This window comes from Trachypithecus francoisi, unplaced genomic scaffold (genome assembly GCF_009764315.1).
Source record: "Trachypithecus francoisi isolate TF-2019V2 unplaced genomic scaffold, Tfra_2.0 Contig01585, whole genome shotgun sequence".
Classification (NCBI taxonomy): Eukaryota; Metazoa; Chordata; class Mammalia; order Primates; family Cercopithecidae; genus Trachypithecus; species Trachypithecus francoisi.
The window spans coordinates 2461420-3038135 of NW_022681444.1; the positions used below are offsets into that span (position 1 = coordinate 2461420).

Here is a 576716-nt window from a genome sequence, read left to right on the forward strand (position 1 = left end):
AAGGAAAATACAAAAAAGAAAATTCTTTATAATATACACTGAGTCCTATTTAAGATAATAAAACTTTTGTGCATGAATATAAAATACTAAATACAGGAAATGTTAACAAATCTTATTTCCAAATTGTCAATGCAAAACCAACTTACATTTTAGGTTTCATAACACCCAGTTACCCCTTACCAAAATTTAAAACATCTCTGACTTTGAAGTCTCATACATTTCAATGAGGCAAAAAATTAAAACTTTATGCCACAGACATAAATCCAGTCTTTAAATGTGATCTCATAAACCAAGAGTTTAAACAGAATGGAGACATTGTATCATGAAACCAATGACATGGTTTTTTGACTGAAATATTTCAAAGTTGTTTCCTTTTTCATTTTCAGCATTCACAGACTACAAAGAAAAGAAAATATGCAAATAAATCTCATAACACAATACTCATACATTCCAAGTAATATTTACCATCTCAAGTCCTCAATTAAGATCTAGCTTTCAGATGCGATTCAATCTAATTTCTGATATTATGACAGTATTGAAAGAAATTAAATGATTTCAAAAACTGGCTTGATCATGTTTCAAAGAATCAAACATTTTTCTACCAGCTAAGTTGGAATGAGAAAAAATATATTATGGAGGGACTCTGTTCCTGATTTTCAGTAGTCCACGGTGGCTAGCTTCATCATTACGAACGATTACATATTTCCAAATCCAGACATTTAACTTAGGTCCTAGTATAAGAGTTGGATTTACCTCATTATACAAAAATAAATGATTTTTTCTTCTCAGGGTGAGAATAGCGACTATTTGAGTGTAGGATTAGAAGTTGGAGGTAAATATCCATCCCTCAAAATCAAAAAATAAAAATTCCAAGATTAAGATTTTAAAAGACCTGAAAGGTTGCATTTTAAAACAGTTGCCCTAAAAGTGTGAACATTTTTTTTTCTCAGTTTGTTTTTAAAATGGTGGCCCTAAATTAAAAAATAAAAACTAAGTAACACCACTATGTGTCTTATCACATTAGAAAACTGCACCATTTAAAATTTGTGGAAAATGAAAACTTGTTTCGACAAGAGGGTTTTTGTTTTAATAGTCATCAATGGTATTCTCAAAGAACACGTTTCGAACATCCAGAATGGATGCTAATTCCAAAATGTGCTTCTGGAGATGAGGATTCTCCACTGTTTCATCCCTTGGCAGTTGTGGATATGATTCTGGATAATTTCGTGTTTCCTGGTAGACAAAGAAGAGAAAAGTCAAGTTTTGCGGTCTAATGAAAGAAAATTTTACACATTGATACAGTGTCAAGGAGTAATATAATATGTATTTTCTCTTTTATATTGGAATGAATCATTGTTAATATATTTGTTGAATACTGAATTGCTGATATTTAACCATTTTGACCTCTAAAAATGACAATTTCAGATGGTTCAACATAATATGTTCATTTAGTGAGTTATTCCACAAATGTTTACTGAGGCCTGTAGTTGCCAGACACTATGCTCTGTATCATGTGGAAACCATATAATTCATGCTACTGGGGGGAAAATCCTAACACATATAGAATTTCAACAAGTATACGTTAAATAAAAAGATATTGCTTTGGAAATTAAAATGAGGCCGGGGCGGCTGGGTGCGGTGGCTCACACCTGCAATCCCAGCACTTTGGGAGGCCAAAGCGGGAAGATCACAAGGTCAGGAGTTCGAGACCAGCCTGGCCAACATGCTGAAAACCCATCTCTACTAAAATACAAAAATTAGCCAGGCATGGTGGTGGGCACCTATAATCTCAGCTACTCAGGAAGCTGAGGCAGGAGAATTGCTTGAACCTGGGAGGCAGAGGTTGCAGTGAGCTGAGATCACGCCACTGCACTCCAGCCCAGGCTTTTTGCCATGTTGGCCAAGCTGGTCTCGAACTCCTGACCTCATGTGATCTGCCTGCCTCAGCCTCTCAAAGTGTTGGGATTACAGGCGTGAGCCACAGCGCCCAGCCTAGAAATTCTTCTTCAGTGGGTAGGTTCTATAAACTATAATCCTGCCATACATTTAAAATTTCCTGAAGAAGTTGCTACTTTTCTATACATCTCATGCAACAGTTCATATATGCAAACGTTAACTTCTCTCTGCCTCCTGTAGGACTCACTTATTACACATTACAAAAATAAATCTTTTTAGATAAAATCTCACTGTGTTGCCCAGGCTGGCTTACTGCAGCCTTGCAGTGAGCTCAAGCAATCATCCCACCTCAGCCTCCCAAGAAGCTGGCACTACAAGTGTGCACAACCATGCCCAGCTAATTTTTTTATTTTTTGTAGAGATAGGGTCTTGCCATGTTAGCCATGCTGGTCTCGAACTCCTAAGCTCAACCAATCTATGCGCCGTGAAGCCCAGGTGGCTTCAAGGAAGAAATAATACATATCTAAACAAACTCTTTAAGAAATAGAAGAGAATGAAGAACATATCAACTCAATTTATGAGGTTAACACTATCCTGATAACAAAACCACATGAAGACATTATGATAAAATAAAAAAAATTCATAAAACAGATATAAAAATCCATAATGAAATATTAGCAAATTGAACCCAGCAATGCAAAAAGGACAATATATGACCACAAAATGGGTTTAATAGCTATGCAAGGTTGGTTTAACATTTTTTTTTTTTGAGACGGAGTTTCACTCTTGTTGCCCAGGCTGGAGTGCAATGGCACAATCTTGGCTCACCACAGCTTCCACCTCCTGGGTTCAAGTGATTCTCCTGCCTCAGCCTCCCAAGTAGCTGGGATTACAGGCCTGCACCACCACGCCTGGCTAATTTTTGTATTTTTAGTAGAGACGGAGTTTCTCCATGTTGGTCAGGCTGATCTCAAACTCCCAACCTCAGGTGATGTGCCCACCTCAGCCTCCCAAAGTGCTGGGATTACAGGCATGAGCCACTGTGCCTGGCCAATTTAACATTAAAAGATCAATTAATGTTATTCACTCCATTAACAGAATATATTAGATCAGTAGATGCAGAAACAAGTTTTTGGCAATCATCCATACCCATTCCTGATATAAACTCTTAGGAAATTAGGAATGGAAGGGAGCTCAGTCAATCTGAGAAAGGGTATCTATGAATAACCAACAATTTAAATAATAATTTATGGTAAATGACTAAACACTTTTACCCTAAAATCAGAAAGAAGGCAAGAATGTCCATTTTCACTACTTTTATTCAACATTTTACTAGAAGACCTAGCCCTGATATAAAGCATTAATAACAATAAAAGCCATCTAGATTGGAAAAAAACAAGTAAAGCTGTTTTTTAAGGATGGATGACATGATCCTGTATATAGAAAATATTAGGCCGGGCGCGGTGGCTCAAGCCTGTAATCCCAGCACTTTGGGAGGCCGAGACGGGCAGATCACGAGGTCAGGAGATCGAGACCATCCTGGCTAATATGGTGAAACCCCGTCTCTACTAAAAATACAAAAAACTAGCCGGGCGAGGTGGCGGGCGCCTGTAGTCCCAGCTACTCGGGAGGCTGAGGCAGGAGAATGACGTAAACCCGGGAGGCGGAGCTTGCAGTGAGCTGAGATCCGGCCACTGCACTCCAGCCTGGGCGACAGAGCGAGACTCCGTCTCAATTAAAAAAAAAAAAAAAAAAAAAAAAAGAAAATATTAAGGAACATATAAAAAAGCTAAAAGAACTAATAAGTAAATTTAGCAAGACTGCAGAACACAAGGTCAACTGTCTTTTTTTTTTTTTTTTTTTTGAGAAAGGATTTCTCATTCTTTTGCCCAGGCTGGAGAGCAGTGGCACAATCATGGTTCAGGGTAGCCTTGACTTCCCGGGCTCAAGTGATCCTGTTACCTCAGCCTCCCAGGTAGCTGGGGCTATGGGCATATGCCACCACACCCGAGTAATTTTTTGTAGAGACGGGGTTTCACCATGTTGCCTAACTGGTCTCCAACTCCTGGGATCAAGTGATCTCCCTGACTCAGCTTCCCAAAGTGCTGGCATTAAAGGAGTGAGCCAGCGTACGCAGCCACAAGGCCGATGTTTTACAAGTGCATTTCTATGTATTAGCAACAAGCAACTGAAAAATGAAATAAAAATAATTCTTTTTTTTTTTTTGAGATGGAGTTTCACTTTGTCGCCCGGGCTGGAGTGCAGTGGTGCAATCTCGGCTCACTACGACCTCCGCCTCCCAGGTTCAAGCGATTATCTTGCCTCAGCCTCCCGAGTAGCTGGGACTACAGGCATAAGCCACCATGTCTGGCTATTTTTTTTTTTTTTTTTTTTTTGTATTTTTAGTACAGATGAGGTTTCACCATGTTGGCCAGGCTGGTCTCCAACTCCTGACCTTGTGATCTGCCCGCCTCTGCCTCCCAAAGTGCTGGGATTACAGGTGTGAGGTACCACGCCTGGCCAAATAATTTTTTTTTTTTTTTTTTTAAGATGGAGTCTCACTCTGGTTGCCCAGGCTGGAGCGCAATGGCATGATCTCAGCTCACTGCAACCTCTGCCTCCTGGGATCGAGCGATTCTGCCTGCCTTAGCCTACCGAGTAGCTGGGATTACAAGCGCCCACCACCACACCTGGCTAATTTTTGTATTTTTAGTAGAGATGGGGTTTTGCCATGTTGGCCAGGCTGGTCTTTAACTCCTGACCTCAGGTGACCTCCCACCTCGGCCTCCCAAAGTGCTGGGATTACAGGTATAAGCCACTACTCCCAGCCAAACAATTCAATATTAAAAGCGTACTGGAACATAAAATACTTTGGAATTATAAGACACATGCAAGACCTGTGTGATAAAAACTACAAAATCCCGGTGAAAGAAACTAAAGATATAAGTAAATGAGGATATATACCATTATTATTGACTGGAAGATTCAACACTATTAAAATAGTAATTCCCCACAGTTGAATTATATATAGATTTTTAATACAATTCTAAGCAAAATGTGACATGGATGCTAAAATTCATATAGAAGTACAAAGGACCTAAAACAACCAAAACACTTAAAACTCTTTTGGGGAAAAGGACTCTCCCTCTCAGATTTTAAGACTTTTTTAAAGCTACAATAGTAAAGACAATAGTGTATTTGATACAAATTCTGCAGATTAATGGAAGATAATTTAGAGTTCAAAATATCCCTATACATACATGCTTAATTGATTTTCAACAAAGTTACCAAAGTAATTCAATGGGAAAAGAAAAATCTTTTCAACATATGGTACTAGAACAACTGCACATGCATATTAAAAAACTTTAACCTTTATCTCACACTGTAAACAAAAATTAACTCAAAATAAACCATAGACCTACATGTGAAAGCTAAAACTATAGAATTCCTAGGAAGAAAACATAGGAGAAGGCCAGGCGTGGTGGCTCACAACTGTAATCCCAGCACTTTGGGAGGCCAAGGTAGAGGGATCACTTGAGGTCAGGAATTCGAGATCAGCCTGGTCAACATGGTGAAAACCCCTTTCTACCAAAAATAACAAAAAAATGAGCTGGGTGTGGTGGTGGGGGTCTGTGATCCCAGCTACTCTGGAGGCTGAGGAAGGAGAATCACTTGAATACAGGAGGCGGAGGTTGCAGTGAGCCAAGATTATGCCATTGCACTCCAGCCTGAGTGACAAATTGAGACTCAGTCTCAAAAAAAGAAGAACAAACAAAAAAAGAAAATCTCTGTAACTTTAGGTAAGGATTTCTGGGATAATATACAAAAACACAAATCAGAAAAGAAAAAACTCAGATTTTTCATTGTAGCTTCAATTTGCATTCAACTAAACTTTTAATTTTGATGAAATTTTATTATTTTAAAAAATTTTGATGAAATTTTAAACACCACTACATATCCATCAGAATGGTCAGATTTAAAAGTCTGACAACAATGTTGGCAAGAATGAAAAGCAACCTTCAAAGCTACTGGTGGGAATATAATTATGGTACAACCACTTTGAGAAAAGGTCTAGCAGTTTCTAAACTAAACACATACCCATAATATGACCAAAAAAATTCAAAACAAATGTCTGTGCAAAGACTTGTACCTGCTGGCTGGGCAAGGTGGTTCACGCCTGTAATCCCAGCACTTTGGGAGGCCGAGGTGGGCAGATCACAAGGTCAGAAGATCGAAACCATCCTGGCTAACACAGTGAAACCCCCTCTCTAATAAAAATACAAAAAAAATTAGCTGGGCATGGTGGCAGGCGCCTGTGGTCCCAGCTACTTGGGAGGCTGAGGCAGGAAAATGGCGTGAACCCAGGAGGCGGAGCTTGCAGTGAGCCGAGATTGCACCACTGCACTCCAGCCTGGGCGACAGAGCAAGACTCTGTCTCAAAACAAAACAAAACAAAACAAAACAAAACAAAAAAAACTTGTACAATCCTTATTATTTATTTATTTATTTATTTATTATTTTTTTTTTTTTTGAGACGGAGTCTTGCTCTGCCGCCCAGGCTGGAGTGCAGTGGCGGATCTCAGCTCACTGCAAGCTCCGCCTCCGGTTCACGCCATTCTCCTGTCTCAGCCTCCCGAGTAGCTGGGACTACAGGCGCCGCCTCGTCGCCCGGCTAGTTTTTTTGTATTTTTTAGTAGAGACGGGGTTTCACCATATTAGCCAGGATGGTCTCGATCTCCTGACCTCGTGATCCGCCCGTCTCGGCCTCCCAAAGTGCTGGGATTACAGGCTTGAGCCACCGCGCCCGGCCAATCCTTATTATTTATAATAAAAAGCAGTTTTATTTCTATTAGCTAACTATTTATTTATTTAAGACAGGGACTCCCTCTGTCGCCCATGCTGGAATGCAGTGGTGTGATCATAATTCACTGTAACTTTGAACTCCTGGGGCTCAAGTGATCCTCCAGCCTTGGCCTCCTGAAGTATTCAGATTACAGGCATGAGCCACCATGCTCTGGCCTGTAATAGCCAACACTGTAAAACTGCCATGTGTTCATCAGGGGGAGAATGCCTAAACTGTGGTATGTTCAGACAATGGAATACTACCCAGTAACAAAAAGGAATGATCTATCGATATCTGAAACAACAGGGATGAATCTCAAGAACAATGCACATGCTTAGTCACAGAAGGTTTACACAAGAGTCTATACTGTGTGATTCAAGTTCACAAACAGGTGCAAGTAATCTTGAGTGAAAACAATCAAAAGGTGACAGCCTCTGGGGTAATGGGTACTGGACTGAATAAAAAGGAGTACAGAAGTAACAATTTGGAATGATGCTATCTTGTATAAATTGATAAAGGTTTAGGTTACACAGGTATATTTCCCTCAAAACTCACTTAATGGTATACCTTAATTTTGTGCATTTCACTGTGTGTAAACTTTACAGAAAAAAGAATTAGGTGAGTTACAGTGGCTCATGCCTATTACCCCACTTTGGGAGGCCAAGGTGGGAGGACTGCTTGAGGCCAAAAGTTTGAGACCATCCTAGGCAATGCAACAAAACCCGTCTCCACAAAAAAATTTAAAAATTAGCTGGGCGTGGTGGTGCACAGTACTCAAGTGGTCCCAGCTACTCAGGAGGCTAGAAGCAGGAGGACTGCTTGAGCCCAGGAGACTGAGGCTGCAGTAAGCTACAACTGCATCACTGTACTCCAAACTGCATGACTGAGAGACTCTGTCTCAAATTAAAAAAAAAAATTGTAGTTGGGCAGTGACAATGTGCCTATAGTTCCAGCTATGTGTGATGCTGAGGCGGGAGGACAGCTTGAATCCAGAAGTTCAAGATCAGCCTAGGAAACATGGGAAGATCTCGTCTCATTAAAAAAAAAAAAAAGTAAACATATTATATATATGCATGATGAAGTGTTTGTGGGTGATGTCCACAATCTACTTCAAAATGTATTAAAAAATAAGATGGGGCTGGGCGTGGTGGTTCATCCCTGTAATCCCAGAACTTTGGGAGGTTGAGGCAGTTGGATTACCTGAGGCCAGGAGTTCAAGACCAGCCTGGCCAATATGGTGAAACTTCATCTCTACTAAAAATACAAAAATTAGCTGGGCATGGTGGCATGCACCTGTAATCCCAGCTACTCAGGAGGCTGAGGCAGGAGAATTGCTTGAACCTGGGAGGCAGAGGTTGCAGTGAGCAGAGATCACGTCATTGTACTCCCAGGCAATAGGGTAAGACTCCGTCTCCAAAAAAAAAACTCTGATGAATGGTAAGACAAATCCATAAATGGAAAAATACATCAGAACTCAAATATAGCTGACTCCTGAACAATGCAGGGGTTAGGGATGCTGAGCCCCCTCCCTAACAGAGTTAAAAATCCATGTATAACTTTCAACTCCCCGAAATTTAACTACTTATAGCCTACCACTAATTGGAAATCTTATAGATAACATAAACAGTCATTTAACAAATACTTTGTATGTTATATTTATTATATACTGTTTCTTCTTTTTTTTTTTTCTTTTTTTTTTTTTTTTTGAGACAGAGTCTTGCTCTGTCACCTAGGCTGGAGTGCAGTAGCGCGATCTTGGCTCACTGCAACCTCCACCTCCCAGGTTCAAGCGATTCTCATGTCTCAGCCTCCTGAGTAGCTGGGATTACAGGCGCATACCACCACACCTGGCTAGTTTTTGTATTTTTAGTAGAGATGGAGTTTCACCATGTTGGCCAGGCTGGTCTTGAACTTCTGACCTCAGGTGATGTACCCACCTCAGCCTCCCATAGTGCTGGGATTACAGGCATGAACCACGACACCCAGCCTATATACTGTATTATTACAATACAACAGTTAGCTAGAGAAAAGAATTTTATCCCCCACGAGACGGAGTTTTGCTTTTGTTACCCAGGCCGGAGTACAATGGCGCAATCTTGGCTCACTGAAACCTCTGCCTCCCAGGTTCAAGCAATTCTCCTGCCTCAGCCTCCCGAGCAGCTGGGATTACAGGCACTTGCCACCATGCTTGGCTAGTTTTTGTATTTTTAGTAGAGACGGGGTTTCACCATATTGACCAGGCTGGTCTTGAACTCCTGACCTTGTGATCTGCCCACCTCAGTCTCCCAAAGTGCTGGGATTACAGGTGTGAGCCACTGCACCGGGCTGAGAAAAGAAAATGTTATTAAGAAAATTGGCCAGGGCTGGGCATGGTGGCGCACACCTGTAATCCCAGCACTTTGGGAGGCTGAGGCGGGAGGATCACTTGAGGTCAGGAGTTCGAGATCAGCCTGGCCAACATGGTGAAACCCCGCCTCTACTAAAAATACAAAAATTAGCCAGGAGTGGTGGAACATGCCTGTAATCCCAGCTATTTGGGATGCTGAGGCAGAATAATCTCTTGAACCCCAGAGGTGCAGGTTGCAGTGAACCGAGATTACGCCACTGCGCTCCAGCCTGGGCAACAGAACGAGACTCTGTCTCAAAAAAAAAAAGAAAATCATAAGAAAGAGAAATATATTTACTATTCATTAAATGGATTACCATAAAGGCCTTCATCCTCATTGCCTTCACATTGAGTAGGCTGTGGAGGAGGAGGTGGGGTTGGTCTTGCTGTCTCAGGGGTGGCAGAGAGAGGAGAGGTGGAGGAGATGGAAGGGGAGGCAGAAGAGACAGGCAACTGGGTGTAATTTTATGCAAATATGTCATAATTTGTGTCTGACATTTTTGCTTTTTCATTTCTCTCAAGTGTTTCTATATGGCTCAATCCTTCCACTATTTGCTTTCATTTCAGTGTCCGTTATCATAGAAGCATCCATGTCATAGAAGTCAAAAGCCCAATCCTGAATAACCTAAACCCTTCTCCTGGGTTGTCTAACATCCATTTGTTTTCTGCCACTGCTTCTTCTATGTCTCCTTCCTGGCGCTGGTTCAGAAACATTCATGTCCACCCCACGTCATCTTCGGTTAATTCTTCTGGTGCGGTGTCTATTAGCTCTTGAACTTCTCCAAGATCTGTATCTCAAAACCCTTCACTCCCCACCCTTTTTGCCACATCCACAATCTCTTTCATGATTTCCTTGATTGTCACAAATCCTCTGAAGTCATGCACATTAGGACACAGTTTTCTCCAGCAGTAATTGTTTCAGGCTTGATGGTTTTCAAGGCTTTTTCTATACTAATGATGGCATTTCCAATGGTGGAATCCTTTTAGGCTTTCAAGATGTTCTCTCCATTAGGGTTTCTCTTCTGTAGTTTTGCTAATACATAGAGTACTCTGTGCAATGACCCTTAAAGGTCCTTATAACCCCCTGATCTAGAGGCTGACATTGTGTTTGGGGGCAAGTAGGCCACTTTGACACCTTCAGTATAGAATTAATGGGGTTCTGGATAGCCAGGGCATTATTGAATATCAAAAAAACTTTAAAAGGTAGTCCCTTACTGGCAAGGTACTTCCTGATTTCAGGGACACAGCATCAACAAAATCAATCTGGAAAAAAAGTTCCTGTTGTCCAGACCTTCTTGTTGTACTGGCAGCTGGTGTTTATCTTTTCTATCGAGGTGCATTAGCAGCTTTATAGATAAGGACTGTCCTGATCATAAACCCAAGTGCATTTGCACAAAATAACAGAGTTGTCTATCCCTTCCTGTTTAAATCCTGGTGTTCACTTATTTTCCTTACTAAAAAACGTCCTCTGTGGCAGTTTTTTTTTTTTTTCTCCAGAAAAGCTATTTTCTTCTGCACTAAAAACCTGTTCAGGCAGGTATCCTTTCTCCTCAGTGGCACCCCCAGGTGCCACTTATCTGCTGCCTCTTGGTTGGCAGAAGCTGCTTCTTGTGTTATCTTAACATTTTTAAAGACAAAGCTCTTTCAAAAATTATCAAATCATTTTTTGCCAGAATTTCCTTCTCCAGCTTTGGATCTTTCACTTTCCTTTTGCTTTGTTATATAATGAGTTTGCTTTTTCTCAAATCATAATATATAAGTATGTCTTTTTTTTTGGTGGCGGGGGGGATGGAATCTTGCTGTGTCACCCAGGCTAGAGTACAGTGGTGTGATCTCAGCTCACTGCAACCTCTGCCTTCTAGGTTCAAGCAATTCTCCTGTCTCAGCCTCCTGAGTAGCTGGGACTACATACAGGCTCATGCCACGATGCCCAGCTAATTTTTGTATTTTTAGTAGAGATGGGGGTTTCATCATATTGGTCAGGCTGGTCTTGAATTCTTGACCTCAGGTGATCCACCCACCTCGGCCTTCCAAAGTGCTGGGATTACAGGCATGAGCCACCGTGCCCGGCCTGTAAGTATGTCTTATAGCAACCTTACACCTACATAAATGCTATTTTCATTATGAGATAAAAAGGTATTTCATGCCAGGCACGGTGGCTCAAGCCTGTAATCCCAGCACTTTGGGAGGCCGAGACAGGTGGATCACGAGGTCAGATCGAGACCATCCTGACTAACATGGTGAAACCCCATCTCTACTAAAAAATACAAAAAACTAGCCGGGTGAGGTGGCAGGCGCCTGTAGTCCCAGCTACTCGGGAGGCTGAGCCAGGAGAATGGCGTGAACCCGGGAGGTGGAGCTTGCAGTGAGCTGAGATCCGGCCACTGCACTCCAGCCTGGGTGACAGAGCGAGACTCTGTCTCAGAAGAAAAAAAAAAAAGGTATTTCACAAAAAGTGCAAGGTTTTCATGCCTGCTGACGTAGCTACAGTGATGGCGTCACAAATTTTCTTTTTTTACAACACTCCTTACTGGATTAATTTATCTTGAAATGGCAGGCAACCACAATGGCAAACCTTGATCTACGGTACATATCAAGCTATTCAACTTTTTCTTGTAATGTCATGACTTTTCTTTGCTTCTTGGGAGCACTTGAAGCATCACTTCACATGAATCCCATGGTGTTATGTAAGGTTTACTACAGTACTGGACTAAACACAATAAAAAATATGTGATAGCCGGGCGCGGTGGCTCAAGCCTGTAATCCCAGCACTTTGGGAGGCCGAGACGGGCGGATCACGAGGTCAGGAGATCGAGACCATCCTGGCTAACACGGTGAAACCCCGTCTCTACTAAAAACTACAAAAAACTAGCCGGGCGAGGTGGCGGCGCCTGTAGTCCCAGCTACCTGGGAGGCTGAGGCAGGAGAATGGCATGAACCCGGGAGGCGGAGCTTGCAGTGAGCTGAGATCCGGCCACAGCACTCCAGCCTGGGTGACAGAGCGAGACTCCGTCTCAAAAAAAAAAAAAAAAAAAAATGTGAGAACCGGTAGAGATCATTTTTTATTACAATACACAATTTACTGGAGAGACAGAATGCTCATGGAGATGACAGGCATTCTAAGCAGTACTTGCAACACTTGAGCTCACTGCCAGAGCAACAGGATGTGGCTACAAAATTATTACAGTAGTACAGTAGGCACTACAGTGATTTTATGCAGTTATGATTTAATATTGCATCATCATTACTTTTGTTTACACTTCTCTGGACTGTGAATGGTACCATATATGGTATGTAAGTGTATGCATAAATTTTAATCATTCATAATAGATTTGTATACATCTGATAGTAGTAAATGATAGACTAGTGTCTACATATATTTTATATATTCATGACATACCTTTTTCTTAATTTTTTCACTATTTCTTTTTTGTAGGATTTTATTTATTTTCTCACTGGCACTGATCTACTGCACTTAAACATTTCCATCAGACTCAAAAAATAATTTTATTTCAGGAGAAAGAAAATATTTTACTTAGCTTTTGTTTATACTGTTTCATTATTAAGAGTATTTTTTTTTTTTTTAAGAGATAAGATCTTGCTATGTTGCCCAGGCTGATCTCCAATTCCCAGCTTCAAGCAATCCTCCTGCCTCAGCCTCCTGAGTAGCTGGGACTATAGGTATATGCCACTTCTCCCAGTTTGACCTTTTTTTTTTTTTTACTATAATGTAATGTGTTTTTATTCACCCATTGGAAAAGCCTTTGCTACATATTAATACAAACTTGTCACTAATAAATCCTTCTTTCAGTAAGAAAATAATATGAGCATAACTTTGTGTGAGTTTTAATGTCCTGGAGCCTTGTTGCTTCATGTATAAACTGCAGGTCAGTAGAAATTAAAATGAGGTAATATGGTATAATAGGCTTAACCCAGTAAGCGTACAATAAAGGATGGCTATTATTTTAACATGAATTCAACTGAAATCCCGATAGGGGAATACCAATAACGTTTCCTATATAGCTTACAAATTGTTCTTTGTCATCCCCTCATCTACCCAATGGGAATTAGAGCTAGCCTGTTAGGCTGCTTGACAGGACCACTGAATGCTGGAAATCAACCACACTCCATCCCCTCATTTAACAGATGGGAAAGCAGAGGCCCAAGGAGTTTGGGAAACTTGTCCACAAAGGGACAACTACTTTGTGGCTGAACTGCATCTAGGACCAGGTTCTCTTTATCGACATGAGTATCTCTTTCCTTTATATGCCCCTTCATGTTCACAAAGCAACTCCTCAGCTCCATGATTTTGTTTATTATGCTACATCACTCAGTTTATGAAAATGGCTTTTTTTCTCCTTTCTTGTGATTGGAAGTTTTTTGCATACTTGTGGCAGCTGAATCCATACTAACCCTTAAGTTGAAAAAAACATATATAAAAGTACACACACACACACATATACACACGTGAACATGTGGAAGAAACAGCACTAGGTCTCCCTGGACAACCCAGTGCAGGCCACACCCTGGCAGTCACAGAGCACACATCAGAAATTGTCTTCCCATGTGAACTGCTTTCGAACTTCAATGCTAAAGAGCTCAGAAGTGCTTGCACTTTGAAAGAAGCCCGGGAACATTTGTAGCCTACCCATTAATGTGTCTCATTCTGAGACAGAACAGTGAACAGGTAAACCAGCTGCTCTTCATGTACTTCTTGCCCTAAGTCCTTCATAGAATGAAGAGTGAAGACAATTCATTTCTCCTCTTGGAACTTGTCCTTCTTATTCTTCTGCTTTTTTAAAGGTTGCTATGTTCAGGTATAGGGATAAGACATTATAAAAGATAAAGGATATCATGTGAGGGAGGAAATCAGACAATCCAAAAAAATCTGTAGAAATTACAAATCAAAACGTGTGGGCAAGGTAGGAGGCAACACATTCTTGCCACAGAGCTGTTCCTCAAAGGCAGGAATGAAAAACAAAAAACCAAAAAAAAAGACCTCAGCTGCATAATGAAGCTGGGGTCTTGGCCTGACAGCTTTAAATAACCTTAAAACTGGGCTGGGTATCAAGCGTCTTTTCCAGAATAGGCCAAGGAAGACAAGTCCGGTTTGGTTTTTAAGGCTTTAGTGAGCTGCTGATCACGGAGGGACACGCTATCGTGGGAGTATACCCAGTTTTTCCCAGTCCAGTCATAACGCTTGAGTCCACTGGATGGAGAAGATAACCAGATTTGCTTGTTTGGCATCTGCTTGTTGATCACGTAGGTTCCTAGATCTCCACTCAGTTTACCAGTTAAGACATCACTCCCAAAGGAAGCATCCTAATCCTCAAACGTGTATGGCTTGTCTGCAAGGTCTTCAAAAAACTCTGCTAAACAGACCAGTGATTCCTCTGCTAGTCTTTCATAGGAAGTCTCATCTAGAGAGGCTGGGTGGCCCAAACTTCCTGATTTCCTCAAATTCATCCAATAGATACTCTGCTTTTTGACATTCCGAATCTGGTTGAGGCCACGGAGGTTCAAACTGGTATAGTGGGGCTTGCAGGCCACAGCAATTCCAGTGCACAGGCCCCGGCAGCCACAGAGCGGGGCCAATGCCACTGGCTGCGGGGCCCGGGTGAACAATGTTTTCAATATTTCTAGGCTCTGTAGTTTATCTGTTTTGCAAACAGAAGCAAATCTCTAAAATTTTTCCAATTTATTTATTGAAAAAAAAAATTGTGTCTTAAGTGGACCTGCACAGTTGGCCCATGCAGTGGTACAATCAGAGTTCACTGCAGCCTCAAACTCCTGGGCTCAAGCAATTCTCCCACCTTAGCTTCCTGAAGAGCTGGGACTATAGGCACATACCACTACATCTGGCTAATTTTTAAAATTTCTTTGTAGAAACGAGGTCTCACTATGTTGCCCAGGCTGTTCTCAAACTTCTAGCCTGAAGTGATGCTCCTGTCTTGGCCTCCCAAAGTGCTGAGATTACAGGTGTGAGCCACTGCGCCTGGCCCATTGCAGTTCTTTTACATTTTAAAATTACCATAATAAAATGGAAAGAAATAATATTTTGAAACCAAAAGTTGCAAAAGATTTTTTTAACTGTTCAGGCATATTTGAAAAAACATTTTACTTACAGAAGTGAAAAATATAATGGCTAAAATATTTAAAATCTCAATGAAGTGTTGTATAGGTACATGCATACACAAAAAATAAACAGCTAGAAAAGTGCACTATCAAGTCAAGCAAAAGACTTGAACACATTCTTTACAAAGAGAAAAACAGAAGAACACTTATGAGAAGTTGCTCAACCTCAATAGCAATCCTGGAAATAAAAATTCAAACCACAATGACCTACCACTTTACACTCAGCAGATTCACAAAAACTATAAAGTATGACTGCAACAAGTGTTGGAAAGGAAGGATTACAGAAATAGCAACTCTTACATCCTGCTAGTATGAGTGTAAACTGATACAACCGCTTTGGAACACAGTATGGCATTACCTAGCAAAGTTAAATATGCTTACATCATCTGATCTTGCAATTCTACTATTACGTATATTCCTCAGAGAAAATCTTATATATGTGTACCAGGAAACTGATACAAGAATTTCACAACAACATCATTTTATTTTTTTCCCCCAAGACTGAGTCTTGCCTGTTGCCCAGGCTGGAGTACAGTGTTATGATCTTGGCTCACTGTAACCTTTGCCTCCTGGGTTCAAGCAATTCTCTTTCCTCAGCCTCCCGAGTAGCGGGGATTACAGGTGCATGCCACCATGTCTGGCTAATTTTTGTAATTTTAGTAGAGACAGGATTTCATCATGTTGGCCAGGCTGGTCTTGAACTCCTGACCTCGTGATCTGCCCACCTCGGCCTCCCAAAGTGCTGGGATTACAGGTGTGAGTCACTGTATTTATATAATAATAAATCACTTATATAATAAATGGCCAGCATCATTTATATAATAATAAAAACTTGGAAGCAACCCAAATGTCCATTATCAGAATAAGGAATCTGCAATGTATAGTCAAATAATGCCTAGTGTTGTATAGTCAAACAAAATGAATGAATGAAAGCTATAGTCAATCAACATGGGTCAATCTCAGGAATAAAACACTGGCAAAAAGGAAGCTGCAGAAGAATACACACAATACGGATTCATAAATATGTTGCGTAGGAATAGAAATACATGCTGCAAAACTATAAAGAAAAGTGAATGATTAAAAAAAAAATTCAGGGCCGAGTGCAGTGGCTCATGCCAATAATCTCAGCGCTTTGGAAAGCCAACGCGGGTGGATCACCTGAGGTCAGGAGATCGAGACCAGCCTGGCCAACATGGTGAAACCCTGTCTCTACTAAAAATACAAAAAATTAGCTAGGTGTAGTGGTGGGCGCCTATAATCCCAACTACCACCTGGGAGGCTGAGCCAGGAGAATTGCTTGAACCTGGGAGGCAGACGTTGCAGTGAGCTGAGATCGGGTCATTGCACTCCAGCCTGGGCAACACGAGTGAAACTCCATCTTTAAATAAATAAATAAATACAATTCAGGATGTGAGTTTCATTTGAGAGGGAGATAGGATCAGGGAGGTATCAAAAATGTTCTACTTTTTTTTTTTTATTTTTTGAGATGGAGTTTCGCTCTTATCGTCCAGGCTGGAGTGCAATGGTGCAATCTCTGCTCACCGCAACCTCAGCCTCCTGGGTTCAAGCAATTCTCCTGCCTCAGCCTCCAGAGTAGCTGGGATTACAGGTGCATGCCACCATACCTGGCTAATTTTTTTATTTTTAGTAGAGAGGGGGTTTCAGCATGTTGGCCAGGCTGGTCTCCAACTCACGACCTCAAGTGTTCCACCAGCCTCGACCTCCCAAAGTGCTGGGATTACAGGCAGGAGCCACCAAGCCCGGCCAGAAAATGTTCTACTTTTAAACAAAGGATAGGTACTCAGATGTGCCTTAATATTGTCAATCTTTATACTTTACATATTCATCTGTGAATATGTATTTTTTTACTTAACAGACTAGTGTGAAAGTACATTTGTAAATATTATTTTGAATTTGTCTAAAATAATATTATTTTATTATAACCTTATTTTATACAGGTAAAATATAATACATGTTCTTAAATACCTAAAATGATAAAATTCATCTTTAATAATGTTCTTTGCCTACCCGAAAAATCTTGTGCATCCTCATGGTGGCTGAACAAAAGATAAATCTTGTGAGGAGCAAGCGAAGAAATTCATCTCCAAAAAACTGGAGAAATGCCTGATCTGCAAAGAGGAGAAAAGTGACAGTAAAAAGATGCTTAAATGGAAATTATGTTTCAAAGGGGGAGGAAACTTCAGGAAAGCCTTCTCAACTTTCCTGCCTGGGACACATACCTTTAAAAATTCAAACAATTTAAAATAAGTAACCATTTTTAGCCATTATAGTACATTCTGTTAAATGTGCAGTTAGATTAGGAGGGTACCTATTGAACGTGAATGAGTCAGTAGCTGGGCAATATCACGGTTGATTTTCCGAAGATATTCTTGACACTTTTCCCATAGGCCTCTGCGCATGCTTGACAATCCAGAGACAAATAGGAAGGCCATTAGAGGATTGTTCAAAAAGAGAGTGAAGAGGCTACCTCGCTGAGATTGATCTGTAATAACAAACATGTTATATATATAGATAATAGTTTTGCAAAAAATAAGAGATACATATGAGGAACATTTTAATATACTGATAATATATAAAACTAAAGCTATCTCATTAAATCATAATTCAACAAAGCAGATTCTTCATGAAACTACAAAAATGTTGGTATGTTGCTTTCTGCTGAACAAACTTAAGAAAGAGCCTAGCAAACTTAAGAGAAATGGAAAACGAACATATTTCTTACCATTTTTTGCCCTCAATTAACAAATTTCATCCAAATATGGCAAGTGTTGGATGATGGGTTATCTGTGATAGAATTCTCTGATGAGTGTTAGAAATGCCGGTCTTTTTCATTCTCCTCCGAGTTGCTCTCTTTGAGTTGCTCTTTCCCTTCCTATCCCTTAAATATGAGTAGTTTCTTTCTTTGGCCCCATACATTGCTGACTGCTCTTAATCCCATGATTTTAGTTACCATTTATATGCCTATGAATTTCTAATTCTCTATCAGCAGCCTAACAGGTCTGGCACCGCTCTATCCTGCGGTAGATACTCAAAATGTGACTAGATGAGTAAATACACACTGGATTTCAAAGCTTTAGTACAAAACGTCATTGTTAACACTAATTTCACCTGTTTCTTTTTACTGTTTTTGACGTAGGTACTAGAAAATTTAAGGACTCACACTCTATTTCTTTTAAGTACTGCTGCCCTAGGCTACTCTATTCAACCTAACTCTCAAAGGCACCTCAAACTCAACAGGTCAACAACTCAAAGTAAATTATTTCCCCTTTTGTTCTCTACAAATATGCTTCTCATCAAGTATTATCATTTCTATCAGCATCTCAGCCAGAAACCATGAAGTTTATTCCTGCCTTCCCTCCCCACACCTAGTCCATCACAAAGTCCTATTGGTTCTATGGGCTTAGTATCTTTGCAGTCGGCTACTAGTCATTGTGCTATCTCCAGCCATCTCCCTGTTTTCATCCACGCCCCTCCTCAGTTCATTCTCTAGGAGGTTAACTGAATGCTCTTTCATGCTACTCTTCTGTTTAAATCTTTTGACAGTACAAGTTGAGTATCCCTTATCCAAAATGCTTGGGGCCAGAAGTGTTTTGGATTTTGGATTTTTTGGAATTTAGAATATTTGCATATACATAATGAGATGTCCTGGGGACAGGTCCCAAGTCTAAACACAAAGTTTATTCATGTTTAATATGTACCGTATACACATAACCTAAAGGTAATTTTATAGAATATTTTAATTAATTTTGTACATGAAACAAACTTTGTACTAAGTACTGATATGTGGAATTTTTCACTTTCAGTGTTGTGTTGATACTCAAACTTTTGAATTTTGGAGAATTTCAGATTTTAGGATTAAGTTTGCTCAACCTGTATCCCATTGTCTTCCACTTAAATTACTTAACAAATCTTAGAAGTTCTTTCATAATTCAATCACACAATCTCAAACTCTACCCTTTAGCTAGAAGGAATGACTAATTTCTCTATGTACTCGGCCAGGCGTGGTGGCTCACGCCTGTAATTTCAACACTTTGGGAGGCCAAGGTAGGCGGACCACCTGAGATCAAGCATTCGAGGCCAGCCTGGCCAACATGGCGAAACCCTGTCTCTAGTAAAAATACAAAATTAGGCCAGGCACGGTGGCTCACGCCCTGTAATCCCAGCACTTTGGGAGGCCAACGCAGGCAGATCATGAGGTCAGGAGTTTGAGACCAGCCTGGCCAACATAGTGAAAACCCATCTCTACTAAAAATACAACAAAATTAGCTGGGAGTGGTGGTGAGTGCCTGTAATCCCAGCTACTTGGGAGGCTGAGGCAAGGAGAATAGCTTGAACTTGGGAGGCAGAGGTTGCAGTGAGCCGAGATTGTGCCACTGCATCTAGCCCGGGCGAGAGGGCAAGACTCCATCTCAAAAAATAAAATAAAATAAATTTCTCTACGTGCTCCCTAAGCTGTCTTATCTCATGGCCACAGCACCTGCAAATTCTCAGCTGGAACACTCTTGCTCAGTCATTTCCCACACCCATCTAGTTCTCCATGTTCTTTTTTTTTTTTTTTTTTTTTTTGAGGCGGAGTCTCGCTCTGTTGCCCGGACTGGAGTGCAGTGGCCGGATCTCAGCTCACTGCAAGCTCCCCCTCCGGGTTTACGCCATTCTCCAGCCTCAGCCTCCCGAGTAGCTGGGACTACAGGCGCCTGCCATCTCGCCCGGCTAGTTTTTGTATTTTTAGTAGAGACGGGGTTTCACCGTGTTAGCCAGGATGGTCTCGATCTCCTGACCTCGCGATCCGCCCGTCTCGGCCTCCCAAAGTGCTGGGATTACAGGCTTGAGCCACCGCGCCCGGCCTAGTTCTCCATGTTCTTAACGTCCACGTTAGACATTATCTGATACCCTTCCCTTGTCTTCAGTGTGCTGCTAGTCAGGAGTTCCTCGTCCATTAGCATGCATCCTCCTGTGAATCACTTATAATAACTGCCCATCAGGCTGTCTCTGTCTGCCACAGGACATTTGGCTCTGTGAAGAATGTAACTGTGCTTGTCAGGTCACAGTGCTATCTCCAGTGCCTAGCACAGTACCTGATAATAAATGTTGAATAGTACTGTGGGAGGCCAAGGCAGGCAGATCTCTTGAGCCCAGGAGTTTGAGACCAGCCTAGGCAACATGGCGAGACCCAGTCCCTACAAAAAAAATACAAAAATTAGCGGGTGTGGTAGTGTGTACCTGTAGTCCCAGCTATTTGGGAGGCTAAAGTGGGAGGATCACCTGAGCCCAGGAGGTAGAGGCTGAAGTGAGCTGTGATCACACAACTGTACTTCAGCCTGAGTGACAGAGTGAGACCCTGTCTCCAAAAAAAAAAAAAAAAAGTTGAATAAATGAAGTAACTCTTGGCTAATAAGAGAACTAAAGGCTTTAGATCTCAAAAGTGCTCACTGACCAGCTACTTTTGCACCCACGTGGAGGGCCCTCCCCTTTTGTAGAGGTGAGTAGCAATAATACCTATGGATAAATCCAAAACATTTCTCACAAAAGAATTTTGAATCTGCTTTTGTAATTGAACAATTAATTTAAGGTGTTAGAGGTCTAAGCTTTGTATCACAAAGATAAGAAACTGGGTCAAAATGTGTTAAGGACATGTATTACAACTAAGCATAATAATAATAATGAGAGCACATATTGAGTAGTCACTACATACCCAGCATTATTCTATGAAGTAGATACTATTATTATTTCCATTTGATAGATGAAGAAACTGAAGCACAGAATGGCTGAATAATTTCCCAACGTCACACAGCAAGTAAGTGGCTGAGTCGGGACTCAAATTCAGTCAGTTTGCCTCCAAAGTCTGTGTTTTTCTCTTCTATACAATGAAGTCTTTCAGACCAAATAATCTTGGTATTAACCCATTTGACCATGTAAATTTAAAAACTACGTAATGATAGGACAGAATGATAGCAGAAAGTACTGTTGAGTAACTGAAAGAGATTACATTCCTCCAGAAATGATAAGAAACAGGATAACAAAATCTTCAAAGCAGGAGAATTTTACCGTTGTTTGAAGGTAAGTTCTATCCCTTAGTAATTTTACTTTTGGATACATGAAGTTAATATTTCTACATGTTTTTCCCTGTTAAACAGCAGAACTTACCTTAAAACAACGGTGAAAGCCTCCAGCTTCTCTCAGGCATTCAAATGCTGACCATCACTTCCTGTGTCAAACTATGTCAGCAGACAGGACTTCTGGCTGGGAAGTAGCAGTAAAATGCCATCTCCCACAGAGAGACATCAGCACTATTCACAGTTAGGGAGATAGTGAAACAGTGACAAGTACTGCTAAAACAGTGTTAAGGTTGTTTAGTATTTTACCTACTAAATGACTGGGAGTTAAAATTAGATTTTATGTGTCACTAATTAAAGACAAACTATTAAGGACAAAAAGTCTTTTGATTCTCAGCCATTGAAGAAATGGCCAAAACACTAACCTGTCTCTCTGGCACACTTAGAAGAGGTTCTTTTATTTTAAAATTACAACAAGGCAAAAATGTGAATAAAAGAAACACTTTAAGTTGTGCCAGTTAGGTTATCCTAACTCTGAGGCATAGACTGAGAAGTTTCCTAGACCAGCAATCTTATAGTCTTAAAAGATGCCTTGGATCTTTTAAAACATGCCTGCAAAGATATAGGAAAACCATGCTATACGGATATGACCAGCAAACAAACACCTGTAAAACAAATTTTAAAATTTACAAATCATGAGTTCCCCATCAGCAAGGAACAAAACCACTTCTTTCTCAGGGACGAATTATCTCAAGGCCTAATGGTAGCACATTAAGGGATCCTGGTTGTTGGCAAGGCTTCTGGGTATATTTCAGAGCGACACCTGCCACATAAAACATCATAAATCCACACACGATCATTATGGGAGGAAAAAACAAAGATCAGTACTATTCAAAATGTAGATAGTGTTTATTTGCAACCTATGGCTGTAACAGGCAATGAGGGTACATACCTTGTAAAGCTTTTGGATATGCTGTAGGAGAAAGCAAGCAGACTAGTGGTTGTCCAAACAAGTTTGTGAAATTCTGTAATATATAAGAATTTAAAACTTGCATTAAAGATTTGATAGTTATTTAGTAATTTTCCAAAGTATATCTTTAGTGAATAGATTGGGCCCTTAAACTCATAAATAGATGCAGAAACATCAGCAACAGCTAAGGAGACTGCCATTCATATATAAGTACCATGCATGATAGGCTTTTTTTTTTTTTTTTTTGAGACAGAGTCTCGCTCTATTGCCCAGGCTGGAGTGCAGTGGCGCGATCTCCACTCACTGCAAGCTCCGCCTCCCGGGTTCACGCCATTCTCCTGCCTCAGCCTCCTAAGCAGCTGGGACTACAGGCGCCCGCCACCGTGCCCGGCTAATTTTTTGTATTTTTAGTAGAGACGGGGTTTCACCATGTTAGCCAGGATGGTCTCGATCTCCTGACCTCATGATCCGCCCGCCTCGGCCTCCCAAAGTGCTGGGATTACAGGCGTGAGCCACTGCGCTCAGCCCATAATAGGCTTTCTTAAAGGCTCTCAATCGAAATAGTTTAGTGAGTGAACTATTGATTTTTTTAAACACAATGCATAAATATGATTGTACTTTCGCAAGGAGAAGTCATCTGGCTGTATACCAAGAGGCCACTCCATCGAGCAACACACATTGGTATATATAAAGGTGAACTTTCCAAGATCCAGGATCTGGCTTTCAGCTCCAAAACCCGATTCCTGGCGTCATCTCTTATTGTGGGTCATAATAACTGCTCTCATGGAATGACGTAAAGACCAGAATGTCAATGTGTGATTTACAGTAACAAGCTGATACTAAAACTAAAGTACTCTGCATAATCATATCCTTTTCCTGAAGGTATATCTACAAGGGAAGTAAAATCATAAGCTGTATAGTAAAGCAACAAGAAAAATAAAACTCCTAGGAGTAAACTTAGTAAGAAATAAAAAATCAAACAACAAAATTATTTTAAATACTCCTGAATGATAAAATGAAGACTTGAACAAATGTGAAGACATACTATGTTCTTTTTTTTTGAGTCTCGCTCTTGTCGCCCAGGCTAGAGTGCAATGGCACGATCTCGGCTCACTGCAACCTCCGCCTCCCTGGTTCAAGCAATTCTTCTGCCTCAGCCTCCCCAGTAGCTAGGACTACAGGTGCATGCCACCACACCTGGCTAATTTTTGTATTTTTAGTAGAGACAGAACTTTGCCATGTTGCCCAGGCTGGTCTTAAACTCCTGAGCTCAAGCGATCCACCCACCTTAGCCTCCCAAAGTGCTGGGATTACAGGCATGAGCCACCATGCCCAGCCAAGACATACTATGTTCTCAGAGATAAAATAATTCTAAAATGTCATTACACTAACTTATTAAAATTTAAACCAATCTCAATGAAAATAGTCACAGACTTTTTTTCTACAACTGAAAAAAGTACTTGTAAAGTTCATATGGAGAAATTGGATTACCCAAGAGAACTGTGAAAAACAGCACAGGGGGAACTAGACTCATCAGATATTGAAACATACTTTACACCTCAGTAGGGCCAGGCACAGTGGCTCACGCCTACAATCCCAGCTCTTTGGGAGGTGGGAGAATCACTTGAGCCCAGGAGTTTGCGACCAGCCTGGGCAAAATAGTGAGACCCCGATTCTACAAAGAATAGAAAAATGAGCCAAATGTGGTGATACATGCTTGCAGTCCCAGCTGCTTGGGAGGTTGAGGTGAGACGGTCACTTGAGCCAGGGAGGTCAAGGGTACAACGAGCTATGATGGCGCCACTGCACTCCACTCTGGGCAACAGAGCGAGACCCTGTCTCAAAACAAAAAAACAAAACAAAACAAAAAGCTCAGTAATTAAAGTGGTGCTGGTATAAGAGTAGGCAGAAAACCAATGGAACAGAATGAAAAGTCCAGAATTAGACTCCAGAACATTTAGGACTTATGTATACATGACAATAATGACACCTCAGATTGGTTGGAAAAACTGAATACCCATATAAAAGAAAGTTGGGTCCATACTTCACACCACACATTAGGACAAATTCCAAATATATCAAATATGTAAATGTAAAAAATTAAACAATAAAAGTGGTGAAAGAAAACATAGTAATTATTTTTTTGACCTAGACTTTCCTGTTATGATTAACTATGATTGATAAACCTAGTTACATAAAAATCAAAAGCTTATGAATGGTAAAATATAGCATAAACAAAATCAAAAGTCAAATAATGAACTAAAGAAAATATCTGGGGCCGGGCGCGGTGGCTCAAGCCTGTAATCCCAGCACTTTGGGAGGCCGAGACGGGCGGATCACCAGGTCAGGAGATCGAGACCATCCTGGCTAACACGGTGAAACCCCGTCTCTACTAAAAAAATACAAAAAAATTAGCCGGGCGAGGTGGTGGGCGCCTGTAGTCCCAGCTACTCGGGAGGCTGAGGCAGGAGAATGGCGTGAACCCGGGAGGCGGAGCTTGCAGTGAGCTGAGATCCGGCCACAGCACTCCAGCCTGGGCGGCAGAGCGAGACTCCATCTCAACAAAAAAAAAGAAAAAAGAAAAAAGAAAATATCTGGAACTCACATTACAAAGGATTAATCTCATAATATTGAAAGAGCCTCTCAGCCAGGCACATTGGCTCACACCTGTAATCCCAGCACTTTGGGAGGCCAAGGTGGGCAGATCACCTGAGGTCAGGAGTGGAGACCAGCCTGGCCAACATGATGAAACCCTGTTTCCACTAAAAACATAAAAATTAGCCGGGCGTGGTGCATGCCTATAATTCCAGCTACTTGGGAAGCTGAGGCAGGAGAGTCACTTGAACCCAGGAGGTGGAGGCTGCAGGGAGCCAAGATCACACCACTGCACTCTAGCCTGGGTTACAGAGCAAGACTCCATCTCAAAAAAAAAAAAAAATTCCATTTTTAACCTATCAGTTTAGCAAAATTTCTAAAAGTTTGAGAATATACACTGTTGGCAAGAATGTGGGGAAATACACATATGTAGGTGACAGGAGTATACATTGGTATAAACACTTCAGAAGACAATTTAATTTGGCAGCATCTATTACACTCAAATGCATATATCATTAATGCAGAAATTCTCAAACTAGAAATTTTCCCTACAGATACACTATGCAACCAATAAAATCACTAAGTATTAAGTTATTCCTTGAAGCCTTGTTAGTAATAGTGAAGAAATGGAAATAACACAACCAAATGACCAGCAATACAGGATTGGTACAATAAATTATGCTAGAATAATACAATGGAATAAGCAGCAGCTATAAAAAAGAATGAAGAAGTTCTTTATGAACAGGTATGAAAGGTCTCCAACACTTTTTTTTCTTTTTTTTTTGAAACAGAGTTTCACTGTGTTGCCCAGGCTAGAGTGCAACCTCCACCTCTCGGCTCTCGGCAACCTCCGCTGCCCAAGTGATTCTTGTGCCCCAGCCTCCTGAGTGGCTAGGATTACAGGATAACGCCACTGTGCCTGGCTAAGTTTTGTGTTTTTAGCAGAGACAGGGTTTCGCCATATTGACCAGGCTGGTCTTGAACTCCTGACCTCAAGTGATCAGCCCACCTTCAGCCTCCCAAAGTGCTGGGATTACAAGTGTGAGCTACCAGGCTCAGCCTCAATACTTCTTATTAAATGAAAAAAGACATGGTGCAATGTGGTATAAGATGTTACTACTATTTATATAACTAAGGAAACTAAAGACTATTTGTTGGCTGGGCATGGTGTCTCATGCCTGTAATCCCAGCACTTTGGGAGGCCAAGGGCAGGCAGATCACTTGAGGTCAGGAGTTCAAGACCAACCTGGCCAACATGGTGAAACCTCGTCTCTACTAAAAATACAAAAAGTAGCTGGGCGTGCTGGCGTGTGCTTGTAATCCCAGCTACTAGGGAGGCTGAGGCAGGAGAACTGCTGGAACCCAGGACGTGGAGGTTGCAGTGAGCCAAGATCATACCACTGTACCCTAGTCTGGGCAACAGAGTGAGACTCCATCTCCAAAAAAAAAAAAAAAAAAAAAAAGACTATTTGTTTTAGTTTGTGTATCCATTTACAATTTTATTCTAAAAGGATAAGAAACAGGTAACAATGATTATCTATAGGGAGAGATAGGAACTTAGCGCATTGGGACTAGGCGGCAGGAAGAGATTTCACAATATGCCTTCTTGGAATTTTTGGTTCTGTGACTTTGTGAATGTAATACCAGTACTAAAAATATTAAGCAAATAATTCAGATAAATTAGAAGTATCTTGTAATCCAAACACAAAGGGAGTAAATTGAATGATTCTTTTGATAAGACAGATTGAGGCATTTTCTGCACTACAGATCCCTAAAGATGGCCATATCGCTTTTCCTCTTGGATAGGGCTAAAATGGACATTGCTATTATTTTTTTCTCAAGGTCTCCTTTTTCTTTGTACTACTTGCTAACCAACTTCCCTCCTGGCTCTTTTTTTTTTTTTTTTTTTCTTCAATAATACTGTGCAGAGAAGAGTTAGCATAGCAAGCCAGACTGCCATCCTTCGGAAGCTTTGCCTGTTGGGTTGGCCCCTGGCTGGCTTCTGGGAACTTAGTTTTGGTGACAATTCCTACCATTAGCAGAAGTGATAAAGAGTGGCTCGCTCTCCCTAGAATGTGCAAACAAGATGGTTTATACTGAACACCTGCCTGTCTTCTGGGAGTCAAGCATTTTGTTAAGAGTCAGGCAGAGAGTGCCCACAAGATCAGTTCCCAATAAAAACCCTGGTTACTGAGTTCCTAATAAGCTTCCCTGGTAGGTAATATTTAATCCATGCTGTCACAACTTGTTGGTTGGGTAATTAAGTGTATCCTGTGTGACTCCGCTGGAAGAGGGTCCCTGGAAATTTGTACTTGGTTTTCTCTAAACTCACCCCACATATCTTTTTCCTTTGCTCATATTGCTCTGTATTCTTTTACTGTATTAAATCTTAGCAGTGCATATGACTATATGCCGAGTCCTGTGAGTCTTCCTAGGAAATCACTGAACCTGGGAATCATCTTGGAGACCTCTGACACAAATACACGAATACCTTCTAACAGATTATAATTAAATTTTAGGCCTGAGAAATAGTTTAAGGTGCTTTACATGTGGCTTTACTCTTTTCTGATCTAACAAGAAAAATTATGGCAAATATATACAAATGAATAAATTTTAACCAGACATAGCTCATTATAAAGTTGCTATTGAGTTTTGTATGTTCGTCCTATATCTAACCAACCACTGTGATGAATTTATATTCATATTAGTAGCTTTTCTGTGATTCCTCTTGATTTTCTAAATATAAAATCATACCATCTGCAACTAGTGAGTTTCATCTCATTCTTTCCAATATTTACTGTTTTGTGTCCTCTTTTACTAATCTGAACCACTTTTGTTACTGTTTTATTTGGGGAATGTTATAAATTTCTAGTTGAGACAAAAGTAATACTGTATCATAATGATCGTAACAGGCATTCTCTTTTTCTTGCTTATTTTAATTAAACATACTTGTAGTGTTTCTCTAAGTACAAAGTTGGCTATTGAATACAGAAGCTCTTCATCATAGGTTCAAGTGCTTTAGTTAAGAACATGCAATGAGTTTTATTAGATTTTACTAAATGACTGTTATGAAAGCATGTGATTGTCTTATTTATCCTATCGACATAGTTTATAGTATGAATTTTTTTTTTTTTTTTTTTTGAGTCAGGGTCTTGCTCTGTAACCCAGGCAGGAGTACAGTGGTGTGATCATAGCTCACTGCAGTGTTTATCTTCTGAACTCAAGCAATCCTCCTGCCCCAGCCTCCTAAGTAGTGAGCATTGCACAGAAGTGGCACCACATTCAACTAGTTTTTCATTTTATAGATGGGGTCTTGCTATATTGCTCAGGCTGGCCTTGAACTCTTGGCCTCTAGAGTTCCTAATTCTCTTTTTTTTTTTTTTTTTTTTTTTTTTTTTGAGACGGAGTCTTGCTCTGTGGCCCGGGCTGGAGTGCAGTGGCCGGATCTCAGCTCACGGCAAGCTCCGCCTCCCAGGTTCACGCCATTCTCCTGCCTCAGCCTCCCGAGTAGCTGGGACTACAGGCGCCCGCCACCTCGCCCGGCTAGTTTTTTTGTATTTTTTAGTAGAGACGGGGTTTCACCATGTTATACAGGATGGTCTCGATCTCCTGACCTCGTGATCCACCCGCCTCAGCCTCCCAAAGTGCTGGGATTACAGGCTTGAGCCACCGCGCCCGGCCAAGAGTTCCTAATTCTCATGCCTTATGCTCCCAAAGTGCTGGGATTACAGACGCGAGACACCACACCTGGCGTGATTTTCCTATACCTAACCTTCTTGCATGATTCAGATAAACTGTTTTGACAGATGATTCTATTAATAAGCCTGTTGGCTAGTATTTTATTTAAATTATTCTACTCTATATTGATAAACTAAGTTGGGGTAAAGTTTTCTTTCGTGTGTGCTAATTTTGTCTGGAAACAGTATCATTGTCATAATAATTCCTATCATTTACTGAGTGCTATTTTCCAGAAACTACTAAGCTTCATAGATCCTAATCTGCAATCACAACAATCCCGTGAGATCAGCATTCACAACTTATTTTCTAGAGAAGGAAAAAGTAGCTCAGAAAAGGTCAAAGACGTGATCAAAGCCATACAAATATTTTGTGGCCTATTCCAGAATGAATTGGATAGTTCTGATCTTTTTCATTGCCCTAAATTGTATATCTGACTCTAAAAGTTTCAAAGTATTATTGGGCCGGGCACGGTGGCTCATGCCTGTAATCCCAGCATTTTCGGAGGCTGAGGGGGGTGGATCACCTGAGATCAGGAGATCGAGACCAGCCTGGCCAACATGGTGAAATCCTGTCTCTACTAAAAATAAAAACAAACAAACAAAAATTAGCCAGGCATGGTGAAACGCACCTGTAATCCCAGCTATTTGGGAGGCTGAGGCAGAAGACTCACTTGAACCCAGAAGGCAGAGGTTGCAGTGAGCTGAGATCACGTCACTGCATCCCAGCCTGGGCAACAGAGTGATACTCTGTCTCAAAAAAAAAAAAAAAAAAAAAAAAAATTATTGGTAATCCCAGAAGGGCTAGAGGCCTTTCTTGTGGGGAAAAGGAAATAATTTCGATAACTTTCTTCTATTTCTAGCCAGTGATGGGGCTTTTCAGATTTCTTTCATATAGCCATTCAATCTTTTGCCTAGGAAATTATTTCTTTAACTGAGGTTTAAAATGTATTCACTAGCTGGGCATGGTGGCTCATAATCTCAGCACTTTGGAAGACCAAGGTGGGAGAATCGCTTACCGCAAGGAGCTCAAGACCAGCCTGGACAACAAGGAAGACCCTATTTCTACACAAAATTTAAAAATTAGCCAGGTGTGGTGGCATGTTTCTGTAGTCCTAGTACTCAGGAGGCTGAGGCAGGAGGATCTCTTGAGCCCAGGAGTTTGAGGCTGCAGTGAGCTATGATTGTACCACTGCACTCCCTGCACTCCAGCCTGGGTGACAGAATGAAAACCTGTCTCTTAAAAAAAAAAAAAAAAAAAAAAAAAACATTTGCTTAAAACAGTATATAATGTTCTTTTTAAAGATCTCTTATTCTCTTCTTCAACAAATACTCATGGACCTAAGGAGTAGACACTGCGACAGGTGCTAGAGATACAGCAGTAAACAAAACAGAAAAAAACTCTATCTTCTGGAGCTGACATTTATGTATGTATATTTTTATTTTTATTTTTTGAGATAATGTCTCGCTCTGTCACCCAGGCTGGAGGGCAGTGGAGATCTCAGCTCACTGCAACCTCCACCTCCCAGGTTCAAGCAACTCTCCCTACCTCAGCCTCCCTACTACCTGGGATTACAGGTATGTGCCACCACATCCGGCTAATTATTGTATTTTTAGTAGAGATGGGGTTTCACCATGTTGGTCAGGCTGGTCTTGAACTCCTGACCTCAGGCAATCTACCTGCCTCAGCATCCCAAAGTGCTGGGATTACAGGTGTGAGCCACCATGCCTGGAGCTCACAGTTGGACAGGGGATGGAGAAATGGTAGCTTGTGACCCACAGTAAACTAACCAACTAAATAAGTTATATAATATAGAAGGTGACAAGTGCTACATATGGAAGCATAGCACATAGTTAACAGCACAGGTTTCACAGTCCATTGTCTTACATTCCAACTTGGCCACCCACTATCTGTGTGATCTTGGGTAAATTTAACCTTTATCTGCGCCTTGGTTTTCTTATCAGTAAAATGAGAACAATAAAAGCAACACACTGTGTTATGCAGGAATTAAATGTATACACATAAAGTGCTTAGAATAGTGCATGCTACTAGTCACTACGGAGAAGTTAACTGTTATGATTATTAAAAAAAATAAAGTAAGAAAGGTGGATAAGGAGTACTGGGGAGGCATCTAATTTTAAGTAGGACAATTAGGGAAGACCTTATAAAAGGTGTTATTTGCTCAGACACCTAAAGAATAATGTAGGTATCTTTGGAAGAGGATTCAAGGCAGAGGGAAAAGAATGTACAGATCTAGAGCAGATGACTGCCTGATATGTTTCAAGAAGAGCAAGGGGGTCAGTGTGGCTGAGAACTCAGCAATCAGGGGCCCGGGAAGAGAGAAGATCAGACATGTTTTTGGAAGGCTGGGGAGGGAAGGGTATGTGTGAGCAGAAAAAATAAAGCCTTTCTTGTGAGTGAGATGACAGGCCATTGGTGATTTTGAGTAGAAAGGTGGCATATCTGTCTCATAGGCACACTTATAAGAGAGTGAGGAAGGAGGAAGGCTCATTAGAAGGCTACTGCAATAATTCAGGTGAATGATGATGGTGGTATAAGCCAGGATGAGGCAGAGGAGGTAATAGGATCTTGGATATACATATTAGAGTCAACAGGATTTCCTGAAATCGATGTTAGATGTCAGAGGAGAAGGAGTCAAGTATGAAATCAAGGATTCTGGCTGGGGCAACTACAATAGTATAGTAGCCATGAACTAAAATGGGGAAAGCTGTATATGGAGAAGCCTAGGAATTCCGTCTTGGGCATGTTCAGTTTGCCAACTCTACCAACTAAATTACAACTAAAGATGTAGAGTAGGTTGATAATATTCAAATTGAGTTTGAGAGAGAGGTCTGGCCTGGAAGCTGTCAATGCAGAAACAGCAAAGCCATAAAATCAGCTAAGAACATCAAGAAGTCAGCTGTAGATAGAAAAGAACAAGGACTGAACTCTAGGACACTTCACTAATTAAGGGCAGAAAGATACAGAAAAACCTGTAGAGGAGACTGAGAGGACACACAGATTCCAGAACTCTTGCCCTGAATCAATCTAGCAACTTGAATTTGGGTTTTGAAGATCTCATCTGGAAAAGGGGACAAATGTCACAGCTCAGCATCTGTCCAAGATGGGAATCTAACAGAAAACTCGCCCTGCATTAAACTGGAATCCTAAAGGCTACAGCCTTTAAATTGGAATCGTAAAAGGTTACACCCTTTAACCTGGAATCCTAAAGGGCTATACTGTCAGTATAAGGATTAACGAAAACTAAACTCGACACTTCCTCTCCCCTCCATGATCACTCCACATGGGACTGCAAAAAATTTTTTCTTGATGCTGAGCAGAAAACAAAAGAAAACAAAAATTAGTTCCTGAGGGCTGTTGAGGGCTGTCAGTGTAAGCCAGCCCTCATGCATAGCTGCAGCCCAAATTTCTATCATCTAGGTAATCCCTAACTATTAGTGCCTCCGGGTGTCTGGCATAAACCAATGCAGACCCTCTCAGCATAAACGTATCCTCATCCTAGGGCTCTATGAACTTCATACAAGTAATTTTTAAGGATAATAAGAAATATAGTCAAAAATAATCAAGCATACAGGGGCACAAAAACAGCAAAGGGTGTCTCAAATAGCAAAATCGGATTTCACATAGAAAATCCGATTTCAGCTGGGTGCGGTGGCTCATGCCCGTAATCCCAGAACTTTGGGAGGCTGAGGCGGGTGGATCACCTGAGGTCGGGAGTTTGAGGCCACCCTGACCAACATGGAGAAACCCCGTCTCTAGTAAAAATACAAAATTAGCCAGGTGTGGTGACACATGCCTGTAATCCTAGCTACTTGGGAGGCTGAGGCAGGAGAATTGCTTGAACCTGGGAGGCGGAGGTTGTAGTGAGCCGAGATCACGCCACTGTACTCCAGCCTGGGCAACAAGAGTGAAACTCTGTCTCAATTAAAAAAAAAAAAAAAAGAAGAAGAAATTCTGATTTCATGTATGATTATAGAAAATATAATACAGATAACAAATAGTACGTATGCTTATTAAGTCTGAAGAAATAAGAAATACACTTGAAAATAAGAAACTATAAAAAGGGCAATGGAGCGCCTGGGCGCGGTGGCTCACGCCTGTAATCCCAGTACTTTGGGAGACCACGGCAGGCAGATCACAAGGTCAGGAGATAGAGACCATCCTGGCTAACATGGTGAAACCCCGTCTCTACTAAAAACACCAAACATTAGCCAGGCTTGGTGGCCCCCACCTATAGTCCTAGTTACCCAGGAGGCTGAGGCAGGAGACTCGCTTGAACCCGGTAGGTGGAAGTTGCAGTGAGCCGAGATAGTGCCACTGCACTCCAGCCTAGGCATCAGATCAAGACTCCGTCTCAAAAAATAAAATAAAATAAAATAAAAAACAGTAATGGAATACTTAAAAAAGAATGACATATAATTTCTAGACATGAAAAATACCATAACCAACAAAAAAACTCAATAGATGGGTTTGAGAGCAAGTTACACACAGCTGAAGACAGAATTTTGAACTAAGAGCTAGATCAGAAGCAACTATACAAAGCTCAACCAAAGAAACAAAATGGGCCAGGCGCGGTGGCTCAAGCCTGTAATCCCAGCACTTTGGGAGGCCGAGATGGGCGGATCACGAGGTCAGGAGATCGAGACCATCCTGGCTAACACGGTGAAACCCCGTCTCTACTAAAAAAAAATACAAAAAAACTAGCCAGGCGATGTGGCGGGCGCCTGTAGTCCCAGCTACTGGGAGGCTGAGGCAGGAGAATGGCGTAAACCCGGGAGGCGGAGCTTGCAGTGAGCCGAGATCGCGCCACTGTACTCCAGCCTGGGCGACAGAGCGAGACTCCGTCTCAAAAAATAAAGAAAGAAAGAAAGAAAAGAAACAAAATGATGGAAAATACAGACAGAAGAGAGGTTAAGAAATGTAGAAGACACAGTGTGAATATCTAATACACATATTTAGTCGGAGCTCCAGAAGGTGAGGAGAGAGAGGCTTACATACCATCAATATGTGAAGAGAAAATGAGAATTTCCCAGCAGTAACAAAAAACTCCAACCTACCACCTCAAGAAGTCCAACAAATTCCAATAGATGAAGCCAAACCTAGATATATCACCATATAACTGCGGGACACCAAAAACAAAAAGAAGGTCTTTCAAAGCAGCAAGAGAGAAATGGAATGAGAGTGAGGCTGACTGGCAGAAGAACTCTTACATAACTGAATCCTGTTGTGAATGTCTTAAGAAACTGATTGCTGTAGACATCAGTCAAATACTTTAGGATGAGGCTGTTTAGATAAATACTCCTGTTTTGACAAATCTGTAAGTCATTTTCACAGGCAGGGACCCAGTTAGCTCTGCCATAAATACTTAAATGTACAAAAGGATTTTCTTCTTCCAGGGGAAAAAAGAAAAAGAAGTATTGCCCAAAATGACTGAGGGTTTTTTTTTTTTTGAGATGGAGTCTCACTCTGTCATCTAGGCTGGAGTGCAGTGGTGCAATCTTGGCTCACTGACTCCCAAGTTCAAGCGATTCTCCTGCCTCAGTCTCCTGAGTAATTGGGATTACAGGCATGTGCCACCACGCCCAGCTAATTTTTGTATTTTTAGTGGAGATGGGGTTTCACCATATTGGTCAGGCTGGTCTCGAACTCCTGACCTTGTGATCCACCTGCCTCGGCCTCCCAGAGTGCTGGGATTACATGTGTGAGCCACTGTGCCTGGACGGCTTTTTTTTTTTTTTTTTTTTTTAATTTTAAACTCCTACTAAGTACTACATTACCACAGATAAGGCCAATCAACTTGCTTAGTTTACCCCTACTGGCAAGCTAAGACCCAAAATATGGGCCATACTTGTTACACAAATCTTGGTATTTCAATCACAATATTCCTCTAACATGAGGCTCAGACAAGCCTGAAAAGCTACACTTTTCCTTTGTGGGAAAGAGCACGGGCACTGGAATGAGAAAGACTGGTGTTGGAAATATTAGACAAGATCCTGAACCTCAGAGGCAAAGTTTCCTCAAGTACAAAATAAGGACAATCGCATCCTCATTTCATCATTTAACATGCACTGATTCAGACTCTTTTGGCCAGGTGTGGTGGCTCACACCTGTAATCCCAGCACTTTGGGAGGCCAAGGTGAGTGGATCACTTGAGGTAGGGAATTTGAGATCAGCCTGGCCAACACAGTGAAACCCTGTCTCTACTAAAAAATACAAAAATTAGCCAGGCATGGTGGCACACGCCTGTAGTCCCAGCTACTTGGGAGGTTAAAGCAGGAGAACCACTTGAACCCAGGAGACAGAGGTTGTAGTGAGCCGAGATCATGCCACTGTACTCCAGCCTGGGTAACGGAGCAAGACTCTGTCTTTAAAAAAAAAAAAAAAAAAAAAAAGACTCTTTTAAGTGTGAGGCACTGGGTAAGGATACATGTTTCTATAAACACACACACACACACACACGCTTCAGGGAAAACATGGCATCATGCTGGTCACTAGACCTTCATATTCCAGGCGGAACAGTGGCATATTCTCTGATATATATGACCAGGCCATGAAGGAAGACCTAAAGATACTGGCATTAGGGATTACCCAACTATAAGGTTCAGCTCAGTTGGAACCAGTCCCAGAGTTCAGTTGGAACCACCACTCAGAGCTTCTGATCAGTTTGCTAGGCTCTAAACTTAAATATGAGCAAACAAGTGGGGATTATGATACTCTCGGGAAAGTCTCTAATGAGAAAGACAGAGGCAAAAACAAGCAGAAACAAATGAACAAAGAGGAAGCAGATATGAGGCAGGGAGAAATTTTAAATGATCACTGATATTCTCAAAGGAAAGCGAGATATTTCAACCATGATAAAAAAAAAGAACCCAAGATAATTATATATATATGTGCATATGTGTTACATAAACACACATGCATCTATTTCTATATATATGAAAAGAAAATACAGAGACAAATGAAAAATCTCAATAAAAGGTTTAGAAGATAAAGATGAGGGGATTTCCTAAGAAAAAATGTATTAAGGAGCAAAGGACAGACAAAAAATGAGAGACAACTAGACCAGAATGTCCAATAACGAAAGAAGTTCTTAAAAGACAGAACAGGAAAAAAAAAAAAAAAAACACAGAGAGAAAATCAATGGACTAATTCTAGAAAATGAGCAGTTTCCAGACTGAAATAATTCACCAAGTACATGTCAAGCACCGTAGTTAAACGTAAACCCAGACCAGCCAGGCACAGTGGCTCACGCCTGTAATCCCAGAACTTTGGGAGGCTGAGGTGGGTGAATCACGAGGTCAGGAGTTCAAGACTAGCCTGGCCAAAATGGTGAAATCCCATCTCTACTAAAAAACACAAAATTAGCCACGTGTGGTAGCGCATGTCTTTAATCCCAGCTGCTCGGGAGGCTGAGGCAGGAGAATTGCCTGAACTTGGGAGGTGGAGGTTGCAGAGAGTCAAGATCCTGCCACTGCACTTCAGCCTGGGTAACAAGAGCGAAACTCCGTCTTAAAAAAAGAAAAAGTAAACTCGAACCAGGACACAATATTGAGAAACTGAAAAATCACTAAGGAGAAAGAGAAGATTCTATATGTTTCCAGACACTGAAAACGTGTTGCGTAAAAAAAGAAAACAGAATTAGAATGCTTCATGCTTCTTACGAAATACTGGGCTGGGCGCCATGGCTCAGGCTGAGCATGGTGGCTCACACCTGTAATCCTAGCACTTTGGGAGACCCAGGCGGGCATTCAAGACCAGCCTGGCCAACATGGTGAAACCCCATCTCTATTAAAAATACAAAAAATTAGCCGGGAGTGGTGGTGTGCACCTGTAATCCTAGCTACTCAGGAGGTTGAGAGAGGAGAATCATTTGAACCTGGGAGGCAGAGGCTGCAGTGAGCCAAGATCACATCACTGCACTCTAGCCTGGGTGACAGAGTGAGACTGCATCTCCCAAAAAAAAAAAGGCCAGGCACGATGGCTCATACCTGTAATTCCAGCACTTTGGGAGGCCAAGGTGGGTGAATCATCTGAATTCGAGACCAGCCTGACGAACATGGGGATACCCCATTTCTACTCAAAATGCAAAATTAGCCAGGTATGGTGGTGTGCACCTGTAACCCCAGCTACTCAGGAGGCTAAGGCAGGAGAATGGCCTGAACTTGGGGAGCAGAGGTTGCAGTGAGCCAAGATGGCGCCATTGCACTCCAGTCTGGGCAACAAGAGTGAAACTCCATCTCAAAAAAAGAAAAAAAAGAAATACTGGAAGCTAGGCTGGGAGCGGTGGTTCACGCCTGTAATTCTAGCACTCTGGGAGGCCAAGGCAGGTGGATCACCTGAGGTCAGGAGTTCAAGACCAGCCTGAGCAACATAGTGAAACCCTGTCTCTACTAAAAATACAAAAATTAGCAGGGTATGCTGGTGCGTGCCTGCAGTCCCAGCTACTTGGGAGGCTGAGGCAGAAGAATCGCTTGAACCCAGGAGGCAGAGGTTTCAATGAGCCAAGATTGCGCCACTGCACTCCAGCCTAGGCGACAGAGCAAGACTCTGTCTCAAAACAAACAAACAAACACACACACAAAAAACTTGCAAAGTGGTAGCTTAAGACTTTACAATGCTTAATTTCATTTCATCTAATTAATTAACTTCTTAGAGATACGGTGTTGCTCTCTCACTCAGGCTGGAGTGCAGTGGTGCAATCACAGCTCACCGCATCCTCGAACTCCTGGGCTCAAGAGATCCTCCCACCTCAGCTTCCTGAAGTAGCTAGGACTACAGGCTCACAAAAACATGCCTGGCTAATTTTTAAATTTTAAAAATAGATTTAGGGTCTTGCTATCTTGCCCAGTTTTGTCTCAAATTGCTGGTTCAAGGGATCCTCTTGCCTTGGCCTCCCAAAGTGCTGGGATTACAGGTGTGAGCCACAGCGCCCAGCCTACAAATGCTTTTGTGGGAAAAATAAATATGAGACACCTTCATATGCTACTAAAGAGAACTACATGCTTAAATTAAATGTAGTAAGTAATATTAATTTCTAAAAAGACTAAAATTGGTCTGTGCCATGGTCTGATTTGCCTACTGCATATGGGGTTCTTTTTTTTTTGAGACAGAATCTCACTATGTCTAAAATACTGCAATGGCGTGATCTCAGCTCACTGAAACCCCCATCTCCTGGGTTCAAGCGATTTTCCTGCCTCAGCCTCCCAAGTAGCTGGGACTACAGGCACGCGCCACCTCGTCCGGCTAATTTTTTAATTTCCAGTAGATACGGGATTTCACCATGTTGGCCAGGCTGGTTTTGAACTCCTGACCCCAAGGGATCTGCCCGCCTCAGCCTTCCAAAGTGCTGGCGTTACAGGCGGAAGCCACTGTGCACCCAGCCTCCCCTTTCATTTCTGAAATTGGTATGTTCTGGACCATTTATTTCTTTAGAGGAGTGACACTGCCAGTGCCATCAAAAGCAAACAACAACAACAAAAAACTTGCTATTATTCCACAGCTGTCCTGTGCATCACAATATTAAAATCTAAAATTAAGCCATGATGCGTTAATTGAGTAAATACATTTCCAATTATACACAATGGTATCTTTAAAAATCGGCATCCAACATTCATCCTAAATCTAAATAGTCCTCTGGAAATAGCAGGCACATACAATGAATGGTATTCCTGAGAAGTGGTATCCAATAATGCCCAATTAAATTGGAAGAAACTAATGGATTGCTAAAGTACTCTCAACGATGCTAGATCATGTTAAACAATACACTGAACCCAGTGCAAAAACACATTCTGTCACATCACCAAACTGCTGCAACAGATTCATCTTTATTGACAAAGACAGAGTACTTCTTTTGAATTCTGTGAAGACACAAAATGCCTGGACCCCTCTGACTTTATAAGTTTAATTAGGGTAGCCAATAAATCTTTTCATTCAGCAGCCTCCCACATTCTTCCATTTCCCACAAAAACGAAACACATATACAATTTAAGAAAGTACACTGCTGGCCAGGCACGGTGGCTCACACCTGTAATCCCAACACTTTGGGAGACTGAGGCAGGTGGATCACCTGAGGTCAGGAGTTCGAGACCAGCCTGACCAACATGGAGAAACCCTGTCTCTACTGAAAATACAAAAAATTAGCCAGGCATAGTGGTGCAAGCCTGTAATCCCAATTACTTGGAAGGCTGAGGCAGAAAAATCGCTTGAACCTGGGAGATGGAGGTTACAGTGAGCCAAGATCACTCCATTGTACTCCAGCCTGGGAAACAAGAGCGAAACTGTCGAGGGGAGGGGAGGGAAGGCTGCTAACTTTCCTAAAAATCAAAAGTTGTAATACTAAACAAAATTAGTAGGAGGAAAACTGCTGCTGAAAAATGTAGGGTACATTGGAAGCTCTTGGAATAAAGAGTTTAAGTAAAACTAAACATGAAAACTAAATGGAAAACGTATACTTAGGGTCAGCTCTCTTGGCTACCAGACATTTCCATTAGTCTCCTGACAGAAACGTATCAGGAGTTTGCTTCTTTATTTATTTATTTATTTTTGTTTTTTTGAGACGGAGTCTTGCTGTTGACCAGGCTGGAGTGCAGTGGCACAATCTTGGCTCACTGCAAGCTCTGCTTCCCGGGTTCATGCCATTCTCCTGCCTCAGCCCCCCGAGGAGCTGGGACTACAGGCGCCCGCCACCACGCCCGGCCAATTTTTTGTATTTTTAGTAGAGACGGGGTTTCACCGTGTTAGCCAGGATGGTCTCGATCTCCTGACCTCATGATCCGCCCACCTCGGTCTCCCAAAGTGCTGGGATTACAGGTGTGAGCCACCGTGCCCGGCCAGGAGTTTGCTTCTCCCTCTAACTGCAGTATGAACACCCACAGCAGAAACAGTTTGAGGTGGCAGATCTGTGCACCCAGAATATTTTTGAATACATTTTTCACTAATGAAACATTTTGACCAGATACAAAGGACCTAAAGACTGTGTTTTCCTTTTCCTGTAAATTACTATAGTTTGAATTACAATATCCACCTTTAATGTGTTTCACTGCTGGGTTTTTTGTTTTTTTTTTTTTTGAGACAGAGTTTTGTTCTTGTTGCCTAGGCTGGAGAGCAATGGTACGATTTCGGCTCACCACAACCTCCGCCTCCCAGGTTCAAGTGAGTCTCCTGCCTCAGCCTCCCAAGTAGCTGGGATTATAGGCATGAACCACCATGCCTGGCTAATTTTATATTTTTAGTAGAGATGGGGGTTTCTCCATGTTGGTCAGGCTGGTCTCAAACTCCCGATCTCAGGTGATCTGCCTGCCTTGGCCTCCCACAGTGTTGGGATTACAGGCGTGAGCTACTGCACCCGGCCGACCGCTGGCATTCTTTATAGAATCACTGAAAATCATCACTTCAATAGTGAAATATAAAACGAAGGATGTTCAAGTTAGATCCCTGTCACTTATTTCAGCATTCAGGACCATCTCTTTTGTGTGATTGTCACAAATTTTCAAAAAATTTAAGTGCATGTAAAACAATATGTTAATATTCAAAGACTAAAAGTATGGGCTAGAAGTTTCACTTAAACTACAGCAGCTCAGCATGAGAAGGGGAAACGTTTGAACACTAGAGAAATTCACCCTTATACCTCTACCTCTATAAAAGAAAAATTATTCTGGGTTATATAACAAAAATAAACCTCCCACCAGAGATCTTGGAAATCTTGAATTTTTTTTTCCTGCAGAAGGATTTATTATTTTCCACTGAGTGTCCATTCATGCGTTTTCTTCTTGTTTCTATTCATAGCACCAGATCCTGACTAGCATGCACAACCTCAAAAGAAAAGAAACACTAAATACAAACTGTGTAAAATTAAATAAAATAAAGCAAAATAAAAAGGCACACATTAAGAGTGAATACCCTTGGGTTGGTGCCACAATGTCTACCCTGTGCTATAGCTCTCGTGGAACTCACCTTGTATGCAACACTATTAGATGAATCCACAATGATGAACAGGGGCTTCCTGGTGAAAGGATAGAGATCTCCGGGATGAAGGCTGCGAAAACAACAACAATGAAGAACTGTTAAACTGTGTCAGCCACGTCTCAGAAATCTTATTCTTCAGTTTGGTCTGCTCATATCTCCTTTACATCATAGCACTGAGAGAAAAAAAAAAAGACTAGTTAAGCAAAGGGAAAACAAAAGTATGTATTTACTAGGATAGCCAAGATAGTTTTATCTGAAAAAAAAAGTTCAGAGACAATTGTTATTTAAGAATATCTAAGCTAAAGAGAAGCCTGCGTATTTAAAAATGGCTAAACACAGCATGAAAACCTCAGAAGTTGGCACACAGGTACCTGTTTCATATTTAAAAGTTCCTTTTGAGAACATCTGGAAAAAAGATGTAATAACAAAACCTTATTTGTATTTCAATGAGTCCTCAAAATCTCTATTTTAAAGATTTTTAATATTTACAGCTATATCTTAATACTGCAGGTAGTAAGTAGGAAAACCTTTTTACTATTACCATTTTTTTTTTTTTTAAGACACCGTCTTGCTCTGTGGCCCAGGCAGGAGTACAGTGGTGTGGTGCAATCTCAGCTCACTGCAACCTCCATGTCCCAGGCTCAGGTGATCCTCCCACCTCAGTCTCCTGAGTAGCTGGGACTGCAGGCATGCACCAACACACCCAGCAAATTTTTCTGTAGAGATGGGGTTTCTCCATGTTGCCCAGGTTGGTCTCAAATTCCTGAGCTCAAGCAATCTGCCCACCTCAGTTTCCCAAAGTGCTAGGATTATGGGCATGAGTCACTGCGCCAGCTACTTTTTACCATATGTTTCCTCTGAACATTTGCATCAAGGGCTTGTTAAACATGCGGGGGCTTGTTAAACATGCAGTTTCACTGACCCACAGAAGAGCTATTGAACCCAAAGGCCGAAGTCCAGTAACATGCATGTGAGAGCCAATGCGTAAGGTCAGAATTTTGGTGTGTGTGTTCTCTTTCCAATGACTGAGTACACAATGTGCGTATGTGGATAGATACTAAAGTAAGTGTAAATTTATAAATGTTTCACTGAGCAATATTATCAGACGTCACTATATTTCAAATAAAAGTTTTTCTTTTATTGACAAAAATTGTATATATTGAAGGTATACAATGTGATGACTTGTTAACGTATACATGTATAGTGATTACCATGATCAAATTAATCAACACTTCCATTCCCACACAGTTACCGTTTTTGTGTGTGGGGGCGGCAGGAGGCAGGGGGGTGGGCAGAGAGAACACATAAGCTTTACCCTTTCAGAAAATTTCCAGTAAACAACAATTTTTGTTATTCTTGTTGCTTGAGATGAGGTCTCACTTTGTCACCAAGGCTAGAGTGCAGTGGCAAGATCATAGCTCACTGCAGCCTCGATCTCCCAGGCTCCAGTGTTACTCCTGCCTCAGTCTCCCAAGTAGCTGGGACCATGGGCGTGCACCTCAACGCCTGACTCGTTTTTTAAATTTTCAGTAGAGACAAGATCCTGTTATGTTGCCAAGGCTGGTCTTGAATACCTGAACTCAAGCAATCTTACTATCTCAGCCTCTCAAAGCTGGGATTACAGGAATGAGCCACCACACTTGGTCCAACAGTACAGTATTTTAATTTATTATTTATTTATTTATTTATTTTGAGATGGAGTCTTGCTCTGTCACACAGACTGGAGTGCAGTGGCGTGATTTCGGCTCACCGCAACCTCCGCCTCCCAGGTTTAGGCAATTCTCCTGCCTCAGCCTCCCAAGTAGCTGGGATTACAGGTACATCCCACCACACCTGGCTAATTTTTTGTATTTTTAGTAGAGATGGGATTTCACCATTTTGCCAGGCTGGTCTCAAACTCCTGACCTCAGGTGATCTGCCCACCATGGCCTCCCAAAGTGCTGGGATTACAGGCCTGAGCCACCGCACCCAGCCAATATAGTATTTTTAATTATCATCACCATGCTGTACTTTAAATGTTGTTTAATCTTACAACTCAGAGGTTGCACCCTTTAACCAACATCTCCCTATTTTCTCCAATCCTCACCTCCTCACAACTACCGTTGCACTCTGCTTCTGAGTGCAGCTTTTTTAGCTCCCACATGTAAGTGATCATGTAGTACAGGTTCGGTGTTCCTAATCTGAAAATCCAAAATGAAGAATGCTCCAAAATCCAAAAGGTTTTGAGAACCAACATGATGCCACAAGTAGAAAATTCCACACCTGACCTCACATGCTGGATCATAGTCATGCAGGTGCACAACACACAGTTTATCCAGGATCTCAAAGGGAAAAATAAAATTACTTTCAGGCAATGTGCATGAGGTGTATATGAAACAGAAATGAATTTTATGGGTCCCATCCCTAAGGCACCTTACTATCTATATGCAAATATTCCAAAATCTGGAAAAATCCAAAACCCAAAACACTTCTGGGCCCACACATTTCAGATAAGGGATATTCAATATGTATTAGAAAAGAAGCTTTAGACCAGTCCTGTTTTCTTTATAAGCAGATTGTTCTCAGCTAGAGAAATTCTAGAGCAAATAATGGCCCAAGCAATGAAGTTGTTATGCTTAGAAAAAGAACGAACTTTGGGCACAGTGGCTCATGCCTATATTGCCAGCACTTTGGGAGACCGAAGCAGGTGGATCACTTGAGGTCAGGAGTTCGAGACCGGCCTGGCCAACATGGTGAAATCCCATCTCTACTAAAAATGCAGAAATTAGCTGGGCATGGTGGTGCATGCCTGTAATCCCAGCCAGTCGGGAGGCTGAGGCAGGAGAATCACTTGAACCTGTAAGGTAGAGGTTGCAGTGAGCCAGGATAGTGCCATTGTACTCCAGCCTGGGTGGCAGAGTGAAACTCTGTCTCAAAAAAAAAAAAAAAGGAAAAAGAAAGAACTTTTGTAGATGAAATTCTATTTGTTTTTGTATTTTTTGCATTTTTTAAAAAATAATTTTTTAAGTTTTTGTAGAGACACAGTCTCATTATGTTGCATGGTCTCAAACTCCTGGGTTCAAGTGATTCTTCTACCTCAGCCTCCTAAGATGTTGGGATCACAGGCGTGAGCCACTGGTCCTGGCCTGACGTTCTATTTGTAATCATGTAACAATATTCATTTGTGCTATATTAAACCAAAAAAACCTTACATTAAAAAATTCAGGCCTGGGCCGGGCACTGTGGCTGACACCTGTAATCCCAGCACTTTAGGAGACTGAGGCAGGCGGATCACGAGGTCAGGAGACTGAGAACATCCTGATTAACACAGTGAAATCCCATCTCTACTAAAAATAAAAAAAAATTAGCTGGGCGTGCTGGCAGGTGCCTGTAGTCCCAGCTACTCTGGAGGCTGAGGCAGGAGAGTGGAGAGAACACGGGAGGCAGAGCTTGCAGTGAGCCAAGATGGAGCCACTGCACTCCAGCCTGGGGAACAGAGCAAGACTCCGTCTCAGAGAAAAAAAAAAAAAATTCAGGCCCAGCATGGTGGCTCCGGCCTGTAATCCCAGCACTTTGGGAGGCTGAGGATAAGGTCAGGAGTTCGACACCAGATGGGCCAACATGGTGAAACCTCATCTCTATGAAAAATAAAAAAATTAGCCAGGTGTGGTGATGGTCACCTGTAATCCTAGCTACTTGTGAGGCTGAGGCAGGAGAATGGCTTGAGTCTGGGAGATGGAGGTTCCAGTGAGCCAAGATCGTGCCACTGCACTCTAGCCTGGGTGACACAGCAAGACTCCATCTCAAAAAAAAAAAAAATTCAATACTAGAGGTTGGGAAGGGTAAGGGAAGGGAGGGATAGGGAAGAGATTTGTTAAAGAATAAAAAATTACAGCTAGATAGAAGGATTATGTTCTAGAGTTCTATACCACTGTAGCATGACTATAGCTAATAATGTTATATAGTTTTTATTTTCTTTTGTTTTTTTGGCATGGAGTCTTACTCTGTCACCCAGACTGGAGCACAATCTCGGCTCACTGCAGCCTTGATCTAATGCGTTCAAGTGATTCTCCTGCCTCGGCCTCCTGAGTAGGTAGGACCACAGGCGCAAGCCACCACACCTGGCTGATATTTGTAATTTTAGTACAGACAGGATTTCATGTTGGCCCAGCTGGTCTCAAACTCCTGACCTCAAGTGATCCACCCATCTCGGCCTCCCAAAGTGTTGGGATTACAGGCGTGAGCCACCACTACCAGCCTATATTATAGTTTTAAATAGCAAGAACAAAGATGTTAAATGTTCCCAACACAAAGAATGGATGTTTGAGATGATGAGTATGCTAATTACTCTGATCTGATCATGATACATTGTAACTACAGAAACATGATTATGTACCCCAGGAATATTTACAATGATTATTTTTCAATTAAAAAAATAAAATTAAAAAAAATGTGGCAAGGTGTGGTGGTTCACGCCTATAATCCCAGCACTTTGGGAGCCTGAGGCAGGTGGATCACAAGGTCAAGAATTCAAGACCAGTCTGATCAACATGGTGAAAAATACAAAAATTAGCTGGGCGTAGTGGCCGACACCTGTAATCCCAGCTACTCAGGAGGCTGAGGCAGGATAATTGCTTAACCCCGGGTGGCAGAGGTTGCAGTAAGCCAAGATCCTGCCACTGCACTCCAGCCTAGGTGACAGAACAAGACTCCATCTCAAAAAAAAAAAAAAAAGTTTGGGCCAAACACAGTGGCTCACACTTGTAATCCTAGTACTTTGGGAGGCTTAAGTGGGAGGATCACTTAAGGTTAGGAAATCAAAACTGACCTGCATGACAGAGCAAGACTGTCTCTAAAGAAAAAAATGTGTTTAAAAGTTCGTATTGGGCTCGGCGCGGTGGCTCAGCCTGTAATCCCAGCACTTTGGGAGGCCGAAGTGGGCGGATCACGAGGTCAGGAGATCGAGACCATCCTGGCTAACACAGTGAAACCCCATCTCTACTAAAAATACAAAAAATTAGCTGGGCGTGGTGGTGGGCACCTGTAGTCCCAGCTACTCAGGAGGCTGAGGCAGGAGAATGGCGTGAACCCTGGAGGCGGATCTGGCAGTGACCCGAGATTGTGCCACTGCACTCCAGCCCGGGTGACAGAGTGAAAAAAAAAAAAGTTTGTATTGATTTTACATGTATCATGTCCTGACATATTTATTTATGTATATATATACTGTCTCCAACTAGAATGCAATTTTGTTCACTGACATATCCCTAGTGACTAAACAGTGTATAACATACAATAGATACTCAATAAAGTATTTATTCAATGAATATCAACCAAAAGTTCTAATTTCCTAGGATAGACAGAGTCTGAATTATTGCTGGAATCCAAATAAGTGTTTCCGGTCTGTCCCAAAATATTAGTCTAAGGAATCATTCTAGTACTAGAAAAAACTCCCCATTTTACTTAATATTTTTTCTATTTACAGACAGAGGTATGATTTTTATAATAAGAGGAGACACCAGAATACATACCAGTGCATTTCCTTGTGGGACTGATTTCGTTTGTGGATAGCATCTCCATTAATAATATCCCGGTTACTATTAGTAAGTACGCCTCCAAAATCATAAGGACCTATAAAAACAAAGGGAAGAATCCTAGACTTCAGTTGAAGACTAACACTGACCTGATGTTCAAATACAAAGGTACCCTGTGAATCTCTCATTGATTCAAGGGAAGACAATCACACAACATTTAAATTCTTTTAAAATTTAACATTTTAATTTAATGGAGTATTTACATGATTTCAGTATGTTGTCAGTTTCAACATTTTCAAAAACATTTGATTATTCAGCAGTTCTTCAAACAATATAATGAGAAACAAAACAAGAATCTATGGCATCATTATTCTAAGTAATAAAAGGAATGGAGATCTGGGATGTTCAAAATGACCTTTACATTTCAAGCAAACTTAAAATCTCAGGTTTAACAATATTATTTTAAAAGGAAGTTGGTTGGACATGGTTGCTCATGCCTGTAATCCCAGCACTCTGGGAGGCTGAGGCAGGAGGATTGCATGAGGCCAGGAGTTCCAGACCAGCCTGGGCAATATAGTGAGACCCTGTCTCTACAAAAAAATTTTTTACATTAGCTGAGCATGGTGGTAGGTGCCTGTATTCCCAGCTACTCAGGAGGCTGAGGCAGAAGGATCACTTGAGCCAGGGAGTTTGAGGCTGCAGTGAGCTATGATCACACCACTGCACTCCAGCCTGGATGAAAGAGTGAGACCCTGTCTCAGAAAAAAAAAAAAGGAAGTTGCAGAATAAAATAATCTCTTTTTTTAAAGAATGAAATCTTAATCTCATAAGTAAATACAATTTTAAATGAGCCACTAACTGTAAAATTTAGGAAAATATTTGAATAGAATTTGAAAATTCTCATTCACAAAAACTTCACCTTTAAGAATGTATTGCCAGATTTCAGCATGCAAAAAATCCATTATTATCACTATCGTATCAAGCACTTTAGTTCTGGTTCTGAAGTTAGCCTTTTCCTACTAAATTCATATGAATTATCTCAACTCTTGTCTAAATGGAACAGCAACTGTGGGATGTGCAGATAATCTCTCTCAAAGGACCTATCAAAGTACGATAACCTATCATACTTCGAAAAAAGTAAAAAAGTCAGTATGTTAAGCGGAGACCCAGAAAATTGATTTAACAGCATATGACATAAAGATAATTATAAATAAAAGTACTATCACAAAAAGCTAGTTTTTTACGTTACTTTTAATGTTGTATTATATTTCATTTCTTAAAAAAATCACCGCAATGAAAAGACTAAAGAGGTTTGTTTTGTTTTCATTTTAACATTTTAAGAGAATCTGTAGGTCATGCAAGGAAGATGGCAAGGACATGCATTTTATAAAGGAATGCAAATTTCAACAAACAAATGAAGAGGAAAATGTTAAGGATGTTAAGATTTTTTTTTTTTTTTTTTTTGCCCAGGCAAAGATTTAATTATCTTATTTACATCCAAGTTACTTATCTATTCTGACCAATTTCTGGACTCATATGTTCTGGACAGTTTTAAGTTTTTATTCTGAAACAGCATCCCGATATTCTACAGACTGAATTCATAAAACAAAATAAAGGACAGAAAACAAAATCAAGACAAGGGCTTGAACTTTCACAGTTACGAAAGTACACTGATTTCTACAAAGACTTTCAGCCATCATGTAGCCATTGACCGGATTCCCCAATGCACTAAAAGCTCAGAAAAATTCAAAGATGTGAAATAGATCATTAGGCTTGGTTATTCCATCATCCTTTTCAACTTTGAAACATCAAACTCCTTATATATATCTAAATGTATTTACATATTATGCTTTTGATAAATTTGATAGTGAAGCATGCATTTAATATATGAATTTTCTGATGATTTATGGGCTTTGACATATAACATTTCAGAAAATACGACAGACTGGGGTATCTACAAAATTGCCAATCAACAAATAGACCAGGTTTCAAATTTGGAAGTCTGTCTGGAAAGCCTGAGATGGTCTGTGGGCTATGGGCCATCGTCTTGTAGAAAATAAAGAGAATTCAAGCCCTGCTCACAACAGGGAGCATTCCTTTATTGTACCTTCACTATCAGAACGACCTGTGGGGAAAACGCCAGTGGCCGACAGGTAAATCAGAAGCACACTATTGGCAGGCAGCTCCTGAAATTAAAGAAAATCACATACACAAAACAACAAACAGGGATAAACAACACGGTTTTATTTAAAGTTCATGACATTTTAAAGTTGTGGAATAAACAAGAATGCACTGTTGTCTTTTCCAAGTGAAGAAATGCTCTTCTTGGTTCTGACTTTATATACAAAGCAGAGATTCATTATTAATCTATAACTATTGTCAAAAGTTGTGAAGACATTCTCTGCTTCAAAAACCCCATGATTTAGAGAATATGCTCTGAAAACTTGAATGGAGAAGTAAAGATCCTGACTATATGGCTAAAAGCCAAAGTCCCTCCTGTGGCTTTCTCTACGTAGACTTTGGGAAGAATTCTCCTATTTCTCATAGTTCTTTCAGCTGATCTAAATGTTTTGTAGAGCTCTTTGAGTATATAAGAAGCCTAGGCACTCTGCTTTTATTTTTCAGTTCTGCATTTTTTTTTTTTTTTTTTTTGAGACAGAATTTTGCTCTTGTTGCCCAGGCTGGAGTGCAATGGCGCAATCTTGCCTCACCGCAGCCTCCGCCTCCCGGGTTCAAGTGATTCTCCTGCCTCAGCTCCCCAAGTAGCTGGGATTACAGGCATGTGCCACCACGCCCAGCTAATTTTGTATTTTTTTAGTAGAGACGGGGTTTCTCCATGTTGGTCAGGCTGTTCTCAAACTCTTGACCTCAGGTGATCCACCCAGCTTGGCCTCCCCAAGTGCTGGGATTACAGGCGTGAGCCACCACGCCTGGCCAGTTCTGCACTGTTACACTTAAAATAATTGAGTAATAAAAAACTGGAGGAAGGAGAACCACTATTATCATTAATTAATGATGGGAATAATCACAACATCATAAGCAATTTTCATTCCAAAACAGCTATTTCACAGCTTACCAGAAGTTAAAAAAAAAAAGAAAGAAAGAAACAAAACAAAACAAAAATATCTATTATCAGGATCATTATTCTAAAGGCAGTTTTTCATTTTTATATTTTACCTAAACTCTTAAAAATTTTTTCAAACGAGTGACTCTTAGATTCTATTTAGGGCACACTTTCACCTCATAGTAAAAAGTACTGGATCACACATACCTTAAAAGATGCTGCTAAGAAGGTATATAGTTGGCTGAAGGTTGGTTTATAGAGAAGATACTTGTGGGGATTTTCTCGTCTAGTAGGCTTGTCAGCTGATTCCTATATTTACACACAGAAAACATTATACATATAAGCTGCATTTGACAAATGAATTATCAATGCCTATTTTCACTACCCCTTATCAAGTAAGTCTTATTTTCACTCAGTCTTACTATGATTATGCTTATCTATTTCTCCATATCTCATCAAGTTAATTCTTTATTCAATAAGTTTGTAGTATCTGTTGAATAATCAGCGTTCTATCAGGAGAGAAGCAGCCAGAGGGTTACCAAACTTGCAAATGTAAAAGAGGAAATTACCTGCATTCCTGGTTTATTCATCTGGGAAGCTAAATTCATTGGCTCCCTTTCCAGAGCTTGTAACATCCGGAACATGTCAACAGTTAGTTCACTGAACTTAACCTGCAAGAAAAAAAAAAAAAAACCACAACCTAGCCTTAATGCAACATGCAGACTTTGAAGACTTTTATCACATTACTAATTGTGACTTTCACATGTACTTCAGGGCTTTGGGTACTTTTTTCTCTAATATTTCATTATGGAAATTTTCAAGCAATGGGAAGATTGGAAGAATTCTACAGTGACATCCATATGTTCATCATCCAGATCCTATAATAAGCATTTTTTTATATTTGCTTTATCACATACCTCTCCAGCCATATACATGTCTACTGATTAATAAACTTCCTCAGGTTTTGTTTTTTTAAGTAGTTACAGAAACACAGGGGGCCAGGCATGGTGGCTCACGTCTGTAATCCCAGCACTTTGGGAGGCTGAGGCAGGTGGATCACCTGAGGTCAGGAGTTCAAGACCAGCCTGGCTAACATGGTGAAACCCCACCTCTACTAAAAATACAAAAATTAGCCAGGCGTGGTGGTGGATGCCTGTAATCCCAGCTACACGGGAGGCTGAGGCAGGAGAATCACCTGAACCCGAGAGGCGAGGTTGCAGTGAGCTGAGATCATGCCATTGTATCCCAGCCTGGGTGACAGAGCAAGACTCTGTCTCAAAAACAAAAACAAAAACAAAACAAAACAAAAAAGCAGCAGCACAGAGACTATATTAGGTTCTACAAACATGTTAACTTCCACAGACTGGTGGATGAATTCACATGTGTAGTAGTGTGCTTTGTGAGGGGCAAGTTTTTCACTAACACCACAAGGATCTCTAGCCCAAATTCTTTTTTTTTGTTTGTTTGTTTTTTGAGATAGTCTTGCTCTGTTGCCCTGGCTGGAGTGCAGTGGCATGATCTCAGCTTACTGCAACATCTGTCTCCCGTGTTCAAGCAATTCTCCTGCCTCAGCCTCTGGAGTAGCTGGGATTACAGGCATGTGCCACAACGCCTGGCTAATTTTTATATTTGTAGTAGAGATTGGGTTTCACCATGTTGGCCAGGCTGCTCTCGAACTCCTGACCTCAAGTCATCTGCCCACCTCGGCCTCCCAAAGTGCTGGGAATACAGGCATAAGCCACGATGCCTGACCTTCCAGCCCAAATTCTATACACAGAAATTTGATAGTAATCCTTGCTACATGAAGGAAAAAAGAGCTAACTTTTGATGAACTAGCTATGCTGAAATACAACTGTGATCCTTTTTTTTTTTTTTGAGCCGTAGTTTCGCTCTTGTCACCCAGGCTGGAGTGCAGTGGTGCAATCTCGGCTCACCGCAACCTCCTCCTCCCAGGTTCAAATGATTCTCCTGCCTCAGCCTCCAGAGTAGCTAGGATTACAGGCATGCGCCACCACACCCGGCTAATTTTGTATTTTTAGTAGAGATGGGGTTTCTCCATGTTGGTCAGGCTGGTCTTGCACTCCCAACCTCAGATGATCCGCCCACCTTGGCCTCCCAAAGTTCTAGGATTACAGGTGTGAGCCACCGCACCCAGCCTATGATCCATATTTTATAGTAATTTCTTCCATACATTTTGGCCCTACACAATATTTAAGTCTGTATCCTCTCCAATTTCAGTAATACTTATACAGAACTTCGGGGCCATACATGATAATAAAACAGATGAGAATTTTATAAAGTACCTGTTTCTATCAAATAAAAAAAGAGGAATTATTTAGTTAAGATGAGAACAAGTTTATGAAGATTACTAACTACCCTCTCAAACATTTAACTCATTTAATATACACGTGTGTGTGTGTGTGTGTGTGTATGTATGTGAGTTTCACTCTGTTGCTCAGGCTGGAGTGCAATGGCGCAACCTCGGCTCACTGCAACCTCCGCCTCCCAGGTTCTAGTGATTCTCCTGTCTCAGCCTCCTGAGTAGCTGGTTTTACAGGCATGTGCCACTACGCCCGGCTAATTTTGTATTTTTAGTAGAGATGAGGTTTCACCATGTTGGTCCGGCTGGTCTCGAACTCCTGACCTCAGATGACCCACCCACCTCAGCTTCCCAAAGTGCTGGGATTACAGGCATGAGCCACCGCACCCAGCCAAGAGGCAGGGATTAAAGAAGGGGAAGAGATTTAAGGAGATAAGTGGGCACTAATACCTTGTTTTCCTACAGTAAGGGTAGCATCTGGCTAAGAACTGGTTGGCTGGTTGGAAGATGGCCCCTCCCACACATACACCTATACCCAAATAAAACTGGATGCACAAAAAGATATGGCCTCAGAGAACACTAGAAACAAATCTGCTCCAGAGACATAAACATGAAGGAAACTCTACCTTAGCTTTTGTTCTGAGAACAGATCAATAAAAGTCTACCCCAATAATTCATGGCCATATGTTGATTCTCATGTGGTCTGGGAATCTGAATTAACATTATTTGCATGGCTGAAAAATCTATAAGGTTTTTCACTTAAAGAGAACAAAAACTGATAATGCCCCCAAGTTTTGAGAGAAAAAGCAATGCATATCTTCATTGGAAGAAGGCATCCTCAATTCAGGTCTTAAAGAATTCTAGCTGATAGAATTACATCAAAGAAGACTCACAAACAAAAATCGTAAAACGCATGAAGAAAAAAGGCACCCCTGGCCGGGTGCGGTGGCTCACGCCTGTAATCCCAGCACTTTGGGAGGCTGAGGCGGGAGGATCACAAGGTCAGGAGATCGAGACCATGGTGAAACCCCGTCTCTACTAAAAATACAAAAAAAAAAAAATTAGCCGGGCGCGGTGGCAGGCGCCTGTAGTCCCAGCTACTCAGGAGGCTGAGGCAGGAGAATGGCGTGAACCCGGGAGGCGGAGCTTGCAGTGAGCCAAGATCGCGCACTGCACTCCAGCCTGGGCGATAGAGCAAGACTCCGTCTCAAAAAAAAAAAAAAAAAAAAAGAAAAAAGGCACCCCTGATTCAGTAAGCAGAAACAGGATGATACAAACATCATACATAACATGCAGAAGTCTAGGTGTGGCAGCTCACACCTGTAATCCCAGCACTTTGGAAGGCCGAGGTGGGAGGATCATTTGAGGCCAGGAGCTCGAGACCAGCCAAGACGCAGGGATTAAAGAAGGGGCAACACAATGAGATATGCACCCCCAGACCCTGTCTCTTAAAAAAAAAAAATTTGTTTCATATGCTTAAATAGAAGATATAATTAAAATAATGATTAAGTCAATCAAAGGAATATGTAGAAAATAATCTAATACATTCATTCATTCGAGATGGAGTCTCACTCTGTTGCCCAGGCTGGAGTGCAGTGGTGCAATCTTGGCTCACTGCAACCTCTGACTCCTGGGTTCAAGTGATTCTTCTGCCTCAGTCTCCCTAGTAGCTGGGACTACAGGCGTGCGCCACCATGCCCGGCTAATTTTTGTATTTTTAGTAGAGATGGGGTTTCGCCATATTGGTCAGGCTGGTCTTGAACTCCTGACCTCGTGATCCACCCACCTCAGCCTCCCAAAGTGCTGGGATTACAGGCGTGAGCCACCACCACACCCAGCCTATACTTTTAAAAATAAGAAATATAATAAATGAAATGTAAAAACAGGCCAGGCGTGCTGGCTAGGGCCTGTAACCCCAGCACTTTGGGAGATCGAGGTGGGTGAATCACCTGAGGTCAGGAGTATGGAGACCAGCCTGGCCAATATGGTGAAACCCCATCTCTACCAACAAATACAAAAATTAGCTGGGCGTGTAGGGTGCGCCTGTAGTCCTGGCTACTAGGGTGGTTGTGGTGGGAGAATCAGTTGAACCAGGGAGACAGAAGTTGCAGTGAGCCGAGATCATGCCACTGCATCCCAGCCTGGGCGACACAGCAAGAACCTGTCTCAAAAGAAAAAAAAGAAAAGAAAGATAATGCTGGGGGATTTAATTATAAGTAAGTATGCAAGCAAATTATCAGATATATAATAACTATATATATTAAGATAATATAATTTTAAAAGTGAGAAACAAGCAATAGAACAGACCAACACAGTTATAGTTAGTATAACTACAGAGTGTAGTTAGCAGAAAAGGACTTTAAAATAACTACTAAGTGTGATCAACAAAATGGACATGGTAGAACAGAAATGAAGAAATAGGGAATTCTGCCAGAGAATTAAAATCTACTAAAAAATAAAAAAGGGCCAGGTGCAGTGGTTCATGCCTACAATCCCAACATTTGAGAGGCCAGGGCAGGAGGATTGCTTGAGGCCAGTTTGAGACCAGTCTTAGCAACACAGCAACACACCATCTCTATAAAACATAAACATTTTTGGAAGGCTGAGGCAGAAAGATCACTTCAGCCTAGGAGTTCAAGGCTACAGTGAGCCCTGACTGTGCCACTGTACTCCCACCTGCATGACAGAGCCAGATACTGTCTCTAAAAAGAAAAAAAAATTTTTTTTAAGACAAGGTCTGCTTCTGTCACCCAGGCTGAAGTGTGTGGCACAATCATGGCTCACCGCAGCCTTGACCTCCTAGGCTCAAGTGATTCTTCCACCTCAGTCTCCCAGAGTTGGGACTAGAGGCACATGCCCGACACCCAACTAAGGTTTGTTTTTTAGGTTTTTCTTTTTGAGACAGAGTCTCGCTCTGTCACCCAGGCTGGAGCACAGTGGCACGAATTTGTCTCACTGCAACCTCTGCCTCCAGGGTTCAAGCGATCCTCCTGCCTCAGTCTCCCAAGTAGCTGGGATCACAAGCATGAGCCACCACGCCTGGCTAATTTTTGTATTTTTAGTAGAGATGGGGTTTCACCATGTTGGTCAGGCTAGTCTTGAACTCCTAACCTCAAGTGATCCACCCGCCTCGCCTCCTAAAGTAATGGGATTACAGGCACGAGCCACTGCCTGGCCTGATATTTGTATTTTTTGTAGAAATGGGGTTTCATCATGCAGCCCAGGCTATGGAAAAAAAAAATTAATCTATAAAGCAACAATCAAATGGAAAAATCCAGAACTAAGACAATATGTGAAATATGAAACTTAATATAAGGTTAAATAGCAGATTAAACATATCAGAAGACAAGGTTAGTGAAATGAAAAAGAAGTCAACAGAAAACAGCCTAACTAAAACCTAGAGAGGAAAAAATGATGAAAAATACAGAAAAGAATGTAACAGACACATGTAGCACTGCGAAAAGGTCTACAAACATGTAACTGAGTCCTAGAAGTGGAGGAGAGAAAGAATAGAAGGGAAACAATATTCAGAGACATAATAACCATATTTCAAAACAGATGAAAGACAAACTCATAGATTCAAGAAACTCTGTGAACCTCAAGCAGGATAAATAAAGAAAAATGCTCCTGAATATAGCACAGTAAAACTGCAAAGAATCAAAGAAAGTGAGAATATCTTACAAACACACAGAGGAAAGAAACATTTCCTTAAGCGGAATATAATATGTAACCAATAAATCTAACAGACAATTTGTCAACAGAAATGAGAGAAGAAGATAAAGAAATTAAATCTTCAAAGTGCTGAAAAAAAAAATTATCAAACTCAAGTTGGAGATGTGCAATATACTGTCGGTAAGAGTTAAAAAAGAAATTAGGAAATACATTCAACTGAAAGAAAATAAAAAATATACAATATTATAGAAGGAGCAGGATTGGAAAAATTACAAAATATCAAAATATGTAGAATTAAATTCAAGTAATGCTGAAAGATAATTTTACAGCTTTGGATTTTTATTTTATTTATTTATTTAGAGATGGAGTCTTCTTCTGTGGCCCAGGCTGCAGTGCAGTGGCGTAATCTTGGCTCACTGTGACCTCCGCCGCCCAGGTCCAAGCAATTCTCCTGCCTCAGCCTCCCAAGTAGCTGGAATTATAGGCGCATGCCACCATGCCTGACTAATATTTGTATTTTTAGTAGAGATAAGATTTTGCCATGTTGGCCAGGCTGGTCTAGAACTCCTGACCCTCAGGCGATCCGCCCCCCTTTGCCTCCCAAAGTGCATGAGCCACCATGCACAAAGGCATGAGTCACCACACCCAGCTCAGGATTTTTATATCAGAAGAGGAAAAAGGGCATAGTGGCTCACACCTATAATCCCGACACTTTGGGAGGCCAAGAGGGGGCAGATCACCTGAGGCCAGGAGTTCAAGACCAGTCTGGCCAACATGGCGAAACCCTGTGTCTACTAAAAATACAAAAATTAGCTGGGTCACTGTGGTGGCACATGCCTGTAATCCCAGCTACTTGGGAGGCTGAGGCAGGAGAATCACTTGAATCCGGGAGCCGGAGGTGGCAGTGAGCCAAGATCACACTACTGCACTCCAGCCTGAGGGACGGAGTAAGACTCTGCCTCAAAAATAAAAATAAAGTCAGTTGGCCAGGAGAGGTGGCTCACGCCTGTAATCCCAGCACTTTGGGAGACCGAGGTGGCAGATCACGAGGTCAGGAGATTGAGACCATTCCGGTTAACACAGTGAAACACTGTCTCTACTAAAAATACAAAAAATTAGCTGGGTGTGGTGGCATGTGCCTGTAGTCCCAGCTACTAGGGAGGCTGAGGCAGAAGAATCGCTTGAACCCAGGAAGCAGAGGTTGCAGTGAGCTGAGATTGCACCACTGCACTCCAGCCTAGGAGACAGAGCAAGACTCTGTCTCAGTAAATAACTAACTAAATAAATAAATAAAGTAAGTTATCTAAGCAAATTAAATTCAAAATAGGAAGAAGGAAATAAAAATAAGAATCAGAATCAATGAAAGAGAAAAAATTAGAAAAAATAAATATTTCATTTACTACAATATATCGAGGCCTATTAAAATGACATAATAATGAAGTCAGAAGTATCAGCATAATAGACATACAGACCAAAGGAACAGAATCAGAGTCAAATATATTTGAACATCAGATTCATGATAAAAATGACACTACAATGTGGTAAGGAAAAGATGGTCTTTTTAGTAAATGGTGCTAGGTCTACCGGAAATCCAGAAAGAAAATCTGACCCATACTTCACACTAAAATAAATCCCAAAGAGATCATAGATCTAAATATGAAAGGTAAGGTAAGCAATGATTTCTCAAAATAGGACACAAAAAAGCTCATACCAGAAAGGAAAAAAATTATAAATTAGACTACACTAAAATTAAAGACTTCTGTTCACTGGAATCTCAGTGTCTGGAACAGGGGGGTCTGGCATGAAGTAGACACTAACAAATATTTTAACAGAAGGTAAAAAAAAAAAAAGGAGAGAAAGAGAGAGGAGATATTAGAAGAGAATAAAAGGCCAGACAAGAGTAGGAGAAGATAGTTCAATACATAAATCTGACAAAGGACTTTCATGTAAAATATATTAGGAACTCTTACAGATCAATAAGAAAATACTGGAAATGGTTGGTCATAGAGTGTGCATATATGCAGCTGTACTAGATAATGCCTGCCATTTTTCTAAAGTAAATCTATCAATTTCTATTTCTACAAAGAATGAAATATTCAGTTCTTGTACTAGTTGCCAGGATACGCTATTATCAGTTTCTTGGTCTCTTTTGTTTTTAGTCATCTGGGTCAGTGATATCTTATTTGGTTTTAATTTATATTTTTCTGATTAGAAAAAAATTTTCTTTGAATTAAAAGTGAGAAAAATATGGCGCCTTCAGATAATATAACTATACAAACCATAAATATGTTTCAAAATTTTTCCATTTAGTATATTCATACTATAATTTCAAAAATGTTGTAGATATTTGCAAAATAATGGTCATAAAAGCCAAAAATGGAGAAATACCAGAAAAATTTAACAATAACAAAAATGATTGATAGCTGCTAGGATAGAATCCAAAATTAAACTTGTGCAAAAAACACATTTAGAAAAATGTATTTACTGGTGCAATGTCCAGTAAATTTCATTTCTAGTATATTAAATCTCATGATCATGGGGCTATTCTGTCATGAAAAAACATTTGAAATTCACTTTTGACAAATTTACACAAAAACAACTCCTGGCCAGATGCGGTGGCTCACACCTGTAATCCCAACACTTTGGGAGGCTCAGGCAGGAGGATCACTTGAAGTCATGAGTTCAAGACCAGCCTGGGCAACATGATACCCTGTATCTACTAAAAATACAAAAATTAGCCGGGTGTGGTGGTATGTGCCTGTAATCCCAGCTACTTGGGAGACTGAGGCAGGAGAATCACTTGAACCTGGGAGACGGAGGTTGCAGTGAGCCAAGATCGTGCCACTGCACTCCCACCTGAGTGACAAAGCAAGACTCCGTTTCAAAAAACTCCCACACACACAAAAAACACACCAACTCCTCGCCCCTTTAGCTCGACTGGAAAGTAGTACATATGCATTTTGGAAACTTTACGTTATTATTATTTTTTGAGACAGAGTCTCACTCTGTCGCCCAGGTTGGAGTACAGTGGCGTGATCTTGGCTCATTGCAACCTCCGCCTCCCGGGTTCAAGTGATTCTCTTGCCTCAGCCTCCCGAGGAGCTGGAATTACAGGTGCATGCCACCATGGCTGGCTAATTTTTGCATTTTGTAGTAGAGATGGGGTCTGGCCATTGTTGGCCAGGGTGGTTTCGAACTCCTGACCTCGAGTGATCCAACCACCTGGGATTCTCAAAGTGCTGGGATTACAGGTGTGAGTTACTACTGTGCCAGGCTGGAAACTTTGGAAACTTTAGAGTGTTGTAAAAAATAAAAAAAAAAAAATCCCTACAATTTGGTTATTGGGAGATAAAACTTAGATATTTGTAAAATTTCTTCCTAGTCTTTTTCTTATGTGCATACATATAGACATTCTAACATATACGAAATAATTCTACTTCCATGGCTCCATGGCAAGTTTATTTTCATTTACTGTATCATGAATATCTTCCTATGTTATTAAAAATTCTTTCTGGCCGGGCGCGGTGGCTCAAGCCTGTAATCCCAGCACTTTGGCAGGCCGAGACGGGCAGATCACGAGGTCAGGAGATCGAGACCATCCTGGCTAATACGGTGAAACCCCGTCTCTACTAAAACAATACAAAAAAACTAGCCGGGTGATGTGGCGGGCGCCTGTAGTCCCAATTACTCGGGAGGCTGAGGCAGGAGAATGACGTAAACCCGGGAGGCGGAGCTTGCAGTGAGCTGAGATCTGGCCACTGCACTCCAGCCTGGGTGACAGAGCGAGACTCCGTCTCAAAAAAAAAAAAAAAAAAAATTATTTCTAAGCTATTTAAATATCTGTAATATATTCCATATACGCACACAGCACAATTTAATCAGCAATTTCTTCGTAAGAGGATGTTAGGATATTTATAAGAAAATAATTCTGTGATCATCAATAGCACTATTTTTCACAGTGAATTTTAAGCATAATTCCTTCACAATTCTTTACCTGGTTATTACAATTACCAATAATGAGTGCATCAGCCAGAGACAACTGTCCCACAATCATGCCCTGTTCCAGCAATGGGGCTCCTGTTTCAGCAAGGCGATTCGATGTGATAACAATGGTATTATCATCATTTAATACCATTACAGGGTCCGCCTAAAGAAAAAAGCAGTAAGAATGGCCAAGACTAAATATCAATATAGTAAGTTATTCCTTCTTCTTGACATATAGACACAATAAAAACATAAACTACATGGTCATTTCTTATCAAAAACTGACCTCAATGAAAGCTGCTACTTCTTGAAGCACCAAGTTCCATTCCACTTGATCTTCAGTATTAAATCGGTGAGTATAATCTTCAATTTCATCTGACAATTCCTGATTTTAAAAACATTACAAAAAAGGTTATTAAAAAACCCATAAAAATACACAGCCATATAGAACCATATTCCTGACAGAAATCGACACACTTACAAAATTTGATTATTATCAATACACAGTCCTGATTATAACCAAAAACAAAGATGAAAACTAAACAAATTTTCTTCGAAAGTCACAAACTTCATAATACCCATCAAATAAAGTCTTTACAGAGATCTATTTCCTATCAGTGCTACATCGGCAATGAATTCATTAATGAAAAAATCAGAAAAGAGAAATTCAAAAATTTTAACATGAAAAAAAATGAGGCTGGATACAGTGTCTCACACCTGTAATCCCAGCCCTTTGGGAGGTCGAGGTGGGAGGATCATTTGAGACCAGGATTTCCAGACCAGCCTAGAGGCAACACAGTGAGACCCTACCACTACAAAAAATTATATATTTCTAAAAATACTTCCTGACTTTATTTGGATTTATATTATACAGCTTTTGGAAATATTTTTAATGATAACTGAGTATAAAGGAAGGTAGAAAAGAAGTATGGAGAGCTACTTCTGGTGCCCTTGTCAAAACTGGCATGTTGAGCCGGGCACAGTGGCTCACGCCTGTAATCCCAACACTTCGGGAGGCCAAGGCTGGTGGATTGCTTGAACTCATGGGTTTGAGACCAGTCTGGGCAACACGGTGAAACCCTGTCTCTACAAAAAACACAAAAATTAGTTAGGAGTGGTGGCTTGAGCCTATGATTCCAGCTACTCAGGAGACTAAGGTGGGAGGATTGCTTGAGCCCAGGAGGCAGAGGTTGCAGAGAGACAAGATCATGTCACTGTACTCCAGCTGGGAGACACAGTGAGACCTTGTCTCAAAAAAAAAAAACCTCACAAAACCCAAAAAACCAACTGGCATGTTATATTTGATACAAAATTAAGTATGCCATTGAAACTACTGAGTACAGAGTGCAACCAGAATTTCATATGCAATGATTACAGGTATTAAGTGGATCTGAAGAGAGTTAACTGTTTATCACCTGAGTTAACGAAGGAGAGACTTCATGCACTGTAAAGTGGTGGGAAAATGAAAATCATTCCCAATACCTTTGTAAAGCATTATGTACTTTTTCTTGACATAACATTTCAATTATTTTCTCTTAAAGTAAGTATTTTTGTTTGTTTGCATTTCCAGCCATCCATTGACGGGCTTTGAAATGTAAAACATGCAGAAAGGACAAAAGCAAGGAATCAAGATAATTATCTCAAATTAGTGTATTTGGAACATGAGAAGAGTTGGAAAATTTTTATCATTACCCTTGTCAGAAGTTACTATACTTTGAATGTTGTAATTATTTTGATATATCAAAATTATTTTAACCTAAAATCTGTTTTTAAAAAAATAAGATCATCCATATACAATTAGAGATTAGAATTTGAACTATTTTAAAGTACATTTACCTTTACCAGATCCTTTACAACATCCATTTTGTTGAGAAGAAGACAAACTACTATAAATCTTGCATAATATCGTAACTTCTTAACTACTAATTCAGGTCTATGGAAGATAAACGAAAAATTACTTATTAGATTAAAAAAGAATGCTTTTTGATTTTTTTAATTTTCCAATGGCTTTTAAAACTCTTTCCATCCTTTTTCGCACAATTATAAACATTTCCACATATAACCCATATAGTCTTTTTAACATATTTCTTACTGATTTATTAAGTTGTTTACTCATATATTCATTCATTCAACAAGTATTGAGAACTTAGGTGCATCAGGTACTATGTTAATTGCTAAAAGTACAATTGTAAAAAAACCAGAGATATTCCCTTCTTCAAAGATCTTAAAGACAGAAAAGTTAAAATATATAGGAGAGAGAGAAATGCTTAAAACACAATGGAATAATATAATAATAGGAGAAATAAATAATGTTATTTGTGCCCACAGGACTAGATCTTGGGTGAAAAAAGGCTTCCTAAAGAAAGTAATAAATATTTAAGTTAAGAATACAAGGAAGTGTGGAAGACTACAGGCAGGAAAATATGAGGTGAAAAGGATTCCAGGAAGAACATTCTTTGTCTTAAAATCTCATTTTTCTGCTATTAGTATAAGCCAGCCAGCTTTTTCATGCTTATTGTTTGTATATCCTTTTTCATGCTTCTTTCAATTATCTGTGTCTTTTAATTTAAATTCACATGTTTTGTGGGCAATATATACTTCGGTCCTGATTTTCTGTCCACTTTGACTATCTCTGTGCCTTTTACTTGATGTATTTAGACCGATTACATTTAACGTCATTACTGCCTTGGCTAGGTTTATATCTACCACCTTGCTATTTGTTTCCTATTTGCTCCTTCTCTTGCTGTGTTCCTCTGTTGTTCCTGTTTTGCTTTCTCTTTGGTTAATCAAATATTTTTTAGTGTTCCATTTTATATCATCTACTGGCTTCCTAGTTATACTACTTCTTTGTTATTGTTCTTTAAGTGATTGCTAGGAGTAACAATATGGATCCTTTAACTTATCAAATGCCCCTTACAATATATTTAATCTGTTCACACGTAATACTTTACACTTACCAATTATCAATTCAAACCTGACATTTCCTCCTGCTTTCCATATCCTATATCACAAATATGACAGCCTTACAACAGTATATTTTTGTATATGTTCAACGTTTTCCATAATAAAATTTTTTTAAAATTCTTTTGACCCATGAGTTACTTACAAATGTGTATACTGATTGACAAACTTTTGTTGTTGTTGTTGTTTAAGAGATGGAGTCTTGCTATGTTGCTCAGACTGGACTTGAACTCCTGGGTTCAAGGAATCCTCTTGCCTCAGCCTTCTAAGTAGCTGGGCTGCACATGCAGCTATTGATTTTTTAAAATTATGTTTTATTTTTGTTTTTAATGAAATCGTACCATGGTTAGACCACATACACTTTATTGAACCTTGCATTAAACTTGTGGCAAGTATCAGTTAATTTCACAAATTTTCATTTAAGTTTGAAAATAACATATATACAGTTACTGTTGCACACAATTTTAGGTACACTGGAACAAACTTAATTGTTACGCAAATCTTGTAATTTCTTGTCTTCTTGATATATGAATTATTAAATATATCAAAAATCCCCATGTATATTAAATCACTTATTAATTTCCCCACTTCAAAAAAACACTTTGCTTTATTATAATACTATGTTATTAGGTATATATAAGTTTATGATTTTTATATTTTCCTGAATTGTTGCTTTCATAATTACAGAGTAAACCGCTATTCTCAATAATACTTTCTTCCTTTAAATATACACACAGTATACACATAAGAAATACGTATACACGTACACATTTCTTCCCCTTAGTAGCTGTCTCATTATCTTTCTCTGTCTACCTTCCATCTTTAAAGGATTTATTTATTCATTTATTTAAAAGAGAGAGAGTCTTGCCCTTTTATCTAGGCTTAAGTGCAGTGGCACCATCATAAACCACTGCAGCCTGAAATTCCTGGGCTCAAGCAATCCTCTCAACTCAGCCTCCTGAGTAACTAGGATTACAGGCATGTGCCACCACGCCTGGCTAATTTTTTTTATTTTTATTTTTTTGTAGAAACTGGGTCTTGCTATGTTTTCCAGGCTGGTCTTGAACTCCTGGCCTCAAGCGATCCTCCCATCTTAGTCACCCAAAGTGTTGGGATAACAGGTGTGAGCCACTGCTCTTGGCCTTGAAGAATCTCTTAACAACAGTATATTACCGGGTTTTTTTTTTTGTTTTTTTGTTTTTTTGTTTTTTTTTTGAGACGGAGTCTCGCTCTGTCACCCAGCCTGGATTGCAGTGGCCGGATCTCAGCTCACTGCAAGCTCCGCCTCTCGGGTTTACACCATTCTCCTGCCTCAGCCTCCCGAGTAGCTGGGACTACAGGTGCCTGCCACCTCGCCCGGCTAATTTTTTGTATTTTTTAGTAGAGACGGGGTTTCACCGTGTTTGCCAGGATGGTCTCGATCTCCTGACCTCGTGATCCGCCCGTCTCGGCCTCCCAAAGTGCTGGCATTACAGGCTTGAGCCACCGCGCCCGGTCATTACTGGGTTTTTCTAAGAGGCATACTGATAATCTCTGTCTTTTAAGAGGGAAGTCTAGATCACTTTTACTTACTTTGATGTGGATTTGTTTCTATTTTATTATTTTGTGCTACTTATACTTTTTGGAGTTTATTTCCCTTCCTGCCTTTCATTGTCATGATCATTTTGTTACTCACTTTTCCCTCTACCTCTTCTGAAGTTATACATTCTAATTATAGTTTCCTTAAAATATCAACAAGTAAACTTTATGTTTCTTCTGAACAATAAGTGGATCTTATTAGAATAGTTTAATTATCCCCTTTCTTCTTTCATATTATTGTTATCCAGATTTGGTTCCATTTTATTTTAATAATGTCAATCAGCCATTTGTTACGATGATTACTGCCCCATCAAATCGACGTTTTAGAATACAAGGGGATAATTTTTTCTCATCAATCCTTCTTGTATATCACACCTTCCCCTTCTAGTTTCAATTTTCTTCTTCCTTGCTGTTTTATGTCACCCAAACCAATCGCCCCACCCTCCAAGGTCACCACAGCAATGGGAAAATGAACTAGGGACTTCCTTACTCTCTTGACAGCTAGGTTTTCCATTTAAAAGGATGATTGTCCTATTTTATCCAGCATTTCTAGGTGTTTAGTATTTCAGGTTATCTAGCCTATCACATTGTCGAAAGAGGAATTCAAAACAAAGAAAATTAGTAGAAGGATGATGTCAATTCAAACTTGAAACTGAATGACTTAATTCTGTTACTTTTTTTATTAAAAAATAGGTTCTATGAATCTATATAATGGATTATACAACCAGCAAACTTTCTACAAAGGGCCAGATGGTAAATATTTTAAGCTTTGCAGGCCACATTTGGTGCCTGTAGCATATTCATCTTTTCCCTTTTTACAACCCTTTGAAAATGTAAAAAAAAAAAAATTCTAAACTGCCACACAGTACAAAAACAGGCCACAGGCCCAATTTGGCATGCAAACAGGCCATAGTTAGCTGATCCTTATATTCAATAAGCATACAGAAGTGGGTGGGTGCTTTCTATTTCAGAAGCCACTGTGATGAACTGCAGCAAAGCACAGATGAAATGCATCAGTGCTGTCCACTCATACATGACAGGCCACCTCAATCAAGCCCAATAACCTGAACCACAACCCCTAGCCTACCAACTAACTCCATATCAAACTGCAGAAAAAAGAATGTGACTCACTGGAAGGGTCCACATCAAGCCCTCTTTATCATCAGCACCATTACAAAGTGCCAAAGTCTTCAATTTTACATTCATACTTCCCACTGAAAAACACTTAATACTGTTACCATTTATGTTGACATCAACATAACTGGAGTTTATTTTCCTTTCCTGCCTTCCATTGTAATAACCATAATTTTATTATTCACTTCCCCCTCCACCTCTTCTGAAGTTAGACATTCTCCTTATATTCTTTAAAATTATTTTTCTTAAAATAATAACAAGCAAACTTTACTTACTCTATGCTTCTTCTGAACAATAAATGACATGTTGACATGCTGTCAACGTCAACATAAGTGGTGACAGTATTAAGTTTTTTCCAGTGGGACATATGAATGTAAAATTGAAGGCTTTTTATGAAGCTTTTTTTTTTTTGAGATGGAGTCTCACTCCGTCACCCAGGCTGGAGTGCAGTGGCACCATCTTAACTCACTGCAACCTCCGCCTCCCGGGTTCAAGCGATTCTTGTGCCTCAGCTCCCGAGTAGCTGAGACAACAGGCGTGTGCCACCACGCCTGGCTAATTTTTTGTATTTTTAGTAGAGAGGGGGTTTCACCATGTTACCCAGGATGGTCTCGAGCTTGTAACCTCATAATCCACCTGCCTTGGCCTCCCAAAGTGCTGGCATTATAGGTATGAGCCACTGCACCTGGCCTTTTTTTCAAGCTCTTATCAAACTTCTGGACTCCAGAATTCCAGCCTTGTCCAACCTGCTAGGCTCACTACTTACAAGACCCTGACTCTTTCACTACATATTTGCCTAGGAAACTCTGTTCTTCCAGGTGGCTCACTGTAACATCTCCCTACAACCTCCTGGGTATTCAGAATCTTCACCTTCTCCATATCCAACCAGGTTCAGCTTTGACCATTTGCAACAGAATTGGGGTGTGCAGCTCCTAGGAGGAGTGGCTGTATGGTAATATCTCCTCTCCTAAGTACAATGGACCCATGGAATGAGATGTTCTGGGAGTGGTCTATGCTTAGTGACAGACACTAACCTTGAGATTGCTGGAACAAACTACTTATTCCTCCTGGTCTCGACATAATCCTTAGCTGCTGAGACAGTGCATAGAGAACTTGTTCCTTTTGAGGAGTGAAGATTTTTGCCTTTTAAATGAACTGTGGAATTGTGGAATACTTCCTTACTTGGGTTTCTCTCCTGGCTCTTGATTTTAGCAGCTGCTGCTGACTGCAATCTTGACTGGCACTCTTACCCTGTGTGAACTAAGAAACAACCTACCAACTGAACAAAGACCCTGCTAACCACACACAGCAAGGTCAAGGATTTGCACACCAGATTGTCCTTTGATTCTAATTTACTGGCACAAAGCAAGAGTTTTTGTCATCCTGATTCCAAATAATCCTACTTCTAAATAATATGCCCTGATCTAGGAAACTGCACAGGAAAACAATTCAAATTGGATGTTTGTTATTAAGGCACAAAATTATGGCAAGAAATCAAACTGTTGGGTATTAAGATTAAAGCCAATTTCCCTTTTGTCAAATTAGAAAATGCAGAAAAGTAAATTATACAAGGTGTTTTGCTATTACTTAAAATAGTTCTCTGCTTATACGTATTTTTAATGCTGATAAAATGTTACACAGCTCTTTTGTATTTTTTAAGATATAATTTATCTCGCCAAGAATTTTTTTTTTTTTTTTTTTTTGAGACGGAGTCTCGCTCTGTCGCCCAGGCTGGAGTGCAGTGGCCAGATCTCAGCTCACTGCAAGCTCCGCCTCCCGGTTTACGCCATTCTCCTGCCTCAGCCTCCCGAGTAGCTGGGACTACAGGCGCCCGCCACCTCGCCCGGCTAGTTTTTTGTATTTTTTAGTAGAGACAGGGTTTCACTGTGTTAGCCAGGATGGTCTCGATCTCCTGACCTCTTGATCCGCCCGTCTCGGCCTCCCAAAGTGCTGGGATTACAGGCTTGAGCCACCGCGCCCGGCCAATCTCGCCAAGAATTAAGACAAATAGCATAGCAAGAATTTTTTTTAAATTAGGATTGGAGGAAATATATCTGTATTGAAAATATGTGAAGCAGGCCGGGCGCAGTGGCTCAAGCCTGTAATCCCAGCACTTTGGGAGGCCGAGGCGGGTGGATCACGAGGTCAGGAGATCGAGACCATCCTGGCTAACATGGTGAAACCCTGTCTCTACTAAAAAAAATACAAAAAACTAGCCGGGCGAGGTGGCGGGCGCCTGTAGTCCCAGCTACTCGGGAGGCTGAGGCAGGAGAAAGGCGTGAACCCGGGAGACGGAGCTCGCAGTGAGCTGAGATCTGGCCAGTGCACTCCAGCTTGGGTGACAGAGCGAGACTCCATCTCAAAAAAAAAAAAAAAAGAAAATATGTGAAGCAAACTATAGGAAAACCTAAGGGAAAAGTAATTGATGGAACTTCTGATGTAAGGGGATGACAAAAAGATATGAAAAATGTACACTCCAGCATCTGCACCCCTTACATGTGCCATGCAAACGCCCCTAGACAAGTCTAAACAAGACATGCAAGGAAATTAAAGAGAAGAGTGGGGCTTTCCCCAAAATGTCACTGTTTAGTTGGAAAGCTTACAACAGTTAACCACAAAGTGTTCTCGAGAAAAACATGTCAAAACTGTTTTCTTCTATTGCTAAGAGAATATAATCTTTTCACCATATAAAAACTGTGAGTTCTGTTGCTGGGGTAGAGAGAATATTCAGACCTTCTGTGCCTGAACTTTCTCATCCAACAATTCCCAGAATGCTAGCAAGAAAGATTCTCCAGAAGATCTCTGACTTCTTCCACAATTTCATACTCATCTGGAATTAACAAAATCACAATCCAGGCTGGGTATGGTGGCTCATGTCTGTAATCCCAGCACTTTGCAAGGCTAAGGCGGGTGGATCACGTGAGGTCAAGAGTTCGAGACCAGCCTGGCCAATGCAGTGAAACCCCATCTCTAGTAAAAAATACAAAAAAATTAGCCGGGGGTGGTGGCACAAGCCTGTCATCCCAGCTACTTGGGATGCTGAGGCAGGATAATTGCTTGAACCCAGGAGGCGGAAATGGAGGTTGCAGTGAGTTGAGATCACACCACTGTACTCCAGCCTGGGCGACACAGCAAGACTCCATCTCAAAAAAAAGAGAGACAGAGAAAATTCAAACAATATTAGCATGCTATTCCCTGGTCCTACATGACAGTTGTCACCAGGCTTTTGAAGAGACATGAATTAAGATTACACAGGCTAAAGAATAAATGTTATTTGCTAAGCCTTGTTTTGGAGTCATTTCTTTTGTATTAAATCTATATGAATTCAGTCAATCTCTTGTACAACAATAACCCAACCCTCCTTTGGTATTGTGACATCTGTTACAACATCTTTGATGTTTATTGCTTAGGTAACATATACCTCGCTATGCTTTTGAAGGTCTACTACATAGTAGGCACTCAATAAAGTCTGGTAAATGAGTGCAAGTTATAAACAAATGTATGCTTTTCCACACAATTTCCACGCAGACTAAAGACTGAGTGTTTTATCCTCATCTTTCTAAAAACATAGCAGATACATACCTGTCTTCTTTATTGACTTGAGAATAATATGATCTCTGTCTGATTGCAGAATAGAAGGAAAAAGCCTCATTCAGATAGCTGGTTTCAGATGTGCGTAAGCTATGAGAAAAAATAAATTTTTAAATATGACAGTGTCAGAGACTCTTCACCACAGTAAATACTTGTTCTATATACTGCTGTATTCCTCTGTCTCCTGGGGTGAGGGGTGGGAATGACTGTCCTAAATTTGAATCGGCAAGGCAATATCACCCTTAAAATGCATAAAAAATAATAAGTAAAATTTTTGAAAAACCTCCTTGCTGCATCCAAGCCTTTTTTGATGCGAATCCATATTGCACATTACCCTCCTTCTCTGAAGTGACTCAAACAGCATTCCATCCAGTGAAATCCTTATCTCCCAGGACTAGGTCACTTCCTCAAATCCATACAGTCGTTTGGCCCATTTCTTTAATTTTTTTCCTCACAGAACTGAGGAATGCACTAATCCATATTAATCTTCAGGGGATGTTAATGAATTATGTTTCACAAGGGACTTTTTAAGAAAATATTTCTACCTGAGAAAACACATTTCTAGTTTTACAAGGGACTTTTTAAGAAAATATTCTACCCAAAAGAATGATTTTAATGGTGGGAATTTGGAACGGTATGCCAAAATGTAGGAAATGGAAGAAGTTTTATTGTCTTTTTATTATTATTATTATTATTATTTTATTTTTTGAGACAGTTTCACTCTTGTTGTCCAGGCTGGAGTGCCAATGGCATGATCTCGGCTCACTGCAACCTCTGCCTCCCAGGTTTAAGCAATTCTCCTGCCTCAGCCTCCTGTGTAGCTGGGATTACAGGCACCCGCCACCACGCCTGGCTAATTTTATCTTTTTAATAGAGATGGGGTTTCACCAGGCTGGTCTCAAACTCCTGACCTCAGGTGAGCCACCTGCCTTGGCCTCCCAAAGTGCTAGGATTACAGGCGTGAGCCACCACACCCAGCCATTTTATTGCCTTTTAGATTACAAATGGTCCAAGCCTTTTTTATTGTATACCTGATTATCACTTTGGGATAATGAGATTTAGATTCCTAAAAGGACCCTTCTTGTTTTCTGAACTCAGGGATGGGACTATACAGATGTTAGTGCTCTAAGGATATAATAAAAAATATCTTTCAAACATATCCTGCAAGTATGAGTTTTTTAAAGTATCCTTCTGAAAATCATTCATTTATATATACAAGTTACAATATAATGCTTCACAAGACAAGTGAAGACAAGTGAAGCTGTAAGAACAATAAATCCTTTAGTATTAATCATTTATCTAAAACCAAGATCAAATTTTTAAGTTATAAATGAGTCTGAACAAATGAAGTGTTTGGGAGACAAGCCTTTAAAACAAATAGTACTTTGACTATGGAAGGTTATTGCACAACATTGTCTTGATCAATCTGGCCCGAACCAGGGTTTCATTTGTAACTCACAATTTTCATGCCTAGCAATGAGGATACTATGTATACTTCTGCATGCTATGTTTTAATCAGACAACACTTGACTCTTTCCATGTGTAATTTACTTACTAATAATGATAGTACAGCTGCCCAATCTTGGAAGCAATTTCTCCTATTTGCCAGCGCTTCAAGCCATACCGATTATCCAAGACTTGTCTGTTTTATATAGGATACAAGAAAATAGAAATAAGAGTCTATAAATTCCAAAACTAATCAAATCTGTAAATTCCATAGGATAAAATACCATCCAATTCAGCAAAGCTAATGAATTTTTCATTAGATTTCAACATAGTCATTCCATTAAATTTAAAAGCATTTCATTAAATGTCTATTTATAAGTTGAAATATAAAAAGAAACTACTTTGGCCAATAAACATGTATTTTAGAATGAAACCATAAATCATCCTACCTATGCTCCAGCTGATCTGAACCATTCCACATATAATATTCCACATATAATATTGTCTTTAAAAATCAGACAAGAATGTTACTGGTTTTTTTCTTTTTTTTTGAGACAAAGTGTGGCTCTGTTGCCCAGGCTGGCGTGCAGTGGCATGATCTGGGCTCACTGCAACCTCTGCCTCTCGGGTTCAAGTGATTCTGCTGCCTCAGTCTCCTGAGTAGCTGCGATTACAGGTGTGCACCACCATGCCCGACTAAATTTTGTATTTTTAGTAGAGACGGGGTTTCACCATGTTAGCCAGGCTGGTCTCGAACTCCTGACCTCAAGTTATCCACCCACCTCAGCCTCCTAAAGTGCTGGGATTACAGGCATGAGCCACTGCACCCAGCCTTATTTTATTATTTATTTTCATTTGTTTATTTATTTTTTTGAGACAGGGTCTCTCTCTGTTGTCCAAGCTGGAGTGTAGTGACACAGTCTCAGCTCACTGCAACCTCCCCCTTCAGGGTTCAAGTGATTTTCGTGCCACAGCCTCCTGAGTAGCTGGGATTACAGCTGCGCACCCTACACCTGGCTAATTTCTGTAGAGATAGGGTTTAGCCATGCTGCCCAGGCTGGTCTCAAACTCCTGAGCTCAAGCAATCCTCCCACCTTGGCCTCCCAAAATGCTGGGTTTACAGGCATGAGCCACCATGCCTGGCCATACATTTTAAAATCTTAAATAAATAGGAAAGAAATAAATTTGTTTTCATTTGGGTTATAAAGATGAAATATGTTATTTTAAAAGCACCAAGATTTACCTTTGCTTTGGTGAAAAAAAAAGAAAAAGCACCAAGATAAAAAGCACTGAAGTAGTGAAGATAAAAACTGTGACTAATACAAAACAGGCCTTTGCTCTCCTTTAACTATGAAATTCATTTACCGATGCTGCTGCTGGAACTTCCAGAGTTTGGTGTAAACATCAAAAGTTCTTCCAAAATAGGACTGCCACTGCTTCTGTCCATATTGTGGCAAATCTCTGTAATAGTAAATGAGTATATATTAATATTAAACTTCTTATGCTATTTAGAAATTAAGTCTTGTGATGGTACAAACCAGATAGATGTAAAATGCTTGCATTCAGGCTTTTTTAAAAAAAGTTACACTTTTTGGAGCAGAAATAATTCTATAACTAGGGTCCAGGACATGCCCTTTTCCTATTCTCCTCCCTACTTCTGACAGGTTGTTCTTAGTATTCTTTGCAGATGCTTCTCCCATGAGGTTTCTGGTACTCTCTTCCCTCTCCCTGGGTGATCTTATTCACACTCACTTATATACTGACAACTTCCAAATATTTATCTTCAGCTAAGAACTCAGCTGAATGTTTGAAAAACACTGCTTTAGAAAATAGACCTAGAAATGGATATGTAGATGGTATTACTGTTCTACACTATTCTACCCTCTCCCTATAAGATAAATATACATCCCTGTCCTTGAACCTGGTGACTTATAGCACAGTCTTTGAGAGGCAAATACTCCCTACCATACAAACATTGGGCCTGGCCATATTAGCTTACTTTGGCTAATGAAATATAATTGTAAGTTATTTATATCATATCTTACGAGAAGATGAAGAGCACTGAGTGTTTCGGAATTTTCAATTTTCCCTCTGACCTAAGACAAAGACAGGGCTGTTCCTCAGCCTGGAACACTGAGTAAGACACATTTAACAGAGCCCCAAAACCACAGACAACTTGTAGCTAACATGGGAGCTAGAAATACATCTCTACTGTAGGAAGGCACTACAATGTGAGGGTTGTTACAGCAGCCTTACTTAGGAAAAGCTAGTCCAGAAACTGTTAACAGGAGTAGATTATCCTAGTCCAGAAACTGTTAACTGTGTAGGTTATCGCCATAACAAACACGTAACATACGTGACACCTGCAATTGTGACTGAGTAGCAAGTAACTGTTACTGAAGGCTGGAAACAATGATGACCTATCTAATGCAATGGTAACACTGCATTTGCCTGAGAAAACTGAGAAAGCAGATAATATGATTAATGAACTTGCTGATTTATACACAGAGGTTGGGAAACAGTATGTTGCTAGCCCTGGATGCTACTGGCTACACTTAAAATACTGCGAGAAAAAGATGAACTCAGAAAAGAATTAGCTGCAAGCAGAGTTGAAAAGAAAAAGACAAAATTCAGAAATTCAAGAACTCACAAGATTGAACGACACCACAATTACTAATGCATAACTGTAAAAGATATAATTGAGAAATGCCACCCATAAATGCCAATTACAATTCAGCCTCATTTTCAAGGGCAAAACTTCTTCATTAAAGTCTGTGAATAGATGAAGATGGCCCCAAGTACCTTTTTTCAGTGGGACAAAATAGATTTGGGAAAGGTATTTAAGAATTTGGCTGTCTTGTAGAAACACGATAAACTCAAGGTATCTCTAATAAAGTCTAGAAGACAGACGTGTCTCAAAGAATTTAGGGTATGGCCATTGGTACATGGAGCTAACTTGAATCAAATTATAAAGAGTCAATTACATTTCACAAGATTTGTACTACTGAAGTCACTTTTTAAAAAAAAATAAAGGAGCAATACATTCATTGAATTTAGTGGTAAGTGAATAAATCTAGAGATCAATTTGGGGAATTCATATTTTTTCTAATTTTGTCAATAGTATTTCTTTCCATTTATGGTACAAACATTGTCATTAAATACATTTTTAACTCTTTCCATAAAGGTCCTATATTTCCTGGTTCATATTACTGTAAGGTCTCATATTTTCATTGTTTTTGCGAAAGGTACCTATTTTTTAAGTTATATCTTTTAATTTTTTTATGATGGAAAATTTCAAACATACACAAAAGTAGAGAGAACAGTACAATGACCCCTAGGTACCATCAGCAGATTCACAGATGAACAATTTAGAGCCAGTCTCTTCTATTTAGGGTTACCAGGTAAAATACATGTTTTTCTTTCTGGGCCCTCTACTCCTTTCTCTGAGTTTTTCTGTCTACCTTTGTTGTGCTAATTCAACTCTGTCTAAATCAGTACCCCTATGACCACCACTAGCACTATTTTCAATTAAGAAAAGAAGTACAGGCTGTATTTATATTGATCCCTATAACTAAAACGTCTACAGAAATATTTAAAACAGAGAAAACACTCAAATGTTTAGTAGTAAAATGAATTTAATTTAATTTAATTAATGAATTTATTTATGTATTTATTTTTTGAGACGGAGTCTCTATCTGTCACTAGGCTGGAGTGCAGTGGCGTGATCTCGGCTCATTGCAACCTCCACTTCCTGGGTTCAAGTGATTCTCCTGCCACAGCCTTCTGAGTAGCTGGGATCACAAGCACATGCCATCACGCAGGGCTAATTTTTGTATTTTTAGTAGAGACAGGGTTTCGCCATGTTGGTCAGGCTGGTCTTGAACTCCTGACCTTAGGTGATCCACCTGCCTCCTAAAGTGCTGGGATTACAGGCGTGAGCCACCATGCCCAGCCTCTGGGTAGCTTTCCTTTTGCACCATCGGGATATCTTGCTATTGGTGTCACCTACCTTGCTGTTAGGCAAGGTATATTGTGAAGACACTCAATGGAAGGAGAAAACCTGATTACCAATATTATGCTTTTTTTTTTTTTTTTGAGATGGAGTCTCACTCTGTTGCTCAGGCTGGAGTGCAGTGGTGCTATCTCAGCTCACTGCAACCTCCGCCTCCTGGGTTCAAGCGATTCTCCTACCTCAGCCTCCAAAGTAGCTGGGATTACAGGTGCCCGTCACCATGCCTGGTTAATTTTTTTATTTTTTAAGTAGAGAAGGGGTTTCACCATGTTGGCCAGGCTGGTCTTGAACTCCTGACCTCAGGTGATCCACCCACCTTGGCCTCCCAAAGTATTGGGATTACAGGTTATGAGCCACTGCGCCCAGTCTACTAATATTATTCTATCAAGTGCTAAGAATTATGAAGGCCATATAAAGTAATGTGAAAAGTGATCTCTTCAATTAATAGGATTATTGGTTGTAATAGACAGAAAATATGATCACATATGTAGAAAAAACTGCAAATAAGTACTAAATTACATGACACTGAATAAAAGTAATAAGGTGTCTGGAAAACTGACAATTATAAGTTAATAACACTTTGTAGCACAAGTAGGAAAAGAGCCTGAATTAAATAAGTGATGTATTATGGGAACTAGTAGAAAATAAGGTATAACAACAACAACAACAAAGAAAATAAGGCATAATAGGTAGGCTGGAGTCAGTTTACACAGCTCAAGAGCATCACGTTTTTCTGGTCCTTTTATGTAGGTTTATTTCCCACATTTAAAAAGATAATAACTGCTAATGGGTACAGGGTTCTTTTGGGGATAATGAATGTTCTAAAATTGACTGTAGTGACTAAATTGTGTTCTAAAATTGACTGCACATAACCTGTGAGGATACTAAAAACCACTGAGTTGTATACTTCCAAAAGGTAACTTGTAAGATATTTGAATATCCCAATAAAGATGTTCTTTTTAAAAAGAGTAATATAATTTAAAAAGCAATACATGATGGACTGAGCATGTAATTTTATTTTCTCTCTCGAGGCTCCATACAGAAATAAAGAGAGGGAGGCAATCAGTAGATGAGCGATTTCAAGAAACTTCTGAAAGAACAACACTTGATGAAGAAATATCATTATTACATGAAGAAATATCAATATTATTACTTCCTACTAATCAAAATCCTGGCGGGAAAAAGATGACACACCAAGTGGGTCACTGGGAAGAGTTTAACAAAGAGGCTACAAAGATGTGAACAGAGTCAAGGGAAACCAACAAGGAACACTTGAAGGACCTGTGGCTAAGTTACTATCCCTTCGGCCTGGTGCAGCAGGGGGAAGGGACAGTTCCCAAAACTTAAGGGAGGGAGCTGGTGAAATACACATATGTGCTCACTCTACTCCTGCCCTCCAACTTCCTGCTGACCCTTTCCATTGGTGGAGCCCAACTGGAAGACAGAGGGCAAAGATATCAGTTGGAACAGCCTATAAAGGTTACTCTCCCAGGGTAGGAGAAGAGGCAAAAAAGTAGACCTGGAAGGGCAAACTGCAAATGTCCAGCCTAGTGCCTTCCATATAAAAGAGTGAAGAAAGCTGGAACCTGGAAAACATGAGAAAGGAACCACATGTGAAAGGACTCAACCCAGAGAGCTTACAAAAGAAAACCAGGGTAGGGTAGTACAGCAGCTCATGTCTGTAGTCCCAACACTTTGGGAGGCCTAGGCAGGCAGACAGCTCGAGCCTAGGAGTTCGAGTCCAGGCTGGACAACATGGCAAAACACAGTCTCTACAAAAATAAAAATAAAAAATAAAAAATAAATTAGCCAGGTGTAGTAGCACACACCTGTAGTCCCAGTTACTCAGGAGGCTGAGATGGGAGGATTCATCAAGCCTGAAGAACAAGTCTGCAGTGAGCTGTGATCATGTCACTGTACTCTAGGATGGGCAACATAGCAAGACCTGTCTCAAAACAAACAAACCCCAAAAACAAATAGTGTAAAAAAGAGTGATCCATCTGAATGTGAATGTAAGGATGAATTCATTTGAGATATACACTGGAACTACAGAGAAGGGAAGATCATTTCTCAATTCCTGGCTTTGCTATGTATAATATTTACATAGTTATATGTCAAAATGTTGTTTATTATCTGTTTTCAACTTTTAGAATCCATGTATAGATCAAACACAAAATATTTAACTATGATTATAGAATGGTAAATAAATTTTATGTTCTGTGAAATAAAAACATGAAGTTATAACTGACCAAAACTAAGCATGAGAAAAGAAGAGAGGCTGGGTATGGTGGCTCATGCTTGTAATCCCAGCACTTTGGGAAGCTGAGATGGGAGGACTGCTTGAACCCAGGAGTTCAAGACCAGCCAGGGCAACAAAGTGAGACCCCTGTCTCTAGCAAAAATGAAAAAAAATAGCCAGGTGTGGTAGCATGCACCTGTGGTCCCAGCTACTCAGAGGCTGAGGCAGGGGAATCGTTGGAGTCCAGGAGGTCGGGGCTGCAGTCAGCTGTGATCACACCACTGTGCTCCAGCCTAGGCAACAGAGTGAGACAAAGAAAAGAAAAGAAAAGAAAAGAGAAGAGAAGAGAAGAGAAAAGAGAGAGAGAGAAAGAAAGAAACAAACAAACAAACAAAGAAAAGAAACAAAGAAAACAAAGAAAAAATAGAAAAGATGATGAAAGTAGTGGGAATGAAAACTTACCTTACAAAATGGAATCAAAGGGATACCATCAATATGGTGCATGGATGGGTTAAAGGACTGGATTTTGAAGTCAGGCTGGCTTGGTACCACTAATTGTCTACGCAATCTTACACAGAGTAAACTTTATGCCTTAGTTCCTCATTTATAAAATGGGAATAATAATAATAGAGCCTAGACTATAGGTTTGATGACAAGAGTTAGTGAGTTAATACAGGTAATACACAACACCTAGTAAAAACACAAAAAAAATAGATAATACTATCATCTATGATTAGCATTTTAAAAGTGTGCCGCCGGTAGCTGACAATACGATTAATAAAATGAATAATGGGCCAGGCACAGTGACTCAAGCCTGCAATCCTAGCACTTTGGGAGGCCAAGTCAGGAGGATCATTTGAGGCCAGGAGTTCGAGACCAGCATGGTCAAAAAAGTGAGACCCTGTCTCTACAAAAAAATTTTAAAATTAGCCAACCAGCAGCCCTCAGGGCTGCTCTGCCTACAGAGTAGCCATTCTTTTCTTTCTTTACTTCTCTAATACACTTGTTTTTACTTTAAAAAGAAATTAGCCAGGTGCATGCTTGTAGTCCCAGCTACTCTGGGGGCTGAGGTGGGATGACTGCTTCAGCTCAGGAGGTTGAGGCTGCACTGAGCCATCATTGCACCACTGCACTCCAGCCTGGGCAACAAAGGGAGTCTCTGTCTTAAAAATAAATAAATAAAATGAATAATGGGAAAACCAAGAATAGTGGTAACGTAAATTCAGAGGGTATGGTGGGGATTAGACAGTATGTGTGAATCACTTGAAAGAGGCCTGGCATAAAGTAAGCACTAATAAATGTTAGTTGCTATTAATATTCTTATTCCTGCTACTATTTCTTTTATTTATTTATTTATTTGTTTATTATTATTTTTATTTTTTGAGACGGAGCCTTGCTCTGTCGAGTGCAGTGGCGCTGGAGTGCAGTGGCACGATCTCGGCTCACTGCAAGCTCTGCCTCCCAGGTTCACATCACTCTCCTGCCTCAGCCTCCTGAGTAGCTGGGACTACAGGTGCCCGCCACTGCGCCCAGCTAATTTTTTTGTATTTTCAGTAGAGACGGGGTTTCACTGTGGTTTCGATCTCTTGACCTCATGATCCGCCCGCCTCTGCCTCCCAAAGTGCTGGGATGACAGGTGTGAGCCACCACGCCCGGCCTTCCTGCTACTATTTCTGTGGGGCAGGGAAAGGAGTAGCTTTTAGGTAAATGAAATCTTCATTTATTGTGGCAGGATATCAAAGGAGAATGTATAAATTAATAAACCAAGAAAGAGTGATAAAAGTTATATTTGAGAAATGAAAGTAAATGCCAGGAAAACTAAAATCAGAAGAGTCAAAAGTGATTGCCTCTGAACAATGAGGACTCTAGGTAAGAGGGATGTGTTAGACAATACTACTTCATAGTGTAAGCCCTTTTATATTCTTTCACCTTGTAAAACTCATGTTTTTAATTATGAGGTTATATTTTAATTCATTTTTTGAATTGGTAATTTATACACATAGTATAAAATTCAAAGAGCACAAAAGGTATGTATAGAGTAACTCTCCTCCACTTCTATTCCAAATAACCTAGGTCTTCATTCTGAGAAAGTCCTCCTTTATTTACTTACAAGCATATAATTGTGCATGTATGCATATAGATATGTTATTTTGAAAAAGAAGTTTTAAATAACTACATTAAGAAAAAAGTTGGCCGGGCGCGGTGGCTCAAGCCTGTAATCCCAGCACTTTGGAGGCCGAGACGGGCGGATCATGAGGTCAGGAGATCGAAACCCTCCTGCTAACACGGTGAAACCCCGTCTGTACTAAAAATACAAAAACTAGCCGGGCGAGGTGGCGGGCGCCTGTAGTCCCAGCTACTCGGAGGCTGAGGCAGGAGAATGGCGTAAACCCGGGAGGCGGAGCTTGCAGTGAGCTGAGATCCGGCCACTGCACTCCAGCCGGGGCGACAGAGCGAGACTCCGCCTCAAAAAAAAAAAAAAAAAAAAAAAAAAGAAAAAAGTAGCCGGGCATGATGGCTCATGCCTGCAATCTCAACACTTGGGGAGGCTAAGGCGGGAAGAGCACTTGAACCCAGAAGTTAAGACCATATTGGGAAACATGGAGAGACTTTATCTCTTCAAAACATTTTTAAAAAAATTATCCAGGCAGGCCAGGCACACTGACTCATGCCTGAGTAATCCCAGCACTTTGGGAGGCCGAGGCATGCTGATCACCTGAGGTCAGGAGTTCCAGACCATCCTGGCCAATATGGTGAAACCCTGTCTCTACTAGAAGGACAAAAATTAGCCGCGTGTGGTGGCAGGTGCCCGTAATCCCAGCTACTTAGGAGGCTGAGGCAGGATAATCGCTTGAACCTGGGAAGCAGAAGTTGCAGTGAGTGAAGACCGCACCACTGCACTCCAGCCCTGGGCAACAAGAGCAAAACTTCTCTCTCATTTACAAAAACAAAAACAAAAACAAAAACAAAAACAAAAAACACATTAGCCAGGCCTGGTGGGACTACATGCCTACGGTCCCAGTTCCTTGGGAGGCTGAAGTGAGAGTATCATTTGAGCCAAGGAGGTCAAGACCAGCCTGGGCAATAGAGTAAGACTCTATCCCTACAAAAAAAAAAGTACAAGATGAAAAAGAACAATCCCATGATCTACCAATTTCCATTTAATATTTTAGTGTATTTCTTGCCAGACTGTTTCCTGGTCATATTTGTCACCTTAAATAAGGAAATTATATTTCTGTTTCATTGGCTAAGACTATTAGTGATCTAACTGCCTGAAGGAAAGGGTTTTATAGAAGAATTTCTTGGCCACATGCAGTGGCTCAAGCCTATAATACCAGCACATTGGGAGACCGAGGTGGGTGGATCATTTGAGGTCAGGAATTTGAGACCAGCCTGGCCAACATGGTGAAAACCTGTCTCTACTAAAAACACAAAAAATTAGCCGGGTGTGGTGGCGGGCACCTGTAATCCCAGCTACTTTGGAGGCTGAGGCAGGAGAATTGCTTGAACCTGGGAGGCGGAGATTGCAGTGAGCCGAGATTGTGCCACTGCACTCCAGCCTGGGCGACAAGAGTGAAACTCCATCTTAGGAGGAAAAAAAAAAAGAATTTCTTGTGCCCATTTTTTGGGGCCATCAAAATAAGAAACAACAGGTCAGTGCAGTGGCTCATGCCTGTAATCCCAGCAATTTGAGGGGCCAAGGCAGGCAGATCACTTGAGCCTGGACATGCCCAGCCTGGGCAACATGGCAAAACTCTGTCTCTACAAAAAATACACAAATCAGCCAGGCATGGTGGCACAGGCCTGTACTGCTAGCTACTCGTGGAGCTGAGATGGGAGGATCAATTGAGCCCAGGAGGTCAAAGCTGCAGTGAGCCATGATTGCGCCACTGCAGTCCAACAAGACTCTACCTCAAAAAAAGAAAAGAAATAATTCAAATGAAACTGTTTCCTTTTAAAGCATCATTGAGAAAGCCACAAAACAAGGCCTATCAGTATGGCTAGCTCAAGCTGCTACGTTTTGTTAAAATGTTTTTCTTGAGATAAACTGGGTGCAGTGCACATCGGTAGTTCACCAAGCCTGTAATACCATGACATCTAATTTACGATTTCCTTTTGAGCTATTTCTTGGCCAGCAGCTGTGTGTCTCCAAATAATTTTTCCCTCAAACCAGCATGTTTTCTGAATATGTCCTCTTGATCTGCTTACCTAGATATTTTCCAAATGCTGTAGAATGTTTTTTAAAATTTCATCTTTATTTTTTCTATTGCAACTTTTCTGATTTCTCCATCAAAAATATTGGTACTTCTTTAGTTGTATCAACTTCATTCTCTTGACTTCGTATTTATCATTTTCTCAGGATACTGAGGGATCATCTCCAGTTCTTCCTGAATATCGTTAGCTAAATGTTTTGAAGCATCAGTAGGATTAGTCTGCGGTCACATCACCCTGAGGCACGGCATCTTGTCTAAGTATCAATTTTACTCTATTGTCTTTGATGTGAATTTTAATCCTGATACTGCATTTTTGCTTTCCTGAACATCTTTCTCGTCTTATTTAACCTTAGCCTGTTCTCTCCTTATAGTTTTATGCTCTTTCACAGAAGCCATGATCTGTGGCATTTTATTACAGAAGACAATCTTCTGAAAGTTTATTATACCTGGCCAATTGATCTTTACTCATTGGTTTCATAGCTCTCAGTATGTACATTGTGACAGAGACAATATTTCCTCCCCTTCTTACATTCTGCTTAATTTTTAGAAATAGCAAACTGGGGCCGGGCACGGTGGCTCACACCTGTAATCCCAGCACTTTCGGAAGCCAAGGTGGGCAGATTACGAGGTCAAGAGAGCAGACCATTCTGGCCAACGTGGTGAAACTCCATCTCTACTAAAAATACAAAAAAATTAGCTGGGTGTGGTAGCACGCATCTGTAGTCCCAGCTACTTGGGAGGCAGAGGCAAGAGAATCGCTTGAACCCGGAGGTGGAGGTTATAGTGAGTCGAGAACACGCCACTGCACTCCAGCCTGGCAACAGAGCTGGACTCCGTCTCAAAAAAAAAAAAAAGAAAGAAAGAAAGAAAGAAAAAGAAAAAGAGAGAAATAGCAATCTGGGTATCTCCTAAAGCAGTAAAAACGCAGAAGGGCAAGTGCTGATCTCACCACTGGAGACCTGATCGATTAACTTTTGCTGCATAACAAGCCACCTCAAAACTCAGAAGGTTAAAACAATGACCATGTAGTCGCTAATCATTCTGTGGGTAGGCAATTACAGCTGAGTTCAGTTGGACAGTTCTGCCAGTCTCAGTCAGATCTCACTCAAGCAACTCAGACAGCTAGTGGTCTGTGGCTTCTCTCAAATGTCCAGGACCAGGTTGGGTTTGTTTATATGGGGCTTGGTTACAAGGTTTTAAGAGCAGCAGAAGAGAAGGCAAGCTCTAATGTGCATTTTTCAAGTATTTGGATCATGTTTGCAAATGTCCCACTGGCCAAAGCAAATCTATTAGCCCAACCCAGAGGCAAAGTGGGAGGGAAATAGTAACAAGCATGGATTCAGGGAAGGGAATCACTTTACAATCTATCACAGAGAACTTATGTTTCTTTCCTTTTCAATTATGAAAATAATAAAAGTCTCTTAGACAACAAAATACTGTAAAGTATATAAAGCAAAAAGTAAAAACAATGTTCTCTCGCTTCTCCTTTCAACTTTATTACCCACAAACAACCACCAATAAGAATGATTTTGGCGGGGCGCTGTGGCTCACACCTATAATCCCAGCACTTTGGGAGGCTGAGGTGGGAGGATCACTTGAGTCCAGGAGTTCGAGACCAACCTGGGCAACATAGGGAGAGCCCGTCTCTATAAGAAAATACAATAAATTAGCCAAGTGTGGTGGCAGGCGCCTGTGGTCCCAGCTACTTGGGTGGCTGAGATGGGACGATTGCTTGAGCCCTGGAGGTTGAGGCTGCAGTGAGTCATAATCGTGCCACTGCACTCTAGCCTGGGTGAGTGAGACTGAGACTCTGTCTCAAGAAACAAACAACAAAGAATGATTTTTTTCTCTGTGCACATGTAAGTATATACATGAGTTTTTCCATTATTTTACACCAATGGGATCAAACTACATATAAAGTCCTGCAACATGTCTATTTACTTTAAGAATATATCCGGTTTCTTGGCTGGGCGCAGTGGCTCACACCTGTAATCCCAGCACTTTGGGAGGCCGAGACGGGCGGATCACGAGGTCAGGAGATCGAGACCATCCTGACTAACACGGTGAACCCCGTCTCTACTAAAAATACAAAAATGAGCTGGGCGCAGTGGCGGGTGCCTGTAGTCCCAGCTACACGGGAGGCTGAGGCAAGAGAATGGCGTGAACTTGGGAGGCGGAACTTGCAGTGAGTGGAGATCACGCCACTGCACTCCAGCCTGGGTGACAGAATGAGACTCCGTCTCAAAAAAAAAAAAAAAAGAATATATCCGGTTTCTTTAATACATAGAGAATTATATCAATAGTTACTGTGTAAAAAGCAGTATATAATGAACCAACTTATTTAATCAATATCTTCCTGATGAACATTTTTATTCTTTCTAGTTTTCTCTGTTTTATTTATTTATTTATTTATTTAGGGACAGAGTCTCGCTCTGCTGCCCAGGCTGGAGTGCAGTGGCACAATCTTGGCTCACTGCAACCTCTGCCTCCTGGGTTCAAGCGATTCTCCTGCCTCGGCCTCCTAAGTAGATGGGATTACAGGTGCACACCACCATGTCCAGCTAATTTTTTTTTTTTTTGTATTGTTAATAGAAATGGGGTTCCACCATATTGGGCAGGCTGGTCTTGAACTCCCGACCTCAAGTGATCTGCCCGTCTTGGCCTCCCAAAGTGCTGGGATTACAAATGTGAGCCACCGCGCCCAGCCTCCCTGTTTTAAAAATGCTATAATAAATATCTTCATACTAATAAATTTGAATAGCTATACAATATGAATGAAAGGTCAATTTCTGTAGGTGGAAGTGAAGAGTGAAAAAAGATCTGCATTTTTGTACCAGATGTTAAGATAATGGATAAGAAAGCAAAATGTTTTCCCACCTGAAATTTTCAGGCACAATAGCAAGAATTAGCAAGTAGAAAACTGCATTTTAAAAATCCATTTCCATTTTCCTCATAAGCTGAAATTCATTTCAGATTACAGAAATAGGTTAACTATAGATATTAGTTTCCCCACATTTATTGTAAGTTTTCATCTTTTTATGTCTCCATGGATCTCTAATGAGAGGTTACATTAGGAAGATCTAATCAGATATTTTTAAATGTAAGTTGCTTCTAGAAACTTTAAGACTCTTATGAAGCTGCTGCTGTTAGGAAGACTGTATTATTATGTACAAGCATTTGTCAGCAACACCAACTTTGTGACAACTGACAATTATTGTGTTTCATTAAGGATACTATATAAAGTCTTCACGCAATTTTTCAAGTAAGCATTTGCCTGCAAGTTTCTTTTAGTTTCCAAAACTGATAAAATTAATAAATCTCTGTAATACATCCTGTTAAGGGAGAAAACAGAACTAGAAGTCAGTGTTTTATTTCAGATGTCAAGTAAAAAGGGTTATAGAGGAAGGGGACTTTGTATGCAGGCTAAAAGTACATAAAAAGTAATCTAAAATGCTATACTAGGGCTCCTAACAGTAAGTTGTAATATATAAATATTTTCCGATTTCTAGCTATGAACAATGTTAGCTAACTGTTATACTATTTTCCTCAAAAGAAATTAGAACATCTACTATTCCAGTCTAAATCATTTATAAAGACACTAGTTTCTTTCTTTTTTTTTTTTTTTTTTGGAGACAGAGTTTTGCTCTTTTAGCCCAGGCTGGAGTGCACTGGCGCGATCTTGGCTCACCGCAAACTCCGCCTCCCGGGTTCAAGCAATTCTCCTGCCTCAGCCTCCCGAGTAGCTGAGATTACAGGCACGTGCCACCAGCCCAGCAAATTTTGTATTTTCAGTAGAGACGGGGTTTCTCCATGTTGGTCAGGCTGGTCTTGAACTCCTGACCTCAGGTGATCCACCTGCCTCGGCCTCCCAAAGTGCTGGGATTACAGGCTCGAGCCACCGTGCCCGGCAAGGCACCAGTTTCTTTTTCAAAGTAGGATTTAAATTTTTAAAAATTTTCCCATAGGAAAACTCCTATGATCATCCTTTTTCTAATGAGACATATCACAGGAGTTAATATACGAACCACTATATGATCAGCATCTAAAATTAACTAAGGTAATCTATAAAGAGTTTCAAAAAACTCCTCTACTACTCAGAGCTTGACTCTAATTTTGAACTCTGAATATATCATTTGGTCATTATTACTGTCAGCAAAGATGGGAAATTAATGGTCCATAGAATAAAATTAAATAGGGCTCTGAATTATCCCATAATTTAAATGACCTTATATTTCACATTTTGCAAAGGCACCTATGTTATAAATTAGCTAAAATATTCTTTTTTCCAAGATTTTGGAGGAAAGTAAAACTGTGACACTTATCTCTCTTTATTGAAATCCTCAATTGTATCAACAGAACTCAGGAGACTATGGTAGGAAGAAATGCAGTGTAAATAATTAAACCTGATTATCAGGGATGTTTCAAATGTAATGTTGAGATCTCAAAACTCAGGAAATCTCTGTAAATTTTCTGTAAATCCCCCATCTTTACTAAACTGAATTAGATAAGATCATTGATCCCTACGTACATCTAAAATCCAAGTCCAAGGGGGCAGCTTTCAGTCCTCCTTTATCAGTCCTCTCTATAGCATTACACTGTCCACCACTTTCTCACCATTTTGTAACTCTTTTTTCTGTCCTTACAATCTCTTCCATTAACTTCTCCTTCCTTAGTCCAGTCCCTAAATGCATGGCTTCCACCGGAGTATGTGTGTGTATATATACACACATACATATACAAAAAGAAACACACATACAGGAAGTTACTTAGGAATCATGGCCAGTAAGCTGTAGAGCTATGATTCAAATTCAAACCTACCTCCTAATCCAATCCTCTTTTCTACCATATGGAATAACCACCTAGATTTTGTATGCAAGTCAAGTTCTTAGTTCTTTTCTGGAATCACATTCTGCTCCCTGGCTTCCCCCCACCCCGGCCCCCGACAGAGTCTCACTTCACCCAGGCTGGGGTGCAGTGGCATGATCTTGACTCACTGCGACCTCCACCTCCCAGGTTCAAGCAATTCTCATGCCTCAGCTTCCTGAGTAGCTAGGATTACAGGCATTTGCCACCACTCCCAGCTAATTGCTTTGAATTTTTAGTAGAGACGAGGTTTCACCATGTTGGCCATGCTGGTCTTGAACTCCTGACATCAAGTGATCCACCTGCCTTGGCTTCCCAAAGTGCTAGGATTACAGGCGTGAGCCACCGTGCCTGGCCTGCTCCCTGGCTCTTTGGATGCTGCTGACCTCCAGCAAAGCTGTGGTCAAAGGCAAAGGAAAAAGCCAACTTCTCTGAATCAGGTTTTCAGTCAAAGAGCACACTGGCCCACTCACACATTCTTGTTTAAACAGAGAGGACTATATTACAGGGATATCTTTGTTCCAATCCATGTTTCTGTGTTCATATGTATACAAGACCAAACTGCATCTGAGACTTGCAAAGCCCAAATGAGCATTTCCTTGTTTTAGCACCAGTATCTGCTTTTACCCATTGGTAGACCCAGTGGGTTTTTTTTACTGTTGTTGTTTGTTTGTTTGTTTTTAAAGACATGGTCTCACTCTATTCCTCCAAGCTGGTGTGCAATAACATGAGCATAGCTCACTGCAGCCTCGAACTCCTGGGCTCAAGCAATTCTCCTGCCTCAGCCTCCTGAGTAGCTGAGACTACAGGTGCATACCACCACACTCAGCTAATATTTTTTTTTTTGAGACAGGGTCTCGCTGTGTTGTCCAAGCTGGAGTACAGTGGTGTGATCTCCACTCACTGCAATCTCTTCCTCCCAGGTTCAAGCGATTCTCAAGCCTTAGCCTCTCAAGTAGCTGGGATTATGATGGTGGTGGCAGCCCATCTGGAGCAGCTGCTGCAGGGATGCCAACTGCAGTGGGGGAGTTGTGACCAGGGCTGCACGCTCTGCAGAATGGGCAGAGGCCAGGAACAGGTGGAAGCCAGGCCACCTACTGAGTTGGAGGTGTGGGAGTCCAGCGCTCCTGGGCACAGCTGCAGCTACCCAGCTGCGGCTTTGGACCCACGCTTCCCTGCGTTCTCAGGGTCTTAAGAAGCTCCCTGCCCCCACATGCTTGAAAGTACCTGCTCCTGCTCCCTGGCCTCTCCCAGCTTCTGGCACCCACTCTGGGGTGGAGCAAAGTTGTGGCCAAGCCTGGGAGCTGTCACAACTGACTGGGTGTGCTCATGGTGGCACTGACTAATAAGCTCCCTGCTGCCTCGGCCCCCTCCAGACTTTGGGTACTGATGAGCATGGGAGGGGGGCCTAGAGGGTTGAGGTTGCCAGTTCTGGTTGAAGTCCATGGCCCAGAGTGAGAACTCAGGGTGCTTTTTCCAGGCCCATCCGTGGTCTCCCATGGACCAATCAGCACACACTTCCTCCATTCTGAGCACAAATAAACCCAGACAGCCTGACTGATACACTCTCTGGTATGACATGCCTACAGAAAGGAGCTACCCACTATGGCTCTCCTTTCTTCTGAGCGCTGGACACTTGCTGGGATGATCTGCCTGCAGGAAGGAGCTACCTACTATAGGTCTCCTCTCTGCTAAGAGCTAGACACTTGCCTGGACAAGCGGCTTGCAGAAAGGAGTTACCTACTAGGGGTCTCCTGAGAGCTCTTCTGTCACTCAATGAAGCTCCTCTCCACCTTGTTCACCCTCCAGTTGTCCACATACCTCATTCTTCCTGGGTGCAGGACAAGAACTCAAGACCTGGCAAATTTTGGGACTCAAAAAATGGTAACGCAAACAGGACTGAAACATGCCCACTTGCTCGCCACATTGTGGGTGACGAGAAAGAAAGAGCTGAGGCCCTTTGGGAGCCCAGACCTACGGGCTCCCTGAGCCAGGGCTGTGACATCCTCTTTGGCAGAACTAGCCTTTAAGAGAATGTTAATTTTCTGAAGGAGAAGGAGAAGAGGGAGGAAAGAAGAAAAGAGAAGAAGAAGAAAAGGGCAGGGGAGGGTCAGTGGAACAAACTGTTAATTTCTCAGTTGTCCTCTCCTCTTTAGGAAAAAGGGAATCCTAAAAACAGGCTTCTAAAGGAAGCATTATAGAAACTTACTCTCTTAAGTTGAATACTGGGAGTATATTTATTGATTTTTATTTTATTTTATTTTATTTTTGGAGATGGAGTTTCGTTCTTATTGCTCAGGCTGGAGGCAATGGCGCATTCTCGTCTCACCACAACATCCGCCTCCTGGGTTCAAGCGATTCTCCTTCCTCAGCCTCCCAAGTAGCTGGGGTTACAGGCATGCGACACCATGCCCAGCTAATTTTGTATTTTTAGTAGAGACAGGGTTTCTCCATGTTGGTCAGGCTGGTCTCAAACTCCTGACCTCATGTGATCCACCTGCCTTGGCCTCCCAGAGTGCTGGGATTACAGGCGTGAGCCACCGCGCCTGGCTTGGAGCATATTTAATAAAAAAAAATTCTGTAATTATTTTCATTTAAGACTATTACACTTCACTTTGGGGGCACCTCCCAATTAAATATATATATACACACACATACACTATATATACTATTATATGTACTGTAATAATAGCATTATATATTCTATCAGTGGCCTCCAAGGCTTCTTTGGCTTTGTGTATTTGCTCCTCTGGAGTCAAATAATTAGCGACTTGGAGGCCTCTGCTTTTGCAAAACACTGCAAGTTAGGGATATCACTGATAGACACAGCTGTGTTTCTCAAATACATGTCTCGAGATGCTGCCTTATATAATCCCACTAAGTATTCCATTCTGCTTTGACAGTCTTAGTCACCATGGCAACCAGAACCCTGCAAGCACTTGGGCTTTTGATCATTTTCTGACAGCATTCAAAGCTTTTTCTAACATTATTCTCACTTCATTACTATTGTGACTACATGCAAGAGCCATTATATGAGAAACATCATTCACTTCATCCAAATCTTATTTTTTTGGGATACGTTTTCTTACACAGTGAGTGGAAAGGAGATAAACTATTATGTACATATTATAAGAAGGTATTTTCAGTCGAGAAAAACACTCCATTAAGATACTCACAGCTGGGAAAATGAAAGGCTCTGACAACTTAGATGAACAGCTTAATATAACGTGGAAAGACAGACGTCCAAGAGTAAAAAGAGAATTTATTATATCCCAAATGAGACATTATACAAAAATCTGAAACCTTTCATGCACTGAAATGCCCTTTTTCACTCGGCTCATAAAGAGTTAAAAAGTCCAAGTAACAGGGAACACAACAGGGGAGGTTTCTGAGGTGCTGTGTGTTCTACTTCTTCATCTGAACACAAGTCACATGGATGTGTTCAGTTTCTTAAAAATACACTTACAGCATGTGTACTTTTCTGCAAGTCAATTATACTTCAGTAATAAGTTTAATACACAATTCGTGAATTGAAGAAAGAAAGCAAAAAGAAAAGCATGTCAGAACATGTGGAAAACGAGAAGAAAAAAAAAAAGACAAGCACTAACAGTGAAAAGACTGCTAGAGGGAAAGGGCTTAATATTAAAAACTGACACTGTTCCAGCTGGATCCCACTTCATTCCATTTCCCCAAACTCCAATGCTGGTCCAGACCACTACCAAAACATTTCTTTTTTCTATAAGGACCATGGACCTACTCAGACCAATTTAAATAAGGGGGTGGGGGTGGGCACAGGGGGATAGCAACCAAAAAAACCTCATAATTATTCCAAAATAAATCTTGTCTTTTTTTTTTTTTTTTTTTTTTTGAGACGGAGTCTCGCTCTATCGCCCAGGCTGGAGTGCAGTGGCCAGAGCTCAGCTCACTGCAAGCTCCGCCTCCCGGGTTTACGTCATTCTCCTGCCTTAGCCTCCCGAGTAGCTGGGACTACAGGCGCCCGCCACCTCGCCCGGATAGTTTTTTTGTATTTTTTAGTAGAGACGGGGTTTCACCGTGTTAGCCGGATGGTCTCAACCTCCTGACCTCGTGATCCGCCCGTCTCGGCCTCCCAAAGTGCTGGGATTACAGGCTTGAGCCACCGCAGCCGGCCATCTTGTCTCTTTCTAAAGAAATGCTCATAAAGCAACATCAACACTCAAAAGAAAAGAGGTTTTTGATTGACATAAATCAAAGATCTTCTTTAGCCAGGAAACAGGGAGAGTAGTGTAGACAAGAATGCCAACACACACCTCCAACCCACCACCACAGGGAACTTTAAGGAAGGCCTCCAAACCGGTAAAGAGAGTCCTTTCTAATCAAGGTCTAATATTGAACAAAGAACACTTTTTTTTTCTCTTTTCTTTTTATAAAAGGGACAGGGTCTCACTGCATTGCCCAGGCTGGAGTACAGTGGCATAACATAGCTCACTGCAGCTTCAAACCTCTGGGCTCAAGTGATCCTCCCACCTTAGCCTCCAAGTTGCTGGGACTAAAGGCGCACACCACCACACCTAGCTAATTTTTAAATTTTTGGTAGACAGAGTCTTCCTATGTCACCAGACGGGTCTGGAGCTCTTGGCTTCAAGTGATCCTCCTGCCTTGCCTCCCAAAGTGCTGGTATTACAGGTATCATCCACTGCTCCCGGAGATACTTTCATTTATATAAACAAAAAAAGAAAACAATACGGCTGCTATACCGGACAACCACATCTCTCTCAAACAAAAATCCAAAAGTATTCAGAAGATATATATACTTTACTCACCACAGAACTATTTTTGAATAAATAATTATGGCTGGCTGGCTGGCTGGCTTGCTTATTTATTTCTTTATTTATTTAGAGATAGAGTCTTGCTCTGTCACCCAGGGTAGAGTGCAGTGGCATGATCTCGGCTCACTGCAACCTCTGCCTCCTGGCTTCAAGCGATTTTCCTGTCATAGCCTCCCGAGTAGCTGAGATTACAGGCGCGTGCCACCACGCCTGGCTAATTTTTGTATTTTTAGTAGAGATGGGGTTTCACCATGTTGGCCAGGCTGGTCTCGAACTCCTGACCTCAGGCGATCTGCCCACCTCAGCCTCCCAAAGTGCTGGGATTACAGGCGTGAGCCACCGCGCCCGGCCAATTATAGCTTATTTAAATTGAAGAGGATCATTCAATAAAACACTGAAAATATATCCCTGGTATATTTGCTTATCCACTCCTCCAGGTGACAGACCAAAATTTATCATTATTAGTACTGTCAAATTTTAAAACAGCACCTTAGAAAGATACTATTCCATACCTGGGATATAAGATTTATATTTCAAAACAGCTCAAAGAGTAGATTTGAAATGTTCCCAACACAAAGAAATGATGAATGTTTGAAGTGATGGATATCCCAAATCCATAATGTGATCATTACAATGGTATGTATATATCAAAATATCTCATGTGCCCCATACATATGTAAAATTATTATGTATCAATGTTTAAAAAGAAAAAATGAAAAATATGCAATAATCAAAACAATTGGAAATGTTTTTCTGATTAAAAAAATAACATAAAACTAACATCCCAGTCCATACACAAAAATTAACTCAAAATGAGCTGGGCATGGTGGCTCATGCCTGTAATCCCAGAACTTTGGTAGGCCGAGGCAGGCAGATCACTTGAGGTTAGGAGTTCAAGACCAGCCTGGCCAACATGATGAAATCCCGTTTCTACTAAAAATAATACAGTATGGTGGTACGCACCTGTAATCCCAACTACTAGGGAGGCTGAGGCAGGAGAATTGCTTGAACTCGGGAGGCAGAGGCTGCAGAGAGCCGAGATCATGCCACTGCACTCCAGCCTGGGCGACAGAGCAAGGCTTCATCTCAAAAAAATTAATTAAAATAAAAAGAACTCAAAATGGATCACAGACCTAAATGTAAGAGCTAAAGCTACAAAACTCTTAGAAGAAAACACAGGATAAGTTTTCAGGATAGGCAATGATTTCTTAGAACACCAAAAGTACAAGCAATGAAAGAAAAGAATGACAAGTTTAACTTTATTAAAATTAAAAACATTTGTGCTTCAAAGGATATCATTAAGAAAGTAAAAGACATGCCGGGCACAGTGGCTCATGGCTGTAATCCCAGCACTTTGGGAGGTTGAGGCGGGTGGATCACCTGAGGTCAGGAGTTCTAGACCAGCCTGGCCAACATGGTGAAACCCTGTCTCTACTAAAAGTACAAAAATTAGCTGGACGTGCTGGCACGCGCCTGTTATCCCAGCTACTTGGGGAGTGGGGGCCGTGGGTGCCAAGGCAGGAGAATCGCTTGAACCCGGGAAGCGGAGATTGCAGTGAGCGAAATCACACCATCACACTCCAGCCTGGGAGACAAGAGTGAGACTTCGTCTCAAAAAAAAAAAAAAGAAAAGAAAGTAAAAGACATTCCACAGAGTAAGAGAATATATTTGCAAATCACACATCTTACAAGGGACTTGTATCCAGAATATATAAACAATTATAAATTAATAGTTTTAAAAACAATCCAATTTTTAACTGGTCAAAGAATTAGAACAGATGTTTTCCCAAAGAAGAAACAGAAATAGCTAACAAGTGCATAAAAAGATGCCCAACATTAGGGAAATTCAAATCAAAACCACCAAGAGATACCATTTACATCCACTAGGATGTCTATAATCAAAAAGATAGAAAATAGTAAGTGTGGGTGAGAAGGAGGAGAAACTGGAATACATTACTTGTGATGAGGCCACTTCGGAAAACAGTTTGGTAGGTCCTCAAAAAGTTAAACACAGAATTACCATAAGACCCAGGAATTCTACCCCTTGGTATATGGCCAAGAGAATTGTAATCGCAGCACTTTGGGAGGCCAGGACAGGTGGATCACACAAAGTCAGGAGTTTGAGACCAGCCTGGCCAATCTGTCTATACCAAAAATACAAAAATTAATCGGGCATGGCAGACACCTGTAACTTCAGCTACTCGGGACGCAGAGGCAGGAGAACCGCTTGAACCCAGGAGGCGGAGGTTGCAGTGAGTCGAAATCGTGTCATTGCACTCCAGCCTGGATGACAAGAGCAACACGCCGTCTCAAAAAAAAAAAGAAAACCTATGCTCACATAAAAACTTGTATACAAATGTTCACAGGACTATTATTCTTGATAGCCAAAAAACTCAAATGTCACCAACTGATGACTGGACAAATTGTGATAAATCCTTACAATGGAATATTAATCAGTAATAAAAGTAGTGATACGTGCTACAACACAGATGAACCTCAAAAACATTATGTTAACGAAAGAAGTGCATGATAGAAGACCACATATTGTATGATCCCAATTATTTAATATATAAAATATCAAAAATAGGTAAATCCATAGAGACAAAAAGTAGATTAGTGGTTGTCAGAGGTTAGGGTCTGGAAGAATGCAGAATCACTGCTAATAGGAACCGGATTTCTTTTGGGGGTGATTAAAATGATCTAAAATTAAATTGTAGTAATAGCTGCAAAACTCTGCAAACATACCAAACTTTTCAACTATAAACGCTGAATGGGCAAATTTTATTGTGTGTCAATACAGCTCCACAAAACTGTCTCAAAAAAAGGAGTCCGAGCTATTATAACCATGTCAGTGTTTTAAGTTTGACAGCCCATGTGCCAGAAGTTACCCAAGGGATTTAAATGCAAGCTTTTAAATGTCTTCCTACCTTTAAATCTACAATCCCTTTAAGATTTTATTTTTATTTTTTGGTTAAGGGTCTTGCTGTCACCCAGGTTGGAGTGCAGCGGTGTGATAGCATCTCACTGAAGCCTCCATCTCCTGGGCTCGAGCAATCCTCTCGTCTCAGACTCCTGAGCAGCTGTGACTTTAGGCACTCGCCACCACATCCAGCTAATTTTTTCATGTTTTTGTAGAGATGAGGTTTCACCATGTTGCCCAGGCTGATCTCAAACTCCTGGGCTCAAGTGATCCTCCCACCTCAGCCTCCCTAAGTGCTGGGATTATGGGCATGAGCCGCCGCGCCTGGCCTCTTTTAACTTTTTACTTACTTAATTTCAACAGGCACACAGATATGTGGGAAACAGGCTCACTAGATGTGCAAAAGCTGAGGCTAGCTGTGAGCAGACGTTTGCCGTGGGTTTTGTTTTTTTATAATTGCGTCACAGAGTAATTGAGGGCAGGGACTATTAGCTTTATCTCTGAATTTTTGTACCCAGTACAGTATGTGGTATATACTGGGTGACAAATAATGTTGAAGAAAAAAAATATACCTAGAAGGCAAAGAAAAAAAAAGTCTAAGTAAGGAAATTTAAGAGGTTTAAAACAATGTATTACAGGAAAACAAAAGATTTAAACCCCAGACATACCAAGGAAAACTTCTGAATTAAAATAGTGAAAGAAAATATTCTTTAAAAAGACACAATTAATTTATAAAGCCAAAGAAAAACGTGATCTCAAACATCTCCTCTGCAGCACAAAATAGGAAGCAGCAGAGTGCAGGAGTTAAGAATATTGTCTTTGGAAAAAAAAAAAAAAAAAGAATATTGTCTTTGGAATCCTCCATTTAACAAATATTCACAAAGCATTTACAATGTGCAAGACATGGGCTTAAAAACTACCGAAATAGTAACATACAGGGGCCTGCTCTTAGGGACATTTCATTTTAATGCAGGAGAGACATAATAAGCAAGTAAATAATTTTAAGAGTGGTAACTGTCAAGAAGCAAATAAAATGAATATAGGAAAAAGAGAATGATTTAAAGGGCAGCTTTAGACAGAAGGGTATTTGAAAAATTCACATATTTTTAAAAAAGATAAATTATCTGGTTTAAAAATAAACCCTGCCAGTATATGTCCAAACCTGGTGATACATAATACAATTATAAAATGTAAGATTAAAAGATTGCATTATTATCCATAAACCATAAATTAAAATAACTTGGTATCTTTACAAAACCTGTTTATCCCTAGAATTTTACCTATTGTATGAATTTTCTTCTAACTGGTACTAAGCTAATGAAGCTTTAGGTCTGAATATCCTAAAACTCTCAAGAACTGAAATACAGGTTAAATCATAAATAGCATGGTTTATAAAACCCCATCATTTCTTTTTCTACCAACCCCCCACCATCACCACCCCGATCTGGTAGACAAAGGTAACCATCATTACTTTAGGCACAGACATTTCATCCCAGAAAGCACAGAAAGAAAGAATAAAAGAAACAAGCAAGTAAACAAATTACAAAAATGCAATAGGAGGCTCCACATTCAATTGCATATGCATTTCTAGGCTCCTCAGACCTCAACACCCTAATGTGCAAAACCAGATGAAAATCAGATCTGGTGTGACTAATGCATACAAAACCATCTCACAAAATAGCTCTTTATAACTTGACTAAAACAGTGTAAGTTATCCTCTTTTCCTACTGTTTTTTTAATCTAAGAATTTAAAAAATGATGTCAAAGAAAAAAATCATGATTACTCTAATATAGAAATGTATATGACATTCTACCCATAATTTTCAGAAACTTACCACACATCAGCCAGAAAAAAAAAATGCAGAACTAAAGAAAAGTTCAAAGCACCAAGAGTCCACTCACCTTAACCCATTGAACAGTTGCTTAGATTTATCCAGAAGATAACAAAAATCTGTAACTGTTTTCCTCTCTCCCTGTGGGATATCATCTTCAGCACCTCCAGAGGACATGATTTCTTTAAGAGCAAATTCAGTCCTGTAAGAAAACATATGTTCATTCATCCAGTAGGTAAAATTAAAATAGAAAAAAACCTTAGTTATATCATCTGATAGTATTTTTTATCCAAGACAGATACAGAATTCTTCTGATTACAATCAAATCATAAAAATATAATTTAAGTGTAAGATACTGTAAGAAAACAGTTCGGCCGGGTGCGGTGGCTCAAGCCTGTAATCCCAGCACTTTGGGAGGCCGAGACGGGCGGATCACGAGGTCAGGAGATCGAGACCATCCTGGCTAACACGGTGAAACCCCATCTCTACTAAAAATACAAAAACTAGCCGGGCGAGGTGGCGGGCGCCTGTAGTCCCAGCTACTTGGGAGGCTGAGGCAGGAGAATGGTGTAAATCCAGGAGGCGGAGCTTGCAGTGAGCTGAGATCCGGCCACTGCACTCCAGTCCAGGCGACAGAGCGACACTCCGCCTCAAAAAAAAAAAAAGAAAGAAAACAGATCATCTCAGTCGGGCATGGTGGCTTATGCCTGTAATCCCAGAACTTTGGGAGGAGGAGGTGGGCAGATCACCTGAGGTCAGGAGTTCGAGATCAGCCTGGCCAACATGGCGCAAGCCTGTCTCTACTAAAAATACAAAAATTAGCCGGGTGTGGCGGCGGGCACCTGTAGTCCCAGCTACTCAGGAGGCTGAGGCAGCAGAATTGCTTGATCCCGGGAGGTGGAGGCTGCAGTGAGCCGAGACGTGCCATTGCACTCCAGCCTGGGCGACACAGTGAGATGCCGTCTCAAAAAAAAAAACCAAACAAAAAAAGGAAAGAAAATAGATCATCTCCTATCACTGGTATGGATGAAAATTGGAATCATATTAGAAAGCAATTTTTATAATATCCTTTCATCTAATAAATATTATTTGAATGCCTGTTATGTTCTAGGCATTCCTCTACCTGGTTAACAATCTAAAAATATTTATTTATTTATTTGTTCATTTGATCCATTCTATAAATCCTTCCGGAAAATGATCCCACAAATGGAAAACATCTTATCCATGTATTTGTTTCAGTATCATAACATTTAAAAATTGAAAACAACCTAAAGGCCTCAAAGACACAAATGGTTAGGAATACTGACCACCGCACTCTACCCAATCACTAACTCACAACTGTGTTTAAGAAGGTGAGGCAATGGTATGAGCACACTTCAGTATAAAAGGGATATAAAATCACACACACGTACACACACAGAGGTGTATTAAAACTATATTGAATTGAAACTATCTCCACCTGTAATCAATTTCATAAACCTGCCATGTAAAAAGAAAAAACAACAGTAAGTTGTCAGACAGTATGTACAATACAAACCTAAACTAAACTTTAAAAACTGATTTGTGGCCGGGCGCAGTGGCTCATGCCTGTAATCCCAGCACTCTGGGAGGCCGAGGCAGGCGGATCACAAGGTCAGGAGATCGAGACCATCCTGGCTACATGGTGAAACCCCGTCTCCACTAAAAATACAAAAAATTAGTCAGGTGTGGTGGCGGGCGCCTGTAGTCCCAGCTACTGGGGAGGCTGAGCCAGGAGGATGGCGTGAACTCAGGAGGCAGAGTTTGCAGTGAGCAGAGATCACCCCACTGCACCCCAGCCTGGGTGACAGAGCAAGACTCTGTCTCAAAACAAAACAAAACAAAACAAAACAAAACAAACAAACAAAAAAACTGATTTGTGTTTACACACAGACAGAAATCCCTGGAACAACACAGGAAAATTTGGTCCTAGTGTAGGGTATAAAAATAGGCAGACAAAATATAGTCACTGAAATAATGTGATACAATTGGTGAAATAATGAAATTTAATAGATCGACTGAAGAACAGAAAGGATACAGTTGAACAAATTAATAAGCTAAAATATCAGATTTGGGGTACTCTGCCAAAAGACAGTAGAAACAGATAAAATACATAAAAGAAAAAGCAAGAGATCAAATAGAGAAATGAGGGAAATCAGCTGCCACACAACAGCTTACACAGGAGGAGAGAAAAACACAAATGAGAGTGAAGAAATATTTGCAGAAATAATGACTAAATTTCCAAAGAAGGCTGAGGACATTGTGTGCGTCAAGAAAATAAGAACCAGAAGTCACCGGGACAGTGAAGATGTTTAACAAAAAAAATCGAACTGGGAAAAATATAATAAAGTTAGTTTTGTGATTAAAAAAAAAAAAAAATTTCCCAGAATTAGAGAAAATATAACACCTAAATTGAAAGGACTCAAAGAATGTCAAAATAATCCCACAGCTAGAACCATTAGAGTAAAACTTAGGAAATCAGAGTTCTCTTCCCTTCCTGAAAAATTCACTCTTATATCCACCACGTAGGTATCCACATCCCAGGGTACCTGCATGGCTGTCAGAATAGAAACTATGTGAGGAGGCCATTCGCAGGCAGGGCCAGCTTACACAGGATGTTGAAGGCCGAGGGTGGTGAGGAGGGCACCCATGAGGGCAGAGGACTGGCAGGGAAAGTAGGAGCCTGAGCACAGTGACAGCACCTCCATGTAGAAGGGTTCAAAGCAGCAACGGGAGATTTGCTATATAGAGAGGGATGGATCAATAAGATCTATTAAGGGCCAGGTGCAGTGGCTCATGCCTATAATCCTAGTACTTTGGGAGGCAGAAGCAGGAGGATCACTTGAGGCTAGGAGTTTGAGATCTGCCTGGGCAACACAGTGAGATCGTGTCTCTACAAAAATTTTAAAAATCAGCCAGATATGGTGGCAGGTGCCTATAGTCCCAGCTACTCACGAGGCTGAGGCAGGAGAATCGACTGAGGCCAGGAGTTCAAAGGTGCAGTGAGCTATGATTCCTCTACTGCACTTCAGCCTGAGTGACAGAGTGAGCCCCATCTCTTTAAAAAAAAAAATAACTTTTTTTTTTTTTTAAGATTTATTAAAGACAATGGGACCCAGAGTTCTCACTTGGCAGAGAAGGGAGATGGCAAATACGGAAATGGAAAAAGTTAGAATGAACTCTGTGGATTGAAACTGGGCCAGGTGCGGTGGCTCACATCTGTAATCTCAGCACTCTGGAAGGCCAAGGTGGGCGGATCATTTGAGGTCAGGAGTTTGAGACCAGCCTGGGCAACACAGTGAAACCCATCTCCACCAAAAAATACAAAAATTAGACCAGCATGGTGGGGTGCGCCTGTAGTACCCAGCTACTTGGGCGGCTGAGGCAGGAGAATCACCTGAACCCAGGAGGTGGAGGTTGAGATGAGCTGAGATCATGCCACTGTACTCCAGCCTGGGCGACAGAGCGTGACTCCGTTTCAAAAACAATAAACTGTAAGTATGAGTGAACTAACGGATTTCCGAAGACATGGACATACATGCATGGTGTGTGTGTCTACATAAGCACACACAGATGCATACTCCCTAGCTCTGCAATTCTATCTACTGAGAGGGCCTTGGAGCAGTGACCATCTTCCCTCCCCAATGGTATCAATGTTTCTAGCACCTAGCTCTTGATCTCTAATACCATTCTCCAATAAAAGGAACCAGACATCTCTGGAGAATTGTAATTCACTAATTACAGCACAGGGGTAGAAAAAGTATAGGACGAATGTGGAATATCTGTGGCAGTAAGCAAGAAAGTGCTCAAGGAATGCCAAAGACATGTCAAAAAGACATAGGATCAAGACTGAAGGAGATCCCACTGGCCAAATGGGGTAATTTCAGTATCAATACCAATAATAATAGCAATGGATTAAAACCCACTGAACAAAATAAGAAATCATGAATCAATATAGATATAAATAAATGAGTGAATAAATGGAAAGTGTAGTAGTAAATCGGATAGTTTCGGAATACTTCCCCCATAAACTACACATTACTTCCAAGGGAAAAAGTAACTTCACAGCAGTAAAATCTGGCAGACACTGCCTTGATCAAATGATCAAAGTGAACATCATTAGTAATCAGACAAATCAAAGTCCCATGCAATGAGAAGTGTTGTCCCTGTCAAAGATCTGTAGCCTGAGTCTAATCATGAGGTAATAGAGAAAACCAAGTTGGGGGACATTCTACAGAATAACCAACCTGTAATCTTCAAAAGTGTCAAGGCCTTTCCTTCAAAGAAAAGGGAAAACTGGCCGGGCGCGGTGGCTCAAGCCTGTAATCCCAGCACTTTGGGAGGCCGAGACGGGCGGATCACGAGGTCAGGAGATCAAGACCATCCTGGCTAACATGGTGAAACCCCGTCTGTACTAAAAAATACAAAAAACTAGCCGGGCGACGTGGCAGGCGCCTGTAGTCCCAGCTGCTTGGGAGGCTGAGGCAGGAGAATGGCGTAAACCCGGGAGGCGGAGCTTGCAGTGAGCTGAGACCCGGCCACTGCACTCCAGCCTGGGCGGCAGAGCGAGACTCCGTCTCAAAAAAAAAAAAAAAAAAAAAAAAAGAAAAGGGAAAACTGAGGTATAATGTCTGATTCTCCCTGGATCCTTCTATTGAGACAACTGGTAAGGCCTGAATGGGGTGGGTCTAAGGACTAGAGAGGAGTAAAATTTCAGTGTTAATAAGAAAGATGTTCAACCACCAATAATAAATTGGTGAACAAAATACAAACAGTAAAATACAGTAACAAAATACAAACCTAATGCAGCAAAATAAGCACATTAAAACTATACTAACTACAGCAGTTGAACATGCACTGAAACCAGTACAGTTGCTAGAGGCAGTGTAAATTAGTTCAAACTCGTGAGTTTCCCTGAATGTATGAGGGGACATTAAATGGTCATTCTATTAGATCTATCAATTACACTTCAGAAAATCTATCCTGAGGTTAACTGTCATTACTGGTAAATTACTCATAACACAAGAACTGGTGAAAAATCACTAGCATCTGGGATATTCTTCAAAATCTATCTTTCCAGTCTCACCTTCCATTAGCACACACATACCTATTCTCTGACAACAATGAAACACTTGAAAGCCTCTGAACAAATCCTACTCTTATACAGCATCATGATTTACATGCTATTCCCCTGGCCTATTTTATTCACCTCCAAATTTATATTCATAGTTGAAAACACCATTCAAACGACTTTTTAGTAAAACTTTCCTTGAAAATCTAAATCTCTCCCTGGCACCTACTTATGATCAAGTCAGTAGGGGCTTCTTCGGTTACTTCACAAAAAAGTTAAACAAATATACCAATTATTTGTTTCCTGAAAAGTTTATCTCACCATCTAGACACACATTGTCCAAAAGTGTAGTCAATAGCCATTTGTCACTATTTAGCACCTGAAACATGGCTACTCTGAATTGAGATGTGCTGTAAATATGAGGTATAAGTGTAAAATATGCTAGGCTTAGAAGGCTTAGTATGAAAAAAAAAAGCCATGGCAGATAGTGAATGAAAACTGATAAAGATATATGGCAACATAAAGATGGCATTAATATGTAATCCTAGCAACAGCATTGTTTGTTGAGATAATTCTCAGCAGACATCTTCAGAGTGGCATATTTCTTCAAAGTAGTTCCAACTGTCTTGCAAACAGCCAGGTATTCTGAATACATAACCAAAAAGCTCATCATATATATTTTTAAATCTTTCAGTATGCTAGTGATATGGATTGGCCCACCCAAATCTCAACTTGAATTGTATCTCCTAGAATTCCCATGTGTTGTGGGAGGGACCCAAGGGGAGGTAACTGAATCAGGCCATCTTTCCCATGTTATTCTCATGATAGTGAGTAAGTCTCATGAGATCTGATGGTTTTCTCAGGGGTTTCTTTTTTGCTTCCTCCTCATTTTCTCTTGCCACTGCCATGTAAGAAGTACCTTTTGCCTCGGGTCATGATTCTGAGGCCTCCCCAGCCATGTGGATCTGTAAGTCCAATTAAACCTCTTTTTCTTCCCAGTCTCAGGTATGTCTTTATGAGTAGCATTAAAATGGACTAATACAACTAGGTTGCATAAGACAAATAGTTTGTGTTTCACGACTTTCTCAGTGTTTCTATTCAAGTATTTTATAAATATACCATCCTTCTTGTAGCTGCTACTTATCACATTCTACTCTAATATTACAGAAACCTGTGCCTCATGTCATACCAGATTATAAAGTCCTTCACCAGTGTGGTGGCTCACGCCTGTAATCCCAGCACTTTGGGAAGCTGAGGCAGCCAGATCACAAGGTCAGCAGATCGAGACCATCCTGGCTAACATGGTGAAACCCTGTCTCTACTAAAAATCAACAAATTAGCCCAACGTGGTGGTGGGCGCCTGCAGTCCCAGCTATTTGGGAGGCTGAGGCAGGAAAACGGCATGAACCCAGGAGGCGGAGCTTGCGGCAAGCCGAGATTGTGCCACCGTGCCCCAGCCTGGGTGACAGAGCGAGACTCAGTCTCAAAAAAAAAAAAAAAAAAAAAAAAAGTCCTTAAGTGCTAAACCCATGTTACATTTATTCTTGCTCTTCAACTAAACCTCCAACAGAACTTCAAATACCTCAAGCACTTATTTCAGTCTTATGAATTGAAATGGATTATGGTAATAGTTTTGGACAAAGTGATATAAAGCCTAAACTTAAGGCTGGGTGTGGTGGCTCACGCCTGTAATCCCAACACTTTGGGAGGCCGAGGCAGGTGGATCATGAAGTCAGGAGATCAAGACCATCCTGGCCAACATGGTGAAACCGTGTCTCTACTAAAAACACAAAAATTAGCTGGGCATGGTGGTGCGTGCCTGTAAAGAGGATCGGGAGGCTGAGGCAAGAGAATCATTTGAACCAGGGTGTAGGAGGTTGCAGCGAGCCAAGATTGCACCACTGTGCTCCAGCCTGGCATCACAGCAAGACTCCATCTCAAAAAAAAAAAAAAGAAAAAAAAGTAAAACACTATATAAGTACTAATGAAGTCAAACAACAGAATAGTTTTAATTATAACCTCCCCCTCCCAAAAAAAAGCAAGATTAGGCCTGGTGCGGTAGCTCACGCCTATAATCCCAGCACTTTGGGAGGCTGCGGTGGGCGGATCACTTGAGATCAGGAGTCCGAAACCAGCCTGGCCAACATGGCAAAACCCCATCTCTACTAAAAATACAAAAATTAGATAGGCATGGTGGCACGCACCTGTAATCCCAGCTACTCAGGAGGTGAAGGTTGCAGTGAGCCAAGATCGTACCACTGCACTTCAGCCTGGGTGACACAGTGAGAATCAATCTCAAAAAAAAAAAAAAAAAATGAATGAATATAGAAAAGACAGGACAAATGGAAGGCAAAGAGTATAACAGTAAAATTAAAACACAATATGTCAGTAGCTACAATATATTTTAATGAACTAAGTAATAAAATTTAATGATGAAGTCCATCAGATTGGATTTAAGAAAAAAAAATTCATGAGTAAAAGATTGAAAAAGGTTGAAAGTCAAAGTATGGAAAATACATATCTTGAAACAACAACCAAAAGGGAAGAAGCATAGCTACGTTATTATCAGGCAACACTGACTTTAAATCCCCCCCCCAAAAAAAATCAATATAGATGAAAAGTATTTCCCAGTGACAAAGTGTTCAATTCAATATATCCCTTTTATCTTTTCTTTTTTTTGAGACAGAGTTGCACTGTTACCACCCAGGCTGAAGTGCAATGGCAGGATCTTGGCTCACTGCAACCTCCACCTCCCAGGTTCAAGTGATTCTCCTGCCTCAGCTTCCCAAGTAGCTGGGATTACAGACATGTACCACAACGCCCAGCTAATTTTTGTATTTTTAGTAGAGACAGGGTTTCACCATATTGGCCAGGCTGGTCTTGAACTCCCGACCTCAGGTGATCCCCCTGCCTCGGCTTCCCAACGTGTTGGGATTACAGGTATGAGCCACCATGCCCAGCCAATTCAATATATTTCTAAAAATCATATGCACCTAATAACATAGCCTCAAAATATATAAACAAAAATGGATAAAACTAAACGAAGAAACAGACAAATCCGCAATCATAATGGGAAATTTTAGAACATATCCCTCAGTAACAAAATAATAATAAAAAAAGACTAACGATAATAGGATTTTTTAAATCCTCATTAATAAAGTTGACCTAACTGAAATGCAGAGAACCATACATCTACAAACTGCAGTTTATGTCTTTTTTATTCACATACCCATGGAGCAATCATAAAGATCAATTCTAGACGGCTGCTGTGGTTCAAATAAATAAATAAATAAGTTAATACTAATTCTCATAAATACTCCATCTCAAATAAATAAGTAAATAAATACTAATTCTATGCTAGATATAAACCAAGTCCCTACATGTCACAAAGAATTAAAATTACAGTATGCCTTCTGACCACACTGCAAGTAAGTGAGAAATCAATAGCCAAAACACTACTAAAAAAATTCTAAGCCTGGTGCAATGGCTCATGCCTGTATTCTCAGCACTTTGGGAGGCTGAGATGGGTGGATCACCTGGGGTCAGGAGTTCAAGACCAGACTGGCCAACATGGTGAAATCCCCTCTCTACTAAAAATACAAAAATTAGCTGGGCGTGTTGGTGGGTGCCTGTAATCCCAGCTACTTGGGAGGCTGAGGCAGGAAAATCACTTGAACCCAGGAGGTGGAGGTTGCAGTGAGCCAAGATCGTGCCACTGCACCCTAGCCTGGGTGACAGAGTGGAACCCTATCTCAAAAATAAAAATAAAAATAAAAATAAAAAAATTCCCATGTTTGGAAATTAAGAAATATCCATGTAAATAATTAATGGGTCAAAAAAATCATAATGAAAAGTAGAAAATATTCTGAACTGATTCACAATGAAAATTCAAGTCGGCCGGGCGCGGTGGCTCAAGCCTGTAATCCCAGCACTTTGGGAGGCCGAGACGGGCGGATCACGAGGTCAGGAGATCGAGACCATCCTGGCTAACACGGTGAAACCCCGTCTCTACTAAAAATACAAAAAACTAGCTGGGCGAGGTGGCGGACGCCTGTAGTCCCAGCTACTCCGGAGGCTGAGGCAGGAGAATGGCGTAAAACCCGGGAGGCGGAGCTTGCAGTGAGCTGAGATCCGGCCACTGCACTCCAGCCCGGGCGAAAGAGCAAGACTCCGTCTCAAAAAAAAAAAAAAAAAGAAAATTCAAGTCTATGGATACAGATAATTCTACGCTTACAGAGAAATGGCTGGCCTTTAAACATATATATTTAAAAAGAGGTTAGGAAATGAACAGCCAATAGGAGCAGCCAATTAAACCCAAAGAAAATAGAGGGCAATAAATACACATAGATGAAATTAATTAAATAAGAAACACAACAAAGTCAACAAAATAAAGTTAGTTCTTTAAAAAGACTAATAAAACCCTGGCAAGAATGACCCACGGGGGAAAAAAACAACAACAGAGATTAATATCAAAAATGAAAAAAAGGAGTATCACTGCTGAAAACAAAAAGATCACAACAGGAATATTATAAATAACTTAATGCCATCAATGTGAACATTTAAGTAAAACAGACAAACATTAAGAAAAACACTTTTTGCTAAACCTGATACAGAAAGAAATTTTGAAGAGTTCTAGATCTACTGAAAAATTGACAGCCTAATTGAAAGCCTAACCACAATGAAAACTCCACACCCAGGTGGTTTTATTGGTAAATTTATAAAAAACAACTAAAGAAGACAAAAAAGTCTCTACTTAAAAATACAAAAAACTAGCCGGGCGACCAGGCGGGCGCCTGTAGTCCCAGCTACTCGGGAGGCTGAGGCAGGAGAATGGCGTAAACCCGGGAGGCGGAGCTTGCAGTGAGCTGAGATCCGGCCACTGCACTCCAGTCTGGGTGGCAGAGCAAGACTCCGTCTCAAAAACAAAAAAAAAACAAAAAAAAAAAAAAGAAGAAGACAAAAAAAAAAGAGGCAATCTTACATAAACTCTTACAGAATATAGAAGGAACATTCCTCAGCTCATTTTATGAGGCCAACATAATTTTGATACCAAACCCTAACAGGGATATTATAAGAAAGCAAAATTACAGGCCATTCTCACTAATGAGTATAGATGCAAATATACTAAGCCAAATGTTACCAAGTCCAATTCAGCAATATATAAAAAGGACATGACAAAATTGGACTTATTTTAGGAATGTAAAGTTGGTTTGATATTTGAAAATCAATCACTGTAATTTACCACACAAGTAGAATAAAGGAGAAAAATCATACTACAATTGCTCAACAGATGCACAACTCACATTTGGTAAAATTTAACATTGGCTCATAATTAAGGAAAAAAAAACCAACTCAGCAAACTAGGAACAGAAAGGGAGCTTCATTAATTTCATAAAGGGTATGTATTTTAAAACTACAGCAAAAATCATACTTTTCAGTGAAATGTTGATATCTTTCCCCTTGAGATTGTGAATGACTGCTATCACCAGAACCTCTGATACTGTATTGAATAAAGAAAAAAAGAAAACAAAAAAGATATAAGCTGTTATTATTTGTACATAACATGAACATTTCCACAGAAATTTCAAAAGAATCTACATGTAATTATCAGAACTAACCAGCGAGTTTAGCAAAGTTTCTGGATAAAAGGTCAACACATATAAAGGTTAAGTATATTTCTATACTCCCAAGAACAAAGAAAAAAATTTTATATAAATTTAGTGTAGCCTAAGTGTACATGATTATAAAATCTACAGAAGCGTATGGTCAGTCCTAGGCCTTCACATTCACTCACCACTTGCTCACTGACTCACTCAGAGCAACTTCCAGTCCTGCAGGCTCCATTCATGGTAAGTGCCCTGATAGCTATACCATTTTTTATTTTATTTTATTTTATTTTATTTTATTTTATTTTATTTTTTAAGATGCAGCTGTGCTTGGAACCATTTTTTAATCTCTTACATTGTATTTTTACTGTACCATTTCTATGTTTAGATATGTTTGGATATACAAGTACTTAACATTGTATAATTGCTAACAGTATTCAGTACAGTACCATGCAGTACAGGTTTGCAGCCCAGGAGCAACAGGCTGTACCATGAAGCCAAGGTATGTAGGAAGCTATACCATCTAGTCTGTGTAAGTACACTCTATGATATTTGCACAACAAAATCGCCTCATGACACATTTCTCAGAACATATCCCTGTTGTTAAGCAACACGACTGTATATATAAATTACGTGGGGAGACTGGAAATCTATAAACAAGATCAATTCAACAGACACTTGTGGGAAGCACATGGGTAAACATATCACAAGAGTAGAAGTAGAGACAAAGGAAAAAGAACATATATTTTAATGGGTTGAATTGTGTCCCCTCAAAAGATATGTTGAAGTCCTAACTTCTGGTACCTGTGAACAGGACGGGACCTTCTTTGGAAAGAAGGGTTTTGCAGATGTAATTAAGGCCTAAGTTAAGATGACGTCATGCTGGAGTAGAGTGGGCCCTGAATACAATGTGACTGTTGTCCTTAAAAAGCAGAGGAGACACAGAGACAGACACACAGGGAAGGGAGAGTGCCATGTGAAGACAGACAAGAGGGAAGGCAGCCATGTGAAGAAGGAGGCAGAGATCAAAATCACACAGCCGCAAGCCAAGGAACGCCAAGGATTGCTGGCAACCGTCAGAAGCCGGGAGAGAGGCCTGGAACAGATTTCCCTTCTGAGTTGCTAAGAAGGAACCAATTCTGCAACCACTTAATTTTGGATTCTGGCCTCCTGAACTATGAAAGCATAAATTTCTGTTGTTTTAAGCCACCCAGCTTGTCATTTCTCATTTTGGTCTTAATTTGCCTTTCTCTGACAACTAATGAAGTTCAATACCCCTTCATTTGTTACAGCAGGCCTGGGAAACTAATACATAGATACATAATACATCGATAGAGTCCTTACACAGATTACAAAATGGGCAAACGAGCAAAACAACGAGCAGTGACAACTGCTCAAAGACGTGTTTTGCTGAGTAAAGAAAGTTTGGCAAATTATTGACCTGCCTTGTTGACAATTACTTTTTATAGGAAGTTTGTGACAAAGCAACAACCTCTGGATTGAATTCTGAGTAAGTGGTTGGTAATAGGAAAGTCTGAAAGAAATCTTGAAATAAAATAATGTTAAGTCTGCATTACATTATACCAGTATGCATAAAGTGGAGTCATAACAGCAGTGGAAAGGACTCTGGTTTAGGACAAAAGCCCGAGTATTTCTCTTGCTAACACTTAGTAGTTATGTGATTTTAACCAAAAATAACTGTAGTTAACACTTTGACTGCAAGTTTTTAATCCAGCAAAACAAGAAATTTACAAGCCAGGCGTGGTGGCTCACACCTGTAATCCCAGCACTTTGGGAGGCCAAGGCAGGAGGATCGCTTGACGCTAGGTGTTCCAGACAAACCTGGGCAACAAAGCAAGACCTCATCTCTACAAAAATCAAAAAATTAGCCAGGCATGATAGTATGCACCCAGCTACTCGGGAAGCTGAGGCAAGAGGATCCCTTGAGCCCAGGAGTTTGAGGTTACAGTGAGCTGACTGAGCCACCACACTCCAACCTGAGTGACAAAGTGAGATCCTGTGTGATAAACAACAAAAACGACAACAAAAAAAAACAAAGAGGCTGGGCGTGGTGGCTTATGCCTCTAATCTCAGCACTTTGGGAGCCCAAGGCTGACAGCCTGCTTGAAACAAGGAGTTCAAGACCAGCATGAATAACATGGCAAAACCCCATCTCTATTATTTTCTAAAATTTGTTTATGAAAAAATCAAAAATAAATTTACACATGGCTTGCTTACCTCAGATACCTGTTGCGAAGATAAAAGTAAGATTTCAGCTATAAAATAAGTTTGAAAACACTACATAATATATAATATCACCATCATTATGATCCCGCACTTAGTGATGTTTCAAAAACATAAGGAACAACCCTGTGATCAGACTGAAAAGGGAAACAGGCAGTACATAGGAAAGGAAGAAAAGAAAGGAAGTACACAGGAAAGAAAATAAAAATATAACAAAAAATTTGACCGGGCGCGATGGCTCATGCCTGTAATCCCAGCACTTCGGGAGGCCAAGGCCAAGGCGGTTGGAAAACTTGAGTTCAGGAGTTCAAGACCAACACAGTCAACACAGGGAGTTTTAGTCAAACTCCCGTCTCTACTAAAAATACAAAAAATTAGCTGGGCGTTAAAAAACAAAAAAATTTATTCTAACAAAGATAGAAGAGCATTTATGGAAATCAAACGCTAAGAAAGGGATCATTTCGTTATGAGCTCAGAATTTTTTTGAGATGGAGTCTCGCTCTTGTCACCCAGGCTGGAGTGCAGTGGCGTGATCTCGGCTCACTACAACCTCCGCCTCCTGGGTTCAAGCAATTCTCCTGCCTTAGCCTCCTAAGTAGCTGGGATTACAGGCGCCCACCACCACACCTGGCTGATTTTTATACTTTTAGTAGAGATGTTGGCCAGGCTGGTCTCAAACTCCTGACCTCAGGTGATCCACCCACCTCGGTCTCCCAAAGTGTTCAGATTACAGGCATGAGCCACCGCGCCCGGTCATGAGCTCATATTTTTAAAAAACATACAAAGAGATGGAATGGCTGTATAATTAAGTAAGAGCATAAAATACTATCACATGTTGTCTCAGTATGTGATAAATGGAATTTTAATAATACCTAGCTCTTAAGGTTGTCGGACAATAAAATGAACTAACAGATATGAAACCGTGCTATAAATTACACCATACCATGAAATTGTTAGTTGCAAAATTGTCGCACATACACTCCGAAACAGCACAAACTGAAAAATACCAAGTACAAAAAGTGTTGAATATGTGCGTGTATGTGAGAGGTGATGATGATGGTTTTGCCATATTCAGTATAAACAGAAGAGCTACCACTTGGTACAGATGGCATTCCTATAATGGGAACAAATGACAGAGCTCTAAAAGCTGGTCCTTACCACAGTGTGAAGCATCTTCATGTATCAAGGATAGCATAAAATTATCATGAATTATACACAAATTATTTTCTAAAAACAATCTTTTTTTTTTTTGAGACATAGTCTCGCCCTGTTGCCCAGCCTTGAGTGCAGTGGCGCAATCTCGGCTTACAGCAACCTCCACCTCCCAGATTCAAGCAATTTTCCTGCCTCAGCCTCCAAGTAGCTGGTAGTACAGGCACCTGCCACCAAACCCAACTAGTTTTTGTATTTTCAGTAGAGACAGGGTTTCACCATGTTGGCCAGGCTGGTCTAGCACTCCTGACCTCAAGTGATCCACCTACCTCGACCTCCCAAAGTGCTGGGATTACAGGCATGAACTACCACACCCAACAGAAAGAATCTTTTTGTCCTATTGCAACATGTTACTGAAGGTAAATTACAAGGCCATGCATGGTGGCTCATGCCCGTAATCTCATGCCTGTAATCCCAAGGTAGGAGGATTGCTTGAGGCCAAGAGTTCAAGACTAGCCTGGGCAATATCTGATATGGTTTGGCTGTGTCCCCACCCAAATCGCATGTTGAATTGTAGCTCCCATAATTCTCATGTGTTGTGGGAGGGACCCAGTGGGAGATAATTGAATCATGGGGGCAGTTTCCCCCATACTGTTCTCATGGTAGTGAACAAGTCTCACAAGATCTGATGGTTTTATAAGAGGAAACCCCTTTCACTCGGTTCTCATTTTCTCTCTTGTCTGCTGCCCATATAAGATGTGCTTTTCACCATGCGCTTCCACCATGATTGTGAGGCCTCTTAGCTTCATGGACATGTGAGTTCATTAAACCCCTTTTCCTTTATATCACCCAGTCTCAGGTATGTCTTTATTAGCTGTGTGAAAACAGACTAATATACTATCACAAGACTCTATCTCTATAAAAAAAAATTATTTTTAATTCGCCTGGCATGGTGTTGTGTGCCTATAGTCCTAGCTATTAGGATGGCTGAGGTGGAAGGATGGCTTAGGCCCAGGAGTTCTAGGCTGCAATGAACATGACTGTACCACTGCACTACAGCCTGGGTGACAGAATGAGACCAACTCAAAGAAAAAAAGTTACATGCTATGATAATAATGAAAAGAGAAATGCAGAGGTACCAAACTTCTTGTTGATCAATGTATAGAGAAACTGAATAATACCATGAGGACAGAGAGTTTAAGAAAAGGAAGCCAAAGGAGTTTTGGCATGGAGCAGCAGTGATACACAGCCAGAAGGCCATTTGTAAAATACTGCCCACAAGACTATAAAGACATCATTTTGCCTATCAAATATAGAAAAAGAGAGATGTTTATCTAACACACACAACTATACAAATTCCAGTACTAATTCAACTGAGACATAGCACAACCTAGCAGAAAGCACTGCAGTGAAAGGGAAAAAAGGCAGGAAAAAAAAGAGAACACACAATTGCTTGATTCACAGGGCAAAAGGAATGTTGGTTAATCAGACTAAATGTTGGCTCCACTTGCTGTATTCTGCATTGTCTCTAGTTAGTCCATACCTATTGAGGAAACTAAGTTCTGATTAGCATGAGGTGTTCAGGGCAAAAGAACAAATTACTTCCACTGCTTAAGGCATACAGATCTGCATGCATTTGTTTCAATGCCAGTGCCAGAAGGGAAAACTAAAGAGGGCAAGAGACAGGGGATAGTAGAGATTCTTTTTTTTTTTTGAGACTGAATCTTGTTCTGTCGCCAGGCTGGAGTGCAGTGGTGTGATCTCGGCTCACTGCAACCTCTGCCTCCCAGGTTCAAGTGATTCTCCTGCCTCAGCCTCCCAAGTAGCTGGGACTACAGGTAGGCACCACCAAGCCCAGCTAATTTTTGTAGTTTTAGTAGAGACGGGGTTTCACCATGTTGGCCAGGATGGTCTTGATCTCCTGACCTCGTGATCCGCCCGCCTCGGCCTCCCAAAGTGCTGGGATTACAGGCGTGAGATAGTACAGATTCTTATTACTGAGAAAAGATACAGTTACATTAAAAATTTCTTCTCTTACTCAAGTAACTATGAAGAATTATATCATTCCAATGTACAAAAGTAACAATGAAGCAAACAGTGTTTAATAACTGAGAGTATAAATGAAGAAATAAAACAGAAAAACTTGAAAAATGCAGAAAATCGCTTTTAAAAATTTATTCCTATGACTTCTTTTTCTACTTTTTTATTGTGGTAAAATATACATATTTACCATCTGAACCATTTCTTTCTTTTTTTTGAGACGGAGTCTCGCTGTGTCGCCCAGGCTGGAGTGCAGTGGCGCGATCTCGGCTCACTGCAAGCTCCGCCTCCCGGGTTCATGCCATTCTCCCGCCTCAGCCTCCGAGTAGCTGGGACTACAGGCGCCCGCCACCACGCCCGGCTAATTTTTTGTATTTTTAGTAGAGATGGGGTTTCACCATGTCAGCCAGGATGGTCTCAATCTCCTGACCTCGTGATCCGCCTGCCTCGGCCTCCCAAAGTGCTGGGATTACAGGCTTAAGCCACCGCGCCCGGCCCATCTGAACCATTTCTAAGTGTACAGTGCAGTGGTACTGAGTCCATTCATAGTGTTGTATAGCCATCACCACCATCTATCTCCATTTTCATCTTGTAAAACTGAAATTCTATACCCATTACATAATAACTCCCCCATTTTCCCCTCCTCCTAGCCCCTGGCAGCCACCAATCTACTTTCTGTCTCTATAGGTTTGACTCCTCTAAGAATACCATGTAAGTGGAATCATATAGTATTTATCTTTTTGTGTCTAGCTTATTTCACTTGGCATTATGTCCTCATGGTCCATCCATGGGGTAGCATATATCAGTACTTCCTTCCTTTTTAAGGCTGAATAATATGCCCTTGTTTTTATATACCATATTTTGCTTCTCTCTTCATCCATTGATGGACACATGGTTGCTGCCATGTTATAACTATTGTGAATAATGCTGCTATGAACATGGGTATACAAATATCTCATCAAGAACCTTCTTTCAATTCTTTTGGGCATAAACCTAGAAGCAGAATTACTGGATCATATGAGGGTTCTATTTTTAAGTTTTTGAGGAACTGCCATATTGTTTTCCACAGTGGCTGTATCATTTTATAGTCCCACCAACAATGCACAAGAGCTCCCACTTCTCCATGTTTCTCAATACTTGTTATTTTCCATTTATTACTATTATTCCTTCTTGATAGCAGCCATCTGAATGAGTGTAGTTTTGATTTGCATTTCTCTACAGACAAGTGATGTTGAGCATCTTTTCACCTGCTTATTGGCCACTTGTACATCTTCTTTGGAGCAATGTCTATCCTATGACTCTGTTTATGCAGTAAAAAGACACTTATACAAGGGCACTTTTAAAATAAATGTAATATAAAGACAAAAAAGAAACAAAAAACAAAAATAAAAATAAATAAATGTGTAAATAAAATGAAGAGTACAAGATTTAATCACTCTGAAAGGTTTTTTCCCCTGTATGGTTAGTCAAATACCCTCACATTTCAGACTGCAGGCTTCTGTTCTTCCTATTCTTCCAAAAGCTCCCAATTTCCTTAAGCACTCTCGATTTTTTTTTTATTATTATTTTTTTAAAGATAAAGTCTTGCTCTGTCACCCAGGTTGAAGTGCAACAACACAATCTCGGCTCACTACAACCCCCACCTCCCAGGTTCAAGCGATTCTCCTGCCTCAGCCTCCCGAGTAGCTGGGATTACAGGCGCCCACCACCATGCCTGGCTAATTATTGTATTTTTAGTAGAGACGGGGTCTCACCATGTTGATCAAGCTGGTCTTGAAATCCTGACCTCAAGTGATCCGCCCACCTCGGCCTCCCAAAGTGTTGGGATTACAGGCATGAGCCACCACGCCTGGCCTCATTCTGCCTTATTTTCAGGATAGTTACTACTTCTCTCAGTGGCAAAGAACAGATAGAATCTCCTAAGGATTTCCAGCCTTGCAGTTATGCTGGTTCCCAAACCCAAACTTGATCTAATTTAAATACAAACCCAATAAAATCTAAACTCCTATATTATTAATATGAAAAAACTGGCCAGGGATGGTGGCTCATGGGATTACAATCCCAACACTTTGGGAGGCCGAGGTGGGCAGATCACCTGAAGTCAGGAGTTCGAGACCAGCCTGACCAACATGGTGAAACCCCATCTCTACAAAAAATACAAAATTAGGCAGGCATGGTGGCGCATGTCTGTAATCTCAGCCACTCAGGGGGCTGAGGCAGGAGAATCACTTGAACCCAGGGGGCGGAGGTTGCAGGATCACACCACTGCACTCCAGTCGGGGCAGTAAGAGTGAAACTCCATCTCAAAAAAAATAAAAGATGAAAAACTAAGGTCCAGTTAGTTGGTTATCTAAAAACAATACATACAAATAAGATGCATGGAATGACTATTTACGAAGCTAATGGAACAGGAAACACAAAAATACACAAAATGAAAGAAAGCTTCCAAAATATGAATCTGAAGACAGATGTAAGGAAGCATGACTCAAAGCCACCTACTCCTAACAATTCATTCAAACTGTCTCTAGTAGAGAACTCACAATGTAGTTTCATTTAAATAACCATTTATTTATTTATAACACTAAAACTCAAGAGGAAACAAGAGATGTAAGCAAGGGCCTCAATCACCAACCAACAAGCTATTACTTCTATATTTCTATTTAGTCTGTAAAGAAGTGCAGGCCACACAGATGTTTCATTCCTTTTTTTTTTGAGACGGCTTCTCACTCACTCTGTGGCCTAGGTTGGAGTGCAGTGGCATGATCTCCTGGCTCACTGCAACCTCTGCTCTCAGGTTCAAGCAGTTCTCCTGCCTCAGGCTCCCAAGTAGATGGGATTACAGGCATGCACCACCACGCCCAGCTAATTTTGTGTGTGTGTGTGTGTGTGTGTGTGTGTGTGTGTGTGAGAGAGAGATGGAGTTTCGCTCTTGATGCCCAGGCTGGAGTGCAGTGGCATGATCTCTGCTCACAACAACCTCTGCCTCCGGGTTCAAGTGATTCTCCTGCCTCAGCCTCCCAAGTAGCTGGGATTACAGGCGCCCACCACCATGCCCAGCTAATTTTGTATTCTTAGTAGAGACAGGGTTTCACTATGTTGACCAGGCTGGTCTTGAACTCCTGACCTCCAGTTTTCCAACCGCCTCAGCCTCCCAAAGTGCAGGATTATAGGCGTGAGCCACCATGCCCAGCCTTGTATTTTTATTAGAGATGAGGTTTCACCATGTTGGCCAGCCTGGTCTTGAACTCCTGACCTCAAGCAGTCCACCCTCAACGGCCTCCCAAAGTGCTAGGATTACAGGTGTGAACCACCACACCCAGCCAACAGACATTTCCTTGTTGAACAATCATATACAAAGATGAGAGCAACAGTGGCCAACAGGCCAACAGTCTCTGTATGTAGTACAGATACAAACAACACGAAAATCATTAGGGGACACTGGAACAACATCTCAGCATACTCTGACAGAAGGCTGTTAGTCATCAAATGTTGCGTTAATCTGTACTAAGCAGAACGACAACAATAAAAATAACTCACTGAAAGATACTTATGGGTCAGGCGCAGTGGCTCATACCTGTAATCTCAGCACTTTGGGAGTCCGAGGCAGGTGGATCACCTGAGGTCAGGAGTTCGAGACCAGCTTGGCCAACATGGTGAGACCCCATCTCTACTAAAAATACAATAATTAGCCGGTCCTGGTGGCATGCGCCTGTAATCCCAGCTACTCAGGAAGCTGAGGTAGGAGAATCGCTTGAAGCCAGGAGGCAGAGGCTGTAGTGAGCCAGGATCGCACCACTGTACTCCAGCCTCGGCCACAGAGTGAGTGAGAAGCCATCTCAAAACAAAAACAAAAACAAAACACTGTGCGTGTGGTCTGCACTTCCAAAGAAAAAAGAAAACATGGATGGCTGGGCGGTGGCTCACCTCTGTAATCCCAGCACTTTGGGTGGTCGAGGCAGTCAAATTGTTTGAGTTCAGGAGTTCGAGACCAGCCTGGCCAACATGGCGAAACACCATTTTTCTCTTCTCCTTTTTTTTTTTTTTTTGAGACAGAGTCTCACTCTGTCACCTAGGCTGGAGTGCAGCGGCGTGATCTCAGCTCACTGCAACCCTCTGCCTCCCAGTTTCTAGCGATTCTCCTGCCTCAGACTCCCTAGAAGCTGGAACTACAGGCAAGCGCCATCAAACCTGGCTAATGCAAATTTTTAGTAGAGACGGGGTTTCATTCACCATGTTGGCCAGGCTGGTCTCAAACTGCTGACCTCAGGTGACCCACCCGCCTTGGCCTCCCAAAGTGCTGGGATTACAGGTGTGAGCCACCACACCCAGCCGAAACTCCATTTTTCTACAAAAAAAATGAAAAAATTAGCTGGGCATGGTGGTGTGTGCCCATAGTCCCAGCTACTCGGGAAGCTGAGGTGGGAGCACCATTGCACTCCAGCTTGGGTGACAGAGCCAGTCCCTACTCATATGGTTATATGATTTATTCCGTGACAATTCTGCTTTCCTACATTTCATGTTTTGTCTACAATAAATTGAATGCATGATAGGTAAGAAAAGAATAAACTTTTCCTCAAAAGAGAAAGAAAAGTTACTTTTTCTTTAAGCAGTAACTGATTGGTTGTATTTGTTTTTTCTTGGAATACTCTATCGTATGGATATGTCACATTTTGTTTCTCTTTTCATCAGTTGATGAACAGACTTACACTTTTTGGCTACTATGAATAGTACTGCTACAAATATTTGCCTACAAGATTTTGTATAGACATGTTTTCATTTATTCTCAGGATATACCTCCTATTAGAATTGCTGGGTCACCAGACAACTCTACCAGACTATTTTCCAAATGTACCATTTCGCACATGCAGCAATGTATGAAGTACTGTATTTCTCCACATCCTCAACAATACTTGTTATTACACGTCTAGAGAGATTTGGATTTCCCTGATGGCTTTTCATGTGTTTACTGGGGCTTTGTATATTTCCTTTGAAGAAATGTCTACTTAGATACTTGACATTTATTTATTTATTTTTGAGATGGAGTCTTGCTCTGTCACCCAGGCTAGAGTCCAGTGGCGCAATCTTGGCTCACTACAACCTCTGCCTCCCGAGTTCAAGCTATTCTCGTGCCTCGGCCTCCCAAGTAGTTGGGATTATAGGCATCTGCCACCATGCCCAGCTAATTTTTGTATTTTTAGTAGGGACAGTGATTCACCATGTTGGCCAGGTAGGACTCAAACTCCTGACCTCAAGTGATCCACCCCCCTCTGCCTCCCAAAGTGTTGGGATTACAGGCATAAGCCACCACATCCAGCCTTTGGTGCATTTCTTTAATGAATTTTCTTTTTATTATTTCATTTTAAGAGTTCATTACACATTCTAGATAAAAGCACTTTGCCAGATAAATGATTTGCAAATACATTATTCCTTTTTGTGAGCTGTCTTCACATTTTTGGATTGCTTATATTTCTATTTTTCTTTTCTCATAGTTAACTTTTATTTTTGTCAAAATAATATAAAAACAATAAAAAAGTCAATAATACGCCAGGCGTGTTGGCTCACATCTGTAATCCCAGCACTTTGGAAGGCCAAGGTGGGCAGATCCCCTAAGGTCAAGACTTCAAGACCAGCCTGGCAAATATGGTGAAACTCCATCTCTACCAAAAATACAAAAAATTAGCCAGGCATGGTGGCACAGGCCTGTAATCCCAGCTACTCGGAAGGCTGAGGCAGGAGAATCGCTTGAACCCAGGAGGCGGAGGTTGCAGTGAGCTGAGATCACACCACTGTACTCCAGCTTGGGCGACAAGAGTGAAACTCTGTCTCAAAAAAAGTCAACATTAACCACAAACATTTAAAGACAGTAGTCTGCTGGTTCACCCTTCCCCCCACCAATCCTATACTGCCAGCATCAACAGTTTCCCACTTTTAGGCCGGCCATAGTGGCTCACACTTAAAATCCTAGTGCTTTGAGAGGCCCAGGCAGGAGAGTCACTTGAGCCTGGGAGTTTGAGACCAGCCTGGGAAACACAGTTAGACGCCTATAAAAAATCTAAAACTTAGGTGGACGTGGTGGTGCACACCTGTAGCCCCAACTACTCGGGAATCTGAGGCAAGAGGATCACTTGAGCCCAGGAGTTCAAGTGAGCCATAAGTTCAAGTGAGCCATAACTGTACCACTCTACTCCAGCCTGGGGGATAGAGCAAGACCCTCTCTCTAAAATGTAAGAAAAACCAAAAATCAAAAAACTTTCAATTCTTCTGTTTTATCTGGTAGTTTCCTCTATTTTCCTACATAATAAGCTTTCTTGCAATTGCTTGATTCATCTATTTTTGATATTACAGATTTTCTGTAATGGCAAATAAGGGTTTTGTTCTCTTACAGCTCCCAGAGTGCCTCCCCCCATCATTAGTTATATTATTATTAATTATATCATTATTTGGGGTTATATAAGCTAATATTTATATTACATATCTTTGGTTAAATCAATCATTAATGCTTAAATTGTGAGCCTTTTTATTGCTTCATTATATGGCACATAATTAAAAGGGAGAGAAGATCAGCATATAATTGAGAAGGCTCCTCAGACATCTATAACTGGAAGTTGGTTGTGCTTCTTTTAAATCCTGTTCCTCGCTTCCTAGTAAATCATTTTCACACTTTCTAGTTAAATGCTATACTGTTTAATCAAATTTCATAGAGAAAGCATCTTCATATAAAAATGCCTGGGTTTTTTTAACCGACCTTAATTAACAACTCATTAGTTCAAGAATTCCCAGTCTTTGAGTCTGTAAATGACACCACTATCCTGTTGATACAATGACAATCATAGAATTTACATGATGGTGTTTAAGAAATCCCTGTTAGCATCCAAATCTATATGCATTGGCAAACATGTTGGTGACTTAAAAAAAAAAAAAAAAAGGTTTTTCACGGAACATGAGGAGAAGGATGTAATAAATAAAGACAGTTATTGACCATCAGTTTTCATTCAGCATTCGATTATGAAAGCAGGAATTTGACCCCAAAGTCTGTGAAGAGAATAGGTACACAACACTTAACAAAGCACATGAATTACTCCTTGAATTACAGCGATAAACAAGACGCCATATGAATTCTAAAAGATACCTTGATTGTCTACATACTACCAAAAGCAGCTTAAAATCTGGGATTGCTTAACTAGAGGGAAGTCACAAAAAAAAAAAGAAAAGAAAAAAAAAAAAGAAAAGAGAAGAAAAGAAATTGCCTCTCAGTTCCTTGGATCCTTAGTCACCTGTAGCTGGAAGGAGGAAGAAAAAGGCAGGTGGCAGGGTACAGGAGAAATCAAGCTCCCACGCTCCAGAAACCATGCCAGGCATTTTGTATACTTATCATCTGCACAATCCTATAAGGTAGGCACTGTTACCAGAATTTAGAGATGAAAAACAGGCTCAAGTAAGTTATTTCTCCAGAGTTACAGTTAGAAAAAAACCCCCGAAGTCATGCTCTTCTTCTCAAAGGACCCTCATAGTATGCATCCTTAGACAAAAACACAAAGATTGTGAAATAGAGTTGTCTGATCCTGAGTTATCCCAGTATTTCAAATCCCATAGAGCCTACCTCTCCTTTTCCTTAAAACATAAGTAAAAGTATTTTCAGGCTTTCCACTACCCAGTGACTGAAAATCACTCTTTGAAAAAAATATTATGAGACCCAAAAGAATCACTAAAACAATTTTTAGAAATTGATTTTGGTTATCAGATCTACCTCTCAAGGAATGACTCAAATTACTAGATATTTTACTTTGGGCATGTTACTTAACTTTTCTCAGCTTTGGGATTTCAACTCCAAAAGAGAGATTATACTATTTACCCCTCATAAAGCTATTATGAAGATTCTGTTAGACAATATTCATAACATTATATCACAGAAAGTGCCCATAAACAGTCAATAAAAGGTAGTAAATATTAAAGCTGATAATTTGTACCATCAATCACAATCCACTATGATATGGTTTGACTGTGTCCCCACCCAAATCTCATCTTGAATTCCCACATATTGTGGGAGGGACCTAGTGGGAGATAAATGAATCCCGGGGGCAAGCCTTTCCCATGCTGTGCTCCTGATAGTGAGTAAGTCTCATGAGATCCGATGGTTTTAAAAAGGGGAGTTCCCCTGCACAAGTTATCTCTTTGCCTGCTGCCATCCATGTAAGATATGACTTGCTCCTCCTTGCATTCTGTCATGATTGTGAGGTCTCCCCAGCCACGTGGAACTGTAAGTCCAATTAAACCTCTTTCTTTTGTAACTGTCAACTCTCAGGTATGTCTTTGTGAGCAGCACGAAAATGGACTAATACGGTAAATTGGTACCAGCATAGAGGGGCTTGCTGAAATGTGGAAGTGACTTTGGAACTGGATAACAGGCAGAGGTTGGAACAGTTTGGAGGGCTCAGAAGAAGACAGGAAAATGTGGGAAAGTTTGGAACTCCATAGAGATTTGTTGAATGACTTTGCCCAAAATGCTGATAGTGATATGGACAATAAAATCCAGGCTGAGGTGGTCTCAGATGGAGATAAGGAACTTGTTGGGAACTGGAGCAAAGGCGACTCTTGTTATGTCTGAGCAAAGAGACTGGTGGCATTTTGCCCCTACCCTGGAGATTTGTGGAACTTTGAACTTGAGAGGGATGATTTAGTGTATCTGGTGGAAGAAATTTCTTTTTTTTTTTTCCTGCCGCCCAGGCTGGAGTGCAGTGGCCGGATCTCAGCTCACTGCAAGCTCCGCCTCCTGGGTTCACGCCATTCTCCTGCCTTAGCCTCCCACGTAGCTGGGACTACAGGCGCCCGCCACATCGCCCGGCTAGTTTTTTGTATTTTTTAGTAGAGACGGGGTTTCACCGTGTTAGCCAGGATGGACCAGCAGCAAAGCATTCAAGAGGTGACTTGGGTGCTGTTAAAGGCTCTCAGTTTTGTTTTGTTTTGTTTTGTTTCGTTTGGAGATGCAGTCTTGCTCTGTCGCCCAGGCAGGAGTGCAATGGCACCATTTCGGCTCACTGCAACCTCTGCCACCAGAGTTCAAGCAATTTTCCTGCCTCAGCCTCCTGAGTAGCTGGGACCACAGGCGCATACTGCCACGCCCGGCTAATTTTTTGTATTTTTTAGTAGAGATGGAGGTTCACCATGTTGCCCAGGCTAATCTCAAACTCCTGAGCTCAGGCAATCTGCCTGCATCAGTCTCCCAAAGTGCTAGGATTACAGACATGAGCCACCGTGCCCGGCCCTAGGCACTCAGTTTTATAAGGGAAGAAGAGCATAAAAGTTCAGAAAATTTGCAGCCTGACAATGTGACAGAGAGGAGAAATCCATTTTCTGGGGAGACATTCAAGCCGGCTGCAGAAATTTGTATAAGTAATGAGGAGCCCAAAGTTAATCCCCAAGACAACAGAAAACATGTCCACGGAATGTCAGAGATCTTCACGGCAGCCCCTCCCATCACAGACCTGAAGGTCTAGGAGAATATGGTTTTGTGGGCCGGGCCCAGGGTCACCGTGCCATGTGCAGTCTAGAGACTTGGTGCCCTGCATCCAAGCCACTCTAGCCATGACTAAAAGGGGCCGAGGTACAGCCCAGGCTGTTGCTTCAGAGGGTGCAAGCCCTAAGCCTTGGGAGTTTCCACATGGTGTTGAGACTGAGGGTGCACAGAAGTCAAGAACTGAAGTTTGGGAACCTCTGCCTAGATTTCAGAAGAGTATGGAAATGCTTGGAAGCCCAGGCAAAAGTTTGCTGCAGGGGCGGGGCCCTCATGGAGAACCTCTGCTAAGGCAGTTCAGAAAAGAAATGTGGGGTTGGAGCTCCCACACAGAGTCCCTACTGGGGCACTGCCTAGTGGAGCTATGAGAAGAGGATCACCGTCTTCCAGACCCCAGAATGGTAGATCCACTGACAGCTTGCACCACGCACCTGGAAAATCTGTAGAAACTCAATGCCAGCCCGTGAAAGCAGCAGGGAGGGAGGCTGTACCCTGCAAAGCCACAGGGGCGGAGCTGCACAAGACCATGGGAGCCCACCTCTTGCATCAGCATGACCCAGATGTGAGACATGCAGTCAAAGGGGTTCATTTTGGAGCTTTAAGATTTGACTGCCCTGCTGGATTTTGGACTTGCATGGCGCTTGTAGCCCCTTTGTTCTGGCCAATTTCTCCCATTTTGAATGGCTGTATTTATCCAATGCCTGTACCCCCACTGTACCTAAGAAGTCACTAACTTGCTTTTGATTTTACAGGCTCATAGACAGAAGGGACTTGCCTTGTCTCGAATGAAACTTTGGACTTTTGAGTTAATGCTGAAATGAGTTAAGACTTTGGGGGACTGTTGGGAAAGCATGATTGGTTTTGAAATGTGAGGACATGAGATTTGGGAGGGGCCAGGGGCAGAATAAGGTTTGGCTGTGTCCCCACCCAAATCTCATCTTGAATTCCCATGTGTTGTGGGAGGGACCCAGTGGGAGGTAACTAAATCAATGGGGGCAAGTCTTTCCTGTTCTGTTCTTGTAACAGACAATAATTCTCATGAGATCTGACGGTTTTAAAAAGAGGAGTTCCCCTGCACAAGCTCTCTCTGCCTATTGTCATCCATGTAAGATGTGACTTGCAGGCCGGGCATGGTGGCTCATGCCTATAATCCCAGCACTTTAGGAGGCTGGGGCAGGTGGATCACCTGAGGTCAGGAGTTCACGACCAGCCTGGTCAACATGGTGAAACCTCATCTCTACTAAAAATACAAAGATTAGCTGGGTGTGGTGGTGCACGCCTGTAATCCCAACCACTCCAGAGGCTGAGGCAAGAGAATTGCTTGAATCCAGGAGGCAGAGGTTGCAGTGAGCTGACATCACACCAATGCACTCCACCCTGTGTGACACAGCAAGACTCCATCTCAAAAAAAAAAAAAAAAGATGTGACTTGCTCCTCCTTGCCTTCTGCCATGATTTTGACGCTTCCTCAGATACATGGAAGTGTAAGTCCAATTAAACCTCTTTCTTTTGTAAATTACCCAGTGTCGGGTAGTCTTCATCAGCTGCATGAAAACTGAGTAATCACACTGTTAGTTCAATCATTCAACAAATATTGAGAGCCTTCTATGTGCCAGGTGTTTTTCCAGGCGCTAGAACATGGCAGTGAAAAAAAATACCCGCTTTCACAGAGTGTACTTTCTACACTCTGTGAAAGACAAAAATAAAATGAGGATAAATATAATATTCCAAGTGGTAAGAAGTACTATGAAAAAAGTACAGCAGGAAGAGAGAATGACGGAGGGTGATACTTTCACTGGTGTAGGCGAGGTGAAGCTTGCAGAGTTCCACTGGAGTGGAGACCTGGATGAAGTGAGGGCTGGGAGATCCAGGTTCCAGGTAGAGGAACAAGTACAAAGATGCTGAGGCAGGTATGTACTTGGTGTATGGAGGAACAAGAGGGTCTGTCTATAAATACAAGAGTAAAAAAAATGTTTTAAACCCAGACCCTCATAAATTAGTTAATATGAACAGGACTTTTGGCTGCTGCTTTTTAAGCACTACATAAAAGAGGCCAAGCAGAGACAACAATCCAGACGCCCATGCTCCAAGCTCGTCATCCTGGCTGGGGCCGAAGCTGCTTCTTCTGACTGACCACAGAAAGGGAGCACTCTGGTTCCCCTAGAGAGGCAGGCTTTTTCTAATTTGCACACAGGAACCACATAGGCCACCTGCAACCCCTTCAGGATTTCCCTTTCTGTAGAATGCATTATGTCTACAATCATCGAAGCAGTGCTAATGGGTCTGTCAACTGAGAAATGAAAACAGACTGATCATGTTAACATAGATTCTATAATGACATTTACTAAAAAACGGTTATAACATGAGATAACCACAACTTTCCTTGTTCTTTATCTTGATATAATTTTTTAAAAATCTAATAAGCTAAATAAGGCTATGTGATATACATACACTGGATGCTAATTCTGAAGACCCAAGTCCAGGTCTCAACTGTTCCATTTTCCCCAAAGTCATGCAGCTTTTACAGTTTTATCAAATTTCAGTTTCTTCATTCGTATTGAGGATAATGAGCACTAACTATCCTATCTTACTAGACTACTGTGACAAATCCTATTACAAAGGAACCATTTTTATTACTACTAATTAAAAAGGCAAATGTAATTATATTGTAATAAAAGTAGACTGTGTCTTTATTAAGGAAAAATATCTTGGGAACATCAACAGACTTTAAAACATTAAAAAAAAACACAAATAATAGATGGGTGCAGTGGTTCATGCCTGTAATCCCAGCACTTTGGGAGGCTGAGGTGGGCGGATCACCTGAGGTCAGGGGTTCGAGACCAGCCTTGCCAACATGGTGAAACCCCATCTCAACTAAAAATACAAAAATTAGCCATGCGTGGGGGTGTGCACCTATAGTCCCAGCTACTCAGGAAGCTGAGGGAGGAGAATCACTTGAACCTAGAGGGCGGGGAATGCAGTGAGCTGAGACTGTGCCACTGCACTCCAGCTCTGGGCGACACAGCAAGACTCTGTCTCAAAAAGAAAAAAAAATCAAATAACATATCAGGCTTCTACATTTAAAAGATATTGGCTGGGTGCAGTGGCTCATGGCTGTAATCCCAGCACTTTGGGAGGACAACGCAGGAGGATTACTTAAGTCCAAGAGTCCCCATTAAAAACTTAGCTAGGTGTTGTGGTGCACACCTATAGTTTCAGCTACTCAGAAGGCTGAGGTAGGAGGATCACTTGAGCTCAGAAGGTTGAAATGCAGTGAGCTGTGATCGCACCCGGGCAACAAAGTGAGACCCTGTCTCAAGATACATATAATAATTCTTTGCTGCTGAGAAAAAGTTCCATCTGAGCCACCTAGAGTGTTAAAACGTGCCATGATGATAATGATGATACCATAAAAAATGAGCAAGACTGCTGACTGTCCTCCCAAGAGGACCAAGTGTCAAGCTGACACATCCTCTTCTTCTGGAGGCTCATCAAGTCTTATTCTTCTGTGAAGCCTCCACCCTTAGGAAACATAAGACCTGTCTTTAGACAACAAGACAGTAATTTTTTAGCCAATTTAAAAGTTATTAAACTGACAGTGCCACCATTTCTATCAAACTTTTCTGGATCACTCCTGTCAGAAACAATTTGTTTTTTTCTGAACCCTTAAAATACTTCACTTATATATAGCTCAGTTACCTAAGATCATAGTTATTTGTGTACACTCGTCATCTCCTTCCTAAACTGTAAGCTACTTGAAAGCAGTAGCTGTGTGAAATAACCTCTTCCTTAAAGCACCTTATGGGCCGGGCGCGGTGGCTCAAGCCTGTAATCCAGCACTTTGGGAGGCCGAGACGGGTGGATCACGAGGTCAGGAGATCGAGACCATCCTGGTCTACACGGTGAAACCCCGTCTCTACTAAAAAATACAAAAAAACTAGCCGGCGAGGTGGCGGGCGCCTGTAGTCCCAGCTACTCGGGAGGCTGAGGCAGGAGAATGGCGTGAACCCGGGAGGCGGAGCTTGCAGTGAGCCGAGATCGCGCCACTGCACTCCAGCCCGGGCGACAGAGCGAGACTCCGTCTCAAAAAAAAAAAAAAAAAAAAAAAAAAAAAAAAAAAAGCACCTTATGTAAGTGCCTTGAACACTGTTTCCAGGCAACTGCAAAATATGAACTAATCAAAGGCAGTGAAACAGTTTGTGTGTGCCTGCTCTACGGCTGCCACTGTTCTAGGTGCTAGAAAGAGAATTCAACTACCACAGGTGGTCAGAGGTAAGGAAAAGTGACTGTGGCAGGGACTTGAGACTATCCAAATGCTGGGAAACCTCATTACTGGAGGGTCTCAGAGGGAATGCTGAATAGCTGGTATTACAAAGATGAAAAAAGGTCACCATTCAATCTTGTGAGAAAGAAGACTCTAATCGGATTGGCCCAGTAGTACATGTGGAACCTATAAGGATTTTGTGAAAACAAAGGAAACCCTTCAAATTCCAAAGCCTTAGCCAGACTGCTGATCTAAACATATGCAGATTAATTATCAGGATATTCCTAATAGATCAAAATGTAGTCTACAAAGGCAGATATATTTGGGAACGGCATAGAGGCAAGAGTGGCGTGGGTAAGAGCACTGGTGCCAAACAGCCTGCACTCAATCCTGGTGCTGCCACTTACTATTCAAATACAGCTGCATGATTTTAGCCAAGTCATTGGACCTCTTTGTGCTTCAACTTTCCCGTGTGTAAAGTGGGTAGAATAATAGAAACTGCTTCCCAGTGTTATCATGAAGATTAAGTGAGAATGTATGTAAAGTGTTTAGAAGAGAGTCTGGCATACATTAAATGTTATGTAAGTAATACTGCCATTTAATTTACCACCTAGACTGAGACAATTCTGTGAATGAAAAGGGGCACTATTAGACTGTGGAAAAACAGACTGTGTCAGGCAAACTGGGATATATGGTCACCCTATAAATAAGTATAAGAAGAAACAAAGGAATGTGACTAGAGAAAGCAGCATTCTCTACTTCACCTCCTTATATAGAGGTCACCCATAGATGCAGGTACCAAATGTTAACATCTGACTTACCTCCTCTGCTATAGACATGTTACAGCTAAATAAGAACACTTAGTTTTTTGTTGTAAATACTACATGCCAGTAGCATTGATTGATACTTCAGTCAATATTGGCATGATGCCCTCAAGATTAGTAGAAGCCATCCAACAAACATTGAAGACATGCTAATGGTATCAGGCAGAAAGTTGGTAAGACTTGGTCCTTGCCCTCAAGAAGCTCACCACCAGTTAAGTAAATGATTTCTGCAGGTACTAGCTAGTAACTAGTAACTAGTCCCCAGAGGCCATTGCTACAGCAAATACACCAAAGTCTGAAGATACCTCAGAAAACATTGGGAAAGATGAGAAAGGTGATTTGAAAAACAGACACAGTAGAAAAGAGAAAGTATTGCATTATTTTATATGGCACCTTCAAATAAATAAAGACATTCTAGACAAATAATTAGAAAAAAGTATTTGCAGCAGATAGCTTTTGTTTGGCCCATGTAGCATCGATTTCCATCGCTTTGCAAAATTAGCGCTCTTTCATTATGTGAAATCTCATTAAAAGCAAAAAAAATCCATTTGGAAGAAAACAAGAGGAGAGATAATGAATCGGGGAAACTGGTAATTTTATGTGTGTGATAATGGCTCAAAAAGAGAGTCCTCATGTTCTAAATACGCATACTGAAATATTTGCAGATTAAATGATGTAATACCCAGAATTTGCTTCAAAAACTCAGGGTTAGGTGAGTGTGGATATACTCAAATATATCAAACTTATAGATATAATATACATACATAAAGTATATAATTGGCCATCAATTCACGATTGTTGAATTCAGGTGATGAGAAAGTGGGAATTATTCTATTTAATTTTCTGTAAATTTAAAAATTCTCATTTAAAAAGTTTTTGTTGATACATCAATAGAATGGTCTCAATTTTTTTTTGTTTTTGAGACAGGGTCTCACTGTCACCCAGGCTGGAGTGCAATGGCACAATCACAGTTCATGGCAGCCTCAAACTCTTGGGCTCAAGCAATTCTTCCACCTCATCACCCCATGTAGTTGGAACTACAGATGCACACCACCATGCTGATATGGTTTGGATTTGTGTCACCACTCAAATCTCATATCAAATTGTAATTCCCAATGTTGGAGGAGGGGCCTGATAGGAGGTGAATGGATCATGGGTGCAGATTTCCCCCTTGCTGTTCTCCTGATAGTGAGTTTTCAGAAGATGTGGTTGTTTAAAAGTGTGTAGCACCTCCCCACTGTTCTCTCTTCCTCCTTCTCCAGCCATGTAAGATGTTCCTGCTTCCCCTCTGCCTTCCTCCATGATTGTTAGTTTCCTGAGGCCTACCCTGCCATGATTCCTGTACAGGCTATAGTACTATGAGTTAATTTAACCTCTTTGTTTTAATTACCCAGTCTCAGATAGTTCTTTACAGCAATGTGAAAATAAACTAATGCACACACCCACCTAATATCTTAATTTTTTGTAGAGATGGAGTCTCACTATTTTGTCCATGCTGGTCTTGAACTTCTGGGCTCAAGCAATCCTCATGCCTTGGCCTCCCAAAGTTCTGGGATTACAGGCATGAACCACCACGCCTGGCTGTATTATTTTTAATTTTAAAAATAAAGTGCTTTTGAAAACTCCCTAACATAGAGTTTCTTAACCTTCTCACTCCTGCCATTTTCGGCCAAATAAGTCTTTGTTGTGGGGGTTGTCTGGTACACTGTAGAGTGTATAGTGGCATCCCTCGCCTCTACCCACTAGATGCCAGTAGCACCACCCCCCTACTTGTTGTGTCAGGTAAAAATGTCTCCAGATATTGCCAAATGTGTCTTGGGAGGCAAATCACCCCCAGCTAAGAAGCCCAGTGCTGATATACCATATACCTCATCCAAAACATTCCCAACCCTACAAAACAGAAACTCCCCAATTCTTAACTATATTCTACATATCTAATAATGATTTTCAACATTATATCTTTTCTTATTCTTAATTCAGTCACTAATACTCTACTTGTAGTTCAGACTACCTCAAGTAGATAAACCAATCGTGCTGCTGCAAATTTAATGATTCAGTAAAAATTATACTGCTTCTGAGACTTCTCTTCATCTATTTCCAAAGCTGAAACTAAAAACCTTAAGCTATTTATAGTACTATAACCTTCAAGAATATGGCCGAAAAAAGCAAGAAAAGGTTATACAATTCGAGCTTCTTAAAATGTACTACTTAACCTTTGGTCAAATTAAACAGCTCCAAAACATGCCCCAAAGCAGAATAACCCATACAAAGATGAAAGTGCAAAGGGTAATATTATCTAGTTTCCTATTACTCAAAATGAGTTCTATAGACCAGCAGTATCAGCATTACCACAGAGCTTAACAAAAAGGCAGAATCGGCCGGGCGCGGTGGCTCAAGCCTGTAATCCCAGCACTTTGGGAGGCCGAGACGGGTGGATCACGAGGTCAGGAGATCGAGACCATCCTGGCTAACATGGTGAAACCCCGTCTCCACTAAAAAAAAAAAAACACACAAAAAACTAGCCGGGCGAGGTGGCGGGCGCCTGTAGTCCCAGCTACTCGGGAGGCTGAGGCAGGAGAATGGTGTGAACCCGGGAGGCGGAGCTTGCAGTGAGCTGAGATCTGGCCACTGCACTCCAGCCTGGGCGACAGAGCGAGACTCCATCTCAAAAAAAAAAAAAAGAAAGAAAGGCAGAATCTTAGGCCCTACTTCAGACCTACAAAATCAGAATTTGCATTTCAACAAGCTTTCCAGATGCCTTGTATGCACATTATGTTTGAGGCAGTAATCTAGCTGGGATTTTTTTTGGTTTGGGGTTGGGGGGAGCGGTGTTTGTTTGTTTTAAGAGAAAGACAGGGTCTCACTCTCACCCAGGCTGGAGTATAGTGGCACAATCACAGCTCACTGCAACCTTGAACTCCTGGGCTCAAGTGATCCTCCCACGGCAGTCTCTGAGTAGCTAGCCTTCACTGTCTTAGGAAGATTAAAAAACGATACTTTTTTTCTTCCTCATTATTTTTAAAATAATGGATAAACATTTGGCCCATTTCCAATAACAGATATGTAAATGACTATGATAAGGAACTAATGAGTGCTGGGAAATAAAGTTGAGGTGAAACCTAGATCATGTATTCTCAATTATCCACACCTAGAAAAAAGGTTAGCCTAGATAGCAAGCATGTAGTGCCCTAGAAGAAATAAACCATTTCTGTGTGTTTAGACTTGAACTCAATTCTGAAATGATCACAGCAACCCCCTTCAGCACAATAGTATACATACTAGGAGCTAGCCATATTTTCTTAATTAACAAATGATTAGTACAACAGGATTTTATCAAATATCTGCTAGATAAGTTACTTTGCCTTGTGCAAGATAGGAGTGAGTAAAAGGCCTCTAGAAAGGTCTAGATTTCAAGAAAGGAGGAGGCAGATAACAATAAGAGGAAGGAGAGGAATACGAGGGAGGATGTGGAGGAGAGAGGAGGAGGAAGAAAGAGTAAGGAGGGATGGAGAGATGAGGAAGAGGATGAGGAAGGAGGAGGAAGGGACAAGGGAGAAGCAAGGAATTTTTCCCTAAACAAGAATTTTAACAACAGGCTAATGGGCTAGTTCATGAATCTATCCGCTTCTTTTCATCTCCACTGTCACTATCCTAATCTAAGTCATTATCATTTATTTTGGAGCCTCATGACTTATTCTCCCCACATGTACTCTTACACTCCTATACTCCATTCTTGACATAGCAGGGACCTCCTGGACTCAAGTGATCTCCCACCTCGGCCTCCCAAAGTGCTGGGATTACCGGGGTGTGCCACCATGCTTAGCCTCAGAGTAATCTTTTTAGAAGTCTTTGAGATGGAGCCAGTGGCTCAAATAAGAAAGGATAGGTTGGCGGGCACGGTGGCTCACGCCTGTAATCCCAGCACTTTGGGAGGCTGAGGCAGGTGGATCACGAGGTCAAGAGATCAAGACCATCCTGGCCAACATGGTGAAATCCTGTCTCTACCAAAAACACAAAAAATTAGCCGGGCGTGGTGGCAGGCGCCTGTAGTCCCAGGCGCCTGTAGCTACTCGGGAGGCTGAGGCAGAAGAATGGCGTGAACTCAGGAGGCAGAACTTGGAGTGAGCTGACATCGTGCCACTGCACTCCTGCCTGGGTGACAGAGCGAGACTCTGTCTCAAAAAATAAAAAAAAAAGAAAGGATAGGTTCAGAACTCACTCCAACAGATGCAATACCAGGGTTCAAAAATGGTGGCAATAGCATCCGGAACCAGACTCCCCCAGGGGCATGACTTTGGCCACGATTACAGATCTTTGGATTCCCTTGGTTCCTGCCTATTTTCTGAACCAGATTCTCCAGTCTTTCCATCCATGCTGTGAGGTACTTGATAACTTTCCAGTAAATTCATTTTCTGCTTAAGTTTGCTGGAATTAAGGTCTATAACTTTCAACCAAGAACCTTTCCTGGAACAATGCCGTTTCTTTTTTTTTTTTTTTGAGGTGGAGTCTCGCTCTGTCGCCCGACTGGAGTGCAGTGGCCAGATCTCAGCTCACTGCAAGCTCCGCCTCCCAGGTTTACGCCATTCTCCTGCCTCAGCCTCCCGAGTAGCTGGGACTACAGGCGCCCGCCACCTCGCCCGGCTAGATTTCTTTGTATTTTTAGTAGAGACGGGGTTTCACCATGTTAGCCAGGATGGTCTCGATCTCCTGACCTCGTGATCCGCCCGTCTCGGCCTCCCAAAGTGCTGGGATTACAGGCTTGAGCCACCGCGCCCGGCCGCCGTTTCTTTTTTGTTTTGTTTTGTTTTGTTTTGTTTTTGAGACAGAGTCTTGCTCTGTCGCCCAGGCTGGACTGCAGTGGCCGGATCTCAGCTCACTGCAAGCTCCGCCTCCCGGGTTTAGGCCATTCTCCTGCCTCTGCCTCCCGAGTAGCTAGGACTACAGGCGCCCACCACCTCGCCCGGCTAGTTTTTTGTATTTTTTAGTAGAGACGGGGTTTCACAGTGTTAGCCAGGATGGTCTCGATCTCCTGACCTCGTGATCCATCCGTCTCGGACTCCCAAAGTGCTGGGATTACAGGCTTAAGCCACCGCGCCCGGCTCTTTTTTGTTTTTTTAATGACCTGTCACTCACTAAGTTTGGCCTTCCAAAATGGGTATAATTAAAAAGCTAAAATTCTAAATGCCATTCACCTCACCGACCTCCTAAAAACAGCTTTCAAAGTGAATAGTTTTATTTATCACTCAGTTAAATCCAACATTCTACCTACTCCATGCTTGCACCTGGGCTACTAAATACGGCTGAAGAAATACACATGATCATGCTGACTGATCTCACTTTCAATGCATGACCACAGAATGGGCATTTCCACTACATTACTAGTCTACTCACTCTTCACTTTCCAGAGCCCTATCTCACACTTTTTCTTCTCTCCTCAAACCTCCAACATCTCATCCCCCATCCCCACTTTTCAGCTGATGGCAATTGTTTTATATTTCACTAAAAAAAAGAGGCCTGGGCCAGGTGCGGTGGCTCACAACTGTAATCCCAGCACTGTGGGAGGCCGAGGTGGGCGGATCACAAGGTCAGGAGATCAAGATCATCCTAGGTAACACAGTGAAACCCCGTCTCTATTAAAAAAAAAAAAAAAAAATAGCCGGGAGTGGTGGTGGACGCCTGTAGTAACGGCTACTTGGGAGGCTGAGGCAGGAGAATGGCGTGAACCCAGGAGGCGGAGCTTGCAGTGAGCCAAGATCACGCCAGTCTGGGCGACAGAGCAAGACTCCATCTCAAAACAAACAAACAAACAAATAAACAAAACACAGAGGCTTGGCCGGGCATGGTGGCTTCTGCCTGTAATCCCAGAACTTTGGGAAGCCAAGGCAGGTGGATCACGTGAGATCAAGAGTTCAAGACCGCCTGGCCAACGTGGTGAAACACCATCTCTACTAAAAAATAAATAAATAAATAAATAAAAATTAGCCAGGCATGGTGCCAGTTACTTGGGAGGCTGAGACAGGAAAATAGCTTGAATCCAGGAATCAGAGGCTACAGCAAGCCGAGATCTCGCCATTGTACTCTAGCCTGGGCAACAGAGCAAGAATCTGTCTCAAAAAAAAAAAAAAAAAAACAATACCAGAGGCAATCAGTAAAGATCCTCCACACATACCCAGCCACAATGTACCATCTACTTGCACTTGTAGCCATATATATTATTCTGCCTTCCCTTCTATTATCTTGATTGAACTATGTTACTGTCTAAGCCAAGCCCTCCATTCATGCCTTAACCCTCACATCCCTCACTGTTATTCAAGGACATCAGCCCGTCAACTGTTCTCTTCTTGAAGCATCACCAATGGGCCTCTGTGCTAGATAACTATCATCAGCAGCATTCAAACAGGCTGCAATAGCTTCCAATCTAAAACTCTTCTTTCTAGCTCACATGCTCCTCTAGCCTTCATGCTGTTTCTCTACTCTCCTTCACAGCATAACTCTTTAGAAGTCTTGTCTATAGAGCTGTCTTCCATTCATCCCCCATTCTCTGTCGAACACACACCAATTCACTTTGTTCCCATCATTCCACTGAATCACTGCTTGTCACTACCAATGAGGTCCATACTGGTAAATCCAGAGGGTAATTATGAGTCTTCACCTTATGTTACTTATCAACAGCACTGGACACTGTTGATCATTTTCCTCTTCTTGAAACACTCCTGGTTGCCTTCTAAAACATCATATCGGCTGGGCGCAGTGGCTCAAGCCTGTAATCCCAGTACTTTGGGAGGCCGAGACGGGCGGATCACGAGGTCAGGAGATCGAGACCATCCTGGCTAACACTGTGAAACCCCATCTCTACTAAAAAATAGAAAAAACTAGCCGGGCGAGGTGGCGGGCGCCTGTAGTCCCAGCTACTCGGAGGCTGAGGCAGGAGAATGGCGGTAAACCCGGGAGGCGGAGCTTGCAGTGAGCTGAGATCCGGCCACTGCACTCCAGCCCGGGCAACAGAACGAGACTCCGTCTCAAAACAAAACAAAACAAAACAAAAACAAACAAAAAAAAAACATCATATCTGGCTGGGCATGATGGCTCATGCCTATAATCCCAACACTTTGGGAGGCCAAGGTGGGTGGATCACTTGAGGTCAGGAGTTCCAGACCAGCCTGCCTAACATGGCGAAACAGTGTCCCTAGTAAAAATACAAAAATTAGCTGGGCATGGTGTTGCACACCTGTAATCCCAGCTACTCGGGAGGCTGAGGCAGGAGAATTGCTCGAATCTGGGAGGTGGAGGTTGCAGTGAGCCAAGATCGTGCGACTGCACTCCAGCCTGGGCAACAGAACAAAACTCCATCTCAAAAAAAAACAAAAAATAAAAAACCAAAAAAAGTCACTTCCTCCTCTTACTTCACTGGCTGCTCCTTCTCAAAGTTTCCACCGATGGTTCACCTCATGATCCAACGTGGAAATGTTGGAGCATTCCTGAGCTCAGATCTCTGAGCTGTTTTCTTCTCCCCTCATTCCATAGGTGACAGTGTGCATTTTCATGGCTTTACACACCAACTGTACACTGATGAGTTGTACATCATCATCAATTTTTTTTTTTTTTTTGAGACAGGGTCTCGCTCTGTCACCCAGGCTGGAGTGCAGTGGGTGATCTTGGCTCACTGCAGCCTTTGCCTCCCGGGTTCAAGTAATTCTCCTGCCTCAGCCTTCCCAGTAGCTGGGACTACAGGCGCGCACTGCCACACCTGGCTAATTTCTGTATTTTTAGTAGAGATGGGGTTTCACCATGTTGGCCAGAATGGTCTTGATCTCCTGACCTCATGATCTGCACTCCTCGGCCTCCCAAAGCGCTGGGATTACAGGCGTGAGCCACCGCGCCCAGCCAACACTGTTTTTTTTAATCTACACACTGGACCTCTCCCCTGAATTCCAGTCTCCATTTTCTTTTTCTTTTTTTTTTTTTTTTTTGAGACAGAGTCTCGCTCTATCGCCCAGGCTGGAGTGCAGTGGTGCGATCTCAGCTCACTGCAAGTTCCGCCTCCCAGGTTCATGCCATTCTCCTGCCTGAGCCTCCCGAGTAGCTGGGACTACAGGCACCCGCCACCATGCCTGGCTAATTTTTTGTATTTTTAGTAGAGACAGGGTTTCACCGTTGTTAGCCAGGATGGTCTCGATCTCCTGACCTTGTGATCTACCTGCCTTGGCCTCTCAAAGTGCTGGGATTACAGTCGTGAGCCACTGCGCCTGGCCTCCAGTCTCAATTTTCAAACTTTCTATTTGTCATCTCTATCTGAATGTCCAATTGGTACTCCAAACTTAGCAAATACAAAACTTAATTGCAACTATTCACCCCAAAAACCTACTCTATTCACAGTTTTCCCCTTCTCAGTTGGGGCAACTCCATTCTTCCAGTTGTTCGGGTACAGTTCATTCCAAACATAGCAGACAAGATGATCTTTTAAAATATGTCAAATTCTATCACTTAGCTCAGAATCTTCACATGGTTTCCCATCTCATTCTGAGAAGGTCCCCAAGCCTTTACAATGGCTTACAAGGTCTCATACGATCTAATCACCACTATTATATCCAAGACTTTATCTCCTATTATTCTTCATCCTACTATTCTCATTCATTCTAGCCACACTGCTCTCCTTGCTGTGTCATGTACATACCAATACTCTACACATTCCTGCCACAGGGTTGTTTTGGAATTCACTGCAATCTCAGCTTGGACTGCTGTTTCCAAAATATCTGCATAGCTAGTTCCATCATTTCACTCAAATCTCCTTATTGGAGAAGTCTTCCCTGACCACCCCATATAAAACAGCAACACCCTTCTTTATACTTATTTATTTTTTAGACAGAATCTTGCTCTGTCACCAAGGCTGACATGCAGGGGCTCCAACATGGCTCACCGAAGCCTCAACCTCCCGGGCTCTAGTGACCCTTCCGCATCAGCTCCCCAAGTAGCTGGGACTACAGGCTCACACCACCACACCCTGCTACTTTTTGTGTTTTTTATAGAGATGGGGTCTCGCCATGTTGCCCAGCCTGGTCTTGAAATTCTGAGGTCAGTTGATCTGCCTGTCTCGGCCTCCCTAAGTACTGAGATTACAGGTATAAGCCGCCATGCCCAGCCAAAATTTATTTATTATCTATCTCCAAATATGATACAAACTTCATGAGGGGAGGGACATTTCCCTATCTCCAGTGTCTAGAATAAAGCCCAGTACTAATAGTTACACAAGAAACTGATGATAAAGGAATAAAAGAAACTTTAAATTATAAATTTTTAAGTTATAAAATGGATATATAAAATGTATTAATTACTTTCACACACACACACAAGTTGTGACACACATAAAGATGTGTCACCCAGCTCTCCCTTCAAGAAAGAACTTGCTGGGAGTACTGTCAGCCCCTGCAGACATCACCTCTGCAGAGCTGCCTTGCCCAAGGTCAGGTGCTTCCCAAGGCAGCCCTCATCCAGTAACCAACGGAGACAAAGGTATACATGGTCCAGCTATTTCCGCTCAAAGCAGGGCAACTCTAAAAGTTCACGTTGGCCGGGCGCGGTGGCTCAAGCCTGTAATCCCAGCACTTTGGGAGGCCGAGACAGGTGGATCACGAGGTCAGGAGATCGAGACCATCCTGGCTAACACAGTGAAACCCCATCTCTACAAAAAATATAAAAACAAAAACTAGCCGGGGGAGGTGGCGGGCGCCTCTAGTCCCAGCTACTCGGGAGGCTGAGGCAGGAGAATGGCATAAACCCAGGAGGCGGAGCTTGCAGTGAGCTGAGATCCGGCCACTGCACTCCAGCCTGGGTGACAGAGCGAGACTCCGTCTCAAAAAAAAAAAAAAAAAAAAAAGTTCACGTTAGCTCCAGAGCTCCCTGTGGAGTCAGCTCCTGTTGTTGTTCAGATTGTACCACAGCTCAACCTCACCCTACCAAATCTTGCCTCTTCCCTTCCACAGAAGTTGAACAGAAGGGCACTACTTAACATCCTGCACATTAAGTTGTATCTCAAATTCTGCTTTCTGGAGCCCCTAACCTGTGATAGTTAAGACAAAAAATACATGCGTATTCAACTAAAAAACAAAGCATATCCCTATAAAACAGAAAATGAACATCACTATAGTAGATAGTCCTACAATACGTGTTCTCTCCTTCTACAGAAATGGTTACGTAATAACAGGGTCTCCTATTTTTAACTTGGCATAAGGCCAACCGTAATAAACACTAGTCTTCCTTGCATCCAGGTATGGCCATGGAACTAAATGACGGCCAGAGGGATGTGAGGGGAAGTTACGTAACTTTGAGAACTTGTCCTTAGAGGAATTAATGTGCTCTCTTCCTCCTGACTTTCCCCCTTTTTTCTAATGGTAATATGGACACAATATTGAGCATCTTGGACCACGTGGATGTAGGCAATAAGCTAGTGATGATGGAGGAACAAGACAGAAGGAGCCTGGAAAAACAAAACAAAACAAAACAAAAGAACAGAAGGCTCCTGGATCTCTGTGGAGCCACCATAAAGGTCCTGGGAGGCTTAAATTGAGAAAGAATTAAACCCCAATCTTTTTAAAATCTCTGTAACTTGGGTGAGGGCTACAACTGCTATCAGTGCCGTGCCCACATTTCCTCCCAACCCTGTGCTCTCACTCCCAAGAGCAAGCACCTGCAGGTCTTTGTAGAGGGGCTACCCTCAGTCTGCCAGCACTTCCTGGATATTTATACACTCATCCTGTATTAGTCTGTTTTCACACTGCTGATAAAGACTTAACCAAGACTGGATAACTTATACAGGAAAAAGGGTTTAATGGGCTTAAAGTTCCATGTGGCTGGGGGGAACTCACAATCATGGCAGAAGGCAAGGAGGAGCAAGTCATGTCTTACACGGATGGCAGCAGGCAAAGAGAGCTTGTGTAGGGGAACTCCCCCTTGCAGAACCATCAGATCTGGTGAGACTTATTCACTATGACAAGGAGAACAAAGGAAAGACCTGCCCCCATGATTCAATTACCTCCCACTGGGTCCCTCCCACAACACAAGGGAATTCAAGATGAGATCTGGGTGGGGACACAGGCAAACCATATCACCTTCCCACCAGGGATGGTCCTTAGCAATGACTGAAGGGTATGAAAGTATAAAGGCTCTACTTTATTTCTTTGGTCCCTGGCAGTGACAACTCCTAGGTATAACCTCCAGAACTCCCTTGCAAGACTAGCCAAAGTTGTCTACCTTGAGGCTTTGCTTGATATCACATCCTTGATACCAGCCTCCTATTCCTGTCCCCAGTCCTACTTTCCCACTCCCTAGCAGGTTTTTCTGTAACTCTTCTCAGTAAGTTGCCTTCCCATAAAAGTTTACCTCAACTCCTGCTTCTGGGGAACCCAACCTGAGGCAGTATCCTGCCTCTATCTCATTCCCCCAGAGTTCATGACAGTTAATAACTGTACACCTTTCCAAACCTTTGTCTTTGCATAATCAAACATGTGGTTCTCTTAAATGAAAATGAAATTATAGGATATAAACTATGCAACTGGCCTTATTCACTTGAAGTATTTCATGGACCGAATTCTATGACAGCAAAGTATATATACACTTCACTATTTTTCAGGATACATGGTTGCCTATAACTTAAAGTTTAAGTAAATATCAAACCCATTTTTTGGAGAAGTAGAGAAAGAATTTTAAAACTGCAGGAAACTTCTTTGATTCACTCCTATCGTTCTACTCAACAATGAGAAAATAAAGATTATATTATGTATACAATTACTTCTAGAAATACCAAAAAGAAGCAATGCAAAATTTGTTAAAAGTAAATAAATTAGCCAGGTGCGGTGGCTCATGTCTGTAATCCCAGAACTTTGGGAGGCCGAGATGGGCAGATCATTTGAGGTCAGGAGTTCGAGACCAGCCTGGCCAACATGGTGAAACCCTGTCTCTAATAAAAATACAAAAATTAACCTAGCATGGTGGTGCGCACCTGTAATCCCAGCTACTCAGGAGGCTGAGGCAGGAGAATCGCTTGAACTCAGGAGGTAGAGATTGCAGTGAGCCAAGATCATGTCACTTCACTCCAACCTGGGAGACAGAGCGAGACTCTGTCTAGGGGAAAAAATAATAATTTAGAAAAAAAAGTAAATAAATTAAATAATTCTTTATTCTAGTTCTTTGAACTCCCCAAAGAGTTTAAAGGCCTGAAATAGATATAGACACAGATACATGTAATCTTCAATATATTAATACTTAAAATATTTAAATATTTTATATACAAATAAAATTCATATTAAATACCACAATAGTCTTTCTTACAGTTTTGTGATTTAAAAAGACAGGAAGAAAAAGAAGTAGGAAAATTTCCCTAACTCCCATTACAAGTCTGGTATTTCCAAAGAACATTCTTTTGTTACTGGCAAAATGCATTCTGGATATTTCAGAAGGATATGTCGCTTGAAATATATATTTCAAGGAAGAAAGATTATAGATACTTCATGAGCCTCCAAGAATTAAAATAATAGCAACAGAAACTTCAATATTTAGGCTGGGTGCGGTGGCTCACGCCTGTAATCCCAGCACTTTGGGAGACAGAGGGGGGGCGGATCACAAGGTCAGGAGATCGAGACCATCCTGGCTAACACGGTGAAACCCTGTCTCTACTAAAAATACAAAAAAAAAAAAAATTAGCCAGGTGGGCGCCTGTAGTCTCAGTACTCGGGAGGCTGAGGCAGGAGAATGGTGTGAATCCGGGAGGCAGAGCTTACAGTGAGCCGAGATAGTGCCACTGCACTCCAGCCTGGGCGAAAGAGCGAGACTCTGTCTCAAAAAAAAAAAAAGAAACTTCAATATTTCAACACCAACATTATTTAAGAATGTATATATATTCTTATATGTACATATTCTTACATATATAAGAATATATATAAGAATATGAATATTCCTCTAAGAATATTCTTGTATGTACATACATTCTGATCTATATACTAATGTATATAAGAATAAGCATACATGTGTATGTGTGTGTGTGTGTGTGTGTGTGTGTGTATGAGACAGGGTCTCACTCTGTTGCCCAGGCTAGAGTACAGTGACATAATCACAGCTCACTACAACCTCAACCTTCTGGACTCAAGAGATCCTCCCACCTCCATCTCCTCAGCAGCTGAGACTATAGATACACACCACAACACCTGGATAACTTTTTTTATTTTTTGTAGAGACTGGGTCTTGCTATATTGTCCAGGCCAGTCTCAAACTCCCGGCCTCAAGCAATCCTCCTGCCTCGGCTTCCCAAAGTGCTGGGATTACAGGCATGAGCCATTATGCCCAGCACATACTTAGAACATGACTGAAAATATAACAATGTTATCTCTTATTGGATGGTAAATCTGGATTACAATTGTAAAAGAGACTTAATAAAGCAGTGTAACCTTTATTTTCCACAAAATGACTACGCTGGTGCATAAAATGAAACAGAAGCCTTGAAAACACAAACTCTCATGAGTAACAAGATTGTTTTGATCTCATTTGGAACTGTTCAATGTTACATATCAAACATTTTGGCAGGCCAATAACCTGTAACATTGTAATTTAAGAATGCTGAGATAGGGCATGGCTGCAAGACGCAGTCACACTGTTAGTAAAATTAAGAAGCGAAGGGGGTCAGATATGTGAGAGAACTTCTGTGGTGGTGTTTTTCCTATTTGTGCACTGCAAAGGGAAGTCTCCAATCTAGTTGTTAAACTGTCAGTCTGTCTGAGGTAATAGCTATTATGCCAAAAGCAATTACCCAGGCTAGTCCTGGAAATGTTTTGTTGTTGTTTTAGCTGAAGTCAGATAATTCCTGGGTTTGTCTGTATGTGCCCTTATCCCTTAATCAACAAAAACATCTACAACATCAAAATTCTCCCTCCTGTTTCCAGTTCTTCTCAATTGGCAAAATCACAGATTTAAAAAAAAAAAAAAAAAAAATTAGATGTGTGTCCAAAATTGTCTTTACCGCAAATGTTTTGAGACAAATTTTAAAAACAGATTTACTTGTAAGGGATTTTGTTGAGACGTAGAGAAACACTTCCTTCAAGTTTATTTCTGATACTGTTAGCTACATTCTTGGCATCCTTTAGGAATTTTAAGAATACATATTCATATCCAAGAAAAAAGAGAGAAAATATATATGCAGATACTTCCCCAAATTAAACTAAGCATGATGTAATTCCTATAGAAATTTGTTACAAAAGAAATCACTTTTTATCTTTTTTTTTTTTTTTTTTGAGACAGTATCTCACTCTGTTGCCCAGGCTGGAACGCAGTGGTGCGATCTCGGTTCACTCTAACCTCCACTTCTGGGTTCAAGCGATTCTTGTGACTCAGCCCGCCCAGTAGATGCGATTACAGGTGTGTGCTACCATGCCTGGCTAATTTTTTTGCACTTTTAGTAGAGACAGGGTTTTACCACGTTGGCCAGGCTAGTCTCGTCCTCCTGGCCTCAAGTGATGCACCCACCTCAGCATCCCAAAGTGCTAGGATTACAGGTGTCAGCTTTTTATCCTTCAAAGAAAAACAGGCCAGGCATAGTGGCTCATGCCTGTAATCCCAGCACTCTGGGAGGCCGAGGCAGGTGGATCACGAGGTCAGGAGATAGAGACCACCCTGACTAACACGGTGAAACCCTGTCTCTACTAAAACTACAAAAAATTAGCCGGGCGTGGTGGCAGGCGCCTGTAGTCCCAGCTACTCGGGAGGCTGAGGCAGGAGAATGGCGTGAACTCAGGAGGTGGAGCTTGCAGTGAGCCGAGATCGCGCCACTGCACTCCAGCCTGGGCAACACAGCAAGACTCCCTCTCAAAAAAAAAAAAGAAGAAAGAAAGAAAAAGAAAAACAAATACACACCTTATGTTTAAGCAAAACATAAGAATTATCACTGGTACTTTGGCTTAGGCTCTGGCTGGCCTTGAACATTCCAGACTTTTAGAGTGAGTAATGAATATGAGGGAATCATGTGTCTGTCAGTAACAGGTGTTAAATTCTACTGTCTCTATGAATTTGACTACTCTAAGTACTTTGTATAAGTGGAATCGTATTTGTCATTTTGTGTCTGGCTTGTTTCATTTACCACAGTGTCTTCAACGTTCATCCATGTTGTAGCATGTGTCAGAATTTCATTGCTTTTTACAGCTAAATAATATCCCCATTGTATGGATATACCACATTTTTTTTTTATCTGTCCATCTATATCAATGGACATCTGGGTTGTGTGTACCTTTTGGCTATTGTGAATAATGCTGCTACTAACCTTGGTGTACCAATCTGTTCAAGTACCTGCTTTCAATGTATCTGGCAACATGCCCAGAAGTTGAGTGGCTGGATCATATAGTAATTCTATGTTTAATTTTTTAAGGAACTGCCATACTTTATTGTAAGATTTTAAAGCACAAATATAAGTGTATTCTATAGATCTATGAGAAGTAGCTCTTGTCTCTTATGGTGATTGCCCACATTTAGCTTACAATTGCAACTTGCAACACATATGTCAGAAGTGGCCCAGGTTTTCACATTTGGAAGGGAAAAAAAAGTAATTAATAAGAGCTATCACTTATTGACTGTTTATTACGCACCAGATTCTGAGCTAAGAGCTTTACATAGATTATTACATTGAATCCTCAAGACAAACCTACTTGGTTCTACTATCTCCATTTTAGAGAAGAGTAGTAGGCCAGATAGGTTAATGACACGCCTAAGATCACAAAGCAGATGAGTGCCAGCACCAACCAGAGTGCCAGCACTCAATTAATTTCAGGTCTAAGTCAGAGTCTTTGCTTTAATCACCATTCATTTTTTCAACAATCATTCATTAAAGGCCTATTACATGTCGCACAATATTCGAATTGCAGGTGACACAGTAATGAGCAAAACACATAAAATGTTCTTGGACTAAAATACCTCTAGTGGGGGAAACAGTACAAGTTATATAAATTATATAGTATATTAGATGGTGACAAGTGCTCTGGAGAAAAAGCAAGGAGACAAAGGGGACAAAGAGCTGCAACTGGAAACAGGCTGATCACAAAAGACCTCACTAAGATGACATCTGAGCAAAAAAAAAAAAAACTTGAAGGAGGTGAAAGAATAAACCATGAGGGAAATCTGGTAGAAAATTATTCTAGGCAGAGAAAAGAGCAAGCGCACAGGCCCCAAGTTAGCTTGCCTGATGTGTTTGAGCAACAGCAAAACACTGAACTAAAAACTGTGACTGAGCTGGGCACGGTGATGCATGCCTACAGTCCCAGCTACTCAGGAGGCTGAAGAGGGAGGACTGCTTGAGTCCAGGAGTTTGAATCTAGCCTGGGAAACACAGTGAGACCCCGTCTCTTAACAACAACAACAACAACAACAACAAACGCAACTGAGACTGAAGTGGAACCAGCCACAGATTGATGAGGAGGGGATGAGGTCAGAGAGATACTGAAGAATCAGTTCACGCACAGCCATGTAGGCCATTGAAAAGCCTTCAGCTTGTATGTTGAGGGAAATGAGGAGCCAAGGGAGCATTTTGAACAAGGAGTGATGTGATTTGATTGACATTTTAAAAGGATCTCACTGGCTACTGTATTGGGAGACAAGAACAGAAGCAGGGAAGCCAGTTATAAGACTGCTGTAACAACTCAGGCCAGAGTTTAAATCAGTGGAGAGTGGAAAATAGTTAAATGCTGAATATTTCCTAGAGATAGAGCTGAGACTTACTGATGGACGGGAATGTAGAGGATAAGACAAGGTGAAGAATGACTCCAAGGCCTTTGATCCGAGCAACTGGAAGGATGGAATAGTCACTGGCTAAGATGAGACTGCAGGTACCACAGGTCTGGGGGGTCTATTGGGAGATCCACTTTGGAAGTGTTAGGGTTAAGAAGCTATTGGACATCTGAGCAAAAATGCAGAACAGGCAGTTGGAATTTTGAGTCTAGAGTTCAGGGGAATGGTGAAGGCTGGAGTCAATTTAGTACCACAAAATGTGCCAGGAACTGTGTCAGACACTAGAAATACAGGGATGAATACATAGTACTGACCAGCCAAGAGACCAAAGTATATCCTTTCCCCCTAAATGTATTTCTCAGTGTGTTTGTTAACAGTTGCTATGAAAGAGCAGGGAAAATGTCAGTCAGCTAAACAGTTTAGATTTCCTTTTGAGAATTTTTCAGACTTGAATAAACTAACATATACTGTGACTTTCCACAAGGGGATAGAGAAGTCAAGCTGTTATGTGAACTTCTTAGCTTTCGTTGAAGTGTATGTTGTAGGCACACACTGGTCTAGGGCAAGGTTCTCAACTCCAACACTACGGACACTTGGGACCATATCGTTCCTTGATACAGGTGCTGTCCTGTGCACTGCAGGATGTTTAGCAGCATCCCTGGCCTCCACACAGTAGATACCAGTAACACACCCCACGTCAGTGACAAACTGTCTCCAGACATTGCTATATGTCCTGAGGGACAAAATCACCCCCAGTTGACAACCATTGGTCTAACGTTATAATCTATGCTTCCATAGGAAAATAATGATATTCCTTTTTCCTAAGTCTACTTTTATTTATTTAGCAGTAGAAAAGGATCTATTCATCAATCCTAGTTATCCCAATGATGAGTTTATTACCGTTTCCCTACTTAAATCAGTAAGAGGCCATTAGACATGAATTTCCTCATTTTCCCCTCCAGCCTCTATCTTACGTACCCTCCCTCATTCCTACTCTTTCATAAAGAACAGTTGCTCCTCCAACCACCAATTGTGCACTGGATTCCAGTCCCACTTGCCTCTGACCAAACCTTGACCATCAGCTACTCCCTGCCCAGTAGGTTTAAATTCTCCCTCAGCCTTCAAACACACTAATTTTTTCTCTTACCAAAATGAAACAAACCAAACTTTTTTTTTCCAAAATGGAGTGTCACTCTGTCGCCGAGGTTGGAGTGCAGTGTGGCATGATCTAAGCTCACTGCAACCTCCGCCTCCCAGGTTCACACGATTCCTCCTGCATCAGCTTCCCAAGTAGCTGGGATTATAGGCCCCCGCAACCATGCCCAGCTAATCTTTGTATTTTCAGTAGAGATGGGGTTTTGCCATGTTGGCCAGGCTGGTCTTGAATGCTTGACCTCAGGTGATCCACCTGCCTCGCCCTACCAAAGTGCTGGGATTACAGGCGTGAGGCACCACGCCCAACCCTACCCAAACACCTTCTCCTCTCCCTTAAGTCATCTCTTTCTCTATACAACTAAATTTTCATGAGGTTCCATCTTAGACGCCTGCCCTCTGCTTTTCCCCACTGCACATTTCCTTCTCTGCCTAATCAAGTCTAGGTCTACAGCCATTTTTCCACTCTCTCAAAGATGAGGACCTCTTACCTGCCCAGTTCAATGGTTTCCTCAGAGGCCTTCCCTACCTGACGTCGTCTAGTGCTGAAAACATTTTTAAATGAACTCCTGAAGAAACTTTCTGACCCAGTGAGCAATCTCTCTCTTGAATCCCATGACATTATTCCCCTGGTTCTCTTTTCACCTCATTGATGCCTTTCTCGCAGTCTGCTTTCCTGTTTCTTCTGCATCCACTAACACAGGTAGTCTTTTGAGGATGATTTTCAGTCCTCTTCTAAATGACTTCCAGGACTCCAAATACTCCCAGGAATTTCCTGTTTAACTCTGACCTCATATTCTATCCTGAGCTCCAAATTAAGATTTTTAACAGCAAAATGGCAGGTTTTTAATAAAAAGAACCAGAAGTAATTTTAACATTAACAACAACCACCACCACCAAAAATGTCTTTGACATCCCAAGCACTGAAGAAAGCACTTTATAAATATTCACTCATTTAATTTGCTCCTCAACAGACGGTCCTTACTATTCCAACCATAATAATGAAGTTACAGTCTCAGAGAGGTTAAACAAGTTTCTTACACAGCTAGTAAACTGTCAATCTAGGGCTGGGAAGAGATTTTACTTCAAAGCCAATTTCTTAATCAAGTGATATTGTTTCACCTTATCTTTTCAATTTCTCCTCAAAATTCAATTTTCTTAGGTCTTCCTGAGTTTCACAAACTTATAGGATAATTTAAGGTTAACATTCAAACTATACACTCTTGGCCTCTGTATTAAAAGAGAAACATTTTTTCTAAGAATCCTATTGCTAAAAGGAAGTTGGTGTTATATAATTCATCTCTCAGCCTGTAGGCAGAAGTGTATCTAACCCATTCCAGACAGATGGGTATCTTCTATTTTTAATGACATCTAGGAAAGGAAACTCTCGCCTGCTAAATTTAGACTGTGAGCCAAAGGAAAGAAGCATATCTAATTTTATGCTCCATATAGCCAGGCCTTCACATATAGTTGGTAATATGCATCCTAACAGGATTATTACCACAAGTAGAAATGAACACTTAAAAACTACAATAAAAAAATAAAGACAATAACTGATTCAACTGGACTCTTCAAGTTGACAAGACAACAGAATCATTCTAGTCCAAATGACAACAGAGCTGACATCATAACAATTCTTCCTATTATATTAAAACCCATCTGGCAGAAGTGATTGGAAAAATGACAAAGGAGTGTCCGGTAAGATGCATATATGTTTCACAGAGGTACCTAGTTTTTAAAAGTGAATACTAAATCTTAATGGAAAAGAGTCATGAATGCATCCTAAGTCAGTAACACTTTGAGGTTTATAGTTAGTTATACCTTTGCCATTGCTTATTCTTAATTCTAGGCTTTAAATCTAAATACTTCACAATCTCCCTAAAAGATTTCAGTCTAATTCTGTCTGTCAGATTGTCTTTGCTGGCTCTCAAAACATTAAGGAAAAAACAAACAAAACAAATATTGCACAAATGATGCAAAATGAAGAGATTTCTGATCGTGTGTTTTACTTAAAAAAAAAAAAAAAAAAGGCCGGGCGCAGTGGCTCAAGCCTGTAATCCCAGCACTTTGGGAGGCCGAGACGGGTGGATCACGAGGTCAGGAGATCGAGACCATCCTGGCAAAACACGGTGAAACCCCGTCTCTACTAAAAAAATACAAAAAACTAACCGGGCGAGGTGGCGGGCGCCTGTAGTCCCAGCTACTCGGGAGGCTGAGGCAGGAGAATGGCGAGAACCCGGGAGGCGGAGCTTGCAGTGAGCTGAGATCCGGCCACTGCACTCCAGCCCAGGCGACAGAGCAAGACTCCGTCTCAAAAAAAAAAAAAAAAAAAAAGAGGCCAGTGCAGTGATTCACGCCTATAATCCCAACACTTCGGGAGGCTGGGAAGAGCGGATGGCTTGAGCCCAGGAGTTCAAGACCAACTGAGCAACATGGTGAAACCCCATCTCTACTAAAAATACAAAAATTAGCTAAGCATGGTGGTGCGCGCCTGTGGTCCCAGCTATTCGGGAGGCTAATACAGGAGGATTGCTTGAATCTTGGAGGTTGAAGCTGCAGTGAACTGTGATTATGCCACTGCATTCCAGCCTGGGTAATACAGCAAGACCCTGTCTCACCAAAAAAAGAAAAAAAAAGGAAAGAAGAAACACTCTTTGCACTGTTACAACAGAAAGCTAAAATCACTGTAAGATATTTTTCTTGAAGAAGCCACTGGATAGGGTTGACACAAACGTTTAATTGGATCCAAGTCAAATAACTTCCTGAATTAATGACTTGAGAATGCATCTTCGCAAAGTTAAGAGGGCTTTAGTGTTACTTCAAATGACATAAACTCCTGTGTCTACTGTAAAATCATGTTCATCACTTTTATTAATGATTAAAGGAAATTGAAAAGTACATAATCACCTAAGTATACTTCTGACCACCACTATCACATTAAATCTGGTACAGACTAGCAATAAATGCAAGTTGATAAATGTGGGGAAATGTTTGTATAAAACTACACTGGTAAGGCTGGGCCGGTGGCTCACGCCTGTAAACCCAACACTTTGGGAGGCTGAGGCAGGTGGATCATGAGATTAGGAGTTCAAGGCCAGCCTGGCCAAGATGGTGAAACTCTGTCTTTGTCAAAAAACAAACTACACTAGTAATGTATTGGTATAACTCCAAAAACCTGGGTCATAACTCAACCATTTTTTATAACAAATATTCATCAAAAATAGCAAATATCTACAGCAAGACAAAATATTGACCTGACCTAATCAGGCAAAACCAAGAAATACTTTTTTTTTTTTTTTTTTTTGAGACAGAGTCTCACTCTGTCACCCAGGCTGGAGTGCAGTGGCACAATCTCGGCTCACTACAACCTCCACCTCCCAGGTTCACGTCATTCTCCTGCCTCAGCCTCCCAAGTAGCTGGGACTTACAGGCACCTGCCACCACCCCCAGGTAATTTTTTGTATTTTTAGTAGAGACGGAGTTTCACCATGTTAGCCACAATGGTCTCAGTCTCCTGACCTCATGATCTGCCCACGTTGGCCTCCCAAAGTGCTGGGATTACAGGCGTGAGCCACTACACCCGGCATGAAATACTTTTTTTAAAAGTAATTTACGTTGTTTCCCAAAAGAGAGGATCTATTTCTATCTAAGCATAATAATGAGGTAGGATATTTGTGACCAAAATAATTCTTTCCCCAGTCATTATTTAGTGAATGACTTGACAATGAATTTGAATTAAAGGAATAAAATTTTATTTTGTCACATTCTAACCTTATAATCATTGTTTTAAACTACTTAAGTGAAAACATCGTATAAGCACTGTATATATTTCAAATTAACAACCATCTTCAAACTTAAGTCAAAAAGTTAACGCCAGGCATGGTGGCTCATGTCTGTAATGCCAGCACTTTAGGAGCCTGAGGCAGGCCGGATCATTTGAGCTCAGGAGTTTCAGACCAGCCTGGGCAACATGGCAAAACCTCATCTCTACAAAAATACAAAAAATTAGCCGGGCGTGGTGGCAGGCACCTATGGTCCCAGCTACTCAGGAGGCTGAGGTGGGAGAATAGCTTGAGCCCAGAAGGCAGAGTCTGCAGTGAGCCAAGACTGTGCCACTGCTCTCCAGCCTGGGTGACAGAGTGAGACCCTGTGTCCAAAAACAAACAAACAAACAAAAAAAAACCTATACCTCAAAAATCTAGCCTAGGCCAGGCACAGTGGCTCAATCCTGTAATCCCACCACCTTGGGAAGCTGAAGCAGGCAGATCAATTGAGATCAGGAGTTCAAGACCAGCCTGGCCAACATGATGAAACCATGTCTCTCCTAAAAATACAAAAATTAGCCAGGTGTGGTAGTGGGTACCTGTAATCCCGCCTGCTCAGGAGGCTGAGGTAGGAGAATCACTTAAACATGTGAGATAGAGTTTCCAGTAAGCTGAGATCATGCCACTGCCCTCCAGTCTGGGCAACAGAGCAAGACCCTGTCTCAAAAAAATTTAGTGTCAGCACTGTTTTGTTTCCTGAATAATAATAGTCTTCAAAGGGGCTTGAAGTTTTTCACTCTTGCTGACAGTCAACAGATACATCAACTTTCATAAATCATCTGGTGGTAAGAAAACCAAAGCCATCATGTACCTCTAAAACTTCAACTCCAGCCTGGCCAACATAGTGAAACCCCATCTCTACAAAAAAATTTAAGAGGCCGGGCGCGGTGGCTCAAGCCTGTAATCCCAGCACTTTGGGAGGCCAAGACGGGCGGATCACGAGGTCAGGAGATCGAGACCATCCTGGCTAACACGGTGAAACCCCGTCTCTATTAAAAAATACAAAAAACTAGCCGGGCGAGGTGGCGGGCGCCTGTAGTCCCAGCTACTCGGGAGGCTGAGGCAGGAGAATGGCGTAAACCCGGGAGGCGGAGCTTGCAGTGAGCTGAGATCCGGCCACTGCACTCCAGCCTGGGCGACAGAGCGAGACTCCGTCTCAAAAAAAAAAAAAAAAAAAAGAAAAAGAAAAAAAAATTTAAGAATTAGTTGGGCATGGTGACATGCCCCTGTAGTCCCAGCTACTCAGGAGGCTGAGGCAGGAAGATTGCTACCACTGCATTCCAGCCTGGGTGGCAGAGTAAGACCCTGTCTCTAAAATAAATAAATAAAAATTCAAATAACTCAGTACTGCAACAGTAAATAAGGAAAGGTTCTATTTCTCCAAGAGCTAAATCTGCTCCTATTCCCTTCATGACACTGGGCAAACTATCTGTATTTTTATGTTACCTATCGCTTCTCGGCCTTTCGGCCAAGAGCAAGAGTAACACCTGTCCTGTCAGTTTAATGTTACCTGTCTCATTTCCCTTCCCCACAAAATAAAGGAATTTGAATGTTCTTTAAAGTCCTTCAGGTTCCAAATCTCTATAATTCTGTACAGTGTATGTGAATGTATAGCAGAAATGGGCAATATATTTTAGGAATAAAGAGAATCACAGATAAATACTTTGGCACAATTGCTTATACATATTGTCTGTATTTCCACGTTTGGCATAGAGAAGGAAATTGCTTACATTACTATATTTTATCTCCAAGAACCTAAAGTCTTTCTCCTTACAACTTTCCAAACCTTAATCTCAGAGGATAAACACTTTCTAAGAAAAAGATACAGTTGGCCGGGCACAGTGGCTCACACCTGTAATCTCAGCACTCTGGGAGGCCAAGGCAGGCGGATCACGAGGTCAAGAGATTGAGATCATCCTGGCCAACATGGTGAAACCCCGCCTCTACTAAAAATACAAAAATTAGCTGGGTGTGGTGGCGCGGGCCTGTAGTCCTATCTACTCAGGAGGCTGAGGTAGGAGAATCACTTGAACCCGGCAGGCGGAGGTTGCAGTGAGCCGAGATAACGCCACTGCACTCCAGCCTGCATGACAGAGTGAGACTCCATCTCAAAATATATATATATATATATATAGTTAAGTCAATATTTAGCCAATAAGATCTTAGAAAGTTTCTTAAATTTTGGTCTAAATACCTTAAACAGTTTAAATTTGTAAGTGTAAGTAACTGATTGTCTTCAAATAAAAGCATGATAAAAAAACACAAGCATTGGAAGATTCGTTTCCAATGGCCTAGTCATCCAATAAAATTTTTTAGCATAATAAGCTTTATTTCCTGTCTGACATCCTCAGGGATGCAGTTCGACAGCTCCTCTGTACAATTTCTACTATAAGACTTCTCTGGCCTCTCTTGGCACATGTAAACTGCTGCTAGGTAATATTTCCTTTGGCAACAAATTATATACTTTATAGAAAGAGACCTTCAACTGAGCCCTCACCACTCAAACCCACATTCTTCCCAAACATGTGAATCTTAAACTAAATCTTGTATAACAAGTTGGACACATGTTATTGCATTGAAACGTGAAATATTGATTAAATTCTCCTTGCTAAAAGAAGGATTCCAGTTACAATCTCTCTTAAAGAGAAATCAAAAATAGTTTTGCTAAATCATATGCTGAACTTGCATTATTTTTCTTTTCCTTTTTTTTTTTTTTTTTTGAGACAGGGTTTCACTATGCGGAGGTACAATCACTGCTCACTGCAGCCTTGACTTCCTGGGCTCAAGCAATACTCCCACCTCAGCCTCCCAAGTAGCTAGGCATGTGCCACCATGCCTGGTTAATTTTTTTTTTTTTTTTTTTTTTTTTTTTTTAGTTTTTTGTAGCATCAGAGTCTCATTAGGTTGCCCACAGTGGTCTTGAACTCCTGGGCTCAAGTGATCCTCCTGCCTCAGCCACTTAAAGTTCTGGGATTACAGGTGTGAGCTACCTGTAATGCCCGGCCTTAAGTTATTTTTCTTCCTTTCAATTGCCCTTGAATTACAGGCAGATACATATTCTACTAGATTTCAAGAAAAAAAAAACAAAATTAACTGTAATCTAGAAAAATAAATACAACAGGCCAGGCACAGTGGCTCACGCCTGTAATCCCAGCACTTTGGGAGGCCGAGGGGAGAGGATCACGAGGTCAGGAAATCGAGACCATCCTGGCCAACATGGTGAAACCCCGTCTCTACTAAAAATACAAAAATTAGCTAGGTGTGGTGGCGTGGGCCTGTAGTCCCAGCTACTCGGGAGGCTGAGGCAGGAGAATTGCTTGAACCGAGGAGGCGGAGGTTGCAATTAGCCGAGATCGCGTCACTGCACTCCAGCCTGGCAACAGAGGGAGACTCCGTCTCAAAAAAAAAAAGAAAAAGAAAAAGAAAAAGAAATACAACAATATAAATGGAACTTCCAAAGTTTAAGAACCAGAGCCAGGCAAGGTAGCTCATGCTTGTAATTCCAGCTATTCAGGAGGCTGAGGTGGGAGCATAACTTGAGACCAGGAATTCAAGAGCAGCCTGGGCAACATAGTGAGACTCTGTCTCTAAGAAAACTTTAAATATTACCCAGGTGTGGTGGCATGTGCCTGCAGTCCTAGTGACTTGGGACTTGGGAAGCTGAGGCAGGAGAATGGCCTGAGCTGGGAAGTGAGCCTGGCTGCAGTGAGTTATGACTGTGCCACTGCACTCCAGCCTCGGCAAGAGAGCAAGACCCCATCTCTAAAAATAAATTTTAAAATGAGTAAATAATTTAAAGAACTATACTTTCAATTCAGCATTCCCACCTTTTTATTCAATACATATCCTAACATGTCTTTCCCTCATCAATAACCCATTACTACAGAAGTAAAATGTATGTGTTATTGACTGACAAAGCCCACATGAACTACTGAAGCAACTACTTAAATCAAGGTTTCCATTTATCTATCTATCTATCTGTCTGTCTATCTATCTTTTTTTTTTTTTTTTTTTTTGAGACGGAGTCTGGCTCTGTCACCCAGGCTGGAGTGCAGTGGCCAGATCTCAGCTCACTGCAAGCTCCGCCTCCCAGGTTCCCACCATTCTCTTGCCTCAGCCTCCCTAGTAGCTGGGACTACAGGCGCCCGCCACCACGCCCGGCTAGTTTTTTGTATTTTTTTAGTAGAGACGGGGTTTCACCGTGTTAGCCAGGATGGTTTCGATCTCCTGACCTCGTGATCCACCCGTCTCGACCTCCCAAAGTGCTGGGATTACAGGCTTGAGCCACCGCGCCCGGCCCTATCTATCTATTTTTGAGGCAGAGTCTCACTCTGTCACCCAGGATGGAGTGCAGTGATGTGATCTCGGCTCACTGCAACCTCCACCTTCCAGGTTCAAGCAATTCTCTTGCCTCAGCCTCCCAAGTAGCTGGGATTACAGGTATGCACCACCATGCCCAGCTAATTTTTGTATTTTTTAGTAGAGATAGGGTTTCGCCATGATGGCCAGTCTGGTCTCAAACTCCTGACCTCAAGTGATCCACCCAACTTAGCCTCCCAAAGTGCTGGGATTACAGGCATGAGCCACCATGTCTGGCCCCAAGCATACTTTAATTTAATTCAAATATCTATTTATAGGCCTTAAGATGCAGATGATAGAAAGTTTTAGTAAATATAGAATCTGCCCACTAGTTGATATTCTAGCAGAGAGGACAAAAGAGTTTACAAATTTAAATATAGATATTATGTTGGTATGACACCATTTGAAAAAGTATAAGATTGGAAAGTTCATTCATTATAAGATGTATGACCTTGAACAGATCATTTGTCTTCATAGAAAAACACAGCTGACCAAAACTGAAACAAGTGCAAATGGAAAACCTAAACAGTCCAATATCTGTTAAAGAAGTAGATCTGTAATTAAACAGTGGTAAAAATGTGAGTCTACATCTCTAAAACATAATTTTAAAAATTAGCTAGGGATGGTGGCACACACCTATAGCCCCAGTTATTCAAGAGGCTGAGGTGGAGGGATCACTTGAGGCCAGGAGTTTAAGACCAGCCTGGGCGACTGATATGGTTTGCATCTGTGTCCCTGGCCATATCTCATGTCGAACAGCAATCCCCAATGTTGGAGGTGGGGTCTGGTGGGAGGTAACTGGATCATGGGGGCAGTTTCTCATGATTTAAATTGGCAATAGTCAGTTCTCGTGAGATCTGGTTGCCTCCCCACTCTCTTGCTCCTGCTCCGGCCATGTAAAACCTGCCTGCTTCTCCTTCACCTTCCACCATGATTCTAAGTTTCCTGAGGCCTCCACAGAGGCAGAAGCTACTGTGCTTCCTGTTCTGCCTGCAGAACCATGAGCCAATTAAGCCTCTTTTCTTTATAAATTTACCCAGTCTCAGGTATTTCTTTATAGCAGTATGAGAATGGACTAATATGGTCCTGCTCCTGCCATGTAAGAGGCCTGCTCCCACTTTGCCTCCACCATGAGTAAAAGCTCCCTGAGGCCTCCCCAGAAGCAGATGCTACCATGCTTCCTGAACAGCCTGTGGAACCGTGAACCAATTAAACTTCTTCTCTTTAAAAAAGAACACCAATATTACGCAAACTTTTCTAGAAAAAAAGAGAAAACATTTCCCAACCCACTATAACCTTGGATAACCATTTATAAGGAAAATCTTGATGTCCAAACCTGAAGGACAGTATATATACAAAATATAGATGTAAAAATCCTAAAACACATATGAGTAAATTGAATTTAGCAATATATTAAAAAAGGATCATGACTAAGTTGGGTTTATTCCAGAAATTTAAGGTTGGTTTAACATTTTTTAAAAAATCAACCAACATGTTAGGAGGAAAAAAGAGAAAGAAAAAAATTTATACTATCTTCTCAATAGATACAGAAAAAGCATTTCATAAAATTAAACATCCATTTAGAATTTTTTACAAAGATCTCAAAGACTTCTACTTCTACCCAAAGTATAGTAATGGGGACTAGATTTACCCTCCTATCTGGAAAAAAAGAAAAAAAAAGGAGGGAAGGGAAGGGAAGGGGAGGGGAGGGGAGGGGAGGGGAGGGAAGGGAAGGAAGGAAGGGAAGGGAAGGGAAGGGAAGGGAAGGGAAGGGAAGGGAAGGAAGGGAAGGGAAGGAAGGGAAGGGAAGGGAAGGAAGGGAAGGAAGGAAAGGGAAGGGCAGGGAAGAGGGAAGGAAGGGAAGGAAAGAAAGGAAGGAAAGGAAAGAAAGGAAGAAAGAAAGAAGGCAAGCAGATGAAATAGAGTAAATCAAGCTTGTCCAACCCATGGCCCATGACGCACATGCAACCCAGGATGGCTTTGAATGTGGCCCGACACAAATTCGCAAGCTTCCTTAAAACATTGAGACTTTTTTTGTGTTTTGTTTTCTTGTTGTTGTTTTTTTTAAGCTCATCAGCTACCATTAGTGTTAGCATATTTTATTTACTTTAAAAAAATTTTTTTAAATTATACTTTAAGTTCTAGGGTACATGTGCACAACATGCAAAGTGTTAGCGTATTTTATATGTGGCCCAAGACAACTGTTCTTCTTCCAGTGTGGCCCAGGTAAGCCAAAAGATTGGACATCCCTGGACTAAATAGTGGTTTTCAAGACATTGGACATTAGGCAACAAGGCCAGTGATCTCTGAGGACAAAAGAAGGGAGGGCCTACAACGACCCCAGCTGACTGCCTTGAGAGCATTTCTAGGATGTAGCACAGGGAAGGGGAACTCCGGCAGAGGCCCTGAGTTAAAAAGATGGAGCTGAATGTCTAGACAGACTAAGGCAAGGCATCTAGAGTGCACAGGACAGAATGCTGTAGAGGAGAAAGCTGCACAGACAGAAAATATTAGAGATCTAGGAAAAGTTTCTCTCGAGTAGTCCGCCAAGTACTGATCAGCCCATGTGCAGAAGAAAACTACCAAAGAGAGAGGGAAGAACTATCTGAGAAGATTAGAGGGAACAGTGCCTGGAACTCACACACAGGCAATAATAGTGCCTGTTCCCACCAGCCAGACTTGAAAAACCTTATAATTCTCTGGTATGGCATTCAGAAGGGTCATGTCATAATAGTAGAGTTAAATGCCCTAGTGATGACAGCCCTAAACAGTGCTCTGATCCACCTAACAAAGCTTAAAAGTATGACCTTAAAGAACAGAAATATTTCCAAATAATTTAACTGCGTGTCAAGAAAAGTCTCAAGAAATTTATACAAAAGAAAAAAAACTCAAGTATCTTTACAATGTCTACCATCTACTCAAAGATAACCAGACATGGAAAGAAGAAAATATGAGAAAAATCAACCGATCAAAATCAATCCAGAACAGGACTGGCATTAAAATAGTTACTATAACTATAGGGGCAAGGCAACTCTTCTTGTAACTGGCCAGATAATAAATATTTTAAGCTTTGTGAGCCATATAGTCTCTGTCGTAACTGCAACACTGCCATTGGGAAAAGTCTTAAACAGGCTTGTCACATGACAAACAGGATGAATACATAATCCATATACATATACAATGGTGTCTGATGTCATCAGTCATCATAGGAATGAAAATTAAAACCACATTGTGCCCCAGTAGCAACAAACACACCTAACACCTAGCTCTTGGCTTCTAACACCATTCTCCAATAAAAGGAATCAGGAATCCTTGGAGAAATATCTGATTCTATGACTGAAGAAATACACAGGATGAACCTGGAGCATCTTGTAGTGCCAGAAAGGGAAGGAAATACTTAAAAAACAAACAAAACCAAATAAAGCCATCATGATACTGGTATGTCAAAGGGACTTATCAGCCAACTGAAAAGAGCTCCCAATGACCAAAGCTGGAACAATTTGAGCAAGAAAATAAAGTAGTACTGCATTATAACCCAAAGTATGAAACAAATATCCATGAGTCCAATTATATAAATATATGACTGAATACACAGACAAATCTTAAATGAAGAAAAACTTAATTTATGTAGGTATTTTATCTTCAAGGAAGTGGAACACAACCTTCACTCTTTAAGTGTGCACTGTGCAATGACTTCCTTTCAAAGAGTACAGTATGAAAAGAGTGAATAAAGTAGTAACTTAACAATGAAGCAATTTGACAAGCCCTATCTTAGACAGGTAGTCAAGTTTACTGTCAACGGAAATAAGTCATGTAGAACAGTATGTACCCTTGATATAATGTGATGAGAAATGCATTTTACCTGTGATTTTCCTCCCTAAAAATCCAATCTAATCACGAGGAAAACACCACACAAATCCCAGTTGAGACATTCTACAAAATATTTGACCAATGCCCCTCAATATTTTCAAAGTCATCAAATATAAGAGAGGTCTGAGAAACTAACTGACAAGAGGACCCTGAGGAAATGAGATAACTAACTGTAATGTGGTATCCTGGGTGCAACAGAAAGAGGATATTAAGTAAAGACTAAAGAAAGTAGAAAAAGTATGAATTTTAGTTAAAAATTTAAAAAAGTAAATGTAATATATAATCATAATGTATAATATATATAATCATAACACCTCGTGTTATATGATCATTATAAAAGAAGTAGAAAATCCAAAAAGTATGATGAGGTTTTTTTTTTTTTTTTTTTTGGCTGGGCACAGTGGCTCACACCTATAATCCCAGACTTTGAGAGCCTGAGGCAGGCAGATCACCTGAAGTCGGGAGTTCGAGACCAGCCTGACCAACATGGAGAAGCCCTGTCTCTATTAAAAATACAAAATTAGCTGGGCATGGTGGTGCATGCCTGTAATCCCAGCTACTTGGGAGGCTGAGGCAGGAGAATCGCTTGAAACCGGGAGGCAGAGTTTGCGGTAAGCCGAGATCACACCATTGCACTCCAGTCTGGGCAACAAGAGCAAAACTCCATCTCAAGAAAAAAGAAATTTTTTTAATTATCCAAAATTTCACTCTCTGGAGTAATGATTAATATTCCAAGGCAACGGTTCCCAAATTGTGTGCTCAGGTGCCTTGGGGTACCATATCAAATTCACAAGGATGCTGCAAAATATTTTAAATTTTCAAGGTAAACACAGTGACATCTGTCAGATACTATGCAAACTACAAGTTCTAGCTAATTCAACTTTAACATAGGTTACTCAACATTCCTTTCAATAATGTCACATCTTGGTGAAGCTGTTTTTTAGTAGTCACTGGCATAAAAAATAAATGCTATGTGAAAATCATATGGTACAGGGAAACAGCTGGTGGTATACAATGATTCTAAGATTGGAGAAGTTGTACAATACTCAACATACACTCCACTAGTAATTACAGAATTGAAGAATGAAATAAATTTTTTTCCTTAAAAAACACACACACACACATTATACACCTAGTGTAACAGCTAAATTTTTAAAATACTAAGTGCTGGCAAGAAAAGAAACTGGAATTCTCACTGAAGTACCTGATGGGAGTGTAAACTGGTACAACCATTTCAGAAAACAACTGTCCATATTTAGTTGACAAATGCTCATTTTATATGACCTAGAATTTCTTTAGATATATAATCTGAGGGACCTTTTTTTTCCCCCCAGAGACAGGGTCTTGCTCTATTGCTCAGGCTGTAGTACAGTGGCGTGATCACAGCTCACACTAGCCTCAAACTCCTTGGCTCAAACGATCCTCTCACCTTGGCGTTCTAAGTAGCTGGTGCTACAGGTACCAGCTACTTTTTTTTTTTGAGATGGAGTCTTGCTCTGTTGCCCAGGCTGGAGTGCAATGGCGTGATCTCAGCTCACTGCAACCTCCATTTCCCAGGTTCAAGCAATTCTCCTGCCTCAGCCTCCCAAGTAGCTGGGATTACAGGCATGCACCACCATGCCCAGCTAATTTTTGTATGTTTAGTAGAGACGGGGTTTTGCCATGATGGCCAGGCTGGTCTCGAACTCCTGACCTCAGGTGATCCGCCCACCTCAGCTCCCCAAAGTGCTGGGATTACAGGCCTGAGCTTCTGCACCCAGCCTAAACAAACTCTTGAAGCACATGTACACCAGAATACACTTTCTAAATGTTGGTAGTTGCATTGCTTGTTATTTAAAAACAAACCAACTGCTCACAGATAAACAGTGACATAGTCATGTAACTGAATACCATGTAACAGTTTAAATGGAGTATATCAATATGCATCAACACAAATGAATCTCAAACTCCTAATGTTGAATGAATAAAGCAAACTGAAGAATACATACAGTATCATTTCATGAATATAAAATTTGACAAATCTAAAACTAAAAAATTGATTTACAGTTATAGGCCTATCCAGTCACTTAAATAATATATTTAGTTATATCCATGTTGTAAAATTATGAAAAAAAATGCAAATGAATAAAAATAACTTATTCTTCCAATAGGAGAGGGAAGGAAGCAAATGCCATAGAAAAGAGGAATACGAGGAACTTTCAAGGTATTGACGATATACTATTTTTTTAAGTTGGCAAGTGAGAACAAACATTTATTGTAATTCTTCTTTAAAGTACACATATGTTGGCCAGGCGCAGGGACTCACACCTGTAATCCCAGCACTTTGGGAGACCAAGGCAGGCAGATAGTCTGAGGTCAGGAGTTGGAGACCAGCCTGGCTAACATGGTGAAATCCTGTCTCTATTGAAAAAAAAAATTAGCTGGGCATGGCGGCACATTCCTGTCTACTTCAGGAGGCTGAGGCAGGAGAATTGCTTGAACCTGGGAGGCGGAGGTTGCAGTGAGCCAAGACTGCACCATCGCACTCCAGCTTGGCTGACAGAGCGAGACTCCGTCTCAAAAAACAGTATTAAAAAATTAATGAAGTATACATGTTACATATGCTTTTGTATATATATTAGAATTAACTTTAAATTTTTTAAAGTATTATTTATTTAACAAAGAATTTGTGGAACACCTACTATGTTCCACTATTTTCTGTGCTTTATCAAGAAAGAAATATCCCTGCCCTCACAGGGCTTACATTTTAGCAGAGGAAGGATGACAAAATCCAGAATGAATAAACAAGCGGAAAAGAATATATACATACACTCTTTTTTATTTAAAAAATAAGAAGTGGCCGGATGCAGTGGCTCACACCTGTAATCCCAGCATTTTGGGAGGCCAAGGCGGGCAGATCACAAGGTCAGGAGATTGAGACCATCCTGGCTAACACGGTGAAATCCCGTCTCTACTAAAAATACAAAAAACTAGCCGGGCGAGGTGGCGGGCGCCTGTAGTCCCAGCTACTTGGGAGGCTGAGGCAGGAGAATGGCATGCACCTCGGAGGCGGAGCTTGCAGTGAGCCGAGATTGCGCCACCGCACTCCAGCCTGGGGGACAGAGGGAGACTCCGTCTTAAAAAAAAAGAAAAAATAAATAAATAAATAAGAGGTAGAACAGGAAAAGGGATACCAGGAATATAGGACAGACTGTAACATGAACTAGTCACTGAATTTAAGATGTTTAATTTTTTTTTTTTTTTTTTTTTTTTTGAGACGGAGTCTCGCTCTGTCGCCCAGGCTGGAGTGCGGTGGCGCAATCTCGGCTCACTGCAAGCTCCGCCTCCTGGGTTTATGCCATTCTCCTGCCTCAGCCTCCCGAGTAGCTGGGACTACAGGCGCCTGCCACCATGCCCGGCTAGTTTTTTTGTATTTTTTTAGTAGAGACGGGGTTTCACTGTGTTAGCCAGGATGGTCTCGATCTCCTGACCTAGTGATCCGCCCGTCTCGGCCTCCCAAAGTGCTGGGATTACAGGCGTGAGCCACCGCGTCCAGCTAAATTTTTTATTACAACTAAAATATTATTACAAATAAAAACTCTAGATTTTTTTTTACCAGTTTATAAGAACTAGGAAAAAAATCTAAGAGACAAAAACCACCAGTAATGTATTAAGAGAAAATCATTCTCTGCTTTCAGTAACCTTAAGAACGTCAAGTAAGACTCTCCATCAGAAGCCCTCAGAATGTTGATTAAAAAAAAAGTACCTGACCTATCTAGATGCTTTAAAAATATGTGTTAAACAAATCATTGTTTTCTCTTGAAAATCTGTCCAAATTATCCCATTTTTCAGCTAGCATTTTCCATAAAATAAAAATTTTAAGAATAATTTATGAAAATAAAGAATGTCTGAACTCTCATTTACCCTTTCACTTATCATATTTATTCTTTACCTGGTGTCAATTTTCAAACACACCAATGTATTTGACATGCTGCAAAGGATAAAGGAATACGAAACATGAGAGAATAAAGAAAAATCTGAGGCCTGCAGGAATTCTATGCTGACCGAATTAAATAATACATACCTACACACCTGAAGAGGTTTCTTCACTAACATTTCATTAACTACTTATCCATCATCTCCTCTGAAGTATGTGGCTTGTCTGTTATCCAATACAGTAATATCACTTACATTTCAGCCTTTAAATCTTGTATGTAAGAGACATGCAATAGCATGAACTACCTAGAAACAAAATTCTTTTCATTCTTACTAGTCTTACATTCTTTCACACTGAAAAGTAAAAAGGTACCTAGGTTACTCAAAACAATTCCTTTTACCTGATTACCTGAATCATTACAAAGGAATGCTTGATGAAATTAAACTATCTCAGTTTTAGAAACCTGAGGAATTTCGGCGGGTGCAGTGGCTCATGCCTGTAATTTCAGCACTTTGGGAGGCTGAGGTGGGTGGATCACCTGAGGTCAGGAGTTGGAGACCAGCCTGGCCAAAATGGTGAAACCCTGTCTCTACTAAAAATACAAAAATTAGCTGGGCATGATGGTGCACACCTGTAGTCCCAGCTACTCAGGAGGCTGAGACAGGAGAAACACTTGAGCCTGGGAGGCAGAGGTTGCAGTGAGCCGAGATCACACCACTGCACTCCAGCCTTGGTGACAGAGTGAGAGACCCCGTTTAAAAAAAAAAAAAAAAAAAAAAAGAGGAACTTTAAAGCATTTGAAACCAGAAGAACTCCTTATCATGGGCTGCTTTCATTTCTTTTACAGGACTTTAATAAACCCTCACAGGAAACTATCTCTACCAAGTTTTGTTTTTCTGATTAATTTCAGTGTCACTAGTCAGTAATAGCAAAAATTTTACAGAGCAAAACAAAACTGTTTTGTCTTGACTATGACACTTCCTAACTGTGTTACTTTGGGTAAGTCACTTTAATTTCCTAAGTCTCAGTTTCTCTTTCTAAATGTGAATAATGCCCCGTCTTCTAATGAGGTAATAAATATAAACCTTATCCACTAAGTAGCACTCTGGAAAAAAGTTATCCTCTCTGGGACTCGTCCTTCCATTTGGTTTAGTGCCTGTTACCTGTAATCAACTAAACACCAAACAATTAAAAATTGATTTAAAAAACACATAGTGAACTAAACACTTCAAATCTACACATTATACGTAAAATATAAATACATTTAAAAGGCTTGTTAAAAAATAAACATAGGGCGGCCAGGCGCGGTGGCTCAAGCCTGTAATCCCAGCACTTTGGGAGGCTGAGACGGGCGGATCACGAGGTCAGGAGATCAAGACCATCCTGGCTAACATGGTGAAACCCCGTCTCTACTAAAAAATACAAAAAACTAGCCAAGCGAGGTGGCGGGCGCCTGTAGTCCCAGCTACTCGGGAGACTGAGGCAGGAGAATGGCGTAAACCCGAGAGGCAGAGCTTGCAGTGAGCTGAGATCCGGCCGCTGCACTCCAGTTTGGGCGACAGAGCGAGACTCCGTCTCCAAAATAAAAAATAAAAATAAATAAAAAATAAAATAAATAAACATAGGGGAACCAAGCATGGTGGCTCATTTCTGTAATCCTAATACTTTGAGAGGCCAGCACAGCAGGATCATTTGAGGCCAAGAGTCCAAGACCAACCTCGGAAACACAGAAACTCCCCAACTCTAAAAAATAAAAATAAAAAAATTAGCCAGGCATGGTGGCATCACCTGTAGTCCCAGCTACTTGGAAGGCAGAGGCAGGAGATCTCTCGACCCCAAGAGTTCAGGACTACAGTGAGCTATGATCCTGCCACTGCATTCCAGCCTGGAAGACAGAGACCCTGTTTCAAAAAATAAATAAATAAATAAAACATAGTGACAAGAGGTAATATATTTCACATGTGTAGAATGTACAGGTTTGTCACACAGGTATACATGTTCCATCGTGGTTTACTGCACCTATCAACCTGTCACGTAGGTTTTAAGTCCCGTATGCATTAGCTATTTGTGTCCTGATGCTCTTCCTCCCCTCACCACCCCCACCCCACATGGCCTCGATGAGTGTTGTTCCCTTCCCTGTGTCCATGTGTTCTCCTTGCTCAGCTCCCACTTATGAGTGAGAATATGCGGTGTTCGGTTTTCTGTTCCTGTGTTAGTCTGCTGAGGATGATGGCTTCCAGCTTTATCCATGTCCCTGCAAAGGACATGATCTCATTCCTTTTTACGGATGCATAGTATTCCATGGTGTATATGTACCACACTTTCTTTATACAGTCTATCATTGATGGGCATGTGGGTTGGTTCCATGTCTTTGCTATTGTATCACTGACTAATCACTTGCTATCAAAAAGTCCAGGCTGGGCGTGGTGGCACACACCTGTAATCCCAGCACTTTGAGAGGCCAAGGCAGGAGGATTACCTAAGCCCACAAATTGAAGACCAGTCTGGGAAACATAACAAGACCAAGATCCCATCTCTACTGGTGGGCGAGGTGGAAAGCAGTAGTAATGAACAGCCAATATTTTGTGGCAGATACTATCTTTGAAGTCTCAAAGCAAACCTATGAAGCAGATACCATTTTATAGATAAAGAAACTGATTTACAAAGAGGATACTGCCTTCCACAGTCACACATGTGGTCTAAATCACTCCAAAGTCACTGCTTATTAACATGCACACAACCTTCTAAACTAGAAGTACATGAGAATGGAGTTATCTAGGGAGCAATATTATTATCCAATATTTGATTTCTTGTTTTGTACTGCTTAGTTAAAAAAAAAATGTAATTTAATAAATATGTAAAATGAAAGACAGTGAGATAACAATCTATAAAGGAAGGGGACAAATAATCCATATTTCTTCTCTTATAAAACTAACAGTGCTCCTGAAGGTAGAAATACATCTTGTTCTCGTTCTTACAGTTCAACATATAGCATGATCTCTAAACTCTGGCAAAATGGAATACTAATCCAGTTATCCACTGCTACATAACTTAGTGGCTTAAAACAATCTTTTATTGTGCTCATGAATCTGCAATTTGGGTAGAATTTGCCAGGAACAACTCATCTCTGCTCTACATATAAACACTACATATAGGGCGCTGTAATGGGGAACTGGAAGATTAGGATCTGCTTTTAGGACAGCTCACTCACATGGCTGGCAAGCTGATCCTGGATGTCAGCTGGCAGCTCAGCTGGGGCTGAGAGTCAGGAGGTTCAGTTTTCCTCTTACACAGGCCACTCCTAGCTGCTTGGGCTCCTCACATAGTAGCCAGTTTCCAATAGTGACGCTCCAGAGAGAAAGTTAGACGTACATGGCATTTTTATAACCTAGCCCTAAATGTGACATGTCGTTTGAGCCATGCTCTACTGGTAGAGGCATTTACAAAAGTCTGCTCTGGTTAAGAGATTGAGACACAGGCCTCACCACTAGATGGGAGGAGTGTAAAGACAACATTGTACGTAGAACATGTGAAATGAAAGATATTGCTGTAGACATATCTGGGAAATACAATCTATCATACCAATACAATGGTTGTATGTCAGAATATACCAAAGTTGACTTTTTGTTGATAGTATTTATTGGTTTTTATTAAGTAGAGTTTTCCTGTAAAAAACAAGGAGTAAAGAAATTAAAGACAACAACCTGGAGTTTCTCCTCCCCGTGATGAAATGAATTCAGTGGCCTACAAGTAATTATCTTCCGAGTCAAATGATAAAGAAAAATAGGAGGAAGAGCTGGGCGTGGTGGCTCACACCTGTAATCCCAGCACTTTGGGGGACCAAGGTGGGCGAATCACCTGAGGTCAGGAGTTCGAGACTAGCCTGGCCAACATGGAGAAATCTCGTCTCTATTAAAAATACAAAAACTAGCCAGATGTGGTGGCGGACGCCTGTAATCCCAGCTACTCGGGAGGCTGAGGCAGGAGAATCACTTGAACCCAGGAGGCAGAGGTTGCAGTGAACTGAGATCGCAGCACTGCACTCCAGCCTGGACAACAGAACAAGACTCCATCTCAAACAAATAAATATAAAAAATTAGCCCGGCATGGTGGCATATGCCTGTAGTCCCAGCTACTCAGGAGACTAAGGCAAGAGGATTGCTTGATCGCTTGAACCCAGGAGGTGGAGGCTGCAGTGTGCCAAGATCGTGCCACTGCACTCCAGCCTGAGTGACAAAGTAAGACTTCATCTCAAAAAAAAAAAAAAAGACAAAAAAGAAAAAGAAAAATAGCAGAAAGGACATTTAGGGACTTCCCAGAAAAAAAGAGTGATAAAATAAGGAACCATGAGTAATCTACCACTAAAAATTAAATATAGAGTTGGAAGAAACTTTTGACATCACTTAGTCTACTGCCATTATCCTAGCAACTACTAAAACACTGAAATTTTTTTTGTTTACATTTCAATGAAGGATAAGAAATTCTCATTTTTAATAAAATTCTAAATTGTGCAAATTTTTATTCATTCATTCTCAGTTGTTAATAGCAGTAAAAATCCTTAAAAGTGAAGTAGTGTCAAATACTTTCAGCGTGAACAACTTTCAGCGTGAACAAGGTAAAGAAAAAGTTAAGCCACCTGCATCCTGTTTCAGTTCAGGGTTTATGGGTGGAGAGAACAACAGACAACACACGAGATGCTGGAAAAAAAATGAATCAAACCTCTGGGAAGTGTAGGAATTTAGAAAGAAAGATAAAGAAAAGTAGTGACTAGAAACCTGCCAAAGCTCTGGGGGTGTCACCAGCATGCTGAACTATCCTCTTTGAACACATCCTTATACAAAGACTCCACCCTTAAGCCAAAGTCCTTTTCCACTTTGGAAATGGATAGAACTGGCTCCAGAGCTAATTTAATCCAGTGGTTTCCAACATTTTCAAACAAAAGAACCTCTTTTTAAGAGTAAAAATCCAAGCTGGACATGGTGGCTCACGCCTGTAATCCCAGTACTTTGAGAGGCCAAGATGGGTAGATCACTTGAGGTCAGGAGTTTGAGACCAGCCTAGCCAACATGGTGAAACCCCATCTCTACTAAAAGAACACAAAAATTAGCCAGGCGTGGTGGTGCACGCCTGTAGTCCCAGCCACTTGGGAGGCTAAGGCATAAGAATTGGTTGAATCTGGGAGGTAGAGGTTGCAGTGAGCCGGGAGATCACGCCACTGCAGTCCAGCCTGGGCAAAAGAGCAAGGATCAGTCTCAAAAAAAAAAAAAAAAAGAGTAAAAATCCTATGAACATCTATATGACAAGTGTTGTGATTTTATCATCTGGTTATTGAAAAAATCAATGACAGAAGTATCACAATTTCACTAATACCTCTACTAAATGTTATTTGTATTTTGTCACAAGCGCATTCATATACAATAGTATGTACATGAGACAGGCAATTTGGATAAAATTCTTAGGAAACACTAAATATATGTACGTCATTGGTAAATATGTAAGTGAACTATATTTGAAAAGACTAAGACTAAAGACTTCATTTTCAGGAATGTGATTACACTAGGATTTCTCCTACTATGCTTTTGGTTGGACTGAGTAATCTCTCAACACAGATTCTATAATTCTCTTACAAATTATTTAAAACATTTTCCTCTTCTTTTTAACTTATATCTTAATGATTTAAAACAGGTTGTGGGCCAGGCATGGTGGCTCACACCTATGATCCCAGCACTTTGGAGGGTCGAGGCAGGTAGACCACGAGGTCAGGAGTTCAAGACCAGCCTGGCCAAGATGGTGAAACCCTGTCTCTACTAAAAATACAAAAATCAGCCAGGCACAGTGGCAGGCTCCTGTAATCCCAGCTACTCGAGAGGCTGAGGCAGGAGAATCACCTGAACCTGGGAGGCGGAGGTTGCAATGAGCCACAATTGCGCCACTGCACTCCAGCCTGGGCAACAGAGTGAGACTCTATCTCAAAAAAAAAAAAAAAAAAGCTGGTTGTGCACTGTGCAGTGGCTCACGCCAGTAATCCCAGCACTTTGGGAGGCCGAGGCAGGTGGATTGCTTGAGCCCAGGAGTTCGAGACCAGCCTGGGCAACATGGCAAAGCCCTGTCTCTACTAAAAATACAAAAAATTTTCTGGGCATAGTAGTTCGTGACTGTGGTCCCAGCTACTTGAGAGGCTAGGGTGGGAGGATCACTCCATCCCAGTAAGTCAAGGCTGCAGTGAGCCAAGGTCGTGCCACTGCACCGCAGCCTAGGTGACTGGAGTGAGACCCTGTCTCAAAAATAAATAAATAAAAATTTAAAAACCTGTTTTGAACAATATAGATGCATATTCCTATTTTATACAAAAGAAAGAATCCTTTTACTTAATGACAATTTTATTATCACCAGTCAAGAGTTATCCCAATAGAAAAACAGCTTGCTTATCTATTGTTAGAACGACAGGCTACGACAGGCACAGTGGCTCACACTTGCAATCCTAGCACCTCGGGAGGCCGAGGCAGGTAGATTGCCTGCGCTCAGGAGTTCAAGACCAGCCTGAGAAACATGGCAAAACTCCGTCTCTAATAAAACTACAAAAAATCAGCTGGGTGTGGCGGTATGTGCCTGTAGTCCCAGCAACTCGGGAGGCTGAGGCAGGAGAATTGCTTGAACTGGGGAGATGGAGGTTGCAGCGGGCTGAGATCGCACCACTACACTCCAGCCTGGCCAACAGAGTGAGTCTCCAACTCAAAAAAAAAAAGAAAAAAAGAAAGGCTTAAGTCAACAACTCTAAATCTAAAAAACTTTATTTTTATTTTTGGCAGTTGTTCTCTGAAAATCTATACATGATAACTCTATAGTTTGGAAATTATCATAAGAGTTTAAAAGTCCTGACTGCCAGGATGGGCACGGTGGCTCACGCCTGTAATCCCAGCACTTTGGGAGGCCAAAGCAGGCAGATCACGAGGTCAGCAGATTGAGAACATCCTGGCTAACACGTGAAATGCTGTCCCTACTGAAAATTCAAAAAATTAGCCGGGCATGGTGGCACGCGCCTGTAATCCCAGCTACTCGGGAGGCTGAGAGGCAGAACTGCTTGAAACCGGGAGGCAGAGGTTGCAGTGAGCCGAGATCGCGCCACTGCACTCCAGCCTGGGCAAGAACGAGACTCCGTCTCAAACAAACAAAGTCCTGACTGCCACTTTGCAGGATTTTAGGAAAACATGTGAGAGGACCTTCAACACGCACTCCCCGTCTAGAGAAGAATTTCCAGGACACTGTCAAACAGGCACACATGCCTTCCAGGCCAGAAGAATATACAGAGAGATAGCTTAGAAGAAAGAAACCCATATGCAAAATAAGAATACAAACAGTGGTGCCTAGCCTCAGAGTAAAATGTTTCCAAAACAGCTGCCAAGTTTATGCAAACCCAAGCTTGGTTTGTCCTTTTGCTTGGTTTGTCATGAAGATAGCCATTTCATGACAGACTGCATCAATGCAGAGAATTAAGACAGTAATGCAGTTCTCAGAGGATTAGGAACACTCTGAAAAACCTGAAATGAGACAAAAGTAAGGCAATAAAAGACTAGGCTTATACATTAGTCAGGGCTCTCCAGAGAAACAGCATCAACAGGAGACAGAGGTAGAGGTAGAGAAACAGAGAGAAAGAGAGAAGTATACATATTTAAAAAGACATTTATTAAAAGGAATTGGCTCATGCAGTTATGGAGGCTGAAATGTCCCAAGATTGTCAGTCAGCAAGCTAGAAACCCAGGAGAGCCTATGGTCTAGTTCTAGTCCAAGTCTAAAGGCCTGAGAACCAAGGGAATCAATGGTGCAAGTTCCAATACAAGAGCTACCAGGCTCAAGAGCCAAAATTTTGGTTCAAGTCCAAAGGCAGGAAAACACTCACGTCCCAGCTCAAGGAGTCAGGCAGGAAAAGCTCCCTCTTGCTCAGTCTTTTTGTACTAGCCAGGTCTTCAAATGACTGGATGAGGCTCACCCAAATTCGGAAGGGATCTGTTTTACTCAATCACTTCAAATGTTAATTTCATCCAGAAACGTCCTCACAGACACACCTAAGATAATGTTTGACCAAATGTCTGAGCACTCAGTAGCCCAGTCAAGTTGACACATAAAATGAACCATCATAACTGACTTGGCTCTGTTTTGCCCACTCTTCCCAGAAAGCCAAGAAGGGGTTGAAAAAGGGTTTAAGGCCTGGTGAGAGACAGCAGACAGAAGAAAACTGACACTGGATAACTACCTTACGGTTCTTCACTTAGCAAGGTAAACAAGAGCAGAAGACTACTTCCCAATCAAGGGAGGCTCACATCTGTAATCCCAACACTTTGGGAGGCCAAGGTGGGCAGATCACCCGAGGTCAGGGGTTCCAGACCAGCCTGGTCAACATGGCAAAACATCGTCTCTATAAAAAAATTCAAAAATTAACCAGGCATGGTGGTGCATACCTGTAGTCTCAGCTACTCAGGAGGCTGAGACAAGAGAGTCGCTTACATCCGGGAGGTGGCAGTTGCAGTGAGCCAAGATTGTGCCACTGCGCTCCAGCCTGGGAAACAGAGCGAAACTCTGTCTCAAAATAAATAAAATAAAATAATGAAGGCCAGGCGCAGTGTCTCACGCCTATAATCCCAGCACTTTAGGAGGCCAAGGTGGGCAGATCACCCGAGGTCAGGGGTTCCAGACCAGCCTGGTCAACATGGCAAAACATCGTCTCTATAAAAAAATTCAAAAATTAACCAGGCATGGTGGTGCATACCTGTAGTCTCAGCTACTCAGGAGGCTGAGACAAGAGAGTCGCTTACATCCGGGAGGTGGCAGTTGCAGTGAGCCAAGATTGTGCCACTGCGCTCCAGCCTGGGAAACAGAGCGAAACTCTGTCTCAAAATAAATAAAATAAAATAATGAAGGCCAGGCGCAGTGTCTCACGCCTATAATCCCAGCACTTTAGGAGGCCAAGGTGGGCGGATCATGAGGTCAGGAGTTCCAGACCAGGCTGGTCAATATGGTGAAACCCTGTCTCTACTAAAGATACAAAAATTAGCCAGGCATCGTGGCACACGACTGTAATCCTAGCTCCTCAGGAGGCTGAGGGAGGAGAATTGCTTGAACCCAAGAGGCAGAGGTTGCGGTGAGCTGAGATCGTGCCACTGCACTCCAGCCTAGGTGACAGAGCAATACTCTGCCTCCAGAAAAAAAAAGAAAGAAAAATAAAACTGAACTGCCCTTTAATGCCTTTAATCAAAAGATACCTGCTTCTTAAGGCCAAGGTGGGTGAATTGCCTAAGGTCAGGAGTTTGAGACCAGTCTGGCCAACATGGCAAAACCCTGTCTCTACCAAAAATACAAAAACATTAGCCAGGCATGGTGGCAGGCAGCTGTAATCCCAGTTACTTGAGAGGTTGAGGCAGGAGAATCACTTGAACCTGGGAGGTGGAGGTTGCAGTGAGCCAAGATCCCACCACTGCACTCCAGCCTGGGTGACAGAGTAAGACTTTGGACAAATGCCCATACACACACACATTCTCTCTTTGTCCATCAGAAACCTATGGATAAATCTTAGCTGGACACTGAGCCCCTTGGGTACAATGAAGCCAGTGCTGGAAGAAAGGAGACTCTCCAAGGAAAATCACAGATTCATATAACTCAGCCCTTGTGAAGCCAGGACAATGAGTCAAGCTGTTGGCTTGGACTATAGTCATCCTCAAGGCTCAACTAGAGTAGGAGGATCCCTGTTCAAGCTCACTCTTCCGAGCCAGCAGGCCTCAGAAGATCTACATCCAAGCTAGTTGTTGTGGGTTGCTGGCAGGCCTCACTTCCTCACCACATGGCCCTCCCCATGGGCTGCCTCAGGGTGTCTGTCTTCATAACATGGCAAGCGCCTTCCCTCTATGCAGTACTGCCTCATACCATGGAGCTAGCCTCCCACAAAGTGAGTTGAGTGTGTGTGTGTGTGTGTGTGTGTGTGTGTGTGTGTGTGTGAGAGAGAGAGAGAGAGAGAGAGAAAGAGAGAGAGAGAAAGACACATGCAAGGCAGAAGCCAGTCCTTTTAAAACCCAATCTGGGAAGTGACGTCTCATCACTTCTCCTGTGTTCTATTCACTAGAAGTGCATCACTAAGTCCAGCCCACACTTAAGGGAGGAGAATTCAGCTCCATCTTTTAAAGAAGGGAGAATCAAATCATTTTTGGCTAGATCATTAAGTCCCACTACAGGGACTAGAATTACTGATGAAAATATAAGTAGCCAGATAAGACATCAATGGATGTTTTATTATCACGGTACTTCCCAATCCCCAAGATGATAGTCCTATTTGCTTCTTTGCCTCAAGGGAGGTTTGTGTGTGTTTTCTGAAAATATGAACTCCTTGAGGAGATTATGCTAAGGGAAGAAGGGTAGAACAATGCGTGTCTTTGGCAGGGGCTGGGGGTTAGGTAGAAACAAGAAGAAAAATGGGAGCAATTTATCTGAGAAGGAGAAGGAGTTCCTTCAGGATCCAAAAAAAGAGGGAACCTGCAATTGCCTCCACATCCTACCAGTGCCCAAGTCCTTAGAGAGAAATGGGCATGTGTTGTACCAAGGAAAGCAGAAGGCTGGACATCAGAATCCCCAGGCTTCAAGGCCTCATGTCCTCTTAGACAATGTGCTCAGTCACATCCAGCACAGGCTGAAAACCAACCTTTCACCCTTCTCCTGGTACCTCAAAAACCTATCAGAGTCTCACATAACTCTAGGGAGGGGTGAATACCTATGATTAATAACTGAGATTGCATTTCTAACCAGTTTTGTAGAATTGATGGGGAGGAGGTCCCAGGGCAGATTTTTTTTTTTTTTTTTGAGAGACAGGTTCTCATTATGTTGCCCAGGCTAGCCTAAGCTCAAACCATCCTCTTACCTCGGGATCCCAAAGCGCTGGGGTTACAGGCACGAGCCACCACACCTGGCCCCCAGGGCAGAATTTCATTTCATTTAAAGGCATTAAAATATTGTAATACTTTTTGTTTACCTGATTTCATGAGATAAGATTCACATGTGCTATACAGTCGATTAATATACTAACCTATGGATATCTTTTACAAATAAGTAATACTGGTGGTTTCAAAGAAAGTTCCAAACAAGCTACTCCATTTAAGATTCTTCCAGCCAAACGAGGTGGCTCACACCTGTAATACCAGCACTTTGGGAGGCCAAGATGGGTGGATCACCTGAGGTCAAGAGTTTGAGACCAGACTGGCCAACATGGCGAAACCCTGTCTCTATTAAAAATACAAAAATTAGGCCGGGCGCGGTGGCTCATGCCTGTAGTCCCAGCACTTTGGGAGGCCGAGACGGGCGGATCACGAGGTCAGGAGATCGAGACCATCCTGGCTAAACCGGTGAAACCCCGTCTCTACTAAAAAAAAAAAACACAAAAAACTAGCCGGGCGAGGTGGCAGGCGCCTGTAGTCCCAGCTACTCGGGAGGCTAAGGCAGGAGAATGGCGTAAACCCGGGAGGCAGAGCTTGCAGTGAGCTGAGATCTGGCCACTGCACTCCAGCCTGGGCAACAGAGCGAGACTCCATCTCAACAAAAAACACACACACACACACAAAAAAAAATACAAAAATTAGCCAGATATGGTGGTTCGTTCCTGCAGTCCCAGCTACTCAGGAGGTTGAGACAGGAGAATCGCTTGAACCCAGAAGGCAGAGGTCTCAGTGAGCTGAGATCACACCACTGCACTCCAGCCTGGCCAAGAGAGTGAGACTGCATCTCAAAAAAAAAAAAAAAAAATTCTAAGCCAGGTGCAGTGGCTCACACCTATAATTCCAGAACTTTGGGAGGCTGGGGCAGGAGGACTGCTTGAGGCTAAAAATTTGCAACCAGCCTGGATAACAAAGTGAGACACCCATCTCTACAATTTTTAAAAATAATAGGCGCAGTGGCACGTGGTACCAGCTACACAGGAGGCTGAGGTGGGAGGACTGCTTGAGCCCAGGCATTCAAGGTGCTATAAGCTGTGATTGTGGCACTGCCCTCCAGCCTGGGCAACAGAGCAAGACCCCATCTCTAAACTATATACAGGTAATTTGGTCGGGCGCAGTGGCTCATACCTGTAATCCCAGCACTTTGTGGGGCTGAGGCAGGTGGATCACCTTAGGTCAGGGGTTCGAGATCAGCCTGGCCAACATGGTGAAAACCCGTCTGTACTAAAAATACAAAAATCAGCAAGGCGAGGTGCCAAATGCCTGTAATCCCAGCTACTCAGGAAGCTGAGGCAGAAGAATTGCTTGAACCCGGGAGACAGAGACTGCAGTAAGCCGAGATTGCACCACTACACTCCAGCCTGGGAGATAGAGCTACACTCTGTCTCCAAAAAAATAAAAATAAAATAAAAAATAAAATGTATATGTGTAATTTACACATAAAATTTTGGGGGCTATATATATATATACCCCACAAATTTTTCCACGCTATACTCTCCTAACATACAGAATATTAAGCAATTAGTTATACATCCATGTCTATCCAACTGAGTTCTCATCCTCCTCCAGGAAATTCCTGACCTTACTACAAAGCCATCCGTTAGGGTTAGGGATCCACAGTTTCTATTAAAAAATAAAAAAAATTTGACCAGGCGCAGTGGCTCACACCTGTGATCCCAGCACTTTGGGAGGCCGAGGCAGGCAGCTCACGAGGTCAGGAGTTTGAGACCAGCCTGGCAAACGTGATGAAACTCTGTCTCTACTAAAAATACAAAAATTAAGGGCCGGGCGCGGTGGCTCAAGCCTGTAATCCCAGCACTTTGGGAGGCCGAGACGGGTGGATCACGAGGTCAGGAGATCGAGACCATCCTGGCTAACCCAGTGAAACCCCGTCTCTACTAAAAAATACAAAAAACTAGCCGGGCGAGGTGGCGGGCGCCTATAGTCCCAGCTACTCGGGAGGCTGAGGCAGGAGAATGGCATAAACCCGGGAGGCGGAGCTTGCAGTGAGCTGAGATCCGGCCACTGCACTCCAGCCTGGGCAACAGAGTGAGACTCCGTCTCAAAAAAAAAAAAAAAAAAATACAAAAATTAGTGGGGCGTGGTGGCGGATGCCTGTAATCCCAGCTACTCGGGAGGCTGAGGCAGGAGAATTGTTTGAACCCAGGAGGTGGACGTTGCAGTGAGCGAAGAGCACACCATTGTACTCCAGCCTGGGTGACAGGGTGAGACTCCGTCTCAAAAAAAAAAAAAAAATTCATTTCTACTACCTCGTCACTTCATCTCTCAATAGACCCAGCCATAATCAGTATCATAAATTACCTTTATTTCAGGATACCATTTAAAAAAATATAACACCCAGCTGTGTGCTACTCAAGTTTTATAAAAAACCTAAAGAGGTTTTTATCAAAAACCCAAAAAGTATAAGAGAAATTACATTTATGGAGAATTATTGACCAAAACAGTATACAATCCATTCTTCTAGATTTGTGGCTTTCAAAACTACATCTAGGTTATATGATCATTTCTTTCAAACAAAATCCTACACAAATATTAATAGAATCTCAAGTCAGAAACCAGATAGAAACAGAGTACTGTTAGAAACATTTCTTTCTCAGCTTAATGGACTTCTCAAAAAAAAAAAAGACAAGGAAAGAGGAAGGGAGGAGGAAGAAGGAAGAAGGGAGGAAGGGAGGAAAGGAGGGAGGGAGGGAGGGAGGGAAGGAGGGAGGGGAAGGGGAAGGGGAAGAAGGAAGAAAGAAAGAAAGAAGAACTTCAAGAAGAAATGGCCAATTCCAGGACTAAGTAGAAAACAAAGCCACGCCAGGAATATCTTATTGAACCAAGAAGCAAGAAAGCTATCACGTTCTACTGGAGTCTGTCAAAAAGACCCAGGAGCCAATTTAAGTTGGTCAAAATGAACAAGAATAAGAGAAATACTTACAGTGAACCTCACTGAATATGTTTAAATCCATGAGTTAATAACATTGTTTTGTTTTGTTTTGTTTTGTTTTGTTTTGTTTTTGAGACAGAGTCTCGCTCTGTCGCCCAGGCTGGAGTGCAGTGGCCGGATCTTGGCTCACTGCAAGCTCCGCCTCCCGGGTTTACGCCATTCTCCTGCCTCAGCCTCCCAAGTAGCTGGGACTACAGGCGCCCGCCACCTCGCCCGGCTAGTTTTTTTTTTTTTTTTTTTTTTTTTTGTATTTTTTAGTAGAGACGGGGTTTCACCGTGTTAGCCAGGATGGTCTCGATCTCCTGACCTCGTGATCCGCCCGTCTCGGCCTCACAAAGTGCTGGGATTACAGGCTTGAGCCACCGTGCCCGGCCAATAACATTGTTAATAGAAAACAAAACAAAACAAAAAAACAAAAGAACCAGTCACTGGCCAGGCGCAGTGGTTCATGCCTGTAATCGCAGCACTTTGGGAGGCTGAGGCGGGTGGATCACGAGGTCAGGAGTCCAAGACCAGCCTGGCCAAGATGGTGAAACCCCGTCTCCACTAAAAATACAAAAAAATTAGCCAGGCGTGGTGGCAGGCGCCTGTAATCCCAGCCACTCAGGAGGCTGAGGCAGGAGAATCACTTGAACCTGGGAGGTGGAGGTTACAGTGAGCTGAGATCACACCACTGCACTCCAACCTGGGCAACACAGCAAGACTCCATCTCAGAGGAAAAAAAAAAGAAAAAAATTCCAGTCGCCTGTGGAGCGTGCTAGCACTCACTCATTCTGAAAACTAGCCAACAAGGGGAAAAAACAAGCATTTACCTGCTTTTACTTCTACAAACTGTACCAAATAGTCAATGAAGGGAAGGAGAACAGATCAGCTGCCAGGAGGCTGAGGTGCAGAGAGAATATGATGACTGCAACAGGACTGCAGGGTGAGTTTTCTGAGGAAATAAAATGTCGCAACTCTTACTGTTCTAACCTGTTTGTTGTAGTGGTGGTTATATGAGTTCTACAGATGTGTTCAATTTCATGGAACTGTAGCCACAAACATCAGTGTCCCTGTGTGTTTATTTTATTTTATTTATTTGTTTGTCTGAGACAGAGCCTTGCTCTTGTCGCCCAGGCTGGAGTGCAGTGGCGCGATCTTGGCTCACTGCAACCTCCACTTCCCGAGTTCAAACAATTCTCCTGCCTCAGCCTCCCGAATAGCTGGGATTACAGGCGTGCGCCACCACTCTTGGCTAATTTTTGTATTTTTAGTAGAGACGGGGTTTCACCATGTTGGCCAAGTGGGTCTCAAACTCCCAGCCACAAGTGATCAATTTGCCTCGGCCTCCCAAAGTGCTGGGATTGCAGGTATGAGCCACCGTGCCCAGTATCACTGTGTACTCATTTTAAAAAGAGAATTCAGGGGCAAGGTGCAGTGACTTACGCCTGTAATCCCAGCACTTTGGGAGGCCGAGGCAGGTGGATCATGAGGTCAGGAGATCAAGACCATCCTGACTAACATGGTGAAACCCCATCTCTACTAAAAATACAAAAAATTAGCCGGGTGTGGTGGTGTGCGCCCGTGGTCCCAGCTGATCGGGAGGCTGAGGCAGGAGACTGGCATGAACCGGGGAGGCGGAGCTTGCAGTAAGCCAAGATCACACCACTGTACTTCAGCCTGGGCGACAGAGCGAGACTCCGTCTCAAAAAAAATAAAATAAAATAGAACTCAGGCCGGGCACAGTGGCTCACGCCTGTAATCCCAGCACTTTGGGAGGCTGAGGAAGGTCTATCACCTGAGGTCAGGAGTTCAAGACCAGCCTGGCCAACATGGGGAAACCCCATCCTTACTAAAATATAAAAATTTGCTGGGTGTGGCGGTGCACAACTCTAATCCCAGCTACTCGGGAGACTGAGGCAGGAGAATCGCTTGAATCCAGGAGGCGGAGACTGCAGTGAGCTGAGATCACACCACTGTACTCCAGCCTGAGTGACAAGAGCACAACTCCCTCTCATAAATAAATAAATAAAATTCAAAAGAATGTTTAAGTCAGTAAGGAAAATGTCTCTTTCTGGAAGTATTCCAGCTAATAATGAAGAGGGAATGAATGAGCCAGGCACAGTGGCACTCACACCTGTAGTCCTAGCACTTTGAGAGGCTGAGGAGGGCAGATCACTTGAGGTCAGGAGTTCGAGACCAGCCTGGTTAACATGGTGAAACCCCGTCTCTACTAAAAATACAAAAGTTACCCAGGAGTGGTGATGCACACCTGTAATCCTAACTACTTAGTTAGCTGAGGCAGGAGAATCGCTTGAACCCAGGAGGGGCAGAAGTTGCAGTGAGCTGAGATCACGCAGACTCCAACTTAAAAAAAATAAAAAGAAGGAAAGAATTAGAATTTCTTTCCTTCTTTTTTTTTTTAGAGACAGAGCCTCACTCTGTCACCCAGGCTGGAGTACAGTGGCGTGATCTCGGCTCACTGCAACCTCTACCTCCTGGGTTCGAGCAATTCTCCTGCATCAGTCTCCCAAGTAGCTGGGATTACAGGCATGTACCACCACACCTGGCTGATTTTTGTATTCTCAGTAGAGATAGGGTTTCACCATGTTGGCCAGGCTGGTTTTGAACTCCTGTCCTCAGGTGATCCATCAGCCTCAGCCTCCCAAAGTGCTGGGATTACAGGTGTGAGCTACCGCGCAGGGGTGAAACAATTAGAATTTCAACATTTGCAACCCCTAATGAATTCATAAATCTAGATAACGATTACTATGGGTTCCTAACACAAAAAAGAGAAGCTTTCATGAAAGTTCACACTTTCTATAAAGCACTTTTTTCTTTTTTTTTTTTTTTTTGAGACGGAGTCTTGCTCTGTTGCCCAGGGTGGAGTGCAGGGGCGCGATCTTGGCTCACTGTAACCTCTACCTCCTGGGTTCAAGTGATTCTCCTGCCTCAGCCTCCTGAGTAGCTGGGATTATAGGCGCCCACCACCACATCCGGCTAATTTTTGTATTTTTAGTAGAGATGGGGTTTCGCCACGTTGGCCAGGCTGGTTTCAAACTCCTGACCTCAGATGATCCACCCGCCTCCGCCTCCCAAAGTGCTGCAACTACAGGCATGAGCCACCACGTTCAGCCAAGGTATTCTTAAAACAAAACAAAAGAAAACAAATTAACTCTCAATTTACAAGACACAAACAGAACAGAGAAACATGCTAAGTGATACCATGGGGTCATAAAATCCGCAAAATTCAGACTGTGGAAAAACTGGTCAGTGGTTGCCAATTGGTCAGGGGGGACAGAAGGGAATTTTGGGGAGTGATGGAACTGTTCTATATCATGATTATAGTTTTGATTACACAACTACGTTTCTCAAAATTCAAAGAACTAAAACAGGTGAATTTCACCCTATGTAAATTATATATTAACTTTTTTAAAAATTAAAAATTCAGACTGAAAAACTCTTTTTTTTTTATTTGAGACGCAGTCTTGCTCTGTCGTCAGGCTGGAGTGCAGTGGCACAATCTCAGTTCCACTGCAACCTCTACCTCCTGGGTTAGAGCGATTCCCCTGGCTCAGCCTCCTGGGTAGCTGGGACTATAGCTGTACACCACCAAGCCCAGCTAATTTTTTTTTTGTATTTTAGTAGAGACCTGACCTCGTGATCCGCCGCCTCAGCCTCCCAAAGTACTGGGATTACAGGTGTGACCCACTGCGCCTGGCCAAGACTGGAAAACTCTTAAAAATGAACATGCTTTCTTCAAAAAATAAATAGCACAGGAAAAATGAGTGGAAAAGCTATAGACTAAAAAAGACTTAAGAGCCACTCAACTATTTACAAGTTATGAACCTTATCTGGATCCTGGTTTGAACAGGTTTCTTTTTGTTTTTTGTTTTTTTGAGACAGAGGTCTTACTATATTGTGCAGGTTGGGCATTAACCCACCCCTGGGCTCAAGTGATCCTCCTACCTCGGCCTCCCAAATACCTGGGACTACTGGTGCAAGCCCACCACGCCCAGCTAATAAACAGATTTTTTTTTTTGTTTTAATTATTAGCACTGGGCGCGGTGGCTCATGCCTGTAATCCCAACACTTTGGGAGGCCGAGGTGGGTGGATCACCTAAGGTCAGGAGTTCAAGACCAGCCTGGCCAGCATGGTGAAACCCCATCTCTACTGAAAATACAAAAATTAGCGAGACATAGTGGCGCGCGCCTCAGCTACTCGGGAGGCTGAGGCAGGAGAATCACTTGAGCCCAGGAGGTGGAGGTTGCAGTGGGCTGAGATTGTGCCATTGCACTCCAGCCTAGGCAACTATAGCAAGACTCCATGTCAAAAAAAAAAAAAAAAAACACCCAATTGTGGAAATCTAAACATGGATATTAAGGGAATATTGGTTTTTAAATTTTTTTCTTTTTTTTTTTTTTTTTTTTTTGAGACAGAGTCTCGCTCTGTCGCCCTGGCTGGAGTGCAGTGGCCGGATCTCAGCTCACTGCAAGCTCCGCCTCCCGGGTTTATGCCATTCTCCTGCCTCAGCCTCCCGAGTAGCTGGGACTACAGGCGCCCGCCACCTCACCCAGCTAATTTTTGTATTTTTAGTAGAGACGAGGTTTCACCGTGTTATCCAGGATGGTCTCGATCTCCTGACCTCGTGATCCACCCGTCTCGGCCTCCCAAAGTGCTGGGATTACAGGCTTGAGCCACCGTGCCCGGCCTAAATTTTTTTCTTGAGGCGGGAGACAGGGTCTTGCTCCGTCACCCTGGCTGGAGTGCAATGGCACTATGATAGCTCACTGCAGCCTCCAATTCCTGGGCTCAAGCAATCCTCCCGACTCAGCCTGTTGAGTAGCTAAGACTATGGGCACACACCACCAGACACAGCTAATTTTTTTTTTTTTAACTAGAGATAAGGTCTGGCTATGTTGCCCAGGCTGGTCTGGAACTCCTTGCTCAAGCGATTGTCCCACCTCGACTTCCCAAAGTGTCAGGATTACAGGCGTGGGCCACCACACCCAGCCGGGAATACGGTTAATTTTCAAATTACTGTTAATGGTAGGTAGTGTGCTTATGTATTCTAAAAGAAGCCTTATACTCCAAGAATACACACTGAAATATTTATAGATGAATATGAATATGATGTATGGAACATATTATATGTAAAGTTGGGGGTATAAAGACAAAACATGACTGAGTTGAGAATTGTTGAAGCTGGTGATAAACAATTTAGGCTCACTGTAGTATTCTAAGCTGGTGTGTATTTGAAATTTTCCAAATTAAAAATAAACATACCAGCTGGGCATGGTGGCTCACACCTGTAATCCCAGCACTTTGGGAGGCCAAGGTGGGTGGATCACCTGAGGTCAGGAGTTCGAGACCAGCCTGGCCAACATTGTGAAACGCCATCTCTACAAAAATACAAAAAAAAATTAGCCAGGTATGATGGGAGATACCTGTAATCCCAGCTACTCGGGAGGCTGAGGAGGGAGAACTGCTTGACCCTGGGAGGCGGATGTTGCAGTGAGCCAAGATTGTGTCATTGCACTCTAGCCTGGGCAACAGAGCAAGACTCCGTCTCAAAAAAAATAAATAAATAAAAATAAACATACATCCATACATACATAAAACATAGGAGCAGAGCCTGAGGCTAGGCTTGTTAACCTCCCTCTGGCAACTCCTGGCACTCTACCCTCCAGGAAGCCCTTGAATGAGTCCCACGGGACCTGTGTGAGCTCTTTTTGAATGCCCTTGAAAATCACTGCTTGACTCTTCCAGGTTTCATTCTTGAACAAAATATTACCATGAAAATGCTGCATACATTGACCATGCTATCTTGGCCCTGCAGTCTGCTTTTACAGAATTGAATTGCGGTCTATGCCCTATGTTTTCACTGACAAGAAACAGCTTTACCAAAACCACTACATTTGCTATAGGGACGTTGCTGAGGCCCACCTACCACAAGCTCTGTAACGATAGAACAGTCCTGGGTTTCAGTGTAGATTAGAAAAGTGTTCTAGTTTTCCACAAAACTATCTTCAGAACCTGTTTCTCAGCAAACAGTATAGAGATCTAAACTCCTAGAGATAAACACTACCTGTCTGATGGCTACCTGCAGAAATACCCTGCAGTGAACAGATAACACTACAGAGAAAGAGATAACACCCAAATGTCAGAAAGCAGTTTGGTCTATTTTCACACCATGTTACTGCAATACTCTGTTTCTCTGCATTTCACTCAACATGCTTTCGATAGGTCATCCCATTCATTTTCTTTTCTTTTTTCCTTTTTTTTTTTTTTTTTGAGACAGCATCTTGCTTTGTCACCCAGGCTAAGGTGTAGTGGCACGATCTTGGCTCACTGCAACGTCCACCTCCTGGGTATAAGCAATTCTCCTGCCTCAGCCTCCTGAGTAACTGGGATTATAGGCGCCTGCCATCACGCCTGGCTAGTTTTTGTATTTCTAGTAGCCCTTAACTTGCTTCTTTGCAAAACACCGATATTTTTAACTGCCTGGTTCATTGAAGCACCTCACGATCCATATAGCCAAAATAAACTCATGTTCTTACCGTCCCAAACCTGCTCTTGCTCCTGTGTCTGCTGTCTCAATTAAAAGCATTCTCCGGTGGCTCACGCCTGTAATTCCAGCACTTTGGGAGGCCGAGACGGGTGGATCACGAGGTCAGGAGATCGAGACCATCCTGGCTAACACGGTGAAACCCCGTCTCTACTAAAAAATACAAAAAAAAACTAGCCGGGCGAGGTGGCGGGTGCCTGTAGTCCCAGCTACTTGGGAGGCTGAAGCAGGAGAATGGCGTAAACCCCGCAGGCAGAGCTTGCAGTGAGCTGAGATCTGGCCACTGCACTCCAGCCTGGGCGACAGAGTGAGACCCCGTCTCAAAAAAAAAAAAAAAAAAAAGCGTTCTCAGGCCGGTGCAATGGCTCACGCCTGTAATCCCAGCACTTTGGGAGGCCAAAGTGGGCGGATCGAGAGGACAGGAGTTCGAGACCAGCCTGACCAACATGCTGAAGCCCCATCTCTACTAAAAATACAAATTAGCTGGGCGTGGTGGCACACGCCTGTAATCCCAGCTACTCAGGAGGCTAAGGCAGGAGAATCACTTGAACTCGGGAGGCGGAGGTTGCAGTGAGCCAAGATTGCGCCACTGCACTCCAGCCTGGGCAACAGACTGAGACTCTGTCTCAAAACTAAATAAACAAATAAAAGCATTCCCATCCAACCTATTATTCAAGCTGCAAGCATCTCAAGATACTGTGGAGAAAAGTAAAAGGCAGGCCGGGCGCGATGGCTCAAGCCTGTAATCCCAGCACTTTGGGAGGCCGAGACAGGCGGATCACGAGGTCAGGAGATCGAGACCATCCTGGCTAACACGGTGAAACCCCGTCTCTACTAAAAAATATAAAAAATTAGCCGGGCGAGGTGGCGGGCGCCTGTAGTCCCAGCTACTCGGGAGGCTGAGGCAGGAGAATGGCATGAACCCAGGAGGCGGAGCTTGCAGTGAGCTGAGATCCGGCCACAGCACTCCAGCCTGGGCGACAGAGCGAGACTCCATCTCAAAAAAAAAAAAAAAAAAGAAAAGTAAAAGGCAAGCCATATATGGGAGAAAATATCAGCAAAATATATACCTTGTAACAAATTTGTGGCCAGGCACAGTGGCTCACGCCTGTAATCCTAGCACTTTGGGGAGGTCAATGTGGGCAGATCACTTGAGGTCAGGAGTTCGAGACCAGCCTAGGCAACATGGTGAAACCCCAGCTCTACTAAAAATTCAAAAATTCACCGGGTGTGGTAGCAGGCACCTTAATCACAGCTACTACAGAGGCTGAGGCAGAAGAATCACTTGAACCCGGGAGGCGGAGGTTGCAGTGAGACAAGATTGCGCCACTGCACTCCAGCCTGGGTGATAAAGCGAGACTTCATCTCAAAAAAAAAAAAAAAGAATTTGCTTTTTTAAATTTTGTTTTTAGAATACATAAATAACTCTTACAACTATATAAGAAGACAAACAACTGACAAAAAGTGAGCAAAAGATCTGGACACTTTACTAAGTTATATGAATGGCAAATTAGCACATGAAAAGATACTCAACATCATTAGTCATCAGGGAAAGGCAAATGAAAACCACAATGACACATACCATTGTACACCCACAGAATGGCAAACAATGGTGGTGGTTTCAAGGGTATACATCTATTTCAAAATTTATCTAATTGTACACTTCAAATATGTACAGCTCGCTGTATGCCAGTTGTACCTCTATAGACCTGTTTAAAAAAAAAAAAGAATCGGCCGGGCGCGGTGGCTCAAGCCTGTAATCCCAGCACTTTGGGAGGCCGAGACGGGCGGATCACGAGGTCAGGAGATCGAGACCATCCTGGCTAACACGGTGAAACCCCGTCTCTACTAAAAAATACAAAAAACTAGCCGGGCGAGGTAGCGGGCGCCTGTAGTCCCAGCTACTCGGGAGGCTGAGGCAGGAGAATGGCGTAAACCCGGGAGGCGGAGCTTCCAGTGAGCTGAGATCCGGCCACTGCACTCCAGCCCGGGCGACAGAGCGAGACTCCGTCTCAAAAAAAAAAAAAAAAAAAAAAAAAAAGAATCACAAGACCAAGTATTGGTGAGGACAGTTGGCAGGGCTAGGATTCCAACTCTAATTCAGGATTTCTCAGCCTCAGCACTAATGATATTTTGAGCTGGGGAACTCTTAGATTAGGATGCTGTTCCATGCATTTTAGGACGTGTGGCCGCTACCCACTAAGTGCTCTAAGTTGTAACAACCCAAAATGTCTACAGACATTGTCAAATGTCCCTTAGGAGGCAAAACCCCCGTTAGTTGAGAACCACCACTTAGTCTGACACCACAGCCCAAGCTGTGAAACATCATTCTTTCCACTCCTGACACTATCTTGGTTCAGGTGCTGAATTTAGTTCACCCAAGACCTCATTATTAGTCAGTCTACATCTAGGCTGTCATCTCTTCTCATTTCAATCGTCACACGACCACCAAATTAACCTTCTACACCTTCAAGGCTTAGATAAATGACTGCAGAACTGCCCTCACTACCGGTATGCAGAATTCCTAAAAACCCTTTGCATATACTGTGTCAACCTTTGTATATATACAAAGTCATTACACTATCTCATATTTCAGTGTCTGTCTTCCCATTAATACATAAGATTTTCCCCAGCAAGGGCCACCTCACTCATATCTATACCCCTAGAACCCAGAACTAGAAAGCATTCAAATGTTCTTTAAACAAATTACATACAACAACAAAACGCCCGGATCCCTTTGCTTTAAATATATAACGGGAAAAAAAAAATGCCCCCAAATCGTACAGTAAAGCTTTCATCAATGTGAATCCTATCCAAACAATGGATCTTTTTTTTTTTTTTTTTTTTTTTGAGACGGAGTCTCGCTCTGTCACCCAGGCTGGAGTGCAGTGGCGGATCTCAGCTCACTGCAAACTCCGCCTCTCGGGTTTACGCCATTCTCCTGCCTTAGCCTCCCGAGTAACTCAGACTACAGGCGCCCGCCACCTCGCCCAGCCATTTTTTTTTTTTTTTTTGTATTTTTCAGTAGAGACAGGGTTTCAACATGTTAGCCTGGATCTCCTGACCTTGTGATCCGCCCGTCTGGGCCTCCCAAAGTGCTGGGATTACAGGCTTGAGCCACCGCGCCCGGCTGGATGTTGTTCTTAATAGGACCAGAAAGGATTCTCTAACTCATAACCCAAACATTATTAACAGACATCCTGGACTCCAGAATTTTCCAAAAGAACATAGAGACCAAGTTTTCTTTTTTTTTTTTTTTTGAGACGGAGTTTTGCTCTTGTTGCCCAGGCTAGAGTGCAATGGCGCAATCTCAGCTCACTGCAACCTCCGCCTGCCGGGTTCAAGTGATTCTCCTGCATCAGCCTCCTGAGTAGCCGGGATTATAGGCATGCACCACCATGCCAGGCTAATTTTGTATTTTTAGTAGAGACAGGGTTTCTCTATGTTTGTCAGGCTGGTCTCAAACTCCCGACCTTAGGTGATCTGCCCACCTCAGCCTCCCGAAGTGCTGGGATTACAGGCTAAAGTTTCCTAATCTTAAAACTCCTTTCAGTTCAGTGCAGTTTTTCAGGGGCATTAAATATCACACCCATCCCACACTAACTCCTCTTGCCACCAATTCATTTATTGGTTCACTAGTTTTACTGAGCTCCCCTCAGTATTAAGGGTGCAAAGATGAACTATGATACGGAAATAAAAGTTTTAAGGGGAAAAAGATACAAAGAAATAATAATAGTGCATGAGGTTCTTATCTCCAACTGTCTTCGTTTTTCTTAAACTGTCTTACAGTTTGGTCTGCACTAGAAATGTCCTCAAAAGATAACTCAGCCACTAACACCTGTCAAGAAGAATTATTTAACATCAATATCCTAAAATAAAAATCATAATTTTAGGTCAGGCATGATGGCTTACGCCTGTAATCCCAACACTTTGGGAGGCCGAGGCAGGTGGATCACTTGAGGCCAGGAGTTCAAGATCAGCCTAGCCACCATGGGGAAACCCCCCCTCCACTAAAAATATAAAAAATTAGCTGGATGTGGTGGTGCACCCCTTTAATATCAGGTATTCGGGAGGCAGAGGCACAAGAATCACTTGAACCCAGGAGGCAGAGGTTGCCGTGAGCCGAGATAGCATGACTGCACTCCAGTCTGGGCAACAGAGCAAGACTCCATCTCAAAAATAAATAAAAATTTTAAAAATCCTAATTCTGGGCTGGGCATGGTGGCTCACGCCTATAATCCCAGCACTTTGAGAGGCCAAGGCAAGTGGATCGCCTGAGGTCAGGAGTTCAAGACCAGCCTGACCAACATGGAGAAACCCATCTCTACTAAAAATACAAAATTAGCTGGACGTGGTGGCGCATGTCTGTAATCCTAGATACTTGGGAGGCTGAAGCAGAAGAATCACTTGAACCCAGGAGGCGGAGGCTGCGGTGAGCCAAGATCACACCACTGCACTCTAGCCTGGGCAACAAGCAAAGCTCCATCTCAAAAAAAATAATAATAATAATTCTGTCAACTGTTTTTCTAAAATGTACTACATATGTAACATAATTGTCAACAACTCTATATAGCAGACCCATTCAATCAGTTACTCAAGGCTACATTCAACAATTAACTTAACCTTTTTTTTTTTTGAGACAGGTTTTCACTGTTGCCCAGGCTGGAGGGCAGTGGTGCAATCATGGCTCACTGCAGTCTCCACCTCCCAGGCTCAGCTGATCCTCCCACCTCAGCCTCCCAAGTAGCTGGGACTATAGGCGTGTACCACCATACCTGGCTAATTTTTGTATTTTTGGTAGAGATGTGGTTTCACCATGTTGCCCAGGCTGGTCTCAAACTCTTGGGCTCACACTATTCATCTGCCTCAATTAATTTATCTTGAAGTGTTTACCAGGAATTTGCATCATTTGATATTCAGAATTTCTATGGCCACAATATAAAACTGATACTAATACCTTTCTGTCTTTTTTTTGTTGTTTTTTTTTTTTTTTTGAGATGGAGACTCGCTCTGTTGCCCAGACTGGAGTGCAATGGCGTGGTCTCAGCTCACTGCAACCTCTGCCTCCCAGGTTGAAGCGATTCTCCTGCCCCAGCCTCCCGAGTAGCTGGGATTACAGGCACCCGCCACCACACCTGGCTAACTTTTGTACTTTTAGTAGAGACGGTTTCACTATGGTGGCCAGGCTGGTCTCAAACTCCTGACCTCGTGATCTGCCAGCCTCAGCCTCCCAAAGTGCTAGGATTACAGGTGTGAGCCACCATGACTGGCAACTAATACCTTTTTTTTTTTTGAGATGGAGTCTTGCTCTGTCGCCCAGGCTAGAGTGCAGCGATCTACGTTCCACTGCAACCTCTGCCTCCCAGGTTCAAGTGATTCTCCTGCCTCAACCTCCCAAGTAACTGGGATTACAGGCATGCGCCACGGTGCCTGGCTAACTTTCATATTTTTAGTAGAGATGGAGTTTCACAATCTTGGTCAGGCTGGTCTCGAACTCCTGACCTCATGATTCACCCGCCTCGGCCTCCGAAAGTGCTGGGATTATAGGCATGAGCCACCACGCCCGGCCTAACACCTATTTTTCTAACTATCTAGCTACAACCATTACATTCTTATTCTATAATTCATCTTTGGGGTCTTAACTGTACATTTTGTTTTCTAGCTTTACAGCAACCCTGCACTGTTTTCTGAGGAAAATCTTGGTCCTGCCCATAGGACCTTTACATATGTATGCTGGTTGTCCATTCAGGTCAAAATCCTGACATGATCAGGATCTGATCTAAATCAGGCATGCAGAGTATGTAGCCTCATGATTCTGGATGGAGAAAATAAACTTAAACTCATTGCGACCTGATGCTTACTTAAATTCCTGGAGAATTACTTAAGGATGTGTTCACTCAAAAATTCAATAAACTGTTCTCTACGTGCCAGATGCTATTCTAGCTGCTGGGGATAAACAGTGAACAAAATACATATAGTCCCCATGGTGTATGCATCCATCTTTACCTCTGAATCAAGCCAAACCATCAGAGAGCCATATACCAAAACCACATTGCTTTGGCCCTGCGGAGACTGTTCACTGGCAATAAGTCAACCTGGATTGAGAAGTTTAAGAAGCAATCTTTATTTATTTATTTGTTTACTTAAGACGGAGTCTCACTCTGTTGCCCTGGCTGGAGTGTAGTGGCGCAATCTCGGCTTGCCACAACGTCTGCCTCCCAGGTTCAAAAGATTCTCCGACCTTAGCCCCCTGAGTAGCTGGGACTACAGGAACGCGCCACCATGCCCAGCTAATTTTTTGTATTTTTAGTGGAGATGGGGTTTTGTCATGTTGGCCAGATTGGTCTCAAACTCCTGACCTCAGGTGATCCACCCGCCTCAGCCTCCCAAAGTGCTGGGATTACAGACGCGAGCCACCACACCTGGCCAAGAAGCAATCTTTAAAAACTCACAACATATGTTTGATTTTAGAGATACCATGAATCTGAACATTGAACTTTATTTTCTTCTTCATTTTACTCCAGAAAACTCAAGAAGCCAAACACCAAAGCAACCATTAGCAATGATGCAGGACTTTCTGGTCTATGCACTAATTCTGCCACTGGCTTTATCTGCTTCTTTCATTTCTTCTTGGCCTTTATTTTTAATCCTCTCATTTTGAAAAGAAGTGGGAAATAAAAGATATGTGATGGGTGCTTTTTAATCTAAAATGTATTGTGTATCTTCTATGTGCCAGGCATTATCCTAGGCACCTTACAACCTTAGGGAAGTCGAACAATCATTGCTTTTTTTTTTTTTTTTGAGACGGAGTCTGTCGCCTGGGCTGGAGTGCAGTGGCTGGATCTCAGCTCACTGCAAGCTCCGCCTCCTGGGTTCACCCCATTCTCCTGCCTCAGCCTCCCGAGTAGCTGGGACTACAGGCACCCGCCACCTCGCCCGGCTAGTTTTTTGTATTTTTAGTAGAGACGGGGGTTTCACCGGGTTAGCCAGGATAGTCTCGATCTCCTGACCTCGTGATCCGCCCGCCTCGGCCTCCCAAAGTGCTGGGATAACAGGCTTGAGCCACCGCGCCCGGCCTTCTTTTTTTTTTTGAGAAAGAGTTTTGCTCTTGTTGCCCAGGCTGGAATGCAATGGCGCAATCTCAGCTCACCACAACCTCCACCTGCTGGGTTCAAGCAATTCTCCCGCCTCAGCCTCCCGAGTAGCTGGGATTACAGACATGCGCTACCACGCCCAGTCGATTTTGTATTTTTAGTAGAAACGGGGTTTCTCCATGTTGGTCAGGCTGGTCTCAAACTCCCAATCTCAGGTGATCTGCCCACCTCGGCCTCCCAAAGTGCTGGGATTACAGGCGTGAGCCACCGCACCCGGCCGAACTATTACTCCTACTACATAGACGAGGAAACTGAGGCAGAGACAGGCTTATTAACTTGCACCTGATCTTGCAAACTACATTTGACAGAGCTGAATTCAAATTCATTTCATGTAAGTGTATGTACAGGCCATGACAGGACCCAATAAGGTGGAGCAGAGGGGGGGTGAGGGGAAGCCCTCACTGAGCAAAGTCTTAAAGGAGGGGGCTTGTCAAGGAGAAAGTATTCCAGAGAGAAAAATCACATACAAAAACCCAAAGCAGCCCAGGTACAGTGGCTGACGCCATAATCCCAGCACTTTGAGAGGCTGAGGAAGGCGGATCGCTTGAGCCCAGGAGTTCACGACCAGCCTGGGCAACAAGGTAAAACCCCACCTCTACAAAAAAGGCAAACATTAGCTGGGCATAGTGGTGCACATCTGTAGTCCCAGCTACTTGGGAGGCTGAGGTGGGAAATCACCTGGGCCCGAGAAGTCGAGGCTCCAGTGAGCCATGATCACACCACTGCACTCTAGCCTGGACTGGAGTGAGACCCTGTCTTTAAAAAAAAAAAAAAAAAAAAAACAAAACAAAAAAAAAAACCCTACAAACAAAAAACCAAAGTAAAGAGGGAACATAAGTTCTGGGAACAGCAAATGGCGCACAGAGTTACATTCGGCAATTAATTCATCTTGAAGGTTCACCAAAAAGTTAAATCATTTAAAAGTAGACATTTAGTAGTTCCATCATTGAAAATTGCTATGGCCAAAGTATTAACTGTGGCTGGGAAAGTATGAAGAAGTCAAATGAGGGCAATCTTTTTATATGATTAGGCTAAAAGTCTGAATGATGTTCAATAAGCAATGAGGAAGCACAGAAGGATCCTAAGCATAAGAATTACAAGATCGATTTGCACAGTACAGGGAGGGAATTACAGATTCAAGGTAGGGAAACCAGTCAGAAGGCTACTGAAGAGTCTGGCAGTGGGGTAATGAGAGTTAAACTATCCAAAAGAAATATAATGCAAATAAATACAATGCAAGTTACATGTATGTAGCTTTTAATTTTCTAGTAGCCATAATAGGAAAAATAAAAAGAAAGGCTGGGTATGGTGGCTCACGCCTGTAATCCTAGCACTTTGGGAGGCCAAGGCTAGAGCATCACTTGAGCATAGGAGTTTGAAACCAGCCTGAGCAACATAGTGAGACCCTGTCTCTAACAAAAAACAAAAAATTAGCCTGGCATGGTGGTACACATCTGTAGTCCCAGGTACTTGGGAGGCTGAGGTGGAAGGACTACCAGGACAAGGCTGCAGTGAGCTGTGATTGTGCCACTTCACTTCGGCCTGGACAACAGAGCCAGGCCCTGTCTCAGAAGAAAAATAAAAAGGAAAAAGAAATAAGTGAAGGCCAGGCCCAGTGGCTCACACCTGTAATGCCAGCACTTTGGGAGGTCTAGTCAGGCAGATCACTTGAGACCAGGAGTTCGAGACCAGCCTGGCCAATATGTTGAAACCCTGTCTCTACTAAAAATACAAAAATTAGCTGGGCATGGTGGTGGGCGCCTGTAATCCCAGCTAATTGGGAGGCTGAGGAAAGAGAATTGCTTGAACCCAGGAGGCAGAGATTGCAGTGAGTCAAGATCACATCACTGCACTCCAGTCTGGGCAAAAAAGTAAGACTTTGTCTCAGGAAAAAATAAGTGAAAATAATTTTAGTAACAATTTTATTTACAGCCAGGCATGGCAGCTCACACTTGTAATTCCAGCACTTTGGGAGGCCAAGGTGGTTGGATCATTTGAGCCCAGGAGTTTGAGACCAGCCTGGGCAACATGGCCAAATCTTGTCTCTACAAAAAAAAAAAAAAAAAAAAAAAGAGCTGGGTGAGGTGTCAGGCGCCTGTAGTTCCAGCTACTCCAGAGGCTGTACTGGCTGGATGGCTTGAGCCCAGGAGGTGGAGGTTGCAGTACGCTGAGATTGCACCACTGCACTCCAGCCTGGGTGACAGAGCCAGACTCTGTCTCAAAAAAAAAAAAAAGTGTTTAATCTAATATATCTAAAATATTATTTCACTATGTCATCAATACAAAAAGTTACTGAGAAATTTTATGTATTCAATTTTTGTACTAATTTGAAATCTAGTGTGTATTTTATACTTATCTCATTTCAGACACTCAATTCTCATTGGACATATTTGATACATATTTAGATTTCATAAAATGACAGATGAAAAATACAGACTCACATACCCAAGTTGTTCAAAACATACTTGAACGTTTTCCAATAGGTGATCAAGTAGCAGTTTGTCAAGTTAATTTAATTACAATTAAATAAAATTAAAAATGTAGTTCCTCAGTCATGCTAGACGCATTTTGAGTGCTCACCTGCATATGGCTACTGGATTGGACAGCACAGGCCTAAAGTGTGACAAAGAAACTCTGTCGGCACTTCCACCATCAGCATTTCGTGTCTATTTACTGTTGAGATTTTCTGTCTATTAACATCAATAACTTGCCAGATATTAACTACGAAAATAGTCCTACTGGTCACATAACTACAGTAGCTTACTTTCTCTAGGCCAATGCCAACATCTGTGAAAAAGGAATCATCTAATGACTACACAGAATTGCTATGTAGTACCTCTCACATGGAATGCAGTCAAAAATGTTTATGTGATAAATATATCTTCGTCTTCATTACTCAAGGACTAATTCACTTTGTTTGTGGACTACTTAAACTCTTTGTTTCTGTTTTTTCTAAGGTTCAACCATTCGAGTTAACCACACAGTGTCCAACGACAAAAGATAAATCAATAAGAAAACCTACTTTCAATTGTATATTTATTAGGAGCATTATGGTTTAACAGTTAAGAGCTTAAGCTCTGGAGTCAGACTGTCTAGATTCAAATCCTGGTTTTATCTTTTACTAGATGCATGATTCTGGGTAAATATTTGGCCCCTCTGTGTCACAGTTCCCTCTTCTGTAAAACAGTGACAACACTACATATTCTCTTAGGGTGCTTTGAGGATTACAGGAGAAGATACATATACAGCATTTGCACACAGTGCTTGGCACATAGTAGAAGCTCAATAAAATTAGTTTCTTTTATTTTTTGAGGCAGGGTCTTGCTGTGTTCCCCACACTGGAGTGCAGTGGCATGATTACGGCTCACTGCATCACTGCAGCCTTGACTTCCTCGGCTCAAGCAATCCTCCCACCTCAGCCTCTTGAGAAGCTGGGACTACAGGTCCACAACACCTGCTCAGCTAGTTAGTTTTTGTGCTTTTTTTAATTTTATTTTTTGTTTTTGTGGGTACATAGTAGGTGTATATATTTATGGGACCGGCTGGTTTTTCAATTTTTTATAGAGATGGAGTCTTGTTCTGTTGCCCCGACTGGTCTTGAACTCCCAGGCTCAAATGATCCTCCTGCCTCAGCCTCCCAAATCTCACGCCTCATGGGATTGAAGGCATGAGCCACCCCAGCCCAGATAAGCTTTTTAAACAGAGATGCGGAGAAACTGAAATTATGGCTAAGGTAAAAAAAACTAGCTGAGATCCTTACACAACATCATAAAGTAAAAAAGTGGGATCTCTCAAGATTTCTCACATTATCTTAGATACCAAAAAAAAAAAAAAATCGACTATAGAGGTAATAATTTGAAGTCCTCAAAAGAAAAATCATGCATGTGGTTATATTCTTTTAAAAAGGGGATAAATAAGAAACTTCATCTACTGACTGTACAATTATGCAGTACGGCACAGGTGCAGCCAAGCAAAAAGAAAAACATGAAGCAAAATAGGAAGGCACTGCCTTACCTGCTTCTCCGTTTTCGAGGCGGTTTCTCCACTGTGCCAGTCAGTCTACAGACCAAACAAATAAGACAGTAACTAAAAGTAATATATAAGAAAACATCTCCGGGCGCTACTGTGCCAGTCAAGAACTAAACAGACCACCCTCTGGGACCACAGGCTCGCCAAGCCCAGACCTGACCTTACAAACGCCTTATGCCCTGTTTCCCCTATTTACCAAGACCAAGCACTCCTGGGACTCACCGTTCCCCCAATTCCCCCTCAGCCCAAACCTTCCTGGTCCCTTACCCCATCTTCAACCCCTGCTCGTCACAGCCCAGCTCCCCAAAATCATCCACCTCCACCTACTCATTGTCTGCCTCGTCACCCCCGCAAGCTCCCCCAGCCTCCCCTTTCCTGTGCCCACCCGCTCCCGACCGTACACTGCCCTCTCCACGCCCCGCCTCTCTGGGCCCGGCGACCCCCGCATTCCACGGCCCCTCCGGGGGCGCGCGCGCCTTGCCCCTCCGGCCCCGCGCCGCCAGCCTCACCCCTCGGCGCCCCTTCCCTCACACGCCCCTCTCACCTGGCCTCGAGGATGAGATCGCGCCCAGCCCGCGCCGCCGCCTCCAGCCGCCCCCCAGATCCCCCCAGCTGCACCCCCCGCCCCTCCGATCTCTGCGCCCCGAATGCTCCGCGGCCCCGAGCCGCTGCCCCTGGGCCCGCTCCCTGGCCCCCGCCCCATCCCCAACCCCGGCCTCCACCCAGCCCCCGCCCCACCTGGGGGCCAGGCGACTCCGCGGCTGCTGGGGCTGCCGGGCTCCTCTGACCATCCGGCTCCTGCTCCGCCGCGGGAGCTGCTCCGGCGGCCGCAGGGCTCGCTCGGGAAGCTGAGGCGGCGGAGGCTGGAGTAGGCGGAGAGGCGGGAGGAGGGCCTCGCGCCTCTGCCAGGCTTGCCGCGGGGCCCGCCTTCTCCGCGCCTCTCCTCGGCTCCCATTGGCTAGTTCAGTAGTGTGGACGGAAACCTGTCAGTCGATTGGACGCTCGGCCCATCACATCCCGCGCTGCCCACCCAGAGGTTTGGTTGAGACTGCAGGTGGCGGCGGAGGTGCCTTAGAGATTGCTAGCAGGGCCGGAGGAGACCCGAGCGCCACCAAGCGCCGAAAAATAGGAACTGCACCCCCGGCGCCAGACACCTGCCCCAGGTTCTCCTGGCTTTGCGTCCTGCATCCCACACACCTGCTGGCGCCCCTCCACCTCTGCACCAAGCCAGGACCGAAAACAAACCCTGAAATCTCCCAGTTTCCTCTAGCAGGTGAGACAGTGAGGCAACTCTCACAAACATGTTTCCTTTTAAGCCACCTCGAATGCGATCCTTGTCCCTACATCTTGCTGAAATTGTCTCACAGCTCACAGCTACCCTTCAAAAAGGACCCAGCCAGAAAACTGTGAGAATCCACCAAAATAAAGCATGGCTGGGATGCTCAATCCTCTGCAGAAAAGATCACTAGCTTGGGTGCAGGCTTTTAAGAAAGCAAGATTTTTTTTAATTACCGTGAAAGAAAAATCAGTACTGCAAACAGAACCAATGCCATACTAAAAGCAACGTGTTCCATTTTGAAAGACCTGGACAAGGCCGGGCGCGGTGGCTCAAGCCTGTAATCCCAGCACTTTGGGAGGCCGAGACGGGTGGATCACGAGGTCAGGAGATCGAGACCATCCTGGCTAACACGGTGAAACCCCGTCTCTACTAAAAAATACAAAAAGCTAGCCACGAGAGGTGGTGGGCGCCTGTAGTCCCAGTTACTCGGGAGGCTGAGGCAGGAGAATGGCGTAAACCCGGGAGGCGGAGCTTGCAGTGAGCTGAGATCCGGCCACTGCACTCCAGCCCGGGTAACAGAGCGAGAATCGGTCTCAAAAAAAAAAAAAGAAAAGAAAAGAAAAAAAAAGAAAGGCCTGGACAAATTTAATCCCTGAATGTAAGCCGACCATCCTGATTCTGTGACGATAGTTCTACACCAATTAATCAATTTTAAAATAAGTTTTACTGTATTTTTTGACAGACAAGCATGCAAAACTGCCTTTCATAAGCATAATTAGTTACCCATCGTCTTCTGCTTTAACAAAGCCATCCTTGAAAATAACTCAGCTCATTAACGTATTATAAAATTCTTGAAGGTGGGAAGGCCTCTCTAAATCACTACTCCTGTGTACACTTGTTTAGTAAATTCTTAGCATCTGTTCAGAGTTGGGAGGCGGCATAAAACTTTCTCTTAAGCCACTTCCACTTTATTAGAACATCTTTTATGCCTCAATAATATGACAGCCTCGAGTAGTACATGTCAACATTGGGGTGGGGAAAATCTCTAATTGATCTCCATAAATGGCAAATATTAGGATACTAGTTTTTCATAAAACCAAATGTATTTGGTGTAAAGAGCTGTCTTTTCTTCTGAGATGGTCCTACCTACATCTTTAATGGTAAAATGACTTTCCATTTATGAAGTAATACTGATGGTAAATTGTAGCAGGATTTGAAAAATTGCTTTGACAAAGAAAAAATGTCAAATCTCTGTTGGCCCCCCCAAATTAGTATTTCATGTAATCCTAGTCACAGAACCACAAATCAGCTCAATCTCAACCAACAGTTTCCACCGTATTATCAAGCCAGAGGAAAGAACTCCAGAATAATTTGTGTCAGACGAAGGGGGATCATCAACTCACTAGGGAAGTAATCTTGAAATCCATTTATTACATTCCTTATTAAAAACCCACTGCCTGCTTTTTAGCATCTTTCATAACTGACCAATCCTCACTGGTATATATCGGATATTGTCAATAGAACAGAAGCTATTCATTTCTTACGCCTTCCCAAAAAGGATCCTCAAGTCTTCACATTGTGTCCAAGTGATCTCTGGTTGTTTTTACTCTGTAAGATACAAATCCCATCATTCCAGACCACATTTAATTCACACTTCCTCTGTATTTTCACCAATTACTCCATCCTACATCGAACATTTCCTTCTCCAGATGGGTTGTACTTACAAAATCTACACTATGTTAGCAATTACACGTTGCCTTGGATTATTCTTCCCAACTACAATGAATTTGAACAAATGGCCTATGAGTATGAGCCCTTAATAAAAAGCAGCTTTGGACCAGATACTGGGTGCTTTGTGTGTGCTATTTTTAATACTGAGATTAACCCTGTCTGATACTCTCTTATTTTAGACACAGAAATTTCAGATTCAGAAAATTCAATTTGTTCAGGGTCACACAGCTACAATAACCAATACTACTTAAAATAGAGGGCTAAAGATGTACTCTGGTGTGCCCTCTAGGGATTCAAGTTCCAGCTCTCCTGTGCAACCTTAAGTCACTTATCCTCTCTAAGCCTATTTCCTCATCTGGGGAAAAAAGTTCTAGAGAAGAATGAACAAAATTAATTTTTTTAAAAGTTTGGGCTGGGCACAGAATCTTATGCTTGTAATCCCAGTGCTTTGGAAGGCCAAGATAGGAGGATCTCTTCAGCCAGGAGTTCAAGACTAGCCTGGGCAACATAGGGAGACCCCCTCTCTACCAAGAAAAAAAAAAAAATTAAAGGTAATATAGTTATAGACCCATAGCAAGGGCATCACAAAATAAAGAATGTAACAATTTAGCTACATATGCTGAATACAGGTTAGTTGCTGTTACTGCATGGCAGAGCTGGGGTTTTAACCTATATCTGATCCCAAAGCCTGTGCTATTCCATAATGCCTCCATGCAGTCTTTTATAACCCACCATTTATATACAAAAGCAGAGTGCTGCTGAGAATAGTGGGTGCCTAGGGATTGAGTGGAATATACTTATGTAGTATTTTTGTTGACAACACAAATCTATTAATGCCACTCATTTTTGAGTTAAGAAAACATTTGAATGATCTAAGTCAGCATAAGCCTACTCTCATGAGGGTAAAGGCACAAATTCACCAAGAAGTTGATAGAGAAATAGAAAACTAACAGGAGGGGAATGCAGAAGCATCTAGTGTGTCTGGCACCATGCTAGGGGACTTTCCAAATGTTTCTTTTTGGTTTACTACTGTGTATTTCGTCAGCATCACTGCACACTGTAAATACACAATTTAAAGAGTTGTAATGATCTCATGAAGCCTAGTTCTGGGCACTGGATCGAAGTTGTAACAATAAACATTGCCTTTAAAGAGTTGGAACACTTAGCTCAGAGTCAAATGCAAAACAAAACAAAAAAAAGGTTTCACTTTTGTTTACCAGTCAAGCAACCAAGTGGAGGAATAAGCATTTTTTAATTTCTTATATAAAATGCTAACTTCTTGTCAGGACATACTACAGACTATGCATTAAATTTTTTGACAAACTTCCTATAATCTTTTTATTAATTTACACTGAGGGAATATAGCACCTTTCATCCGAAGAACTGAAGGTGCTTTACAAACATTAGCATTTAAAAAACAATTACATTTAAAAATCTGGATTCCTGCTGTTAAATCTCTTCGACTCCAGATACACAATTTCCTGGAAGCTGATGGAAAGCAATTCTATTTCTGACAACGAAAGAGGCTCAGAAAGAGTCCTGATTTACTTTCACAGTACAGGCATTTTCCAAAACCTGGTGCTCGCTTACAAAGCAAACACACACAAATCTTAATGCAATGAACAATATTTCAAACCTTATTTCCCAAAGCAAAACCTAGGGCTTAAGACGTCAAAATCTTCCAACAGTTCTAGACATCCCGACAGAATAGGAGCTGATGCAAGTTGCATATGAGATATACTATTGATCCAGGCATTTTAGGATCACACTCAAATAAAGTAGTGAAAGTTTTTAGGGAAACACATTAACTTATAAAAAGCTAGCCAAGAGCATATCGGCCAAATGAGGAAAGGGAGTAAATGGCAATTCAAAGTAGACAGTTCTCACTAGAGCCTACGGCACTTTATTAGAAACCAAGTATATCATAGGCAAATAAAAATAGTTCTTACCCCCATTGATACAACATAAGGGATTTTACATTCAGCCTAGATACAGGGAGTAACAAATCCTCCTGCCCATAAATCTATGACTTGCAAGTATCTTCCACCACGTGATTACTCTATATAGTACATATAGTACATAGCCCTTATTTATTGGAGGGATCCAAAATATTCCTTGTAGGCTCACAAAGTCCAATACATTAGCTCTCTCTTCCCTTTACACATCTAATAGTAAAAACTATTTTTTCCATGCAAAAAGCCATTATTCAGTTGAAGAGAAATCAGGCAAAACAGAGATGGCAGTTAAGGAATGGAGAGAATATTATTGGCACGTGCCCAACTAGTGACAAACAAATGCAGTACACGATGACTTAAAAATAAAAGTCACATTATAGGGATAACAAAAACAACTACATCAATCTAAGCTAAGGAGTGTCAAACAGGGAGGGCTGGGAGTTACCAGTTCTATTGGTACAACTTAAGTAGAAAGCGAGCACTTAAATACAATTTATGGTAACAGGAAAAAAAAAAAAAAAACTGCAGAGAGCTGTTCAAAGACCACACCAAGTTGTCTGCATCACTAATTTCCAGTGTTTCACAATTAGTAAAATACATAGCTACATATCCCTGTAAGATAAAAATACCTTTCCACCTGAATTACACTGGTGTCAGGGCAGTAACATGAAGTTACTGACCCAACATTAGTTCAAGTGTGTGCATCAAATGTCCTAGCCACCTCTTTCATATAGCTATATAATTAAAAACTATGTAAGGAGCTGGTGGTTTGAGGGAAAAAAATAAAATCAAAACAGTATTGTGCTCATTTAATAAAAGAAAACCCTGATGAAAAATTATATGCCAAGAAGCTTAGACTATAAAGATTTTTATTGCATTTTTAGGTAACCTGGAAGTTCTTATCCTGAAGGGGAAAAGTTGGTTTTCAAAACTACCTGAACAGATGCTAAAGTGCTTTATTAATTGGCTGGCTTCACAAGTATTTCCTGGAATGACAAAAATTAATTATAGTAAAGGGATACCAACTATTTCACAAAATGGTGCATTGCAACATCATTTATGACTACAGTCATAAGAGATACTGGAATACTTGTCCTTATGAAGTGGACAGTTGCATATTAAGAACGGATCATCACAACCCTTTGGATATTCAAATTACTTATACAAAGCTGAAATATGGAATCACAGATCTTTGCAAAAAAGAACAACTTGTTCCTTTTTCTACACTTTAAATAATCTGCTTCAGACTACAGTTCACAAATACAAGAGTCCTGACTTTTCAACCTTTCCAGTTGCAGCTTAAAAATGAACACTTTCTAAAAGTTAAGGTCAACTGTTACAGCAAGAGAAGAATGATTCCTATTGAAAAGTACATAGATTTTAGTTAATAATACTCATGATAGATTGTAAACTGGATTGATCACATTCTACTCAACTGGTATCAAATTAACACATCAGCATTACAAGTATTAAATGTTTTTCTATTACTATAGAGGATATAAACCAAAACATTAATATGGCAGTTATGTTCTTTAGGCACAGTTTAGTGATTTTTTTAAAAAATAAATACTATTGAATTTCAATTGAAGTTTTAAACTCAATAACCAAAGGGTCAAGAACTCTGATTAGCAAAAAAGAAAAGATAACTTTACACTAACAATGTAAGCTGTTTAAAATTTCTAACACTTAACCTATCTTTTATTTAAGATTACTTTATTAAAAATACAAGGAATCTGAAAAAAGATCAATACAATTATCTTAATGTACAAAGTCATAAGCTGTAGCAGTTTTTAACTAAAATTTAAAAACACAACAAGGAGGGCAGCCCTTTAGACCAATTTATTTTATATCCATTTAAAATATCATCCAACAAAGGACAATGAAGTTTACATCTGGGACAGGTATACATAACTTGAGGCATTTGGAGTCCATCGTGCCCACTGAATAACAACTTTGCTGCTGAATTTCTTAAAACTTACCAAACTAAAACAAAAGGCTGAATGATACAAAAAGAAGGAGTATTTAGGTGTAATCTGTCAATTGGCTTTTAAAAAAGGAAACACATCCTGTTTCCCAGAGCAGTAAAGAAGCAAGAGCTACATGCAGCAGTGTGAGTATGAAGACATTTCTCAAGTCTTCTCAAATGAGTGCAGGGTGGGGATGGGATGGGGGGAAAATTGATAGAAAAACTTTGCTATAGACACCACAACAAACAATAAATTTAGATAATTTAAAATTTAAAAAAAAAAAAGGCAAGAGGCAGCATTTCAGCAGCAAAGTGCTCAATAAAAAGTATATTGTAGAGGGTAATACAAGAAAACTGGGGTAAGAAGAGGGCAGAAAAATGGGTCAGCAGGATGGGCGAAGGCCTCAAAGGAAATACGGCGTTGTCGTTCTGGGAGGAATAACACGTTCTGAATCTGGAACTGCCCGGAATAACTTTGGTTCTCTTGTATTTACATCTTTGAAGACCATGATCGAAGCAATATTTCCACAACGATAGCAGTAATTAGGAGCAGACCATACTGTCACCAGCTTCTCATCAAACATAAATTTATAGCCTTCGTGCACTAGTTGATGTGCTCTGCAGATGAGTTTTAAGTTGTTGATATGAACAAACTGCAATTTAGAAAGACACTGTAAGTATTTAGCACTTAAAAAACAATCACCCTACATACGTAAGAAAATAATCATTTAAATACCAAATCCTATTACTACTAAATGCATCATGAGTATAGAACCCACTCTATAATTATCCCCAACAATTTAATAAGTTTAGGCAAAGAGAGCAATTTTGGCCTGAGTCAACTACACAGCTATAGAAACTGTATAGCTACATAGTTAGAAATTTCTGGAAGAAAAAGCATTCAATAGGTCCTATGAATCAAAATTTTGTGTTTTCTGATTTAATAATAAAGATATTACTATCAGTATCTACAATTTACTGAAAGTTTAGTATGTGTAGATGTTGCAATAATTCTGAAAGAGATTATTCTTTTGCAACTTAAGGAAACAAAAGCTCAGACTAGATAAATAACTTATCTAAATTAAGATGCACTGATACAGGATCAGACTCTAGTTTTCTGACTTCATTACGATGCTGGAGCGCTTCCCAATATAAAGTCGTGTGTGTGTGTGTGTGTGCGCACGCCCGTGTGTGTGTGTGTGTGTATTTAGTTGAAAACAGTTAAAGTTCAAAGTATTGCCTATCTTGAAGATGGTGGGGTAGCATCACAAAGCGGTTAGCATTGAGTCTCTGGACCGACTTCGATTCCAGTCTCTGCAGCAGCAGTGATCACTTAGTGAAGAATGCTTAGGGTAGTTGGCCAGGATCCTGAATATCAAAATCTTCAGCAGCAGCTCCCACCAGGACTTATCTCAGAAAACTGCTGACTGCCTGGGTCTGGAGCTCGGCAAGGTAGTGACTAAGAAATTCAGCAACTAGGAGACCTGTGTGGAAATTGGCGAAAGTGTACGTGGAGAGAATGTCTTCATCATTTGGAGTGGTTGTGGTGAAATCAACAATAATTTAATGGCACCTTTAATCATGATTAATACCTGCAAGATTGTTTCAGCCAGCCAGCTTACTGCAGTCATCCCATGTTTCCCTTATGCCCAGCAGGATAAGAAAGACAAGAGTTGGGTGACAATCTCAGCCAAGCTTGTTGCAAATATGCTATCTGTAGCAGGTGCAGATCATATTATCACCATGGACCTATGTGCTTCTCAAATTCAGGGTTTTTTTGATATCCCAGTGAACTACCTGTATGCAGACCTAGGTGTCCTGAAGTGGATAAGGGAGAATATCTCTGAGCTGAAGAACTGCACTATTGTCTCATCTGATGCTGGTGGAGCTAAGGGAGTGAACTCCATAGAAGACAGGCTGAATGTGGACTTTGCCTTGATTCACAAAGAACGCCAATTAAGTGGATCGCATGGTGCTTGTGGGAGATGTGAAGGATCTGGTGGCCATCCTTGTGGATGACATGGTTGACACTTGTGGCACAATCTGCCATGCAGCTGACAAACTTCTCTTAGCTGGAGTCACCAGAGTTTATGCTATCTTGACTCACAGTATCTTCTGTGGTCCAGCTATTTCTCACATCAACAACGCATGCTTTAAAGCAGTAGTAGTCACCAATACCATAACCCAGGACGACAAGATGAAGCACTGCTCCAAAATACAGGTGATCGACATCTCTATGATCCTTGCAGAAGCCATCAGGAAAACTCACAATGAAGAATCCGTTTCTTACCTATTCAGTCATGTCCCTTTATAACACAGTTACTTCTGAGGTTTTTTAAGAATAAAATCCATCCCACCCCTTGTTTTCCCTTGGTATTTGATGACAAATTCAGAAGACCCAGCTTACTGCAGTGTAGCTTTCAATATCCCACATCAGGTATATCTGAGCTTATCCGAAATGGAGAAAGACGGGTTGAGATTAACTGCTGGGACTTCCTACCTGCACTGTCTCATTCTGGCTTCCTTGATGATTTTGTGAGTCTTGCAGCTTTAACCAGAGCTCAGCTGTTACAAGATTTCAGACTTTTGAGGATATTGTGTGGGGGTGTCTGACTGTGATTGGAGAAGCTCAGACTACTTTGCATGTGAATGCTTCAGGGTTTTCTTTGTTGAGAACAACCAGCAACAAAGCCAACCCATGTGTGAGCGGTTCTCCCCAGGGTCTATGCGAAATTACAGCAAGAGCCCTGGGCAACCCCAAACCTAGTCCCAGTGGCTAAGCACCCTGTAAGGCAGGAACAGGCAGTTGGACTTGAGCAGCCATGGGGTGGGGGGTGGGGGGTAGTGGAGGACGGAAGCAGCACAGTGCAGCAAATGTTTCTTGGGAGGAAGAAGCCTGATTCATCATCATCTGCTTGACTACGTAGCTTGGATTCTCTTTTGTACCTATTCCTTTGATTTGGCTTTACCTTCATCCGTCTTGATCCTTTCCTGGCCAAATATCCTCTTGGGTCCAAAGGAACACTGCACCATAGTCTTCTGGAAAGCAAATGTGCTTCCTGCTATGTAATCGCTAACATTCACATTACATGATTTGCTGTAGCTTGATCTTCCTTAGCCTACTACCCGTGTGGCAGTAGGTTTTAGGTGGTCTCATAGTGCCTTTTGATTAATTTAAGTATTTAATTACCATCTTCCTTCTTTGGATCTACTTGGCATTTCAAATGAACAGAGATTTCTGTTTTTAAAAAGAAAAAAAAAGCCAGGCGCGGTGGCTCACGCCTGTAATCCAGCACTTTGGGAGGCCGAGGCGGGCGGATCACGAGATCAAGAGATCGAGACCATCCTGGCTAACACAGTGAAACCCCATCTCTACTAAAAATACAAACAATTAGCCAGGTGGCGGTCGCCTGTAGTCCCAGCTACTCAAGAGGTTGAGGCAGGAGAATGGCATGAACCTGGGAGGCGGAGCTGGCAGTGAGCCAAGACCGGTCACTGCATTCCAACCTGGATGACAGAGCAAGACTCCACCTCAAAAAAAAAAAAAAAAAAAAAAAAAAAAGATAGACATAGGCCGGGCGCGATGGCTCACGCCTGTAATCCAGCACTTTGGGAAACCAAGGTGGGCAGATCACCTGAGGTCAGGACTTCAAGACCAGCCTGACCAACATGGTGAAACCCCATCTCTACTAAAAATACAAAAATACAAGCATGTTGGTGCACACTTGTAATCCCAGCTACTCAGAAGGCTGAGACAGGAGAATTGCTTGAACCCAGGAGGCAGAGGTTGCAGTGAGCCGAGATTGCACCATTGCACTCCAGCCTGGGCAATATGAGTGAAACTCTGTCTCAAAAAAAAAAAAAAGATTGATGTTATTGGCTCTTGTAGAGGAAACTAATAAAGTGTCTGTATCTGAGTGATTTGAGGTCTTTAAAAAAAAAAAACAAAAAAAGTACTGCCTATCTTGGTCTTGTCATTTTGTTACTTAACTACATTATTTGAAAGGACAGGGGCCGGCCAGGCACAATGGCTCACACTTGTAATACCAGCTCTTTGGGAGACTGAGGCGGGTGGATCACCTGAGGTCAGGAGTTCAAGACCAGCCTAGCCAACATGGTGAAACCCCATCTCTACTAAGAATACAAAAATTAGCCGGGCGTGGTGGCGTACACCTGTGGTCCCAGCTACTCAGGAGGCTGAGGCAGGAGAATTGCTTGAACCTGGGAGGCAGAGGTTGCAGTGAGCCAAGATCATGCCACTGCACTCCAGCTTGGGTGACAGAGGAAGACTCCATCTCAAAAAAAAAAAAAAGGAAAAGAACATTTACTTTATCCACTATTACCAAGTGGATGCTGGAGTAGGTGCTTTCGCTGTGTGATCTTATTTAACCATTAAAAAAAGACATACATTAATAACTAAACTAGAAATTTAATATCCATAGCCACCATATTTTGAGAAAGCTAGACTACAAGTTAGTTATCTAGGGCCACCATAGTTCTCTATGCAGTCCATTAGCAATCTACAAATTACTTTTCCAAAAATGCTGGCTTTACCTCATTTGTGACCTTTGCTCCAAAAAGCCAACCTGCTCCTCGCGGACTGATAGCCCAAGTATCCACATCTTCAGGATCTGACCAAACCAGATCACAAAATGCTCCTTTATGAGGAATTTCCTGATTCCGTTCGATGGTTCGAATTTGATCCAGTGTTTTGATATCAGGAGATAAACCACCATGGACACACAAAATCTGCTCATCTATTAACTAGCAAAAAAGGATAACGAAGAGTTGAACATATAACCTCAGGCATATCTAAATTCATCAATGAATACTAAAGATATCAACATAATTGAGATGACAACTAGATAAAAATATGCAATGTGTTATTGGCAGGAACATACATGAGACTTTAAAAATAGAAACTTACAGCTGCTACTGTGAGCATGTCAAAAACTTTGGTACAGTATCTCCAGGCATTAGCATTTCCATATTTGGTTTGGCACTCATCTGTGAAAGAAACAGAAGGGTTTTAATTAATGAATCTGCCAATAAAAATAAACAATATATCCAATACTAAAGCAGCCTTCAGTACAACAGAAATTCAGCTTAAACTAGGACAGCAAGATATGACACATATTTAGTCCTACTAGGACCTCCACATAGAGCCAAAAGAACACTACTGACCAACTCTCTACAGTTATATGTCCCTTAACCATGGGGATACATTCTGAAAAATGCATTGTTAGGTGATTTCGTCATTGTGTGAACATCATCACATATCCTTACTAAACCTAGATGGTCTAGCCTACTACACACCTAAGCAATATGATATAGCCTATTGCTCCTAGGCTATAAACTTGTGAAGCATGTCACTGTACTAAATATTGTAAGGAAATAGTAACACAAGGGTAAGTATTTGTGCAATAGGAATTTTTCAACTCCGTTATATCTACGGGACCACTGTTATATATACAGTCCATCATCGACTGAAATGTCACTATGTGGCACATGACTGTATTTCCTAAGGATGTAGTACTGCTCTTCATTCCTGGAATGGACCTAAGAAGCAGCTGAAATTATTAACCAAAATGTTATCATTAGAAGAGTCAATACAAATTTCACACAACCTGAAGCAAATGTTTTTACAGTTATGTTAATATTAGGTAATTCTGGTAAACAGATAAATTTATTTAAGGAGACCATTCTAGCAGGATAATCAGATCAAACAAATTAGAGGACCTTTAGTTATAGGAACATGAGTAATTCCTAACTCTTCTCAGGGCTAAGTTATCTCTTCTGAGATTTTCTGCAAATTGTCCAACTAAACACTTGAGCTTCAATGGATCACAACTGAGGACAGATTGCCAGTCAGGTTCTTACAAATTCTCAGTTGAACACTCTTTCTGCTGCCTCCATAGCTTTTTGTTTTTGAGACAAGGTCTCACTCTGTTGCCCAAGTTGGAATACAGTGGCGCAATCAGCAGTGGCAAGATCACAGCCTCAACCACCTGGGCTCAAGCGATCCTACCACCTCAGCCTTCCGAATAGCTAGAACTACAGGCATGTGCCACCACATCTGACTAATTTTATTTCTGGTACAGATGGGGGGTCTCCCTATGTTGTCCAGGCTGGTCTTGAACTCTTGAGTTCAAGCAATCCTCCTACCTCAGCCTCCCACAGTGCTGAGATTACAGATGTGAGCCACTATACCCTGACTGTCTACATAGTTAATAGGGTACACACTTCTTCTGCTAATACCATGGAAGCTCTGCACTTTGACTTCTTCCATAATTTTAGAAAAAAAAAACCTGACATACCACTATTGCCTTAAGTGAAGCTGAAAATGATATAGGAAAGAAGTCTGCAGGTTATGACCACTCCCCAAGATTTTCTCAATTATATATCTATGTGAAGCAAGATTGTTATGTAAACTTGGCATAAGAGAGCCCTAACAATGAGCTCAGTTTGCAGGCAGGGATCTTGAACTTGGCTCTATAGTAACTGTCCAGTATGTGTTTATCAGTGTGAACTGAAGGCCCAGTGTAAAGTTATATAGGGATATCTTATTCCTTTAAAATCAATGTAAGTCTTATAAAAACTAAAATTATCTTATTCCTGAGGAGCTGTTAAGCTTCATTTTATTAAACAAAACCATACAACACCACTACAAGAACAGAGCTCTGGGAACAAGAAAGTTCAATACTAGATTTTGTGTTGCTGTCATTTTCCTCAGTCAAGGCACCTGGATTAAAATGTCCTCCTTCCTCACCCCATTTTTTCCCCTTTAGCCCTACATTGATGAAAGCTGGGCGAATTCTGGAGTATAACTGTATATATAAAAACAGTCACATATAAAAAACATATCATATATTAGTCATATATAACTATGCGTTTTATATATTATGCATGTAGCATTAGTTACATATATATAGTAGGTATGTGTGTTTTGATAACATTAGCTTTAGTATTTTCACTGAGCTAATATCATAGTATGGTATCCAAAATATTGATTATTTTGCAAAAGAATCCAAAAGTTGTATTTCAATTGGTGTTTATTTTGTGAATGAAAATAAGAAGTAACTTGTAGAAAGGAGACAATTATCTAACTTTACAAGTATTTAAGAAATTATATAGGCCGGGTGCGGCGGCTCAAGTCTGTAATCCCAGCACTTTGGGAGGCCGAGACGGGTGGATCACGAGGTCAGGAGATCAAGACCATCCTGGCTAACATGATGAAACCCCGTCTCTACTAAAAAAAATACAAAAAATTAGCCGGGCGAGGTGGCGGGCGCCTGTAGTCCCAGCTACTCGGGAGGCTGAGGCAGGAGAATGGCGTGAACCCGGGAGGCGGAGCTTGCAGTGAGCTGAGATCCGGCCACTGCACTCCAGCCTGGGCGACAGAGCGAGACTCCGTCTCAAAAAAAAAAAAAAAAAAATTATATAAAAACAATTATCAAAATTTCTCTAATTGATAATGGCAGACAAACTGAAGAGTAAGAGAGTTCAGAGTATCTTTGTTTTGTTTTGTTTTGAGACAGAGTCTCGCTCTGTCACCCAGGCTGGAGTGCAATGGCATAATCTCGGCTCACTGCAACCTCCACCTCCCAGGTTCAAGCGATTCTCCTGCCTCAGCCTCCCGAGTAGCTGGGACTACAGGCAAGTGCCACCATGCCCAGCTAATTTTTGTATTTTTTGTAGAGATGGGGTTTCACCATGTTAGACAGGATGGTCTCAATCTCCTGACCTCATGATCTGCCTGCCTTGGCCTCCCAAAGTGCTGGGATTACAGGCATGAGCCAACACGTGCAGCCCAGCCTATCTTTATAAGGACAGAAGATAATTCAAACTATAAAATTTAAAACTAAAGGGTTCTGCAATTAATGTTTCCAAATCTCTCAATATCTGCCTTAATTGTGCTCAAGGAAAATCCAAATTCATAATCTTGATAATTATATTTCCTTCAACGGCGTTCCTAATAAGCACTCTCTCTCTCTCTCTCTCTGTAACTTTCAACCAAATAAATGTTTTAGAGAAGTAGCTATTTTGCTTTTTTTTCTTTCTTGAGACATAGTCTCGCTCAGTTGCCCAGATTGGAGTACAATGGCGCGATCTTGGCTCACTGCAACCTCCGCCTCCTGGGTTCAATCAATTCTCCCTGCCTCAGCCTCCCAAGTAGCTGGGATTACAGGCCCCCACCACCATGCCCGGCTAACTTTTGTATTTTCAGTAGAGATGGGGTTTAGTTGGTCAGACTGGTCTCGAACTCCTGACCTTGGGTGATCCACCTGCCTCAGCCTCCCAAAGTGCTGGGATTACAGGGGTGAGCCACTGCGCCTGGCCTATTTTGCTTTTTATGACTAAGTTCTGCTTCTGATCCCTGAGATCCTAGCATTCTCGGGAGTGATCATACAGAGATATATGTAAAAGGATGTGTAACAGCAGCTTAAAAACAACTCTAAAATTCAATGATAGAGAAAAAACTGATACATCAATTATGGTACATCCATATGGTATATGATGCAGCTATAAACATAACAATAAAGTCAAAAAATCAGGTATGACCCCATTTTAGTGTGTGTTTGTACATATATAAACACACATAAATACACACACACACAAAATAGATGAGAATGGACTCTCCAATTTGTGCAGAACATTCACCTTCAGCAGATTCTAGATTCCCACTCCAAAATATTTTGATTACTAAATCTGTGGTGAGGCCCAGCAATCTACATTTTTTTGTTTTGTTTTGTTTTTTTGAGACGGAGGCTCACTATGTTGCCAGGCTGGAGTACTATGGTGTGATCTTGGCTCACCATAACCTCTGACTCCTTGGTTCAAGCGATTGTCCTGCCTCAGCCTCCCGAGTAACTGGGATTACATGGATGCACCACCACGCCCAGCTCAGTTTTGTATTTTTAGAAGAGATGGAGTTTTACCATATTGGCCAGGATGGTCTCGATCTCCTGACTTTGTGATCCGCCCGCCTCAGCCTCCCAAAGTGCTGTGATTACAGGCGTGAGCCACCCCACCCAGCCCATAATCTACATTTTTAACGAGAACCCAGGTGATTCCAGCAAGGTAAACTAAGGACTACACTTTGAGGCACAGATCTAGAAAGATGCACACCAAAAAGTTAACAGTAATCTCTCCAGCATAAGATTTTCAATTGTTGGGGAGGAGGAAGGAGTGAGAATGTGGGGAAAATAATATACATAAAGCATGTGTATGACTTGTGTAGCTTTGTTTTCCAAAGAGGAGAGTAAAATAATATTCATAATCAGAGAAATAGGAGTTCTTACCATAAAATCCATAGACCTGTGTTATCTGTCTACTCTCATGATTTCCTCGCAAAAGTGTAATACGATCAGGCCATTTAGCCTTCAATGCAAGAAGGTAAGTGAAGGTCTCCAAACTATAGTAACCTCTGTCTACAAAATCACCCTGTGAAGTAAAAGTGTACAGTTACAAACAATACGATAGCCACAATATTCTTTTCAAATTATATCAAACTGCACAAACTCATGGTTCATAACTACAATAAAGAGTTACATACTGAAATATTTGGAAATTTGATTTTAACAAAAATTAAAATAGAAGTAAACAAACTGTTTCTATTAAATGTTTATAGAAACAAGACTTTGGACTCCAGGGAAACCTACAAGAATCTGCTGTGCCATTCTCTCAAGAACTTTCCCTGAAAAACCACCATTTTCTCGCTTTTTTTTTTTTGAGACAGAGTATCACTCTGTCGCCCAGGCTGGAGTGCAGTTGCGCAATCTCGGCTCACTGCAACCTCCACCTCCTGGGTTCAAGTGATTCTCCTGCCTCAGCCTCCTGAGTAGCTGGGATTACAGACGCACACCGACACCACACCTGGCTAATTTTTCTATTTTTAGCAGAGACGGCGGTTTCACCATGTTGGTCAGGCTGGTCTGAAACTCCTGACCTTGTGATCTGCCCACCTCGGCCTCCCAAAGTGCTGGGATTATAGGCGTGAGCCACAATACCTGGCAAAACCACCATTCTTTTCAATCCTCTATTACCTACATTAGTTGATTTGGTCATCTGTTAACCAGTATTTTTTAAGTAATTTAATTTTTAAAAATTCAATTTTTTTTTTTTTAGAGATGGGGGTCTCACTATGTTGCCCAGAGTGGTCTAGAACTCCTGAGCCTAAACAATCATCCCACCTCAGCCTCCAAGTAGCTGGGACTACAGGTGTGCACCACCATGCCCAGATAAAATAATTTTCTATTTTAAGAAATCATTTTAACTGTATTGGAAGAACTGCCTACTTGAAGAAAAAAAAATTTTTTGTAAAAACAAATACTATAATTATAACAGCGTTCTAGGTTCAGTTTTGCATTTAACAACCATATATGATAATATACTATTTACACTTCCCATTAATGTCTGACTTGGGCCAATATTACACCAATAGGAAAACAACTGAAAGAAAAGTGGCCGAGTGCGGTGGCTCATGTCTGTAATCCCATTACCTTGGGAGGCCGAGGCGGGCAGATTAGGAGGTCAAGAGATACTGACCATCCTGGCCAACATGGTGAAACCCCGTCTCTAGTAAAAATACAAAAATTAGCTGGGCATGGTGGCACGCGCCTGTAATCCCAGCTACTCAGAAGGCTGAGGCAAGAGAATCATTTGAACCCAGGAGGCAGAGGTAGCAATAAGCTGATCACACCTGCACTCCAACCTGGCAACAGAGCGAGACTCTGTTTCAGAAAAAAAAAAAAAAGAATAGGAAAGTGACCCAGAAACTTTCAGAAGGAAAGATAATGAGAGAAGGATCCAGAAAAAGTTCAACAGTAACACTACATCCCAAAAGAAAAGCAAATATCTACCTTAATAGCAAATGTATATGTGTGTATATTCATCCATCCATAGATTAACAAGAGATAAAAATTAATGCTTGAAAAGTTTGAATAAATAATAGTCAATTGACAATTTATACCTTAAACCAGGGGTTCTGGGTTATTTTTATGCCCACCCATTACTGATAGCTACTACCCAACCCTATCTACAGTGGCTTACTAAGGCAATTAATTAGAGGACATAGTTAAATGTAGAAAAGTACACAATCACCTTGATATGGTTTGGCTGTGTCCCCACCCAAATCTCATCTTGAATTCCCACATGTTGTGGGAGGGACTCGGTGGGAAGTAATTGAATCATGGGGGCAAGTCTTTCCTGTGCTGTTCTCATGATAGTAAGTCTCATGAGATCTGATGGTTTTAAAAACAAGAGTTCCCTGCACAGTCTCTCTCTCTCTCTTTGCCTGCTGCCATCCATGTAAGATGTGACTTGGTCCTGCCTGCCTTCTGCATGATTATGAGGCCTCTCCAGCCATGTGAAACTGTAAGTCCATTAAACCTCTTTCTTTTATACATTGCCCAGTCTCGGGTATGTCTTTATCAGCAGCATGAAAATGGACTAATACACACTTTTTCATACACTGAAATGGGGACTGTCACATGGCAAAAAATTATTATGCAATTTACATTTAATAAGTCAGATCCTTTCCATGTTAAACAAGCACTTGATATCAGTGGTGTTTACATACCATAAATATGTAGTTTGTGTCAGGAACCTGACCTCCAGTTCTGAACAGTTCACAAAGGTCATAAAACTACAAAAGAAATGCAATATATGCTGATTACAAATTCCTGTTAAGAAGCAAAACAACAAAACTGAGAGTGAAATGTGTAAAGAAGCAGTTAAGAGGACTCCAAATATTTACATTTTTAAGAAATAAAGTGTAAGCCAAACTGCCAAGCACACGGTTCTCACGACTAAAAAAAGCACTAAATAAAGCTCACAGTTACCATAAAACCACTACTAGATCATTATCATAGGCTTCCCTTTCTCATTTTCTTTCATACATCTCCCCATCTATCTCTTGAGAATTCTGACATCCTTTATAAATTGTCTAATTTCTCAGTAAGCTAATTTAACAGCCAACTCAAATTCTGTATCTATTTTAATGAGACAAAAGATTAAGGAAACAAGTGGGTATCTCTTTTTCTTCCAAACTGAACTTACATGACACTTCGCAGTGTCATACAGAGATATTCCCACATTCTGCAGTTAAGAGTCATGTACCCTCAGGCTCCACAGCCATGGAGTCTCTTCTCAATGATCAGTTAAAAAAAAAAAATTACATATTTCATCATTTTTTGTTTCTTTTTTAAGACAGGGTCTGGCTCTGTTACCCAGGCAGGAATGGAGTGATGCAATCATAACTCACTGCCGCCTCAAACTCCTGGGTTCAAGCGATCCTCCTACCTTGCCCTCCTCAATAGCTAGGAGCACAGTTACACACCACCATGCCCAGCAAATTTTTATAGAGACAGGGCCTCACTCTTTTGCCCAAGCTAGTCTCAAACTACTGGCTTCAGGCAATTCTCCCACCTCAGCCTCCCAAAATGCTGGGACTACAAGTGCGAGCCATGACACCCAATCATATTTCTTTTTTTATTTTTCAGAGTCTCACTCTGTCGCCCAGGCTGGAGTGCAGTGGCCATCTCAGCTCACTGCAAGCTCTTCCTCCTGGGTTCACGCCATTCTCCTGCCTTAACCTCCCAAGTAGCTGGGACTACAGGCGCCCGCCACCACGCCTGGCTTGCTTTTTTTTTGTATTTTTAGTAGAGACAGGGTTTCACCATGTTAGCCAGGATGGTCTCGATCTCCTGACCTCATGATCCACCCACCTCGGCCTCCCAAAGTGCTGGGATTACAGGCGTAAGCCACTGTGCCCAGCAATACCCAATCATATTTCATCATATTTCTATTTGACTGAAATGTGGTAACTCACAAATTGTGCATTTGTCAAATTTCAATCAACTCAATTATTATCCTAGCCCTAATTTCCAAAGAAAGCATTATAGTTTTTCTGGGAAAAAAAAATGATTTTGGATTAAGGGAACTGACTACAATACACTGGACCAACTACAACTAACAATTTCTAACACATTCATCTTTTACAGTTGAAATAAAATTATCATTTAAGCTTTAAACACTTAATAGGAATCTTAGTCAAAGTGAAGAAAACTGAAAGTGAAATATTAACTACTGAAAGAAATAAAGTAACACCCTTTACAACAATGTTCCATAAGTCTAAAAAGTCAGACCAAAAAAAAAAAAAACCTTTAGATAGGTATAAAATGTATCTATCTTCTGAAAATTAGCTAACAGGCCGGGCTGCTCACACCTGTAATCCCTGAACTTCGGGAGCTCACGCCTGTAATCCCAGCACTTTGGGAGTCCCAGGCAGGTGGATCACTTGAGGTCAGGAGTTCCAGACCAGCTTAGCCAACATGGTGAAATCCCATCTCTACTAAAAATACAAAAATTATCCAGGCATGGTGGCCTGCACCTGTAATCCCAGCTACTTGGGTGGCTGAGGCACAAGAATTGCTTGAGCCCAGGAGACAGAGGTTGCAGTGAGCCAAGATCATGCCACTGCACTCCAGCCTGGGCAACAAAGCAAGATTCCGTCTCAAAAAAAAAAAAAAAAAAAAAAAGGCGTGTTATGGTCCAGGAACAGTGGTGGCTCACACTTGTAATCCCAGCACTATGGGAGGCCGAGGCAGGTGGATCACCTGAGGTCAGGAGTTCGAGACCAGCTGGGTCTAACATGGTGAAACCCCGTCTCTACTAAAAATACAAAAATTAGCCGGGCGTGGTGGTGGGCACCTGTAATCAATCCCTGCTACTTGGGAGGCTGAGGCTGGAGAATCACTTGAACTTGAGAGGTGGAGGTTGCAGTGAGCCAGGATCACGCCACTGCACTCCAGCCTGGGTGACAGAGCGAGACCTCGTCTCAAAAAAAATAAAAAATAAAAAAAATGTGGGCCAGGTGTGGTGGCTCACTCATAGTAATCTCAGCAATTTGGGAGACTGAGGTGGGTGGATCACCTGAAGTCAGGAGTTAAAGACCAGCCTGGCCAACAGGGCAAAACCCAGTCTTTACTAAAAATACAAAAATTAGTCAAACGTGGTGGCGGGTACCTGTAGTCCCAGCTACCTAGGGAAGCTGAGGCAGGAGAATCACTTGAACCCAGAAGACAGAGGTTGCAGTGAGCCAGGATGGTGCCATTGTACTCCAGCCTGGATGACAGAGCAAGATTCTGTCTCAAAAAAAAAAAAAAGTGTTACGACATCATTTAAAAAATCAAAAGAAACAGCTTTCATGACTAACGTAAGTGAATATCTTAAATTAAGATCTAGCAACTCAAGGACCTTACGAGGTCATGAATAATAATTATGATGAAAACCACGTAGCAAAATGCAAAAATCATTAGGGAAAAGAATGGAACACAAAACAATACCTATAATATAACTATACAATTCCATTATGTAAAAAATTGAGTAGGTATATACACAAAGTCAGGAAGTGAACATTAAAAAGTTTTAAAAGTCAGGTTTTCTATAAAAATATGATAGAAGAGTATCCTTAAACTTTTCTATTGATGTTTACAGATATCTGTTCTTTTTTTTTTTTTTCTGAGACGGAGTCTCACTGTTGCCCAGGCTGGAGTGCAATAGCACGATCTCGGCTCACTGCAACCTCCGCCTCCCGGGTTCAAGCGATTCTCCTGCCTCAGCCTCCCGAGTAGCTGGGATTACAGGCGCATGACAACAGGCCCAGCTAATTTTTGTATTTTTAGTAGAGACGGGCTTTCACCATGTTGGTCAGGCTGGTCCTGAACTCCTGACCTTGTGATCTGCCCACCTCGGCCTCCCAAAATGTTGGGATTATAGGCGTGAGCCACTGCACCCGGCCAGGTATCTATTCTTAAACAAAAGCTTTTAAAGTCTATATTTACCAGACACACAGGCAGACAATTAAATATTCTATGTCAGTGATACATAGGTTCCCATTTCCTGAGAACTTGGGCAATCCTTTTCCTTTTTTTTTTTTGAGATGGAGTTCTGTTCTTGTTGCCCAGGCTGGAAAGCAATGGCACGATCTCAGTTCACTGCAACCTCCACCTCCCGGCTTCAAGTGATTCTCCTGCCTCAGCCTCCTGAGTAGCTAGGATTACAGGCGCCTGCCACTGCGCCCCCGCTAATTTTTGTGTTTTTAGTAAAGACAGGGTTTCACCATGTTGGCCAGGCAGATCTCGAACTCCTGACCTCAGGTGATCCACCCGCTTGGGTCTCCCAAATGCTAGGATTATAGGTGTGAGCCACCACGTCCAGCCCTATTTTCATCCTACATTACTAGCCACCTACCTCATCGTCAAATAAAATCAACCGTCTACTCTATGTCTCTCTCTCTCCCTCTTTTTTTATTTTTTGAGACAGAGTCACGCTCTGTTACCCAGGATGGAATTCAGTGGTGCAATCTCGGTTCACTGCTGCCTCCGGCTCCCAGGTTCAAGCAACCCTCCTGCCTCAGCCTCCCGAGTAGCAGGGACTACAGGCACGTCCTACTACACCTGCCTAATTTCTGTATTTTTTTGTAGAGAAACGGTTTTGCCACATTGGCCAGGCTGGTCTTAAACCCCTGACCTCAGGTAATCCACCGGCCTCGGCCTCCCAAAGTACTAGGATTACAAGCGTGAGCCACAGCACCCAGCTACTCTGTTTTTCATATTTCAGACACTCTGCTCCCATTTTAAACCAAAAACAATCTTGAGAAGTAGATTTTTTTTTCTTTAATTATCATTATTTTTTAGATGGAGTCTCACTATATTGCCCAGGCTGGTCTCAAACTTTTGGGATCAAGCAATCCTTCCACCTCAGCCTCCTGAGTAGCTGGAACTACAGGTAAGTACCACTTTACCCAGCCTGGAAAGTAGATTTTTTTTTTTTTTTTTTTTTTTCTGAGATGGAGTCTCACTCTGTCAGCCAGATTGGAGTGCAGTGGCATGATCTCAGCTCACTGCAACCTCCGCCTCCCCGGTTCAAGCAACTCTGCTGCTTAGCCTCCTGAGCAGTTGCGAATATAGGCATGTGCTACCACGCCCAGCTACTTTTTGTATTTTTAGTAGAGACGGGGTTTCACCACGTTGGCCACGATCGTCTCAATCTCTTGATCTCGTGATCCGCCCACCTTGGCCTCCCACAGTGCTGGGATTACAGGCATGAGCCACCGCGCCCGTCTGGGAAGTGGAATTTTTTTCATCAGAGGCAAGGAAACATCCAGTGTGCCCAGTAGTTCTCAAACTTTTTTGTCTCAGGATTAATTTGTGATCTTAAAAACCAGAAGTCCTCAAAATCTGTTATGTAAGTTTTACAAATCAGTATTTACCATATTAGAGATTAAAACTCAGAAGTTTTAAATATTTAAATTAATTTTTAAAAAGTAATAACATAGGCCAGGCACGGTGACTCACACCTGTAATCCCAGCTACTTGGGAGGCTGAGGCAGGAGAATCGCTTGAACCTGGGAGGCCGAGGTTGCAGTGAGCCATGATCACACCATTGCACTCCAGCCTGGGTGACAAGAGTGAAACTCCATCTCAAAAAAAAAATCAATAACATACCCATCAAAAAGTATCACAAACACATTTTAAATAAAATAAAAATTGTTTAGTAAGAGGAGAATTCACATTGTTTTACATTTTCACAAATCTCTTTAATGTCTGGCTAAATAGAACATGGCTAGTCACATAACTTGCCTCTGCATTCAGTCTGTTGGGATATATTGAGTAAAGCAGATGAGGAAAATCCAGCTTCACACAGATAAGCAGTTATAAAAGGAAGGAGTATTTTAATAACATTTTCAGGTAACTGTGCATATTCTTTTAATACTGTACCAAAATTTGACAAGTGGCAGTTTATGAAACTTAAAAGTTAATCAATCGCAATATGAAATCTGAAACCATAATAGTGATCTTCTTTTTCTTTTTGAGACACGGTCTAGCTCTATTGCCCAGGCTGGAGTGCAATGGCACATTCTCGACTCAGTGCAACCTCCACCTCCCAGGTTCAAGCAATTCTCATGCCTCAGTCACCTGAGTAGCTGAGATTACAGGCGCATACCTCCATACCTGGCTAATTTTTGTATTTTTAGTACAGACAGGGTTTCACCATGTTACTCAGGCTGGTCTCAAACTCCTGGGCTCAAGCGATCTGCTTGCCACGGCCTCTCAAAGTGCTGGGCTTACAGGTGTGAGTCACCACGCCCGGCCTATATCAGTGATCTTTCATACTCTGTTACATTTGTTATCTTACACTTTGAGTAAATGGTAAACTAGTAATTTGAAAAATGAAAATGACATTGCATTTTATATCATCAAAAAACCATATTCGTTAATATCACTTCTCATCTCATCTCAGGAAAGTATCGGAAACTGTTAGCCTCATAGTGGTGGACTCAGATTTTCCAAAATTCCTATTTTTCATCAGTAAATTCAATTTTCGTCATCGGCAACAAACACTGTCAATTGTTCTCCTTGAAGTGACTGGCTCACTTCCTTCACTTTTGCAAATATAGTTGCCAAATACCCAAGTCTAAATAATCACAGTTTGTCAGTCATTCTCAAGTAAAAATAGTGTTCCATAAAAAAGCTGTTATTTTAACTCATGACTCAAAGAATTTCACAAGTACTTTTCTTTCCTTTTCTTTTGATTTTTTTTTTTTTTTTTTTTTTTTGAGACAGAGTCTCACTCTGTCACCCAGGCTGGAGTGCAATGGTACTATCTCAGCTCACTGCAACATCTGCCTCCCGGGTTCAAGCAATTTTCCCTGACTTAGCCCCTGACTAGCTGGGATTACGGGCACCCGCCACCACACCTGGCTAATTTTTGTATTTTGTAGTAAAGATGGGGTTTTGCCATGTTGGCCAGGCTGATCTTGAACTCCTGACCTCAGGTGATCTGCCCGTCTTGGCCTTCCAAAGTGCTGGGATTACAGGTGTGAGCCACCGTGACCAACCCACAAGTACTTTTCCTTGAGTAAACCATCTTTCTTCAGCATGCAGCAGATATGCTTTACGCATACTTCCCATTTCATCACACAGACTTTTTTCTTTTTCTTTTTAGATGAGGTCTCACTCTTGCCCAGGCTGGAGTGCAGTGGCACAATAATAGCTGACTGCAGCAGCCTCAAACTCCTGGGCTCAAGCAATGCTCCCACCACCTTAGCCTCTTGAGTGGCTAGGACTTACAGATTCAGACCACCAATCCTGGCTAATTTTTTTTTTTTTTAAGAGATGGGAGCTAGGTGCAGTGGATCACACCTGTAGTCCCAGCACTTTGGGAGGCTGAGGCAGGTGGATCACAAGAGGCCAGGGGTTCGAGACCAACCTGGCCAACATGGCAAAATCCCATCTCTACTAAAAATACAAAAATTAGCCAGGCGTGGTGGTGCACACCTGTAGTCCCAGCTACTCAGAATGCTGAGGTACAAGAATCACTTGAACCCGGCAGGCAGAGGCTGCACTGAGTTGAGATCACACCACTGCACTCCAGCCTGGGTGACATAGCGAGACCCTGTCCCCCGCCAAAAGAAAGAAAGAAAGAAAGGCTGGGCACAGTGGCTCACGCCTGTAGTCCCAGCACTTTGGGAGGCCAAGACAGGAGGATCACATGAGGTCAGGGGTTCAAGACCAGCCTGGGCAACATATAGAAACCCTATCTCAACTAAAACTACAAAAAAATTAGCCAGTCATGGTGGCATATTCCTGTAATCTCAGCTACTCAGGAGGCTGAGGCAGGAGAATCACTTGAACCCGGGAGGCAGAGGCTGCAGGTTGCAGTGAGCCAAGATTGTGCCGTTGCTCTCCAGCCTGGACAAGAGCAAAACTCTGTCTCAAAAAAAAAAAAAATTTTTTTTTTGTTTAGACATGGGGAGTCTCAGGCTGGATGCAGTGGCTCACACCTGTAATCCCAGCACTTTGGGAGGCTGAGGCAGGTGGATCACCTGAGGTCAGGAGTTTGAGATGGGAGGTCTCACTTGGTTGCCCAGGCTGGTCTAGAACCCACGGCTTCAAGCGATCCTCCCACCTTAGCCTCCCAAAGTGCTGGGATTATAGGCATGAGCCATCATGCCCAGCCAGACTTTTTAAATAATGTATATTCTAAAGGATTGAGAGTTAAGTGAAACTGGCATTTTATTTTACTGTGCAGGCATGTTGGTGAAGAACTCAATGATAATCAGCTTATTCTAGTGTTTTTCCCTTGATTCATGCTAAGGCACGAGCAATTTAACCCTCCATTGCCTCTGTACCTCCTTAGAGACCCAAGGATCCACAGGCCACACTTAACAAATTTGTGAGCTAGCTGAAATGGCTTCTTAAATAGCTAATATATAGCCAAGCCAAGATTTAAACCAAGTTGTATCTGACACTGAAATCTATAACTCCTCACTATATTACACAGCTTCAATGCTTCTCAGCACAACATGCTTGCTAACATGTTTATTCATACTCAAAACCCAATCCTGCAATTCCAGAACAGGCCCCGGAGGAAGATAAGTCCCAAAGGATATATTTTACATCATATTTAATCAGTCAATAGCTATTTAGAGGCTCAAATCCCATGTTTCTGATTAGTAATCATTTTTTGTGTGTGTTTTTGTTTTTTTGAGACAGAGTTTCATTCTTGCTGCCCAGGCTGGAGTGCAATGGCGCGATCTGGGCTCACCACAACCTCTGCCTTCCAGGTTCAAGCGATTCTCCTGCCTCAGCCTCCCAAGTAGCTGCGATTATAGGCACCCGCCACCACGCCTGGTTAATTTCTGTATTTTTAGTAGAGATGGGGTTTCACCATGTTTGCCAGGATGGTCTCAATCTCTTGACCTCGTGATCTACCCACCTCAGTCTCCCAAAGTGCTGGGATTACAAATATGAGCCACCATGCCCCACCTATTTTTTTTTTTTCAGACGGGGAGTCTCACTCTGTTGCCCAGGCTGGGGTACAATGGCACGATCTCGGCTCACTGCAACCTCCGCCTCCTGGTCTCTAGCGATTCTCCTGCCTCAGCCTCCCGAGTAGCTGGGATTACAGGCACGCACGCACCACCACACCTGGCTAATTTTTGTATTTTTAGTAGAGACGGGGTTTTACCATGTTGGCCAGGCTGGTCTCAAACTCCTGACCTTGTGATCTGCCCACCTCGGCCTCCCAAAGTGCTGGGATTACAGGTGTGAGCCACCACGCCTGGTGCAATTGTTTTTAAGGAACATATACAACATAAACAATTGTTAACAGTTTGGTGGTGGTCTTAAAATAACATGTACAACAGAAACCCAAACTAGTTTCAAATCTCAATCTGCCCTGCAGTGGCTGTGTGTGAGTTTGGGCTATTTCTTCAATCTTTCAGTCTTCCCTTTCATTGTCTACAAAATAATACTATCTCATAGGACTCTTGGGGAAAAAACTGATGCAGAATACGTGAAAAAGCACTTTGTTAACCTCAAAACACAAGATAAATGTTAGCAATAACTGTACATTTGACTGAAGGTATATATAATACAAAAGTTCAATTTTATGCTTCTAATTTTAGTAGCTCGAAGTTGGTCTCTAACTTTCTGACCTTTGATCATGGCTGTAATTCACATCTTAAAAAGTCCTTGATAACACTGGTAACCCCTCAGTTTTAACACTACAACTGAGGGAAAACATGACTTGGTTTATTCCAGTTTTCAGGAATGTGTTAAAACACTGCTTATATTAATATCCTTTATGTTAGCAAAATACAAATGTTTATTTTTAGAGAGAAGTTACACAGAAATTTTAGGAAATCAATTCCTAAAGTCTACTCTAAAAAACTGTAATTTTTGGCCAGGCGTGGTGGCTCAAGCCTGTAATCTCAGCACTTTGGGAGGCCGAGACGGGCGGATCACGAGGTCAGGAGATTGAGATCATCCTGGCTAACACGGTGAAACCCCATCTCTACTAAAAATACAAAAAAAAAATTAGCCGGGCACGGTGGCGGGCGCCTCTAGTCCCTGCTACTCGGGGGGCTGAGGCAGGAGAATGGCGTGAACCTGGGAGGCGGAGCTTGCAGTGAGCCAAGATTGAGCCACTGCACTCCAGCCTGGGCAACAAAGCGAGACTCCGTCTCAAAACAAACAAACAAACAAACTGTAATTTTAACAGATTAAAGATGACATAATGGGACCTCTATCTAGGAGGTGATGACATGCAAGTGTCAGATTTTTTTTTAATCTCAACTGATGCAGAAAACACCTTGAAAAACCAAAAAATCAGCCTGTAAGTAGCCAAAACAAGATTTTACTCATGGAGCAGTCCCTAATCAGAGCCAATTTACACACATTTCTGCTCATTTACACAGTCATATTTAAGGCAGGGAAATTGCACAGGTGACCGTAAGTCCTGTTGGCATCCTTTAAAGACTACACTGTTTTGCGATGTATTATTAAGTCTTACAGCCCCAACTATAGTGTATGCATATAGCACCTCTATGAGTAATCTGTTCAGCTTTCATTTCCCAGTGAAAAAATTCTACAAATATACATGAGGCTAAACACTGACAACAGAATCTAAATATGAGGTATGCCCTTCCTGTTAATGCTTTGAAAAAAAAATTTTTTTTTGACAGATTCTCACTCTGTTGCCCAAGCTGGAGTGCAGTGGCACAGTCTTGGCTCACTGCAACCTTCGCCTCCCAGATTCAAGCGATTCTACTGCCTCAGCCCCTTGAGTAGCTAGGATTACAGGCACACGCCACCATGCCCAGCGAATTTTTTTGTATTTTCAGTAGAGATGGGGTTTCACCATGTTGGTGAGGCTGGTCTCAAACTCCTGACCTCGCGATCCAGCAGCCTCAGCCACCCAAAGTGCTGGGATTACAGGCATGAGCCACCACGCCAGGCACTGCTTTGAAATTCTTACAAACACCCAGCAGATGAGAAACTGAACTAAATATTTTCTAGTTCATTCATCAGTGATTTGCTGTGACATCATAGACCAACAATTTTATTTTTCTGTACCTTTGCTATTCTCATTCCCACTAAAGAAATGATACATTTTCAACAATATCTGACAGGAGAACAGAAATTAACTGAATGAAAAAAGTACCTAACACCAGAACATCTCCTGTTAATCATAGTTATTATGAGCAGTATATGTTTGTACTTTTTATTTTCTACCCACTCCCAACCCCACCATTCCACAAAATATTATTCACTTCACAAATGTAATATCAACAAACTCCGTAACTAATTTGACCACTGCTTTTATTCACCAAAAATGTAAACCAGGACTCATTAATGTCACAGAGACTGAGGCAACCTAGCTTACCACCAGTTGTGTTTGTTGATGTTGTTGTTAATTTTGCAGCACATGTGAAAACACACATAGATCATGGACAGTACAAAACTTAAAAATCTGCTCATGAAATTTTACCTGTCCATGTATATCTCCACACACTGTTACTGGTGTTGATACTGGCTGAACATTTGACTCTTCTAAGAGCAGATCACAAACATAGTCACACAGCCGCTGTAAAAAGAGAAAAAAAAAGGCAAACATTTACTACAACATCAAAACTAAAGATAAAATACCAAAAAAGAAAAATACCAGGTCTAATACTTAGAAAGCCCAAGTATATTTTTTGATTGGAAAGGAAAGTACCCTGTGATAATTCAAGTGTTGGATTTCTGCCAGCTGTCATACAGAATTCTTAATGCAATGCAAACTACCTACAGAGACACTAGGCTCTAGGAGACAGACAGCTTTACAAGAACTGTAAAATGATGCTTTTCACCAAAAACAAACAAACAAACCAAAAAAAACCTTTTTTTTTTTTTTTTTGAAATGGAGTCTCGCTCTATCTCCCAGGCTGAAGTGCAGTGGCACAATCTTGGCCCGCTTCTACCTCCGTCTCCCAGATTCAAACAATTCTCCTGCCTCAGCCTCCCAAGTAGCTGGGGTTACAGGCGTGTGCCACCACATCCGGCTAATTTTTGTATTTTTAGTAGACACAGGATTTTACCACGTTGACCAGGCTGGTCTTGAACTCCTGACTTCGGGTGATCCACCCACCTCAGGCTCTCAAGGTGCTGGGATTACAGGCGCGTGCTCGGCCAGTAGAAGGTTTTTATCCGGTAATTTTAAAAGTAAATTGCAAACCACAGACTTACCATTTGACCCAGCAATTGTAGTCTTGGCAATAAAAACATGTTCAAAATCTGTGTATAAATACTCACAGAAGCCTAATTCATAATAGCCCAAAACTAGAAACAAATCAGATGTCCTTCAATGAGTGAATGGTTAAACAAATTTCGGTACATCCACACCATGTACTACTACTCAGCAATAAAAATAAATGAATACTGCCACACAACAACCTGGATTCGCTCAAGGTATTTGTGTTGAGTGAAAAAACAAAGTCAAAACTATCCCAAAAGGTTATACACTATGTAATTCCATTTCTATAACATTCTTTTTTTCCTTTCTTTTTTTTTTCTTGAGACGGAGTCTCGCTCTGTCGTCCAAGCTGGAGTGCGGTGGCGCGATCTCAGCTCACTGCAAGCTCCGCCTCCCAGGTTCACGCCATTCTCCTGTCTCAGCCTCCTGAGAAGCTGGGACTACAGGCGCCCGCCATCACACCCGGCTAATTTTTTGCATTTTTAGCAGAGACGGGTTTCACCATGTTAGCCAGGATGGTCTCAATCTCCTGACCTCGTGATCCACCCGCCTCGGCCTCCCAAAGTGCTGGGATTACAGGCGTGAGCCACTGCGTCCGGCTTTTTTCCTTTTTTCTTTTTTTTTTTTTGAGAGAGTCTCGCTCTGTCGCCCAGACTGGAGTCCAGTGGCGCAATCTCAGTTCACTGCAAACTGCCTCCCAGTTCAAGTGATTCCCGTGCCTCGGTCTCCCAAGTACCTGGGATTACAGGCGCACACCATCATGCCCAGCTAATTTTTGTCTTCTTAGTAGTTTCACCATGTTGGCCAGGCTAGTATCAAACTCCTGACCTTAGGTGATCCGCCCACCTCGGCCTCCCAAAGTGCCGGGATTACAGGCGTTGAGCCACTGCGCCTGGCCGCGTTTAAATGACATTTTCTTTTTCTTTTTTTTTTGAGACGGAGTCTCGCTCTGTCGCCCAGGCTGGAGTGCAGCAGCGGCGCAATTTCGGCTCACTGCAAGCTCCGCCTCCCGGGTTCACGCCATTCTCCTGCTTCAGCCTCCCGAGTAGCTGGGACTATAGGCGCCCGCCACCACACCCGGCTATTTTTTGCATTTTTAGTAGAGACGGGGTTTCACAGTGTTAGCCAGGATGGTCTGGATCTCCTGACCTCGTGATCCGCCCGCCTCGGCCTCCCAAAGTGCTGGGATTACAGGCGTGAGCCACCGCGCCCGGCCTAAATGACATTATTGAAATGACAAAATTAAAGAAATGGAGAACAGATTAGTTGTTGCAGGGGTCCAGCAGCTGCAGGAAGGAAGTGGGTGTATCTATAAAAGGGCAATATGAGGAATTCTTGTGTTGATGAACTGTTCTGTATCTTGACTGTAGTGTTGGATACATGAGCCCTTATCCAATAAAACTGCGAAGAACTGAATACACACACACAGACACATAAGCACACACAAACACAAGTAAAACTGAAGAAATCTGAACATCATGAGGTGATGATCTTAGGTTGTACCTGAAGATCATGAGTTGTATCAATGTCAATGTTGGCTGACATTGTATTGGTGTGGTATTACACTATAGTTCTACAAAATGTTACCACTGGGGAAAACTGGGTTATTCTGAAATAAAAAGGTTAACTATAATTAATTATAAAATTCAAATATAAAACCAAGGAGCCAGCTGGGCACGGTGGCTCTCGCCTGTAATCCCAGCATTTTGGGAGGCCAAAGTGGGTGGATCACTTGAGGTCAGGAGTTCAAGACCAGGCTGGCCAACATGGCAAAACCCCATCTCTACTAAAAATATAAAAATTAGCCAGGCGTGGGGTTGCACGGCTGTAATCCCAGCTTCTTGGGAGGATGAGGCAAGAGAATCACTTGAACCCAGGAGACAGAGGTTGCTGTAAGCCGAGATTACGCCACTGCACTCCAGCCTGGGAAACAGAGCAAGACTCTGTCTCAAAACAAACAAACAACACAACAACAAAAAACAATGAGCTTTTTTTTTTTTTTTGAGAGGGAGTCTCGCTCTGTTGCCAGGCTGGAGTGCAGTGGCACAATCTCGGCTTACTGCCATCTCTGTCTCCCAGGTTCAAGCCATTCTCCTGCCTCAGCCTCCCGAGTAGCTGGGATTACAGGCATGTGTCACTACACTCAGCTAATTTTTGTATTTTTAGTAGAGACAGGGTTTCACCATGTTGGCCAGGATGGTCTGGCTCTCCTGACCTCATGATCCGCCCACCTCGGCCTCCCAAAGTGCTGGGATTACAGGTGTGAGCCACCATACCCAGCCAAGCCATTCTTTTTGTTAAAGGACCTCTAAATGTTTGCACTTCAAAAATATTTGTCCACTGAAAGTAATCAAACCAAAAAATGTCATAGAAAGCATATGATTCTCACGCCAACATTCTGGAAAAGGAATTATACATCCCTGCTAAATACAGGGAACTGGAGGTCTCAGGTGGAACCTTCCTTCCTGAGACCAGTTTGAACTATTGCCAGAGGCTTATTGGATTTTATGATAGATGTGCCAAGAAAGGAGAAATTAACAAGCATAATGAAATTACTTTAAACATTAATTAAGGAATCTAAATGCTACAATCTCATTAATATATAGGAAACACTTTAACAGTTACAGCTACAACAATAGCTACACAGTAGCAAGAACAGAACTCAATGGGAGGGGGAGGAGAAAAAAAGGGCTCCCAAAAGAAAATGAGGGGAAATAGAGTTGTTAATTTTCTACACATTATACAAAAAATCAGAAAACTTCAAAATAAAATGATTTGCCTTTATTCCTAGGATAAGTTCCTGATCTTCAAATAGCACCTCAAAGGCAAGACCCTCCTTTTGGCCTGGAATCCTTCTGGCCTTGAGTCCCTGAGTAGCTAGCTCCTGTTTGTGTTGAATTTTCCCCAACACCCAGGTGCTTTAACAAACAAATCCATGGTCCTGCCATATAATACATCCATCACTCATTAAAAAAATAACAAAAACAGGCCAGCCGTGGTGGCTCACACCTATAAGCTCAGCACTTCAGGAGGCTGAGGCAGGTGGATCATTTGAGGTCAGAAGTTCAAGACCAGCCTAGCCAACATAGCAAAACCGTGTCTATACTAAATACAAAAATTAGCCGGTCAGTAAAGGCATGCACCTGTAATCTCAGCTACTGGGAGGTTGAGGCAGGAGAATCGCTTGAGCCTGGGAGGTGGAGGTTGCAGTGAGCCGAGATAGCACCACTGCACCCTAGTCTGGGTGGGGTGACAGAGTGAGAATCTGTCTTTTAAAAAAAAAAAAAAAAACCAGGCCGGGTGTGGTGGCTCAAGCCTGTAATCCCAGCACTTTGGGAGGCCGAGACAGGTGGATCACGAGGTCAGGAGATCGAGACCATCCTGGCTAACACAATGAAACCCCGTCTCTACTAAAAAAATCCAAAATCTAGCCAGGAGAGGTGGCGGGCGCCTGTAGTCCCAGGTACTCGGGAGGCTGAGGCAGGAGAATGGCGTAAACCCAGGAAGCGGAGCTTGTAGTGAGCTGAGATCCGGCCACTGCACTCCCGCCTGGGCGACAGAGCGAGACTCCATCTCAAAAAAAAAAAACCAAAAAACAAAAAACCAGGCCAGGTGTGTGGCTCACATCTGTAATCCCAGCATTTTGTGAGACTAAGGCGAGTGGATCACCTGAGGTCAGGAGTTCAAGATCAGCCTGGCCAACATGGTGAAACCTCATCTTTACTAAAAATACAAATAATCAGCTGGGCATGGTGGCGGGCCTGGTAATCCTGTACTTAGGAGGCTGAGGCAGAAGAACTGCTTGAACCCATAAGGCAGAGGTTGCAGTGAGCTAAAGATCGCACCATTGCACTCCAGCCTGGGTGACAGAGTGAGACTGTCGTAAAAAAACAAAAACAAAAGCAAAAAATAGATGCTGGTGAGTGAAAAAATGTTTCTGAACTTTGAGCCTTAAACTTTATAATGAAAGATGTTCTCTAAGGTCCCATCAGAATTATAAAATTCTGGTTTGCATTAGAAATTACCTATGCCAAATTTCTCGCTTGACTCAGAAAATAAGACTAAGATGTTACTTAATCTTAGCAACAGATCTAGAATCCAAGTTTCCTACCACTTTCCACTATACTACATTGAATATTTAGTTGTTCAATGCAACAAATATGTATGGAGTGTCTGGTATGTTACCAGGTATTGTTCTAGATACAAAGTAAATAACAATGACCAAAACAGAGTAAAAGCTCTGCTCTCAAGGGGCTTACCTTCTAATAGAATGAGACAGACAATAAATAAGTAAAATATGTTAACAGTAACTTGTCAGATAGTGATATCAAGGAAGTATAGAGAAAACAGACACACTAGAAGAGGGATGGGGTGCTGGGGTGGAGAGTAGGTGCTGTTATTTTAAAAAGGGATAGTATGAAAGCCTTATTGATAAAGTGAATTTTGAGCAAAAATCTGAAGGAGGTAAGGCTATGGGGACACAATATTGCAGGCAGAGAAGTAAAGACCAAAAGCCCTGATGTGAAGCATGCTTGCTGTCTAAGAAACATCATCAAGGCTGGTGTGTTTAGAGTTAACTGAATGAGAAGAAAAACAGGAGAGCATCACAGAATTATTTAGGTCACTGGTGGTAAAAATAAGGACCTGGGCTTCTGCTGAGTGTAACAGGAAGCCACGAGAAGTTCTAGAGCAGAAGACTGACATGATCTTAAGTCAGCTGTGTTGAAAACGAACTGGCCAGGTGCAGTGGCTCATACCTATCATCCCAGCACTTTGAGGGGCCGAGGTGAGCATATCACTTGAGCTCAGGAGTTTGAGACCTGCCTGGGCAACATGGCAAAACCCAGTCTCTACAAAAAATACAAAAACTAGCTGGGCATGGTGGCATGTGCCTGTAGTCCCAGATACTTGGAAGGCTGAGGTGCAAGGATCACTTGAGCCCGGGAGGTCAAGGCTGCAGTGAGCTGAGATTGTGCCACTGCACTCCAGCCTGGGTCACAGAGTGAGACCCTTTCTCAAAAAAACAAGAGAGAAAAGTGATTGATGGTGGTGGAGGGGTGGCTAGGCTGGGGTTGGAATGGGGACAAAGGAGTAAGTAGGGAGAGCAGTTAAGTGTCTTCTATAATAATCTAAGTAAAAGTTAACTGGTTTGGACAGGGTAGTAAAAGTAAAAAATAGGGAAAATAGATTCCACATGTTATCTGAATGTAGCATCTGCTAGATTTATGACCAACTGGATACAAGGTGTTAAGAGAAAGTAAAGAATCAAGGATGACTCGGGGTTTCTGGCTTAAACAATTAGAAGGCTGGAAATAATCATTACTGAGACAGAACTCCAGGGAAAGTCGATTTTTTATTGTGTTTTTTCACCCCTGTAAATAGACTTTATTTTTTAGAGCAGTTTTAGGTTCACAGTGAAATTGAGCATTAAGTACAGTGTTCCCTTGCTCGGCACAGTAGCTCACGCCTGTAATCCCAGCACTTAGGGAGGCAGAGGCAGGAGGATCGCTTGAGCCCAGGAGTTCAAGACCTCCCTGGGCAATATAGAGAGACCTTGTTCTCCATAGAAAGGAAAAAAAAACAGAAAAGAAAAAAAGTACAGAGTTTCCATATACCCCCGCCCCTTCCCCCAGACAGCCTCCCCACATCAACATCTCACATTTAAGTGGTACGTTTGTTACAAATCATGAGCATACACTGACACATCATTATCATCCAAAAGCCATAGTTTGTTTAAATTAGGGTTACTCCTTTTGTACATTCTATAAGTTTTGACAATTGTATGACATGTACCTACCGTTATAGTATCATATAGAGTAGTTTTACCTATTCAAACTTACCTCCCTCCAACCTCTGAAAACCACTGATCTTTTTACTGTCTCTATAGTTTTGCCTTTCCCAAAATGTCATATAGTTGGAATCATACATACACAGCCTTTCCAGGTTGGTTTCTTTCATTTAGTAATATGTATTTAAGGTTCTTCCATGTCTTTTCATGGCTTGATAGTTCATTTCTTCTTAGCACTGCATAGTATTTCATTGTCTGGGTATATTACAGTTTGTTTATCTATCCACCTAGTGAAGGACATCTTGGTTCCTTCCGAGTTTTGGCAATGAATGAAGTGGCTATAAAAATCTGTGTACACGTTTTTGTAGGAACATAAGTTTACAACTCATTTGGGTAAATATCAAGGAGCAGGACTGCTGGATTATAATACGGTAAGAGTTTGTTTAGTCTTATAAGGAACTGCCAAACCATCTTCCAAAGTGGCCGTACCATTTTGCATTCCCATCAGTAATGAATGAGAGTTCTTGTTGCTCCACATCTTCATCAGCACTTGGTACTGTTAGTGTTCTGGATTTTGGCCTTTCTAATAGGTATATAGTGGTTATCTCATAGTTGTTTCACTTTGCATTTCCCTAATGATACAGGAGGTAGAGCATCTTTTCATATGCTTATTTGTCATCACTATATCTTCCTTGATGAGGTGTCTTTTGTTCATTTTTTGGGGCATATATGTATTTATTTTACTTTATTATATCTTACTAATATTCTTTAAGGCACAAACCAGGTGAGTAGGCTACAGCAAGGAAATCTTAGAGAGTTAAGAAACCACTATGACACTTCCTGGTATTATCTTCAGTGATGCTTCTTATCTTTATTCTGGGACTCCAGGTAATATTCAGCTCCTACAGCTACCACAAATGCAGCAAACTCCCATTTCAATCTTTGTAATAATGCACCAACAAAGGAAACATTTCTGCGAAGCCACCCACGTATCTCCAAGCTTCATTGCAGCCCAATAAATCCCAAAGCCCTCCTGCAGCCAGCTTCTTCTGGATGGTTTTTACTGGTGTCCCTTCTATCTTCCATTGTTTATAATCTGGAAGTTCCATTTTACGATCTCCATGTTCATGTCCATGTCCATGAGCCATGTCTTGCAAGATTGTGAGAACTGAGGAAAACATATTGTGATATGCCTTCCACTTTCACACCTAGGTGGTGAGAATGAAATTTAGCACAACCACTCTGAAAAACTGGCATGATGTGACAGCAATTTCCTTTTGTCCATTTTTTAATCAGATTGTTCAGTTTCTTATTGAGTTTTAAGAGTTCTCTGTAGGCCGGACACGGTGGCTCACGTCTGTAATCTCAGCACTTTGGGAGGCCGAAGAGGTCAGATCACCTGAGTTCAGGAGTTCGAGACCAGCCTGACCAACACAGAGAAATCCCGTCTCTGCTAAAAATATAAAATTAGCTGGGCATGGTGGCGCATGCCTGTAATCCCAGCTACTCTGGAGGCTGAGGCAGGAGAATCGTTTGAACCCTGGAAGCGGAGGTTGAGGTGAGCTGAGATTGTGCCACTGAACTACAGCCTGGGCAACAAGAGCAAAACTCCATCTCAAAAAAAAAAAAAAAAAAAGGTTCTCTGTATATTTTGGATAACAATACTTTATCAGCTTTTTTTTTTTTTTTTTCTCCAAATATTTTCTCCCAGAACATGGATCATCGTCTCATTCTCTTGACAGGGTCTTTCACAAAGCAAAAGCTTTTAATTTTAATGAAGTCTGGCTTATCAACTATTTCTTTCAAGAGCAGATTGTTTAGGTTTGGTTTGGAGGGTGGGGAACCACGAATATAATTTTTTATTTTTTATTTTTATTTATTTATTAGACCGAGTTTAACTCCTCTCCATGGAGGCTGCCCCACGCACCAGCCTCACCAGGTCCGGGGGCTACCTAGGCATGCTCCCTCCTCTGAGGCTTTATACTCTCTGTTCACTCAGTCAAGAACGCTTTTCCCTAGACATGGAATTGGCTATCTCTCTCTTCATCCAGCTTTCCTTTGCTTTGTCACTCAGGCTAGAGTACAATGGCATGATCTTGGCTCACTGCAACCTCCACCTCCCAGATTCAAGCGATTCTCCTGCCTCAGCCTCCCAAGTAGCTGGAAATACAGGCACTGGTCTCTAACTCCCGACCTCAGGTGATCCACCTGCCTCAGCCTCCCAAAGTGCTGGGATTACAGGTGTGAGCCACAGCACCCGGCTGGCCTGTATTTTTTTATAGCCTTTCATAGCTACCTCCCTACTCCTCATCTTGACAAAACTAAAAGCCTGTTTGTTTTTTTTTGAGATGGAGTCTCGCACTGTCGCCTGGGCTAGTGTGCAGTGGGGTGATCTCAGCTCGCTGCAACCTCCGCCTCCCAGGTTCAAGCAAATTCTCCTGCCTCAGCCTCCTGAGTAGCTAGGATTACAGGTGCCTAGCACCACGGCTGCCTAATTTTTTGTATTTTTAGTAGAGGTGAGGTTTCACCATGTTGGCCAGGCTGATCTCAAACTCCTGACCCCAAGATCCGCCCACCTCGGCCTTCCAAAGTGCTGGGATTACAGGCGTGAGCCACCACGCCCAGCCAAAGCACTGCTCTTTTTAGATTAGCTAAAAGCAATTAATACTTTGAAATTTGTTTATCTGGCCGGGCGCGGTGGCTCAAGCCTGTAATCCCAGCACTTTGGGAGGCCGAGACAGGCGGATCACAAGGTCAGGAGATCGAGACCATCCTGGCGAACACAGTGAAACCCCGTCTCTACTAAAAATACAAAAAACTAGCCGGGCGAGGTGGCCGGCGCCTGTAGTCCCAGCTACTCGGGAGGCTGAGGCAGGAGAATGGCGGGAACCCGGGAGGCGGAGCTTGCAGTGAGCTGAGATCCGGCCACTGCACTCCAGCCTAGGCGACAGAGCAAGACTCTGCCTCAAAAAAAAAAAAAAAAGCAATTTGTTTTTCTAATACTACACAATTTTAAAATTAAAACACTACAATAACGCTTTTAAGTACCTATCACAGGGTCTTCCCTACCTTCTTTGGGTATAACACCTCACTCAGTTAACATCTGCAATATTTTCTCATGTAACCTCACCAGACGTTCTCAAAGAATTCCACTATGAGTGGGACACAGTGGCTCACACCTGTAATTCACCTGTAATCCCAACACTTTGGGAGGCCAAGGCGGGCGGATCACAAGGTCAGGAGTGTGAGACCAGGCTGACCAACATGGTGAAACCTCGTCTCTACTAAAAACACAAAAACTAGCTGGGCGTGGTGGCGCGTGCCTGTAGTCCCAGCTACTCGGGAGCCTGAGGCAGGAGAATGGCTTGAACCTGGGAGGCGGAGGTTGTAGTGAGCCGAGATCGTACCACTGCCCTCCACCCTAGGCAACAGGGCGAGACTCTGTCTCTGAAAGAAAAAAAAAAAAAAAAAAGAATTCCACTACCACCAAGGTTCTTGCAGAAGCGAGAAGCGCTTTGCTATAATCTGTACAAGAGTAGGAAGAATTTTCTATTTTGTTTCCAAGTCAGCTGCCCATGTTTCAGGTTGTCAGTCACTGGACCCATTTACACTCCCTTTCAGATTTCACTTCTTTTAAGAACAGGCCTGGCTGGGTGTAATGGCTCACACCAGTAATTCCAACACTTTGGGACTGCTTCAGCCCAGGAGGTTGAGACCAGCCTGGGAAACATAGTGAAACCTCAACTCTACAAAAAAATTTAAAAATTAGCGGGGCATGGTGGCATGTGCCCATGGTCCCAGCTACTCAAGAGGCTGAGGTAGGAGGATCGCCTGAGCCTAGGAGGTTGAGACTACAGCGAGCTGTGATCACCCTGGGCAACAGAGCAACACTGTCTCACCAAAAAAAAAAGTCCTTATCTCAGGTCATCTGTTTTTCTTTTTTTTTTTTTTTTTTGAGACAGAGTCTTACTCTGTTGCCCAGGATGCAGTGTAGTGGCACAATCTCAGTTTACTGCACCCTCCGCCTCCCAGGTTCAAGCGATTCTCCTGCCTCAGCCTCTCAAGTAGCTGCGACCACAGGTGGGCGCCACCATGCCCAGATAATTTCTGTATTTTTGGTAGAGATGGGGTTTCACCATGTTGGCCAGGATGATCTCGATCTCTTGACCTTGTGATCTGCCCACCTCAGCCTCCCAAAGTGCTGGGATTACAGACGTGAGCCACGACACCCAGCCTCCATCACAGCTTTTATTATACATACTATTATTACTTTTACTGCTGGCTCCATTTTGGTTTCCTATCTTTATTTTCTGTCTTTTTCTTTTTTTATATATGATTTTTTTTTTTTTGAGACGGAGTTTCACTCTTGTTGCCAAGGCTGGAGTACAATGGCGTGATCTCGGCTCACCACACCTTCCGCCTCCCAGGTTCAAGCGATTCTCCTGCCTCAGCCCCCCTAGTAGCTGGGATTACAGGCACACACCACCATGCCTGGCTAATTTTTGTATTTTTAGTAGAGACAGGATTTTGCCATGTTGGCCAGGCTGGTCTCAAACTCCTGATCTCAGGTGATCCACCCGCCTTAGCCTCCCAAAGTGCTGGGGTTACATGCGTGAGTCACTGTGCCTGGCCGGTTCCCCTATTTCAATATGCCAGAATTTTCATTGACATGTAACTGGTTCTCCTAGTCCATAAGGCCTCCCTAAACTTGAAGTCATCCCTGGTTACCAACCCAAACACTATGTGCTAGCCTGAAAATAACAGTGGACTATAAACTGGAGAACATCACTGTGAAACTGTCAATCTGAACAATTGAATGTCTGGAGAACACATGTAAACTACCTAGCAGCAGCCTTCAACCAGGGCCCAGGCACACTAACTAGAGTAAAATTACAGCTGCGTCCTGTGCCTGCCACTTCTGCTGATCCCAACTGAGGATTTAGAGAGCTAAGTCTCTAAGCCAAAGCTATTGCCTCTCATCTCTAGTTTGGCAGGAGCTTACAAATCGCTATCGTGCACACACAAAGATAAGAAGTCTATGAAATCTCACTATAAACGCTATGTGAGTCAACCAGCTACACAAACAACAGCCTCCAAGAGCCCTGCCTTGTCATCATGGTCAAGACACATGCTCCTCTCCTCCCAAACCCTTTACAGCTTTATCCCAAATTTAGGGTAAACTACACCCCTTTCTCCTCATCGTGCCCAAATACTTTTTCTTCTTTTTTGTGTGTTCTGTTTTCTATTTATTTATTTTTTATTATACTTTAGTTCTGGGATACATGTGCAGAAACGTGCAGGTTTTTTACTTAGGTATACACATGCCATGGTGGTTTCCTGCACCCATCAACCTGTCATCTACAATTGATATTTCTCCTAATGATCTCCCTCCTCTTACCCCCCAGCCCCCGATCGGCCCCAGCATGTGATGCTCCCCTCCCCTCTGCCCATATGTTCTCATTGTTCAACTCCCACTTATGAGTGAGAACATGTGGTGTTTCGTTTTCTGTTCCTGTGGTAGTTTGCTGAGAATGTCAGCTTCATCCATGCAAAGGACATGAACTCATTTTTTTTTTTTTTTTAAGACGGAGTCTCGCTCTGTCACCCAGGCTGGAGTGCAGCGGTGCGATCTCGGCTCACTGCAAGCTGCACCTCCCAGGTTCACGCCATTCTCCTGCCTCAGCCTCCCAAGTAGCTGGGACTACAGGCACCCGCCACCCCGCCCTGCTAATTTTTTGTATTTTTAGTAGAGACGGGGTTTCACCGTGTTAGCCAGGATGGTCTCGATCTCCTGACCTCGTGATCCGCCCACCTCAGCCTCCCAAAGTGCTGGGATTACAAGCATGAGCCACCATGCCCGGCCTAAGTCATTCTTTTTTATGGCTGTATAGTATTCCATGGTGTATATGTGCCACATTAGTGCCACATTTTCTTTATCCAGTCTATCACTGATGGGCATTTGAGCTGATTCCAGTCTTTGCTATTGTGAATAGTGCTGCAATAAACATGCATGTGCACGTGTCTTTATAGAATGATTTATAATCCTTTGGGTATATACCCAGTAATGGGATTGCTGGGCCAAATGGTATGTCTAGTTCTAGATCCTTGAGGTATCACCACACTGTCTTCCACAATGGTTGAACTAATTTGCACTCCCACCAATAGTGTAAAAGTGTTCCTATTTCTCCACATCATCTTCAGCATCTGTTGTTTCTTGACTTTTTAATGATTGCCATTGTAACTGGTGTGAGATGGTATCTCATTGTGGTTTTGATTTGCATTTCTTTAATGACCACTGCTTTTTTTCATGTTTGGTGCTCAACTACTTTCTAATCCTTGAATAGGAAGGGGTTCATAGCCACCATTCTTAGGAGAGCTCTATTTCTCTTCTCTACCTTTTCCTCAAGATATTTGTTCACAGTTCCATTCTATTCTCTGTTCTGTCTCCCAGTTCCCTCTTGTCCCCACAAACACTGAGTTCTAAATTTTTAAAATTACTTGTTTAGCTGATCTTGTTATCTAAAACATACTACTTCCTTTATCTAATTTTACATACTGGTATTTATAAAATACTCTTAGCTTTGAAAATAAAGATCTCATAGCCAGGTGCGGTGGCTCATACCTGTTATATCAGCATTTTGGGAGGCCAAGGGAGGAAGATGGCTGCAGGCCCAGAGCTCAAGACTAGCTTGGGCAACATAGCAAAACCTCATCTCAACTAGCTAGCTAAGTAACTAACTAAATAGCTAACATTATATTTCACACAGTCTTTATATAAAGTCTCTACTATAATACAGATCACTGGGAACAAGAAGTTAGGAATCTGGAATGACAATGATATTCACGTGCTTACGATCCAGAAGATAGTGTCTGTATCCTCAGGTCAGATCAGAGTTCCTCAACCATGGCACTACTAATTATTGATTGTAGGGGGCTGCTTGCTGTCTTGTGGATGTTTAGCAACATCTCTGACATCTACACCTGCTAGATATCCATAGCAACTTCCCATCCCTCCCCTGCCCCAGCTGTGACAACCAAATATGTCTCCAGACACTGCCAAAAATCCCTTGGGGGGCAAAATTGCCCCCAGTTGAGAACGACTGGTCTAGATCTCTCTCCTGAGTTTAATATTATTAGAACAGCATTTAGAGCACATTTGGCAATCAATAAGTAGTTGTTATCTAAGTGACATAAGTATCCAAGAGTATTCTGGACACCTCTATCTCAATGTCTTAGCTTGGCAGCATCTCAAACTCAGTATGGCCCAAACCAAACTGGCTGTATTCCTTAATCTAGTTATAGTACTAAGTAATCCTGGCCAGAAACTAAGAAATTAGACTAAACTCTCTTCGTCATAACCTAGACCAAATCTGTTAACAGGTGCCACTATACCTTCTTCATTTCCTTTCCAACACAACAATCACTTATCATTGCCTTATCTCAGACTCTCATATCACTGGGCCTACTGCTTCTATGACATTTTTGGCCCATTCAAATCCGTGGTCCACAATGCTGCCAGAATAAACATTTCAAAAGCCTACTGTCATTCTCCTTCTTAAAACTCCTCAAGCGTATTCTTCCGTTTATGACAATGTTTCCCAAACACCAAATACCATTTTCATGATTTTGTCATATTCCACATACAACAGTGTATCCCTTTAACAATTTTCTCTGAATCTACTTTTCTTTTTAGTTAGCTACATTTTAAACAGTTATCACGAATCACAGTATGATTTTTCCCTAAAATATAAAAACATTTCAAAGTGTTCATGTACCACCTAAAAGATAACAATCTAAGTTTAACAGCCTACTCCTATGATTTGGCATCTTTCTTTCCAGTACCACCTCCAGCCACACCAAACCACTTCAAGTTCCCCGAACCAGCCATGTTCTTGCAAATTACACTCTACTATTGCACATGGTATTTATTCTGTTTGCATGTTCTTTCCTTCTGTCTATCTAAACTCTGCCCCTCCTAACTGCTCCTTCATGAAACCATCTCTGGCTCCAAAGTTACATACTGCTTCTTCCATGTTTGCCAATACCCTGGGCAGCCTCTATTACAGCCTTTGTTTACCTCTTTAGCTCACTTACTATACTGAAAGCCCCTCACAGACAGACAGAAGTATCTGATTCTGCCCCTGGCACCCACGGGGAACAGTACTTAACACAAGGAACCATTTAAAGAAGTGTTTGTGGCTGGGCGCAGTGGCTCAAGCCTGTAATCCCAGCACTTTGGGAGGCCGAGGCGGGTGGATCATGAGGTCAGGAGATCGAGACCATCCTGGCTAACACAGTGAAACCCCGTCTCTACTTAAAAATACAAAAAAACTAGCCAGGCGACGAGGCGGGCGCCTGTAGTCCCAGCTACTCGGGAGGCTGAGGCAGGAGAATGGCATAAACCCGGGAGGCGGAGCTTGCAGTGAGCTGAGATCCGGCCACTGCACTCCAGCCTGGGTGGCAGAGCAAGCCTCCGTCTCAAAAAAAATAAAAATAAAAATAAATAAAGAAGTGTTTGTTGTCTGGGCACAGTGGCTCACACCTATAACCTCAGCATTTGGGGAGGCCAAGGCAGGAGAATCACTTGAAGCATTTGGGACCAGCCTGGACAGCATAGCAAGATGCTATCCCTTAAATTTTTTTTTTTTTTTGCTGGGCGCAGTGGCTCATGCCTATAATCCCAGCACTTTTGGGAGGCCAAGGCGGGTGGATCACGAGGTCAGGAGATCAAGACCATCCTGGCTAACATGGTGAAACCCCGTCTCTATCAAAAATACTAAAATATTAGAGAGGCATAGTGGCATGTGCCTGCAGTCCTAGCTACTTGGCAGACTGAGGCAGGAGAATCGTTTGAACCCAGGAGGCGGAGGTTGCAGTGAGCTGAGATCCCACCACTGCACTCCAGCCTGGCGACAGAGTGAGACTCCATCTCAAAAAAAAAAAACAAAAAAAATTTTTTTAATTAGCTGGGTACCCTATTGCGCACCTGTACTCCCAGCTACTTTTGAGGCTGAGGCAGAAGGATCAATTGAGCCCAGGAATTTGAGGTTGCAGCAAGCTATGATTGCACCACTGCACTCCACCCTGAGCAACAGACTGAGACCCTATCTCAAAAAAAAACAAAAAAAAAAAGAAGAAACAAGTATTTGTCATAAAGCAGAATACAGTTTGAGTCAATAAACCTTTACTCATTATCACATACAGGGCAGTGTTCTAAAATTGTGGAAAACACAAGGAATGGCCAAGCACAGTGGCTCACATCTATAATCCCAACACTTTGGGAGGCCGAGGTAGGTGGATCACTTGAGATCAGAAGTTCGAGACCAGCCTGGCCAGCATGGTGAAACCCCATCTCTACCAAAAAATATATATATACAAAAATTAGCTGGGTGTGGTAGTGTGCACCTGTAATCCCAGCTATTTGGGAGGCTGAGATCGGAGAATGGCTTGAATCTGGAGTGGGGCACAGGTTGCAGCAAGCTGAGATCTACACCATTGCACTCCAGCCTGAGCAGAGTGAGACTCCATCTCAAAAACAAAAACAAACAGACAAAAACAAGGAATGAATCTGGCCTTCAAGAATTTTCCAGTTTAATAATGGAGATAGACATATTTGCTATCATACAAGACAGAACACTCTAAGTGGTAAAATAGGGCAATAAAATGCTAAAGCAATGTCAGTGTGGAAAGAGAAGAACAGGGATTTTAAAATAGCAAATAAACTCAGATGTGTACTCTGTTGAGTCACTATGGCAAAAATCACTTGAAACTCACCAAGTCCTGACCCTGATGATATCTGTTCTGCCTATCACAAGGACTGTATAAATCACAGAAGCAACATGAAGGGTCTCTCAAAACTATAAGTGGCTATGTAAATTCTTTTTTTTTTTTTTTTTGGAGACGGAGTCTTGCTCTGCCGCCCAGGCTGGAGTGCAGTGGCCGGCTCTCAGCTCACTGCAAGCTCCGCCTCCCGGGTTCACACCATTCTCCTGTCTCAGCCTCCCGAGTAGCTGGGACTACAGGCGCCCGCCTCGTCGCCCAGCTAGTTTTTTTGTATTTTTTAGTAGAGACGGGGTTTCACGGTATTAGCCAGGATGGTCTCGATCTCCTGACCTCGTGATCCGCCCGTCTGGGCCTCCCAAAGTGCTGGGATTACAGGCTTGAGCCACCGCGCCCGGCCGTAAATTCTAATCATTGTTAATAAATTCTGACTGTGGAACCTAGGAGTCCTGCATAGAGGAAGTGCCATCTGAGCTAGAGCTCAGAAGGGAGGTAAATAGAGGGCATACAAGGTGTTCTACAGAAGAAGCTTAAATGATAGCTGTAAATGTGAACCCTGAAGCCAGACTGCCTAGGTTTGAATCCCACTCATTCACTTATTTACTAGCTGTATGACTTTGGAAAGTTACTAAATCTGTCTGAATTTTGGTTACCTGTCTGTAAAACAGAGCAAATATCAGTACTCAATTCACAACGTAATGAGTATGAAACGATTTCATATGTGTACTGTATAATTAGTTTAATAAACAGGTGAAAGTAGACTGAGCAGAAGCAAAGAAACAGGGAAGTACGCGGCATGTTATCAGAAGACAGCAGTCCAGTGTACTTAAAACAGAAAGTACAGTTTAAAAAAAAAAAAAAATGTTGGGCCGGGCGCGGTGGCTCACGCCAGTAGTCCCAGAACTTTGGGAGGTCGAGACAGGCAGATCACGAGGTCAGGAGTTTGAGATCAACCTGACCAAAATGGTGAAACCCGGTCTCCACTAAATATACAAAAATTAGCCAGGCATGGTGTGGCATGCCTGTAATCCGCTACTCAGGAGGCTGAGGCAGGAGAACTGCTTAAACCCAGGAGGCGGAGGTTGCAGTGAGCCGATATCACACCACTGCACTACAGCCTTGGTGACAGAGTGAAACTCAGTCTCAAAAAAAAAAAAAAAAAGGTGATGTAGTGGAAGATATACCTAGAAAAGCATGCTATTACCCATCCTAAAAAATCATAAATTATATCAGAAAGAGCTCTGCACACAGAGGCTTTCAAATCAAGTTCTGGATGTCACTGATTAGCTGTACATCCTCAGGCAAATCATAGACTAGAAGCTCAGTTTCTCTCTATATAGAAGAGTATAGTACTAAATGAAGTTTGATTCTCCTTCAGCTCTGAAATTCTAAGAAAAAGACTGGGAAGCAGTCAACAATTTACACTGTCCCATCTAATAGCTCCCGCCACATAGGGCTAATGAGTGCCTGAAATGTAGCTGGTCCAAACTGGGAGGTACTGTAGGTGTAAAATAGACACATGTCATAGAATTAGTACCCAAAAAAGGCAAAATATTACATTAACAACTTTATATTGATTACACCTTGAAATTGGGTTAAAATATTACTAAAAAAAATTTATCTGTTTTTATACTTTTTTTCTTTAGACAGAGTCTTGCTCTTATTGCCCAGGCTGGAGGGCAATGGCATGATCTCTAATCACTGCAACCTCTGCCTCCTGGATTCAAGTAATTCTCCTGCCTCAGCTTCCAAAGTAGCTGGGATTACATGTATGCACTACCATGCTTGGCTAATTTTTGTATTTTTTTTTTAGTAGAGATGGATTTCACCATGTTTCGGCCAGGCTGGTCTTGAACTCCTGACTAAAAGTGATCTGCCCACCTTGGCTTCCCAAAGTGCTGGAATTATAGGCGTGAGCCACCATGCCTGCCTACTTATTCTTTGAGATGGAGTTTCGCTCTTGTCACCCAGGCCAGACTGCAATGGCACAATCTCTGCTCATTGCAACCTCTGCCTCCCGGGTTCTAGCGATTCTCTGGCCTCAGCCTCCTGAGTATCTGGGATTATAGGCACCCACCACCACACCTGGCTAATTTTTGTATTTTTAGTAGAGACGGGGTTTCGCCATGTTGGCCAGGCTGGTCTTGAACTCCTGACCTCAGGTGATCTGCCTGCCTCAGCCTTCCAAGGTGTTGGGATTACAGGCATGAGACAGCACACCTGGCCTGTTTTTATACTTTTTAAAAATGTGGCCCAGTCATGGTGGCTCACATGTGTAATCCCAGCACTTTGGGAGGCCTAGGTGATAGGACTGCTTTAGGCCAGGAGTTTGAGGCCAGCCTGGGTAACAAAGCATGACTCCATCTCTACAAAAAAATTCAAAAAGTTAGCCAGGCATGGTAGTACACACCTGAAGTCCTAAGCTACTCAGGGGGCTGAGGCAGGAGGATTACAGAGGCCCAGGAGTTTGAGGCTGCAGTGACCCATGTCTGCACCAGCGCACTCCACCATGGGAAACAAAGTGAGATGCTGTCTCAAAAAAATAATTAATTAACTGCCACTAGAAAATTTGAAGCTTACATGTGTGAGCATGATATTTCTATTGGAGAACATTGTTATAAGACTATTCTCATAAGACAAAGGAGAATGTAATTCTGTGGCCAAAAGACAAATGAAATGTGGCCATAAGGACAAACAAGGTATAAGAAAGGATCTTGCAAACAGAAAACACTCTTCCAGCCCCATACAAAGCCAGGTGCATTCCTAACTGTTGTGTTCAGCTGTCCTCAGTGTACCGGAAGAAAAATTCACTGCAAAACCAAATAACTCAGCCAGGCACGGTGGCTCACGCCTGCAATCCCAGCACCTTGAGAGGCCAAGGCGGGCGGATTATTTGAGGTCAAGAATTAAAGACCAGCCTAGCCAACATGGTGAAACCCCATCCCTACTACAAATACAAAAATTAGCCAGGCGTGGTGGCACGTGCCTGTAATCCCAGCTACTTGGGAGGCTGAGGCAGAACTGCTTGAACCCGGGAGGTGGAGACTGCAGTGAGCTGAGATGGTACCACTGTACTCCAGCCTGGGCAACAGAGTTAAACTCAGTCTCAAAAAAAAATAAAAATAAAAAAACCTCAGGTAAACATGTCACCCTTAAGAACTGTCCAAGAGATTAGACAACCTCCAAGTTATAGAACCCCTGCTCCCCAAAAATATTAATACTTCAATATAGGTATTCAGTAAACCTGCCTTTATCATTAATTCTTCTACTTGGTCAGGTATGGAATCTGTACCTTTTATTAATCTCTCTGAAATCTTTCTTGTGGATAAAATCACATGAACTCTTTATAAGAAAGGTTACACTGTGGTCCATTCACTTTCACGTCTTTTTTTTTTTTTTTTTTTGAGACAGGGTCTCGCTCTGTTGGCCAGGCTGGAGTGCAGTGGCACGATCTCAGCTCACTGCAACCTCCGTCTCCTGGGGTTAAGCAATTCTCCTGCCTCAGCCTCCTGGCCCACGTATGTCATTCTTACTCCTTCAAAACCGTTACGTAGGCTGGGCACGGTGGCTCACGCCTGTAATCCCAGCACTTTGGGAGGCTGAGAAGAGTAGATCACCTGAGGTCAGGTGTTCAAGACCAGCCTGGCCAACATGGTGAAACCCCATCTCTACTAAAAATACAAAAATGAGCCAGGGGTGGAGGTGGGTTAATCCCAGCTACTCAGGAGGCTGAGGCAGGAGAATCGCTTGAATCCGGGAGGCGGAGGTTGCAATGAGCTGAGAACGTGCACCTGCACTCCAGCCTGGACGACAGAGCAAGACTCTGCCTCAAAAACACAAACAGGTCGGCCGGGCACGGTGGCTCAAGCCTGTAATCCGAGCACTTTCGGAGGCCGAGACGGGCGGATCACGAAGTCAGGAGATTGCGACCATACTGGTTAACATGGTGAAACCCCGTCTCTACTAAAAAATACAAAAAACTAGCCGGGCGAGGTGGCCAGCGCCTGTAGTCCCAGCTACTCGGGAGGCTGAGGCAGGAGAATGGCATAAACCCGGGAGGCAGAGCTTGCAGTGAGCTGATATCCGCCCACTGCACTCCAGCCTGAGCCACAGAGGGAGGCTCTGTCTCAAAAACAAACAAACAAACAAACAAACAAACAGGTCAGGCGCGGCGGCTCACACCTATAATCCCAGCTCTTCGGCAGGCCGAGGTGGGCACATCATCTGAGGTTGGGAGTTTGAGACCAGCCTGACCAACATGGAGAAACCTTCTCTCTACTAAAAATACTGAATTAACTGGGCGTCGTGGCACATGCCTGTAATCTCAGATACTCTGGCTGAGGCAGAAGAATCGCTTGAACCCGGGAGGCGGAGGTTGCAGTGAGCCAAGATCGCGCCATTGCACTCCAGCCTGGGCAACAAGAGCGAAACTCTGTCTCAAAAAAACAAACAAACAAACAAACAACAAACAAACAAACAGGTCAGGCGCGGCGGCTCACACCTATAATCCCAGCTCTTCGGCAGGCCGAGGTGGGCACATCATCTGAGGTGGGAGTTTGAGACCAGCCTGACCAACATGGAGAAACCTTCTCTCTACTAAAAATACTGAATTAACTGGGCGTCGTGGCACATGCCTGTAATCTCAGATACTCTGGCTGAGGCAGAAGAATCGCTTGAACCCGGGAGGCGGAGGTTGCAGTGAGCCAAGATCGCGCCATTGCACTCCAGCCTGGGCAACAAGAGCGAAACTCTGTCTCAAAAAAACAAACAAACAAACAGAAACAGTTATGTAGATTTGATCCAGTACTAGTGATGTGACCATTTCCAACTTAGCGAAACAGAAATTGTTATTAAATCTGGAACATCCTATGCATTTAGTATTTGATTTAGTATCTCCATCTTCTAATCAATTTAAAACACAGGTAAATTTACGTCTTCCTTTCTACCAGAACAAATCTTTTCCATCATGTTCATTAAGTGGCCTCAATAATTTCTTTTCTTAATAGAATCTTTTATTTTGCCTTTACAGCCTCAGAAAAAGTACTCCTGGCATACTTTCTTGTCCTAATTTTAGGTTGCACTCCATGCCAAGAAACAGAAACAAAATTAAGCTTCTTTAAATACACCACAGATGAGCAACACAACAAATTAATCTGATAAAAACATTTCCAAGACAGAAAAAAAGTCTCAACTTATAAAGAAAAATTCAGAATTATTTTGTCTCAGTTGCCCAAAATACGTATTTTTAAGTTTATTAAGAAACGGATACAAGCTGAGTACAGTGGCTCATGCCTGTTATCCCAGCATTTTGGGAAGCTGAGGTGGGAGGATCACTTGAGCCCAGAAGTTCAAGACTGGCCTGGGTAACATAGCAAGACCCTGTCTTTACCAAAAAAATAAATAAAAATTAGCTGGGCATGCGGACATGTGACTGTGGTCCCAGCTACTCAGGAGGCTAAGGTGGGAAGACTGCCTGAGCCCAGGAGGTCGAGGCTGCAGTAGGCCATGATTGTGCTACCACACTACAGCATGGGTGAGAGTGAGACCATTTCCCCGCCCCCAAAAAAAAAGATAAAAAGATTTTTAAAACTTTTAAGAGAGGCCGGGCGCGGTGGCTCAAGCCTGTAATCCCAGCACTTTGGGAGGCCGAGACGGGCGAATCACGAGGTCAGGAGATTGAGACCATCCTGGCTAACACGGTGAAACCCCATCTCTTCTAAAAAATACAAAAAAAACTAGCCGGGCGACGTGGCCGGCGCCTGTAGTCCCAACTACTCGGGAGTAATAATGCTGCTAAGAGGTCTGGTTAGTTTTCCATGAATTGGGTTCCAATGCTAGTTGTATTCTTATTCCCTTAAAAAAAAACACATAGCAGAAAGAAGTCACAAAAGGAATGTCTGAAGGACTCAGATGAGCACAAATGCTACACTACTACTAACGAAGGCTGTCCTTATTTTAAATTATTCTATTAAAAATGGGAGAATGCAGAGGAATCACTCCCCTGCCACATGCCACACAAAATTAACAGGTAAGTACAATTCAGTCACATTCATAACACCACGTGTGGCCTCAAATATTATGCATACTTGTTGACTGATGTTAAGTATCAACTTACTGTACAAAGAAGAAATAAGACAAACCCACAGTAACATATTTCTTTAAGAATACACCGAGCCGGGGTCGGGCGCGGTAGCTCACGCCTGTAATCCCAGTACTGTGAAAGGCCGAGGTGGGCAGATCACGAGGTCAGGAGATCGAGACCATCCTGGCTAACACGATGAAACCCCGTCTCTACTAACAATACAAAAAAATTAGCCAGGCGTGATGGCAGGCGCCTGTAGTCCCAGAGACTCAGGAGACTGAGGCAGGAGAATGGCATGAATCCAGCAGGAGGAGCTTGTACTGAGCCGAGATCGCGCCACTGCACTCCAGCCTGGACGACAGAGGGAGACTCTGTCTCCAAAAAAAGAATACACTGAGTTGGATAAATACTAGCACGAGCTGATAAGCACTGCTAGAAACCTAAGTTCTGATTTCAGCAAATGCATAGAAATACTTTTCAAAAAAGCAGTATACCCTAGGCGGGGCGCGGTGGCTCACGCCTGTAATACCAGCACTTTGGGAGGCCGAGGCGGGCAGATCACCTGAGGTCAGGAGTTCAAGACCAGCCTGGCCAACATGGCGAAACCCCGTCTCTACTAAAACTACAAAACAGCCGGGAGTCGTGGTGGGCACCTGTAATCCCACCTAGTCGGGAGGCTGAGGCAGGACAATCGCCTGAACCCGAGAGGCAGAGGTTGCAGTAAGCAAGATCGCACCACTGCACTCGAGTCTGGGGGACAGAGTGAGACTCTTATCTCAATTAAAAAAAAATAATAATTTAAAAGTTTTTAAAAAAGAAAGCAGTATACCAAAGCCATTCCTTACGCATACATACATTTATTCTTACTTGGACTCAGGAGTAACAAGGAATTCGCCTCCTTTAGAAAATCAAGAAAATGAAATGTTGAGTTAAGAAGCGGTTAAGGGGGCCGGGCGCGGTGGCTCAAGCCTGTAATCCGAGCACTTTGGGAGGCCGAGACGGGTGGATCACGAGGTCAGTAGATCGAGACCACCCTGGCTAACACGGTGAAACGCCGTCTCTACTAAAAAATACAAAAAACTAGCAGGGCGAGGTGGCGGGCGCCTGTAGTCCCAGCCATTCGGGAGGCTGAGGCAGGAGAATGGCGTGAACCTGGGAGGCGGAGCTTGCAGTGAGCTGAGATCCGGCCACTGCACTCCAGCCTGGACGACAGAGCGAGACTCCGTCTCAAAAAAAAAAAAAAAAAGCAGTTAAGGAAAAAGTATTTGTATTTATTGAGAATCAACTACTTTATCCACTTCAGTAAGCTCAACATACTCAGAAACGGGATTCACCTCTGAATTAGCAAAAGAAAACCGACGATCCTAAAAAGCAATTTGGAGGAGTGACAAAGAAAGAGGGACGACCTGACGTTCTCTCCCGTCAGTACCAAACCACTCGGGCCCACTGCCTGGCCCTTCCTCAAGAGACCTAAACACACTGGGGCTGCGTTCCGGGAGCCGGTGGCATCTCCTGTCAGACGCCGGCCACTCCGCGCTCCTGTCACCTCCAGTGGTGGCGACCCCATCCCCAGGGCACTGCCGCGGAGGCTCGGCTCCGACTGCGGGAGACCCGGGGATGGGGTGGTGAGCCGAGTCTTCTAAGCAAAGCTGTTACAGCTGCGGGTCCTGGGGTAGCCCGAAGGCCAGAAGGGGCGGCCCTGGGGCAGAGGCCGCGACATCCCTCGGGATCCCCACTGAGGCAACTGGGACAGCACTCGGGGGACTCGGCTCCCCCGACCCTCGGCGTGACGCCGGGTCGGACCGGGTCGCCTGGCATTGGGGCAGGCCTTCCACTGCGACGGGACGGGATACCCAGCGGGGGTCCCGGAGAAAGGAAGGGCGGGCCGGCGGGCGCCCCACAGCCGGAAGGGGCGAGCCCGCACACAGGGCTCCTGCCCCGGCAGGGCTCACCTTCAGGTCGTTCTCTGGCAGGTACTTGCACAGCCGCGCTATCTCCACATACTTGTCCAGGTCTAGCGGCGCCATTTTAGGAATAATAAGCCGCAGCAACAGCAGCGGCGGCGGCCGTAGTAGCGGCGGCGGCGGCAGCGGCGGAGGCCGAAGCCGGAACTTTCTCTACGTCACGTCCGGCCCGTGAGAGGCGTCTGCGCAGCGCCGTTAAAGCGCGACCAGCTTCTCCCCGCTACCTCGGTACGCCCGGCGCCCCCTCTGGCTGAACCCCGGTTACAGGGCCCAAGAGACCCCTCTTCGATCCAACCCGCGAACATGCCGGGACCCGTAGTCATCTGCCGCGGGGCGTGCTGGGATGTGTAGTTTTCAGTTGTGGACAGCCACCTCCCCTCTTTTCCTCCCATTTCTCCAGACTTTCACCTGCCGGCAGCCGGCCAGGCTTTTCCGAGGCAAAACGGCGGAGTAGGTGGTCCTAGCCACTCATTGGTTTCTTTTTCCAACCCTTTTAAGCACTCTTTCACCAGAATATCTTAACAGTTGGGTAAGCCTGGCCGTTTGCACCTTTCCAAGTCCCTGTGAAAACCTCGCCTAAGCCTGTGGCAGAGATGTCAGGCTCCAGTCTTCCAACCTGAAAGGAAGGGAAACAAATATTAAAGGATTTCTTATGCTAAATGCGATACAAATGCTGTTTTTCCTTTTGATCTTCGTAACAATTGATAGGAAAGTGAGGCTTGGAGGCTTTAAGTAGTTTACCCCAAATCTCACAGGGAACAAAATGGTGGGACCAAGATTGGAAAAATGGCTTAAGCTTAAGCCTACTTCCAATGAGAATCCCACGAGGACATGGAGTTTTTTGCTGTAACTCCAGCACTGAGAACAGTACCTGGTACTAGCATACCTTCAGCATTCGTTTATTCAAACACTCTTTATTGAGCAACAAAGATGTGCCAGGTACAGCTGCAGGCGCTTGCAATACTTCGTGAACAAAATAGACAAAGATCTCTATCCTATCCGTAGCTAGAAAAAATACCAAAATTAGGCGGGTGCGGTAGTGCGTGCTTGTGGTCCTAGCTACTCCGGAGGCTGAGGCAGGAGAATCGCTTGAGCCAGGAGGCGGAGGTTGCAGTGAACCGAGATCGCGGCACTGCACTCCAGCTTGGGCGACAGAGCGAGATCCTCTTCAAAAATAAATTAGTAAAAGGTGGCCGGGCCCTGTGGCTCACACCTGTAATCCCAGCACTTTGGGAGGCCGAGGCGTGCAGATCCCGAGGTCAGGAGATCGAGACCATCCTAGCTAACAAGGTGAAACCCCGCCTCTACTAAAAATACAAAAAGAAATTAGCGGGGCGTGGTGGCGGGCGCCTGTAGTCCCAGCCATTCGGGAGGCTGAGGCAGGAGAATGGTGTGAACCCGGAGGTGGAGCTTGCAGGGAGCTGAGATCCCGCCACTGCACTCTAGCCTGGGCGACAGAGCAATACTCCGTCCCAATAAATAAATAAATAAATAATAAATTAGTAAAAGGAAGCTGCTATATGGGACTAGGGGTGGGGGTACAATGGCTGTAGCTAAGAGACCAGTTAGGAGACTGTTATGTAATCCAATAGTAGCAGGCGCTCAATAAATATTTGTTGCTCAAGAGTTCCTGGAATGAATCCTCTTGCTCTCTAAAGTGTATTTTGTGAACAAATGGTTAACCCTTAATGAGATATCTGGGTGAACTTCTTTGTATTATTCTTGTAACTGTTCTGAAAGTATGAAATTGTTTCAAAGCAAAATTAATTTTTTAAAGTTTGTTACAGAATGAATGATGCCCACAAGTATTCATTTCTTCATTCATTCAACTAATAGTTATATAGTGCCTATTGGCCAGGCCGCAGTGGCTAATGCCTGTAATCTCAGCACTTTGGGAGGCCAAAGCAGGCAGATCACCTGAGGTCAGGAGTTCAAGACCACCTGACCAACACGGTGAAACCCCATCTCTACTAAAAATACAAAATACTCGGGAGGCTGAGATAGGAGAATTACTTGAATTGCTTGAGGCGGAAGTTACAGTGAGCTGAGATGGCGCCACTGTACTCCAGCCTGGGCCACAGAGTGAGACCCCATCTTGAAGAAAAAAGAAAAAAGAGGTTACACAGTGCTTACGATGTGAATAAAACAGATATGATCCCTGCCCTAATTAGGCTTACAATCTGCTGGGAAGAGACAAACAGTATTTATTTATTTACATTTACTGTTTTATTATTAATATAAAGGATATTACAAAGGATACAAATGAAGAAATGCATAGGGTAATTTAAGTTTTTTTGTTGTTGTCAAGGCCGGGTGCAGTGGCTCACCCCATGGGCAGATCGCTTGAGGCCAGGAATTCAAGACCAACCTGGCCAACATGGTGAAACCTGATCTTTACTAAAAATACAAAAATTAGCTGTGCATGGTGGTACATGCCTGTAATCCCAGCTACTTGGGAGTCTGAGGCATGAAAATCGCTTGAACCCAGGAGGTGGTGGGGGTTACAGTGAGCTGAGATCGTGCCACTGCACTCCAGCCTGGCCAACAGAAAAAAAAAAAGAGAAGAAGAAGAAGAAGAAGAAGAAAAGAAACTTGTTGAGATGAGGTCTTACTATATTGCTGAGGCTGGTTTTAAACTCCTGGCCTCAAGGTGTTCTTCTGCCTTGGCCTTCCAAAGTGCTAGGATTATAGGTGTAAGCCACCATGCCTGGTGATGAGCAAATATTTAATTGCAAATTGTGATTAGTGCTCAAAAGGAAAAATAGGAGGTACTATAAGCAAGAAAAATGGAGTAGAAGAGGTCTGCCTTTGGCTGGGCACGGTGGCTCATGCCTGTAATCCCAACACTTTTGGGAGGTCGGGAGATTGATACCATCCTGGTCTACATGGTGAAACCCGTCTCTGCTAAAAATACAAAAAAAAATTAGCTGGGTGTGGTGGTGCGCACCTGTAGTTCCAGCTACTTGGGAGGCTGAGGTGTGAGAATTGCTTGAAACCAAGAGGTGGAGGCTGCAGTGAGCCAAGATGGTGCCACTGCACTCCAACCTGGGCAACAGAGTGAGACTCCGTCTCAAAAATAAATAAATAAATACAGCAGCCTACTTTAGATTGACAACAGAGTGGAGGTAAAGTACAGGATGTAGATTCTAGCACCATGTGGGCAGAGTTCAAATACAGGCTCTATCACTTATTGTGTGATTTGAGGGAAGTTATTTATCCTTTCTGTACTCCAGTTTTCTCAGCTCCAGTATGGAGATGATAATAATAATGCTTACCTCCTCTGGAGATTCTAAGAATACTACTTACCTCATAGGCTTGTACAAAGGTTTAACAGAGGGCCGGGTGCGGTGGCTCACGCCTGTAATCCCAGCACTTTGGGAGGCCGAGATGGGCGGATCACGAGGTCAGGAGATCGAGACCATCCTGGCTAACACAGTGAAACGCCGTCTCTGCTAAAAACTACAAAAAACTAGCCGGGCGAGGTGGTGGCGCCTATAATTCCAGCTACCCGGGAGGCTGAGGCAGGAGAACGAAGTGAACCCGGGAGGCGGAGCCTGCAGTGAGCTGAGATCCGGCCACAGCACTCCAGCCTGGGTGACAGAGCGAGACTCCGTCTCAAAAAAAAAAAAAAAAAGAGAATGGCCTGAACCTGGGAGGCGGAGCTTGCAGTGAGCCGAGATCGCACCACTGCACTCCAGCCTGGGCGACAGAGCGAGACTCTGTCTCAAAAAAAAAAAACAAAAAAAACACAAAGGTTTAACAGAGTTGATATATGAAAATGGCTTAAAACAATGTCTAGGCCGGGCACACTGGCTCACACTTGTAATTCCAACACTTTCAGAGGCCAAGGTAGGAGGATCACTTGAGCCAAGGAGTTCAAGACCAGTCTGGGCAACATAATGAGACCTCATATATACCAAAAAAAAAAAAAAAAATTAAAATTAGCCAGGTTTGGTGCTGGCACACACCTGTAGACCCAGCTACTCTTTTTTTTTTTTTTTTTTTTTTTTTTTTTGAGGCAGAGTCTCGCTCTGTCGCCCGGACTGGAGTGCAGTGGCCAGATCTCAGCTCACTGCAAGCTCCGCCTCCCAGGTTTACGCCATTCTCCTGCCTCAGCCTCCCGAGTAGCTGGGACTACAGGCGCCCGCCACCTCGCCCGGCTAGTTTTTGTATTTTTTTTTAGTAGAGACGGGGTTTCACCGTGTTAGCCAGGATGGTCTCGATCTCCTGACCTCGTGATCCGCCCGTCTCGGCCTCCCAAAGTGCTGGGATTACAGGCTTGAGCCACCGCGCCCGGCCGACCCAGCTACTCTAAAAGCTGATGTGGGAGGATCGCTTGAGCCCAGGAGGCCAAGGCTACAGTGAGCTATGATTGTGTCACTGTACTACAGCAGGGTGACAGTGAGACCCTGTCTCAAAACAAAACAAAACAAAAACATTGTCTGGCACAGAGTGAGTGCAATATGAGTGTTAACTCTGAGTATTATGTGGGCAGGAAAGGCATTTCTGAAGAAGTAACATGTAAGACTTTAGAAAAAAAATGTAGGAGGCTGGGCGTGGTGGCTCACGCCTGTAATCCTAGCACTTTGGGAGGCCGAGGCGGGCAGATCACTTGAAGTCAGGAGTTCAAGACCAGCCTGGTCAACATGGTGAAAACCCATCTCTACTAAAAATACAAAAAGTAGCCGGGTGTGGTGGTGCGTGCTTGTAATCCCACCTACTGGGAAGGCTGAGGCAGGAGAATCGCTTGAATCCAGGAGGCAGAGGTTGCAGTGAGCCAAAATCGTGCCACTGCACTCCAGACTGGTCGATGAAGTGAGACTCCATCAAAAAGAAAGAAAGAGAGAAGGCCGGGCGCGGTGGCTCAAGCCTGTAATCCCAGCACTTTGGGAGGCCGAGACGGGCGGATCATGGGGTCAGGAGATCGAGACCATCCTGGCTGACACGGTGAAACCTCGTCTCTACTAAAAAAAAAAAATACAAAAAAAAACTAGCCGGGTGAGGTGGCAAGCGCCTGTAGTCCCAGCTACTCGGGAGGCTGAGGCAGGAGAATGGCGGGAACCCGGGAGGCGGAGCTTGCAGTGAGCTGAGATCCGGCCACTGCACTCCAGCCCGGGCGACAGAGCAAGACTCTACCTCAAAAAAAAAAAAAAAAAAAAGAAAGAAAGAGAGAAAGAGAGGAAGGGGAGGGGAGGGGAGGGGAGGAAAAAAAGGTAGAACAGGTGCAGTGACTCATGCCTATAATCCCAGCACTTTAGGAGGCTGAAGTGGGCAGATTGCTTGGGCCCAGGAGTTTTAGACCAGCCTGGGAAACATGGCAAAATTCCATCTCTACAAAAAATATAAAAATCAGCCAGACATGATGGCATATGCCTGTAGTCCCAGTTACTTGGGAGGCTAAGGCGGGAGGATTGCTTGAGCCCAGGAGGTGGAGGTTGCGGTGAGCCCAAGTTGTGCCACTGCACTCCAGCCTAGGCAACAGAGTAAGACCCTGTCTCAAAAAAAATAAAAAAGGAAAAAAAGTAAAGAGATAATCTGCTCAGAGTTTCTTGGAGAAAAAAATTCAAATGGAAGAAGATACTGCTGTTGTTTGGATATTTTTCTTTTTTCTTTTTTAGAGACTAATGTCTATGGCCAGGCACGGTGGCTCATGCCTGTAATCCCAACACTTTGGGAGGCCAAGGCAGGCAGATCACGAGCTCAGGAGATCAAGACCATCCTGGTCAACATGGTGAAACCCCATCGATACTAAAAATAGGAAAATTAGTATGCCTGTAATCCCAGCTACTTAGGAGACTAAGGCAGGAGAATCGCTTGAACCAGGGAGTCGGAGGTTGCAGTGAGCCAAGATTGCGCCACTGCACTCCAGCCTGGTGACACAGCGAGACTCTGTCAAAAAAAAAAAAAAGAAACTGATGTGTATTTTCCATCAACCTTATTTCCATATTGCTTAAGAGCCCCTGCAAGAGCCGGGCGTGGTAGCTCATGCCTGTAATCCCAGCACTTTGGGAGGCCGAGATGGGCCAATCACTTGAGGTTGGGAGTTCGAGACCAGCCTGACCAACATGGAGAAACCCCGTCTCTGTCTTGTTGATGTGTCACTCCAGCATGGCACCTTGAAACAGAGCTAGCCAGAAAACATCAGGGACATCAGAGCATTCTGCAGCTGTGAGCAGAAATGTACATGGAGATGCACATGGACATGTGGCAGAGCTAACCTGGTCTTGGTTTTCTTTCCTGAAGGAGAGCAGAATGACTAAATATCCCTAAACTTCTCTTTGGCAGACAGTCAATGGGGAATTTTCCACTAATGTGGGAACTCACAAAGACTCCATATGTTTGAAAGAGCTGCAGACCTTGAATTCCATTTTGTCAATAAATTTTGGTTATGGTTTCAAGTAGCTAAAAGAATCCTTTCACCAACTTGGCCTTTCACCTGTATTAGCACTTCCTCTGAACAGTTCTGTCTGCACAGTAGGTAGTACTATCCTCATTCTATAGATGAGGAACTAGGGTTCAGAGTGGGTGACTTGCCAAATGTCAGAGTTAGGTGGTTAGTGCTGGACTCTGGATTTTTTTTTTTTTTTTTTTGACAGAGTCTTGCTCTGTTGCCCAGGCTGGAGTACAGTAGCATGATCTTGGCTCACTGCAACCTCCACTTCCTGGGTTCAAGTGATTCTCCTGCCTCAGCCTCCTGAGTAGCTGGGATTACAGACACATGCCCGACAGATTTTTTTTTTTTTTTTAAGACAGTCTTTTTTTTTTTTTTTTTTTGAGGCAGAGTCTCGCTCTGTCGCACGGGCTGGAGAGCAGTGGCGGGATCTCAGCTCACTACAAGCTCTGCCTCTCGGGTTTATGCCATTCTCCTGCCTCAGCCTCCCGAGTAGCTGGGACTACAGGCGCCTGCCACCTCGCCCGGCTAGTTTTTGTATTTTTAGTAGAGACGAGGTTTCACCGTGTTAGCCAGGATGGTCTCGATCTCCTGACATCGTGATCCGCCCGTCTCGGCCTCCCAAAGTGCTGGCATTACAGGCTTGAGCCACCGCACCCGGCCTAAGACAGTCTTGCTCTGTTGTCCAGGCTAGAGTGCAGTGGCATGATCTCGGCTCACCACAACCTCCGCCTCCTGATTCAAGTGATTCTCCTGCCTCAGCCTCCCAAGTAGCTGGGATTATAGATGCGTTCCAGCCATCATGCCTAGCTAATTTTTGTATTTTCAGTAGAGATGGGGTTTCACTGTGTTGGCCAGGCTGGTCTCGAACTCCTGACCTCATGATCTGCCCTCCTTGGCCTCCCAAAGTGCTGGGATTACAGGCATGAGCCACCACAGCTGACCTGGAGCTTGGATTTTAACCCAAGTATGTTTGATCTCTTCCCACTAAGCTATCATAGCTCTACGCTCCAGGAGCTCCTGTTTCTAACCTGAGCTGTTTTCTCTATTTCCTAGGACACAGCGACAGTTTCAGAGACTGGAGTTCTTTGAAACAGACATAAGAGAGCGAGCCACCTCTCTGTTTTCAGGAAAGATACAGAGAACCTATGGTTATGAACGAAATCAAAGATAATGTAGATGAATACATCTAGAGACATTGTTCATTTATAGTCAGGAATAGGTTTTCCCTTGAAAGAGAACTCTGTGCCAGCTGCTGGGTGCTGATCACTTTTATTTACATTATGTCATGTATTCCCCACCACAACTACGATATAAATCTTTTTTCTTTTTTCTTTTTTTTCCGAAACGGAGTCTTGCTCTGTCACCCAGGCTAGAGTGCAGTGGCACTATATCGGCTCACTGCAACCTCCAACTCCCGGATTCAAGCAATTCTCCTGCCTCAGCCTCCTCAGTAGCGTGGATTACAGGCACTCGCCACCACGCCTGGCTAATTTTTGTATTTTTAGTAGAGACGGGGGTTTCACCATGTTGGCCAGGCTGGTCTGGAACTCCTGACCTCGTGATCTGCCCACCTCCGCCTCCCAAAGTGCTGGGCTTATAGGCGTGAGCCACCGCGCCCAGCCTATGATAGAAATCTTATTAGCTCCATGGTTACAAGCAGACAGCCCTGAGGCCCGAAGGAAAGTAACTTCCCAGAACAGATACTCTCATTGCTGAACTTTTTATTTCTTGCACTCTTGGCAATCGTCCCTAGTTGTCTTTTTGTTTGATCTCTATTTAAGACTGTATGCTCCTGGAGGCCAAGGGTGGTGGTGTCTGGCTCAGCACAGCACCTGCCATAATTACAAATGGCAATTATGGAATAAATCAGCTGTTCAAAGCACCAAATCTTGAGCTGGCCCGAAGACTGCGCAGGCAGATTGCATGCTCAACTCTCCCCTTTTGAAATTGTTAACAACCGTCGTAACTGGAAATGTAACTGTTATACCGCCCCCTTTTATTTATTTATTTATTTTTGAGACGGAGTTTTCGCGCTGTTGCCCAAGCTGGAGCGAAGTGGCGCCTGGCCCTGTTAGCCGTTATAGAGTAGATCAGCTGCCGCAGGAATTTGGATTCCCCAAACGAACGCCCGAACCCGGCATTGCGCAAATCGTTTCCAAGTAGCCCCGGCTTATTTATCCCTTCTGGGAGGGAGGGACCCAGGGAGGGTCCAGCCCGCTTGGTTCCCCAGAAATGCACAACCCGGCGTCCACTCCGGGTCTGGGGGTTCCCTCCACCGCCAGCCCAGGAAGGCAGCGCCGGACCCGCGGGACTGAGCAGGGAGGATAGAGCGGTTGGCCTGGACGCTCTTCCGGGTTCTGGGAGGAGGGCCCAGACCTAAGCCCCGCCCCTCCGGGGCGGAGTCACGGCTCGCGACCGGCCTAAGTCGCCGCAGGTAATGCGGTCCCGGGCTGGAGGGTTGGGGGCGAGGGTCCCCGGATACCGGGTCTGTTACAGTCTCGGGCAGGGGATCCGAATCCTTTAGGGTAGTGGGCCCAAGCCGGGTGGAAAGAACTGGGAAGGCCTTCCCTGACTCCGTCCTGGCCACTTTGACCGAACCAGCCTGTTTTCTCCCGACCCCGTCACCTATCCCCTAGAACTGCCACGTGGGGATGAGATTTGCCTGGCGGGTAGCGGCGGCGGCTGCGGGAGGTCCCGCCCATGTGAAGCCAACCTAACTGAGCTCTGGACTTTGGGGACAGTTGTCAGCGGCCTAGGCCGCAGGTGGGATTTATCCATTCATCTCTCAATCTATTTTCTTTCTTCATTCACTAGCCACTCCCCCACTCCTACTCTATGCCAGGTCCATTGGTAGGTTCTCAAAATGGATCTGACAGGCCCAGCCCTCTAGGAACTTAGTCTAGTGGAGTTTAATCTAGAATCTAGTCTAGAAGCTTTAAATAGGTAAACAATACAAATGATTCCTGCAGTGGTGGTGGCTTAATACCTTAAGAGCCCAGTGGGTGGAAGAAGGAAGTAACGTGGAAGGGCGTGGAAGAGAAAAGGGCAAATCAGGGAAGGTTTCACCAGGGAGGGGACTTTTGAACTGGGCTTTGAAGGTTGACTAGGAGTTTGCCAATTTCCCAGAAGGGAAGCGACATTACAAATAGGGGAAGCCGAATAGGCTACAAAATTATGAAAAGGCCTGCCATATTATAAGAACTGCAAAAAAAAAACCAATAATGCAAGAGATTGTGGAGGTGAGTTCACGGAAAAAAACTTGACAGCAGGAGACCTTACTTTCTATGCTATGCTGAGGCCAAGATTTATTCTAGAGCTCAGTATTTCTCAGCCTCTTTAAATATTTTGTCCTTTGGGCGGGGAGCAGTGGCTCATACCTGTACTCCCAGCTCTTTAGGAGGCTAGGAGTTCGAGACCAGCCTGGACAACATAGGGAAACCCCATTTTTTTTTTCTTTTCTTTTTTTTTTTTGGGACAGAGTCTCGCTCTGTCGCCAGGCTGGAGTGCAGTGGCGTGATTTCAGCTCACTCACTCTGCCTCTTGGGTTCAAGCAATTTTCACGACTCAGCCTCCCAAGTAGCTGGGACTACAGGCACGTGCCACCACGCCCAGCTAATTTTTTTTTTTTTTTGTATTTTTAGTAAAGATGGGGTTTCACCATGTTGGCCAGGATGGTATCCATCTCCTGACCTTGTGATCCGCCCATCTTGGCCTCCCAAAGTGCTGGGATTACAGGCGTGAGCCACCACGCCCAGCCCCATTTCTATTTTTAATTAAAAAATAAATAACTGGCCGGGCTCGGTGGCTCACGCCTGTAATCCCAGCACTTTGGGAGGCCGAGGCGGGCCAAGTTCAAGACCAGCCTGGTGAACATAGTGAAACTCCGTCTCTATGAAAAATACAAAAAAATTAGCTGGGCGTGGTGGCACTTGTCTGTAGTCCCAGCTTATTTGGGAGGCTGAGGCAGGAGAGTAGCTTGAACCCAGGAGGCAGACATTGCAGTGAGCCGAGATCGCGCCACTGCACTCCAGGCTGGGTGACAGAGTGAGACTCCATCTCAATAAATTGATAAATAAAGCTGCTGCCCTGGCACAGTGGCTCATGCCTGTAATCCCAGCGCTTTGGGAGGCCAAGACGGGCGGATCACTTGAGGTCAGGAGTTTGAGACCAGCTTGGCCAACATGATGAAACCCCGTATCTACTAAAAATACAAAAATTAGCCAGGCGTTTTGGCTGGTGCCTGTAATATAAGCTACTCAGGAGGCTAAGGTCAGACAATTGTTTGAATCCAGGAGGCGGAGGCTACAGTGAGCCACGATCGTGCCACTGCACTCCAGCCTGGGTGACAGAGTGAGACTCCATCTCAGAAAAAAATAAAAAATAATGCCGGGCATGGTGGCTCACGCCTGTAATCGCAGCACTTTGGGAGGCTGAGGCAGGCAGATCACCTGAGGTCAGGAGTTAGTGACCAGCCTGGCCAACATGGTGAAATCCCATCTCTACTAGAAAAACTAGAAAAATGAGTCAGGTGTGGGTGGGCGCCTGTAATCTCAGCTATGCAGGAGGCTGAGAAAGGAGAATAATTTGAACCACGGAGACGAAGGTTGCAGTAAGCAGAGATCGCACCACTGCACTCCAACCTGTGCAACAGAGCGAGACTCCATCTAAAAAAAAAATAAGAATAAAAATAAATACATTGGCCAGGCACAGTGTGTCACCTGAGGTCAGGAGTTCGAGACCAGCCTGACTAACATGGTGAAACTCCATCTCTACTAAAAATACAAAAATTAGCCAGGTGTGGTGGCACATGCCTGTAATCCCAGCTACTCGGGAGGCTGAGGGAGGAGAATCGCTTGAACTTGGGAGGCAGAGGTTGCCATGAGCCAAGATCGTGCCATTGCACTCCAGCCTGGGCAACAAGAGCGAAAATCCGTCTCAAATAAATAAATAAATAATAAAGATGAAAAGTTGGTGGTGCTTATTCAAATTAGTCAGGCCCTAGAAATTAGTACATTCAACAGGAAAGGTTTAAAAAGGAGGTTGAATTGATTAAGATGATAATCATAAGTGTAAAAAGTGCCTTTCTTTCTTATGCATAGGACACCATGAAGCAGCTGCCAGTCTTGGAACCTGGAGACAAGCCCAGGAAAGCAACATGGTCTGTAAGGAAGGATCCAGACACAGAAAAGCATGAGTTTTTGTTTCATTTATAAGTAGTTTACTAACATATTTGATCATCAACAAAAAAGGGTACAGACGAAACCGTCTGCAGTTGCTGGTAATTAGACTCAAACTGTCTGAGAAGGTCTTCAGAGGAAAGATAGGGGGGCAGTAATTATCACAGAGCAGATGTTGATTTTATTAAAATCCATTTACCAGAAAGAGTAAGGCACTGACCATCTGGCATCGTCAGCTCCAATGCTGTGTCTTCCCCCGAGCTCTGACTCATTTTTAAGATTTTTAGGAAATTAGATTTGGATTAAACTGGCTTCACTGTTTCTTGGCTGTTTGTTCAACCAACCCTTTTTTCAACAATTAGTATTGGCCTGATGGGGGCAGCTGCTGTGTGGGTGTGGGTGCTGTGTGGGAGGTAGAATTGTAAATAGTCTCTGTGTACTGGGGACTATAGACTAAGCAGGTGATGGTGATGAAATGTGATCTGCTATAAGGTAGGGCCCACAGAAGGCTATAGAGAGGTGGCAGTTCTTCAACAGGACCTTCAAGGAGAGACTCCAGTCTGGCTTCCATGCATCTGTCTTGCTATGTACCCAGAATACAGCCAATCATGGCATTTCCTAGTTTAAAACCCTTCTGTGCCTCCCTATTGGTGTTGGGATAAAAATCAGACTCCTGGGCTGGGCACAGTGGCTCATGCCTATAATCCCAGCACGTTGGGAGGCCAAGGCGGGTGGATCTCCTGAGGTCAAGAGTTCGAGACCAGCCTGACCAATATGGTGAAACCCCCATCTCAACTACAAATACAAAACTTAGCCAGCGTTGTGGTATGTGACTGTAGTCCCAGCTACTAGGGAGGCTGAGACAGGAGAATTGCTTGAATCTGGGAGGCGGAGGTTGCAGTGAGCTGAGATCATGCCATTGTACTCCAGCATGGGCCACAGAGCAAGAATCCGTCTCAAAAAAAAAAAAAAAAATCAGACTCCTCGCCAGGCACAATGGCTCAAGCCTATAATCCTAGCACTTTGGGAGGCTGAGGTGGGTGGATCACTTGAAGCCAGGAGTTCGAGACCAGTCTGGCCAATATGGCAAAACCCCGTCTCTACTAAAAATAGAAAAATTAGCCGAGTGTGGTGGTGCATGCCTGTAATCCTGGCCACTTGGGAGGCTGAGGCAGGAGAATTGCTTGAACCTGGGAGGTGGAGATTGCAGTGAGCTGAGATGGTGTCACTGCACTCCAGCCTGGGCAACAGAGGGAGGGAGACTCCGTCTCAAAAACAAACAAACAAACAAAAAATTAGATTTCTTAAACTGGCCCAATGGTCCCTGCAAAATATTTCTGCCTGTTTTTCCAACCTCAAATCCCATGACTTGTTCCTTTGTTCTCTTTCTCTTCTGCACTGTTCCACTCAGGAGCTGCTCATGCTGGTCTCTCTGCCTGGACTGCTCTTTCCCTCCACCTTTCGTCCCTCCCTTTGCCCAGCTTATTTTATTTTATTTATCTATTTATTTTTATTTTTATTTTTTTTGAGACGGAGTCTCACTCAGTCGCCCAGGCTGGAGTGCAGTGGCCGGATCTCAGCTCACTGCAAGCCCCGCCTCCCGGGTTTATGCCATTCTCCTGCCTCAGCCTCCCGAGCAGCTGGGACTGCAGGCGCCCGCCACCACGCCCAGCTAGTTTTTTGTATTTTTTTTAGTAGAGACGGGGTTTCACTGTGTTAGCCAGGATGGTCTCAATCTCCTGACCTCGTGATTCGCCCGTCTTGGCCTCCCAAAGTGCTGGGATTATTTTATTTTTGAGACAAGGTCTTCCTCTGTGGCTAGCCACCAAGGCTGGAATGCAGTGGTACAATTGTGGCTCATTGTAGCCTCGACCTCATGGCCTCGAGTAACCTTCCCATCTCCGTCTCCCAAGTAACTGGGACTATGGGTATGTACTACCACGCCCAGCTAATTTTTTTTTTTTTTTTTAATAGAGACACAGTCTCTTTATGTTGCCCTGGCTGGTCTCAAACTCCTGGGCTCAGGTGATCTTCCCACTACAGCCTCCCAAAGTGCTGGGATTACAGGTGTGAGCCACCACACCTGGCCTGCCCAGCTAATTTCTACTCATACTTCAGATCTGTATCCAAATGGTGCTTCTTCAGGAAGCCTTCTCTGATCACCCTATCTCCCTGGCTCCTTACAGGGTGAGACCCTCCTAAGACATGCATGTCCTCATGCTATATATTCTATACTCCTTTCTACCACAATTGAAGTGAAACAGATAGTTGTGAAACTGTTTAATGTTTCTTTTCCCAACTAGTCTGTAAGGGCTATCAAGGCAGGGAATTTTTTGTAATATCCACCATCTCTGGATGGCTGTGTGCTTTTGGGATAAATTACTCAATCTTTCTAAGCCTCAGTTCCTCCGTTGTAAAACTCAGATGATGGTAACAGCTGTTATCCTCAAAGAGTGTTTTTGTTTTTGTTTTTGTTTTTGAGACACAGTCTCGCTCTGTCGCCAGGTTGGAGTGCAGTGGCACCATCTCGGCTCACTGCAACTTCCGCCTCCCTGGTTCAAGCGATCCTGCCTCAGCCTCCCGAGTAGCTAGGACTGCAGGCGCGTGCCACCACACCCAGGTGATTTTTGTATTTTTAGTAGAGACGGGGTTTCATCATGTTGGCCAGGATGGTCTCGATCTCTTGACCTCATGATCTGCCTGCCTCGGCCTCCCAGTGTGCTGGGATTACAGGTGTGAGCCACTGCGCCCGGCTCTCAAAGGGGTTTTGTGTAGATTAAGTGACATCAGAATAGAGATCTGAATGGGAAACAGATTTGGCCACCACTGATGAATATATAGATGAGTGGTAATTGAAGTTATCACCACAGATAACATTAATCAGGTAAGCAAATGTAAACTGAGGAAAAGAGAACTCAAGGATAACTGAGAGTCAGGAGGTGGCTGGTAGGGAAGGAGTCGGAGAAAGAAGCAGAAAGGACAGCCAGAAAGGTGAGTGCAGAACCAAAGGAAGGGATGTGGGAAAGCCAGGCTGGGAGAAAGGCACAAGAAGAAGGGAGAGGTCAGGAGTCCCAAACACCAGAGAGGTCAAATAAGACAGGGCCTGAAAAACAGCTACAGAAATTTGTTTTCCAATCAGGAAGCTTGAAGTGTGTTTTCTCAGTCAGCATTCAGAATCACTGTGGAGAGTGGAATGGGCCAAGTGCAGTGGGCACATCCCTATCATCTTAGGACTTAGGGAGACCAGGGCAGAAGGATTGCGTGAGGCTGGGAGTTCAAGACCAACCTGGCCAACATAGCGAGACCCCTGTCTCTACTTAAAAAAATATAGAGAGACTCTGGCTGGGCACGGTGGCTCACGCCTGTAATCTCAGCACTTTGGGAGGCTGAGGCAGGTGGATCACAAGATCAGGAATTCAAGACCAGCCTGGCCAACATAGTGAAACCCCATCTCTACTAAAAATACAAAAATTAGCCAGGCATGGTGGTGCGTACCTGTAGTCCCAGCTACTTGGGAGGCTGAGACAGGAGAATCGCTTGAAGCCAGGAAGTGGAGGTTATGGTGAGCCAAGATTGCACTACTGCACTCTAGCCTGGGCAACAGAGTGAGACTCTATCTCAAAAAAAAGAAAAAAGAAAGAGAGAGAGATAATGGAATGACCAAATCCTGTATGTGATTTTTTACGGTGCTAGCTTTGGCTTCCATCAGATTGAGCTTTATGAGTAATCTGGAAAAGCTCTGAAATCAGTAAATTCTGGATAATTTTTTTGATGGGGAGGAATCATTGGCTTGTGGCAAGAGCCCCGGGGCTGTTGGTTCCCATGTGGTGGCACATAAAGCTCTCGCCACCATTTATTGAGTCCTTCACTGCCCTGTTTTGACGTCTTGTCGTAGTCTTCATAATGATCTTTTGCAGTAAGAACTATTGCTGTCCTCATTTCACAAATGAGTAAACTAAAGTTCAGAAAGGTTAAGTGACTTCCAAAAGGTCACACATCTAGAAAGTACCTGAGCTGGAATTTGAACCAGATCTGTCTGAATTCACACACCATGTTCACAGCCACCATCCTGTGCCAAGACACATCACTGAACATTTCTGGAGATGAGTTTCCCTATCTACCAAATGGGGAAAAATATAGCCCAGTGCATTCCTACCAGATTACTGTGAGATGAAGACAGTGAAAAAATGGAAAAGTCAAAGACTATGTGCAAGGGGGAGGTACTATTATTAATCAGAGAAGTGCTGCTTTGTTGGGTACAATTTGAAGTGTCTGCACAAGACCCTTCATTCTGGTGAATATTTCATGAGGAATGGAAAGAACACACTGCTGCGTTTATTCTGTGCTCAGGCCTCCTGAATACATCCTTCCTTTGGCAGGTACACCTTGACTCTCCCCGGAGACAGCCCCTGTGCTCGAGTTGGCCACAGCTGTTCATATTTACCCCCAGTTGGTAATGCCAAGAGAGGGAAGGTCTTCATTGTTGGCGGAGCAAATCCAAACAGAAGCTTCTCAGACGTGCACGCCATGGATCTGGGTAAGACCAGCAGCTGCGGAGTACATGCCCTGTGGCCAGAGAACAGGGCTGTGTGCTGCTAGCCATTAGCAGGGCATTCCTAAAAATACCAGCAGGGTTTTCCTATAAGAAAAAATGGCCAGGGCTAGGTCCAGTGGCTCACGCCTCTAGTTCCAGCACTGTGGGAGGCCAAGGCGGGCGGATCGCCTGAGGTTAGAGTTTGAGACCGGCCTGACCAATATGAAGAAACCCCGTCTCTACTAAAAATACAAAAAAATTAGCCGGGTGTGGCGGTGGTCACCTGTAGTCCCAGCTACTCAGGAGGCTGAGACAGGAGAATTACTTGAACCGTGGAGACAGAAGTTACACTGAGCCAAGATCGTGCTACTGCACTCCAGCCTGGGCGACAGAGCGAGACTCAGTCTCAAAAAAAAAAAAAAGAAAAAAGAAAAAATGAACATCACTGACAGATCCCTAAGGTTTCTTAGCAGGCCCCTGGCACAGTCATCTGACCAATACCTCCTTGTTTAGGGGGAGAGAACCCTTATGGAGCCTTGGTTGTCCAGCCATTTATTCATCAAATATTTCCGTAGGATACATCGATGACTACCACCACTCATTCTATCCACATATCCAATATATCACCAAGCCCTACTTATCTCTTATCTTTGTTGTTTTTGAGATGGAGTTTCGCTTTTATTGCCCAGGCTGGAGTGCAGTGGCACGATCTTCGCTCACTGCAACCTCCACCTCCCGGATTCAAGCAATTCTCCTGCCTCAGCCTCCTGAGTAGCTGGGATTACAGGCATGCGCCACCATGCCCAGCTAATTTTTTTTTTTTTTTTTTTAAGACAGAGTCTCACTCTGTCGCCAAGGCTGGAGCCATGCAGTGGCGCGATCTCAGCTCACCGCAACCTGAGCCTTCTGGGTTCAAGCAATTCTCCTGCCTCAGCCTCCTGGGTAGCTGGGATTACAGATGCCCACCACTACGCACAGCTAATCTTTTGCATTTTTAGTAGAGACTGGGTTTCACCATGTTGGCCAAGCTGGTCTCGAACTCCAGACCTCGTGATTCGCCCTCCTCGGCCTCCCAAAATGCTGGGATTACAGGCATGAGCCACCGCGCCTGGCCCCAACCTCATTTCTTGGCTCTCTCTAACCCACATATCTCTTATCTTTATCCATGTCTGTCCATTTCCACTACTACTACTGTAGTCCAAGCCACTGTTGTCTCTCAACTAGACTTACAATAGCCTCCTCACCAGTCTCCCTGCTTCCAAGTTTACCCACTGTACAGTGTATTTTCTATACCTAGCCAGCGAATATCATCTAAAATACAAATCTGACCATGTCACTTCCTATTTCAGACCTTTCTCAACCTCACTTTTTTTTTTTTTTTTTTTTTTTTTTGAGGTCTAGTTTTGCTCTGTGGCCCAGGCTGGAGTGCAGTGGTGCCATGAACTCGGCTCACTGCAACCTCTGCCCCCTGGGTTCAAGCGATTTTCCTGCGTCAGCCTCCTGAATAGCTGGGATTACAAGTGTGTGCCACCACACCCGGCTAATTTTTGTATTTTTAGTAGAGATGGGGTTTCACCATGTTAATCAGGCTGGTCTTCAAATCCTGACCTTGTGATCCTCCCACCTCGGCCTCACAAAGTGCTGGTATTACGGGTGTGAGCCAACGCACTGGCCTTGTTTTTTTTTTTTTGCGGCAGCGTGTCACTCTGTCACCCAGATTGGAGTGCAGTGGCATAATCTTGGCTCACTGCAACCTCTGTCTCGCAGGTTCAAGCAATTCTCCTGCCTTAGCCTCCCACTAAGCTGCGATTACAGGTGCATGCCACCAGCCTGGCTAATTTTTGTATTTTTAGTAGAGATGGGGTTTCACCATGTTGGCCAGGCTGGTCTCGAACTTCTGACCTCAAGTGATCTGCCTGCGTTGGCCTCCCAAAGTTCTGGGATTACAGGCGTAAGCCACCGCGCCCAGCCCCAACCTCATTTCTTGGCTCTCTGTAACCCACATTTGCTGCACTGGATGTCCTTCAGTTCCTTTTTTTTTTTTTTTTTTTTTTTTGAGGCGGAGTCTCGCTCTGTCGCCTGGACTGGAGTGCAGTGGCCGGATCTCAGCTCACTGCAAGCTCCGGCTCCCGGGTTTACGCCATTCTCCCACCTCAGCCTCCCGAGTAGCTGGGACTACAGGCGCCCGCCACCTCGCCCGGCTAGTTTTTGTACTTTTAGTAGAGGCGGGGTTTCACTGTGTTAGCCAGGATGGTCTCGATCTCCTGACCTCGTGATCCGCCCGTCTCGGCCTCCCAAAGTGCTGGGATTACAGGCTTGAGCCACCGCGCCCGGCCGTCCTTCAGTTCCTTGAACACAGCTTGAGCTCTCTGGCCTCCACGCCTTTGCACACACAGATCCCTCTGCTAGGAATGTTTTTCCCTTTTCTTATCATCTGGCTAATCTGTATCTTTCAGATTTCAGATTAAATGTCTCTTCTGCCAGGAACCTTTCCCGTTACCTCTGGACTCCTTCAGGCACTACATGACTCTATGTCCATAGTCTCATGTGCTCTTCTATCCTGTCTGCCTTCACAGCCCTATCACATGTGATTGTTTCCTGTCCATCTGCCCCACAAGAACATAAGCTCCTTAGAAACAGGTAGCATGTTTTCCTCATCATTGTATGCCAGATACTACCACAGGGCTTAGAACAGAGTGGATGCTCTGTAAGTATTTGAATGAATGAATGAATGAATGAATGAACCTGCTAATAAGAAACGATTATTACCTGGGCGCAGTGGCTCATGCCTGTAATCCCAGCACTTTGGGAGGTCGAGGCAGGCAGATCATGAGGTGAGGAGATGGAGACCATCCTGGCCGACATGGTGAAACCCTATCTCTACTAAAAATACAAAAAAAATTAGCTGGGCGTGATGGCATGTGCACATAGTCCTAGCTGAGGCAGGAGAATCGCTTGCATCTGGGAGGCAGAGGTTGCAGTGAGCCAAGATTACGCCACTGCACTACAGTCTGGTGACAGAGCAAGACTGTCTCAAAAAGATAAAATAAAATAAAATAAACAATTATTCTTTGCTCCACACAAGGGCAGAAGTTGAACAATGGTGGCCCACTTACGTATTTTGTTAGGTCTGCGTAACATTTCCATATTGTTTTAATCTTAAGTTTTTTTTTTTTTTTTGAAATGGAGTCTCAAACTGTCATCCAGGCTGGAGTGCAGTGGCATGATCTTGGCTCACTGCAACCTCTGCCTCCTGGGTTAAAGTGATTCTCCTGGGTCAGGCACCGTGGCTCACGCCTGTAATCCCAGCACTTTGGGAGGCCGAGGCGGGCAGATCATGAGGTCAGGAGATCGAGACCATGCTGGCTAACACGGTGAAACCCCATCTCTACTAAAAATACAAAAAAAATTAGCCAGGCTTGGTGGCGGGCATCTGTAGTCCCAGCTACTCGGGAGGCTGAGACAGGAGAATGGCATGAACCTGGGAGGCGGAGGTTGCAGTAAGCAGAGATCGAGCCACTGCACTCCAGCCTGGGCGACAGAGCGATACTCCATGTCAAAAAAAAAAAAAAAAAGTGATTCTCCTGCCTCATATTCCCAAGTAGCTGGGACTACAGGTGCACGCCACCATACCCCGCTCACTGATTTTTGTATTTTTAGTAGAGATGGGGTTTCACTATGTTGGCCAGTCTGGTCTTGAACTCCTGACCTCAAGTGATCCACCCACCTCGGCCTCCATAAGTGCTAGGATTACATGTATAAGCCACCACGCCCAGCCTAATCTTAAATTGTTTACCAACCAATCATGCAGAAATCTATATAGACATTTAAATGGTTTGGCTTCTCTTAATAATGTTGGAAAAACGGCTGGGCGCGGTGGCTCAAGCCTGTAATCCCAGCACTTTGGGAGGCCTAGACGGGCGGATCACGAGGTCAGTAGATCGAGACCATCCTGGCTAATATGGTGAAACCCCGTCTCTACTAAAAAATACAAAAAACTAGCCGGGCGAGGTGGCGGGCGCCTGTAGTCCCAGCTACTCGGGAGGCTGAGGTGGGAGAATGGTGTAAACCCGGGAGGCGGAGCTTGCAGTGAGCTGAGATCTGGTCACTGCACTCCAGCCTGGGCGACAGAGCCAGACTCCGTCTCAAAAAATAATAATAATAATAATAATAATGTTGGAAAATCTAATGTTGTTAGGCTTGCTTGTCTACATGGCAACAATTAAATGGAACTCAGCTGCCACCTATCAAGAGGGCTCTTATTCTCCAGTTTGCCAGTCTTTGTTACTCCCGCCTAGGCATTTGAATTTCTACTCCCTGCACTAAAAAAATCAAAGGTAGGCTGGACGAAGTGTAATCCCCCAGCACTTTAGCAGGCCGAGGCAGGCGGATCACTTGAGGTCAGGAGTTCGAGGCCAGCCTGGCCAACATGGTGAAACCCCATCTCTACTAAAAATACAAAAATTAGCCAGGCATGGTGGCGCACGCCTGTAATCCCAATTACTCGGGAGGCTGAGGCAGAAGAATCGCTTGAGCCTGGGAGGTGGAGGTTGCAGTGAGCTGACATTAAGCCAGTGCGCTCCTTGCTCCAGAGCAAGACTCCATCTCAGAAAAAAAAAAAAAAAAAAAATTCAGGCCGGGCGCGGTGGCTCAAGCCTGTAATCCCAGCACTTTGGGAGGCTGAGACGGGCGGATCACTAGGTCAGGAGATCGAGACCATCCTGGCTAACACAGTGAAACCCCGTCTCTACTAAAAAATACAAAAAAAAAAAAAAGAAAAAAAAAATTCAAAAGTAAATTAAATCACTTCTAGCCCTCAATTACATTAAATTAGTTCAGTTACGTCTTTACTGCAACCTATTAATAGCTTGGTGACCCTGGCTACACAGTGCCCTATAAAGTAGGGATAATAACTTGCTTCAGATCTAACAAGATAATGCCTGTAAAGGTCTTGTATAATTGCTTAACCAAGTAAAATAACTACTATTAATAATAAAGGTTAGGCTTTTTTTGTTTATTTGTTTTTTGAGGCAGTCTTGCTCTGTCACCCAGGCTGGAGTGCAGTGAGATCTCGGCTCACTGCAAGCTCCGCCTCCCAGGTTCACGCCATTCTCCTGCGTCAGCCTCCTGAGTAGCTGGGACTACAGAGCCCGCCACCGTGCCCCCCTAATTTTTAGTAGAGACGGGATTTCACCGTGTTAGCCAGGATGGTCTTGATCTCCTGACCTCGTGATCCGCCTGCCTCGGCCTCCCAAAGTTCTGGGATTACAGGCGTGAGCCACCGCTCCTGGCCAAGGTTAGTTATTATTATTCTGTGAACTTGTTTTAGCCAGCCATCATTTATTTGCAAGTAACAGAATCCCACTTAAACCAGAGGAAAAAGGAGGAATTTATTTAGTCAGACACAGACATGTTTCTTTCTTTCTTTTTCTTTTTTTTTTTTTTTTGAGATGGAGTCTTGCTGTCTTCCCAGACTGGAGTACAGTGGCACAGTCTCAGCTTGCTGCAACCTCTGCTTGGTTAACCAAGTAAAATAACCCTGGGTTCAAGCGATTCCCCTGCCTCAGCCTCCCAAGTAGCTGGGACTACAGGCACATGCCACTACACTCAGCTAATTTTTTTGTATTTTAGTAGAGACGAGGTTTCACCATATTGGCCAGGATGGTCTCGATCTCCTGACCTCGTGATCCACCCACCTGGGCCTCCCAAAGTGCTGGGATTACAGGCGTGAGCCACTGTGCCTGGCCGATACAGGCATGTTTCAAAGAATTCAAGGACAGGAAGTAGAGCCCAGGATCATGAGAAAGTGGAAGCACTTGATCTGGTTGGCTCATTCTGGTTTCATTGACTACCTTCAACCCAATCAGCTAAAGCTACAAAGTCAAAGTGTAGTACAAACATATCATCTGGGATCTACCCTTGTGGTTGACAAAGTGGGGACAGTTTCCATAGAACAGGGTCTATGGACTAGGCAGACAGCCCCCTAAGTATCTATTATAGAACTTTCTGGAGGTTGACAACATGCCCTTTAAGTGATTCAGTGGCTTTCATTTATGTTTATGGCCCTCTTCTCACAACCCTCCCCAAGTGTGCCAACCAGTATAACAGTTGGCAGCCCCAATCTAGGAACTGGGTGAAATGTTTTCCAGGAAAACACCAGTGGGACTTAGTTACCTGCAAGGACCTCTTGCCCCGCTATGAACATGCTAGCTTCATTCCCTCCTGCACATCTGACCATATCTGGGTATTTGGAGGTGCCAACCAATCAGGAAATCGAAATTGTCTACAAGTCCTGAATCCTGGTAAGTAGCCAAAGCTTATTTTATTTATGTACATACAAATAAATGTTCGTGTGTGTGTGTGTGTATCCAATTATAATTCCAGTACATTTGGATTATACTGATTACCATTTAACTTTGCTGACATCATAGAAAATAGGAATTTTAACTTGTAGCATAATCTGAAAACAACAGAATAAAAACAATTGTTGGTAACACGTACAATTTTTAACTTGTTAAATGTCAAAGCTGGAAGGGACTTCAGAGAACAGCTATGCCAAATGGGCAACTCAGGTTTATCAAGGGGAAAGTGACTTTCCTAAACTCACAAGAGGCCTGGCACGGTAGCTCACGCCTGTAATCCCAGCACTTTGGGAGGCCAAGGCAGGCGGATCACTTGAGGTCAGGAGTTTGAGATCAGCCTGGTCAATATGGTGAAACCCCATCTCTACTAAAAATACAAAAATTAGCTGGGCATGGTGGTGGGCATCTATAATCCCAGCTACTCAGGAGGCTGAGGCAGGAGAATCGCTTGAACCCGGGAGGCGGAGATTGCAGCGAGCTGGGATCGTGCCACTGCACTCCAACCTGGGCGACAGAGTGAGACTCTGTCTCAAAAGAAAAAGGAAAGAAAAATTAAAAAAAAATAAAGTCGCAAGAGAGTCAGTGACTGAGCCAGGCTTAGAACCCAAGTCACCTAGATTAGTGGTCCTCCAGTAAGGTCCTCCAAAGGTCCTCCCTGGGGGACGTTTGGCCATATCTGAAAACATTTTGGGTTATCACAACTGGGGGTAGGGTGGGCTACTGGCTTCTAGGGGTAGAGGTCAGATATTGTTGTATATATATCCTGTCATGCCTAAGACAGCCACCACAGGGAAGAATTATCTGGTCTAAAATGTCAGTAGTGCCAAACTGAAGAAACACTGACCTGGATCCTCCTAGTATGTTTCTTTTAGCCTAAAGTACAAAGTTCCTAACTTGTCTCACTGACAAGACATTTTGTTTGTTCGTTTTGTTTGTTTGTTTGTTTTTGTTTTTCATACCTTCCTGTTTCCATCACTGGCCGTTTTATCACAGAGGAAGCAGTTTGGGAACATCACCACTGACAGGAGGTGGCTAAACTACCTGTGGGGAAGTGGACGTGTCTTTTTGCCTTTTGTTTGTTTTTGTTTTTCTCTTTACAAATATTATTTATGTTCATTGTAAAATACTTGAAAAATACAAATAAGTGGGAAAAGTCATCCACAATCCTATTATATTAAGGCTATTAACAACTTTCTGTCCTTTTTTTTTTTTTTTTGAGACGGAGTTTCACTCTTTTTGCCCAGGCTGGAGTGCAATGGTGCAATCTCGGCTCACTGCAACCTCCGCCTCCTGGGTTCAGGCGATTCTCCTGCCTCAGCCTCCCAAATAGCTGGGATTACAGGCATGCGCCACCATGCCTGGCTAATTTTGTATTTTTAGCAGAGATGGGGTTTCTCCATGTTAGCCAGGCTGGTCTCAAATTCTTGATCTCAGGTGATCTGTCCACCTCGGCCTCCCAAAGTGCTGGAATTACAGGTGTGAGCCAATATGCCCGACCCAACTTTCTGTCTTCTTCCTGTCTTTTCTCTGTTTTCACAAGCCTGAGATCATACTATATTTACACATTCATAACTTTTTCCTTCTAATTTCATAATGCCAGGAGAAATAGGTGATTTTTTTTGGCTTTAGCAAAAATAATTGATTTGTTATTAATAACAGTGCTTTGTTAATATCATATCATTTGTTTGTTTTGTTTTGGGTTTTTTTGTTGTTGTTAACTTTTTTTTTTTTTTTTCAAGGCAGGGTCTCACTCTGTTGCCTAGGCTGGGATGCAGTGGTTTGATCACAGCTCACTGTAGCCTCGACCACCCAGGCTCAGGTGATCCTCCTAGCTCAGCCTCCCAGGTAGCTGGGACTACAGGCGCTTGCCACCATGCCTAGCTAATTTGTTTGTATTTTTTGTAGAGACAGGATTTTGCCATGTTGCCCATGCTGGTCTCAAACTCCTGGGCTCAAGCAATTTGCCTGCCTCAGCCTCCCAAAGTGTTGGGATTACAGACATGAGCCACTGCACCTGGCCAACATCATTTGTAATGGCTGTATCATGCTCCATTATATATAAAATACTCCATAATACCATAATTCTTCCATTTATGAACATTTAGTTCCTTTCAGGTTTTTACCATTATAATTAACAAAGCAGTGAACATCTTCATTCAGAAGTCATAGACTGTATTTCAAATTATTTTCTTAGGGTTCCTGCCAAGAAATAAAAAGACTAGGTAAAATATTGTGAACCTTTTCAAGGTTTTGATACACATTACCAAATTGCTCTCCAGAAAGATTTGTCCAGTTTATCCTCTCTCCAACTGTGTTTAACAATGTTTCTTTCATTACTGACCAGCACTGAATTTATCAGTTTTAAACATTGCTAATTTGATAGGCAAAAAAACTTGTACACAGTTTAAATATGCATTTTGGGCCAGCTCGGTGGCTCACACCTGTAATCCCAGCACTTTGGGAGGCTGAGGTGTGCAGATCACCTGAAGTCAGGAGTTAGAGAGCAGCCTCGCCAACATGGTGAAACCCCGTCACTACTAAAAATACAAAAATTAGCCAGGCATGATAGTGCATGCCTGTAGTCCCAGCTACTGACGTGGGCGAGGCAGGAGGATTGCTTGAACCCAGGAGGCAGAGGTTGCAATGTGCCGAGATCGTACCACAGCCTGAGCAATGAGTGAGACTCCCTGTCAAAAAAGCATTTTTTGACCTGGACATTTTTCACATGTCAGCCAACTCTTGCTCAGTTCCCTCTATCAACAATACATTTGGGGTGTTGCCCACCTAATGCATTTGTTGAGTATTGCCCGATAAAAAAATAAAAATTAAAATAAAAATCTATTTGTACAATAGTTGGTCAGACTTTAGGAACTAGGAGCAAATTTTCTTACGTGTCAAGTATTTAAATTCCTTCAGCACATTTAGACAGTATGTTATCTTTTAATTTGATTTATTTGTTTGGGTATGTATTTCCTGTCGTCCCTCCTCCTCCCTGCCTTCCCTCTATGGAACATAAGTACTTCAAAGGGAAGAGTTTGTTTATTGTTGAATAGTCAGGGTACAGAACACTGTCAGAAATAGAGTAGAAACGGCGGGGCATGGTGGCTCATGCCTGTAATCCCAACACTTTGGGAGGATGAGGAGGGCGGATCACAAGGTCAGGAGTTCCAGACCAGCCTGGCCAACATACTGAAACCCTGTCTCTACTAAAAATACAAAAAAAACAAAAAATAGGCCGGGCGCGGTGGCTCAAGCCTGTAATCCCAGCACTTTGGGAGGCCGAGACGGGCGGATCACGAGGTCAGGAGATCGAGACCATCCTGGCTAATACGGTGAAACCCCGTCTCTACTAAAAAAATACAAAAAAACTAGCCGGGCGAGGTGGCGGGCGCCTGTAGTCCCAGCTACTCCGGAGGCTGAGGCAGGAGAATGGCGGAAACCCGGGAGGCGGAGCTTGCAGTGAGCTGAGATCTGGCCACTGCACTCCAGTCCGGGCGACAGAGCGAGACTCCGCCTCAAAAAAAAAAAAAATAAAAATAAAAATAAAAATAATAATAATAAATAAATAAATAAATAAATAAAAATAATTAGCTGGGCGTGGTGGCAGGTGCCTGTAGTCCCAGCTACTTGGGAGGCTGAGGCAGGAGAATCGCTTGAACCTGGGAGGTGGAGGTTGCAGTAAGCTGAGATCGCGCCACTGCACTCCAGCCTGGGTGACAGAGTGAGGCTCCGTCTCAAAAAAAAGAAAAAAGAAGAAGAAAGAGATAGACACTTGGCAGACCATTTGGCTAATTGTGAAGCCAATTTGCTTGGAGGAGTAGCAGTATGATGTGGTGGTTAAGGGCACAGATGAGGGTCTCTGCTTTGCTAGGCACTAACTATGACCTTGGACTAGTGACTTAATCTCTCTCTGCCTCTGTGTTCTGTCACATTGGATAATAATAGTGTCTACCTTGTTAATTTGTCAAGGATTTAAATAAACTCAGTATCTGGCACATAATTAATGCTCAATAATTGTGGTAGTTGGTGTAGTTAAGGTTTGGCAAAGGGAAATCAGTTCTGGAACCTTGGCATTTTGATTTTCAACAATGGTATCCATTGAAATAAAATACAGTGAGAATTTAGAAAGCTTCTGTCAATGAGAGTGATTTTATTTTATTTTATTTTATTTTATTTTTTTGAGACAGAGTCTCGCTCTGTTGCCGAGGCTGGAGTGCAGTGACGCAATCTCAGCTCACTGCATCCTCTGCCTCTCGCATTCAAATGATTCTCCAGCCTCACCCTCCCGCGTAGCTGGGATTACAGGCACATGCCACCATGCCAAGCTAATTTTTATATTAAAGAGGGTGATTTTCTATCATATCCCTTTTCTCTCCTAGAAAATATAATTTGACATCATGCCCAATAAATATGAAATATGTATTAGTTGCTACCAAGGCAAGTCCCTCAAATGCTCAGGACTCCTTTGTGATTCTTTGTGCTGGTGTTTGACTTGGCAGCAATATGGCCCCAGGGTCTTCTGGGCCTGGAGGTGACATGTATACCTTTCTAGCTCCCTCTAAGGTCCAAAAGCTCTCCAAGATCTGTAGCTATAGAGACAGCTACATTTTGCTTTGCATGTAGGCTGAGACTTTTTCAGTCTCCAGGTCTACGTTTGAGTCCCACACATATTACAGATGTTTCCTGTGGCATTTTATATATTGGATGCAGACCTTTTACAGAAGACAGAATTTCTTGTTGTGTTATGGTAGAGCAAGTATGAGACTCTAATAGAACTGAGTTCAAACTCCTGCTCTGCTATGCACATATGCTATAACCTTCAGGAAAGGATTTAAATGTGCAGAGCTTCAGTTTCCTCATCTAAAAGTAGAGATACTTCCACTCACTTCCCAGGCTTGAGTGAAGACACCAGGGATGGCGGTGCTTAGGGCAATGATGCTGCCCATTGAGGGTGCTCAATTAATGCATCTGTTTCTATAAAATCCAGGCTTCATCCCTAAAAGAAATAAGTTTCTATACATCTATCTATGTGGTGAAATTTTATTCTCAAGTCAGAGGAGTGGGAATTACATAGATCTTGGTGTTACTGAAACAGAGTTTAAATTCCAACTAAGCCATTTCTTAGGCATGTCACTTTATCTGTCTGTCTCTCTCTTTCTTTCTCTCTTTCTTTGTCTTACTCTGTCACCCAGGCTAGAGTTGCATTGGTGTGATCTTGGCTCACTGCAGCCTCAACTGCTGCAGGCTCAATTAATCGTCCACCTCAGCCTCTCAGGTAGCTGGGACTATAGTCGTACGCCACCACACCTGACTAATTTTTTTGTAGTTTTTTGTAGAGACAGGGTTTTGCCATGTTGCTCAGGCTGGTCTCAAACTCCTGGGCTCAAGCAATCCACCTGCCCCAGCCTCCTAAAGTGTTGGGATTGCAGGCATGAGCCAACGAGCCTGGCTAGCCACGTCACTTTAAAAAAGTGACTTAATCCATCCTTGCTTCAATGTTCTTATCTGTAAAATAGGGAAATTAATATTTATTTAGCATTTACTGTTTAGTAGGGACTATTATTACTGCTACTGAAATGTAATAGTATTGTCTACTTTTTTTTTTTTCATTTCTTTCTTTTTTTTTTTTTCGAGATATGGTCTTACTCTTTTACCCAGGCTAGAGTGCAATGGCACGATCATAGTTCATTGCAGCCTCAAACTCCTGGGCTCAAGCAGTCCTCCTGCCTTGGCCTCCCAAAGTGCTAGGGTTACAGGCCTTACAACCACTGTGCTCAGCCTAATATTTTTTAACATTTAATTTATTTTATTTTATTATTATTATTTTTTAAGATGAAGTCTCACTTTGTCAACCAGGTTGGAGTGCAGTGGCATGATCTCAGGTCACTGCAACCTCTGCCTCCTGGTTCAAGCAATTCTCCTGCCTCAGCCTCCTGAGTAGCTGGGCTTACAGGTCCCCACCACCACACCTGGCTAATTTTTTTTATTTTTTTTATTTTTAGTAGAGATGGGATTTCACCATGTTGGCCAGGCTGGTCTCAAACTCCTAACCTCAAGTGATCCACCCACCTTGGTCTCCCAAAGTGCTGGGATTACAAACGTGAGCCACCGCACCTGGCTGATTTTTTGTAGAGACAAGATATTGCTTTGTTTCCCAGTCTAGCTGCAAACTCCTGGGCTCAAGAACTCCTCCTACCTTGACTTCCCAAACTGCTGAGATTACAGGTATTAGCTACTGCACATGGCCTGCCTGTGTTCTTTTATTGGCCACATTTTCTGGGAAATTTGGCATACTTGGACTCTGGCATCTAGTGGGAATGAATTTTAGCAGATATTGGGGGAGCAATAGTGAGCAAAGTGGAAGAGGGTTCAAAGAGGATATTTGAAGGCCTCCAAAAACAAATTGACCTTTTTTTTGGGGGGGGGTGGATTAAGCCTTGCTCTGTCACCCCAGCTGGAGGAGCAGTGGTGCAATCTCAGCTCACTGCAACCTCCGCCTCCTGGGTTCAAGTGATTCTCCTGCCTCAACTTCCTGTGGAGCTGGGATTACAGGTCCCCACTACCATGCCTGGCTAATTTTTTAGATTTTTAGTAGAGACGGGGTTTCACCCGATGTTGGCCAGGCTGGTCTCGAACTCCTGACCTCAAGTGATCCGCCTGCCCTGGCCTCCCAAAGTGCTGGGATTACAGGCAAGAGCCACTGCACCCAGCCTGACCCCATTCTTTTACTTATGGCTTTTAAATCTTGGGGATTTTGGACTGTCTTGGCAAATCCTAAGTATCATCTTCATTCTTCCTTGATGTTTGTGAGTATGAGATCCCTGCCCGAAACTATGCTGTCCCCACTTGGGATTGGAGTTGGAAACTGACTTCACTCAGCCCCAGAGTCAAGGTCAGAAGCCCCTCAACCTCGGTATTTTAAGTGCCTGCATTCTCTCTGGCCCAGAAACCAGGATGTGGACCACGCCAGAAGTGACCAGCCCCCCACCATCCCCAAGAACATTCCACACATCATCGGCAGCCATTGGAAACCAGCTATATGTCTTTGGGGGCGGAGAGAGAGGTGCCCAGCCTGTGCAGGACACGAAGCTGCACGTATTTGACGCAAGTATGGACTGGTGGGCACCTTGGGGCTGGTCAGGGCCATCCCAGTCTACAAATTACCTAATATAGGAAGCAGAAGTTAAAAAAGAAAAACCTGGCCGGGCGCGGTGGCTCAAGCCTGTAATCCCAGCACTTTGGGAGGCCGAGACGGGCGGATCACGAGGTCAGGAGATCGAGACCATCCTGGCGAACATGGTGAAACCCCGTCTCTACTAAAAAATACAAAAAAACTAGTCGGGCGAGGTGGTGGGCGCCTGTAGTCCCAGCTACTCGGGAGGCTGAGGCAGGAGAATGGCGTAAACCCGGGAGACGGAACTTGCAGTGAGCTGAGATCCGGCCACTGCACTCCAGCCTGGGTGACAGAGCGAGACTCCGTCTCAAAAAAAAAAGAAAAGCCTGACTGTTTCACTTCTAGACTTCTTTGTTATATCTCTTACCTGGTATCTTTTTCCCACAGCAAAATTGGCATTTAAAAAGGGATAATGAGGCCTGGTGCGGTGGCTCACACCTGTAATCCCAGAGCTTTGGGAGGCTGAGGCAAGTGGATCACTTAAGGTCAGGAGTTTGAGAACAGCCTGGCCAACGTACCTTGTCTCTACTAAAAATTAAAAAAGTATCCGGGCATGATGGCACACACCTGTAATCCCAGTTACTGAGGAGGCTGAGGCAGGATAATCACTTAAACCCAGGAGGAGGAGGTTTCAGTGAGCCAAGATGGGGCCACTGCACTCAGCCTAGGTAACTGAGCAATACTCTGTCTCAAAAAATAAATAAATAAATAAATAAAACTAAAAAGATAGGCCGGGCACGGTGGCTCATGCCTGTAATCCCAGCACTTTGGGACACCGTGGCGGGAGGATCACCTGAGATCAGGAGTTCGAAACCAGCCTAGCCATCATGGCAAAACTCCGTCTCTACTAAAAATAGAAAAACTGTCTGGGTGCAGTGGTGGGTGCCTGTAATCCCAGCTACTCAGGAGGCTGAGTCAAGAGAATCACTTGAACTCGGGAGGCGGAGATGTCAGTGAACCAAGATTGCGCCACTGCACTCCAGCCTGGGTAACGGAGCGAGACTCTGTCTCAAAAAAAAAAAAAAAAAAAAAGAACAGAGATAATTCTATATGTTACATTTGTATCCTGAATTTTTCACTTAAGTATTGTTCCATGCAATCAGAAAGTCTTCACCAACATTTTGAAATTATTATTATTATTATTATTTTTTTTTTTTTTTTTTTTTTTTTGAGGCGGAGTCTCGCTCTGTCGCCCAGGCTGGAGTGCAGTGGCGCAATCTCGGCTCACTGCAAGCTCCGCCTCCCGGGTTCACGCCATTCTCCTGCCTCAGCCTCCCAAGTAGCTGGGACTACAGGCGCCCGCTACCTCGCCCGGCTAGTTTTTTGTATTTTTAGTAGAGACGGGGTTTCACCATGTTAGCCAGGATGGTCTCGATCTCCTGACCTCGTGATCCGCCCGTCTCGGCCTCCCAAAGTGCTGGGATTACAGGCTTGAGCCACCGCGCCCGGCCGAAATTATTATTATTATATAAATATAAATATTAGAGTCAGGGTCTCACTGCATTGCCAAGGCTGGTCTCAAACTCCTAGCCTCAAATGATCCTTCAGCTTTAGTCCCTCAAAGTGCTGGGATTAAAGGCATTGAGCCACACCACCTGGCCTTCACCATCTTTTTTTTTTTTTTTTTTTTGAGACGGAGTCTCGCTCTATCGCCCAGGCTGGAGTGCAGTGGCCGGATCTCAGCTCACTGCAAGCTCTGCCTCCCGGGTTCCCGCCATTCTCCTGCCTCAGCCTCCCGAGTAGCTGGGACTACAGGCGCCCGCCATCTTGCCCGGCTAGTTTTTTGTATTTTTTAGTAGAGACAGGGTTTCACCGTGTAGACCAGGATGGCCTTGATCTCCTGACCTTGTGATCCACCCGTCTCGGCCTCCCAAAGTGCTGAGATTACAGGCTTGAGCCACCGCGCCCGGCCTTTTTTTTTTTTTTTTTTTTAAGACAGAGTCTTGCTCTGTCACCGAGGCTGGAATGCAATGGCATGATCACTTCAACTTCTACCTCTCGGGTTCAAGCAGTTCTCCTGCCTAGCCTCCCAAGTAGCTGGGATTATTAGGCACCTGCCACCACACCCGGCTAATTTTTTTTTTTTTTTTTTTTTGTATTTTTAGTACAGACAGTGTTTCACCATGTTGGCCAGGCTGGCTTTGAACTCCTGACCTCTGGTGATCTACCTCTCTCGGCCTCCCAAAGTGCTGGGATTACAACTGTGAGCCACCGCACCAGCCTATAGGATGTAAAAGGAGGGATGTCTGGATTGGCTTGGGGAGTTGGAGAGAATGACCCCAAGGTTGCTTCCTGCATGGGACAGCTCCATGATACAGAGGCTTGGGACTATTTCTCGTGTTCTTGTTTAAAAGTTTATGGCCGGGCGCGGTGGCTCAAGCCTGTAATCCCAGCACTTTGGGAGGCCGAGACGGGCGGATCACGAGGTCAGGAGATCGAGACCATCCTGGCTAACATGGTGAAACCCCGTCTCTACTAAAAAAATACAAAAAACTAGCCGGGCGAGGTGGCGGGCGCCTGTAGTCCCAGCTACTCGGGAGGCTGAGGCAGGAGAATGGCGTAAACCCGGGAGGCAGAGCTTGCAGTGAGCTGAGATCCGGCCACTGCACTCCAGCCTGGGCGACAGAGCGAGACTCCGTCTCAGAAAAAAAAAAAATAAATAAAAATAAAAGTTTTGCCATTTGATGTTATTGAATTTACTTTTCTAGAGACTCTGACCTGGTCACAGCCAGAGACACTTGGAAATCCTCCATCTCCCCGGCATGGTCATGTGATGGTGGCAGCAGGGACAAAGCTCTTCATCCATGGAGGCTTGGCAGGGGACAAATTCTATGATGATCTCCACTGCATTGATATAAGTAAGCAGGGCACGGGGGCTTGTCTGTTTAAAATTGTTATTTTAATTTTTTTTTTTTTTGTAGACAAGGTCTCTCTCTCTGTCACTCAGACTGGCGTGCAATGGCATGATCTCAGTAGCCTTGGTCTCCAGGGCTCAAGTGATCCTCCTACCTCATCCTCCCCAGTAGCTGGAGCTACAGGTGTGTGCCACCATGCTTGGCTAATATAAAATTTTATTTTGATAGAGATGGACTCTCACCATGTTGCCCAGCTGGTCTCAAACTTCTGTGCTCAAATGATTTTTTAAAATGTGCTTTGAAAGAATATATAGCCTTGCTCGGCCAGGCGCAATGGCTCACGCCTGTAATCTTAGCACCTTGGGAGGCTGAGGCAGGCATATCACCTGAGGTCTGGAGTTTGAGACCAGCCTGGCCAACATGGTGAAACCCCGTCTCTACTAAAAAAATACAAAAAACTAGCGGGCGAGGTGGCGGGCGCCTGTAGTCCCAGCTACTCGGGAGGCTGAGGCAGGAGAATGGCGTAAACCCGGGAGGCAGAGCTTGCAGTGAGCTGAGATCCGGCCACTGCACTCCAGCCTGGGCGACAGAGCGAGACTCCGTCTCAGAAAAAAAAAAATAAATAAAAATAAAAGTTTTGCCATTTGATGTTATTGAATTTACTTTTCTAGAGACTCTGACCTGGTCACAGCCAGAGACACTTGGAAATCCTCCATCTCCCCGGCATGGTCATGTGATGGTGGCAGCAGGGACAAAGCTCTTCATCCATGGAGGCTTGGCAGGGGACAAATTCTATGATGATCTCCACTGCATTGATATAAGTAAGCAGGGCACGGGGGCTTGTCTGTTTAAAATTGTTATTTTAATTTTTTTTTTTTTTGTAGACAAGGTCTCTCTCTCTGTCACTCAGACTGGCGTGCAATGGCATGATCTCAGTAGCCTTGGTCTCCAGGGCTCAAGTGATCCTCCTACCTCATCCTCCCCAGTAGCTGGAGCTACAGGTGTGTGCCACCATGCTGGCTAATATAAAATTTTATTTTGATAGAGATGGACTCTCACCATGTTGCCCAGGCTGGTCTCAAACTTCTGTGCTCAAATGATTTTTTAAAATGTGCTTTGAAAGAATATATAGCCTTGCTCGGCCAGGCGCAATGGCTCACGCCTGTAATCTTAGCACCTTGGGAGGCTGAGGCAGGCATATCACCTGAGGTCTGGAGTTTGAGACCAGCCTGGCCAACATGGTGAAACCCCGTGTCTACTAAAAATACAAAAATTAGTCTGTTGTCCTGGCACACGTGCCTGTAATCCCAGCTACGTTGATGCCTGAGTCAGGAGAATCGCTTGAACCCAGGAGGTGAAGGTTGTGGTGAGCCAAGATCACGCCACTGCACTCCAGCCTGGGCCACAGAGCAATACTCCATCTCGGGAAAAAAAAAAAATTTAAAAAGGCCAGGCACAGTGACTCACACGTGTAATCCTAGCACTTTGGGAGGCTGAGGCCGGGGGAATCACAAGGTAAGGAGTTTGAGACCAACCTGGCCAACATAGTGAAACCCCATCTCTACTAAAAATTTAAAAAATTAGCCAAGTGTGGTGGCACGCGCCTCTAGTCCCAGCTACTCGGGAGCCTGAGGTGGGCCGAGACCACGCCATTGCACTCCAGCCTGGGTGACAGAGTGAGACTCCGTCTCAAAAAAAAAAAAAAAAAAAAAAAGGCCGGGCACAGTGGCTCACGCCTGTAATCCAGCACATTGGGTGGCTGAGGCAGATGGATCATCTGAGGTCAGGAGTTCAAGACCAGCCTGGCCACCATGGTAAAACCCCATCTCTACTAAAAATATAAAAATTAGCCGGGTGTGGAGGCGGGTGCCTGTAATCCCAGCTACTCTGGAGGCTGAGGCGGGAGAATCACTTGAGCCCAGGAGGCAGTGGCATGCCACTGGACTTCATCCTGGGCGACACAACAAGACTCCGTCTCAAAAAGAAAAAAAAATCAGCCAGGTGTGGTGACAGGCACTGTAGTCCTGGCTACGTGGGAGGCTGAGGCAGGAGAATTGCTAGAACCCGGGAGGCAGAGGTTGCTGTGAGCCGAAATCACGCCCCTGCACTCCAGCCTAGGTGACAGAGTGAGACTCTGTCTCAAAAAAAAAAAAAAAAAAAAGGTAGCCGGGCACGGTGGTTCACGCCTGTAATCCCAGCACTTTGGGAGGCCAAGGTGGGCGGATCACGAGGTCAGGAGATCGAGACCATCCTGGCTAACACAGTGAAACCCCGTCTCTACTAAAAATGCAAAAAATTAGCCGGGTGTTGTGGCGGGCACCTGTAGTCCCAGCTACTCGGGAGGCTGAGGCAGGAGAACAGCGTGAACCCGGAGGTGGAGCTTGCAGTGAGCCGAGATTGCACCACTGCACTCCAGCCTGGGCAACAGAGAGACTCCGTCTCAAAAAAAAAAAGAAAAAAGAAAAAGGAAATATAGCCTTGCTCTTATGTGTAGGTAACTTGACCAGCTGGCAGAATCTTCATCAAATTCTGTTACCTCTGGACAGAATACTAATAATAAAAAATCATAGCACTAAATAATCTCCTGAGTGCTTACTATGGACCCAGCCATTTATCATCTCTTATCCTTCCAACAGTGTTGTCCTTTCATTACAACCCATTATGCTTTGTGTTGGTCTATTGGATTTCTTTCAGGTGTTAGCCATTAACCCATGAAGGACCTGGATAACATGGACGTAGATAACCAGAATTTTATGCTTGTCATGCTAAATGATTGAAAACAGTGGGAAGACGAAGGTTAAAGAGAACATGAGAAATGTCTTTAAGTATCTGAAGGGCTGATATACTGTGGGGAGACCCTGGACTCATTCTGGGCAATTCCTTCAAGCTGTGAGGTCCATTATGGTAGGGAACTTGTCTATTTTGTTCTCCAGTACATTTCTAGCACTTAGCACAGTGTCTGGCAGATAGTGGGTGACAGGTACTTTCTTTTTTTTGAGATAGTGTCTCACTTGGTTGCCCAGGCTGAAATGCACTAATGTGATCTTAGCTCACGGCAACCTCTGCCTCTCAGGTCAAGTGATTTTCCTACCTCAGCTTCCCGATAGCCGGGACAACAGGCACGTGCTACCACACCTAGATAATTTTTGTATTTTCTGTAGAGACGAGGTTTCACCATGTTGCCCAGGCTGGTCTCCAATTCCAGGACTCAAGGGATCCACCCACCTTGGCCTCCCAAAGTGCTGAGATTACAGGTGTGAGCTACTGCTCCTGGACCATATCTGTTATTGAGTGGATGGATGAAGAAATGAACATGTTCTGCATTGCTCCAGACTACAAGAACTGGAACAATGGGCAGAAGGCATGGGAAGTCCTGTGTAGTATATTGGGCTACCTTCCCAAGCCTTGAATTCTCTGGCTCCATGACAGCTGAGGCCAGGGGACACTGGCTTAGTATTCCTACATTGGCTAGAATTTTGGCCACACCGGGTAATTCTCCTGTCCTACTCTGAGATGCTGGGCCCCTGCCTTGCGTTGACAGGTGGAAACTATCTACACAAAACCATTCCTTGCAGGGAGTCAGATGGGGTTTTAATGCTTATTTTTAAAAAGAAAGCCTTTTTCTGTTGTTAGGAACTACTTGTTGACTGTTTTTCCTGCCTACCCAAGTAGTTCTCTAAATCTAAAATCCAGTGATAGCTTGCCTTATTTAAATGCTTGTTTGGGCTGGGTGTGGTGACTCACCCCTGTAATCCCAGCACTTTGGGAGGCCGAGGTGGACAGATCACCTGAGGTCAGGAGTTCGAGACTAGCCTGGCCAACATGCTAAAACCCCGTCTCTACCAAAAATGCAAAAATTAGCCAGGTGCGGTGGTGTGTGCCGGTAATCCCAGCTACTCTAGAGGCTGAGGCAGGAGAATCGCTTGAACCTGGGAGGCGGAGGTTGCAGTGAGCCAAGATCAAGCCACTGCACTCTAGCCTGGGCAACAGAGTGGGGGAAAAAAAAAAGAAGAAGAAAGGGGATAGGTAGAAGTAATAGCAATTTCACAGGGCTGTTATGAAAATTAAGTGAGCAAAATTTGTTGTTTAGCCAGCACTTACAAAATTGCTAAGGAACTGTATTTTCTTTCTTTCTTTTTTTTTTGAGACTGAGTTTCGCTCTTGTTGCCGAGGCTAGAATGCAATGGCATGATCTCGGCTCACTGCAACCTCCGCCTCCCTGGTTCAAGCGATTCTCCTGCCTCAGCCTCTGAGTAGCTGGGATTACAGGCACTCGTCACCATGCCCTACTAATTTTGTATTTTTAGTAGAGACAGGATTTCTCTATGTTGGTCAGGCTGGTCTGGAACTCCCGACCTCAGGTGATCCGCCTGCCTCGGCCTCCCAAAGTGCTGGGATTACAGGCGTAAGCCACTGCGCCCGGCCCAGGAACTGTATTTAAAACACACACACAGAAACTGACCTAATTCGAGGAAGTTAATAGTGAATAGTTGCCGGGTGCGGTGGCTCAAGCCTGTAATCCCAGCACTTTGGGAGGTCGAGACGGGTGGATCACGAGGTCAGGAGATGGAGACCATCCTGGCTAACACGGTGAAACCCCATCTCTACTAAAAAAAATACAAAAAACTAGCCGGGCGAGGTGGCGAGCGCCTGTAGTCCCAGCTACTCAGGAGGCTGAGGCAGGAGAATGGTGTGAACCTGGGAGGCAGAGCTTGCAGTGAGCTGAGATCCGGCCACTGCACTCCAGCCCGGGTGACAGAGCAAGACTCCGTCTCAAAAAAAAAAAAAAAGTGAATAGTTGAAGGTGACTGTTATTGTAAAGGTTGTATCACATTTCTGTGTGATCCAAAGACTGCCTGCATCTGAATCGCTTGAGATTCTGGGAATCACTGAGCTCCTCCCTCCCTTCCTCCCTGGACTACCCAATCATGTCAGAGTTCCCCAAATAATTCTTGTGTGCACTAAACCTCTCAGAGCTCTTGGTGAATTAATTACTTTCAGTGATTGGTTTGCAAACTGCAGTAGATAGGTAAGTTTGAAAGCATATCTTAGCCCATGTTGTGCCAAAGCTCTTTCTTTCTCTTGGCAGGTAACATGAAATGGCAGAAGCTAAGTTCCACTGGGGCAGCTCCAGCAGGCTGTGCTGCCCACTCAGCTGTGGCTGTGGGAAATCACCTGTACATCTTTGGTGGAATGACTCCTGCAGGAGCACTGGATACAATGTACCAGTATCACACAGGTGAGCAGGTGTCCCTGGGGATCTTTAAACAAATCTAAACACCCTTTGAAAAGTGATGCAGTGGCTGGGCACAGTGGCTCACGCCTGTAATCCCAGCACTTTGGGAGGCCAAAGCAGGCAGATCATGAGGTCAGGAGATCGAGACCATCCTGACCAACATGGTGAAACCCCGTCTCTACTAAAATACAAAAAATTAGCCAGGCATGGTGGCACATGCCTGTAGTCCCAGCTACTTGGGAGGCTGAGGCAGGAGAATTGCTTGAACCAGGGAGGCGGAGGTTGTAGTGAGCTGAGATCAAACCACTACACTCCAGCCTGGGCAATAGAGCGAGACTCAGTCTCAAAAAAAAAAAAAAGAGAAAAAAAAAAAAGTGATGCAGTGCTTCGGTTTTCCAATTTGCTTCTTCTATACCTAAATCCAAAAAAATAAAAACTCTGTAGGGGGTGACATCATTAAAGCAGCAATGCTGCCATGAGGTTTTTTTTTTCCCTTTCACTTCCTGTTTATTAGGACTCAGCTGCTACAGTAAATGACTGAGCATTTCTAGAAAATTCTTTTTTATTCAGATTTTGGCTTTCACTATCTGGAAATTTCTTAACATGAAGCCTTTTCCCTCCCCAACATAGAAAAGCAGCATTGGACCTTGCTTAAATTTGATTCTTTTCTACCCCCTGGACGGCTGGACCATTCCATGTGTATCATTCCATGGCCAGTGACGTGTGCTTCTGAGAAAGAAGATTCCAACTCTCTCACTCTGAACCATGAAGCTGAGAAAGGGGATTCAGCTGACAACGTCATGAGCCACAGTGGCGACTCACATGAGGAAAGCCAGACTGATACACTGCTCTGTTTGGTATTTGGTGGGATGAATACAGAAGGGGAAATCTATGATGATTGTATTGTGACTGTAGTTGACTAATAAAACCCACATTTTTATTACCTGTCAGTTACTTTCAGAATAGTTAAGTAAAACCTTAGCTATTTTATACCTCCAAAATATCTTCTGCAGTATATATCTGTTTTTCTCCTACTTTGGTAGGTGAAGAAACTAATACAAGTAATTCTTATGTGCCCTAAACCTTGCTATATTGCCTCTCAGAGCTCTTGGGAATGACTTTCAGTGACCAGTTTACAAACTGTAGTAGATAGGTAAGTTTTGCCCAATGCAAAAACCTCTACTATATTAACATAAAAGGCTTTGGGCCAGGCTTGGTGGCTCACGCCTGCAATCCCAGCACTTTGGGAGGCCGAGGCAGTGGATCACCTGAGGTCAGGAGTTCAAGACCAGCCCGACCAACATGGAGAAACTCCACCTCTACTAAAAACACAAAATTAGCCAGGTGTGGTGGCACATGCCTGTAGTCCCAGCTACTCAGGAGGCTGAGGCAGGAGAATCGCTTGAACCCAGGAGGCAGAGGTTGCAGTGAGCTGAGATCGCACCATTGCACTCCAGCCTGGGAGACAAGAATGAAACTGTCTCAAAAAAATACATATATATAAAAAATATATTTTATATATATGTATACATATATAGGCATCTTTTTTCTATATGTATACATATATAAAAGCAGCTATAAAAGCATCATTAATATATAAAATATATATATTTTATATATTATACATATATATATATAAAAGGCTTTACCAGCAATACAAACCTAGGTAGGTATGCTTAGTGTATTAAATGGTAATCACAAGGTTGCAATAGGGTTAGGGTTAAAAAGTTACAGAATTGTAATTGGTAAACAACAAACTATGGACATCAGAGTAGACATTAGTTGAAGTCTATCTTTTTAACATTCAGGAACAGCTCCTCAGAAAGAGATACAGACTAGGTGATCCACAGTAGTGACATGACAGCCTTTGAGGAAAGGGAAGACTAGCCCTAGTTGCTAACTACCATTTAACCCTATGGCCTCAGGGTACACAGCACTGCAGGTCATCTTTAATGGCTGTATTGGGCTTGGCCTGAGACCAGTATTCTGCTCAGGGACTGTCCAAATGCTTTTGGGGCAGTGTAGCAGAGGCCTAGGTCTGATTAAGAGGTTGGTGTTGGGAACCAGTTCTACTAGCCCTAGAAAATTAACCTTTCAGCCAGTTGCCCATCTATAAAAGACCTATCCTTGGGCAATATTGCAATTTTTTTTTTTTTTTTTGAGATGGAGTCTCACTCTTGTCGCCAGGCTGGAGTGCAGTGGTGTGATCTTGGCTCACTGCAACCTCTGCCTCCCGAGTTCGATTCTCCTGCCTCAGCCTTTGGCTTGCACCACCGCGCCCTGCTAATTTTTGTATTTTCAGTAGAGATGGGGTTTCACCATGTTGGCAAGGATGGTCTCTATCTCTTGACCTCGTGATCCACCCGCCTAGGCCTCCTAAAGTGCTAGGATTACAATACTGGGTTTTTTTTTTTTTTTTTTTTTTTTTTTGAGACGGAGTCTTGCTCTGTCACCCGGGCTGGAGTGCAGTGGCCGGATCTCAGCTCACTGCAAGCTCCGCCTCCCGGGTTCACGCCATTCTCCTGCCTCAGCCTCCCGAGTAGCTGGGACTACAGGCGCCCACCACCTCGCCCGGCTAGTTTTTTTTGTATTTTTTTAGTAGAGACAGGGTTTCACCATGTTAGCCAGGATGGTCTCGATCTCCTGACCTCGTGATCCGCCCCGTCTCGGCCTCCCAAAGTGCTGGGATTACAGGCTTGAGCCACCGCGCCCGGCCACAATACTGGATTTTATGTTAGCCCCAGCCTGCCCTTTATTGATAATACTATTTACCTGGACTCTTTTCTTCAGGAGGGCAATCTAAGTAATCCTAAACCGGTTTTGACACAAACCACTGCCTTTAACCCATTCATAGTGAGGGGATGTAGTGGAATTTCAATGTCACCATCCTAGCTCCCACCCCAGTACCACTAATGGGAAATTTCAAGGACGGAGATTCTGACAGCTAGAGGTTCACAATATACCTTTACATCCTGAAGTTACAGATTAAATCGAAGTGTATCAAGTTAGTAATGCCAGTGATCACTCATTCCCCATCATTTCTCAGAGAATCCAAGCAGCTAAAAAGCATCATTAATAATAATAATTTTAAAAAGCCACCAGAAACACAGTTTTAGAAAGGGGAAATAGGAAACCAAGTATGGTCAAGAAAACCCCACTCTTGGGCACTGTGAAATGCCCCTTGCCTAAGTAAATATGTAGATTAACTTCTCTCCCCTTTCCTTAGATTAATGCAAAAGCCGAGCATGGTACTAACAAGCCTGTAGCTGGGAGACTGAGGTGGAAGGATCACTTGGGTTTTTTACCCAGGAGGGTTAAAAAAAAAAAAAAAAGAAGCAGATTCCCCGGAAGCATTAAATAGAATGTTTCCTTATCCCAACATACCAAACACTCCCTCCCCTCACCCCACACACAAGAATCTAGCCTTAAATTTCCTAAAATAAATAATTGATCTAATTAGAAGCTTTTCACAAACATTAGACCAGTGTAAATAACAAACATTTATTGGTGTCACTTATGGTAGAAAAAACTTCCTACACCAGATGCACATGACCCAATTGTTAAATAGAACATTTTGAAGGTGAACACACACCCTAACCCAGGTTTTTTACCCACTTTTTAAGATGGCCAATTTTTCTTCTCCCCCCCCCGACCCAAAGACATGTGAGCAACTGCTAATGAAAAGCAGTAAACAGCCGCTTGGGCTATATCATTTTCAACTCCACTCTGAGGTGAAGATTCCAATTACATTCGAGACTTAAGTTCTCTCAATTTTTTCCTAACGAAAGTTCCTGAGTCCAGTATTTACAATATTACAGCACTAGTAGATCAGTATCTACAACTCATCTTTTTCTGCTGTATCCTCTTCACCAGTTGGGGGAGGGCCTGCACTTCCATAGAGTTTGCTGATAATTGGCTGAACAATTTCTTCCAGTTCCTTCTTCTTAGCTTTGAAGTCTTCAATGTCAGCATCTTGGTGGCTTTCCAGCCATTCAATCTTTTCTTCTACAGCTTTTTCCATGGTCTCCTTATCTTCAGAGGAAAGTTTACCTCCCAGCTTTTCTTTATCTCCAATCTGATTCTTTAGAGAATAGGCATAGCTTTCCAACTCATTTCTAGTATCAATGCGCTCCTTGAGCTTTTTGTCTTCCTCAGCAAACTTCTCAGCATCATTAACCATCCTTTCGATTTCTTCAGGTGTCAGGCGATTCTGGTCATTGGTAATTGTGATCTTATTTTTGTTCCCTGTACCCTTGTCTTCAGCTGTCACTCGAAGAATACCATTCACATCTATCTCAAAGGTGACTTCAATCTGTGGGACCCCACGAGGAGCAGGAGGAATTCCAGTCAGGTCAAATGTACCCAGAAGATGATTGTCTTTTGTCAGGGGTCGTTCACCTAGAAGTTACATATAGAAAAACTCATTAGTTGTTACTGACAAGCATTAGCACATCTAGACACTTTTGGTTTTATCGAGCTAAAAGTAATTTCATATTGGTCTACAGGGAGCAGCAACTAGTACTAACAATGACTTAGGTTACTAACTCAACTGAATTTTATCTATTTTAAAGTACTGTGAACTCCTTTTTCTTGTACTCTAGGAGCCAGCTCAGATGTTATTATTAAGAATGCTAAACATAGGCTGGGCACAGTGGCTCACACCTATAATAATCCCAGCACTTTGGGAGGCTGAGGTCGGTGGATCACCTGAGGTTAGGAGTTCAAGACCAGCCTGGCCAACATGGCAAAACCCTGCCTCTACTAACAATACAAAAATTAGCTGGGCATAGTGGTGGGCACCTGTAATCCCAGCTACTCGGGAGGTAGAGGTTGCAGGTCATGCCACTACACCCCAGCCTAGGTGACAGAGGGAGACTCCATCTCAAAAAAAAAAAAAGGAATGCTAAATATCTAGATATAAAACATTATTCAAATTAAGACTCCCATCTGAAAACAGCAGTTTCTTAGTTCCCTTGCCATTTCAATAGATCATATTAAGTCATGTTCTTTTAAAACATGCCATGATTGATAGACCTGGCATGGTGGCTCACACCTGTAATCCCAGTACTTTGGGAGGCAGAGGCAGGCAGATGACCTGAGGTCAGGAGTTGGAGACCAGCCTGGGCAACATGGTGAAACCCCATCTCTACTAAAACTACAGAAATTAGCCAGGCATGGTAGTCCATGCCTGTAATCCCAGCTACTCTGGAGGCTGAGGCAGGAGAATCACTTGAACCCGGGAGACGGAGGTTGCAGTGAGCAGAGATCATGCCACTGCAGTCCAGCCAGGGCAACAGAGCAAAACTTCATCTCAAAAAAAAAAAAAAAAAAAAAAAAAAAGCCATATTAGCAAACTTAAGTAATTACCTTCATAGACCTTGATTGTAACAGTTGGTTGATTATCAGAAGCTGTAGAAAAGATCTGAGACTTCTTGGTAGGCACCACTGTGTTCCTTGGAATCAGTTTGGTCATGACACCTCCCACAGTTTCAATACCAAGTGTAAGGGGACACACATCAAGCAGTACCAGGTCACCTGTAAGGATAAGTTATTTAACTTCTAATTCAAGCTCTCCCTATGAGCTATGGAAAGTTTGTGTCTCTAGCATTTGGTTAGGTTGTAACACACACATCTTAAAGGCAGTGAATTAAACAGTTGCTAATGATCTTGAGACTACCCCAGTCTTGTCTTCACTTATACCCTTTACTACATGTGTAACCTTGTTGCTCATATTCTGCTATATTCTAAAGCAATAGCTAATGAATCTTCCATCAAGCTACTGAATCACTATGAAAGATGCTGTGATCATGACCTACCTGTATCTTGATCACCAGAGAGCACACCAGCCTGGACAGCAGCACCATATGCTACAGCTTCATCTGGGTTTATGCCACGGGATGGTTCCTTGCCATTGAAGAACTCTTTAACCAGTTGCTGAATTTTTGGAATTCGAGTCGAGCCACCAACAAGAACAATTTCATCAATATCAGACTTCTTCAAATCAGAATCTTCCAACACTTTCTGGACGGGCTTCATAGTAGACCGGAACAGATCCTAGAAAAAAAAGACATGGTTACCGTGATGTCTGTTATCTAAGTATCTAGATGCAATGTCCTGAATTCAGAGTCTAATGAGATCTCATTAGCAAAGCAGAAAACAAGGAACATACCATGTTGAGCTCTTCAAATTTGGCCCGAGTCAGGGTCTCAGAAAAGTCTTCTCCTTCATAGAAGGACTCAATTTCAATTCTTGCTTGATGTTGAGAAGACAGGGCCCGTTTGGCCTTTTCTACCTCACGCCGGAGTTTCTGCACAGCTCTGTTGTCTTTCCTGACGTCTTTGCCAGTCTTCTTTTTGTACAACTTGATGAAGTGTTCCATGACACGCTGGTCAAAGTCTTCTCCACCCAGATGAGTATCTCCATTAGTGGCCACGACTTCGAAGACACCATTGTCAATGGTGAGAAGAGACACATCAAAGGTTCCGCCACCCAGGTCAAACACCAGGATGTTCTTCTCCCCCTCCCTTTTATCCAGGCCATAAGCAATAGCAGCTGCCGTACTATTAGGAGATTTAAAAAGGGAAAAGTTTTGTCAGTACTTCACATTTCCACTATTTGGCAAATATGCCGTATCCCTGAATTTCATACTTACGGCTCATTGATGATCCTCATAACATTTAGGCCAGCAATAGTTCCAGCGTCTTTGGTTGCTTGGCGTTGGGCATCATTGAAATAGGCTGGTACAGTAACAACTGCATGGGTAACCTAAAAGGATAAAAGATAATTAAGTGTATTGTCACACAGTTTAACCCTTATTCAAATTACAGTCTGGCCAGGCAGTGGCTTGTGCCTGTAATCCCAGCACTTTGGGAGCCTGAGGCAGGAGGATTCACCAGAGGTCAGGATTTCAAGACCAGCCTGGGCAATGTGAAGAAACCCTGACTCTACTGAAAATTAAAAAAAAAAAAAAATTAGCCAGGTGTGGTGGTGTGCCTGTAGTCCCAGTTACTTGGGAGGCCGAAGCAGGAAAGCTGCTTGAACCCAAGAGGCAGAGGTTGTAGTGAGCTGAGATCATGCCACTGCAGTCCAGTCTGGGCAACAGAGCAAGACTCTCTCTCAAAAAATAAAAAGTATAGTCAAACCATCACTTTAGTTTTTAAGCCAATTTATTGATGAGTATAACATATAAAATGTTATGCTCCTGGAATTGTAAGCATTAAATAATACATGAAAAGTCTATTTTGTTTGGCTTATAGTAAAGGACTCAATAACGACCTGACAAGCATGAATACCATTCTGATTAAAATTTTTGAAACCATGATGGCTTCTATACATAACAGCCAACCAAGAACACTAATGATCAAAAAATACTTAACATTGTTCTAGAAATATTTACCTTCTTTCCCAAATAAGCCTCAGCGGTTTCTTTCATTTTAGTGAGAACCATGGCAGAAATTTCTTCAGGAGCAAACGTCTTTGTTTGCCCACCTCCAATATCAACTTGAATGTATGGTTTAGTTTTCTTTTCAACCACCTATTTTAAAGAATTATTGTTTTCAGACACAGATGCAATGACATCTCAAAGTTTAAAAGACCCAGTACGATCCCCACAATTTGGTTTATTTCGGTCCCTTGGGGCTGCAAATTGACTAGAAATACTTCAGGGAGTATAGGTGTCTCATAAAGTTCAGTTTTAATCGGTCTTTTATTCCTAAACTATTGTAGACAGAGTACGATATCAACTATACTGTCTTAAGTTTTGTAACATACTAAGATTATTAAAGTTATTACATACATCATGCCTGTAGCCTTCAACTGATGTCTCAACACTTTTCCAGAGACTTATAACTCTAAATACTCCCACCACCCACCCGTCCTCTAACTGGACAAGAAAAACCCGGGCGAACCTTGAACGGCAAGAACTTGATGTCCTGCTGCACAGACGGGTCGTTCCACGTACGGCCGATGAGCCGCTTGGCGTCAAAGACCGTGTTCTCGGGGTTGGAGGTGAGCTGGTTCTTGGCGGCATCGCCGATCAGACGTTCCCCTTCAGGAGTGAAGGCCACATAGGACGGCGTGATGCGGTTGCCCTGATCGTTGGCGATGATCTCCACGCGGCCGTTCTTGAACACGCCGACGCTGGCAGAAAAACCCGATAGAGGGACATCAGCACCGCACTTCTCACGCCAGGCCAGGCGGCTACGCCCCGTCCCCCCGCATCCGCAAACCCCACTTACCAGGAGTAGGTGGTCCCTAGGTCGATGCCGACCACCGTGCCCACGTCCTCCTTCTTGTCCTCCTCCTCGGCCCGCGACGCGCTGAGCAGCAGCAGCATCGCGGCCACCAGGGAGAGCTTCATCTTGCCAACCAGTCGGGCAGCACCAGGCAGGGCGTCGCAGGCAGTCCAGCCACAGGCCGCAGCACAGGAGCGCAGCGCGGTTTCCGACTTGCAGGCGGCAGGGGCCGGGGGTCACAAGGCGCCACGAACCAGGCGAAGGGCAGGTCTGGAAATACAGGCCGCGGCGCTTACCTCTCACACTAGCGAAACACCCCAATCGGTCTGTCAGGTTGTGCTATCTCAGCCGGCGTCGACCGCGCCGTCGCCTACTCAGCTTATATACCCTCCCCCAGCCCCGTCGTGGAGGCCGCCGATTGGTAAAGGCCCTGCTCGTTGGAGGCCGCTGATTGGCCCAGGCCACCAAGCTGGCCGCCGCCGATTCGAAGCGGCCTCCTCCGCAACAAACGTCACTGCTCCGCCCCCCCAGCTGATTCATTGGCTGCTATTCATTTCCAACGTTCACCAATGGGAGATAACATCCGCCCCATGCACTGGTCCCATTGGATCAGCAGCTGTCTATCTCTCCTGCGACTTCTCACCCCGAGGCATTTCCTCTGGTAAACGCACAGGTCCCGCCTTCACTCCCCGCCCTAGGGGGTCGGAGTAGGTCCAGCACAACTGATCCCCTGGGGCTGTGGGATCTGAATCTTTCTCTTCTCTACTGCTTGTTCTCCCCAACTCCATCCTTCATCCCGAAGCGGGAAGCAACTTTCTCTTCCCAGCTTCCATCCAGTCTCTTAGTAGACCGGTCGCAGCTTAGATGCTGGGATCGCCTCAGAACACATTTCTTTGCCCTTCACGGCCACTACCGGTATTGGGGTATGCGAGTCCCAGGGCCATTCGTTGCTCACAGGTCGAGCTGGTCTGGACTCTGTTCGACCACGAATCTTGGCTCCTTCCTGCCAGTTACGTCCCCTCTGCACCCTTACCCAGCCATTTTACCAGGCCTCTCCACATTGCTCTGCCCCACAGTAAGTCACAGGACAAGCCCGGCCAAATGAATTGCCTTCAGCTCTGAATCCCCTCCCTACTGTGGCAACCCGCTCCAGTGCCAGCCCTCCCACCTTGGATGTCTAATTTTTCTAACTTGCCACCCTTTATTTTCCCCTCCGCTGCCCATCGTTTCCCTCTGAGGCTGAGGTTATCATTTACAAGACTTTCCCCATCCCTTATTGTTGATACTTTTCTACCTTAATTCCAGGAAAAGGTCTGATGTGCACACAGACAACATATTTGATAGGCGAAAATCGTCTTGATAATGCCTCATATAACATCCTGTTGCAAAAAATAACAGAAACCGCTATTTGCTGAAAGCCTACGGTAGACTAAGCATTGTTCAGTGTGCTTTTCATGTGTCATTTAGTCTTGACAGTTCAGTACTCGGTAGGCATTTCCCATTTTCCAGATGAGGACATTGAGACTGAAAAAGATTAAATAACTAAACAAGTCACAGAGCTGGTGAGTTAGGACTGATAACCAGGTGGACTTCATTCTATTGCTAATACTTTTATATATATATATATATTTTTTTTTTTTTTCAAGACGGAGTATCACTCTGTCGCCCCCAGGCTGGAGTGCACTGGTGAAAAATCAGCTCACTGCAACCTCCGCTTCCGGGGTTTAAGCGATTCTCCTGCCTCAGCCTCCTGAGTAGCTGGGATTACAGGCGCGCACCACCATGCCTGGCTAATTTTTGTATGTATTTTTTTTGTGGAGATGGGGTTTCACCATATTAGCCAGGCTGCTTTCGCACTCCCAGCCTCAAGTGATCTGCCCGCCTTGGCCTCCCAAAGTGCTGGGATTACAGGCGTGAGCCGCTGTGCCTCGCCTCTTAACTTTACAACGAAAAATTCATTTGTGGTGGGACACGGCGGCTCACGCCTGTAATTCCAGCAATTTGGGAAGCCGAGGCGGACGGATTACAGGGTCAGGAGATCAAGACCATACTGGATAACACGGTGAAACCTCATCTCTATAAAAATACAAAAATTAGCTGGGCGTGGTGGCACGCGCCTGTAATACCAGCTACTCGGGAGGCTGAGGCAGGAGAATCGCTTGAACCTGGGAGGCGGAGGTTGCAGTGAGCCGAGATCGCGCCACTACACTCCAGCCTGGGCAACAGAGCTAGACTCCATCTCAAAAAAAAAAAAAAAGGCCGGGCGCGGTGGCTCAAGCCTGTAATCCCAGCACTTTGGGAGGCCGAGACGGGCAGATCACGAGGTCAGGAGATCCAGACTATCCTGGCTAACACAGTGAAACCCCGTCTCTACTAAAAAAATACAAAAAACTAGCCGGACGAGGTGGCGGGCGCCTGTAGTCCCAGCTACTCGGGAGGCTGAGGCAGGAGAATGGCGTGAACCCGGGAGGCGGAGTTCGCAGTGTGCCGAGATCCGGCCACTGCACTCCAGCCTGGGCGACAGAGCGAGACTTTGCCTCAAAAAAAAAAAAAAAAAAAAAAAAATTCATTTGTTTGACAAATGATTTTGGAGGACCTACTATGGAAAGGGCAAAACTCTGATACCAAATATTTGAGATTTATGGGTAGACTGTGTCCAGATACCACTAAAACATCCTAAACACACTTTATTAAGATGTTGAGCCTGTGACTCAGTACTCAAGAATTTTCTTTTTCCTTAGTGCTCTTCGAAGGTTAGACTGGTGACTCAGCGTTGACTCCATTCACTACAGGGGTTGCATCATGCATCTCTTTCAGCAGGGCTTGTAATCCTGTGGCAACATTGACCCTTCTTTGGCTTGCATCAGTCCAGCATCAAGATAGAAATCATCATTTGACCACATTACAGCTTCTTGCATTTCAATCAAACTTTTTTTTTATATCGCAGTCCATTTCCATCTAAAAAAAAAAAAAACCGAACTCTCAATTTCAGCCTCATCCTTGATTAACAGAGTAACCTTTTGTAACTCTCCTTTTTGTAAGATTTAGAAAAATGATACATGGCTAACTTCCAAAGGTAATTGAGTATATTGTGGTTTTATCTTTTTTTTTTTTTTTTTTTTTTTGAGACGGAGTCTCGCTCTGCCGCCCAGGCTGGAGTGCTGTGGCCGGATCTCAGCTCACTGCAAGCTCCGCCTCCCGGGTTCACGCCATTCTCCTGCCTCAGCCTCCCGAGTAGCTGGGACTACAGGCGCCCACCACCTCGCCCGGCTAATTTTTTTGTATTTTTTTTTTAGTAGAGACGGGGTTTCACCGTGTTAGCCAGGATGGTCTCGATCTCCTGACCTCGTGATCCGCCCGTCTCGGCCTCCCAAAGTGCTGGGATTACAGGCTTGAGCCACCGCGCCCGGCCGGTTTTATCTTTTTAAAACCAAACATTTTACATACATTTTCTAGTATATTCCAAAGCACAGTCACTTATGAATAGGAAAGTACACGGTGGAAACTAGCTTGCTGAACATTAAATGCCAAAAAATAGTATCCATGTCAAGTTATCAATACTTAACTGTTAGACACTGTGCTAAAGTCCCACGTGCATTATCTCTTTTAATCTTTAAGAAAGCCGGGCGCGGTGGCTCAAGCCTGTAATCCCAGCACTTTGGGAGGCTGAGACGGGCGGATCACGAGGTCAGGAGATCGAGACCATCCTGGCTAACATGGTGAAACCCCGTCTCTACTAAAAAATACAAAAAACTAGCCGGGCGAGGTGGCGGGCGCCTGTAGTCCCAGCTACCCGTAAGGCTGAGGCAGGAGAATGGCGTAAACCCGGGAGGCGGAGCTTGCAGTGAGCTGAGATCCGGCCACTGCACTCCAGCCTAGGCGACAGAGCCAGACTCCGTCTCAAAAAAAAAAAAAAAAAAAATTTAAGAAAGCAGCCAGGCACAGTGGATCACACCTGTAATCCCAGCACTTTGGGAGGCCGAGGCGGGCGGATCACGAGGTCAGGAGATCGAGACCATCCTGGCGAATACGATGAACCCCTGTCTCTACTAAAAATACAAAAAAATTAGCCGGGCTTGGTGGCGGGTGCCTGTAGTCCCAGCTACTCGGGAGGCTGAGGCAGGAGAATGGCGTGAATCCGGGAGGCGGAGCTTGCAGTGAGCCGAGATCGCGCCACTGCACTCCAGCCTGGGCGACAGAGCGACACTCCATCTCTAAAAAAAAAAAAGAAAACTTTAAGAAAGCTTTTTTTTATAATTCCAGCATTTTGGGAGGCCAAGGCGGGCAGATCACGAGGTCAAGAGATCAAGACCATTCTGGCCAACATGGTGGAACCCTGTCTCCACTAAAAATACAAAAATCAGCTGGGCATAGTGGCCTGCGCCTGTAGTCCCAGCTACCGCTACTCGGAGGCAGAGGCAGGAGAATCGCTTGAACCGTGGAGGCGGAGGTTGCAGTGAGCTGAGACCGCGCCACTGCAGTCCAGCCTGGCAACATAAGAAGATGCCGTCTCAAAAAAACAAACAAAAAGAAAGCATTTTTTTCTTACCCCTATTTTAGAGCGAAGGAATCTGAAGCCCAGGAGGTAAAGCAACTTGCCCAGGAGATTGTACACCTAACATAATGAGCCAGTATTTGAGCCTTGGCAGTTGGATTGTTAACTTCTATAGGTTGTTGTCTTGAGCTTCAGATTTATAATTTTGGGTTGGGCATGGTGGCTCAGATGTGTAATCCTAGCACTTTGGGAGGCCAAGGTGGGTGGATCACTTGAAGTCAGAAGTTCGAGACTAGCCTGGCCAACAGGGCAAAACCCCATCTCTAATAAAAATACAAAATTCGCTGGGCATGGTGGCCTGTAATCCCAGCTACTTGGGAAGCTGAGGCACGAGAATCACTTGAACCTGGGAGGCGGAGGTTGCAGTGAGCCAAGATCACGCCATTGCACTCCAGCCTGGGCAACAGGGTGAGACTGTCTAAAAAGAAAAAAAAAAACAAAAAACTTACATTTTGTTTTAGGACATAGTCACATATTTTGTTTTTTTAATTTAAAGTTTATAATTTTCGGCCGGGTGCGGTGGCTCAAGCCTGTAATCCCAGCACTTTGGGAGGCTGAGACGGGCGGATCACGAGGTCAGGAGATCGAGACCATCCTGGCTAACACGGTGAAACCCCGTCTCTACTAAAAAAAAAAAAAAAAGCAAAAAACTAGCAGGGCGAGGTGGTGGGTGCCTGTAGTCCCAGCTATTCAGGAGGCTGAGGCAGGAGAATGGCGTGAATCCGGGAGGCGGAGCTTGCAGTGAGCTGAGATCCGGCCACTGCACTCCAGCCTGGGCCACAGAGCGAGACTCCGTCTCAAAAAAAAAAAAAATTTTTTTTCATAGATATGGGGTCAAGCTACATTGACCAGGTTAGTCTCAAACTCCTGGCCTCAAGCAATCCTTCCACTTCGGCCTTCCAAAGTGTGACAATTACAGGAATGAGCCACCACATCCAGCTCCAGTTACACATTTTGTAAATATTTTGATAATGGGTGATATGCAAGTATAGATTTTTATCCAGAAATTTAAACCAGCCCATTTCACTTGTGCCCCTATGGGTAAGAAAATTGCTTTCCAGGCTGGGTCTGGTGGCTCACACCTCTAATCCCAGCACTATAGGAGGCCAAGGCAGGCAGATCACCTGAGGTTGGGAGTTCGAGACCAGCCTGGTCAACATGGAAAACCCCTATCTCTACTAAAAATACAAAATTAGCCCAGCATAGCAGTTCATGCCTGTAATCCCAGCTACTTGAGAGGCTGAGGCAGGAGAATCACTTGAACCCGGGAGGCGGAGGTTGCAGTAAGCTGAGATTGTGCCATTGTACTCCAGACTGGGCAACAAGAGTGAAACTCTGACTCAAAAAAAAGAAAAATAAATTGCTTTCCATTTCCCACCTGATGTCAGAAAGCTAATTAAGCAGAGGTAGGACTTATTAGGATTGGATGTTATTTAGCCCTCAAATATTCCTTTGTGAAAGAGGATTAATAATAAATGAAAGGCATACAGCAGGAAGAAAAAGGAAAGGACCTATGTAATTTATGAATTTGATATTAACATTTAGATCCTGATATTTGAGAATTTTCCATATGGTTTGTTGGAGGGAATATTCAACTAGGTGATAGGGCACATAACTTTGACAAAAACCAGTTTCTCGGAGCCTCAGATTCTATTTTTTTTTTTTTGAGATGGAGTCTTGCCCTATTGCCCAGGTTGGAGTGGCACAATCTCGGCTCACTGCAGCCTCTGCCTCCCGGGTTCCAGCGATTCTCCTGTCTCAGCCTCCTGAGTAGCTGGGATTACAGGCGCGCACCACCATGCCCGGCTGATTTTTGTATTTTTACTAGAGACGGGGTTTTGCCATGTTGGCCAGGCTGGTCTCGAACTCCTGACCTCAGGTGATCTGCCTGCCTCGGCCTCCCAAAGTGCTGGGATTACAGGCATGAGCCACCATGCCTGGCCAAGCCTCAGATTCTTAATCTACTGAATGTCAGGAATTTCTGTCCTGCCTATCTTACTGGACTGCTTCAAGAATCAAATGAGATATTGTATGTGAAAGTAGTATGGGCCAGGCGCGGTGGCTCAAGCTTGTAATCCCAGCAGTTTGGGAGGCCGAGACGGGCGGATCACGAGGTCAGGAGATCGAGACCATCCTGGCTAACACGGTGAAACCCCCGTCTCTACTAAAAAATACAAAAAAATTAGCCAGGCGAGGTGGCGGGCGCCTGTAGTCCCAGCTACTCGGGAGGCTGAGGCAGGAGAATGGCGTAAACCTGGGAGGCAGAGCTTGCAGTGAGCTGAGATCCGGCCATTGCACTCCAGCCTGGGTGACAGAGCGAGACTCCGTCTCAAAAAAAAAAAAAAAAAAAGAAAGTAGTGTGAAGGTTGTAGAACAGTGGTAATAATTACTAATCATAGAAATACAATGTGAGAAGAAACTTTAGAAGTAAGGCCAAGCACAGTGGCTCATGCCCATAGTCCCACCACTTTGGGAGGGCGAGGTGGAAGGAAGTTTGAGGCCAGGTGTTTGAGACCAGCCTGGGCAAAACAGAGAGATTGCGTCCTTCTGTGAAAATATTTAAAAATTAGCCAGTCATTGTGGTGCATGCCTGTAGTTCCAGATACTCAGAAGGCTGAGGTGGGAGGATCACTGGAGCCCAGGAGTTTGAAGCTGTAATAAGCTATGATTGTACCAGTGCACTCCAGCCTGGACAACAGAGGAAAACACTTCTCAAAAAATAAAAAATAAATGGTACATCTTATTATTCCTATATTGGTCACATAGATGTCTTTTTTTTCTTTCAAGACAGAGTCTTGCCCTGTTGCCCAGGCTGGAGTGCAGTGGTGTGATCTCTGCTCATTGCAACCTCTGCTTCCCCGGTTCAAGCAATTCTCCTGTCTCAGCCTCCCGAGTAGGTGGGATTACAGGCACATGCCACCACGCCCAGCTAATTTTTGGATTTTTAGTAGAGATAGGGGTTTCACCATGTTGGCCAGGCTGGTCTCAAACTCCTGACCTCGTGATCTGCCCGCCTTGGCCTCCCAAAGTGCTGAGATTACAGGAGTGAGCCATCCGTGTCCAGCCCACATAGATGTCTTTTTTTTTTTTGTATTTTTTAGTAGAGACGGGGTTTCACCGTGTTAGCCAGGATGGTCTCGATCTCCTGACCTCGTGATCCGCCCGTCTCGGCCTCCCAAAGTGCTGGGATTACAGGCTTGAGCCACCGCACCCGGCCATAGATGTCTTTATTAAGGTACTAAGAATAATTTACTCACCCTTCATCAAACAACTCTCAAATAAAACAAAAGTGTCAGTGTCACCTTAACACCTGAGCCACAAGCAATAGTAGGTATAAGTCGTGTATTTTTTTTTTTGTATTTCTGAAAGTACAGTGTGCTAGCAATTAATTTCCTTCCTTGTCTTCAGTTTCTAAAAGTAAATTTATAACAGAGAACCTTCCCTTCTCCACACATATGTAGAAGTAGTGCATTTTCTATCACATTTTGTGTGTGTGTGCAGAAGGCATTTAGGAGGGCACACTGTGTCCGATAATGTAAAAGAGAGGCAAGACCACAGGATTTGGAAGGACTAAAACTGTATTTGAGTTCCAGTTGTGTTACTGGCTGTGTAACTTAGGGCAAGTCAATCTCTCTGAGGCTCTGTTTATGAGTCTGTAAAATGGATATAATTTTGCCACTTAACAAGGCTGGTTTTTGTTTGTTTGTTTGAGATAGGGTCTTATTTTGTCACCCAGGCTGGAGTGCAGTGGTGCCATCATGGCTCACTGCAGCCATGACCTCCCAGGCTCAAGCCATCCTCCCGCCTCAGCCCCCTGAGTAGCTGGGACTACAGGCATGCACCACCACGGCCTACTAATTTTTGTATAATTTGTAGAGACAGGGTTTTGCCATGTTGCCCAGGCTGGTCTCCAACTCCTGGGCTCAAGCAATCCGCTTGACTCAGCCTCCCAAAGTGCTGGGATTATGTGAGCCACTGTGTCTGGCCAAGACTGTTGTCATGATCAAGTAAGGTAATATACAGTATTAGAGATGTCCATGTAAACTTAAAAAGAAAAATAAGAATAGGCCGGGTGCAGTGGCTCAAGCCTGTAATCCCAGCACTTTGGGAGGCCGAGACGGGCGGATCACGAAGTCAGGAGATTGAGACCATCCTGGCTAACATGGTGAAACCCCGTCTCTACTAAAAAAATACAAAAAATTAGCTGGGCGTGGTGGCGGGCACCTGTAGTCCCAGCTACTCGGGAGGCTGAGGCAGGAGAATGGCATGAACCCGAGAGGTGGAGCTTGCAGTGAGCCGAGATCCGGCCACTGCACTCCAGCCTGGGCGACAGAGCCAGACTCCGTCTCAAAAAAAAAAAAAAAAGAAAGAAAAGAAAAATAAGAGTAATAGAAAAGAAACAAGGTAATACAAGTAAAAGTGAAGCTGGGTGTGATGGCACCCCCTGTAGTCCTAGATACTCCAGAGGCTGAGGTAGGAGGATTGCTTGAGCCCAGGAGTTTGAGGCTACCCTGGGAGAAATAACAAGACTGTCTGGAAAAGTGTTGAACTGGAAAGCACTTAATTTTATGCAAAAAAAAATGCTACTTTTATTTTTTAAATTTCTTTCTTTTTTCTTGAGACAGGGTCTCCCTCTATTGCCCAGGTTGGTCTTGAATTGCTGGCTTCAAGCAATCCTCCTGCCTCAGTCTCCCAAAGTGCTAGAATTACAGGCATGAGCTACCACAGGTGGCCAAAATACTACTTTTAATTTTTCTTCCTTCTGTCTTATATTTTCCTTTGAAGTAAAAATAAGCTGCAAAATATGAAGAGCTACTTGTATAGAATTTGATAATATTTGATATATCTTAAAATTAAATTTTTTCTTTTTTCATTTCTTTCCTTCCTCTTTTTTTTTTTTTTTTTTTTTTTTTTTTAGAGATAGGGTTTCACTATATTGTCCAGGCTGGTCTCCAACTCCTGGGCTCAAGCAATCTGCTCACCTCAGCCTCCTAAAGTGCTGGGATTGCAAGCATGAGCCACTGCACCTGGCCTTAAATTCAAAATTTTTAAGATAGTAAATGTATATACAAGGCATACAATTCAAAGGGTACAATAAGTCTCCCTGCCACTCAGTCCTCAGCCCTGTTCCCCTACACTGATAGAGGGAACTACTGCAACCACTTTCTTGTGTAGCCTTCTAGAAATGTTTTTACTCTTAATTAATTTTTGTTTTTCCAGACAGATCCTACTCTGTTGCCCAGGCTGAAGAGCAGTGGCTCAATCACAGTTCATTGTAACCCCCATCTCCTAGGCTCAAGCAATCCTCTGTCTCAGCCTTCTGGGTAGCTAGGCCTACAGGTGTTTGCCAACACATGGCACTATTTTTTTTTTTTTTTCTGAGATGGAGTATTGCTCTGTCACCTAGGCTAGAGTGCAGTGGCACAATCTTGGCTCACTGCAACCTCCATCTCCCGGGTTCAAGTGATTCTCCTGCCTCAGCCTCCCCAGTAGCTGGGATTACAGGTGCACGCCATCGTGTCCAGCTAATTTTTGTATTTTTAGGAGAGACGGGGTTTCACCATCTTGGCCAGGCTGATCTCGAACTCCTAACTTTGTGATCCACCCGCCTCAGCCTCCGAAAGTGCTGGGATTACAGGTGTGAGCCACCACACCCAGCAATTTATTTTTTGTAGAGACAGGGTATAGCTATGTTGCCCAAGCTGGTCTTGAACTCCTGGCCTTAAGTAATCCCCCTGCTTCACCCTCCCAAAGTGCTGGGATTACAGGCATAAGCTGCTGTGGCCAGCTTAGAAATGTTTTAGTCACACACAATATGTGTGTGCGTGTGTGTTCCTGTTTTATTTATTTATTTATTTTTATTTTTATTTTTTGAGACGGAGTTTCACTCTTGTTGCCCAGGCTGGAGTGCAGTGGCTCTATCTCGGCTCACTGCAACCTCTGCCTCCTGGGTTCAAGTGATTCTCCTACCTCAGCCTCCTGAGTAGCTGGGACTACAGGCGCCCACCACCATGCCCGGCTAATTTTTGTATTTTTAGTAGACACGGGGTTTCACCATATTGGCCAGGCTGGTCTCGAACTTCTGACCTTGTGATCTGCCCACCTCAGCCTCTCAAAGTGCTGGGATTACAGACATGAGCCACTGTGCCCAGCCTATTTATTTTATTTGTTGAGATGGAGGGCACTGGCATGATCACAGCTCACTGCAGCCTTGACCTCTTAGGCTCAAGTGATCCTCTCGCCTCAGCCTCCTGAGTAGCTGGGACCACAGGTGTGCACTACCATGGCCAGATAATTTTTAAATTTTATTTATTGATTTATTTGGAGACAGTGTCTCATTCTGTTGCTCAGGCTTGAGTGCAGTGGCCAGATAATGGCTCACTGCAGCCTCAATCTTCTGGGCCCAAATGATCCTCCCATTTTATCCTCCCAAGTAGCTGGGACTACAGGCATGTGCCATCACCCCCAGCTAATTTTTTTTTACTTTTTGTAGAGATGGGGTTTCACTGTGTTGTCCAGGCTGGTCTTCTAGGTTGAAGCGGTTTGCCTGCCTCGGCCTCCCAAAGTGCTGGGATTACAGGCATGAGGCTCTGTGCCTGGCCATAATTTTTTCATTTTTTGTAGAAATGAGGCCTTACTATGTTGCCTAGGCTAATAATCAACTCCCAGGCTCAAGCAATCCTTCCACCTCAGCCTTCTGATGTGCTGGAATTACAGGCGTGAACCACCCCACTTGGCCTAGAAATGTTTTATTCATATAAAAAATGTAGGCCGGGCGTAGTGGCTCATGCCTGTAATCCCAGGCATAAAGTATATATGTGTGTGTGTATCTGTGTGAGTGTGAGTATATCCATGTTTTAATTTTTTTTTGAGACGGAGTCTAGCTCTGTCGCCCAGGCTGGAGTGCAGTGGCCGGATCTCAGCTCACTGCAAGCTCCGCCTCCCGGGTTTACGCCATTCTCCTGCCTCAGCCTCCCGAGTAGCTGGGACTACAGGCGCCCGCCACCTTGCCCAGCTAGTTTTTTGTATTTTTTAGTAGAGACAGGGTTTCACCGAGTTAGCCAGGATGGTCTCGATCTCCTGACCTCGTGATCCGCCCGTCTCGGCCTCCCAAAGTGCTGGAATTACAGGCTTGAGCCACCACGCCTGGCCATTTTAATTTTTTTTAATTAATTTTTTTTTTTGCGACGGAGTTTTGCGCTTATCTCCCAGGCTGTAGTGCAGTAGCACGATCTTGGCTCATTGCAACCTTCACCTCCTGAGTTTGAGTGATTCTCCTGCCTCAGCCTCCCGAGTAGCTGGGATAACAAGCATTCACCACCACACGTGGCTAATTTTGTATTTTTAGTAGAAATGGGGTTTCACCATGTTGGCCAGACTGGTCTCAACTAGGTGATCCACCTGCCTTGGCCTCCCAAAGTGCTGGGATTATAGGTGTGAGCCCCTGCGCCCAGCCGTATCCATGTTTTAAAACCAGTGATGGAGCACTGAAGCATAGTGCATACATGGTTCTGTTTCTTTATTCAATTAACTGTATTTCTTTTTTTTTTCTTTTTTTTTGAGACAGAGTCTTGCTCTGTTGCCCAGGCTGGAGTGCAGTGGCGCGATCTCCACTCACTGCAAGCTCCGCTTCCCAGGTTCACGCCATTCTCCTGCCTCAGCCTCCCAAGTAGCTGGGACTACAGGCACCTGCCACCGTGCCCGGCTAATTTTTGTAATTTTTTTTTTTTTTTTTAGTAGAGACAGGGTTTCACCGTGTTAGCTAGAATGGTCTCGATTTCCTGACCTCGTGATCCGCCTGTCTTGGCCTCCCAAAGTGCTGGATTACAGGCGTAATTAACTGTATTTCTTGGAGATTGTCACAAATCAGTATCTGTGGAGCTGCCTTTTTTTTTTTTTTTTTTTTTTTGAGATGGAGTTTTGCTCTGTTGTCCAGCCTGGAGTGCAGTGGTGTGATCTCGGCTCACTGCAACCTCTGCCTCCTGGGTTCAAGCAATTCTCCTGCCTCAGCCTCCTACGTAGCTGAGATTACAGGTGTGCACCACCAAGCCTGGCTAATTTTTGTAGTTTTAGTAGAGATGGGGTCTCACTGTGTTGGCCAGACTGGTCTTGAACTCCTGACCGCAAGTGATCCACCTGCCTAGGCCTTTCAAAGGGCCGGGATTACAGGTGTGAGCCACTGCTTCCAGCTGGAGCTGCCATTTTTTGATATGTAAAGAGTAGCTACCCTTTACGTATGATGTGTTGGATGCTTTTTATTTTATTACATATTTTTTGAGACGGAATCTCACTCTTGCCCAGGTTGGAGTGCAGTGGCATCACCTCGGCTTGATGCAATCTCTGTCTCCCGGGTTCAAGTGATTCTCCTGCCTCAGCCTCCCGAGTAGCTGGGATTACAGACGCCTGCCACCATGCCCGGCTATTTTTTTGTGTGTGTTTTTTGTAGAGACAGGGTTGGTTTCATCATGTTGGCCAGGCTGGTTTTGAACTCCTGACTTCAAGTGATCTGGCCACCTCAGCCTCCCAAAGTGTTAGGATAACAGGCATGAGCCACCGTGCCTGGCCACGCTAGATGTTTTAATTTTTTTTTTTTTTTGAGATGGAGTCTTGCTTTGTCACTAGACTGGAGTGCAGTGGCATGATCTCGGCTCACTGCAACCTCTGCCTCCCGGGTTCAAGCGATTTTTGTGCCTTAGCCAGCTGGGATTACAAGCACGTGCCACCACACCCAGGTAATTTTTGTATTTTTAGTAGAGAAGGGGTTTCACCATGTTGGCCAGGATGGTCTCAATATCCTGACCTCGTGGTCACCCACCTTGGCTCCCAAAGTGCTGGGATTACAGGTGTGAGCCACCAGGCCTGGCCTTTTTTTTTGAGACAGGGTCAGAGTGCAGTGGTGTAATCTCAGTTTACTGCAGCCTTCTCCTTCTGGATTCAAGTGATCCTCCTGCCTCAGCCTCCCAAGTAGTTTTCTTTTCTCAGAAAAGATATTAACTCTATTTTGTTTTTTTCTTTTTTTTGAGACAGAGTCTCGCTCTGTTGCCCAGGCTGGAGTGCAATGGCGCAATCTCAGCTCGCTGCAACCCCCGCCTCCCAGGTTCAAGCGGTTCTCCTGCCTCAGCCTCCCGAGTAGCTGGGACTACAGGCATGTGCCACTATACCCGGATAATTTTTTTGTATTTTTGTTAGAGATGAGGTTTCACCATGTTGGTCAGGCTGGTCTCAAACTCCTGACCTCATGTGATCTGCCCACCTTGGCTTCCCAAAGTGCTGAGATTACAGGACTTTGTAATCAGGACCATGCCCAGCCAAACTTTGTCTTACTATAGCTTTCTGATGTTGTATTTATTTATTTACTTACTTTTTCAATCTGTATGCTCAGAGTGCTTTATGATGTCTTGATATCCTTTAGAACGAGTCCTTCCACATTGCTCTTCTTCGTCAGGAATGTTTCTGACTATTCTTGGTGCTTTGTATTTCCATATTAAGTTTTAGAAATCAGTCTATCAAGTTCACTAACCCAACCTGTTACATATTGTTAAGTAAAAAAAAAAAAAAAAGCAGGGCCTGGCGTGCTGGCTCACGCCTGTAATCCCAGCACTTTGGGAGGCTGAGGCGGACAGATCACGAGGTCAGGAGATTGAGACCATCCTGGCTAACACGGTGAAACCCCATCTCTACTAAAAATACAAAGTATTAGCCGGGTGTGGTGGCACGCACCCATAGTCCCAGCTACTTGGGAGGCTGAGTCAGGAGAATCGCTTGAACCTGGGAGGCAGAGGTTGCAGTGAGCCAAGATCACACCACTGCACTCCAGCCTGGGCAACAGAGCGAGACTGTTTCAAAAAAACAGAAAAAATAATAAAGCAGATTACTCAAAAGTATGATAGTACTATACCATTTATTATTTATTTATTTTTTTGAGACAGGGTTTTGGTCTTCCAGCCAGGCTGAAGTGCAGTGGTGCGATCATAGCTCATTGCAGCCTCAAACTCCTGAGCTCAACTGATACACCCGCCTGAGCCTCCCTACTAGCTGGGACTACTGATGTGCACCACTATGCTTGGTCAATTCTATTATTATTATTATTTTATTTTTATATTTTTGTAGAGATGGAGTCTCACTATTTGCCCAGGCTGCTCTGAAACTCCTGGCCCCAAGTGATCCTCATGCCTTGGCATCATAAAGCATTGGGAACACACCTTGCCCAGCCTACAATATTTTTTCTTTTTTTTTGAGATGGAGTCTTGCTCTGTTGCCCAGGCTAGAGTGCAGTGGCAAGATCTTGGCTCACTGCAACCTCCACCTCCTCCGTTCAAGTGATTCTTCTGCCTCAGCCTCTTGAATAGCTGGGACTACAGGCGCTCGCCACCATGCCTGGCTAATTTCTGTATTTTTAGTAGAGACAGGGTGTTACCATATTGGCTAGCCTAGTCTCGAACTCCTGACCTTGTGATCTGCCCGCCTTTGCCTTCCAAAGTGCTGGGATTACAGGTGTGAGCCACCACGCCTGGCCTTCTTTTTCTTTTTTAAAAGGCATGCAGAAAGAAGGGTAAGAGAGAGGAAGGAATGGGGCCGGGAAAGGGAAGGGGAAGCCAGAATCAGATGCTTTCCGACAGTCTCCCAGCCTACAATTTATTTTTATTACAAGCTTTACCAAGTCATTAATTTCAATCTAATTCATTTCTGTATTTCAGTATTTAAAAAAATTGTATGAGTTTTTTTTATTAGAAATAAAAAATTTCCATTTTGAAGTTAAAAATTAGTATACTTCAGTATGGCTGGGCACAGTGGCTTACACCTGTAATGCCAGCACTTTGGGAGGCCGAGGTGGGCAGATCACTTGAGGTCAGGAGTTTAATACCAGTGTGGCCAATATGGCGAAACCCTGTCTCTACTAAAACTACAAAAATTGGCCAGGCATGGTGGTGCGTGCCTGTATTCCCAGCTACTTGGGGGTCTGAGGCAGGAGAATCACTTTAACCTGGGAGGCCAAGGTTGCAGTGAGTCAAGATCATACCATTGCACTCCAGCCTGGGCAACAGAGAGAAACTCTGTCTAAACCAAAAATAAATAAATAAATACATAAATAAAATAAAAATAAAGAAATAAATAAAAGAAGGATACATCAGTACATCATTATGATAAAATATTCAGGAACCACTAAAATTGTTGATTTTTGGATAGGAGGGGATGGAGGAAAAAATTGCTGATTTTTATGTTTTTCAAAAAGTGAATCATGTCCACTCCACTGCTTCACTTGACTAGCCTTAAAAAAAAATGACTAGCCTCAAAAAAAAAGTAAATTGTTAGTTTTTTCATCTACATCTTCTTTTTATTTAAAACACCTGTTTATCTATTATGCACTTACCAAGCTTGAAGATCTTTAAAAAGAAACGTAAAAGTAATGCAGGAGAACAAAAAAGATTGTCAGTGAAAGATATATAATTGCATTAAGGTAAGATTTTTTTCTTTTCTTTCTTTCTTTCTTTTTTTTTTTTTGAGACAGAGTTTTTCTCTTTCACCCAGGCTGGAATGCAGTGGCACCATCTCAGCTCACTGCAACCTCCGTCTGCCAGGTTCAAGCGCTTCTCCTCCCTCAGTCTCCTGAGTAGCTGGGATTATAGGTGCCCACCACCATGCCCGGCTAATTTTTGCATTTTTAGTAGAGACAGGGTTTCACCATGTTGACCAGGCTGGTCTCGAACTCCTGACCTCAATTGATCTGTCTGCCTTGGCCTCCCAAAGTGCTGGTATCACAGGCATGAGCCACTGCACCCGGCCAAGGTGAGATATTTCATGTTATAATGAACGATGGGCTAAATTCAAATACAAGTAATATACCACTTTCATGTTGCATTAACATTACAGCTCCTGGGCCAGACATGGTGGTTCATGCCTGTAATCCCAGCAGTTTGGAGTCTGAGTCATGAGGATTGCTGAGGCCAGGAGTTCAAGACTAGCCTGGGTAACATAGCAACACCCTGTCTCTACACAAAGTTAAAAAATTAGCCACGTGTATGGAGAGTGCCTCTAGTTCCAGCTACTTGGGAGGCTGAGGCAGGAGGATCACTAGGGCCTAGGAGTTTGAGGTTGCAGTGAGCTATGATTGTGCCACTGCACTCTAGCCTGGGTGACACAGTGAGACCCTCTCTCTAAAAAACAAAAAACAACAAAAAATTACAGCTCCGATCAGTTTGGACATCTCTGGTACTTGTAGAAAAATAAAGATTACAGTAGACTTCATTTGGCTAAAGTGTTTGAGTCGCAGGATTCATAAGCCCGTTCTATAGAAGCCACTTGCTTCATTTTCAGTTTTCTCAGGATTTTATTTTTTTATTTAGAAATTTTTTTAGAGACTGAGTCTTGCTCTTTTGCCCAGGATGGAGTACAGTGGTGCAATCATAGCTCACTGTAGCCTCAAACTCCTGGGCTCAAGCGATTCTCCTGAGTCAGCATCTTGAATAGCTGGGATTACAGGTGAGAACCAGTGCACTTGGCCAGCCGATAATTTTAACTCCTTGCTAAATGTTACAAAGCCATATGACTGTGAATACATTGCTAGGATCTTTGAAGAGTCTCCAGGCAAGTGAGGGCCCCTAAATCATAAGCTCCATCAGCTTCATGGATCTTAGTACTATTATTTCTGAGCCTGCCAGTGGGGGCCAGTGTAGGACCACCAGGGATCCAGAACATGGACTATGGCTACGACAGGAACAAATGAATTGTTCCAAAGTGAAAAGTATTTTTTTTAAGGAATACTTTCTACCACCTGGGTCTTACTGGACTTTTTCACTTACAGGATTCCTAGAGCTCTAACCTGGGCAACACAGCAAAACCTCATCTCCACAAAAAATAAAAAAAATTGGCCGGGCGCGGTGGCTCAAGCCTGTAATCCCAGCACTTTGGGAGGCCGAGACGGGCGGATCACGAGGTCAGGAGATCGAGACCATCCTGGCTAACATGGTGAAACCCCGTCTCTACTAAAAATACAAAAACACTAGCCGGGCGAGGTGGCGGGCGCCTGTAGTCCCAGCTACTCGGGAGGCTGAGGCAGGAGAATGGCGGGAACCCGGGAGGCGGAGCTTGCAGTGAGCTGAGATCCGGCCACTGCACTCCAGCCCGGGCAACAGAGCGAGACTCCGCCTCAAAAAAAAAAATAAAAAATAAAAAATAAATAAAAATAAATAAAAAAAATAAAAAAAATTAGCCTGGCATGGTGGTGCACGCATATGGTCCCAGGTACTCAGGAGGCTGAGGCAGGAGGATTGCTTGAGCCCTGCCCAGAAAGTAGAGGCTGCAGTGGGCTGACAGAGAGAGACCCTCAGAATTAAAGAAAAAAAAAAAAAAAGCTGGGTGTGGTGGTTCCTGCCTGTAATCCCAGCACTTTAGGAGGATGAGGTAGGAAGATTACTTGAGTCCAGGAGTTTGAGACCAGCCTGGGCAACACAGTGAGATCTTGTCTGTATAAAAAAATAAAAACATTAGCCAGGCATGGTGAAGGGACTTCACATATGTGAAGTTCCAGGTACTCTGGAGGCTGAGGTGGGATGATGGCTTGAGCCAGGGAGGTTGAGGCTGCAGTAAGCAGTGATGGTGTCACTGTGCTTTAGCCTGGGTGAAAGAGCTGTCTCAAAAAGTAAACAAACAATGAAACCTATTTTAGAGTTTTTTAATGGTAAAAGTATGGTTTCTGTTCACGTTATTGCTGTATTTACCTACTGCCTAGTTTATAATTTGCTTGAGTCTTCCAGATGTGACCCTAATCTTTCCACAGTCAAGCGTGTACTACTATTTCACAGCAGTCTCCTTTCCAAACTGTGTGCCAAATAAATTGGGGTCTCCAACCGCAGGGCCATGAACTGGTACCAGTCTGTGGCTTGTTAGGAATGGAGCAGCACAGGAGGAAGTGAGTGGTGGGCAAGTGAGCATGACTGCCTGAGCTCTGTCTCCTGTCAGATCAGCAGTGGCATTAGATTCTCATAGAAGAGCGAACCCCATTGAGAACTGCGTATGCAAGGGATCTAGGTTGTCCACTCCTTATGGAAATCTAATGCCTGATTATCTGAGGTGAAACAATTTCATCCTGAAACGATCCCCCCTGACCTCCTCCACCCCCTCTCCCCATTTCCTGGAAAAACTGTCTTCCACAAAACCAGTCCCTGGTGCCAAAAAGGTTGGGGACCACTGAAGTAAAATCATGTCATAGGTGAAGCTCTTGTTTCTTCCCTTTCGTCTTCCTCTTTCTCTTTGTAATCTTTATTTCTTATGGCCTGTTTTCCTTTCTGGTATGGTTTGGTCTCACTTAACTCTCATATTTCTTTCCTAAATGTAGATGTATTATAACTTAAACAATGTTACTTTTCGGCCACAATGGATGGCTCAAGTGCCTGTAATCCCAGCACTTTGGGAGGCCACCAGGCGAATCACCTAAGGTTGGGAGTTTGAGACCAGCCTGACCAACATGGAGAAACCCTGTCTCTACTAAAAATACAAAATTAGCTGGGTGTGGTGATCCCAGCTACTTGGGAGGCTGAGGCAGGAGAATCGCTTGAACCCGGGAGGTAGAGGCTGCCGTGAGCTGAGATCCCGCCATTGCACTCCAGCCTGGGGGACAAGAGCAAAACTCTGACTCAAAAAAAAAAAAAAAGTTACTTTTCCCAGGGGTACTTACATTTTAACTAGGATCTATTGAGAAACAGCCTCGAAATTCAAAAGAGGGGGTGTTGGACAAGCTGATCTCTGAGACTCTGCACTCCAATCATTCATTCAAAAACAAACAAGCGGGCCGGGCTCGGTGGCTCACGCCTGTAATCCCAGCACTTTGGGAGGCCGAGGAGGGTAGATCACCTGAGGTTGGGAGTTCGAGACCAGCCTGACCAACACGGAGAGACCCCGTCTCTACTAAAAATACAAAATTTGCCAGTGCAGTGGCTCATCCCAGCACTCTGGGAGGCCGAGGCGGGTGGATCACGAGGTCAGGAGTTCAAGACCAGCCTGGCCAATATAGTGAAACCTCGCCTCTACTAAAAATACAAAAATTAGCCAGGGATGGTGGCATGCACCTGAAGTCCCAGCTACTCCGGAGGCTGAGGCAGGAGAATCACTTGAACCCGGGAGGCAGAGGTTATGGTGAGCCGAGATCAAGCCACAGCACTCTAGCCTGGGCAACAAGAGCGAAACTCCATTAAAAAACAAACAAACAGGCCGGGTGCGGTGGCTCACGCCTGTAATCCCAGCACTTTGGGAGGCTGAGGTGGGTGGATCACCTGAGGTCGGGAGTTCGAGACCAGCCTGGCCAAAATGGTGAAACTCCGTCTCTACTAAAAATACACAAAATTAGCTGGGCGTGGTGGTGGGCGCCTGTAATCCCAGATACTTGGGAAGCTGAGGCAGGAGAATTGCTTGGACCTGGGAGGTGGAGGTTGCAGTGAGCCGAGATCACGCCACTACACTCCAGCTTGGGTGACAGAGCGAGACTCCATCTCAAAAAACAAACAAACAAAATAGCCGGGCATGGTGGCCCGAGCCTGTAATCCCAGCTATTTGGGAGGCTGAGGCATGAGAATCACTTGAACCCAGGAGGCAGAGGATGCAGTGAGCTGAGCTCACGCCACTGCACTCCAGCCTGGGCAACACAGTGAGATTCCGTCTCAAAACAAAAAACAAAAAACAAAAAACGCCGCGCGTGGTGGCACATGTCTGTAATCCCAGCTACTCAGCAGGCTGTGGCAGGAGAATCGCTTGAACCCGGGAGGCGGAGGTTGCAGTAAGCCGAGATCGTGCCATTGCACTCCAGCCTGGGCGCCAAGAGCGAAACTCTGTCTTAAAAAAGAAAGAAAAAGAAAAAGAAAAATTAGCCAGGCATGGTGGCGTGCACCTGTAATCCCAGCTGAGGATTAAGCATGAGAACTGCTTGATCCTAGGAGATGGAGGTTGCAGTGAGCCGAGATCATGCCACTGCACTCCAGCCTGGGCGACAGAGCAAGACTCCATCTCAAACAAAACAAAACAAAAAAAACAAGCCCAGCGCAGCAATGCAAGCCTGTTGTCCCAGCTACTCAGGAAGCTGAGGCATAAGGATCCCTTGAGCCCTCATGATGGCACCTGTGAATAGTTACTGCATTCTAGCCTGGGCAACATAGCAAGACCTATTTCTTTTTTTGTTGTTGTTGTTGTTTTTTGTTTTTCTTTTTTTTTTTTTTTGCAAAACCTATTTCTAAAACAAAAATTTAAACATTCTAGGCAGTATGCTCAGTGGTGAATAAGATGGGGTCTGTGCCCTCATGGACTATGTATTGGTTTAGATTAAATTTTCACCTCGAGTTAACATTTGCTATTCAATATAAGTGAAATATATTTGGGGGCCTTTGAGGGACCTGGCGATAAAGTGTTTTTTTTAATTTTTAAATTTTTTTTTTTGAGACGGAGTCTTGCTCTGTCACTCCAGCTGGAGTGCAGTGGCATGATCTTGGCTCACTGCAAGCTCCACCTCTCGGGTTCACGCCATTCTCCTGCCTCAGCCTCCCGAGTAGCTGGGACTACAGGTGCCCGCCACCACACCCAGCTAATTTTTTGTATTTTTAGTAGAGACAGGGTTTCACCGTGTTAGCCAGGATGGTCTTGATCTCCTGACCTCATGATCCACCCACCTCAGCCTCCCAAAGTGCTGGGATTACAGGCTTGAGCCACTGCGCCTGGCCCGATAAAAGTTTTTTTTTTGACCAGAAATACTTGCCAGAGGCCCCTCAAATCACTTAGCCATAGCATCTGCTTTCTTGGCTTACTTCTAAGACTGGCTGTGCATACATAGAAGGAAAAAGAACATTAAAAAAATGTTTTGCGATTCTGAGGCAGAGTAGTTTAATAGAGAGTGTAGAGTTAGGAGGCTGAGGAACTAAACTGTACACAAGGTCCAGTATGAATTTTGTGACTATGAACAAGTAACTTCATATCCTTCTATGTCAGGGAAGACTGAGTTGTGTAGTGGAAAGAAAGGGGCTTTGGACAGAGTTTACTGTGTATTCATCCATTCATTTAAAAAACAAAAAACAAACATTTATTACATTCTAGGCAGTACGCCAGGTTCCAGGGAGACAGTGATCTGCCCTCAGTGAGTACTATTTATTGATTTTGAGCAAATTTTCACCTCTTGAGTTTACTTTCCCATGTGTAAAAGGGATGAAAATAATACCTATTCCATATTTCCTAAGAATCACTGTTGTAGTGATCCATAGTTCTAGCAGGAGATTTGAATTCCTTGAGTGTGCTGACTGGAAAAAAAAAATGAAAACTGCTTATTAGTTCAAGTTCTTCATTTGTAGGTGACAGAACAGGGCTCAGAAAATTAACTGACCATCCTAGTTCCTTTTTTACTTTTCACATGCAATGGAGCTTCCCTGAAGATTCTTTTGCAACTTTTGGGGCCTCTCCTTCCCCTCCTCCCTGGCCTGGGTGCTCCAGCCTACCCAGATGCAGTGTTCCAGAGCCTACTGTGAATGCATTCATTTTGCTAAGGCTGAGTTCTTCCTTGGCAGTCCACGAATGCCATCTCGTCTTGAAATCCAACCATCTGGTAACTCCCAAGTGTCACCTCTTCCATAAAGTCATGACCCCTCAACTTGAAGAGGCCATTCTCTCCGGGAATCTCAGAATGCTTTGTACCTTGGCTTATTATGATGATCCTTAATCTGCAGAAGTTTCATCCCACCCTAGATCGTAAATTGTATCCTCTTGCCTATTTCATGCCAGTGGTGCATTGAGTAATGTCTTGTAACAGAGCTGACTGAATTCCTGAATGAGTTGAATGGCAACACAATAGCAATAACACCTGAGCAGTCTACCATGGGTGGTTCTATTACTACCTATGTAGTCATAAAACAAGGCAATAAATATGAAGCAATTATGTTAATGTTGTTGTTGTTGTTTTGTTTTGAGACAGGTTTCACTCTGTTGTCCAGGTTGGAGTTCAGTGGCATGATCACAGCTCACTGCAGCCTTGACCTCTTTGGGCTTGGTGATCTTCCCACTTCAGCCTCCCTAGTAGCTGGTACTACAGGTGCACGCCACCATGGCTATCTAATTTTTGTATTGTTTTTGTAGAGATGGGGTTTCACTATGTTGCCCAGGTTGCTCTTGAACTTCTGGGCTCAAGTAATCCTCCTGCCTTGGCCTCACAAAGTGCTGGGATTACAGGCATGTGCCACCATGCCCCTAAAGGGGACACATCAAGGGAGGTGAGTAGATGGAAAGCAGTTTGATTTGAAATAGCTGGGGAAATGATTATTACTTTTTTCCTTTTTTTGCCTGGAGACTCCCAGTGTTGGTGGATATAATCACTGTTTTCAATTTTTTGAAGAGCTGTCAAGTGGAAGACATTCTGTATTGCTCCAGGCAGCATAACTACCAGCAATGGAAGGAAATAAAGGGAAACAGATTTCAGCTCAGTAGGAGGCAGAACTTTCTAACATTTAGAGCTGTCCAACAGTGGAGCAGGCTGCATTACTTGAGGGAGTGAGCTCCCTGAAATTTGAACTGTTGAACAAGAAGATGACCATCTGGCTGAATGTACAAGAGGGAATTCCTGCCTGGGCGGCAGTTGCACTAGTGACCTTTAAGAAGGTATCTTCCAATTCTAAGGTTTCTAGACTGTTCAACTCAGCTAATTTGACCTCTGAGTTACGCTGTTAAAAAAATTATTAGACAGCTCATCTATTGACTTACCTAAAATAACTGCAAGGTCAAGTTTACGATAAGATTTTAGAAACTGAGAAGTGGGAAAGCAGGTTTAATACTTAAAATCCAGATACCATCCAAACCAATTAATGGCACTTCGAACAAAAGAGAAGGGAGGGGCCGGGAGCGGTGGCTCACGCCTGTAATCCCAGCACTTTGGGAGGCTGAGGTGGGCGGATCACGAGGTCAGGAGATCGAGACCATCCTCGCTAACACGGTGAAACCCAGTTTCTACTAAAAGCCAAAAAATTAGCTGGGCGTGGTGGCGGGTGCTTGTAGTCTCAGCTACGTAGGAGGCTGAGGCGGGAGAATGGCGTGAACCCGGGAGGCGGAGCTTGCAGTGAGCCGAGATCGCACCACTGCACTCCAGCCTGGGCGACAGAGCGAGACTCCCTCTCTTAAAAAAAAAAAAAAAAAAGGAAGGGAGGTTTATGAGTGGTGTGTGCGTGTGTGTGAGAGAGAGAGACGAGAGAAAGAGAGTCATTCTTTCGAATAATGTGTCCTGGGCAACTGAGTGTTGTCACAGAAAGCATACATTTTTGCTTTACACATACTTGCTCAGTCAGATTCTTCACTTCCAGCATTACTGCAGGCGGAAACCAGGGCTCAGGCCTGGTAAACAACCTTCGGGAAGACGATTCCGGACCCGGACACCCACGACCGCCTCAGCGGGCAGCTGACCTAGGGCTGCCTAAGGCGGAAGTGGGAGCCCCCGGCCTCCCCGGCGGAACTACCGCTCCCAGGGGCGCCCGCGGCGCCGCGCACGCGCGCTGGCGTGGCGGCAGCGCCGCTGCAGGACGCAGGGAAGCCAACAGGCGAGTGGCGAAGGTGGCAGCGGCGGCGGGGGCAGTCACCGGCGAGGGCGACGGCTCCGAGGCCGAGTGGCGGTCCGGCAGAGTCCTCCGTGTCCTCCTCCGCATGAGCCCCTTGGTGAGCGCGCGTCCCGATTTAGCCAGCTCGCGGTGCGTCGCTCCCTGCCTCGCGGCCGGCTTGCTCCGGCCTAGGGCCGCAGCCTGCCTCTGACTGCCGGGCCGTCCGGTCCAACTGACCCCGGGGTCCCGGGACCTTCCCGCCAGTGTCGGGCGAGGTGGGGGTTGGGGGGCACTGGGTTAGGCCCAGGGGAGAAATGTGGCGGCGCGCAGGAGCCAGGGCGGCCTGAGGCTAAGGAGAGGGAGAGACGCGTGGGGGATGGGATGGGGAGGGACTGGGGGACCACTGGGCGGTCTCGGGTGGGGGGCCAGAGACTGGAGACCCGGCAGGTAGGGAACTGAGTACAGGAGGCGAGAACGAAATGGAATGTCTTTTGAGTGTCGCTGATAAAGATGTCGTGCTGCGGGGAAGCTTGACAAGCTGGACACACGGGTCTAGGGGCAGCCCACCTACCACAGACACTCACCATACTTGACATCTTTCCTCTTGCTGTCGGAGGTCTGAAAGTGAGGGAGCTGTTGGTTGTTTCCATCCCTTTCAACTTCACCTTTTATTGACTGGCAAAATTGTAATGGGTGCTGGCTAGGCAAACCACAGAAGTACACACAGGGTTCTGTGTATAAATGTGCATAAAAACAGGGAGGCATAGTGATAGGTTCAGATGAGAACTAGGTCAAAGGAGGAATCAGTGTTTTTATTTTTAAATTTATGACGAAAATAAATTCTGAACAGGACTTTGACCTAGAGAGGGGTTTTAAACTGGAGTTCATTGACGGATAGAATTAGAAGGGTCCTTTCACTGGGATGATAAAATGACATCATTATTTTTATTGACTGCTATCTGAAACTTATTATTTCCTTCAGTTGTGAATGTGGACAACAAGCCAGAGTAGAATTAGCAACGCTTATGACTTTGTCATCAATAAAAATTACGGATATTTTTGTATCATATTTACGGTTGCAGACAGCTCAGAATATCATTTATGGTTATCACTTCTTTGAATTTCTGGTATTACTAGACCCGCCATTAAGACCTTGTTATTTAATGTGATAATAAGGCTGTACATATATTATTACCATATTTGTTAAGTTGTTTTGCTAATATTTCTGTATAATTGGCTTCCCTTGCAATCACATGTATTTAATTATGCATTTGAAAGAAATCTCAGAACGGGACCATAGGCTTCACCAGACTGCCAATGAGGTCCATGCGCTAAAAAGATTAAGAACTCCTGAAATACTTTGGGGGGCTGAGGTGGGCAGATCACTGAGGTCAAGAGATCGAGACCATCCTGGCCAACATGGTGAAACCCCATCTCTACTAAAAATACAAAAATTAGTTGGGTGTGGTGGCCCGTGCCTATAGTCCCAGCTACTCGGGAGGCTGAGGCAAGAGAATTGCTTGAGCCCGGTAGGTGGAGGTTGCAGTGAGCCGAGATCACGCCACTGCACTCCAGCCTGTCGACAGAGTGAGACTCCGTCTCAAAAACAACAACAACAACAACAAAAACCTCCTGAAATAGAAATATGTTTTTTTGGATCTATAAGTCTACTTAGAAGAACATCTGAGTCATTGAAGTCAGACAGGATGACAGTGTAGATGAAAGAGAATTTCATAATCAGGGAGGTAAAAGATTTGGATGGGATCAGAGTAGCCTTTTTTTTTTTTTGGTTTTGAGATGGAGTCTGGCTCCATTGCCCAGGCTGGAGTGCAGTGGCGTGATCTCCGCTCACTGCAACCTCAGCCTCCCGGGTTCAAGCGATTCTCGTGCCTCAGCTTCCTGAGTAGCTGGGACTACAGGCACACGCCACCACGCCCAGATAATTTTTATATTTTTAGTAGAGGCAAGGTTTCACCATGTTGGTCAGGCTGGTCTCAAAGTCCTGACCTCAGGTGATCTGCCTCCCTCGGACTCCCAGAGTGCTGGGATTACTGATGTGAGCCGCCACGTCCTGCCCAGAGTAGTCATTTTGAAAGAACAGACCATAGATATTTCATTCAGGGTAATGGGGAGTGAACAAAATAATTGGAAGAAGAAAGGGAAGTGAGTATGTTGGCCTTTAAATTTTTGTGTTAAGGCACCTCCCCAGTTCCAAGTGATTGCAGCTCTGTAAGCTCTGATGTTCTGATGTAACCCTGTGAAAAGAAATTTTACTGTTTGCTGGTTTTCTTTAAATCATGGAGGTGGAATTTTTTTTTTTTTTGGCATGGAGTTTCACTCTTGTTGGCCAGGCTGGAGTGCAACGATGTGATCTTGGCTCACTGCAACCTCCGCCTCCTGGATTCAAGCAATTCTCCTGCTTCAGCCTCCTGAGTAGCTGGTATTACAGGAGTGCGCCACCACGCCCAGCTAATTTTTGTATTTTTAGTAGAGACGGGGTTTCGCCATATTGACCAGGCTAGTCTCAAACTCCTGACTTTGTGATCTGCTCACCTCGGCCTCCCAAAGTGCTGGGATTACGGGCGTGAGCCACCGTACCCGGCCCTAATTTTTCTATCTTTAAATGAAAAACAGAAGAATCGCTCTTGAAATATATTTTTCGGGCCAGGCATGGTGCTCATGCCTGTAATCCCAGTACTTTGGGAAGCCGAGGTGGGTGGATCGCCTGAGGTCAGGAGTTCGAGACCAGTCTGGCCAACATGGTGAAACCCTGTCTCTACTAAAAATACAAAAATTAGCTGGACGTAGTGGCGGGCACCTGTAATCCCAGCTACTTAGGAGGCTGAGGCAGGAGAATTGCTTGAACCCAGTTGGCGGATGTTGCAGTGAGCTGAGATTGTGCCATTGCACTCTAGCCTGGGCTACAAGAGCAAAACTCTGTATCAAAAAAAAAAAAAAAGTGCGGGTGTGGTGGCTCATGCCTGTAATCATCCCAGCACTTTGGGAGGCCAAAGTGGGTGGATCACGAGGTCAGGAATTCAAAACCAAACTGGCCAAGATGGTGAAACACCATCTCTACTAAAACTACAAAAATTAGCCAGGTGCCTTGGTGGGTGCTTGTAATCCTAGCTACTTGGGAGGCTGAGGCGGGAGAATCGCTTGAACCTGGGTGGCAGAGGTTGCAGTGAGCCGACATCGTGCCACTGGGGACAGAGTGAGACTCTACCTCAAAAAGAAAAACAAACACAAAAAACAAAAACAAAAAACCCAAAAGACATTTTACTCTTGCTATTAACTTTCTTTTCATATGTGATAGAAAGTAAACATACTATAGAGTTGAAAAGTTGGTAAGTCATTTTCTTGAAATTCGTTTTCAAATTCTTAATTTGCTTCATTTTGGCATTAGCCTTCTCACTGACAAATCTGTCTTAACATTTTCTTCAGACTATGTGTGGCTTGAAATTTTTACCTGTTTGTTTTTTTTTTTTTTTTTTTTTTTGAGACGGAATCTCGCTCTGTCGCCCAGGCTGGAGTGCAGTGGCCGGATCTCAGCTCATTGCAAGCTCCGCCTCCCGGGTTTACGCCATTCTCTCGCCTCAGCCTCCCGAGTAGCTGGGACTACAGGCGCCCGCCATCTCGCCCGGCTAATTTTTTGTATTTTTTTTTTTAGTAGAGACGGGGTTTCACAGTGTTAGCCAGGATGGTCTCGATCTCCTGACCTCGTGATCCGCCCGTCTTGGCCTCCCAAAGTGCTGGGATTACAGGCTTGAGCCACCGCGCCCGGCAATTTTTACCTGTTTGTAAACAACCTGTCAACATCTTGTAGGAGATTTTTTTCCCCTCTAAAATAATAGCAATAATAGAAAGCCACTTTTTCTGGAAAAAATGAAGGGGGAGTATGAAAAGGTGGAGAAAACGTTTTATGAAGCAGATAATTGGTACTGGAACCGTTTATGTTGAGTTGAACACACCGTATTGCAGGTCACTGCCTTGGAGAGATCTTCCCTGTCACTTTCTGCGTCCTTACATCACTCTCTTTGTCATTCTTTGTCCTCTTCCCCTTTATTTTCTTTATAGCGTGCTTCTATCTCGTATTATGTCACTTGTACGTATATTTATAGAGTATTTTAATCTTTTTCTTTTCTTCCTTGAATGTTAGCTTCGTGACAATAGAGACTTTGTCTTCACTGCTGTTCCAGAATAGTGGATGGCACACAATAGGTGCTAAGTAAATACTTGCTGATTAAATAAATGAATGGATGAGTTTATAGAAGCTAAGTATTTTATTTCTAAGAATAAAGCACGTCCATTTAAAATCTTGCAAATAGTATTATACATACTGGGTTGAATTTCATCTTATGTTTTTCATCTTACTTTTTTTTTTTTTGAGATGGAGTCTTGCTCACCCAGGCTGGAGTGCAGTGGCACGATCTCAGCTTACTGCAACTTCTGCCTCCCAGGTTCAAGTGATTCTCCTGTCTCAGCCTCCCCAGTAGCTGGGACTACAGGTGCCTGCCACCATACCTGGCTAATTTTTGTGTTTTTAGTAGGAACCAGGTTTCACCATGTTGGTCAGGCTGGCTTCGAATCTCCTGACCTCAAGTGATCCGCCCGCCTCAGTCCCCCAAAGTGCCGGGATTACAGGAGTGAGCCACCATGCCTGGTCATCTAACATTTTTTTTAAATACAGAAAATTATTTCCCAGCACTATGTTGTGCTTTTGTGATCATTTGGTTTCATTTGGGGACTAATCATTCTTGATACATGCTGCCATGTAGGTTTGATTATTCTTCACTTTGTATGATGTAATAAAAGGGAGAATCTGTAGGTGAAGTTCTTGTTTTGCTTAGGTTCTTTTACCTTTTACTGTGTGATCCTAGATTGTTTTATTTCTCCTCATTCTTCTTCCTTCTTTCTTCCTTCTTTTTTTTTTTTGAAACAAGGTCTTGCTGCATTGCCTATGCTGGACTTGAACTCCTGGAGTCAAGTGATCCTCCTGCCTCAGCCTTACCAAGTAGCTAGGACTATAGGTAGGCACCACCATGCTTGGCATTGTTTCTTTTTGTTTTCTTTTTTTTTTTTTGAGAGGGAGTCACACTTTGTCTCTCAGGCTGGAGTGCAGTGGCATGATCTCGGCTCACTGAAACCTCTGTCTCCTGGGTTCCAGCGATTCTCCTGCCTCAGTCTCCCTCCTGGGCTGGGACTACAGGCAGGTGCCATGACGGCCAGCTAATTTTTGTATTTTTTAGTAGAGACGGGATTTCATCATTTTGGCCAGGCTGGTCTTGAACTCCTGACCTCGTGATCTGCCCGCCTTGGCCCCCCAAAGTGCTGGGATTGCAGGCATGAGCCACCGTGCCCAGCTGCATTGTTTCTTAATTGCTCTCTTATTCAGTATGTTGAGGGCCACAAATTTGCTTCTGTCAAAATCAAAGCAAAGGAGCTCTAGAAAGCGATATTGGTGCTAGAATTAGCATTGAATTATAATCAGTGTAACTGATTATAGGAAGTGAAAGCCAAAATAAGTGAAAATATGTTTTTCACATCAGATTTATAAAAAAATTTCATGTCTGGGCTGGGTGCAGTGTCTCACACCTGTAATCCCAGCACTTTGGGAGGCTGAGGTGGGTGGATCACCTGAGGTCAAGAGTTTGAGACCAACCTGGCCAACATGGTGAAACCCCGTCTCTACTAAAAATATAAAAATTAGCTGGGCGTGGTGGCGCATGTCTGTAATCCCAGCTACTTGGGAGGCTAAGGCAGGAGAATCCCTTAAACCTGGGAGGCTGAGGTTGCGGTGAGCTGAGATCGCACCACTGTACTGCAGCCTGGGCGACAGAGTGAGACTCCACCTCAAAACAACAACAACAAAAAATTTCATGTCTGACGATATCAAATATTGGTGAAGATGTGGCAAAAATGGTAATTTTGGAAACTACTGGCCAGGCGTGGTAGCTCCTGCCTGTAATTTTAGCACTTTTGGAGGTTGAGGGCCACTTGAGACCTTGAACTAGGGAGTTCAAGAACAGCCTGGGCAACAAAGTGAGACCCCCATCTTTATTAAAACAGAAAAAATTTATAAAAAATTAAAAAAAAAAAGAAACTGCTCTGGTTACTGTTGGGAGGAGGAAAAAAAACTGTTGGTTGAGCGTAAACTGGTATAGCTGCTTTTGGAGACAGTATTTGCAGCAATACTGTCAAGTAAAGTTGAAAATAGGCATACTCTATAATTTCATGTCTATAAGGGAATATGAATGGGAGGTAGTGGCAAAGGGGATGATACCTATTTTTTTTTTATTTTTATTTTTTAGACGGGGTGTCACTCTGTCGCCCAGGCTGGAGTGCCGTGGCATGAGGTCGGCTTACTGCAAGCTCCACCTCCTGGGTTCACGCCATTCTCCTGCCTCAGCCTCCTGAGTAGCTGGGACTACAGGCGCCCGCCACCAAGCCTAGCTAATTTCTTGTATTTTTTAGTAGAGACAGGGTTTCACCATGTTGGCCAGGATGGTCTTGATCTCCTGACCTCATGAACCGCCCGCCTCGGCCTCTCAAAGTGCTGGGATTACAGGCGTGAGCCACCGCACCCAGCCCGATAGCTATAATTTTTTTTTGAGACTAGACACAGCTGTGACAATTAACAGTTAATTCTGGGAGGCAGAATATACGTGCTAAATTATTATTTGTATCTTTCCCTATTTTCTGCTGTTTTGTTTTTTTCTTTTTGTTTGTTTTTTGAGATAGAGTCTTGCTCTATTGTCCAGGCTGGAGTGCAGTGGCGCCATCTCAAGTCACTGCAACTTCCCCCTCCTGGGTTCAAGATATTCTCCTGCCTCAGCCTCCTGAGTAGCTGGTACTACAGGCATGTGTCACCACACCTGACTAGTTTTTTGTATTTTTAGTAGAGATGGGGTTTCACCATGTTGGCAAGCCTGGTCTTGAACTCCTGGCCTAAAGTGATCCGCCTGCCTTGGCCTCCCAAAGGGCTGGTGTTACAGGCATGAGCCACTGAACCCGGCAGGTTTTGTTTTTTTGTAATCCATAACTTTTATATATTATTTTTGCAACTCTTTGAAAAAATTGTAAGCCTACAGAAGAGTTGTTCAGCAAACATTCATATATCCTTCACCTAGATTTGCTGTTAACATTTTGCCATGTTTACTTTATACATTGAAGATGCACATTTTACTTTGGGAATCTGAGATGGGCAGATTACTTGAGCCTAGGAATTTGAATTTTGAGACAAGGTCTTGCTCTGTTGTCTAGGCTGGAGTTCAGTTGCAGTATCAGGGATCATTGCAGCCTTGACATCCTGGGCTCAAGCGATCCTCCCACTTCAGCCTCCTGAGTAGGTTGGGATGCGCCACCACACCCGGTTAATTAATTGTTGTAATTTTTATTTTTTGAGATAGAGTTTTGCTCTAGTTACCCAGGCTGGAGTACAATGGCACAATCTCAACTCATTGCAGTTTCCACCTGCTGTGTTCAAGCGATTCTCCTGCCTCAGCCTCCCGAGTTGCTGGGATTACAGGCATGTGCCACCATGCCCAGCTAATTTTGTATTTTTAGTAGAGATGGGGTTTCACCATGTTGATCAGGCTGGTCTTGAACTCCTGACCTCAGGTGAACTGCCCACCTTGGCCTCCCAAAGTGCTGGGCTTAGAGGAGTGAGCTACCACGCCCAGCCAATTAAAAAAAAAATTTTTTTTTTTTATTACTGGTGAGACAGGATCTCCCTATGTTCCCCAGGCTGGTCTCGAACTCCTGGGCTCAAGCAATCCTCCCAGCTTGGCCTCCCAAAGCTTTGGGATTACAGGTGTGAGCCACTATGCCTAGCTGCTAGACTTTAAAATAAACTTTATTCGGCCAGGTGCAGTGGCTCCCACCTGTGATCCCTGCACTTTGGGAGACTGAGGCAGATGAATCACCTGAGGTCAGGAGTTTGACACCAGCCTGGCCAACATGATGAAATCCCGTCTCTACTAAAAATACAAAAAATTGTCCGGGCGCGGTGGCTCACGCCTGTAATCCCAACACTTTGGGAGGCCGAGGCAGGCGGATCACGAGGTCAGTAGATCGAGACCATCCTGGCTAACACTGAAACCCCGTCTCTACTAAAAATACAAAAAATTAGCTGGGCGTGGTGGCAGGCGCCTGTAGTCCCAGCTACTGGGGAGGCTGAGACAGAAGAATGGCGTGAACCCAGGAGGCGGAGCTTGCAGTGAGCTGACGTTGCGCCACTGCACTCCAGCCTGGGCAACAGAGCAAGACTCCGTCTCAAAAAAAAAAAAAAAAATAGCTGGGCGTGGTGGCTCGCGCGTGTAATCCCAGCTACTCAGGAGGCTGAGGCAGGAGAATCGCTTGAACCTAGGGTTGCAATGAGCCGAGATCAACGCCACTGCACTCCAGCCTGGGCAACAAGAGCAAAACTCAGTCCCAAAAAAGAAAAAAAAAACAAAAAACCCCAAGAACTTTATTCTTTTAGTGCTTTCTTAGCCACTGTCACAGCGTTGTCACGTCTCACTTTACCCAGCTGGCTCCACTGAGGGTTTGTGAGCTGCTCTCCAGTGATGGCACATAGTTATTACCTTACAAGGTGACACTACCTGATCATGGCATTCTGGAAATTGTGACAATATGTACTGATCTTTTGTTGGTGCAACTAACAATATAAAACTTGCTGCTCTGTAAATGTATGCTTCAGTTTAATTAGTTTATTTGGAATAATTACCCCTAATATTGATTTTTGTTTTGGTTTTAGAGACAAGGTCTTGGTCTGTCATGCAGGCTGGAGTGCAGTGGTGCGATCACAGCTCACTGCAGCCTCCATCTCCCTGACTCAAGAGATTCCCCTGCCTCAGCCTTCCCAGTAGCTGGGACCACAGGCACATGACGCCATGCTTGGCTAATTTTTGTATTTTGTATTTTATTTTTGTTTGACCAGACGAGTTTTAAATACAAGTTTTGTATTTTTTGTAGAGGTAGGGTTTTGCCATGTTGCCCACACTGGTCTCGAACTCCTGAGTTCAAGTAATTCATCTGCCTCGGCCTCCCAAACTACTGGGATTATAGGCATGAGCCACTGCGCCCAGCCACTCATAATGTTTGTAGATAGTTTAATAGCGAAAGTAGGTACATTCCAGTGGTAACACATTCAGTTTATTATTTTTTCCTTTTTTTTTTTTTTCTTTAGGGGTAAGTGTACTGGAGGGAGTTGGTCATACATTCTAGGAATCTCAAAGGTAAAGTACGATTTAAAAATAATTTTTCAAATAATTAATTTTTTAAAGTTTGCATACAGCTCCAGGTTTTTAATTTTTATATAAGTGGAATCTTTTTTTTTTTTTTGATACATATTCTCACTCTGTTGTCAGAGTCCAGTGGTGCCATTATAGTTCACTGCAGCCTCAAACTCCTGGCCTGAACAGGGTGATCCTCCTACCTCAGCCTCCTGAGTAGCTGGGAATATAGGAGCGTGCTACTTTGCCCAGCTCTGTCCTTCTTATTTGCTTTGGACAGACTAGTACTTGAAAAAATAATTTTCAAATGTTTAGTTGAGTATTTTTTTTCCTTCAACTTTTTGGAGGCTGTTTTTTTGTCATACACATCTCTTTCTCTGGAGTTAATTTTCAGTTATGTATGTTTTACACTTGAACTGCCTAAACTTGTGTTTGCATAGAATTATTTTCAACTTTAACTCCTTAAGTAATCCTTTTCAAGATATTTTAGGTTTTTTTTTTTTGAGTTGGAGTCTTGCTGTGTCGCCCAGGCTGGAGTGCAGTGACGCCATCTCAGCTCACTGAGCCTCAGCCTCCCAAGTAGCTGGGATTACAGGTGCCACCATGCCCTGCTAATTTTTTGTATTTTTAATAGAGACAAGGTTTCACCATGTTGGCTAGGCTGGTCTTGAACTTCTGACCTCTAGTGATCTGCCCATCTCAGCCTCCTGCAGTGCTGGGATTACAGGCATGAGCCACCGTGCCTGGCTTTTTTTTTTTTTTTTTTTGAGACAGAGTCTTGCTCTGTTGCCCAGGCTGGAGTACAGTGGCGTCGTCTCTGCTTACTGCAACCTCTGCCTTCCAGGTTCAAGTGATTCTCTTCCCTCAGCCTCCCTGGTAGCTGGGATTACAGGCGCCCGCCACCACATCTGGCTAATGTTTTGTATTTTTAGTAGAGACAGGGTTTCACCATGTTGGCCAGGATGGTCTCAAACTCCTGATCTCAAGTGATCTGCCCGCCTCAGCCTCCGGAAGTGCTGGACTAGGCTCAGGGCACCATGCCTGGCCAGATGTTTTAATTTGTAAAGGAACTAGGACCAAAAATTTTGTACTGTATACACATTTTAGAATAAGTTTTAGGCACCTAGCTGTTTGATTTCTGGTAACTAAGATTATAGTCAGTTAAACTTTACTGCTGGCCAGGCACAGTGGCTCATGCCTGTAATCCTAGCACTTTGGGAGGCCGAGGCGGGTGGATCACTTGAGGTCAGGAGTTTGAGTCCAGCCTGGCCAACATGGAGAAACCCTGTCTTTACTAACATTACAAAAATTAGCCGGGCGTGGTGGCACACACCTGTAGTCCCAGCTACTTGGGAGGCTGAGGCAGGAGAATGGCTTGAACCTGGGAGGCAGAGTTTGCAGTGAGCCGAGATTGTGCCCCTACACTCCAGCCTGGCTGACAGAGCGAGAGTCCGTCTCAAAAAAACAAAAACAAAAAAATCTTTCCTTCTTTATGCTTACCTATATTTTCTAATTTTTCTGAATATGTTTCAATATGTATTATGATTTTGTAAAAGCATTTCAGAAAGGTGGTTATTTTTTGTTTCAAAGCTGAAACCCAGTTTAAAACTCGGTAATACAGTGGTCAGAGGAAGTGGTGAATATCTTGATACTTCAGTTTCTAATATTTAATATATATATAAATGAATGGTTGAGGCCGGGCGCAGTGGCTCGCGCCTGTAATCCCAGCACTTTGGGAGGCCAAGGCTCATGGATCACCTGAAGTCGGGAGTTTGAGACCAGCCTGACCAACATGGAGAAACCCTATCTCTAGTAAAAGTACAAAATTAGCCAGGCGTAGTGGTGCATGCCTGTAATCCCAGCTACTCTGGAGGCTGAGGCAGGAGAATCTCTTGAACCTGGGAGGCGGAGGTTGCCATGAGCTGAGATGGTGCCATTGCAGTCCATTGCACTCTAGCCTGGGCAACAAGTGTGAAACTCCATCTCAAAAAAAAAAAAAAAAAACAGAATGGTTGAGTGAAGGACTTAATAGACTTCATAGGGGTTTCTATAATTTTTTTTTTTTTTGAGTTTGAAGATGAAGCAGATACCTGGTAAGTGCTTGTGTCTGAAAGAAAAGTATAAAAGTATAAATTTAGTTCTAATACTCTGTGTGTGTGTAGCCAAAATTATGTTTTTATATACCTTTTTTGTAAGCCATTTAAAAAATACAGGCTTTAAACATACTCTTGTAAGTGTATAAACAGATACTGTGTCTGCTTGCTAATCTAAGATGTCTGTCCAAAAAGGTGCTTGCTTGGTCTTGCTCCCTTATAATGCCAGTACACCCACGCTGGAGACTAGTAGAAGGCATGTTGTCAAACGTGTTTAGTTCTTTTTTTTTTCCTTACCAATTTATGTGTTATTTATTTTCTGTGAATCTTTGGAAAGATTAAACCCACATGGTTCTTCTATCGGAAAAAAAAAACAAAAAAATTAGTCAAGGCATATTAGCCTTTTTCCTTTCTTCTAGGATCAGAGCGTAGTATTATCCTGCCAGACAATCTTAATTTTGATGAAATACTTTTATTTTTCGGACTTAGATTAACTTATTTTTTTATTTTTTGAGACGGACTCTTGCTCTGTTGCCCAGGCTGGAGTGCAGTGACGCGATCTCGACTCACTGCAACCTCTGCCTCCCAGGTTCAAGTGATTCTCCTGCCTCAGCCTCCTGAGTAGCTGAGACTACAGGCACCCACCGCCACACCTGGCTAATTTTTGTATTTTTAGTAGAGACGTTATTTCACCGTGTTAGCCATGCTAGTCTTGAACTCCCGACCTCAAGCGATCCACCTGCCTCAGTGCTGGGATTATGGGCATGAGCCATCACACCTGGCCCTCCTTTCACTTTCTAATGTGGAATTCTAATCTATCCCTTTGTTTTACTTGTGTTATTTATATTTACTTACTTCCATTATCTTGACTACTTTACAAAAATGCATTAGGTCCAAAAGTTATTAACACTTAAGGGTGAATTGCCAAATGTTTAAAAATATAGATTTCTGTACCAGAAAAACTTTGCAAAAGCTACATTAATTCTTTTTTGAGATAGAGTTTCGCTCTATCTCCCAGGCTGAAGTGCAGTGGCGTGATCTTGGCTCACTTCAATCTCTGCTGCCCGGGTTCAAGCGATTCTCTTGCCTCAACCACCCGAGTAGCTGGGATTACAGGTGCCTGCCACCGTGCCTGGCTAATTTCTGTATTTTTAGTAGAGAAGGGGTTTCACCATCTTGGCCAGGCTGCTCTTGAACACCTGACCTCGTGACCCACCCGCCCCGGCCTCCCAAAGTGCTGGGATTACAAGCGTGAGCCACTGCGCTCGGCCAAAAATACATTAATTCTTTATGCAGAAATTATTTCATGTTTACTAACTTCTTTGGAACCCAAGGAATCTAACTTTGACTCCTCTAAAACAGAGTCCTTTTAATATCTAACTATTCCAGGTTGTGATAGGCCAACTTGGATTCTGACAAAGTAACTTATTATTAAGGCCTCTCTATGAATAAGTTTCTGTTCCTTAATTTGAAAACATTACCATGATAATGGTAATGGTAATAGCTGACTTTCATTGGATTCATTCTCTTTTTCTTAGGCATTATGCACATTATTTGAAATTATGAATTCCATAATTGTATAGAGACATCTTAATGATTGATTTCTTTTTGAAAAGCTATTTTAACAAACTGGATAATGGTGACTAGGAGGTTTCTTTTGGGTAAAACCACAGTAATGATAGTAATGCTGTTTGAAGTTTGATAATGAATATGTGTAATTTTTATGAAACATCATTCTGGTAAATGTGATGAAATATATATGACAGCCCTCTGTTTACATGCTTTCTTTAATTTTGAGGGTGGACTCTTGAATCTTGAAACAGGCTTTACCAGTATTACAGCTCAGCAAAAATGCAGCTGAGGCTCAAAGTTCTCTTTCTGCTCCTTCATTCGGTTGTTTTGTACACCCACTGTATTTATGGAAACAGCTAAGTCCATCCAGGGGACCAAAGCTTCCTCAAAGCATGGGGGTTGTGAAAACTTCCTCTCATGAGTTTACAGTGTTCTAAGGATTTTAGATTGTTTTAGTTACTTGGTTTATCTTGATCTCCAGATTTATATATATATCTTACTGAGTTGTCATTAGAGATTGTTAAATTAGATTTGGTGGTATTTAATTTCACACTCATACAATTAATGGAGGTGTATCTAATTGTGAAAGTTCCAGATAGGCACCTATTTCTAGATTGGTTGGATACTTCTATGTTATTTGTTTCCTCTGGGAAATAATGGGGTATAATTTTAATGCCATTGCAGTTCTGCTTATTAGTGTGTAGTTTGTTATTGTTGAACTATATCTTCTTTTGAAGTTAAGTACTATGCCCTTTTTGTGGCATTTGAAAATGTTCTCACTTTTACAGAATTTGTCTTGAGTGTTTCAGTAATTGCATTAGTAGAGCTTCAGCAGGGAAGAGCTTGGTGTCAAGTTTTTATTGTTTTTCTTTTCTTTTTTTTTTAAATTCTTCAGCTAAGACTGCTGAAGAGGTGATTTATTGTATGGGTATTATACTTGGCTACAAGTAAACGCAGAAATAGTCCAGAATGTCACAGGGCCAGGGCAGAGGACCAACATGGGCAGTTTTGGTTATGAGCAAGGTGGGTTTCAGGTGATCGGTGATCAGAGGGTTATGAAGTTCTAGATCCATTGAGATAAGCTCTAGACAGTAGCATGCAGTCCCACAACTTGTACCAGCATCCCCAGCGTCTGGCATTCCGTGTTTCTGCTCCTATGGCCTCCACAGTGCAACAAGCTAGCGGTTTACTTGGACCTCTGCCTCATCTTGCTTCTTTTGTGCATTCGCTTCTTCCTCCACTTGGCTCTCATGGTGCAGAGGTTTCCAAGAAAATGGCACTAAGGCTGAGAGCTCTTTTTTTTTTTTTAATTACTAAAGTAATAAATATTTATTTTTATTATTTATTATTATTATTATTATTATTATTATTTTGAGACAGAGTAACGCTCTGTCACTTGAGCTCAGGAGCCTGCACTTGCCCAGGCTGGAGTGCAGTGGCGCAGTCTCGACTCACTGCAACCTCTGCCTCCCGGGTTCAAGCTATTCTCCTGCCGCAGCCTCCCAAGTAGCTGTGATTACAGGCGCACACCACCATGTCCGGCTAATTTTTGTATTTTTAGTAGAGATGGGGTTTCACCGTGTTGGCGAGCCTGGTCTTGAACTCCTGACCTAAAGTGATATGCCTGCCTCAGCCTCCCAAAGTGTTGGAATTGCAGGTGTGAGCCACCATCCCAGGCCTGTTCTTTGTTTTTTAAAAAAACCTAAAAACACTGGGAAAAAAATGAAGGGTTTTCTTTCTCACATATGCATGCACTTACTATTTGATTTGAATTATTTTCCCCCAAATTATAGTTAACATATATATAAAGTGCTTTATACATTTTTTTTTTGGAGATGGAGTTTCGCTGTCATTGCCCAGCTGGAGTGCAATGGTGCAATCTTGGCTCACCGCAACCTCTGCCTCCTGGGTTCAAGTGATTCTCCTGCCTCAGCCTCCTGAGTAGCTGGGATTACAGGCAGGCACCACCATGCCTGGCTAATTTTGTGTTTTTAGTAGAAACGGGTTTCTCTATGTTGGTCAGGCTGGTCTCGAACTCCCAACCTAAGGTAAGGTAATCCACCCACCTTGGCCTCCCAAAGTGCTGGGATTATAGGTGTGAGCCACTGCACCTGGCTGCTGTATTCATTTTAATTCATTTAACTTTCTTTTTTTTTTTTTTTTTTTTTTTTTTTTTTTTTTTTTTTTGAGACGGAGTCTCGCTCTGCCGCCCAGGCTGGAGTGCAGTGGCCGGGTCTCAGCTCACTGCAAGCTCCGCCTCCTGGGTTTACGCCATTCTCCTGCCTCAGCCTCCCAAGCAGCTGGGACTACAGGCGCCCGCCATGTCGCCCGGCTAGTTTTTTTTGTATTTTTAGTAGAGACGGGGTTTCACCATGTTAGCCAGGATGGTCTCGATCTCCTGACCTCGTGATCCGCCCGTCTCGGCCTCCAAAGTGCTGGGATTACAGGCTTGAGCCACCGCGCCCGGCCTCATTTAACTTTCAAAACCCTGTGAACATACTCTATAAAGTAGGTTCTGGTGTATGTATTTGCAGATGAAGAAACTGAGTCATAGAGAAGTAAAGTAACTAGACAAAGATTGCACAGCCAGGGAGTGGCGAACCTGAGACTTGAGCCCAGGTACTCTTGTTCCAGGGTTTAACTCCTAGACTGCCTCTGGGATCTTACCATGCATATTGTTCTGCAGTTTGCTCTTTTCACTTAATGATGTCTTATGGACATCTTTCTTTGTTGTTGTTGTTTTAATTTTTTTCAATTTTTAAATTAAAAAATTCTTTTTGAGACATCTTGTCACCCAGGCTAGAATGCAATGGTGTGATCTCAGCTCACTGCAACCTTTGCCTCCTGGCTTCAAGTGATTCTTCTGCCTCAGCCTCCCAAGTTCCTTGGATTACAGGCGCCTGCCATCATGCCCGGCTAATTTTTTTTTTGGAGATGGAGTCTGGGTCTGTTGCCCAGGCTGGAGTCCAGTGGCAGAATCTCGGCTCACCGCAACCTCTGCCTCCTGGATTCAGGTAATTCTTCTACTTCAGCCTCCTGAGTAGCTGGGACTACAGGTGCACGCCACCGTACCCAGCTAATTTTTGTAGTTTTAGTAGAGACAGGGTTTCACCATATTGGCCAGGCTGGTCTCGAACCCCCAACCTCGTGATCCGCCCGTCTTGGCCTCCCAAAGTGCTGGGATTACAGGCGTGAGTCACCACTCGCAGCCTAATTTTTGTATTTTTAGTAGAGACAGGGTTTCACTATGTTGGCCAGGCTGGTCTTGAACTCCTGACCTCAGGTGATCCGCCCGCCTCGGCCTCCCAAAGTGCTGGGATTACAGGCGTGAGCCATCAAGCCCAGCCCAAATTGTTTATCTTTTTGATAGACATCTTTCTACATGGTTTGAGTGTGCCATTACTTATTTTTTTATTTTTATTTATTTATTTATTTATTTATTTTTATTTTTATTTTTTTTTTTGAGGCGGAGTCTCGCTCTGTCACCAGGACTGGAGTGCAGTGGCCAGATCTCAGCTCACTGCAAGCTCCGCCTCCCGGTTTACGCCATTCTCCTGCCTCAGCCTCCCGAGTAGCTGGGACTACAGGCGCCCGCCACCTCGCCCGGCTAGTTTTTGTATTTTTAGTAGAGACGGGGTTTCACTGTGTTAGCCAGGATGGTCTCGATCTCCTGACCTCGTGATCCGCCCGTCTCGGCCTCCCAAAGTGCTGGGATTACAGGCTTGAGCCACCGCGCCCGGCCTCCATTACTTATTTAACTTAATGCCTTTCAAACTTAATCTTGTTGCCAAACATAGTGAATCATGCTTGTAGTCCCAGCACTTTGGGAGACCGAGGTGGGTAGATTGCTTGAGCCCAGGAGTTTGAGGCCAGCTTGGCCAACATGGCAAAACCCTGTTTCTACAAAAAATACAAAAGTTAGTTGGGCACGGTGGCGCATGCCTGTAGTGCCAGCTGCTTGGAGGGAGGCGGAGCAGGTAGGAGGATCACCTGAGCCCGAGGAGGTTGAGGTTGCAGTAAGCTGTGATCTAGCCACTGCACTCTAGCCTGGGGGACAGAGTGAGACCCTGTCTCAAAAGAAAAAATAAAAAGACAAAGTTAATCTTGTTTAACATTGCCGATTTCATTAGTAATGATTTCAAGTTATGTAAAAAGTCAAGGTTTTTGAATTGGAATAGTGATGAAACGTTAGTATTTCCTAAATAATGCATATTAGCTATTCACATGTATTGATATTGTCTCAGTTGAGTTGTATAATAAAATCTGAGCTTAACCCACAAACCATTTATTATGAATGAATTTAATGATTTTTGTGGTTTTTCTGTCTTCTTTAGCTCTGGAAAATTAGTATATTGAGGGTAAAATCAATAATCTGTTTGAATTTCATTTGTTTACTTTTGACATCTTCCGGAATTCTGGTGTCATCACAAGAAGTCTGTTGTAGTGTTGATTTGAACTGTGAGTACTATCTGGCATTATATTACCTGTATTTTCAAAGTAATTTGCCTTTCCATTCCTTGTACTTGTGCCAGGCAGGGTTAGTTGGTAGTAAGTCCATTCTTTTTTCTACAGTGTTTCACTCTTGCTTCAAATATACCAACTATTTTGTAGGCCATAGTTCAAAACAAAACAAAACAAACAAAAAACCAAATATACCGACTAAAGATAGTAAAGTATCACTTGTTTCAGATTTTTTCTCATTAATATTTACTGCCCAGTTTCAAAGAAATATCTTTCCAGTCGTTGGTAAAAATGTCACACTTGTAATCTCAGCAGTTTGGGAGGCCAAGGCAGGCGATCATTTCAGCTCAGGAGTTTGAGACCAGCCTGAGCAACATAGCGAAACCCCATCTCTACAAAAAATACAAAAATTAGCTGGGCATGATGGTGTATGCCTGTAGTCCCAGCTACTCAGGATGCTGAGGCAGGAGAATTGCTTGAGCCCAGGAGGCAGAGGTTGCAGTGAGCCGAGAGCGCACCATTGCACTCCAGCCTGGAGAACAGAGTGAGACCCTGTCCCAAAACACACAAATTTCAGATATGCTTATTGGAATGTGAGAAGATATTTTCAACTAAATTTAGTTGCAGGCTTTTTTGTTTTGTTTTGAGACAGGGCCTCGCTCTTGCCTGGGATGAAGAGTGGTGGGGCCATTACAGCTCACAGCAGCCTCAAACTCCTGGGCTCAAGCAGTGTTCTCATGTCAGCCTCCTGAGTACCTAGGACTACAGGCGCATGCCACCACATCTTGCTAATTTTCTAAATTTTTTTTCATAAATACGGAGTCTCCCTATGTTGCCCAGGCTGGTCTTTTGAATTCCTGGCCTCAGGCGATCTTCCCACTTCGGCCTCCCAAAGTGCTGTGATTACAGGTGTGAGCTACTATGCCCAGCCTTAATTACAGTTTTCTAATAATATTTTCTAATAATTTTGGAACTAAGTAGCAGCTTGACTGATTCCTAATTGGAGCATTGCTCTTTATCAGCCGGTCATTTTTAAAAGTAATTATAAATTCAAACATTCAGCACCTGCTAAATGCCAGTCACTGTGCTAAGTAGTGGGGATACTGGGATGACAATGTCCCTACTTCAGGGAACTTGGAGTTTTGTTGTAAAAACAGCATTTTGTTGCAAACAATACAAAATGCTGCGGGAGAGTTGAACCCAAATGAGGAAATATCTGAGTCAAGGTACTGTACTTGGTTTGAGCTGTACCCTGATACCTAAGTGTGATTTAACTGGCCAATGAAAGGAGTAGACAGAAGGCTCTAAACAGAGAATGTATAGCAGTGTAGTTCGTGAAAACTAGTATAAATTGTCACTGGAAAGTCATGTATCCCTAATATATTGTGTATCCTTCATTATCCCTAAGGTAATGTGCCCCCCGTCAAGATCAGACCTTGCCTATCTTGTTCATCAGTGCTTAGCACATAGGTTGTATTTAATAATTAACATTTGTTGAATGAATGAATGAATGAAGGAAGTGTGTTAAATAAAGCATACTGTGCTTGTCTGTTCTTTTGTTTTGAGTCAGGGTCTTGCTTTGTCTCCCAGGCTGGAGTGCAGCTCACTGCAGCTTTGACCTCCCAGGCTCAAGCAATCCTCCTACCTCAGCCTCCCAAGTATCTGGGACTCCAGGTGCATGCCACACCCGGCTAATTTTTTAATTTCTTTATAGAGACAGAGTCTCACTATGTTGCCCAGGCTGGTCTTGAACTACAGTGCTCAAATGATCCTCCTGCCTCAGCCTCCCAAAGTGTTGGGATTATAAACGTGAGCCATAGTACCTGAACTTGTCAATTTTTTGGAACAAGAATGAACTAATCATTTTAGTATATTATTAATGCCTGACAATTTTTAGATCATGTAATTTCACAAAACGTAAAATGAGCAAGAAACTGCTCTTGCACTGAAGGGGGTAAGTCGTGTAAGGAGAAGTAAATGTAAACAAATCGTCGTGATTCAACATGATATTTGTAAAAAATATTTGCAAGAGACACTCATCTATTGTATGGATTGGTTAAGTCCCTGAAAAGTGGTGGATAATTAAAATGCTCACATTAGGCCAGGTGTGGTGGCTTATGGCTGTAATCCCAGCACTTTGGGAGGCCTAGTCGGGCAGATCACCTGAGGCCAGGAGTTTGAGACCAGCCTGGCCAACATGGTGAAACCCTGTCTCTACAAAAAATACAAAAATTAACCGGACGTGGTGGCAGGTGCCGGTGATCCCAGGTAGTTGGGAGGCTGAGGCAGGAGAATAACTTGAACCTGGGAGGCAGAGGTTGCAGTGAGCCACTGCACTCCAACCTGGGCAAAAGAGCGAGACTCCATCTCAAAATCAATCAATCAATAAATATAAAGTGTTCACATTAGGCCAGGCAAGATGGCTCATGCCTGTAATCCCAGCACTTTGGGAGACTGAGGCAGGCAGATTGCTTGAGCTCAGAAGTTCGAGACGAGTCTGGGCAACATGGTGAAACCTCATCTCTACACAAAATACAAAAATTAGCTGGGTGTGGTGGTGCATGATTGTAGTCCCAGCTGCTTGGGAGGCTGAAGTGGGAAGATTGCTTGAACTTGGGACATCAAGGCTGCAGTGAGCCATTATCATGCCACTGTACTCCAGCCTGGGTGACAGAGCAAGATGCTGTCTGGGAAAACAAACAAACAAACAAAAGGCTCACATTGATAAAATGCAAGAGATAACATTATATCAGGTTATTTAAAAAGTGGCAGTCATGGTTGGGCGCAGTGGCTCATGCCTATAATCCTAGCACTTTGGGAGGCCAAGGCAGGTGGATCACCTGAGGTCAGGAGTTCAAGACCAGCCTGGCCAATATGATGAAAGCCCATCTCTACTAAAAATACAAAAATTAGCTAAGTGTGGTGGTGTGCACCTGTAATCCCAGCTAGCTGAGAAGCTGCAGCAGGGGAATCACTGGAACCTGGAAGGCAGAGGCTGCAGTGAGCCGAGATTACACCACTGCACTCCAGTCTGGGCAACAGAGCAAGACTCATCTAAAAAAAAAAAAAAAAGACAGTCATGTCCTCTTTTGCCCTATTACATTAATGTGACTATTACATAAATATTATGAGGAAGGTCAGGCGCAATGGCTCACGCCTGCAATCCCAGCACCTTGGGAGGCTGAGGTGGGTGGATCACTTGAGATCAGGAGTTCGAGACCAGCCTGGCCGAATGGTGAAACCCTGTCTCTACAAAAATACAAACAACTTAGCTGGGTGTGGTGACACTAGCCTGTAATCCCAGCTACTATGGAGGCTGAGACGGGAGAATCACTTGAACCCAGGAGGTGGAGGTTGCAGTAAGCTGAGATCATGCCATTGCACTCCAGCCTAGGTGACAGAGTGAGACTTCATCTCAAAAAAAAAAATTAAATTAAATTAAATTTAAAAAAACATTATGAGGAAAAGTATGTGCACGAAAAAAAACAGTTCTGCCAAAGTGTAGGCATCAGTATATAAAAATCTTTCACATACGTAATCCTCAGGTAACATCATGATTTTTCCCAAATGTGCTTACTATTTGAACTATTGTTTATTCAATGACTTTTTTTTTGAGACAGAGTCTTGCTGCAACGTTCAAGCTGGAGTACAATGGTGAGATCTTGGCTCACTGCAACCTATGCTTCCTGGGTTCAAGTGATTCTTCTGCCTCAGCCTCCTGAGTAGTTGGGTTTACAGGCATGTGCCACCACGCCTGGCTCATTTTTGTATTTTTAGTAGAGACGGGGTTTTGCCATGGTGTCAGGCTGATCTTGAGCCAGTGCAGGCGTGAGCCACTGCACTGGCCAAAACATAGTTATTACAACTATTTCAGGAATGTTATATAGAATAAATGAGAAGAACCGGGCACGGTGGCTCACATCTGTAATCCCAGCACTTTGGGAGGTCGAGGTGGGCGGATCACCTGAGGTCAGGAGTTCAAGACCAGCCTGACCAACATGGAGAAACCCTGTCTCTACTAAAAATACAAAATCAGTTGGGCGTGTTGGTGCATGCCTGTAATCCCAGCTACTTGGGAGGCTAAGGCAGGAGAATCACTTGAACCCAGGAGGCGGAGATTGTGGTGAGCCGAGATCACACCATTGCACTCCAGCTTGGGCAACAAGAGCAAAAGTCCATCTCAAAAAAAAAAAAAGAATAAATGAGAGGAATAAAGGAGACCAGCCATGAAAAGCCCGTAGTTGGTGTCTAGCACCTGGCAAGCCTGAAATGTGTGGTAGTTACTGTTTTTGTTTCCTAAGCACCCTTATTCTTTACTGCTGATCAATTAAAACTCTTCAAGCTCAACTGTTACTACTCCTAATAGCCTAAAAAAAGATTTGCTATTAGGTGGAAGTCAATATAGAAAGTAGCTTTTCTTAAACCATTCTGGCTAGAAAATATATTTCCTTTGCTCTAGTTGATCAGAAATTAGTGCAAAATGTAATATAGCTATGGAAATTTTGTTTCATGAAGTTTCTGTATTTCATTTGTGATCACAGTGAACTGAAAGAAAAAATACTTTTAGCATGATAAACACCATAATGTGTTAACAGATGTTAACGGGTTCTGGAACATCATATGGGAGCTGTTCCCTTTTCTAAGCGGTGGTGGTTAGAGATTGTGATAATTACAGTGTTCAAATGCTGCTCTCAAGTTTGTATAATTTTTCTTACTGAAAAAAGTTGCTAAATCAGATACTTGAATTTAGAAGTATATTATTTGTTTAATTTAAAAGGTAGACTTAAATTTTTATTATTTTTGTGGAGACACAGTCTTGCTATATTGTTCAGGCTGGTTATGAACTCCTGGCCTCAAGCAGTCCTCCTGCCTCAGCCTCTCAAAGTGCTGGGATCTCAGGTGGGAGCCACTGTGCCCAACCTAGAATTTATTTTTTAGAACAGTTTTAGCTTTATAGAAAAACTGAGATGATGGTGCAGAGACAGCATCAAGATCACGTCTTCCTGTTATTAGCATCTTATATTAGCATGGTACATTTGTTTCAATTATGACAATTTGTTGCAATATCGTCAACTAATATCGATACATTATTATTAAATAAGGTTCATACTTTATTCCAATTTCTTCAGTTTTTACCTAGTGTGCTTTTCCTGTTCAGGATCCCATTCAGCATACTATGTTACATTTAGATGTTATTGTGTAATTTTTAATTAGATCATCTTGAATTAGATACATTCATGTATGTGTGTGGATGAAGCACACACTATTACTCATAATGCTCTTAGATTAAAGATAATTGGCTTTTTTTTTTTTTTTTGGATGGAGTCTCACTCTGTCACCCAGTCTGGAGTACAGTAGTGATATCTCGGCTTACTGCAACCTCTGCCTGCTTCCTGGTTCAAGCGATTCTCCTGCCCCAGCCTCCCAAGTAGCTGGAATTACAGGCACCTGCCACCACACCTGGCTAACTTTTTAAAAATTTTAATTTTAGTGGCTCACGCCTGTAATCCCAACAGTTTGGAAGGCCGAGGTGGGCGGATCACAAGGTCAAGAGATTGAGACCATCCTGGCCAACATGGTGAAACCCCGTCTCTACTAAAAATACAAAAATTAGCTGGGCATGGTGGCGCACGCCTGTAATCCTACTCAGGAGGCTGAGGCAGGAGAATCACCTGAACCTGGGAGGCGGAGCTTGCAGTGAGCCCAGATTGCGCCATTGCACTACAGCCTGTGGGACAGAGTGAGACTCCATCTCAAAAATAAAATAAAATAAAAAAATACATAAATAAAAAGTTTTTATTTTATTTTTAATTTTTAGTAAAAACGGGGTTTCACCATGTTGGTCTTGCTGGTCTTGAACTCCTGATCTCTTGCAATCTGCCCGCCTTGATGTCCCAAAGTGCTGGGATTACATGCATGAGCCACCACTGTCGGCCTGATAGTTGGCTTTTAATTTTACTTTAGTAAGTCTTTCACACATGTAGGTTTCATAATGTTAGCAGGTAGTCTGTTTTACCTCTTTAGTTATGACTTTGATATTTGCCGCTTACTTTGATGAAAAGGTCATTTTGGTCAATTTTGTTATGTACTGGATATGGCATCTGTCTCGTTGGCCCTAGGAAATGATAAAAAGTTACCCTACCTTTTAGTTGATAAGAATAATGATATCTTATACTGTGCAGCAATTTACACTTTACAGTTATCGTATGGTATACCATCTGAGATAGATAAGGGCATCATCCCAGTTTTGAAGATGAGGAAATAAACTTCGGTGAAGTGCCTAGCCACAAGTCACGTTGCCAATAGGTGTCAGAGTTCAGTCTTAAATTCATGAGATCTTCTGACTCCAGTTTTAGTATTTTTTCGCCTATGCTAATTAAAATAGTCTCTGTCGAAAATAAGAAAGTAGGAAAAGGTCTTTTTTTTACTGACTTTTTAACATTATCTCTGAAATTATGTGGTTAATAAAGAGGTGATTCATTTGTTTACTTGAATTGTAGCTGTTACTTAGAGTTTATTATTTTTATTTTTAATTTTTTTTTTTTTTTTTTTTTTTTTTTTTTTTGAGGCGGAGTCTCACTCTGTCGCCCGGACTGGAGTGCAGTGGCCAGATCTCAGCTCACTGCAAGCTCCGCCTCCCGGGTTTACGCCATTCTCCTGCCTCAGCCTCCTGAGTAGCTGGGACTACAGGTGCCCGCCACCTCGCCCGGCTAGTTTTTGTATTTTTAGTAGAGTCGGGGTTTCACCGTGTTAGCCAGGATGGTCTCGATCTCCTGACCTCGTGATCCACCCGTCTCGGCCTCCCAAAGTGCTGGGATTACAGGCTTGAGCCACCGCGCCCGGCCTATTTTTTAATTATTTTTTATTATTTATTTATTTATTTATTTTTGAGACGGAGTTTTGCTCTGTTGCCCAGGCTGGAGTGCAATGGCATGATCTCGGCTCAATGCAGCCTCCATCTCCTAAGTTTAAGCAATTTTCCTGCCTCAGCCTTCCGAGTAGCTAGGGTTACAGCATGCATCACCACACCTAGCTAATTGTGTATTTTTAGTAGAGATTGGGTTTCATCATGTTGGTCAGGCTGGTCTCGAACTCCTGACCTCAGATGATCCACCAACGTCGGCCTCCCAAAGTGCTGGGATTACAGGCGTGAGCCACTGCGCCTAGCTTATTATTTTTATTTTTTAGACAGGGTTGTGCTGTGTTGCCCAGGCTGAAGTGCAGTGGCACAGTCTTGGCTCACTGCAACCTTGACCTCTGCGGCTCAAGTGATCCTCCACCTTCAGCCTCTGGAATAGCTGACACCACAGGCGTACATCCCCACACCTGGCTATTTATTATTATTACTTGTAGAGACGGGGTCTCCCTGTATTGCCCGGTCTGGTCCCAAACTCCTGGGCTAAAGTGGTCCTCTCACCTTGGCCTCCCAAAGTGTTGGGATTATGAGTGTGAGATACCACACCTGGCCTTACGTTGAGTTTGAACTGCTAGATACATATCATTAATTTGGGATACCATTAATTAGAAATTCTCAATAGCGAAAACTTGAAATGTGATTCTTATCCCATAAAAAGTTGGAAATATTTTTTTCCTACCCTAGAGACCTTCTCTTTAGTCAGAGGAGTTCATTTAGATATAGTTGTTAACATTTGTAATATATGTATTCTCCCTGAAACTTTTCTTTTTTTGATACGGAGTCTCGCTCTGTCACCCAGGCTGGAGGGCAGTGACATGATCTCGGCTCACTGCAGCCTCTGCCTCCTGAGTTCAAGTGATTCTCCTGCCTCAGGCTTCCCAAGTAGCCAGAACTACAGGTGTGCTCCACCATGCCTGGCTAATTTTTTTGTATTTTTAGTAGAGATGGGGTTTTGCCATGTTGGCCAGGCTGGTCTTGAACTCCTGACCTCAAGTGATCCACCTCCCTTGGCCTCCCAAAGTGCTGGGATTACAGGCGTGAGCCACTGGGCCTGGCCAGAACTTTTTTTTTTTTTTGAGATAGAGTGTCACTCTTGGCACCCAGGCCGAAGTGCAGTGGTACGATCTCACGTCACTGGAACTTCCACTTCCCAGGTTCAAACAATTCTCCTGCCTTGGCCTCCTAAGTAGCTGGTGGTGCACACCACCATGCCCAGCTAATTTTTTTGTATTTTTAGTGGAGATGGAGTTTCGCCATGTTGGCCAGAGTGGTCTCGAACTGCTGACCTCATGATCCATCCCTCTCAGCTTCCCAAAGTGCTGGGATTACAGGTGTGAGCCACTGCGCCTGGCAACTTTTTTTTTTTTTTTTTTTTTAAAGAGACAGAGTCTCATTATGTTGCCCAGGCTGTTCTTGAACTCCTGGCTCAAGTGATCCTCCCTCCTCGGCCTCCCAAAGCACTGACTGACAGGCTTGAGACACCACACCTCTGGCTTCCTTGAGACTTTTAATGTGTAGTCATGGGTCGTTAATAAGAGGGATACATTCTGAGAAATGTGTCATTAGGCAGTGCCATTGTGCAAATATTATAGAGTGTGTTTACACAAACTTAGGTGGCATAGCTCCTTGCTCTCCTAAGCTATATGGCATAGCCTATTTGCTTCTGGGCTACAAACCTGTATAACATGTTACTGTACTGAATACTCTAGGCATTGTAACATTATGGTAAGTGTTTGTGTATCTAAACATAGAAAATGGTACAGTAGGCTGGGCGCGGTGGCTCAAGCCTGTAATCCCAGCACTTTGGGAGGCCGAGACAGGTGGATCACGAGGTCAGGAGATCGAGACCATCCTGGCTAACACAGTGAAACCCCGTCTCTACTAAAAAATACAAAAAAAAACTAGCCAGGCGAGGTGGCGGGCGCCTGTAGTCCTAGTTACTCCGGAGGCTGAGGCAGGAGAATGACGTGAACCCGGGAGGCGGAGCTTGCAGTGAGCTGATATCCGGCCACTGCACTCCAGCCCGGGTGACAGAGCAAGACTCTGTCTCAAAAAAAAAAAAAAATGATACAGTAAGAATATGGTATAAAAGCACCATTATAATCTCATGGGCCCACTGGAGTTTCACCATGGTTGACTGAAATGTCTTTATGTGGCGCATGACTGTGTTTTGTAATTCATAAATTTCACCTTGTCAGGCAGTGCTTGCTCTCTGTGCTTTGCGTTAAAGTGGGTATGCTTGCTTATCAGGGGTTGGCAGACTTTTTCTGTGAAGGGCTAGATAGTAAATATTTTGGGCTTGTGGGCCACCTGGACTGTGGAGGACTCTGGCAACTATTCAGCTCTGCCATTGTGGCATGAAAGCAGCCATAGATAATATATAAACAAATGAGTATGGCTTTGTTCCAATACAACTTTTATTTATACAAACAGGCAGCAGGCTAAATTTGGCCTGAAAGTCATATTCTGCTGGACCCTCCTCTATACCATTATAGAAGGATATAGAAATCCAGTGTGCTTCACTCTTGCCACTAAAATCTCCTTACTGTGCTCTCAGTGATAAGTGTTCATAACATGAGTTGAAAAACTTGAACTTCTCAAAATCTGACTAATATGCGTAGGCATAATCTATTTATTTTCTTTTGAGGTGGAGTCTTGCTCTGTCTCCCAAGCTGGAGTGCAGTGGCCCGATCTCGGGTTCAGGTGATTCTCCTGCCCTCCGGATTCAGATGATTCTCTTGCCTCAGCCTCCTGAATAGCTGGGATTGCAGGCGCCTGCCACCACACCTGGCTGATTTTTCTATTTTTGGTTAGAGATGGGGTTTTGCCATGTTGGCCAGGCTGGTCTCAATCTCCTGATCTCAGGTGATCCACCTGCCTCGGCCTCCCAAAGTGCTGGGATTACAGGTGTGAACCACTGCACCTGGCCCATCTATTTCGTTTTTATAGAAAATGTGGTAATGCTGTTGAACTTATTTTATTTTATTTATTTTTTGAGACAGGGTCTCATTCTGTTGGTCAGGCTGGAGTGCAGTGGCTCAGTCTTGGCTTAGTGCAGCCTTGACCTCCCTGCTCAAGTGATCCTCCCACCTCAGCCTCCTGAGTAGCTGGGACTACAGGCATGTGCGCTCACACTCAGATAAGTTTCGTGTTCTCTGTAGAGACAGGGTTTCGCCATGTTTCCCAGGCTGGTCTCAAAATCCTGGGCTCAAGTGATCGACCTGCTTTGGCCTTCCGAAGTGCTGGGTCCATAGATGTGAGCCACTTCACTCGGCCATATATATATTAATATATGTGTTTTGATGGCCGGGTGCGGTGGCTCAAGCCTGTAATCCCAGAACTTTGGGAGGCCGAGATGGGTGGATCACAAGGTCAGGAGATCGAGACCATCCTGGCGAACACAGTGAAACCCCGTCTCTACTAAAAATACAAAAAACTAGCCGGGTGAGGTGGCGGGCGCCTGTAGTCCCAGCTACTCGGGAGGCTGAGGCAGGAGAATGGCGGGAACCCGGGAGGCGGAGCTTGCAGTGAGCTGAGATCCGGCCACTGCACTCCAGCCTGGGCAACAGAGCAAGACTCCGCCTCAAAAACAACAACAACAACAACGACAAAAAATATATATGTGTTTTGAGACAGGACCTTGCTCTGTCGCCCAGGCTGGAGTGCAGTGGTGCGATTATAGCTCACTGCAACCTCTGCCTCCTGGGCTCAAGCAGTCCTTCCATCTCAGCCTCCTGAGTAGCTGAGATTACAGGTGTGCACCACCATGCCCAGCTAATTTTTTTTATTGTTGTTCTTTTCTTTGTTTGTTTGTTTGTTTTTTTTTGATAGAGATGGAGTTTTGCCATGTTGCCTAGGCTGATCTTGAACTCTTGGGCTTAAGCCATCTGCCTGCCTTGGCCTCCCAAAGTGCTGGAATTATAGGCATGAGCCACCACTCCTGGCCAGCTCTTGAACTGATAGATTTTCAAAGTCTAGTTGTTTTTTTTACTACAAAATGAAACTCTCTAACTTAGAAACTGCTCATGAATTTCAGGAAAAATTTTTATTTGTTATTTTAGGTGTGCCTAATGTTAATTTAAAAATTCTTTGACTTTACTTATGTTCTTATTCATAGAGCAACTTGTGACAATGCAAATATTAGCAAAGATAAAAAAATACTGAGAGCTGCTTATGTTTGGCCGTGGTTTGGGGGCTGGGGATACATAGGCCTAAGAGATGCCCTATGCCTTTGAGGACACGGAAAGACAGGATATAGACATTAAAGATGAAAGTACAAAAAAAGATTTCAAATTGGTGGTATCAAAAGTTTTTCCAGGCTCAGTGGCTCACGCCTGTAATCCCAGCACTTTGGGAGGCTGAGGCGGGCGGATCACCTGAGGTCACGAGTTTGAGACCAGCCTGGCCAACATGGCAAAACTGCATCTCTACTAAAAATATAAAAATTAGCTGGGCGTGGTGGGGGGGTGCCTGTAATCCCAGCTACGTGGGAGGCTGAGGCAGGACAATTGCTTGAACCCGGGAGGCAGAGGTTGCAGTGAGCTGAGATCGTGCCATTGCACTTCAGTCTGGGCAACAAGAGTGAAACTCCATTTCAAAAAAAAATAAAAATAAAAAATCAGTGTGTCAGGAGTTCAGGGTTGAGATTTATTGCCGTGTGCATACTGTATGGTTGGAAAGGAAGGTTTTATTGAGTCTGGTCTTGGAAATTGGAACATCTACATAAGAGGGGGCCAGATACAAATTTAGAAACATGATGATGAACTGAAAGTAAAAATGGGCTGGGCGCAGTAATCCTAGCATTTTGGGAGGCAAAGGGCAGGTGAATCACTTGAGCTCAGGACTTTGAGACCAGCTTCTGCAACATGGCTAAACTTTGTCTCTACAAAAAATGCAAAAATTAGCTGGGCATGGTGGTGCATGCCTGTAGAGGGAGGGTTGCTTGAGCTGGGGAGGCACAGAGCCATGATGGTGCCATTGCACTCCAGCCAGCCTGGCGACAGAGCAAGACCTTGTCTCAAAAACAAAAAATAAAAGAAAGATGGGAAAGCCAGTTTGGCAGGAGTAGGAGAGTTTATGTAGGGAAATAGTATAAATTAGGATTGGAGGGGTGGATTGAAGCAAGATTGTACTTTGAATATTAAACCAAGGAGTTTGGAAATTATCTCTGAGGGATAAAGCATAGCTGAAAATCGTGAGCACCTTTGGACCTTTATTTTTACTTTAAGTTATTTATTTATTTATCTTATTTTATTTATTTTTTTATTTTATTTTATTTTATTTTATTATTATTTTTTGAGATGGAGTCTTGCTCTGTCACCCAGACTGGAGTGCATTGGTGTGATCACGGCTCACTGCTACCTCTGCCTCCCAGGTTCAAACAATTCTCCTGCCTCAGCCTCTTGAGTAGCTGGAATTACAGGCATGTGCTACCATGTCCAGCTAATTTTTGTATTTTTAGTAGAGATGGGCTTTCACCGGGTTGGCGAGGCAGGTCTCGAACTCCTGACCTCAGGTGATCTGCCTGTCTCGGCCTCCCAAAATGCTAGAATTACAGGCATGAGCCACCGCACCCGGCTAAAAATTTTTAACCTTTCCTATGGTGCTGAGAGAAATGGCTTTTAATAGACTTTTCAATTCTGAAATTCTGTCTTGATATTCAGATGTTTTGCAGGTAGAGGAAATAAAGAATTTAAGCTCAGTGAAGAGATAAGGGCTGGAGACACTGTGTTTTGTGTGGTATTTGGGTGTAAACTCAAATGAAGATGTCACCAGAAGCCAAATAAAGTTCTGTAAAAACCAATAGGTAACAGGAACTTTAAGGAGTAAATTTTTAGCAGAACTAGAAATTAAAGTCGATGTTACTGACAAAATGTTTAGATTAGTTGATTGAGAGCAAGTGCTTCTTTCGAGTCAGAACAGTTTGTTTGAATCTTGACTTAGCTACTTATGTCAACACTTTTCTTAACTGTCAAATGAGGATAATGAGAGTACACATATCATAGGGTTCTAAGAGTTCAATTAGGAAAAAGAATAGCAGAGTATTTGGCATAACTCGTAAAAAATGATAGTTTGATATTAATATTATTATTGTTAGTTTGATGGTCATATTGTTATTGTTACTTTTCAGGAAACAAACTGATTTATTTCCTAATGTCTGTACTTTTCTGTTGTCTTTAGTATTGTAAAAATTTTCCTACTTTTAGTTATTCACATATAAATTTTATTTAAGCTATTCCTGGTGACCCTTAACTCCGCTGATATTATAGTGGTGGCTTAGAAAAGCAGAAAAAATTGGTATACTTTTAAAATTATCAAACCCTTTTCCTCAATCATTGTTTTGTGTGTGTGTGTGTGTGTGTGTGTGTGTGTGTGTTTTGAGATAGGATCTGGCTCTGTCACCCAGGCTCGAGTGCAGTGACGTGATCTCAGCTCACTGTAACCTCCACCTCCCAGGTTCAAGCAATCCTCCCATCTGAGCCTCCCAAGTAGCTGGGATTCAGGTATGCGCCACCATACCCAGCTAGTTTTTGTATTTTTAGTAGAGATGGGGTTTCATCATGTTGGCCAGACTGATCTTGAACTCCTGAGCTCAAGTGATCTGCCCACATCAGCCTCTCAAAGTGCTGGGATTGCAGGTATGAGCCACCATGCCCAGCCTCATGTGTTAATTTTTTAAAGTAGGCCGGGCGCGGTGGCTCAAGCCTGTAATCCCAGCACTTTGGGAGGCCGAGACGGGCGGATCACGAGGTCAGGAGATCGAGACCATCCTGGCTAACACGGTGAAACCCCATCTCTACTAAAAAAATACAAAAAATTAGCCGGGCGAGATGGCGGGCGCCTGTAGTCCCAGCTACTCGGGAGGCTGAGGCGAGAGAATGGCGTAAACCCGGGAGGCGGAGCTTGCAGTGAGCTGAGATCCAGCCACTGCACTCCAGCCTGGGCGACAGAGTGAGACTCCATCTCAACAAAAAAAAAAAAAAAAAAAAAAAAATTTTAAAGTAAAGTTATATTTGAAGATTTTAATTTCTAAATTGCATGAATTGGCTCATATGTTGCTGTGTCATTGAAAACGTTATGTTCCCTTTCTATCTTGAACAATATTTCAGTTGTAATTAGGTCGTGAGCTCCTTGAGATTAGACGATTTGGCTAGGCTCCAGCGAAACTCTGTCATATATTTGTTCAATTACATTTAATTAAGTAGCAAGAAAGGCACAATTTGAGAATTTCTAAAGTATTTTACCCCATTTTTAAATTATGAAATATTTCTTTTTTTTTTTTTTTTGAGATGGAGTTTCGCTCTGTCACCCAGGCTGGAGTGCAGTGGCCGGATCTTGGCTCACTGCAACCTCTGCCTCCCAGGTTTATGCCATTCTCCTGCCTCAGCTTCCCGAGTAGCTGGGACTACAGGCGCCCACCACCTCGCCTGGCTAGTTTTTTGTATTTTTTAGTAGAGACGGGGTTTCACCATGTTAGCCAGGATGGTCTCGATCTCCTGACCTCGTGATCCGCCCGTCTCGGCCTCCCAAAGTGCTGGGATTACAGGCTTGAGCCACCGTGCCCGGCTACATGAAATATTTCTAACAGACAAAAACCACTGAAAGATAGCACGGTAATCCTTATATACCTACCACCTCAGTTCAACAGTTTACATTTTGCTATATTTGAAAAAATTTTTTTAATGTTTTTGCTGAACCATGTACAAGTTGCAGACATCCTAACTCACTCCCTTTCTTTCTTTCTCTCTCTCTCTCTTTCTTTCTTTCTTTCTTTCTTTCTTTCTTTCTTTCTCTCTCTCTCTCTTTCTTTCTGAGAGGGTCTTGCTTTGTCTTTTTTTTTTTAGAGAGGGTCTTGCTTTGTCACCCAGGCTGGAGTGCAGTGACATGATCTTGGCTTACTACAACCTCCGCCTCCCAAGTTCAAGTGATTCTCCTGCCTCAGCCTCCCAAGTAGCTGGGATTACAAGTGCACGTCACCATGCCTGGCTAATGTTTGTATTTCTAGTAGAGACGAGATCTCAACCATGCTGGCCAGGCAGGTCTTGAACTTCTGAAGTGATCTGCCCTCCTCGGCCTCCCAAAGTGCGAGGATTGCAGGCCTGAGCCACCATGCCTGGCCCTAACATTTCTAAATATATACATGAGTGTGCATCTCTTAAAAACAATGTATTCTCCTATGTAATCGCAATACCAGTATCACACCTGATAATAATTAACAATACTTTTCTAATATCATCTGGTATCCAGTCCATATTTAAATGTCTCCAGTTGTCCGTAAAGTGGCTTTTCTGTCTTTTTCCCCCTAATCAAGAGCCAGTCAAGACTCTTGCATTGCATTTGGTTATGTTGTTTTAGTTGCTTTTAATCTAGAACAGTTTCTCTTAAGAGTTTCTCTTAACCTTTTTCTCCCATTATAGCAATATAACTACAAGACAAGCAGGAAATCTTGTAGGCAAATACATATTAGAATTCATTTGATTATTTTAAAAAAATTATCAATGATTTTGTAGAAGAATGTGTAAATTTTATTTTATTTTATTTTATTTTATTTTTTTTTTTTGAGACAGACTCTCATTCTGTTGCTCAGGCTAGAGTGCAGTGAAACCTCAGCTCACTGAAACCTCCACCTCCCAGGTTCAAGCATTTCTCTGCCTCAGCCTCCCGAGTAGCTGGGATTACAGTCATGTGCCACCATGCACGGCTAATTTTTGTATTTTTAGTAGAGACTGGGTTTCACCATGTTGGTCAGACTGGTCTCAAACTCCTGATCTCGTGAGCCACCCGCCTCGGCCTCCCAAAGTGCTGGGATTACAGGCGTGAGCCACCTCACCCGCCCCTAAGAATGTGTAAATTTTAACAATTATTTGTTGATTTTCTACATTTATGTTATCTTTGTAGCCGTGAGGGTTGTTACGAAAATATATGTAAATATCTATGCAAAAACTCTAAAGCAGGGACTCTCAATAACTTTTTTTTTGTTTTTTGTTGCCCAGGCTGGAGTGCAGTGGCGTGATCTTGGCTCCCAGGCCTAAGCCATCCTCCCACCTCATCCTCCCAAGTAGCTGCGACTACAGGCATGTGCCACCGCACCTGGCTAATTTTTGTATTTTTAGTAGAGACAGAGTTTCACCATGTTTGCCAGGCTGGTCTCAATCTCCTGACCTCAGGTGATCCACCCGCCTCAGCCTCCCAAAACACTGGGGATTATAGCCTGTTTTTGAGATGTAACAAATTTCCTCAATATGTTATAACAACACAAGTGAATCTAAATTTGTTTGGAGTGTTTTACTTTGTATAGAATTTTGTAGTACCCTGAAAGTTAAAAAAAAAAAAAAGTTTACCCAGGCATGTAATCCCAGCACATTGGGAGGCTGAGGCAGGAGGATTGCTTGAGCTTAGGAGTTCAAGACCAGCTTGAGTAACTTAGTGAGACCCTGTCTCTGCAAATATTTAAAAATTAGCCGGGTGTGGTTTCACACGCCTGTAGTCCCAGGTACTCAGAAGACTGATGTTGGAGGATCACTTGAGCCCAGGAGGTCAAGGCTGGAGTGAGCCACAATTGTGCCAGTATACTCCAGCCTAGGCAACAGAGTGAGATCCTGTCTTTAAAAAAAAAAAAAAGGTCCCGAGAATCACTGCTACAATTACAGAGAAACTTGTTTGAACATTAATTTTGGTGTGGTAAGCCTGCTTATATTTAAATTTAAATTAGGAGAAATGGGTACTTGCTTTTTTTGTTGTTTTTTGAGACGGAGTCTTACTCTCTTTGCCCAGGCTGGAATGCAATGGCATCATCATGGCTCACTGCAACCTCTCCCTCTTGGATTCTAGTGTGCAACCTCCGCCTCCTGGGTTTTAGTGATTCTCCTGCCTCAGCCTCCTGAGTGGCTGGGATTACAGGCACCTGCCACCATTCCTGGCTAATATTTTTGTATTTTTAATAGAGATGGAGTTTTACCATGTTGGCCAGGCTGATCTTGAACTCCTGACCTCAGGTGATCCACCCACCTTGGCCTCCCAAAGTGCTAGGATTACAAATGTGAGCCACTGCTCCAGGCCAGAAATCAGTACCTTTTACTTTTTCTTTTTTTTTTTTTTTTTTTTGAGACAGAGTCTCGCTGTGTCGCCCAGGCTGGAGTGCAGTAGCGCGATCTCAGTTCATTTGCAACCTCTGCCTCCCGGGTTCAAGCGATTCTCCTGCCTCAGCCTCCCAAATAGCTGGGATTATAGGTGCACACCACCACACCTGGTTAATTTTTGTATTTTTAGTAGTGACGGGGTTTCACCATGTTGGCCAGGCTGGTCTCGAGCTCCTGACCTCGTGATCCACCTGCCTCAGCCTCCTGAAGTGCTGGGATTACAGGCACAGATATGGGTACTTTTAAAGTGCTTACTCTGTGGACATAGTGAGGAACTCAACGTTGAATCAGACATGATTTGTACTCTAGAGCAGTGCTATTCAGTAGAACTTTCATCATTCTAAGATGGTGGAAATATCCTATGTCTGCATTGTCCAGTGTAGTAGCTGCTAGCTACATGTGGGTCCCCAGTACTAGGAATGGCATCTAGTATGACTAAGAAACAGAATTTTAAATTACATTGTTTTTATTAAGATATAATTTGCATACCATACATTTTGAATTTTAATTTAAAATTTAACTTTAAACAACCATATGTGGCCAAAATATTGTACAGCACACCAGAACAGAAACAAAGCAGTGCAGAAATGCAGGAGCATGTGAGACACCAGCAATCAAGGAAAGATTAGTGTTTGGGATATCAAGTAAGATATTTTTATGAAGTCAAAGGTTCATACAGTGTAGCAATGGAAGGTGGCCTGGAAAAATAGTTTGGGACCAGATTTTAGAAGGCTGTACATGTTATAAACCTAAATAATCAGTTGTTTTCCTGAAGGTAGTGGGAAGCCACTGAAGATATCTTAGGCAGAACAATAATATAATTTTGATTGCAATTTAGATATATTAATGTGGTTGTGTGTTAAGAAATAATTGAGACAGATTGGTCTCAGGGATGGAATGGAAGTTCAGATGAGAGAGACTCTGTGAAGAATGTTGGCTGTCAACAGGCAGCAGTTGGTCAGAAGATTTAAAAACAAAAAAAGAGGGCTGGGCGCTGTGGGTCATATCTATAATCCCAGCACTTTGGGAGGCTGAGGCAGGCAGATCACGAGGTCTAAAAATCGAGACCATCCTGGTCAACATGGTGAAACCCCGTCTCTACTAAAAATACAAAAGTTAGCCGGGTGTGGTGGCGCACCCCTGTAGTCCCAGGTACTCGGGAGGCTGAGGCAGGAGAATCGGTTGAACCCGGGAGGCGGAGATTACAGTGAGCCGAGATTGTGCCACTGCACTCCAGCCTGGGCGACAGAGCAAAACTCCATCTCCAAAAAATAAAAATAAAATAAAAATAAAAAAAAAGAATACCGCTGGAAATACAGCAAGCTGCTCCTTCCCTATTGGAAGAATGGTATTGAGTTATTAACAGAGGTAAAAAAGTTTCTAAGGAAAACAGTGGTTTTAACATAGTTGAATTTAGAGTTGTGGAAGATTAAGGCATGTTTCTGAGTGACAACTGTAAAGAAAGGAGTGCCTCTAGGTAGATCAATATGGATTTATGAGTTTTTCATGTAGACATCAGGGTAATAGCAATAGTGTACTGATTCTGTCACCTCTCACCTGTATGACCTTGAGCAAATCCCTAGGCCTCAATTTTCTTAGCTGCAAAATACCTATCTTGGAGAGGGATATTATAAAGACTAAATTTGCAGAGTTCTTAGACCCATTCCAGGCACAGTTTTCAGTTTATAAACTGTTTTCTCATATGATAGTTGTGATGAATAACACCTTCTCCGTATGGAGGTGTCAGCACCTTGCATTTCTTGCCTTTTAACTTCTCTGGAATTTGCCATGTTCTTTCCATTCCCCACTGTTATTTCTTGCCTATCAGCAATTTCTTTGTCTCTCTTTGTCTATTCCATCCCCACCTCCTCATACTTTTCCTTGGTACCAGAGACTTTATGTAGTGAAATATAAATTTAATTGTGTTAATCGCGTTTAAGCCTCTTCCTTGCATGCAGTGCAAAGTTCGTTTTTGTTTTTTGTTTTTTGTTTTTTTTGAGACAGGGTTTCACTCTGTCACCCAGGCTGCTGTAATGCAGTGGCATAATCGTGGCTCATGGTAGCCTCAATTTCCAGATGTCAGGTGATGCTCCCACCTCAGCCTCTTGTGTAGCTGGGACTACAGGCACCTGCCACCACACCCGGCTAAGTTTTGTATTTTTTATAGAAATAGAGTTTTGCCATGATGCCCAGGCTGGTCTCGAACTCGGGCTCAAGTGACCTGCCTGCGTTGGCGTCCCAAAGTGCTAGAATTATAGGTATGAGCCTCTGCGTCTGGCCCAAGTTTCTTAACTCTGAGTTTTCTATGCCTTCTGTCTCTGTAGCCTTATCTCTTAGTATACACTTTCTACCTTCTCCTTCCATCCCTACTCTTAACTGCACAAACATACACGGCCTCAAACTGTAATAAGCCATGTGTAGGTCCTTAAATAGACTTCATATCATATATATATGTGTAGGTATGTGTATGTGTGTGTATATATATATGCCTTTGTTTAGTTGGCTGTTTCTGTCCAGAATATTCTACCCCCACCTGTCTGGCAAATAGGTTTTTTTTTTTCCTTTTTTAGACAGAGTCTTGCTCTGTTGCTCAGGCTAGAGTGCAGTGGCGCAATGCAACCCCCGCCTCCTGGGTTCAAGCAATTCTCTGCCTCAGCCTCCTGAGTAGCTGGGATTACAGGCGCCCACCACTATGCCTGACTGTTTTTTTTGTATTTTTAGTAGAGATGGGGTTTCACCATCTTGGCCAGGCTGATCTTGAACTCCTGACCTCAGGTGATCCACCCGCCTCGGCCTCCCAGAGTGTGTGAGCCACCATGCTCGGCCGCATTTAGTAGTTAGCCTGGCCGCGTATAGTAGTTGTTTTTTTCTTTTTTTTTTTTTTTGAGACACAGTGTCACTCTGTCACCAGGCTGGAGTGCAGTGGCACGATGATGATCTCGATGATCTCGGCTCACTGCAACCTCCACCTCAGGACTGCTTTCATTAACTATGATACTTCTCATAAATAAAACCATTAGAGCAATGATTCTTTTCTTAGCCTGTGGCCTTAGAGCCCCCTAGAGGGTGTTAAGAGTTCCCACATGGAAGTCTACAAAGTCACACATGCATTTTCTGTAGGCTGAATTAATAAGAGTATATGTATATATGTCACCATTTAAAAAAATGTACACACATGCCTTTGTGACTAAGTCAACAGGAAATCATCTTGGTGGACTAGACATACTGATATCTTTTCAGAGGAAAGCAATATGGAAAGCTATCTCCAACAGTGGAGGAGATCAGAATAACAGCTTTGCATAGTTTGCTGGGGAGTCAATAAGGTACAAGAAGGTGTTTTTTAAAAGCAGTTAAATTCAGGTTTCACAGTAATACTTGAAATTTTCCTAGTCATCAGTAGTTCATTCAAAGGAGAGGAGAAAGTTTAAAATTGCAGAAATGAAAATTTTAAATGATTAAATCTGTTTCTCTCAATGAAGGTTGCTTCAAGTATATTTCTAGCTGCTACCATAATGTTTAATTCTTAATGAGAAATTTTTTTTTTTTTGAGATGGAGTTTCTCTCTTGTTGCCCAGGCTGGAGTGCAGTGGCGCAATCTCGGCTCACTGCAACCTCTGCCTCCCAGATTCAAGTGATTCTCTTGCCTCAGCTTCCCGAGTAACTGGGGTTATAGGCATGTGCCACCATGCCTGGCTAATTTTGTATTTTTGGTAGAGACCAGGTTTCTCCATGTTGGTCAGGCTGGTCTTGAACTCCTGATCTCAGGTGATCTACCCACCTCAGCCTCCCAAAGTGCTGGGATTACAGATGTAAGCCACCGTGCCTGGCCTTTTTTTTTGTTTTTTTGAGACAAAGTCTCACTCTGTTGCCTAGGCTAGAGTGCAGTGGCGCGATTTCAGCTCACTGCAACATCTGCCTCCTGGGTTCAGGTTTCTCCTGTCTCAGTCTCCTGAGTAGCTGGGATTGCAGCCACCTGCCACCACACCTGGTGAATTTTTGTATTTTTAGTAGAGAAAGGGTCTCACCATGTTGGCCAGGCTGATCTCGAACTCCTGACCTCAAGTGAGCCACCCGCCTCGGCCTCCCAGGGTGCTGGGACTACAGGCATGAGCCACTGTGCCCAACCCAAGAAATTTTTTGCTAACTTGATGGCTGTCTGCTGCCCGGACACACAATATTATGTTTTGTTATCTATGCCACAGGTATTTCTGTTGTTGATTTAACATTTGTGATCTGGCACAAATTCTAGGTTCAAGGGCATAGCTTAAATAATAATGCTTTAAAATATGTGTGCTATTTGTATCAGTTTGTTTAGCTACTAGATAAATAAGAGTAGTGAGATTTCATTTATTCCTTTGGCAAATATTTATTCAACTCCTGCTATGAACTAGGCCTTCTCCTAGTCCCTGAAATTACAGCTTTGAGTGAACAAAGCAAACAAGGCTTGGCTCTACTGTCACTTACCTTCTGGTGGGGAAGCCTTGCAATGAGCACGATTAACATGCAGGCAGATATCTGTAATATAATGCTAGATAGGGGCAGTGCTTTTTTTTTTTAAAGGCCAGAAGAGAGATTAGGAAGTTATATTTTCTATTTTAGAAGGAATTGTCTGAGAAGGCCTTTCTAAATACATGTTTGAGTGGAGAGATCTGAATGGAATGCAGATAGTGGATAACCCTCCAGAGACAGGCCAGCAAATGTGCACACTTTCAGAGAGGGACATGCTTGGCCTGTTCAAGGGACAGCTAGAAGGTAGGTGTTCTGGAGCTGTGTGAACTAGGGTGGGATTGTAGGAGAGGAAATTGGAGAAGTAGCCAGGGGTAGATCTTGTAGGACCTTCAGATTTCATTCTATCATGAAATAAAGCCTTTGGATGGTTTCCAGTAGGGGAATAAAGTAATAAAGTGATCTGACTTAAGTTTTGTTTTGTTGCTTTCTTTCTTTTTTCTTTTTGAGACCTGTTGTCCAGGCTGGAGTGCAGTGGCGTGATCTCGGCTCACTGCAACCTCTGCCTACCAGGTTCAAACAGTTCTCCTGCCTCAGCCTCCCAAGTAGCTGTGACTACAGGTGTACATCACCACACCCAACTAATTTTTGTATTTTTAGTAGAAACGGGGTTTCATCATGTTAACCAGGCTGGTCTTGAACTCCTGACCTCAGGCGATCCACCTGCCTTGGCCTCCCAAAGTGCTGGGATTACACGCGTGAGTCTCCGCGCCTGGCTATGATCTGACTTTTTAATTCACTATGCTATGTAGAGAACAGACTTTAGAAGTACAATAAAAGAAGCAGTGAGATCACTTAGAACGTGGTGATTACACACCTCGTAGTGAGAACTGATCTAATTAGCAATGGGGGGACAGCGGGAATTAGTAGTCAGATTTTAGATATATTTTCAAGATAGAATCAACAGGATATTTTGATTGTGATTAGAAAGAGCACAGTCAAGGATAACTCTGGGGTTAACAAATAGACATTGTATTTGAGGATATACACAGGGTTTACAGCAGCTGTCTCTGAGCTGTGGCCTTAGGAGTGAGCTTTTTTTTCTTTTTGCTTATCTGTATTTACCAATTTTTCTACTGAACCTATAATACTTCTGTAGTAAAAAGATAGAGATTATTTGAAAATTAGAGTTAAAAGTGCTATCAAATGTAACCTAATTTTTTTTTCTTTCTTTTCTTTTTCTTTTTTTTTTTTTTGAGACTGATTCTCGCTCTGTCACCAGGCTGGAGTGCAGTGGTGCAATCTCAGCTCACTGCAACCTCTGCCTCCCGGGTTCAAGCAATCCCCCTGCCTCAGCCTTCTGAGTAGCTTGGACTACAGGCGCGTGCCACCATGCCCGGCTAATTTTTTGTATTTTAGTAGAGACGGGGGTTTCACCATGTTGGCCAGGATGGTCTCGATTTCTTGACCTTGTGATCCGCCCGCCTCGGCCTCCCAGAGTGCTGGGATTGTAGGAGTGAGCCACCGTGTCTACCCAAGTGTAACTTAATTCTTAAAGTGTTCTCCTATCCCTTTTGATTTTAGAAAAGAGTTTCAGTGACATACATAAACTTTAAATATTTATCTTTTTACTCTCAGTGATCAGTCTTTGAGCCTTTCCCACACTGAAGATGGTGAAGCTAGATATTCATACTCTGGCTCATCACCTGAAGCAGGAACGCTTATATGTAAACTCTGAGAAACAGCTCATTCAGAGGCTCAATGCAGATGTACTTAAGACAGCTGAAAAGCTGTATCGTACAGCATGGATTGCGAAGCAACAGAGAATCAATTTGGATCGCCTTATCATAACCAGGTAAAGAAATGATTTTCAGGTTTTAAATTTTATGAACCACTATGATTCTGTAAATAAATTAGTAACTGTAAATAAATGAATCCATTTCCAACAAAGTATATTATTTAAGATGATTTTACATCAATGTTAAGGTGAGTCTTTGCTTATAATACAGTTTATTTTGATTATTAAATAACTTAGGCACTGTTATAGAAAATTATAACTTAAGCATTGACATTTTATATCATACCAATTGGTTTTGTGTCTTTGTCTGTATAAAATGTTATTGTTGGCTGGGCGTGGTGGCTCACACCTGTAATCCCAGCACTTTGGGAGGCCGAGGCGGGTGGATCATGAGGTCAGGAGTTCAAGACCAGCCTGGCCAAAATGGTGAAACCCCATCTTTACTAAAAATAAAAAAATTATCTGGGCGTTATGGTAGGTGCCTATAATCCCAGCTACTTGGGAGGCTGAGGCAGAGAACTGATTGAACCTGGGAGGTGGAGGTTGCAGTGAGCTGAGATCTTGCCACTGCACTGAAACCTGGGCGACAGAGCGAGACTCTGTCTCAAAAGAAAAAAAAATGTTGTTGTAGAGAGGAAATTACCTGTTCTGCTTTTCTCCTAATATTTAATATATAGGTTTCCAGCTGGGCACAGTGGCTCATGCCTGTAATCCTAGCACTTTGGGAGGCCAAGACAGGTGGATCATGAGATCAGGATTTCGAAACCAGACTGACCAAGATGATGAAACCCCATCTGTACTAAAAATACAAAAATTAGCTGGGCATGGTGGCATATGTCTGTAATCCCAGCTACTCGGGAGGCTGAGGCAGGAGAATGGCTTGAACCCGGGAGGTGGAGATTTCAGTGAACCAAAATTGCACCCCTACACTCTAGCCTGGGCGACTGAGTGAGACTCTGTCTCCAAAAAAAAAAAAAAATTCTCTATCTATCTATCTATGTTTCCATGTTTCGATATTGTATAACTATTTTTCAGGTTTAGAAACCACATATTTTATTGTCTTAATATCTACAAAGAACAGTTTTTATTTTATTTTATTATTATTATTATTTTTTGAGTTGGAGTCTTGCTCTGTTGCCCAGGCTGAAGTGCAGTGGCACAATTTCAGCTCACTGCAGCCTCTGCCTCCCGGGTTCAAGAGATTCTCCTGCCTCAGCCTCCTGTGTAACTGGGACTACAGATGCGTGCCACCATGCCTGGCTAATTTTTGTATTTTTAGTAAAGACGGGGTTTCATCATGTTGGTCAGGCTGGTCTCAAACTCCTGACCTCATGATCTGCCCCCTTGACCTCCGAAAGTGCTGGGATTGTAGGTATGAGCCACCCCACTTGGCCAAGAACAGTTTTTAACTCTAAGAATATCAGTGCTGTTGAGAATATAAGCCAGACGCAAAAGAATATGTACTGTATGATTCTATTTGTATGAAGTTCAAAAAGAGGCAGGACTGATCTTTGATGACTGAAATCAGAGTAATAGTTACTTGTTGGACTTGAGAGGGTGGTATTGACTGGGAAAGGGCATGTGAAAGCATTCTTGGGTGTTTAAAATGTTCCATGTCTTAATCTGAGTGGTGATTACTGGGTGCATATATGTATAAAAATTGTTCGAGCTGAACATTTGACACTTGTGCACTTTACTGTATTTTACCTCAATAAAAATGAGTTAAAAAAGAACAGTGCTATTGTGGGCATTGTGTTTTTCCCCCACATCTTTTAGGCTTATATTATTTGGATTTGTTTCCAGAAGCAAAAAGCCTGGTTAAAGGATGTGATTCTGCAGGTCATTACATACTGGCATGTTGCTGTTGAGGATGGTTGAGCAATAGGCTGATATGGACTTCATTTTTATTATTTTTTAGTACTTGAATATTTGTAAACTTTCTTATGTCCATAAATAAACATAAGCAGTTTAACTGTAGCTGATACATATTTTTTTCAGACAGGATCTGGCTCTGTCTCCCAGGCTGGAATGCAGTAGTGTGATCTTGGGTCACCGCTGTCATAAGCCCCTGAGCTCAAGCGATTCGCCCACCTCAGCCTCCTGAGTGCTGGGACTACAGGCACATGCCACCACATCTAGCTAATTTTCTTTTTTTTTTTTTTTGAGATGGAGTCTTGCTCTGTTGCCCAGGCTAAAGTGCAGTGGCCGGATCTCAGCTCACTGCAAGCTCCGCCTCCCAGGTTTACACCATTCTCCTGCCTCAGCCTCCCAAGTAGCTGGGACTACAGGCACTCGTCACCTCACCCGGCTAGTTTTTTGTATTTTTTAGTAGAGACGGGGTTTCACCGTATTAGTCAAGATGGTCTTGATCTCCTGACCTCATGATCTGCCCGTCTCAGCCTCCCAAAGTGCTGGGATTACAGGCTTGAGCCACCGCGCCCGGCTTTTCATTTTTTTTTTTTTTTTGTAGAGATGGAGTTTCACCATGTTTTCCAGGCTGGCCTTGAACTCCTGGGCTCAAGTGATCCTCCTACCTTAGCCTCCCAAAGTGCTGGGATTACAGGTGTGAGCCACTGTGCCCATCCTGCAGCTAATTTTAATTTAGTTCTTAAGAGGGCTGGACAGTTTTTAGGATCTACAAACTGATAATTTTCTTTCTTTCTTTCTTTTTTTTTTTTCCAGACAGAGTCTTGCTCTGTTGGCCAGGCTGGAGTGCAGTGGCACGATCTCGGCTCACCGCATCCTCTAGCTTCTGAGTTCAAGCGATTCTCCTGCCTCAGCCTTCCAAGTAGCTGGGATTATAGGTGCCTGCCACCATGCCTGCCTAATTTTTGTATTTTTTGAAGAGATGGGAGTTTCGCCATGTTGACCAGGCTGGTCTCAACCTCCTGGCCTCAAATGATTTGCCTGCCTCAGCCTCCCAAAGTGCTGGCATTACGGGTGTGAGCCACTGCACCCAGCCCCAATACTTTTCATTGATTCTGATTTGATATGAGGAAATTGTCCTTTGTACTTTTTAGTTTTGTCTTCCTTTACTCATTGAGTTGCTGTTGGTCTAAAAAATTTTAGCAATTCAGAGTGATCTTATTGTTGGGACTATAATCAACTCATATACCTATGTTTGGATATAGCATATGTGTTATTATTAATACTATTATTTTGCTTGTTTGCTCATTTTTTTTTAGTGCTGAAGCTTCCCCGGCTGAATGTTGCCAACATGCCAAAATTTTGGAAGATACACAATTTGTTGATGGGTATAAGCAATTGGGATTTCAGGAGACTGCTTATGGAGAATTCTTGAGTCGACTGAGGGAAAATCCTCGTCTTATTGCCTCCTCTTTGGTTGCTGGAGAGAAACTTAATCAGGAGAACACACAAAGTGTTATTTACACAGTTTTTACGTCCCTGTATGGCAATTGCATCATGCAAGAAGATGAAAGCTACCTCCTTCAGGTTTTGCGATACTTGATTGAATTTGAACTTAAAGAAAGTGACAACCCTAGGCGACTTTTGAGGAGAGGAACTTGTGCCTTCAGCATCTTATTTAAACTTTTTTCTGAAGGACTGTTTTCTGCCAAACTTTTCCTCACAGCCACTTTACATGAGCCAATTATGCAACTCCTTGTTGAAGATGAAGATCACCTGGAAACAGATCCAAACAAGCTAATTGAGAGGTTCTCCCCATCTCAGCAGGAAAAACTCTTTGGAGAGAAGGGCTCAGACAGATTCAGGCAAAAAGTTCAAGAAATGGTGGAGTCCAATGAAGCCAAACTAGTGGCTTTGGTGAACAAATTTATTGGTTATCTCAAACAGAACACATATTGTTTTCCACATAGTTTAAGGTGGATCGTGTCTCAGATGTACAAAACCCTCTCCTGTGTAGACAGGCTGGAAGTGGGGGAGGTCCGGGCAATGTGTACTGATCTCCTGTTGGCCTGCTTCATTTGTCCTGCAGTTGTCAATCCAGAACAGTATGGAATAATTTCTGATGCTCCTATTAATGAGGTAGCACGATTTAATCTGATGCAGGTATGCTTTTGCTATTATTATTAATGTGACATTTAGTTTAAAATCAGTTGATTGGGCTGTGGGGTGGGAACAAATAATATGACGACAATATTTGTATATTCTTATGACATTTTCTCAACCAGTTCTAAGTATTTGCATCTTATTAAATAAAAGCAGTAATACTGGGATTTAAAACTATGGTGGTCACAAAACATTTTGTCTTTGTCTGTTTTTTGAGGTGGAGTCTTATTCTGTCACCCAGGCTGTAGTGCAGTGGTGCATTCTCAGCTCACTGCAACTTCTGCTTCCTGGGTTCAAGCAATTCTCCTGCCTCAGCCTCCTGAGTAGCTGGGATTACAGGCATGTACCACCACGTCTGGCTAATTTTTGTATTTTTGGTAGAGACGGGGTTTCACCATGTTGGTCAGGCTGGTCTCGAACTCCTGACCTTGTGATCTGCCCGCCTCGGCCTCCCAAAGTCCTGGGATTACAGGCATGAGCCACTGCACCTGGCTGTGTTTGTTTTTAAATGGAATCCTCGCACACTTGAATGTAGAGTTGATTAGATTTTTCTAGAACAAGTCCACCATCCCTTTTCTATAATTTCAGAACCCAAAATGAACAAAAACTGAATGTCTTCTATACCTTATTTGGTAGCAAAACCTGTGCTGAAGTAACATGAGACTATTCACAAATTTTTTTTTTTTTTTCATTTTTCTTTTTTGAGATGAAGTTTCACTCTTGTTGCCAAGGCTGGAGTGCAATGGTGCGATCTTGGCTCACTGCTACCTCCGCCTCCTGGGTTCAAGCGATTCTCCTGCCTCAGCTTCCTGAGTAGCTAAGATTACAGGGGGAACGCCACCATGCCCAGCTATATTTATAATTGTTATTCCATTTAGTGCTAGTGAATACTCATATTTTGTTGCAGAAATGTTGATTCATTTGATTACAAAATGCCATCTGTATATTGAACATGTTGTATATATACACCACATTACCTTTCTAAAATCTCTGAATTCTGAAATCTGAAACTCTTTTAAGAGTTTCAGAAAGAGGATTTTTGGATGTATATTAGCATTTTTTTGCAATCATCTGAATGACTGAAGTCATGTTATTATTTCTTCATGGACTCTTTTCATCACACCTTATTCCTCAGATATACTGTGAAGAACTGGTGTTTATTTAGAATAGACTATTTTTGGGTGATTTTTATTTTTTATTTTATTATTATTATTATTTGGAGACGGAGTCTCGCTCTGTTGCCCAGGCTGGAGTGCAGTGGCGTGATCTCGGCTCACTGCAACCTCTGCCTCCTGGCTTCAGGTGATTCTCCTGCCTCAGCCTCCCGAAAGGCTGGGATTATAGGTGCGTGCCACCATGCCCGGCAAATTTTTTGTATTTTTAGTAGAGACGGGGTTTTACCGTGTTAGCACCAGGATGGTCTCGATCTCCTGACCTCGTGATCTGCCTGCCTCAGCCTCCCAAAGTGCTGGGATTACAGGCATGAGCCACTACGCCCAGCCGTTTTATTATTTTTTTTAGACGGAGTTTTGCTCTGTTGCTCATGTTGTAGTGCAGTGGCACAATCTCGTCTCACTGCAACCTCCGCCTCCGGGATTCAAGTGATTCTCCTGCCTCAGCCTCCCTAGTGCCTGGGATTACAGACATGTGCCACCATACCTGGCTAATTTTGTATTTTCAGTAGAGACGGGGTTTCACCATGTTGGTCAGGCTGGTCTTGAACTCCTGACCTCAGATGATCTACCTGCCTTGGCCTCCAGAAGTGCTGGGATTACAGGTGTGAGCCACCACACCCGGCCTTGGGTGATTTTTAAAAAATGATTAGCTCAGACTTGGTGCAGTGGCTCTCACCTGTAATCTCAGCACTTTGGGAGGCCAAGGTGGGCAGATCATTTGAGGTCAGGATTTTGAGACCAGCCTGGGCAACACAGTGAGACCCCCCACCACCCCATATCTATTAAAAAAAAAAAAAAAAATTAGCCCGCTGTGGTGGCTCATGCCTGTAATCCCAGCACTTTGGGAGGCCCAGGCGGGCGGATCACCTGAAGTCCGGAGTTCGAGACCAACCTGACCAACATGGAGAAACCCCGTCTCCACTAAAAATACAAACTTAGCTGGTGTGGTGTCGCATGCCTGTAATTGCAGTTACTTGGGAGGCTGAGGCAGGAGAATTGCTTGAACCTGGGAGACGGAGGTTGCGGTGAGGCGAGATTGCGCCATTGCACTCCAGCCTGGGCAACAAGAGTGAAACTCCATCTCAAAAAATAAATTAATTAATTAAAAAAATAAAAAATCAGAAAAAAGGGATTAGCTCTTTTTTATGATCAGTTATATCACCTTGGGGTGTTTAACAATTCACTATATAGAAATGCCTGAAATAAAGTTAACTTTTTTTTAACTTTCATAAATTAAAAAAAATTATAATATGGAGCTCTTCACAAATTTATGTGTCATCCTTGCACAGGTGCCATGGTAATCTCTGTGGAGTTCCAATTTTAATATGTGCTTCTGAAGTAAGCACAAAATTTTTGACTCCTCATCCATGAAACAGTAGGGGTTTTTTTTGTTTTTTTTTGGGGCAGAGTCTCACTCTGTCACCCAGGCTGGAGTGCAGTGGTGCCATCTTAGCTCACTGTAGCCTTTGAACGCCTGGGCTCAAGTGACCCTCCGGCCTCACCCTCCTGAGTAGCTGGGACTGCACGTGTGTACCAGCACACCTGGCTCATTTAAAAAATGTTTTTATAGAGACAGGGTCTTGCTTTCTTGTCCAGGCTGATCTTGAACTCCTGGCCTCAGGTAATCCTCCTACCTTGGCCTCTCAAAGTGCTGGGATTATAGGCGTAAGCCACTGTGCCTGGCCCATGAAACACTTAAATTTATTCTTATGGTAGATAATGTATTTGTAGTTGTTTTTTTTTTTTTGTCATTCCAGTAGAGATTGAATCACATATTTTCAGAATCAGTAAAAAGGGGGGCTTGTCCCAGATATTAAGAAGAGGATGCTGTAATAACTTTCATTAGCCTTTAAAAAGAGTACAGTAACAACTTTTGCCAGTAGGGTACTTGTTCTATGAATTAGTATTTACTTATCAAACCAGCTTATGTTAGATAGGAATCATTCGCTTTTACATCTAGGAAAAAAATTCTACCTTGAGTGCTTTGTGAACTCTATAGGGTAATGTTCTTAATATTAACTTAAGGTAATTTAATGAATGAGTCAGCTTTTACAAATTAATTTTTTTTTTCTTTTTTTTTTTGAGACGGAGTCTCGCTCTGTCACCCAGCCTGGAGTGCAGTGGCCGGATCTCAGCTCACTGCAAGCTCCGCCTCTTGGGTTTACGCCATTCTCCTGCCTCAGCCTCCCGAGCGGCTGGGACTACAGGCGCCCGCTACCTCGCCCGGCTAGTTTTTTGTATTTTTTAGTAGAGACGGGGTTTCAGCGGCTTAGCCAGGATGGTCTTGATCTCCTGACCTCGTGATCCACCCATCTCAGCCTCCCAAAGTGCTGGGAGTACAGGCTTGAGCCACCGCGCCCGGCCTTACAAATTAATTTAAAAAGCTCTAAACACATGAAAAGTACAATGTCAGAAACAAATGTATTGTGTTTTTTTCCCCCTAATGTTGATATCTTATGTGTTAAAGAGAAATTAAAGCAAAAATTTATACTTTCTCTAACTCTTAATCTAAAAATAGCAAAAGCCAACATAAGGTACACATCTTTTGGGGGATACTATTTCATATGCCTGGTCAGGTAGTATGAATAGTGTTATGAAACAGATATTGAGAATTGAATAGATGTGCTTGCTTTCACAGAGAGGTATTTATGAGTATCTGTCTGTAGCTTATGTCTCCCTACCGCTGCTTTGGGTTGCAGGTAGGCCGCCTTTTGCAGCAGTTAGCAATGACTGGCTCTGAAGAAGGAGATCCCCGAACAAAGAGCAGCCTTGGAAAATTTGACAAAGTAAGAATAAATATGATTTATAGAAAATGCTGAAGTATTAGTGAGCCTAACTGTTCTCTTTATTAAATCTTGTCCATAGGTGATGTCTGAATTAAATGTTCTTTTAATTAGCTACAGTATTGGATCAGCAGCATTTAAAGATGATTAACTCCCACAGACGTATTGAGGAGATGCCATCATAAAGAGAATCAAAGAGCTATTAAGATTATTTTATTTTAAAAAGTTTTTTTTTTTTTTTGAGATGGAGTCTTGCTCTGTTGCCCAGGCTGGAGTGTGGTGGCGTGATCTTGGCTCACTGCACCCTCTGCCTCCAGGTTCAAGCAACTCTCTGCCTCACCCTCCCCAGTAGCTGGGACTATAGGCACATGCCACCATGCCTGGCTCATTTTTGTATTTTTAGTAGAGACTGGGTTTCACCGTCTTGGCCAGGCTGGTGTTGAACTCCTGGCCTTGTGATCTACCCAACTCGGCCTCCCAAAGTGCTGGGATTACAGGCGTGAGCTACCACACCTGGCCAACTTTTAAATTTTTGAGTCGGTGTCTCACTCTGTTGCCCAGGCTGGAGTGCAGTGGTGTGATCATGGCTCAAACTCCTGGGCTCAAGCAGTCCTTCCACCTCAGCCTCCCAAGTACCTGGGCTATAGGGGCATACTACCATGCCCGGCTGTTTTTATTGTTACAGAGATGAGGTGTTGCTATGTTGCCTAGACTGATCTTGACTCCTGGCCTCAAGCGATCCTCCTGCCTCAGCATTCCAGCTTGCTCGGATTATAGATGTCAGCCACCATGCCTGGTCGATAATTGTTTAATTTTTTTTTTTTTTGAGACGGAGTCTCGCACTGCCGCCCAGGCTGGAGTGCAATGGCCGGATCTCAGCTCACTGCAAGCCCCGCCTCCTGGGTTTACGCCATTCTCCTGCCTCAGCCTCCCGAGTAGCTGGGACTACAGGCGCCCGCCACGTCGCCCGGCTAGTTTTTTTGTATTTTTTTTAGTAGAGACGGGGTTTCACCGTGTTAGCCAGGATGGTCTCGATCTCCTGACCTCGTGATCCGCCCATCTCGGCCTCCCAAAGTGCTGGGATTACAGGCTTGAGCCACCGTGCCCGGCCAATAATTGTTTAATTTTAAGTGTAGTTTATAAGTTAACATCCATGACATTGTTCAATTAATTTAGTTAAATAAAGTTTTAATCAGTCTTACTTTGATTAAGCTATACATTCAACCTATGAAAATTCAAGGATATTTGAGTAAAATTTCCCTTCCCCCTCTCATCTCTAGTCTTCATTCCCCACCCCCAACAAAAGATTTTTTTTGAGACTGAGTTTCCCTCTTGTCACAGAGGTTTGCTGTTGTCACCCAGGCTGGAGTGCAATGGCGAGATCTCGGCTCACTGTTAACTCCGCCTCCCAGGTTCAAGCAATTCTCCTGCCTCAGCCTCCTAGTACCTGGAATTATAGGTGTGAGCCACCATGCCTGGCCCCCGAAAGATTCTTGATGTTATCAGGTTGTGTATCCTTCTAGAGGTCAATATGTTTACAAGCAAATTCCTACATACACTATATACTTCCAACCACTTCTTCCCCTTTCAGAAATAGTAGCACAATGTATATACTGTTCTGTGTTGTGTTATGTTTGCCTCCAACATCTTATTGTTATTTTCTTGTTTTTTGAGACAGGGTCTCACTTTGTCACCCAGTGATGCCATCTCAGCTCACTGCAGTGTTGACCTCCTTGGCGCAAGCAATCCTCCCCCCTCAGCTTCCCAAGTAGCTGGGACTACAGGTGCAAGCCACCACGCCTGATAATTTTGGTATTTTTTGTAGAGACAGGTTTTGCCCTGTTGCCCAAGTGGTTTCGAACTTCTGAGCTCAAGCAACCCACCCACCTTGGCTGACCAAAGTGCTGGGATTGCAGGCATACACCACTACACCCAGCCCCAAGATTTTAGACTATATCATTACAAAAAGAGTTTAATGTTTTAGGTTGGGTGCAGTGGCTCATGCTCGTAATCCTAGTGCTGGGCGCACTTTGGGAAGCTGAGGTGGGTGGATCGCTTGAGCTCACAAGTTTGAGACCAGTCTGGGCAACATGGTGAAACCCCATCTGTACAAAAAAATACAAAAGTTAGGCAAGGCGGGGTGGCTCACACTTGTATTTCTAGCACTTTGGGAGGCTGAGGCGGGTGGATCACCTGAGGTCAGGAGTTCCAGACCAGCCCATGCAACATGGCAAAACCCCATCTCTACTAAAAATACAAAAGTTAGCCGGGCATGGTCATGGCGCCTGTAATCCCAGCTACTCTGGAAGCTGAGGCAGGAAAATTACAGTGGGGGAGGAGGTGCGCAGAGGTTGCAGTGAGCCAAGATGGTGCTATTTCACTCCAGCCTGGGCAAAAGAGTGAAACTTCGTCTCCAAAAAAAAAAAATTATTTAACATCTTAAAAAAATACGATTTTTAAGATGTTAAAATTTTTTCATGCTTGTCCACCTTAATCAGAAATTTCTTTCCAGTATTTTAAAGGGAATGTTTCACTGTTGTTTCCCTGTTTTAACAGAGCTGTGTTGCCGCGTTCCTTGATGTTGTGATTGGGGGCCGTGCAGTGGAGACCCCTCCATTGTCTTCCGTTAATCTTCTGGAAGGATTGAGCAGAACTGTGGTTTATATAACCTATAGTCAGCTTATTACTCTGGTAATGGCTTCATTGTTTAATAGAATTTTCTCAAAGGTCTTTTAGCTAAGCGTGAGCAGAGACATACATGAGTACATTGTGTGGGAAATACATATTGTATTTGAAAAAGTGATTTCACTAGCTAATGTTCTTTGCTTTTGCCAGGTGAATTTTATGAAGAGTGTGATGTCTGGAGATCAACTGAGAGAAGATAGAATGGCTCTTGACAATTTATTGGCAAACCTACCCCCGGCCAAGCCAGGAAAAAGCAGCAGTTTAGAAATGACTCCCTACAATACGCCTCAGCTGTCTCCGGCAACCACTCCAGCAAATAAAAAGAATCGATTACCTATAGGTAAACAGACTTTCTCATATCGGAGCTTTCTCTTAAGTTTAATATTTCGTTAGCCTTTGTTACTGCTCAGTGTTTTGGAATATGTGTTTAAGTACTTGGGAAGGTCTTTCTCTTCATGTTTACTGATGGTATTTCAGTTTTTAGAAATCGTATCAGATTAGTTAAGGTTTATCAGTAGGCTTTAGCTTTGTCTACCTACTTTTCTATCCACAGTATACTTTGTTCAAATTTTATTGTCTTTTCTTGAAAAAATTTTGGAAATGTTATAAGTAGTCATTTTTAAAACTATGTAGCCCTCAGTAGTTTTAAGAGGGTGGCACGTGCCTTATGGTCCCAGCTACTTGGGAGGCTGAGATGGGGAGATTGCTTGAGCCTGGGAGGTCAAGGCTGCAGTGAACCATGATCGTGCCACTGCACTTCAGCCTCGGTGACAGAGTGAGACCCTATCTCAAAAAAAAAAAAAAAAAAGGTAGCCCCCTTATTTCTACGAAGTTCTAAATAATGTAATAATATTATTTTAGAAGTTCCCGTCAATAAAGTGGAAAATAATAGTATTTTTCTATTATTATTTTCATTAATAATCACTGTTTTATCAACTGAGCTAAGATATCTTAATGTTATAAAATAAAGCAAAAGTTTCATTTTATTTTTTCAAGTTTGTTTATTTAAGAATTCTATTTAATTAAGACTTATTGCTTGGTTAATATTTGTTATCTATCTGTCTACAAAAAAATTAATTGAGCATATACCATGTTCCATACTCTGGGTAGGCACTTTACAAATGTTGTTTCATTTAATCCCCACAAAAGTCCTGTGAGAGTGGATGTGTCTTGCACATGAGGCACTGTGATAGACACTGGATACAAAGACCATTAGGACCTGCCCTAACTGTCAAGTAGGCTATTGATAGTTTAGTTAGGGAGAACAAGAAGAGACTAGTACCCTTCAGCGTACTACGCATTCTGAGGAGATAAGTATGAGGGTTATGGGGACACCTAACTTAGCCAAAATGGTGATGGTATCAGGAGAAGATCTTGGAGCAGGTGAAGCCTGTTTGCGCTTTGTGATAAATGGAAGTTAGGCAAAGTAAACAAGATGGGGAAAAAGTGTTTAAGCCAAGGGAACAGGATTATTTTAGTGCCTGCCTAATTATAATGAGGAACTCAGCAACACTTAGTGAACATACCCAATATGTCAGTTTTGAAAATAAAAAATAGAAAAAGGGATTTTGCACTTAATGGTTTTTTTTGAAATGGAGTCTCATTCTTGTTGCCCAGGCTGGAGTGCAGTGCCACAATCTCGGCTCACTGCAACCTCTACCTCCCGGGTTCAAGCGTTTCTTCTGCCTCAGCCTCCCTAGTAGCTGGGATTATAGATGCCCACCACCATACCCGGCTAATTTTTATATTTTTAGTAGAGACGGGGTTTTGCCATGTTGGCCAGGCTCGTCTCGAACTCCTTACCTCAGGTGATCCACCCGCCTTGGCCTCCCAAAGTGCTGGGATTACAGGTGTGAGCCACCATGCCCCGGCATTGAATGGTTTTTTTATGGGCTATTTGCACTCTGTTCACATGATGAAGTAAATGATTTTTAGTAAATCAGAGATTTTTTTTCCATTGTTCACTGCTATACATTAGTTTTTTCATTTCCCATTGTCTAAAAGTGTCATTAAATATGAGTATGATGGAAAGTGAATTTCTTTTTTTTTTTTTTTTTGAGACGGAGTCTCGCTCTGTCACCCAGGCTGGAGTGCAGTGGCCAGATCTCAGCTCACTGCAAGCTCCGCCTCCCGGGCTCACGCCATTCTCCTGCCTCAGCCTCCCGAGTAGCTGGGACTACAGGCGCCTGTCACCTCGCCCGGCTAGTTTTTTGTAGTTTTTAGTAGAGACAGGGTTTCACTGTGTTAGCCAGGATGGTCTTGATCTCCTGACCTCGTGATCCGCCCGTCTCGGCCTCCCAAAGTGCTGGGATTACAGGCTTGAGCCACCGCGCCCGGCCGGAAAGTGAATTTCAAATGTATACCCAGTATTATTTTCTGTAGTCTTGTTACCTGGCTCTTGCATTTATTTCGTATCTTAAAAAATTTGTCCATTGTTCAGAGGGTTGATTTTCTTTCTATTTAATGCTTTCGCAACCCAGGACAACAGTTAGCAGCCATCACTGCCTGGGTTTCCTCAGCTACCAATATTACCGCTCATATTACACTAGTAACCCCGTTTGGTGGGTAATAGGCTGTTCTTCCTCTTCTTTTATAATTTTATTTAAAAAATAGTTTATAAAAGTATGCTCCATGTGCATGTTGCTTTTACTTTATGTAAATTGCTACATAAATTTTGATTGCTTGCATTTTTATAAATTATAGTTGCAGAGTTTGTTACGATTCGTAGATCTGTTTATGAACTTGAATTTCAATTTGCAATTCAATAGAAGATAGGGTAAGCAAATAAAGGTGTGAGTAGGCCTGTTTTAGACCTGGAAATTGATGTGTGCTCTGTGATTAATGAACATTAATCAGCATTGTAAAGAAAGATGATTGTTTGTATTTCTGCTTCTGTCTTCAAGTAGGTCAGCTTTCATACAATGTGAAGGTGACTTTCGCTGCTACTATAGTTGTTTTTGCTTTATGTCTTTATTTTTCATTATTTTGTACTAAAACATAATTTCTATTTAGTATTCTGGTTGTACTGAATTTTATTGCCCTCTGAAAGAAAATAGAAACTTTTTTTTTCCTTGATTTTTTTTTTTTTTTTTTTTTGAGATGGAGTCTAGCTCTTGTTGCCCAGGCTGGAGTGCAATAGCACAGTCTCGGCTCACCACAACCTCTGCCTCCCAGGTTCAAGCCGTTCTCCTGCCTCAGCCTCCTGAGTAGATGGGATCACAGGCGTGTGACACCTCGCCCAGCCAATTTTGTATTTTTAGTAGAGGTGGGGTTTCTCCATGTTGGTCAGGCTGGACTTGAACTCCCGGCCTCAGGTGATTTACCTGCCTCAGCCTCCCAAAATATTGAGATTACAGGCATGAGCCACTGCGCCCAGCCTTTTTTTTTTTTTTGAAACGGAATTTCACTCTTATTGTGCAGGCCAGAGTGCAACGGTGTGATCTAGGCTCACTGCAACCTCCACCTCCCGGGTTCAAGTGATTCTCCTGCCTCAGCCTCCCAAGTAGTTGGGATTACTTACAGGTGCCCACCACCATGCTCAGCTAACTTTTTGTATTTTTAGTAGAGACAGGGTTTCACCATGTTGGCCAGGCTGGTCTCGAACTCCTGACCTCAGGTGATCCGCCTGCCCCAGCCTCCCAGAGTGCTAGGATTACAGGCGTGAGCCACTACACCCAGCAGTTATTTTAGAAAAATGTATTTTTTGTTTGCTTATACGCAGGGGAAAGAAACAAAAATAATTGAAGCCTTTATTAATTTATACTGTTTCCAAAGCAGAAAGGACCTTTTATGCAAACATAAAGAAATTTTCTCTCTTGTATCTTTGAAAAGACATTAATACATTTCGGGGGGGAAAAGTACATTTAAAAACTGATTCTGGGCTGGACACGGTGGCTCATGCCTATAATCCCAGCACTTGGGGAAGGCGAGGTGGTGGATCACCTGAGATCAGGAGTTTGAGACCAGCCTGACCAACATGGCAAAACCCCATCTCTACTAAAAGTACAAAATTCACTGAGTGTGGTGGTGGCTGCCTGTAATCCCAGCTACTCAGGAGGCTGAGGCAGGAGAATTGCTTGAACCCAGCAGGTGGTGATTGTAGTGAGCCGAGATTGCGCCACTGCACTCTAGCTTGGGCAGCAAGAGTGAAACTCTGTCTCAAAAAAACAAACACTGATTCTGGTTTTGTTAACAGTTGCCTAACTAAAGTATCTTATTTATGTGGCTATTAGGTTTTCATATGAAATTTTCTTTTTTCTTTTCTTTTTCTTTTTTTTTGAGATGGAGTCTCGCTCTGACACCCAGGCCGGAGTGCAGTGGTACAGACTTGGCTCACTGCAGTGTCCGCCTGCCTCGTTCAACTGATTCTCCTGTCTCAGCCCCCTGAGTAGCTGGGATTACAGGTGCACGTCACCATGCCTGGCTAATTTTTTGTATTTTAGTAGAGACAGAGTTTTACCATGTTGCCCTGGCCGATCTCGAACTCCTGAACTCAGGCAATCCACCCGCCTCAGCCTCCCAAAGTGCTAGGATTACAGGTGTAATCCCTCATATGAAATTTTCTGATGCTTGTAAGTTCAGTTACCAGTATGGGAGACCTGTAGCAGTTACATCGTTTTATAGGAAAATTAGTTAAGGCATCTTAAAAAGATAAGAAATAAGGTAATGCTTTTTTGTCACTCCAAGTCTTAAATTGATTGGGACATGTTTGCTGTTCTGCAGATGTGATCATATATGTGGCACTTACTGTAACGTGGACTTGGATCACTGTTCTTGATTATCAGTTTTGAAGGAGAATCTTTATTAGTCAGTAGAGTAACTGGGAGGATTTAGTTTTTTGTTTTGTTTTGTTTTTTCTTATTTATATTTTTACCACTCTTGTGCATGTGCAAATGTTCTGCACTAATAGAAAATATATTTTCGTTTTTAGCATACCATTTTCTTCATTTGTCTATTTCTCTAAATTATTTTATTTGAAATTTTTTATTAGCAACTCGGAGCAGAAGCCGCACCAATATGCTAATGGACCTACATATGGACCATGAAGGATCATCTCAAGAAACCATCCAGGAGGTGCAACCAGAAGAGGTGTTGGTCATTTCCTTAGGGACAGGTCCCCAGCTTACTCCAGGGATGATGTCAGAAAATGAGGTATGAAGGTACTTGGTCAGTTGCTTCTGTAAATCAGTATTCATGTCTTAGTCCATACAGGCTGCTGTAGCAAAACACCAGAGGTTGGGTGGCTTATAAACAACAGAAATTTATTTCTCATATTTGTAGAGGCCAGGAAGTCTTATAGTCAAGGCAGATTCAGTGTCTCATGAGGATCTGTTTACTGGTTCATAGATAATGTATTCTTGCTGTGTCTTTGGGCTTATTTTATTTTTTGAGATGGAGTGTTGCTCTTGTTGCCCAGGCTAGAGTGCAATAGCACGATCTCGGCTCACTGCAACCTCCGCATCCCAGGTTCAAGCGATTCTCCTGCCTCAGCCTCCTGAGTAGCTGGGGTTACAGGCATGTGCCACCATGCCCAACTAATTTTATATTTTTAGTAGAAGTGGGGTTTCTACATGTTGGTCAGGCTGGTCTCAAACTCCCGAACTGAGGTGATCCACCTGCCTTTGCCTCCCAAAGTGCTGAGATTGCAGGTGTGAGCCACCGCACCTGGCTGGTTGGGCCTATTTTATAAGGGCACTTATTCCATTTGTGAGGGCCTTGCCTTCACGACCTAATCACCTGTCTAAAGGCCCCATATCCAAATATCATCACCTTGGGGGTTAGAATTTCAACATACAGATTTTGGGGGAGCACAGACATTTAGATCTGAGAAGTGAATTTTTTTTTTCTTTTTTTTTTTTTTGAGACAGAGTCTCTCTGTGTCACCCAGGCTGGAGTGCAGTGGCGTAATCTCGGCTCATTGCAAGCTCCACCTCCCGGGTTCACACCATTCTTCTGCCTCAGCCTCCCAAGTAGCTAGGATTACAGGCGCCCACCACCATGCTCAGCTAATTTTTTGTATTTTTAGTAGAGATGCAGTTTCACCGTGTTAGCCAGGATGATCTCGATCTCCTGACCTCATGATCCACCAGCCTCAGCCTCACAAAGTGCTGGGATTACAGGCGTGAGCCACCATGCCCGGCCATTTTTTTCTTTGTTTTTGAGATAGAGTCTCACTCTGTTGCCCAGGCTGGAGTGCAGTGGTGCGATCTCAGCTCACCATAACCTCTGCCTCCTGGGTTCAAGCAATTCTCCTGCGTCAGCCTCACAAGTTGCTGGGCTTACAGGTGTGCGCCACCACGCCCAGCTAACTTTGTATTTTTAGTAGAGATGGGGTTTTGCCATGTTGGCCAGACTGGTCTCGAACTTCTGACCTCAGGTGATCCACCCACCTTGGCCTCCCAAAGTACTTGGATTACAGGTGTGAATCACCGCACCCAGCCAATGAATTTAATGTTTAAGTCTTTGTTATCTTCAGTGGTCCCACCATGACACACCATCACATGCTAAGCTCCCTGTGAACAGTTGTGAGGCCCTTCACGTTAATACATCTGTAGCACTGAAGTTGGTGAATAGGTCCAAGCAAAAGGAATTTTCCAGGCAGTAGCAGAGGAGAGATGAAGCCAGGAGATTGTGGTATGGAAATTAAAGAGACTTTTCCAGTGACTTGTAGGAAATGTTTTGTATTTGTTTTCTTTCTAGTAGTATACTAGTAGTATTCCTGCATTATAGAGCCAAAAATATATTGAAATGTATCTTGAGATACATGTTGTATTCTTTGGCTGGTCAGGAAAAAATGGAAGAGATAATGGAAAGCTAAGAAAATAAATTTTTTTAGGAAATGGAGTTCGAGGTTTGGGAATCATTTTTAATATATTTGTAACAAAAAACTTGGCTTAAAGGTGAATGAAAAGAAGGCCAGGTGCAGTGGCTCATGCACTTTGGGAGGCCCAAAGCACTTTGGGAGGCCGAGGTGGTTGGATCCCCCGAGGTCAGGAGTTCGAGACCAGCCTGACCAACATAGTAAAACCCCATCTTTACTAATAATAAAAATTAGCTGGGTGTGGTGGTGCATGCCTGTAATCGCAGTTATTTGGGAGGCTGAGACAGGAGAATCGCTTGAACCCGGGAGGTGGAGGTTGCAGTGAGCCGAGATCGCCCCATTGCACGCCAGCCTGGGCAACAAGAGTGAAACTCTGTCTCAAAAAAAAAAAAAAAAAACCAGAAAAAAACAAAAAGAAAAGAAGAAATCTTGACTCCCTAAAGTAGCAGCTTTTTTTTTTTTTTTTTTTTTTTTTTTTTTTTTTTTTTTTTTGAGACGGAGTCTCATTCTGTCATCCAGGCTGGAGTGCAGTGGCACGATCTTGGCTCACTGCAAGCTCTGCCTCCCAGGTTCACGCCATTCTCCTGCCTCAGCCTCCCGAGTAGCTGGGACTACAGGTGCCTGCCATCACGCCTGGCTAATTTTTTGTATTGTTAGTAGAGACGGGGTTTCACTGTATTAGCCAGGATAGTCTTGATCTCCTGACCTTATGATCTGCCCGTCTCGGCCTCCCAAAGTTCTGGGATTACAGGCATGAGCCACCGCGCCCTGCCAGTAGCAGCTTCTTATATTCAACAGTGATTGCTTGTTATTTAAGAAAATGGTCTAGGAAGAAGGGGCCAGTTTTAGTGATTGATAAAGTGATGGTGGTTGGTAAAGTGTGTTTGGGACTATGACATCCTCCGTAGGGAAGACCAACAATCTCCAAAACTCCATCCCTCCATACACACACATAAGCTGTCAAAAACTGTCAGAATCAACTTATTTGGAACTCTGGAATCTAATAAAAAAACTTTTAACAACAAAGGAATGCTTAGTGAAAAAAAAAACTGCTGAATTTTGTTAAGAGAGCTCTGTGATCCTACCCTGTTACCATCTTCAACCCCCAGCCCAGTGGCTGCTTTGAAGACAGCTTACTGTGCAGTGTGCTGGTACTTGAGGGAGGAATGTGGACCTTATTCTGAACGCAGGGTTGTGTATTTTGATCTGTCTGGTAGATCCTGAAAGATCATCTCAAGGGCTTGGTTTTGTTTTGCCTGCCTCTGATCTTTCCCAGGGCTGAGGCAGCTACACAGGTGGCATTTGTCAAAAGTATTGAAAAGCAGATATATTAGTTGCTTCTGCTTGCATTAACGGATAGCAATCAGGGCAAGCCGCATACAGATCCAAATGCTTATGAAGAAAGAGGCTTGGGAAGGAGACACTAGGGGGCACGAAGGCTTTGAAAAGCTCCCACACGTTCTGGGGAATCTAGAAGGTTGTACACATGCTCAGGGCTGGTCATGTGCTCAGGAGAGACCTTAGAAGAGCCAGGCTCTCACTGCTGGCTAACCTTCAGGCTGAACCCAAGCAGGAAGTGAAGGCTAAGGTACAGTTGCAAACTGCTTGGCTAAGTGTTGAAGTACCCCAACACAGAGCCAAATTTCAGAGACTTGGAAATGTTTTGTTTTGTTTTATTCCAGGTGTTAAATCTGCCACATCACATGCTCACCACTAAGCTAACAGAACAGACACTTCAGAGGCCACATGTGACAGAAAATTTAGAGAGGTCATTAAATAAACAGTAACTACAACAAGCAGCAACAACCAAGGGGTGTAATCTGATTTCCAGAACTGCCACTTTATAACATTTATTTATTTTTTTATTTTAATTTTTTAATTATACTTTAAGTTCTGGGATACATGTGCAGAACGTGCAGGTTTGTTACATAGGTATACATGTGCCGTGGTGGTTTGCTACACCCATCAACCTGTCATCTACATTAGGCATTTCTCCTAGTGATGTGCCTCCCCAACCCTCCACCCCCGCGACAGGCTCCAGTGTGTGATGTTCCCCTCCCTGTGTCCATGTGTTCTCATTGTTCAACTCCCACTTATGAGGGAGAACGTGCAGTGTTTGGTTTTCTGTTCCTGCATTAATTTGCTGAGAATGATGGTTTCTAGCTTCATCAGGGTCCCTGCAAAGGACATGAACTAATCCTTTTTTATGGCTGCATAGTATTCCATGGTGTATATGTGCGACATTTTCATTATCCAGTCTGTCATTGATGGGCATTTGGGTTGGTTCCAAGTCTTTGCTATTGTGAATAGTGCTGCAGTAAACGTATGTGTGCATGTGTCTTTATAGGAGAATGATTTATAATTCTTTGGGTATATATCCAGTAATGGGATTGCTGGATCAAATCTGGTTCTAGTTCCTTGAGGAATTGCCGCACTGTCTTCCACAATAGTTGAACTAATTTACACTCCCACCAACAGTGTAAAAGTGTTCTCCACATTCTCTCCAGCATCTGTTGTTTCCTGACTTTTTAATGCTCACTTTATAATATTTAAAACGTCTGCTTTTCAGCAAAACTTATGAAGCATATAAAGAAACAAAAAATATGGCCCTTTCACCGGAAAAAAGTTAATAGAAAATGTCCTTGATAGGCTGGGCGCAGTGGCTCATGGCCGTAATCCCAGCACTTCAGGAGGCGAAATTGGGCGGATCACGTGGTCAGGAGTTCGAGACCAGCCTGACCAACATGGTGAAACCCCGTCTCGACTAAAAATACAAAAATTAGACAGGCGTGGTGGCGTGCACCTGTAATATAAGCTACTCAGGAGGCTAGGGCAGGAGAATCACTTGAACCTGGGAGGCAGAGGTTGCAGTGAGCCAAGATTGCACCACTGCACTCTGCACTCTAGCTTGGGCAATAGAGCGAGACTCCATCTGAAAAAAAAAAAAAAAAGAAAAAGAAAATGTCCTTGATGGCTGGGTAGTGGCTCACTCCTGTAATCCCAGCACTTTGGGAGGCTGAGGTGAGCGGATCACCTGAAGTTGGGAGTTTGAGACCAGTCTGACCATCATGGAGAAACCCTATGTCTACTAAAAATACAGAATTAGCTGGGCCTGGTGGCACATGCCTGTAATCCCAGTTATTCGGGAGGCTGAGGCAGGAGAATCACTTGTACCTGGGTTGCTGAGGTTGTAGTGAGTTGAGATTGCACCATTCTACTCCAGCCTGGGCAACCAGAGTGAAACTCGTCCTGGAAGGAAGGAAGAAAGGGAGGGAGGGAGAGAGGAAGGAAGGAAAATGGCCTTGATGAAGCACAGACATTGGGCTTACTCAAGACTTTAAATCAGTTTTTTAAAAATATACTCAGAAAGAGCTGTGGAAACCACGGACAAAGAACTAAAGAAAACCAAGAGAACAAGGTCTCACCAAAATAGAAGATATCAATAAAGAGGTAGAAATTACAGAAGGAACCATATAGAAATTCTGGAGTTGAAAATTATAATAACTGTAATGAAAAATACACTAGAGGGGTTCAACAGCAAATTTGTACAGGCAGATATATCAGTGAACTTGAAGATGGATCACTTGAGATTATCTAGTCTGAGGAGCAGAAAGATTACAAAAGATGAAGACGTTATATGTTGATAAATGGTCATTAAGAAGATACACCCAGCACTTTGGGAGGCCACTCTCACTGCAACCTCCACCTCATCTGTTCAAGTGATTCTCCTGCCTCAGGTTCCCTAGTAGCCGGGACCACAGGTATGCACCACCATGCCCAGCTAATTTTTGTATTTTTAGTAGAGACAGGCTTTCACTATATATGTTGGCCGAGTTGGTCTCAAACTCCTGACCTCAGGTGATCTGCCCACCTCAGCCTCCCAAAGTGCTGGGATTAGAGGTGTGAGCCACTGTGCCCAGCTAAAGTTTTTTTAGCACTCAGATTCTGTGGTTTTAGTTTAGCCTAGAGTTTGCAGATGCTCTGATTTAGAAGCATGAAATTCGATTTTTGTATTTTATACTCCAGTGTGACTGACTTTGTACAGTGGCTTTCTGCATGGCATCTCAAAATTGCTTGCCTTTGGATATGATTTGGAAAAATATCTTCATTATCCCTTTTCTGTTAGTTCACATGAATCTTCAGGCCTTGAGATGATTTTTCTCCTGACGTTTTAGTTTCACATTACTCACTATGGTGAATAGTCTAAAGTTCTTTTTTTTTTTTTTTGAGACGGAGTCTCGCTCTGTTGCCCGGGCTGGAGTGCAGTGGCCGGATCTCAGCTCACTGCAAGCTCCGCCTCCCGGGTTCATGCCATTCTCTTGCCTCAGCCTCCCGAGTAGCTGGGACTACAGGCGCCTGCCACCTCGCCCGGCTAGTTTTTTGTATTTTTTAGTAGAGACGGGGTTTCACCATGTTAGCCAGGATGGTCTCGATCTCCTGACCTCGTGCTCCGCCCATCTCGGCCTCCCAAAGTGCTGGGATTACAGGCTTGAGCCACCGCACCCGGCCTAGTCTTAAGTTCTTAATCTTAAAAATAAAAAATTTAAAATATTTGTGTTGGCCAGTTACGGTGGCTCATGCCTGTAATCCCAGTGCTTTGGGAGGCTGAGGTGAAAGGATTGCTTGAAACCAGGAGTTCGAGACCAGCCTGGGCAACATAGTAAGACCTTGTCTCTACAAAAATAAAAAAATTACCAGGGATGTTGACTCACACCTGTAATCCCAGTGCTTTGGGAGGCTGAGGCAGAAGGATCCTTGACTCCAGGACTTCAACACCAGCCTGGGCAACATGGCGAGACCCTGTCTTAATAATAAATAGGCCAGGCGCAGTGGCTCATGCCTGTAATCCCAGAACTTTGGGAGGTCGAAGTGGGTGGATATTTGAGGTCAGGAGTTTGAGACCAGCCTGGCCAATATGGTGAAACCCCATCTTTACTAAAAATAAAAAAATTAGCCGGGTGTGGTGGCACACACCTGTAATCCTAGCTACTTGGGAGGCTGAGATAGGAGAATCGCTTGAACCTGGGAGGCGAAAGTGGCAGTGAGTCAAGACCATGCCATTGCACTCTAGTCTGGGTGACAGAGTGAGACTGTGTCTCAAAAATATAATAATAATAATAATAATAATAATGAGAAGAAGAAGAAGTAAAAATAAAAAAAATTAGCTGGGTTTGGTGGGGTGTACCTGCAGTCCCAGCTACTCAGGAGGCCAAAGCAGGAGGATTGCCTGTGCCTAGGAGTTCAAGACTGTGGTGAGCCATGATTGCATCACTGCACTCCAGCCTGGGTGACAGAATGAGCTCCACCTTTAAAAAAATTTTTAATGGGCCGGGCGCGGTGGCTCAAGCCTGTAATCCCAGCACTTTGGGAGGCCAAGACGGGCGGATCACGAGGTCAGGAGATCGAGACCATCCTGGCTAACATGGTGAAACCCCGTCTCTACTAAAAAATACAAAAAAAAACTAGCCGGCGAGGTGGCGGGCGCCTGTAGTCCCAGCTACTCGGGAGGCTGAGGCAGGAGAATGGCATAAACCCGGGAGGCAGAGCTTGCAGTGAGCTGAGATCCGGCCACTGCACTCCAGCCTGGGCGACAGAGCGAGACTCTGTCTCAAAAAAAAAAAAAAAAAAAAAAAATTTTAATGAATAAAATTTTATGTGTATTTAATTTTTTTTTGAGATGGAGTCTCCCTCTGTCGCCCAGGCTGGAGCGCAGTGGCACGATCTTGGCTCACTGCAACCTCCACCTCCCAGGTTCAAGTGATTCTCCAGCCGCCTGTGTAGCTGGGATTACAGGCATGCGCCACCATGCCCAGCGTATGTCTATTTAATTTCAAGCAAATCGGGAAAAAAAAATTTTTTTTTATTTTTTATATGGAGTCTTGCTCTGTCACCCAGGCTGGAGTGCAGTGGCACAATCTCGGCTCATTGCAACCTCCACCTCCCGGGTTCAAATGATTCTCCTCCCTCAGCCTCCCGAGTAGCTGGGATTATAGGTGTACGCTACATGCCTGGCTAATTTTTGTATTTTTAGTAGAGATGGGATTTCGCCATGTTGCCCAGGCTGGTTTTGAACTCCTGACCTCAGGTGACCCGCTGGCCTCTACCTCCCAGAGTGCTGGGGTTACAGGCATGAGCCGCCACCACTCCCAGCCAAAAAAACCCTACATTTTATACATCATGTGTAAATGTATAAAACCATTTCAAAACTTTTAATTTACTCAGAGCCAAAACAGCAACCAAGAGTGTGGTTTTTTTTATCTCTTTAAAAATCATTTATCTTTTAGCTGACAAAAATTGAATCTATTTATGGTATACATGTTTTGATATACATTGTGGAATGGCTAAATCAAGCTAAATAACATGTATTGCCTCACATATTTTTCATTTTTGTGGTAAGTTTTTTTCTTTGTAAGTGAGGGTACTATTCTTCCTTCATATTTCAGCAACAGCCAAGGGAGCCAAGACCTCTGAGTTTAAGTCCCAGGTGTGCCTAAAACATGCTATGTGACTTTCAACAAAGCACTCAATTCTTCATTAAGGTGGAGATACACATACAAAGCTGAGTTGTGAGACTTGTAGGGAGTAGTGAGATGTAATTATGTTATTTGGAAGTCATCTGGCAAATGGAAAGCGTTATAAAAAGGCCATCAGTCTAAGCTGGAGATGTCTGTGAAGTCATACTTCAGTTTCTGGTATGGACTTTTGTGGCCCTGTATGTATGTTGTGATCAAGTGGACGTTCAAACTAGATGGATTAAATCTTGATGCCGGCCGGGCGCGGTGGCTCAAGCCTGTAATCCCAGCACTTTGGGAGGCCGAGACAGGGGGATCACGAGGTCAGGAGATCGAGACCATCCTGGCTAACACGGTGAAACTCCGTCTCTACTAAAAATACAAAAACTAGCCGGGTGAGGTGGCGGGCGCCTGTAGTCCCAGCTACTCAGGAGGCTGAGGCAGGAGAATGGCGTAAACCCGAGAGGCGGAGCTTGCAGTGAGCTGAGATCCAGCCACTGCACTCCAGTCCGGGCGACAGAGCGAGACTCCGCCTCAAAAAAAAAAAAAAAAAAAAATCTTGATGCCTACAAAATAACATGATTACATGTTTTATTCTAGTTTAATTTATTTACTTTTGTTTATTTACTTTAAATTTTATTTAAATTTTGCAGATTTAGTATGTTTTAAATTTTGTTTATTTATTTTTTATTTTTATTTTTATTTTTTGAGGTGGAGTCTTGTTCTATCACCCAGGCTGGAGGGCAGTGGCGTGATCTCGGCTCACTGCAAACCCCACCTCCTGGGTTCATGCCATTCTTCTGCCTCAGCCTCCCGAGTAGCTGGGACTATAGGCACTCACCACCACGCCCGTATAATTTTTTTGTTTTTTTAGTAGAGATGGGGTTTCACCATGTTAGCCAGCATGGTCTTGATCTCCTGACCTCGTGATCTGCCCACCTCGGCCTCCCAAAGTGCTGAGATTATAGGCGTGAACCACTGTGCCCGGCCTTGTTTATTTACTTTATTGAAATTTTGCACATTTAATATGCGACATGACAACTATTTCATGTGCATCTTTTTACTTAATTCTCAGCAATTACATGGCATACATACTATCACCATTTTATAGATGAAGAAACTGAAGCTTAGAGAATTTAAATAACTTTTCTATTCAAGGTTACATAGTTGACACATGACAGAATTAGAAGTACCAAAGACCTCTGATTTGTATAATTCTCACCCCTACTCATCTGTTAGTCTGGTTGCCTGTTCAATCTGTGATACTCGTAGGGTAATGGAAAGGCATAGCTTCAGCTGCTTTAATTAATATACTTTTATTCCACAGGTATTTAAAAGTTTGACAGACCTTCTAAATGGGCTTGTAGTTAAAAATTGATAATTTAAGATTAAGGAGTTAAATATGCATTTGCTGTGGTTTGTTTCCTTATCAGTAATCTTTCCGCTGATAAACCAAAATTAACATTTTATTTTTTAGGTTCTAAACATGCATCTTTCGGATGGAGGACAAGGCGATGTCCCTGTTGATGAAAACAAACTCCATGGTAAACCTGATAAAACCTTGCGCTTTTCCCTCTGCAGTGATAATCTGGAAGGAATATCTGAAGGTGAAGGGTTACTTCATTCAAGGAGTTGTGTGATTCAAGTAATAGTTTGTTTTGTGTTTTTTAAAGGAGCTTATAAATTATGATTACACCATCTGTGCCTCTCACTGAGGAGACTAATGAAGATTTCCTCTAATGAGTTTGAACAGTTGGCTGTAAAGATTGTTTCCTGAATAAAATTAAGATTGCAAGATGCCTTTGGTCATATCAAATGGAGAAGATATAAGTCTTTATTCAGACTTAAATAGAAATAACAGCAAGTTTTGTTTCTGCAGTATTAATATATACCAAAGCTTATAGAGCTCCTTTAGAAGGATATCATGCATGTCTAAATGGGAAAAAATGGACTTACTAGTATTTCAAGATGTTGTGTATACTCTTAAATGTTCTGTATTCCTTTACTCACACTCACACATACCTTTATGAAGCAGGATACAATGGAAATAGGTATTAAAAAGAAAATTCAAAGCCAAGATTGTGAAATGAGAATATGTCAGGCCGGGCGCAGTGGCTCACACCTGTAATCCCAGCACTTTGGGAGGCTGAGATCAGGAGTTCGAGACCATCCTGGCCAACACGGTGAAACCCCATCTCTACTAACAATACAAAAAATTAGCTGGGCGTGGTGGCGGGCGCCTGTAGTCCCAGCTACTCGGGAGGCTGAGGCAGGAGAATGGCGTGAACCCGGGAGGTGGAGCTTACAGTGAGCCGAGATTGCACCATTGCACTCCAGCCTGGATGAAAGAGCGTGACTCCGTCTCAAAAAAGAAAAAAAAGAGAGAATATGTCATTTCACTTACTAGGACGAATTTTTTTTTTTTTAAAGACAATAGTTCAAATATACTGACATTGAAAAAGAAACCTAAAATATAATAACTTCATGTTTTAATCTAACTTTTCCAAAAAATCACATATGTACATTCATTCTAGAAAATAGAGAAATAGAATCACCTGTAATCTCATAATTTTGTTAATAGCAGTTGATGTTTTAGATTATTCACAGCAAAATTAGGTTTATCCTGTTTTGTAACCATTTATAATTTAATAATATGGCATTAACAATTTCTCTAGTAATTTAACATTCTTAAATTACATGGCTTTTATGGCTGTTTTCCTTAACTCACATGGGCATATCATAATTTTTTCAACTTTCTTCTGTGATTAAATCTATAGATTGCTTCCACTTTTCGGACATAATAACTTCTGGGCTGAGCAAGGTGGCTCATGCCTATAATCCCAGCACTTTGGGATGCTGAGGCGGGCGGATTCACTTAGCTCACAAGTTCAAAACCAGCCTGGGCAACACGGTGAAACCGCGTCTCTACTAAAATACAAAGAATTAGCCGGGCGTGGCGGTGTGTACCTGTAGTCCCAGCTAGTCAGGAGGCTGAGGCAGGAGAACTGCTTGAACCTGGGAGGCGGAGGTTGCAGTGAGCCAAGATGGTGCCACTGCATTCCAGCTTGGACAATAGAGCGAGACTCTATCTAAAAAAGAAAAAAGAAAAAAAAAACTCTGTAACAAGGCCGGGCTTGGTGGCTCACGCCTGTAATCTCAGCACTTTGGGAGGCCAAGGCGGGCGGATCACGAGGTCAGGAGATCGAGACCATCCTAGCTAACACGGTGAAACCCTGTCTCTACTAAAAATACAAAAAATTAGCCGGGCGTGGTGGCGGGTGCCTGTAGTCCCAGCCACTTGGGAGGCTGAGGCAGGAGAATGGCGTGAACCCGGGAGGCGGAGCTTGCAGTGAGCGGAGATCTGGCCACTGTACTCCAGCCTGGGCGACAGAGCGAGACTCCGTCTCAAAAAAAAAAAACCACGAAAAAAGCTCTGTAACAAGCAACTTTAGATTAACTGTTACTATTATTTTTTGAGATGGAGTCTCACTTTTGTTGCCCAGGCTGGAGTGCAATGGTGCGATCTCAGCTCACTGCAACCTTTGCCTCCCGGGTTCAAGCAGTTCCCCTGCCTCAGCCTCCTGAGTAGCTGAGATTACAGGCATGTGCCGCCAGGCTGGCTAATTTTTATATTTTTTGTTTTGTTTTGTTTTTTGAGACGCAGTCTTGCTCTGTCGCCCAGGCTGGAGTGTTGTGGCACAATTTCAGCCCACGGCAAGCTCCGCCTCCCCGGTTCACGCCATTCTCCTGCCTCAGCCTCCTGAGTAGCTGGGACTACAGGCGCCTGCCACAACGCCCAGCTAATATTTTATATTTTTAGTAGAAACTGGGTTTCACCATGTTAGTCAGGATGGTCTCAATCTCCTGACCTCGTGATCTGCCTGCCTCGGCTTCCCAAAGTGCTGGGATTACAGGCATGAGCCATCGCGCCCAGTAGATTAATTTGTTATTAGCACCTTAGGATAAATTCCTAGAAGCAGAATATCTATCTCAAAGGGCATGTGTTTTTTTAAGGTATAAAGGCAGTATTAAAAACGCTTTAATCAGTTGTTCGTCTTTTATCAAGGCATGAAAAATGGTGTGGTGGCTCATGACTGTTTTTAAAAAGATTACTCACGCTATAAACATTTCTCTAGGTCCTTCAAATCGCTCCAATTCAGTGTCCTCCCTAGACCTGGAAGGAGAGTCTGTGTCAGAACTTGGAGCAGGACCTTCTGGCAGTAATGGAGTTGAAGCTCTACAACTGTTAGAACATGAGCAAGGTAAAGTGAACTGGAACACAGTTGCCTAAGTAGCAAAGAATTTACCTGATTGCAAGATGAGCAGTGTGTTTTCATTAAGTTGGCTTGGTTCAGTAAGAGATTATATAATCACCATTAAACTTACATTTCTTCATCATTCCTTCAGTTCTTCAAAATGTATTTAGTTGGTAAGTGGATTGTTTAGGCTTAATAAATTAATATAAATTACTTGAAATTCAGTAATATTTGATATTTTAATTCTGTAATATTTTAGGAATACAATGTAAAGACTCAAGGCTCAAGGAACTTAGAATAGGGAAGAGTAGTACACAATTGATTTAAAGGATCATAAATGTATTTTGGCAGTTCTGAGTGAGAGACACATATGGTTGAAAGTATAGGGAAAGCTGCCAGGCGTGGTGGCTCATGCCTGTAATCCCAGCACTTTGGGAGGCCGAAGTGGGTGGATCACCTGAGGTCGGGAGTTCAAGACCAGCCTGACCAACATGGAGAAACCCCATCTCTACTAAAAATACAAAATTAGCCGGGGTGGCGGCGCATGTCTGTAGTCCCAGCTACTCAGGAGACTGAGGCAGGAGAATCACTTGAACCCGGGAGGCAGAGGTTGCGGTGAGCCAAGATGATGCCATTGCACTCCAACCTGGGCAAAAAGAACGAAACTGTCTCAAAAAAAAAAAAAAAAAAGTATAGGGAAAGCTTATTGGAAGAAACATACTAGCCTTAAGGGCTGGCTGGCATTGCCTTGGCAGAAGTTGGAGATAGGTCATTCTAGGTGAAGGACAAGTATAAGCAAGTCAAAGAGGTGGGAAGCCATAGTACTTATTCAGGTATCAGTTAGGAAAATAGAGTGAGGTAAGGATTAAAGAGTAGGTGGATCCCTGTTGTCGAAAGAAGGATGTCAGTATTTTAGTGGTAAGCTGGAAGCCACTGAAGGCTTTTGGTTCAGTGAGGATGAGGAAGTGAGGTGCCTTAGGAAGATGAAGTTGAAAGAGTTTTTTGGATTTGTTCATTTAAGATGATGCCCTTGACCAGGTACAGTGGCTCATGCCTGTAATCCCAGCACTTTGGGAGGCTGGGCAGGCAGATCACTTGAGGTCAGGAATTTGAGACCAGCCTGACCAACATAGTGAAACCCATCTCTACTAAAAATACAAAAATTAGCCAGGCAAGGAGGCGAGCACCTGTAATCCCAGCTACTCAGAAGGCTGAGGCACGAGAATCGCTTGAACCTGGGAGTTGCAGTGAGCTGAGTTTGCACCACTGCACTCCAGCCTGGGTGACAGAGCGAGACTCTGACTGAAAAAAAAAAAGATGGGCTGGGCACGGTGGCTCACGCCTGTAATCCCTTTGGGAGGCCAAGACGGGCGGATCATGAGGTCAGGAGATCGAGACCATCCTGGCTAATACAGTGAAACCGCGTCTCTACTAAAAATACAAAAAATTAGCCGGACGAGGTAGTGGGCGCCTGTAGTCCCAGCTACTCGGGAGGCTGAGGCAGGAGAATGGCATGAACCTGGGAGGCAGAGCTTGCAGTGAGCTGAGATCACGCCACAACACTCCAGCCTGGGTGACAGAGTGAGACTCCATCTCAAAAAAAAAAAAAAAAAAAGATGATGCCCTCAACTAGGTTTCAGACAGTGATTCTTAGGCTTTAGTATGCATGAGAATTACCTGGTTAACTTTTTAAAAATTCCATTTCCCAAGTCTTACTTCTAGAGAAGAAGTCAAGTTTTAGAAAGAAAAAGAGTATTGTCATTGGAGTGTGTGTGGCTTGAAAAAAGTAATGCTGTATTTTACTGGATTGGTTTATCAGTGTATCAATTAGGATTAAGTTTGTTACACACAGCAGAGAAAACTCAAATAATAAAGTAGTACCTCCTTATCCATGGTTTCACTTTCCATGGCTTCAGTTACCCACGGGCAAACTTGGTACAAAAATATTAAATGGAAAATTCCAGAAATAATTCATAAGTTTTAAATTGTGTGCCATTCTGAGTAATGTGATGAAATCTCACACAGTTTCACTTATCGCATCCAGGATATGAATAATTTCTTAGTTCAGTGTATCCATATATACACTACCTATCCATATATACACTATCCACATATACACTGCTTATCAGATCAAAAAAGCATGGAATATATAGGATTTGGTACGATCCTCAGCTTCAGGCATCGACTGGAGGCCATTGCATAAGTGGAGGAGGAACTTCCGTATGAGCTTATGAAAGAAGTTGAACAAATATCACTTCTTTAGCAAGCTTCCTGGGAGATTCTGAGATAGGTGGTTGGCATATGCGAAATGCTAGATTAAGAAGTGAATTGATAGGCCGGATACGGTGGCTCACGCCTGTAATCCCAACACTTTGGGAGGCCAAGGCGGGTGGATCACCTGAGGTTGGGAGTTCGAGACCAGTCTGATCAACATGGAGATAAAATTCTTTAAAATTGATTAAAAAGTCATAGCTGTGCTACTGTTTTTAAAGTGCTTAATTTTGTTTTTGATAGCTACAACACAAGATAACCTTGATGATAAGCTAAGGAAGTTTGAAATTCGTGACATGATGGGATTAACAGATGATAGGGACATATCAGAAACAGTGAGTGAGACCTGGAGTACAGACGTCTTGGGGAGTGACTTTGACCCTAATATTGATGAAGATCGCTTGCAAGAAATTGCAGGTAACTGCCATTTAATGTCTCTGAAATATCACGGTTTAGTTATTCAGATCCACTGACCTTTCATGAGAGGGAGCACCAGTGCCCTGACAAAACTTGTGTGTGTTAGCACCGTCTGGGAAATTGTTATAACTGTATGGAACAAGACATTTGGGTACTTTTTTCTTTACTTAAACGTAAGTAGTGTTTTTCCTTACTACATTTAATCCCACCCCTTACCCATCCTCCTCCCCGCTGCCCCCCCTCAAAAAAAAAAAAACAAGAAAAACCAGTGTTTTGAATTAGCTTCTGGTCAAGTGTTGTTTTCAGAGCATAGTATATGTTCTTAATTTGTCTCTGATTAGTATATTATCCATTTGAAATCAAACACCTAACCTTAAGATGAAAATTCTTATAGATTATAGCCATAAAATCCTTCACAATAATGTGATACTGCTGTTCTCTAAAAAAATGAATTCGCTTCTGGAAGGGTTAATTCAGTTCCAAAGGGTAACCAGGTTTTTATTTTTCTTCTTTTTAAATTTTTATTTATTTTTAATAGAGACAGGATTTCGCTTTGTTACCCAGGCTGGTCTCGAACTAGTGAGCTCAAGCGATCCTCCTGCCCTTTTTTCTTTTAATGTGAAATTTATTCAGGTGCTATGTACATACACTAAAATTCACTCTTTTTTGGATACTGTTTTATGAGTTCTGAAAGATATATAGTCTTGTAACCCTCATCTTCATTTTGTTTTTAAATCATGGAAAATTTATTTATATATTTATTTTTCTTTAACTTTTATTTTAGGTTCAGGGGTACATGTGCAGATTTGTTACATGGGAAATTGTTACAGCAAATTGTATGTTGCTGGGGTTTGGTGCGCTAATGATTTTGCCACCCAGATAGTGAGCATAGTAACCAATAAGTTTTTTGTTTTTTTTTTTTTTAATTTGAGATGGAGTCTCACTGTGTCACCCAGGCTGGAGTGCAGTGGTACGATCTCAGCTCACTTCAACCTCTGCCTCCCTAGTGCAAGTGATTCTCCTGCCTCAGCCTCCCGAGTAGCTGGGACTACAAGTGCCCACCACTATACCCAGCTAATTTTTGTATTTTTAGTAGAGACGGGGTTTTACCATATTGGCCAGGCTGGTCTCGAACTCCTGACCTCAAGTGATCCACCTGCCTTGGCCTCCCAAAGTGCTGGGATTACGGTCATGAGCCATTGCTCCCGACCTAAATCGTGGAACATTTTAAACAAATACAAGAGACGGTGGTATCATGAACCCAGTGTACCCATCACTCAGCTTCAGGGGTTAGACGCACATGGCCAGCTTTGTTTCATCTGTTCTCCTACCCACTACCCTCTTCTCTCCCCTCATTATGTTTAGGCAAATTGCAGACATTATTTTATTTGTAATTATTTTATTATATATCTTTAAAAGGTAACTTTTATTGGTAACTTTTTTCCAATTTTTTTCATGCCCTGAAGTAGAATTATTCTTTTATTAGGTTTAATCAAAAGTAGTGAAGCCTTTTGAACTTAAGTATTTTTAACACAGACGTATAATAATGTTTAATACTTTCGATTTGTATTTTTAAGTAGTGTAAATAGATTTCTTAGTTGGTTTTGCATTACTTTGTTCCAGATGCCAAAGTAGTATTGTTCTTGGCAGTTAGCTGTGTTTGCGCAATAGGCTGTATTTGCAGTTAAGTGAGTGCTCTGAAGATGTGTATTTTCCTGTGAATATATTTTATTGCCCTGAATAGTGACTAATATGCTGGAAGAAAAAATATTTGGCCAGCCTAACATTCTGTGGTTAAACTCTCAATGTTTTTAATCCCTGTAGGGCTATAAATTTTAGAACGGTATTAAGGACCCCTGTAAAATTTGCTGAAAAATCAAAGCTAAAGCTGTTGAAATTACTTGACTGAATGATGTGTGCTTTCTCTGTGGAGAGTCAAAGGTGAACTGGAGGAAACTGGTGAAAAGGGTCTTGTGCCATTGTGACCAAAGTAGGAACTTTGTATTTTTAGTGGTGTGCTTGATTGAAGTTATTCTTACCTTGACTTCTTTCTTGTAGGTAGAGAGGAGTTTGGTTTTCTTTTTTTTTTTTTTTTGAGATAGAGTCCCAAAATGACACGGCCATTTTTATTTTTGAGACAGGGTCTCACTCCCATTGCCCAGGTTGGAGGGCAATGGCATGATCTCGGCTCACTGCAATCTCTGTACCCCCTGCAACCTCTGCCTCTCGGGTTCTTGTGCCTTAACTTCCCAAGTAGCTGAGACTACAGGTGCACGCCACCACACCTGGCTAATTTTTGTATTTTTGGTAGAGACGGGGTTTCGCCATGTTGGCCAGGCTGGTCTTGAACTCCTGGCCTCAAGTGATCTGCCTGCCTCAGCCTCCCAAAGTGCTGGGATTACAGGTGTGAGCCACGGCGCCCAGCCAAGCGATTTTGTTAGCTTATGTTTGGCTTTTCTCCACTATCACTGCACTTTCCAACAGGATCTTTTTTAACCCTTTGCTTCCCACTGGTTATACAGGTGCTGCAGCAGAGAACATGTTAGGCAGTTTGCTGTGCCTCCCAGGTTCAGGGTCAGTACTTCTTGACCCCTGCACTGGTTCTACCATATCAGAGACAACAAGTGAAGCTTGGAGTGTAGAGGTATTGCCAAGTGACTCAGGTTAGTATGCTGTCATTGTTTGCTTTTTCATTTACACAGTAGTTTTAATTAAATACAAGGTATCCCAACTTCTGTATTACATATATTTTGTCAAATATACATTTTTTTTTTAATGGAGACGGAATCTTGGTCTGTCACCCAGGCTGGAGTGCAGTGGCGTGATCCCAACTTACTGCAACCTCTGCCTTTTGGGTTCAAGTGATCATCTCGCCTCAGCCTCCTGAGTAGCTGGGATTACAGACGTGCCCCACCATGCATGTATTTTTGTATTTTTAGAGAGACAGGTTTTCACCATGTTGGCCAGGCTGGTCTCGAACTCCTGACCTCAGGTGATCTGCTCACCTCGGCCTCCTGAAGTGCTGGAATTACAGGCGTGAGCCATCGCGCCCGGCCAATTATACATTTGACAAAGGGGAGGTGATCACATTGCTAAGAATGTCAGATGGAAAATTAGGGCATTTTCTGTCCATTAAGGGAAAATGCTCTGTTGGATAGCATAGACTGTGATGGCAGGTGCTTTCTGACTCTGTGTTCAGTTATTTTGAAAGCAATTTTCTGTAGCTTATCAGAGTTCCATGTGAGTCACTGATTTTAGTATCTCCCACAAACTCACGACAGGATAAGAGTAGCAACACAGTTCAAACTGAGTGCTTGCCTGGTAAACACGTTTAGATTTATCACAGGGGAGAACTTGACTCTCTAAAACATGTTTAACGTGTTTTTGAAATACATTGAAATTGAGACTCTGTAATCCTGAGGATTTTTTTGTGCAGGCTATTATAAATGTATATAAAGTGTTTTGTACTTTGTCTTTTCATATGCATTGCATTTTTTTCTGCTTATGAAGACACATCTTTGCCTTCAACTAAATGTCAACTACCAGAATGTAAATATAAGTAACTATGTATCTGCATTGCATTCTGTTGATTTACTTGGTTCAATAATTATTAAGTGATCCTGATAAGTGTTTTATAATGTCTTTTTCTTTTTTTTTTGGAGACAGAGTCTCACTCTGTCGCCCTGGCTGGAGTGCAATGGTGCAATCACAGCTCACTGCAACCTCTGCCTCCTGGGTTCAAGCAGTTCTCTTGCCAGCCTCCCAAGTAGCTGGGATTACAGGCACCTGCCACCACTCCCAGCTGGTTTTTGTATTTTTAGTAGAGATGGGATTTCACCATGTTGGCCATGCTGGTCTCGAACTCCTGACCTCAGGTGATCTGCCTTCCTTGACCTCCCAAAGTGCTGAGATTATAGGCGTGAGCCACCATGGCTAGCCTGTTTTATAATGTTAAAGCATTCAGATATGCTAGCCTTGTTTGAAGACCAGTTGGGGACAATAGGATTAACTCACCAGCTGTTGAATATTCATAGGAGTTACTTTTTAGGAAGTGGTTGATTTAATACCAAGCTATTCCATACTCTCTTGTCCAGTTCACGTGTTAACCAATAGCATACTCTGTGACATTAGTGATCTAGAAACCACGTTTTCATCTGAGCACAATGAACTGGCTTATATTGGGATGAAAATCACAACTTTGACTTCTTTTTTTTTTTGAGACGGAGTCTTGCTCTGCCACCCAGGCTGGAGTGCAGTGGCCAGATCTCAGCTCACTGCAAGCTCCGCCTCCCGGGTTTTTTACGCCATTCTCCTGCCTCAGCCTCCCGAGTAGCTGGGACTACAGGCGCCCGCCACCTCGCCCAGCTAGTTTTTTGTATTTTTAAGTAGAGACAGGGTTTCACCGTATTAGCCAGGATAGTCCCGATCTCCTGACCTCGTGATCCGCCCGTCTCGGCCTCCCAAAGTGCTGGGATTACAGGCTTGAGCCACCGCGCCCGGCCTACTTTGACTTCTTTAACACTTAATATAACTAGCATTGTTAACTATCCCAGACTTAGACATATATTTGCACTGATTTCATTCATGCCCTGGTAGCTTTGTTTATCTGGGTCACAAAAGCTCAAATTGTGGTGTGCTAACAGAATCACAAATGTAACACACCTCTTATCTTCTATTTAGAGGCCCCAGACCTAAAGCAGGAGGAGCGTCTACAAGAACTGGAGAGCTGTTCTGGACTGGGTAGCACATCTGATGATACGGATGTCAGGGAGGTCAGTTCCCGCCCCAGCACACCAGGCCTCAGTGTTGTGTCCGGTATGTCTGTCTTGTTTTAAGGAGTAGGGATTTGAAGGTGTTCACCCACTACCCCCTCCCATTTATAAAGTTGATACAAAGAGATATGTTTTATTTAAGAGCTGAGTAATTTCCAGGAAACAAACTTATTTCCATTGCACCTGAAATCTTTGAGAACTTAATGTGTGGCTTTATGGAGCCTGTTGAAGTAATTGGCAGTCTCTCTACAACTGTTTCTGTTCTTAGTAGCCTGTCCCACTTTAGAATTGTATGATTCTGATTATGTTGTGTAAAGCAAGGTAAGTATATTTAAGCAGTAGTACCATAAAGGGTATAATACTAAACTCACATGTATAGAACTGTGACACAAAATTCAAGAATGTTTCAGTTTCTCCAAATTTCATATACTCTTTGTGTGGTTATTTTGTTCTTCTTCCTGTTTATTTTTTACTATTGTTTTTTAAAGGCATAAGTGCAACCTCTGAGGATATTCCCAATAAGATTGAAGACTTGAGATCTGAGTGCAGCTCTGATTTTGGGGGTAAAGATTCTGTCACTAGTCCAGACATGGATGAAATAACTCACGGTAAGAGGAGGAAATAAGAATGACTTAAAAAATGACCACATTCGTGGTTGAAACTGGCATTGTGACACATTGCTGGTGATAGCATCTATTGGTATAGCACTTTGGGACATACTTTGTCAATATCTATTTAAGGCCTTAAATGTTCACATTCTAAATTTAGTCAGGTTAGTTCCACTTCTAGGTATCAGTCATAATGGAAAAATTCCGTGTATAGAGAAAGTCCTTGGCACAAAGATGTTCTTTATAACGATTTGTATTGGCAGAAAATTAGAAATAACTTAAAAATTGAAGAAAATGGAATGGCTAAATAATTTTGATGTAACCGCTTATTAGAATTTATGTAGCTATTTTAAAATGCATTAAGGAATATGAAATGACTTAGAGAAAAACCTAGAACATACTACATGGAATTTATTTTGTAGAATTTTACATACAAAATAATAAAACTTTTTTTTTTTTTGAGACAGAGTCTTTTGCTGTCACCCATGCTGAAGTGCAGTGACATGATCTTGGCTCACTGCACCTCCGCCTTCTGGGTCTCCTGGGTTCAAGCTATCCTCCTATCTCAGCCTCCCCAGTAACTTGGATTACAGGCACCCACCACTACGCCCAGCTAATTTTTGTATTTTTAGTAGAGACGGGTTTCACCACATTGGCCAGGTTGGTCTTGAACTCCTGACCTCGTGATCCACCCGCCTCAGCCTCCCAAACTGCTGGGAGTACAGGCGTGAACCACCGCACCTGGCCAGTAAAACATTTTTAAAAAACCTATGCATGAAGTAAGTACTGGAAATACCAAAATGCTAGCAGTTGTTTTATATATTGGGTGGTAGGTTTTGAGGTTTCTTTTCTTTTCTTTTTTTTTTTTGAAACAGAGTTTTGCTCTTGTTGCCCAGGCTGGAGTGCAATGGCGCAATCTCAGCTCACTGCAACTTCTGTCTCCCCGGTTCAAATGATTCTCCTGCATCAGCCTCCTGAGTAGCTGGGATTACAGGCATGCGCCACCACACCCGGCTAATTTTGTATTTTTAGTAGAGACGGGGTTTTGCCATGTTGGTCAGTCTGGTCTCGAACTCCCAACCTCAAGTGATCTGCCTGCCTTAGCCTCCCAAAGTGCTGGGATTACAGGCATGAGCCACTGGGCCCAGCGAGGTACTTTTTCTATTTTTACAGTTTTTTTGGTTCTAAACCAGGGTTTTTTAACCTTAACACTATTGACATTTTGGGGTGGGAAATTCTTTGTTTTGGGGTCTGTCCTGTGCATTTCAGGATGTTTAAGCATCTCTGGCCCCTACCGGTAGCATATACACTATACCCCCTGGGGTTACAACAACCAAAAATGTCTCCAGACTTTGCCAAATGATCTCTTGGGGGACAAGATAGCCACAAATCAAGAACCACTGTTCTAAACCAGCAGTCTCAAAGCATGGTCTCCATGGACCACTGAGGTCCTAAGACCCTTTGAGGGAGGAGGGTAGATGAAGTCGTAACTGTTTTCAGAAAAATCAAAGTTATTGTCCATTTTCATTGTGTCGATATTTGTATTTATGGTGCATAGACAAAGTGGATAAAATTTGCTGGGGCCCTAGCAGGGTGCAAGGGCACCACATTGTATTCTTCACTCACAGTTAAAAAAAAAAAAAAAAAAAGTTTTACTTAGGAATGTCTTTGATGAAGGAATAAAAATTACTTAATCACGTCTCAATCCTTGAGTATACACCTTTTTAATATTCTGTGTGAAGAAATGGGAAACACCCATATTGCATTTTTACCACATTCTGAGATATGATGAGATGTCTCAAGAAGCACTTATGTGATTATTTGAGTTAATAGCTGAACTAGCCAATGTTTCCACTTATTTTTATTTGGTTTTTCATGAAATATCATTTTTACTTGAAATAATGACAAACTGTATTTCTTATGAATACGTAGTTGGGTATTTGGCAGACATCTCAAAAATTAACAAAGTATGACCAGCCACGTTGGCTCGCACCTGTAATCACAGCACCTTTGGAGGCTGAGGCTGGAGGATTCCTTGATCCCAGAAGTTCATCACCATCCTGGGCAACATAGTGAGACCCTGTCTGTACAAAAATAAAAAAATAAAAAATTAGCCAGATGTGGTGGCGCATGCCTGTGGTCCCATCTTTAAAAAATAAAAAAATAAAAAAAAATTAACAAAATGATTCTGTTACTTAAAGACAAGCAACTAATAGAGTAGAGTTTGTTGCCAGTGATGAAATTCAAACTTTCAGACAAAAATTAGAATTTTGGAAACGTGTGTCTACCTGCATGAGTTTGACAACTTCCTGTTGTTTTTAAAGACTTTTCTGGTGAGATTCGTGGTGATATGAAAAATGTGAATTTAACAGAGGACAAAAAGTTCATTGATTTGGTTTCAAATTCTACCTTGTAGCTATCCTTTAAAAAACTTTACTTCTCAAGATGTGGTAGAGTAGCAAAGAATAATATCCACAATTTTCTGAAAAGGCTACTAACATACTGTTCCTTTTCCAACTACATGTCCGTGTGAGGCCAGATTTTCTTTATATACTTCAGCCAAAAGAACATTTTCAGCACACTGAAGCAGAAGCAGACATGAGAATCCAGCTGTGTTCTAAGCTGTACATTAAAGATACTTGCAAAAAATGTTGAAGTGTCATTCTTTTCATTTTTTATTTTGGAAAATAATAGTTATTTTTAATTTTTTTTAAAAAGGCTTTTTTGTGTTACCATTAAATTTTTTTCTTTTTTTAAAAAAATGGGGCTGGGCACAGTGGCTCACGTCTGTAATCTCAGCACTTTGGGAGGCCGAGGCAGGCGGATCACGAGGTCAGGAGATCAAGACCATCCTGGCCAACATGGTGAAACCCCATCTCTACTACAAATACAAAAAATTAGCTGGGTGTCGTGGTGTGTGCCTGTAATGCCAGCTGCTTGGCAGGCTGAGGCAGGAGAATCGCTTGAACCCAGGAGGTGGAGGTTGCAGTGAACCAAGATCACACCATTGCACTCCAGCCTGGTGACAGAGCGAGACTTTGTCTCAAAAAAAAAAAAAAATGGACAGCCTCCCAAACCAGAGTCGGTTCAGAGAGACTCCCATGTATTACTATTTAATGGGTATGTTTAAATGAATTAGTAAATATTTAAACCTCAGTTTTAATTTCTAATATAGAATGTCAATAGATATAACCACTATAAACAAAAGCTCTTAGGGTCAGTAATTTTTTAAGTTGTAAAGATGTCTTGGCCAGGCATGGTAGCTCGTGCCTGTAATCCCAGCACTTTCAGAGGCGGAGGTGGGAGGAGTGCTTGAGCCTACGAGTTCAAGACCAGCCTGGGCAACATGGTGAGACCCTATCTCTACAAAAAATAATGTAAAAATTACCTGGGTATGGTGGTATACGTCTGTGCTCACAGCTATTTGGGAGGCTAAGGCAAGAGGATCACCGAAGCCCAAGAGGTTGAGGCTGCAGTGAGCTGTTTGCACTACTGCACTCCAACCAGGGTGACAGAGCGAGACCCTGTCTCCAAAAAAAAAAAAAAAAAGTCCTGAGACCAAAATTTGAGAACTGCTGTTTTAGGCTATCTTTTATAATGATCTACCTATAGAATAAAAGTAAAAATCAAAAGGCATAATAGTACTCTCATTCATTATGGAAAGATAGCTTCAGACAAAAAAAAAAATAGCTTCAGACTAAAAACATTTAGATTAATAGTTTCTTTTTTATGTTTGAAATTTCCATCCTCCACATACTTCTCTGTTTTAAAGTTATTTGCTGAGAGCAGTGTTAGAACTTCAAGATTTACAACCTTTTATTTATACCCTGTCTGTACATAGTATTGCCCCTATGTTTATATTTTATTTATTTATTTTTAAATTTTTAGTTCTTGTAAATTTTTGTAGAGACAAGGTCTCACCATCTTGCCCAGACTGGTCTTGAACTCCTGGGCTCAAGCAGTCCTCCCTCCTTGGCCTCCCAAAGCACTGGGATTATAGGCATGAGCGTCTACACCTGGCCTTCGCCCCGTGTTTTCAGGTGGGGGGAAGGCGAGGCTCAGGGAAGCTGTGACATTCTGAAAACATTGATAGTTTAGGTCTTCTGGCTTTGTTCTCTTTGCATGAACCATACTAGCATTTGGCCGTTAGAAGTAAAGATGCCAGACCACTTTAAATGTAAAGAAAATCTGTGTATGAAGATACTAATAAAAACAGAAAATAAATTGAAAGTAATCATTATTTTTTTTTTTCTTGTATGCCTCTCAAGTTCTAATGGATCAAAAAAGGAACCGTCAAAGAATACTTAGAACCCTTTAAACTGTGTTGAGACCGTTTATCCTGAGTTGTGGCTTGGTCTCACTGTTTCCCTCTTGTTTTAGGTGCCCACCAGCTGACTTCTCCTCCTTCTCAGTCAGAGTCTCTGCTGGCCATGTTTGATCCACTGTCTTCACATGAAGGTAAACACCAGTGAAATGAACTTTTTCACTCATGTCATAGACAGGAGGAGGAAACCAAACCCCCTTGTTAATACCTTTGTTAGAGAAGTTGTGTCTCAGTTACAAAATTTTTTTTTTTCCTGTGTTGCAGGGGCTTCTGCTGTGGTAAGGCCAAAGGTTCACTATGCTAGGCCATCGCATCCACCACCAGATCCCCCAATCCTGGAAGGAGCTGTGGGAGGAAATGAGGCCAGGTTGCCAAACTTTGGTTCCCATGTTTTAACTCCAGCTGAATTGGAGGCATTCAAGCAAAGGCATTCTTACCCTGAGAGACTAGTTCGAAGCAGGAGCTCTGATATAGTATCTTCTGTCCGGAGACCCATGAGTGACCCCAGCTGGAACCGGCGTCCAGGAAATGAAGAGCGAGAACTCCCTCCAGCTGCAGTCATTGGTGCTACTTCTTTGGTGGCTGCACCTCATTCATCATCATCATCCCCTAGTAAGGACTCCTCAAGAGGAGAGGTATGAGACATAGGCCATGAAGAATTGTGTTCTGCCTGCCTAGTTCTCTTGATGTCTGAAATTAACATGGAATATATAAATGTAGGATTACAGATAGAGAGTAGTGGCAATTAAAGATGATTTGTCAATCTACTGTGCCCACATCCATAACCATTGGAAACCTATACAACTTTGGTTTTATAGTGATACTATCTTGCATTTTTATGACACTTTTAGCTTCTCTCCAGGCAATTTTGTATCTGATTTTATTTAAGCCTTACGATATCCCTCTGAGATGTTAGATGAGTTTTGTTTTGTTTTGTTTTGTTTTTGTGAGATGGAGTCACACTCTGTCACCTAGGCTGGAGTACAGTGGTGCAGTCTTGGCTCACTGCCACCTCCACCTCCTGGGTTCAAACAATTCCTCTGCCTCAGCCTCCTGAGTAGGTGGGACTACAGGCATGCGCCACCACGCCTGGCTAAATTTTTGTATTTTAGTAGAGACGGGGTTTTACCATGTTGGCCAGGATAGTCTCGATGTCCTGACCTCGTGATCTGCCCACCTCGGCCTCCCAAAATGCTGGGATTACAGGCAAGAGCCACCGTGCCCGGCCCCATGACTATTTTTTATTTTAAACAACTATAAAGTTACAAACAAGTTGGAAGTACAATAAAAGAACACTTCCTTCCCATTTGAGAGCAAGTTGCCAGCATGATGCTCCAGTACCCCTAAACACTTCAGTGTAAGTTTCCTGCAAACAAGCAGATTCTCCTACACCTCATGGTACAACCATCAACTGCAGCAGATGAACATTGATACATTACTACCAGCTACTTATGACACCCCATTCACGTGTCCCCAGTTGTCCCAGTAACATTTTTTATAGTAGGAAGATTCTGTTCAGAATCACAAACTGCTTTTAGTTGTCATGCCTTTTTAGTCTCCTTCAGTCTAGAACAGTTTCTCATTTTTTTCCTGACTCATATGACCTGTACACTCTTGAAATTTACAGGCCATTTGTTTTCTAGAATGTTCCTCAGGTTAGGTTTGTTTGATGTTTTCTTGTGATTAGACTGAGGTTATTAATCTTTGGCAGGAATATCACTGAAATGACAGTTTTTTTCATTGCACTTTGTCAGGTAGTACAGTTTTAATTTGTCCCATTTCTACAGTGTTCATTTGGAGAATTTGAGGAAATGTTGTCTACCAGGCTTTGCCACTGTAAAGTTACTCTTTTTCCCTTTATAATTAATAAGTGTTTTAGGGGAGAGTGTACGTGAAAAACATGTAACTATCCTGTTCTCCATCACATTTTTAACTTACCTACTTATTATATCTATGGTCTTACGGTTTTCTGTCTTTTAAAAAAATTTGTTGTTGGCCGGGCGCTGTGGCTCAAGCCTGTAATCCCAGCACTTTGGGAGGCCGAGACGGGTGGATCACGAGGTCAGGAGATCGAGACCATCCTGGCTAACACGGTGAAACCCCGTCTCTACTAAAAAATACAAAAAAAAAAAAAAACTAGCCGGGCGAGGTGGCGGGCGCCTGTAGTCCCAGCTACTCGGGAGGCTGAGGCAGGAGAATGGCGTAAACCCGGGAGGCGGAGCTTGCAGTGAGCTGAGATCCGGCCACTGCACTCCAGCCTGGGTGGCAGAGCAAGACTCCGTCTCAAAAAAAAAAAAAAAAAAAAAAAATTTGTGTGTGTGCGTGTGTGTTTTGTTGTTTGTTTGTTTGTTTTAGATAGGGTCTTGTTCTATCACCCATGCTGGAGTGCAGTGGTGCCAACACTGCTCACATTGCAGCCTTAACCTCCCAGGCTCAGGCAATCCTCCCACTTTGGCCTCCCAAGTAGCTGGGAGTATGGGCATGCACCACATGCCTGGCTAAATTTTTGTTTGTTTGTTTGTTTTTGTAGAGATGGGGACTGTGTTACCCAGGTGCTTGTCTTGAACTCTTGGGCTCAAGCAGTCCTCCCACCCCAGCCTCCCAAGTGTTGGGATTACAGGCATGAGCCACCCACAGTGCCTCGCCCAGTTTTCTGTCTTGGTTAGGGTTTGTCACTATTACTTATTTTGAAGCCCAGTTGTCCCTAATTGGGCCAGTGGGAGCCCCTTCAGGCTGGCTCCTGAGTTCTTTCAAAGCACTACTATTGTTCTTTGAGCATATCTTTACTTTCTGGCAAAAGATGTTATAAGCGGATATTGTACTTTGTCCTAGTCAGCTCTTTCTTTAAGTACCCTTGTTTCTTTTAATGAAAAATGCTTTTTTGGAAATTGAGATCTGGATACAGTGTTCATTTGCTGTAGGGGTGTTGCTGCTCCCAGGACTACTCAGTGAATAGAGCTAGGGAGTGTGTGTTACACATGTTTACCTGTGTATTTCAATTATCTACCTTTCTCCATAAATAAGACCATGAACTTACACTGACACATTCAATTTTAGTCCAAACACAACAGAGTTTGTTTCATTTTTCTTCCTTTCCAAATTTGTAACTCCTTTCTCCAACAGTGAGAAATCTGCTTCCACTATTCTTCATGTGCATATTTATTCCATCAGCTCCCCTGTATGTATTCAATTTCTCATCCCCACTGTTAAATTAACTTTTCCCTGGCACAGATGCCCTCATCTCTCTGCTGGGGTTCTGATAATTCTTTATCCCAGGTATGTAGATGAAAAATGGAAATTAAGTGATTTGTCCATGGTCACACGATAGGCTATTAAAGGAATTACAGTCCCTGTCCTTTGGCGTGTTTTTTTTTGTTTGTTTTTGTTTTGTTTTGTTGAGATAGAATCTCACTCTGTTGCCCAGGCTGGAGTGCAGTGGTGCGATCTCGGCTCACCGTGACCTCTGCCTCCCGGGTTCAAGCGATTCTCCTGCCTCAGCCTCCCGAGTAGCTGGGATTACAGGCGAGCACCACCACACCTGGCTAATTTTTGTATTTTTAGTAGAGATGAGGTTTCACCATGTTGGCCAGGCTGGTCTTGAGCTCCTGACCTCAGGTGATCCACCCGCCTCGGCCTTCCAAAGTGCTGGAATTACAGGTGTGAGCCACTGCACTCAGCCCCTTTGGCATGTTTTAATGATAACTTAGTATAATTGGTGATTAAAACGTGAACTTTGAAGTTGCTTAGGTCTAGGTTTGAGTCTCAGCTGTGCCACATATAGGCTGTGTAACTTTGAGGAAGAGGTTGTTCTAGTCTCATATTTTTTATCGTTATAAAGGGCCTAATATAGGACCTATCTCTGAGGTTACTGTGAAGATTAAATGAGATGATACTTATCCTTACTATACTCAGTATTTGGCACATAGTACACACTTGGTTTTATTATTATTAATGCTACTGCTGCCATCTCTACTGCCCTTCTGGAGTTTATTTGTACTGCATTTACTTATTTCATAAGTATTTATTGAGTGCCTAGTCTACACCGGGCTCTTATTAAGGCTTCAGTTTATTAACAGTAGTGAGTAGTGCCTACCCTCAAGCGGATGACAGTAGTGCTTAAAAGGTAAACTACCTTGCTCCAGTAGTCAACCTACATGGCAATAGGAGTTGTGCCTTAAGGCAAACAAGACTGGCTTTCTTATTTCACAAACTTACTTAAATTCTTTTTAGCCTGAGCAACATAGTAAAACCTGTCTCTACAAAATAAAAACAAAACATTAATTGGGCATGGTGCTGTGGACACCTGTGGTCCTAGCTACTTGCGAGTCTGATATGTGGAGGATTGCTTGAGCCAGGGAAGTCGAGGCTGCAGTGAGCTGTTATTGTGCTACTGTACTCCAGCCTGGGCAACAGAATGAGATCCTGTCTCAAAACAAAAACAAACAAAAAGAAATCCTTTTCTTCATAATTTATCCTGCTATTCAACTCCAAATAAAGCCTCCAACTTTTTCTACAGACTGAAGAACGCAAAGATAGCGATGATGAGAAATCAGACAGAAACAGACCTTGGTGGAGAAAACGTTTTGTTTCAGCCATGCCTAAAGGTAATTTTATAAAATATTAGAACGCTGTCTTAGCAATGAGAAGCAAAGTCCCAGAATCTCTTTCAGAGAGCCAATGTCTCAGTTCCTCTGTAAGACTTGCTGGGCCTAAGTTTCTAGCCACTTTGAGGGTGTAGAAAGTGGTTCCACTCAGATGAATGCTAAGGCAGAGCTTTAGAAACGTTCTTGTTCTTTGCAGGAAGTGGTAGTGGTTCGTAAATGGAAGTCATGCCTGTCAGTATTGTTTAAATATCGTATACTATTGAAGTTAAACATATAGAGGACTTTTGACATATATATTGCTATTAATTATTGCAGGAAAATGGGACAGTATTGATTATTAAACATTGAAAATTCATCCTTTACATTCCTGGAATAAGTTGAAGCTTTTTATGTCTATGTTCATTGAGAATGTTTATACTGTAAATATCAGTGAGTGTTTGTTTTGGAAGGTAGCTGTATAAAATTGTTTACTTTTTTGGTGAACAGCCCGGCATCATTTGAGTTGGCAAAAGCATCTCTTCCTGAAAGAAGAGATCATCCAGGAGTAAAGCTAGAAACTTCTTCCAAAGGCCTCTTCTCAGCACGGTGGCACTCAGGAACTCTGGGGAGAGCTGCTTTCATGCCATACTCAAGCGCTTGATGAGGAGGAGAGAATGAAGCTAGGAGTTTTGAATGTGTTATTTTTGAGCAGAGGTTAAGAGTCAGTGGTTTTTATTTTAGTCCCAGTGGGTTCCTGTTAAATTATTCTTCCTATGACAGATGACTCCAAAGCAGATTCTGAAAGCTCCTTTAAAAACCTTCATTACTATTTTAAGGACAATTATCAGTCAACACTTGGAATTTCTTAGCTTTTAAACTTTTCAGCCTCCTTTCACTTAGAAATGTTGGCACACCAGTTAACTTCCGAGTAGTGCAGTATGTTATATGTCACACTACTGACTTTATTTAATTTCCAGCTCCTATACCATTTAGAAAGAAAGAAAAACAAGAAAAAGACAAAGATGATCTGGGGCCTGACAGATTCTCAACACTCACAGGTTTGTAGACCCATGGACTTCCTGGCTCCTTCATTCCCAGAGCACATATTTCATAACACTTTTTCTTGGGTGCCATAAGCGTTGCCTTTTTAGAAGAGTGTGTCTGTGTGTACAGTGGGGAGTATGTTCTTCATAGCTCTGTGGTTTCCAGTTGGCAGCCACAGTAAACCTCAGTGTGCTCTTCCTGCAGACTGCCACCACCATCATCATCCTCATTATCATAACTCCGTTTATGATGAGGCCGCTGATCCTGAGCCTCTAGGCATACCCTACAACTCGACATCTAGTGGGATGATGACACACAGGGCCTTTTAGGAAAGTGTGGTGACAGTTTTAGTGCTGTGCATGCTGTATCTTTGGATCATTGATTGAATAGTTTTCTTTAACATTGATCGTAGAATTCTACATTTATTTTCATCTACAGTTTGTTCTTGATTATTCAGGATCACAGTGAAATTCTGTTTTACCTAATCATTTCCTTTTTTGTGATAAAGTGTTTGTTCAAACAATATCATAAATGCCAACCATTATAATGAAAGTTTTTAAAAGTTTACTAATTTTTTACAGCTTGAACCATTTTAACATTGCCATCTGACCCAAGGAAAATACAGCTGGGGTTGGGTTTTTACCTGATTAAGCGTTTGTATTTCTGCAGCTGCTTTTTGGCACATTATGAATGAGCACCTTAAAAGGAGAGTTTGAGAGTAGTGTTAATGACCAGCTTTGGGTTTGATAGCTGTGTATTGTTTCCAGTGGCTATAGAGCATCTTGAGCAAGTTTATTCAACCCACGGACCGCAGACCACAGGCAGCCCAGGACAGCAGGACAGCTTTGATTGTGGCCCAACACAAATTCGTAAACTTTCTTAAAACAGTATGAGATTTGTGCAGGAACCCTTTTTTTGTTTGTTTGTTTGTTTTAGCTCATCAGCTATCACTAGTGTTAGTGTATTTTATGTGTGGCCCAAGACAATTCTTATTCCAGTGTGGCCCAGGGAAGCCAAAAGATTGAACACCCCTGGTCTAGAGGGAAGTTCATTTCCCACCTCTTTTTTTTTTTTCATTTTGAATTGTTTTTCTACTAAGTTAAAATGAAAAATTTTTTTCATTAAACAATTTTGTTTAAAAATGGGATAGATGGCCGGGCGCGGTGGCTCAAGCCTGTAATCCTAGCACTTTGGGAGGCCGAGACGGGCGGATCACGAGGTCAGGAGATCGAGACCATCCTGACTAACACGGTGAAACCCCGTCTCTACTAAAAACTACAAAAAACTAGCCGGGCGAGGTGGCGGCGCCTGTAGTCCCAGCTACTCGGGAGGCTGAGGCAGGAGAATGGCGTGAACCCGGGAGGCGGAGCTTGCAGTGAGCTGAGATCCGGCCACAGCACTCCAGCCTGGGTGACAGCGCGAGACTCCGTCTCAAAAAAAAAAAAAATAAAAATAAAAAAAATAAAAAATAAAAATGGGATAGATAATAGGATAACATCCTCATCAAAGAGTTCAGCATTACAGGTAGAATCCCATTTTAATGCCTATTATTCTAATGTTTAGTTCCATGTATTTATATGTATTTCCATATCCTAGCATGTAAGTCCTTGCTTTATTTGAAATGGTGATTTCCCCAGAAGAAAGGGTTTTGAACAGCAAGAGATGTGCTTACAGGCCACAGATCCCTGCTGAGAGCAGCCAAGCCTGTCCTGTTCAGTCAGGAAATACTTGTTGACCATGTGACTCATGCCAGGCACTGTGCTAAGTGTTGTGGGTATTAAGTCAGATCACACATGACTCTCCAGGACCTTCCAGTCTGATTGGGAAGAGTTGGAAAGACATTGTCCTTTTGGCAAAATATTTCTGTATCCTTACCACATGTTCCTAATGTTAGAAGAACACTAGCGTTTACAAAGTGAATTACTCTTAATGACATCTCATGTTATTAAAATGTTGACTCAATAGTTTTGAAGAAGTTATAAATTATTTTTATTGTTTGTTTGAAGGAGTTATATTTTATTTACCCTCTTTAGGCAATATATTTTCCTTGGTTCTTGATATTGGAAATAGATCAATAGATTGGATATAGAAGCCAAGTAGAGTAGAATAAGTCTTTTTCATAAAGTAATTAATTTTCTTTGGCTGTGATTCAAGCAGGTTAGCTTCCTTACTGGTCCAGAAATTTCTACCCAGTCCTTATTAATGACTCATTGAAAGTTATCATTAAACCAATATAAAGGTGTTATAGGAGGAAATTTCCTAGTAGTCTGTTCATAATTCTGTGACCCTAACTACTATTCTTTTCCTGTTATCTCCTAATCTTTTTCCATATTTATACGTGGCTTTTTCTTGACTGAATTAGATTATGCATGTGACTTTGTATTCTTTTTTTACCAAGTTATTTTATAAAACCTCTCCCAATTTCTACTAGACATAGTTGGGTTTTAAATCATTTTTATCAGCTATAAAATAATCGCTCATGGTTTTACTGCAGTGTAAACGTTTTCTTACATTGGCTATTTAAATTGTTCTCAATTTTTTATTATGAAATTAGTACTCACAATGCATTTATATGTATTGCATTTTTTGTTTGTTTTAATTATTCTCTGGGGGTAAAATTTTTAAGAACAGTGTTAATAGAAATAAAGATTATAAGCAACATTGTGGCTCTCACTGTGTTTAGCCATAGTATATTGTATTGTCCCTTTTTCAGACCTCTCAACAGTATTCAAAAGTAATAACCAACTGAGTAAGGTGGTGCCTGCCTATTATCCCAGCTCTTTTTGGAAGGCCAAAGTGAGAGGATTGCTGAAGGCCAGGAGTTCGAGGTTACATTGAACTATGTGCCACTGCACTCCAGCCTGGGTGACAGAGCAAGACCTTGTTTGTATTTAAAAAAAAAAAAAAAAAAAAAAAAAAAAAAAAAGCAATAGCCAAAAAGTACTTCCCCTTCAAAACAAGATTCTGTAATGATAAATGCTTTATCAGTTTACATTTGGAGACAGATCAGATTTTATTAAGAATGTCTTACGAATTCAAATACTGTTATAGCAGAAATACTATATACATACATACATTTCTGTTATAGCAGAAATACTATATACTTGGAAATCCTCTCTATATACAATTGTCCTTCAGCATACTCAGGGAATTGGTTCCAGGACCCTTGCTCCCCACCTCATACCCTAATCTGTGCATACTTGAGTCCTGCAGTTGGTCCTGTGGAACCTGTGTATGTGAAAAGTTGGCCTTCTCTATCTGCTTGTTTCACAGCTCTCTGTGAAATGTAGTAGTTTCTTTTTCTTTTCTCTCTTTTTTTTTTTGAGACAGTATCTTGCCCTGTTGCCCAGGATGGAGTACAGTGGCATGGCGTGATCTCGGCTCACTGTAATCTCTGCCTCCTGTGTTCAAGCAGTTCTTCTGCCTCAGCCTCCCAAGTAACTGGGATTATAGGCATGTGCCACCAAGCCCAGCTAATTTTTGTATTTTTAGTAGAGTTGGGGTTTCGCCATGTTGGCCAGGCTGGTCTCGAACTCCTGACCTCAGGTGATCCGCCTGCATTGGCCTCCAAAGTGCTAGGATTACAGGCGTGAGCCACCGTGCCCAGCCTAATACAGTATCTTCAATCTGCGTTTGATTGCAAAAAACTGTATAGATGAACCGGTGCAGTTCAAACCCATGTTGTTCAAAGGTCAACTGCAGTTTACCACAATTTTACGGAGACGTGAAAACCATGTATTTGTTTCATGAAAACAAAAGAAGAGCCTATGAGCATGATACTTAACTTGTCTATGTCTTGATTTCGTCTTCTGTAAAATGAGGATGTTAACAATATTTCTCTGTAAGGTTGTTTGATCAGTAATTGAGATAATCTCTATAAAGTGCTTAGCACAGTTCCTGGCATGGTAAGTGCTCAATAAATATTAGCTGCTATTAGCTGCTGTGAACATAAACACAAACACACACACACAGAGTACGTATATGTATATATACACGTGTGTGTGTGTGTGTGTGTGTGTGTGTGTGTGTGTATAAAATCTAGTGATTTTGGTGTATTTTTGTAATTTTTAGAAAATGGGATTCTACCAGAATGTGAACGTTTATGGTCACCTGCCTGGGCTAGGTCTCTCCAGGAGTTTGTGTTTCACTGTGGAACTTTGTCCTGTAGATCTATAGCAATCCCTTGCTTTAACAACCCAGTTGACTACTATTTTAGATTCCAGGATAATATTTTTGATGTGCTGATTTTGAAAGAGTAATGGTCCTGTCAGTAAACAGTGCTGCATTTGTGACTGTGATAAGCTTTTTCTCTGTGCATCCCAGGTACAATTCTAGCACTCCCCAAGAATGTCTAGATTCTGTAGGAGTGCCTCTGACATCAGTGCATGCACAAAAGTGCTCTGTTCCAGCAGCTGCACTGTCATGGTGAGAGCTAGTGAGAATAGAATATGAATATTGTTAGTTTTCAAATGCGTGGAGAGAGATTCATAAAGGAAGAATGGAAAAAGACATTTGTTATTATTTAAAGGGATTTAAGTCTAAGTTTGAATGGTTTTTTTTTCCTCCTTCAGCATAGAGATGTCCGAATAAATGAAGTCTGCATGTAAAATTGCACTGTGGGAAGTTCTGTTAGCATGAATTGCTGATAACAGTGATTTGAGGGCAAACACTTTAGAAATCTGTCATCCATTCAGTCTGCCCTGAACTTTGACACTGTCATTCTGGTGATGATGAGAAGGTGGAGCTACTCTTCCCAATTTCCTGCTTTGGCAAGGCTCTCAGACCTAGAAATGGGATGAGTAGGCAGCTGCATGGTGCCTCTTAACATTGAGATATGTGCTCTTTTAAAGTCTTACCTCCTAATCCGCCTTTGGGATTATGCTACTGGTGTCATACTAACATCAGAGTTGGTACAAACCGAAGGGGCTAATTCTCTCATTCTCCTTTCCCTTGCAGATGATCCCAGCCCTAGACTCAGTGCACAAGCTCAGGTCGCTGAGGATATTCTGGACAAATACAGGAATGCCATTAAACGGACCAGCCCCAGTGATGGAGCAATGGCAAACTATGAAAGTACAGGTGATAATCATGACAGAGATTTGAGTAATAAACTTTTATATCATAGTGATAAAGGTAATCTGAATTTAAGTGGCCTTTAAAAGAAAGAATAGCTAAGGGAATCAGTTTACTACCTCAAAATTACAGACTACCTAAACAAATGTTTAAATGGATGTCCTTCTCTGGATTTTCCCACTAGCCCTGGGTACCCCTGAATGTTCAGATGCCTTGGAGTTGTCCTCCTTTGCATCTGGGGTGACTGGCCCACAGGGAGTTGGGGCATATTTTAATGGGAGGAGGTTCTTTTTCAATGTCTACAGCTTTGTAATTTTATCCAGTTACGCACTCTCCATGTAGCTATGGGAGCAGACTGTTGGGACAAGTTATCCATGGTCACCTGGTACTTATTTTAAAGGATTCTGTTTTCCTCATAATAGAATACTGAATAGCTTTCAGAAAAATGAGATACAGTCCCCAAGATAAATGAAGAGATAAAGTGTCTAAAGGCATAAACAGGGGCTGGGCGCGGCGGCTCACACCTGGAACCCCAGCACTTTGGGGGCCGAGGTGGGCAAGTCACTTGAGGTCAGGAGTTTGAGACCAGCCTGGCCAACGTGGCAAAACCCCGTCTCCACCAAAAATACAAACAATTAGCTGCATGTGGTGGCAGATGCCTGTAATCCTCAGATGGCTGAGGCATGAGAATCGCTTGATCCCAGGAGGCGGAGGTTGCAGTGAGCTGAGATCACTGCACTCCAGTCGGGGCAACAGAGCGAAACCCTGTCTCAAAAAACAAAACAAAACAAAACAAAACATAAACATAAATAGTATACTGCATAAATATGTATTTATGCCTATATGCACATAGAGCATCTCCCGGAAGAATCTCCCAGCAAACTGGTAACACGAGTTGGCTCTGAGGAAGACTTCTAGGAAGCCTCAGAGGGAGAGGGGTGGAAAGGAGAACTTCCTGTATTTTTTTATTTTGAATAGTTTCCAAATAACAGAAAAATTGAAAGAATAATACAATGAAGGTTCATCTACCCTCTATCTAGACTTAACAATTTTTAACATTTTGCCACATTCCCCATATATATATAGTGTGTGTGTGTGTGTATGTGTATATGTATATATATACATGTTTTTTTTTTTTTTGGTGAGACAGTCTCACTATGTTACCCAGGCTAAAGTGCAGTGGCCCAATCATGGTTTGCTGCTGTAGCCTCAACCTTCCCAGGCTAAGGTGATCCTCCCATCTCAGCTTCCTGAGTAGCTGGGACCACAGGCACGTTCCACTGTGCCCAGCTAACTTTTGTATATTTTTGTAGAGATAGACTTCACCGTGTTGCCCAGGCTGGTCTCTCTCTGTATTTTTTTCTGAAGCATTTGAAATTATTTCCAAAGAATAAGGATATTTTCATATATGAACTCAGTATATTTATTATATTTTGGAACTTTTTAGTCTTTTAAATTTTTTTTTTTTGTAGAGGTGAGGTCTTGCTATGTTGCCCAGGCTGGTCTTGAAATCATGAGCTCAAGCGATCTTCCTGTCCTATGCCTGGCCAAACTTTTTATTCTTTTTGATTGTATACATGTATGTATTGTATTATATATTTCTTTTGTGTGTGTGTTTTTTTATTTGAGACGGAGTCTTACTTTGTTGCCCAGGTTGGAGTGCAGTGGCACAATCTCGGCTCACTACAACCTCCACCTCCCGGGTTTAAGCAACTCTCCTGCCTCAACCTCCCGAGCAGCTGGGACCACAGGTGTGTGCCACCACACCTGGCTGATTTTTGTATTTTTCATAGAGACAGGGTTTCACCGTGTTTGTCAGGCTGGTCTTGAACTCCTGACCTCATGTGATCCACCCACCAAGGCCTCCCAAAATGCTAGGATTACAGGTGTGAGGCACTGCACCCAGCCGTGTATTATATATTCTTGATTAAGACATAAAACCAACTTTGCAAACCACATATCTGACCGTATTGCATTTGTGAGTTGGTCCCCTGACTCCTCTTGGGTGTAGCAGGAAGACCTCCAGTAGAGAGAATTAGGAGACCTGAACCCATAGTCAATCTTGGCCATTGGCCAACCAAGGAATTTAGAGCAAGCCATTTTATGACTGGTCAGGAGTCTATGTCTGTAAAATGAGGGTATAAAATGATTTTTGAAGCCTCTTTTAGTTCTCTGCTTCAGTGATTCTAAGATGTTAACTTTATAAAGTTAATGTGGACTTTCATTGTTGTGCATTAGTATCAGGATAAGAAGTAAAACCACTCTCTTCTCAGCAACTAGTCCCTTGATACATAATTGTTGCTACTGATAATTCAGTTAAGTATTTGAAGTTTTTCTTTCTTTTTTTCCAGAGAACTCTTATTGTTAGTCAATGGTAATTTATTCTTGAGTTGCTCTGAATACCTACTAGTGCCATAATATTCCAAATGAACCTGGTTATCCATTTCTTGGGGTTGGGTTTTGTTTAGAGGTTTTGGGTGATGGTGAAAGTGCACATGATTCTCCCCGTGACGAGGCACTGCAGAACATCTCAGCTGATGATCTCCCAGACTCTGCGAGCCAAGCAGCCCACCCACAAGATTCAGCTTTCTCTTACAGGTATTTCTTTTATAGGATTTGGAACTTTAGGGTTTGGACTTTTCAGCACCATTGCAGGCACATCAAGTCAAGTGATGTGTTGAGTCAATAAATGTATAAAGCAGGGAGAGAAAAATGAAATGCTATTTACTAAGAAGACTTTGTTTCAGTTGTAGATGTTATGTATCAAAGGTGTTAATTCAAGGGTTTAAAAACTCACTGGGTGTGGTGGCTCATGCCTGTAATCCCAGCACTTTGGGAGGCTGAGACAGGTGGATCACTGGAACCCAGGAGTTGGAGACCAGCTTGGGCAACATAGCAAAATCCTGTCTCTATAAAAAAGAAAAAGGAAAAAAAAAAAAGAAGAAAGCGTTTCTTGTCAGGTAGTGAGCTTATCTTGTGGCATCATCAGCGTTTCTGAAGAGATGTGCCAAGAGATGTTCCACATCTGTGCTGGGGGCTTCTGACTTCCGTGGTCCTCCCACTCTGCCATAATATGCTTTTCCAATTCTTCTAGCACCGGTCATAGAACTCGGTGTGTGAAAAAAGGTCAGAAAGGATTTGTTGTTTGATTCTGGTGCCTTAAAGAATGGTCCTTGCCCCGAGCACTTTTATCACCTGGCTCCTTGGGTAATTAGAAAGCCTGTTCTTTTAAGTGGAGTGTCAGTTAAGAATCATCTTTTTAAAAATGTTTGAACCATTTGAGTCCTAAGGTAACATTAATTTGTATAGTAAATATTTGTAAAATGTGACCATATCTGGCTAAAGAAATTAATGTGTTTTCTACTCATTTTTCAGAGATGCGAAAAAGAAACTGAGGCTTGCTCTTTGCTCTGCGGACTCTGTTGCCTTCCCAGTGCTGACCCACTCAACAAGGAATGGTTTACCAGACCACACAGACCCAGAAGGTAAATTGCTGCAGGATCATTTAAGTTTTCCTATGTTTATAGGTTGCACCATATGAAATTGCCAGTATTCAGCTGTTTAAGCTGTATGGCAATTCCATATGGTTCAACTTAATATGTTTATATTAGTGTCACTTAAGGGCACTTTGATTACTGATAGTTTATTAAAGTATTTTCTAATTGGAAGTGGCAATACAGTTTAGTTCTAATGATACATGACAAAGCAGAACTGACATCCCAAAAGCTGAGAGTTAGCTTAATTAAGCCCATGGAAATTCTCAATAAAAACAGAATCCTTGTTTCTTTTATTTAGACAATGAAATTGTATGCTTCTTAAAAGTTCAAATAGCTGAAGCAATTAATTTACAAGATAAGAACTTAATGGCTCAACTTCAAGAAACAATGCGCTGTGTGTGCCGTTTTGATAATAGAACTTGTAGGAAACTGCTGGCTTCTATTGCTGAGGACTACAGGTAATACACCCCACCTATTCAGCTTTTAAACCTAGTTGTTAGCTGCAAGTGTTTTCTTTTTGATCCTTATTTCAGAAATGAATCTAGGCTTCCTACAGAGTGCTTGGCTCTGTTTTCCTGGATGTAGATTTCTGTGTTAGTCTGTTCTCATGCAGCTGATAAAGACATGCCAGAGACTGGGCAATTTACAAAAGAAAGAGGTTTATTGGACTTACAGTTCCATGTGGCTGGGAGGCCTCACAATCATGGCAGAAGGTGAAAGGCACATCTCACATTGCAGCAGACAAGAGAAGAGAGCTTGTGCGGGGGAACCCCCCCTTTTTTAAAACCATCAGATCTTGTGAGAATTACTCACTGTCACAAGAAGAGCACAGGAAAGACCTGTCCCCATTGATTCAATTACCTCCCACTGGGTCCCTCCCACAACACTTGGGAATTCAAGATGAGATTTGGGTGGGAACACAGCCCAACCATAAGCTGCCCCTTGCTTCTCCCAGATCTCATGTCCTCACATTTCAAAACCAATCATGCCTTCCCAGCAGTTTCCCAAAGTCTTAACTCATTTCAGCATTAACTCAAAAGTCCACAATCAGAAGTCTCATCTGAGACAAGGCAAGTCCTTTCCGCCTATAAACCTGTAAAATCAAAATCAAGTTAGTTACTTCCTAGATACAATGGAGGTACAGGCGTTGGGTAAATACAGCCGTTCCAAATGAGAAAAATTGGCAGAAACAAAAGGTATAGGTCCCATCCAAGTCCGAAATCCAGCAGGGCAGTCAAATCTTTAAGCTTCAAAATGAACTCCTTTGACTCCATGTCTCACATCCAGGTCACGCTGATGCAAGAGGTGGGTTCCCATGGTCTTTTTTTTTCCCCCCCGAAACAGAATTTCGCTCTTGTTGCCCAGGCTGGAGTGCAATGGTGCGATCTCGGCTCACTGCAACCTCTGCCTCCTGGGTGCAAGCAATTCCTCTGCCTCAGCCTCCCAAGTAGCTGGGATTACAGGCATGCACCATCATGCCTGGCTAATTTTGTATTTTTTTTAGTAAAGACGGGGTTTCCCCATGTTAGCCAGGCTGGTCTTGAACTCCTGACCTCAAGTGATCCACCTGCCTTAGCCTCCCAAAGTGCTGGGATTACAGGCGTGAGCCACCACCGCACCCAGCCAGGGTTCCCATGGTCTTAGGCAGCTCCGCTCCTGTGGCTTTGCAGGGTATAGCCACTTTCCCAGCTGCTTTCATGGGCTGGTGTTGAGTCACTGGTTTTTCTAGGTGCACGGTGCAAGCTGTCAGTGGATCTGCCATTCTGAGGTCTGGAAGATAGTGGCCCTCTTCTCACAACTCTAATAGGCAGTGCCTCAGTAGGGACTCTGTGGGGGGTTCCGACCCCACATTTCCTTTCCGTACTGCCCTCACAGAGGTTCTCCATGAGGACCCTGCCCCTGCAGCAAACTTCTGCCTGGACATCCAGGTGTTTCCGTACATCTTTTGAAATCTAGGCGGAGGTTCCCAAATCCCAGTTCTTGGCTTCTGTGCACCCACAGGCTCAACACCACATGGAAGTTGCCAAGGCTCAGGGCTTGCACTCTGAAGCCATAGCCCAAGCTCTATGTCAGCCCCTTACAGCCATGGCTGGAGCAGCTGGAAGGCAGGGCACCAAGTCCCTAGGCTGCACACAGCATGGGGACCCCGGGCCTGGCCCATGAAACCATTTTTCCTCCTAGGCCTCTGGGCCTATGATGAGAGGGGCTGCCATGAAGACCTCTGACATGCCATGGAGACATTTTCCCCATTGCCTTGGGGATTAATATTCAGCTCCTTATTACTATGCAAATTTCTATAGCCAGCTTGAATTTCTTCTCAGAAAATGGGATTTTGTTTTCTATCGCATTGTCAGGCTGCAAAGTTTCTGAACTCTTATGCTCTGCTTCCCTTATAAAAATGGATGCTGGCAAGGCACAGTGGCTCATGCTTGTAATCCCAGCACTTTGGGAGGCCGAGGCAGGTGGATCATCCAAGGTTGGGAGTTCGAGACCAGCCTGGCCAACATGGTGAAACCCTGTCTCTACTAAAAATACAAAAAATTAGCTGGGAGTGGTGGTGGGTGCCTATAATCCTAGCTACTTGGGAGGCTGAGACAGGAGAATCGCTTGAACCTGGAAGCAGAGGTTACAGTGAGCTGAGATCATGCCACTGCATTCCAGGCTGGGCAGCAAGAGTGAAGCTCTGTCTCAAGAAAAAAAAAAAAACAAACAAAGCCAAATGCCTTTAACAGCACCCAAGTCACCTCTTGAATGCTTTGCTGCTTAGAAATTTCTTCTGCCAGATACACTAAATCATCCCTCCCAAGTTCAAAGTTCCACAAATCTCTAGGGCAAGGGCAAAATGCCACCAGTCTCTTTGCTAAGACATAACAAGTCACCTTTGCTCCAGTTCCCAACAAGTTCCTCATCTCCACCTCAGTCTGGACCTTATTGTTCATACCAGTGTGAGCATTTTCGTCAAAGCCATTCAACAAATCTCTAGGAAATTCCAAACTTTCCCACATTTTCCTGTCTTCTGAGCCCTCCAAACTGTTCCAGCCTCTGCCTGTTAACCAGTTCCAAAGCTGCTTTCACATTTTCGGTTGTCTTTTTAGCAGTACCCCACTCTCGGTCCCAATTTACTGTATTTGTTTGTTCTCATGCTGCTGATAAAACATACCTGAGACTGGGCAATTTAACAAAAAAAAAGAGGTTTAATTGGACTTAACAGTTCCATGTGGCTGGGGAGGCCTCACAATTATGGCGGAAGGTGAAAGGCACATTTCAGATGGCAGCAGACAAGAGAAGAGAGCTTGTGCGGGGAAATTCCCATTTTTAAAACAGTCAGATCTCTTGAGGCTTTACTGTCACGAGGACACCATGTTTCAGTTCCCTCCCACTGGGTCCCTCCCACAACACGTGGGAATTCAAGATGAGATTTCGGTGGGGACACAGCCAAACCATATCAATTTGTAAGCAACATATTTGGATATTTAGTGTGGAAATGTAGTTATAAATGAGCAGTTCCAAATAGAAGAGTGCAGTTTACTTCAGCTTTGCGCAAAAGCAGGTAGAGAGGTATGCCTGTATTGTGAGGCCAGGACAACTAGAATATCATATTTCTTTTTTTAGTGGTGATAGGAAAGACTACTTTTCTGGACCAGAGAAGCAGAAGTAAGTAGCCTTAGGAATTGCTGTGCTTTTTCTGCTGCCAGTCCCTTGCTCATGATTATGGAGAAAAATGTAACTGAGATGCTTAGTTAGTGAGGAGGCTTCAAGGCTTAGGGAATGGGCACTCTGGTGATTGTTACATTTAGACTATGAGCAAGTAATTGGTGGGGGATGTTTGTAACCTAGTGACATATAACCTATATTTGTTGTTATTTTTAGTCATCTGTAGCTGTCAATTTCCTATTAAGTATGAGGTCCTATAACTCCAGTATAAAATACACCAAGTATGCAGAGGGGCTTAGTGACATTTAGTGAGTTAGGTAACTAAGTCTTCAGCCCCATAGATCCTCCCAGACAAAACGCAAAATGGGGCTGTTCTTCAGCTGGCACCATGATCAGTCTCTACCATGTCTGCAGCCTGACAGGCTACTTTGTATATGTGCTACTGAAGAAAGCACAGACATGCTACTTTGTAAAACCAGTCTGTGCAGTAATTTTATAAAGAAAAGTTAGGACCCTTATTCTTCAAAGAAAGTATGCACTGAATATATCTGATGTCATGCAAAGTATTTTTCCTTTTAGAAAAAGAGCCCCATATATTGCTTATCTCACTCGTTGTCGACAAGGACTACAGACCACACAGGCTCACTTGGAAAGGCTATTGCAAAGGGTTTTGCGAGACAAAGAAGTGGCCAATCGATACTTTACCACCGTCTGTGTGAGATTACTGCTTGAGAGCAAAGAAAAGAAGATCAGGGAATTCATTCAGGGTAACTCAATACCTTTAGTTTAAGCATCTCTTCACCTGTCATACGGTTGGGAAGATTTGGAAATACTGTTTTGTTTTGCTAGTTTGTTCAAGTATCTGCATGCCTTAAATATCAGTTATTTTATGGAGTCTTAATAAATTAAACTTTGATGTCAAACCAATAAATTGCACTTTTCTCCTGTATTGAATATCTGTAGTTTACTTTTTAAATTGGGGACATTGGTAAATTTTGGGTCTATACGAATTCTCTCATTTAAAAAAAAAAAATGCCTTTTTTTTAGAAACTTTTTTTTTTTTTTTTTTTTTTGAGACAGAGTCTTGCTCTGTCGCCAGGTTGGAGTCCAGTGGCGTGATCTCGGCTCACTGCAACCTCCAACTCCCTGGTTCAAGGGATTCTCCTGCCTCAGCTTCCCGAGTAACTGGGATTACAGGCATGCGCCACCACGCCCAGCTAATTTTTGTATTTTTAGTAGAGTTGGGGTTTCACTGTGTTGGCCAGAATGGTCTCAATCTCCTGACCTCATGATCCGCCCACCTCGGCTTCCAAAAGTGCTGGAATTACAGGTGTGAGTCGCTGTGCCCGGCCTAGAAACATATTTTTACAACAAATTCCTTGCACTTAAACTTTCACATATTCCTTACTTTTTCTCCTGATTTAATTATATGGCCACATATTGTCCTAAAATAAACCACACTGAAACACTTTTGGCTTTAAGATCATGGTGTCTGCATAGCTAGTGATAAAAATTATTTCTATGATTTCCTTTTTAAAATTATTTAGATAGTTTTTATTAAACTATTTAAAAATTATTATTTTGCTTTGGAGACTTTCAGAAACTCACCGCAGCTGATGATAAAACTGCTCAGGTAGAAGATTTTCTGCAGTTTCTTTATGGTGCAATGGCCCAGGATGTCATATGGCAAAACGCAAGTGAAGAACAGCTTCAAGATGCACAGCTGGCCATTGAGCGAAGCGTGATGAACCGGATTTTCAAGCTCGCCTTCTACCCTAATCAGGATGGGGACATACTTCGCGACCAGTGAGTACTTCTATGTTGAGTGCCTATGTGAGACTACATAGGGATCTACCAGGTAGCCCATATTTTAGGCAAGCTATATGTGTAACTTAGTATCTGATTGTAAAAGGAAATGCATTGGTTACCATTTTTCACCTGTCAGAGTTACATGATCGCAAAGAATGATAATACCCAGTTTTCAGGGAAGTGGGCAGTCAAGTTGGAAGGAGTAGAAATTGGTGTAGCCTCTTTGGAAAGCACTGCTGTTTACTCTGCCTTAACTAATCTTCCCTTCCTTCTTGTGATTAAGTCTTACTTAGCCTTCAGGTCTTGACTTAAGTATTGTTTCCCTGATGAAGCCTCTCCTGACTAGGTTACATCCTATTAGGGCTGTCTCAGGCCTCGGTGCCTTTCTTTAGCACTTGCCACAGTTGCCATTTGACATCTGTTTGAGTCATGGTTTCTGAACCCAGCACTACTGACATTTAGGGCCAGATTGTTGATGATGTGGGAGGCTGTCCTGTGCATTATAGGATCTTTAGCAGCACCCCTGGCCTCTACACACTAGGTGCCAGTAATACCCCACCAATTGTGACAACCAAATGTCTCCAGACATTCCCAAATGTCCCTTGCGGGGCAAAATTCTCCCCTGTTCTTTTCTTTCTTTTGAGACAGGGTCTTGCCCTGTCACCCAGGCTGGAGTGCAGTGGCATGATCACAGCTCACTGAAGCCTCAACCTCCCGGACTCCTGTGACAAGTGATCCTCCTACCTTGGCCTCCCAAATCACTGGTACTATAGGTGCACACCATGACACCTGGCTGATTTTGTTTGTATTTATTTATTTAGACGGAGTGTCACTCTGTCGCCTAGGCTGGAGTGCAGTGGCGTGATCTCAGCTCACTACAACCTCTGCCTCCTGGGTTCAAGCGATTCTTCTGCCTCAGCCTCCTGAGTAGCTGGGACTACAGGCATGCACCACCATGCCCCGCTAATTTTTTGTGTGTTTTTAGTAGAGATGGGGTTTCACCATGTTGACCAGGCTGGTCTTGAACTTCTGACCTCATTTGATCTGCCCATCTTGGCCTCCCAAAGTGCTGAGATTACAGGCATGAGCCACTGCGCCCAACCTTGTGTATTTTTTGTAGAGACAAGGTGTCGCTGTGTTGCCCAGGTTGATCTCAAACTGCTAGACTCAAGCAATCCTCCTGCTTCAGCCTCCCAAAGTGCAGGAATAAGAGCTGGGATTACAGGACATGAGCCACCATGCCTGGCCCTCTCCCCTGTTCTTAATTACTGGTTTGTGTGATCGTTTAATGAATGTTCTCTCCACACTGGCTTGTTCCCTCTGCGAGACCAGGAAATAATGCTTTTATTAACCACTCTAATAGCACCAGGCACAGTACTTGGCCTCTAATATATGCTTGTTATATATTTATTAAGAATGAACAGTTGGTTGGGCATCGTGGCTCACACCTGTAATCCCAGCACTTTGGGAGGCCAGGGCGAGTGGATCACCTGAGGTCAAGAGTCCGAAAGCAGCCCGGCCAACATGGTGAAAGCCTGTCTCTACTAAAATACAAAAATTAGCTGGGCATGGTGACATGCATCTATAGTCCCAGCTGCTCAGGAGGCTGAGGAGGATTGCTTGACCCAAGAGTCGGAGGTTGCAGTGAGCTGAGATCGCACCACTGCACTCCAGCCTAGGCGACAGAGTTAGACTCTGTCTAAAAAAAAAAAGAGAGAGAGAATGAACAGTTAAGTATTTGAATACCAAAAAATGCCTGGAATTATATGGCTTATAAGTTATATCTCAAGCTGTTTAAAAATACTAATCCTGGCCGGGCACAGTGGCTCATACCTGTAATCCCAGTGCTTTGGGAGGCTGAGGCAGGTGGATCACCTGAGAGTCAGGAGTTGGAGACCAACTTGGCCAACAAGCTGAAACCGTGTCTCTACTAAAAATACAAAAATTAGCCAGGCATGGTGGCTCACACCTGTCATGCCAGCTACTCGGGAGGCTGAGGCAGGAGGACCACTCGAACCCGGGAGGCAGAGGTTGTGGAGAGCCAAGATCACACCATACACTCCATCCTGGACAACAGACCAAGGCGCTGTCTTTAAAAAAAAAAAAAAAAAATTAATCTTGGAAAAAATTAACCTGGAATAGTAATACTGGTTATTTTTGGGTAGTGAGACTAGGGAATATTTTGCAGTTTTATTTTTCCTCGTCTGTATATTCTCTCTTTTTTTGACAGTCTCCCTGTGTCATCCAGGCTGGAGTGCAATGGCGCGATCTCAGCTCACTGAAACCTCTGCCTCCCAGGTTCAAGCAGTTCTCCTGCCTCAGCCTCCTGAGTAGCTGGCATTGCAGGCATATGGCACCATGCCCAGCTATTTTTGTATTTTTGGTAGAGATGGGTTTTCACCGTCTTGTCCAGGCTGGTTTCAAACTCCTGACCTCAAGTGATCTGCCCACCTTGGCGTCCTAAAGTGCAAGGGTTACAGACATGAGCCACCATGCCCAGCCTTCTGTGTGTTCTTGAGCACTGCTTCACAACTCTGTTTCTGACCTCAAGCATGTTAAAGTTGTTACCATGCTTCTTAACAGTGACAGTGGCTTGCTGGGCCTGACTCCCAGGGGTCCGTGTAATAGGATCCTCGGGGTGTGGGTTATGTTTGTATGAAATATTTTTCATGGAGATTTTCAGATGTTGCATAGATATTTGAGAAAATTCACTTTCCTGTGAAATGGGTTAGGATCCTTCCAATCTGCCGTCCTCATTTGTTCATGGTCTCAGAGTGTTTGGCCCACCCCAGACTTCTATGCTTAATACGCCAGATGGGACCTGTTTTCTCTCCAGAGCACCAGTTTTTGCCTTTAGGCATAGGATGAGGAATGGGGACGTTCAAACCATATTGACTACAGACAGCAACTTTGAAGGAGATTATTTTTCCCCACCCTCCATGACATTTCTGCGGGGTTTATAGAGTATGAAAAGCCAACAGAGGACCTGGAAAGAACACTAGCAGCCAGGAAGCTGGGTTCAGCCCCTCCTACTGACACCTGTGTAGCTTAGGCAAGCCTTTTCCCTTTTTAAGCCTACTTCTCTTCATCTACAAAGTGAAAGGTTTGGTGAATGGTAGAGGCCCTTCTCCATGTAATTAATATCTTTGGTTTCTGGCTTTTGATCCTTCTACTTCCTCTCACTTTTTTATCCCCCCTCACCTTCTTTTCCTCTACTTTACAAAATTATGTGTCCAAGCAGCTCCTACTAAGGGCTCTTCTCCTTTCTGCCTTGCAGTGCTGTCTGGTCCAGAGAGGAAAGACTCCCTCCCTTCCCTGCATCCCCTTGGCTCACTCAACGTTTCTGAGCAGATTGGAAAGAATACTTATCTAAGAGGCTCAATTCTAACTGTAATCCATATCGAGCAATAAGTCAACATGTTTCAAATGTTTTGTAAAAATCAGTGATGACTATTTGTGTACCGTATTTTCTGAAATGAGTATTTACATGTGTATTTTGGGGGTTTTCAGGGTTCTTCATGAACATATCCAGAGATTATCTAAAGTAGTGACTGCAAATCACAGAGCTCTTCAGATACCAGAGGTAATACAGGTTTATATAGCATGGGTAATGTTAACTAAATGCTGCGTGGTAATGTTACCACATTTTCAAGGAACTGAAATATGATAAAATATAAAACATCATTTTCACTCTATGTAATTCAGTCTAACTTCAAAGTTCCTGAAGATGCTTTCAGGGATTAAAATTCCCTGGTATGAAATAGTAGAAAGCCAGCTGGGAGGAGTCCTTCCTTGATGCCACTTCTCAAGTCAGCCCTTCTGTCGGGGGCAGTACCTCTCCATCAGTGCTTTTATAGTCAGGTTTCTGCAGAAATGTTTTGAAGAAGCGGGAGGCTGGTAGCACTCCAAAGAGTGAGATATGCTGTCTCAGGAGAGGTCATTGACTCTGCATGTGATCTCAGATTACCTTTAGCATTTTTACCTGTCCTACGTCTCTTAGAAAATAAGAAAACATGAAAATTTCAGGTATTTGAGGTTTCTGGTTGTTTTTGTTACAACCTCCACTGATGAGACATTAATTACCATAAAATTTTAAATTGTCTTTGGTTTTTTGAATCTTTTATTTCCAGGAATACTGCAACAATGGTACATATTTTTAAATTAACCTCTTTTTTTTTTTTTGAGAGGGAGTCTCGCTCTGTCGCCTAGGCTGGAGTGCAATGGTGCGATCTTGGCTCACTGCAACCTCCACCTCCCGGATTCAAGCAGTTCTCTGCCTCAGCCTCCCGAGTAGCTAGGACTACAGGCGTGTGCCGCCACGCCCAGCTAACTTTTTTGTATTTTTAGTAGAGAGGTGTTTCACCATCTTAGCCAGGCTGGTCTTGAACTCCTGACCTTGTGATCCACCTGCCTCAGCCTTCCAAACTGCTGGGATTACAGGCGTAAGCCACCGCGCCCGGCCTTAAATTAACCTCTTTTATCACACGTGATAAATCTAGTTCCTGTGTAGAGCCAGTTTAAGCTAGTTTTAACGGTAAGTCCTCTTTTAGTAGTTTGCACTTCTGGAATCAGCTACTAAATGTAGAGAAGTTCCATTCTAGCTATTTAAGAAAGAGAATGGTTTGAAATTTTGTGAATTTTAGCTTCTGTGCTGTTGAATGCCATTTTTCTATTAATGGATATCTGGTTTGCTCTATTTTAAAATGCAAAGCAACTTATTTAAAAGTTTTAAAGTTATACTTCAATCTTTGGTGAAGGGGAAGGGGGCCTGCAATATGGTTTTACCAAAGAGAGGAAAAAGCAACCACATTATCCTCTGCCTCCTGACACGGAGGTTGCGGTGGTCACTGCCCGGGGTTGCCATTGAATTCAGAATCTGTATATTGTCTGTGGTCTCACTTAGGTTTACCTTCGAGAAGCACCATGGCCATCTGCACAATCAGAAATCAGGACAATAAGTGCTTATAAAACCCCCCGGGACAAAGTGCAGTGCATCCTGAGAATGTGCTCTACGATTATGAACCTGCTGAGCCTGGCCAATGAGGACTCTGTCCCTGGAGCGGATGACTTTGTTCCTGTGTTGGTGTTTGTGTTGATAAAGGTGGGCCCCTTACTACTGTCAGTTAAGGAGTTATGTGGTATTCTGAGCAGGTGGCACAGGGCTTCACACAACGGTGGAGATCTTGGCTCTTTTCCAAGTCACAAGCTCTGGGTTACTCAGAAAGTGCCTACTGTCAAGATTTTTCTTTTGAGACAGAATCCCACTCTGTCACCCAGGCTGGGGTGCAGTAGTGTGATCTCAGCCCACTGCAACCTCCATCTCCTGGGTTCAAGCGATTCTTATGCCTCAGCCACCCAGATAGCTGGGATTACAGGCATGTGTCACCACGCCCAGCGAATTTTTTTGCATTTTTACTAGAGACGGGGTTTCGCCATGTTGGCCAAGCTGGTCTCATGGTCTTGAGCTGGCCTCAAGTGATTCGCCTGCCTCAGCCTCCTGAAGTGTTGGGATTACAGACATGAGCCACCGCGCCCGGCCAAGATTTGTTCTTACCTTAGGGTTTTCAAAAGAAAGGATGGGAAGACTAGATTCCTAGATGAACATTTTCAGCTTTTAAAGCAGTGCCTGGGTTGGGCACGGTGGCTCACACTTGTAATCCCAGCACTTTGGGAAGCCGAGGTGAGTGGATCACGATGTCAAGAATTCAAGACCAGCCTGGCCAAGGTGGTGAAACCCCATCTCTGCTAAAAATACAAAAATTACAGGCTCCTGTAATCCCAGCTACTCCGGAGGTTGAGTGCAGTGAGCCGAGATCACACTGCTGCACTCCAGCCTGGGCGACAGAGTGAGACTCCGTCTCAAAAAAAAAAAAAAAAAAAAGCAGTGCCTGAAGTTCTTGGTTGAGGCTCAGTGTATAATGAATGAATGAATGAATGGATGAGGGCAGGTTCTTTTTGTTATGCTTTTGCCATCTTCTTTCATATGGAATTCCTTGCAGTACTTGTCATATAGGCTACCAAATTTACCAATCATCTCTCCTCTTTTAGCTTCTTATTTTGTAATTGTAGTGTGAAAGTACTGACATCTGTCATTCTTGTTGACTTTAAAATTATAGTTTCATCATTTAAATGGTTTATTTTGAACATTTTGAGGGTGACCATATAGTTTGGGTGCATACAGCCACTCAGTGATCGTATCACTTGTGTGTTCCAGTCAGCTCAGCCCAGCTGTTGCTCTCTAAAGTGTGTGTGATGTATGTCCTACTGTTTCTTAGCGTTGTGATATTTCTACAACGTGAACTCAGCTTGGAGGGAGAAACCCGTGGGGTTGGCCGTCACAGCTCCTCCTGTTGGCCATCGCTCTTCTGGCTTCCACACGTAGTAAATCTAGTTTCTGTGGAGAGCCAGTTTAAGCTCGTTTGAAGGAAAAGGCCCTAGCTCTTCCTCTTAACCGTTTAACAGCCTGTGCCCTTTCTCACCACACGAAGAAGGTAAAAAAAATTCAGAAGGCTGGGCGCGGTGGCTCAAGCCTGTAATCCCAGCACTTTGGGAGGCCGAGACGGGCGGATCACGAGGTCAGGAGATCGAGACCATCCTGGCTAACACTGTGAAACCCCGTCTCTACTAAAAAATACAAAAAACTAGCCGGGCGAGGTGGCGGGCGCCTGTAGTCCCAGCTACTCGGGAGGCTGAGGCAGGAGAATGGCGTGAACCCGGGAGGTGGAGCTTGCAGTGAGCTGAGATCTGGCCACTGCACTCCAGCCTGGCGACAGAGGGAGACTCCGTCTCAAAAAAAAAAAAAAATTCAGAAGATGTCCTCTGTTACCTCTGGCAACAGAGGGCATGCCATCTTTTTAAATTTTTTCTTTCTCAGCTTATTCTCCCTGGACTTACCAGATATAATTCAATTTGCTTACAGTATTTATTTTGTTATCTAACATTCTGAAATCCTGGGATGTTGAGTAAGACCACAGAGATTGGCCGGGTGCGGTGGCTCACGCCTGTAATCCCAGCACTTTGGGAGGCCGAGACGGGCGGATCACGAGGTCAGAAGATCGAGACCATCCTGGCTAACACGGTGAAACCCCGTCTCTACTAAAAAATACAAAAAACTAGCCGGGCGAGGTGGCGGGCGCCTGTAGTCCCAGCTACTCGGGAGGCTGAGGCAGGAGAATGGCGGGAACCCAGGAGGTGGAGCTTGCAGTGAGCTGAGATCCGGCCACTGCACTCCAGCCTGGCGACAGAGCTAGACTCCGTCTCAAAAAAAAAAAAAAAAAAAAAAAGACCACAGAGATTAGTTCAGCCTTCTTAGAAACCAGTGAGGTTAAGGACTTGCAAGGATAGAAACCTCTAGATAGATTAGCTGAGATTAGAATCTGGGTTGCCTTTTCAACATATTATTGCTACTCATGGAAACTAGGGTTTAAAGATTACTTCCAAAAAATAACTTTGGGGTTGTTTTCAAAAGGACTGGTATGTCTTTCATAGAAGAACCTTTGAAGAACTCTTAAATGATTTTGGCAGAGCTTTGACATCTGAGTAATTGGCTTTTATTTTTTACTTCTCTAGGCAAATCCACCCTGTTTGCTGTCTACTGTGCAGTATATCAGTAGCTTTTATGCTAGCTGTCTGTCTGGAGAGGAGTCCTATTGGTGGATGCAGTTCACAGCAGCAGTAGAATTCATTAAAACCATCGATGACCGAAAGTGACCAAGACCAAGGCCCACCAAGGCAGCAGACTGTTAATCAAACAAACAGATCTCTAAGAAGGCGCATCAGCTGCTTTGAAGGCTGAAGATTGTTTTTGTATAATATTGTACAGCTTCAGGCATTTTAAAGCAGATCTTTACTAAACAGGTTAATGAGCTAACAAGCAGGTTCTCTCGTCTTTGGGCTCTTTCCTTTCTGAGTTGCATATTCTATTTTCTTGTCCCCAAGTAGAGACTAGTACTACAAAAAGGGACCACATTTTTCAGGTATTTCTAAATATTAAAAAACAGAACAAAAATCTCTTAGAAAATTTCTAGACTTCCATTCTTGGATGCCCTTTCTTTCCTTTTATTTTAAAAAAGAACAGTACCCCTCTTTTAAGATGCTGTCTTATATTAATGTGCATCTAATGGAAAGAAGATATGAGTTGCACTGAGGATTATAATAGTGGTACATTAGTGGCATTATCTATAAATACACTCACCTAAATTGAAAAGCTAAGAAGGAAATGTAAATATAATATATATTTATATTTGATGTAATATGGACATCTGCAGATTCTAATAAACAAGGACTATTGCTGATAGTAGGCTGTGACATACTGTCTTGTGAAATGGTTTCCTTGACAAGATTTAAGCTGAGCTTAAAAGTAAAAAACAAAAAGTACACAGAAATATTTATTAAAATGTAATACAGTTTATTGGACTTTCTAAGTATGGCGTTTGATGGACAGGGCTGTCTTTAATGAGTGTGAAAGTTACTAAGTCACTTAGACATCTCACCGTGGAAGTTTGTGAGCCTGCATTAGGAGATAGACTGATTACCATACACGACGTAAAAAGGAACAGTGGATAGCTCATACTTTATGGTGGTTCTTCTCCTCTGAAATAATATACTGCAGAAATCCCAGACAGAGCTCCTTACAAACCTTTAATTGTAATATATTTTTGATGATTATTCACATTGAATGCACAGACCAAGAATTCAGTGAATGTCATTTTTTAAAAAACTAATTTGTATTGTCTGCTCTAGTGATACAAGTTTTACTAGTGATAAACTATTTTAATCAACCATACTATTCTTACGGAAAAAAAAAATCTATTTTGGCAGGTTTCTGTGCCTTTATTTCCCTCTTCTGAAAAAAAGTCTGTGTTTTCATAGTTTGGTTTGCATTGTATATCAATAATTAATCAGGAATGGTTTTTGGTGCCTGAAAAATTGGCCAAGGAGGCACACCAAAGCTTCAAGCACAAGTCTTGTATGTGGGCCATCACTGTCTGGTTTCACTTTGTGTGTTTCCTAAACACATTTAGCTGCTTTTATAACAAACTCAGCCCCACACTTGAGTCCCTTGTTGTTGGGAGCATTTCCAGGCATCTTTTAAGGAAACTGTGACAAACAGCCTTGGGCAGATGAATACGGAGGCTGTCCACTGTCCGTCTCTGAGATCTTTGTGTCTGGGAATGCCTAAAGATTTTATTTTTTTTCTTTGTTTTTATTTTATTTTTTGAGACAGAGTCTCATCCTGTCACCCAGGCTGGAGCGCAGTGGTGCGATCTTGGCCCACTGCAACCTCCACCTCCCAGTTCAAGTGATTCCCCTGCCTCAGCCTCCCAAGTAGCTGGAACTATAGGCGTGCGCCACCACGCCCAGCTAATTTTTGTATTTTTAGTAGAAACGAGGTTTCACCATGTTGGCCAGTATGGTCTCAATCTCCTGACCTTGTGATCCACCCGCCTTTGCCTCCCAAAGTGCTGGGATTACAGGCATGAGCCACCGCACCCAGCCAGAAACTAGATTTTCTTTATGTCTCCACCCCTTCTTATTCATTTACTTTACAATACCAAAATAAATTGCATAGGAGTGTGGGATGTGGTTTCTGCCTTCTAGAGAGAGATCAGAATTAAACTAGTACTACGAAATGTCCTTTTGAATGTTAGGTAAAGAAATCCATGTACAGAGTCGTGAGCTTCATGGGCTGTAACTGCCAAACTTGCCCTGTGTTAGAAGTTAAATCCCATCGTAAATACATCACGAGGCCAGCTGTGTGATCTGAGACCTAGATGGGAGTTCATTTACTTCAGCCTTTGATTCAGTAAATGTTAAGCAGAAGACTTCGAATGGTTGAAATTCATTGTTACAGGATTTTACTCATAAACCAGTGAGAGATTTTTTTTTCTCCACAATGGTTACTAAGTCTATTCCATGTTAACACTGTGGAAATAAATATGAAGATGTGGACATTGCATTGGGGCTCTTTTCTGTGGAAGAGAAGGTGGTGGGATTGGGGTGAAGGGCTACACTGAAGGCAGGAGATAGGGCTCTGCCTTGTTGGAGCCAGGGCTGAGGATAGACCCCCAGAGATTTGGCATCTGTGACACCTCTAAAATAGGTTCGGGTGCTCATGACTGTGTAGCTGGCAGAGGAGCACAGCACAGCTGTTGCAGGGGCGGCTAAGGTTTCCTCTGAACATCCTGTCAGGAGCAAGGACTACTTTGGCATTAACCATCACTGGTTTGATTTCTTGACAGGTACATGAGATGGGGAGTGATCTGATTTTTTTTTTTAGAAAAGAGGAATAGTTGTTCCCCAAATGTTTCTTCCTCCATTGCCCTCCCGTACTTGTTTTACACGAAAGATTAGTGTAAAAGTGCAAAATCAGCCCTGGAAATATTCGGTAGCCACTGATTACTACATACAATCTACAAAGTGGATGTTAAATGGAGAGAGAGTTGGCTCAGTGCCCCTGAAATCTTGTAGGATTAACTTCTCTGCGGAAAAGAAAAACCAAGTTTGCATTTTGTATTAATATTCTGCTTTTAGAAGTAATAGAAATACAAGTTGAAGATTATCTTTACAAAATTATATTTTAATTTTTTTTGAGACACAATCTTTCTCTGTCACCCAGTCAGGAGTGCAGTGGTGTGATCTTGGCTCCCTGCAACCACCGTCTCCCAGTCTCAAGTGATTCTCATGGCTCAGCCGCCCTGGTTGCTCAGATTACAAGTGTGTGCCACCACACCCAGCTAATTTTTTGTATTTTTTTTGTAGAGACAGGGTTTTGCCATGTTGGCCAGGCTGGTCTTGAACTCCCGGCCTCAAGTGATCCGCCTGCCTCAGCTTCCCAAAGTGCTGGGATTACAGACGTGAGCCACCGCGCCCAACCACAAAATTATATATATATATTTAAACATGTCAAACATTTTGCTTGCTTGCTTCATTTTAGGTAGAATCTCAGCCACAGTAATTGCTTTCTTCTGCTTTTTCTTTATAAAAACCTGCTTATGAAAGCCTTCTTATACAGATAGTTAAATCGCTGTAGTAGGAGGCTCAGGCTTTCTCAGGGATTGCAAATAGGTGTGCTGCATGGTTTTTCTTTTCCTATGTCCTGGAAATCTTTGTTTAAAGTGGGCTTTACAAATGTGTCCCTGAGGCCCATGATCAAGAGAACAATCCCAGCCCCAATACAGGGACTGTGTTCTTGCCGTAAGAATCTGTAGCTGACTGCTGTGCTGAACCCTGGCACTCTTTCCTGTTATTTGCTATGGGAATTTCCACTTTGGAGCAAGTAGGATCACCTAGGTGTTTTAAAATTGTTTTTCTCCTATGTGATTGGGTGTGAAGAGGGAAAGTAGGACTACACTCAGAATTATTACTGGATTGCACAGAAGTGATAGAAGTGTAGTGGGGTTCACTTCCTCAATTGGTGCTTCCTAGATTTTTCTCTCCTGTCTCTTCCTGCTTTGTTTCTTTAAAGAAAAATCTGTTGTCTCTCTTTTTAAATATTTAGTGAGTTTATTTTGTACACAATTGCTTTAATTTTGAGGGAAGTAAATCCAAAATGATCTTGAAGCCCAAAGGATTTTTAATAAGTGGATTAACAGTGATGAGGTATTTGCGATACTCTAAATGCCAAAATGCTTGAGAACTTTGCCAGGTTAAAAATTACTTAATATATTTTAGAATGTAAGTTAAAAAGTAGGAGGACAAGGAATAGCTTTATTGCTCTTGAGAACACTTGGAGAAATGAAAATATAGTTTGCTTCCGTGTTAAGTTGTGGTTGAGCTATGGAGTGACCCTGGAGCTGCCGCATTCCACAGGCCTGACCTCATCAAGGGTTCAATTCAAGAGAGAGGACGTCTCCACTTGGATAATGGCAGACAGTGTGGGTAGGGGCCATGCACCAGGGGAATTCATCTCTGTCAAATTAATACTCTCCTGTCTACTGGATTCTTCTTGTGCTTCACCTGGATTAAAAAGCTGTACTGCCTCTTTTGAAACTGATGAAACCTTTCTATAAGTCTCAGTTAATGAGCTTGCACAATCTTGTATATGTACAGGAAACCCCATCCTGTCTCCTAATGTGATTAGTACTGTAAAACATTCTATAAAACTGATTAAAAAGGGAGAGCAGTTTGATTCACTGGGTTTTATGTTTCTGTCATCTATTTTATATTCAGAAGCATTTCTGAAAACGTATTTGACTTCCGAATGTTCTGATGTTTTCCATGAATTCACACACATCTTTTTCATCTGAACAAGATGGGCGTTTGCTAAGTGTGGCACAAGAAGGAACTAGAATGACTTGGCAGTAACTAACACAATGGTGAACATCTACGGTTTTTTTTTTTTTTTTTTTTTTGAGACAGGGTCTGGCTCTGTTGCCCAGGCTGGAGTGCAGAGGCGGAATTTCGGGTCACTGCAACCTCTGCCTCCTGGGCTCAAGCGATCCTCTGGCCTCAGCCTCCCAAGTAGCTGGGACTACAGGGACACGCTACCACACCTGACTAATGTTTGTATTTTTTGTAGAGATGGGATGTTGCCATGTTTCCCAGGCTGGTCTCAAACTCCTGAGCTCAAGCGATCTGCCCGCCTCAACCTCCCAAAGTGTTAGGATTACAGGCGTGAGCCACTGCACCCAGTCCTTCATCTATGGATTTAACAGTTTCTGCCTGACGCCTATATTTGGTAGCTATTCATCATTTTTCATTCTGAAAGCAAAAGTGTTGCCATCTAATCACAATATTCACTTAGGCCTTTATTAATCTTTTCAGCCAAGGGAAGTTATTTTTGACAAGGGGTACTAACTCACTCTTCAGGCTTCCCTTGCTGGCGGGAAGGCGCTTTTCTTATATTGATTGCACTTCATTTAAAGGAAATAGTTAAAAACTTGCTTAGGGCTCATTTCCATTTGCTCTGTTCAGTAGTTTTTCTTTCTTTCTTTTGAGACAGAGTTTTGCTCTTGTTACCCAGGCTGGAGTGCAATGACATGATTTTGGCTTACTGCAACTTTCGCTTCCCAGGTTCAAGCGATTCTCCTGGCTCAGCCTCCTGAGTAGCTGGAATATAGGCATGCGCCATTACACCCGGCTAATTTTATATTTTTAGTAGAGACAGGTTCACCATGTTGGTCAGGCTGATCTCAAACCTCTGACCTCAGGTGATCCACCCGCCTCTGCCTCCCAAAGTGCTGGGATTACAGGTGTGAGCCACCGTGCCCGGCCCACTCTTCAATATTAAAACGAGTGGTATGACGCCTAGAACCAAATAAAGCATTCAGCTTTTCTTGCCAACTTGGAATTTACCTGTGTCGCTTGGACTGCTGTTATGCTTGTACCCACTCAACCCTTTCCACAAGTACAGGGCTCTGTAGCTTTTCCCCTGTACTGAGGATGCTGAGCTACTGACGCTAGCTTCGCTAGCCTGCCTGCCGAGCTGTTGCAAAATGGGTGCTGATCCTGTAGAGAGAAACCAGGGCTGAAGCTCCTCTTGGCCGTTAATGTGTCCTCCACCTAAGGATTGAAGTATTCAGTGAAGAGCTTTTGCTTCACTTATTTCATTCCAGAAGAATCCTTTCCATCCACTTAGGGTAGTAAAATATAGCCCATAGATTAAACAAACAAACGAAAAATGACCCATGGCCAGAGAAAGTGTTTTAGCTCATGCCTGTAATCCCAGCACCTTGGGAAACCAAGGCGGGAGGATCACTTGAGCTCAGGAGTTTGAGGCCAGTCTGGGAAACAATGAGACCTGGTCTGTACAAAAAATTATTTTAAAATAAGCCAGGCATGGTGGCGTGTGCCTATAGTCCCAGCTACTTGGGAGGCTGAGGTGGGAGGATGGCTTGAGCCAAGGAGTTCCAGGCTGCAGGTTGGGCTACTGCCTTCCAGCCTGGGCAACAGGGTGAGATCTTGTCTCTAAAAACAGAAAAAAAATATGAAAAAAGAACCATATAGGCTATTGTGGGGATCCAGAACACCTTCCACATTTTATGCTAAAACGGAAACAGCTCTCAGTTCCAAGTCCTTGGACCTGTTGCAAACAATGAATGTGAAAACTATGGGAACCTTATTTCTGTTAACTGTTTAGGAATTCAGCATATTGCTGGTCCAAATATACGCTGTGACCCACCCTGACCACTTAGATCATCTTTGGGGGTAGGGCCCAGGATTTGGTGCTCTAGGGAGTTGTACTATAAATTGTTTCCCAAACTTCCCTGTTGAGAATCACCTGGTATTCTTGTTGGTCTATCAGAGTCCAAAGGGGAGGGAACCAGGAATCTTTAAACAAGTCCTCCCAGTGACTTATTTTCCAGAGTTTTTGTTTTTGTTTTCGAGACAGGGTGTCACCCTGTCGCCCAGGCTGGAGTGCAGTGGCATGATCCTAGCTCACTGCGGTCTCAAACTCCTGGGCTCAAGTGATCCTCCTGCCTCAGCCTCCTGAGTAGCTGGGACCACAGGTGCATGCCACAACACCTAGCTAATTTCAAAAAAAATTTTCAGAGATGGGTCTTGCTATGTTGCCTGCTCTGATCTTGAACTCCTGGGCTCAAGCGATCCTCCTGCCTCAGCTTCCCGAAGTACTGGGATTACAGGTGTGAACTGCCATCCCCAGCCTCTCCAAGAGAGTTTGAGAAGCACCGGGAGAGCTTGCACTTGTTGAAGAATGAACCAGTGGCCCGCCTACCTGCATCGCCCACCTGGGGAGGTTCATAAAACTGCAGACTCATGATCCCACCCCGTACCCATTGAATTAATGTCTGGGGAAGATGCTGGGAATCTGCATTTCTAGCAAGCTCCCCGTCTGACTCAAGCTCATGAAAATGGGTGATCCACTATGAAAGTGGTTAACTCTTAAACACTTGGCTCCATAGCTCACCAGGGTAATAGGCATGAATGGGGAAGTCCCTTTAAAAGGATGAGAACTGTTAGCCTACAGCCACTCCAATGACTCCTTTACGGGTAGTTCTTTTTATATGCTTAGAATGAAGCATTTTCTTTACTCATAACTGCCTGTTACGTAATGCTCTTTAGCCTCAAATTGCTAAACTTTTCCAGAGAATCATGGTGTTCAATGACATACCCAAATATACGTACGAAAAATACTCAGAGTCTAATCTTCCTGTGTTTAAGCTTTTAAAATGAGTTTTTGTTTGTTGGTTTGTTTGTTTTTTGAGATGGAGTCTCGCTCTGTCACCCAGGCTGGAGTACAGTGGTGCGATTTCAGCTCACTGCAACCTCTGCCTCCCAGGTTCAAGTGATTCTCCCGCTTCAGCCTCCTGAGTAGCTGGGATTACAGGCACGTGCTACCATGCCTGGCTAATTTTTGTATTTTTAGTAGAAACTGGGGTTTCACCATGTTGGCCAAGTGGTCTCAAACTCCTGACCTCAAGTGATTGCCTGCCTTGGCCTCCCAAAGTGCTGGGATTACAGGCGTGAGCCACCGCGCCAGGCTGGTTGTTTCATTTTGATTGTTTTGTGTCCATTCATGACTGGTGTCCCATGTAAAATAACTGCATTGGTTCCCACAGCCCTACCTCTGACTTGACTTTTGCTTCCCCAGTGCTGCCTCTGCTGAAAGTAAAAGAATTTCTCTTCTACTTCTCCTCCCACAGTTGATGTGTGGACTTCCATGCCTGGATTCCCTCCCCTGGGTCCCTTTACATTTTGATCACTGGGAACCCTATTTTCCTTTTCATGTGGCTGTGGTGGTGACAGCAGAGGCTGCATCTGCTGCTGCTGCTTTGGGGCAGCACGCTGTGAGGAGAGTGCAATGGAAGGGGACAGATGACAGGAAGTGCTCAGAGCCATCCGACTGTTGACTGTTGCAGCGTCCTCAGGGATGCCCCCGCCACAAGCCCCTTCACAGCCAAGTGGGTCATACCAATGAGCCTGAACTGGTCCTTTCCCTCCCTGGGCCACTCCCGCCATTACTGAAAAGCCACAGGTTCCCAGTGGTGTTTGGTTATGTTGTTAGGCTCAGGAACTGGAAGATGGATCTAATCTGAGCTCTGCCTCTAACCAGACCTAAGGCAAGTGGCAACTCCTTTGAAGGATGTTTCCTGATTCGGGCTTTATTACCTCACGGATCCCCTGCAGTTTTACCATCTATGTAAAATCTTGAACTATTTTTCCTGTACTGGCATTTAATGGAGGGATGTGGGGAAAGTGCAGGGACACAGTGGAGGCTGCCAGGAGCACAGGGGTGTCCAGAACCCTTGATCAGGAAGGCTGCCCACTGTGCTGACTCAAGAGGGGACCTGATAGTCTTGTCACTGAACACAAGTTCAAGTCCTAAGCTGCTTTTTGTTTTTTGAGACGGAGTTTTGCTCTGTTGCCCACGCTGGAGTGCCATGGCGCGATTTTGTCTCACTGCAACCTCCACCTCCCAGGTTCAAGTGATTCTCCTGCCTCAGACTCCCAAGTAGCTGGGATTACAGGCACATGCCACCATGCCTGGCTAATTTTTGTATTTTTAGTAGAGACGGAGTTTCACCATGTTGGTCAGGCTGGTCTTGAACTCCCAACCTTGGGTGATCCACCCATCTCGGCCTCCCAAAGTGCTGGGATTACAGACGTGAACCACTGTGCCTGGCCCAAGCTTCTTTTTAACCTGGTATATTGTGGGTGAGGAGACAGGCCAGGAAATCCTGGAAAGGTGCCTCCTCCAACACTGGCCAGCAGGGCACTTGCCAGGGAGGGCCTGCGCTAGACTCACCAGGAGCACAAGGACCACCTATGCACAGGGCAGTTACTCAGAGCCCTTTTTGGTTGTCATTACTATTTTTTTTTTTTTTTTGAGACAGGATCTTGCTCTATCACCCAGGCTGGAGTGCAGTGGTGAGACGATGGCTCACTGCAGCCTCAACCTCCCAGGCTCAAGTGATCCTCCCACCTCAGCCTCCTGAGTAGCTGAGACTACAGGTGCATTCTGCCATGCCTGGCTAATTTTTTGTAGATGGAGTCTCCCTATATTGCCTAGGCTGGTCTGCAACTCCTGGGCTCAAGCTCTCCTCCTGCCTCAGCCTCCAAAAGTGCTGGGATTACAGGTGTGAGCTACCATGTCTGGCCATTATTAATCTTTTATTGTTATAATAGCTTAATGGGAGAAGAAAAGATTGTGGTCAATACATGTATGAAAATTCAGAAGATCGTGTTGTAGATTGATTTGCAGGATTTTTTAAAGTCCCCCTCCCTGCCTTTTTTCCTCAGCAGGGTTCCTGAGCATCCATCAATGATTGGTGGTTGCTTCTAGCAAATCTTCTGCTTCATTAATTTTGCTTGCTAAGTGGGGAGATCCACCTTTATTTGGGTGATTCAAAACCATAATTCTCCTATGAGCTGCTCTAATCTTAGCCTTGCCAGCAGGTGAGCTTACACCTAAAATAACAGTAGCTTTTCTCCTACTCATGTTCTGTTCAAATCATCCTTTGTAATAGGATGAAAGGCTAGGAGTTAAAATGTTCTCTACTGCTTCTGTGATCCTTGTTCTAGAGGTTTCCTGGACTGCGACGCACAGCAACCTGCAAAGGCAAGAGCAGCAGCAACCAGCCCTGCAGCTGTCACAGTTCTTGCCAGTCCCTGCTGGTTGATATCTGCATCTGGCCGAGGCATTTGGCTAAGGGCAGCAAGTACTCAGTGGGGCACAGCCCCTTGCTGGGGGGATGATGCCACCATGGGCAGCCAAGAGAACCTATTTTTTGTTTTATTCTAGATTCAGGAGGTACCTGTGCTTGTTTGTTACATGGGTATTACATGCGTAATGATGGGGATTGGGTTTCTAAACGTACCCATCACCCATATATTGGACACTCTACCCAGGAGGCGATTTATCAACTAACAGGCTGGGTTGTGAGCTCAAGTCCCTTTCCACTGTGGTCATAAACAGTAACCACAGTGAAGCGGTTCCAGACACGTGATGCCTTTCTGGGTCCAGATACTTTCATCCCTGCGTGCCCCACCCCGCACACCTCTTTGTCACTCATGCTTGCTGCTGCCAAGCCTTCTTCACTGGCCCAGTCTCTGGATTGCCCGAACCTTCTGAGGGGCCCTTGGGAAATGTCTCTTTTGTGTTGTGTGTGTGTGTGTGTGTGTGTGTGTGTGTGTGTGCGTGTCAGGGTCTCACTCTGTCGCCCAGGCTGGAGTGCAGTGTCACAATCTCGGCTCACTGCAACCTCTGCCTCTTGGGTTCAAGCGATTCTCCTGCCTCAGCCTCCTGAGAAGCTGGGACTACCAGTGTATGCCACCATGCCTGGCTAATTCTTGTATTTTTGGTAGAGACGGTGTTTCACCATGTTGGCCAGGCTGGTCTCGAACTCCTGACCTCAAGTGATCTACCCGCCTTGGACTCCCAAAGTGCTGGGATTACAGGTGTGAGCCACTGTGGCTGGCTGGGAATGTCTTTTAAACCTGTCCCCCACTGCCACAGCCAGTTTTTCCACCTCCACGATCACAACTGCCTCCTAGTTTCCCTGCCGCCCTCTCACCCCTTCTCCTAGGTACCCTTGGAATTCATCAAGTCTGGCCAGGCGCAGTGGCTCACGCCTGTAATCCCAGTACTTTGGGAGGCAGAAATGGGCAGATCACCTGAGGTTGGGAGTGCGAGACCAGCCTGAGCAACATGGAGAAACACCGTATCTACTAAAAATACAAAATTAGCCGGGCGTGTTGGCACATGCCTGTAATCCCTACTCGGGAGGCTGAAGCAGGAGAATTGTTCAAACCTGGGAGGTGGGGATTGCGGTGAGCCGAGATCACGCCATTGCACTCCAGCCTGGGCAACAAGAGCAAAACTCCGTCTCAAAAAAAAAAAAAAAAAAAGAATTCATTAAGTCTGAGCAGATTCCTCTTCTGCCTAAAATCTTCTCTTTCCTACCTGGGTTCCACCCTGCCTTTTCAGCCACATGCCTCTGGTCCTTCTCATTTCCCTCCAGCCAGCCCCACGCCAGCCCCCACGCCAGCCCCTGAAAACCATCACCTTTCCCAAAGTGCTGCCCTTTGCTGGCCTCTCAGCCTTTGCCGATGTCGAGATCTGACTGCCTCCCCTGCGGTCCTTCCTCCTGCCTCAGATGGCCTTTCTGCAGGAAAACCGCAGGTGCCCCCTCCTGCCTCCTCCTCGATGAGGCCTCACCCCCATCCCTCCCTCTCCAGAGCAGTGTCTCCCTGGAGCCTGTGCCCTCCTCAGGGATGGCATGCCCCCAAATGGCAGGTGTCCCTAATGTTTGCAGATGGGAATGGATGAGAGGCAGAAAGTAAAGCTTCAGGGCGGGGATTCCACTATCTTTTCCTTCCACATTCAGGCCCTGCTGGGACAGGGACTATCCCTGTCATGGTCCAGGGCCAGGTAGTTCTTCACGTCCTCTGGGAAGACAGAGTGCCCCAAAGCCCCAAACCCAGTGGAGACTGGGTAGAATTAGGTGGGGCAGAGGCTGTGCCACACCAGGTCGCCTCTCCTGTGTCCGCTCCTACCCCAGCAAGCACAGGGCCGGGATGAGGATGCCAGGTGCCCAGCTCAGTGCCTGCCTGGGTTGCAGCCCTGATCACACCAAAGTATCTTGTGTGTTTGCAGCCCCTTATCTGGCTAGCAGGGTTTAATTTTACTCTGAGAAGGTGGGATTTTTGTCCCTATTATTATTTTTGAATTTATTTATTATCTTTAGGTGGCATCTACAAATCAGTGTCCTCTGGCAGCAACGGTGCCCTGTTCTGCTAGAAATCCTGAGATTTGCAGCCACCGCAGCACACTGCCTCCGAGGCTTCTCCGCACACCCCCCCGACCTCTTTGCCCCAAGTCTGCCGTCCCCTGGGTTCGTCTCTGGGCTGGCCAGTTTCCTCCCAGTCCCTGGCTTTGCTGTTCCTTGGGTGACATCTTGTGGCCAAGGACAGGTACAAACCATTGGCTGAAAAGGAGAAGCGAAGGCAGCCCTCGGCCCTCTCTGGAGGAGCCTTGGGGCACCTTTGAGGATGCCCAGGAGGGCAGAGGGCTCCTGAACAGGGAATCGGCTCTCAGACCCTGAATGGCCTTGCACCAAGCCCTTCATGAGACAGCTGTGGCCAGAGCCCAAAATTCATCCAGGCAGACACACCAGGTTCCTCTCTGCCCACCCTGCGTTGTGGCAAATAACCATTATTCCCAATATAAAACTTTTTTCTAGCAGCCCAGTGACAAGGTTATTATTCCAATCTTACAGATGCAGCAACAGCCCCGAGCCACAGCCAGTGACCTCAGCCCAGCCCACAGGTGTCAACACTGTAAGATCCCGCTGGACACAGTCCCGAGAACTGTGGGAGCCTCCTGTCCCATTCTCTGGGAAGGTGCTCTGTGGTGGTTCCTGTGTTGTTAGTCATGGCCATGCCTCGAGTTCCAAAACCTTCTTCCTGGCTGGGCATGGTGGCTCATGCCTATAATCCCAGCAATTTGGGAGGCCGAGGCGGGTGGACCACTAGAGGTCAGGAGTTTGAGACCAGCCTGGCCAACATGGTGAAACCCTGTCTCTACTAGAAACACAAAAGTTAGGCCTGGTGGTGGCTCACACCTGTAATTTCAGCACTTTGGGGGCCGAGGCAGGCAGATCACCTGAGGTCAGGAGTTCACGACCAGCCTGGCCAACATGGTGGAACCCCATCTCTACTAAAAATACAAAATTAGCTGGGCATGGTGGCGCATGCCTGTAATCCAAGCTACGTGGGAGGCTGAGGCAGGAGAATTGCTTGAACCTGGGAGGTGGAGGTTGCAGTAAGCTAAGATCTCACCATTGCATTCCAGCCTTGGCAACAAGAGTGAAGCTCCATCTCCATAAAAAAAAAACAACCCACAAAAGTTAGCCTTGGTGTTGTAGTGTGTGCCTGTAATCTCAGCTACTTGCGGGGCTGAGCCAGGAGAATCGCTTGAACCTGGGGGGTGGAGGTTGCAGTGAGCTAAGATCTCACCATTGCACTCCAGCCTTGGCAACAAGAGTGAAGCTCCATCTCCAGAAATAATAATAAAAAGAAACACAAAAGTTAGCCTTGGTGTGGTAGTGTGTGCCTATAATCTCAGCTACTTGTGGGGCTGAGGCAGGAGAATCGCTTGAACCTGGGGGTGGAGGTTGCAGTGAGCTGAGATCGTGCCACCACACTCCAGACAGCGAGACTCCGTGTGCAGGCCCGGGGCTGACGCTTCCCACATGACCTCACAGAGCCTTCACCTGGTAGTGGGCATTGTAAGGGCTGCAGTTCACAGATGAGGAAGCCGAGGCTCAGACATGCAAAGGGGTTTATTCAAAGCCACACAGAAAATGCAAGGCGGAGCCAGGATCCAAATCCAGGTCTAGAGGATGCCCAAATCTGTACTTTTAGCTACTAAGGGATCCTATCTCCCCTTCACAAAATGAGCCTCACAGGGTTGTGGGGCTCATGTGAACTGGGGAGCAGAAGGAGTGTTGCAAACTGTACAGGATGGTGCCCATAGCAGATCATTATTATCCTGATCCTGGTGTGTACTTCCCCTGTGCACTCGAGTCCCTCAAGGGCAGTGCCAGACACCCGGGCATCTGTGGTGCCAGCATGAAGCCTGGTGCCCAGCCGGGCATCAGCAGATCAGATTGAATTTGAGTTGTTGGAGCAGGGAAGACCCGCTTTTCCACACACAGCCCAGGGCCACTTTCCAGTGTCAAGGTCATGGTAAGGACAGACCGACAGTCTCCACCTCCTGATTCAGGAGGAGAAGGGGTGGGTGACCCGCGCCTCCTCCTTGCAGCAGGCTGGCACCTGGGCTCACAGACAGGGCCCAGAGGGCGAAGGCCTGGTGCTGAGGATCCCCCGCAGGCCCCGGAGGAAGCAGCAGGGCAGGCGGAATATAAATGCAGCCGTGAAGGCAGAGGAACAGATGAGGGAAAGCCTCCAGGTGACTGGGTGGAGAGGCCCCGCCAGGGCGGATGCCTCCTCTCTGTGCACAGATTGAGCCCATGATGAAGATGAATGGAAACCCCTTTGCTGGAAAACATGCGGGTAATCAAGAAGGCTACCTGTGCCGACGGGCCCTCCCACCTGCCCAGAGCAGGGGAATATCAGGATTTGGAATTTCAGCAGCAGCCACATGGTTAGCATGGAAACTAGGAAAAACTGATACGCAGTCCTGATAACAGGATAAATGGTACAGGGCGCCCGGTAGCTTGGCAGGAGTTAGCAGACTCCAACTGCAGCCGCGGGAAGCAGGCAGCTGCTTGCACAAAAGAAAGGCAGCCCAGGTTGGTGAAGACCCAGGGCCCAGCCTCGCACCCCTCTGTAGGGTGGCGTTAGCCACCAGGAGACTTTCCTGCTGGTGGTTGTGGGATCTCTTCAAGGCTGGTTCAGGGAGAGGATGGGAGATTGTTCTGGGGGTTTCTAGTGTTTGCCTACAAAAACTGAGCTTGCAGCGTTCAGCTTCCACCTGGGAGGCAGGATTGATGAGGACACTGTGTCTCCATCTTTCCAGACCAACAAAATCCCAATTTTTCTCAATATGTCCATGGCAGAGCAACACATGATCATTTGGTTGCATGTATGGTGGACCAGGAAGAGAGGTTTGCTGAGTGAATGAATACTGTCGACAAGTTTGCAGGGGGCATGTTTAACTCACTTCAGGTGCTCTGGAAGCATTCACACAATGGCTAAGCTAATTACAAATCACGCCTATTTATTCATTAAACAGGGCCTGGGGGAAATTCAAAGCGGCAACACTGCCTTAGCTTCATTCAATTTGCAGTCTGTGATTAAGCGGAACACAGCTGCAAGACTCCAGAAATGCCGCCGAGTTCTGCCTTTCCCCTGGTTGGGACCGACTTGTTCTCTGGGGGCCACACCTGTCCTTAAGTGGGGTCTCATCATCCTTCAGCCCCTCAGTGGCTCACTGGCTGCTTGTGATGCTGGGCAAGCTCCTTCAGCAGCCTGTGACTCAGTTTCCTCATCTGTAAAGCGGGCTCACGAGCTCCTGGCTGCCAGGATTCCTGCGAGGAATAAGGGACACGTTGGATGTTCAGTGGTCCTTCTGGAACCCTGCCCATAGCCGTGTGTTGAAGCGTCCTTCTGTGTCTTCCTCCTTGGCCCTCGTACACACATTGGCTGTCACGAAGACGGAGGCCCCAGGGTTCCCCAGACAGCCCAGGATGAGAAAAGGCTGTAGCTGCTGCTGACTTAGGGACCCAGCATGGAGCCTGGCAGGCAGGGGCCGCTTGCCCAGCACTGGATTGAACCAGTCTGGTGCCTCCATTCTAGGTTGGGTCCTGAATAATTCCACATCTAAGGTAACCCCTCAATCCTGAGCAAACTGAGATGGTTGGTCACCTTGCCCAAGAGGGAAGGCTAGACTCTCAGGGTCCCGGACAGCCCCAGGCAAACCAGGACTGTTGGTCACCCTACTCTTGGTGGCCTTGAAAATCCTCTTATCGGGGTTCCTAAAAATAGAGCTAACTTTACCTTCAATCCCAGGAAACATCTGGGAGGCCCAAGGTTATTCATTATCATCAAAAAATTGTAAGAGCCAAACAGCCAACATTTGCTTAGCATTTTCCGATTCATGAATTGCTTTCAGTGTGTGGGATGTTTCGGGTCTTCCTTTCCACGTGCTCGGCACCCTCTGCTGGTGTGGGACATGTGAGTTCAGCAGCTGTGGGAGGAGCAGAGGGATCTGTCCCTTGTCCCCTGTGAGGCCATGGAGCTGGCAGCTCCTTGGATTCTTCGATCTTCAGCTCAGTGCAGAGTTCCTGTCCCTCGATTCTGCCATTCTTGTTAGAGGCTCCCAAGTCTCGAAAGGATCCCTAACCAGGAAATAAAAGATTAGCTTGAACCCTATACCATGTCCCTTATTATAAATCTCAAGCCAACGAATACGGGACATTTCGTAGGGCTCTACCTAATGGAGTACCGGTGATATTCAGGCCAAGGAGCAACTTGAGGCACCTAGTTTCTCTGAGCTTCAGTTTTTCATCTAAAAAGTCTTCATCGTTTCTGCTTCTCCGTGTTGCTGATGGAATTGAGATGATCCACGGAGGCGTTTCAGCAGCGGCTGGCACATCGCAGGGTGTCTGTGTGTGTCCTTTGTGTTTCCGGGTTGACTGGTCAGGGGCTGACAAACATTTGTTGAATGAAGGAGTGGAAGTCAATGCACTTGTCTCCCTCCCGCTGGTGTTTCCCAAATGACCTTGAACTCAGACAGGGACTCTTCCGCCGCCCCACTTCCTTTGGAAGCCTCCCGGTAAAACACCCCGTTTCCCATGGCTCCCCATGGGGGGCCTGATGGGTTTGGAGACATGTTTCCATCCCCTCTATGGTTTCTAAAACATACAAATCATTCTGGCTGCACGTCTGTGTTTCATTACTAGGAATGCACATTTGAAAACAACGGAGGGTGAGGTTTAAAAGCAACATGCAATTTTTATTACATATATCTCCAGATCTGCCATGAGGCCCGTCCCCGCGGTGTTATTGACCTTGATTCTTTCTCATTTGCATCCTGCATTTTTCATCCTTTGGAATATGGTGTTTTGGGACTTCTCCATCATTAAGTGGATTTACAGCAATTTCCCTGTGTGTTTTCTCCAAGGGATTCTGTTATGAGATGCACATTAAATCTCCATTAATACCTCATTATCCGACTGATAAGATTACCATGATAATGAGGCAGAAATTCTAATTGTTTCACTTCTTATTGTGCCTTCCATTTAATCCTTTACTCTACCTGGAAGTTGGTCACGAGCTGGGAAGCACCAGGCAGAAAAAGACCTTCTGATCGGAGGATGGGAGGCTGGGGCCACTGTGACCAACAGTGACTGGGGAAAGGAGGTGAAATGGTGTTTAAATGCATTTCCTGGGGAAAACGTTTCAGGGTGGAGAGCCATCTGGAGTGGGCCTTGTTGAATTCAGAGAGCGCCTATGCTCCAGTTCAGTACACATTCACACATGTGCACACAGACACACAACCACTCAAACACATGCACACAAGACGCACACACATGCACCCGAACTTCAAGCTTCAAGCTCAAGAGAGCCCAGATTCTTTTTTTTTCTTCCTTTCTTTTTATTTTTTTAGACAAGGCCTCACTCTGTTGCTCAGTCTGGAGTGCCGTGGCATGATCAAGGCTCACTGCAGCCTTCACCTCCTGGAGTGGAGCAGTCCTTCCACTTCAGCCTCCCAAGTAACCGGGACCAAAGGCACATGCTGCCATACCTGGCTAAGTTTTTTGTTTTCTGTTTTTTTTTTTTTTGTTTGTTTGTTTTGTAGAGATGGGGTCTTACTATGTTGGACAGGCTGGTCTCAAACTCCTGGGCTCAAGCCATCTGCCTGCCTCAGGCTCTCAAAGTGCTGGGGTTACAGGCATGAGCCACTGTGCCCAGCCAAGAGAGCCCAGAATCTTGATGTCATGCTTTATTTTCCTACTGGCCTGGACCCCCTTCCAGAATGTTCCTAGCTCCAGAAGGCTGCATGAACCTCCCTTCCAGATGGATGAACTCAGTGGACTGTCAGAGGGTGCTGCACCAGCAGACCTTGGGGGTGGGGGCTGGAGGGATGAAGACAGTGAGGGAAGAGGCCTGTTCAAGGAGAGGCTTTGCCAAGCCTGTGTGTGAGGGCTGGTTCCCACCAGGATGTCTCCAGGTTCCCCCAGGTGTGCTTGTCTGCTGCAAATCAGGTCCTTCCATATGTTGGGGGGTGGGGTGGTCCCCTGAGAATGGTCCTGGGAATGACAGGCCTCCAGGCTGTCAGGCTCAGAGTACACGAGCTTCGCATGTGTCACCAGGAAATTCCCCAGAGTGGGGTGGTTTGAAATTCCCGGGCTCCCCTCGACCTGCCTCTTCCACCTGGAGAACAGTCCCCCAACTCCTGTGGGGTCACTACCGTGAGGCAGAAGCAGTGGCTTGATCTTGGCTCACTGCAACCTCCCCCTCCCGGGTTCAGGCAATTCTACTTCAGCCTCCCAAGCAGCTGGGATTATAGACACCTGCCACCATGCCCTGTTAATTTTTATATTTTTAGTAGAGATGGGGTTTCACCATGTGGGTCAGGCTGGCCTCGAACTCCTGACCTCAAGTGATCTGCCTGCCCCGGCCTCCCAAAGTGCTGGGATTACAAGTGTGAGCCACCACGCCCGACCATGAGGAGCATTTTCAAACCCTCTGCAGGGATTTGGAAGTACCTAGAAGGATGGTGGCTGTCACAGCAGAGGGTCTGTGGCTTGGAGAAACAGTGCATTCCGGGGCCCAGTCCCTCAGGTGTCTGGAGACCAGGCCAGCCAGGAGGCAGGAAGCTGAGTCCACTTCCATAGACCCATGGCAGCACCTCTGCTGGCCTGGGAGGAGCTCCATGCTCCCTGGACAATGAAAACATCCTTATGCGAATGCAGTCTCTCCACAGTCATCTTAGGTTTATGGGTAAGGATGCTGGCTTTCCAGTCGCCAACAACGTGCCACAAACTGGGTAGCTTAAAACAACAGAAAATTATTCTTTCACTGGCCGGGGTCGGTGCCTCATGCCTGTAATCCCAGAACTTTGGGAGGCTGAGGCGGGCAGATCACTTGAGGTCAGGAGTTCGAGACCAACCTGGCCACCATGGCGAAACCTCGTCTCTACTAAAAATACGAAAATTAACCAGGCGTGGTGGCAGATCCCTGTAGTCCCAGCTACTTGGGAGGCTGAGGCAGGAGAATTGCTTGAACCTGGGAGGTGGAGGTTGCAGTGAGCTGCGATCCTGCCACTGCACTCCAGCCTGGGCAACACAGCGAGGCTCCATCTCAAAAAAAAAAAAAAAGAAAGCTTATTCTTTCATAGTTCTGGGGACTCGAATCCAAAATCAGGGTGTCAACAGGGCCATGCTCCCTCTGAGACACTGGGTGGGCCTTTCATGGCCTCTTAGCCTCTGGTGGTGGCCGTCAACGCTTCGCGCTCCTTGGCCTGCAGCTGCCTCACTTCAGTCTCTGTCTCTCATCACATGGCCATCTTCTTCCTATGGGCCTCTCTTCTTCTTATAAAGTCATCAATCAAACTGGATTATGGCCCACCCTAAAGACCTCATCTTAACTTGATTACATCTGCAAAGACCCTATTTCCAGCTAAAGCCACATTCCCAGGTATTCACTGCATTATCACAGCGATGTTTTTATTGTATTTTATTATTTTATTTTATTGAGACAGTCTTGCTCTGTCGTTCAGGCTGGAGTGCAGTGGCATGATCTCAGCTCACTGCAACCTCAGCCTCCTGGGTTCAAGTGATTCTCCTGCCTCAGCCTCCTAAGTAGCTGGGACTACAGGCACATACCACCCTGCCCAGCTAATTTTTGTATTTTTGTATTTTTGCCGTGTTGGCCAGGTTAGTCTTGAACTCCTGACCTCAGGTGATCCACCATCCTCGGCCTCCCAAAATGTTGGAATTACAGGCATGAGCCACCATGCCTGGTCCTTACCTATTTTTATTTTATTAATTTTTTTTTTGAGACAGAGTCTCTCTCTGTCGCTCAGGCTGGAGTGCAGTGGCACAATCTCTGCTCACTTCAAGCTCCGCCTCCTGAGTTCATGCCATTCTCCTGCCTCAGCCTCCCAAGTAGCTGGGACTATAGGTGCCCGCCACCACACGTGGCTAATTTTTAAAATATTTTTAGTAGAGACGGGGTTTCACCATGTTAGCCAGGATGGTCTCGATCTCCTGACCTTGTGATCGGCCCCCCTAGGCCTACCCAAAGTGCTGGGATTACAGGCGTGAGCTACGGCGCCTGGTCGTCCTTAACTGTTTTTAAATTGGGTTGCTTGGTCTTTTTGTTCTGAGTTATAGGAGTTCTTTATATATTCTGGATAGTACTCCGTATCAGATATACAATTTGTAAATGTCTTCCCTATTCTGCAGGTTGTCTTTTTACTTTCTGGATAATTTCCTTTTTTTTTTTTCTTTTTTGAGACAGAGTCTCACTCTGTTGCACAGGCTGGAGTGCAGTGGCGTGATCTTGGCTCATTGCATCCTCTGACTCCTGGGTTCAAGCGATTCTCATGCTTTAGCCACTGGAGCAGCTGAGATTACAGGCGTGCGCCACCATGCCTGGCTAATTTTTGTATTTTTAATAGAGACGAGTTTCACCATATTGGCCAGGCTGGTCTCGAACTCCTGACCTCAAGTGATCCACCCACCTCGGCCTCCCAAGGTGCTGGGATTATAGGCAGGAGCCACCACACCTGGCCACCAGTTCTTTTCTTTGTGCTTTTGGTGTTGTAGCAAAGAAACCCAGGGTCACAAGGGTTTTCTTCTGTATTTTCTTCTAGAAGTTTTACAGTTTTAGGTTTTACATTTATGTCCATGAGCTTCTTGGATCTGTTGTTTGATGTCTTTCACCAATTTTGGAAAATTTATGGCGTTTTATAATTTTTTTCCTTTTATTAAAATAATATAGAGATGGGGTCTCGCTATGTTGACCAGGCTGGTCTCAATGTCCTGGCCTCAAGTGACCCTCCCATCTCAGCCTCCTACAGTGTTAGGATTATAGGCATGAGCCACTGTGCCTGGCCTGGCATTTTAAATTTCAAATATTTCTTCCATCCATCTGATCCTTTTCTTCTTCTGGCATTCTAATTACATGTATTTTTTAAGACTGTTTTATATCGTCTCCTAGCTATAGGATGCTCTGTTCTGTTTCTGTTTTTTTTTTTTCTCCCTATTTTCTTCTTCTTTTTCTTTCCGTAGAGACAGGGTCTTACTCTGTCACCTAAGCCGGAATGCAGGGACACTGTCATAGCTCACTGCAGTCTGAAACTCTTGGGCTCCAACGATCCTATGGCCTCGGCCTCCCAAGTAGCTGGGACTACGGACACACACCACCACGCCTGGCTAATTTTTAAAAATTGTTTTGTGTAGATACAGGGTCTCACTATGTTGCCCAGGCTGGTCTCAAACTCCTGGCCTGCAGCAATCCTCCTAAAGTGCTGGGATTACAGGCATAAGCCATTGCTCATGGCCCAGGTTCACTGATTATTTCCCCAGCTATGTTGAGTCTTCTGATGAGCCTGTCAAAGCCAGTCTCTTTTACTGTGACTTTCATTTCTAGCATTTTATTTATTCTTTCCTATAGTTTCCATCTCTTTAATGAAATTCCCCAACTGTTGGTACATGCTATTCACCTTTTCCCCCATTGCCTTTAACATATTAATCATAATTATTAAAATTCTCTAAAAGTTCCAACATCTGGGTCATCTCTCAGTCTGAGTCTGTTGATTGCTTTATCCCTTGACAATGTGTTGCTTTTCTTGCTTCTCTGTATGTCTCATGTTTTTTGGTTGAAAGCTGGGATCTTGTATAGGATAGTAGAGACTGAGGTAAATAGTATTTACACCTGCAAATGGGCTTACTTCTTCTATCTTTTTTATTTTTTGAAGCAGTGTATTGCTCTGTTGCCCAGGCTGAAGTGCAGTGGGGCAATCACAGCTCACTGCAGCCTTGAACTCCTGAGCTCAAGTAATGCTGCTGCCTCAGCCTCCTGCAGGCATATTCCACATGCCTAGCTAATTTATTTATATTTTGTAGAGACAGGGTCTTGCTATGTTTCCCAGGCTGCTCTTGAACTCCTGGCCTCAAGTGGTCCTCCTACCGCAGCCTCCCAAAACATGGTTGCATGGCATAGAGATGGGGCCATCACATGGCAAAACCCCATCTCTACTAAAAATGCAAAAATTAGCTGGGCGTGGTGGCGGGTGCCTGTAATCCCAGCTACTTGGGTGGCTGAAGCAGGAGAATCACTTGAACCTGGGAGGTGGAGGTTGCAGTGAGCTGAGATTGTGCCACTGCACTCCAGCCTGGGCGACAGAGCAGGACTGTCTCAAACAAAACAAAACAAAACAAAACAAAACAAAAAACCCAAACTGACCCCCCAAAAAACAACAGGTGTGAGCCCCTGTGCCTGGTCAATGCTGCTGCTTTTGCCAGGTCTTTCATGTAGGGAGCTAGTCAGTCTAGCCAGGAGTTAAGCTGGCTTTGGGGTTTGGTGTTGCTCTGTTGCCCACAGGGCCTCACAGTTCTCTAGCATCACCTTGCTTAACTAATCACGCCGAGCATCTCCTCATATGCTTATTTACCATACATGTATCTTCTTTGATGAAATGTATTATTCAAATCTTTTTTTTTTTTTTTTGAGACAGGATCTTGAACTTTTGGTCTCAAATGATCCTCCAGCCTCCCAAAGTGCTGGGATTGCAGGTGTGAGCCACCACACTGAGCCTATTCGAATCTTTTGCCCATTTTTCTTCCTCAGGCTGCTTGACATTCCTCTAATATCACTAAGTGTTGAGGATGGGGCCTGACTTGCTAGAAGGTTTTTTCCCAATGTCCGATCCACTCTCAGTTTTGTTTTGTTTTTTTTAATTTTTGAGATGGAGTCTTGCTCTGTCACCCAGGCTGGAGTACAGTGGTGCGATCTTGGCTCACTGCAACCTCTGCCTCCTGGGTTCAAGCGATTCTCCCGCCTCAGCCTCCGAGTAGCTGGGACTACAGGCACCCGCCACCACGCTCGGCTAATTTTTTGTATTTTTAGTAGAGACGGGGTTTCACCGTGTTAGCCAAGATGGTCTCGATCTCCTGACCTCTTGATCCTCCCGCCTTGGCCTCCCAAGTGCTGGGATTACAGGCTTGAGCCACCGCGCCCGGCCTTGTTTGTTTGTTTTTTTGAGATGGAGTCTCTCTCTGTCACCCAGGCTGGAGTACAGTGGTGCGATCTTGGCTCACTGCAACCTCTGCCTCCTGGGTTCAAGCGATTCTCCCGCCTCAGCCTCCGAGTAGCTGGGACTACAGGCACCCGCCACCACGCTCGGCTAATTTTTTGTATTTTTAGTAGAGACGGGGTTTCACCGTGTTAGCCAAGATGGTCTCGATCTCCTGACCTCTTGATCCTCCCGCCTTGGCCTCCCAAAGTGCTGGGATTACAGGCTTGAGCCACCGCGCCCGGCCTTGTTTGTTTGTTTTTTTGAGATGGAGTCTCTCTCTGTCACCCAGGCTGGAGTGCAGTGATTTGATCTCGGCTCACTGCAACCTCCACCTCCTGGGTTCAAGCAATTCTTGTTCCTCAGCCTCCCGAGTAGCTGGGATTATAGGCATGTACCACCACATCCAGCTAATTTTTCGTATTTTTAATAAAGATGGGGTTTCACCATGTTGGCCAGGCTAGTCTCGAACTCCTGGCTTTAAGTGATCCACCCGCCTCAGCTTCCCAAAGTGCTGGGATTACAGACGTGAGCCACCGCACCCAGCCTTGCTGTGTGTGTGTGTGTGTGTGTGTGTGTGGTTTTTGGTAGGGGGACCTGTTATCTTACACCAGATATTTCCCATAAGAGATTCAGCAAGTGCTCAACATCACTGATCATCAGAGAAAGGAAAGTCAAAACTCCAATGAGATATCATCTCACCCCAGTTAAAATGGCTTTTATCAGCCAGGCGTGGTGGCTCGTGCCTGTACTCCCAGCACTTTGGGAGGCTGAGGTGGGTGGATCACTTGAAGTCAGGAGTTTAAAACCAGCATGGCCAACATAGTGAAACCCCATCTCTACTAAAAATACAAAAAAATTAGCTGGGCGTGGTGGCAGGCACCTGTAGTCTCAGTTACTTGGGAGGCTGAGGAAGGAGAATTGCTTGAACCCAAAGGGCGGAGGTTGCAGTGAGCCGAGATCATGCCACTGCACTCCAGCCTGGGAAACAGAGTGAAACTCCATCTTAAAAAAAAAAAAAAAAAAAAAGTCAGGCAATTACAAATGCTGGCAAGGATGTGCAGAAAAGGGAACACTTGTACACTGTTGGTGGGATTGTAAATTAGTACAGCCACTATGGAGAACAGTTTGAGTTCTTTAGAAAACTAAAAATAGGGCTACTGTATGATCCAGCAATCCCGCTGCTGGGTATGTACCCAAAAGAAAGCAAATCAGTATATCGAGGATATATCTGTGCTCCTGTGTGTGTTGCGGCAATGTTTACAATAGCTAAGATTTGGAATCAATCTAAACATCCATCAACAGATGATTAGATAAAGAAAATATGCACCTACGCAATGGAGTACTATTCAGCCATAAAAAAGAGTGAGAGCCTGTCATTTGCAACAACAGGGATGGAACTGGAGGTCATTATGTTAAGTAAAATAAGCCAGACATAGAAAGACAAATATTGCATGTTCTCATTTATTTGTGGCTGCTAAAAATTAAAATAATTGAACCTAAGGCGATAGAGAGTAAAATGATGGCTACCAGAGGCCAGGAGGGGAGTGGAAGGGTGAGGCAGGGGGAGGTGGGGATGGTTATTGGTCAAAAAAATAGTTAGAATGAATGAATAAGGCCTAGTATTTGATACTAGTATAGTCACCCTAGCACAACAGGGTGACTTGAGTCAATTATAATTTAATTGTACATTAGAAACATAACTAAAAGACTATAATTCGACTGTTTGTAGCACAAAGGATAAATGCTTGAGGGGATGGACACCCCACTTACCCTGATGTGATTACTACGCATTGCATGACTGTATTAAATATCTCATTTATCCCATAAATATATACACCTGCTATGTACCCACAAGAATCAAAAATTAAAATAAAAAGAGAGAGAGATTCAGCAAGTTTGGAGGCTGGAAACGCTTTTATAAAGAAGTCTTCCCCCTTTGTGTGTGACTGGGAGACAGACACAGAGAATGGCCGGGGCTGGCCCAAGGCCGCACAGTAAGGCAGCCGCAGGGCAGGCGGGCAGGGTGCTCAGGGCTCTGTGTCCACCGTGGGCTCCAGGCAGCCCCTGGGAGTGTGGGTTCCCTCATGCAGAAGGCAACTGGCAGGGGCTTCCAGGCCCCGGGGGAGCAGGACCCTCCTCTCCACAGCCTCTCCTAGGGTGGCTCCCTCCTCCCTCCTCACCTGTGCACAAGCTCACCTCCAAGCCCTTTCTGGAGGGTTCCCTTGCACCAGTCAGGTGTCATCCAGGGTCGCCAAGAGGTCAATTCCTGCTTCAAGGTCAGGGATTTATTACAGGGCGAGGCCTGGCACAATTGTGGGGTACCTGCAAAGTGACAACTGGAAGGAGAAATTGGAGGATCAGAGGAAGCTTCACCCATTGGTGGATGAGAAGAGAGGCACACCCAGCCTTGACCATGCAGGGCACATCTGGTAGTCCACGGGAAGCTGCAGGCGAGGGAGAGCCACCGCCTCCATGCGCCTGCACCCGTGTTCTAGCAAGAGGCTTCAAAGGCCCTTCCTCCCTCTGGGCCATGGTTCTCCCTCTTCTAGCCAGGTTGCACTCCCCTTGAGATCCTAGAAGGTGAACACAGAGATACAACATTAACTGTCAGCGGCTGACTCTGGGCACACTGCCTAAGAGTTAGCCCCGCTCCGCAAGGAGTAGTACCATTAAATTTAAAAATAAACAAACAGGCCGGGCAAGGTGGCTCAAGCCTGTAATCCCAGCACTTTGGGAGGCCGAGACGGGCGGAGCACGAGGTCAGGAAATCGAGACCATCCTGGCTAATACAGTGAAACCCCGTCTCTACTAAAAATTACAAAAAACTAGCCGGGCGAGGTGGGGGGCGCCTGTAGTCCCAGCTACTCGGGAGGCTGAGGCAGGAGAATGGCGTAAACCCGGGGGGCGGAGCTTGCAGTGAGCTGAGATCCGGCCACTGCACTCCAGCCTGGGTGACAGAGCGAGACTCTGTTTAAAAAAAAAAAAAAAAAACACATAAAAGGAAAGCAAGCAAACAAAAAAAAGAGTAACTGCTATGCATGCATTTTACCTTATAAAATAAGGGGGTGGGAGAGAGAAAAAGAACTGATTATACTTGCAAATACAGTGGACCCGTGAACAATCTGAGTCTGATCCACTTATATGTGGATTTTCTTCCATCTCTGCCACCTCTGAGACAGCAAGACCAACCTCTCCTCCTCCTCCACAGCCTATTCCGCATGAAGATGAGGACGAAGAACTTTATGATGATCCACTTCCACCGAATGAATAGGAAATGTGTTTTTTCTTCCTTATGATTCTTTTAATAACATTTTCTTTTCCCTAGATAACTGTTTTATTTTATTTTATTTTTTTGAGACAGCGTCTTGCTCTGTCACCCAGATCCTAGTACAGTGGCCTAATCACAGTTCACTGCAGCCTCGACCTCCCAGGCTCAGGTGATCCTCCTACCTCAGCCTCCCAAGTAGCTGGGACCACAGGTGCATGCCACCATGTCTGGCTAATTTTTAAATGTTTTTGTGGAGACGGGGTCCCACTATGTTGCCCAGGCTGGTCTTGAACTCCTGGCCTCAAGCAATCCTCCTGCCTTGCCTCCCAAAATGCTGGGATTACAGGCATGAGCCACCACGCTCAACCTCTAGCTTACTTTATTGTAAGAACACAGTGTAGAACACATGTAACATACAGAATTTGTGTTAATCAACAGTTCCTGTCATCGATAAGACTTCTAGTCAATGGTAAGCTATTAGTTAGGCCAGGCACTGTGGCTCACGCCTGTAATCCCAGCACTTTGGGAGGCTGAGGAGGGCGGATCACCTGAGGCCAGGAGTTCGAGACCAGCCTGGCCAACATGGTGAAACCTCATCTCTACTAAAAATACAAAAATTAGCTGGGCATAGTGGTGGACCCTGTAGTCCTAGCTACTCAGGAGGCTGAGCCAAGAGAATGGCTGGAACCCGGGAGGTGGAGGTTGCAGTGAGCTAAGATCTCACCACTACACTCCAGCCTGGGTGACAGAGCGAGACTCCGTCTCAAAAACAAAAACAAAACAGTAAGCTATTAGTAGTTAAGTTTTGAAGGAGTCAGAAATTATATGCAGATCTGTGACTGCGAGGGAGGTGGGTGCCCCAAACCCCCTGTGTTGTTCACGGGTCAACTATACATTCGTATAGAAGGAAATTTCAAGGAGGAAATACTAGTAGTTGCTGCAGTTCTTGTTTCTGCAACAGGTCACATGACCAGGACTCATGTCAGTCCTTTTGGCACCACCCCTTCCATGTTGTCTCTGTCCTCACCAGGTGCTGAGCAGGTTGTTGCTTCTTGCTTGGAAGGGTGACCCAAACCTTCATTCCTGAAGGATCTCTGTCTTTAGTGTTCCTGCCTGAATCCGGTTGTTGTAATTTCCATTCCAAATAAGCCCACCTACTTCTGCTTGATATTTAGCAACCCCATTTCCCCCAGCAGTGAGGACTAACACCCCCTGGTTTTGTTGTGGGTTCAGAGGCATAAAGGACCCATTGTGGTCAGATGGTCGTCTCAGCTCCGGTTTAGTCGAGCTATTGTTGTGTCCTCTGGTGGGAACATTCCTCGTCTGTGAACTCATCATTGCAGGCATGGGAAATACTTTGTGAGCAGGCGGCCAGGGATAACAGTGGGAAGAGCTGCTTCCCTTCCTGTCTTTGGACACCTGGATCCTCAGTCCTGGCCGTGGGAGAAGTAGCGCCGCATGCTGGATGTTGCATCAGAGCCCATACTGCATCTTGGAGGATCCTGTCCCAGCCTGCAAGGTATGACCCCTAGCTGATGCTGAAAATGTGTCTTCAGACCCCATTCTATGCAGCCAGCTGCTTCAGGGTGATGAGGAATATGGTAAGATCGGTAAGATCAGTGAATTTCTTTTTTTTTTTTTTTGAGACGGAGTCTTGCTCTGCCACCCAGGCTGGAGTGCAGTGGCCGGATCTCAGCTCACTGCAAGCTCCGCCTCCCAGGTTTACGCCATTCTCCCGAAGATCAGTGAATTTCATGGGCCCAGTGCCACACTTAATTTGCCACAAAATGAGTTCTCCGGTCAGAAGCAGAGCTGTGTGGAATACAGTGATGGCAAAGAAGCCATTCTGGAAGTCCACGGTGGTTTGGCAGAAAGGCAAATCCATATTCAGAATAAGGGTCTCTGCCAATAAGAATAAAATGCTGCTTCTTCTATGATCGAAATGGTCCATTGTAACTGACCTGCCACCAGGTGGTTGTCTGATCTCGCTGGGTAATGGAGTCCTAGAGGGGACTCAGTGGACCAGTGTGATGTTCTGTGACAGAGAGGCATCATGGTCACTGTGATTGCATTATGAAAGAGGGCTGCAGAATTGACATAACCTTGAAGCAGGAATGGTGAAGGTGTATTCCTGGCCCTGCCAACTGAAAATAAACAGCTTCTGATCAGCAAAAAGGTACCAGATGTGCTGACTACCTCTAGCAAAGAAACCACATCTGGAATGGTAACTGCAATTGGAATCACCACCTAATTGAGGTTGTGATAATCTACTGCCATTCTCCAAGATCCATCTGTCTTCTGTACAGACCCAATGGGTGAGCAAATGGGGATGTGGTAGGAATCGCCACTGTTGCTTCCTTCAAGTCCTTGATGATAGCACCAGTCTCTGCAATCCCTTCAGGGAGGTAGGGAATGTGATTTGCCTCTGGTTTACTATCATGGTAGGCGGCTTCCAGCTGGCTTTTCCTACCATGACAGACCTTACTCCACAGGTCAGGAAACTGCCAGTTGCTGAGTCTGATAGTTCCAACTGTGCATTCCAGAACTGGGGAAATAACCCAGTTCATGGGCCCAGTGGGTTCACATGAGCTGGACCTGGATAAAACTCTCTAATGTACTGGATCTCCTGCCATATTGTTAAAATAGGACCATACACTCTTTGACGTTTCTCACATCAAGAAGTGAGGTCTTGGCCTGGATGGTGGCTCACGCCTATAATCCCAGCACTTTGAGAGGCTGAGGTGGGTGGATCACTTCAGGTCAAGAGTTCGAGATCAGCCTAGCCAACATGGTGAAACCCTGTCTCTACTAAAAATACAAAAATTAGCCAGGCATGGTGGTGGGTACCTGTAATCCCAGCTACTCAGGAGGCTGAGGGACAAGAATCGCTTGAACCCAGGAGGTGGAGGTTGCAGTGAGCTGAGATCGTGCCACTGTACTCCAGCTTGGCAGACAGAGCAAGACTCTGGAAAAAAAAAAGAGTGTGGTCTATGCCCCCTTCTCTTGAATCTCAGTAGGCTTGTGACTACTTCAACCAACAGAGTGTAACAGGAGTGACACTATGTGGTTTCTGAGGCCAGGTCATACAAGGTGATACATGGAGCCTTTGTTCATGGAACCCTGAGTCTCCATGTAAGAAGTCTGACTACCCTGACACCACCACACTAAGCACTCTGGTCTACAGTCCCAGCTGAGCCCAGTCTTCTGGCCATCCCTGCCAAGGCATCAGATAGGCGAGAGATGCTGTCTTGGACCCTCCAGAGCAGCCCATCCTGTCTCCCCCACCAGCTGAGTACCACTGAGTGATCTAGGTTGACACTACCATGAACAGAAGAATGTCCTACTGAGCCCTTCCTGAACTCCAGACCCCCAAGACAATGAGACATAAGAAAATGGTTGGCTGGGCACAGTGGCTCATGCCTATAATCCCAGCACTTTGGGAGGCCAAAGTGGGCAGATTAGGAGGTCAAGAGATTGGGACTATCCTAGCTAACACAGTGAAACCCCGTCTCTACTGAAAATACAAAAAATTAGTTAGGCATGGTGGCGGGCGCCTGTAGTCCCAGCTACTTGGAAGTCTGAGGCAGGAGAACGGTGTGAACCCAGGAGGCGGACGTTGCAGTGAGCCGAGATCGCGCCACTGCATTCCAGCCTGGGTGACAGACCAAGACTCAGTCTCAAACAAACAAACAAACAAACAAACAAACAAAAAAGAAAATGGCTGATATAGCTTGGATTTTGTCTCCACCCTAATCTCATGTTGAATTCTAATTCCCAGTGCTTAAGGTGGGGACTGGTGGAAGGCGTTTTGGTAATGAGGGTGGACGTCTCATGGCTTGGTGCTGTCCTTGTGATAGTGAGTTCTCATCAGATCTGGTCTTTTGTAAGTGCGTGGCACCATCCCCCACCTCGCTTCAGCTTTCATCATGTGACACACAAGCTCCACTTCACCTGTGAGTAAAAGCCTCCTGAGGCCTCATCAGAAGCCATGCTTCCTGTATAGCCTGCAGAACTGTAAGCCATTTAAACCTCTTTTCTTTATAAATTACCTAATCTCAGGCATTTCTTTATAGCAATGCAAGAACAGCCTAACATAATGGCCATGGTTTGTTAAGCAGTAGTAAATAGCTAGAATACTTCCAGGAGCCTTCACTTTGACTGGAGCACTGTGGCTTTCTTGGGCCTCCTGGAATTAATGTCAGCTCAGAGCCATCATCTAATCATCCCTATGATATCTGGTTATTTCCCCTTATGCAATGCATAGTCACTCTGGCAAATGGCCTCAGGTTGCTTTGGGGGACAACTAAGATTTACAACATTTACTCTTGGTTGTCCTTCCTTAAGGGGCTCCAGCCTCCCGTTTCATTCAAGGGGCTCTGAGTCTATCAACTGCTCCCCCTGGGAACTGGCTGAGGGTCTCATAGCATTCTCTAGCTTGTTGCTTCAAAACAGATTTCTACTTATCAGAGCTAGAACTTTTCTGGTTATACAAGTCAAGATTGTAAGGCTGAATGTAGTAGCTTATGCCTATAATCCCAGCACTTTGGGAGGCTGAGGTGGGAGGATCACTTGAGCCCAGGAGTTCAAGACCAGCCTGGGCAACACAGCAAGACCCTGTCTCTATTAAATAAATAAATAAATAAAAACAAATTAAGATTGTATTAGGTTGCCCACTTACTTTATTCTTGGGGTCACCGATTCTGTCTCCCAAACAGAGAACATAGTGTGGGGGCCAGTGAGCAAGTCTTAAGGGGACTTACACTTTTTTTTTTTTTTTTTTTCCTTTTTGTGGAGAACAGGGTCTCGCTATATTGCCCAGGCAGGCCTCCAACTCCTGGGCTCAAGCTATCCTCCCACCTCTGCCTCCCTAAGATCTGGGATTCCAGGCGTGAGCCACTGTGCCCAGCCTGCAAGTCTTAAATTATAAGTCCACTCCAGCATGCCAATCTCTCTAATCTCTTGAATACTTTCTTCCACACTATACTAAGGGAGTTTTGGCATCTCAGCTTCACTCATCGTAGACCACCTTTGGGACCTGGTTTCAATGAACCAACTAAGCACACCATTAGAGCCACTCCTAGCTGCTTGAGCTAACTCAGTGACTCAGATTCTCTGCTTAGTGCACCTCTACATGTCCATAAATTGGCCAGAACAAACATTATACGCCCTCCGTGCTATGCCACGCCCCTAGGGTCTCTCCCACTGATCTTCCCCTTCCCCCTGTTGGTAGAAGTCGCCCACATCTTGCAGTTCTTCTGCTGCAGAGGATGCCTCCTCACGGGTCCCACTTGGGACCTGATCACCCAAAGCTTGTGAGGCCTGGAGTCTGGTTATTGGTCTAGAAGCAATGGCAGGTGGAGGACCACCTCAAGAGGGGGCACTAAAGGGTCTCCAGGCACAGGGGCAATGTCTGGCTCTTCACTCAGAACTTGATCTAGGGGCTGGGCACAGTAGCTTATGTCTGTAATCCCAGCACTTTGGGAGGCTGAGGTGGGTGGATCACCTGAGGTCAGGAGTTCGAGACCAGCCTGGCCAACATGGTGAAACCCCATCTCTACTAAAAATACAAAAATTGCCCGGGCGTGGTAGCATGTATCTGTAGTCCCAGCTACTTGGGAGGCTGAGACAGGAGAATTGCTTGAGCCCGGGAGGCGGAGGTTGCAGTGAGCCGAGATCGCATCACTGCACTCCAGCCTGGGCGACAGAGCAAGACTCCCTTTCAAAACAAACAAACAAACAAACAAGCAAACAAACACACACAAAACAACAAAGAAAAACAAAACAAAAAGCCAAAAACCTTGATCTGGGAATTGAAAGCCCTGAGCTCATCTCTTTTTCTCATTAGTTTTCCAGTGCACTTAGAGGCAACCAAGTGAACCCCCAGTCCCTGTGCCCTTTATTTCCACCCACACATTTGATGCCAGGAGTGTCTTGGTCACCTGAGCCCTCTGTGGGCCTTGGCTCCAGGGGTTATGTGACTGCTCCACTATTGTGTGCCATGGAGCCCCAGTGCTGGCACTGGCAGCAGGGTCTGAACGCCTCTAAATTCACTGAGATTGGAGAACTGATGCTGGATTCCCGTCCTTAAGATTCTCTTCCCCTGGAAGTATCAGCAGTACCAACCACTGTCTCACGCAGGGTTCAATCAGGGAAGCAAAGCCACTGCGGGTATTATGGGATGCAGATTCATTATGGGGATGGCCTGACACGACTATGGGAGGGGCTGGAGGTGAAGGCCCAGAGGGGACATGGGGGGTCAGAGCTGACACCTTCCAGCAATCTGAGAAGCCATGTGTGTCCGGCTGCCAGAAGGGATGTGGGGGACGCTCTTGGAGAGTCCCCTGGGAGCTATCACCTCTGTGTAGCTGCTGCCTCTGTGAGTTCTTTGGGGAGCCTCTGGGGTGGGCCGGGGACCACCGCCGGTCAGCAGGCCAGCAGTCAGGAAGACCGAGCGCAGGGTGGAGGACAGTGAGGACAAGCTGGAGCCCCCAGGCCACTGGGTCTGCCAGTCACCATGGCTGCCTCCTGTGACCTTCAGAGAGCAACGGTCACTGCTTCCCTTCCAATTTCAAAAGCTCCTATGCAGGAAGCACAGAGGGAGGCCTTCTGGGAAACTCGCCTCTCAGCCTCACCACGTTGGCTTGGCCCCATCCACATCTCCCTCCCGCCTCTCTGCAGGCTGGGTCAGGAGCCTTCCAGGCCTTTGCCCCTCCAGTACCTCCTCTGCAGCTGATTAAGATGCTGGGGTTGGTCTATTCTATTCAACATGGGTGCAACCAGCCATTAACACAAGCTTGGAACAGAGCAGCGCTCAATGTGTGTTTGGCGAATGGACGGGTGAATGGAGGACGGGATGATGGCTGCTTGGTGTCAGGCCCTGGGCTGGGCGCGACGAATACAGAAAAGTCAGACAGAGAGGAGGTTTGCTGCTGCCACACCTGTGGCCTGCACTTATTCTCTGCAGGGCATTGGGCTAAAGGCTGGGGCCACAGGAGGGAGGTGGAGATTAGCTGAACCCCAACAGCTGGGACATGCCTGGATGAATGTGTTCAGGGCCTCAGACAAACCCAGTGAGAGACCAGGCTGGAAGTACAGGGTAGGTGAGGCCACTACTGGCTGATGACTTGTGAAGGACTTCCTGCAGCAGGTGGCTTGGGGAGGCTGGAACAGGTGGACCCCTGTGGTGGGGCAGGTGCATGCCAGACAGAGGGTGCCATGGTTTCAATATATGTGTCACTGCAAAATTTAGATGTTGGGGCTGGGCGCAGTGGCTCACGCCTGTAATCCTAGCACTTTGGGAGGTGGAGGTGGGTGGATCACTGAGGTCAGGAGTTCGAGACCAGCCTGGCCAACATGGTGAAACCACGTCTCTACTAAAAATACAAAAAAATTAGCTGGACATGGTGGTGGGCACCTGTAATCCCAGCTACTTGGGAGCCTGAGGCAGGAGAATCGTTTGAACCTGGGAGGCGGAGCTGAGATCATGCCACTGCACTCCAGCCTGGGTGACAGAGCGACACTCCATCTCAAAAAGATAAAAAGTAGGCCAGGCTCTGTGGCTCACGACTATAATTCCAGCACTTTGGGAAGCCGAGGCAAGTGTATCACCTGAGGTCAGGAGTTCGAGACCAGCCTGACCAACCTGGTGAAACCCTGTCTTGGAGTGAGACTCCCTCTCAAAAAAAAAAAAAATAAATAAATAAATAAAAAATTTAGATGTTGGAACTTCAACCCCAGGGTGATGGCATTAAGAGGTGGGACTTTTTGGGGAGTGATTGAGTCATGAGGGCTCTACCCTGTGGATGAGATTAATGCCCCTGTAAAGGAGGCTTCAGAGGGCTGCCTGGCCCTCCTTTCTTTTCTGCACAGCATTCGTCCTTTTTGACCCCTTCTGATGTGTGAAGAAGGCGCCATCTTGGAAGCAGAGAGCAGGCCTCACCAGACACTGAATCTGCTGGTGCCTTGACCTTGGACTTCCCAGCTTCAGGACTGTGAGAAGATAAACTTCTGTTCTTTTTTTTTTTTTTTTTTGAGGCGAAGTCTCGCTCTGTCGCCTGGACTGGAGTGCAGTGGCCAGATCTCAGCTCACTGCAAGCTCCGCCTCCTGGGTTTACGCCATTCTCCTGCCTCAGCCTCCCGAGTAGCTGGGACTACAGGCGCCCGCCACCTCGCCTGGCTGGTTTTTGTATTTTTAGTAGAGACAGGGTTTCACCATGTTAGCCAGGATGGTCTCGATCTCCTGACCTCGTGATCTGCCCGTCTCGGCCTCCCAAAGTGCTGGGATTACAGGCTTGAGCCACCGCACCCGGACAACTTCTGTTCTTTATAAATGACCCAGTCTCTGGTATTTTGTAACAACAGCAGGAACGAACCAGGATAGAGGCCATGGCTTGTGCAGGTGCAGGAGGGACACCAGGCTCACCCCTGACCTGGAGAGGTTTTCATTTTGCGCTAACTTCAGGCTGCGGGCTTGCGCGGGGGTTTTTTGTTTGTTGGTTTTTGGTTTTTTTTTGAGACAGAGTCTCACTCTGTCACCCAGACTGGAGTGCAGTGGCACAATCTTGGCTCACTGGCAACCTCTGCCTCCCAGGCTCAAGCAATTCTCCTGCCTCAGCATCCAGAGTAACTGGAATTACAGGCGCATGCTACTACTACCTGGCTAATTTTTGTATTTTTAGTAGAGACGGGGTTTCGCTATGTTGGCCAGGCTGGTCTCCAACTCTTGACCTCAAATGATCCACCCGCCTCGGCCTCCCAAAGTGCTGTGATTATCCAGGCCTGAGACACTGCCCTCGACCAGCTTGCCTGGGTTTTGGTTTCTAGAGATGATGCTTACGATGCAGGAACGTGGTCTTGCTCAGACTGGGAAATGACTCATCTTCATGGTGGGAACAGAAGGTGTAACCGAGAGATATAGGCAGACACCTAGGTCCCAAGTCCATTCTGCTCCAGGTTCAGACCCTCTGGTCCATTCTCCACAGGTGGCAGGGCATGCCTCTAAATCCTCCAGGGTCCCCACTGTGGCCGTCGGGAGGTGGCCCAGCCTCCTCTATGTGACTGCCCCTCTCTCACCTCCCGACCTTCCACGTGCTGCCCCTCTGTCCTCCCGCCTTACCTGCTCCTCCTCAGAGCAGCCTCTCCTAACTCTCTGCCTTGGACAGGGCCCTCCTGTGCTTCCCATTTGCCACTCACACCCCATTGTCCTGGGACGGTCCCTGTGGCCTGGCTAGACTCTAAGTGGGGGTCTTACACTGTGTGTGCTGGTGGGCTGGAGAGGAGAGGAAAGTGCAGCCATGCAGAACTGAGAAGGGAAAGGTGGGGGGTGCCTCTCAGGACCAAGCTCTCCTTCCAGATTATTCTTTTTTTTTTCTTTTTTTTTTTGAGACAGAGTCTTGCTCTGTCGCCCAGGCTAGAGTGCAGTGGCTTGATCTCAGCTCACTACAACCTCTGCCTCGTCAGTTCAAGGGATTCTCCTGCCCCAGCCTCCGAAGTAGCTGGGACTACAGGCACGCGCCATCACACCCAGCTAATTTTTTGTGTGTGTTTACTAGAGCCTGGATTTCATCATGCTGTCCGTGCTGGTCTTGAACTCCTGACTTCAAGTATCAGCCTGCCTTGGGCTTCCAAAGTGCTGGGATTACAGGCGTGAGCCACCATGCCCAGCCCAGATCATTATTGATTTAGGGATTTCCTTGACTCTGCCTGGGAACAGTTTTTGTGTGACAAGCCCAGTTTAGAAATGGCCAGTGAGAATGGTGGCCATCAGCAGGTCCCCATCTTGTATCCATGGCAGGAGAGGAAAGAGAAGTCTCCATGCCCTGCCTTCCTAGATCCTGCCAGCAGGCCTGAGGCTGCACGTGTGGCCTTTCTTTCTTTCTTTCTTTCTTTTTAGAGATGGGGTCTCCCGCTGTTGCTCAAGCTGGAGTGCAGTGGCGTGATCACAGGTCACTGCAGCCTCAACCTCCCAGGCTCAAGCAATCCTCCCACCCAAGTAACTGGAACTCTGGGACTATAGGTGCATGCCACCATGCATGGCTAATATTTAAATTGTCTTTTATTTTTCATCAAGTCAGTACATTTTATTTTATTTTTTAAATTGCTCCTTTTTGTTTTTTATTTTTAATTTTTGTGGGTATATTGTAGGTGTATACATTAAATATTTATAGGGTACATGAGATATTTTGATAGATGCATACAATGCGTAGTAATCACGTCAGGGTAAATGGGGTATACATCCCCTCAAGCACTTATTCTTTGTGTTACAAACAATCTAATTATACTCTTTTAGTTATTTTAAAATGTACACTTAGGCTGGACATGGTGGCTCACACCTGTAATCCTAGCACATTGGGAGGGTGAGGCAGGTGGATCATCTGAGGTCGGGAGTTCGAGACCAGCCTGACCAACACGGAGAAACCCCGTCTCTACTAAAAATACAAAATTAGCTGAGTGTGGTGGGACACGCCTGTAATCCCAGCTACTGTGGAGGCTGAGGCAGGAGAATCACTTGAACCCGGGAGGTGGAGGTTGCAGTGAACCGAGATCGTGTCATTGCACTCCAGCCTGGGCAAAAAAAGTGAAACTCCATCTAAAAAAAGAAAAAGATTACCCTCCCTCCAGCCTGGGTCAATAAATAAATAAATAATAAAAATAAACAAACAAATAAATAAAAATTCCCCTCCTTTTGACCCAGCAATTCCACAACTAGAAATTTACTCCTAGAAATAATTTGGCAAATGCAAAAAAAAAAAAAAAAAAAAATGCACAAGGATGTTCACATAGTGGTGAGGTTGGTGGCGTTTACAAGGGCAATGGATTGGAAGTTGCCAAGATGACCAACAATGGGATTAGGAGAGTAAAGGGCACATAATCAGGGCTTCGGGCATTCTTAAGTAAATGACTGAAATTGTGCTTCCACTTATTTTATTCTCATACATGTCATCCTCATGTGAGCCCTGTTATTATCTCCACTTTCCAGATGAAGGAACAACGGCTCAGAGAAGGGCACAGGCTACTGGTGGCAAGCCAGAACTCATGCTCAGCTGGGTCTGATACCAGGGCCCAATAAACAAAGGAAGCCAGGAGTCTGAGTAAGAATAAAGGAAATCAGGGAGAAGCTCCAGCAAGTCGTTCCTTTGCTTACTGCCTTTATTAAGCCCTCACCCCCAGGCATGCTCTGTGCGCACAATGGCAGCCACAGCTGTGAATCCTTTTTATTTTTAAGTTTTATTCTTTTTTTTTTGGTTTTTGAGAGAGAGTCTTACTCTGTCCTCCAGGCTGGAGTGCAGTGGCGTAATCTCAGCTCACTGCAACCTCCACCTCCCAGGTTCAAGTGATTCTCCTGCCTCAGCCTCCCAAGTAGCTGGGATTACAGGCGCCCACCAGCACACCTGGTTAATTTTTGTATTTTTAGTAGAAATGGGGTTTCGCCATGTTGGCTGGTCTCGAACTCCTGACCTCAGGTGATTCACCTGCCTCGGCCTCCCAAAGTGCTGGGATCACAGGCGTGAGTCATCATGCCTGGCCCTGGAACACTCTTACTTTTCCTGAAAGGGAAGAGAGCAGGTGTCCCAGGCCCCAGGCCTCACTCTCATAAGCAGTAGGATATGGTGGTCATGAAGACAGACTATAGTGCCAACATGCCTGGGCTCAAATCCTCCCAGCTCCACCACTTACTAGTGGTGTGATCTTGGACAAGTGACTTAACTTCTCTTGGCCTCAGTTTCCCCATTTGTAAAATGGGGATAATAACAATAATGCCTACCTCATAGGGTTGTTGTGAAGGTTAAACAAATATTTGTAAAGAACATAGAGCAGTGCCTAGAACATAGTATGCCCTGTATCAGTAATTTTTTTTTTTTTAGACCGAGTCTCACTCTGTTGCCCAGGCGAGAACACAGTGGTGCGATCTCGGCTCACTGCAAGCTCCACCTCCTGGGTTCATGCCATTCTCCTGCCTCAGCCTCCCAAGTAGCTGGGACTACAGGCACCCGCCACCACGCCAGGCTTATATTTTTGTATTTTCAGTAGAGACGGGATTTCACCGTGTTAGCCAGGATGGTCTCAATCTCCTGACCTCATGATCTGCCCCCCTTGGCCTCCCAAAGTGCTGAGATTACAGGCATGAACCACCGTGCCTGGCTAGTATTTGTTTTTTAAAAAATACACACACAGTCCACATACACATATAATCATTACAAAAATGTTTGAGAGGCGGGCGGAGTGGCTCATGGCTGTAATCCCACCACTTTGGGAGGCTGAGGTGGGTGGATTGCCTGAGGTCAGGAGTATGAGACCAGACTGATCAACATGGGGAAACCTCGTCTCTACTAAAAATACAAAATTAGCCAGTGTGGTGGTGCATGCCTGTAATCCCAGCTACTCGGGAGACTGAGGCAGGAGAATCGCTTAAACCCGGGAGGTGGAGGTCGCGGTGAGCCGAGATTGTGCCATTGCATTCCAGCCTGGGCAACAAGAGCGAAACTCTGTCTCAAAAAAAAAAAAAAAGAAAAGAAAAAAAAAGAAAAAAAAAAAGAAAAGAAAATGTTTGAGAGTAATTTGAGCAGCATATATAAATTTTTTGTTTGTTTGTTTGTTTTTTTTTTGAGATAGGGCCTTGCTCTGTCACCCAGGCTGGAGTGCAGTGCCTTGATCACAGCTCGCTGCAGCCTTGACCTCCTGAGTTCAAGTGATTCTCCCACCTCAGCCTCCTGAGTAGCTGGGACTATAGGTGTGCGCTACCATGCCTGGCTAATTAATTTTTTTTTTCTTTTTGTTGGTAGAGACAGGGTCTCCCTATGTTGCCCAGGCTGGTCTTGAACTCCTGGGCTCAAGCGATCCTCTCACCTTGGCCTCCCAAAGTGTTGCGATTTCAGGTGTGAGCCACCATACCCGGACCAAAATATTGAACATGCAGCACCGATTCAGCGACCCCATGTGTGGGATCTGACAGTCGCACTCAGAAATTTGTCGGTCGCGGGCTATGGAGGGTAGCTCCTCAGATAGCGGAGCGCCGCCCGAAGGGCTGGCGGAAGAGGCCGAGCCTCAGGGCGCCGCCTGGAGCGGGGACAGTGGCACTGTGTCCCAAAGCCGCAGCAGCGCCTCGGGGCCGTGGGAGGACGAGGGCTCGGAGGACGGTGCGCCGGGCCGCGACCTGCCGCTGCTTCGCCGCGCCGCTGCGGGCTACGCTGCCTGCCTGCTGGCCGGGGCCGAGGGGAGGCCCGAGGTCGAAGCCCTGGACGCGAGCCTGGAGGACCTGCTCACCGGAGTGGACGAGTTCGTGGACATGCTGGACGTGCTTCGCGGCGACTCGTCCCAAGTCGTCAGCCAGGGCGTGCTGCGCATCCACGCGAAGGCCGCCGAGATGCCGCACATCTACAGCAGGATCCACCGGCTGGAGGCCTTTGTGAGGATGGTGGGCGGCCGCGTGGCCAGGATGGAGGAGCAGGTCACCAAGGCCGAGGCCGAGCTGGGCGCCTTCCCCAGGGCGTTCAAGAAGCTCCTGCACACGATGAACGTGCCCTCGCTCTTTAGCAAGTCTGCTCCCTCGAGGCCACAGCAAGCCGGCTACGAAGTCCCCGTCCTGTTTCGGACCGAAGACTACTTCCCTTGTTGTAGTGAAAGGCCTCAGCTCTGACGGCCTGACCACTGCGGCAAGAGGACCCCAGCTGAAGTGCTTACCTCCAGTATGAAGTGAATTGCAAATCCTGCTTATGGACATACATGATGTTGGAGTGTGGGATTTCAAGGTTTACATTCTGCACACTCTCCGTAGTATATTCATGATTCAGTGTAGAAAAAAAGAGACGGGGTCTTGCTATGTTGCCCAGACTGGCTGGAAACTCCTGGACTCAAGTGATCCTTCCACCTCAGCCTCCCCAGTAGCTGGGACTCCAGGGTCAACACCGCACTCGGCCTGTGTCTTCCAGCTCTAATCAGAAAGCTGCTTGGTGAGGACATGGGAAATCAAACTGAATGAACTTTGCACGGTAGCAAAACTGTTATTTTTATGGATTTTACTACACAGCGTTACCTTTTCAAGATTTATATGTTTGTATAATTATAAGACAATTGAGACATTAAAGCCTTGTTATTATTAAAAAAAGAAATTCATAATGATAAATATTCAAGAATGTGAATTGTCATATTAATTGTAAGGACAAAAATTGGAGACAACACAGAAGTTCATCAAAGGGGAGTGGCTAAATCAGCTGTGGTCCATCCACAGGGTGAATACTACCTCGGAGAAGAAAGAATGGGTTTTGTGTTTTAGGTTGAATCATCTGAAATTGCTAACATTTGACCATTTTTGACTTACAAAATGGCAAGATGGCAATTTCAGATGAGTCAATCTAATACTATGCACTTGTATTAGAGTAGATTGAGCTCTGGTAAGAAATAGACCCAGGCCGGATGTGGTGGCTCACGCCTGTAATCCCAGCACTGTAGGAGGCCGAGGTGGGCCCATCACTTGACGTCAGGAGTTCAAGACTAGCCTGGCCAATGTGGTGAAACCCCATCTCTACTAAAAATACAAAAATTAGCCGGGTGTGGTGGCAGGCACCTGTAATTCCAGCTACTCAGGAGGCTGAGGCAGGAGAATCGCTTGAACCCGGGAGGTGGAGGTTGCAGTGAGCTGAGATCATGCCACAGCATTTCAGCCTGGGCAGCACAGTGAGACTCCATCTCAAAACAAAAACAAAAACAAATAGACCCAAATATGTACTGGTCTTCCATGAGGTCATTCAGGGACCCATGCTGAGGAAGCATCTGCATCTTCAACACAGGTTTTCCCAAGCCTGTCGTGTTTAACTCCATCCCAGCTGACATAACATCTGAGCATGTGGCACAGTCCTTGGCCTATAGTGAGTGCTCGATAAATATGAATGTAGCAGCAGAGATACTCATCATGTCTCCTTCCTTTGCAACAGAATCCCAACTTAGCACTTGCTTAAGGGGAGACTGGGTGGTACATTTGGATTAATCGAAGTCATTTGTAGTGGCCCTGTTCTCTTGCCAGTGATTGATTTCCACACGGAAACTGCCAGCACCCCACGGTGTCCGTCCAGTCTTACATGCTGACACACAGTCCCAGCTTTTGTCTCTCTTTGCCTGGTAGCTTTCTCTGGCAACCGGAACTAGCTCTGTGACTGTGTGTCCTGTAGGCTGGAAGTGCCAGAGACTTAAGGCCCACACTCCAGTGTGGCTTTCAACCAAAGACGGACAACACTGACTACCTGACCCCTCAGGCGTGGTAACCCTGACGTGAGTGTTCCATGCTGTCACGCAGAGCTCCCTAGTGGGATAATGCTCCAGTTGCCCACAGGGGCAACTTACCTCGTAATTGGCTATTTCCTCACCCAAATCTCGTCTGAATTTTAATTCCCATAATCCCTGTGTGTCAAGTGGGGGACTAGGTGGAGGTAATTGGACCATGAGGGTGGTTTGCCCCATGCTGTTCTTGTGATAGTGAGTCTTATGAGAGCTGATAGTTTTAGAAGCATCTGGCATCACCCTTGCTTTCACTCACTCCATCCTGCCACCCTGCGAAGAAGGGACCTGGTTCTCCTTCGCCTTCCACCGTGATTGTAAGTTTCCTGAGGCCTCCCCAGCAACGTGGAACTGTGAGTCAATTAAACCTCTTTTCTTTGTAAATTGCCCAGTCTCGGGCAGTTCTTTATAGCAGCATGAGAACAGACCAATACACTGGCAGATTGTATTTCTCTGTATGCTCTGTATGCTCTTGTCATGGTGGGCCACTGACCTTCCTCCACCCTTAAACCTGGGCAGACCTTCATACCTGATGGCCGAAGAGATACTGCAAAATTTCGGAGGCTGGTCATAACAGGAAACATGGCTTCCACCTGGCATTCTCTCCCCTCTTCTCTCTCTCTCTCTCTGGATGCTTGTCCGTGGAACCCAGCCATCATGTTGAGGAGCCCATGCCACCAGGAGAGGCCCCACGTGAGGGGTTTTGGCTGACAGCCCCACCTAGGCCCCTAGTGGATGGCCGGCATGTGTGAGTGGCAGCCTTCAGGTGACGCCAGCCCCTAGCCTTTGAGTTTTGCAGCTGGAGCCCCAGACATTGTGGCACGGAGTCAATTCACCCTTGCTGTCTGCAGTCCTGAGCCATAGAAACCATGAGAAGTAACAAAGAATTATCGTTGTTTTAAGCTACTAGATTTTGGGGTCATTTTGTTACACAGCAATAAATAACCGATACAACCATGTGCCTTTTTATTTTTTTTTTGAGACAAAGTCTCGCTCTGTCACCCAGGCTGGAGTGCAAGCACAATCTCAGCTCACTGCAACCTCTGCTTCCAGAGTTCAAGTGATTCTCCTGTCTCAGACTCCCGAGTAGCTGGGACAACAGGTGCGCACAACCATGCCCAGCTAATTTTTTGTATTTTTAGTAAAGACAGGGTTTCACCATGTTGGCCAGGCTAGTCTCAAACTTCTGACCTCAGGTGATCCGCCCGCCTTGGCCTCCTAAAGTGCTGGGATTACAGGCATGAGCCACCGTGCCAGGCATGCTATGCATCTTTTATTTCTTGCTTCTCCTTCCTTATTTCCCCACTTCCCTTCTCGTTTTTCATAGGATCACTGTCCCGACCCGCAGGACAGTCGAACGGGCCCTGGAAGGTTGGAGTGGGAATGGAGGAGACAAGAAAACACGAGAAATGGAGACAAGACAAATAGCCTGATCAAGTCTCGTTTATTGAATGCAGGGTCATGCCTTATATAGGCTGGCAGGGGAAGAGGTTGGGCCAGGGCGGTGACGGGGAGCCGGGTCTTCTCAAATTACAATCGCGCATGTGCTGTGGGTTTGTACTTTTCCCGGGCGCGGGATCGCACCTGCGCCCTAGGCTGCATATCTTCCTGGGCGGGAAAATGTTTGCGCGCGCGCGGGCGCGCGGGAACAGTTTAGGCGCGCGCGGGAAAAACTTAGGCGCGCGCAGGAAAAGCTTTGGGCGCGCGCGGGAAGGGTCCACAATAAAGAACCCGGAAATGTGCCATCTTGTCGCCGCTTTGCGGAGATCAAGCAACAGAGGTCGGCTAATTCCGGGCCTCATGGCTCCGGACAGATCACCTCCCACATCAACCATCTACACTCCGGTTCTTATCTCAGTGTCTTTCTGGGGGAAACCAGTCAAGGCACACATTATTTGGAAAAGATACACATAGAAAAAGGACAGACAATTACTGACTTCTTTGGGAGTAAGTTCAATAACCAGAAACTTTACTTTGTATTCAATACATGTCTGAATTATGTACATTTTCAACATTTTCTTCATTATACATTATACAGGGTCTGCTCTGTCTCCCAGGCTGGAGTGCAGTGGCACGATCATGGCTCACTGCAGCCTCAATCTCCCAGGCTCAAGCGATCCTCCCACCCCAGCCTCCCAAGTAGCTGGGACTACAGACATATGCCACCATGCTCAGTTATTTTTTAAATTTTTATTTATTTATATATATATTTATTTATTTATTTTGAGACAGAGTCTCACTCTGTTGCCCAGGCTGGAATGCAGTGGCATGATCTTGACTCACTGCAAGCTCCGCCTCCCGGGTTCATGCCATTCTCCTGCCTCAGCCTCCCAAGTAGCTGGGATTACAGGCACCCAACACCACATCCGACTAATTTTTTCTATTTTTTAGTAGAGACAGGGTTTCACCATGTTAGCCAGGATGGTCTTGATCTCCTGAGCTCGTGATCTGCCCACCTCGGCCTCCCAGAGTGCTGGGATTACAGGCGTGAGCCACCGCGCCCAGCCTATTTTTTTTATTTTTGTAGAAATATTTTTGTAGAAATATTTTGTAGAAATACTTTGTAGAAATATTTTTGCTGTGTTGTCCAGGCTAGTCTCAAACTCCTGGCCTCAAGTGATCCTCCCACCTTGGCCTCCCAAACTGCTGGGATTATAGGTATGAACCAGTACATCTAGCCTATCATTAAAATTTTTGTTTTAATTTTAATTTTGTGGGTACATAGTAGTGTATATACTTTCATTTAAAAAAATACAAAAAAGGCCGAGTGCAGTGGTTCACACCTGTAATCCCAGTACTTTGAGAGGCTGAGGCGGGTAGATCACCTGACGTCAGGAGTTTGAGACCAGTCTGACCAACATGGAGAAAAACCCTGTGTCAGCTAAAAATACAAAAATTAGCTGGGCATGGTGGCTCACACCGGTAATCCCAGCTACCCCGGGAGGCTAAGGCAAGAGAATCACTTGAAAACCGGAGGCAGAGATTACAGTGAACGGAGTTTGTGCCACTACATTCCAGCTTGAGTGACAGAGGGAGATGGTCTAAAAATAAATTAAATAAATAAAATAAAATAAAAATATGAAAAATTTCCATGAAACCCCGAGTCATAAATTTTATGGTACACATAAAATGTGCCATTGTCGGCATTCTAAGTGTGCAGTTAAGTGGCTTTAGGGACATTCACATTGCTGTGTAGCCATCATCAACGTCCATCTCCAGGACTTTTTCACCAAAAAAAAGGCTGAAACTCTGTACCTAAGAAATGCTCACTCCCCAGTCCCACCTCCCACAGCCCCTGGCAGCCTCCATTCTACTTTCTGCCTCTATGAATTTGACATGAATTTGACTGATCTAGGGACCTCATGTAAGTGGAATCAAAATGACAGTATTTGTCCTTTTGTTTTACCATTTGGCTTATTTCTTGCAGTACAGTGGTTTCTTAGAGTGGTCCAGGCTCACTCTTGTGGTCACTACCACCGATGGCCATGCTCCCTGGCACAAAATCTGCACCTGCCCTGTGCAGGCGTGGCTGGTGGACGTGGCTGGGGAGCAAGGTGGGCAGCCGTGGCAGGACCAGACACTTCGTTCCGGACCAGCTCTCTGCACGGCCCCTTCCCCAGTCCTGAGCAGAATTGCTGGGCGAGGGTTAATCAACATTCAGTCATGTTTCCAAGTTTAAATGGAGCATTTGTTTAATTATGTGTAAGTAGCAATACATTGTGGCCATTATCTAAATCACTATTTTATTTCCTGGATGTGGTTTCATAATGCAGGGTTTCTGCTGCAGCCTAGCATCATTAACAGAGAAGAGTTAATGAATATAAAAGCGTAAAGGCTAATTACACTTTAATTTACAATCATGGTCTCATTTTGGGACCACATGAAATCTGTTTTGAAAACAATTAAAAAAAAAAAAACCCACTCTTGCCCTGGTAAGTGGAGGGACCCCGGCCAGGAGCTCAGCTCTGGCTGCCGTGTGGTGGCTGAGCAGCGTTGGCTGGCACCAGTCCCCGCCCTGGCGCCATTACTGGGAGGCTGACGAGGCCAAGTTCAGCGCCCTGTGACTCTGCCTTTTGTTTCCAGCAATTTTCCTCCCGCCTTCAATGACTGCTTGTGTGGCTGCCTTCGAGAATTGGGGGACCCCATCTGCAGCTCCTGTGGTGTGCCCATGTTGCTTTCACGTGGCCTCACCTAGAGGGAAGCCGGTTGAAATTACCTGGCTTTTTCAAAACCAGGTGGGGAGGAGGGAGTTGGGGTCAGGGACACTGACGGTTACAGGGTTTCTGCTGTGAGCCAGTACTATGCTGGGTACTCGTACATATATTATTTATTCCTTGAAATTGCCTATCAATGGCAATTAGTCTCCCAGAGATTTGAATTAGTCCCTCTGAAATGTTTAATGGAACCACAGAATGATTAACTTTCTTAGGTATAATAATGGCATATGTAGAAGGCTGTCTATTTTTAGGAGATGAAAAGAAGTTTGGGGGTGAAAGGTCCTGATATCTGCCACTTACTTTCAAATGGGTCAGGGAGGGAAAAATAATAATAGTTATATAATAATTATTACATTAATATATCATTAAAATTATAACAATATATTTATATATCAATATATAGATTATTAAAATTAATAATAATATAATTAATTATTATAATAACCAGTATATTAATATATAAAATATATTGGTTATTATAATTATGTAATTATAATAATATAATTGTTATATATTAGATATATGGTGAGACAGAGACAAAGAGAAAGAGATAAATGGTAAAACAAAATAAGTGGGCAAACTGAATCCTATTGATTCTAGGTGGAGGGTATATAGGTGTTCATTGTACTTCCAACTTCTCTATGTTTTGAAAATTTTTATAATAAAAATTAGGAAGACAAACATTATCCCCACAGGCCACCACAACTTGCTTTGCCTTCTTTACTTGTTAAATAAACCTCTTTTCTTCCAACTGAGAAAAGGTCTATTTGATCAAACCCAGTCTTTGTATGATTTTATGATTTTTTTTTTTGAGACAGAGTCTTGCTCTGTCACCCAGGCTGGAGTGCACTGGTGTGATCTCAGCTCACTGAAACCTCTGCCTCCCTGGTTCAGGTGATTCTCCTGCTTCAGCCTCCCGAGTAGCTGGGACTACTACAGGCATGTACCACTGTGTCCAGCTAATTTTTGTATTTTAGTAGAGATGGGGTTTCACCATGTTGACCAGGCTCGTCTCGAACTCCTGACCTCAAGTGATCCGCTCGCCTCGGTTTCCCAAAGTGCTGGGATGACAGGTGTGAGCCACCGCGCCTGGCAAGAAACCTACAACTGTTTTGATAGAAGAAAATAACTGTGATAGAACGACTGATAAAAGCGGGGTGAAAATTGCATATGTAGCATGATCTTGACAACGTGAGAAAAATAGATATGCAATGACAAATCTGAAAAGCATCACACATTTTGTTACAATTCAAACAATCATGTGCATTTTAATACTTCCTGTATTTCTAGCCAGATTTGGGACGGTCTACCCAGCTCACAAATCCACGCATAGGCACCCAGGGCTTCCGCAGCCCTGTGGCTCCGCCCCCTGAAACACAGCTGACTGGATGAGAACAAGCTCTGGTACCCAAACCGGACCAATCATAATGCCCTCCCCGGGAGGCGGAAATCCCAGACTGAGTCTGCGCATCTGGGAACCGTCTGGGCTGTCTCTGTCCCAGGATTGGGAAGCCGGGGTGCGGGCGAACGGGGAGCAGACCCCCACACACGGAAGCAGGAGACAGCGGGGGACCCCTGGGGGACCAGCGAGCCTTTCCTGATGCTGGCTCCAGGCCACGGCCCGCCGTGGAATTTCAGGAGACCCCCCTGTATTGTTTAAGTTCCCTGTTAAAATCTTTTGTCTGGCTTGAGTAGGTTTCTGGCACAACCCAAACAGTCCTAACTAATAGAGTGAGCATGCCTTATTTTAATAGGACGAAGGAAAAGAATAGGAACCACGAGCGACTGCTCACTGGGCCGGACACCCCATGGCTGTGCCGCACCCCCGCCTGGGGAAGAGCCCTCAGATCATGTCCGGCTCTCCCGCTTTGCCCTGTGTGGCGAGGCCCGCCCAGCAGCTGAGTTTCCCAGGCCTCCCAGAAAGGCCAGTGGGAGACACTGGGGGTCCCCAGTGGGGTGGGAGGATGGGGTAAGCCAAGATATTTCTCCCACTCTGGCTGTGCCATGTGCAGGCGGACAGTGGCTGCATCTCCTCTGCAGCTCGGGCTCCCCTCCGGTGGGTCCACCCAGGCTCCAGCGTGTTCCAGGTGGTCCTGCAAACCCTATATCTTCCTTTTGTCTCCTCGTGCCCGGGGGAGAGTGGCTTCCTGCTATGGTAATTCCTGGGCCGCTACCCATCCTCTCTGGCTTCTCCGCTCTTCTGGTTGTGCGTATCGCATTTCCCCTGTTTGCATACTGTCTTCCTGGTTGGACGCTGACTGATGCATATATATTAACTCATTTCATCCTTGAAACACCCCTCTGAGGGCGGTATTGGGATCCTCACTTTGCACAGGAGGACACCAGTGCTCAGAGAAACGAAACAATGTGCCCCAAAGTCACTCAGTCTGTCCCAAAGCTCTGAATCCAAGCTTTTATCACTACATGTCACTATACTGCTATTTATTTATTTATTTATTTGTTGGTTTGTTTGTTTATTTATTTATTTTTAAGGGACAGAGTCTTGCTCTTTTGCCCAGACTGGAGTTCAGGGGTGTGATCATAGCTCACTGCAGCCTTGAACTCCTGGGCTCAAGTGATCTTCCCACCTCAGCCTCCTGAGTAGTTGGGATTGCAGGCAGTCGCCAGCTAATTTGTGAAATTATTTGTAGAGACGCTCTTGCTATGTTGCTCAGGCTCAAACTCCTGGCCTCAAGCGATCCCCTTGCCTTAGTCTCCCCAGGTGGTTGGATTATAGGCATGAGCCATTGGGGTCACCCTGGACTGATTTTTAGAATCACCTGTATAGTTAGAAGGAAAAATTATTTGAAAAACTTGCTAAAACATCTCGACCTCTAGGCTCTTTCTGCCCTCCCAAGCTGGGCCGATGCAGGACTGATGAGAAGGCTCTTGGGGGCGGGGGTACTGAAGGCCTGGGAAGGGTCCTCAGCAAGCCCAACCTCTCCCAGGCCCAGGACAGTGCAGGGACAGGCCTTCGAGTCCCATGCTTCTCCTTACTAGTAGTGAGACCTTGGGCATGTGGCCTGCCCTCTCTGAGCCCCCTCTCTCTCCTCTCTCACTTGAGAGAAGTCACATCTGGATGGTGAGCTTCCCTCGGGTCTCCCAGCTCCCAGAGGAGCCTGGGACAGAACAGGCCTTGGGCAGTGATGCTTGAGTGGCCTAGGGTCTGTTGCCAGAGTCCCCTGGCCCTGGGGCCACAGCCGCCTGTGCACGAGTGGAGGCAGGGAGGGAGGTGGATACTGCATGAGATTTAGTCACTGTGGGCCTTGCAAGGCCCATGGGCAGCTTCACCTGCTCTATTTATTTGCTCAGATTTTTTTTTTTTTCTTCAAAAAGAAAAAGAAAAGATAAGGTTCATCTATCACAGCCATGAAACGTTGGGCTTGAAGGGCTGGTTGTATTTTTTTCTGACATCATGAAATAAAATGCATAACTACTAAAGTAAAAATGCTCATGGGAGACCCTGGGAAACCACCCCTCCCACCCAGTCATTAGCAGTATGGGCTTGGGAGCCATCTGGCTCCAAATTGTGACTCCCTCGTTAGCTGGGCAACACTGGGCGAGTGGCATCCCCCCTACAAGCCTCAGTTTTCTTATCTATAGAATGGGATCCTTGGCTGGGCTCAGTGACTCACGCCTGTAATCCCAGCATTTTGGGAGAAGGAGGCAGGAGGATCGCTTGAGGCCAGGAATTGAAGACCAACCTGGGCAACATAGTGAGACACCCCCATCTCTACTAAATAAATAAACAAACAAACAAACAAATAAATAAATAATAAAATGGCAGGGAGATCATCATGACGCCTGTCTCAGGGGTTATTGCCAGGGTTCCTTCAGCTAATTCAGAGGCCCAGATAATGGGGCAAGAGGCCCTCGTGCCTGCAGTTACTGATACGTTTTGGTTATTTTTTCATTACCATCACCAGCAGCATCAGCGGGCCCTGCAGGTGCTTAGGAGGGCCAGAGTCCAGGGGTTCCCAGGTGGGGGGTCAGGCTGGGCACTGGCTGAGGGGGGTTCTGTTCCCTACTGTGGCTGCCACCAGCACTATCGCTGAGGGCTGGAACTTCGCCCCACAGCCCCCAAGGAGATCCAGATTTACAAGCCTGCAGGCGGAGTGTTCACTGGAGCTGCTGACTCGGGCACTTTGCAACACTGGCTTCACTGCCACCAACGGTTTTGGGGGTTGGGAGGTTCCTGACTTTCTGCTGACCTTCCTGTACCCCAGCCCCTCAGCTCCTCTGCTCAAGCCTGACTGCCCCCTCCCCAACTCCATGTGCATCCAAAGAAGATTTCCCCTTCTGGGCACCTGGGGAGTCGGCTGGAGTCTGCGTTCTGGCATCAGAGGCAGCTGGGTGCAGATCCTGTCCCATGCGGGAGGACACTGTGCACATTGCTTAACTTCTCTGAGCCTCAGTCGTCTGAGGGAAGATGGCGACGATGAGGATGGTGACCATACCCACCTTGTGGTCTCGGTTGTGCACCAAGTCCTTTCTCATCCCTTTGATGGGTGCTCGTGGGTGGGGGTGGCATGTGGCCCTGGGGATGCAGGCAGGAGCCCTCATGGGCCTGCCAGTCTAGGGAGGGTGGGGCTGGTACAATAACCAACACCTGCTGAGCCCTCGCCTTGGGCAAGGTGTGGTGTTGAGGGCCGGCTGGCGGTGACTGCACCTCACCAGGCACCTCTGGGGTGGGCACCGTGATGGCCCCAAGTTAAAGCTCACACACTGGGAGAGGCCAAGCAGGGATTTTTTTTTTTTTTTAAGACAGTCTTGCTCTGTTACCCAGGCTGGAGTGCAGTGCTGTGACCTTGACTCACTGCAATCTCCGCCTCCCGGGTTCAAGTGATTCTCATGCCTCAGTCTCCTGGGAGTAGCTGGGATTATAAGTGACTGCCACCACATCCAGTTCATTTTTGTGTTTTTAGTAGAGACATGGTTTCGCCGTGTTGGCCAGGCTGGTCTCAAACTCCTGACCTCAAGTGTTCCGCCTGCCTCAGCCTCCCAAAGTGCTGGGATTACAGGCATGAGCCACCACTCCCAGTCCCCTAGCAGGGATCTGAACTTGCTGGGCTTGGCTGACTCAGGGCATGGGTACCTTCTTGCGGAGGTGCCACATGGGTACCTAGTCTCTGTGACATCTCTGCCTGCCACAGTTTCTTCCACTGCACCCTGTTGCAGGGTTGGGTGAGGATTCCTGGGGGTGAAGTGTGCCACCAGCCCAGAGTCAGTGTCAGTCGCCCCTCAACGGTTGTGGTCCAAACTGGAGGAGCCCTCTTGATACCTTTGAAAGTTCAGAATCTCCAGTGTTTGAGGATGGGACACATCTGATGTTGTCCCGGGGGGCAGTGCCTTCCCACCATCTGCTGGCAGGAGGCCCTCTCATCGTGCCTCAGTTCCTCTCAAGGCTGATGAGATGAGCAGCTCCTTGTGCCTGTTGGCTTGAGTCCCCTAGAGCTGCAGTGCACAGTTATGCAAGTTGTCTCGCTCTGTCGCCCAGGCTGGAGTGCAGTGGCGTGATCTCGGCTCACTGCAAGCTTCACCTCCTGGGTTCACGCCATTCTCCTGCCTCAGCCTCTCAAGTAGCTGAGACTACAGGCGCCCGCCACCACGCCCAGCTAATATTTTGTATTTTTAGTAGAGATGGGGTTTCACCATGTTAACCAGGATGGTCTCGATCTCCTGACCTCATGATCTACCTGTCTCGGCGTCCCAAAGTGCTGTGATTACAGGCAAGAGCCACTGCTCCTGGCCAACAATTTTCTTAAAGATGGGAATAAAGTGGAAGTAAGGGTGCCTTTTCATAATTCTCACAGAGATGCCACATGGATCAGAATCATTTCTACTTTGGGAGAATGACACCTCAGATCTGGGGAACTCCCACTCATCTTTCTAAGTCCTGCTCCCATGACCCCTGCCTGGGAAGCCTCTAGCCTCTGTGTTGGAGTCACTGCCCACTTCCCTACCCAGGGTCCCTCAGCCCGTTCAAACCGCATGCCAGGCTGGGAGCTGCTGGGGGCAGTGATGGCTGCATCGAATTGGTAGGCCATGCACCCCTGGCCTTAGCCTTTGCCCAAGGAGAGAGCTCATTGGCATCCCACGAGGTCCAGCCTTGGTGCCAATGAGGAGACTCTATAAGACTTCCTAGGCAGCTGGAGCTCGGAGGGCCGGCCAAGCTCCACCTCCTCCCCACCATTTTATTTTATTATTTATTTATTTTTGAGACAGAATCTTGCTCTGTTGCCCAGGTTAGAGTGCAGTGGTGTGATCTCAGCTCACTGCAACCTCCACCTCCTGGGTTCAAGCAATTCTCATGCCTCAGCCTCCCAAGTAGCTGAGATTTTACAGATGCACGCCACAACGCCCAGCTAATTTTTTTTTTTTTTTTTTTTTTTGAGATGGAGTCTCGCTTTCGTTGCCCAGGCTAGAGTGCAATGGCGCGATCTTGGCTCACTGCAACCTCTGCCTCCCAGATTCAAGTGATTCTCCTGTCCCCGCCTGCCAAGTAGCTGGGATTACAGGTGTGTGCTACCACACCCAGCTAATTTTTGTATTTTTAGTAGAGACAAGGTTTTACCATGTTGGTCAGGCTGGTCTCGAACTCCTGACCTCAGGTGATTCTCCCGTCTCGCCCTCCCAAAGTGCTGGGATTACAGGTGTGAGCACCACACCCGGACAACACCTGGCTAGTTTTTATATTTTTAGTAGCGACGGGGTTTTGCCATGTGGCCCAGGCTGGTCTTGAACTCCTGGACTCAAGTGATCCACCTGCCTCAGCCTCCCAAAGTCCTAGGATTACAAGTGTGAGTCACCACGCCTGGCCCATCTACCCCCATTTTACAGATAAGAGTACCAAGGCTCAGAGCAGCGAAGGCCTTGCTCAGGGCCGCACAGAGAGTTAGGCATCTGGGCCTTCGGACCCCGCACTGAGGCTGGGCACGCCTGCATCCCACCGCATGGTGAGAAGTCAGTCAAGGTTGGTGAAGAAGGTGGCGCTGGGGACAAAGAGGTGGAGTTATCCAGGCCACCACTCCCCCATCCATGGCCTGGAAGTCATTTCCATCACAGACAGGGTGCCACTCCTTAGAGACTGATGATTTGGTGGAGCAGAAGGGGTCCAGGCTTAGGGTCTGGGCACCAGCGTGAAGATCTTGGGGTCTGCAGTTGCCAGGACCCCAAGTGACCCCTGCCCCTGCCTGCCTGGTTCCCCGTCGCCAGCCCCCTGCCATTGGGTCCACTTCATCCTTCTGAGATTTATTCTCGGGCCACAGAGCCTGGAAATAATTTGCTGACAGAGCCCCATCCCAGCAGGTGCTTTAATTGGTTTTGTAGGAGCAAATTTAGAGGAAAACAGAAATCATGGTGCTGCTGCCCATTTTTTCTCTTTAATGGGGGTTTCAGATTGTTGGGGGTGGGGAGGAAAAGGCAGCTCTGTGGAAAGCAGAGACCCTGGTTTTTTTCTGGGGGTGCAGGTGCTGGGGCCTGGGTGCCCTGGGCCAGGGGCAGTGGAACCAGGCCACCCGCTCTGGCCCTGGCTCAGCCTCAGCCTCAGGGCAGGGCAGTTTCTCATCCTCACAGTGCTGAGGGCAAGAGGAGACCTGGGGACGAAAGGGCCAGGGCAGGGCCAGGGCAGGCAGGGCTTCAGGTCCCAGACTCCCTCCTTCTGATGGAGGTCCTCACTCTTGCCGGGTGCGCACCTTCTAAAACACAAATCAGGTGGGTCATTCCTTAGCTCCAATCCCTTCCATGGCTCTTCATTGTCCTCATAATGAAGCCAGCTTCCTTAGCTTAGGACTCAGGGTCCCTCGAGGCCCGACTGACCTCAGGTGACCTCTCCAGCTGCATCGTCCTTTGCGCCTATCCTCACCCACCCCTTCCCAATGGTCTTTAGTCTTCCCTGGTGGGCTCCTGTGTGTCCCACCCTATGCTAACCCCACAATTGTCCATGATCAAGGAGAGCACTGTTGCCTCATTTTGCAGATGAGGAAAAGAAGGCTCAGAAAGGTTAAGACACTTCCTGGAGGTCACACAGCAGGGCAGGGACTTGAACTCAGGCCTGGCTGACACACAAGTCCACACTTAACTAGTAAGTTATAGGTGGGACTAGCCGAGCTCCCTCTAAGCCCCATGCTTTCCCTTGAAATGCCCCTCCTGCATTTTTCTGCTGGCAAACTCCTACTCACCCTTCAAAGCCCATTTGATATCACTTCCTTGAGAATCCTTGTCTGACTGACTACTCCCACCTCTAATCTTTCCTCGGGGCTTCCCCAAGGCCCAGCCAAGCCTTTCAGCTCAGCTCTTATCTCTGGGTTTATCATTTGCTGTGTCAGTGTCTGCCTCTTCCACTTCCTCCCTCACCCGGGACTGGGAAATCGAGCGGAATTGTTACTCATCCTACAGGGTAAGAGTTGCAGCCGTGGAAACTCTGATAGGTCCAAGATCCTGGGACCTGGGCTCTCATCTTACCTGTTGTATTGAACAGCCTAGGCCGTAGCTGCTCTGTGCGACCCTGAGCGAGGCCCTTTGCCTAGGCGGACTGAGTCTGCCCATCTTTAAAATGGGATGGGCAGCCTAGAGGCATCTGACACTTGGGAATTCGGAGGGCCAGATGTGGGCTGGAACCTCACACCATGTGGCCCATGCGAGTGTGACTCACATGACGTATGTGTGAGTGGGCAGCCACGCCCCATGCCAGGGTGGGTCACGTCACGGGGTCATTGCTGATGTCTGGCCCAACCTGGGATCCAGGTGCTGGCAATGGACTGGGCTAGGAAGCCTGGGCAGAGCTGGGAAGTAATTACACTCTAGTCAGGGCTGGAATCTCAGCCCCGCCACTCACCTGCTTTGTGTGAGCTCGGACAGGCCTGATCTCGCAGAGCCTCAGCTTCATCTGTAGAACCACGGGAACAATAATGTAGTCATACGCCACAGAAGGACATTTCTGTCACCAAGGGCCTGCATGTACGACAGTGGTCCCATAAGATCATAACACCGTATTTCTCCCGTACCGGTTCTATGAGTAGATACACAAATACTTCCACTGTGCCACAGCTGCCTACAGCATTCAGTCCAATGACAGGCAGCACCGGAGTGTAGCCCAGGGACAAGAGCCCAGTGTGTGGGGGCCGCATCATCTCGGCTGGCGTAAGTCCACTCTATGCTGTTCGCAACCGATGCATTTCTCAGAATGCATCCCTGTTGTTAAGGACACAGGACTGTCCTGCCACCCCAAGGTTGATTTGCTGAGGGTAACAGGAGAGACTCTCACGGCTGGCACGGAGCATGAGCACCAGGGCCCTCACTGTTGTCATCTGCACAAGCGTTAAGTGCCACGTCCCGGCTGGGCCTGGTAGGTGTTGGTGGGCGGTGACTGTAGGATCCAGTCGAGACAGACAACCAGGTGAATTCGCAGAGCTCAGGCCAGGACAGTGGGGCGGTGAGGGCCTTGGTTTCTGGGGTTTACGGTGGGGTTGGAGGCTGGGTCTCCAAGGGCCTTTTTCCCGGGTGTGATTTTTCAAAGAACGCAGGACAGTTAAACAGGCAGGCGCAGTCCCTGAGGACAGATGGGCAGGATGTGGGTGAGGGGCTCAGAGGAGAGCTGGGGGCTGGGTGGAGGGAGAGGGGCAGAGCTCTCCGCATGAGTGGGTGGTGCTGGGAGATGAGCAGGGTCAGAGATCTGGAGACGGGCGGAAAGAGGTTGCAGGCCCGGTTCAGTTGCCCCAATTCCACATAAAACCAGTCAGCGCCCGGTCCTCGGCCTCAGTTTCCCCGTCTGTAAACGTGGAAACGGTTCCTCCCTATGGCAGCGTGGGGACGGGCCTCAGAACCCCGGGCTCCGGCTATGCCGCCTGGACCCGGGCAGCTTAAACACTCCTTCCCCTTCCACGAGGACCGAGTCCGAGGCCTCAGCCGGGCCGGGCTGTCTGCTGCAGGGCGGTGACTTGGGGTAGGAGCCCCTGGAGAAGGGAGAGACAAACCGGGAGCCAGAGGGAGCCGGGTACACAGCGGGGCTCACGGGGCGTCCCGGGGCCAGGAATCCAGCTACGGAATCCGGTCCGTAGGTGGCGCCGCGAGGCTGCAGTTGGGCCTCTGTCTCCCAGGCCGAGGGTGGTGCGGAGCCGGGACCCGCGGGGCTTCTGGGTCCTGTGTGGCAGTCCCCACCGCCGTCGGTCCGCGGAGATCCCGTGTGTGTTTACGGCACCCAAGTTCGCACCCCGACGGGCCAAGGCCCAGAGCGACGCGAGGGCACCGGACGGGGTGCGAACCTGGGGCGGCCGGGCCCCCTCCTCCACCCTCTCCCCCCGATCTCCGCAGCTGCCACCGCTGGGCCTCGGCTGCGAAGGCTCCACAAACGGGACCCCGTACCCTCGGGCCTTCCCAGCCGCGCGGGCGTGCGCGGGAGCCGAGGTCCGGGTTGCCTCTGGGGCAGGGGCCCCTGCGGGGAAGGGCCGCGCTCTGGGCTGTGTCCGCCGGGCGTGTGCGTGCGGGAAGGCCGTGGGCGCGGCCGGCAGGGGACCCTTCCTTTGTTCTCGCATCTCCTCCTCTGCCGGCCCGGGTCGGGGAGGACGCGAGGCTCAGGCCGAGCTGTGCGCGTGAGGACGAGAGCGACGGTGGGCAGGGACAGGCAGGCGCCCCTTCCTCCTGCTCAGCAACCCGCCTTCGGGCTCCCTGGCTGATTCCCCGAGGGCAGCCTTGCCTGGGAAATATCACCCTACCCGGGGAAAGGAAGGTGAGCGGCGTGTGCACGTCTCTGTCATGCATCCTCCTGAGACCACGCCGCGCCTAAAGAAAGCCCTTTGATTCCCTCGCTAGCTTTTCTTTTTCTTTCTTTTTTCTTTCTTTCTTTTTTTTCTCCTTTTTTCGAGACGGAGTCTCGCTCTGTTGCTCAGGCTGGAGTGCAGTGGGGCGATCTCGGCTCACTGCAACCTCCGCCTCCCGGGTTCAAGCGATTCTCCTGCCTCAGCCTCCCGAGTAGCTGGGATTACAGGCATGCGCCAACACTCCCAACTAATTTTGTATTTTTAGTAGAGACGAGGGTTTCACCATGTTGGCCAGGCTGGTCTCGAACTCCTGACCTCAGATGATCCGCCCACCTTGGCCTCCCAAAGTGCTGGGATTACAGGTGTGAGCCACCACGCCCGGCCCCCCTCGCTATCGTGGATGTGGAACCTGCTCCAAGTCGTGCAGCTGGAAAGAGGCATCGTAGCTTCTGGGGGTGTCCCTGACTCCAGGCTGGGCCGACTTAGCGGGTGGAGGGTCGGATCGACTTCCCCCAAACCAGCCACCCCCAGGGAGCGCCTGGAGGGTGCAAGCTGCCTGTGCCTGGAGGTGGGGACCATAGGTCCACACAGCAAGCGCTGCCCAGGGCTGGGAGGCGCCCTGGAGGTTGGGATGGGAGAGGAGGTTCAGAGATGAGCGAGGCCCCACCCCGGCCAGCGAAACTCCATCCAGGAGAGCAGGCGGGACTTGTGGCTCATTCCCGGGGTTGTGATCAGAGAAGGAGGGGGCAGGATGGTGGCCTTGCAGGAGCCAGAGCTTGGGGGCCCAGGCCTCAATGCCAGAAAAATAGAAATTTGGACTTTTCTTCCACAGGGGGCAGTTCTCCCCCAGCCCCCTGCCCCCAAGACACACACACACACACACACACACACCCCAACACACCACATAGCACACAGACACACACACCATACACAGATACACACACACCACACACCACACACACACACCACACAGACACACACACACCACACACAGACTCGCAGCACACACACAGCACTCACACACACACCACACACCACACACACCACACACAGACACACCCACACACAGATACACCCACAGACACACCATACACACAGACACCACATAGAGACATACATCACACAGACACAGATCACACATACACACCACACACAGACACACTACACACAGATACACATTACACACCACACACACACCACACACACAGACATATACACCATACACCACACACAGACACATCACACACACACAGATACACACACCACATGCAGACACACCACACACACCCCACACAACCACACACACAGACACATACACCATACACACCACACATGCACCACACACACACCACACACACAAATACCAGATACACACACCACACACACACCACAGACACATACACCACACACACACACCACACTCCACACACACACAGATATACCCCCCCCACACACACCACACACACCATACACGACACACACACCACACACGGACATATATACCATACACCACACACAGACACGCACACCACGCACATACCCACACACAGACACCACACACCACATATACGCACCACACACCACACACACACACACACACACACACACACACACGAGCAGAGCAAGGCACAGCCATGCTGTGTGATCTGGGAGGGTGGCTCACCCTCTGTGAGTTGTTTATAAACGGGGTGGGACCCAGGCCTACCAATCAGAGGGCTGATCTGAATGCTCTTATTGGTTCAGAAATGGACATGTGACCCTCTCCTGGCCAATCAGAGGTTTTCCTGCTGGAAGGGCTGCTGGAAGCCACCTTCGCAGGGTTCTTCCCTTGGCTTTAGAGCCCCAAAGTGCTCTTTGACTTGAGCTGCTTTGCATTCTCTCTGTCCTGCCGTCGAGAAAGTTCTGAGCGGCCCAGAAGTAATACTAACACTGTATGTAGCGCCCTTCCCACGCCAGCGGCCATTCCCCATGGGAGGGGCAGTGCTGGGGTGCCCTGGGTGACCAGGACGAGCCGCCGCTCCTCTGCAGGCATTAGTGCCCTTGTCTGTGAAATGGGGTGAGTAGTTCCTCTCTCAGGGCTGCTGTGAGGACTGAGTCACCGCGATGGCGGCCGGCAGAAGGGGCAGGAGGGGCTGTCGGTCCTGGGGCAGGGGTGTCAGGAGCAGCGGTCAGTGGGCGCGGGTGGGGGGTTCCCCTCCTTGACCCAGGAGGCCTGGGTCTGGGCGAGCGCGGGCACAGCGAGGGCCGGCCGGAGGGAGGGAGTGCCGTGGTGGAGGCCCCAGGATCCCCATCCTTGCCTTGACACAGATCAACGGAGGGGGACTGCGGTTTCGCTGGCGGCCCCACAGCCCCCTGCCTCCAGCCAGGGGACAAGGAACAGGAGGGATCCAGAGGTGAGAGAGGAGGTGCACAGTAGCTGTGGGGCCGGACCCTGGTGACGGGAGATGCTGCCCCACACGGAGCCCCTGCCAGCCCCCAGATCACCAAGGCTGGAACCCCCCAGTGGCTCTGCTGGTCACGTCTGTGGGATTCCTGCTCACTCCTCTGTCCTCACCCCTTTCCTCTCCCCCTGGCCACCGGCAGCCTCCTCCTGCCTGCTCAGCTGTGGGTCTCTTTCCCTCTGATCCACTCACCATGGGACCGCCAGGCAGCTCCCAAATCCAAACATGACCATGAGTTGCCCCGCCTTGAAACCCAAACATGACTCCCTGTCTCAGGCTGGACCAAGTCCTGAGTTCCTAAACCACCTTCAGGGCTGCCCTGTACCTGCACCTTCCGCTCCTGCTGTGCCCTGATCCCATGTGCTGGGTGAACTGGGTTCTTTTTTTTTTTTTGAGACGGAGTCTCGCTCTGTTGCCCGGGCTGGAGTGCAGTGGCCGGATCTCAGCTCACTGCAAGCTCCGCCTCCCGGGTTTACCGCCATTCTCCTGCCTCAGCCTCCGAGTAGCTGGGACTACAGGCGCCCGCCACCTCGCCCGGCTAGTTTTTTGTATTTTTTAGTAGAGACGGGGTTTCACCGTGTTAGCCAGGATGGTCTCGATCTCCTGACCTCGTAATCCGCCCGCCTCGGCCTCCCAAATCCCTCAGGCCGGGATTACAGGCTTGAGCCACCGCGCCCGGCCTGAACTGGGTTCTTCAGAGCCCTCTAGCCCTCGATGCCAACCCCGGAGCAGCAAGGCGAGGGGCACCCATGCCAGCGGCCATTCCCCATGAGAGGGGAAGTGCTGGGGGTGCCCTGGGCGACCAAGATGAGCCGCCGCCCCTCTGCCGGCCTTAGTGCCCTTGTCTGTGAAATGGGGCGAGCTGCTGTGAGGACTGAGTCTCTCTGAGCTCAGGATTTTCCTCTCTCTGAGCTCCGAAACCATGGGCAAATCACACCCTCTCACTCTCAGCTTCCTGATCTACATGACGGGGATGATGATAGATACTTAACTCCTAGGGCAGTTGTGGGGCATGTGAAGCATTCAGCCCAGGGTCTGGCACCCTGAAAGGACCAAACCTGTGTGAGCCACGGTCTTATGGTTAATGATCAATGCCTGTCTAAGAAAGCCCCATTCCGCTTGAACCCAGCTCTCCAGGAAGAGCTCACTGACACCCTCCTCACACACCCCCATTGGCCCTCTTTGTTCACCCCCCAAAGTGATGTACAAGGAATGAGTATTTGGGGGTGTGTCCATCATCACCCACTGGGGCTGCTTGTGTCTCCAGCTGCCCCCACCGCCAAGGAATTCTGCCCCAGACAGCAGAGAGATGGGGGGCAGGGGACACATGGCTATGGGGACGGACAGCCCTGAGAGGGACTGGGGAATAGAAACATCATTTTCAAATAACTGCAGCAATCAAGAGAGACTCTACATCCCATCCCAGACAAAGGGAGGAGACCTGTGAGTCCTGAGTGAGGCAAAATTTGATTTGAGCCAAATAGCTTGGGCAGGGAGGTGAGCGCGATGGCCACAGGGAGGAGGTGATGATGAAAGAAAGCGCCATGGTGAACTCCGGTATTTGCAAGGGCGCATCTTTTTGTTGTCTAGACTTGAAAAATATACTCTTTCCTCATCATCAGAAAATGAGAGAACAGAGCCGGGTGCAGTGGCTCACGCCTGTAATCCAAGCACTTTGGGAGGCCGAGGCCAGCAAATCACCTGAGGTCAGGAGTTCCAGACCAGCCGGGCAACATGGTGAAACACTGTCTCTGTTAAAAATACAAAAAAAAGTTAGCCAGGCGTCCGCATACCTGTAATTCCAGCTACTCAGGAGACTGAGGCAGGAGAATCGCTTGAACCTGGGAGGCAGAGGTTGCAGTGAGTTGAGATCACGCCACTGCACTCCAGCCTGGGTGACAAGAGTGAAACTCTGTCTCAAAATAAATAAATAAATAAATAAATAAATAAATAATCTTAAAAAAAAAAAAAAAGAAAAAAGAAAGAAAGAAAACTAGAGAATGATGACTTCTGTTTACCATGTGCCTGGTTTCCTGCCCTGTCTGTGATCCTGTTGCTGTTTGCTATTAACGGTTCCTGCTTCAGTGATATTGGAGGGGTTCGGGGAGGATGTGGGTTCCCTCCTGGCCTGCTCTGGGACTTCCCGTGTTTCTGGCCTGCTTCATCTCCACCCCCATCGGATCTGAACTCCTTGGGGGTGGCCCCTACACTCTGCAGGGCTGAGCACTGGGAGGTGTGAGGGTTGCTGAAGGCTGGGGGTTGGTGCTTTTCTTCATTCAGCAATCATCATTTATTGAGCACCCACTGTTGGCCAGGTCCTTGGCTAAGCATTTCAAGCCCTGCTCCATGGGCCCAGTCATCCAGGGGCTGGACACTAACTACACATCGATTGATTTTCAGAAGGATAGAAGCACCTGGCAGGGCCTGGTCTCCACTGGGGGTGCCAGGAACTAGGACCTCAAGGTTGAATGGATGAGATGCCACCCAGGTGTGTGCTGGACCTGAACTGGGAAGGATGTGGGTTTTTTTGTTTGTTTGTTTGTTTGTTTTTGAGACAGAATCGCGCTCTGTCACCCAGGCTAGAGTGCGGTGGCGCAATCTCGGCTCACTGCAACCTCCGCCTCCTGGGTTCAAGTGATTCTCCTGCCTCAGCCTCCTGAGCAGCTGGAACTACAGGCATGTGCCACCATGCCTGGCTAATTTTTTATATTTTTAGTAGAGATGGGGTTTCACCATATTGGCCAGGCTGGTCTTGAACTCCTGACTTCATGATCTACTCGCCTTGGCCTCCTAAAGTGCTGGGATTACAGGCATGAGCCACTGCGCCAGGCTAGGATGTGGCTTTTTGAGAAGAGAACAGGAGGGCAAGCCACAGATCCAGGGCTCCAAAAGCAGGTATATGGTGGGGATTGATGCAGGTGTGGCCTGCAGAGGATGGGTGCACAGGACCCTAGACCATGGGAAAGACTTTGGGTTTTGTCTTTTAATAATAATAATAATTATTATTATTGTTTTCAGAGGTGGGATCTCACTGTGTTGCCCAGGCTGGAGTTGAACTCCTGAGCCCAGAACTCCTGCATCAGCCTCCCCAGTAGCTAGGACTACAGGTGTGTGCCGCTACACCGGGCAGGACTTTGGGTTTTGTTCTAAGCCTGCGGGAACAGCCACCGGAGGGTTATAAGCAAGATTGGGGCAGAGAGGGTGCATCTATGGACCTGGGTTTCTAAAGGCTCCCCCAGCTGTGGGGGCGAGGGTAGCTGGGAGGTGTGGAGGGGCTGTTGCCCATGTGCAGGGGAGATGAGATGCCGGGCCCAGGAAGGAGGTGGTGGATGGGGGTCTGACAGTACTTGCTGAGGGACTGGGTGTGGGGTGTGACGGACAGGAGGCCTGAGGGCCCTCCCGGGTTTGTGACTTATATAGCTGAGTGGATGAAGCCTCCATTTTTTGGATGAGGAGCAGGTTTGGAGTTCCAGCTTGGCGTGATGGGAGCCTGGTGAACCTTTGGCCCTAATCCATGCCAGGCTCTGGATCTCGGGGGCCCTGAGTGGCCTGTCCGCCTCAGACATCATGCCATGTGGGCCTTGAGCTGTTTTCTGATGGTGAAAGAATATGGGTCCCTCCCAGGTGGCCCCGTGGCCATGGTTGGGCTGCTCTGCTCTGTCAGGAGGGAGCTGCCTAAGGTCTCTCAGTCTCCGCATAGCTCTGGCTCCAAGCCCCTGTCACCCTGGAATACAGGCCCTGTCACTAGAGGGACAGGAAGGGGCTGGGTAAGGTGGGAGGGCCAGAGTGCCTAGGGTGGGCAGGAGGGCGTATTTGCCAAGGTCCCAGGCTCCTTGGTGTCTTGGTCAGGAGACTTGAGCTGGGTATGAAGCCTACGATTCCCCCAAAGCATGGGCCAGAGCAGGAGGCAGAGTGTGGCGGGGCAGGGAGCATTGTCTTTGGAATCAGAGAGACCTGGGTTCAAATTCTAGCTCTCCCATATAGTAGCTCTATGTTGGACACCTGGGCCTCTTTGAACCTCAGTCTCCTCGTCTGTTTTTTCTTTCTTTCTTTTTTTCTTTTCTTTCCTTTTCTTTTCTTTTTTTTAAACAGTCTTGCTTTGTTGCCCAGGCTGGAGTGCAGTGGCGTGATCTCAGGTCACTGCAACCTCCATCTCCTGGGTTCAAGTGAGTCTCCTGCCTCAGCCTCCCGAGTAGCTGGGACTACAGGTGTGCACCACCATGCCCGGCTAATTTTTGTATTTTTAGTAGAGACAGGGTTTCACCATGTTGGCCAGGCTGGTCTCAAACTCCTGACCTCAAGATGATCCACCTGCCTCAGCCTCCCAAAGTGCTGGGATTACAGGCATGAGGCACTGGCCACCTCATCTGTAATATGGGAGAAAAATAATTATCTCTACCTCCCCATAGGGCTGTTGAGAGGATTAAGATGAGGTAGCATGAGCCAGGTGCAGTGGCTCACACCTGTAATCCCAGAGAGGCTGAGGTGTGTGGACTGCTGGAGCCCAGGAGTTGGAGACCATCCTTGACAACATGGTGAAACCATATCTTTACCAAAAATACAAAAATTAGCCCATCTCAAAGTAAATAAATAAAATAGATTGAAATTTAACAATAAAATAAATAAATTTTTAAAAATGAAAGCCCGGGCGTGGTGGCTCAAGCCTGTAATCCCATCACTTTGGGAGGCCGAGACGGGCAGATCACGAGGTCAGGAGATTGAGACCATCCTGGCTAACACAGTGAAACTCCATCTCTACTAAAAAAAAAAAAAAATACAAAAAACTAGCCGGGCGAGGTGACAGGCGCCTGTAGTCCCAGTTACTCAGGAGGCTGAGGCAGGAGAATGGCGTAAACCCGGGAGGCGGAGCTTGCAGTGAACCGAGATCCGGCCACTGCACTCCAGCCTGGGCGACAGAGCGAGACTCCGTCTCAAAAAAAAAAAAAATAAATAAATACAAATAAAATAAATAAATAAAAATGAGATCGCATGTATGGAGTACTTCGCACAGCACACAATGAATGCTCAATAAATTTTAACTGTTTTGATGATGATGATTGTAGATTCTGGATGCCCCAGTAAACGCACTACTCTAGACCTTTGTAAATGCTGTTCCCTCCACTTGGAATGTTCTGGGCCAGTGGTGTGCTCCTCCCCCTCCTTCAATGCCCGGGTTAGGGCCACCCCAACACCCAGCTGACTCGATTCCTCTCCATGTGCCAGCCTGTGCCATGCACCCTCTTCACAGCAGTTACCCCTCCCAGGCTGGCCTCCGGGGCAGTGGGTCTGGCCGCTCTCTGTCTAGGGCCTGGCAGTGGGGCATGGGCTAAGCACAGCTGAGGGGGTCTTAGCCTGTGCTGGGTGCAGTGTGAGGAAGGAGGCCTGGGAGGTCTGGGGTGGGCTAAGGTACCCGTGGTGGCGGCGGATAGAGGTTGGACCCATGTGGGAGAGGTGGCAGCCATCTGTCTAGGACATCCCCAAGCACAAGTGCAGATGACAAGGAAACATGAGACACAGGGGCGTCATCAGGGGCCAAGGCCCAGGGAGGCAGATGGCCCAGGCTGAGGACGTGGGCAGCCCAGCTAGACCGGCTGCTCTATTGGCCCTGGGCTTGGATTGGTTCTAGGCCTTTCTCCTCAGCCCGAATGGGAGACCCAGTGGGCCTGGTGTTGGGTTTTCAGTGAAGAGGAGGGAGTTTATGGCCTTGGTGAGGGGAGGTAGCAGACAGGCAGGGGGTAGATGGCTTTCCCGGAATCCCAGATCTCTCTTTAATAATTTGTTTTAGAATTAATGTCCATTCACGCCATCTTTCTTGTTCCAGCTCATTGGAAGATTAAATAAAGCCCCATCCCCTCCCTGCCAGTGGAGGGAGACCAGCCCCATTCTCGCCCGTGCTCTCCGGCTGGGCTGGCTGCCTGAAGCCAGTGCAGAAAATAAATCTTTCAGAGAAAACCACTTTGCTCACACGATTTCAATCCAACAGGGCATAGTGGCCCCAGTCACTTCTTGTTTTATTTAGCTGATAATCTTTTATTGTATCAGGAGACCCTCATGGAAGCACTGTGTCTTTCCAAGGCTGCAGCCTCCCCGAACAGCTGGGCTGCCTGGGCCAGGCCCCCTGAGCCAAGCCCTTTCTTCCCCTACTCCCAGGGGTCGGCCCTTGCTTCAGGCAGCACTGCCAGGTACCCAGAAAGGTGGGTTCCTGGTGCCAGGGTACCTGGAAAGGGCCTGGCAGTGGCTGTCCCTAGTTCCAGGGCACACAGCCAGGGCCTCTCTGGGCTGGGACCCAACTCAGGGAAGCTCCTCAGCCAGTAAGGCCAACTGACATTTACTCATTCATTCATTCACTGACTCATTGACTCATTCACTCACTCACTCATTCAATCCCTCATTCACTCATTCAATCACTCATTCACTCATTCATTCACTCACTCATTCACTCATTCACTCACTGACTCACTCATTCACTCACTGACTCACTCATTCACTCATTCATTCACTCACTCATTCAGTTCACTCATTCACTCACTCACTCATTCACTCACTCATTCACTTTTTCACTTATTCACTCATTCACTTGTTCATTCACTCATTCACTCTTTCACGCACTCATTCACTCATTCACTCATCATTCACTCACTCATTCACTCATTCACTCACTGACTCACTCATTCACTCACTGACTCACTCATTCACTCATTCATTCACTCACTCATTCAGTTCACTCATTCACTCACTCACTCATTCACTCACTCATTCACTTTTTCACTTATTCACTCATTCACTTGTTCATTCACTCATTCACTCTTTCACGCACTCATTCACTCATTCACTCATTCATTCACGCACTCATTCACTTATTCACTCATTCACTTACTCATTCACTCATTCATTCATTCATTTACCCATTCATTTGTTCATTCATGCACTTAACACATATTTATTGTACGCCTTCTCTGTGCCACACTCAGAATGCAGGGTGCTCGGATGGAGAGATGGACAAACAGGTCCCTGCTGCCTGAGTCATGGCCTCTCAGGGTCATTGCCTTTGTTTTCCTGTATCACCTGATTAAGACTTCTTGCTCCTGTGCCACTTTCTCTGGCATATCCTTTTTTTTTTTTTTTTTGAGATGGAGTCTCGCTCTGTCATTCAGGCTGGAGTGCAGTGGCATGATCTTGGCTCACTGCAACCTCTGCCTCTTGGGTTCAAGCACTTCTCCTACTTCAGCCTCCCAAGCAGCTGGAATTACAGGCACACACCACCACACTTGGCTAATTTTTGTATTTTTAGTAGAGATGGGTTTTGCCATATTGACCAGGCTGGTCTTGAATTCCTGACCTCAGGTGATCAACCCATATTGGCCTCCGAAAGTGCTGAGATTACAGGCATGAGCCACCACACCCATCCAGCATATTCCTTTTTTCCATTTGATTTTATTTAATTTGAATTATCAAGTACAGAAACCAAGTTATTAATAATATTTAGAAATATTGAGGCTGGGCCTGGTGGCTCATGCCTATAATCCCAGCACTTTGGGAGGCTGAGGCAGGAGGATCATTTGAGCCCAGGAGTTTGAGCCCAGCCTGGGCAACATAGGAAGACTTCATCTTTACAAAAAAATAGAATACTAGCCAGGTGTGGTGGTGTGCTCCTATGGTTCCAGCTACTCAGGAGGCTGAGTGGGGAGGATCACTTAAGCCCAGAAGTTTGAGGCTGCAGTGAGCTACGATCACACCACTGCACTCCAGCCTGGGCAACAGACTGAGACCCTGTTTCTGTTTAAAAAAAAAAAAAAGAAAGAAAGAAAAAAGAAAAGAAAAGAAATATTGGAAGCTGGTAGAGTCTAAAACTAAAAATAAAAAAACAGGTCAACAAGTCTTCCTATCACAGGCACATGATTGGATAATGCTAATGAAAATCCCTCAGCCTTGGAGTCAGGAGAGAAAATTAGCATTAAAAGACTGGATTACGCGGGTGAGGTGGCTCATGCCTGTAATCCCAGCACTTTGGGAGGCTGAGGTGGGCGGATCACCTGAGGTCGGGAGTTCGAGACCAGCTTGACCAACATGGAGAAACTCTGTCTCTACTAAAAATACAAAATTAGCCAGGTATGGTGGTGCATGCCTGTAATCCCAGCTACTTGGGAGGCTGAGGCAGTAGAATCGCTTGAACCCAGGAAGCAGAGGTTGCGATGAGCTGAGATCGTGCCATTGCACTCTAGCTTAGGCAACAAGAGGAAAACTCCATCTCAAAACAAAACAAAACAAAACAAAACAAAAACACTGGATTACTACTTAATGCAATGTTTATGAGTTTTTTTTATTATTATACTTTAAGTTCTAGGGTACATGTGCATAATGTGCAGGTTTGTTACATATGTATACTTGTGCCATGTTGGTGTGCTGCACCCATCAACTCGTCAGCACCCATCAATTCATCATTTATATCAGGTATAACTCCCAATGCAATCCCTCCCCCCTCCCCATGATAGGCCCCGATGTGTGATGTTCCCCTTCCAGAGTCCAAGTGATCTCATTGTTCGGTTCCCACCTATGAGTGAGAACATGTGGTGTTTGGTTTTCTGTTCTTGTGATAGTTTGCTAAGAATGATGGTTTCCAGCTGCATCCATGTCCCTACAAAGGATGCAAACTCATCCTTTTTTATGGCTGCATAGTATTCCATGATGTATATGTGCCACATTTTCTTAATTCAGTCTGTCTCTGAGGGACATTTGGGTTGATTCCAAGTCTTTGCTATTGTGAATAGTGCCGTAATAAACATACGTGTGCATGTGTCTTTATAGCAGCATGATTTATAATCCTTTGGGTATAAACCCAGTAGTGGGATGGCTGGATCATATGGTACATCTAGTTCTAGATCCTTGAGGAATTGCCATACTGTTTTCCATAATGGTTGAACTAGTTTACAGTCCCACCAACAGTGTAAAAGTGTTCCTATTTCTCCACATCCTCTCCAGCACCTGTTGTTTCCTGACTTTTTAATGATTGCCATTCTAACTGGTGTGAGATGGTATCTCATTGTGGTTTTGATTTGCATCTCTCTGATGGCGAGTGATGATGAGCATTTTTTCGTGTGTCTGTTGGCTGTATGAATGTCTTCTTTTGAGAAATGTCTGTTCATATCCTTTGCCCACTTTTTGATGGAGTTGTTTGTTTTTTTCTTGTAAATTTGTTTGAGTTCTTTGTAGGTTCTGGATATCAGCCCTTTGTCAGATGAGTAGATTGCAAAAATGTTCTCCCATTCTGTAGGTTGCCTGTTCACTCTGATGGTAGTTTCTTTTGCTGTGCAGAAGCTCTTCAGTTTAATGAGATCCCATTTGTCAATTTTGGCTTTTGTTGCCATTGCTTTTGGTGTTTTAGACATGAAGTCCTTGCCCATGCCTATGTCCTGAATGGTACTACCTAGGTTTTCTTCTAGGGTTTTTATGGTATTAGGTCTAACATTTAAGTCTCTAATCCATCTTGAGTTAATTTTCGTATAAGGAGTAAGGAAAAGATCCAGTTTCAGCTTTCTACTTATGTCTAGCCAATTTTCCCAGCACCATTTATTAAATAGGGAATCCTTTCCCCATTTCTTGTTTCTCTCAGGTTTGTCAAAGATCAGATGGCTGTAGATGTGTGGTATTATTTCTGAGGACTCTGTTCTGTTCCATTGGTCTATATCTCTGTTTTGGTACCAGTACCATGCTGTTTTGGTTACTGTAGCCTTGTAGTATAGTTTGAAGTCAGGTAGCGTGATGCCTCCAGCTTTGTTCTTTTGACTTAGGATTGTCTTGGCAATGCGGGCTCTTTTTTGGTTCCATATGAACTTTAAAGCAGTTTTTCCAATTCTGTGAAGAAACTCATTGGTAGCTTGATGGGGATGGCATTGAATCTATAAATAACCTTGGGCAGTATATTTTCACGATATTGATTCTTCCTATCCATGAGCATGGTATGTTCTTCCATTTGTTTGTGTCCTCTTTTATTTCACTGAGCAGTGGTTTGTAGTTCTCCTTGAAGAGATCCTTTACATCCCTTGTAAGTTGGATTCCTAGGTATTTTATTCTCTTTGAAGCAATTGTGAATGGAAGTTCATTCATGATTTGGCTCTCTGTTTGTCTGTTACTGGTGTATAAGAATGCTTGTGATTTTTGCACATTAATTTTGTATCCTGAGACTTTGCTGAAGTTGCTTATCAGCTTAAGAAGATTTTGGGCTGAGACAATGGGGTTTTCTAAATATACAATCATGTCATCTGCAAACAGGGACAATTTGACTTCTTTTCCTAACTGAATACCCTTGATTTCTTTCTCTTGCCTGATTGCCCTAGCCAGAAATTCCAACACTATGTTGAATAGGAGCGGTGAGAGAGGGCATCCCTGTCTTGTGCCAGTTTTCAAAGGGAATTTTTCCAGTTTTTGCCCATTCAGTATGATATTGTCTGTGGGTTTGTCATAAATAGCTCTTATTATTTTGAGGTACGTTCCATCAGTACCGAATTTATTGAGCGTTTTTACCATGAAGGGCTGTTGAATTTTGTCAAAAGCCTTTTCTGCCTCTATTGAGATAATCATGTGGTTCTTGTCTTTGGTTCTGTTTATATGCTGGATGACGTTTATTGATTTGCGAATGTTGAACCAGCCTTGCATCCCAGGGATGAAGCCCACTTGATCATGGTGGATAAGCTTTTTGATGTGCTGCTGAATCCGTTTTGCCAGTATTTTATTGAGGATTTTTGCATCGATGTTCATCAGGGATATTGGTCTAAAATTCTCTTTTTTTGTTGTGTCTCTGCCAGGCTTTGGTATCAGGATGATGTTGGCCTCATAAAATGAGTTAGGGAGGATTCCCTCTTTTTCTATTGATTGGAATAGTTTCAGAAGGAATGGTACCAGCTCCTCCTTGTACCTCTGGTAGAATTCAGCTGTGAATCCATCTGGTCCTGGACTTTTTTTGGTTGGTAGGCTATTAATGCCTCAATTTCAGAGCCTACTATTGGTCTATTTAGGGATTCAACTTCTTCTGGTTTAGTCTTGGAAGAGTGTAAGTGTCCAGGAAATTATCCATTTCTTCTAGATTTTCTAGTTATTTGCGTAGAGGTGTTTATAGTATTCTCTGATGGTAGTTTGTATTTCTGTGGGGTCGGTGGTGATATCCCCTTTATCATTTTTTATTGCGTCTATTTGATTCTTCTCTCTTTCTTCTTTATTAGTCTTGCTAGCAGTCTGTCAATTTTGTTGATCTTTTCAAAAAAGCCAACTCCTGGATTCATTGATTTTTTGGAGGGTTTTTTGTGTCTCTATCTCCTTCAGTTCTGCTCTGATCTTAGTTATTTCTTGCCTTCTGCTAGCTTTTGAATGTGTTTGCTCTTGCCTCTCTAGTTCTTTTAATTGTGATGTTAGAGTGTCAATTTTAGATCTTTCCAGCTTTCTCTTGTGGGCATTTAGTGCTATAAATTTCCCTCTACACACTGCTTTAAATGTGTCCCAGCGATTCTGGTATGTTGTATCTTTGTTCTCATTGGTTTCAAAGAACATCTTTATTTCTGCCTTCATTTCGTTATGTACCCAGTAGTCATTCAGGAGCAGGTTGTTCAGTTCCATGTAGTTGAGCGGTTTTGATTGAGTTTCTTAGTCCTGAGTTCTAGTTTGATTGCACTGTGGTCTGAGAGACAGTTTGTTATAATTTCTGTTCTTTTACATTTGCTGAGGAGTGCTTTACTTCCAATTATGTGGTCAATTTTGGAATAAGTGCGATGTGGTGCTGAGAAGAATGTATATTCTGTTGATTTGGGGTGGAGAGTTCTATAGATGTCTATTAGGTCCGCTTGGTGCAGAGATGAGTTCAATTCCTGGATATCCTTGTTAACTTTCTGTCTCGTTGATCTGTCTAATGTTGACAGTGGAGTGTTGAAGTCTCCCATTATTATTGTATGGGAGTCTAAGTCTCTTTGTAAGTCTCTAAGGACTTGCTTTATGAATCTGGGTGCTCCTGTATTGGGTGCATATATATTTAGGATAGTTAGCTCTTCCTGTTGAATTGATCCCTTTACCATTATGTAATGGCCTTCTTTGTCTCTTTTGATCTTTGATGGTTTAAAGTCTGTTTTATCAGAGACTTGGATTGCAACCCTGCTTTTTTTTGTTCTCCATTTGCTTGGTAGATCTTCCTCCATCTCTTTATTTTGAGCCTATGTATGTCTCTGCATGTGAGATGGGTCTCCTGAATACAGCAGACTGATGGGTCTTGACTCTTTATCCAGTTTGCCAGTCTGTGTCTTTTAATTGGAGCATTTAGTCCATTTACATTTAAGGTTAATATTGTTATGTGTGAACTTGATCCTGCCATTATGATATTAACTGGTTATTTTGCTCGTTAGTTGATGCAGTTTCTTCCTAGCCTCGATGGTCTTTACATTTTGGCATGTTTTTGCAATGGCTGGTACCGGTTGTTCCTTTCCATGTTTAGTGCTTCCTTCAGGGTCTCTTGTAAGGCAGGCCTGGTGGTGACAAAATCTCTAAGCATTTGCTTATCTGTAAAGGATTTTATTTCTCCTTCATTTATGAAACTTAGTTTGGCTGATATGAAATTCTGGGTTTGAAATTCTTTTCTTTAAGAATGTTGAATATTGGCCCCCACTCTCTTCTGGCTTGTAGAGTTTCTGCCGAGAGATCTGCTGTTAGTCTGATGGGCTTCCCTTTGTGGGTAACCCGACTTTTCTCTCTGGCTGCCCTTAAGATTTTTTCCTTCATTTCAACTTTGGTGAATCTGGCAATTATGTGTCTTGGAGTTGCTCTTCTCGAGGAGTATCTTTGTGGCGTTCTCTGTGTTTCCTGAATTTGAATGTTGGCCTGCCCTACTAGGTTGGGGAAGTTCTCCTAGATGATATCCTGAAGAGTGTTTTCCAACTTGGTTCCATTTTCCCCCTCACTTTCAGGCACCCCAATCAGATGTAGATTTGGTCTTTTTACATAATCCCATACTTCTTGCAGGCTTTGTTCATTTCTTTTTCTTTTTTCTTTTGGTTTCTCTTCTGGCTTCGTTTCATTCATTTGATCCTCAATCGCTGATACTCTTTCTTCCAGTTGATCGAGTCGGTTACTGAAGCTTGTACATTTGTCATGTATTTCTCGTGTCATGGTTTTTATCTCTGTCATTTCATTTATGACCTTCTCTGCATTAATTATTCTAGCTGTCAATTCTTCCACTTTTTTTTCAAGATTTTTAGTTTCTTTGCGCTGGGTACATAGTTCCTCCTTTAGCTCTGAGAAGTTTGATGGACTGAAGCCTTCTTCTCTCATCTCGTCAAAGTCATTCTCTGACCAGCTTCGATCCATTGCTGGCTATGAGCTGCGCTCCTTTGCAGGGGGAGATGCGCTCTTATTTTTTGAATTTCCAGCTTTTCTGCCCTGCTTTTTCCCCATCTTTGTGGTTTTATCTGCCTCTGGTCTTTGATGATGGTGACGTACTGATGGGGTTTTGGTATAGGTGTTCTTCCTGTTTGATAGTTTTCCTTCTAATAGTCAGGACCCTCAGCTGTAGGTCTGTTGGAGATTGCTTGAGGTCCACTCCAGACCATGTTTGCCTGGGTTTCAGCAGCAGAGGTTGCAGAAGATAGAATATTGCTGAACAGCGAGTGTACCTGTCTGATTCTTACTTTGGAAGCTTCCTCTCAGGGGTGTACTCCACCCTGTGAGATGTGGGGTGTCAGACTGCCCCTAGTGGGGGATGTCTCCCAGTTAGGAGGGTCTCCCAGGGACCCACTTGAGCAGGCAGTCTGTCCCTTCTCAGATCTCAACCTCCGTGTGGGGAGATCCACTGCTCTCTTCAAAGCTGTCAGACAGAGTCGTTTGCGTCTGCAGAGGTTTCTGCTGCTTTTTTTGGTTGTTGTTGTTTATCTGTGCCCTGTCCCCAGAGGTGGAGTCTACAGAGACAGGCAGGTTTCCTTGAGCTGCTGTGAGCTCCACCCAGTTCGAGCTTCCCAGCGGCTTTGTTTACCTACTTAAGCCTCAGCAATGGCGGGCACCCCTCCCCCAGCCTTACTGCTGCCTTGTGGTTAGATCGCAGACTGCTATGCTAGCAATGAGGGAGGCTCCGTGGCCGTGGGACCCTCCTGGCCAGGTGTGGGATACAATCTCCTGGTGTGTCCGTTTGCTCAAAGCGCAGTATTGGGGTGGGAGTCACCCGATTTTCCAGGTGTTGTGTGTCTCAGTTCCCCTGGCTAGGAAACGGGACTCCCTTCCCCTTTGCACTTCCCAGGTGAGGCATTGCTTCAGCTCTCGTTGGTCGGGCTGCAGCAGCTGACCAGCACCGATTGTCCGGCACTCCCTAGTGAGACGACCCCAGTACCTCAGTTGAAAATGCAGAAATCACCGGTGTTCTGTGTTGCTCGCACTGGGAGTTGGAGACTGGAGCTGTTCCTATTCGGCCATCTTGCCGTGACTCAATGTTTATGAATTTTTATCCTATTTTCAGTTTATCCCTTTACACTAGTGTTAGTTCAGTTTGTTAGGTATTAATGACTTTCCCACACAGAATGTCTTGAGTTTACAAATCGTATTTATGTAACTTTCCTAGTTCAATCTGGGCCAGTAGAGTGTTTTGTAGTCTTACTGGGGTTTAATAAATGCTGCGTGAATAGAGATTTTGTTCTGATTCCTTCAACGCATTTCTAGTTTTTAACTCTCAAAAACCCTTTTTATTTTAAAGTAATTATAGACTTACAAGAATTTGCAAAGATAGTTTGGAGATTCCTGGATACCCTATACCCAGCTTCACGCAGTATCTTGTGTGACTATAATACAATATCAAAACCAGGAAATCGGCATTAGTACAATATTGTTAAGTAGACACAGACTAATTCTGATTTCACTAGGTTTTATACACTTTCATTTCTTTTTTTTTTTTTTTTTTTTTTGAGATGGAGTCTCGCTCTATTGCCGGGGCTGGAGTGCAGTGGCTGGATCTCAGCTCACTGCAAGCTCCGCCTCCTGGGTTTACGCCATTCTCCTACCTCAGCCTCCCGAGTAGCTGGGACTACAGGCGCCTGCCTCGTCGCCTGGCTAGTTTTTTTTTTTTTTGTATTTTTAAGTAGAGACAGGGTTTCACCGTATTAGCCAGGATGGTCTTGATCTCCTGACCTCGTGATCCGCCCGTCTCGGCCTCCCAAAGTGCTGGGATTACAGGCTTGAGCCACCGCGCCCGGCCTAAACACTTTCATTTCTGTGTGAGTCTGTTTATGCAATTTAATATACCATGTATGGGTTTGTGTGACTCAGACATATTTCTTTAGAAAAAGTTTGTTAAATTAAATTAAAATAATTAAATTAAATTAAATTAATTAAATTAATCTGAGACAGGGTCTCTCTCTGTTGCCCAGGCTGGAGTGCAGTGGTGTGATCTCGGCTCACTGCTGCCTCAACCTCCCAGGCTCAAGCAATCCTCCCACCTCAGCCTCTTAAGTAGCTGGGAGGCGTGTACCATCATGCCCGGCTAATTAAAAAAACATTTTTTTTGTAGAGATGGGGTTTTACTATGTTGCTCAGGTTGGACTTGAACTCCTTGGCTCAAGGGATCCTCCCACCTCAGCCTCCCAACGTGCTGGGATTACAGGTATGAGCCACCACACCCAGTTACTGAGACATATTTAATAATTACTTTATTTCTCCTAATTTTTGACTTTTTTTTTTTTTTTCTGAGACGGAGTCTGGCTCTGTCGCCCAGGCTGGAGGCAGTGGCCAGATCTCAGCTCACTGCAAGCTCCGCCTCCCGGGTTTACGCCGTTCTCCTGCCTCAGCCTCCCGAGTAGCTGGGACTACAGGCGTCCACCACGTCGTCCGGCTAGTTTTTTGTATTTTTTTTTTTTTTTTAGTAGAGACGGGGTTTCACCGTGTTAGCCAGGATGGTCTCGATCTCTGACCTCGTGATCCGCCCGTCTCGGCCTCCCGAAGTGCTGGAATTACAGGCTTGAGTCACCACGCCCAGCCATTCTCGACTTTTTGAGATGTAACTTTCCTCGTGTGAGCTGCACAGATCCCGAGTGAACAGCTCAGTGTCTTTTTACATGAGTGGCCACTCCCCAGATGGGCCGGCCACTCTGAGGCGTGGAGCAGCGCTGGCTGTTCTTGCACCTCGTGGAACACTTTGTGCTCCCCTGAGTCTGACTTCTTTTGGAGCATGAAGTCAGGGAGGTCCCCCTGGAGCCTTTTGTCATATGTATAAACATGCAATCTGCTTATTTTATCGCTGGCACTCATCAGGGCGAGTGATTCTGTTTTTATCACTCTGATTCGACAAATGCTACACATTTTTAAAAAATGGGTCCTCTTGGCCGGCACGCAGTGGCTCAGGCCCGTAATCCCAGCACTTTAGGAGGCCGAGGCGGGTGGATCACCTGAGGTCAGGAGCTTGAGACCAGACTGGCCAACATGATGAAACCCCGTTTCTACTGAAAATACAAAAATTAGCTGGACGTGGTGGCGCGTGCCGGTAATCCCAGCTACCCTAGAGGCTGAGGCAGGAGACTCGCTGGAACCCGGGAGGCGGAGACCGCAGTGAGCTGAGATTGCACCACTGCACTCCAGCCTCAGCAATAGAGCAAGACTCCTTCTCTTAAAAAAAAAAAAAAAAAAAAAAGTTTCCTGTTTGGGGCAGTATTTCAAGCATTGGGCAAGGGGCTGAACTGGACAGACCCAGTCCCCTCCCTAACTGAGCTCAGAGCCCGGCGGGGAACAGCAGGGCAGGAAGGTGCTGGGCTTTGATGGGGCTGCTGAGTGTGGCAGGGAGGGTCAGTCCCAGAGAAACAAAACAGCAGGAAAGGTCAGAGCTGAGAGCATGGCCAGGCAAAGGCTCAGAGGTGGGACGGTCGGGGTAGGGTGCGTAGGGAACAGGAATGGTTCAGGAGGTGAGACAGGTTGGATAGGGTGGCAGGGCAGAACCTGCAAGGGCTGAGGGCTGCTTTGAGAAGGTGGGGCTTTACCAGGAGAGGGCGGGGTAGTCAGGAAAAGGCTTTGAGCAGGTGAGAGCAATGCTCTTAGAAAACATATAATCCGCAGGGCTCAGTGGCTCAAGCCTGTAATCCCAGCACTTTGGGAGGCCGAGACGGGCGGATCACGCGGTCAGGAGATCGAGACCATTCCGGCTAACACGGTGAAACCCCGTCTCTACTAAAAAATACAAAAAACTAGCCGGGCGAGGTGGCGGGCACCTGTAGTCCCAGCTACTCCGGAGGCTGAGGCAGGAGAATGGTGTAAACCCAGGAGGCGGAGCTTGCAGTGAGCTGAGATCTGGCCACTGCACTCCAGCCCGGATGACGGAGCGAGACTCCGTCTCAAAAAAAAAAAAGAAATAACCCCAAAAGCACAGGCAACAGAAGCGAAAAATAGACAAATGGCACTACATCAAACTAATGAGCTTCTGCCCAGCAAAAGAAACCAGCAATGGAGTGACGAGGCCAGGAGTGGGGGCTCACACCTATAATCCCAGCACTTTGGGAGGCCGAGGCAGGAGGATCACTTGAGCCCAGGAGTTCAAGACCAGCCTGGGCAACATAGCAAGGTCTCATCTCTAAGAAAAATTAAAAAAATACAAAAATTAGCCTGACATGGTGGTGCACACCTGTGGTCCCAGCTACTTGGGAGGCTGAGGCGGAAGCATCAAAGAGATGTCTGCACTGCCATGTCCATTGCAGCACTTTCCACAATAGCCGAGATAAGGAATCAACCTAACTGTCCATCGACAGACGAATGAATGAAGACAATGTGGTGTATAGACACTGTGGAATACTATTCAGCCTCAACAAAGCAGGCAAGTCTGTCATTTGCAACAACTTGGATTAACCTGGAAGACATTAAGTGAAATAAACCAGGCACAGAAAGACAAATAATGCATGATCTCATTTACACATGGAGTGTAAACAAGATGAACTCACGGAAGCAGAGAGCAGAATGGTGGTAGCCAGGGGCAGGGGGTAGGGGTGGCAGGGCTGGGGAGATATTGATCAAAGGACACGAGATGTCAGTTAGACAGGAGGAGTACTTCAATGGATATCTTGTACAACATGGTGGTTACAGTTAATAACAATAGAGTGTATACTTGAAAGTTGCTAACAGAGTAGATTTTAAATGTTCTCACCACAAAAAAATGGAAAGTATGTGAGGTAATGCATGTTAAATAGCTCAATGTAGCCATTCTTCAATGTGCACATGTATCAAAGCATTACGCTGCACACCATAAGTATATACAATTTTATTTTGTTATTTATTATTTATTATTATTATTACTATTTTGAGATGGAGTCCCACTCTGTCGCCAAGGCTGGAGTGCAGTGGTGCGATCTTGGCTCACTGCAACCTCCCCTCCTGGGTTCAAGCGATTCTCCTGCCTCAGCCTCCCCAGTAGCTGGGATTACAAGCATGCATCAACACGCCCAGCAAATTTTTGTATTTCTGGTAGAGATGGGGCTTCACCATATTGGTCAGGCTGGTCTTGAACTCTTGGCCTCAGGTGATCCACCTGCTTCGGCTTCCCAAAGTGCTGGGATTACAGGCATGAGCCATCGTGCCTGGCCAATATATACAATGTTTACTTGCCAATTAAAATTGTTGTTGAAAAGAAAGAAAACATGGAAACAAATGACCCTGTGTTCAGCCAAGATGAGCTCTGACTGGCTGCACCCCCTGGTCCTGGAGCCAATGAGGATGCAGAGTCCTTCTAGTGCAGGCGACATCATCCTGGGCACATTTTATGTGGCATTAGAAATCCAATAATGATCATTTCAAGAGATTCTGCAGAAGAAATGTCCCAAACACAACGTGGCTGCCCGATGGCCTGAAATCTGTGCATTTCTGTGGTAGAATGAGTAGGAAGTGGGGGTGCTTCTTCCTCTTTGGCCGCAATTGTGTTTTGAGGCATCCAAGCATCATCGATTACTTATTTATGTGATTAATCCCCTCAGGAAAGAAGGCACTTGTCCCTATTTTACACGGGAGGAAGCAGAAAGCCCAAGGGATGACCCGCCCCAGGCACACGGCTGATGGACTGACGAACGGCAGAGCTGGCCTCAGACCACAGGCAATCTGGGTATGTCCACCCACCTCTGCCAGATTCAATTGCACTGGCCCAGGAAGGGAGGTGAGGACATGAGGATGAGGGTTCCCCCAGCACTGGCAGGCCCTTGGGCTCCAGTTGGCCCAGGTGGGGCAAAGCCATGCTGAGGCCAGGGGCGCCCTGGGCCATGCTGGGCCAGACGTCATCCCGTGCAGCTGGGAGGGATCCCTGGGCTCTGGGTCCTGGCTCTCTGTCCGTCTCTGTCACCTGCCTCACACAGGGCACTACTCATCACCCTCCTCGCCGGTGTGCAGGGCTGCTGCTCCACGTGATAATCGAACGTGGTGCCTCTTGCCAGGCTCATTCGGCTGGGGGGTGGTGGTGGTGGATGTCAGTCAATTTCTGGTGCCCCTTTGCCCAGATGCGAATGTGGTGCCTGTGCACCCTGGGAGAAGAGGGTGGCTGTTGTAAAATGTACTGGGATGTGTTTTAATCAGGTATGGTAAAGTGATAGACATGAAGAAGTCAATGCCATTGAAAGTGTGTTTATTGGCTGGGCATGGTGGCTCATGCCTGTAGTCCCAGCACTTTTGGAGGCTGAGGTAGGGGATGACATGGGCTCAGGAGTTCGAGACCAGCCTGAGTAAAATAGAGAGACCCCCCCATTTCTATATTAAAATAATAATAATAAAATAAAAATAAAAAAAGAAAAAGTGTTTACTACTCACAGTTCCCTGGAGAAGGGGGTACACCATGCCCTGCAGGGTCCCATGGAGAAGCTCCAGGGTCAGGGAGGAGGCAGCTGGAGCTTGGAGGGAACACGGCCCAGAGCCTTCATCATGGCTTCCAAGGGAAGAAAAAATGGATAAGGCAGAGTGGACCAGTTCGAGCCCGTGTAGGATTGGATGGATGATCGGCTAGTTTGAATAATTCGGCGGGCTCCAGGCTGTAGAAGTGGTGTCTGGCTGTCTGGTACCTGCCCCTGGCACCTGGGCACTGAGATGAGAGTACCTGGAGTGACTTTGGCCAGGGGAATTATGGGCTTAGCTATGAAAATTGGGTAAAGGAGGCTGGGGATGTGGACTTTGTGGTGATGGGTTTGATGTGAAAGTCATGCTCTTTGCTATCTCTAGGAATTAGCTAGCCCCGGCAGGGCAGTTCCTTCAGGATTAACAAGGCCTCTAAAATGTCAAAGCATCATAAAGTACAGAAAGCAAAACTCACGATTGACACAGCTGCCCCATGGGCACCTCGTCTGGGTGTCTTCAGGTTGGGGCCCCATCGACCTTTGCTCCCAACTCTGAGGCTCTCTCATGCCCGGCAGCCTCTCAGGCTTCAGTGTCACTCTTGGGCACACGGGAATCACCAGGCTGAGGGGCACCACATCACGGAGAAGAGAGAGCCATGAGGTCCTCTGCCTGTGAGCCACGCAACGGGGGGCTCCCCCAAGCCTGTCTAGGGTGCTGTTGTCCTCTCCGCCCTGCCCCGGTCTAGAGGCAGAGCCCTCTTATTAAAGACCCACAGAGTCTCCTTGCTCCACACCCTTGGTATCTGGAGTGTGCTCCACGACCTGCCTCAGCTCCTGCTAAGGCATCCTCTCCCCAGAGCAGTGGGGGCTGCTGGTCTCAACCAGGGTCATTTGGTAATGGGTGGGGACATTTGTGGTTGTCGCCTGGGGAGAGATTGACAGGTTGGGGAGCAGATCAGTTTTATAACCACGGGCACAGGCTAGGAAGGCCAGACATCTTTCAAGGCACAGAAGAGTCACCAGACATGAAGAACTGTCCCATCCCAAATTCCAATAGCACCCTTGATGGAGAAATGCAAACTCCCTGCTGCCTGGGGCAGGGCTGGGACTTGTTAGGAAACACAGAGGGGCACACATCGTGGTTAATTTGATTAAATCTCGTCCTCCTACCTCAGCTCCTTGCAGGAAAGAAAACTGAGGCCAGGAGTGCCCACGGAAAGTGCTGAGATCACACAGCCATGAAGTCACTGGGCGGAGACTTCAGTTCACACCTGTCTCCCTCTGGAGTCTTCAACTGTGACCGCCTCATCCAGAAAACCCTCCGAGTGACAGGGCCCTGTTGGGGGAGGTGGACCCAGGCCCTTTCCCATAGGAGACTCCTTCCATAGCCTGTCTGAGGATGTGACCCCAAATCGTCCCCTCTTGACTTGCAATTGGGCCCCCACTATGCTGCATTGTGGCTTACGGGGACCCTAAGGGAGTTAAGGAACAAACAGGGGTGGTTGGCGGGGGTGGACTGAGGGGGATCCGTCCTGGTTCTGGAGCCTCTGAAACCTGCTTGTAAAGGTTGGCTCTGATTTGCTGTGTGACCCAGGGTTGCTCCTGTGCCTCTCTGTGCTCCATTCCTCCTCTGCATATGCACCTTGCAGAGTTGTCAAGGGCCCCCTCGGGATTGCTACACACAGTGGGAAGGTCAGGGCATAGCGTGGGCGGCATCCGATGGGGGCCCTGTTGCGGATTATTCACCGTGGGCCTGCTCTGAGCCAAGCCCTGGGGCTGGCACTGAGGACCCAGTGGTGGCCAGACAGGCAAAGCTCGTCCTCACAAGTTGCCCAGACCCCTTCTGGTGGACGATGGTTACATACCCCTGTGATGGGTGGATTCTGTCTCCCCCACAAGTTCATCTGTTGAAGTCCTAGCCCCCGATGCCTTAGCATGTGACTGTAACGAGAGACAGGGCCTTTATTTATTTATTTATTTATATTTTTTGAGACAAGATCTCACTCTGTCACCTGGGCTGGAGTGCAGTGGCATCATCACGGCTCACTGCAGCCTCAGCCTCCCTGGGCTCAGGTGATCCTCCCACCTCAGTCTCCCAGGTGGCTGGGACTACAGATGTGTGCCATTACATCCAGCTAATTTTTTTTTTTTAATTTTTCATAGAGACGGGGAGGGGGGTCTCCCTATGTTGTCCAGGCTGGTCTTGAACTCGTGGACTCAAGCGATCCTCCCATCTTGGCCTCCCAAATTTCTGGTATTACAGGCGTGAGCTGCCATGCCCAGCAAAGACGAGGCCTTTAAAGAGGTAATTAAGTGAAAGTGACAGCATTAGGGTGGGCGCTAATCCAATCTGACTGGTGTCCTTATAAGAGGAAGAAATTAGGACGCAGATACCCAGAGGGGAGACATGAGGACACAGGGAGAAGCTGGCCATCCGCATGCCAGGCAGAGAGGCCTCGGGAGAAACCACCCCTGCTGGCACCTCCACCTCGGACTTCCAGCCTCCAGAATTGTGAGACCATCAGTTTCTTTTGTTTACCCGCCCCTCACCACCACGTCTGTGGGGCTTTGTTACGGCAGCCCTCGGGAACAAATACACCCACAATATATGAATGTGCGTTTGGAGTCGCGAGTGCAGCAGCCCACTAGGAGCTGATACCACTGAAAATACGAGACACCCAATTAAATTTGAATTTCAGATAAACAATGAATAATTGTTTTCCCATACACTGCATGGGACATACTTATTATACTAAAACAATTCACTGTTTATCCGAAATTTAAATTTAACTGGGCGTGCTGGATTTGCATTTGCTAGATCTGGCCACGTGGCCTGAGATCTAAGGCTGCGACTCCCATTCCACAGAGGTTCAAGGACAGAGACCAGCCTGGAAGCCGAGAAGGGGGTGAGAGCTTGAGGCTGCTTCCCAGGCCTGAGCTGCTCTCCCCAAACGGTTCCCATCTCCTGCACAAACATATTTATTGGGCTTGATGGCAAACAGATTATGCTTGTCCCAGGAAGGGCAGCTCCAAAGAGAAAACCTTGAAGTCCGGGAAATAATGATGAGGGAGTTAAATTAAAGTGCATAAAACCCTCCCGAGAGATAACGTCAGGGTGAGTTACAGGCCCGATAAGGGACTGGGGGCTTGCAGAGGGGGCTCAGAAAGGTCGCCCAGCGGCGCACAGCAGACCAGGAATCATAAATATGGGGCAAGATGCCCAGCCGGGGTCGCCGGGGTGAAAATATTGGGGTCATTCCAAAAACAATTATCCTGCTTGGTTTGCTCTTCAGGTCTTGTAAATCTTTCACCTTTTATAAAAGACTTCTGGAGAAGGAAGCACTCTGGAAGTCTTAACTGATTTTTGTGGCTGCTTCTTGGTGGTTCTGCTAAAGGAAAACAAAAAGACAAAGAGGAAAATGAAATTACCCAGCGTTCCCAAGAGGCACAGGGCTGGGCTGACTGGTTTTCTCTTACTCTTTGGAGAGTTTGGGCTGCCTTGGGTTTTGAGTCCTCCCATTCGCAGTCTTGACACCGTTTAACAATTCGTTTGTTCTGTTTTGAAGCCAGTGGTAGTGGGGCTTTCACTACCCAGTGGGCCCTGTTCTATGAGGCCAGCTTGGCAGCCATCTTGACTCAAGGCAGCCATCTTGGCGGAGGCGGTGCTCATTCTGACCGAAGTGCAGCCGCCTTAACTGAGGGGCGTTCCTGGTGGCCGACACGTACCCAGGTGCTCATTCTGACCGAAGTGCAGCCACCTTGACTGACGGGTTCGTGGTGGCCGACATGTACCCAGGCTCGTGTGCCCAGGCAGAGCTCCTGAAGCTGGAGAATGGGTCTAGGCCATGCTTGGCCTCGCGCTCATGGCTCCAGCTGCATCCCTTGCCTTCCTATTGTCTGCCCAAGGGCACGCTTGGCCCAGCCCTGTCCTCTGTGGCTCTGTCTGCATTCTGGGCTGCTCAGTTGCACCAGCAGAAGGCAGTCATTTGTCCCACAAATGTTTTTTAAGGCTGGGTGTGGTGGCGTGTGCCTATAATCCCAGCTACTCAGGAGGCTGAGCCAAAAGAATCGCTTGAACCTGGGAGGTGGAGATTGCAGTAAGCTGAGATCACGCCATTGCACTCCAGCCTGGGTCACAGAGCGAGATCCTGTATAAAAAAAAAAAAAAAAGAAAGCAAAGAGAAAACCTCATCGAGCCGCGCCGGTCACTGTGCTGGGCCCTCGTGCCTCGTCCTCAGCCGAGGGCGCTGTCTTCTAGGTGGCTTTTTCCTAGGAAGGTTTCCCTGTCCCACTCTGCACATGCACAGCCACCAAACCGGCTCCCCTCAGAAATCTCCCTCCCATCTACTACCTCGTCTATTTCTCACAACCCTGTAGAGGAGGGATTACTAGCGCATGTGACAGATGAGGAAACTGAGGCTCAGAGAGTGAAGTGACTGGCCTGGTGTCACACAGATGGGGAGGAGGCAGAGCTGGGAGCTCAACGCCGACCTGTACAGCTCCAGAATGGTGCCCTTGGTGTCCCGTGCCTTAGCTGCATGCCCTGGCAGAGTCACTGGGCACCTGAGTCTTGCTCTCCTGTGTGCATGGGGTACATGTTCGAGGCCTGCGCAGGGTGTGGGCTGTGCGGGCGGGAGCCATGCACGCGGGGGCTGAGGCTTAGAGTCTGGAAAGCATTCTAGAGGTGGAAACCAGAGCTTCTCTCTGTGAGTGTGTGAGAAATAGTTTTCCCATTCAGCTTTCATGGTCTGGCAACTCCCACCACAATGTAATCATTCAAATTGAATTAATTTGCTGAGTGGGACTTGGGGCTCCTTCAGGTTCAAGCCAGACTGAGGTGTGGGAGAGGGATAGCAAGGGGGTGGCCAAGTGGCCTGAGAGTATCCCACGGGAACACCCACCCACCTATTCATTCATGCATGCATGCATTCATTCAACAAACGTAATTTTGTACCAGGCCTGCTCTGGGTGCTGGGGATACGGTGAGAGCAGAACAAGTCAGACTCAAGTCCTCCCCAGCCAGAGCTCCTATCCCGGGGCAGGAGACAGATCGGAGCCAGGGAGGCCCGGGAGGAAGCCACTGCTCTGTGGTCCAGGAGGGTGATGGTGGCACCTGAATGGAGGCCAGAGTGGCCCTGAGGATCCCATGGAAGCGTAAGGGGTGACTCAGACTCTGCGAGGTGAAGGGACTTGCCCAGGGTCACGCAGTTAACAGGCGGTGGCGCCGGTTTGTCTGACTCCAGAGACCGCGCTGTCAGCCGCCACTGCCGCGGCTCCTGAAACAGCATTGCCTAAGTCGAGTTCTGAGCTACCCCAGCTCTAGACATGTGTGCGTGCATTTCCGCCACAAGCGTGCCTGGGGAAGCTGCGTGCTACTCCCTTCTCAGAACACAGTGCACAGTGGCCCGTTGAAGGCTCCGAGGGACCCCACAGGAACGACACCTGCCATGTTCAGCGTGGAGTTCCCAGACCTCTGTGGCCATGGAATCTGTTTGGGGATCAGGACACTTTGTAACATGTGTTCTATTCGTTGGATATTTGTTGAGTGTGTGCTACATGCCAGGGACTGATGAGCAGAGCAGGCTTGATCCCTGTCCTCTGGGAGCGGTGGCCTGTGAGGCCCCTTCCCTGGGCCCCACCACAAGAGGGAGACCCAGGGCAAGAAGGCTGCTTGTCCTCCCTGCAGTCCCTCCCCTCTGGGAGTCAGTGCTTAGAGGTGGGGCAGTGGCAGCTGGGTGGGGGTGGCCCTGGGAGGTCTAGTAGACTTTGGTCTGGAGGCCATGGGCGTCCTCACCACCAGTGTGACAAGAAGGAGACCTAGAAGGAGTGGTGACACCAACCCAGCCCTCAGTGAAAGGGTATGTGGCTTGGCCCTTGGGCCTGGCTGGCTGGATCCTGTGCCGAGGGCTGGGCTCATAGGGGATTCCCTCTGCTGGCATCCCCCGCCATGGGTTTCCTACTTCTGCATCAAAGTGCCTCAACTAAGATGACGACTTCATGGGATCAAAGCCACCCAGCTCGGCAGTCTCTTCCCCAGACGCTCTGGAAACCAACCAAGACAGCCCAGGCAGGCTTCCTGGAGGAGGAGGTCCTGGAGTCAAGCCAGAGGGAACAGCCCAGACCAGGCACCTGTGGGGAGGCTACGGATAGTGATGGTGACAACCAAGGCCTTGGAGAGGGGCCGGAGAGGCCACTTCCAATATTAGCCCCAGCCTTGGCAGCTGTGCACCTTGGGAAAACAGCACAACTCCTGCAGGCCTCGATGTCCTCATCTGTAAAATGGGATAATGACGGACCTGGAGGTGGCCCTTCAGGCCCTCACCCACTGTGGTCCAGGATAAGATTTGGCTGCTGGCAGCATGGGCCTGGGAGAGGAGACAGAGGGCTGATCACATTTGCCTTCCCCTCTGAAGAGCGGGACTCGGGGAAAATACTCCTTGACCTGAAGAAGCCCCAACTAGATGCTCCTGTGGGTCCGTCACAGACACGATTTTGCAAATCAGATGTGACAGGGAAATGTGTGCCGAGATGGTGGCCAGCTGCTGGGCTGCGGGGGAGGGGCTGCTGAGGGACTCACACGGCCTCCTCCAAGAACAGACGCCTCTGCCAGGCCATGCGGAGCGCAGGTGTGCAGGGCCGGCCACTCTTGGATTAAAGACACACACACACACACACACACACACACGCACCAGGTGCATACACTCAAACATGTGCATGTATAGACATGCAAAAACTCACAGACACATACACTCACACATGGTTACATGCACACAATTGCACACACACACACAGAGACACACAGACACACCCACACATGGACACACCGGGAGGAAGTGTTCGGATTGGAGCCCAAGCCAGCTCCAGGTCCATGAATGCACCTTCTTTCCTTCCTTCCCCCTTTAGATCTTGCCATAGTGAAAGGATGCTAAGAACTTCTGCTTTTGGGGGATTTTGAAGAAATAACTTAAAAAAGTATTTGCACCGTGGTCGGCACCTAGGAACGGTTGAAGAGGCCCGCCCACTCCAGCTGTCCCCTGCCCCTTTCCTCCGCTTCAGGGTGGCTGCTGAGGTCCGTGACCATGGAAGGTGGGCACATGGGTGGCAAGCTGGCCTCCACGTCTGGGAGGTGCGGCGCTGTGGCTGTCCGCCAGGAGCTCGCTCTGTGATAGCCCAGGAATCCGTGTCAAGTCACGGAGGGCCCCTCACAGCCTCTGGGTAGGGACACACAAAAGTCCCTCCCCGCACACCCAGAGACCTCCTTTCCTGACGGGAGAAACCAGCAATGTGAGAGGAGTGCCGAGAACCCCTCTTGCTGTAGTGAGTGGGGGACTCACACGGTTCTCATGACGGGGACCCTCTGGCTGGGGTCTTCATGCAGGTTGAACTCTCGGCCCCTGTGGCCAGGGCACCCGAGCCCAGACTCACCCCATCACACCTCTCCCAGAGAACGGGTTGCACTTGCACCCCAACTCCTCCCCTTGGCAAATTCCTCTTGGGGTTCTTTGCTTCGGAATATGTCCTCCCTAGGTGTCCTCTACTGTCACCCTCCAGTGGGATCCATCAGGGCCGGGGCAGCTTTTCCCCAGGCATGTTCTCAGGCCCGGGCTGCAGACAGGACGCGGGGAGAACGTGTCCACCTCCACTCCCCCAGCTGCCTGCTGCAGACACCTGGTCACTCGGCCACTAGAGGATGGGTCAAAGCCCCAGACCGTGAGTTCCCCAAGGAGGGCTCTGAGTCGGGTCCCTTCTGTACCTCCAGGGCCCTCTCAAGGCCTGGAGCAGGGCTGGCATCAGTGGACGTGCTGAACGAGTGCTGAATGCTTACGTTCCTCCTGGGTGGGAACCCACCTCCCACCAGGAAACTGCTCTCATCTTCTCAGCGGCCGCCTGCCCCACTGAGCCCGAGTTAGGAGGGACTCCTCGGGGCTTCCTCCGGGCAGGCTTGGGAAGGGTCCCCGCGTGGTCCCCAGGTTCCCCCAGCATCCTGCACTTACGCAGCTCCCTCCACGGTGCCTCCCCCTGCCAGGATGCAGACACTCTTTATAAATCTCAATTAACGAGCCTGCTGCAGTCACAGACACTGGTTGGAGCCCAAACTGTGGCTCATCTCTGTTGATCAATGCATCTAACCCTGCCCTGAAAGTGATGAGAAGGCAGAGCCATGCATCTCACCAGATTCTTTGTGTCCACAATGTACATTTCTTGTTCTGGTTAACAACTGTGGACCACTGGCTCCCGCTGTGCCGGGCGCTCCCTGTGCAGGATCTCAGTGGATCCTCCCAGCAGCCCTGTGAGGAAGGCTATTTCTGTCCCCATTTCACAGATGGGTCCTCAAAGAGATTGATAAATTCACCCAAAGACCCTGGCCTAGGGACTCACAGTGCAGCTCAGCCCAGGTTGGTGGGGTGTGTGCCCTAGGTCTCAGCCTCCTGAGCCCAGGGGGACATGAATCCCCCAGCCTCACCTCCCCGAAAGGCAACTGTGAGCACCCCTCCCCACCATTTCAGGGCCTTCCCCTGGCTGTCCTTGGCCTAGTCCCAGGAGGAGGGGCTGGACTGACAGAAGAAACAGGAGGCTGCACCTCATGGGCCAGGCCTGGGGACTCACACACACCATGGGGTCCCTGTATCGTCAGGTGATTGATGTCTCCTAGGAGACTGGGGTGGGGTGCAGATCAGTCAAAACAAAACAAAAATGATGGTTCACCAGCACTTCAGGAGGCTGAGACAGAAGGATCACTTGAGCCCAGGAGTTTGAGACCAACCTGGGCAACAGGGCAAGACCCTCGTCTCTACAAAAATAAAATAATAAAATTAGCCAGATGTGCTGGTGTGCACCAGTGGTCCCAGCTACGTGGGGGGCTGAGGTTGGAAGGTCACTTGAGCCTGGGAAGTCGAGGCTGTAGTGAGCCATGATCGCGCCACTGCATTCCAGCCTGGGTGACAGAGTGAGCCCCTGTCTCCAAAAAAAAAACCCCAAAACAAACACAAAATGTGGTTCAGCTAGCGGAGGCTTCTCTCACCCAGATGCACAGACAGGGGTGACATTCTAGCCATCACAAGTATGTCTGTTTTGTAAGGGGCGTGACAAACCTTGTCCTCAAACCCACTTAGACAAGTAACAGCACTGGCTCAGCTCCTGTAACTCAAGATTTATGCGCAGGCTCCATCCCAGCAGCCCAGTGGGGAACTTTACTTCCTCCTCTCAGGGAACCTGCCCCATCAGAGTGGCGTCAGGACTCTCAGGCAACGCCGAGGCTGGGGGGCCCTGGTCCCTGAGTCAGGTGCTGGCGGGTTGCTGTGGGAGCAGGACCTGGGCCTGCCCATGGCTCCTGTGAGGCCCAGGGCCCTCTCTGCTCCCAGTCCTGCCAGGACCCCTCCCTGCTGCCTCTCTGCCAGCCCTAGCACTCACATGTCACCACTGGCCCTCAGCAAGGCCAGCCAGTTCACCTTGGAAGTCACTTCCTCTGTGGAGCCAATAACCTCTTTTTCTGTGAATTCACCCAAAACACCTGTGCATGAACTCTAACCTTGGCCCCATTTTGGGCAAGGAGACCAGCACGGATAAGCACGACAAAGTCACCTGCCGGCAAATGGCAGCACTAGGATCTGAGCCCAGGGCGTGCAACTGCAGAGCCCCTGTCCCTGGCCCCTCAGCCGTCTGAGCGTCTCCCAGCCTGGGCTGTGCAGCAGATCCTCAGGTCCCCCAGGGACGCCACCAACCATAGCCACGTTTCCCAGCAGGAAAACCAAGACATTTGACATCTCCCCAGGATTCCAGCGTTTGTCCAGAAGAATAACTCTCAAGATGAGGTGGGCATGGAGGCTTGGGGTAACCTTGCTTCTAGAACTTTCCCTCGTAATTTACAGCCTCCCCCAGCCCTTTTCTGCAATGCACATCAGCTAAGCCCTTAAAATAGTCAAGGACTTGAAGAACGCTAAAAATGTAATGTATGTTTAAAGGGTATTAAATTCTAAACTAAAATTTACATGGAAATATGACATTAAAATATTTTTAGCTTTCAGGAAGCTGGGGGCTGGAATGCTGTAATATAGACAAATTTTATCATTTTAGAAAGAATTAGCCTCAGTATTTCTTACATTCATGGAGTTAATGCATAAAGATGTGCGTCCTGCCTGGGCCTACTATGTGGAGGCAGGAAGGGGTAGGGAGGGGAGAGCCGGCAGTGGGGCCCTTGGAGGGAGGGCACAGGTCTCACGTGGGCCCCACGGCTTCCCTGGAGGGCTGGGGCTGCCCCAAGGCCTGAGGTCCTGCGACCAGTGCGTCTGGGGTGAGGGCCTGGGTTTCCCTAGTGCATGCCAGGCCTGAGCACATTCTCTCATTTACTTCCCATGCAACTCCCTGGAGGTGGGATTCTCTCCCAGTTATGCAGATGAGAAAATGGCTCAGAGAGGTTGAGTTATGGGTCTGTGGTCACACAGCACAGAGGTGGATTTTCATTCCTTCTCCAGACCCTCAGCTCAGTCATCAGTCTTGGCGCTGTTTGAACATCCCCTGCCTGTCTCCTGGGAGTCTAGGGGATCCGGTTCCCAAGACGGGGGCAGGTAGTGAGTGGCACAGAGCAGACAGTGAGAGGCTCTGGGGTGAGACTCTGGGCTCCTCTACCTGCCAGCTGTGAGCCTATGACCCAGAGGGTGGCGAGCTCATCTGCAAAGCCCTCAAATGCCAGAGGTCAGGGACAAGGGAGGCCGTGGGACTTGGTGGTCACAGCAGGGGGTGCAGACTGAGCGACTGCCCCAAGGAGTTCCCAATGAGAGGAGCCCCTTACTATCTCCACTTTACAGATAGGGAAACTGAGGCTCAGCGAGATTAAAGACAGTATCCTCAACACCAGTCAGGCGTCCCAGGGGGAGGGCCAGGATTCCTACCCCAGCCTATGTAGCTTCAGGGCATCACTGTGTCCTGGGGGCCTCTGGACCCCCCAGACCTCCTGGGTGGTGGCCGCCAAGAGGCACATTAGGCAGCCCTTTCCAGCCTGGCTGCAGGCACGGATGCTGGGGCAGGAGAGGGGCTCAGGCAGCCGGCTCCAGCCCCAGGAGAAATGCAGCCAGGGCAGGGGGGCTGGTGTGGGCGGAAATGACCACTCACTGCCTGGCGAGCACCCCCTGGACGCCGCACCTCCGGGAGGCCACTCATTGGCAGTTGAAAATCTATTGTGACTTGTCAGAAAAATGAATAAATGGGCACATTATTTTTTCATTCCAGACCTCAGCATCTGTTTGTCTAATCAGGAAGGAGAGTGGGGAAGTCGGCCAGGGCTGCTGCGCACGTTTTATGCAAGTTTTCCTCTGTCAGAGGAGTTTAAATGGGTAATGAACAGGCCGTGGTGATTTGAAATATAATCCCATTATGCTGACGAGATTACTGGGCTTCGAGACTTCACAAATCACTCTTAGGGCTTTTATTGAGAACGTGGAACACCGCCCTGTTGGGATTTTGCATTTAGGCAGAGGTGTTTGGTGGGAACACAACGTGACGTGTTTAACTCTTTCCTTCTCCCTGGCCGCTTTCCGAATAGCAGGGGCCTCTGAAAGGGGCTTCCATGGGACCTTCAGAATCCAAGGTGTTTAGTCCCCAAGGGCCAAGACAGAGGCCCAGAGGGCCTGGGAGACGGCTGGGTGGGGGTGGGAGGCCAGAGAACAGGACCCTGGGCCAGCTCCACCACTTTCCAATGGCATGGCCTCAGTTTCCTCATCTGTAAAATGGGAATTAGGTGGGCATGAGAACGGAGAAAACAATTCATAACTCTCATGAGCTGCTCAATAGCAGGTGGGAGGCGGGTGCTGATGAAAGAACAGAAAGTCCTAATGTGCGGCCTGGCGTGGTGGCTCACGCCTGTAATCCCAGCACTTTGGGAGGCCAAGGCGGGTGGATCACGAGGTCAAGAGATCAAGACCATCCTGGTCAACATGGTGAAACCCCGTCTCTACTAAAAATACAAAAATTAGCCGGGTGTGGTGACAGGCGCCTGTAATCCCAGCTACTCGGGAGGCTGAGGCGGGAGAATCACTTGAACCCGGAAGGTGGAGGCTGCAGTGGGCCAAGATTGTGCCACTGCACTTTAGCCTGGGTGACAGAGTGAGACTCCATATCAAAAAAAAAAAAAAAGTCCTAACATGCTCCAGTTTGTCATGTGGGGTGTGTCACTGAGGCCACACGCAGCAGCATTTTCGGGGCAGGCAGATGGGTGTATTCATTTGAATAGTTATGTATTTATTTTAATGTGCACCAGAACACATATGCAGCACACCAACCCCATGGCTTCATGGCTGTTGAGAATCACGTTAGCCTGCATGGTAAAGGGAAAATATTAAATCATAGATGAGGTGCCACCTCGGGGTGGGGAGCCTGTGAACAGTGATGTTGGGGAGCATGGAGTCACCTCTTGGTGGCAGATATTACAACTGTTCCCAAACGTCTGTGCCCTTCAATGCCCGGGTGGTGGTGCTGCCTGTCCTCTTGGAGTAGGCGGCACCGTACGGTGGGTTCTGGCCAATGGGATGTGTGTGGGAATGAGAGGTGCCTGTGTCTCTTTCCAGCCTTAGCATTTTGCCATTGCTGCCCTGTTCTCTGGCCCTTCCCAGTCCTTGTGGAAGCCCCCGGAGGTCGTGGAGACCCACAGCTGGCTCCGTGTGGAGAGAGTGAGCTTCTGCTCCGTGAAGCCGCAGCCCAGCCTGGCCAGGCCTGGCCAGGAACTTGACGCCACCCTCACCATGCCCCTCTGAAGGAGCTGGTACTGTCTCCCTTTAACAGAAGAGGAAACTGAGGCTCAGGGAAGTAGAGTAACTCACCCAAGGACACACCCACTGGGAGACAGCGCTGGCGCTCTGTCCTCCTGGCCTTGGCTTAACAACCCATCTTGTCACAGGAGTCTTGGAGCTCCAGGAGGCGAAGGGGCTTGTTCAAGTCAGAGGGTGCGCAGAGGTCCATGAAGAAGCTGGGAGAGGCTCCCTCCAGCAGGCGGGTAAGGATCCTACATGAGTGTCCCCAGCCCCCACCGGCCTACCCAGGCTGTGCCTTGTACCTCAGGCCTTTGCCCACTGCCCTCTCCTGCCTCCCTGGCACCTTCCAGGTGCACGTGGGCGGCCCGCATGCAGTTCACAGTGGTGTGGCCAGAGGCCACTCGCCCCCACCTCTTGGCCTGTCTTGACGGCCGGGTTTGGTCTTTGCTCACCCTGATGTTCTGTAGTCCCTGATCTGGGGAAGTGGGGGGCCCTAAGAAGCTGCTGGCAGGTGTTCGGGGACATGTCGGGGGTGGGGATCACCTCCCAGGCTTTTAATCCATGCAGAGGAAATAGAGAGAGACATCCCTGTGGTCCCCATACAACTGAGTGGCATCTGAGGCGTGATGCACTCTGGTCCTGGGGGCCTGGATAGGAAGCGTCTGGAGGCAGCTGCCGGCTCAGGGTCAGGGACGGGAATGCGCTGTGCCAAGGCCGGCGATGCAGGGCTACAGGTTGGGCCTGGGCCTCAGAGGTGGGGGCAAGTATGGCCCCAAGCAGGCAGGGCCTGCTAAGCATGATCAAACTGGCCAACAAGGGAAAGTGCTGAGTTGAGCAGCAGTGAGCGCTCCACTGCCAGAGGTATGCAGGCAGAGGCCGAAGTGGGCTGAAGGGTCTCTGGGCTGGGCTAGACGAGCTCACAGCATTCTCAGCTCTTATGACCCTCCCTCAGAAGCAGAGAGGCTCTGGCAAAGATTGGCAAACAGAAACCACTGGAAGCAAAGCTGGGCTCCCATGATGCTGAGACATTTAGGACATGCTTTAGAAGGGTCTGCGGGGTTCTCTAATCCAGCACCTTCATTTTCAGCTCAGGAAAATGAGGGCCCAAGAGGAGGGAACCAGCTTGGAGCCACATGGCCGCCACCTGTGGAGGGCAGAGCCCAGTGGTTCAGAGCAGGGCTACCGTGTCCGCCAGTCATTCACAGTGAGTCTGGGGCCAGTGAAGTGGCCCTTCCAGTTCTCGAGTCCTGACCCCTGAAATGGAGGTGGTGATGGGACCTGACGGAGGCTGCCTGTGCGGGTTTCGTTACTGCGTGTTTATAGATGGCAGCATACAGCAGGCCCTTGGAAGAGGGTGGCTCCCAGGGGCCAGCGAGGCCAGGGCTCCCGGGACCCACTGCCCAGGCCTGCCAGGCAGCCCACACCTCGCAAGTCCTCCACCGAGTTCGGAGGCCCAGTTGTGAATTATCATCAACGCTGTGACTTTTCACATTGTCTTGGGCAGCGGCCACGCCGGGGCCAGGTCAGGAGACCCGGTGGAAAGCAGAAGTGGGGCCCATCAGTCACTTCCGTTATCTCGGGTGTGCCGAGCTCCTCCTGCCTTGCCCAGCCCGTGACGGGGAGAGTGTGAGATGCCTGTGTCCCAGAACTCATGGTCCTGTCTTTAGAGATCTAGGTACAGGGTGGGGGAGAGGGGCTGAGGAAAAGCTGAATGTAGTCTCCATCCGTGCTGGGCCTGGGCGGTGGCTGCTGTGTTCCTTTTCCACTTTTCCTTCACCTGGACATGTATTTATGTAAACTGAGAGTGTCGCATTTCACAGTAAGAGAAGGGTATTGATTTTGTGGCTGAAAGAGGTGATGATTTTGGTGTCACCCCTGAGTGAAGAGGGCCAGCCTGTCGTGCTCAGCACCGAAGAGGCCTCTGTGCATTTCAGAGATGTTGCTTCCTCGTCTACTGCCAGCAAATGCCCCCACCCAGCAGGCTCCAGGCAGAGTCATGGTTTTCGGCAGCACGTACTCCAGACTTCAGGAATTCAATGCAACATGCAAAAGTGGGTATTTATACGACTTTTATTTTAATATCATTTTAATATTGAATGTCACAAGATTTAATGACCAAATTAGTCATTTACATTTTTCAAAGATATCTAAATATAAAATTGCTAAAAATTCAAATACAGATAGCAAGCTACAAATCTTTCTTTTAATTCTGGGTAGGGGGTAGGAATGGAAGACATTAGAAAAGGATGCTCCTGTCGGTTGGACAAAGATCAGAATGAGAGAAGAATTCATCAACATGACCCCTTGCGCAAAGAAACACACTCAGCTTTGAGATGCTGTTTCAGACACATCTCTTCCTGTACAACAATTTAAAAAATGTTTCTAATGCAGGTCCTCAGTGAAACACCGGTCCCCGGCCCTGGCTGGGGACAGTAAGAAAGGACATCACCGCAGGAGGAGCACTGAAGAGGCTGTCGAGGACCGCAGAGGCATCTGGTGTGGCCAGAGGCGTGGTGTCAGGGGCGTCCGATCCCTTGCCTGTTCCCACCCAGGGAGCCGGACGGCACGGACACAGGTCTCCCTCCGCTCACCCCTCTCCCTGAAACGTGAGAAACAGCAGCTTTCCGCCTGCTTGAACAAGGAGGCAGGCACTGTAAGGAGAAGAGGAAAGGGGAATGCGGCCCCTTCCAAGGCAGCGAAGCAGAGAAGATTCCAATCCTGGGAAAATCCACATGCAGGTGGAACTGCCAGCTGAAACCTACACTTGCTACTTAAGAAATGGAAAGACACATCTGGCCGGGAGCGCAGCGCGCCTCCGGACCAGCCATCGCCCTCCTCCGGGCACCCCGCACTGTCCACACAGCTCCTGGGCTCTGAGGTCAGAAGCTGGGGTGTGCTGAAGGGGAAAGTGACACGGCCTTGGACACACCACCAGGTCTCTGTTCCTAACTTTTAGTAAGACACTACCCTCGAAGCAAATGCACTCATTTAAACAAATGGCATAGTTAAAACTATTGACTAAGACCTAAACATTTCTTCTGAGAAATCGAACCATAGCTTTTCCAATCTGCCTGTTCAATATGGGAACAGATTTTAGAGAATAACATAATCAATCCTCCGCCCCAAAGAATGGTCCACCATACCAACCATGATGAAGAGTACACCTGTTTATTAAAAGGAAAACCAGAAATGTACATTTTTGTTCTTTGTTTGCTTTAAGAAATTTGATCAAGTTGCAAGGAAATGTGTGGGCACAGCTCTGTACATCCTCGGGCAGGGTGGCAGGCAGTGAAGGTGGCTGGGTGGCACGTGGCTCCTCTAGGGGGTGGTCTGGCCCCCAGGCATCACTCATCAAAGCCACTGCCAAGCAGGTTTCTGCCCCATGGCAATGTCCCCAGCACCCCCTCCTAGGGGGCCCCCAACACCTTCTCCGAGAGCCCACCTGCCCTGTGCCAGTGAGCCAGGAGCTGGCCTCCCCCCGAGGACTTCAGGACACCGGGTGGGCTCTAGGGCACTTGGCCCTGACAGGCAGGCTCTGAGCTACGGAACAGATTGAGGCTGGAGGCCAGTGTCACTGCTGCCCGGATTTCTTCTCCTTCTGGAAGCTGAAGCTCGTACGTCTGTTCAGTTTTCTTTGTTTTTGAGCAAAGTAGTCAGCCCGGGCAGTGCTTGCTCGCGATTCCAGGATGTAGTTAACCTAGAAGCAAGAGCACACAGCCCGGTCACCTCGCCAGCCGCTCTCTACTCACCCAGGGCATAGGAGGGGGTGGCAGGGAAGGCCCTGACCTGGGCCAGGTGCCTCAGGGCCAGGTGCTGTCGTGTGGAAGGAGTCCAGTCATCACAGCAACCTGGCAGCGGCTGGGCCCAGAGCCGCCGCTCTACGATGGGAAAAAAGAGGTTTGGAGAAGCCAAGTGGCCCGTCCAGGCTTCCCAGTCGGTGAGCGGCAAGCTCTTCGGGTTCCGGAATCCGTGCTCCCTCCTGGCGTGAGCCACTCCGGGAGGGCTGTGCCCTGGGCCGCCTGGCTCTGCCTCTCACCTGCTATGTGACCTGGACATGTGCATAACGTCTCTGAGCCTGCCTTTCCCTGTGTGAAGGCCGAGAACATAGGGATGAAAAGCAAACCCAGACAGGCCCTCCATCCAGCCTCCCACCAGCCAGGCGCAGAGCTTCCCACTACAGTGCTTCCTTCTGGGCTCATGAGCGCCCGGCCAGGCAGGGCTCACTTGACAAAAAGGAAAGAGGCTCAGAGAGGGAGGCCAAAGTATCCTAGGCCACCCGGCAGTCAGGGTGAGAGCTGTGAGAGGGCCTGTGAGAGCCCTGTGTGAAGGGCGGGGCTGCTGTCAGGCCTTTTGCACGCTGCTGCTTCCACGAAGCCCTGGGAGTCTGCCCGGAGCCACATGTGCATCTCCCACTCTGTGTAGCAGCTGCACCGCCAGACGCTTCCCCAGCACTACAACCCTGAGATTCGGTCCTGGCCCTGGGGAGCCTGCTGCCTGGGGAGTGAGTGTCCAGCAGCAGAACCAGCACTGCAGCAGGCAGAGGAGCACCAAGGAATGGGGCTGAGTATCAGGGAGGTGTGGAGGAGGGAAGGCTTCCAGAGGAAATGAGTGAGCTGGCTTCTGAGGGACACACAGGAGTTTCTGAGTGCACAATAGGGAGGAGAGACGCAGCATGCATCAAGGCACAGCAGGGGCACACTGCAGGGGAGTGTCCCTGGAACGGCGAGAGCTTGGCTGGCTTAGTGAAATGAGGTGGGGGGGGAGCCAGGGAGGGGTGCTACAGTGGGATGTACATGCCCCAGTGCAGAGGACAGCCTGTGCCTGGGCAGGGGTGGCAGCAGCAGTGTGAAATCAGTGGTGGCAACTGGTACTGCTCGGAGTGCCTTTCAGTGTTCATGGAAGCTTCACAATAACCTTGAGACAGATGCCACTGTCATCCCTATGCACAGGTGAGGAAGTCAAGGCCAATGACAATAATGTCATTTAGTCAAGGTCACAAAGCTAGAAGGTGTCAGACGCCTGGCAAACACCCCTTCCCGCTCCGCAGCCCCTCACCTCCTCTGCTCCTCTGGCCGGGGCTTTTGGTGAACAGACGCTATCTCTCTTCACCTGCAAGGATCTAAAAGTTATGACTAGAAGGCTGAACATTGCTGACAAGAGAGGCCGGCCACTGCCTCTGCTGATGCTACTCTGAGGGCCATGTGTCCCGTGCCAGAGGGAGACGAGCTTCTGCTGACTCCGAGAAGGAACCAGAGCGCTCCCAGGGGAGGCAGCGCGACATGGCAAGGCCTCAGATGGCCGAGACGTCAACACTGTCCCTCCCAACTTTCTGCTCTGCTGGTTGGAGCAGCAGGCGTTAAAGGCTGGTGCGTGAGTACAGAAGGCCTGACGCGCTCTGCCCGCTGCCTCGCCAAGCTACCAGCTGAGAGCAATAAATCATGAGGACCGCAGGGCCAGGTTGATGATTTGGGACAATACAATGTATGGAAATAAGAGGTTTTATCATTCTTAATAAAAGCAATCTTGGATTATATTATTTGCACACTTAGCCAACCTAGTGTTTCCAGTGTATTTTTGGCACTTATAACTTGACAAAAGCATTTTAAAATGATCCTTAACAAGCCAACTATTTCCCAAATTTATTATCTTCAGTGCTTTGTGATAATCACATAGATAATTTTAATGGAAGATTAATGTAATAATCAAAAGATAAAAACGCCCTTTGGTCTGCCATTAGCTGGTTAATATGCTGTGGCTTAAAACTTGCACAATTTTATGCACTATAGAGTGTTTCACTTTCAATGCAGTTTACAGCTTAAGGCATAAAAATATAGGGAGTTTTCATGGTCAATAAAGCCACAGCCTCCATCACTCGATCACGAGAAGAACCTGATTTGAAGAGCCCGACAATTCCTCTGAGATTCATGTCAAAGCCTGCGGAATTAGGGGCCACCCACGGCTTAGCTCAGTGACATCTTGGTGGGAAGAGGGCGGCTCTGGAGCTTCTCCGGACCAGGTTCAAGTAGAGGCTCCACCCTTGTGTGCTCTGTGACCCTGGGCCTCCATCTCCTCGTCTATAAAATGGGGACAATGTCTACATTCTGGAGGGCGGTCAGGAAGATTAAACAAGGTAATGGACATAAGATGTACTGCATGTAGCTGGTGTTCAATAAATGGGAGATGGTCATATTTCTACAAGCGCAAAAAGCTCGATGGAGGCTTGCTTGTTCATGATTGTTTGACATCAGATTGTGGCTCTTATTTCCTCCCCTCAATTTCCATCTAAGCTCTCATTTTATGTAAAATTCCTGAATTCTAGAACAACAGCATGCATTACTAGAGTCTAAACTGACCCCTGAAGAGCTTCTGATAACAGTTCCAGGACACACGGCTGGCTTCTGTTGCTTGGTACTGATGCAAAGCTCACAAAGACACACTCATGACACTGCAGGAATGGTGGATAAAACTAAGTATTCCAATTGCTATAAAAATGAGAGATGGGGCCGGGCGTGGCGGCTTCTCCTATCTGATGCTGATGCCTGTAATCTCAGCACTTTGGGAGACTGAGGTGGGCAGATCACTTTGGGTCAGGAGTTTGAGACCAGCCTGGCCAATATGGTGAAATCCCGTCTCTACTAAAAATAGAAAAAAATTAGCCAGGCGTGGTGGTGGGTGCCTGTAATCCCAGCTACTCAGGAGGCTGAGGCAGGAGAATCACTTGAACCCGGGAGGTGGAGGCTGCAATGTGCAGAGATCATATGACTACACTCCAGCCTGGGCAACAGAGTGAGACTCTGTCTCAAAAAAAAAAAAAAAATCAGAGGTGGGAGAAGTACTATCTCATCTTCCATCAGGATCATGATCATTAGCTCTAAGTAAATCAGGCCTGGATATGCTATACCTCTTCTGGAGTCTTGTGCATGATGCAGTATTTCTACAAACATTCTGATATGGAAACAGACACTTTAGGGAAGGTGACAGGCCTCAGGGATTCTGCAGAGAGACATCTGCTTCGAGGGAGCGTTTGGACGTGTAAAATGATTTCTCCGCACTTGATCTTCCACAGTCTCATACTGAAGTCATAAACCTGTGTTTCTGTCATCAATCTGCTGTTGTGAAAATTATTTTGATGTCAAACACAGGATTATAATTTTACTAGAATCCTTCTCAAGTCTTGAATATTTTAATGCTGGCTATAAAAAAAAAAAAAAAGTCCAGCCCTTATCGGGGTAATGGAATATTTCTCTGCCAGGTCCCTGAACACTCTGCACAAGGTGCCTGTGCTGTCTGTGATGCTCCAGTGGGTAACTCGAAGCTCGCTGGCTGCAAGCACTCCCATGCAGGCCCTGTGTCGCCACTCCTTGGTCCAAGGGGGCCTCTGATCAGGGTGGTCTATGAACCCTCTACCTTTCATCCAGCTAATCATGCTACTCTGTCCCTGCTCCAAACTGTCCTTCCAGCTGCTCTTTTAAATTGCCATCTACTCCTTTTGAAAATCTTTTGCAGCCATGGGGAATGTGTCTCAATATATTCCTGGACCGCAGTTCTATTTCGTTGAAATCTCCCACTCAACTCTTAGGTCATGCACATCTGGGGAATTAAAACACAAGTCTGACATCTGTCAAATCTGGGGGCAAGTTCTGGTTCTGCCAGCTTACCAGAGTCATGATCCTGGCTTTGCTACTTTATTCCTGAGCCTCACTTTTCATCTGGGAAATGGGAACAACTTTATCTCATGACCTCACAGAGCTGTGAAGATGCACTCTGATGGGACACGCAGAACCTCTGGCCCAGGTCCTGCACTGTGCAGTCCCTCAGCATATCTTCACTATTTTTGCTATTATTTGATGACTTCAACTCTTAAGAAGAGACTGAATGATAACTTACATAGGTTTACCATGTCTCATCTGACTTGTACTCTAGAAGCCCTGGTGGGGTGGGGTAGCATAGGTACCATGATCCCCACTTTACAGGTGGGGACACTGAGGCCCAGAAAGGTGATGTGACTAGCCAGGGATCACACACAACTAGGGGTGGGGGAGCCCTCTCTGGTCCTCACCCCTGCTCTGCCACAGCAGCTGCTTTTCCTATCTGATCAACCTATGGAAGATTTGGCTTGAAGAAAGGATTCTCTGCTTGGGAGAGGCTGAGACCCCTAGTTCAGGCCTACTCAGAGTGTGGTGCCCAGACCAGCGGCCAAAGCAGCACCTGGCGCTTCTTGGAAACGTACCATCTTGGGTCCTATCACAAGACCCCTGGAGCTTCCCATGCCAAGCAGAGCTCCTCTCAGCCACACTCCACTCTGCAAGGCCCTGCATGGCCTAGCCCCACCAGCCCCCTAGTCCCCTGTGCCTGCCTTGCCTCAGCCCATTCCCAGGCTGCCTGTCTGTGGTGCTTCCTCTCTCCTTACCTGGTCAACATTTGTGCCTTTTCAGTCATCCTTCAGGGTTCAGCTCTCCCTGCCTCCACACCTCCACCCCAAGTCAGTTTACTGTGACACACCCACACCTTTGAGACTAACAATCTCTTTGTAATTTTCTGTTTTATCCCTGTTTCCTCTGGTAGAGGAAAAGCTCTCCAGGGGCAGGGACAGAATCTGTCACTGTGGCATCCCAGGCCCTGGCCTGGCACACGGAAGGTGCTCGGTGAGTATACTGTTAAGGTATGGTGACATACAAGTCTAGCAGAAAGTTAGGTATGTTTAGAACAGGTTGCTAAAATCACCTTGAGCATAATTAAGCTATCTTCAAAACAGTAATAATTTCCTCAGAGTCTGCTCTAGAAGCTTCAAGGAGCTCCTGACAACAGTTGCAGGAAAATAAACAGTACATAAAAGGAATAAACAAATACAGGAAGAGCCAGGGTTATTGGGGTTGGGAGGAAACTGAAAAGGGTCCTGCTTTGACTGAAGCAGGTGCAGAGCAGCTGATCTGGGGCTGGTGTGGCCCCTGGCACAGGCACTCAGCCCTAGGTGGCTGGCAAGCTGTGACACTCCTCCTCTGCCAAACTGGGCCCGGGAGCCTTGTATAGAGCTGCGGAGTGGGTGGGGCTGCGGCCATGCCCGAAACAGTCAGAACAGAAGCTGGACCCACCTACCCCGTCTCTGGTTCAAGAAAGAACACTTACCTTGAGCACAATTTCATTGACGGTAGCAGCGTCCGATTCAAAGTAGAGGTGTTTATAGTCGTGATTGCTTAGATATGTGAGTTTAAATATTGCGTGACCTGCAGAGAGAGAAAACTGTGTTGAGGGCGAGTTAACTACGGTGGGGGTCTCCATGTGTTCTCCCCTATCATTCCAATTCGAGCGAGAGCAAGTGGAGGCTGAGCAGCGCCTAGTCTTTCCAGGAGTAGTTCATTTTCTCATTACAGGCTGGGTATAAAATGGACAATGAAAAAATTTTAAAAAGACTTAACGGCCAGTTAGGTCCCATTCCACTCTGGAATGCATTCAGGGGAATGCCACGTTAGGAAGGCTTTATGGAACTGCTGCTATATGATAATTACATGGAAAAGGTGGCGTTTTTAAGGGAGAAGGCTAATTAACTCCACATTATTAGTCTAAAAATAAACTAACTGTGCTTAAAGTCAGATAAATGAGCAATAGGAAGGAGAAGGGTCAATAGCCATACTATTATGAGGCTGCTCCCACAGCCTGGGCTCCTGCTGGGAGGGGACTCCTGCCTGGAGAGGGGGAATCCCAGTCTTAGACCTTGCTTGGAAGCTGCTCCCAAAGGCCTCAGGCCATCTCAGCTCTGGGAGGATGGGGGCAGGGCGGGGCCATGGAAAGCTGGCACTTCACAAAGCGACCGACTCCAGGGGGCAGAGCTTCTGAATATCAGTCTGATCTAGGTCCCCATTCTCCAGGCCCTGTCCTACCACTTTCAGGATGACACTGTCATTTCTGGGACTGCTTCCTGGACTAGCCTCATCTCACTCTGCTGCTCCAACAGGAAACAGGCTGCCAGGGCGTTGCACACTCCCACCTGCGACACCAGTCTCTCCACAGGTTCTTCCCCAAGCCTGGGATGTCCTCTCTCACTGACCTGGATGGAAAAGACCTGCTGATCCTTGCTGGCTCAGCTCAGCTGGCGCCTTCTTGGGTGAGTCTTCATAACCACACTTCTAGGTTCACTTCTTGTGTGGGCCTACCACATGGTGCCGTGGCTCTCCAAAGGAACCTGCTTGTCTTATCATAACTGCAGCCATGGCTACATTATCTGGGCCTGTCCTTTTGTGTCTAGACAGGTCAACTGGATTCCCTCTTCTAAATGGAGACACAGATGCTGGGCTGTCTAAACTGGCACAAGGACTCAGAATAAGATGAGGGCTTTGGGACTTCCAGTCTCAGGCCCATGGAGACCGCCCCGGCCTATTGGCACTTGGGTTATCCTTGGGTTCTAGGAGACCCCTGTAGCCTTCCAAGAAATTCTTCTTTCTCCTTAAGCTACTGAAGTTGGTTTCCATTACTGGCAAGCAAAGGAACAGCGCCCAAGAGAGACACGTAGTTAGTACTCAGTAACCCTTCCCAGACCAAGCAACAGCAGGCGACATCTCTAATACGGAGGCCTCCTGCAAAATGCCCAGAAACGACCTTCCCTAGTCTTTCAACAGACCTTAGTGCCTGTAAGATTACAATTCAGCATATCCTTTCTATTAGTCCTTCTCATCCGTTGTCCTTTTAATTGAAGCAGCGGCTGGTCATAGTTATTAATTAATAATATATCACCCATATTACTGTAAGTTCACCTCTTTCCCGGAGAAATCTTCTTGGGGACTTTATTTACAGTAGCTAATTTTTCAGATCTCCAAAAATAAACTGATATATGTTGTACATTTGTGGCCAGAAAAGTTGAGCCACTGGTATTTTATCCTGGAAACATCATTATGATGTACTAATTGTGACTATAAATCCTAAAGTGAAAAAATTACCTAATAATTTCTGAAAAACCTCCCTTTCAGACATTTGACAAATTTAGCCTGATTCTAAATCATGGTACTAAAATGTTAGCATTCCTGACTGGAAGCTAATCACTCTGTTAAGATATGAATTCTGTGTTGCTAATAAGGAGGTGGACCTTACACAGAGGCATCTGTGTGTGCGTCTGTATATATTCACATTCACAGGATCTACCCCACATCAGAATCTTGTTGCTGACATTCCTGTGTGGAGGAACAAGGCAGGCACCTTTGTTGGCCATGCTGTGACCAAGCAGAGCCATCTACAAAGGACACAGGGCTGTGAAGGACAAAGAGACACCCCCTCCAGGAGGCCTTCCTGCGGACACCTGGCCACAACAGACACACACCAGGGCCTGGGGCTACAAAGAACCAGAAGGTCTTAGGGAGACCTGCAGACCCAAAGCTTCGGGGTTCACTGACCACTTTGATAAGACAGCTTATGGACTATCCACACCACCTGCTCCTGCTTGTCACTGACAAAACCGAACCAAACCTCAAAGCACTACAGCATGTTTTGCCTGAGCAACTGAGACACTGTTAAAAAGGTTTCCTGCACTTTAAGCAGAGCCCAATCTATACATAGCACATGTAGTATGCAGTCTGCACGGCCTAGGAGCCTCAGAAAGGACACTCTGATGCTGTCCCCTTGGGACTATGGTGCCTATGAAGCATGTCCACTGTGGGCTGACAGAGGGGAGGCCTGTTGTTCATCTGCACAGTCACGTGAAAAAAACAAAAAATCCCAAGCCAAGTCTCCTGAAAGGCTGCATATTTGAACCAAGTGACCCCAAATCCCCCATCCTCTGAATTTTGAATGTATCTGGTTGCATGTGGAGGCTGTGTGTCCCCTGACCATCCCCAGGGCTCATGCCAGCACCCATCTGAGGAAGAGTGAAGCAGGTGGGGAGGAGGAAGAGTCCCGACAACCCCCGACTCTCCCTCAAGCCTCCGGTCTGTTTGTCCTTTCCAGTGAAAGCACTCACGCCATGGGGAGAGGGGAACAGAGGGCAGACAACGCTCTGTGGAGCACTTGTGTTTGGACTTGAACAATGACAGAGCTGCAAAGTTAATCACTGGGCTGAGGCATGGTGGACAGCCACAGCAGACAGCCCCCTCTTGCTCTCTGCAAGGAGTGATGAGTGGAACCCTGAGGGGCGAGTGCAGGTGAAGATCCGCAGCTATGATGGGGTACAGGACATGGGATGGACTCACTCCATGGGCGTTTCTGCCCTGAGTTCTCCTCACTAGCAGCCCTGTTTCGCTGGGCGGCCAGAAGGGCAGTTTTCCTCAGTCTGGGCTCTGCCAGGAGCACGGGCTAGGGCAAAGGACTGAGAAATGAACCCTGAGAGTCAAATATGATGAGCGTGAAGAAGGTCAACACAGGGAGCTGCCGTGGAGACACCAAGGCAGAAGCACCCGGCCAGGGGTGGAACAGTCACCAGGGACAGTTTCTTGGGAGGGGCTGACACCTCGGCAGCTCTGGAGGAGGGCAGGGAGCCAGCTGGGTAAAGGTGAGGGTGGAGAAGGATGAAAAAGAGGAAGATGCCACAGGGCAAGGATACGGCATGGGTAAACATACAGGGTCTCCACGGCAGCTCTGGGCAGACCAGGGTCATGCGTGGCAGGCAGGTGGGAGGGAGGGGGCAGTCGCAAAGGGCTGAGCGTGCCTGGAGTCACCAGCTGATAGGGGCCACTAGTGGGGTTTAAGCAGGGCAAGTGAAAGAAATGGGCAAACTGTGTTTTAGGGTGTTCTACCTGGTTCCCTGGAGCCTGGAGGCGAGGTAAGCAGTTCCCATAGTCAGCCAGGTAGGAGTGAGTGCAGTTTTCAGCTAGGCAGGTGCAGAAAAGGAATGGAGGCGAGAACTACAGAGAAGGCAATGTTGGCAGGATGGGGAGACTCTTTCACAACAGAATAATCACTAATAATCAGAATTCACACTTCCATAACTTCACCCAGACCAAGACCTATATATTAAAGTGTAACAAGTTCACTGACCTCTTGCTGGAAACGAATCTGTCAATAAACATGAGTAATTTATGCCACATGGTAAATTTCCACCATAGGTGTCTGGGAAGAAGGAACTGCCCACACTTCAACACTGACTGAACAGGAGAAGAACACCTGTTATCAGATACGGTCAGCCTCAGACACCTCACGGCTCATCTCAGGTAGAAGAGGAACAGGGGGCCAATGACCTTGTCAGCTGCAACCCACCAGGCATCTGTCCTGGGGTATTAGAGGGAATCAGAGTTGGGCAAGTTACCCTTGAAAATTCTAAGACCGGCCGGGCGCAGTGGCTCAAGCCTGTAATCCCAGGACTTTGGGAGGCCGAGACGAGCGGATCATGAGGTCAGGAGATCGAGACCATCCTGGCTAACACGGTGAAACCCCGTCTCTACTAAAAAAAAAAAAACGCAAAAAACTAGCTGGGTGAGGTGGCGGGCGCCTGTAGTCCCAGTTTCTCAGGAGGCTGAGGCAGAAGAATGGCATAAACCCGGGAGGTAGAGCTTGCAGTGAGCTGAGATCCGGCCACTGCACTCCAGCCTGGGCGACAGAGCGAGACTCCTTCTCAGAAAAAAAAAAAAAAAAAAAAAAAAAAAAAATTCTAAGACCACCAGCAGTTTTCATAGGAACAGGGTTAAGTCATAGGAGCAAGCTTTGTAAAAAATAGCTGAGATGCTGGGTGCAGCGGCTCAAGCCTGTAATCCCAGCACTTTGGGAGGCCGACGTGGATGGATCACCTGAGGTCAGGAGTTCGAGACCAGCTTTGCCAACATTGTGAAACTGTGTCTCTACTAAAAATACAAAAATTAGCTGGGCATGGGCATGGAGGCAAGCACCCAGAATCCCAGCTACTCAGGAGGCTGAGGCAGGAGAATTGCTTTAACCTGGGAGGCAGAGCTTGGTGAGCCGAGATTGCACCACAGCACTCCAGCCTGGGTGACAGAGTGAGACTCTATCTCAAAAAAAAAAAAAAATCAGATGAGAAAAAGTTATATATTAGTATGACTTGAAAAAAATGCAAAGTTTAATATTCAAATTAGCTCATATTATTTTGCATTAATTGTTAAATTCTGTTTAAATTAAGGTTTAACAAAAGCCTGAGATACAGGGGAAAAAAGCATAATTCCTGACATTAGACTTAGGATGAAACCCTAGCTCTGCCATGTTTCAGCTGTGGGACCTTGGCAAGGCACTGTTCCTTCCAAGGTTTGCCTGGCTGTAGAGGAGGGGACAGCATCTGTCAGTGATCTCTTCTACGTCACATACATACCTGCATGTAGCAGGGACTCAATGGATGGAGGTGGTAATTCATTTAACTATGATGGAACTGATATTTGATGATAAAATGCCCATTACTTTGAAGATTTCATTTTTAATTGAGCCTCCTTTGAGCAGATTTGCTTTTACAGTGCTATATAAATAAAATGCAATATAAGAGGGTATAAATGTGGCATCTAAGCACTGGTCACATGCTCAGGGCAGATACTGAAACTGTACCTCCACTCCTGAGTATTGAAATGAAAATCTGGATATGTAGAACTGTATTTACACTTATGTAAGCTTTTTCAAAGTAAGACAGAAAAGATGGAATTTAATACCAAGCAGAAACTAATTAGTGGCACAAATGTCAGAAGTGGAGACTTCAAGCTTTTGCACTGTAGTTCATCTTCTGTACTACTGATTCCAACTAAAACAGGAGGCTGTGCTGAAAAAACAGGTTCTTCTGGCCAATTCAGGAGTGTGGCCATGTTGGAGAGGTTGCTGGGGTCATGAGATGGGATGGCTTAAACATACAGGAACAGCACTCACAACTCTGCTAAAAGAGGTGCTTCCAGACTGCCACTGCAAATCAACTGAAAGGACAGTCTTTTTTTGATTTTCAATTTTTACTTTTTTTTTTTTTTTCTGAGATGGAGTCTCACTCTGTCGCCCAGGCTGGAGTGCAGTGGCGAGATCTCGGCTCACTGCAACCTCCGCCTCCTGGGTTCAAGTGATTCTCCTGCCTCAGCCTCCTGAGTAGCTGGGATTACAGGTACCCGTCACCATGCCTGCCTATCAATTTTTTACTTTCCATTTGCCTTAGGAAAAGTCTCAAGGGAGGGTCTCTTCTAACACAACCTGCCAGTACTGACTGTGGCTGGCCATGATGGGTCAGAGCTGGAGCTGCCAGAATGAGCCTGCAGCCCACCTTTGTCTAAACCCCCAGGTGTCACCACTTGCCAAAAAAATAAAAATAAACCGCTTCTTTTCCTTATTAAAAATATTAGAAATTTAGAAGACAGAGGAAAACCTCCACACCCCATGCCAAAATCCCAACACCAGCACAATGACATTCATGGTCTCTTTCCTAACCATTTTTGCCTGTTGTTTTTCACAGTTGTAATCAGATTGTATACTAGAAATTCAGCTTAGTTTTTTTAAGTTAACATTTTACCATACCCCTTTCCCTCTTGTAACAATTTCTATAACCACCCTTTTCAATGGCTGCATTTTATTCCAACCAGTAGATGCGAGCTACAGGTCATGCTGCTATCTCTGTTGGGCTTCCGGGTTACTTATAAAATTGCCAGTACTATAAATAAGGCTACAAAGAACAGCTTTGAGGCTTTGGATTCTTTCTTAATTCCTTTACGTCAGGCAAGGATAATTTTTGAAAACTGAGTTTCCAAGGTCTGATATCTTCTGGGCCCTCTGGCCTGGGAGGGGAACATTCTCATTGGATTTCTTGGGGGAAACTGACAGGAACACACACATTGTTTTAGGCAAAGCTGTATCTTTCTGTAGGTCCTAGTAGGAAATGCTGGACTGGGGTTGTCTGGGCTGAAAACTCCCTCCTGGTTGGGTCTCCACTGTAAGCAACAGTTCTGACCTGCCTGCAGGGAGCTTCAGCTCAAGGTAATTCAACCGACAAAAGTGGGTGCTCCTTTCCAAGCCCCCCCTGCGGGGGCAGCGGTCTGGGCAACTATAATAATGACCTCTTTGACCTCTAGAGCAGGGGCTGTGCCTGACCTACTTACATTTCTGCCTGGATTCTCAAACTCACTCTCTCTCTCTCGCTCCTTCCTATAGACATAATTAAATCTCTAATTATAAAAACTCCCATGGCAATGTGATTTTCCTCCTTCCTCTCATGTATTCAAAACACCCTTGCTAAGGTCACTATGCCCTCAATGTCGAGAGATCCAGTAGAGATTTCTCAGCTGTTTTTGAGGCACGGTCACCTGATTCTTCCGTCCATGTCTCCAGTCATCTGTTTCTCACACTTCCTTTGTGATCTTCCGGACCTCCACCTGTCTCTAAGCAACGGTCTTCCTGAGTTCTATCCTTGATCCGCACGTTCTCTAACTCTGCGTTTTTCCTGTGTCAGGTTTGTCCTTGGGTTTTAGTTACTACTCACATGCTGGGGATGCTGAAGCAGCTATGTGGCCTATACCTTTCTCCAGAGTTTCAGAGCCGACCAGTAGGTACAGCTGCCACCTCCACATGTCCCGCAGTGCAGCATGTCCAGAACCAACATTAGCATCTCCCCTTAAGTTGGCAGTTGTGGTGGCACAACTGGAGGCTTCACCATGCACCAAGTACCAGGCATTTGGTCTCCTAGTTTTCACATGTTTATCTTTCGTCCCTCTCTATCCTGGCACCACAGCCCTCACCCAGGTCCTGATCATCCATTGCTTTTTCTCTGGATTTCCTTCTTTTGATCATGTCTTCTGCAGATTCAAACATCTACTCACAGTTGTTTTTTTTGAGACGGAGTCTCGCTGTCAACCAGGCTAGTGTGCAGTGGCGCGATCTCGGCTCACTGCAACCTCCACCTCCCAAGTTCAAGCCATTCTCCTGCCTCAGCCTCCTGAGTAGCTGGAATTACAGGTGCCTGCCACCAAGCCAGGCTAATTTTTGTATTTTTAGTAGAGACAGGGTTTCGCCATGTTGGTCAGGCTGGTCTTGGACTCCTGACCTTGGGTGATCCACCTGCCTTGGCCTCCTTAACCGCTAGGATTATAGGCATGAGCCGCCGCACCCAGCCCATTTTTCTGTTGAGACAGAGTCTTGCTCTGTTGCCCAGGCTAGAGTGCAGTGGTTGCGATCTGGGCTCACTGCAATCTCCGCCTCCTGAGTTTGAATGATCTTCCCACCTCAGCCTCCCGAGTAGCTGGGATTACAGGCGTGCGCCACCACACCCAGCTAATTTTTGAAATTTTAGTAGAGATGGGCTTTTGCCATGTTGGTCAGGCTGGTCTCGAACTCCTGGTCTCAAGTGATCTGCACGCCTCGGCCTCCCAAAGTGCTGGGATTACAGGCGTGAGCCACCGCGCCTGGCCAGGAGTCATCCTTTTAAAATACACCATCTGGCTCCCCCTACTTAAAACTCTGCAGTGCTTCTTTTCCTATCATCCTCAGAATTAAGTTCAAGCTTCATAAGATGATTTTCAAGACCCTAGATCAGCAGTTCTCAACTTTTTGGTCTCAGAGCCCTTTATACTTTTAAACACTACTGAGGAGTCCAAAAAGCTTATGTGGATTATACCTATCAACATTTATTGTGTTAGAAATTCGGCCAGGTGCAGTGGCTCACACCTGTAATCCCAGCACTTTGGGAGGCCAAGAGTTTGAGACCAGCCTGGCCAACATGGAGAAACCACGTCTCTACTAAAAACACAAAAACTAGCTGGGTATAGTGGTGTGTGCCTGAGGCTGGGCTGGGAGGCTGAGGCATGAGAATTTTGAACCTGGGAAGTGGAGGTTGCAGTTAAGGCAAAATCATGTCACTGGCCACTGTACTCCAGCCTGGGTAACAGAGTGAGACTCTGTCTCAAAAACAAACAAACAAACAAACAAAAAAGAAAATAAATGAAATTAAAACCGAGAAATTAAAAAATATATATTAATTCATTAAAATAAGCCCATTACAAATTAACATATTTTAAAATGGAAAAACCCTTACATTTCCCCAAAGTTAAATAAGAGTGAGATTATTATTATTATTATTATTATTATTTTTTGAGATGGAGTCTTGCTCTGTCGCCCAGGCTGGAGTGCAGTGGCCGGATCTCAGCTCACTGCAAGCTCTACCTCCCGGGTTTATGCCATTCTCCTGCCTCAGCCTCCCGAGTAGCTGGGACTACAGGCGCCCGCCACCTCGTCTGGCTAGTTTTTTGTATTTTTTAGTAGGGACGGGGTTTCACCGGGTTAGCCAGGATGGTCTCGATCTCCTGACCTCGTGATCCGCCCGTCTCGGCCTCCCAAAGTGCTGGGATTACAGGCTTGAGCCACCGCGCCCGGCCTATTATTATTTTTTTATTTTTCCTGAGACAGAGTCTCACTTTGTTGCCCAGAGTGCAGTGGCATGATCCTGACTCACTGCAACCTCCACCTCCTGGGTTCAAGCGATTCTCCTGCCTCAGCCTTCTGAGTAGCTGGGCTACAGCGGTGCACCACCAGGCCTGGCTAATTGTTGTATTTTTGGTAGAGATGGAGTTTCACCATGTTGGCCAGGCTGGTCTTATACTCCTGACCTCAGATGATCCATCTACCTCGGCCTCTCAAAGTGTTGGGATTACAGGCATGAGCCACCGTACCAGCCTATTTTATGTTTTTGAAATCTCTTTACCATTTGGTTGAACAGAAAACAGCTGGATTATCCAATCTGATTCTGCATTTGATCTGCTGTGACATAGTTTTGGTTAAAGTAAATGAAGAAAGGCCAGCCTCACGCAGATATGTTTTTGGAAAAGTGAGGCATGTTTTAATGTTCTTCTTTGTAAATATTCCTCTTTGATACTACACTGAACTTGATAAATGGTATTTTCTTAAAGATTAGTTGCAATGTGGAATATAAACCTCATTAATAAACTTTTTTGTATTCTGTTACATTAAAATCTATTGGTCTGTCTTACATTTTGAATCTTTCCCCTTGCCTGATTTTGTAACATCATGCAGTAGTCTGGAAAATATTGACTCACTGAGTGATGCTGATCTTCCAAATGTTGACATATTTCATTTTGCAATATTGAAAAAAAATCACATTAATATCACCACTGATATCAGAAGTCTTTAAGCAATGAGAAGCCAAGCTCGGTGATGGAAATTTTCCAAAACTCTAATTTTCACCTGAAAGTTTGAACTTCATCATTGGCAATCAATACTATCACTTGTTCTCCTTGAAGTGATAGACGGACTTCCTTCATTTTCAAGAAAAGGTCTGCCCAATATTCATTTGAATAACCATAGTTTGTCAGTTGTTCTTTCAAGTTATAATAATGCTCCATGAAACAAACAGCTGGTTCAGCCTGCAATTCGAATAATTAAACAAATGCTATTCCTTGAGACAAGTACCCTACTTCTGAATGCAGCAGAAATGCTTCCGTGTACTTCAGGAAATAAAGAAAGAACAATGGCTTATGAGGGCCTTCTGACACTCCAATTCATGTGTAAGCTGTTCTAGTAAAATACCACATGGCATTTCAATAACCAATTATTGGTTGAGGTTTATTCTTCAGCTCTTAGAGAAGTAGATAAGAAACAAGTTCTACATCTGGAAATTTCCTCCTTGGAAGGACTTAAAGTCTATGACAAGCTTGAGTTTGCAAGTACTCTATGGGAGGCTAAATTACTACAAATGAAACCTCATCTATCCAGAATCATTGGAGTGGAGAGCTAGGGTAACCTTTGTGCAAAACGCCTTTTTCCATTTTAAGCATTCAAATTCCATATTACACACCTTCCTTCTGCATTAGAGTATAAAAAATACTGTTTTATCACTTTCTTCTAAGTACTGAACATCATGATTCTCCCAGGGTTGCAAAAGGCTCTGTGTTGTGTCACAAAATTGGGATTACAGGCATGAGCCACTGTACAAAATTGCTCCATACTACAATGTTTACTGAGTTTTTGGAATGCTCTTTAATAGTTTTTGTTTAGTTTTATTTTTGGTCAACTCTTGTTAGCTTTCACTTCCCACTGTCTTTATTATTTAAGTTCTGTCATTCTCTTTCCCCTCTTTTAATATTCTGCACCTTATATCCTTTAGGAAGAGAAACCAGATAACCTAGCAAAGATGAAATTTGTTTAAAAAATAAGACTGTATACACTCTGAGTCAGGGCTAGGGTTATTCTTCCTTCAAGAAAGCACAGATGTTGGCTGGGTACAGTGGCTCATGCTTGTAATCCCAGCACTTTGGGAGGCCAAGATGAGAGAATTGCTTGAGGCTAGGAGTTCAAGGCCAGCCTGGTCAACATAGTTAGACCCCCATCTCTATTAACAACAATAACAACAACAACAACAAAAAAACCTCAAAAAACAAAAATAAAAAAAAAATAAGAAAACACAGACATTTAAGTGCCTTGGCTTTGTGTCAGGGGCAGAGGGAAGACTGTGGACCTCTGTTCCATTTACAGATAACTTTGGACAAGTGATGTAGCTTCTTTGAGCCCCGGTTAACTCACTGATAAAATGGGAATATTATCTGTCTTAGGATTACATAATCCTAAGAGGAAGTCCAACAATCTTAGAATGATGAAACAAGTGTAGATACAACCTCACAGAGTTGCAAGAATTAAGTAATGTGTACAAAGGACTTGGAACACTGTCTGATGGGGGAGGTTCCCCTTGCTTCCCTTTTCACCTTCACTCTCAGAGAAGCAAACTTTTCCTATAAAGGGCCAGATAGTAAATACTTTAGGTTTTATGGACCAAGAGATAAAATTGAGGGTACTTTGTAGATACATAAGAAGGGAGAAAAAAAATTCCACATTTTGTATTGACAAAATTCAAAATTTAATCATCAAATACATTTTTGGGTAATACAGATCTACTAATAAGTAGTTTTGTTTTTTTTTTTTCTCCTTTGGTTGAGGGAATAACATTTCACCTAAATGGGATCCAAAATTAGTGTTCTTTATCATCACATCAATGCAAATGTTTATTTGTAAAATCTATTCTTGCCTGATAGGCAATACAAAAACAGGTGGTGGGCTGGATTTGGCCAGTGGGCCACAGTTTGCCAATTCCTGCTGGAAAAGGTCTCTCTCGCTCCTTTCCTTTTTCTTGGTTCATCCCATATCATTGGTAACTGATACTTTGAGTGTACTTAGTTCTCTGTGCAGATTTGGCTTTCCTTCTGGTATTTTTCCCCTCCAGACCTTCACTTCTCACAGTGTAAGATTTAGTGGCAACAAATTACTTAAAATTTTGATTGCCTGAAATGCCATTATTTCACCTTCCTTTCTGAAGGATATTTTCACTGAACATAGGATTCTAAGTTGACAGACTTTTTTCTTTTAGCATTTTAGAGGTGTCATTCTATTGCCTTCTGGATTGCATTATTTCTAATGAGAAGTCAGCAACCATTCTTATCTTGGTTTCTCTATGTAATATGTCTTCTTTCTTCTGCTGCTTTTAAGATTTTTGTCTTTATCACTGGTTCTCAGCAGTTTGATTATAACGTGCCTTGGTGTAGTTTTCTTTAAATTTATCATGCTTAGCTTTCACTGGGCTTCCAAGATTGCTGGTTTGATTTTTTTTTTTTTTTTTGAGACGGAGTCTGGCTCTGTCGCCGGGGCTGGAGTGCAGTGGCCAGATCTCAGCTCACTGCAAGCTCCGCCTCCAGGGTTCACGCCATTCTCCTGCCTCAGCCTCCCGAGTAGCTGGGACTACAGGCGCCCGCCACCTCGCCCGGCTAGTTTTTTGTATTTTTTAGTAGAGACGGGGTTTCACTGTGTTAGCCAGGATGGTCTCGATCTCCCGACCTCGTGATCCGCCCATCTCGGCCTCCCAAAGTGCTGGGAGTACAGGCTTGAGCCACCGCGCCTGGCCTGGTTTGATATTTTTAATCAAATCTGGAATAGTTTTTCCCCTCCATCACCAGGACTACAATTGCATATATGTTAGAACACTTGCTATGACTCCAAAGGCTCTCATCTCTTCATCCATTTTTTCTCTGTGCCTTGAATAGTTGTTTCTATTGTTCTGTCACAGAGTTCACTGTGGCAGATTCTGAAATGGCTCCCAATGATCCTATCTTCTGCTTTTCATGCCCTTGTGTAATGCCCTTGTCTTGTTTGTGGACTGGACCTAGTGACTTGCTTCTAATGAATAATACAGCAGAAGTGTTGGGATGTCACTTCTGAGAATAAGTTATAGAAAACTGTAACTTATTCCTTGCTAGCACTATCTCACTCTTGATTACTTTGATGAAGCCAGCTCCATCATGTAAGCTTCTCTTTGGAGAACTGAGGGTGTTCCCAAGGAAGTAAACTCTGCCAGCAGCCACTCAGTGAGCTTGGAAGACCTTGTCCGAATGAAATCCTGAGATGACTGCAGTCCCAGCTGACATCTTGATTGCAGCCTTTTGAGAGACCCCAAGCCAGAGGACTCAGTTAAACTGTGGGATACCTGACCCACCAAACTGTAAGACAGTAAATGTTATTGCTGTTTTAAGCCCCTATATTTTGGGGCAATTTGTTTTGTGGCAATAGATAAGTAATGCACTGATCTTTTTTCATCATCATCCTAATCTGCTCCCATTCAGTGAATTTTTTTTTTTTTTTTTTTTTTTTTGAGACACAGTCTCACTCTGCTGTCCAGGCTGGAGTACAGTGGTGTGATCTTGGCTCACTGCAATCTCTGCCTCCTGGGTTCAAGCGATTCTCCTGCCTCAGCCTCATGAGTAGCTGGGATTATAGGCATGTGCCACCAGGCCTGGCTAATTTTTGCATTTTTAGTAGAGACAGGGTTTCACCATGTTGGCCAGGCTGGTCTCAAACTCCTAACCTCAGGTGATCTACCCACCTCAGCCTCCCAAAGTGCTGGGATTATAGGCATGAGCCACTGTGCCTGGCCCATTTAATGAATTTTTTGATTCAGGTATTGTATTTCTCAGCTCTAGAATTTTCATTTGGTTTTCAGTTTTAATTTTTCTTCTTTTTGAGTTCTTCTTTAAGTCCCTGAACATATTTATAATAGCGATTTTAAGGCACTTCTCTGTGAATTCTATCACCTCTGACTCTTCTGGTTTTATTTTTATTGATTGTTTCCTTGGTTATGAGACACAGTTTTCTGCTTCTTTGCATGTCTAGTAATTTTTAAGTGAATGTTGGACACTATCAATATTACACTGTAGGTGTCTGCATTGTGCTGTCCTTTAGAGTACTGGGCTTTGTTCTGGTAGAAGCTAATTTATTTGTGGATCCGTTTGATCCTTTCAAGATTCCTTTTAAGGTTTTGGCAAGGATTAGAGCAGTCTATAGTCTATGGCTAATTTAGTCCTATTCCTAAGATACGGCCTTCCTGGAATCACTATTAAATGTCCTGGATGCTGCACTCTGGTTAGCCAGAACTCTAGTTTATAGTTCCCCAGTAGTTCCGTGCCCAGCCTTGCAAGGTCCCACTGCAGACATGCATAGTTTAGTACACAGTGAAAGATTCAAGGGGCTCTTTCTAGAGCTCTTTCTTCCTTCCATACTCTACACTGCAAATTTCAGTTGATTTAGCCTCCTCCACCTCTTATCTCTGTCTTCCAGCTCAGTGAGACTGTCATACTTTCCTTGGGGTCTCTCTTCCTGCAAAACTCTGGAGAAAAGTTGAGGTGATCATCAGTTTCACCTCTTTTGTTACCTTTCTCTCAGGGATCACAGTCCTGAACTGCATATTTTCTAATGTCCAAAAGCGGTTTTTTATACTTTGTTCAGTTTTCTAATCACTTATGATAGAAAGGCTAATCTGGTAGCAGTTACCATGTGTTGGAAGTTGCATATGGAGTCTTGTAAGCAATACACATTTTGATTTTCATGAAACTATGGCTTACTTTTTCCATGTCTAAGAGAATAACTTAAAATCTAAGCTCTCCATTTATTTATTATGAAAACACAATTTGGCCGGGCGCGGTGGCTCAAGCCTGTAATCCCAGCACTTTGGGAGGCCGAGACGGGCGGATCACAAGGTCAGGAGATCGAGACCATCCTGGCTAACACTGTGAAACCCCGTCTCTACTAAAGAATACAAAAAACTAGCCGGGCGACGAGGCGGGCGCCTGTAGTCCCAGCTACTTGGGAGGCGGAGGCAGGAGAATGGCGGGAACCCGGGAGGCGGAGCTTGCAGTGAGCTGAGATCCGGCCACTGCACTCCAGCCTGGGTGACAGAGCCAGACTCCGTCTCAAAAAAAAAAAAAGAAAACACAATTTGGAGCTTGGCAGGAGGCAAGGGAAAACAGATTATCCTCATCATTTATCCAGCTGAGAAATCTTTCACACAGAATTTTTCAGTAGGGAACAGCCCCTGCCCTTACCCTCTTCTCAATTAGGATCTCTTCCGATATTAAAATCAAGAAAGAATGAACTTGAGAAAATGGTAATCAAAATCTAGGAAAACGCAAATATACACAAATTGTTCATTTTACCTAAGCAATTGTTTTGTTACGATGGGTCCATAAAGCCCAAGTCAACAATTAAGTGAAAACTTAATAGCAAAAAGGAGGCTTCTCCCAGGAGGAAAACAAAAGGTGGTACCCTCAAAATGTTTTCTACTCTAACAAACATCAGTATTCCAATCAACACAAGCAAATTTTCTTTCTTGTTTATTAATACATCCGAGGGAAAAATGAAGAAAATTTACAGAGAATGTAAGAAAACTCACTGGGTATCTCAGCACCAACCAATTTTCCTCGTAGACATTCTTACACATTCTGTAAACATACCCATAACATCCCCTACGAGCAACTCGAGTGCCTGATGACAGACACGGGAGATGTGCTCTTCTTATCAACTGTCCGGGGCCACAGTAGAATCCTCTGACTCCTACATTCAGAGTGCTGACCCTTCCAGGGCCCACTGTATCAAAACACCTTTTCTTCTAGGAACTACAGACAAGCACGTTGGTACCATCTATCATACGCTGAGGGTGAGTAGAAATAGTTTAAGAGTAAGATGTTGGGTTTCCCTTGTCCTACAACTGTGAGAAGTTCTCCACTGTGCCCCCATACCCCTTTTTGAAGGGCCACACTTGCTCTTGGCTGATTCCAAATTCCAGAGGCACTTTTCAACGCTCACTGTGCCTAAGCAGAATTAGAGAAAGTCATCAAGCACTGGTGATGACTGGACAGAAGCTGCTGGATTTCTGGAGGATGCAGGGAGTGTAAATAAATAGGCATGCCTAGTGCACAAGTCAGATGTCAGCTCATGATAACCACGTCAGTCAATGGGACACACGTTGGCTTGGCTGAGTTCTCAGAGGCCTGGCCAATGCTATCCAACTCCGGCAAACTGTTCCCTGAAAGCACAGTGATTTGCGTGTTTAACAGCAGATTGCAGCTTGAGGTTACTGGAAACCAAACTGGGTCAGAGAACCTAAGACGACAGTTCAACATCAGATGACGCAAGCTGGCTGTCTGCTTACAGTTTTTCTCCATCTTTATTCTGTGGTGCACTCTAAGTCTTTCCCTCCCACACACTTGGAAAAATTGCGGTGGTCCCCTCGGTTGCCTAAACCCATCTCCCCGGCACTCCCTTGTTTTGGAAGGAGATGAGAAATAAATCAAAATGCACTAAGCAGCACTTCCACAGGCACTCGCCTCCTTCATTGAATGTGCACCTCATCAATCACACTATTGTCTGCTTGAAGGGCGAGCCTTGTAAATGTCATATCCACTCAGGCCCAAGGAGAGGCGCATCCAAATGCAGCAAGGAGTTTTAATTGGATAGTGTAATTAAACTAAAAAACCCCAGCAGACTTCCTTTGACAGGATAGATGAAGACCCCTTTTAATAGGGCTAGGAAACATATCTGTTAAAAGGATGAGGCACTGCCTGCTCCTGATTGTGCTCCAGAGTACTCTTATGAAAAGGCAATTCAATAACTGGGGCATTAATATGTGAGAGTCCGTTGTGTTCTGTAATCAGGCAGTACTTACTGTATTTGATCTGGAACTTAAGAAATAAGTCCTTGTTAGAGAATAAAAACACCACATAACTTGTCCACCTAATGTCTGGAGTGCCTGGATCTCCTGGGAGTGGACAGAGCCTGAGGAAGGGCTATAGCCTTCCTGGGCTGCAGCTCCAGTTATACTGGGGTATAACTGCAGGTGCCTCACCTACTGGGCCCTCAGTGCACCAGCCAGGCCACCTTGGGGCTGTAGCTCTTTCATCCAAAGGTAATTAAAGTCATCCTCATTCCTCTTTCACACATTTTGTGAGAGCATCTCAAGAATATGACAAAATTCCTGGTTATCTCCTCCCTTAGGAACTAGAATGCCTATCACATGAGAGAGAGAGAGAGAGAGAGAGAGAGAGAGAGAGTAAGTATGAGCGAGTGAGTGAGAGCACACACCCATGTGTTCTCTGTTAGAACTACCCATGTCAAATAGGGGGAAAGAAATCAGGTGGCGAGGATCCGATGGATAGGCTAGGGTGTGCCCAGGGTGATTTTAGTAACAAGCATGAATCCTTCCGCCACATTCTCCCTGCTCTTCTTTGTTGGGGGTGGGGTGGGGGTAGAGGATGCACATACTGGCACATTCTGCCACACAAATACATGTGAGGGCCGGGCGCGGTGGCTCAAGCCTGTAATCCCAGCACTTTGGGAGGCCGAGACGGGCGGATCACGAGGTCAGGAGATCGAGACCATCCTGGCTAACACGGTGAAACCCCGTCTCTACTAAAAATACAAAAAAAACTAGCCGGGCGAGGTGGCGGGCGCCTGTAGTCCCAGCTACTCGGGAGGCTGAGGCAGGAGAATGGCATAAACCCGGGAGGCGGAGCTTGCAGTGAGCTGAGATCTGGCCACTGCACTCCAATCCGGGCGACAGAGCGAGACTCCGCCTCAAAAAAAAAAAACAAAAAAAAAACCAACAACAAATACATGTGAGGCCTGCAGCTCTATAAACAAGTAACAAAATCAGTGAGAACATGTGAAGAAGTTTGTATCTTCACAAGGCTGTCTTACAAGTGGCCCATGACAATCCCTTGCAGCTGGAGTGCCAGTTTAGGGAACCCAGCATCTGGGTGGATCAAGACAGCCTCTGAGCTGGGGCTAAGGTGGGATGCAGAGGTGAGATTTCAGACCAGCCCATCTATAGCTTTCTAAAAAACAGCTTTGCTTTGTTTACATAAACCTTGAAGTCAGTTTCCCTGAGCCCTCAGGGTTTGTTTGATGACTGACTGCTTTTACTCTTCATAAAGCCTGTTTGGAGCTGTTTGCAAACCTATGAACATTCTTAATACTGGTCTCTCACTATGGGTTGATGAACCCATTAAAAACATGTAAGTGAATATGTGTAATCTAGGAAAACTGGATACTGAATTAAACCATCAAATACCCTTAGTTTAAATGAAAACTACATAAAAGCATTTCAGCCATCAATTTGGCTATCACTTCTAGCCAGTATGAATTCTGCTGGAAAAGCTATTTTCGTACAGATGTGGAATTCAACGGGAAAGACTGACTCGTGTACCAACATCAATCAAAATGTCGACTTCCCTGGCAGCTCTCAACAGTAAGGCAGGTTCAAAGGTCACAGGATAAAGAAAAAGCCAAGCTCTGGTTCAGCTCTAATATCTCCTCGGTAGAAGTCTTGCAAAAGTACCCCCTTCTGTATTAGCCTTGCTTTCATTAATCTTCTTGCCATCTTCTTTAACTAGTCATGCAGAACCGCTCGATAGCAAGACGTATAATGGGGAAGGCCCTGTGCCTATTACCGCGTTAACATTCTCTTAAGCCCCAGTGCAACAATGGAACGGGAAGGCAAAGGAAATCTGCGACTGCAGGGTGCAGTGCAGGCAATTCAATTACAGCCTGGGCTTACCTATGTCCTTCTGACCTATAAAACACAAGAGGCCTTTGTGTCTAACTGGCTTGGCCATTAAGGTTGCTGAAGATCACAACAATGCTGATCTTTTCTATTTAAGCTAAATCAATGTGGACAAATCATTATTCAGTAGCTTTAATTTAATTAGTAAATTAAATACACGACTTTACAGATCTTGTCAAGTACTTATGAAAAGAAAGATTCATTTAAGTGGTAGGTCACAAATAAGCCCAGCTCATTTAACTCATAGCCTTAACTGAATCTCATCTCAAATATCCAGCAGGTTCCAGTCACTAGGGTTTACCAGTCTCCTGCAGTTGTGGTTAACTCAACCCCAGAGTTCCTATCTTGCATCCAAATGGTGTTTTGGACAAAAAGCAAAACAAAACAAAACAAGAAATCCCCTAACATAACCAGCATGAACAGAATCAGATTTCCTTTGAATTATACTATTCCAAGAGAATGTAATCAGGTTACCTCTATTATGTTGCTTCCTTAAGATTTTATATGATCTATACTTAATTGAGATACAGCGCTCTTTTCAGCTATAAAGATGACAGCTACTTTATTAAGGTTTAAATCTGATTTCTTAATGATAGGCTGCTTCCTTTAAAGACTCTAAACCTGCACAACCTTCTTATGATGAAACCAGATCTGGCATGGCTGAGTCTGGTTCTGAAACACAGCCTGAGTGTCTCTGATGGGTACCAGCTTCACAGAAAGGTCCCTTGCTTTTGTTTCAGGGTAGGAATGTGAGGCTAGTGCTTGAAAAGAGCATTCGAAGCCTGTGTCTAGAACCAGACATGGTGGAGCATGCCTGTATTCCCAGCTACTGGGTGGGTTGAGGCGGGAGGATCGCTTGAGCCCAGGAGTTTGAGTCCAGCCTGGGCAACATAGTGAGACCCTGTCTCATTTAAAAAAAAAAAAAAAAAGCCTGTATCTACATGTATATAAGGATGGAAAATTATTTCCCTAAGAAAATTTAAACATGGTAGTTTCTGATGTGGAAACATTCTCCTCTTGTACGTGTTGTATACATCCTTGACCCGTTATAATAAATTAAAACCAATTCACCTTTTAGGGGCTTATGACATCTTTCAAAATATCAAAATCTGACAGAGGGAATCACTAATTTGAATAATGGCAGCATGATTTTTTTCTCCTTAAATCTAGAAAGGCAGGATTTATTCTTAATTTCTCAAGGCTTGTGATACACAGATTTTCTCAAATAACTCTTTTAAGAATCCAAATTTACATGTACAATTTTTTAGGCATGTATCTATTTAGTCATTAAGTTCAAGTCCTTAAACACCCACAGGGACAGAGCAATAAATCTTCCCTCTGAGACCCTAGCCTAAGAGGCAGAAGTCGACGGGAATGGAAAGAGAGCCACAGAACTGCTGTTTACGAAGCTCTGCTTCTGAGCCTGGGTCTCTCCGGTCCCGCAATATGTGTAATTATGTATTTCCCTGCAGCCCCTCAAATGCTCAGTCTCTTTGCCAAGTCAGCTATTCACACACTTTTTGGATATGGCATCAATGAAACTTGAGTTCTATGCTTTATGACGGCCAAATTAATGGTTTGACAGCGGCTTTCTCAATAAACACTGCACACTGGCCACAGCCGAAGGTTTTAAAAACCATTTCTTTTCTGTTCAAAATTCTGACAAACATGTCTCAAGTAAGACTGCGGACAACTTCATTATCCTCCCTACACTTAATGTCTTTTTGTAAAGAAAGCTGTTTAATAACACATCTGCTCTGTTTTCACAACTAAATTATTCCAGTTGGTCACACGTTCCAGTCTTCGGCAAGACACTTGTGTTACCAGAGATAAAAACATGAAAAAGGAAATATATTGCAGAAATCAAAAACCTTATCTACTTCTAGACTCTCTCTTTGCCATAATTCATTCAAGAAGGCCCCAAGAATAATTTTTGATGTAAACTCAGCTACAAACATATATCACTATGCTGATAAAAATCACAGGCTAAACTTATGAAATATAGTGACTTTCATTTCTTTAGTGATGTTAAAATAACTTTTTTCTAAGGTTCAATAGACACAAAAGATAAAAAGGGTTACCATTAATCCTTTAAATAATAAAGAAACAGAAGACACCCCACAGATTAATTCTATGGTCTGAGGATGAACTTGTTAGACTGAGTCACTGAATTAATTTGATGAAGATACTGGAAATCATAAAACACATAGCATCAAGCCGATTCATTTAAAACATCTTTGTTTGGGCACTTTACAACATAAATTATGTGGAATAACTTTTGGATTCTAAATTCTGGCTTCATTAAGTTCAGTTTTCAGTTAACAAACATTCAGTGAGGACAACTCTGCAGGCTTTGTGCTAGGGAGTGAGGACACAGAAGCCAGTTCTTGAGTCAGTTTCGTACGGAGATGGAGGTGGGAGGGACGGGTGAGCCTTCAATAGATACATGCAGAACAAAGGGGTATTCCTAGAGGCATGTGCAAACTCCTGGGGGCAAAGTGAACAGAGAGAGCCTGACACTGGAACTGAGTCTTGAAAAATGAGCAGGCTGAGTACGGGGAGGTGGAAATGTTTGTAAGTTAGAGAGGGGTCACGTTTGAAAGGCATATTCCAGGCAGTGGGAACAGCACAGAATGCATCGTGTGCAAGTAGTTACAGTGACCACAGCCCAAATGTGAGATGGGAAACTATGGGCTATCAGGCTAGCGTGGTCAGCTGCTTGTCAATGTCTGCAAAGGCTATGCTGAACAGTCTGCATTTTATTCTGTAAGCCTATTTCAAATTTTTTTTCTGGCTGAGAGTGGTGGCTCACGTCTGTAATCCCAGGACTTTGGGAGACTGAGGTAGGAGGATGGCCTGAGGCCAGGAGCTCAAGAACAGCCTGGGCAACATAGCAAGACTTTGTGTCTACAACTAAGTAGAGTTCCTTTGGTTCAAGGGGAGGCCTTATGCCCAGTCCTCCCCAACCTCCCTCCATACCCTTGAGGTCCCTCTGAGATGCTAGAGTTCTGAGGAACACGGTTTAAAAAGCACTGCCATAGGGGACAGGGACTTAGGCAGTGTTTTACTGAGGCAGTGAGCCTCTTTGTTAAGGAAAAAACCTGAATCCTGCATCTAGTTCTTTCCCTAACCTTTCCACTCTAGCTTATCCCTTTATGCAACACAGAAGTGATTACCTTTCATTTCTCAGAGACATGGAGAATTTATAAAATGTTACTTTTCAAAGCATCCTCAGTTCTTGGAGAGAAAGATGCTAGAACAATGACATCTTTATTGGCCGACAAGCTGAAGTGAGCAGGATTAGGAAGAAGATGTTTATCCAAAGGCAGAGGGAATCCAGCAACCTTGAGGCAAGGCCCCCCAGCAGCAGGCACTTTTCTCACAGCCTCTTGCAGGGTTGGAGGCCTCACTGGGATGACAGGAATGGCAGGAAGGGAGTGGAATGGCCTTCCTCCTTCCCCCATGTCCCTCTATGTTCTCCCTTTTTGCCAAGCTGTAGGCGAATGAGTTGAACACGTAGTCCAGCAGAGTTTGACAAAAAATTAAACACCCACCCATAAATGAAGCAATGTGGCATGTGCCCAGTCTATCAGCCCCCTTTAGGCTCCTGCTTAGTCAGTGTTATCTCAAAAATTTGAATCGTATTATAAACACTTGCTGGCCTTTACATTTCTCATTGTTCCTTTTGAGCAAATAATTCCTTATAACATCTGTTCTCAAATTTAGTGAATGTTGGACACAGGGAATTAATAAAAATTAGATGCTCAGTCTGTACTCCAAGGTACTGAATCACAGTCTACTAGGGTGAGCCCTAGGTAACTAACTGCATTTTAAACAGGCTTTGCAGATAATGCTTGTCTGTACCAGACTTTTAGAACCATTATCTTTTTTTTTTTTGAGACGAGTCTCGCTCTGTCGCCCAGGCTGGAGTGCAGTGGCCGGATCTCAGCTCACTGCAAGCTCCGCCTCCCTTGTTTACGCTATTCTCCTGCCTCAGCCTCCTGAGTAGCTGGGACTACAGGCGCCCGCCACCTCGCCCAGCTAGTTTTTTGTATTTTTTAGTAGAGATGGGGTTTCACCGCGTTAGCCAGGATGGTCTCGATCTCCTGACCTCGTGCTCCGCTCGTCTTGGCCTCCCAAAGTGCTGGGATTACAGGCTTGAGCCACCGCGCCCAGCCTAGAACCATTATCTTATAGTGTTCTCTAGGTAACTAACGAACCCTTACATAGTTTAAAATTTTTTTCTTTCACAGAGGAATTTCCGTGTGATCTATGTGCCCTTTCTGCCCCTTGACAGGACTGGAGTCCTAAAAATGATTAAGTGATTAATCTAAATGCTACACCCAATTACTTAACTGCAAAAGTATAATATGCCAAAATACATAACTGGACTGTATCTACTTTGATAATTTAAGCGGAGGAATGCCAGGCCAGCAGTGATCTCTTCTGTAGGACCAGGCAAGAGTTTAATTATGAGCTAGTAGGTCATGCAGCTGCCAATAATCTGGGGGGTGCGGACACTTCCGGCATGATGGATATATCTAAATCTAGGCGTTTGCCGCCTTGGGAAATCCCCAGCTTCCCTCCATCTCACAGGGAAGGAAGGCAGATCCAGGTCTGACTGGTCAAGTCCCCCAAATGGTAAAGGGAAGGGAGCACAAAGTAAAATGAGGGCTCTGGAGAGTGCAAACTCCCAGCAGAAATCTGGCCCTGTGCCCCCAGCTCCCAGGGTTGGGCTGCTGAGGTCAGGAGGTGGACTGCGAGGTTCTCTGCTGCCATCAAGACCGAACAGGATGGGGGCACGTGTCAGGCTCTGGGCACCATAATACAATCCCGTTTGATTAAAAGAAATTTCTGGTAATGAATTAAAACAGACCCAAGGAAAAAAGGACACGGTGGCAATATATCCTCCTGGCACCCAGCACACAGAAGGGAAGAGAGGGAAAGAGAGAAAGGAGACATAAATAAAAGGGACTACTCACTGGGGCTTTTTTCTTCAGCAAGGTCACAGGCACAGAGCAGATCAGAATCGATTGAGATGGGTTTCTGCTTAATCCAAAACTTAGTGCTGGCTTTCTGATTCGTAACAGGGTCTATCTCTACTTTGTCTCCAGAGATACCTGTAAGCCAAGGGGAGGACAAAAAAGAAACCACAAGAAGTAGAAGGTGTAAGTGACTGTAGGGCAATCATTTGACCTGTTTTATAAACCCGAAATTGCATGAATATGAGCTCTTTCTTAGGGCTTTGGGGAATGCCACGGGCTTCCTGAGACAAACATACGGACACTGCAAATGGCACACACAAGTTGCACAGTCTGGTTTCCTGGGTGGGTGAGTTGAGGGTGGGGGAGCCTCCCCAAACGATATGAGAAGGTATTAAGAAACAAGCCTTCTTAGATATAACATGGATCCAACACAGAGAGGCTATTTATAGCCATACATTATCTCTATATTGTAAAGAAATAACTATCAGGTTTATTTAAAAAACAGTTTTGATTGATGCTCTGAGTTGTTGTTCTCATTTAAGAAGATCTGGGGTGGACAGATAAATCTGTAACATCCCTATGTTTAAATAGCTAAGCTACCAATGAACAGCTTCTGATCTGAAACAACCTTATACACTACAAATAGGGGAATAAAATAACTCTTCCTTTCTGTGACACTAAATAATTACCTAATCTATATTTAAGGGAAGTCACGAGAGGATTAAAAGGTCCCTTACATAAAACCTTCCAAGTTCAAGTCTTGGAGCCTGGCTTCAGGCTGCAGAGGTCACTGCCCCCCTGCTGAGGGAGACACTCAGCATTGGGTGTGAGCTTTACGCAACAAAGACTTTATAACAGGAATCCAGAATGCTCAATGCTGGCACTTCAGATTTCATTTTTAGAGCTTACAAGACAACATGTTGTACAGTGACTGGGAATAAAGGTGTTTGCAGAACAAAGGAAATGCCAGGTACCGGAGGGGCTCTGGAATAAGTGTGGAAATGCACAGGAACTGCTTTTCTGGTACTACAGAGGAGTACATGCTCAGCCCGACACACACCATCTAGGCTAGATGTGCTCTTTTTCATCTTTCGCTGAAAATTAAGGAATCTGTTCATGAAGTGAGACAAAAACCTTTAACATGCCTTCTACAGTGGGCCCCATATGGAACCTTAAAAGTAATTAATTTTTAGGCCATAGTTTAAAGGTCAGGGTCAAAGTGAAAAAAAGCAAAATGAAGATATAAGAAATAATTAAAATAACCAAATGTACACAGTAAAACGGAAAAGACATAGTTAACATATTTCATCCTACGAATCACACTCAAATTTTTGAACAAAATGTGAGAAAACTTAGTAAGCCAAAAGCAGCAGCAGATAAAAGAAACAGTTCAATGAACCTCCTCCCAAAATAAAACACACACATACACCCCAACTACAGTTTGACGGCAAATTTAAAATTGAAAAAACAAATACAAACAAAATCCTAGTGATCAGGTCCGCTACACTCTTCATTCATTTATATTTTATTTTATGAATCAATAAATCCCAAATACCAGCTAGACAAAGGCAGAAGACTGTGTGCAGAGAGACTACAGTCGAGGCTCCTCCGCTGTCTCCAGGGGAGACAATGCAGAGATGGCTGCTGTACCCTGGTCAGTATGTGTGGTCTTTGGTAAAGATGAACAATTGGTATTTTTTACTAATCGAACGCTGGAATTTGTCGTTAGACCTATTTCAGGAACACCATACTTCAATTAGGCATAATGTCGTAAGTCCAGCTGACTCTGGACGCTCAGGTCTAGATAATTTCAGGAGGGTGAGAATGTATCAGGAGACCAATTTTATTACATTTCAGTTAAAATAGATTACGACTACCCAGTTACACTCTTGCCTCCAATTTGGTCATTAATTGTTAAAGATCTGGACATTTCTATAGTTCCCTGAAAGAAGTATCGAAGCCATGGTTGTCGGTTGTGTGTGTGTGTGTGTGTGTGTGTGTGTGTCTGTGTTCCCCTTCTACTTCTTATTTTGACATTTATAAAAGTCAAAATGAGCAGAGCAGAATAAATGTGCATATCTCTTATGTGAAAATAAACTATGCTCCACATCCTTCTCTCAAAAAGAATGGGGGAAAAAAAATCATCACCAGAGACATGGTTTTAAAATTTTGTTCTATGGTCCTGCAATTCTTGAAGCCGTAGTCAGTCAATACTGTTAATGTACCTTGTTAATTTGATAGGATTTGTCAGGTAACTCCACTGGAAAATTATATAAAACTGTTCCAGATGAAAAGATGATAGTGACATGAATTAAAGTGATAGAACAATAGTGGAATATAAACCAGAAATGACACCCAAAGTGGCTGTTGATTTATTGCTGTACTGAGTTTGGTTCTGGGCTCCCATGTATATTAGTGCTACAAATCTGGGTCCATTTAGCAGAGGGATGCTCATACATACATCACCAGCTCCTGCTCCAAGCCAAGGTCACTCCCCATTGCATCAATCTTTTCAACAGAGCCTACTTCACAAAGCAGGACTTTTGTAACCATCTCAGATGTAACAGACTCTCGTCCTCTTTCATCTTTCTTTTATCATGTAAAGTACACTTTAACTTCTATTATTTTTATCTGCAAATTGTTACCGTATAGTTCATCCATTACCAGCAGTATCTCTGCATCAATTGCCTAAGCTCTGCACAGCCACAGAACACTTTCCCAACGCCGCCCTTTCCTGGGGTTATTGTGCAGTTACTGTTCACAGAGGGGAACCCCAAGACCAGGGCTTGGGGATGAAGATGTGGGAGATGAAAGCAATAGGTTCAAGATGGGCAGACAGGTGGAATATCATTTAAACAACTGGTGTGTTCCAAAAAAGTTGCATGTGAATCAGATTTTTTTCTGAATCGAATCACATTTTCCCACTGACTTCTAGTTCCAGAGCTACTTTATCTTCATTTTAGATTGATCTGTAATTGGCAGGGGCTCCCAGCACTTAGTTTTAAGTTTCTCTGCCCTGTAGGCTTTCAGTCAAGTAGTTAATGATCTGTAAAACACTCGCCTGCCTAGAGGAGTCACTATTTAAAGGAACCTGAAGGGGAATCTTTCCTGATGGGAAAAATCCTTTTGTACATTAAATAATCTTACCTTCTTAATACCTGTGTAAGTCTCAGCTTCTTAAGGCAGCGCAGGCAGCACCGCAGCACCCTATCTGCTCCTGCTACCACATGGCAGCCCTCAGCCTGAGGCAGTCCACGGGAGGAGCCCTCTTCCTGAGCACCCCCAGGAAGAGAACACACCTACTGCAGAAGAGAGAGAGGAGGCCTAGAATCCAGCCTGGAGGCAAACAGAGGCCTCTCTGTCCTTAGCTTCAGAGCCCTTGGTAGTCTTCTTAGTTACAAGGAGGAGTTAGCTTGGTGGAGGGGAGATCAGTGAGTAGGCAGGTGACACAGCCCAGACCAGGGACAGGGACATTTGTGGCTGGGGTGCAGTGGGGATGAGCATATTAAAGACAAAAGCACTAGGAGTAGGCAAATGACTGCGAGCACTGTGTGAGGGAGAAGGGAGTCAGAGAGGTTCCTGGGGCATCGCCGCGGTGATGAGGGGTGGGGGAAGAGGTTGTGGAAGCCAGGCTACTGGGGTCACAAGTGTGGAGGTTGGGTAGTACCCCACTTGTCATTGCCACTTCTCTATGCTAAGGGGAGTGAGTGGGCTGTAGGCAGAAGCAGCACTGTCTCCCTGTGACAGCAGAGCACCGGGAGAAGAAGGCTGCTGCACGCACGGTCCCTGTGGCTCAGACTCCTTAAGGCAAAGGCCTAGGTAAAGAGCAAAGGTGCAACCCTGGTGGGCTCACTGCTGTTTCTGCTTTAGCTGGCTCGGGCATCAGGGTCATTCAGTACAATTTCCTCCTTAGGCCCAACAGGCATGATGCTAGTTATAGACACCATTCACTGAGCACCTCCAATATTAACATAACAGCTAACATTAACTGCCATCAACAATGTGCCAGCATGGTTAGAAATCCACTGTGTGCACAGACTCAAATCTCTTAATAACCTCATGAAGTTGGTTACTATGTTCATCCTACTCTACTGACAAGGAAACAGAAACACAGGGAGGTTAAGTAACTTGCCCAAGATCACCCAGCTGGTAAGTGGCAAAGCTGCAATTTGAACTCAGGAAGTCTGGTTCCAGAATGTGCCCCTCAGCCACTACACTATTCTGCAAGAACTGTGCCAAATGTTTCACATAACATATCCCAGGAGAGGGGAAGGTGCTTGCCTAGGTCAGGGAGCATCTACGTGGAACAGCCACTGTTCAGACCCAGAGCTACCTGGGTCTCAAGTCCTGGTTCTTTCTGCTGCTCTGCACAGCCTCAGCTGTGAGTCAGAAGATGTATTAGTAATAAGGAGCTCTGCCCAAGCAGTCCCCCATCTCCTCTCAATTTTCACCAAGGAACAAATAAATGTTCACAAATGCCAATAAATGCACACATCTATTTTTGTCCATACATGGCAAATTGGAGCATGAAATCCAATCAATATTCATTCTGACCACCAAGCATAGTTTTGGTATCCTCAGCTAAAGTTTTTGCGTAGTCATTTAAGGAATGGCAGAGGCACTCCTTAGTGTCAAGTATGCACTGTTTTAAGTAATTCAAATTATAAATCTATTTCCAAGGAAATAAGAGAAACTAGCTTTTGTTACATTCACATTTCTCCAACTTAAGTGGCCAATAACAGAGGAATAATTGATCCAACAATGACGAAATACAACATAACCATGAAAAGTCTTGACTCAAAAAATCCTTATAACACAATAGTAAGTGAAAAGGACACAAAAAACATTTATAAAAAAAGATATCAAAAGGATGTGCTCCAAAACCTGGTACCAGTGGTCAACTCTGGTTAGTAGAATTATATCCTTTCCTTTTCTGTATTTTTTCCAAAATAAACATTTCACCAAAAATAAAAACAAACATCACTTTAAAAGCTGACACTTTTTGATTTCCACTTCAGAATTCAGTATCCTTTCTTGACTGTTAAAATGTGAGGAAGGATAAGTATGCTGAAGTCTTGAAATGGTGAAGTGATCCTTAATGAAAGAATGCTTCCTTCTAGCAGTTCTTTAGCAGAACTTTTTTTTTTTTTTTTTAGCAGAATTTCTCTAGCAGAACTTCTAGCAGTTTAGTGGTATGCCAGGGGCTGTGCTGCTGGGAAGGGCTCATGAGCTACACTACACCCAACCTGGTGCCCCTCTCAAAAGTGGAGCCCAGCAGACTTCTTTCCAGTTCTGGCAGGTGGAGAAAAAGAGAACACGGGGGCTGGCCGGGAGCAGCCAGGGTCAGCCCCTTCTCCTGGAAACAAGGGAGGCAGTTTGTCTCCCTTACCAGCTCTCTCCCCTAACCACTTATCCACAGCCATCCGTCATGACCTTTTCATGCTCCCACTTCTGACAGCTTCCAGATACAGTGAGTCAAACTTCACTGGAAGCAAACTATCACACCAACTGTCAAAGGCAGAAAACACTGCCTGATTGCTGTCCTACATCAACGCCGGCATATAAATCCTTCCTCAACAAGACAGCTCAAAATAAACAAAAACGCAACTCTAATGTGTATACAGTTCTCTGGGGAAACTATTTGTGCAAGCCTTTAGAGTTATCACAAGGAGACCCTTGTCTGCTTTAACTAACCAAGGTTTCCATAAAAGGAGATTAGCACTGCATAGCATCTTTTTCTAACACAGACTGAGCGCCCACTCTGGGTAGCCCCCACACTAGGTCCTTTTGTGCACAGCGGCTTATTGAGAGCTTAGAATACCTCTAATCAGCAAGGCACTATTATCCCATCTTACATTTGAAGGCAGCACTAGAGGGGGCTTAGGGATAGGAACCCTGGAGTCAGAAAGTCCTCTGTTCAAATGTCAGCTTTCCTACTTCCTAACTATGTGACTTTGGAAAAATTTCTATAAAATGGAGATGATAATAGATACCTCATGTGCTTGTTGTGAGGATTAGGTGAAATAAGGCATGACAAGGACTTGGCATTATGCCTGTTACACAGCTAGCGACGAATATTACTCCTTCTAACGATTATTATCAGAAGTCAGGCACTGGGTTAAGGATGTGACACAGACTCAGTGATGAGGGTCGAGTCTGGGGAGCTCAGGGAGCCACAAGAGGGAGGTGAATAAAGGACCTGCCCGGCCCTAGGATTGGAAGCGAGAAGAATCTTCCCTGGGACCTTCTCTGCATTCCAGCCTTGGGAGCACCAGGATCCAGCTGGGGAGACCAATGCCTTCATCCCCACAAATCCCCCCAGTAACCTCCCACTACCAAGTGTCATTGGGCACTTCTCTTCCCCACAACCTCCAAGAGTTCAATTCGAATCAGGAAGAATGTTCTCAGACCTGGAGTTGTAGAAACTTGTGTGCTAGGGAATCCTCATCCTACCGGCTCTCCAGGCCACCAATTTGGAGGCCCTGATTGTGCTGGCACATCCCCACTGGTGTTATCCTGGGCAAAGTCACTGCTCCCTTGGAGAGCCTGAGAATCCTCCTTTGTAAAGGGGGGGGTAACAACAGTACCAACTCCCTGGGTGTCATGAGATGGAATGGCATAAGTACATAAAAACTTAGCACACATTGGCACGTAAGAGCTCAATTATCACTCAGATTTTTATTAAAGATGAACCTCAGAAAGATGAAATGGTATACTAGCCTGTGGTGAATCAAATTAGTAAACTGGAGAGCTTGGTGGTTCAAGTCCAGGTCCAGCTATCTGGTGAGTTCTGACTTGCCAACTGTTTCCTATTGTCCCAGAGGAGACTGCTTGACTCTTGGGAGGTACAACCTCCCCTATGGTACTCTTAAAATACCACCTTAAAAAAGCTAAAACACCACTCTGGCAAACATTAAGGCATTTAGCATTTCATGTCTTAGTGTATTTCCTGTTATTGTTTATTTGCTCAGACATCATAAGCTGTGGTTCATTCATTAATTTCCTACAGCTTTGAATCTAAGGCTACAAACGTCCCACTGCTGTTAAATCCTGGAGCAGCTTTTTATACAATTCTTCACTCCTCTCGTCTTCAGGTTACCTAGAGCCCATGAAAGCCTGGAAAAGCCCCTAGGGAATGACACTGAACAACTCTTCGCCAGAGTGGATTTTGCTGAATACACACAGCCAATCGATAGCATCCACAGAGCAGTCAGGGAAGTCTTTGAAACTTGTCTGAATTTACACACAAGATCAGACACACAGGCTGTTTGGGCTTAATGAGACCTTAGAGATCACCTAGTCTGGGGTTTTCATTCTCCATATGAAGAAATTGAGGCTCAGGGCTGGGACATGCCTTGTCTGATGTCACCCATTAATGACAGAGCTATAACCATAATTCATCTCCTCATACTACCAGGCCAGGGCTTAAACAGACCAGCTCACCTGCCATGCAGGAGCACTGCATATTCACACACCGATCAAATGCATTACAATAAAAAAGCGCTCTCTCCAGCAATTTAAGGCACCCAAAATAGATGACAAAACCATATTTCAGGTCACAACTAAAATGAAACCCAGTAGAGCTTCACTTTCTTGAGATCAAGTGGGAGTTCTAGGCCCCAGGATCACTGGTTTCATTCAAAGGACTAACCATTCTGAAACGGTTTAGAACCACAGCTAAAAGCTGCCAATTCCAATATGTGGTCAGTAAGAGACTCAGTGACAAGTCCAAGCATACCTGACTAGACTGTTAGGCTTGGCATGCAAACCAAGGAGTGGCCTGGACACGAACGAATGCAGAGCAGCAGTCAGCACAGGACACAGCACCAGGGCAGAGCTTATGAAATGAGACCTGGTACTGTTTAATCCCAGAAAGACCTGACCTTGGATGAGTGCTAAGTTCTCTCTGCAGAGAAGGCATTTACAAAGATTCTGCACTAGGACAGTTAGATCACCACACTAAATACTCTGTCAGTAAATGGATACCTCGGGTGAGCCTATGAAGTCGGCTAGGAAGCAGTGGGCCCTAAGAGAATTTACAGTATCACTTGTAGAGTGGGGAAAACCTGATCGTCCCCATGTTCAGGCCCTGCTGAGCTGTTGGAGCTCAGGTGCCAAAGATGAGGAAGTGATCAAAGGAGCACAGAACTCTGGATGAACTCTCATGAATCTGACTCCCATTAATTCCATCATGCCAGTGCTTCTCAACTTCTTCCAATTCTCACTTCTTTCTCAGCCATCTGAGGAACCTGACACGTCATTAATAACCCTGGACTACTCCACAGGAATTCTCAAAAGGGTGGCTCTGGGAGCAGGGAGATAGAGGAAGATATGCCTCAGAAAAAGCCCCCAGTGTTTCCAATATTCCCAGTTAGGTGATTTTTCCCCAAGCCAATCACTACATTTAGTGCAAAAGTGGTAACGGAGCTTTCTGGAGGCAGTCTTGATAGCATGCATCCTCTGCCTCATCACTTCATTAGTATAAGTCAATTCCAAAGTTTGGTTCAGGAAATGCTGTCACAATAGGGATGGAGCAATCATTTAATATCAGAATTTCCATCTTCAAGTTACTCAGTGGACCCAGGGATTTCTGAGTTAAATGTGACGCACTCCTCCTTCTGTTCGTGTCTTGGAATGGAGAGGGGCACCTCCTTAGCGTTCAACGGGGAAGTGAAATGGAAACATGGAAGATCAATCCACTTCCTAAGAACATGCACATTCAGATTATGTGATTACTTGAACTGTACTCCACAGGTACCTCACTGGAAACTAACAAGGAAAAATATCTTATTCATGCGGCCACCCAGAACCATGTTTAGCCTGAGAGTGAGCCTGAGGAGTGAGGCAGTCCAGGTCACTGCTGCTGCTTCCACTCACTCTTGTGCTATTACCATGTTTCTTAAGTTTGCATGTTGTATACTCAAAAATAACACTGTAATAAAGTCTTCCTTTGAGTGCCGGCCTGTGGTTATTGACTAGTGGGTTAAATAATAACTGTAGTAGGAAAGATAAGGCAGGGAAGACAAGAAATGGCAAATATGCTGCCTCTCATCATGCTCAGGCCCAGGGCAGACATTTTTAATCAATCACAGAGTTTCTTTATGTTGCCCTCAGACACAGCTGGAGATGCTGCCTCAGCATAAAGCTCTGGGCAGCCGTTATAAACTTGACTGGAGCCAGTTTATGAGATGAAACCTTTTTGCCTTCTTTAGGACATGTGGTATTGTACTTGATATTTTGAGAATTACCATAATCACAAGTCTTATGATTATACATAATGGATAGTTTTATGAAAAGATAATGGAAGTAACCATGGAACCTTTTGGTAGAAGTCATTTTCTATCATTTATCTATAAATCCTATACAGACTCTGTATACCCTACACAGAATTATTTTATTAGGTTATAGATGCGATGCTGATAAGATGGAATTCATGGTATCTTACGTGTTCAGTAACAAATCCCTTCGGTGACATGGGAAGGGTCTACACTGATAAACGAGGCAAACAAACCGAGTGAGTCCAAGTAGTGCAAATATCAAATCACTTCTCAGCGTGAGACTGCATCAGAAAAACCAGGTTGACCTACCCAGTCAGTAAGAACAAGCTTGGACAGAGATAAGGGGTAAGAAAGTCCTTCCAATACTGTGAGTTTGTGTCCCCCAAACACCACAATCTAGGGGAGATATTGAGCCAGCAGGCCTGGGATGAGGCCAGGTACGGGGTGACTCTGATGTATGTTCAGGGTCAGACCCACTGCTCTGAGGTGCTCTGCATATAAGAGGTGTTCACTGTGGGGATGTCTTGGTCCTCTTTGCCATGGTTCTCGCATTTGTTTCTGTGCATTCCCTTGGCTGGTGCATTGTAATTTAGCTTCTGCCAGTCAGCCAACAAATACTTATTGATAATATACTATGGGTTTCCTAGATTGTGGCTGCATTCACCGCTTGACCCATTCTGTTTCAATGTTCCCCTAACTTACTTCCCCCTACCAGCCTTGGCCCATTTGGGTAGCACATATCTCAGTGTGCGACCTCCCTCAAGTGGTCAGGCACATAGGATCAGGTATATGGGAGATCAAGTTAATGGAAATAACCTCAACTTGGTAGAATCTCAAGTAAGGTCTACACTTGAAGGACATCTGTACTTTTTAGGACTGACAGAAGGAAAGCAGACAAGATGAAATATTCCAAGAATGTTTTAGAGAAATACAGGACTGGTTTGGAATGACGACTTTGTTTGGTAAGATTCTGGGCTGGCAGAGCAGAAATGGCAAAGAGATTTCAATTTAAGAACTACCTTCAATTGACTGGTAGGGGTTGCTTATAGGACTGTGTTGGAACAGATTCTGAGGTGGCTGACGAACAACATCTAAAGAGGAGGAGCGTATCACAGTACATGGACATCCATCTCCAGATACTAGGGGTGGGAGAAGAGCAAGAATATGCACAAATTTAGGAACTGGCCAACTAGAAGTAATCACTTTCTTTGTGCAGTTGAGTTATTTTTTCTTTATATATATATATTTCATACAGGGTCTTGCTTTGCTACTCAGGCTGGAGTACAATGGCACAATCCTAGCTCAATGCAGCTTTGAACTCCTGGGTTCAAGGGATCCTCCTGCCTCAGCCTCCTAAGTAGCTATGACCACAGGTATGCGTCACCACACCCAGCTAAAGTTTTTTTTTTTTTTTTTTTGAGACGGAGTTTCGCTCTGTCGCCCAGGCTGGAGTGCAGTGGCCGGATCTCAGCTCACTGCAAGCTCCGCCTCCCAGGTTTACGCCATTCTCCTGCCTCAGCCTCCCGAGTAGCTGGGACTACAGGCGCCCGCCACCTCGCCCGGCTAGTTTTCTGTATTTTTTAGTAGAGACGGGGTTTCACCGTGTTAGCCAGGATGGTCTCTATCTCCTGACCTCGTGATCCACCCGTCTCGGCCTCCCAAAGTGCTGGGATTACAGGCTTGAGCCACCGCGCCCGGCCCCAGCTAAAGTTTTTAAATGTTTTGTAGAGACAGGGTTTTGTCATTTTGTCCAGACTGGTCCTGAATTCCTGGCCTCTAGCAATCCTCCCACCTTGGCCTCCCAAAGTGCTGGGATTACAGATGTGAGCCATCCTGCCTGGTCTGGGGGTGAATTATTAGTGATACCTGTGGACTGGCACCTGTGGTATGCGACTGGGTCTGGCATATGGGACTGGGTTTCTGCCTCAGTTCTCCTGGAACTCTCCGTATATCTGATGCCTGAGGTGTGGGAGAGTTAGCACTAAGTAATAGCTATGTACCTCTCAACACAGTGGTTTACATAAACCACGTTCTTCCAAACTCCTCCAAGCCTCAGTTTTCTCAGTCATGAAGTGGGAACAACAATATCAATGTGCTGTGTGGATTAAATGAGGTTATCACAGAGAAAGCTCTTGCTGTATTGTAAGTTGTCATAGTTCCACGGAGAATTAGCACAATGATTTGCACCCAAGTCATAGTAGTTAGGCTCAGGACTCAGCCTCAGACAGTCTTGGATTCTTAATCCAGCTTATTTACTAGATTTTTCCTACACCCCAGTTTCATCATATAAAAAATGGTGATAAAATCGGTACTATCTAATAATAGTGCTTTGATTTCAGGTGCCAGTGCATGCAAAGAGAACGATTAGCAAAGTGCGTGATACACAGTAAGCACTTGATAATAACTGCTTTGTAAAAATTCTGTTTCTTATTGCAGTTATTTTAAAAGATGAGAGCTGTGTCATATGTTTCATTAAAGGAGTTTTTCGGTCATAGAAAAGCCTGGTGGAGGCCAGGCACGGTGGCTCACGCCTGTAATCCCAGCACTTTGGGAGCCCGTGGTGGGTGGATCACCTGAGGTCAAGAGTTCGAGACCAGCCTGACCAACATAGTGAAACCCCGTCTCTACTAAAAACACAAAAATTAGCTGAGTGTGGTGGTGCGTGCCTATAATCCCAGCTACTTGGGAGGCTGAGGCAGAAGAATTGCTTGAACCCGGGAGGCGGAGGTTGCAGTGAGCCGAGACTGTACCACTGCACTTCAGCCTGGGCAACAAGAGCGAAACTCTATCTCAAAAAAAAACAAAAGTCTGGTGGAAAACTGATTTAAGTTTGGGTCTTGCAGGTCAAAATTTGAGCCTCTCATCCCCTGACTTTCTCAGAAACAAATGGAACAGTGACCACTACCACCCCATCAGAAGACAAGCAACTGTGGTGGCACTGCAGAGCCCAGGGATTCCGATCCTCAGCTGCGGCTCTTACTACCGCTAATTCAGCGTGGACGAGTGGTTTTCTGTGGAATCAGCAGGAAGCCTGGGCAAATGCCACACACACTCACTTTCCACTTAAAAGATGTTGCCACAGGGACCAAGTGAAATCTCTCTTCTGATTGACACAGGATGGACAGGTGGAGGTGACCATCCATCAGTGTCAGGAAGGACCTGAAGAACCTGGCTAGTCAGGTGAAATAAAATAAATTATTTACCCATCTCAGAATCCAGCTGCTCACTTGAATACTCATACAGGGTGTGCTGTTTGCCTCCCTACTCTTGGCAGTAGAATGTTTCAGGAAAAAAGAATTTCTGGATTGCTAGGTGTGGGTTTTTGTTGCTGTTAGAATGTGACAGTGACACCTGCTTTGTAAGGAGAGAGGGTCTTCAATTACATACCTGTGTAATCTACGTAGGACGGGAAAATGAGTTTATTTATTCAGTGCATGATATAATACTCATGGGCAGTTTGTCTGATTGTCACAAAATTCCTTAGGACCAATTAATGAAATTTCTGGTTATAATGATAAAGACTGAACTTTGATGACAGAAACAAATGTTTTGACATCACCTCTTTTAGAAGCCCCTCTGAGATGCGACTCTACACCAGAGGGCGCCATGTGTGCCACTGGAAGCATTCAGAAGCGATGCCCCAGCCTCCAGTCGCCTCACTTCCAACAACCAGGGAGATACTTGCATGACTGTCATCATTCACGTCTACCTGACAAGTCTCCATTGTGGTCACAAGTGGAACTTTGCCAGGAGAGCCACCCCATAATCTAAGTGATCTGGTTTAATACTTTCAAGATGGTGGACCTGGAGAGAGGGCAATAGGCAAAATAAATAATAATGACAATGATAAAACACTACGATAAGCTACCACTTAGAATATGCTTCTATGGGCCAGACACTTTCATAGAATGTTAAAAGGTAAACATTATTATCCCCATTTCACACATGGCAAAAACTAAGATTGAAAAGGGAAAAGACTCGTCCACGTGACACTGCAGGTAAGTGGCAAGGCTGAGATTCGAACTCAGTGCTGACTGACTGCAGAGCTTGGGCTCCTCCCACAGAGCCTTTTGTGGACTTTTTCCTTTGAAATAATTTACAAGTCAGGCTCTAATGTATTAAAAGTTTGTCTTTTTTGCCTTTGGAAAAAAGTGGGGAAAGAAGCTCATGATCTTGGTTATGATTCCAAGACGGTGCTGTTCACAATGGGGAATGAGCAGGGATGGATCTGTTCATGATGCTCACCTGGGACCTTGCTTTGGCCCTCTGTCTTGACCACAGTTGGGATACTTATTGGACTTCATTTTTTCCTTTGAGACAGAGTCTAACACTGTTGCCCAGGCTGGAGTGTAATGGCGTGATGACAGCTCACTGCAGCCTTGATCTCCTAGGCTCAAGCGATCCTCCCACCTTAGCTTCCGGAGTAGCTGGGACTACAGAGAGGCACCACCACACCTGGCTATTTTTGTATTTTTGGTAGAGACGGAGTGTCACCATGTTGCCCAGGCTGGTCCTTAACTCCTGAGCTCAAGTGATCGGCGCACCTTTGTCACCCAAAGTGCTGGGATTACAGATGTGAGCCACGGCACCCAGCCTACTTATTGGCTTCTTAAAAGTAGGCCCATTCAGAAAAAGCAGGCCCTTTGCTATTGGGCAAGTACTGCAGCTAAACACAAACTGGATGTTTGAGTGGCATTCTTACTTTCACAAACTGAAAGTGTGGCCAGGCGTGGTGGATCATGTGAGGTCAGGAGTTCGAGACCAGCCTGGCCAACATGGTGAAACACCGTTTCTACTAAAAATACAAAAAAATTAGCTGGGCATGGTGGTGGGCACCTGTAATCCCAGCTACTAGGGAGGCTGATGCAGGAGAATCGCTTGAACCCAGGAGGCAGGGGCTGCAGTGAGCCAAGATCATGTCACTGCACTCCAGCCTGGGCAACAAAAGCAAAACGCTGTCAAAAAAAAAGAAAAAAAAAAGAACAAAGAAAGAAAGTGTACATACAGAAAAAGTGCACAAATCATGAGTATATATACCATGACTTTTCCACAAAGTCTACAGACCCACATAATCAGCACCCAGATCAGGAAGCAGACCCTTTCCAGCTTCCTAGAAGCCCCTCTCCAGCCACTACTACTATCTTACCCCTGGAATAACCAGTATCATTACTTCCTACATAAGATTATTTCCTTGTATTTGTGAATGTCATATAAATGGAATCATATTGTATGTACTCTTTTATTTATTTTTGAAAACTGGCTTCTTTTTGATCAGTCTTATGCTTATTTCTGAAATACAGTAGGAAAAATATCCCCAGGAGGAACACTGAATGACTTTAAGATTTAAGAATCAACACTAAATAAGCAATTTTACCACTTTAAATATTTAAGGTTTTTGTGAGGAAGAAGAGCTACAGTAAGTCCTCACTTACTGTCATTCATAGGTTCTTGGAAACTTCAACTTTAAGTGAAATGATGTACATCATTTTATTCAATGTCGTTTTGTTATAATGTTGATAAGGGAAAAAAATCAGTTTTGTTATATGTCATTTCACTTAAAGTTACAGTTTCCAAGAATCTATTGAGGACATTAGTTGAGGGCTTAATGCAGAGGGGAAAAAAAGGTGGTGTCTGTTTTGGTTCGAAGTTACTGAGTGCTGCCTCATCTGATCAGCCTGCTAGAACCACCACCATCTTAGCAGCTAATGCTCACTAGGCATGTGCTAGAGGCCAGGTGCCTTTCTAAGTTCTCTGTACGTGCTGCGGCATTTCATCCTCATAGTTAAAAAATTATCTTTATTTTTACAGATAAGGAAACTGGGGCTCTGCTCCATTTGCCAGTGGTGCTACAGCTAATAAACAAGCAAAGTTTGCACCTGGGCCTCCAACTCCTGCGTGCGCCCTCTGAGCGCTGCACTCTACTGCCTCCCAACTAACAGCTCTCACATAGGGAAATTTACAACTGCAGGCCCCGTACTCAGTGCTTTACATGTCGGATTTCACTTGTTCCCTATAGCAACCCTGAGTCATTGGTACTACTGATATTCCCATTCAAGCAGGATAGAATTGAGGCTCAGAAAGATTAAGATACTTGCTTAAGGTTACATGGCTGTCTATTGATAGAGCATTTAACAAATTTAAACCATTTGTGATTCTCTTGCCCATCTCTTAATCACTAAGTTGGGTAGGAACATGTGAGGAGATTTTTGAGGCCTCTCATGAGTTATCCAGGTTCAAACTAATGCCAACATTGGACAATATTTTATTATGACAAACATACAAAGCATTTGTGAGAAACATGAAATAAATGAACCTTGGAGTTAAAAGGAGACGTAGGAAGGGGTGGTGTGGCAGAGACAGGGTGCAGCTCAGCTCCCTGACTGGGTGAGCCTGGCATGACTACCCATTCTTCCTCTCCCTTGGCCATTATATGGGAGACCCGTTATTAGGGAGCAGATGCCCCTGAGTTGGTTGGACCAGGGTTTGCTCCTGGCACCACCACCTACCCACTGTGTGAGTTGGGCATGAGACTTGACTGCTTTGTACCTCATTTACACCCCCTGTTAGAAGGGGACAGTAAGAATACCCCACCTTTTAGGTAGTTAAGTAGTACATGTAAAGCACTTAACACGGTGACTAATACATAGCAGATACCTATAAAAGGCAGCCATGATGATGATGATGATGATGATGATGATGATGATGTATTAATAGTATGTTGCTTACTATGACACTTTTCCTACTCCTATTTGGTTTAAGTCAAAACAGAAATTTAGCACATAATTAGAACAAATTAATCCCAAATATTAGTTGAAAGTTCCAAATTATATGATGAAGATCCAAATATACCTTCTGAGATCATTAAAAAACTTCCTGAATAAAGGCCTGAATGAATAAGCAATGAGTTAGCTGAGTAAGAACAGGCAGGTGGCACCGTCACAAAGCAGTTCTAAGGATAGCAGGCAAGAGAATTACAGAATGAAAAGAATTATGGAACTTCACTGAAGTCAATCAGTTTGAAAAGAGTCTCAAAGTTAGTTCTACTTCTAATCTTCTGCTTCATAAAAAAGAAGACAAGACAGAGCACTCAAGTGGGAAAAAGGATGCACTTCAAATTTCATTGTTTAAACATTTTCTCAGAAAACAAATTACCTTTAGTCATTCAGGTCACATAAAAGTTGTATGTTGTTTCTTTCCCCATTTCTACATTGACTGCTGACATGACGAGCCAGCTCATCATCTGCTCACGCACTTACCTAGCTGTACGTCGGTTGTGAATCGCAGTCTGTGGATCATGCTGACTTTGAATGACTTGTAATGGTGGCTGCTAAGCATATCCTGTACTGTGGCTATGTCAATTTGCGAATCCTCCTCAAAAACCCCGTCTGCCCTTGAACCTGGGGAGGAAAAGGCAGTTTAACACATAAAGATACATGAGGCGTGGCAAATGGTGTCTGCTTAAAATGCTTTGGGATAAATTAAAATAATATGGGTTATTTAATTTGGAGAAGAAAAGGCTGAGTGATGACTTAATAATGCCATTCCAGTAAACAGAGAATGGTAACATATTAATCACTCAACAATTAATTCCACAAACACTATGGCAGGTCCTTGGCTGGGCAGCAGGGATACAAGGATAGAAAAATTCCTGCTTGCTCTCAGCAGGAAGCTCAGTCCACAAGAGTGAGTCAAAACCACAAAAGCATGGGTGGTGTTAGCCGTATCATGCTTGTTTTTTTTCCAAATGTGATTTTCCTAATCACAAAAGTAATCCACATTCCTTGAAGAATCTCTGTCCTTTCCAAGATTCCCAAACCGTCTTCTTTACTGCCTCTCGCCCTGCGCCCCACAGCCTCCAATGGCTCAGGGGGCACCTGCTGGTGCTTGGGTGTGACAGCCTCAACACTGGACTCCTCGTCACCAGGCTCCCCCTCTGCAGTCCAGCGGTCACAGATTTTCTGATCCATTTTTCTAAAGGTTGGATCATTGATTCATTCACCAAAAGCTCAGAGAGCACCCTGTGCATGCAGAGCACTCTGATATGTGATACTGGAGACAGATAAGAAGCCTGGTGCTCAAAAATCTTCCCTGGCTCCACGGCCTCCTGAATGAAGAACACGTTTTTTTAGCCAGGCAATCACAGCAGCCCATAATGTGCCTGAAACATACTAATATTCTTCTCACTTCTCACATATGCCTTCTCTCAGCCCTCTCAAACCCCTCAGACTGCACAGTGCTTCAGGGTTTTAAATTCTGGGCCTTTGCTCACGTGCTGCCCTTGCCCTAGAACAGCCCTCCCATCCTTACCCAGACCTGTTGAAATCCCCCCACCCCTCCCCAGGCTAGCTCAAACTCTATCTATCCCGTGAAATCTTTTCTGATGGTCCTTACTGGCAGTGAATTCCATAAAAGTTGGCTTATACTGGACCCTGGAGCCTGATAGTTGTGGCTGCAACTCCTAGCTCTGCCTCTAATTTGCTGTATGATCTTGGGCAAGTGACTTTATCTCTCTGAATTTCAGTTTTTGCCATTCACATCAAAATTTAGGTAAAGAATACATATGCTTCAAAAGAGCAGTGACTATTTTTCTTCTAGTATCAGACTGGATTATATTCAGCCTTGCACTAGAATTGCTTAGTGGTTGCTCTGTCCTAATTTGGAAGCACTGTGAAGGTCAGGAAAGTTTCTTACTCATCTTTGTATCTTCTGCAAGCAGTAAAGGCAACTGGTATGCTCTCACTAAATTTTGCTAAATAAATACTAGCTAGTATATATGAGAGCTTACCACGTGCCAGGCTTGGTGTTAAGCATTTCACACGTTATTGCATTGAAGGTCTTAGAATTTTCCATATGACAGATGAGAACTCCGAGGCTTTGGGAGGCTGTCACATGCTAAGGTTACATTAAGCAAAGTTAAACTATCTCTTGGTCCCTGGGCTTTGAAATGTGGACTTCTGCAGGTGCAGCTGCTGGTGCCATCACCAGTGCAGGGGGTAGAGTGGGTTGGGAAGGGAGAAGCCTATCTCGCAGAGGCTGACCACAGTAGGGTGCTCTAGGCCTCATGTTGAGCGCTCAGAGACGGTTCCACAGGGAAACCCAGAGAGAACTCTTTGGGATGGAGCTGGGGGAATGGTAAACTCTAGATTTGGGTATAAAACTGGAAAATTTTGTGACAAACTGGTAGCCTGACAATGATATGCTTTTCCTTCCCACAGTTACTGTTTACGGAGCAAGTATTTTAAGTCAAAGTTGGTGTCTGATGCTTTCACAGTGAACTCATTTATTAGGAAATTTGTGTTCTATTTGCAAACACTACAGTAATTCCCAACCTGGACCATCCCAGCACCCACAATAGTGCTTTCCTTCAGTAAGGACGAGGCCTCGCCCTTCACTAAGTGCTTCTGGCAGAATCCCATCTCAAAGTATCTTGCACATGCTGTCCTCCTCTCTGCCCAGGTCACCCTTCTCCCCATCTCACTCTCTCCCGGCCCCTCCCTGTTTTCCTCCTGATGAGCAGAGCACCAGTGACACTCCAGGGAAGCCTTCTCTGGCTGTCAGCCCCCGACACTAGTTTGGTTCCTTCTGTCCCCGTACCCTGCATTTTCCTTCAGAACAGTTATCACAAGGAGTAATTGCCAGTCTCTGCCATTAGACTGTAAACCCCAAGAGCACAGGGACTGCTTTTTCATCACTGCAACTCAGACACTGCCGGTGCTACCACTCAGAGGATAAAGCAAGAGTTCAATAAACATGTACTGAATACCAGCTGCCATGTTCACAGGAAGGTGAGGGTCAGAGAGACAGAGTGACTTAACCAACATCACACCTCCAGGACACTGCAGAGCTTCACTCCACATCTGCAAGGGCCACTGGGTAGCCCGTTTCCTTTCTTTGCAGTGCCTATGATTTTAGACAGAGATGCCATGATCCTGATTACCACTCTCTCCTGGGTAATATCCACATCCCAAACTGAGAGGCTGGCTAAGATTTGGAGTTTAGAATAATCATTCACTTTTTCCAGTCTTCATTTTTACTGAAACATAACTGTCAAAACATGTTTTATTTCTATTTTAGAACTTCTTATACATGAGAATTACAGAGTATTTTGGTAAAATATTAAAATCACTTAATGTTTTAAAAATCATTTCAAGTCATCTTTTCTGAGAAAATGCTATTATTAGATACAACTTAGCTCTGAGCCCAAGAACTTCTGTTTGCTTTACTAATTAGTGTTTTCTAAATATTGGAGGTATTTGATTTGGAAAGAGGTAACAGCTCATTATGCTAAAATGCCAATTACTAAAAAAAAAAAAAAAACACACTTAAGATTTTTACATTTTATGATGTTGGATTAAAACCAATTTAAAAATTACTATAACGTGACATATAATTTTTTACTAAGCAATTTCAATGCCAGCTGCTAATAAAGCATCTTAGCTATAAATGATAATTCAGATGCTTTTAGATAAAGTGGTGCATAAATATGGCTGGAAATTGATTTAGCTTCTTACAGAAGCTACTGAAGAATGACATATTTTGTTTAATACACCAGCTAATGTAGTCCTAAAAGCTCAAACAAGTGCCAGTTTTCACTCCTAAATTTGCTGTGGGAGATTAATAAAAACTTTATATTTTGCTGAAATGTTAATAATGGGCAGATGAGATGATAGGATTTTAGTAGAGGTCTTAAAGCTATGAAATAACCAGCAAGGCTTGTCAATATCCTTGTATTAATTTTGTACAAGACTTACATAGCTGGAGCTGGCTCAACCCACTAATGCTTCTTGCATTGACCTTCTACTATCTGATAGTGTAAATTCATATCCCATTTGAGGACGTAAGTCCCCTGGGTACCTGGGGGAGTTCTGAGCCTTGCCCCAGCCGACAAGGGGCATGTTTGCATTTATGATCAGAAGGACAACAGCACCTGAAGGAGTGGGGAAGGAATAGTCCTGTACTCGCCTCCAGTTCATGCTGCTCACTCCAAAGGAGGTTATCTGATGAACGGGATCAACTGTTGGTTTTGGAGTTCCAGTGTTATTTCTTTCTTTCTTTTTTTGAGACAGAGTTTTGCTCTTGTTGCCCAGGCTGGAGTGCAATCATGAGATCTTGGCTCACTGCAACCTCCACCTCCGGGGTTCCAGCGATTCTCCTGCCTCAGCCTCCCGAGTAGTTGAGATTACAGGCGTGAGCCACCATGCCCGGCTAATTTTTTTGTATTTTTAGTAGAGATGGGGTTTCACCATGTTGACCAGGCTGGTCTCGAACTCCTGACCTCAAGTGATCCACCTGCCTTGGCCTCCCAAAGTGCTAGGATTACAGGCGTGAGCCACTGTGCCCAGCCTCCAGTGTCATTTCTCAAAGTAGGCTCAGGAGTACCACTTGGTGGAGGAATCAGGTCTATTGTACATGCAATGTACAACCACTTCTCTCCCCATGCCAGGAGTATGCTAGACTGTGGGGGACACTGGTGAGGATAAAGCAGGGTTCCTGATCCTCAGGAGCTTACAAATTAGCTATAGGCCACAAAATAGTACAAGGTAGAAAGAAGTGCCTAATAAATGGTGCCTGCAATAGACACTTGATCTAAAGACAAACACCTGAAGCAAAGCATTCATTATTCCAAAAGCATATTTTTTGGACCAGATAAGTTCTATGACTTTGCATGTATACGTTTACTGCTTGTATCCTTCTGGAAAGGAATGAACCCAACCACACATGAAAGATGAAAGATGCTTGATATTGTACCATCTGCATATTAAAATTACTCTACTACAAACTTAACATTAAAAAGTCCACTTCTGTTCAAGAGAAGACTTTTTTTTTTGGATACGGAGTCTCGCTCTGTTGCCCAGGCTGGAGTGCAGTGGCACAATCTCGGCTCACTGCAAGCTCCGCCTCCCGGTTCACACCATTCTCCTGCATCAGCCTCCCGAGTAGTAGCTGGGACTACAGGCGCCCGCCACCACGCCCGGCTAATTTTTTTTGTATTTTTAGTAGAGACGGGGTTTCACCGTGTTAGCCAGGATGGTCTCGATCGCCTGACCTCGTGATCCGCCCGCCTCGGCCTCCCAAAGTGCTGGGATTACAGGCATGAGCCACCACACCCGGCCAAGAAGACATTTTTAGCAACTCAAAGTGAAAAGTAGAGAGAACCAGAACATCTTAAAAATAAACATACTGAAAAAACAAGAACTACTGCCTGTTAATTTAATTGAAATATAAGCCGTTGGTAGTTTGTTAAATTAGCAATTAAAAAAGTCACAAGCAATTAAATGAAACAAAAGCCACACTGTGTTCATCTACATTAATGCTGAACTGGGTCTCCTCGTGAATGACAAGATAAATTGTTATGATGCCTTCAAAGACTTCACAATGTATTTTGTCAAAGTCGGGAGTGTTAATGTCTCTATATGCCATGGATACCATAATGTATTGTGTCAAAGTGCTCAAGCTGCAATAACTCAAAGATGTATTGTGATAGATCAAATTTTGGGGTGGGGCCTAATAGTGACTGGAGCACCACAGCTCAAATGGGCTGACAACAAGGCTCCAGAAGAATGACAATCACAATGTAGGAAGGTATGGAGGACAAGCAGAAAACCCAGGAAGGGAAGGAGCTTAATTCTTGGGAGTACAAAATCAGGAAAGGGGAACTGAGGAATGAGGCCTGGCACCTGTCTTCAGTGAAAAATGGCAAAAAGAGGCCACGGCAGGCAAAGGGAAGCAGAGAGGAGTTGAGGAAGGAGGCAGGTGGAGTCTAGGGCCTGCAGCCAAGAAAGAGAAGGTGCTGTGAGGCAGCCAAGGGCTGGGAGGCAGCCTTGGGGCTGAATAACATTAGAAAGAACATGGAATATGAGTTCAGAGATAGAGATTCAGACTCTCACTCAAAGTGTCAAGACTGGGTCAAAACCTTGCCCAGGGTTCCACTGTTAGGAAAGGTGAAACTGGGACAGATCTGTTGGATTCTGGAGTCCACGTGCCTTCTTTCCCTTCCCTCAAGTGGCTAAAGGCTATTCCTGTCCTGCCTACCTCACCACGCTCCTACAGCAATGGCACTGTAATAGACCGTTGAGTTGCATAACTGTAAACTCTAAATCGGTGATTCTCAAAGTGCAGACTGGGACCTATGGTGGTGGTGGTGGGGAATTCCCAAGTCCCCTTCAGGGTCCATAATTGTAATACTATTTTTGTAATAACAGCAAGGCATGACTTGCTTTTTCCATGTCCATTCTCTTACAAGTGCACAAAGGAATAAAAAGCTTGGCTGCACGCAGTGGCTCATGCCTGTAATCCCAGCACTTTGGGAGGCCGAGGCGGGCGGATCACCTGAGGTCAAGAGTTTGAGACCAGCCTGACCAACATGGTGAAACCCCATCTCTACTAAAAATGAAAATTAGCTGGGTGTGGTGGCACATGCCTGTAATATCAGCTACTTGGGAGGCTGAGGCCGGAGAATTGCTTACATCCGGGAAGCAGAGGTTGCAGTGAACCAAGATTACGCCATTGCACTCCAGCCTAGGCAACAAGAACGAAATTCAGTCTCAAAAGACAAAACAAAACAAACAAAAAAACAAGAACCAAACAAAAAAAGAAACCATTTGAGTTTTGGTATAGTAACAAAAATTAATACCCACAATTATCTGAAAAGGCTACTGAAATATTCTTCCCTTTTTCAACAACATATCTGGGTCAGGCCAAATTTTCTTTATATACTTTAACCAAAGCAATATATTATAGCAGACTGAACTCAGAGGCAGATATGAAAATCCAGGTGTCTTCTATAAGCCCAGACATTACAGAAATTTGCAATAAGATAAAATAATGACACTCTTTTCATTAAAAATTTTAGGCCTGGCTGGGTGCAGTGGCTCATGCCTATAATCCCAGCACTTTGGGAGGCTGAGGTGGGCAGATCACTTGAGGTCAGGAATTTGAGACCACCCTGGCCAACATGGTAAAACCTCGTCTCTATAAAAATACAAAAAATTCGCTGGGGATGGTGGCGCATGCCTGTAATCTCAGCTACTCTAGAGGCTGAGGCAGGAGAATCGCTTGAACCCAGTAGGCGGAGATTGCAGTGAAAGCTGAGATTGCACCACTGCACTCCAGCTTGGGTGATAGAGCAAGAATCTGTCTCAAAAAAAAAAAAAAAAGAAAGAAAGAAAATTTTAGGCCAGGTGCGGTGGCTTATGCCTATAATCCCAGCACTTTGGGAGGCTGAGGTAGGTGGATTGCTTGAGTCTAGGAGTTTGAGACCAACCTGTGCAACATGGCAAAACTCTGTCTCTACAAAAAATACAAAAATTAGCTGGTTGTGGTGGTGGGTGCCTGTGGTTCCAGCTACTGAGGAGGATGAGGTGGGATGATCACTTGAGCCCAGGAGGTTGAGGCTACAGTGAGCTGTGATTACGCCACTGCACTCTAGCCTGGGCAACAGAGTGAGAAGATCACGCCACTGCACTCTAGCCTGGGCAACAGAGTGAGACCCTGTCTCAGAAAAATTTTTTTAAAAGAAATAATAATTACTTTTCATAAAATTTGTCATTTGGGCCAGGCATGGTGGCTCACCCCTATAATCCCAGCACTTTTGCAGGCCAAGGCAGGTGAATTACTTGAGTTCAGGAGTTTAAAACCAGCCTGGGCAATATGGCAAAACTGCATCTCTACAAAAAACACACACACAAAAAAAGTAGTCAGGCTTGGCAGTGTGCTCCTACAGGCCGAGCTACTGGAGAGGCTGAGGTGGGAGGATTGCTTGAGCCCAGGAGGTGGAGGTTGCAGTGAGCTGTGATTGTACTACTGCACTCTAGCCTTGCGACAGGGAGAGACCCTATCTCAAAAAAAATAAAATAAAATAAACAAAACTGTCATTAACATTAATGAAATTACTGTTTTTCTCAATAAATATTTTTAAATTAATTAATTTTTATTTTTAATACAATAGATATAACTCAACAAATAAAAGCTTGGCCAGGTGCAGTGCCTCACACCTGTAATACCAACAGTTTGGGAAGCCAAAGCGGGAGCACTGTTTGAGACCAGGAGTTCAAGAGCAGCCTGGGCAACATAGTGAGACTTTATCTCTACTGAAAGTTAAAAAAGAAAAAAAATCAGGCCGGGCGCGGTGGCTCAAGCCTGTAATCCCAGCACTTTGGGAGGCCGAGACGAGCGGATCACGAGGTCAGGAGATCGAGACCATCCTGGCTAACACGGTGAAACCCCGTCTCTATTAAAAAAATACAAAAAAGCTAGCCGGGCGAGGAGGCGGGCGCCTGTAGTCCCAGCTACTTGGGAGGCTGAGGCAGGAGAATGGCGTAAACCTGGGAGGCAGAGCTTGCAGTGAGCTGAGATCCGGCCGTTGCACTCCAGCTCGGGCGACAGAGCAAGACTCCGTCTCAAAAAAAAAAAAAAAAAAAAAAATCAGCTGGGCATGGTGGTGCACACCTGTAGTCCCAGCAGCTCGGAAGGTAGATGTGAGAGGATCCCTTGAGCCCAGGAGTTTGAGGCTACAGTGAGCTGATTTGCCACTGCACTCCATCCTGGGCAAGACCTGGCGACAGGGCAACACCTCGCCTCAAACAAAACAAAACAAAACAAAACAAAAGCTCTTTGGGGTCTTCAATGACTTTTAAGAGTATAAAGAGGTCCTAAGACCAAAAAGTTTGAGAACTGCTGACTTTATTGGTTATAATGCCATGTTTTCATTGCCCCGATATCTATTTGGACGATAATAATGGGAAACAAAAGTGCAGTTATAGCTGTGTATATGTGTTACAACCTGACAACAAACACAGCTGCAAAGTTTGCACACACATAAAAGCAATAGGTTTACTTTCAGGTGATCAGACCAAGGCTAATTATAAATACTGTTTTATAGTTTAAAAGTGTTTTCATATATGTGATTTAATTGGAACTGAGGGAGACACTTAGAGGTCAAACAAATAGGACTAATCATTAAATCAAAGCTCAGATGAACTCACTGTATGTTACTGGAAGATTCCTTGTATTCATAGATGCAAACTTCACAGGACTTTAACATTCATTTTACTGTTCAAGGAGTCTTACACAAAGTCTAAAAGGCCCCAATCTAGTTATAAATTAAAGCAACTTCAGTGTCTCTTCTCTAAAAAGATCTATGCCAACTCTAGAACTCAATAACTCAATTGGAAGATCAATGGCCTCTGTTACATCCTCACCTGTGTCCATAGCACAATCCTGTTGACCGTTCCTTCCAGACTAGCAAACAGTTACTTAGCACCAGCCATATGCCAGGTGCTGTGCTAGTGCTTCCAGAACTTAGGGGGATGGCAGCATTCCCAGATGATGGGAAGGAGGACAGGAGGAATAGTATAGGAAAAAACATAAAGTCCACAAAGCATGAGGATATACACAGGGAACAACAAGTGTTTGCCTTTGGCACAGGGTGTGAAGCGGAATGGTGGAAAAGAAAATGGTAGGGGTGGGAGTGGTTCTTCAAAAGTGGGGCAGTATCTAGCTCAGGACCTGGCACACAATTAAGTAAAATAGTACAAGTGACTGACAGTGAGAAGTATATAAACCCTTTTCTGCTCCACTCTATCTTGAAGTCTTATTGCTACTCCCAACACAGAAGCCCTGCTTCAGCTAAACTGGACTTTGCTCAGGTTCTACCATTTGGTCAGATGTCCTTTATGCTCTAAAATCTATATGCTTCAAGGTCTAGTCCAAACGGAACCTCCCCTGTCTCTCTCCTGAAGCGGTATAGCCCTTTGTTGAAGGTTCTTCTGATAAGTCTCTTACGTGTTAAGTATCTGCACTCCCCTCTGGACAAGGAGCCTGAGGGCAGGAACATCCCATTCTATAAAGCACATGGTCACACAGTAGATGTTCAATAAATGCTGCTGATGGAATGAGTGAAGTTTGATGCAATGCAGGTAAACCATTAACAGCACCTGAGGTCTGCACACCACCCCTTGCATTTATCTTGGCTAACAGCACCTAACATACCTTTCCTAGTTTTCCATTCAGACTCGCCAACAGACTAGGTTTGTCGAGGACGGGGGTTCTGCCTGAACAACTATGATGACAGCTAACACACACTGCGTGCTTACCAAAGCATGCCAACACGATGCTCAGCATTTTGAAGACGTCATCTCATTCCATTTTTCCCAATGCCCCTTCAAGTTGGATATTATCCTCTTTTTACAGGTGAGAAAAATGAGGCTCGGAATGTCATTCTGCTATGGTAGTCACACAAACAGTACAAGCTGGAGCTAGAAACTGAACCCAAGTCTAATTCCAAAATTGCACCTTTAACCACCACATAACCTCCATGAATAAAAATGTTCTTCAGATGGGCTGGAAATGCGTAACTCCATAGGCTGTAATGGTATCTAAGGAGAACACAGTCATGCCTGGCTGTGCCAGAGCAAAGGAATCAGGGATAAAACCTAACTCTCCACTCCCTCGGTAAGACTCAAAGCTGGATGCATAAGTGAGTCACAGGGAAAACTCTTCCTTAGCGTTCTGCATCCATCACATTTTTTTTCCAGAGGCCTTTTAAGTCCCCAAAGCCTCATAAGCCCAAAACTTCTCTTCTATTAAACACTTCCCTTTGGCTACTAGTCATTTTTGCTGGTCTCTAAAAAGCAATCAATAGGTGATATACTATAACACACACACACGTTCATGCCCCCCGCCTGCCCACCGCTCTGCAGTAATCTCTTTAAAGCCATCGGGATCACGCAGTAGGATATACCCTTCACTAGAATCTGCCATGCTACCACCGGGGCAGGGATCTTTGCTGTCAGTGCTTAATTGATTAAACTCTTGGAGCCAGAGCCAGCCAGGCTGGAGGACTTTCCACATGGAGATTTCAGACCCCCTTCAATAAATCAAGGTAATCTTGTTTTATGAGGTAGTTAGAAAGAAACAGTTTCAGGTCTGTAGAATGTCAAAAAAGAGCAGATCATGGAAGGTGGGCCTACAAAGCTCTGCATCTTTAGACCCTTGCTATCCCTCAGTCTCATCTTTCAGCACACTCTCCCTCATTCCATTCCATTTATTCATTCCTAAATACCCCAAGCTCCTTCTCATCTCAAAGCCTTCAGATGAGCAGTCCCTTGGCCTGAAACATTCTTTTCTTACTCATTATTGGACTATCTCCTTTTTTTTCTGACTCAAGCCTTCTCTTATTCTTCTCACCTGCTCTAGTCCCCTGCTATGCACACTTTTCTACCCTTTGTAGTACTGATCATAACTGTGGGCTTTATAACGTGGGGCTAAGTCTCAGCACAGTAGCTGGCCCAGAGGAGGGCTCAATCAATATTTGGGGAATGCATGAACAAATATGTGTCCAAAATGAATCCAATACCCTTTACAGGATGAAGCATGACCATTTAAGGGTCTGGACCAATGGTTCATCACAGGTTTGCTTGGACAGGATTCCCATTATTTCCTCTTTCTTCCATATGTCTTTGTCCATGTTCAAAGCCCAGGAAAAGTAATGGGGTCTTCTCAGGAGCATGGCATTTTTGACAATTTACATGGCAAAATATCTGAGAACTGTAACATCTGATCAACACCAAGGTGTCCCTTTCCCTGACTTGAGAGTCAGCGAATGAGGGCACATTCGCTGGAAGAATCCCACCTCCCATTCAGAGTCACTGCAGAAATATCACCTGATGCATTACCAAACCATTAGTCAGGACCTTCAGGGTGAATTCTGGGGCCAGGAGCCTATCAGAGGGATGCAAATCTCCATGCCCTCACTTAGAGCCCAGACAGGGTTTGTGGCTCATCAAACATGCTTCCTTACTGCTCTAATGTACCAGTGTATCGCTTAATGAAAGTTCTTAATTGTAATTCAATTAATTACATACACAGAGTCCCCAATTACATTTTCCAATAAGACATTGGCTGTGGTACAGGTCTAAATGCACTTAAACCAATTTTAATATATTAAGACCAATTTCCCTTGAATACTAATTACTGCCTAATGATAAAATGGAAAGGGCGGAACTTTTAGAGAAAGAAGAGAGTGAAAAATACAAATCATGCGGAACTTCTCAGCCCACACAGCACAGTTCAGACACTCATTACTGAAAAGTAGCTGTGGACAAGGCACCAGTTTGCTTCAAGACAGGTCAGCACAGTTTTTTGCCCCAGGTGTCAGCTACCTTTGGTGCTGGCCAATGCCCAGAGGGGCCTATGGGAAGCCTAAGGGGCTAGAGGAAAAGAAAACAGGACTCACAGGGAGGGCAAGGGTCACCACACACATGCTCAGACTAGCTATGGTGTATGTGACAGTTGGTTGGCCTCTGAGTCTCAGGCAGAGATACTCAGTAATGGTGAACACTTGTATAGTGCACTGCAGTTCACTCTGCGCTTTTACTGTACGCAATCTCATTGACTTGTTTCAATGGTTTAAGCCTTACAACAACTTTACAGGGTAGGGATTACCATCACATTTTGCAGCAGGAGAAATGAGGCCCACAAAGAAGGAGGACTTGTACAAGGTTACACAGTGGTGCCAAACATCCTGCCTTTACAGTGCCAACCAGCCCACATTAACCAGAGAGGAAGACATGGACTCACAGGTATTCTTATGTGGCGAATAATGTTTCTGTTTCATTTAAACTCTAATAGCGTGCAGCAAACAGGGAGCTATTATGCAGTATCGACTTGGATAAAAATCCTCACCCTACAGAAAATTCCTTATGGTAAAGACCTCCCCGCTAAAGCCAGACAGGTAACTGGCTTTCAGCAATAACTCAATCTAAAATATGTAAAATGAACATCACAAGTCACTTTCATTTGTAAATAAGAGTTTATTTGC

At 44.4% G+C, this 576716-nt stretch overlaps 8 protein-coding genes and 3 pseudogenes across 36 annotated transcripts in view; 4 read left to right on the forward strand and 7 right to left on the reverse strand.

The window, feature by feature from the left end:
* Positions 1-379: 379 nt before the first annotated feature.
* SCAI (suppressor of cancer cell invasion) lies at positions 380-191933 on the reverse strand. 2 transcript variants are annotated; one of them, XR_004432191.1, is made up of 19 exons: positions 191765-191933; positions 191012-191056; positions 94838-94969; positions 71245-71340; positions 69989-70075; positions 68425-68523; positions 61006-61102; positions 59456-59554; positions 59180-59332; positions 49763-49864; positions 49401-49502; positions 48237-48315; positions 46127-46226; positions 40608-40689; positions 22287-22359; positions 21426-21568; positions 17590-17763; positions 17289-17389; positions 1149-1233 (listed from the first exon to the last, which is right to left on the reverse strand). XR_004432191.1 is itself a non-coding variant. In XM_033190902.1 (18 exons), exons 1-18 carry the CDS (start codon positions 191815-191817, stop codon positions 1087-1089), a joined length of 1821 nt encoding a protein of 606 aa, XP_033046793.1. In that variant the 5' UTR covers positions 191818-191933; the 3' UTR covers positions 380-1086. The 2 variants fall into 2 exon arrangements, 1 of the variants encoding a protein (XP_033046793.1); XM_033190902.1 differs by lacking the exon at positions 21426-21568 and having other exon boundaries at positions 380-1233.
* LOC117073942 lies at positions 13919-15227 on the reverse strand (annotated as a pseudogene).
* A 3414-nt stretch (positions 191934-195347) lies between the features above and the next one.
* Positions 195348-245149, reverse strand: PPP6C (protein phosphatase 6 catalytic subunit). Its single transcript, XM_033190919.1, has 7 exons — positions 244645-245149; positions 220299-220394; positions 209539-209604; positions 207260-207401; positions 202885-202964; positions 202512-202721; positions 195348-198610 (listed from the first exon to the last, which is right to left on the reverse strand). Exons 1-7 carry the CDS (start codon positions 244717-244719, stop codon positions 198362-198364), a joined length of 918 nt encoding a protein of 305 aa, XP_033046810.1. The 5' UTR covers positions 244720-245149; the 3' UTR covers positions 195348-198361.
* Positions 199915-200721, forward strand: LOC117071200 (ribose-phosphate pyrophosphokinase 1-like). The gene has a single exon (XM_033190931.1). It carries the CDS (start codon positions 199927-199929, stop codon positions 200269-200271), a length of 345 nt encoding a protein of 114 aa, XP_033046822.1. The 5' UTR covers positions 199915-199926; the 3' UTR covers positions 200272-200721.
* Positions 225990-244778, reverse strand: LOC117071206 (annotated as a pseudogene).
* A 7904-nt stretch (positions 245150-253053) lies between the features above and the next one.
* Positions 253054-283389, forward strand: RABEPK (Rab9 effector protein with kelch motifs). 12 transcript variants are annotated; one of them, XM_033190977.1, is made up of 9 exons: positions 253082-253484; positions 253687-253813; positions 256150-256208; positions 260607-260764; positions 266911-267063; positions 274070-274231; positions 277006-277155; positions 282242-282391; positions 283019-283389. In XM_033190977.1, the coding sequence occupies exons 3-9, from the start codon at positions 256156-256158 to the stop codon at positions 283309-283311; spliced, it is 1119 nt and encodes a 372-aa protein (XP_033046868.1). In that variant the 5' UTR covers positions 253082-253484; positions 253687-253813; positions 256150-256155; the 3' UTR covers positions 283312-283389. The 12 variants fall into 12 exon arrangements, with proteins under 12 accessions (XP_033046904.1, XP_033046895.1, XP_033046868.1 ...); XM_033191013.1 differs by lacking the exon at positions 274070-274231 and having other exon boundaries at positions 253054-253484; positions 283019-283338; XM_033191004.1 differs by lacking the exon at positions 266911-267063 and having other exon boundaries at positions 253054-253484; positions 283019-283338.
* Positions 283390-285868: 2479 nt separating this feature from the next.
* HSPA5 (heat shock protein family A (Hsp70) member 5) lies at positions 285869-291122 on the reverse strand. The gene is made up of 8 exons (XM_033191143.1): positions 290626-291122; positions 290296-290527; positions 289785-289922; positions 289041-289153; positions 288558-288948; positions 288205-288442; positions 287756-287923; positions 285869-286786 (listed from the first exon to the last, which is right to left on the reverse strand). Exons 1-8 carry the CDS (start codon positions 290745-290747, stop codon positions 286224-286226), a joined length of 1965 nt encoding a protein of 654 aa, XP_033047034.1. The 5' UTR covers positions 290748-291122; the 3' UTR covers positions 285869-286223.
* A 23474-nt stretch (positions 291123-314596) lies between these two features.
* On the forward strand, positions 314597-427832 carry GAPVD1 (GTPase activating protein and VPS9 domains 1). 12 transcript variants are annotated; one of them, XM_033191052.1, is made up of 27 exons: positions 314626-314842; positions 323915-323963; positions 355226-355442; positions 358571-359414; positions 363289-363375; positions 365929-366063; positions 366208-366397; positions 371048-371208; positions 380867-380996; positions 383526-383651; positions 386160-386333; positions 388856-388996; positions 391014-391148; positions 391594-391713; positions 396094-396171; positions 396302-396672; positions 400554-400641; positions 401598-401678; positions 406621-406743; positions 409206-409335; positions 410113-410222; positions 410533-410692; positions 414468-414655; positions 415481-415694; positions 419208-419280; positions 420601-420798; positions 423267-425653. In XM_033191052.1, exons 3-27 carry the CDS (start codon positions 355258-355260, stop codon positions 423405-423407), a joined length of 4383 nt encoding a protein of 1460 aa, XP_033046943.1. In that variant the 5' UTR covers positions 314626-314842; positions 323915-323963; positions 355226-355257; the 3' UTR covers positions 423408-425653. The 12 variants fall into 12 exon arrangements, with proteins under 12 accessions (XP_033047018.1, XP_033046943.1, XP_033046984.1 ...); XM_033191093.1 differs by having other exon boundaries at positions 380867-380933; XM_033191062.1 differs by lacking the exon at positions 323915-323963 and adding an exon at positions 345389-345505 and having other exon boundaries at positions 423267-425648.
* On the reverse strand, positions 361834-361933 carry LOC117074055 (annotated as a pseudogene).
* Positions 427833-462479: 34647 nt separating the features above from the next.
* LOC117070691 (biogenesis of lysosome-related organelles complex 1 subunit 4-like) lies at positions 462480-463740 on the forward strand. Its single transcript, XM_033190195.1, has one exon. It carries the CDS (start codon positions 462624-462626, stop codon positions 463275-463277), a length of 654 nt encoding a protein of 217 aa, XP_033046086.1. The 5' UTR covers positions 462480-462623; the 3' UTR covers positions 463278-463740.
* Positions 463741-516923: 53183 nt separating this feature from the next.
* Positions 516924-576716, reverse strand: part of MAPKAP1 (MAPK associated protein 1) — a 273352-nt gene continuing 213559 nt past the window's right edge. For 3 of the 6 annotated variants that reach the window (XM_033191183.1, XM_033191206.1, XM_033191157.1), the window contains 4 exons: positions 564154-564294; positions 547617-547754; positions 523995-524092; positions 516924-518565 (listed from right to left, as the gene is read on the reverse strand). In XM_033191183.1, coding sequence (XP_033047074.1) covers positions 518440-518565; positions 523995-524092; positions 547617-547754; positions 564154-564294 — 503 coding nt within the window. In that variant the 3' untranslated portion in view covers positions 516924-518439. The remainder of the gene's footprint in view (positions 518566-523994; positions 524093-547616; positions 547755-564153; positions 564295-576716) is intronic. The other 3 variants (XM_033191212.1, XM_033191164.1, XM_033191175.1) reach the window with 2 other exon arrangements.

What these genes read in the sequence shown, in the direction of transcription:
- SCAI (XM_033190902.1), bottom strand. Translation starts at nt 191,817, where the DNA reads ATGGTCAGAGGAGCCCGGCAGCCCCAGCAGCCGCGGAGTCGCCTGGCC. An exon ending in CAAGTCAATAAAGAAGACAG is followed by an intron (nt 61,103 to 68,424) that starts GTATGTATCTGC and finishes TATCTTCCATAG; the next exon opens with ACCTGAATTAGTAGTTAAGA. An exon ending in ATATCCAAAAGCTTTACAAG is followed by an intron (nt 17,764 to 22,286) that starts GTATGTACCCTC and finishes TTGTTATTACAG; the next exon opens with ATCAATCTCAGCGAGGTAGC.
- LOC117071200 (XM_033190931.1), top strand. Translation starts at nt 199,927, where the DNA reads ATGGTGCTTGTGGGAGATGTGAAGGATCTGGTGGCCATCCTTGTGGAT.
- PPP6C (XM_033190919.1), bottom strand. Translation starts at nt 244,719, where the DNA reads ATGGCGCCGCTAGACCTGGACAAGTATGTGGAGATAGCGCGGCTGTGC. An exon ending in GTGGAGATATACATGGACAG is followed by an intron (nt 209,605 to 220,298) that starts GTAAAATTTCAT and finishes TTTCTTTTGTAG; the next exon opens with TTTTATGACCTTTGTGAACT. An exon ending in ACATGCTCACAGTAGCAGCT is followed by an intron (nt 202,722 to 202,884) that starts GTAAGTTTCTAT and finishes CTTTTTTGCTAG; the next exon opens with TTAATAGATGAGCAGATTTT.
- RABEPK (XM_033190954.1), top strand. Translation starts at nt 260,415, where the DNA reads ATGGAAAAGTCAAAGACTATGTGCAAGGGGGAGGTACTATTATTAATC. An exon ending in TCTCCACTGCATTGATATAA is followed by an intron (nt 277,156 to 282,241) that starts GTAAGCAGGGCA and finishes TTCTCTTGGCAG; the next exon opens with GTAACATGAAATGGCAGAAG. An exon ending in AATGTACCAGTATCACACAG is followed by an intron (nt 282,392 to 283,018) that starts GTGAGCAGGTGT and finishes TCCCCAACATAG; the next exon opens with AAAAGCAGCATTGGACCTTG.
- HSPA5 (XM_033191143.1), bottom strand. Translation starts at nt 290,747, where the DNA reads ATGAAGCTCTCCCTGGTGGCCGCGATGCTGCTGCTGCTCAGCGCGTCG. An exon ending in AGGCTTATTTGGGAAAGAAG is followed by an intron (nt 289,154 to 289,784) that starts GTAAATATTTCT and finishes TTATCCTTTTAG; the next exon opens with GTTACCCATGCAGTTGTTAC. An exon ending in TACAATCAAGGTCTATGAAG is followed by an intron (nt 286,787 to 287,755) that starts GTAATTACTTAA and finishes TGTAACTTCTAG; the next exon opens with GTGAACGACCCCTGACAAAA.
- GAPVD1 (XM_033191045.1), top strand. Translation starts at nt 355,258, where the DNA reads ATGGTGAAGCTAGATATTCATACTCTGGCTCATCACCTGAAGCAGGAA. An exon ending in GGCAAACTATGAAAGTACAG is followed by an intron (nt 406,744 to 409,205) that starts GTGATAATCATG and finishes GGTTTTGTTTAG; the next exon opens with AGGTTTTGGGTGATGGTGAA. An exon ending in GATTCAGCTTTCTCTTACAG is followed by an intron (nt 409,336 to 410,112) that starts GTATTTCTTTTA and finishes CTCATTTTTCAG; the next exon opens with AGATGCGAAAAAGAAACTGA.
- LOC117070691 (XM_033190195.1), top strand. Translation starts at nt 462,624, where the DNA reads ATGGAGGGTAGCTCCTCAGATAGCGGAGCGCCGCCCGAAGGGCTGGCG.